The following is a 416,537-nucleotide window of genomic DNA, read 5'->3' on the forward strand; positions in this document are numbered from 1 at the left end:
GTATAAGACAGGATTTACTTCTTTTTTGTTTGTTTTTTTAAAAATTTATTTTATTTTTGGCTGCGTTGAGTCTTCGTTGCTGCATGCGGGCTTTCTCTAGTTGCGGCGAGCGGGGGCTACTCTTCGTTGCGGTGCGCGGGCTTCTCATTGCGGTGGCTTCTCTTACTGTGGAGCACGAGCTCTAGGTGCACGGGCTTCAGTAGTTGTGGCTCGCGGGCTCTAGAGCGCAGGCTCAGTAGTTGTGGCGCACGGGCTTAGTTGGTCCACGGCATGTGGGATCTTCCTGGACCAGGGCTCAAACCTGTGTCCCCTGCGTTGGCAGGCGGATTCTTAACCACTGCGCCACCAGGGAAGCCCTTTACTTCTGTTTTAAGGCTGGATAATATTCCATTATATGGACATATCTCAGTTTGTTTATCCATTCATCCCTCCGTGGACATGAGGTTACTTCTGTCCCCTGGTAATTGTGAATAGTGCTGCAATGACAAGGGTGTCAAGACTCCTCTTATAAAGACTCTAGGCATCTGTCAGTGGAGTGAGCTGTCAAGATTACTGTTAGAATCAGAACATTATGCTGCAGGCACCAGTTCATCTACAAGTGCTGGGGTCCTCCCTTCAGAAAGGGAATATCCAAGTATCCACCCAATAGGATTGTACCTCTTGTAACCTACTAAGAAATTTAAGATTTCCTCTCTAGCATTACATGTACACAAGTACACACATTTATTTCCCTCACTGTGAGCAACTTGAGAATAGGAACTTTGGAAACTTAGTAATTGTTGAATTGATACATGAATTTCCTAGTTAGTCAATAAAATGGTGGTATTATCCCCATTTTACAAATTAGGAAATGACAGTTTGCAGAGATTAAGGGACTAGGATTGTTACCGACCCGGGTTCTTGGACTCTTTAATCAACAGAAATTGATAAGAGGCCAGTCGAGGAATCCAGGCGAGGCCTTATTGGGACTTGCGCTGCAGCACAAGGGAGTGAAAACAAGTAACAGGTGCCTTTGCTTGTGCTCGGAGGGGGGCGGTCTGGTCCCTTACACGGGGTGAGGGTGGGAGCGGGTCCAGGACTCGGGCTGGAGGGGTGGCTTAGGTGGCCTGCCCACTACCTTGGTGGTGCTGTGTGCAGGGATCACACCCAGTTCCCTGCTTTTGCTCCCAGCTCCTCAGAAGTGGCAGTGGGTTTTTGGTCTTTTTGTATCTTGTTTTTCAAAATTTGCTCCAACTGCGCATGCATGCAGTTATTTTTAGTCCCTTATAGTTTCTTTGTATTTTGTTGCTGAAGGAGACGTTTGTCCAGGTGCAAGCACTGCAGCGAAGGGTCGCAGGTCCCAGGTTTTAGGTCCCAGCCTGTCTCAGGACCACTGTACTGGTGAGCTGAGAGCCAGCCTTCAAACACCAGCCCATGGAGGCAGGATGTACCTGAATCAGACGCACAAATCAGTTCTTTCCCATGTCCCCCCTGAAGCGGCCCGGAAATGGACCAAAGAGGGGGAAGGAGCAAGCATGGACCTCACCGTTTCTGAGGTGCATGTTATGGTCTGTGTGTTTGCTATTTCAGACTCAGCCAAAGCAAAAAGCCTTCAGAAAGGGTTAACAAAAAGCTCCCAATTCTATTTCCATTTGATGTCTAAGCTCATTGGGGATATCTCATCTGTAAGACAACTTTATTTGTTGAATTTAATGAGTGCCCTTGGTGACTACAGCAACACGTGTGTCAGTCCTTTTCAAACGAGGGTGCTATAGTTTGTTCCAGGATGAGAAGAAGACAATGGGAAGATAGTACCTACACAAATATTCTCAAAGATTTACACCAGTTGTACTGGACATTTATAAAACCAAAAGCTATTCTGTTCTTACGGTAGCAATAGTGCAAAAATGTGTTGAATGTTGTTGGTTTAGGCCAATGTATAGAGTGATATATAGAGTAATACAGAATCCCCTAAGTGGTTTAGCAGGCTAATAAGTGAAATTTACCGGCTGAAATTATACAGAGGAAGTGTCCAATTCCTGGATAGAGCGCGCAGCAACATACAGTTGTGTGACAGTGCATTTGTGATGAGAAGGAAGGAATTCAGAAGATTTGACGTGGGCCACTGATATGACGTGGGCCCCTCTGTCTTCTCTCAAAATATTTTCGTAGTCTATTAACCTCCTCTTGGATGATTACAGTGACAGAACAGAGCCTGTAGTTAAGAGCTGGATAAAACATTGAAGAACTATTTAACTGCTCTGAATTCTGTCAAAGCCTCAGAATTGTTCTTCTGATGCTTTATTCCTCAGTCTAGTTAATGCTGTAAAAACTCATCACGAGGAGAGATCTCATCTGGACCCAGCAATCTCCATTCTAGGAAAGAACCTCCGCTCATGTGCATAAGACAGTAGGCATAACAGTAAGTACAATAAGACTTTAATAGGGAAACACCTTAAAGAGGCAGCACAGCTCAGCCGTTAGGATGAAGACCCTGATGTGAGAGATAATCTGGGTTTGAATCCTAGTTCTACCACTTATCTGCTGTGTGACCTTGAATGGGTTACTTAGCCTCTCTGTGTCTCAGTTTCCTCATCTGTAAAATAAGAATGGTAATAATAGTACCTGCTATGAGGATACATGACCGAGAATTTGTAGAGCCCTTAGAACTGTGCCTAGCAGATTGTAAATATTGTACACATGTCCATCCCGTGGGAAAATGCCAAAATAAACTGTGACATAGTCATCCAATGGTGCAATCTCATAGTAAACAGCAGCCAAAATGAACAAATTAGGTCCACACATATCACATAAGACAGGTATTAAAAATAGAACGAGCAAGTTATAGAACAATAATTAAAATATGCTGTTTTGGTAAATGTGAAAAGCAAAACAGTATTACATATTTTGATGGACACACACAGAGACATAAAGTGTAAAAACATGAGCCAGAGGCTATCCCCCAAATTCACTATGTTGGATAACTCTGAGAAGGGAACGAAGTTTCAGCTCTACCTGCGACAAAGTTAACATCCCCTGGGACAGAGGGTTTCAAACGTGTGCAGGTAGATGGGCTGCTTTGGAGGTGGTCCTGAATCAGAGTGGCTCTGCCTTTATCTGCTGTACGTATTTGCATGCCACTTAAGGTCCCCACCCCCAAGAGCGCTGCCTTAGCACCCTGCATTGTGTTTCTCTTTCCACCGTTAGACCCAGGGCCTGCCTCAGTGTCTGACTCTCAGCAGCTCCTTAATTACTTGTTGAATTCAATTTTAAAACAGGATATTTTAATTTTTTTTTTTGCGGCAAAGTAAGGATTTGTTTTCAGGGCACCAAGCAAGGGAGTGGGAGACAAATCTCAGAGCCACTCCAACTTGGTCTTTGCGTTAGGGGTTTTTTTAAAAGGGGAAAAACAAAAAGGCTGGGATTAATCATCATCTAGTGACATTCCTTTAATTAATTAATTAATTAATTAATTAATTTTTATTATTTTTGGCTGTGTTGGGTCTTCGTTGCTGTGCACGGGCTTTCTCTAGTTGCGGCGAGCGGGGGCTACTCTTTGTTGAGGCGCGTGGGCTTCTCATTGCGGTGGCTTCTCGTTGCGGAGCACAGGCTCTAGGTGCGTGGGCTTCAGTAGTTGTGACACATGGGCCCAGTAGTTGTGGCACACGGGCTTAGTTGCTGTGCGGCATGTGGGATCTTCCCGGACCAGGGCTCGAACCCGTGTCCCCTGCATTGGCAGGCGGATTCTTAACCACTGCGCCACCAGGGAAGCCCATCTAGTGACATTTCTGTGACATTTCTTAGTTATAGTTTCAGGAGTCAGGGTGTCTCTGGTTTATGATTCTCAGGCCAGGTGGTCCGTGGCTTGGGGATCAAAGCAGGACATTTTATGTTTTTTTAAATTTTCTTTATTGAAGTATAGTTGATTTACAATGTTGTATTAATTTCTGCTGTACAAAGTGATTCAGTTTTACATATGTATATACTCTTTCTTTTAATATTCTTTTCCATCATGGTTTATCACAGGATATTGAGTATAATTCCCTGTGCTATACAGTAGGACCTTGTTATCCATTCTCTCTTTCTCTCTCTCTCCATATATATATAACAGGACATTTTAGTAAAATGTTGAAGCAATTTGAATGTCAAGACATTTATAAATGTGTAGTATAATGAAGTAGAAAGATATGAAAACCCATGCTAAAAGCTGTGAGTTAGCTGTGTGATGGGTTCATCACAAAGGAGGGGGTGGTGGGTTCAAAACAATGAAGGATGTCTTCGCACAATGGATTTCCAGCCATTGCAGAGACATGGAACGAAGTGCTGAGAACTAAGCGCCAGGATGATGGACATGCCATTAAGGCGATTCTGAACCGCAAATGCGTCATCACTTCAAGGTTGTACAATAAACAGAAGGCACAGATTACCTTACGTCTATATGATAAGCATAAGGCCCACATTCCACTAGCTCATCCTTCTGGCTTGTCACTCACTCACGGCCACGTTCATCCCTCCTCTTCATCCCCTCGGAGGGGAGGCCTCCGGCGCACAGATCCCTTACTTCCTCGCAGTCACACAATCCTTTCTTTTCCTCATTTCTCTGCCTCATCAAATTAGAGTCTGCGATCCATCACTTCAACCCCCCTCTTGCCGATTTCCTAGATTCCCTGACCCTGCCTTCTTTGAGCCCACCTGGCAGAATCCCAACCCTGGATAAACCCAACGATAATCTTTTCGGTGCCCTTCACCCTCAGGCTGCTGATCTGTGGAAGAAACTCACGAAGCACGATGTGATGCAGGAAATAACTCTGACGCAGTGGTGGCCTCCAGCTTACCGCCATGCAGACCCTCCCAGAGGCCACAGAACAGAAAGCCCTACATACCACGTGAAGGAGCTTGCGTGGGTTATCAGATCCACTTAAAAGACACAGGAAGAAGCAAGGGGAAAGACAGAGGGTAGGTTAGCACCCTGAGAATGGGTTGCAGGCAGGGCAGAAGGAGCACACCACCGGAACCCTGTGTTCTGCACATTGGGTGTCTTTTTTTTTTTTTTTAAACCATTTTTAAAGTCTTTATTGAATTTGTTATAGTATTGCTTCTGTTTTATGTTTTGGTCTTTTTGGCCTCGAGGCATGTGGAATCTTAGCTCCCCAACCAGGGATCGAACCTGAACCCCTTGCATTGGAAGGCGAAACCTTAACCACTGGACCTCCAGGGACGTCCCCCCACATTTGGTTGTCTTGTTTCTCCCTCTGCCCCACCATCCTTCCTCGCTGATGATGTGGTTACAAGGGCCAGAGTAGGGGTTGGACGAGAGGATTCAGCAGGTGAAAGGTGCCTGGAGCCAACATAACCTTACCTATCAGAGACTCGGGACAGTACACCCAGCCAGTGGAGCTCCCCAATAGCCTGATCCTCCTCCAGGCCTTTTACCTGCATTTGGGGGGCAGAGCATACATGGGGCAGGGTAGGTGACAACAGGTATGGCCAATGTAGGAATGGCATCACCGTCAACCTAGAGATGGCAGGACTCATGCCTTATGAATATGTAAGGTCTATTTTGGTGCTCCCAACCCTTCAGTGTATCACTGACACCCTCAGTTGCTTCATCCTTTTTATCTATATTTAGCACCCATGTGCTTCATTTATTCTATCTTTAACATGTCTTACAGTTGAGTCCTTAAAACATTTTATAGTTTCTGCCTCTGCCTCACAAGCTAATTGCTTGTTATCTATCCCAGTTGCTTTTCTTATTTGCTGTACAGCAGAATTGAATTTTCCTATATAATGCTTTAAGCATCTATATTTCTGGGATGCTCTTCCCTTGCCCTTGCTTCACCGAGCTTGCTCCTTCTTCCTCTGCCAGTCTTTCCTCATGCTTTACACTGGTCATGCCCCCTTGCTAGAGGCTCACAAACACCTTGTCCTTCCTCCGTGGTGACACTGATCGTCCTTTCCTGGACTGGCTGAGCTCCTTGAGGGCAGGAGCCATGTCTGTCTTACACTTTGCTGGATTCAGGCACATAATAATTGTTAAATGATTGAAAAGGAGTTAAACCTATGAGAAGTGGCCAGGCATATAAACAGGAGGTATTACAAGTAAGTCCCTGTTCTCTTTCCCTGTTAGAGTTTACGTACTATCACTTTCTCATTTCTGGTGTGCATGGGCTGTGCTTGAAAACTCCTAAAACATTTCACCTTTTCTTATGGCCTAGAACTTGTACTCAAGTCTCATACCGACCCTAGGAGTCGCACCTCCTCTCCGAAGCCTTCCTTAACCTTCCCAAGCTTGGTGTATTCCAACAGCACCTGGGTTTCCTTTTCTCTATAGTGCTGATCACATTTTGTGATTGTTTATTAGCCCATCTATCTACTAGTCTTTGCCTCGGTAGCGTTTCCACTCAGTGCTTGCTACACAGCAGATGCTCGGCTCAGCGTTTACGGAGGAGTGTGCAGAGGCAGGCCTAGGCATCAGTCCTCCTTTCTCTTGGGCTTCCCGATGATCCTGTTTGCCTTCAGAGATCCAGGCTCTCCTGAGCTGAAGACAGCCTAGGCCAGGGACTTACCTGGTGGTCCAGTGGGTAAAACTCCACACTCCCAGTGCAGGGGGCCCGGGTTTGGTCCCTGGTTGGGGGACTAGATCCCGCATGCTACAGTTAAGACCTGGCACAGCCTAAATAAATAAATAATTTTTTTTAAAAGTTATATTAAAAAAAAATAAAGACACCCCAGCCCAGCCTTGTCCCTCCAAACTCATGGGCAGCTCAAGAGAAGCCCAAGTTGAGGAGGAGAACAGTGGCCCTTTCCCTCCTCCCGCCCAAGACTCCGCCACCCCCGAAAGCATCCTGGCACGTGTCCTCCAGAAGCTCATGTTTTTCCTTGAATCATATCAGAGGTCCTCCTGGGGAGTAAAATGAGGGGTCAGAGGGAAGCCTTTATGTCCTCCCTGAGGCCAGATCAAAAAGAAGAGAATCTGTGTGTGTCCATTAATTCAGGAAGCAGATATTCACAATCAACCTCTTTGTGAATGTCATTCGATAAATGGGTGTTATAGCAGAGAAGTGATTTTCATCGTCATCGTTTGTCTATTTTTAGACCAAGGAGCTCATCTGACACTGCAGGGGCCTCTGTACTGTGTCAATCTCACTGTCCCACTGTTTACAGCTTTGCAAATGTGGAGTGGCTGACACTTTCATGCCACCTTGTCCCTTTGGACCGCACGGACCTCCTTCCTGATCCCTTCACTCAGAGAGTACAAGGGCACTTTACTAGCCTGACCTTGACTGGCCCAGTCCCCTTCCCATGAGGTCTGGGGGCTGTTCTTGCTTCTCTAAGAGGTTGCTTGTTTTTCCCAATTCTCACCCTCCCTGCATGCATGCCCTTAGCACGTGGCTTTCACAGCTCCCGCTGATGGAGGTGGCATGTATTTCACCGCACGCTGACTGGGCGTGGCCTGTGGGAGGAAGTGACGTCACACCAGTTCTGAGCCTTGACCTTAAAGAGACCTCGCATGTTTTTGCTCAACCCTCCTGTGCTTCTGACTCTGCCATAACAGGGACAGGTAGTGGCTGTCCCTTCAGCATGGTCCCCAGAGCAAGACAAGGCACAGCCACCCCAACCAACTCACAATCTGCAGCTGTCACCCCTGCTGACTTGCAGGTACATGAACAAGAGGGAACACTGAGCTTTGGTGTGGTTTCTTACGCAGCTGTTGCTAACTAATACAGCTCTCTACCCTCTGTGTTCCTCTAGCCTCGTAGAAGAAAGGAAACTAACATTTTCTAAGCACCTGCCAAGTGTTTTCACATACAGTATTATATTTAACTTTTCAAATGTCCTATGAGGTAGGCATTCTTTTTCACGTTCTACAGACAAGGCAACTGAGGCTCAGAGAAATTAAGTAACTTATCCGAAGTTATAATTTTAGCAAGTGACAGAATTAGGATTCCAAACCAGGTTTTCAGACTTCATGAGAAACACCACTTGCACTGCCGAATCCTTTATAGAAATCAGATGAGGTCACTGGAGCATCTGACTGTCGTCTCCATGGCAGGTAATTATAGGTTTTGTACCCCAGCATGAATTCATCAGGGGAAGGAGAGAGTCACCTCATTGTGTATAAACCAGAAGGAAAAACTGTTTTAACATTGTGTAAGATGGGATCTGGCACCGCTGTCACAGAGGAAACTCACCCTAATACTTATGTCAATACGAATAATGATCCCCATGCATAATTAGCTATTTGGAATTACCTTTTCTTTTTTTTTTTAGATTTTTAAAAATACATTTATTTATTTAATTTATTTTTGGCTGCACTGGGCCTTCGTTGCTGCGCGCAGGGTTTCTCCAGTTGCGGCGAGCCGGGGCTACTCTTTGTTGTGGTGCGCGGGCTTCTCGTTGCTGTGGCTTCTCTTGTTGCGGAGCATGGGCTCTAGGCACACGGGCTTCAGTAGTTGTGGCTCGTGGGCTCAGTAGTTGTGGCTCGTGGGCTCTAGAGCGCAGGCTCAGTAGTTGTGGCACACAGGCTTAGTTGCTCCGCGGCATGTGGGATTTTCCCGGACAAGGGCTCAAACCCATGTCCCCTGCATTGGCAGGCAGATTTCTTAACCACTGTGCCACCAGGGAAACCCTGGAATTACCCTTTTATCTTTTAAAATCAAAATATCATCCTGTCCTCTGACTCAGAATGGCTCTAAGATATGCTTGCTGAATTAATGTAGTGTCATTTTGGAAACATAGTACCATCCTCCCTGCTAGCATTTGAAATTCATTTCTTATAAAATTATCGCTCTGCAGTTCACCACAAGGCTTCTCTGTAAAAATTTTGGTCAGAAAGCTTTGAAGTAATTTTAATGGTGTATCTTGGGCAAATATAAAAACAATGTTGATTTTTAACCTAAACAAAACACAGAAGTGTGGGAGAAAAACTTGTTTTTCTTTTTCTTTGATCTCCTAAAAGCAGGATTCCTAACATATCTCAAGGTACCAAATGAACAAGGAGAAACAAGGTGAAAAAATCAGTGCAGAGAAGAGTACAAATGAATCTCTTCCTGTGTGCATAAACCCAAGTCACTCTAAGAGTATTAAGTTATGGAATTTTGTAATTTGAGAAATGTGTACACTAGTCCCCCCTTATACACAGGGCATTATGTTCCAAGACCCCCAATTTCAGCAGTCTGAAACCACAGCTAGTACCAAACCCTGTACATACTATGTTTATTCCTATCCATACATACTTATGATAAAGTTCAGTTCATAAATTAGGCACAGTAAGAGAGATAGAAAATATGAAATAGAACAGTTATACCAGTATACTGTCATAAAAGTTATGGGAATGTGGTCTCTCTCTCTCTCCGTTTCAATATCTTACTGTACTGTATTCACCAGTCTTCTGCTTGTGATGATGTCAGATGATAAAATGCCTGCATCATGAGATGAATGAAGTGAGCCAGTAGAATTTCCTAGAATAAGGGCATTTTCGGGAGTCTTACAGAGACAGCGGACACTTCTTGTTTGTTGTCAAAGCCATTAGTGACTCTAGCTTTGCCAATTCCAGGCTGGCCGAAGGATCCATCTCCACAACCGTGACCTCTGTAATGTAGCAGGGCATTGGTCGGGGGTAGATCCTCCAGGACTGAGACCACCAGCCATGAAATTTGCTATGGTTGATATTGTGGATGGCTTTTAGCATTTCCATTAAGCTGAAGAGGAAATGGAGTAAGTGACAGAGTAATGCAGCTCCTTAAATTTAAAAAAGGCAGAAGACTCAGCCCTCGAAGTTTGAATTCTGGCCCTAGTCCAAACGTTGCAATTTTTGTCCCCAAATTCCCTTGTAGGGAAACTTGTCCCTGGGTCAAGATGTACCTGAATAATTGGGATCAAGTTGTAAAGTTGAAAAAATTGAATTAATGTATGTCCAGTCCTTTTGGGGGTTTTGTTGTTGTTGTTTGTTTGCTTGTTTTAAAGCAACTGTTAGAATTAATTTCATTTTCTTAACTTTGTGATACATTTTCCAAGGGTTAAGGTTGCATTAGCCTCATTTTAGTCTAGCTGTCTTCATATTCATGCTTAGAGGAGAGCAGGAAACACATTTATCGACTTTACCCATATGTCTTCTTATTTAATGTTCAAAACAACTCACTGAATTATGCCCTCTGAGTCTCATTTCACAGATTAGGAATCTGAGACAAAGAGGTTAAGTATTTTCCTTGCTCAAGGTCACATAATTCATAAATGCAAATCTGGGTTTTGAACTCAGCTTTGTCTAATGGGCCTGCAAAGAATTATTCTAATTCTGTTTTCTTTTTTTTTTTCTTAAGAAGTTTTCTGAATTTTAAGTCTTTTGATAATTAGTTTCTGCCAGAATGGCCTGAATAATGTGTGCTCTTTCACTTTACCATTCTCAACTTCTAAAAGTTTTTCTCTTTTGACATCTCTAGTCTTATCTTTACAGCAAGAATTTTGGTATCATATGTAATCATTTAAAAATATTTATAATCTCTCCATAGCAAGGTCCCCCAAGATCTATCAAAATTGGACTTGGCTAAAAATTTATGTATACGAATAAGAAGTGTGTTCATAGAGCAATGCACGTACTGAAACTGAACTGCTGAACATTGGTAGAAGTTATTCTGTATTAGGAGGAAGAGAGACGTTCATCTTTTAAAGGTAGAATGACTCAGAAAATACAACACAACTAACATATTTTATAATTGCTCAAATATTATTTCCTCTTTGAGAACTGATAGAGATGTTTCTTTTCATAAAAAGGTACAAAATGAATTTTCCCAAAGTAAAATCTAAATTGAAATCTGTTTTCAGCATACGCCTGGGGCTAAACTGACCTTTATCAATACTTAGTTGCCTTTTCAAAACAAAAACAAAAACAAAAAGGCAAAAAGAGGCAAGCTTTTTACTGCCACCTACCGGTAGAAAATGCAATCGCCTGCCAAGTGCAAGGAGGAAAGAGTTGGAGGGAGAACCTGAGCTTTGGATGGGGTGACCCTATGTCCACATTTACAGAAATTCCCCAGTGTCCTGGCATCTATCCAATTTAGCGCTTGTTCTGTCCCCTTTTTCTCTCAAAACTCTGATGTGGATGATAAGTTATATGGCTATTACTGGCTCTTTCCATACATCATATAAAATACTCAGGTTAGTCTTAGACTCCCACCTAAATGCACATACACTTCTTCATTCTGAGCCCTCCTCCTAGCTCTGATCTTCCTCTTTCCTGTCTTCACAACCAAGCTTCGTGAGAAAGTAATCCGTATACCATTTCCACTTCATTACTTATTATTCTTCCCTCAGCTCACAGTACCCTAACTAGCTTAAAACTGTGAGTTACCTAGCAACATCAAATTAGTAGACACCTTTCTGTCTTTGTCTTAGTTAGTTTGGGCTGCTATAACAAAGTACCATAGACGGGATGGCTTATAAACAACAGAAATTCATTTCTCATGGTTCTGAAGGCTGGAAGTCTGAGATCAGGGTGCCAGCATGGTTGGGCTCTGGTGAGAACCGTCTTCCCGGTTGCAGATTGCCAACTTCTTGTTGTAGAAACCGGTAAAAGGGAATGACCTAGCTCTTTGGCCTCTTCTTATAAGGGCACTAATCTTGTCATGAGGGCTCCAGCCTCATGGCCTTACTACCCCCAAAAAGCCCCACCTCCAAATACCATCACTGTTGGGGGTTAGATTTCAATATATGAATGTGGGGGACACATTCAGTCTATATAAGTGTTTACCTCACTTCATACAGTGACAGCACTGTTCACATTCGCTTGTCCTCCCTCCCCACCTCACCCTCGTCTTCTGTGACACTTTCTCCCGTTTTCCTCCTGTATTCTGACTTCCTCTCAGTGTCCTTTGTAATTTCCTCTTCCTCTGCTTGTACCTATAAGCTTGTGTCCCTGCTACACTATCCCTGGGTAACCACACGCCATGGATTACTACAGTTAACTTGGTAAGGATTTCTACATTCATTCACTCAGTCATTCATTCAGAAATATTTATGCAACTCCTACAAAGTGCCATGTTTTGGGATATGGCAGTGAACAAAATGGAGGGGGAAAAGCTCCTGCTCTATGTGGGACAATTAAAAAAAAATAAGTAGATCGGACAGTATGTTAGAGGGTGATAGTGATGTAGAATAGAATAATGGAGGTTAGGAGTGGTGGGGGGAGGTTGTAATTTTCAGTGGAAAGGATGGGGAAGGGTTCCTTGAGAAGGCAGCAATTTAGCTGACTTGAAGGAGTAGAAAGAGTGAGTCATGAAGATATCTGGAGAAAGAGCCAAAGGAGCAAACAGTGCAAAGGTCCTGAGGCAGGAATGTACCTGTCATATTCAGGGGATGGCAAAGAGGCCAATATGGCTCTGGAACAAAGGCAATGAGGTGGAGGGCAATAGGGGATGAGGTTAGAGGACCTGTAGTCCATTATGAGAACTTTGGTTTCCCTGTGAGTGAACTGATGACCCTTTGCAAGATTTTAGGTTGAGAAATGGGATGGTCTTATTTACGTTTTAACAGAATCACGGTCTTAGGTCAGGTTTCCCGGGAAACAGACTCAAACTCAGGTAGTGTGCAGGAGGTTTACTGGGAACTGCTCTTGGAGACATGTATAAGGGAGTGAGGGAAGCAGGATTGGGCAGAGGAAGAAGTTGAACTGGGATGCAGTTGCAACAGAGGCCATGGTATGGTTCTTTAGTTACCCCGAATCTTTTCACCCCTATTTAACTCGTCATTGGACGCAGGTTGCCTCAGGGGAGAGAGCTGTACCCTTGGGCAAGGCAGCACCCTTCAGCTAAGAGCAGTTCCCAAAAGGAGATACAACTGAGATTCATCGGAAGTCCGCTCTCCGTCCAGAAAGGGGGATCTGGGTGGTACACCACTGCGTCCCCTCAGTCTACCCTTTGCACCCCTCAGCTAGACCTGGTCCATTTAGTTCCCGTCTGGATGCATTCTTCCACCTTCTGGTTGGCCCTTGCTTCCGTAGCTTGTCTCAGAGTGCAGATGACACTCCTCTTCTTCCTCTCCTGCTCCTGGTAGATACCACCCCCCCCACCCCGTCAGCCAGTCCATTCTCCACACAGCAATGTGAGCGATCCTGCTAAAACATAAGTCAGATCGTGCTACTCCTCCACTCAAAGCCATCAAGTTAGTACTCTCCATTTCAGGGTGAAAGTGAGAATCCTTTTCATGATTTATATCATCTTCTTGCTGGAGACTACATCTCTAACCTCATCCCCTGTTCTTCTCCTTCTTATTCATTCTGTTCCCTTTACACCAGCCTCCATTTTGTAAGACAATTTGGTAGTATCTATTCTCCTCTTCTTCTCGGAGAAGCCCTGATGAACAAGTAGGATAATCAAAATACAAGAGTCAAGATGCCTCAGACTGAGATGTTGAAAGAGTTCCATCTGGTGGTGGAAAAAAGGCTGTCTTCTGCAAAGATTATCTGCCACATCATTTAAATTAATTCTTAACTTAAAAGAATTCAACTATTGGCTGGAAAAGAAAGAGAAGTAATCATTTAAATAGTACACATTACTTGGACAGTGTGTGCCCTAGGCGAAGGCTGCCAAGTAGTCCTAAAACCCTTGAAAAGAATGTGATTGGTTTTAAAGGTTTCCTAACTATTGGCCCAAAGAAGTGAACTTTATTGTTTAAGTGACTAGGCAAGATGGTTTCCTTGGGGAAGAAAGTGAATGATTGAAGAGCTGCAGGGGAACATTAATGACAAAGAATTAGGAGAAAAAAATCCACAGATTTTTGCATACACAAAATCACACATACTATGCTTTTTTGGCTATTTAAGAGATATTCAAGGGTAATTTTTCCTTCGCTGTTGGCAAGTAAGAATTGGACCCTGTTTTAAAAAAATGGGCAGAGGATCTGAATAGACATTTTTCCAAAGAAGGCATATAGATGGCCAACAGGTACATGGAAAGGTGATCAACATCACTAACGATAAGGGAAATGCAAATCAAAACCACAATGGGATGTCACCTCATACCTGTTAGAATGCTTTCATCAAAAAGACAAGGAATAACAAGTGTTGGCGAGGACGTGGAGAAAAGGGAACCCTTGTGCACTGTTGGTGAGAATGTAAATTGATGCAGCCCCTATGGAAAACAGTATAGAGATTCCTCAAAAAATTAAAAATAGAACTATCATATGATCCAGCAATGCCACTTCTGGGTATTTATCCAAACCCTGAGTTGTCAGATGATGGTTAGCATTTTTTAGCAACAAAGTATTTTTTAATTAAGGAATGAATATTGTTTTTTTAGAGATAATGCTATTGCACACTTAACAGACTACAGTATAGTGTAAACATAACTTTTATATGCACTGGGAAACCAAAAAATTCATAGAACTCGCTTTATTGCGATATTTGATTTGCTGCAGTGGTCTGGAACAGAAACCACAACATCTCTGAGGTATGCCTGTATTGATCAGATCTCATGGTTAGAAATATCCTAAAATATGGAAAAAATGAAAATATTGATTATTTGTATTCATAAAAATTTTAAATGTTTTATGTCCAAAAAGTCATAAAATTAAGACAAGAAAAATGAGAAAAATATTTTCAACAAATATAATGGATTAATATCCTTAATATATAAAGGGCTCTTACAAATAGGTAAGAGGCAAAATACACAGATAATTTACAGAAGAAGAAATAGAAGCACCTAATAAACATAAAAATATTTAATCTCACTAATGAAGAAACGTTTCGCCCCTTGAATTAGAAAAGAATTTTTTTTAAATGCTAAGGTAGGTAGGATGAGATAGAAATGTACTTGTTAAAGGCAGACATACACATTGATACAATGTCAGTATGTACAAAGAGCCTTAGAATAATATTTAAAAAGGAAATCATCTGAAATGGGGGTAAAGTATTATGCGCAGAAGTGCCAGTATTATTTATTATAGTAGAAAAATGGAAACAACCTATACATCTAATAAGAGGAGAACAGGTAAGAAATTATAGTGTGAACAAATGATTGTACAGTTAAGTTATATTTTCTAAGACTACTAATTAAATGCGAAAATGCTTATGTTCTATGTTAGGTGAAAATAAATGGATATAAATTTGTATTTACAGTCTGATTGCAAATATTTTTTAATGGAAAAAAGCAATATATGATTGGTATTTGGTGTGATTTAATTTCTTCTTTATATTCTTCTGAATTTTCCAAATTCCTGTTTATAATTATGTATTACTTTTGTAGTCAGAAAAAAAAAAAATGCTCCTCAGAGCCTGCAGGATAGAATCTAAATTCCTTAGCATAGCACATGATGATCACCTCCTCACCATTCCCCAGTCCTAACTTTCTTAAGGTCCTACCAGATTGCTTGCATTTCCCTAATTGCCATGTCATCACTGTCTCGGGGTTGTCTTTTTTTTTTTTTTTCCCCTCGGCATCTGGGGGGGTTGTCTTTATTATTTATTTATTTTTGCCTAGGATGCTCTTGAATGCCCTCCCCACCCTCTGGTCCCTTTTATTTCAATCCTGCAGCCACTCCGTGGGGTGGGTCAGATAACTCCTCCTTTGTGCTGCCATCATTCTCTGTGATTCCTTTCTCATAGCCCTTCTCACACTTAATTGCAATCAGAGTGACCAACCCCCTTTGGTTTGCCTCTCCCTAATTCTAATTCTCTGTTAACTTGTTCACTCCACAGACTGTTTACATTATCTCTGGGTTTTACATTTTTTATTCTTTCCATTATATGGATTGCCTCTCTTACGATCTTTACCCACTTACGTTTTTCAGGTGGTAAGAGATAACAAGTAGGTGGAATGATGACTGATGATCCTATCAACAGTTGATACAGGCAGCTCCCACTGTGGTGAGAAATGAAGATGCTAAAAAGGCCTGTCAGGTGCCAGTGAAGTTTCCTTCATAGGTTAAATCGTCTTGGTAATTGGAAGGAACATTGTGATTAGTTAATATATTAGGATGGTTTTCTTTATTCCTCCCTTTAGTGCTCCTTGTAATTCTGAACAGTTGTTTAAATACTGCTATTTAATACTGCAACCTGCCCCATGTCAGTCCCACATTCCCAATTCCCGTACCCTGCTCTACTTTTCGTATTTTCTGTAGCAATTACCATCTTCCACGTGCCAGTAAAATGTATTTCTTTATTATATCTATAGTCTGTAGTCTGCCCCTGCTGCCACCATCACAGGACAAGGACCTTTGTTTTGTTCATCAGTTTATCCCAAGCACCTACAAAAATGCCTGGCACATAATAGGAGCTCCATAAGTATCTGATGAATTAATAGATCTGCCTAAATTGGGGATTATTCCTCTTTTGGGGTTAACTCGTTATAAACCTTTAATCACAAAATGAAAATTTTAGGATTTCAAGAGAAGCATTTTAATACTTTTCTTGAGGATAAAAAACAAGACACCCTTAGTGATAACCAATTATTACTTTCTTGACAATTTCTTTACTTGAAATGTAGAAAGCAGGTTAGCATAGTTTCTAAACAAAGAATAACTTCTAACAGGGAGTATGTAGACATTACGTATTCTCCTTCCTTATTGCAATATGTAAACATTCTGGGAAAAGGGCGCAGGGATCTTGGGGACGTTTGCTCAGGAGCCACAAAGATCACAGCCTACTAATTCCATGTTTCCCACAAGAATGACAAATTGTTCTTCATTGTCTTCAGGGTATTCAGGGGCCATGGAGAATACGTAGGGGCCCTGAAGACTCCCAAAACTGTTTACAAACAGTATTGTTTCTCATATTTGCATAACATACTGCCACAGCCGACAGCCGCCTCTAAGATGACCCCCAATCACCCTTGCCTCCTGGTATTCACAACCTTCTGTGGTCCCTCCCACAGTGAATCAGGGCTGGTCTGTGTTGACTGCAGAAGTGACAGTGTGTGTCTTCCAAGCATTCATCATAAAAGGCATTGCACCATCTCCGCCGGTCTCTTGGGTCTCCAACTCTTGGGGAAGCAAGTCGCCATGGTGTGGGGACTCTAAAGCAGCTCATTGGAGGGACTTTCCTAGTGGTCCAGTGGGTAGGACTCTGAGCTCCCAATGCAGGGGGCCTGGGTTCGATCCCTGGTCGGGGAAATAGATCCCACATGCATGCTGCATCTCAGAGTTTGCATGCTGCAACTAAGAAGCCCGAATGCCACAACTAAAGATCCCACATGCTGCAACTAAGACCTGCATCCTGCAGCCAAAATAAATAAATATAAATATTTTTTAAAATAATAAAGCAGCTCACTGGAGAGACCTACTTAGAGAGGAGCTTAAAGAGGCGGAAAGGCAGTACCAACTTGCCAGCCATGGAAGTGAGCCACCTAGGAAGTGGATTCTCCAGCACCAGTCAAGACTTCAGATGACTACCGCCCCAGCTGACATCTGCCTGCAACTTTATGGGAGATCCTGAACAAAAATTTAGCTCTCCAATTCCTGGCCCACAGAAATTGTGAGACATAATAAATGATTATTGTCGTTTTAAGAGTTTGGGAGTAATTTGTTAGGTAGCAATAGATAACCAATGAATATACAAATCTCTTTAAAGGGGAAAAGTTACTTCTGACCCCTTATTAATTAAATTATTTTTATTATTTTACTTGAATAGTACAAACATACAGTAGTAACTCTTTAGGCTTATAGCTTTTATACAACTTATAAGAAATTTTAAAATTAAATATAATACAGGCCATATTACAAAACAATCAAAAAGTAATTTTAATTTCTGCTGAAATTAAATTGCCACTCGAGGGGACTATGACGGTGCCTAAGACGTCTCCTCCTGGACTGTTCAGTGACTTGAACCAATTACCCTTTTTTCCTTAAGCCTGTTTGAAGTGGATTTTCTGTGGCTTTCAACCAAGACTTTCCCCAACAATCTAGTTAACTTCTGTTTCCACAATTTGGGAAAACTTAAAAAGCAAATAAACGGAACACCACAAGCCAGGCGCTCATTTTCCTCCTCTCCTCCGTCTTAACATCGGTACCTTGACCGTCTCGCCCCTTCACCCACACGGCCTCAACCAGGGCACTCGTGTGTTTGGCCGCAGGCGGGTGCGAGGGGTCAAGTCCTCGAGCCAGTGGGCAGTACTTTATCCTTAAGGAGCGCTGCAGGGGTCCTGCCCACAGGTGCTTCGGAGCCCGCGTCCCCTCGGCCCTTCCGGCTCACGTCCTGTAGCAGGTGTGCGTGCGCCTCGTTCTACTCGCAACTTTCCAGCGCTGGTTGGACACCCGGGCACGTGAAATTTTACCCTCGATTGGACCGTCGCTGTGGTACTCCACAGCTTGATCCCCTGGGCGCGGTTTTACTCATCCTGAGTTGCTAGAGGACAGGACCGGGCAAAGAGCCGGGTACACACTGCACCAGAACTAATATACTCGATGATTCACAGCTGAAGGCAACTGGGCTGCCTCGCCCCGATCTCCGGCGTCCGCAAGATCCCATCTCCCACACAAGGCTAGCATTCGGCATAAGGAAGCTCCTGCGTGATTTTAAAAAGCCTTCCCTTAGATCTCCCTTTCAATCTTGGGCAATCAGCACCTTCCATCTCAGCTGTGTTTCCCTCCCGGGTGGGGGCGGCCCCGAAGCGCGGGGTCGCCCGGCACTACCTCCCTTCGGCCGCCGGGGGGCAGTAGACGTCGAAAAAGGTTGCGCATGCTCTGTGTGGGGCCTCGCGCTCTGCCTCCGCAACCGCCGAGTGACGGAGGCGAGTGCGTGCGGTTATGGGAAGTGTGGTTTTCCAGTCACTGGATCACTGGGGCACTCCCTGCTTGATCCCAGAGCGGGACTTCAGCTCCCGGCTGGCCGACGAAAGCGGGAGGGGACGCGAGGGAAGGGGGCGGGGCGAGCGAGAGAAAAGGTGGGCGGGGCCGGGGGGAGGCCAAGGGGAGGGGGCGGGGCTCCGCCCGGCTGAGCCGCTGCCGCTGGTGGTCTGAGGAAGCCGAGGCGCGGGGCCCGAAGCCGAGAGGAACCTGGACGGCGTCGGGCGCGAGGGCGGGCGTCCCCGGAGTCGTAGCGCGGGAGTCGGCCGCCGGCACTCGGCCTCCCTACTTGCAGGTTCCCTCCGGGGACGCGGGAGAGCCCGGAGCGCGGCGGGGGTGCGAGGTGGAGCAGGCGGGGGCGGCCAATGCGAAACTGGCTGGTGCTGCTGTGCCCGTGTGTGCTCGGGGCCGCGCTGCACCTCTGGCTGCGGCTGCGCTCCCCGCCGCCCGCCCGCGCCTCGGGGGCCGGCCGGGCAGGTGAGGTCCTGGGGCCGGGCGGGGCGGGCCGGGCGGCCGCGAGCGGGGGGGAGGTCGGCTCCGAGCCTCCCGGCGGCTTCCTTCGCGGAGCTCCGCCGGGAGTCCCGGGCGGGGGGAGGCCCGACACGACGGTCCGCCGATGAAACAAACGGCCCTTTTCATCCTCGAGGCGTTAATATCAGGCAAACTTGAGGGCGCTTTTCTCGTTTCGCGTCTCGGCCGCTTCTCACCTCCCCGCGTTTCTTAATGGCCACAAAGCCGGTGCCCGCGACTGCAAGCCCTCCGGCTGTCCCCAGGCCTGGCCCGAGTCTCCCGGCGCCTGCCCGCCTGCCCAGGGAGCAAAGCCCCGCGTGTCCTTCAGCCGCAAGCGGCAGCTGCTCACGCCCGGGGTCGGACTACCAGGTTGCTTTCTTCCTCCCCAGGTGTTGGTCTTATTCGGTCAAGACTTTTGAGGTCTTCGGGCCGTGGATCACGTTTGTGCGTGTTTTAAAAGGTGGCTGGGTTTTGCTTTTAAGGAATAACTTTGCTTTGAGAGTATACTGTACTTTGTGTTCCTTGAAAACTGTGATGTAAGTCGGTTGAACAGATCGAGGCATGGCTGCGAGTGGAGTTGTTCCTGGGAACTTGGTTTGCAAAAGCCTGCGAGTGAAATATACACGAAAATATCAAGTTCTTTAATGGTCTTCCCCATTTGCTCTAAAAGTTATTCTCTCGTGAGAAAGAAACCTTTGTTCATGTTCACATCACAGCCTGAGAAATAGAATGCTGTGCCCACAGCCCAGGGGGTTTTCTGTTGTTGTTAATGAATTCCACCGCTCTTAAGACGTCTTCAGGTTTCCCTTTTTTTCTTGTCTTCTTTTTTAAGGGCTTGCCCTAGGACGTGTAATGAAGCCTAGAAGGCTGTTTTAAAGATGAGGTAATAGTCGTTTTTGGTTTTTAACTACGTTGGGAGTTTTTTTCTTACCACTTCTCCCCAAGACAGTTGTTTTCTTATGCAATACTTTTAAGAATTAGAGTTGAATATTTGCAATTCTGAGATGGCTCTCTGCCTTAACTTAGAAGTAGAAAGTACAGAAACTAATTTGGCAATCCTCAAAGAAACCTCACTGTTATAATTGGAGTTCTTTATTCTGGTAACCGTCTCTTAAAATCCTTTTCTATTAGAGAAGCCACAAGTTCTTTGAAAAGGCTGTTTGTGTGACCTGAATGGAATTAAGATACTATTTAAATGATTTAATGAAAGTGCAGTGTTACAGGGCATTTAACTTAACAGGTTAGGATTTTTTTTGTTTGTTTTGTTTTTTAGAGTCTTGTAAATGGAGCTGAGGAAAGTGCTATAGATATATAGTGCTCTGTAACACCTGTTGGGTTTTGCATTTTACAAGTTTCTTTTCTGTCTGATGAGTGAGCTCTACTGGAATTTACTTGTAGAGCATACTTAGGATATTTATGATCTAAATATCTTTTAGGGTCCATAAACAAGCGAAAACCGTACGTTCAAGCGGAAAACTTAGTAGGCCTCCCTGACAATTTCTTAGTTTTTTTAAATTTATTTTTTATGTTTTTATACAATTTTAAAAGGTTACTTTGCATTTACAGTTATTACAAAATATTGGCTCTGTTCCCTGTGTTGTACAACACATCCTTGAGCCTATCTTACACCCAGTAGTTTGTCCCTCTCACTCCTCCACCCCTATATTGCCCCTCCGCCCTCCACTGGTAACCACTAATTTGTTCTTTACATCTGTGAGCCTGCTGCTTTTTTGTTATATTCGCTGGTTTGTTATATCTTTTAGATTCCACGTGTAAGTGATATCATACAGGATTTGTCCTTCTCTGACTTATTTCACTTACCATAATGCCCTCCAAATCCATCCATGTTGCTGCAAATGGCAAAACTTCTTTCTTTTTTAAGGCTGAGTAGTATTTCATCGTGTGTATATATATCACATCTTCTTTATCCATTCATCTGTTGATGGACACTTAGGTTGTTTCCATATCTTGGTAATTGTAAATAATGCTGCTGTGAACATTAGGGTGCATGTATCTTTTGGAATTAGTGTTTTTGGTTTTTTTTTAGGTTATATAACTGGGAGTGGAATTGCTGGGCCATATGGTAGTTTTTTGAGGAATCTCCGTACTGTTTTCCACAGTGGCTGCACCAGTTTACATTCTTACCAACAGCGTACAAGGGTTCCCTTTTCTCCACATCCTCCCCAGTATTTGTGTTCTTTTTGATCATGGCCATTCTGACAGGTGTGAGGTGATGTCTCATTGTGGTTTTGATTTGCATTTCCCTGATGACTAGGGATGTTGAGCATCTTTTCATGTGCCTGTTGGTCATCTGCATTTCCTCTTTGGAAAAGTGTCTGTTCATTTCTTCTGCCCATTTTTTAATCGGGTTGTTTGTTTTTTTGATGTTGAGTTGTATGAGCTGTTTATATATGTTGGATGTTAATCACTCATCAGTCATATCATTTGCAAATATTATCTCCCATTTGGCAGGTTGTCTTCCTGTTTCTATCGGTGGTTTCCTTTGCTGTGCAAAAACTTTTAAGTTTAATTAGGTCCCATTTGTTTAATTCTGCTTTTATTTCCTTTATCTTAGGAGATGGATCCAAAAGCGTATTGCTGCGATTTATGTCAAAGAGTGTTCTGCCAATTTTTTCCTCAAGGAGTTGTATAGTATCCAGTCTTACATTTACATCTTTAATCCATTTTGAGTTTATTTTTGTATATGGTGTTAGAGAATGTTCTAATTTTATTTTTTTACATGTAGCAGTGCAGTTTTCCCAGCAGCACTTATTGAAGAGACTGTCTTTTCCCCATTGTCTATTCTTGCTTCCTTTGTCATAGATTAATGGACCATAAGTGTGTGGGTTTATTTCTGGGCTCTCTGTTCTGTTCCATTGACGTATGTGTCTGTTTTTGTGCCAGTACCATACCATTTCGATTACTGTAGCTTTGTAGTATAGTCTGAAGTCAGGGGGCCTGATTCCTCTAGCTCTGTTCTTCTTTCTCAAGATTGTTTTGTCTATTTGGGGTCTTTTGTGTTTCCATACACATTTTAAAATTATTTGTTCTAGTTCTGGAAGCTTTGTGGCTTCATGTCCAACCCTTTTGCCCTTTGCCTGTGTGCCTGGAGCCAGTCCCACCATGCTCACATTTTCTCCTGTAGTGCTCACAGCTCCCAGCCCCAGTGACATTCCCTTTCCCTGAGTCTGCACGGGGTCTCTTTTGTGCTTCCTTCCCCTCAGGTAGCCAGTCTTCCCCTGGGCCACTCCTGGACGTGAGGGGGTTACCTCTTCCCAGTGTTTTTTATTCCTGTGGGGCTCACCTAAAAGTATTAAAAGTAACTTTGTAAAAAAAATGTTTCTTCTTTTTGAGATAAGTTTTTCCCCCTCCGTTAGTGTTTCAGTGATACCGTATCTGCTGTCCTGTGAGACCAGGCTAGATTAAGGAAACTAGGAAGTAGACCTTGGAAAGGGCAGGGCTGTCGGTGAGGAGATCAGTACTAGTTGTGTAAATTAACTTTGACTTTAGATGGATATTGTGCATCTAGTCAAATAATAAATTAAATAGAGTATTTAATCTAAGTGAAACCTTGCAGAGTCCTAACTTTCGTTTTGCACTTTTGGTACTTTCAAAACTAAAAACAGTAGAAGCATCTTGATTGCTAAAATTTCCTACAAATTCTTTTCTCATTGTGTTGTCACCAGTTCAAACCAAAAAATTGGAGCATTTTTACATTTTAGCCCTTATCCCTTAAGCCTAGAGTGAGAGAGAAAACCCAAGACTTTGTTAAGTATTCTTCCCTTGAATTTACATTTTAAATTTTGTTTTTGTTCTCTTTTCTCTCCTGCCTCTTTGTCTGTCTTCAGTCTCATTAAGTCGTGGCAGTATTTTTCGAAAGGGAGATTTACCTCCCCTGAATGTTAAAAAAGGCCCTCTGACTTGCAGTTGATTCTACAAATATTTGAGAGCCTCCTCTGTGCCAACTCCTGTTGTAGGTGTGGGATTACAGCAGTAATCAAGATAAAGTCCCTGCCCTCATGCAGTTTACAGTTCAAAAGGGAAGGCAGAACATAAGAAAATAATTATTAAATATCATAGGGGAGAGTGATAAGTGTGGTGACGAAAATAAAGCAGTGTAAGAGGATAGAGAATGATGTGCTGCTGTTTTAAATAGAGAGGTAAGGGGCTTCCCTGGTGGCACAGTGGTTAAGAATCCACCTGCCAGTCCAGGGCACACAGGTTTGAGCCCTGGTCCGGGAAGATCCCACGTGCCGCGGAGCAACTAAGCCCGTGCGCCACAACTACTGAGCCTGCGCTCTAGAGCCCGCGAGCCACAGCTACTGAGCCCACACACCTAGAGCCCAAGCTCCGCAACAAGAGAAGCCACCGCAACGAGAAGCCTGTGCACGGCAACGAAAGAGTAGCCCCCGCTCGCTGCAGCTGGAGAAAGCCCGCGCGCAGCAACAAAGACCCAACGGAGCCAAAAATAAATAAATTTATAAATAAATTAGTAGAGAGGTCAGGGGAGGCCGCTCTAAAGAGGTCATAGTTGGGCAGGAACCTGAATGCATGAATGAAGTGTGTCAGTTGTGTTAGTACGTGGTACTACTCTAATGTAGTAGCTCACCTTGCACAGGTGAAACCCAGTCAGGGAGAACAGCTGCTGAAGAGCCAGCAGATCTCCTGTTGTGAAATCCAGCACAGCTAGGGGGTGAGGAGAGGAAAATGGAGGTGGAGACAGCCATTTGGGCTAGGGAATAAAGATACAGGATATCTCAATGATAACGTATTGATTTGGGGTTATGCCTTAGCAGGAATTATTTAATAGTTAATTTAGAAAAATGATGTACCAAAAGAGGCTTCTCTTTCTAGGATATTTTGAAAGAAGGAAACCAAAGAGAAAGGAAAGAAACGGATCCATTCAACAAATGCTTAGAGCAGTAGGTATTTAGTCCCTGCTGTCAAGGTGCTCGCAGTTTGTTAAATGGAAACCGACATGGGGCAAGCAGAAGGTCAAAGACAAATTGAGCTTGCTTTGCAGTTTCGCCTAGGGCTGCCTCGTCCTAAATGATCGCTATATGCTAATCTGGTCTCTGTGCTTCAGTTTCCTTATTTATAAAATGATGACCTCACGGGGTTATTGTGAAGATTCAGTTAATAAAACACCCAGAACAGTGCCTGATTCCTCGTGAGCACTCTGAATTTTAGAGAGGAATGGTAGTGTGGAGGTGGCTGATGTCCTTGCTGGTGAGGTGTTTGGGGAGGTACCTGAAATTGGTGAGAGCACGCTGGTAGTGTGTATAGTGATTGTCCTTATCAGTAGATATGTGGTGAACTTGCATGTTTTCTTCATTTCCAAGATTCCTGCCTGTTTGTGGTTGGTGTCATGTGAGACATGCACATGAGAGTGGAAATTTTAGTCTAATTTTTAAGAATCTTTGGGCTTATTTTGAGCAGTCAGTTTTGGAGTCTTTAATAAACTTCTGGATGTCCACTTTCAGTGCAGAGTCTAGCAGGTTGCCAGACTCTCAGGATATACCACGTATTAAAGAAGAGAAATGGTCATTGCCTTCAGGGAGCTTGTGTGGGGTTTTAATTATTCTTGACAGTATGAAGATTTGTTTATTGCTATGTATTTGCCATCTAAAGCAGTGAACATAGGAGGTGCTCAGTCTTGAAGGAATGAATCAAGAGGAGAAAACTGGGAAAGTATGAATGAATTTGTCACCAATAGATCGTTCACATTCCATGATTTACATTTTTTTCTTATAAAAGTAAAATTTTTTATAGAAAAGCTTTGAAATTTTTTTTTAAAAAGGAAAGAAACATGATCTATACTGGGCAATTTTTGAATGTATCAATACATGTAAAACATGGTTGGGGGAATTATTTAGTATTAAAAATTTTTTTTTGATATATAATGTACATTCAGAAAAGTGCACGTAAATGTGAACTTGATGTAGTTTCACAAACTGAATCACCCAGCTAATCAGCACCCAAATTAAAAACAGAAAAAATACCAACACCTTAGAAGCTTCCATTATGCTCCCTTCTTATCGCTGCCAGGAGTGGTACGCATGATCCTGATCTTTAGTGGCAGACATTTGCCTGCTTTGTACTTTATGTAAATAGAACCATATAGTATGTACATAGTTCTTACAGCCTGCTTATCTTACTTAATAAGATGTAGAACAGCATTTAATGAAATGTTTAAAACAATTTTAATGGCTGTATAGTATTCTAGCATATAGATACACCATAATTTATGTAACTGATGCCTTATTTGTGCATTCATGTATTTTGCAGTTTTTCACTGTTAAGAAATGACACTGTGATGAATAGAGATCTTTTAGTGCATCACTGATTATTTCCTTAGCCTATAAAAAAGTATTCTTAGCCAAGGACAAAAGTTATACAATTCTGAGGTATTTGATGTATATTGGCAAAATTTCCTGCAGAATACTATACCAACTTACATTGCTATTAGCAGCATAGGAGAGTAGCCATTTCCTTGAAATAACTACCTCTATCAAAACATCAGTCATTTGGGTATTATCATTTAAGAAAATATTTGTCAGTTTGAATGTAGGAGAAAACTGGTGTCTTATTATTGCTGTAATTCAAACTTGACTCTTAGTGAAGTTGAACCATTTTTTAATAGGTTTGTTGGCTATTTGCATTTCTTTTTCTGCGAATTGTCTTTATTCTTTGTCTCATGTTCACTTCTTAGTTTTTTTGTTGTTTTTGTTGCCTGTTTTCAGACACCAGAATCAAACTAGGTACCCTGTACTTGCAACATTGAGCAGAGGATGAGGAAAGTGTAGGGGGGGAACTGGAAAGCTGGGCAGCATTCTTACACAGCATCCACTTTGAGGAGTTTTTGTTTGTTTGTTGGTTGGTTTGTTTAATCTTGGCTGTGCCACGTGGCTTGCGGGATCACGGTTCCCCAACCAGGGATCGAACCTGGGCCACAGCAGTGAAAGTGGCGAATCCTAACCACTAGACCACCAGGGAACTCCCCACTTTGAGTTTTATACTGTGTGACACACTACTCACAGGTCTGTTGGACTGATTTACATTGATGGTACGTGGCAGAAGAAACCAATATTTTTTTAAATTGAGATATAATTGACAAATTACATTAGTTTCAGGTGTGCAGCGTAATGATTTGATACACGTATGTATTCTCTAATGATCACCGCAGTATGTATAGTTAACATCTGTCACCACACACAGTTACAAATTTTTTTTTCCTGTGATGAGAACTTTTAAGACCCACTCTCTTTAGCAACATTTAAATACAATACAGTTGTTTGGTTTTTTTTTTTGGCGGGGGGGTCATGCCGTGCAGCTTGCGGGATCTCAGTTCCCCAAACAGGGATTGAACTCGGGCCACGGCAGTGAAAGCCCAGAATCCTAACCACTGGACCGCCAGGGAATTCCCTGCAATACCATATTGTTAACTATTTGTCACCATGCTGTACATTACATCCCCATGACTTGTTTATTTTATAACTGGAAGTTTGTACCTTTTGACCCCTTTTACCCATTATGCCTACCCTCTAGACCCAGCCTCTGGCAAACACCACTGTGTTCTCTGTATTTATGAGTTTGGTGTTTTGTTTTAGATTCTACATATGAATGCGTTCATATGGTATCAGCCTGTCTTTGTGTGACTTATTTCGCTTAGCGTAATGCCCTCAGGGTCTGTCCATGTGGTTGCAAATGGCAAGATTTCCTTCTTTTTTATGGCTGAATAATATTCCATTGTGTATAAAGAACACATTTTCTTTATTCATTCATCCATCAGTGGACACTTAGGTTACTGCCATGTCTTGGCTGTTGTAAATAGTGCTGCAGCAAACACCCCCATGTTCACTATCATGCATATCATCCCCATTCATATGTCTTTTCTAGTGAATGTTTTCATTTCCTTCAGGTAAATACCCAGAAGTGGTTTTGCTGGATCATATGGTAGTTCTATCTTTAATTTTTTGAGGAACCTCCATACTGTTTTTCATTTTTTAGTGGCTGCATCTATTTACTTTCACACCAACAGTGCATGAGGGTTGCCTTTTCTCCACCTTCTTGCCAACACTTGTTATTTCTTATCTTTTTCATAATAGGCATTCTAAGAGGTGTGGTGATGCTTCATAGTGGTTTTGATTTGCATTTCCCTGATGATTAGTGATTTTGAGCACCTTTTCATGTACCTGATGGCAGTCTGCATGTCTTCTTTGGAAAAATGTCTATTCAGATCCTCTGCCCAATTTTAAATGGGATTCTTTGTTTTTTGGTATTGGGTTGTATGAGTTCTTTATATATCTTGGATATTAATCAGATATATGATTTGTAAATATCTTCTCCTATTTGGTATGTTGCCTTTTCATTTTGTTGATGGTTTCCTTTGCTGTGCAGAAGCTTTTTAGTTTGATGTAGTCTCACTTACTTATTTTTGCTTTTGTTGCCTTTGCTTTCAGTGTCAAATCTAAAAAAATTATTGCCAAGACCAATGTCAAGGAACTTACTGCCTATGTTTTCTTATAGGAGTTTTATGGTGTCAGGTCTTACATTCAAGTTTTTAATCCATTTTCAGTTGATTTTTGTATATGGCGTAAGTTAGTGGTTCAGTTTCATGCTTTTGCACGTGGCTGTCCAGTTTTCCCAACGTCATTTATTTAAGAGATTGTCCTTTCACCGCTGTACATTCTTGGCTCCTTTGTTGTAAATGGATTGATATACGCGTGGGTTTATTTCTGGGCTCTCTCTTCTGTTTCGTTGATCTGTTTGTCTGTTTTAATGCCAGTACTGTAGCTTCATAATATGGTTTGAAACCAGGAAGCATGGTGTTTCCAGCTTTGTTCTTCTTTCTCTAGATTGCTTTGGCTTTTCGAGGTCTTTGTGGTTCCATACAAATTTTAGGATTTTTTTTTTCTATTTCTGAAAAATGCCATTGGAATTTTGATAGAGATTGCACTGTATCTGTAGATTGCTTTAGCTAGTATGGACATTTTAACAATATTAATTCTTCTGATCAGCAAGCATGGAATATCTTTTGTTTCTGTATTCTTCAATTTATTTCATCAATGTCTTATACTTTTCAGTGTACAGGTCTTTTACCTCCTTGGTTAAATTTATTCCTAGGTATTTATTCTTTTTGATGTGATTGAAATTGGGAGTTTTATTAATTTCTCTTTCTGATTGTTTATTACTGTGTAGAAATACAGCTGATTTTTGTATATTGATTATGGATCCTGTAACTTTACTGAATTTGTTTATCAGTTCTAACAGTTTTTTGGTCAAGCCTTTAAAAACCTATTTTTCAGTATTTCTGGAGGTAGAAGTTCTCTAAAAGACCAGAATCTGCCATGTACTTCTCTTCTGCAAGAAAAAGAGAAGTGCATGTAAAAAGTAACACAGTTCAGTAGAAGCAGCTAAGATGTGGATGAGAAGCAGAGAGGATTGGCAGTGGCAGAGAGAGGTGGAATAAGATTAAAGTACTTTTCAGCGATAATCCATGAGGTTTTCGCATACCACATGGTTATCTTCGTGTCTATTTATGTATTTATTTTTAGAAAAATCTCATGGAGAAGTCTGGGAGAAACTATTAGGATAGCCTTGTAGGTCCAGGTGAAAGGTAAGAATTTGAACTGAAGCTGCGACTAGAATTAATGATAAAGAGAGAAATTTGAGAAAAATTTTAAGAAGATTTTGTCATCAAGAAAAGGTTAAATGATGTTTCATGTAATCCATCTCTAAAAGATTTATTTTGATTACCCGTCAAAAATAAGGTAGTGATGTTTGGCATTTAAAGGGATGTTTCAGTTATTTTGAAATTCTACTTTTGTGCAGCAACCTTGTTTTCTCATGAAGTCAGATAAATGAGGCATTTGGGATGCATATAATTTTTGCTCTTCTAATCTTTTAAAGCTTTTTAATCTTTTGAGAAGACATTTTGAAACAGATGAAATAGAGTATCTAAAGACTGTTTACGGTATCAGCTTTCTCTGATTAGGAAACTGAGGCACGAGGATTTAAGTAACTTCTTACTGATACTGTGCAGCATGTTGGCTGTAGAATCAATGTCAGATATGTCTGGTTACTGCATTTTCCTCACTCCTGTCTATAAAGTGTACTTACCACTAATATTTCTCTGTGAAAAAGTAGGGGGAGGGACTAGGTTGTCGTTGCCAATTTTACATAAGCATTTAAATTATTCTCCCTTGAAGAAATATCAACATGTCTGTTGTCTTTTGAATACCTAGATTCTATGGCATATAAAAACATTTCATTTAATACAGTAAAGCTCTCTGGCCTGCAGTAATTTATTTTTGGAAACATTGTGGGATCAGTTTCCACTGCAGAAGAAAGAGATGAAATGGGATCCCTAATGAGAGCTATATATTAGCTTGTAGCTCTCAAGCTTTGAAACTGGTGATGAAAAACAGGGACAAAGTATCTTTCCCTCTGTCTTTCTCTAAGGACAGTTTTTTGGGGTGGGGGTGGTGTGCGTCTTGTGGGATCTCGGTTCCCTGACCAGGGATTGAACTGGGGCCACAGCAGTGAAAGCCTGGAATTCTAACCACTGGGCCACCAGGGAGCTCCCTCTAAGGACATATTTTTAAAATGTAATGCTGTGCATTAAATATGATAGTAAAAAATGACTTGTCCCTTGATTTTTTTTTTTTTTTTTAACTAAAAACGTTTCCCTTCCTTCATCCTTTGCACTATTCAAGTGATAAATATTTGCTGGCTGTAGAATTTATTGGCATGAATAAGAGTTCTGATTCTTTCCAGCATGGTAGTCCTTCAACTTCATCTCCCAAACTTAATAACTAATATTCATGTAGGACTTCACCTTTGACAGCACATTTGTTGTTGTTGTTAGTTGCCATTGAATGCCCACTCTTTGCCTGCTACCAAACCAGAACCTTTATACACATTATATGATTTAATTTTTACAACAACTCGGAGAAGTATTATTACACCCATTTCTACTTGAGGAAACTGAGGCTCAAGGAGTTAAATAACTTTTATAACTAAAATAAAAAGCCAGCATTTTATAATTGGCTCTTACTGCCTACTGTTGTATGGTTTATGCCACATTGACCTTCCAAACTGATTCTTATCAGAAACATCTTACTTGTTTTGAAGAATTTACATATATACTTGGGTGAGCACGAATACATACATAGGTGTGGAAGCAAAAAGACTCTGCACCAAAATGTTAGTAGTGGTTATCTCTGGATGGTGAGTTTTATGAGTGCTTTAGGTTTTTTATTCTTTGTATTTATTTGTATTTTCTGCAAATATGAACATATATTTATATTATCTTGTAATAAACATTTTTATGTTACATATTGAACTTAACAGTAATTGAGAAATGACATTTCTAATTTACTATTGCTTATTTCTAGATCAGTTGGCCTTACTTCCCCAGTGGAAATCTAGTCATTATGATGTGGTAGTTGGTGTGCTGTCAGCCCGCAATAACCATGAACTTCGCAATGTGATAAGAAGCACCTGGCTGAAGCATTTAGTACAACGCCCAGCATTAAGTCAACGGTACGTTTCTTTTTTTTGTTTTTGTTTTTTTTTTGGCTGCATTGGGTCTTCATTGCTGCACGTGGGCTTTCTCCAGTTGTGGCGAGCAGGGGCTACTCTTCGTTGCAGTGCGCAGGCTTCTCATTGCAGTGGCTTCTCTTGTTGCGGAGCATGGGCTCCAGGTGTGCGGGCTTCAGTAGTTGCAGCGTATGGGCTCAGTAGTTGTGACACGCAGGCTCAGTAGTTGTGGCGCACGGGCTTAGTTGCTCCGCGGCGTGTGGGATCTTCCCGGACCAGGGCTCGAATCCGTGTCCCCTGCATTGGCAGGCAGATTCTTAACCAGTGCGCCACCAGGGAAGCCCCAACGGTAGGTTTCTTGGGTTCACATCTTGCATGACGTATTGAATAAGTGTTCTGAAAAATCTCTTCTTGGAGAGTCAGAGATGTTAATTCAGATATGTGACTTCTTTTCCTCAGAGAAATGACTATTTCGTTTTGCTTTTCCTCCACGTAGTTGAGCCCAAAAAGTAAATTTAACAAAGATTTTAAGCCAAAAGAGATATACTTAATTTTTTTCAGTTCTGTATCATTTGGTTGTGTGTGATCTGCAGTTTGTACAGTTTGCCATACTCTTTTTCCCGACCACCCTTCCAGGCCTGAGCTTCGGTAGCACGTCACATGTTGACATTAGATGGCTCGGTTGTTGGTTAGGAACCCAAGGCCTTAGTCTTCTCAGGGAAAGCAGCCTCTGAAGATTATATAGTGAAGGGCTAGTGGAAGCGAAGCATGGAAGTTTGGACTTCTAGTTATGTGACGATTCTTCTCTGCTTATGCAAAGTCACTGATAAGCAGAGAAGGCCCTCAGGATTGCATTCAGCTGGCACGCTTGTGACTGAGTAGCTATACGAGGGAATCACAATTGTGAATTTTCTTGTCACCAGTAGTGAACATTTATAGATTTCCTATCTTACTCATAGCAGCTTTCATTCCTTTTCAAGACAGGTTTCTCTAGTTCAGGATTGCAATGATAATAGAACCTATTACCCAGCAAGTGAAAAAAAGGCCTCGGAGTCATCACGGCCATCAGAACCACCTTGAAAACCTGCACTTCCTCTAGCCTTTCCCATCTCAGAAAATAATGACCCATCTCTTGCAGTTGCTCAGATGAAAACTTTGGTGTCTGAGTTGTGAGTGGAGGAGTGAGTCCCCCTTGTGGGGTCTGTAAGGGTCGCTCCAGCACGGCAATGGGAATTACACTGGGAGAGGCATCGGAAGTGAAAGGATCTGTCATACTCACAGGTCCTAGAGATGGAGGCCCGACACACCACACGGGGGGCCAAATGGGAAGAGCGTCCAAGGAACGGGCTCACCGAAGCAGGCGGGGAGCCAAGAGAGAGTGACGACCCGTGGGCAGGTGTCTTTACTTGGGGTCAGGGTGGAGTGTACAAGCAAAAGGCATGAGGGATTTCATTGTTGGGTTTGAATGTCACGAGGTCACTGTCAGGGGAGGGCAAGAAGGGGAACTTGTGGCAGGGACCAGCCTCGTCACCCGAGTGGACCTGGTCATCTGGGCGGGATGCTCCAGCCTGTTTGTGGGGATATTGAGGCGTCAGGAAAATATGAGGTTTTTACAGTTCACAGTACAGTGTTATCTTGATCCTTCTTTGTCTCATATGCCACATCGGATCCATTAGCATATCTTCTCGGCACTACCTTACATTGTATCCAGAATCCAACTTCTCAACACCTTTACCACAACTATCAGAACCACCGTCCTGGTCTAGACCACCATTACCCCTCACCTAGACTATTGCAGAAGCCTCCGTATCTGAATTTCATGCTTCCACCTTTGATCCCCTGTGTTTTATTTTCCATACAGTAGCCAGAGTGATCCTTTTAAAATTAGTCAAATTATGTCAATTTTCTGTTCATACTCCTCCACTGACTTCTCTTCTTGCTCAGAGTGAAATCCCAGGTCTTTACTGTGGTCTTTGACCTTATCTACATCTACTTCCCTGCCCTGGCCACCTCACTGGGCTTCAGTACCCTAAATGTGCTCCTGCCTCAGGGCCTTTGCACTTGCTGTTTCCCCTGCCTGTACCATTCCTCCACTGCATGTCCTCATGGCTCACTTCCTCACTTTCTTCAGGTCTCTGTTTAGATATCATAGCACTATTCCAACTCTGTCTTCCCTTACTTGACTTTATTTTTCTTTGTAATACATATCACCAACTAGCATGTTTATTATATTTAGTTGTATATTTATAAATTGTTTGTCTTTCCCCACTTGACTATGTTTTTATGATCATAGGGGCTTCAGCTTTTTTCATTGATGTATTTCCAGCACCTTGAACCTAACTTGGCACAGAGTAAGACACTCAAAAACTATTGAGGGAATGACTCAGAGCTAAATATAACGAGTAGAATTAACATTCAGGCATTCACCAGTAATTTATTTGTTATCATAGCATTCTTACTTTAAATTTAGAAGCTTGTTGACTTGTTTTATAAAAATGATGGGATACCTATATAAAAATAGATATTAGCCAGAAACTTCTTCCTGGGGCAGAGTAATTTTGTGGATCTAGTAAAACTATTGAAGGTAGCTTAAAAAAGCAAATTTGGTAAATATCTGCAATAATTTAACACATTTATTCATTTCTGTTTATACTTTTATTCTAAATGCTAGTTGTTTATAAAAGGTATTCTGCCTTAATTGGCCGTTCGTAAAAGAAAGCTTTTGCATTTCTGTGGTTATGGCTTACTCTCAGGTCTTGCATTTCACTGGAGCCAGACTCCACATATATTTCAATGACGCTATTTAATTAAAAGCCTTTGTAGTGAAGCTGTAAGTTGTCAATTTCACAAGTATTTATTAAGTATCCTCTGTATACAGGTAGTATATACTATGTATAGTAGAATACATAGATAAATACCTATAGCCTGAGTCTTTATGGGGGCTTGGAGTTTAGTAGAAGGAAATAGATGTAATAGTGTAATAAAATGTTATATGTGCTGTGAATTAAATAGATACAAAGTAGCTTGGAGTGTTTGGAAAATTCCATACAGTTCTGTGTAGCTGGAGTGCAGAGATTATGGGGTAGGGAGTATATGTGTTTGTGGGTGAGTGTGAGAGAGAGCACTTAGGGAAGGAAAGAGAGGCAGAGAGAGCAAGATTATCATATAAAAAGGAAAGAAGGGAGGGCTTATAACTGTTACAACTGTTAGAGGTAGGCAGTGACCAGATTGTGCAGAACAACGTGTTGAGAGTTCAGGGGGCCGGTGAGACCTATTTAGCTCAGCCCCTTAGCAGTCCTTGTCTAAAGTGGTGACCTTTTAAGGAAATACGGTAATTGCATGTAGAACGAGGAAGAAGACTCTAGGATGGTTGCTAGCTTTCTAACTTGGAGAATAATGAAGTCATCAATCAAGACAAAATGTATTGATACTAGATGAGAAGAGCAGGTTTCTTGGGGAAGGAGCTTAGTTGTGATTTGTTGAGTTTGAGGTATCTGCAGGTACCTGTGCTGGTAAATGTTTATTCACTGGCTCTCTGAAGAAAAGCATGCTTATATGTATGTATATGTTTATTATAAATTTTATTGATATAAAGACTGGAGCACATAATTGACAGATAATAGGTATATAATGATGCTCTCTATTATAACTTCCATATTGATTCTCAGAATGCGTCATTGTTTGCCAGACTTCTGTATCTATAACCAACCTGTGGCTGCTGTTGACGAGAGTGTAGTTCTGACATGAATATTTCCTTTAAAGATTAAGACTAAAGTGACAACTAAGGTATGTGACAGAACTCTACTCTTAGTCAATGAAGTGACTTCTTTGCTGAATCAGATGATAGGTTTTGAACAATGGAAGAGTATTTCCTCAATTTTTTGTACTATTCACAATGGAATGGCCACAAACATGTCACATTTTTAAGTTTGATCTGCAATACTAACATTTTCTCCATCACTTTAAGTCTAGACAATCAACAGAAGAATAAATCAAACCCTTATTTGTAGTGCTTGCCAGTTTCCATGCTGTAAGTGTTCCCACCGTGGCCAGTTTCAAGCAACTAATGTGATGTCTCTGAACACAGAGTTGGGGAAGATAGGCAGTGGTACACCATTGTAATATCCCCACCATACAGATACAATGGATACATATAACCTCAGAGATGATAGAGAAATAAGTAAGAAATGATGAATTTGAGCATGTATTTCCTTTGTTTTTAATATAATGTATTTAATTGTAAGTTTATAAATTTAATTTTTAATAAAAGCTGTGCTTAATAACCAGCTCACAAAATTCTTGAAAATTTTGCAATTGGCCCTCATGACCCAGTAGGAGCAGGCTGTAGCACACAGCTGTCTGTGGGCCGTCTAGGTGAAGACGTACAATGAATTCATGGATCTTTTCCTTAGAAGTTGGGTCTAAACTAGAGATGCTAATTCAGGAATCATTCCCAGGCTGGTTGAAGCCTTGTGGATAGAAATTGTCCAGGGAGAGCAAGTGAAAGAGTGAGTCGAGTGAGAAGCGATCCCAGGCAAAGCCCTGGGGTGATATCCACGCTAATGGATGAGCTGGGCAGGAAGAGCCAGGGAACCCACTGAGCAGGGCCACGTGGAGAAAGAAGAGAGCTTTCTAAGGAGACCTGCATTGTCGAGCCCCAGAGAAGCCAAGTAGGGAAGGGTTGAAGAGTGTCTGTTGACTGAACAGCAGATTGCTAGTTGTATTGGCGGTAGACATCTCGGTGGAAGTGGTGGGTACTGAAGCTAAAATTTCTGTTTTATAAAATGTGTGGGAAATGAGAAACCAGAGGCTGCAATTTTAGATGTTCCTTTGTAGGACTTCACTGTAAAGGAAATGATGGGGACAAGGACGGATAGTAGGTGGGTAGAAATTAATGTCACACTTCATTGTATTTATAATGTGTAGGGAAGGAGCCATGGGTTACAGGTGGCTAGTGAAGCAAGGTCTAGGAGAGGAGAGGTCCTCTTCTGGGATAGAAAGACTACTCAAGCAAAAGGAACACTTTGTGAAATAGAAGAAAGCGAGTGAAGGAGATTGCAGGTATAGATGTGTTTTTAGGTGTGGGCATGAGAAGTTGACTTTACCGTAGTTTGTTGTTAAATGGCATGAGCATTTGCTGGTGGCCAGGCCGAACGTACTCACGCTTGCTTTAATGTAGTCCTGCAGTAGAGGGCTTACACATAAGTCACTTGGTAGTGACTCCTAGTTTTCCTGTTCCCCCTTTTTGCTAGACTAGAAGAATTAAGTTAGTATTAATCCTAATAAATACTTGTGTCTCAAAGTAAAAGCTCTGCAATGGGCATGAGGAAACGTGCATGTGCAAGGTGAAGATCAGTAACTGATGTTAATGCCAACACATCTCTCAGTGTGCTTGTGAAGTTCATAATAGGTGCTCATGGCTGTGAGGTGCCTGTGGAAGACAGGGAAGATCCTTATTCCTGCAAACTACTCAACATCACGAATCCAGGTAAGTCTTCTTTTTCCTCAGCCTTACGACTGCTGTATACACTGGTCTTCCCTTACCCACGGGGGATACATTCCAAGACCCCCCGTGGATGCCTGAAATCCTGCTAGAACCAAGCCCTGTGTATACCGTGTTTTTTCCTGTACATACGTACCGATGATAAAGTTTAATTTATAAATTAGGCACAGTAAGAGATTAATAACAGTAAGTAATAATAAGATAAGACAATTACAACAACATACTATACTAAAATTTATGTGAATATGGTCTCTCTCTCTCAAAATATCTTACTGTACAAATTTAATGCCTTTTCCATTTAACTAAGCACTTTTCCCGCGTGTAGTCATAACTTTGGCCGTTTGAAGTGTGACAGCAAAATTAGCACAAATTTCTTTTTCCTTGTTTACAATTTCACAGATAGAATATTTGTTCTTGCGGTAGATCTTAGCAATGTCAGCATATGATTTTTTTTTCTCCTTATTAAGTGGAGAACTTTTACCCGTTCACTTGAAGGAAGCACTTCATGGCTTCTCTTTAGCATATCTGAATTGCCAGCACCACCACTCTTGCGCTTTGGGGCCTTATTTAAGTAAAATAAGGGTGACGTGAACACAAGCACTGTGATGCCTCGAAGGTCGATCTGACAACTGCGGCGGCTACTAAGTGACTCACGGGTGGGACGTGCTGGACAAAGGGATGAGTCACATCCCAGGGAGGACGGCGATGGATGGCATGAAATTTCATCATGCTGCTCAGGACAGCATGCAGTTCAAAACTTAGGAATTATTTCTGGAATTTTCCATTTAATATTTTTGGACCACAGTTAACTGTGGGTAACTGAAAAGGAAAACCGCAGATGGCAGGTGGGGGAGGGGGGATTACTGCACAGGTTTGATGTTGAGGAAGAGTTGTTGAGCTGAATAGTACCGTGGTCTGCTTTTAGCGGACTAAAATCAAACTTGCCTCAAAATGTAGCTTTCATCCTTCCTGACAGACTAACCACTCTGGGCATCTGTGAAGATTCTTCATAGATAGATATGTAATTTTAGGATCCAGGAGAGTTTATTTTTCAGTATGATTCAAACGCATCTGGAAATTCCTTAAGCATAGACAAATCCTGAGTTACTGAAGTTTAAACTTAAGGAAAACTGCTGATTTCACCAGCCTGCTGATTTATAATAGCCTTGATACAAATATTGTGACTCAACTTTCTCTAAGAATTATTGCCTAAGCTTCTGCAAAAGAAACAAATAGTAAAAAAAATTGAAAACACAAGTAATATTTTTTTATTCCTTACAGTTAAAATTTTGTGGTAGTTCTGATGAGGATGAAGAAAGGTGATCCTAATTAGGTTCTCCGTGTTACCAGGGAACCAATTTTAGAAAGTTGATAACTCTATACCTGTATATCTTTATTTATTAGCATTTCCCATTACGTTCAGCTGTGGTTCTAAGGGAGATGAAACTTTCCCAAATCTTAAATGTACTGATTATGACTTCAGGTGTTTTAAGATTTGTCACACCTCTATAATTATGTGCACCTTGCCTTTGTAGACAGCTGTAGTGTAATGGTTAAGAGTGTGGGTTCTGGAGTCAGGCCTCCTGGCTTTAAATCTAGGCTGCGTCATTTTCTAGCTATATGACCTTCGAACAGTTATTTACTACTCTGTGCCTCAGTTTCGTCATCCGTAAACTGGGGGTAAAAAGTACTTACCTCATAGGGACTGACTTGAGGATGAAATACATTGATACATAAGAAATATTTAGAATAGTTCCTGGGACATGTTCAGTATTTAATATTGTTATTTTTAAAGGACCTGCCTTTTTATAAAATTGGGTTGCAATCAGCTTTTTTAATAAATTTGACCATATTTTCAGGCCTGCATTGTAAAGCAGAGGTTTCTTACTTAGGATGTCTATGAATTTAGTTAACAGTGTAAGCAAAATTTTGTGTATGATTGTTTTTTTCTGGGGAGAGGGTGCTTTAGCTTTCACTGGGGTCCCAAAGGGACCATGAACCTAATAAAATATTGTATCACTGATGATGTAAGAGTAGCCTAGAACAAATTATGTTTGAAATCCAAAACCAAGCCAAACCAAATTTTAAGAAACCTTACCTTTAGATTAACCAGACTTTTACTATTTTAAGCGCTATTATTCATTAATAGTAAAGGAGTGGAGTTTTTCACTAATAGAAAATTTTCATATGTATAATACCTAGGTTACCAATTTTTAAAAATAGATATAACTAAATTACCATTGAACCTAATTTTATCTCTTTGATAATTTAAATGGCATTTAGATTTATTTAAATACCTTAAGGTCGCCGTGAACATTAATCATCATGATACTCTTGGATGTATAGAAGTGTGATTAATAGCATTATCAAAGCAGCAGGCTATCTTGTGTCCAGGTAGCTTGAAGTTCAAGGTACATTTGTTTTAGATAGAAAATAGTTGTGTTATAATGTGCTTAACCTACTGCCTTTAATGGACATGCTTCACTTTGGATATCCTACTTACTGAGTATATTAAAGAGAAAAACTTTTGTTATTATCCACTATATTTGGAGTCTAGACTCTCCGGCCAGTGCTTGCCCCAGCCCATGACAAAATCTGTATCCTCCTTTTTTCCCTCCTGCTCATGTGTGTAATTGGGAAGGAGCCATCAATTCCATTTAGTCACATGTTATTGAGCATCTTCTAAGTGTAAAATAGCGTTCTAGGAACTCTGAAGTAGGGTTCCAAATGATCTGCTGGAGTATGGGAAGAAAACAGGATTTCTTTTTATCTGAAAATAAAATGTAATCTTTATTAATATTGAATATATTAACTGACATTAATATGTGTACAAATGTTTTTAACTGATTGAGTTGTGTGATCTGTAAAGTTGGAAAACCACAGCTCTAAAAAATAAAAAGAACTTTGATAGAATAATCTTTTAAAATAAGTTTTTATGTTATTTCTCAAGGTGACACTGATATTCTCAGCCATATTAGTTAGCTGCTTCATGTAATCTATCCTGATTCATTTATGGTAACTGAGAAAATTTTCCAAAAAGGACTGTGTTTGGCTTTGATTAGACAGCTCTGCGGGGATAGAAAAAGCACTGAATTCTAAGTCAATAAATCTGGGTTTGATTCCTGGCTCGGCCATTTTCTGTGACCTTAATCAGATGCATCTCTGGGCCTCATTTTCTTAATCTGTAAACTGTAGATAATGTCACAACCACATAGAGTAGTTGTAAAGATTAAATATGATGGGAGATGGCACATAGTAGGTGGTCAGAAATGCTTACTGTATTTGATGTGCTTTTCTTTTTTTAAGTCAAGAGAAAATGATATGCTTATCATCTTTTATCAGTACTGTATAGCGCTATAAAGAGTTTTTCAGTGTTATTTGAAGTGATTTCAGTTACTTTCGTACTGTGATAATTGCCCAACATCACAAAAATTGCTCAACAAGACGTAGGATTTTTGGAATTTGCAGAGCAAAACTAAATTTACTCATTATTTATGACTGCAATTAGTACTGTTTTTATTATCCCCATTTATCCAACCTTTCCTAATAGATGCCTTTAAATTTAATATTCCCCTGTAGCGTTTATACATACAGACGCACACATGTATAAAAAAGTTTATTAAAGTAGTTCTTATAATTAAATATTTTACTTAGATGTGGTTGAAAACTTCATTCTTAAATTTCAAAATGAGGTTTTTTTTATGGAAGCAGCCATATTTCTGAAGCACTTTAAAAATTTATTGCCATTTGTGAAAGAATTATATAACATATAATTATCTAGATTTTGCTATCAAGCCCACTTCATATTAGTAAAATAAAAGGTTGTTTTCGTTTGATTATGTAAAACTCCTTTTCTCATTCCTTCCTTAGTTTTGAATCAGGAAATTGAGGCGTTCAGTCTTTTGGAAGACACTTCATCAGGGCTCTCTGAGGACCGAGTTGTCAGCGTGAGCTTCCGAGTTCTCTATCCAATCGTTATTACCAGCCTCGGGGTGTTTTATGATGCCAATGATGTGGGTTTCCAGAGGAACATCACCGTCAAGCTTTATCAAGCAGAACAGGAGGTATGCACTGCTTCGTACATGCTTTTCCCCACTTTTCTCTTTCAAAATCATCAGCTTTTCCTCATGGCAATGAGTAGGTTGGGAGACTTCCACCTTTCTTCCCTTACTGATTAGACACATTACAGTGTAATGTATTACAGTGCTAGTTTGAGGAGAGAATTCCAATGAATAAATGTGTTATACCTAGGAAAGGAGGAGTTGGACCAGATTAGAAATTTCCAACCTAAAATCCCCTAAATCCTAAGGAATTTCAAAAGTTGATAACGAATATTTAAAGTTTGGGGCTTATAGGTATAAGCAAGTCTTATTGCCTCTTTCTTCCAACCCTAAAAGTCTATCACCATAATACAGGCTAACAGCAGCTTTAAATCTTTTTTGTAATAAGGGTGTAGAGGGAATAAAAGTTTAAAACAGCTAAAGTTACTGTTTCTGATATTTGAGAAAACCTAATTTGTTCACAGAGTGTATCTGAAGGAGTGTAGCAAGGAATTGTATTTGAAAAGATCTGTCCCTGGGTTTTAAACTGCAGAAATCTTGAAAGAATTATACAATGAGCACCCATATATCCACCACCTAAATTCTACAATATTTTGCTGTATTTGCTTTATGACATCTATAGTCATTCATTGATCTATCTTTTTTTAAAAATGTATTTTAGATTAACTTACAGGCATCAGTAGCCTTCAACCCTAAACATTTTAGTGTGCATATAATTAACTAGACTTTAATATTTGTTTATGGTTTAAAAAAATTTACACAGTGTAAGGTGCATTCAGTTTTTTAAACTGTGTAAACCTGTGTAATCCAAACTCCTGGTACCCTACCCCGTTACCTAGAGGCTACCACTGTTCTATTTTTTTTTTTTTTTTTAACATGGACTAGTTTTGCCTGTTGTAGGATTTCATGTATAAATAGAATCATATACTAAGCACTCTCCTGTGTAAGGCTCCTTTCACCCAACATAATGGTTTTGAAACTCATCCATGTCATTGTGTGTATCAGTGAATTTTTCCTTTTCCTTCTTTTAATTGCGAAGTTGTATTCCAACAATATATGATGTTTATGTGTTCTGTTGATGGGCATCTGGAATGTTTCCAGGGTTTTTCCTCCTTTATTCTGTTACTGTGATGAATTACATTTATTAACTGCAGTGTTAAATCAATTTCCTATTCCTCTTGATCACAACATATTATTCTTGATATATTGTTGGAAATTGTGTTTCTTGTGCATGGCATGTAGTTGGGTCTTCCTTTTTATCCAGTCTGGGAGTCTCTGCTTTTTACATGGAGGGTTATTCCATTTATATTTAATGCATTTATTAAAGTGGTTGGATTTCAGTTTTTCATTTTGCTATTTGTTTTCTGTTCTACTTTTTTTATTTGTTTCTCTTTTCCTCCGTTTCCTGCCTGCTTTCGGGTTAATAGAGTATTTTTTACAATTCCATTTTAATTTTTCTGTTGTTCTTTTAGCTACAGCTCTTTGTACTGTTATTTTGTGGGAGCTTGGTTGACATAAGAATTACAATATATATCCTGAACTTTTCAGTCTTCTTTAAGTTAACGTTGTACCCCTTCAAGTAAAATATAAGAACCTTGCCACTATATAATTCCATTTACCATCCCCTGTCTTCTTTGCTCTAGTTGTCATATGCCTTATATCTATATGTGCTATAAATCCCACAACACAGTGTTACAATTTTTGCTTTAAATAGCTAACTGTATTAAAGTAATTTAGAGGAAAAAGCCTTTTATATTTGCCCACTTACTTACCATTTCTGGTGCTCTTCATTCCTCCTGAATGTCTCCTTTAGCCCAAATCAAATCCTTTACCAGTTTTTATAGTGCAGGTTGACTGGTGATGATTTTGCTTAGTTTTCATTTTTCTGAAAATGTTTTTAATTTGCCTTTATTCTTTCCCTCCTTTATTTTTGTGGGATATTTTCTGGATGTTGAAATTCTGGGTTGACATTTTTTTCTTTTCAATATTTTGAAGATGTCATTCCAGTGTTTTCTGGCCTCCATTTTTTCTGGTGAGAAGTCAACCTTCCTTCATACTGTTCCCATGTATGATGTATGTAATACGGGTTCTGTTTTGTTTTGTTTTTTTCCTGGCTGATTTTAAGATTTTTCTCTTTATATGTATTTGGTTTTAAGCAGTTTGGCTGTGTTGTACCTTGGTGTGGTTTTTCTTTGTTCTGCTCAAGGTTTGCCACATTTTTCAATCCATAAATTTATGTCTTTTACCAAATTTGGGAAACTTTCAGCTCTTATTTCTTCAAAAATTTTTTCCCAGCCCCATTTCTCTCTACTCATTCTGGGATTCCAGTTACATGTATGTTAGACCTTTTGGTACTGTCCCGCAGATCACAAAACTGTTTTTTTTTTTGTTTTTTGTTTTTTTCAGTTTTTTCTCTCTGTTTTTCAAATTTGATAATTTCTGTTAATCAGTATTCAAATTTATTGACCCTTCTGTCATATCAAATCTGTTAAGCCTAGCCAGTGAATTTTTTTTTTAGATATTGTACTCTCTAATTCTAGAATTTCCATTTAATTCTCTTTTGTAATTTATATTTCTCTAAAATTTACTATTTTTCTAAATTCATTTTGAGCATATTTTCTCTGTGGGCTTGACCTTACTTGTAATAAGAGTTTTAAAATCCTGTGTCTGCTATTCTAAATTGGAGTCATCTTGGCCTGTCTTCACTGATTATCATTGTTTCTCTTGCACATGGTAACATTTTCCTGTTTTATCTTACATCGAGTAACTTTGGATTATATCCTAGATATTGTGAATAATTCATTATAGGATCTCTGGATCCTATTATATTCTTTGAGGAGTATTGACTTTTTGTTTCTTTTAGCAGTCAGTTAAATTAGCTGGGCACAGACTCTAAACTCTGTCTTCCTTGTAGTGAGCAGCAGCTGAAATCTCTAGTCTATTCTTTTGGACTTAGATGGGCTGCTTGGATTCTGCTTTGAATATGTAATTCGTGAGTCAGCCACAGATTAGGACAGAATTTATGTGAAGAATTGAGGATTCTCTCTGTGACTCTTTCCTTTCTGGGGTTTTCTTCCTCACTTGTTAGCTGATGTGTTTGTCTCCACCCTGCCTTCTGATTTGCAAACAGAAAGACTGCAGTTTTTATTTCAGAATTTTAGTTGCCCCCTGAGGTATGCCTCAGACAAAGAGCCATTAAAAAAAAAAAAAAAGTGGGGGGCTTCCCTGGTGGCGCAGTGGTTGAGAATCTGCCTGCTAATGCAGGGGACACGGGTTCGAGACCTGGTCTGGGAAGATCCCACATGCTGTGGAGCAACTAGGCCCGTGAGCCACAACTACTGAGCCTGCGCGTCTGGAGCCTGTGCTCCGCAACAAGAGAGGCCACAATAGTGAGAGGCCCGTGCACCACGGTGAAGAGTGGCCCCTGCTTGGCGCAACTAGAGAAAGCCCTAGCACAGAAACGAAGACCCAACATAGCAATCAATCAATCAATCAATCAATAAATCTTTAAAAAAAAAAAATGGGGGAAGCATACCCAGTGTCTTTCTCATCTCCTTGGTATTGCTTTTCCTCCTATTTCTGCCTGCTTTGTGTGCATTCCAGTGCCTTCAGCTCTTTCTTTTTTTTTAATGTTTTGTCTACTGTTAATAATTGTTATCTATAGGAGAATTGGTCTGATATCACTGGAAGCAGAACTCTGTTCATTTTTTTTAGGCATCTTTTAAAATGTTTTTGTATTTATTTCTTGGCTGCGTCGGGTCTTAGTTGTGGCACACGGGGTCTTAGTTGCGGCATGCGGGCTCTTTGTTGTGGCATGCTGGTTCCAGAGCCTGTGGGCTCAGTAGTTGCAGTGTGTGGGCTCCAGGGTGTGTGGGCTCTGTAGTTGTGAACAGGCTCCAGAGCACATGGGCTCTGTAGTTGTGGTGCGCAGGCTCTCTACTTGTGGCGCACGGGCTCAGTAGTTGCGGCACGTGGGCTTAGTTGCCTCATGGCATATGGGATCTTAGTTCCCCGACCAGAGATTGAACCGGCGTCCCCTGCATTGCAAGTTGGATTCTTAACCACTGGACCACAGGGAAGTCCCCCTGTATTATTGTTAATGTTGATTGTTATTAACAGGTACAATGTTAGAGTCACCAATAAACACACAAATCAATGAAGATTAAATTTCTTGTTTGCAGTTTATCCTATTCCTTTGTCCTCTAAAGAATTTATGTAGGGCTTCCCTGGTGGCGCAGTGGTTGAGAATCTGCCTGCTAATGCAGGGGACACGGGTTCGAGCCCTGGTCTGGGAAGATTCCACATGCCACAGAGCAACTAGGCCCGTGAGCCACAACTACTGAGCCTGCGCGTCTGGAGCCTGTGCTCCGCAGCAAGAGAGGCTGTGACAGTGAGAGGCCCGCGCACCGCGATGAAGAGTGGCCCCTGCTTGCCACAGCTAGAGAAAGCCCTCTCACAGAAACGAAGACCCAACACAGCCAAAAATAAATAAATAAATAAATAAATAAATAAATAAATAAATAAATAAATAAAAAGAGATCTCTCCACCCCATTGAAAAGTAGCAAAGACAAAAAAAAAAGAATTTATGTAGTTTGTAAGTGTGCTTAATGACATAAATATAAATATAAGAGAGGGAACAAATCTTAGTGATGATTCCAGCCATTATGATTCCAGTGAGAAACGCTTTGTCATGTTACTCAAGTATAGGAGTTCATATATTATTGTGGGTAAAGGTTTCATTGATATCGAAGCTCAAATAGGTAACTGGAATAGCAGTACTCTGAATTCCACTGTCAACCTTATCTAGAAATTAGGATCAATCTTGAATTTTTTTGATAATTAATTTTCTTAGTATATATAGTCTTTTTTTAAACTATTCATAATGTTTGAGTTGTCACTCAAGTAGTTTGATTCAGATGTACAATATTTTGATCATGTTGATTTAGCTTTTAGTTGCCATATTTTTACCCAAGGAGAGGTTAATCTTTGTCCTCAAGGAAGGCCTAATCTCAGGTGGATCATAATGGGTTCACAGGTAGTCACAATGTAAAAAAATATTACCACAGCATTGCCAAGAGCTGATGTTAATGAAAGAACTACGCTAATTCATTAACCCCCTTCATTCTGAACTTCTGCATGGTCTTGGTGGCTTTAACAGAAGCGTCCCCTGTGGCAAATGGGTGTCTAGAATAGGTGTGAGAACAAGGAAGTGTTCTTGCCCAAAACAAGAAGGGCCCAAAGCAAACAGTAGACATAATGAGAATCAGTTCTCTTTTATGTTCCCTTTTTTGTTTTTGTTTGTTCTTCTAAAGGCTCTTTTTGAAGGGGGATTCCTGAGTACCTTTGTTCTATGTAGAAATCTGTGATCTTTCAGTTTATTCTTAACCCTTTGGGGCTAAGCCTACTAAGTCGGCTTAATTTAACACCTTACACTTCCCCTAATGCTCCTCATTTCAAGGTGTCTTTTTTTTTTTAAGGTTGTCTGGATTATATTTAGTGTTTTAGAACTTCATGACAACTTTGGTTATCTTCAGTAGCTTTATTTAATAACCATGATTGCATTAGAAAACCCAAATGATGCCTAAACCACAGTAGAACAATGTTAGTGACTGTGGTTGGGGCCACTGAGAATTTAGCTGACCAACATGTAACTTGAAAACTTGCTGCATGTGCCGTGTCTGACATAGGGTATTTCTTCTTGTCTTTTCCCCCCCCGATCTGTAGGAGGCCCTCTTCATTGCTCGCTTCAGTCCTCCGAGCTGTGGTGTGCAGGTGAACAAGCTGTGGTACAAGCCTGTGGAGCAGTTCATCTTACCAGAGGTACAGGCTGTAGTAAAGAGACTCTGGTCCCAGTGCAGGCTGCTGTTGGCCTGAATACGTGCTTCCAGAGGCAGACTCTGCATATTCTCCTGCCAGGACAGCCCTCCAGAGTGGTGGATGAGGCTACCAGCGGGGATATACTAAGCTGTAGCACTCTGCATTCCTCCCTCCAGAGAGCTGCATCATGCCCCAAAGGTTCCAAACCGCACTTTGAAAAGCGTTGCATGTTACCAGGGTTTATTTAGTGGAGTAGAGAACTGCATGAGTGCTCTAGTTACAAAGGATAGTAACAGGTGTGGTTGATAGGAAGACCAGGCACAGGTACCATTTGAGTAAATCAAATAGTTTGCTTATCTAAGGAATAGGGGGGTGGAGGGAAGTGCAGACAGGATAATGGCAAAGAGATCGGTCACATTTCCAAGATAAATAAAACTTCTCCAAGTAGTGGAAGATGTTTGAAAACATAACTCTTAGGTAGAGACCACCCCAGCTGCCAGGTGCCCTCATCAGCCCTGGAGTTAAGCCCAAATGTGGTTGTATTACACTGTGTATTACACAGTTGGACATGAACAGATTGTTCATGCATCAACCTCAGCCTTTCCAGGCTATTGCAGTCTTGTCTGAGTACATTTCTGAACGGCATGCTTTGGAACCACAGTGTAGGGGTCAGTTTCCCGGTCACCTCTGGCGGTCACTTTAGATGAGCTCTAGTTGACAAGTTCCCCTGGCGACATGAACGCTGAATTAAGATGTGGAAGCTGGATGATTGACCAGCCCTGCTGGCTAACCAGGAAACATCTTCCTACCACCAGGCGTGTGGGTTGCTGTTCACACTTATGCAACAGCAAAGTCACACATTTTATAAGGTGCTGTGGATCTTTGGAGATGAGTACAGGTAGTTAAACTTTGCATGTTGATTCTGTGACTGTCAAAGGGAGCTCCTTTATTTCACCTACGGGAACCTCTGTTTAAAAGCATTTTACAGAAAAGCAAAACTAAAACATACTGGAAAAAATTTTCCAGTTTCTCAGTATTATAAAAAAGACTGTAGTGAACATCCTTACACTCTGTTTTGTGTACATAACTGCTTATTTTCTTAGGATGAATTGTTGGTTCAAATTTCTACACATTTTTGAGGCAGGTAATTTCTTTCTGGAGGACAGTTTAGCAGTTTGTATCAATTTGAATAATCAACATTATATGAGAATGCCTACCTATATGACCTTTTCAAATTTCATATACGAACTTTTTTCCTTGTTAAATGAAGTATGTACCATCAAAGGTATCTCTTACTCTTAATTAAAAGTAGTGGCTCAACTAAGTAGTATTGGCCAAGTGTTGGATCTCAGTTTTTGAAGGAAGCTACTCTTTGGTTTGTTTACTCATTGACTCAGAAAATATTTATTGAGAACTTAGTATATGCCAAGCACTGGGGCTATTTGAGACATAGTACAAAGATCCCTGCCCTTAAAGCAGCTTATGTCCAAGTGAGGCTAGAAGAGCCAGCACTGATGTTCTGCTTAACTTGCTGTGTCCCAGGCACAGCTGTAAGCAGATTTCCTGCACTGATTGGTCCGCTCCTTTAGGATTGAAGCAAGGCATCAATGAGAGTCCCGCCTTTCTACTGAGAACCAGCATGGGCGGAACGTCACTCAGACTTTGTGACTCCCAGGGGCGAGGAGTGGGGTTCTGAGGGGACCAGGAGCACTAGCATTGTGTTAGGTGCTCTCCAGAGAGGTCTGGAGCCTGCTGGAGGATTGATTTTCACAGACGGCTCACGCGGGTTGGCACGAGTAGGAAGGGAAAGGCAGCCGCGCCCGGAAGGCAGCGTGGGGCGGCACGTTCGGGGGCAGGTGCCTGAGCAGCCGCCTGTGGGTGAGTTGAGTCCCTGCGCTGCCTCTCGGTGGCTCTGTGACCTGGAGCAAGCGCCTTCGCCTCACTGCGTCTCTTCCCTCCGTTGTAAGAGGCACGCAGTTCAGAGGGTTACGCTAGGGCATAAATGATTTCCCAGATGGAGAGCGTTTAGAACATGCCGCCCCACGGTGAGCGTTCGGTGAATCAGTGTGTGCTGGCCTCTTCACTGCTGGTCCTCCTCTGGACTTGGGGTTCCTGTTCTTCAAAAGCGGTGTCTCTCCCCCGGGCCGTTTGGCCCCAGGGCACACTTAGCAGTGTCTGGAGACAACCCGATGTGGGGCAGCGCCGCATCTTGTGGGCAGAGGCCAGGGATGTCCGAACATCCCACATCGTACAGGACACGTCCCCACAGCAGAGAGTTATCTGGCCCCAGATGTCAGCGGTGCGCAGGTAGAGAAACTCTAAGAGGAGGGAGTCACAGCGTGGGGCAAGGAGAAAGAAGATAGGCTGTAATATTAACTTCAGGCTCATCACAGTCTTATGGGGCCTGCTCCATTGTCTTGGTCAGCCTCGTAGAAAGAATTACAGTTTTTGATGAGTCCACAAAAAACCATTACTTTCCCCTTAGAATGTCCTTGTCCTTAGGAAATACATGCTGAAGTCAAGGTGAAATGTATTTTTCAAGGGATTCAACAACAAAGAACAACAGAAAAGTATGTGTGTCTAGAGACAGAGATAAAGCACGTGTGGCCAGGGACTTCCCTGGCGGCCCAGTGGTTAAGGCGCCACGCTGCCACTGCAGGGGGTGCAGGTTTGATCCCTGGTCGGGGAACTAAGATCCCGCCTGCTGTGCGGCGCGGCCAAAAAGTTAAAAAAAAAAAAAAGGCACATGTGGCCAAATGTTAACAGTTGGTGAGTCTAGGGGATTTGGGTAGTAATTTCAACTTCTGTAGGTTTGAAGCTTTTCAGGATAAAAATTAGGTTGGGGCAAGGAGCTGCCTTCCTTGCCCCAGTGTTCAGGATGGTATATATGGCAGTAGGTACTCAGGATGGGAAGGACTCAGCCAAGTCAGGTAGTGGCCGTTTTAGTTATTAAGACTTTTACTGGCTAAAGCCTTGTGATCTTTATTTCCCTTGACGCTTTCAGCTAAACTGGCTTTTGGTTTTTCATTACATCTGAATAACCTTTTTTCCTTTTATAAACACACAGTTATTTAATAGTGTCTGCATCTGGGGGAGTAGGATTATGGATGATTTTTATTTTCTTCTTTCTGTGTATCTATTTTCTAAATGTTCTGAAATAAATATATATTAGCTTTTATTAAAAGAAAAAATAAACTTTTAAAGATAACATATTCTTTCCTTTTACACAAAATCCTATTTTTGTTGAAAACCTGTTTAATTTTATATAGATACTCATTTTTGCTGCCTCAAGCCTAATTGGGCTTATTTGCACAGAAAAAATGATAGTGATGAATGGGTTTGCCTGCCTATCATCAGCAGAGAATGCCCGAAGAAAAACAGATCGTGGATCCCAGCTGCGGGGGAGAAGTGGTTGATTTGGTCATCATCGTATTCCTTCCACACTTCACAGTCGGCTAGAGTAACGTCAGCAGTATGGCTTGTCAGCTAAGCAGGGCTCTTGCACTGTTTTCGTCGTGTGACTCACTAAAGCATAAATCTCACTGGGGGTCACAAATTTAAATGGAGACTGCTGTGTGTTTCTTTTAAAATATTTACTTCTCTAATTTCGTATTTCTCTTAGTGCACCTGAAACCTGAAACTAATTTCAATAAAAAGACTATTTGCATTCAACCCGAGTCACTAGAGACAGTATTGTTAGCATCATGGGTATTTATACACTTATTTTTTATGAAAGTTGAAATTCTTTAGAAGTAGTCATTTCTCCAATCCACAGGAAATCGTTAACAGTTACAGGCACGAAAGTACTGTGTATGTGTAAGCTACTCTGGTGGTTTGGATGACGAGTTAGAAATAGGACACAGAAGAATGGACAGCATGGGTCGCACATATAGCTCACTTACGTTATGGGTGAGAGGACTTCTGAGAGCTCATTTTTCCAACCTATACCGTGCTGTTCTTTCCTGCCTTTTAATTTGGTTTTATGATTTTAGCAGGGACTTGCCATAAACAAGCCGTTTCGCATCTGCAGAGATTCCTAGCTTTGTGATTACTTTGTATGAGAGTAGAAAGTAGGCATGTGAGAGAAGTGGGGAATAGAAATTTAACTGTGACATGGAGCAGGTACGGGGGAGGTGGAGAAGGTAGAGCTCCTCCCTCCTCTCATAGCAAAACAACTGGTTATCAGTTGAGTGAATAAAAAAGCAGGATCACTTTTTGGGCCAATGAGTTTTTCTGGTAATTACTCAGTTTAGTCAACATTGTTGATGTTATATCACAACCCAGTCAAACAAAATGGAGTTGGGTGCCAGGCAGAGTCAGGTGCCAAGTGTCAGTTGAATGGACTGGACAGAGAATTACTTGATTTGTCATCATATTTGCCAGATTTGTAGTTTCAAAGTGAAGCTTTTTTGCGGTCACTATAGCTTTTACTTTGGTATGGTTCATTTGGAAGTATAATTGCAAAGATTCCCAGTGACCTAACTGCCACCTCCAGGGAACACTTACCTGGAGTCCTGACCCTAGTTGACTGCAGTTTTCTCTTAGCTTATAAGACATGCATTCTTCTGGTTCAGCTTAATGTGGCTCAGTCCTTCTTCCCAGTACATAGCTTCATTATCTCCTCTTCCGTTTTCCCCTTAAACGTTAATCATTAGGATCTGAAACCCAAACTTCTGTTTATTTTACTCATTCTTCCTAGACAGTTTCATCTATTACCACCTGTTTACTGCAGCCCAGATTTCTTATGAACTCCATACACACTTCAGCCACCTACTGAACTCCTCCACTTGGAATGTCCCCTGGGCGTTCTATGGTGATAGCATCTCCAGCCCACCCCTTCTCATCTCCTCCTGTATTTTCAGTGTTGGGTCATAGTATCTCCTTTTTCTCAGGCACCCAAACCAGAATCGTGGGCTTTAATCCTCAATTCTCATATCCAAGCACTCACTAAGTCCTATCAATTCTTTCTCCTAAACTTATTTGGTATCAGTCCTTCCAAACTTTATCACTATTAAAGTTTTAGAAGAAAGTAAAGTATCCCAAGGGGAAGAGGTCGTTGTTGCCAGGAGAAAGACACATGATTAACCCAAAGCAGCCTCACACAGTCAAGGGTCTAGGACTTAGCTTTCGGGTCCTAATGCTGACCTTGCGGAGTGTATAAACCAGAATGTGTATTGATTCATGTTCGATGGGTGTTAGCTCATTAGAGTGGTTTAGAATTCTTGCGGCCAATAGCTAGGAACCTCCTTCCTGATATTTCAAGGCACCTAAAAAACAATCTGAACTGTACTTGGTTTGGGCATTGAATTTGATTACAGCAGTGGGAGGTGGGTGTTTTTGAGAGCTGTCTCATTCAGGTAGGATGTGACCAGAGTGCTTTATATCTTCCAGTTATTCTATCTCCCCTTAGACATTGCTACTTGTTGCCAAAATTCTCTCTTAGACCAGCTTTCCTATAGTGTTTTAAGGGATTGGTTTTACTAATTAAGCTTCAACCTTAGAGCTCTTCCCAGTTATTGGAAACATTGTTTTTTGTTTTTGTTTGTTTTTTAAAGGAATTCCTTTATTTTTATTTTTTATTTATTTATTTATTTATTTATTTTTGGCGTGTTGGGTCTTCGTTTCTGTGCAAGGGCTTTCTCTAGTTGCGGCAAGCGGGGGCCACTCTTCATCGCGGTGCGCAGGCCTCTCACTATCGCGGTCTCTCTTGTTGCGGAGCACAGGCTCCAGACGCGCAGACTCAGTAGTTGTGGCTCACGGGCCTAGTTGTTCTGCGGCATGTGGGATCTTCCCAGACCAGGGCTCGAACCCGTGTCCCCTGCATTGGCAGGCAGATTCTCAACCACTGCGCCACCAGGGAAGCCCCATTGTTTCTTTTACTATAAGAATTTAATTAGTTCAACTCAGAGGGCAGTCTCTTTAAATTTATTTATTTATTTATTTGAGATATAATTGACATACAACATTATATTAGCTTCAGGTATACAATAAAATGATTCAATATATGTATTTGTTGCAAAATGATCAACACAAGTCTAGTTAATATCCATCACCAGACATAGTTACAAATCTTTCTTATGATGAGAACTTTTAAGATCTACTCTCTTAGGGGCTTTCCTGATGGCGCAGTGGTTAAGAATCCACCTGCCAGTGCAGGGGACACGGGTTCGAGACCTGGTCCAGGAAGATCCCACATGCCACGGAGCAGCTGAGCCCACGAGCCACAACTACTGATCCCACATGCCACAAGTACTGAAGCCCACGTGCCACAACTACTGAAGCCCGCTCCGCAACAAGAGAAGCCACTGCAATGAGAAGCCTGCACACCGCAAAGAAGAGTAGCCCCCCTCTCACCACAACTAGAGAAAGCCTGCTTGCAGCAATGAAGACCCAATGTAGCCAAAAATAAAAATGTAAATAAATTTATTAAAAAAGAAAAATCTACTCTCTTAGCAACTTTCAAATATACAATACAGTATTGTTAACTACAGTCACCAGGCTGTACACTACATCCCCAAGACTTATTTTTTTGTAAGTGGAAGTTTGCACCTTTCGATCACCTTCACTCGTTTTAGACACCTCCCACCACCCACCTCTAGCAACCACCCATCTGTTCTCTGTATCTATGAATTCAGTTCTTTTTGTTTATTTTAGATAAGTGAGATCCTTATGGTGTTTGTCTTTTTCTGTCTGACTTATTTCACTTAGTGTAATGCCCTTGGGGTTCATTCGTGTTGTCACAAATGGCAAGATTTCATTCTTTTTAATGGCTAGTAATATTCCATTGTATATAGATACCATATTTTCTTTATCCATTCATTCATTGACGGACGCTTAGGTTGCTTACATGTCTTGGCTATTGTAAATAATGCTGCAGGGAGCATGCATATATCTTTTCGAGTTAGTGTTTTCATTTCCTTTGGATGAGTACCCAGAAGTGGAATTGCTGGATCATATGCTAGTTCTATTTTTAATTTTTTGAGGAACCTCCAAACTTTTTTCTATAGTGGCTGCCTCAGTTTACATTCTCATCAACAGTGCACAAGGGTTCCCTTTTCTACACATCCTCACCAACACTTGTTATTTCTTGTCTTTTCAGTACTAGCTGTTCTAACATATATGAGGAAATATCTCATTGTGGTTTTGATTTGCATTTCCCTTATGATTAGTGATGTTGAGCATCTTTTCATGTACCTGTTCACCACCTGTATGTCTTCCTTAGGAAAATGTCTATTCAGATACTGTGCCCATTTTTTAAAACCAGCTTCTTTGGCTTTTTGCTGTTAAGTTGTTTGGGTTCTTTATATATTTTGGATATTAACTCTTTATCAGATACATGATTTTGCAAATATTTTCTCTCTTTTAGTAGGTTGCCTTTTCATTTTGTTGATAGTTTCCCTTGTTTGCTATAGTCCTACTTGTTTAATTTTGCTTTTGTTGCCTTTGCTTTTGGTATCAAATCCAAAATATCATACCCCGAGACGGATGTCAAGTATCTTACCACCTATGTTTTCTTACAGGAGTTTCCTGGTGTCAGGTCTTATGTTCAAGTTTTTTAACACATTTGAGTTGATTTTTGTGTATGGCATAATTTAGTGATCCAGTTTCGTTCATGTTAAGCACGTGGCTGTCCAGTTTTCCCAACACCATTTGTGGAAGAGACTGTCCTTTCCCTGTTGTATATTCTTGGCCCCTTTGTTGTGAATTAATTGACCACATATGCATGGGTTTATTTCGGGGCTTCTGTTCCACTGATCTATGTGTGTGTTTTTTTGCCAACACCATATTGTTTTGATTACTATAGCTTTGTAATATAGTTTGAAACCAGGAAGCATGATACTTCCCACTTTGTTCTTCTCTCTCTAGATTGCTTTGGCTATTTGGGATCTTTAATGATTCCATACAAATTTTAGGATTGTTTGTTCTATTTCCGTGAGAAATGCCATTAGTATTTTGATAGGGATTGCACTGAATCTGTAGATTGCTTTGTGTAATATGGACATTTTAACAAATTTTAATTCTTCCAATCCATGATCATGGAATATCTTTCCATTTATTTGTGAATGGATAAAGAAGATGTGGCACATATATATAATGGAATATTAATCAGCCATAAAAAGAAACAAAATTGAGTTATTTGTAGTGAGGTGGATGGACCTAGAATCTGTCATACAGAGTGAAGTAAGTCAGAAAGAGAAAAACAAATACTGTATGCTAACATATATATATGGAATCTAAAAAAAAAAAAAGGTTTTGAAGGACCTAGGGGCAGGACAGGAATAAAGATGCAGACGTAGAGAATGGACTTGAGGACACAGGGAGGGGGAAGGGTAAGCTGGGACGAAGTGAGAGAGTGGCATGGACTTACATATACTACCAAATGTAAAATAGATAGCTAGTGGGAAGCAGCCGCATAGCACAAGGAGATCAGCTCGGTGCTTTGTGTCCACCTAGAGGGTGGGATAGGGAGGGTGGGAGGCAGACGCAAGAGGGAGGAGATAGGGTGATATATGTATATGCATAGCTGATTCACTTTGTTATAAAGCAGAAACTAACACACCATTGTAAAGCACTTATGCTCCAATAAAGATGTTAAAAATAAAATTAAATTTAAAAAAATTCTGAAAGAACATTCTTAGTATATAAAATATACAGTATTAAGATAATTTATTAAAAGCTTACACAGATTAATAAGAAAAATATAAAACTCAGTAGCTAAATGGCAAAGAAGCATGACAAGGCAATTCCCAGAAGAGACTATAATTCACAAACATCATTAGAAATCAAAAGAAACACCAATTAAATGAGGAACCGTTTCTTTAAATCTACTAAATTAGCTTAACTTCTTTTACTAACATCCCATACTGGGAAGAGGACAATGCAACTGGCATTCTCATAAACTGCTAATGACCCTACAGGTAGAATTTTTTTTTTTTTAATTTATTTATTTTATTTATTTATTTTTGGCTGCACTGGGTCTTTGTTGCTGCGCACGGGCTTTCTCTAGTTGCAGCGAGCAGGGGCTACTCTTCGTTGTGGTGCGTGGGCTTCTCATTGCGGTGGCTTCTCTTGTCGCGGAGCACGGGCTCTAGGCACGCGGGCTTCAGTAGTTGTGGCACGTGGGCTCAGTAGTTGTGGCTCACGGGCTCTAGAGTGCAGGCTCAGTAGTTGTGGCGCACGGGCTTAGTTGCTCTGCGGCATGTGGGATCTTTCTGGACCAGGGCTCGAACCCGTGTCCCCTGCATTGGCAGGCAGATTCTTAACCACTGCGCCACCAAGGAAGCCCTAGAATTTGTTTTTGAAAAGCAGTTTGGCAGTGTGTACCAAAATCCATATAAAGTATCTGTATTCCTGTCCCAGTAATTTCACCTCTGGGAATTTATTTTAAATAAAAAAGTATTGGGGAAAAATAAACATTTACACCAAAACATGCCTCACATTATTTTAGTAGCTATTTGGTAGTATCCAGATGTCCAACGGTAGGGAGATGTCTGAGTGAATCAGGATGCATTCACTCAGCAGTATTGCTACAAGTACTTGAAAAAGAGCAGTTGTAACAGCGGCAGTTGCATAAGGAAATGCCTTTGATGCAATGGGAAATTACAGCAGCATGTAAAACTGTCTATAAGGTCTTTGTAACTGTTGTTTTAGATGTGCTCTAAGATATACACCAAAATGTTAGCATTGGTGTCTTAGTGGGCAGTAAAAGTTTTAACCAATGTGTCTTAGAAAAAATAAACTCTTCTCTAGAAACTTACTTAAAACCTAAATGACAGCAATAAAGAAACCTACTCACTGTTCATCTTTCCACAAAAGAGCTTTGAAGGTACAGTCGTGTGGGAGAGCCAAGACCTCCAAGGCCTTGTGTCAAGAAATCTCCACAAAGTGACAGTCAATGATGGGGGAGGAGTTCTCAGAGTCATAACAGTAAGTCATTCATTTTTTAAAGGTTGTTTAGCACACCTTAGCATTTTTTAATATGTAAAAGTGTTTTTAAGTTTACTTTTACATTAATTCATGGAACAATGAATCTTATTATTTTAGAACATATACACTAGAAAATGTTGAGTCACCATAGTAAAGATGAAAAACTCAAATGTTCTATGATTTTGTAACTTCAACTTTAGTAAATATATAGTTTTGCCTTAAGTCTAGTGCATTTTAGAAAGTGCGATGTTTATTTCTTCGTAGTTTTTAAGTTAATGTTCTTTTAAGTTCACTTACTCTATAGTATTCAGAATATTCACTATCTCACTTTGATAGTATGATGTCAGTTACAATACTATAGATAAAAGTATTAGAAAGTAAGGTTGAGTATTCACTTTCATTTATGTTGTTGGGATTTGTGACTTTTTTCATTTACCAAATTTTCTTAAAATTTGAAAGTTTGACAATAAATTTCTCAAAGTAAGTGTAGGATGAAAAAGAAGGTGTAGGCAAACTTAAAATGGTGAACTTTAAGTAAATAAGTGGTATATGTGCTGATGTCAGAATTGTTCTCCTTGATGCTCTGATCTAATGATTAGGAAAGCACTTGGCATTTAAGGTCACAAGCTTAGTACATTCCATTAAATATTAACCTTATTCACGTAAATTAATCCCTGAATTTGAAATGAAAATCATGTGGTTTGTTATTACACGTTCAGAAACCATTTACTGCACACTTGTGAGCCAGGCACAGTCATGGGCAAAATAGGCCCATTACTGGCCCACAGTGGAATTTATAGTCCAGTGAGGGGAAAAGACACTAGGCAGATAGACCCACAAATTCATGTGTAATTACAACCTTAGCCTTGTAGGCCATGTATCAGATTTCATCCTTGATTCTGAAAAGTCCTTTATTTAAGATACAGCGTTTTACGGATTTATAGTTTTTTTTCTTTCCTTATTTTCAAAGCAAGTGCCTTTAATATCTTGCCTCCTTTTCTGTGTATGAAACTTAAAAATATCCAAAACATGCCAGAATTCTGTACTGGTCAGTTGGTTGCACAAAAGGAAATCAGTTTACTTCTGAATTGAGGGCTAGATTTAAATGTAAAGACTCAAGTGATCTGCTCTGGGGGTGAATATGGTTGTGGAGGGCATTGATGGCTTAAACACTCAGCTAACCTAAAAAAAAGTCAGATAACATAGTAGCCTATTCTAAGAAACCTGTGTAGAGCTGGAAGTTTTCCTAAGTCTTGCTGCCTTGCCAGCAAGTAATCATGTCAGAAAAATTTTAAAGACAAAATAAAAGCCAAGCTGTGACCTTTTAGACAGAAGTTAATAAACATAAAGTACTGTTAAGTACTAAACAAGCCAAAACAGTATAGATTGTACAATTTAAAAAAAAGAGTGTGCAATCTTTTGTAGACGTACAAGGTTGGAATCTGTAGCGCTCACCTTTAGAGATTTCCTCCACATTCAGCTACAAACCATATTCTGAATTGAATGGCGATTTTCCCACCATCACTGCAGGACACTGTCTCTCTACTGGCTTTATTAAAACATTGCTTTGTACAGGGACAGCTCTGCTAGAAGGATCTGTTCAAAGAGGACTAGCCAGGCAGTAAGCCCTCTTGACCACCCATCAAGAAGAAACGCTGTAAACATGCTGAGGCGTGGCTGTGACAGTCCCATCCAGCCCGCAGCAGCTGGATGGCTGGTAGGGTGTTAAGTTGGGGTGGAACACACAGAGGTGAGGCCCTCACTTTGACTAAGGGCCTGGGGTAACCTGTGAGGTAGAAGAGGTAAATCTCGTAATAACCAAAGATGCTCCACACCTTAGCGGCAGAGGGGACTGTCGTTGGCTGTTGGTGCAGTGAGCACCTTCAGCAACATCAGTCGTCAGTACGGCTCGGGCTGAACTGTTTGCTTAGAGGGCTTGTCTCTGCGTGGCAGCTGTCACTTTGAAATGTGCTCGGGTGTATTTGCACTCACGGGCATTTTCAATTTCCACGAAATCAGACGTGGTTATAATTTTTTTTAAGTGGTGGAGTTCGGATGTAAAATAAAATTGGTCTTGGTAATAGTGTTGGTAGCAAGTTCAAGAATACGTGATTCTATGTAGGCTGGAATTCTGAACACTAATCCGTAGATTACTGTGTGTACCTGATCTTGGACATTGGAATTAGACGACAAAACTAGAATGCTGATGTCATCCTGATAGCGTTAAGTCTAGTGCACCAGCATCTTAGATGGATTTATGTGCTGTGGCGTCACATTATGAATTGTGCCAAATCAGTTTTCAAATATAAGAAATGTATTCTTAGTAACAAAACACCCAGCACTTCTATTCTGGTTTCTTGCAGGCTGGGGAGGGTGCCTTGCCTCATGAATTCATGGAAGGTGTGGAGGGAGTTGCAGGTGGCTTTCTTTATACTATTCAGGGTAAGTCAACTGGTTAAAAGTTGAAAAACATACTGAATCTCGCCTACCTCATCTTCATACTTTTGACATCAAAGGTAATCTTTTTTTTTTTTTTTTTTGGTCATTAAAAATAGTAGCTCTATTGCTACATAATTCACATACCGTATACTTTACCCTTTTAAAGTATTTGATTCAATGGCTTTCAATATATTCAGAGTTCTGCAACCCTCTCCACCACCCCAAAAAGAAGTGGCTGTGTTTGTCTTCTTGAGTGATGCTCCTGAAAATATCCACATCAGTGAATTCCTGTATCAGTGATCTCTAAGCAAAGCTATTGTTGATGCGGTTGCTCTTGGTCACTTGTCCTGATCATCACTTACGGAGCAAAGGTGCCCAGTAGTGCATCATCTGGCTTCTCAAAGCTCTGCAGATCATGGATTCCTATAAAAGAATTAGGACACAGCTTCCCTGAAGGCACACAGTGACTTGGGGAGAGCAGAGGCCGTATTCTAAGAGGCAGGTCTTCAGGGGTCTTCCTTAATAGTGCAGGGTTGAGGATGGGGCAGACCCCTCTGTTTGAGGCCACTACAGGTAGTTTGAAGATGTGAATGGGCTGTGGCTTTTTTCAATTTCTAGCATCTTTATTTATACAGTGTTTCCTCATAGAAGCATTTCTATTCTTACATCACCCCTAAGGGTAGGCTGGAATAGGTACATAGGTTTTACCCACAAACCTGCCATTAAAAATAGAGATTTAAAATTTACGGATCCTTAATTTTAGTCCAGAGATTTTTCATAAAACCGTGAGACCACTCTGCTAGGGAAGGTATGGACTTATTAGCTCACAGAGGCTAATGGCTCAGCCCTGAGGAGGACTCAGATCGGGAGGTCAGGCCAGTTTCGTAAAACAGCTCACACTGGGGGGCCGGGTACAGGTGTTACACACCATCTGACTTCATGTCTAGCGACTTCCTTTCTTTTGCCAGTTAATTCATGTATGTACCATCAAGAGTCTTTAAAAACTTGAGGGGCCCTTGAGACTTCTGGCACTAAACTGTTTTACAGGGAGCAACTACTGTACCCTAAACAACTGTTTGTCTTAAGTTTTCTCTCACTGAGGCTAAAGGATTAAGGTTTGGGTGAGGAAAATTCCTTTCAAACGAGAGAAATATCTCAAGTGTTAGGCTAAAGGAATTAAAATGAACAGATTTTTCTTCTCATGTACTGGATATATCTGAAAATCTGACTAAAATTTTTTAAAATCTGAGGATCTACGTGCTGTTCAGAAGAATCACATGGTACACAAATTCTCAAATTTTGTTGGGCATTAGCATCTCTGGCTGGGCCCTACCTCAAGCCTACAGAGTTAAAAATCTTCAGGATTGGAGCTCAGATACCTGTATTTTAATAAGCTCCCTAGATGGGTTTGATGCCTCCAAAGTCTGAGAGGCCGTAAACCACATGATTCTTGTAAATGGCACCTAGACAGATGATCAGATTTAAAACACACACATAGGGACTTCCCTGGTGGTGCAGTGGTTAAGAATCCGCCTGCCAGTGCAGGGGACACGGGTTCGAGCCCTGGTCTGGGAAGATCACACATGCCGCAGAGCAACTAAGCCCGTGAGCCACAACTAGTGAGCCCACGTGCCACAGGTATTGAAGCCCACGCACCTAGAGCCCATGCTCTGCAACAAGAGAAACCACCGCAATGAGAAGCCCGCGCACTGCAATGAAGAGTAGCCCCTGCTTGCCACAACTAGAGAAAGCCCGCACAGCAATGGAAGACCCAACGCAGCCAAAAAAAAACCCAACACACACACAGATATATTACTTTATTACTTTCTACTCATATTTTTCAGATATATGTAGAATAAACCAACATGTACAATTTGTTAATGAAAAAGCCTGTATTTCTGCTCTTATCTTGTTATCATCCATTCCTATTGCTGCAATTTTATAACACTTTCACTTTCGTTCAAGTGTTAAATTGTGTATATTTATCCTTATCTTTAAAGTGAAAGGACGTTAGAGGAGAGCGTAAGGGTTGAAAGGGACCCGAGGTCATTTAGGCCTGTGTTTTTCAAAGGGTTGTTTGTGGTCCACCTGCATCAAAGTTACAGGAAGTCACAGGTTAGAAATACAGATTCCTGGGCTCTACCCCCAGACCCGCTGGATCTTTAGGCTTGGGGCCTAGGAATCTGTATTTCAGTAGGCATTCCTGAGAACCAGAGACTTAGTCCAACTCCTCCTTTTACAGATGAGAATGCTGAGGCCCAGAAACGCGTGACTTGTCCAGTGCCTCACCGACAGGGGCAGAGGTAGAAATCAGACACAGGCGCTCGGCCCTCACACCCAGTGTTGCTGTTCAGTCACGGAGAGCGGACGGCTGGGTTACATCTCGGTTTCTCTCCCCCACCCCTCAGCCACTCACTCGCGTAGTTTTCAGAAATTTTCTAATTTGAGACAGCTGAGAAAATCCTGCGCTAGTGATAGGATTGCTGCCATATTTGAGGACAGTCCCTGCACAGATGTGACAAACGATCCATGAGCTTGTGAGGTGGTAATTAAAATGTCTTCTAAGCACATTGGTCATAAGTTTTATTATAAAATATCATAAATAAACCAAAAATAGAGAGTGCTATATAAGAAACACCCATGTACTTGTTGCTCAGAATTAACAGATGTTTGCATTTTGTCATATTTGCTTCCTTTCTTTGTTTTCAGAGAAATAAGGCGTTACAGATACAGTTGAAGCCCCTTCCCTCCGAGTACTTCCTACCCCCTGTTCCTCTCCCTTCCCCTTGGACAGGAGACCACTGTCCTGAAACTCATGTGTACGCTTCCCATTCTTATTTTTCTACTTTCTACTACATGCATGTGTATACAACTTTTAATAACATACAGTTTTGATTAAAGTATTTTATAATTTATACCTGTGGTATCACATTGTATATATCAATTGGCAAGATACTTTTTCTCACTCAGCATTATTTTTTAGTGCCGTTCCTCTTAACATCCAAGATCAGGTTAATATTTTTTTGAATTTATTTTATTGAAGTATAGTTGATTTACAGTGTTCGTTTCTACTGTACAGCAAACCAATTCAGTTATATATATACACACACACACACACACACACACACACACACAATTCTTTTTCCCACATTCTTTTTCCCATTCCTTTCCATTATGGTTCATCAGAGGGTACTGAATATAGTTCCCTGTGCTGTACAGTAGGGCCTTGGTGTTTATCCATTCTATAGATAATAGTTCACATCTGCTAACTCCAAACTCCCAATCCATCCCTCCCCACACCCCAGCCCTGGCAACCACAAGTCTGTTTGTTCTCTGTGTCTGTGAATCTGTTTCCGTTCTGTAGATGAGTTCATTTGTGTCATATTTTAGATTCCACATATAAGTGATATGATATCCTATGATATTTGCCTTTCTCTTTCTGATTTACTTAATATGATCATCTCTAGTTCCATCCATGTTGCTGCAAATGGCATTTCATTCTTTTTTATGGCTAATATTCCTGTGTGTGTGTGTGTGTGTGTGTGTGTGTGTGTATACACACACACACACATCTTCTTTATCCATTCATCTGTTGATGGACATTTAGGTCGTTTGCACGTCTTGTCTACTGTAAATAGTGCTGCTATGCAGGTTAATTTTTTTAACTGCTGTATTCCATTATGTGAATATACCACAGTTTTAACCATTCTCCTCTTGGTGGGTATTGAGGCTGGTTCAATTTTTTCACTGTCACAAACAGTGCTGCTATAAATACCCTTGTGAATGTGTAAAATAATGTCTCTGGGGATATCTACAAGTGGACTTAGCGAGTCAAACAGTCCGCACAGCTTCAGCCTAACTAGGTACTGCTGAATTGCTCCCCGCAGTGAGTGTATCCCTTTATTCTCCACCAGCAATGTGTGGGAGTTCCCATTTCCCTACCTCAGAGTTCCTAACAACTGTGTTCTGTTAGGTTACCTTGGGAGGAGGGTTAATGCAATAATGTTACAAGTTCTGGGTCTTAAGTTTGCAATAGCCTTTTTCTTCAGCTCTCTTTTCCTTCTTAGAAGGTGATGCTCTCTTAAAAAATCTTCATTCTCGCCCTCGAAGACTTCTTGATCATATAAGCAATCTCCACGAGGAGGATGCCTTACTGGAGGAGGAAAGCAGCCTCTATGATGATATTGTGTTTGTGGATGTTGTTGACACTTACCGAAATGTTCCTGCAAAATTATTGAACTTCTATAAATGGTAGGTTTTAAAAACGTTGGGTAGGTATTGTTTTATTTTTCTTTTGATGTAGAAACAATTTATCAACATCAAACCACTGAGATTTTAAAAAAAACAAACCTAAGAGCACTGTGCACCTGGGACGTGATCTGTTGTACCCTCCTGGTTCTTTGTGAGGACTGATCTTCTAAAATGCTGCCGCTTTATTATTTCGATGAGCTGATCCGTAATGTGAACAATATTAATGTATCAAAAACAAACAAGGCAAAAGCTGATTCACTCTGAGTCATGCCTACTTACATAGTTGTCTTGAGCCAACATTAGGTGAAAATCAGTGAGTTTGAAAATGGCCTATCTTCAGGCATTTTCATACCCACCCACCTATAGCCCTCATTTACACCCAGGTTACTGATCTGAATTCCATTCAGCCGAACATCCACATTGTATTTCCTTTCTCTCCTCCAACCCATTTAAAAACTACCTGCCCTAATTCCAGAAGCTTTAATAAGATGAAATTCAGCAACCCTTATAGTCTACCATATTGTTAACTTCCCAGACCCTCCAGTATTTCTTGGATCTTGGTTGTAACTCCTACTTTTATTATAATAACACCACCAATAATAATATACTACAACAGTGACTCTTCTTAATTGAATACATGTAGTTGTTAATATTATTGTTACTCTAGGGTTCCATAACTTGCTGTGAGCCCCCTGATACTGTCTACCCTGACTGTAGAACTGAAACCTTCTCTCTCTTTCTGTCTAGACCAAACCCATAAAGTATATTCACGTCTTTGTCTTTTCTTTTTTAAAACTTTATCAGGGAACTTGTTGCTCGGTGAGCCCCCGAGTCTGTCCCTTCTTCTCTGTTTTGCCCTGAGCGGAATGGGAAATCATCAATCCTTTATGGATATAGTTCCCTGGTCCTGAGGGGTAGACAGTTTAGTTTATGGGCGGTAGTTTCATAGCTGGGGCAAGTCAGTGTAATTCTGGAGTCATCTTGTGGGTAGAGGGCAGATATAAATGTGAGCTGGAAATGTGGGTATACCTAGAATACCAGGATTAAGTTTGACAGCTGTGGTAAGAGAAGGAACCTTCTTTTGGCTCAAGGTCACCAGTGGGGTTCCTGTTATGGGTCGGCCAAGGCGAGGGCGAGGGTGTGAAGAGGTGGAGTGGGAATGGGGGTCCAGGCAGTGGGCGGTCAGGACTGCTGAGTTCTAGGGCTTTCTGTAAGGGAGCTGACTCCCAGTTGTGGAAGTTCAATTTGGTCTAATTACTACCTTCAGTTTAAGTTTTGTCTCTTCTACTACTTGCGTATCTCTGTGATCTTGGCCTCTCTCCGTAGTCTCTCTGCCACTGTCTGTTCTGGGCTATCATGTGCACCTGGAACACTGCAGTGACCTGATAGGCTGTACGTCTGGACCCGCTTCCCAGTAGCCCATCCCCCCGTCTACCCTCCACATCGTAAATGACATCTTTATTTTTCATTCATCTTTATTCAGGTGATCCATCAGTGACCTCGGTGTCCTTTATCACAAAAGTTTATTTCTAATTAGCAAATATTATGTATGGCCTATGCTATTAACTAGAAATGAACTTTAGAAATGTAGGGTTATGCTTTTTGTTGTGGACCCATTGTTAAATTCACCATTTTGTGGCCTAATGAAACTTTCTCCAGATTTCTTTAATTCAAATTTCTGTCTTCTGACTGGTTCCCTCGCAAGCTCTGGGTAAAAGAGGTACAGGGATTGGCAGTGTGAAATCAAAGAGTCAATTTTGTCTCTAGTTGCCGTTATATATTTTTTAATGTCTAGATAAATGAAATCACCCTCTTGTGCCTTCCAGAAGGTCACTTGTAATAGCTGAATTACTGGAAATCGTTTCCAAGGGAAAATGTATTTCAGTGTTATAACTCAGCATTTTAAACACTGTAAAATACCTGAGTGTACTATCAATAGCAGCATGGAACACATTCTGTTGTATGACAGTGTTCTGTGTGAGAGGCCAGTTATGGCATCTGTCCCCTCATGTGTGTGGCCCTCTCATTAAGAACGCAAGGGGCAAGGTTCACATGCTTAATAGGCATGCTGGCCTGACCTGCGCAAGGCCTAAGAAGCATTTGTTTGATTATATATTCTACTTAAGCCAGATCTTTTTTTCATTGTATTCTTTTTTCCTTATACCTTTTAAAATTGGCGTGGCACCTCTCTGTTATACCCGTTTGTTAATATTAAGTGAGGGTTGTAGCTGGCAGCAGCGATGTTCTGTTAGAGCAGATGCTCCCAATATTGGATGGATAAAAGCTGGACAAGCATACAGGTAGTACAGGGCCAGTTTTCATTAAGATGTTAGCAGTGTCACCACATTGGTGTTGCTTTGTTTCCTCGTATGGACGCCCTGACTTTCATATCCCCCCCTTTCGCCAACAGGACTGTGGAAACAACCAGCTTTGATCTGTTGCTAAAGACGGATGACGACTGTTACATAGACTTGGAAGCTGTATTTAATAGAATCACCCTTAAGAATCTGGATGGACCTAATTTTTGGTGGGGAAAGTAAGTTAAACATTGTTAAGCCATTGGCGTTCATTTCATGTACTGAGCAAATGTTAATTTAGAATGAAATATACAAGTCATTTATCATAAGAAAAATGTGGTTGAGATAGGAAATTTCCCTCTTAGGCCCCTGGGTCACTATATTTTATTAATCTACAATTAAAGGGGAAAAAACTCTCTTAAATGGAAAACCTCAGACTAATGTAATGGAGGGAAAATGATGTGGCTTTTATCCTCATGCCCGACATATTAAGTGCTACTCAAATTAGAAGCTGCTGTACATTAGAATAAATTTGTGACACATTTCTGAAACCATTTTCTGTGTGTCTTTAGGAATGCAATAGGGATTGGTGATTTATTTTTCATTTATTTAAACTCCACAAATACAACTTGGAGAGAATTTAACATATCAGTCTTTTATATAAAACACCACTAGATAAATTCCTGTCCTTAGATGAAAACAATAATCTCTCATTCTTCTTTCCTTGCTGCTACAGCTTATTCCTTTGTAGTGATAATTAAGGACTCAAGCTTAACTAGTGGTAGGCTATGTGTCAGAGCAACACAAAGAAGCCGACTCATGTTGCATGTCAGTTTCAGATTGAATTGGGCCGTTGACCGAACCGGGAAGTGGCAGGAGCTGGAGTACCCCAGTCCTGCTTATCCCGCCTTTGCGTGCGGCTCAGGGTATGTCATCACCAGGGACATCGTCCACTGGCTGGCTGGCAACTCGGGGAGATTAAAGACCTACCAGGTAATTAAGGATTTCTGACCTAAGAGTACACTCACCAAATGAGTTTTATCCCACTCAGTATTCCATCATTAAAAGCACAGCCAGCTGATCTTGGGGAGAGGCATGTTATTCATTCTAGATAGGAGTCAGCCCTCAAAGGTTAGGGATATACTCCTATCCCTCAAATCTTGGCTCTAAGTTCTATTCCTAAATCTTTGAGCCTTCTGTTATGTTTTCAGCCTATATTTAAAGGTATAGTCCCTAAAGGAATGTAAAGATTTATATTCATAAGAAGGAAGACTAAGCAAGCTTAAGACTAAGCTTGCTTTTTTGCTGATTGTGAGATAGCAAATAAATAAATAAAACTCTGCCTGGTTCTTAGATCCAGTGCATCTTTCATACCGTTAGTGCTGGAAGTTTAGGGTCCACGAGAAGAGGGGCTGGCTGCTTACTTAGTGTGTATAGTCAGACTTCATTGTGGTGTGTGTGTTTCATGTTAATGGCAGGTAGCTTTTACTTCGTGTATCAGTGTTATAATACATCCTCAGCACTGCATATTACAATAATCACAAAACAAAGAAGTAGATTACTTACGGGAATGGGTGTGGCATTGTCTTTATAGATGAAATAGCATTTAAATGTTTACATTTTAAACTTTATGGGGCCTGTGCAGGGTGAAGATGTAAGCATGGGCATTTGGATGGCAGCCATAGGACCTAAAAGATACCAGGTAAGCAAGCCTGAGTGGGGCTGGCCTCTGGGTTCTGAAGAGTTCAGCGAGGTTTCTCTATCATCAAACCTTGGGCAGAACAGTGAATGGAAGGTCTTCTGGCATCATCACTGTGCTCTTGATCTAATTCACAATTATCTGCCTAGATCTCATACAATATTTTTCTGAGTCTAAACCAAAAGGAAATGTTTTGAATGGAAGTTCTCCTACTCACAATGAATTAAGTTTTTATACATTTGATCAGAAATTCTTTGCAGCTTTAAAACTTAAAAGGATCAGCTGACCTCAGGTTCTGGCAGTGAGGTGGCCCCACAGAACGTGAGTCCAGCTGCAGGCCCACCCAAGTGCGGGCTACGCTTCCAGATGCTCAGGGGAGACTCCCGCCATCCCACCCGTCCAGGGTCAGGGCGGAGACACACAGGCCTCCTCTGTTTCCTTTAATAGCCCTGGAGGCTCTCGGCCCCCAGGGGCACAGGGCTCTGTAGGAAGGACTGGTCAGTCTCCTGTCCCCAGGCGTGGCCTGTACGAGGCACACGCTGACTCCAGGCCCTTCTACTCTCCAGTTTCCTCTCCTTTGCCACCAGTTCAGCCATCCTTTAAAAAGACATTTTTTATTATATCCCTCCTTTCTATGTTCTCAAATTGAATGGGATCTATATTCTGCTATATTTGCTGGAAACAGAAGCCAGTCCACAGAGCTGGGAAGTAGGCTGGTGGGTGAAAACTCCGACTCTGAGTCTGACAGGACTCCATTTCGATCCTTCCTACTCAGCCTACCAGCATGAACTTCACCGTGACCTTGAGCAAGTTTCTTCACTCTTAGTTTCTCACTTGTAAAAAGGAAATAATTCCTACCTCACAGGGTTATTGTGAGAATTAAATTGGATAATATTTATAAAGCACTTGGTATTGTCCCCCGAATATTGTAACCATTCCCTCAATACTTGCCGTTGTTCATAATGCTATTTGGCCACCTCTTCTCCAGTAGCAAATACGAAACTCTGCATTTGTGGTTTCCACACCCTCTCTTCATAGAACTCCCTTTGCAAACTCCTCTTAATGCACACACTGCACTGTTTCTTTATTCCACAGCCTCAGGGTCACCGGTGTGTGCTTTTCCTGTCCCCCACAAACTGAGTGGGTTCACACATGCACTTGTCTTTGAAATAACTTCAGCCTCACTGGGATCTGGAAGCTCCTGTATGCACGCTTTCAGCTGTCTTCCAGCAGGGTGTCAGGGCTCCCAAATCAGCTTTTGTTTCATTTTTCAACAGGACAGCCTGTGGCTGTGTGAGAAGACCTGTGAAACAGGAATGCTGTCTTCCCCTCAGTATTCTCCGCAAGAACTAACACAGCTGTGGAAACTGAAGGAGTTGTGCGGTGATCCTTGTCAGTGTGAAGCAAGAGGATGATGAGGTCAGTTCGCAGTGTTAAAGGTCAGGGTGGGCGAATGATGATCTGAGCGGAAGTCTGAGGAAAGCCCAAGGTTTGGCCGCAGATTATATGGTCTTTCAGGATAGTTCTTGGCTGGCACTTTCACAGGTCACTAATGTGGTATTTCTTAACATTTGCACAAAATTTCCTTTTTAAAAATCAACAGATACTGTAGTGTAAGAAAAAAATTACTTATATATTGGAAGATGATTTGAAAAATACCAAATTGTTTATAAAAGAAAAAAATATTTCCAAGTCCTAGTGCATCATTTCTGTTAGTAATTTATCATTTTTGGTTAAAACTTGGCCTAGTTCAGAAATCTTGAGTAGTAAGTGGAAGTTTGAATTTCAACCTAGATTGCAGAATAGCTCTGGATAGCGTAAGGATAATTAAGGGCCAAAAAGAACTCACAGAAATGCTGTGTGATCTGTGATCATGTATGAGCAGTGGTCACTGATACATACCAAAGTCAGGGGTTTCTTGAAATCATGTCAGATTTTGTGGATCTCTCAGTGAAGTGGGCAACTTGAAAAGGAACCAATGTAACACTGAGTTTTGGACCTTGGTTTTTAAGTTCATTTATTAAGTGGACTAATTCCACCCAAGTTTCCTTTTGCCATTTAACGTAAGTCCTGAAGACCACAGCTTAGTACTCCTATTTTCTTTAAAGTGCTAAAATTTTGTGAATATAAGTAAAATCAAACACGTCTCAGGGTTTTAATGCCGTAGGGAAGGATAGTTCTAAATCCTTGGCATTGAAAGCATCTTGCTTTTCTTCCTTTCATTGCCTAATGTTTACCTCATGTAACTGAATTTCAGTCAGCACTAGTAAGCTTCTGTAGAAGAATGTCGTCTCAGTTTAGGTATAACTGTAGGGAAAAGCATGTAATTAATTTTTGTAAGTACTCAAAAAAACAGTGCAACTGAGAAGAGAAATCATAGCATTTGTACTACATAGAGGATGTGCTTCCTTCAGTTTAAGGGACGTTTCCCAAAATGACCAACCAAATCATTTTGGTAACCTTTTAAACCAGTAGTGTCAATAGCGGATTCCATTAAAAGTCTCATGAAGACATTAACTGTGTTCAGATTTTCTTAGACTAGCGAGGTTCTATTTAGTATCTAAATCTTCTCATAATGAAATACAGTCATGAACTATGAAATAAATTCTGAAAATCGTTACTAGGTGCAAAGCCTTTATTAGGGCTGTTATATACAAGCCTGGAAACGGTCTCTTCCCTATGAAAAATACAGCTGTTTTACACTTAGGGCAACTTGTAAAACCTCATTTTTTTTGGACCAAATTGGCCCAATAAGTCACTTATTTCCAGTGAACCCCAGTCACGATAAACGGTCTAACCTCTGAATTTTATTAGTTGGCTGTTACCATCGCACTAATAGATAGTCTCCATTTTCCACAGAATAAAACTGTAATGACTGTTGATCATTTTCTAGTTCAATCTCTCTGCCCGGCATCTAAAATTAGACAAAGGGGTGCGGGTGATTAAGACAGAAGTGACGAAACCTCCCCCAACAAAGATGTATGGTTTCCATTTAGAATCAGACCATGTTACGTAGAGACATAGCTTAGTAGCAAGTCATACTGTGGGGAACTCAACTTGACTTTGTGTTTTGCTGGGCAACTTACTTTGGGACTTTCGTAGGACAACAGAAGTTCTGACACAGGAACTTTGAGAAGACGTGACAGCAAGCCTTTCACCTTTTGAATTGTCATGGATTCTATCAAGGAAAAGAAAAACCATCAAGTTCTCTCGAAGGACAGTTACCTGTAAAACGAGCTCACGTGACAAGACCACAACTGTAATGACAGCTGTCACTGTCATTTCATACTATCAATGTACCCAGGTAAATGATCAGGGAACGGCTCACCCACCACGTGGGCCACCAGATCACAGTGTCACCACTTAGGGGGTCGTTTGGGAGGCTGGGGGAAACGGAGCCGATGTTTGACCTAAGTGCCCTTTGATGATGAGTTTTCATACCATTTCAGCGGTGTTTAATATTTCCTCCTTAACCTGAATAAACCAGAAATCATATTCTCAGCACAGAAGAATAAACGTGAGTGAAATCATTAACTTTTTAAACCTTTGTGATTACTTTCTTACTTACGAGTTACTGAGAGAACGCTGGCGTGGGGCTCGGGCGCCATGAGGACGCGTCTCAGTCTCTCTGGCTTTAGTTTCCTCCTCTGTAAAGTGAGGTGTAGACTAATGATCCACAAGCCCCCTTCCGGCGCTCCCAGTCTGTAATCATTGTGGTTTATGTGTGTAATGCGATACACATACAGGGGACCACCAGGCATGGGAATGTAACTTAATGAGGAAAAGCTTCGGTTTGTTCAGAAAACACTATGAACTTCTCTCCAAAGATGGGTGTGGTAAATACTGGATGTCTGATTATGAGCAATACAGTTTCTTTGAAGCTTTAGCTGGAGGTACAGCAATAGTGTGGTGTTCCTACAACAATCACATGTATTCAAACAAATATTTTTCTATCAAAAACAATTTTTGTAAAAGCTGTTTTTATGCAACTTGTGATAATAAATGTTATCTTTATTTTAGAATAAAAACTGGCCCTCTTCTTGTTTATGTATTGAATATAGACACTAAATAGACTACAGTGTTGATTAACATAATTTGCTCTTTTATTTGTGAATATATGATTGATAGATAATCTTGTCCTTTCAAAAGATTTAGGTGGACTGGCTTTCCTTGTGCAGAGGGTGGTTAGTGCTGGCTTAACTCTGACTGCTGAGTTCAGAGAATATAGGACTCAGATTTGGAATAGCTTGAAGCATAATTATGACATATAATTTCTCTGGATTATTCTTATCTCTGCTAGTTCCAGCTGAAGACGAATGAAACTCAGACCGTGAACACCGTGGGAGGTGGGGGAGGAGCCACCAGCCCATCAGCCCGGGACAGCGCTCTCCACAGTCCCTGACCCAGGGGGCTCTGCGCCTTCCCAGGGGAACCCCAGAAAAGGAAACTTAACACAGCCCTAATGAGAACATTCTTGAGCATGTTCCCACAAGTTGATTTCACGTAAGAGAAGGAAAAATGCAAACACGTCCAAAGCTAACTACTTTTAACAAAAAGTCCTGGTCCTCTCCCACTCGTCTGTCCCCATGCATGCCCTTACTGACAGTAGTTAAGTCTGAAAACAGAATAATGAAGCGGGGACCACTCGTTTTAATTCATCATTATGTAACAGTAGCAACATTACATGGTCACAGGCATAGAAACTGGATTTCTAGTAAGTAAAAATGGAGCAATACTGGTACACTGATACTAGATGATGTTTCTGGATCATAAAGGTACTTCTTTGGGCACAACCAAAGCCTTCCATAAGCAATACCATGATAAGCTTGTTTTATGTGATAAAAATGAATTAAAAAATCAATGTGAATTCACCGCACTGACGGGGAAACAGAAGGGTATTTCACTAGAGTCATTTACGGTAATAGATATTTTATTCCTTCTTCAAATCCTCACTGTGCTAAATTTAGCTGTTTATATTTTAGTATTTAACTGTGAATCAAGTTTAATCTTGAGATTCAGACTGTAATTTTTCTTCTGAGTGACAGTTTAAGGTAAGTTACATTGATCTAATTTGTTGACATAAAAGTATTTTCCAAATAAAACAAGATCAGTTCCAATAGCATCAAGGTTTAAAGTTCTGAAGTAGTTTTTTTCAAAGAAAACCATTTCAAGTGTGTCCATTAAAACAGCGTCCAAGAGCTGTCTCTGCAGGGGGCTCCTGACTGGTAAGGAATAGAAAGCACCCAAGCCCAGTGCCAGCACATCTCTGGCCTAGGAAAGCCCCCGGGGCAGCAGTGTGAGAAGTAACCAGCAGAGGGCCTGGGGGAGGCCCCGAAGGGCGAGCGCTCCCATGCTACTGCCTCTGGCTGAAGAGGCAACCACAGCAAAGCTGTTCTCTAGATGAGCTGAAAGTTATGCGAGACTTGAACTTTCAGGGGGGAGTGATGTTATTAGCATGGTGTTAGCATCTTAGAATGTAAAAGCCCACAACTTCAGAAATGAATGAAATGTTTTACTTCCAGCCACCTCGTGTTGAGGGCCAGCGATTCAGAAGCATAAGCAGAGGAGAGAGAGACTCATTCTTACCTGGCAGTCGTTTCTCTATGACTTTCTGATCAAGCTGATTAGGATGTTTTATCTTCAGTGCTTGAAAGAAAAAAGGAAAGAGACGAACTGAGCCCTGCTGTAGGAAGGATTTACATCACATGCACATTACCAGCCAAAGGATGCAGCTCTTCATACAACTTGGCTCAAATCCCACTAAAGGAATAGGATGCTTATTGATGTTTAAAATTCCTTCTATTAATACTTCACTGAATTACTAACAACAACAAAAAAGAGCTGGACCAACATTCTACGGCTTTCCCGTTTCTCCTTAGTACTTCTTTCCTAACGGTTTATCTAGGTTTTCAAGTGTAAGAAAAGCCACGAATTTCCAAATCACAATTCAGTTCACTACTCAGATACTTCCCACATGTGCAACACTGTTAAATGAGTTTAAAGAATGGGAACTGCTAACGTGTTCCAAATCAGAATTTAGATGTTTGAGAGTCATCATTTCTTTAAAAATTGAACTACTCCTCCAGGTACTTACTTAAAAGAAACAATCCCTATTAGGTCATCACTATCTATTTCAGCATCTAAGGACTCGAATACAAATAAGCGGTCTTTGAATGTGGGGTTCTTACTTAGTAGCTGGTTTTTGAGCAAAAATGGTTGTTGCACTTTGAGTTCCCCATCTTCAGGTGCACCATATTCTGTTTAAGGAGAAATGAAAAAGGATGAATGATAAACCAAAAGGCCACCGTAACGGAAAAAAAAATGTACAGGTTAAGTGTCAACCTAGCCTTTTCCTTTCCCAGGATGAACCCAGCAGCAGCTGGATGCGAACCTGGGATCTGCTTCCTTTTACTTGGTTACCGGTCTAGTGTATTTTTTGGAGGGATGGACAGACAGCAACGGCTGCCAAGCCTGGAACCCTCCTGTCTTCCGTGCATCCCATCACTGGTCCCTAGAGACAAGAAGAGGCTGTGCCTGCAAATACTCAGAACGCTGGTGCGAAACTTCACCTTTGGTCATAGTTCCCTTTGTTTCTGGGACCTGAGAGAAACTCGACTCACAAACACCTTCGCCAGGTTTCAGCCAGTTCGTGCAGGGCTGCTCTGGGCGCCCAGAACGACCGCTGCAAACCAGGTCCCCTGCCAGGAAAAGCAGCCCCCTTCTCCTCCTCTCACTTCTGCCAGGACCGCCAGGGACAAAGTGTCTATAAATACCCTCCACACGTCTGCTTTGTATTCTACATTCTTAGTGGGGAGATAGTGAGCCATACCTGCAGGGCTGCTTTAGAGCCTTCCCTGCCCTGCCCCCGAGTGATTCAGAATTCACCTCAAGTGGCCAGGAAATCGGGCCAGCTAATGGAGTCATTTGAAAGCAGTTCCCACGGGAAGCTTCTCTTCCTTAAAGATAATGTTCCAGCCTGAAGTGTTCATGCAGCGAGCTTCTCACATTATTAAATATATAAAAAAGAAAATCGCATAAGAGTGAAATTTGGAATAATAATGAAATCAAAACGAAATGGAAAGTACAGCAGGGACAAAGAGTCCTGAAGTCAGAGCTTCAGTGTCCAAGGAGCCGGGCTGGAGGTCAGGAAGCACCTTGCACACCAGGGGCCAGGACTGGTGAGCCCTCCGAACAGAGCACTCAGGAAAACAACTACACTCAGCTCTCATGAACATTAAAGTTACCTGGGGAGCTTAAAAAATACCAACGCCTAGGTTCCACATTAAATGCTCTTCATTTAAAAAATTCCCTAGGGTACAGCCAGGGAATGAGATGACCTGGAGGCCTTCCTGCCCTTCCTAAAGTAGGAAGTGGGACCCACCTCCTGAAATCGAAAGTTCATTGAGTAAATGCTGAGAAGAACTTCTGCTTAAGAGCTGCTTTCCCCTCCTCCTGCTAAGAGATGCTGCAGATTTATCTTCTCTAAAGACAACTCTTTAATTAATTATCTGCTCCCAACTATCTGCTGGAGCCCCTACTGTCCATTCAGATGAGTATAAAAAAGCCCCAGTGGAGAAAAGCTACAACACTGAGGACCTCCTCTGACACCCAAAGGAAACTGTGTCCTAGTGGACAGTCCCCCCCCGAGCCCCGTGAGGGCCCTGGTGCACAGTACGTACTGAGGCAGAGTGACTGGTATCTAGGATGGGCTGCAAGAAATTCCTCGTTTGGTCTGTTTTTGTCTGGATCTTGATGTCCACCAGCCTTTTTCCATTCGTTTCCGAATGCTTTTCGGTAATCAAGCTCAGCCCCACGCCTTTCCTCTCGTTGAATCTATATGGATGTGAAATAAAAGCAGGTCTATTAAAGCACTTTTCTAACGAGTGTGTCTTACACCCTGTCCTTTCTCCACCGCCTACCCGTACAGAATAATAAAACTGAAAGGAACAAGACAATATATTTCTACCTTTCCTTTTTAACCTTAACAGAATCGAGGAGTTTCTTCAAAAAGAAAAGTGGATTTCCGTTTTATCCTTTTCTTCGTGGGAGTATCTGGACTATGCCTGGGGTCCAAGGTCACGACACGAGGTCCTCGGCCTGGAGGAGCTGACTTACTGAGAGTACCCAGTATTCCTCCGCTGCCTCAAATGACAAAACCTGGGCCTGCCAGGGCAGCTAAGCAGCGGTTTTCCCTGCAGGCATCTGAGTGTAACACCACCTCCCGACGAGCTGGAAAAAACTGCCATTGAGAGGAAATAATACCATTTGGAGGAAACGACATCTGATACCCTTTACGATCTTCCACTGTAACTTCTCTTTACACTGGACCGTTTGGTTTCTAGTTTAAGAAACACCTCGTCAGGACACCAGTACTCACCGCACACTTGTTCAGGGTCCTCAGCTGACCGATCCTGGCGATGATGAACTGCCGTGTGGTCTGTGCGTCTTTGCTGCTTTCAGTCAGGGGGTTTCTGGCGCAGGACAGCGTATGCAGACTCTGTAACTTATCCAGCTCGTTGAAAAACGACCACTGAAACCCAGCAAAAGTAAACATATGAAAATAAACGTGTTTCAGGCTAATTTTTCAGATTATTTGGACGAGCAGCAGAAGAGCAAAAGTCCCCAGTTCCACTGGAGGCACGGAATTTCACCAAGCAGCGAGCACCCACGAGGAAGACCACACATTTTACAACTGTGCCGTGTAAACTGACAGACGGGCTGGTTAAGTGCGAATTAATCTAATTTCTTTCTTAATAGTTTTGGGTTTGTGTGAGGAGTTTCACTCCAAGGAAGCATTTCTCTTTCAATTTAAAATATTCTTTAATAGCAGGAACCTACAAACCGCATCATGAGAATGGAAATAAGTAATAATGTAAGTACATACATTCTGAAGGAGCTCTTACCTGTGATATCCGATTGTCATTTAGTACAAGGTATTGCAAGGAAGGAAACATTGATGTTTTGCACCCTAGAAGAAGGAGAATTAAGTTACACAGTAGAAGGGAAACAAAGCTGAAGTATGGGGGAGCCGGGGGAGGGGTTACTGAATAATCTCATATACCAATTCCAGCGTCTGGAAAATGTATAGAAGAAAGTCCAATGTCAGAAAGGATTAGTTGTTCTAATCTGAAATGCAAAAATGTTAAATTTGATTACATAGAACAATATAAAATGCTATGGGCTATATCAACCAGACTAGATTTGTAAATTTTTTCCTACACCCTAGGTTTTGATCCCATGAGAAATGCTTAGAAACCTTAAAGTCCAATCTGGGGCATGCAAAGTGGACTCTCTATGCTACATTCTGATGATCCTGCTGTCATCAAACAATTCCTGGGCCTCCTGCTGTGCTAGGTGCTAAATGGGTGTCAGAGAGCAAAGAGACACAGTCTTACTTCCCAAAGTTCAATGAATGAAGACTTTGGTATCAGCACCAGGGCCAAATTATTCATTCTTCAATGATCTAGTACAGACATAGACTACACTGTATGTGGTTCACAAGTCAATTCTCTAAATGAATTCAAATAAAAATTTCCCAAAGGGAATTACTCAATTTGGGAATTCCATCATCATTATCATATTTCCACTGAGAAAGTATATATAGCATAGGATCCTTTCACTAAAAATTTACTAAGAACTATTGTAATAGGCATTTTAGGAGCGGGTTACCTGGGCAGATATGCTATTAGAAACAGCTGGTTTTCATCAATTAATTGATTAGAAGAAAGGTCTAACAACTTGACCGTCTGTAGAACATCAGTCGGCCTGTATGGAAGATAAAATTTTTTCAACATAAATTTAATTTCTTAATTGTTTTCAAAGATACAGCCTTAAAATACCTGCATCTGGTGTTGAGAGGTCAGAGGGTGGGAGGCAAGTATATGATATGAGTATAAAAGGGCACCGTAAGAGATCCTAGTGGTAATGGGAATGTTCTGTCTCTCGACTGGACCAGTGTCCTAGTTGTGATACTGACCGTAGCTTTGCAAGACGTTACCAATGGGGAAACTGGGTGATGGGTACATGTGATCTCTGGGTACTGTTTCTTATAACTGCATGTGAATCTAAAATTACCTCAAAATTAAAAGTTTAATTTTTAAAAAACTACATGTGCCTGTATAATAAATAAAATCATTCTCAACAGTAAATTTTCATTAATTTGAATCCTTTGAGAATTTGCTGTGAATTTGTCCATGTTTAAGTTTGTTTTACATACTAATGATACCAACACAAGAGGAAGATTAGGCAACATATTTAATCTACTTAAGACAACAAGCTTTTTACACACAGTCATCCCTCAGAATCCATGGGGGATTAGTTCCAGGACCCCCATGGACACCAAAACCTGAGGATGCTCAAGTCCCTTACATAAAGTGACACAGTATTTGCATATAACCTACACACATCCTCCATATGTTTTAAATCGTCTGTAGAGTACACCTAATACAATGTAAACAGTTCCAGTGCCCGGCAAATTCAAGCTTTGCTTTTAGGAACTTTCTGGAATTTTTTTTCCCCAAATATTTTCCATCTGTGGTTGGTTGGATCTGTGGATGCAGAACCTAGGGATATGGAGGGCTGTACTTTGGTACAGTGACCTTAAAAAGATAATGCTAGTTTAAAATCCATTATTTAATCCTTAGAGCATATCCTACAGAACTTCCACTTAGAAACAGAAGTTAAATACATTTATGTAAAACTAATACAATTCATGGCTTCAAAAGTATTTAATTCAAGGCTTTTACTCTGATGGGGTTTCCTCAGTTAGAACCTCTTAGTGAAGTCTGAGTTGACATTCTAATTTGTGAAGGCAATGAATAATAAGCATTTCTCTAATTCTTATTTGCAAATCCTCCTAAAACTTAACGTTAGGTATAATTGAGATCATTTATTTATTCAGAGTGACTAAATGATATGCAGCTACTTGTCAGAGAGAGAATGATTATACCTCTTTACCCTTGAAGTTTGGAAAAACTATAATACATAAAAATGCTTTTGAATTAAAAAAAAAAAAAAGAATGACTAAATGGTGACCGATGCATTGATGTAAAGCCCTGGTTACCTTTCTGAAATGACGATACTGTTGGACTCAAGGTACAGTTTCTCAAGGACAGGACACCCGGAGGCACAGCGGAGCACCTGGGGGGAAAGTCAAGTCAGGGTGAGGCGGCCTCGCTGGTCATTTTCCCCACGTGCTTATCACTAGAACCTCCACACGGATGCAGTTCAGCTACTGTTGTAGAAATAAGTGCCTTTGGGACTTCCCTGGCGGTCCAATGGTTAAGACTCCACGCTTACAGTGCCGGGGGAACAGGCTGGATCCCTATTCAGGGAACTAAGATCCCGCATGCCGCGTGGGGCGGCCAAAACATAAAATGAAACAAGGTAAAATTAAAAAGGAAAGAAAGAAATGCCTTTGGACATTTTGTTACAGACTCTATCTCAGGCCGGGAGTGCCAGTGGACGGCTGATAAAATTACGGTGTTAAAGGGCCACACACTTTGGGCACCTGGAACCAACCAGGATAGGTATCAGCCCATCATTCAGGCATATCCTGACCTGTACAAAGTGGAACTGGAGATGGTGACCTAGCACGTTCTCATTATTGGATACAGTTTGTTTAACCAACGGAAGGAAACATGTGAAACGCCTTTCCTTACTTCTCAATGCCAATCTGGGTTTATAAAGAATGTACTAATAGGACAAACTTTCTCAACAACTATTTCTACATTTTCTCACTGGACCTTTACTGCCATCTCCACCTCCAGAGTCTCTCCGTGCCCTTCCTTCCTGTTCTGGAGGGAGCAGCTCTCAAGGAAGGAGCCCTAGGAAGGAAGTCGGGCAGCTGTAGCCACGGACGGCCCAAGTGAAAGGCCACTTATCTCTTGGGGAGGTGCCCAGGTGGCACTTCACAGATGAACAGCTTTGCTGGGATGTACTTATCTGCACTTGGTTTGAAAGTGGAGTGTTCTGGGTGTGTGAAGTCAGTTAACCTCTGACAGAACTGAGTAGTACCAGATCTAAGTTCCAAAGGCTGCAGGGCCCAGGACCCACGAGTCCACTCTCAAACCCAGCTGTGTACACGAACAGTGGCTTCTAGGAGCCGAACTGCAAACAAGAAAAGGGTGTGAGAACCTTTCTGAGGCTCGGCCTCGGCCCTGAGAACACTCATGGGGAAACTCAGGCAGCTAAAAGCTCAATCCAGAGCTAACTCTAAGGCTTTTCAAAGCTCAGCATGTACTTGGTGCAGACCATCAGGAGAGCCACTGCTCAGGAGACACCAGAACTCATCAGAGGCACCAAGAGAAACAGGATGGATTCTGAGATACCAAATTCTAACTATGAGGATTTTGTAACTCCTTTCTATAAGGCCGTTTAAAGAACCCTATTATCTGGATAATAGGATGATTAAAATGAAGCCACCGTTGGGCTTCAATCCCCCATTAAATCAAGAATTTAAAACTGCTTATTACTGGGTAACAAACCAAAGAAATATGTTTACCTCCGTCCATGTAATTCCTATCCGGTTAAGGACTAAAACCTTCAGTGCAGAAAATGTTCCAGTTGGAGATGGTGAACTGGAGGGAAATTTTAGTTTGTTTTCACTGTGTAGAAGAAGAGACACGATGAGCTTATGGCGATAGAGGAGGCCCAACTGAGACAGTCACTGAAAGCAATAGTTTGGGATTTGATATGAGGAGTCTGGTTTGTTTCAACCTTAAAATGCGATTGTACTAAACACAAAGTGAGTCAAGACTGTCTAATTTTTAATAGTTACAAGATACAACTTGGTATCTGACATGCAGAGATGTGTTTATGGGGTTAGGGCCGCGGTGAGGCTGCAGATTTCCTGAAACACAAGGCTCAGGCATTGATTTGTGAGGTCAGCTTCTGGCTTCACAAGCTGCGGCTCTGGACACTGTAAAATTCAGTCCCGCTCTCAAGAGTCTTACTGACGTGCTAGGCTGTGGGCTAGAATTCTGCTTCTAAACAGAGCCTGCTAACGGGATGGATGAAATAAATTACTGCCCTAAAGTTCTCTCTCAAGATCCTAATCTCAGAAGGTACCCCATATCTTTTTCTTTCTCAGAAGGTATCCCATCTTGACAGTCATTGTGAATGAAGATACTATTAAAGCCCTAATTTCCAGAAAAGGTGACGCCATGGGTCAGAGTACACTCTTTGCTCTATTTGGAAGGACAACTAATTTAGGCCTGTCCATCTCCTCCACCGAACCTGCCTGAGCCAGGGACAACTCACCTGTACGTGTAAAGTTGGCTCAGGTGTGAAAGGGGGAGCCTGGCCAAGCCCTTGGAAAGTTAGGTTCTGAGATTAAAACTAATCAGATACTCAAGAAGGCCTGGAAAATTGTGACATTAGTAAAATACAGAGCTCAGTGAAAACTCCTTATCAGAACTGAATTAAGCAGCACCCCAATGAAATGACTCATTCCTAAAGCAATTAAGTGCTGGAAGGTTGAGAATGTACAAACACCTTTAATCACATCTCCTTCTCCCCACTTAAATATCAAAGTCCCCAGGTGGGCCATCTTCTATGGTCAGGCCTATAAGAAACATGAAGACTTTCCAGCTCAATATAGTAAGCCACCCCGCCGCGCTGCCCGCATCAAAAGTAAAACACGTTACCTATTAATGAATCACCTCAGGTGACCATTTGAAAAACTAGAATCATCAAAGACTATTAAGGAATGAGCTAAACTTAGATAAATTCAACTAAGCCGTCCTCCCCACGTCACTCCCACAGAGGCTGTTAGGCAACCGCACGTTCATACCTGAGATTAAGGACTTCCAGGTGCTTGAGCTGGTCAGCAATATCTACGACTTCATCCCATGATGACAACAGGTTTTTTGACAAATCTATGCTTCTAAGATCTAAATGCACATGTTAAGAAACAGTAATATGGAAAGATTCATAAAAGACAGGATATTAATTACCTCAATTCTGGAACATGGGATTTTTCCCTTTTCACTTTATATCTTCTATTCTGCTTGAAATTTTTTCATGAGCATATATTACTTTTACCCATTTTAATCATCCAGCTGTTCATCCAGAAACTAAAAAGTTCATTGTCACACGCTGCAAGCTTGAGACAGACACAGACAATCAAATGAGTGAGAACCAAATGTCGTTAACGCTAAACCATTCTAGCATTATCCGACAAAAAGAGAAAAACCAACAGTGATGGCAATTGTGATCACCAAGCACCTCAGGTGCGCCCATGGGCCTTGCCCTTGGCACTGAGGAACCCCTGCAGCCTCACACCAAGCACATGCATCTCCTCCTGGAGGGCACCGCTGAGCTCTGTGCTGCAGGAATCCCCAAGTAAGGAGAGGCACCTCCGGGGGCCAACAGGGTTAGTCTGGACACATGTTCAAAAGTGCTAAGAATGGCCTGCAATTCAGAGGGTCTCCTGTGGATTGGACGGAGTGAGTGTGACACCCACCGTCCCTGATACAGGAATCCAGAGGGGGTAAACCAGTAGAACAGAATGAGAAAGGCACCTGATGCCAGGGGGGAGTGGTGGCAGTGCCATCAAGAGGCCAAACCCCTGGGCAAGAGACAGAAAGAAGCTTGGAGCAGGACTGGACCAGCTCAAGGAGAATCTTACATGCTACTCTGATACGTATAGAAGCTGTTCAGCTCATTCCTCTATTCTGCAAATAGTGATTGGGGGCCAGGTGTCTAGCACTGAACACGTCGATCAGTAAGCACGTGCATCTCTGGTGTGCCAGATACAGACACATATCAGAGTACCAGCGCCGGGCCTGCAGCAAAGGGGGGGTGTGAGGAATTTATACAAGTTGCTCACGGAAGACCACCTTCTCTATAAGGTGATATGTGAGCAGAGAACTAAAGGAAATGAGGGAATGCCATCCTGGAGAAGAGCATCAGGGCAGAAGGGATGACATAAGCAAAGGCCCAGAGGTCGGAACAGGTTTGGCCTATGGCCGGGACGGCAAGCTCCTGTGTGCCCGGGCAGAGGGGGTGGCGGTCTGGAAGGGAGGTGCCCGAGGCCTCAGGGGCCAGGCCAGATCACAAAGGGCCTTGCAGGACCTTTGTTAGTCTCTGCCTGAAAGGGGAGCTACTGGTGTGAGCGGATTTAGGCCTTTAAAAGGTCCCTCTGCTGCTGTGCTAAGGAACAGACCGCAGGGAAACGAAGACGGAGCAGAAAGAGGAGGCGGCCGGTTCCTGAGCAATCCGGCTCAGACCAGACTGGGGCGCTGGAGGGGATGGGGATGTCGGGTTTGGTGTCCTAACAGGAAAGCGGAGCTGCTGGGACTTGCCGCTGGATTCAGATGAGAGAGGTGAGAAAAAAGGAAGAGTGACATTAACTCCAAGGTTTTTGGCCAGTGCCACTGGAGCTGCCCTTTACCGAGACAGGAAAGACTACAGATGAGCAGGTTTCAGGGGACTTAACGTCCCGGCGTGTTCAATTCGTGATGACCACGAGACACCCAAACAGAGGTATCAGGTACACAGCGGGCAGACAGGTCTGAGAGGGGATGGGTCTGGGCTAGAGGCCGAAGTGCAGGAGCCCGGCATCTGCAGGCCGCACACGTCTCCTCAGGAGCAAGTGTAAACAGAGAGGCCAAGGGTTAGGGGTCTGAGCCTGGGGCGCAGCGACCTCTGCAAGAGAGACTGAGGAGGACAGGCCGATGCAGGAAAGAGAACCAGGATCAAAGAACAACAACCACCTGCATCCCGCGTGGTCCGCTGGGTGCCGGAGGCATTCTCCTTTATCACGGAAGGAAAGAACGGAGGCGCAGAGCAGTCAGTGACCGTGCCGCCTGGTGCAGACAGGTGTGAATTTAAACCCAAATCAGCCTTGATCCAAAGCCCATTTTCTTACAGCCCACTATGCCACAGGGCGTCTTTACGCATAAAACACGGAGAAAGTAGCTTTTAATAAAAATAGTGGCATCAATCGACAGGGTTGGTTGAAGAGGAAAGCCTTTTAGGCAGGTACCAGTTAGGAAGCTCCGTGAGGTGGCAGGAAGAGGGAGAAGAAGGCAGTGGAGATGCACAGAAGGGGATGAACCCAACCCGGCCGGCACCGGCAAGCCAGACCCTGTGCCGGCTCCCGCTGGCTGTGGGTGAACTGGGGCCAGACAGCTAAGGACCGTTCGGACGGCTTTAAATGCTTGTGTTTTAGGCGGTCCTGTAAGCATCCACACAACCTCCTCCAGTTTGCTGGTGGGTGGCAGGCCTAAGCTGTTTACTCTTCGGCTCTTCAGGGAACAGCTTGCCGGCTCCCGACCTAAGGAGACTCTAGAAGAACCTGGGGCGCAGCAGGGACTTGGAAATAACGCCCAGAACCCTGGGGGCAAGATTCTTATGCCCTACAGATGACACACAGAGCAGCACGACACGTCCAAGCTCCGGGTCTCGCTGCCGGCAGAGTGAAGCTCAGTGGCGGAAACAGCAAAGAAAAGCTGGGCTTTTTTCCCCTAGCAGAACAACTACCACCTAAAGGTGCCGAATCAAACAGAAGGAGAAGCTGCTAGACACCAGCTGGACAGAACATCCTCGGCAGCCACCTGGCCGAAAGCTCCCTCTGAGGGTCTCAGAGCCGCCGCAGGAGCAGAGGGGCTTGACCCCGACGTGGGCGTTCCCTCCGGTCCCCGCAGCGCGGCCCCTTGTGCCGCCCCGTGTCCCACGGCCGCTCCACCCTAGCCGCGGGCCCTCGTGTGATGGCTGAGCCGGGCCGTCTCAGGGCTGGCGGTCCAACTCCAGCCGTCCTTTGTTTCCACCACCTCTGCTAACTCTGGGCCGTTAAGTTGGTGGGAAAGGGTTCGAGGCCACTCATTCTCCACTCAATGCTTTCCATTGTGTAGCCAGAATTATACATATTTCTGCTAGTCTGTACAGAGCACAGGGACCACCTGCATTCTGATACCAACTCCAGACAGGCCAACAGTCGTGACTGTCGTCCCCACACGCGTGTGCACGCACACACACACACACACACGCGCACAGCCCAGGGAGTTCCTGGTGCTCTTGCTCCTGTGGGCAGAGGATCTTCCCCACGTTCAGAGCCACCTGGGGAGGCATCTCTTCCCCAGCGGAGCTCTCCAACCTGACACATTCCCACTGCTTTCAGCCCCAGCTGAGCGAATGACCTCAGAGAGGAATCAGCTTAAAAACGGTGACTGGATTAAACACACCAGGCAATCCTTCAACTTCGGGCAAGAATTCAATCAGCAAGTGCAAGGCACTCATCACTGAGTCTGCAGATATCGGCGGAGACTTGGTTATCTCACCAAACCTCATTGCCTCACGCCTTGGGGGACATTCTTCCCCAGCAGAGAGAGCGGGTATAAACAAACGAGACGCTGATTACCCAGCACACTGCTGACAACTCCAATCAACCAAACAATTCACACGCCCAAACCCCTCTGCGGACCAGATCTTTTCTGTGTTGAAGATGAGCCTTGAACCGCCCGATTCCCAGTCTTCCAAAACCACTTAGGAGGAGGCCAGGCAGATTACAGAATGCGCTGGGCATCTCTGTGGCTCTCTGCTCCTTACAAGCTCCATTCCACACCCCGAAATGCCCTGACCCAGATGCCTAACCTGCAGAGGGAACGACCTTTCCTGTCACCACAAAGCAGGCACCGCCAGGGTGGTTAGAAACATTTTGCTAAAGCAAGCTACTCTCATCTGCCATCTCTTCAGTCAAGAAACCTGACTGTAAGCTGCTACCTTTTGCATAAACTATTATGTACAGACTAGGCAGACTTAAGGAATTGGGAGAAGACCTTTTAAAGTCAGAGAAAGTCTATTTCATTCGCCACTGGGGTTTTTTTTTTAAGGCCAAAAAAATGCGTTTATTTGGGGTTTGTTTGGACTGCAGCCCAGGAGACACAGATCCAAGCAGCACTTGAATTGTGTTCCACCAGACTACAAAATGGAGCAAGTTTATTGGGAATTTTTTAAAACTTACCTCCTGTATTTTTAGTTGTGGGAATAAGAGTAATACAGGGCCAAAAAAACACACTCGCAAGAGAAGATAGAGATAAGAGATGACAAACTTCAGAAAAGCCTGTTTTGAGGTATTATAACAAAACTGCATCCAGCTGCATGAACAGGAACCTTAATAAAGGAAAGAGTTTATCTTCCTACCTCACAGGAAGGCAGTTGGGGCTGGCGCAGTGGCCCGGGTACCATCCAGGATGCCGGCCCCTCTCATCCTTCCCTCCCAGTCCGCCCTGGATGGTGTTCTTCCCACAGGTTGGCTGCTGAGCCCTGCGCGTTCTGTCTGCGCTCAAGGCAGGGGAGGGCGGAGGGCAATGGACAGAAGCAGATCCAGCCACGTCTGTCCCCCTTGAAGGAGCCCCAACCAGAAACTCTCATGTGACATCTCCCTGGTCGGGGCGAGTCACACTGCCTCACCTGAAAGCAAAGGGTCTAGGAAGGTAACAGTTTACCTGGGCGGAGACAACCCCAGGTGACACCAAGTCCCTGTTAGGAGAACGGACACTGGGTAGGCAACCAGGGTGTCTGGCTCAAGTGTCAAAGCCAGTCAGACCCCAGTGACGAGTTCTCATTGGGAAGGATACTAGGACAAGCTTTGGCAATTCCTCCTTTGTCACCAGGACCATTTACTGCGCAGTTCCTCAAAGAAACTTCCTGCAACTTGCTCAGCTGACTGCATGAAAAACACATAGTTCACATGTATGCATAAACACATACGCTATCCATCGGCCCTTTAAAAAATTGAAAAGCATTTCAGACATATAAAAAGGCACCAGAAATAACAAATTCCAGTAGCCACCACCCAACTTAAGAAATAAAGCATTACTTTAAAAAAAAAAGAAAAAGAAATAAAGTGTTACAAACATGACACACATAAGTGAAGCCCTCTGAGTCCCTTTCCATCACCCCCGCCCCTCCTCCTCCTCTGTTCCACGTAGGGAACTAGGGCACTGCGTTCGACGTTGACTTAATCTTAAGCATTTCTTAATAGCTTTACTACATATTTCCATGTCCCTAAACAATTACAGTATTTTTGTATATTATGAAATTTGACATAAATGGTAGTGTACTGCGTATATCCTCCTGCAACTGACTTTTTCCCTCAATAGTACGTTATTCAGCAGTAAGATGTAGCTATGTGGACACGTGCTCCAGAGCACGCACCTTCACACCTTGTAGTTTGTTACTATACGGAGAGACCACAGGTAATTTATTTCCTCCCCTGGGACAGGTAGATTAGCCCCAACAGTGCTGAAGGACACACCCCTGTATAGTTTTTGCACTCACGTGGAAAAGTCTCTCTAGGGATACAGCCTAGAGAGCGTGAGTGCGTGTCTTCAGCTTTTTTAGATACTCTCAGAAGCCACTTTCTCAGTGTAGAGAAGCTGTGTTGTTCTGTTCATTAAAAGAGCCCATGTGTTACAGAACACAGGGCCTGGAGCCAGACTGCCTGGGTTCCAACCCCGATCCCACCGCTCCTCTGGCCTGGGGAGAGTTAACATCCGTGAGCCTCCGAGTCCACATCTACACACCCACATCCACGGCAGTGTCACTCACAACCGTCACATGTGAGCAAACCAAGTGTCCACTGACCGATGAATAAAGTGTGCTCAATCCATACAATGGAATATTATTCAGCCTTGAAAAGGAAAGAAATCCTGACACATGCTGCAACATTGGTGAACCTGGAGGACATTATGTCGAGTGAACTAGGCCAGCCACAAAAGGACAAACACTGTATGCCTGCATTTATATGAGGTACCTAAGTGGGCATCGACTTCACAGAGACAGAAGTAGAACGGTGGTTGCCAGGGGCTGGGTGGGGAGAGATGCGCAGCTCTTACTGAAGGGTTACAGGGTTTCAGTTTGGGAAGATGGAAAGGTTCTGAAGATGGAAGGTGATGACGGTTGCACAACAGTGGGAAGGTACCGAACGCTGCTGAACTATACACTTAAAAATGGTTAAGATGGTAAATTTCGCATTATGTATATTTTACAATTTTAAAATGCTATGATAATTTTTTTAAATTTATTTATTTATTTATTTTTGGCTGCGTTGGGTCTTCGTTGCTGCACGTGGTCTTTCTCTCATTGTGGTGAGAGGGGGCTAACTCTTTGCGGTGCGCGGGCTTCTCACAGCGGTGGCTTCTCTTATTGCGGAGCACGGGCTCTAGGCCCGCGGGCTCAGTGGTTGTGACACGTGGGCTCAGTAGTTGTGGCGCGTGGGCTTAGCTGCTCGGCAGCATGTGGGATCCTCCTGGACCAGGGCTCGAACCCGTGTCCCCTGCACTGGCAAGCGGATTCTTAACCACTGCGCCACCAGGGAAGTCCATGCTATGATAATTTAGTGAGTCGGTATTTGTGAAACTCTCAGAATATTGCGTGACATACAGTAAGTCACTTTATAAGTATTTATAAAAATAAACATAAAACTGACAACCTTTGGGGGGAATACTAAGACCACCATGCAAGGCATCAGCTATTACAATCACCAGAAGCTAGGGGGAAAAGACAGCAGCAATGTTCCAGGGCAGAGGCTTCCAAACTTTCTCAGTTCACAGGGCCCTTCACAGTGTTTCAGTAATTTTCCAAGGTGCCCCTAGGCCAAAAGAAACGCCTCACAGTTCCATTTAGTAAGCAGTTAGGGCCAAACAACTTAATAATTATTAATGTCCTACCAAACTAGTGTCTGTCTAGTGGGCACTGCACAACTTCCCGAACCCTGGAATCAGACTGGACCCTCACCACCTCCTTTTCCCGTTTCATGATGATTTTCAGGAGATACTGGCTTTTCTTTCGGCACAAGAACGGCCAAAAACCCAGCTCTGCAGGGAAATGACACCATGGAAAGGAACAGTAGGAATATCATGAAACTGAACTAGCTCCAACTAGTAGTTTGCACCGTGTCCGACAGATGTCACTGTTTCCCTCTAAAATTCAAAATATCCTGTTGTGCCCCAGTGAGTTTCCTGCAGGCCCAGGAAACCTTGGTACAAAGCTTAGGGATCCAGGTCTGAATTCAGACACCACTCCAGGGCCACAGCCATCTCCAAGGAGAAACCACACATAATGGTCTTTATTTGGTTTTGATTCCTTTATTATGTCTTTTCTCGGTGCTACAAACTCAAAGCTGGTCAGCTGGAATTAATCAGGAGACAATACAGTGGCTGAAAGCAGAGGTTTCCATCCCCAGCAGTGACGCCTACCGTTCACGGCAGGATCTCAACCGCTATTCCCAACGGCTCTAACAGCTCAGGTGTTACTTTGGAAATGAGGAAGCGGAGGCTTAGAAGCCGGAATTAACTAACTCTAACTGCTGTCAGGGCTAGAAAGTGGCTTAGCTGACACCTGAACCCAGCCTAACTGGCTCCAACATAGGGTCCTTCCCAGGAAAGACACTAGCTAATTACTGAACACACTGATACTCAGGCAGTAGAGTCCTTCACCAGAAAACTTCATGAGTTATGCAGCTGCTCATAAACTAGGGGAGGAAAAATCTGTTCGCATCTGTTGTTAATATTCACAGAGCCCATGGTGCTCTCTGAAAGAGATTAACCAATAGGGGGGGAAAAAGCCTCTTTTGGGTAAATGATACTTAAATATTTGCATTTTAAATGGAAAAAATAGGGACTTCTCTGGTGGTCCAGTGGGTAAGGCTCCACGCTCCCAATGCAGGGGGCCAGGGTTCGATCCCTGGTCAGGGAACTAGATCCCACATGCATGCTGCAACTAAGAAGTCTGTGTGCCGCAACTGAAGGAGCTCGTATGCTGCAACTAAGACTCGGAGCAGCCAAAATAAATAAATTAATTAAAAAATAAATAAATAAATGGAAAAAATAAAGCAAAGAACTCTAACCCTATGAAGCACATAGCTCTATAAATCAACAGCAAAAACCATTCACGTTAGTTCTCTCTCAGTGGCGCATTAGTCATGACTCTCTTTTGTTCAGTTTATATATTCTAAATCCTCAACAATGAATGTATATTGTTTGTAATTAACAGTCAAGTTATTGCTTTTTCAAAAATCTTGATTTATTTTGAGTTTTCTTTTTCTTTTCTTTTTTTTAATGCTGGTCATCTGTGCTAAAAAGCAGAGATATCAAGAAATGAATTTACTGGGAGTTCCTTGATGGTCTAGTGATTAGGACTTGGCGCTTTCACTGCCATGGCCCGGATTCAATCCCTGGTTGGGAAACTGAGATCCCGCAAGCCGTGCAGTGTGGCCAAAATTTCAAAAAAAATTAAAAATTTTTTAAAAAAGAAAGAAATGTATTTACTCTTCAACACTATCCCCATGTGCACTTAAATTCTGTATCATGTTAAATCTTAATGACAATAATAACAACAAGAGCAACAAAAAGATAGCAAAGAATTTTACTCTGAACAAAACCACAGTTCAATTCTTTTACTTTAGAGACAAAGTAAAAGATCGCAGGCCTATGCCAAGTAGCGGCAAATCTACTCTCCAAAGTGGCCACCAGGGGTCATTACTTGGACGCATCATCCAGGTCAGGGTCAAACACCACTCACTGACCATCGCTGCTAAACCAGTGTAACGTGGGAGGTTCGTGTGCAGTTGTGCGCAGTTCTGTGTGAATATCAGCTTCCGCACTCTCTGGTTCACGCGGTGCCTCAGAATGAGCAGTGAGCCTGTTTACAGGGCATCACTGTGTTCAGAGAGTTGGGGAGGACAGAGAAGTTCAAATGCAGCAGTTTCAAAATGCATTATGTAGTGCCCCTCAGACTGCTACACAGTCACCTGCGGGTACTTCTTAAAAGCAAGAGCCCATGCATGGTACTCTGATCTAGTAGGTCTGGGATGGGACCCAGGATTCTGCATGTTTCAAAAGGAGCCCAGGTGATGAGGGTGTGCAGCAGAGATGGGAACCACTGGGTTCTAGAAGGTGCCATCATGCTACACGGCACAGGTAACAATGTAGACTTCTGTTTCCATTTTTGACTTATCATCCAGACGTCAACCTTAGTTCCTTAATAATTAGTGAATACAATAGAGTATGGTATAAATATTCATAATGGGCAAATCAGTGTTTTATTTCCAATCTAGGAAAGTCCTGTGCTAAAATAAGGATTTTAATTTCCCTGAATACTCAATCCTTGGATTCCTCTGATCTCAACTTACTGTTTTGCAGAAAAGATAAGACGACTTCGGGAGCAAAGTTCTGAGCACTGACGTGCAGTCGGCTGACCTTAAATCCTGCACTTTGATGAAACTGTGAAAGTCGGCTCTACCATTATCACTTCCACTTACCTTTGCTGTTTTACAACAGAGTCAAAACCAATGGTTTCCACAGGTTTATTTCCAATTGTAACAATCTGCTCTTTTCCCTCTTCCTCTGGTTCATCCTCTAACGCATAGCGGTTCTTAATCGCAGTGAGAAAGTCTACTCCAAAATTTACTTTGTTTGGACGAATGAAGGATCCTCCTGTTGGATGCCTGGGAAAAGAGAGGAACAGAAGAGAGAAAATATCATCTATGGGGACCTTTAAATAAGATGACACACACAAAAATCCTTTATAAACTGTCACTCTGCCACAAATGTAAAATGCATTTACAAATATATTAGCAAATAAAAGCAATTAAACAATTTTTAAAAAGAAGGAAAAAGAAAGTATCATCCACCATAAGGCAATGTTCTGAAGGTTTTCAAAATTTTCTGTATGCTGAAAAAGTAGAATCAGCATAAAAGGGAGAGTAGTATACTAAAAAAAAAAAAAGGGTAATTCATACAATTGATCATAAAGGGTTGTGTGCTGATGCAAGTATGTAAAATCCCAATAGATAAACAGACAAGAAATATGTAACAGATGATTCGCAAAAGAGGAAAGAGAAGTATTAAATCCATGGGGGAAAAGTTTTACCTTGCTAATGATTAAGAAATGTAAATTGGGACTTCCCTGGTGGTCCAGTGGTAAAGAATCCACCTTCCAATGCAAGGGACATGGGTTCGATCCCTGGTCGGGGAACTACATGCTGCGGGGCAACTAAGCCCGCGCACCACAACTACTGAGCTCTCGCGCCTCAACAAGAGAGCCTGCGTGCGGCAAACTACAGAGTCCACGCACCCTTGAGCCCGCGCGCCACAGCTAGAGAGAGAAAACCCATACGCCACAACGAGAGAGAAGGCCACGCACCGCAACGAAGACCCAACGCAGCCAAAATTAAATAAATAAAATATTTTTTAAAAAATAAATGTAAATTCAAGCAATGAAACTATTTTCAACAAATCTAGCAAAAAATAAAGTCCTAACACTCAAAGACTGAAAGGTTGGGTTAGTTCTTGACTGTATAATCCTACTCATGGGAATTTGTCAGCAGGCAATAATTTAAAAATAAAAACAAAATTGCATTTACAAAGATTCTATATAATAGCATTTTTTTGGTAATAGAGCAACTCTGGAAACCATAAAAATTCCCAGCTGGACAGGAACTATTAAGTAAACCAGACAGATGCAGTCATTAAAATATTGTAGCTATAATACTTAATAAAATTACTTACAGAATAATGCTAAGATTTCTAAAAATTGAACCAAATTGTACATGACACAACTACAGAGGAATCATATCTATGGCTAGACAAAGATTGAATAAGGACACAAAGAAATGAAAACATTTGTGGATAACAGGGTTATGTACGAAAATCTTTTAAATGATAATCTGAACTAAATGAAAGTTCAAATATGGGACTAAAATAGAGCATGTGGAAAGAATTCTATAGAAATATAGGATATTTTATCACAATTTATATTCAGGTTTTATAACAATTTTTAGTAATAATCTCTAGAAGAATTTAATAAAATATTAATCATATTGCTGTATGTAATGACTGTTGTCAGGGTTTCCAAGAGATTCAAAACAGATCTTTAGACACATTAAATTTCAGCATTCAGCACTGCATCATGGCAATGATACCTTACTTTCAGGGAAATCTAAGTATGCCTATAAAACAGCTGTAGAGCAGAAGCAAGAAGAACTAAAATCCTGCAGCCTGTGGAACAAAAACCACGTTCACAGAAACACAGACAAGATGAAAAGGCAGAGGGCTATATACCAGATGAAGGAACAAGATAAAACCCCAGAAAAACAACTAAATGAAGTGGAGATAGGCAATCTTCCAGAAAAAAAATTCAGAATAATGATAGTGAAGATGATCCAGGACCTTGGAAAAAGAATGGAGGCAAAGATTGAGAAGATGCAAGAAATGTTTAACAAAGACCTAGAAGAATTAAAGAACAAACAAACAGAGATGAACAATACAATAACGAAAATGAAAACTACACTAGAAGGAATCAATAGCAGAATAACTGAGGCAGAAGAACAGATAAGTGACCTGGAAGACAAAATGGTGGAATTCACTGCTGTGGAACAGAATAAAGAAAAAAGAATGAAAAGAAATGAAGACAGCCTAAGAAACCTCTGGGACAATATTAAATGCAACAACATTCACATTACAGGGGTCCCAGAAGGAGAAGAGAGAGAGAAAGGACCAGAGAAAATATTTGAAGAGATTACAGTCGAAAACTTCCCTAACATGGGAAAGGAAATAGCCACCCAAGTCCAGGAAGCGCAGAGAGTCCCATACAGGATAAACCCAAGGAGAAACACTCCGAGACACACAGTAATCAAATTGGCAAAAATTAAAGACAAAGAAAAATTATTGAAAGCAGCAAGGGAAAAACAAAAATAACATACAAGGGAACTCCCATAAGGTTAACAGCTGATTTCTCAGCAGAAAATCTACAAGTCAGAATGGAGTGGCATGATATACTTAAAGTGATGAAAGGGAAGAACCTACAACCAAGATTACTCTACCCGGCAAGGATCTCATTCAGAGTTGATGGAGAAATCAAAAGCTTTACAGACAAGCAAAAGCTAAGAGAATTCAGCACCACCAAACCAGCTCTACAACAAATGGTAAAGGAACTTCTCTAAGTGGGAAACACAAGAGAAGAAAAGGACCTACAAAAACAAACCCAAAACAATTATGAAAATGACCATGGGAACATACATATCAATAATTACCTTAAATGTGAATGGATTAAATGCTCCAACCAAAAGACACAGGCTTGCTGAATGGATACAAAAACAAGACCCATATATATGCTGTCTACAAGAGACCCACTTCAGACCTAGGGACACATACAAGACTGAAAGTGAGGGGATGGAAAAAGATATTCCATGAAAATGGAAATCAAAAGAAAGCTAGAGTAGCAATACTCGTATCAGATAAAATAGACTTTAAAATAAAGAATGTTACAAGAGACAAGGAAGGACACTATATAACGATCAAGGGATCAATCCAAGAAGAAGATATAACAATTGTAAATATATATGCACCCAACATAGGAGCACCTGAATACATAAGGCAACTGCTAACAGCTATAAAAGAGGAAATCGACAGTAACACAATAATAGTGGGGGACTTTAACACCTCACTTACACCAATGGACAGATCATCCAAAATGAAAATAAAAAAGGAAACAGAAGCTTTAAATGACACAATAGACCAGATAGATTTAATTGATATTTATAGAACATTCCATCCAAAAACAGCAGATTACACTTTCTTCTCAAGTGCGCACAGAACATTCTCCAGGATAGATCACATCTTGGGTCACAAATCAAGCCTCAGTAAATTTAAGAAAACTGAAATCATATCAAGCATCTTTTCTGACCACAACGCTATGAGATTAGAAATGAATTACAGAGGAAAAAAAGTAAAAAACACAAACACATGGAGGCTAAACACTACGTTACTAAATAAACAAGAGATCACTGAAGAAATCAAAGAGGAAATAAAAAAATACCTAGAGACAAATGACAATGAAAACATGAAGATCCAAAACCTATGGGATGCAGCAAAAGCAGTTCTAAGAGGGAAGTTTATAGCTATACAAGCCTACCTCAAGAGACAAGAAAAATCTCAAATAAACAATCTAACCTCACACCTAAAGGAACTAGAGAAAGAAGAACAAACAAAACCCAAAGTTAGCAGAAGGAAAGAAATCATAAAGATCAGAGCAGAAATAAATGAAATAGAAACTAAGAAAACAATAGCAAAGATCAATAGAACTAAAAGCTGGTTCTTTGAGAAGATAAACAAAATTGATAAACCATTAGCCAGACTCATCAAAAAAAAGAGGGAGAGGACTTAAATCAATAAAATTAGAAATGAAAAAGGAGAGGTTACAACAGACACTGCAGAAATACAAAGTATCCTAAGAGACTACTACAAGCAACTCTATGCCAACAAAATGGACAACCTGGAAGAAATGGACAAATTCTTAGAAAGGTATAACCTTCCAAGACTGAACCAGGAAGAAATAGAAAATATGAACAGACCAATCACAAGTAATGAAATTGAAACTGTGATTAAAAATCTTCCAACAAACAAAAGTCCAGACCAGATGGCTTCACAGGTGAATTCTATCAAACATTTAGAGAAGAGCTAACACCCATCCTTCTCAAACTCTTCCAAAAAATTGCAGAGGAAGGAACACTCCCAAACTCATTCTATGAGGCCACCATCACCCTGATACCAAAACCAGACAAAGATACTACAAAAAAAGAAAATTACAGACCAATATCACTAATGAATATAGATGCAAAAAACCTCAACAAAATACTAGCAAACAGAATCCAACAACACATTAAAAGGATCATACACCACGATCAAGTGGGATTTATCCCAGAGATGCAAGGATTCTTCAATATTCGCAAATCAATCAATGTGATACACCATATTAACAAACTGAAAAATAAAAACCATATGATCATCTCAATAGATGCAGAAAAAGCTTTTGACAAAATTCAACACCCATTTATGATAAAAACTCTCCAGAAAGTGGGCATAGAGGGAACCTACCTCAACATAATAAAGACCATATACGACAAACCCACAGCAAACATCATTCTCAATGGCGAAAAACTGAAAGCATTTTCTCTAAGATCAGGAACGAGACAAGGATGTCCACTCTCACCACTATTATTCAACATAGTTTTGGAAGTCCTAGCCATGGCAATCAGAGAAGAAAAAGAAATAAAAGGAAGACAAATTGGAAAAGAAGAAGTAAAACTGTCACTGTTTGCAGATGACATGATACTATACATAGAGAAGCCTAAAGATGCCACCAGAAAACTACTAGAGCTAATCAATGAATTTGGTAAAGTTGCAGGATACAAAATTAATGCACAGAAATCTCTTGCATTCCTATACACTAATGATGAAAAATCTGAAAGAGAAATTAAGGAAACACTCCCATTTACCATTCCAACAAAAAGAATAAAATACCTAGGAATAAACCTACCTAGGGAGACAAAAGACCTGTATGCAGAAAACTATAAGACACTGATGAAAGAAATTAAAGATGATACCAACAGATGGAGAGATATACCATGTTCTTGGATTGGAAGAATCAATATTGTGAAAATGACTCTACCACCCAAAGCAATCTACAGATTCAATGCAATCCCTATCAAATTACCAATGGCATTTTTTACGGAACTAGAACAAATTATCTTAAAATTTGTATGGAGACACAAAAGACCTCGAATAGCCAAAGCAGTCTTGAGGGAAAAAAACGGAGCTGGAGGCATCAGACTCCCTGACTTCAGACTATATTACAAAGGTACAATAATCGAGATAATATGGTACTGGCACAAAAACAGAAACATAGATCAATGGAACAAGTTAGAAAGCCCAGAGATAAACCCACGCACCTATGGTCAACTAATCTATGACAAAGGAGGCAAGGATATACAATGGAGAAAAGACAGTCTCTTCAATAAGTGGTGCTGGGAAAACTGGACAGCTACATATATAAAAGAATGAAATTAGAACACTCCCTAACACCATACACAAAAATAAATTCAAAATGGATTCAAGACCTAAATATAAGACCAGACACTATAAAACTCTTAGAGGAAAACATAGGAAGAACACTCTTTGACATAAATCACAGAAAGATCTTTTTTGATCCACCTCCTAGAGTAATGGAAATAAAAACAAAAATAAACAAATGGGACCTAATGAAACTTCAAAGCTTTTGCACAGCAAAGGAAACCATAAACAAGATGAAAAGACAACCCTCAGAATGGGAGAAAATATTTGCAAACGAATCAACGGACAAAGGATTAATCTCCAAAATATATAAACAGCTCATGCAGCTCAATATTAAAGAAACAAACAACCGAATCCAAAAATGGGAAGGAGACCTAAATAGACATGTCTCCAAAGAAGATATACAGATGGCCAAGAAGCACATGAAAAGCTGCTCAACATCACTAATTATTAGAGAAATGCAAATCAAAACTACAATGAGGTATCAACCTCACACCAGTAAGAATGGGCATCATCAGAAAATCTACAAACAACAAATGCTGGAGAGGGTGTGGAGAAAAGGGAACCCTCTTGCACTGTTGGTGGGAATGTAAATTGATACAGCCACTATGGAGAACAGTATGGAGGGTCCTTAAAAAACTAAAAATAGAATTACCATATGATCCAGCAATCCCACTACTGGTGTATACCCAGAGAAAACCATAATTCAAAAAGACACATGCACCCCAAAGTTCACTGCAGCACTATTTACAATAGCCAGGTCATGGAAGCAACCTAAATGCCCATCGACAGACGAATGGATAAAGAAGTTGTGGTACATATATACAATGGAATATTACTCAGCCATAAAAAGGAACGAAATTGAGTCATTTGTTGAGACGTGGATGGATCCAGAGACTGTCATACAGAGTGAAGTAAGTCAGAAAGAGAAAAACAAATATCGTATATTAACACATGTATGTGGAACCTATACAAATGGTACAGATGAACCGGTCTGCAGGGCAGAAGTTGAGACAGAGATGTAGAGGACATATGTATGGACACCAATGGGGGGAAAGCAGCAGGGGGGTGGGGATGATGGTGTGCTGAATTGGGCGATTGGGATTGACATGTATACACTGATGTGTATAAAATGGATGACTAATGAGAACCTGCTGTTTAAAAAAATAAATAAAATTAAATTTAAAAATTAAAAAAAAAAAAACCCCAGCTATAAATGTTAATATCATCATTTGATCATGTTACAGAATAAATGATGAAATACATGAATTACCAAAAATTGTATGATAAACACTATTTTGGCTTACCCCCTTTAACTCTTTTAAACAAATGAAACTTCCCGAGAAGTCACCATAATTAAAGAGGATGAAAATAATACTGATGATAAATTTTGTCAATATAAACATATATACATTTTCTTCTGGGAGGTGGGTCTACAGAGATTACCAGATTGTAAAAGGAACCTGGAATCTCGGAAAGTCAGAGGTGATGTCAGGGCAAAAAGAAGGGGCCCGGAGGTCGTGAGAAACCCCCGAGAGGGTGGTGTCCTGGAAAGCAGTGGACGACCGTGTCCAGGGCTGTGAAAGCCCGGAAGGTGACAGCTGAGTTTGGCCAGTGAAGCTAGCAACCGGGAAGTGACCCTGCTAGAAGCAGCTGGGGTGGGGCTGTGGGACAAGCTCCAGAGAGTGAGAGGAGAGTGGGCTCAGACTCCTCTCGTCTGCGGGAGATCCAATGGAAAGGGGGGAGGAGGCAGGGAAAGGGCAGATGTTTTCAGATGGGAGAAAGTACCAAACTGACACGAGACAAAAATAACCCAGTGGAGAGGGGGAATTGTCGATGCAGGAAATTAAATTCTCCGTTGCAGCAGAATCAGGTCCTGAGTCTGTCTGCTGTGATATCAGAGGATCACTGGCTACCAGAAGCTGCCTAGAAAATATTTCGTTTTCTTTTCACACAGAAAAGGCTCCTAGTGTGAAGAACACAGTTCTGTTTCAACAAACACATTTCTATCACTCAGCTAAAGAGATTAAATGTAGCTAGCCTCGTTTTTATAGATATATTTTTTTAATTTTTAATTTTTGGCTGCGTTGGGTCTTTGTTGCTGCGCGCGGGCTTTCTCTAGTTGCGGTGAGCGGGGGCTACTCTTGGTTGTGGTGCGCGGGCTTCTCATTGCGGTAGCTTCTCTTGTTGCAGAGCACGGGCTCTAGGCACACGGGCTTCAGTAGTTGCAGCACACAGGCTCAGTAGTTGCAGTACATGGGCTCCAGAGCGCAGGCTCAGTAGTTGTGGTGCACGGGCTTAGTTGCTCCGCAGCGTGTGGGATCTTCCCCAAGCAGGGCTCGAACCCGAGTACCCTGCACTGGCAGGAGGATTCTTAACCACTGCGCCACCAGGGAAGTCCCTAGCCTCTTTTTTCTTTTTTTTAAGTTCAAACGGATCTACCTAAGAGATTACCTAGTCTAGGACTTCTCAAACTCAACCTGAAAAGCAGTCAGTCACCTGGAAAGCTTACTGGAACCCACCCCAAGGTGTGCACGCAGTGGGACTGGACTGGGGCCCAGGTTCTGCTGTTTAAAACAATGTGCCAGGGGATTCTGATGCAGGGGGGCCTCATGTCCCCCTTTAAGAAACTCTGATCTAATCCAATCCCGTTTCAGTTGGGGATACTGGGGTAACAATCACAGAGGTAACACAGCCAAGACTTGGATTCCTAACTACCAGTGCACTATCCTTTCCTGCGTTTCTGTCTTTATTCTCCTCACTACCACAAATTTTAGTAGTTATTAGATCCATCAGTAGATATTACTGTTATTTAGTAAAGAAATATATATCTCAAAAAGAGAAATATATATCTAACTAGATCATAATTTTAAAATATTTTTGATTACTTCAATGTGACTAAGTTTCCTCTGTAATGCAATGTAGTTTTTTCCCCTGCTTTTGAAAAGATTATGTTATGCCTCCAAAAAGGACACACAACATAAAAAAAGTCCTGGTCTAGTGTGTATTCCACAGAAGAAGTAGAATCTGAGTTAGACCTTGAAACATGAGTAGGAGCTGGATGAAAAAGTGGTGGTACTTGTCCTACAATAAGCATCAAACAGGATCCTACATGAAAATCCCTACGAGAATAGAGAAAGCACAGCAAAAGCAGTACTACTGAAAATAAAACATTTCTAGAACCATAACAATTTAAATAAAATATTATGTTTTAAACAAAGGTGCTTCACCCACAATATTGGCCGCAGCACTACACTACAATAGCTAAGACATGGAATCAACCTAAATGTCCATCAACAGATGAATGGATAAAGAAGATGTGGTGTGTATGTGTGTGTACAAACACACACACACACACACTGAAATATTACTCAGCCATAAAAAGGAATGAAAATAATGCCATTTGCAGCAACATGGATGGACTTAGAGATTATCACACTAAGTGAAGTAAGCCAGACAGGGAAAAATATCATATGATATCACTTATATATAGAATCTAAAAAAAAATGATACAATGAACTTATTGACAAAACAGAAATAAACCCACAGACACAGAAAACAAACTTATGGTTGGTTACCAATGGGGAAAGGGTGAGGGGAGAGGGATAAATTAGGAGTGTGGAATTAACATATACACACTACTATATATGAATAGATAAACAACAAGGTCCTGCTGTATGGCACAGGGAACTATACCCAATATTTTGAAATAACCTATAAGGGAAAATAATCTGAAAAAGATTATACATATATATATATATATATATATATATATATAATATATATATATAACTGAATCGCTTCGCTGTACACCTGAAACTAACACGATATTGTAAATCAACTATACTTTAATAAATATAAAATAAAAATAAACAAAGGTGTTTCTTACGAAGTAAATCACAAAGATGACTTGTAGGTTGTCTCGTTTAATTTTCCATTATGACAGCACACAGTCCAATCTTGTGTTTACTGACAACTAAACCTTATGAATGTTAAACACTTTACATGTACAAGGCTGAACTAAATCCTAAGGTATGTTGTTAGGTGTCGGAAAAATAATGCCAGACAATTTAGAACACTCGTTTATGTACCTCATCTATCTAAATGTATACAAACAAATGAGTTTTGCATCTAAGAGACTGTTCCTAGAGTCTCACGTTTATGAAACAGGCTTTGGCTTATGAAACAGTGAAATTTGAAATTTTAGTGAAATGAAATTATGAAATTTATGAAATAGTATTAGTTTTCCTTAAAGGAGTAACACTGGGGGGTGGAAATAGAAATAGGAAAATGTATTGTTCAAATATTATGTGACTGAAATGTAAAAATAAGTATGAGAGCACAAATTTTAAAACTAGCACATTTATAATAAATGAAAAAACAACAATGCAAAACAAATACCATGGTTTTCATTTCTGTCCTAAATTTATAACAGTGGTAATGAACAATTCAAGAAGAGACCTTTGTTGCTGTTTAGTTTGGCTGCAGGCAGAAGAAAGAAGTCAGGAATGGTGTTAGGTGGGTGCAAAGGAGATGCTGTGCCCTTTACAGATCAAAGGATGACATCAAAGGTCAGTCTCCTCTGCAACATTCCTGGCAGGTTTTTCGGAAAAACAAACAGCCCAGAAAATAAAAAATGCTAGCTGAAGGAGTGCCCATCAATAGCAGTAAATCTTCAAAGACAAACTAATAATTCAAAGATTCCACTGAGATCTTAGATTATTATCAAGATGTTGCATCTGAACACTGAAACCCTGAACCCTACCTAAAAGAGAAAAAACTGGGGGAGGGGAGGGAGTGAAGGGGGAGAGTCCAAAATGTTTTCTCTCGTAAGCATTCGGCTTGTTCAAGTTCCTGCCTCCTTCGGCCCACCAATTACATATGCAGCTAGGAAAGTCCACATCCCAACCACGGCTCTTGCAGAAATGAAAGACTCTCACAAAGCACTATAATCAAGATTCAGTCTACCCAACAGAGTTGTCAGATAAAATTCAGGTGCCCAGTTAAATCTGGATTTCAGATAAACAATCTGAAATTTGTTATATACTTAAAATTCTTCATTATAAGTATGTACGATGCATGTCCCATACTTGTACCAATAAATGATTTATTGCTTATCTGAAATCCAAATTTCACCATGCATTTTGTATTTTTATTTGCTGAATCTGGCAATACTACTCAAAGGCAAAAGGGTCCCCAACAGATTCCAAAACTCCTGTAGTAAGTATCTTTCTTATTGGGGCTTGTTTAGATGCTGGGAAAGACTGGGTCTCTGGGGAGTTTCTAATAAATGTCGTTGACCTTGATATCCTGTTTGTTACAGGCATGCATAGAGCCTTTTCAGCAACACTGCATAACTAACCATTCACCACGAGAGGAGAAATATTCACTCTAATTTAACGTACATTGCTGTAATAGCTAAAGAATTGACCTGGTGAACTCATTTTCCCAACAGAAAAAAAAAAAAGCTCAGTAGATAAGCATCTTTTTGCACACTGCTTCTGAATGTCACAATTCCTATTTTGCCCTGACTCATGGGAAACTTCCCAAAATGAAATATGTCTCTTCAGCTTTTACAGAGATTCACCCTGCCTGTATCCTATCAGAACATTTAGTGATTTCTTAAAAAAGTATCCTATCACTTTATACCACACCAGAATATTTTATTTTATTTTTATTAATTTTTATTGGAGTATAGTTGCTTTATAATGTTTTGTTAGTTTCTGCTGTGCAGCAAAGTGAATCAGGTATATGTATACATATATCCACTCTTTTTTAGATTTCCTTCCCATTTAGGTCACCACAGAGCATTGAGTAGAGTTCCCTGTGCTATACAGGAGGTTCTCATTAGTTATCTCTTTTATACATAGTAGTGTATATATGTCAATCCCAATCTCCCAGTTCATCCCACCACCCCCTAGGAGAATATTTTATACTGATGCATTAATGCTCATTTAAGAACCTCACCTCAGAACACTTTCCAACAATCTTATGACGCACAGAGGATAAGTAAATCGAGGGGCTTCCATTTGTTAAGTTAGCCAGTGTTGTGGACACGGTCTGGACACCATGTCCCCTCTGACACCAAATATTAAACTCCATTCATGGTGCTGAAGAAAAGTAAGATTTTAAGATTTCTTGCTCAACAGAAAAGAGAAATCATACAATTACTTAGGGAATATTTTCAATAAAAGCTGAGGGTAAAATACTGACCTGCACAGTTCTAAGAGTTTAGGGTATACCCTTTAGTTTAGGTTGAAAGAAAAGCACTGGAAATCTAGGGACAAGGCAGAGAGAAATTCAAAGTTCATCACCTTAACTGAACCTCTCAACTCCCCAAAAGACAAGAGACGGAGAACAGAAGTACCTGGGAGAGACACATAACTGGTTCACAGGCATAAATTTGGGATGAACCTGTACACTACTACTGTAAACCGACAGTGTCACAAATATTAACGGGTGATTAATATATAACCAGGAGATTGCCATATTTACCTTAGGTTATTTAAGAGATCAGATTGAAACTAAAGAGTGACATGAAGTCCTCTGAACATGGGGGCCTTACAAGGTAATCTGGTCCACTCCCTAAACTTCTTCTGTCGGTGTTACACCAACTATTCAAGAAAAAAATTTACCTCATTTTTAGAGACCTACACTAAAGAGGAGTTCATTCATAGCCAGGATTTGAGCTTGAATCCAGTGTTTCGTGCTCTACTCATAACCCACTTGGTCACCAATACCTGTCATAGCCATCTCAAAGAGTCAGAGTAACGAACAAATGTGATAACACGGAAACACTGAAAGCTAACTGTGAAGACGGTTCTTCTCTGGGTTAAAGCCCATCTTACATTCTTCTTGAAGGTCGTTGTTAAAACAGAGGTTAGACCTTGGCAAATGTTATTCTATTCTAAACCGAGAAGTCTCATGAGATCAACGTCAGCTGAACTGGTTGGGAGAAAATACACAGGGAAGAATGTATGCCCTGAGCCGGGCCTTGAAAACCACCCTGTCTGTCCCCAGGTTCTGACCTCAAGCGGCAGGACCTAACCCTGACCGGCAGGGTGTCACCCCAGCAACCTGGGACGCTGGGGAGACTCAAGAAAACAGCTCACCAAACACCTCACTCAACACACCCTAATATCCTGCATACACAGCAGAGGCCAGCAGACTAGCCTTCCCAAGACATGTGCGCCAGAGGGCATAACTACCCTGTTATACTGTGTCTAAGATGCTCAGCCACTTGACAGTAACACACGCTTCTGAAGAGGTGGGATCCGAAATTTGCTATCAATATGACAACTTCTGACCCATTTTCCTCCTTTAAAATGGGTATACCACCTTTTTGCCATTTACCTATTTCACAAGTATAAGATGGGAACATTTATGATCTGACAACTTTAAATTGCTTTGGCTTCATGAAAATAGCATCTAAGCATTAAAAAAAATGTGTACTGTGGTAAAATACATATCGTTATTATGACTTTCCAAGTAAAATTTGAAATATAAAAGAAGACTCCAATGAAGTTACTAAGAGATCTGAATTAGCTTAATAACAAGTACATGTGGTAAATTCTGTTTTGTCTGATTTAGAGATTCTAAGATATTGGTATAATCTTTACTAGTTGAAGCCATGTTCGAACTAATACCAATAGAAGCATTAACAACTATAAAGGATAAGGTAATTCCTTTAGTCTAGACTAGTGGTTCTCCAGCACAACAGAGCCAATGCTCCCTTTTATATTGCCCCAAAAACAACGTGAAATGGAATTACTGACCCACACAGGATTTCAAAGTCAACAAAATGTCATTTCACTGAAACAAAAGTGATTTATAATAACATAATATGTATTTCAACATGTAAATGCTCAGGCATGACTGTACTAGGAAACACAACAAAGCAAGGAAATGCTTATTCCAAGGGTAAGAACCTGAACACTAAGTCTGTGCCCATCAGCACTTCAGGGCAAATCCCAGCTCTGCCAGGACTGACACAAGTCTTCATTTTCCTACTCAGAGTAACCAAGACTGAAAATATCACCATATGCAGAGACCATGAAGGACACGTAACCATGGACGATTTGGGAGGTGCTGGGGCAGGCTCCACAGGGAACGTTCCCTCACTGGAGGTTTCGTGAGGTCATGGTCCAGGCAGGTAAGGGATCAACAGGCCAAGCTAAGAGATTTCTATTTCCACACCTCTCTAAACACATAAATTGCTCCCTTCATCCTCCATGACCTCTTGACAGATTCTGAGCTGGCCTCATGCCATGTCTGTCACCACCGCTGGCCTCTAGGAACATGCCACTTCTTCTTCTATCCTGACTTCCCAAAACTACAGAATGCTCGACTAGGAAACTTATTTTGCTATTATCTGATTTTGACCTTCATTTTAGAGGTTAGTAAATTTAGTCTGATTTAAGGTCGTAAAGATTGTTAAAAGCAAAGCTAGAGGCCTCTTGATTACCAGGCCAGGAGTGTGTTCACTGTACCACATTTAAAGAATGATAAGCTTAATATTAACAGATTCTTCCGAGAAACTGAAACTTCACGAAAACAAACAACAAAAATTTAAAAGATAGACTGCCTGAAATTCCCCTCTATCCTTTCAGAGCTTCACATAGTTTCTCTGAAATCAAGCAGGTAAAAATATTAGTAGATATGCACTATAATGTGTAATTCTTTTCATGATAAGAGCTTTATTTTATTTTATTTTTTTAAATAAATTTTTTAAATTTTATTTATTTATTTTTGGCTGCGTTGGGTCTTCATTGCTGCGCGCGGGCTTTCTCTAGTTGCGGCGAGCAGGGGCTACTCCTTGTTGCGGTGTGCGGGCTTCTCATTGTGGTGGCTTCTCTTGTTGTGGAGCACGAGCTCTAGGCGTGCGGGCTTCAGCAGTTGTGGCACGCAAGCTCAGTAGTTGTGGCACACAGGCTTAGTTGCTCTACAGCACGTGGGCTCTTCCCAGACCAGGGCTTGAACCCGTGTCCCCTGCATTAGCAGGCAGATTCTTAACCACTGCACCACCAGGGAAGCCCAAGAGTTTTTTTTTAAATAGTAGCCTAGCATTCCACTGTTTGGATGTTCTGTATTTTGCTTAATCAACTGCTTCTTATTGGATATCTAGGCTATTCCTCTTCTAGTATTCACTTAGTGGGTAGTAAACAGTTAATGAATCAATAAGAAATGTTTGTATCCATCCAATTAAAAAAAAAACTCACAAAACAAAAACACAAAAAAGGACAAAGAAAGCAACCCCACTTGCAAGGTTAAGACTGAGAATTTTAAAAACAAGGAAAAAAATTCTACAAATAGAATTGTCTTTTTAGAATACACCAAATTCTACATTATAACTACCCTAACAGTCAAACATGTCTTCTTCTCCATCCCCCTTATTCAGCTATTTAATATTCTCCTAGATAACCATGCCAATTCGCAATGGAAAATTACCTGCATTTAAAATACACAGTCCCTTCGTGGCTTCCATCATGCCTTCCCCTCTCGGGATTGTCCCATTCTACTCCTAACCAGAGTCCTGGCAGAACAAGAAAAACAAAATGAGCATTAAATTAGGACAGAGGTGATGCTCCATTTTTCTGCAAGCAAATACAGTTTGCAATGGAAACCACAGCACACAGATACCACTGGGGGAGAAAGAAATGTCTTTAGGAAAAGACAAGTTAATCTCAGACTCAGGACTTAATCAGCAAATGCAATAGCAAGTTTGGTTCAAAAAGCCAACAAAAAACACAACTGCAGAAAACAACAGTAGCTAAAATTTACAGACAGAAAGTAGAATGGTGGTTGCCAGGAGCTAAGGGGAGGGGAGAATGGGGAGTTCTTGTTTAATGGGTACAGAGTTTCAGTTTTGCAAAATGAAAAGAGTCCTGGAGATGGATGGTGGTGATAACTATGACAATGTTACTGTACTTAATACCACTGAACTATACACTTAAAAGTGGTAAAATGGTAAGTTTAGTTATGTATAACTTACCACAATTAAAAAAAATATATATATATATACACACATATAAGATATCTCTTTCAAAGCACCAGAGAGCTAACAAGGCACTGAAGAATTACAAGGCCAAAATCTGAGAGAAAAGGGAAACCCAGAGTTAAATGAAGTCTTAAAGCAAATTTTTCCCCTCAAGGCATCTGCTGATTCTGGAAGAAAAGGCTGAAAAGCTAAAAAGCTGAACAGAGCTTTGGCCAGAGCTTTTGAGGGACTAAGAGGTCAATAATGAAAATTACAGCCTCCCAAGGAAGATGGAGGTTGCAAGAAACTCTCTAGGTTTTGTACTGGAGCTTGAAATGCCTTGATTCTAAGAGTTAAGAAGGAACCAACTCTAAACAGACTAGTCCTTGAAGTGACTGAAGGTCAACTTCAAATAATCTCATTCCTAGATTTGTTTAAGTGATCTGGGATTGCCACGGACCCTCGCCATCTGCCGGAGTTAACTTCAGTCCTCTCTGGAGGAAGCTAACACCATTGCAAAGCTCAAATTATAACTCTTCATAATCTATATCTGGCACTCAAACAAAAACAACCAAGCATAGAAAAAGATAAGCAGCTATGACTGAAAACCAAGAAAAACAACAGCCAACAGCAATAGATCCACTGGGCATCTGCATAATAGAGTTATACATATGTTTAATATTTTCAGGAAAACAAAAGATAAAATTGAAAACTTCAGCAGAAATATTTTTAAACTTTTTTCAAACCCTAAATGGAAATTCTGGAACTGAAAAATTCAATAATTCAAAGGATAGTTTTTTTACAATAGATTATACATAATTTTTTAAAAAAACAGGTCAGAAAAAAAAATATACAGAACATAGCACAGTAACAAGTGATGAAAAACAGACTAGCATGTAAGAGACATAGAGAATACAACGAAAAGGTCTACCATGTATATAGAACGGGAGCCCCCAAAAGAGAGTAGGGAGAGATTGTGGAAAGAGCAATCTCTGAAGAAATAATGACTGAGGCTATTACAAAACTAAAGAAAGCCATCAAGCCACACATTTAAGAAGGTCTAAGAACAATAACAGTACAAATGCAAGACAAACAAAAAACAACCACACAAAAAAAAGAAAACAAAACAAAGCAAAACCAAACTCCACCAGTTGCCATATAACAAAGACAAACAGAAAAATCTTAAAACAGCTCGGGGTGAGGGAGAGGAAACAGATTATCTCCAAAGGAAAACAACCAGAAATAGTTGACTGACTTCTCCACAGAAACAGTAAAAGCCAGAAAGATAAATGAATAATATCTTCAAAATACTGGGGGGGGGGGGGGGAGTTAAAAACAAACAAACAAACAAAAAAACCCTGGTAATCTGGAACACTGTAATTGGTGAAAATATCCTTCAAAAAAGTAAAGGCAAGCAAGGAGCCCTGAATACCCAAAACAATCTTGAAAAAGAATAACAAAGTCAGAGGGCTTACAATTTCCAATTTCAAAGCTTGCTACAAAGCTACTGTAATCAAAAAAGTGTGGTACTGTCATAAGGCTCAGATCAAAGGAGTAGAGTTGAGAATCCAGAAATAAATCCATACATGGTCAGTTGGTTTTTGACAAAAGTGTCAAGTCAACTCAACAGGAAAGGACAGTCTTTTCAACAAATGGTGCTGAGACAACTAGATACCCACATGCAAAAGAATGAATTTGGACACCCAACTCTCATAATAGATAAAAAAAAAATAACTCAACATAGATCAACAACCTAAATATAAGACCTAACACCATAAGACTCTTAGAAGAAAACTTTATTTCTAAGGATTTATTTCTAATCCTAAAACTTAAGGATAAATCTATAAAACCATGGATTTGGCACTGGATTCTTAGATATGGCACCAAAAGCTCAAGCAACAAAAGAAAAAACAGATAAACTGGACTTCATAAAATTTAAACACTTTTGTACATCAAAGGCCATTAACAGAAATGGGTGAAAAATGTACCACTCTGGTGGGAGATGTTGATGATGGGGGAGGTTACGCATGTGTGGGGGCAGGAGGTATATGGGAAATCTCTGTACCTTCCACTCAACTTTCTTGTGAACTTAAAGCTATTCTAAAAAACAAAGTCTATTTTTAAAAGGTTAAAATGGTGTGTAATTGATAAAAATATCAAATCACTATGTCGCACACCTGAAACTAATATAATGTTTTAAGTCAACTATACTTCAATAAAAAGATTAAAATGGTAAATTTGTTACATATATTTTATAACAATTTAAAAATTTTAATGGAAAAAATGGGTAAAATGGCAAATTTTGTTTTATATATATGTAACCACAACTAAAAAAAAAATTTTTTTTAAGGCAACATAAAGGCAACTTCAACAAGGAAATATCAACAAGGGTGATCTTCAAGGAAAAAGAAAATTATCCCAGAAGGAAGCCTGAGGATACAGAGGGGAATGAAGGGCAACAAAATGGTAAATATATGGTAAGTCTAAATTAATACTGAAATACGAAACAACAGTAATATCAACTCTTTGGGTTTAAAATACACATAAATTGGGCTTCTCTGGTGGCGCAGTGGAAGAATCCACCTGCCAATGCAGGGGACACAGGTTCGAGCCCTGGTCCGGGAAGATCCCACATGCTGCAGAGCAACTAAGCCCATGTGCCACAACTACTGAGCCCACGCTCTAGAGCCCGTGAGCCACAACTACTGAGCCCGTGTGCCAGAACTACTGGAGCCTGTGCGCCTAGAGCCCGTGTTCCGCAACAAGAGAAGCCACTGCAATGAGAAGCCCGCGCACCGCAGTGAAGAGTTGCCCCCGCTCTCTGCAACTAGAGAAAGCCCACACACAGCAACAAAGACCCAACACAGCCAAAAATAAAATAAAATTTAAAAAAAAATTTAAATAAAATAAAATACACAGATTAAAATATCCAACATATGGATAAGGAAGCAGGTAAGTGGAATTAATGTTCAAGTGTTCTAATGTCTTTGCATGAGTCCAGGAAGAGGTAAAATTACTAATTTTTATTAGGCTTTTATAAGTCAAAGACATATGTTTTAATCTCTAGGGTAACCACTAAATAATAAAAATGTATAAATACCAAATTAATAGAGGGAAATTTTAAACTAATCAATCCAGTGAAAGAAAAAAAAAGCAAAAAAGAGCATAGGCAAGACAAATTAGAAAGTAAATAATTAGATGGTAGACATAAACCCAAATTATCAACAATTAAATAAAACGATAATGGACTAAATATTCTAGTTAAAAGAGAGCTTGCAAAAACTGTCCTCGGGATTTTGATAGGGATAGCCACTGAATCTGTACATTGCTTTGGGTAGTACTGACATTTTAATAATATTAACTCTTCAAATCCATGAACATGGGATGTCTATTTATTTATGTCTTCTTTAATTTCTTTCAGCAGTGCGTTATAGTTTTCATTGTACAAGTCTTTTACCTCCTTGGTTAATTCTTAAGTATATCATTATTTTTGATGTGGTATAAACATACAATGCAATATTATTCAGCTTTAAAAAGGAAGGAAATTTTAACACATGGTACAGCATGTATGAACCCTGAGAACATTATACTAAGTGAAGTCATCCAGTCACAAAAGGACAAATGCTGTATGATTCCACCTATATGAGGTACTTAGAGTAGTCAAATTCATGGAGACAGAAAGTAGAATGTAGTTGCCAGGGACTGGGGGAGGGGAGAATGGGAAACTACTGTTTAATGAGTATGAAGGTTCAGTTCGAGAAGATAAAAAAGGTTTTGGAGATGCATCACTTTGTGATGGTGGTTGCACAATATGAATGTATCTAATGCCACTGAACAGTACACTTAAAAAATGTGAAAAATGTAACTTTTATGTTATGTGTATTTGACCACAATAAAAAATAAATAAAAATTTAAAAACTGAAATCAGAGTAGGTTCTCTCAACACAGTGGAATTCAGCTGGAAGTCAATAACACAGAATTCATTAGAAAATCCTCATATATTTAGAAATTAAGGAGTATCATTCTAAATTACCTTGCATCAAAAAAGAAAGCACAATGTCAATTAGAAAATATTTTGAACCAAATCGTAATAAAAACACTACATGTCAAAATGTGGGGAATGCAGCTAAAAGTTGCATTTTGAGAGAAACTTACAGATTTAAATGTATATGTTAGGTTGAAGATGGAAAACAATCATCTGTCTCAAAATGTTAAGGGGAGAAAAACAAGTTAATTAAACCTACAGAAAGTAAAAGGAAGTAAATAATAAGGAGCGAAAATTAATAGGACAGGAAAATAAGTAAGACAGTTCTCTGCCCCAAAGCATCTTGAAGTTTTCTAATAGGGACAGATGTGTAAACTAACAGTCATTATATAAAGAATCAATCTTGGAGTAAAAGTAAATACAGGTGTTATGGGAGCACAGATAAGAAGACAAGTTAATATTGCTGGGAGTAGTTATGGAAAGACATACAGAGGTAGTAACACTTGAGGTCAGCCTTGAAGGGAAAATATGCCAGGTGAAGGCATAGTGTGAGATTTCATAATCTGTTTAGAGGACCTCAAAAAATCCTGAGTAGCTAGAGCTAAAAGTGTTGCCCAGAGGTTGCACAGGAGCACGTAGTTCAGGAGAAAAAGACTAAAGGTGTTAAAAGAGATGGCGCCCAACTGTGTCAGAGAGGCTGCAACATGGTAAAAGCTTTAACTTTATCCTGCTTCTCCAGAGAACCCTATTTAATAAGCATGGAGAAAAGAGACATACAGATGGCCAATAGGCACATAAAAAGATGCTCATGGGCTTCCCTGGTGGCGCAGTGGTTGAGAATCTGCCTGCCAATGCAGGGGACGTGGGTTCGAGCCCTGGTCCGGGAAGATCCCACATGCCGCGGAGCAACAAGGCCTGTGAGCCACGACTACTGAGCCTGTGCATCTGGAGCCTGTGCTCCGCAACAAGAGAGGCCGCGACAGTGAGAGGCCCGCGCCCCGCGATGAAGAGTGGCCCCCCCTCGCCGGAACTGGAGAAAGCCCTCGCACAAAAACGAAGACCCAACGCACCCAAAAATAAATAAATAAATAAATTTATTTTAAAAAAAAAGATGCTCATCATCTAATTATTAGAGAAATGCAAATCAAAACTACAATGAGGTACCACCTCACACCAGTCACAATGGACATCATTAAAAAGTCTACAAATAACAAATGCTGGAGGGAGTGTGGAGAAAAGGGAACACTCTTACACTGTTGGTGGGAATGTAAATTGGTTCAGCCACTATGGAAAACAGTATGGAGGTTCCTCAAAAAACTAAAAATAGAGTTACCTTATGACCCAGCAATTCCACTCCTGGGCATATACCCAGATAAAACTATAATTCCAAAAGATACATGCACCCCAATGTTCACAGCAGCACTATTTACAATAGCTAAGACATGGAAGCAACCTAGATGTCCATCAACAGATGAACGGATAAAGAAGATGTGGTACATATATACAATGGACTATTACTCAGCCATTGAAAAGAATGAAATAATGCCATTTGCAGCGACATGGATAGACCTAGAAATGATCACACTAAGTGAAGTCAGACAGAGAAAGACAAATACCATATGATATCACTTATATGTGGAATCTAAAATATTGATACAACACAAATGAACATATCTACGAAACAGAAACAGACTCACGAACATAGAGAACAGACTTGCGGTTGCCAAGGCAGGGGGCAGGGAAAGACTGGGAGTTTGGGATTAGCAGATGCAAACTATTATATATAGAATGGATAAACAACAAAGTCCTACTATATAATACGGGGAACTATATTTCATATCTTGTGATAAACCATAATGGAAAAGAATATGAAAAAGAATATATATATTTATAATTGAATCACTTTGCTGTACAGCAGAAATTAACACAACATTGTAAATCAACTATACTTCAATAAAATTTTTTTAAAAAAGCATGGAGAAACATGACCTCAATTTTGAAGGTAAAAACTGAAGCTTGGGGAAAATATGTGACTTGTTAAAGGGAAAACTGTTTCTTCCACTAATCTCACAACACTTCTGACACCAGATGTGTGGGTTTTTCCACACCAAGAGATCCTCCAGTTCTTGGCGGACACGGGGGGTTGCTGCAATTCAACTCAATTCTGACACGGACTGCCTGGAGTTAGTGCAGACCCCTAGGTTAAGGGCTCAGTCCCACAAGACTGCCCCCGCTTGAGACGCTAGTCTCAAGTCCCAGGTTGTCACCTGTACTTCTCACCAACAGCCTATGAATCAGGGGTCTCCACATTCCTTCCTAAAAATTCCTAATTTGCTAGAACGGCTCAGAGAACTCAGGGAAACACTTACACTTACCAGTTTATTATAACGGATATAATAAAGGAGACAGATGAAGAGGTACATAGGGCAAGGTCCGGAACAGTCCTGCGTGCAGGAGTCTCTCCCTGTGGAGTTTGGGGCACCACCCTCTCAGCATGTAGGTGGGCTCACCAACCTGGAAGCTCTCCAAATACATAGTTTAGGGATTTTCATGGAGACTTTGGAGACTTCATCAAGTAGGCATGACTGATTACTAACTCTATCTCCAATCCTCTTCCCTCCCCAGAAGACAGGAATGGGACTGAAAGTTGCAGCCTCTTAATCATGCTGTGGTCTTTCTGGTGACTAGTCCCCAGTCTGATGCTATCTAGGGGATTTCATCAGTCTGGAGATTCCAAGGGCCCTAGATGCTCTTGTGTCAGAAACTGAGGTCAAAGACCAAATGTGAGAACGAAAGAGGCTCCTGGCATCCCCACACTCAGGAAATTACATGGGTTTTAGGAGCTCTGTGTCAGGAATCTGATGCAGAGACCAATATCTATTTCTTATTGTCACAACTGCCAAAATAACATAGCCAAAAAGAACCAGATCCTGTACTAGCACACACACAATTCTTTTGTGTCCTAATCCACTTTTTATCAAACAAACGCCTTTAGATAAGAAGTAAATACGGTTAATGTTATTCATCATAAAAGCCATCAGAGTGAGTTAAGTTGATGGATATTACCAAGAAGAATGCACAACACAAGGCCATGCTTCCTCAATACAAAGAACAAGTCACAACTCAAGCTAACACAGGTGGAAACAGCAAGGCCAGCGCTCAGTTGTGATGAGCCGTGACTCTGATGAAGAATCACTACTGTTTGGCAAAGCTATTGCCCAGGAGCCAGTGCATTAAAGACAGAGCAGCAAGCAGAGAAAGCAGTGTAGTACATCTGAGAGAGCAGAGAGGAGTGGTAGCTGGGCAGGACTTCCTCATCAGTTAGCTCCCAAGAGTGTAAGATCCGGCTCTGCCTTCCACATGCCAGGGGTGATAAGACCTTGATTAGCCACAGTCTAGCACATTCAAATGCACGAAAGATTGAAGCAGACACGAGAATATAGGTTTATTAATTTACAATGATAAATAAAACTGTCACACACAAGCCTAAATCTCTTGACTACCGTGAGGACTCCACTCTCTCCTGGGACATCAAGACACGTGAAAGGGCTTCCCTGGTGGCGCAGTGGTTGAGAATCTGCCTGCCAATGCAGGGGACACGGGTTCGAGCCCTGGTCTGGGAAGATCCCACATGCCGCGGAGCAACTAGGCCCGTGTGCCACAACTACTGAGCCTGCGCGTCTGGAGCCTGTGCTCCGCAACAAGAGAGGCCGCGACAGTGAGAGGCCCGCGCACCGCGATGAAGAGTGGCCCCCGCTTGCCACAACTAGAGAAAGCCCTTGCATAGAAACGAAGACCCAACACAGCCAAAAAAATAAAATAAATAAATAAATAAATAAGTCAGGAGTGCTTTAAAAAAAAAAAAAAAAAAAGACACGTGAAAAACCAGTTGTAATCAGACCCAACCTCACTGAAATCACAAGATTTAAAAATAATGACTCCAACAGCCCAGCAGTCACACTCCTTGGTATTTACCTAAATGGGTTGAAACTTACGTCTACACAAAAGCCTGCACACAGATGTTCCCAGAAGCTTTACTCATAACGGCCAAAACTTGGACACATGGACAAATATTCCATCTAGACAATGGAATATTATTTACTGCTAAAAAGAAATGAGCTATCAAGACATGAAAAGACATGGAGGAAACTTCAATGCAGATTACTAAGTGAAAAAAGGCAATGTGAAAAGGCTACATATAGTAGGATTCCAACTATATGAATTTCTGGAAAAGGCAAAACTATGGAGACAGTAAAAAGATCGATGATTACCACAGCTTAGGGGTGGAGAGAGGAATGAATAAGCAGAACACAGGAGATTTCTAAGCCAGTGAAACTATTCCATGTGATATTATAATAGTGGACAAATGTCACTGAACACTTGTCAAGACCCACACAGAATGTACAACAGCAAGAGTGAGCTCCAATATAAGTGAGGGACTCTGGGTGATGGAGATGTGTCAGTTTAGGCTCATCCACTGTAACAGATGTACTGCTCTGGAGCTGGGTGTTGATAGTGGGGAGGCTGTGCTGTTGTGGGCACTCTCTGTACTTTCTGCTCACTTTTTCTGTGAGCCTAAATTGCTCTAAAAAATGGACTATTTTTTAAAAAAGTAATAACTCCATATATATGATCAATATATTCTACTCCTGTAAACATACTAACATGAGAAGCCACACCGTAACTCAGGAGATTGCTTGGTGAGCATGAAATACAAACTAGACGAGTTCGATAAATGGAATATTTAATGGTGTTTGGTAAAAGTATCTAGACCTGTCTATCTCATAAGGTCAGTAACCTTAACAGTGAGATAGGAATCATCTCAAGTCCACTGGCTATAACTCCTGGATCCACCTCCACGCTAGGGCTGCGCCAGGGATACAGTCCCTTTGCCTTCCCTCTTCGAAGTCTAAGATGGGTGCTGCCAACATCTGCCTTGGCGATTCTTTTGTCCTGACTTCCTGGGCTGACCAACTCCTGAGATAACTAACACTTGTTTTTTTTTTTCTTTAAAGATATATGACTACACTCAAGTCATCCAAGTGAGAAATTCAGAGAATCTTCCATCTCCATTGAGTGATGTTGCTAATCTGATTCACTGTTGATCTTCACAAAATTACTCTGAGAGAGTACCAGCTTAGCGCCTCCAAATACTGTCCACAGCTCATAGCTGAAACAAAAAGTTTCAATCCTCCAACAGCTCGAATCACTTTACTACACGGTTAGTCTAAAAAACCTTGGGGTCTTTGAAATTATGAAGTAGGTTATTTTTAACACTACCGTAGGCAGTCTTAGGAATATTCCAGTGCCTCCTGGAGGTAGGCTCTTGCTGTTAATCTGTAATCTGTAGCTCGAGAATGTCCTTAAAAGATTTACAATAACATACAATTTTTTAAAATTTCAGGGGAGAGGGCTCCAATCAAGATGGCGGAGTAGCAGGATACAAATACATCAAAAATACAACTACAAACAGAACAATTCTCACAAAACACCTACTGAACACAAGTAGAAGACCTCAAACACCTGAAAGCACAAGAAAGATCTCTACGTAACCGGATAAGACGATAGGAAAAAAATAAAAAAGAGGAAGTGGGATGGGACCTGCACCTCTAGGAGGGAGCTGAAAAAAAGGAAAGGTTCCCGCACCCTGGGAAGCCCCATCACTGGAGGGGAGATCAGCCGGGACAGAAAAGGAGCTTCAGAGGCTCAGAGGAGAGTGCAACAACCAGTTTGCGGCAGGCAGACAACAGAGAGACCGACACTGATCGTCTGTGCCACAACCCTGAGTCCCCCAGTCTGAGACGTGCATCCGCTGGTACTGGTGGGGGCTGGGTGCTGAAACTCGGGGTGTAGAGGACAAACCCAGGGAGATGACTGGTGTTGGCTGAGTGGAGAGAGCCTGAGGGGCTGGAGTGTGGCACAGCCACAAACGGGGGTGGTTGAGGAAGAAGCCTGGGCCCGCCATAGAAGCATAGTGCCATTGATCAGTGTCGCATGAGGGGACAGCCTCTGGCTCCATGCACAGGCCCCCTGCGGGCTTTGGGAGAGCACACCGCAGCCACTGCCTTGGCCGGCTCCTGCCTGGGCAAGCTCACTGGTCCCAGCAGCCACCCAGGCGGGCTCCCATGCCAACCACCACCTTGACAAGCCCCAGGAGCAGAAGCCAGCAGGTTGCCCGTGCACAGAGGTGGACCTGAACCACAGTGGAGCGCCAGTGGTTGCATGACTCAGGAAGCAGAGCTGAAATCTCTCCCTGCAGCTGCATGAGCTGCGGGTTTACACCTCTGGCTTTGTAAATTCAGCGCCTGTGAGACATCTGAACGGACAATGGGTGCTCCCACGGCTGGGACGGGTATGGCCTTAGCAGCTGTGGGCTTTGTGGGCGCGTGAAAATGGGGACTGGGCCAGGACAGGGTCTGAGCTGCCTCTATAGCTCCCACTGCAGGTCCAGGTGCACAACTGCTGCAGTCCTGGGACCTGACTTCAGTGGGTCTGTGCTGGTGGCTTTGTGAAAACAATGCCTGAGAGACACCAGGGCCAATTGCCAGCATACCCAAGGCTGAGGCAGGGCCAAGGGCAAGGGCAATGGCAACAACAGTGTACTCTGTGAGCCTGCACAACAGGTGAAAGGTGACATAACAGAAAAAACTCACAGTGAAAAGCTCTGGGGAATTCCCTGGTGGTGCAGTGGTTAAGAATCCACTTGCCAGGGGCTTCCCTGGTGGCACACTGTTTAAGAATCTGCCTGCAAATGCAGGGGACACGGGTTTGAGCCCTGGTCTGGGAAGATCCCACATGCTGTGGAGCAATTAGGCCTGTGCACCACAACTACTGAGCCTGTGCTCTAGAGCCCGTGCTCCACAACGAGAAGCCACCACAATGAGAAGCCCGCACACCGCAACGAAAAGTAGCCCCCACTCACCGCAACTAGAGAAAGCTCACACGCAGCAACAAAGACTCAGCGCAGCCAAAAATAAATATATAAAATTAATTAATTAGTTAATTTTTAAAAAAAAGAAAAGAAAATCTCCAGCAGAGGAATACTCAGTGGCTCCTCTCCCAGTGGGAGTACTCCAAATCCCACCTACCTCGCACTGTAGCTCAGAAACACAGCTCAGAAACGGATCTGAGGGCTTCTACTCCAACAACTAGGGAGTAGACCCGGCCCCTGAAAGGGCAGTGACAACCACAGAGCAAAGAGAAGGCCCCACTCAATATCCAGGGCAGGCTCTGATCACCACAACACCAGTCACACTACCTATCAATGGGATAATGCCAGCATACACTGAGGAAAGAGGTGGCAGACACCCATACTAAAAACAACCCTCACACCATAAATATCAAGCCCATGCAGGCTACACAGAGATGCTCTCTCATAAAAATAGCCTCCAAGACTAACAGTCTTCTCTAATAGTCTCCTATTTTTATTATCCACTCGCATCAATGGACAGATCTTCTAGATAAAAAAATCAACAAGGCAACAGGGATCCTAAATGATACAATAAAACAGTTAGATTCAATTGATATTTTGAGGGCATTACATCCAAAAACAAAACAAAAAAAACCAGAATACACATTCTTTTCAAGAACGGAACATTCTCTAGAATTGACCACATACTAGGGCACAAAACAAGCCTCAACAAATGCAAGAGTACAGAAATTATCTCAAGCATCTTCTCTGACCACAATGGCATGAACCTAGAAATCAACCACAGGGAAAGAAATGAAAAAAAAAAATGATTACATGGAAACTAAACAACATGCTACTAAAAAACCAATGCATCAACAAGGAAATTTTAAAAATTTAGGACTTCCCTGGTGGTCTAGTGGCTAAGACTCCATGCTCCCAATTCAGGGGGCCTGGGTTCAACCCCTGGTCGGGGAACTAGAGCTCTCATGCCACAACTAAAGAGTCCGCATGCCGGAACTAAATATCCCGCACGCAGCAACAAAGATCCCATGTGCCGCAACTAAGACCTGGCGCAGCCAAATAAATAAATATATATATTTTAAAATATACTAAAAAAACTTAAAATACCTTGAGGCAAATGACAATGAAAACAAAATCATATAAAATCTATGGGATGCAGCCAAAGCAGTTCTTAGAAGGAAGTTCATAGCAATAGAGGCCTTCCTGAGAAAACAAGAAAAATCTAAAATAAACAACCTAAAATACCACCCAAAAAAATTAGAAAAAGAAAAACAAACAAAACCTAAAGTCAGGAGAAAGAAGGAAATAATAAAGATAAGGGAGGAAATAAATAAAATAGAGATTAAAGAGCAATAGAAAAAAAGTCAATAAAACCAAGAGCTTGTTCTTTGAAAAGGTAAACAAAATTGATAAGCCTCTGGCTAGGCTCACCAAAAAGAAAAGAGAGAGAGAACCCAAATTAAACAAATAAAGAAACAAAAAAGGAGAAATCTCAACCAATACCACAGAAATACAAAAAACCATAAGTAATACTATGAACAATTACATGCCAACAAATTTAACAACCTGGAATAAATGGACAACTTTCTAGAAACATACAGCCCACCAAAACTGAATCAAGAAAAAAATACATAATTTGAACAGATCGATCACTAGAAGTGAAATAGAATCTGTAGTTTAAAAAAAACTCCCAACAAACAGAAGTCCAGGCCCAGACGGCTTCACAGGAGAATTCTACCAAACATGCGAAGAAAAATTTATACTGATCCTTCTCAAACTCTTCCAAAAGACTGAAGAGGAGGGAATACTCCCGAAGACATTCTATGAAGCCACCATCACCCTGATACCAAAATCAGACAAAGATACCACCACAAAAGAAAATTACAGGCCAATATCTTTGATGAACATAGATGCAAAAATTCTCAACAAAATATTAGCAAACGGAATCCAACAACACATAAAAAAGATCATACACCATGACCAAGTGGGATTCATCCCAAGTTCACAAGGATGGTTCAACATACACAAATCAATCAATGTAATACACCACATTAACAAAAGTCAAAAAACACATGATCACCTCAATAGGTGCAGAAAAAGCATTTGACAAAATTCAACATCCATTTATGATCAAAACTCTTACCAAAGTGGATATAGGGGAACATATCTCTACATAATAAAAGCCATTTATGAAAACCCACAGCCATTATAATACTCAACGGTGAAAAGCTGAAAGCCTTCCTGCTAAAATCTGGAACAAGACAAGGATGCCCACTCTCACCACTTCTATTCAACATGGTATTGGAAGTCCTAACCACAGCAATCAGACAAGAAAAAGAAAGAGAAGGTATCCAAATTGGAAGTGAAGAGGTAAAATTGTCACTGTATGGAAAAATGACGTACTGTATATAAAAACCCTAAGGACTCTACACAAAAAATACTAGATCTAATAAATGAATTCAGCAAAGCAGCAGGAAACAAGATTAACATACAGAAATCAGTTGTATTTCTTAACACTAACAATGAAATATCAGAAAGGGAATGTAAACAAGAAATTCCTTTTAAAATGGCACCAAAAAAAAAACAAAAAAACAAAAAACCTTAGGAATAAACCTCACCAAGGAGGTGAAAGACTTAACATGCTGAGAACTATCAACACAAAACATTAATAAAGGAAACTAAAGATGACTCAAAGAAATGGAAAGATATCCCATGCTCTTGTATTGGAAAAATAAACATTGTTAAAATGGCCATACTACCCAAAGCAATCCACAGATTTAATGCAATACCTATCAAAATACCCATGACATTTTTCACAGAACTAGAGCAAATAATCCTTAAATTTATATGGAACCATAAAAGACCCAGAATTACCAAAGTAATCCTGAGGGAAAAGGAACAAAGCAGGAGGCATAACCCTCCCAGACTTCAGACAATACTACAAAGCTACAGTAATCCAAACGGCATTTGGTATATGTACAGAAACAGACATACGGATCAATGGAACAGAATAGAGAGCCCAGAAATAAACCTACACATCTATGGATGATTAATCTTTGAAAAGGAGGCAAGAATATACAATGGGGAAAAGACAGCCTTTCCCATCAAGTGGTGTTGGAAAAGTTGGACAGCCGCATGTAAATCAGTGCAGCTAGAAAACATTCTCACTACCATACACAAAAGTAAACACAAAATGGCTTAAAGACTTAAATATAAGACAAGGCACCATAAAACTCCTAGAAGAGAACACAGGCAAAACATTCTCTGACATAACTCATACCAATGTTTTCTTAGGTCAGTCTCCCAAAGCGATAGAAATAAAAGTAAAAATAAACACATGGGACCTAATCAAACTTATAAGCTTTTGCACAGCAAAGGAAACCATAAACAAAATGAAAAAACAACCCACAGAATGGGAGAAAATATTGCAAATGATGCAACTGACAAGGGCTTAATTTCCAAAATATACAAACAGCTCCTACAATTCAATAACAAAAAAACAAACAACCCAATAGAAAAATGTACAGAAAACCTAAACAGACATTTCTCCAAAGAAGACATATAGATGGCCTATAGGCACATGAAAGGATGCTCATCATCGCTAATTATTAGAGAAATTCAAATCAAAACAGCAATGAGGTACCACCTCACACCAGTCAAAATGGCCATAATTAAAAAGTCTACAAATAATAAATGCTGGAGAAGCTGTGGAGAAAAGGGAAACCTCTTACACTGTTGGTGGGAACGTAAACTGGTTCAGCCACTATGGAAAACAGTATGGAGGTTCCTCAAAAAACTAAACATAGAGTTACCATATGACCCAGCAATCCCACTCCTGGGCATATACCCAGACAAAATTATAATTTGAAAAGATACATGCACCCCCTAGGTTCATAGCAGCACTATTCCAAGACATGAAAACAACCTAAATGTCCATCGACAGATGAATGGATAAAGAAGATGTAGTGTATACATATATATATACATATGTGTGTGTGTGTATATATATATATATATATGTATACACTGTATACACTATATATATTCCATTATATATATATATTTATATATATATATATAATGGAATATTACTCAGCCATTAAAAAGAATGAAATGACATTTGTAGCAACATGGATGAACCTAGAGATTATCATACTAAGTGAAGTAAGTCAAAAAAAGAAAAATACCATATATCATTTATATGCGGAAGCTACAATATGATACAAATGAACATATCTACAAAACAAAAACAGATTCACAGATGTAGAGAACAGACTTGTGGTTGCCAAGGGGGAGGGGGCTGGGGGAGGGAAGGACTGGGAGTTTGGGATTAGCAGTTGCAAACTGTTGTATATAGGATGGATAAACAACACGGTCCTACTGTACAGCACAAGGAACTATGTTCAATATCCTATTATAAACCATAATGGAAAAGAATATATATATATACATATGTATAACTGAGTCACTTTGCTGTAAAGCAGAAATTAACACAACATTGTAAATCAACTATACTTCAATAAAAAAAATATTTTTTAATTCAGGGGAAAGATAACTGGGTACTGAAAGATCAGAAGCCACTAACAACAACAAAAAAAGTATGGGGGGGAATATAAGAAGCATTAAAAGAGAACAGAAGAGAATAATCGAAAAAGTAGCAGTGAAGTATAAAATAGCTTTGAGCATCCTTGCAGCAAGAAGAAAAAGATGCAATTCTCTTTTTCAATAGTAAAACCACCTCAGTTTTTTCTCTTTCCCTGAGCTAACAGTAATTTGTCAAAAGAATGTATAAGGGGCATCAAGTAAGATAATGAAGAACATATCACACTTGATAGCATCTTTATAACACATTCACTGGTATTTCAGAAGTGCCTATTTCTTAATTCAAGCCTCAGCTGAAGCCCAGGACAAAAAGCTTAATTTTGTAAAGGCAGTTATACTAAGGGCTCAGATGGTTTTATTTTGCTTCCTGGTGACTTCCTGATGCAACCTAAGTAATAAAAACTTAGCCTTTCTCAAAATGTGACATCAGAATCATCTAGGGAGCCCATTTAAAATGACGAGTCCTGGACCATAACTCCAACCTACTGAATTAGAATCTCTGCATGTCCAACCTGAGAATTCATATTTCTAACAAGCACCCCAGGCACGCTTCATCAGACTCCCCTTCCTAGACACATTACCTCAGCTGGGCTTCTTTCTACCTTTAAATGACAGCAATTCCAAACTGAAGTCACTTATAACTAAACAACAGGTATTCTATTTGGCTATCCCTAGTTCTACGGCACATGGTTGATAAGGGTTATAGTTTAATCTGACAATTAAAGACCACATTTTCTGGCCTTGAGGGCCAGGAATTACAGATATTTATATTTACTACATTGATGACTATAAATTATCATGCTCTAACAAAAAACAATATATTATGATGATTTTCCTATACACGGAAATTAAGTATTCTAAGAAAGGAGTATTTTTTTCTAATTCACAGTAATAACAACAATAGCAAAAACAATAATCTCTAACATTTAAAAGGTTCTTACTTCCTGTCAGGCACAGTTCTAAGTGCTTTATATGTATTAATTCACTGAATCCTCCTAACAATCCTTTGAGGTGGAACACTTTGCAAGCTTGTGGGCTACACAAATACCACTAACTTACAGGAGCAAGAATTCTCTCTGGGGAAGCAACCTCACATCTGTTCAAAGCCTCAAACCAGTACACACTTGAGTACCAAATTTTCTGCATCTATAAGGTATGGAAGAGGTGACCTGGAGCCTAAAACACTTTAACTTAGAAATTACCAAATGCTTATTTCTCCTATAATAAAATCTGCTACAAATTTTAAGAAGGGCTACATTCCAGTAATAAGTTATAAAATATATCTTGAAATAACAAGTGCATTACCTAATTAGTTACACTAGTTTTTTTACTTGCATACTATTATGTGTCTGTCAAAGACAATGACTTTGCTTTTGACATAATGTTTAAATGTTGTTCTAGACTGCAGTTAGTCAATAGGTTTTGCTGTTTCTTCCATCTACTCCCAGAACATGAAAACATATCATGTCATCACATTTAAACACATATTCATCTTTCTGTTACCTGTGGTAGGAAGACAAAAGCATGATCCATCCAAAAGCTGTACCAAAACGCTCCAAAAAGAGCACTTTATACATATTTCATGTATCAAATAAATCATGTAAACTCTGATTCTCAATGGTATTATTTCAATAAAGTCTATGAAAAAAAGAACATTAAAAACTTCGGAATAACAACAGCAACAAAACAACACTGACAAAGTACAACTGACAAATGTTATTTTTAAAAATGCCTTGGCCATATAACCTAGCTCATAAATAATGTCAACAGCCTACATACAGTACTGTCAAAATGTTACAAAAGTCGTAAAATGTTAAATAAACAACTTTCCTCTTTGGGGAGAAAAGAAGTGTAACAATAGTAAAGATTAGATATAAATTTTCTTTACATGGGATACCAAGAAACCCATATCTAATGTTAATCAAGAAAAAAGCCAGTGCAGAATTTTTGTGGCATAAACAGCAGATTAAAAGACCTATAACTGCTGTATCAAAACCTCATGGTAACTGCAAACCAAAAATCTACTATACACACACACACACACACACACACACACACACACACACACAAAGAAAAAGCAATCCAAACACAACACTAAAGACAGTCATCAAATCACAAGAGAACAAAAGAGGAAGGGAAGAAAAAAGACCTTCAAAAACAAATCCAAAACAATTAACAAGCTGGCAATAAGAACATACATATGGGTAATTACCTTAAATGTAAATGGATTATATGCTCCAACCAAAAGACACAGACTGGCTGAATGGATATAAGAACAAGACCCATATATATGCTGTCTACAAGAGACCCACTTCAGATCTAGGGCCACATACAGACTGAAAGTGAGGGGATAGAAAAAGTTATTCCATGCAAATGGAAATCAAAAGAAAGCTGGAGTAGCAATACTTGTATCAGACAAAATAAACTTTAAAATAAAGACTGTTATAAGAGACAAAGAAGGACACAATGTAATGATCAAGGGATCAATCCAAGAAGAAGATATAACAATTGTAAATATGTACGCACCGAACATAGGAGCACCTCAATATATAAGGCAAATGCCACCAGCCATAAAAGGAGAAATCGACAGTAACACGATAATAGTGGTGGACTTTCACACCCCACTTTCATCAATGGACAGACCATCCAGACAGCTAATCAGTAAGAAAACACAGGCCTTAAATGACACATCAAACCAGATGGACTTTTTTGATGTTTACAGAGCATTTCATCCGATAGCAGCAGAATACACATTCTTTTCAAGTGCACATGGAATATTCTCCAGGACAGATCACATGCTGGGCCACAAAGTGAGCCTCGGTATATTTAAGAAAACTGAAATCATTTCAAGCATCTTTTCCGACCACAACAGTAGGAGATTAGAATTCAACTACAAGAAAAAAATTGTAAAAAACAAAAACACATGGAGGCTAAACAATATGCTACTAAACAACCAATGGATCACTGAAGAAATCAAAGAGGAAATCAGAAAATACCTAGAGACAAATGAAAACAAAAAACACGACAATCCAAAACCTATGGGATGCAGCATAACCATTTCTAAGAGGGAAGTTTGTAGCAATACAATCTTACTTCAGAAAACAAGAAATATCCCAAATAAACAACCTAACCTTACACCTAAAGCAACTAGAGAAAGAAGAAACAAAACCTAAAGTTAGTAGAAGTAAAGAAATCATAAAGATCAGAGCAGAGGGACTTCCCTGGTGGCACAGTGGTTGAGAATCCGTCTGCCAGCACAGGGGACACGGGTTCGAGCCCTGGTCTGGGAAGATCCCACATGCCGCGGAGCAACTAAGCCTGTGCACCACAACTACTGAGCCTGCGCTCTAGAGCCCACGAGACACAACTACTGAAGCCCACACGCCCTAGAGGCCGTGCTCTGCAACAAGAGAAGCCACTGCAATGAGAGGCCCACACACCGCAACGAGGAGTGGTCCCCTACTCACCGCCAACGACAGAAACCCTGTGCGCAGCAATGATGACCCAACGCAGCGGGAAAAAAAGAGATCAGAGCAGAAATAAATGAAATAGAGATGAAGAAAATAGAAAAAAGATCGATAAAACTAAAGGCTGAAAAAACAAAAAAACCAAAAAGGTGGTTCTTTGAAAAGATAAACAAAATTGATAAACCTTTAGTGAGACTCATCGAGAAAAAAAGGGAGAGGGCTCAAATCAATAAAATTAGAAACGAAAAAGGAGAAGTTACAATGGACACCACAGAAATACAAAGGATAAGAGACTACTACAAGCAACAGTATGCCAATAAAATGGACACCCTAGAAGAAATGGACAAATTCTTACAACGGTACAATCTCCCAAGACTGAACCAGGAAGAAATAGAAAATATGAACAGACCTACCACAAGTACTGAAATTGAAACTGTGATTTAAAAAACTCCCAACAAAGACTTCCCTGGCAGTCCAGTGGTTAAGACTCCATGCTTCCACTGCAGGGAGCACGGGTTTGATCCCTCGTTGGAGAACTAAGATCCCTTCTGCTTTGCAGCGTGGCAAAGAAAACCAAAAAAAAAACCAAACAAAAAAACTCCCAACAAACAAAAGCCCAGGACCAGATAGCTTCATGGGGGAATTTTATCAAAAATTTAGAGAAGAGTTAACACCTATTCTTCTGAAACTATTTCAAAAACCTGTAGAGGAAGGAACACTCCCAAACTCACCCTATGAGGCTACCATCATCCTGCTACAAAAACCAGACAAAGATACCACAAAAAAAGAAAATTACAGGCCAATATCACTGATGAACACAAACACAAAACTCCTCAACAAAATACTACCACAATACATTGAAAGGATCATACACCATGATCAAGTGGGATTTATCCCAGGGATGCAAGGATTTTTCAATATCTGCAAGTCAATCAATGTGATACACCACATTAACAAACTGAAGAATAAAAACCATATGATCATCTCAATAGATGCAGAAAAAGGTTTTCACAAAATTCAACACAGATTTATAATAAAAACTCTCCAGAAAGTGGGCACACAGGGAACCTACCTTAACATAATAAAGGCCATATATATGACAAACCCACAGGTAACAACATACTCAATGGTGAAAACCTGAAAGCATTTCCTCTAAGATCAGGAACAAGACAACAATTTCCATTCTGCCCACTTTTATTCAATGTAGTTTTGGAAGTCCTAGCCACGGCAATGAGAGAAGAAAAAGAAATAAAAGGAATCCAAATTGGAAAAGAAGTAAAACTGTCATTGTTTGCAGATGACATGATACTATACATAGAAAATCCTAAAGATGCCACCAGAAAACTACTAGAGCTCATCAATGAATGTGGTAAAGTTGAAGGATACAAAACTAATACACAGAAATCTGTTGAAGTTCTATACACTAACAACAAAAGATCACAAAGAGAAATTCAAAAGACAATCCCATTTATCATCGCATCAAAAAGAATAAAATACCTAGGAATAAACCTACCTAAGGAGGGAAAAGACCTGTACTCCAAGAACTTTAAAATGCTGATGAAAGAAATCTAAGATGACACAAACAGATGGATAGATATACCATGTTCTTGGATTGGAAGAATCAATATTGTCAAAATGACTATATTACCCAAAGTAATCTACAGATTCAATGCAATCCCTATCAAATTACCAATGGCATTTTTTGTAGACCTAGAACAAGTTTTTAATTTGTATGGAAACAAAAAAAAACCCCAAATAGCCAAAGCAATCTTGAAAAAGAAAAATGGAGCTGGACGAATCAGACTCCCTGGCTTCAGACTATACTATAAAGCCACAGGAATCAAAAGAGTATGGTACTGGCACAAAGACGGACTCATAGATCAATGGAACAGGTACGAAAGCCCAGAAATAAACCCATACACCTGTGGTCAATTAATCTACGACAAAGGAGACAAGAATATACAATGGAGAAAAGACAGTCTCTTCAAGAAGCAGTGCTGGGAAACCTTAACAGCCACATGTAAAAGAATGAAATTAGAACATTCTCTAACACCATACACAAAAATTACTCAAAATGGATTGAAGACCTAAATGTAAGACGGGATACAATAAAACTCTTAGAGGAAAACAGAGGCAGAACACTCTTTGACATAAATTGCAGCAATATATTTTTGGATCCACATCCTAGAGTAATGAAAATAAAAACAAAAATAAACAAACAGGACTTAATTAAACTTAAAAGCTTTTGCACAGCAAAGGAAACCATAAACAAAATGAAAAGGCAACCCACAGAATGGGAGAAAATATATGCAAATGAAGTGACTGACAAGGGATTAATCTCCAAAATATATAAACAGCTCATGCAGCTCAATTAAAAAAAAAAATTAACCCAATCAAAAACTGGGCAGAAGATCTAAATCAGACATTTCTCCAAAGAAGACATACAGAAGGCCAAAAAGCACATGAAAAGATGTGTGACATCGCTGATTCTTGGAGAAATGCAAATCAAAACTACAATGAGGTATCACTTCATGGTGGTCAGAATGGCCACCATCAAAAAGTCTACAAATAAAAAATGCTGGAGAGGGTGTGGAGAAAAGGGAACCCTCCTACACTGTCAGTGGGAATGCAAATTGGTACAGCCACTATGAAGAACAGTAAAAAGGTTCCTTAAAAAACTAAAAATAGGGAATTCTCTGGGCAGTCCAGTGGTTAGGCCTTGGCACTTTCACTGCTGGGGCCCAGGTTCGATCCCTGCTCAGGGAACTAAGATCCTGCAAGCTGCACAGCGCAGACAAAAAAAAAAAAAAAAAAAAAAAAAACTAAAGTAAAAATAGAGCTACTATATGATCCAGCAATCCCACTCCTGGGCACATACACAGAGAAAACTATTATTCAAAAAGATACATGCACCCCAATGTTCACTGCAGCACTATTTACAATAGCTAAGACACGGAAACAACCTAAATGTCCACTGACAGAGGAATGGATAAAGCAGGTGTGGTACATATACACAAAGGAATGTTACTCATCCATAAAAAAGGATGAAATAATGCAATTTGGAGCAACATGGATGGACCTAGAGATTATCATATGAAGTGAAGTAGGTCAGACACAGAAAGACAAATACCATATGATATCACTTATATGTGGAATCTAAAAAATGATACAAATGAACTTATTTACAAAACAGAAACAGACTCACAGTGAAGTAAGTCAGAAAAACAAATACCATATGCTAACACATATATATGGAATCTAAAAAAAAAGAGGTTCTTACGAACCTAAGGACAGGACAGGAATAAAGATGCAAACGTAGAGAATGGACTTGAGGACACAGGGAGCAGGAAGGGTAAGCTGGGACAAAGTGAAAGAGTAGCACTGACATATATACACTACTAAATGTAAAATAGATAGCTAGTGGGAAGCAGCTGCATCGCACAGGGAGATCAGCTCAGTGCTTTCTGACCACCTAGAGGGGTGGGATAGGGAGGGTGGGAAGGAGATGCAAGAGGGAGGGGATATGGGGATATATATATACACATAGCTGATTCACTTTGTTATACAGCAAAAACTAACATAACACTGTAAAGCAATTATTCTCCAATAAAGATGTTTAAAAAGAAAAAAAAAAAGAAACACACTCACAGACTCCAAAAATAAACATGGTTACCAAAGGGGGGACTTCCCTGGTGGTGCAGTGGATAGGACTCTATACTCCCAATGCAGGGGGCCCGGGTTTGATCCCTGGTCAGGGAACTAGATCCCACATGCATGCCGCAACTAAGGAGCCTGCGTGCCGCAACTAAGGAGCCCATGAGCCACAACTAAGGACCCCACATGCCACAACTAAGGAGCCCATGTGCTGCAACTAAGGAGCCTGCCTGCTGCAACTAAGACCCCACGCAGCCAAATAAATAAATATTTAAAAACAAAACAAAACAAACATGGTTACCAAAGGGGAAAGGTGGGGGGGGGGATAAATTAGGGGGTTGTGATTAACATATACACACCACTATATATAAAACAAATAACCAACAAGGACTTACTGTATAGCACAGGGAATTCTACTTAATATTCTGTAAAAACCTATATGGGAAAAGAATCTGAAAAAGAACAGATACATGTATATGCATAACTGAATCACTTTGCTGTCAACTATACTCCAATATACAATAAAAATTTTAAAAAAAGGAAAAAATCTAGCATGGAATTCTGATGGCATAAACAGCAGATTAAAAAACCTACATTTTTGAGGGTCAGGGTGCCTGCAACCTGGAAAAAAAAAAAAAAAAAAAGACCTGTAACTTTGAAGGGTCATATGATGACACATGTTAAAGAATGTACCTACTCTACCTTGCGACTAATTTTCAAGGACTGTAAACCAAGAGGTTAATAAGGACACACTTTTTCAATAACCTGGTTTATTTATTCGTTTAAAAGAACTCTATTCACCAATATGACAACATGAACCAAAATTTAAGTGTAAAATATACATAATATTTTGTATATGTGTTTATTTTTTAGAGAAGCATAGTAAAGTATTTAGGGATGAAACGCCACTATGTACATGACTTAATTTAAAATGCTTAAGCAAAAAGTAAAAGAAATGTAGCAAATATGGCAAAATGTTAACTGTTAAATTGACATAACAAGCATACACAGGTGTTTCCTATACTAGTCTGTTTACTTTTCTGTACATTTTAAACATTTTATAATGAGTACCAAAAAAGTACACATAGCCTCCTTAAATCTATTCTACTTCTAGGAATTAATCCTACAAATATAGCTCTGTCCACTAAAAAAGGCCTAGAAACAATGACTAATCCAGTAGCAATAAGTACCCTTAGAGCTCAGATTGAGGCCTCCAGGGCTTCCCTGGTGGCACAGTGGTTAAGAATCTACCTGCCAATGCAGGGACATGGGTTTGAGCCCTGGTCCGGGAAGACCCTCACATGCCACAGAGCAACTCAGCCCGTGCGCCACAACTACTGAGCCTGCACTCTAGAGCCCGTGAGCCATAATTACTGAGCCCATGTGCCACAACTACTGCAGCCCACACGCCTAGAGCCTGTGCTCCGCAACAAGAGAAGCCACCGCAATGAGAAGCCCGCGCACCGCAACAAAGAGTAGCCCCTGCTCGCTGCAACTAGAGAAAGCCCGAGCACAGCAATGAAGACCCAACACAGCCAAAAATAAAAATAAATAATTTATTTAAAAAAAAAAAGATTGAGTCCTCCAAATGCTATTTGCCACTTAAAAAAAAAAATCAGGCTCTTGGAGAAATGGCTGATTGTGATGTGAGGCAAAACACATGTATGATGAACCTTACACATTTGATAGTTTCCTTATCCTATGAGAAATAAGGAAGCTATCAAAAACCATTGGGTCATATCAAAAGTATTAAGGAGCCAGTTTGAAAGGGTTTCTACTTGCCAAAGATGGGATAATTTGAGCAATCAATAAGAATAATAACAGCAATGTACTGAAATTTATCAAATATGTTTAAACCCATGACTTTATAAAGATTGTTTTTAAGTTCACTAGTCTTCTACTGAATCAACTCATTATTACGAAGACTGATAAATAAAAGGAAAAAATCAAACATTTATCCTGCCTTTCAGTCACTCAATTATTTTGGCAGGTAAGTAATTAACACGGGGAAGTTCTCCATGATATAATTCGTCCAGCTACTTGTCTCATCCACCAGAAGAATGATGATAAAAGAAAGAAAATTATCAGAATGTCACCACTTTACAAGCCCAAATGAGATAATGGATGTAAGCCATATACACCAACAGCTGCTACCATATAGCAAAGAGACCCGACCAGACATTATGCACTTCCTGACTCAAGTATACATCACCTTTAGAGTATTCGTACAAAAAATAAAATATCATACCTGCATCTAATCAAGCCTATACGAAACTACCAACTTACAGGGAATGCAGGGGACAGAAAAACGTATTAATGACATCATGGGAATGCAATCAGAAAGATCCAGAATATGGGAAATTTTACAAGACAAACAGCACAATTCTTTCAACAAATAAATTGTAAGGAAGAAAAAAAAGGAATCAATGCGGGAAATCCTGTATCCAACCAACAGGACTGCCAGAAAAAAAAAAAAAAAAAGCAGGTAAAATGGAAAGGTCTAATTATCAAAGGTATCTTAGAAGAAAACTTCTCGTAACCGAAGAAACACTATGACTTCAGACTGAGCAGGATTAACCACGAACACACCAAAGACAATGAATGAAGAATCACCCACAGATGGACACAGCTCCTTTCATAATAAGCCCTTTCGCACTGTATTTTTACTATGGTCACGTTTTATGTTAATAAATACTAAGAAAACACAGCAGCAAGGCTTCCAGAAGATCTGATACTCCCCACGGGGCCCACATACTCTGCTTTGCAGTGTCTCTGGATGCCCAAGGCGTCAGCCCCTGCTTTCCTGGGGTGAAGCAGATCCGCGGAGTTTCACAGTTTAATGAAGGCTGTCCACTAGGAAGCCCGCTGAGCCTCAGGACCACCCTGGGGAGTGTGCGGAGGGGCTGGGATCAGTGCCGCCCCAAGGGGGTGGTGAGGGAGCTCACCGCTAGCTTAAGAGAAGCGTACGGCCGGCTGTTTACACTGAGGCGATTCTGAGTCCGGCGGCATGCGCGGCCAGAGGAACTGGGCCTCTGGGCCCCCATGCAGGGCTGCTTGCCACCCCTGTCTGTGCTGCACAGGGGGTCTCCCGGGGCCCTCCTTACCCTTCCAGCTTCCAGAGCTCGGGAGAGAGCACGTCCCAGGCCCCTGAGCAGCCTGGCCCCCACGCACCCTTCTCGCCCCCCACCTGCCCAGCACTGAAGCGGGACTCTCCCAGGAGGGGAAGGCAAAGAAGTCAACATCTCCCAGCTGCACACAACTGACTTCCCTCAGCTCCCGCTGAAGGGCAAGCGGAATGAAACCAGCTCCCCGGAGAAAGCAGCCTGGCTGAGCAGGTGGAGAGGGCGTGGGTGGACTGAGGAGCGGGACCCATGAGCTGTGGCTCTGCTTCCATGGGTCTGGGCGCCTCCTGGTCCCCCTCTAAAGTACGGAGGCACACCTGTCAAACGTTCAGATTCTGTGACTTTAGAAACAGATGAACTGAAGCAAAGGAGTGAAGCTCTTATGTGTGAACAGTGACTATCCCCCAAGTGACAGCCAGACGCAGGAAGGGCCACCCAGAGATCGTACCTGGAGCCTGCGGATAGCAGTGGGAGCCACCCCGTTGGACTTAACTGGGGGGCCTGAAGGAGAGGCCTGGGAGGAGCGGAGGATCAGCCTAGGCAGATGGGACTAAACTGCCTTAGCAAACAGCCCGGCCAGCTCTAGAGGCCCTGCGCAGATCCCCTGCGGGAGTGCCCAGCCCTGTGACCACCTGGGGAACCAACTGGTGAGGGCTGGGAATCTGTGCTCATGAGCTATGCACACACTACTGTGTGTGTCCCCAGGCGGAGCCGCCCACTGCAGCCCTAAAAGAGATAAAACAGAAATCGCTAGCACACAGCAGCAGATCAATCCCCACTACCCGGTTCATTCCTTCCCCTGAACTGACACCTCCCTGAGCACTGTTAACCCTTCACAGCTCCAGATACGCCCTTACTTTGTGTTTCTTCCGAATTTTACTCAGCACAGGGATTAAGAGGCAGAGCACCTGGGTTAAATTCTGCCTCATCAATTCCTAACCAGGTCTACTTAACCTTTCTGTGCCTCAGTGTCCTCTTCCAGAAGACAGGGATGGCGCTGTCTGCCTCACTGGATGAGAGATCATTCAGGCATTCAACAAACATACTGAACACCTACTAGGCACTTGGAGTGCTAGGCACGGCCGTTCCAGGTGCTCAGCGTACACCAGTAACTAGTCTAGGTGCCTTTAAGCCTTTAGCTCATTTAGTTGTCACAGCAGCCCTGTAACAACATCCAGTGAAGTAACCCCAGGAGTAAGTACTAAATCTGTGTTCAATTTCTCTGCATCGTTGTACCAATCCCACAGGTGATCTCTAAAAGGAATCCAAGAGTAGCACCAACTGAGGTAGAGTAATGGAAAGAATGCCCCATACAATGATATAATTAATGAAGTGTAAATATGCAGTAGTTCCTGCTTTGCAGAATTATAATTTTCAGGAGAAAAAATGTCTGATATTACATACATGAAGAATGTATCAAAATCACAGGCAATTTAATAAATGAAAATAATATATACCACTTTAGATTTGCTAAACTATCAATAAATAGCTTCCATCTAAGTTATTGTATTTGTGAGGTGCCACTCCAATCTGCCTTTAGGAACTGGAACGTATTCCCCCAAGCTGCTGGGCGTACTGGCTTTTGGCAGTTAGCACTCAACTGTGGGCCCTCTTTTAGAATTCTCTCCACTGAAAAAAGCACCTTGCCCCAGAGCACACCTCCTTCCTAAGGCAACCAGAACCCAGTAATAGATTATCATACCTCAACTATGAAAGACTCTGAAGGGCCATCCTATCTTCAGGGTTCCCCCATGGGGTCAGCTAAAAGGCTTATTTAGAAAAATCACAGCCCAACTTCTCCCTCCACCCAATCCACTCCCTTTCATTAGGATCAATCCTAAGAGTACTCCCTAATACACTTTTTGAACAGTAAACTTCCTAAACGTGAATCTCCAACTCAATCTGCTTCCCAGAACACTGGGGTATTAGAAACTTCCAAGAACTGGACACTGACCCAATACTTTCAGACAGCAACTTGGCAATATGTGTCAAGAATCTTAAAATATTCATATTCTTGAGAAGCAATAGAATAGAAATGGTATGGGCTCTAAAGCAGAGATTTAAATCCCAGTTCTTTATAAGAAAGCTTTGAGACCTGAGTCTTGGTCTCCTCATCGATAAAAATAGGACAAATAACATCTATATTTTAGAGTTGTTGTTATAAGGTTAGAGTTGTAATAATGTTCTTCTTCAAAGTGGAGAGCATATGTAAAAGCACCTGGTACACAATGTTGCTTAATTAACAATTAATGTTGCACATCAGCTGACTTTAAATATTGATTGATTGGTTCAAGATGGCGGAGTAGAAGGGCATGCTCTCACTCCCTCTTGGGAGAACACCAGAATCACAATTAACTGAACAATCATCAACAGGAAGGCACTGGAACTCACCAAAAAAGATACCCCACATCCAAAGACAAAGGAGAAGCCACAATGAGACAGTAGGAGGGGCACAATCACAGTAAAATCAAATCCCATAAACACTGGGTGGGTGACTCACAAACTGGAGAACAATTATACCACAGAAGTCCACCCACTGGAATGAAGGCTCTGAGCCCCCCCTTGTCAGGTTTCCCAACCTGGGGGTCCGGCAACGGGAGGAGGAATTCCTAGAGAATCAGACTTTGAAGGCTAGCGGGACTTGATTGCAGGACTTCGACAGGACTGAGGGAACAGAGACTCCACTCTTGGGGGACACACACAAAGTAGTGTGTGCATCGGGACCCAGGGGAAGGAGCAGTGACCCCACAGGAGACTGAACCAGACCTACCTGCTAGTGTTGGAGGGTCTCCTGCAGAGGTGGTGGGTGGCTGTGTCTCACCGTGAGGACAAGGACACTGGCAGCAGAAGTTCAGGGAAGTACTCCTTGGCGTGAGCCCTCTCAGAGTCCGCCATGAGCCCCACCAAAGAGCCCGGGTAGGCTCCAGTGTTGGGTTGCCTCAGGCCAAACAACCAACAGGGAGGGAACCCAGCCCCACCCATCAGCAAACAATCAGATTAAAGCTTTACTGAGCTCTGCCCACCAGAGCAACAGCCAGCTCTACCCACCACCAGTCCCTCCCATCAGGAAACTTGCACAAGCCTCTTAGATAGCCTCATCCACCAGAGGGCAGACAGCAGAAGCAAGAAGAACTACAATCCTGCAGCCTGTGGAATAAAAACCACATTCACAGAAAGACAGACAACATGAAAAGGCAGAGGGCTATGTACCAGATGAAGGAACAAGATAAAATGCCAGAAAAACAACTAAATGAAGTGGAGATAGGCAATCTCCCAGAAAAAGAATTCAGAATAATGATAGTGAAGATGATCCAGGACCTTGGAAAAACAATGGAGACAAAGATCGAGAAGATGCAAAATATATTTAACAAAGACCTAGAAGAATTAAAGAACAAACAAACAGAGATAAACAATACAATAACCAAAATGAAAAATACACTAGAAGGAATCAATAGCAGAATCACTGAGGCAGAAGAACGGAGACGTGACCTGGAAGAGAGAATGGTGGAATTCACTGCTGGGGAACAGAATAAAGAAAAAAGAATGAAAAGAAATGAAGACAGCCTAAGAGACCTCTGGGACAACATTAAACGCAACAACATTTGCATTACAGGGGCCCCAAAGGAGAAGAGAGAGAGAAAGGACCCGAGAAAATATCTGAAGAGATTATAGTCGAAAACTTCCCTAACATGGGAAAGGAAGTGGCCACCCAAGTCCAGGAAGCGCAGAGAGTTCCATACAGGATAAACCTAAGAAGAAACCCGCCGAGACACAAAGTAATCAAATTGGCAAAAATTAAAGACAAAGAAAAATTATTGAAAGCAGCAAGGGAAAAACAAAAAATAACATACAAGGGAACTCACACGAGGTTAAGAGGTGACTTCTCAGCAGAAACTCTACAAGCCAGAAGGGAGTGGCATGACATATTTAAAGTGATGAAAGGGAAGAACCTAAAACCAAGATTACTCTACCCAGCAACGATCTCATTCAGATTTGACGGACAAATCAAAAGCTTTACAGACAAGCAAAAGCTAAGAGAATTCAGCACCACCAAACCAGCTCTACAACAAATGCTAAAGGAACTTTTCTAGGCAGAAAACACAAGAGAAGAAGAGGACCTACACAAACAAACCCAAAACAATTAAGAAAATGGTAATAGGAACATAGGTATCGATAATTGCCTTAAACGTGAATGGATTAAATGCTCCAACCAAAAGACACGGGCTCGCTGAATGGATACAAAAACAGGACCCATATATATGCTGTCTACAAGAGACCCAATTCAGACCTAGGGACACATACAGACTGAAAGTGAGGGGATGGAAAAAGATATTCCATGCAAATGGAAATCAAAAGAAAGCTGGAGTAGCAATACTCGTATCAGATAAAATAGACTTTAAAATAAAGAATGTTACAAGAGACAAAGAAGGACACTATATAATGCTCAAGGGATCAATCCAAGAAGATATAACAATTATAAATATATATGCACCCAACATAGGAGCACCTCAATACAGAAGGCAACTGTTAACAGCTATAAAAGAGGAAATCAACAGTAACACAATAATAGTGGGAAACTTTAACACCTCACTTACACCAGTGGACAGATCATCCAAACAGAAAGTTAATAGGGAAACACAAGCTTTAAATGACACAGTAGACCAGATAGATTTAATTGATACTTATAGGACATTCCATCCAGAAACAGCAGATTATCCTTTCTTCTGAAGTGCGCATGGAACATTCTCCAGGACAGATCATATCTTGGGTAACAAATCAAGTCTCAGCAAATTTAAGAAAATTGAAATCATATCAAGCATCTGTTCTGACCACATGCTATTGAGATTAGAATTGAGATTAGAAATCAATTACAGGGAAAAAAGACGTAAAAAACACAAACACATGGAGGCTAAACAATATGTTACTAAATAACCAAGAGATCACTGAAAAAAATCAAAGAGGAAATCAAAAAATAGCTAGACAGATGACAATGAAAACATGATGATCCAAAACCTATGGGATGCAGCAAAAGCAATTCTAAGAGGGAAGTTTATAGGAATACAAGCCTACCTCAAGAAACAAGAAAAATCTCAAATAAACAATCTAACTTTACACCTAAAGGAACTAGAGAAAGAAGAACAAACAAAACCCAAAGTCAGCAGAAGGAAAGAAATCATAAAGATCAGAGCAGAAATAAATGAAATAGAAACGAAGGAAACAATAGCAAAAATCAATAAAACTAAAAGCTGGTTCTTTGAGAAGATAAACAAAATTGATAAACCATTAGCCAGACTCATCAACAGGGAGAGTACTCAAATCAATAAAATTAGAAATGAAAAAGGAGAAGTTGCAACAGACACTGCAGAAATACAAAGCACCCTAAGAGACTACTACAAGCAACTCTATGCCAATAAAATGGACAACCTGGAAAAAATGGACAAATTCTTAGAAAGGTATAACCTTCCATGCCTGAACCAAGCAGAAACAGAAAATATGAACAGACCAATCACAAGTAATGAAATTGAAACTGTGATTAAAAATCTTCCAACAAACAAAGTCCAGGACCAGATGACTTCACAGGTGAATGCTATCAAACATTTAGAGAAGAGCTAACACCCATCCTTCTCAAACTCTTCCAAAAACTTGCAGAGGAAGGAACACTCCCAAACTCATTCTATGAGGCCACCATCACCCTGATACCAAAACCAGACAAAGGTACTACAAAAAAAAGAAAATTACAGACCAATATCACTGATGAATATAGATGCAAAAATCCTCAACAAAACACTAGCAAACAGAATCCAAAAAAACATTAAAAGGATCATACACCATGATCAAGTGGAATTTATCCCAGGGATGCAAGGATTCTTCAATATAGGCAAATCAATCAATGTGATAACGCCATATTAACAAACTAAAAAATAAAAATCATATGATCATCTCAATAGATACAGAAAAAGCTTTTGACAAAATTCAACACCCATTTATGATAAAAACTTTCCGGAAGGTGGGCATAGAGGGAAACTACCTCAACATAATAAAGGCCATATACAACAAACCCAGAGCCAACATCATTCTCAATGGTGAAAAACTGAAAGCATTTCCTCTAAGATCAGGAACGAGACAAGGATGTCCACTCTCACCACTATTATTCAACACAGTTTTGGAAGTCCTAGCCACGGCAATCAGAGAAGAAAAAGAAATAGAAGGAAGACAAATTGGAAAGAAGAAGTAAAACTGTCACTGTCTGCAGATGACATGATACTAAACATTGAGAATCCTAAAGATTCCACCAGAAAACTACTAGAGCTCATCAATGAATTTGGTAAAGTTGCAGGATACAAAATTAATGCACAGAAATCTCTTGCATTCCTATACACTAATGATGAAAAACCTTAGAGAGAAATTAAGGAAACACTCCCATTTACCATTGCAATAAAAAGAATAAAATACCTAGGAATAAACCTACCTAGGGAGACAAAAGACCTGTATGCAGAAAACTATAAGACACTGATGACAGAAATTAAAGATGATACAAACAGATGGAGAGATATACCATGTTCTTGGACTGGAAGAATCAATAATGTGAAAATGACTATACTACCCAAAGCAATCTACAGATTCAATGCAATCCCTATCAAATTACCAATGGCATTTTTTACAGAACCAGAACAAAAAAATCTTAAAATTTGTATGGAAACACAAAAGACCCCAAATAGTCAAAGCAGTCTTGAGGGAAAAAAATGGAGGTGGAGGAATCAGACTCCCTGACTTCAGACTATGCTACAAAGCTACAGTCATCAAGACAATATGGTACTGGCACAAAACCAGAAATATAGATCAATGGAACAGGAAAGAAAGCCCAGAGATAAACCCACGCACCTATGGTCAACTAATCTATGACAAAGGAGGCAAGGATATACAATGGAGAAAGAGAGTCTCTTCAATAAGTGGTGCTGGGAAAACTGGACAGCTACATGTAAAAGAATGAAATTAGAACACTCCCTCACACCATACACAAAAATAAACTCAAAATGGATTAGAGATCTAAATGTAAGACCAGACACTATAAAACTCTTAGAGGAAAACATAGGAAGAACACTCTTTGACATAAATCAAAGAAAGATCTTTTTTGATCCACCTCCTGGAGTAATGGAAATAAAAACAAAAATAAACAAATGGGACCTAATGAAACTTAAAAGCTTTTGCACAGCAAAGGAAACTACAAAACAGACGAAAGGACAACCCTCAGAATGGGGAAAATATTTGCAAACGAATCAACGGACAAAGGATTAATCTCCAAAATATATAAACAGCTCATGCAGCTCAATATTAAAAAAACAAACAACACAATCCAAAAAGAGGCAGAAGACCTAAATAGACATTTCTCCAAAGAAGACATACAGATGGCCAAGAAGCACATGAAAAGCTGCTCAACATCACATATTATTGGAGAAATGCAAATCAAAACTACAATGACGTATCACCTCACACCAGTTAGAATGGGCATCATCAGAAAATCTACAAACAACAAATGCCGGAGAGGGTGTGGAGAAAAGGGAACCCTCTTACACTGTTGGTGGGAATGTAAATTGATACAGCCACACATATGCACAACAATATGGAGATTCCTTAAAAAACTAAAAATAAAATTACCATATGACCCAGCAATCCCATTACTGGGCATATACCCTGAGAAAACCATAATTCAAAAAAGAGACATGCACCCCAATGTTCACTGCAGCACTATTTACAATAGCCAGGTCATGGAAGCAAGCTAAATGCCCATCAACAGACGAATGGATAAGGAAGATGTGGTACATATATACAATGGAATATTACTCAGCCATAAAAAGGAACAAAATTGGGTCATTTGTAGAGACATGGATGAACCTAGAGACTGTCATACAGAGTGAAGTAAGTCAGAAAGAGAAAAACAAATATTGTATATTAGCACATATATGTGGAACCTAGAAAAATGGTACAGATGAACCGGTTTGCATGGCAGAAACTGAGACACAGATGTAGAGAACAAACGTATGGACACCAAGGTGGGAAAGCGGCAGGGGGTGGGGGGGTGCTGTGATGAATTGGGAGATTGGGATTGACATATATACACTAATATGTATAAAATGGATAACTGATAATAACCTACTGTATAAGAAAATAAAATTTAAAAATTAAAAAATATATATATATGTAAAAAAAAAAGATTAAATATTACTTTCTCTTCCAATTTACCAATAATTCAAGTCAAATAAGGGAAGAAACTCTCTCCACACTAAATATCCTGGTAAACCTTAGGTCCATGAAGGCAGAGTCCGTATCTACCTAGTTCAGTGGTTCTCAAACCTTAGTGAACTTATTAAAGTACCCTGGAGAGCTTCTTAAAACACAGGCTGCTGGGCCCCACCTCCAGAGTTTCTGATTCAGTAGTTCTGGGGTGAGGCTCCAGAATTTTCACTGCTAACAAGTAACCAAGTGATGCTGATACTGGTCAGTGACCACACTTTGAGACCCTCCGGTATAAGTTTTTCACTGAATCCCACTGGATTGAGTCAAGCCAGTTCCTAATACACAGAAGATACTTAAATATTTGTTGACTGACTAAAACATATAAGTAAGTCTAGTATACTGTTGTTTACAAAAGTAAAAAACTAGAAATTTATGTCTAAAAATGGGGGGTGATTAAATAAACTATGTACTATACTAAATGTAACCATTAAGAAACACAAGTAAAATCATCAACAAAATGAAAAGGCAACCTACTGAATGGGTGAAAATATTTGCATATCATTTATCTGATAAGGGGTTAATATCCAAAGTATACAAAGAATTCATACAACTCAATAGCAAAAAAACCACAAATCTGACTTAAAATTGGGCAGAGGCTCTAAACAGATATTTTTCCAAAGAAGACATACAGATGGCCAACAGGTACATGAAAAGATGCTCAAGATTACTAATTATCAGGTAAATGCAAATCAGAACCACAAGGAGCTATCACCTCACACTTGTTAGAAATGCTATTACCAAAAAGACAAGAGATAACAAGTGTTGGTTAGGCTACGGAGAGAAGGGAACCCTTGTGCATTGCTGGTAGGAATGTAAATTGATGCAGCCACTATGGAAAACATTATGGAGGTTCCACAAAAAATTAAAAACAGAAGTACCATAGAACCTAGAATTAAACTTCTCAGTATTAATCCAAAGGAAACAAAACACTAACTCAAAAAGATATTTGCACCCCCATATTTACTGCAGCATTATTTACAGTAGCCAAGACACAGAAGCAACCTAAGTGCCCACTGATGGATGAATGGATGAAGAAGATGTGGTACATATATATAATGGAATATCATTCAGCCATAAAAAGAAAGGAAATCTTGCCATTTGCGACAACATGGACAGAACTTGAGAGCATTATGATGCTAAGTGAAATAAGTCAGACAGAGAAAGAGAAATACCATATGATCTCACTTATATGTGGAATCGAAAACAAAAGAGAAAGAAAAGAAAAAAGAAAGGAAGGGAAAGGAAGGAATAGGAAAGGAAAGGGGGAGAGACCTTCAAGGTGGAGGAGTGAAACGTGGAGATCATCTTCCTCTCCACAAATACATGAGAAATACATCTGCATGTGGAACCACTCCTACAGAACACCTACTGAACGCTGGCAGAAAATCTCAGACTTCCCAAAAGGCAAGAAACTCCCCACGTACCTGGGTAGAGCAAAAGAAAAAAGGAAAAACAGAGACAAAAGAATAGGGACGGGACCTGCCCCTCTGGGAGGCAGCTGTGAAGGAGGAAAAGTTCCCACACACTAGGAAGGCCCTTCACTGGCAAGACTGGGGGTGGCGGGGGAGGGGGAAGATCGGGGCCACGGAGAACAGCGCAGCAACAGGGGTGCAGAGGGCAAAGAAGAGAGATTCCCACACGGAAGATGGGTGCCGACCAGCACTCACCAGCCCAAGAGGCTTGTCTGCTCACCCGCCGGGGCGGGCGGGGGCTGGGAGCTGAGGCTTGGGCTTCGGAGGTCAGATCCCAGGGAGAGGACTGGGGTTGGCTGCGTGAACACAGCCTGAAGGGGGCTAGTGCGCCACAGCTAGCTGGGAGGAAGTCTGGGAAAAAGTATGGACCTGCCTAAGAGGCAAGAGACCACTGTTTCAGGGTGCATGAGGAGAGGGGATTCAGAGCACCGCCTAAATGAGCTCCAGAGACGGGCGCGAGCTGCGGCTATCAGCACGGACCCCAGAGACGGGCATGAGATGCTAAGGCAGCTGCTGCCGCCACCAAGAAGCCTGTGTGCGAGCACAGGTCACTATCCACACCGTCCCTCCCGGGAGCCTGTGCAGCCTGCCACTGCCAGGGTCCCGTGATCCGGGGACAACTTCCCCAAGAGAACGCACGGTGCGCCTCAGGCTGGTGCAACGTCACGCCAGCCTCTGCCGCCACAGGCTCGCCCCGCATCCGTACCCCTCCCTCCCCGCGGCCTGAGTGAGCCAGAGCCCCCTAATCAGCTGCTCCTTTAACCTCGACCTGTCTGGGCGGGAAACATATGCCCTCAGGCGACCTACACGCAGAGGCGGGGCCAAATCCAAAGCTGAACCCCGGGAGCTGTGTGAATAAAGAAGAGAAGGGAAGGGAAATCTCTCCCACAGCCTCAGGAGCAACAGATTAAATCTCCACAATCAACGTGATGTACCCTGCATCTGTGGAATACCTGAATAGACAACCAATCATCCCAAATTGAGGAGGTGGACTTTGGGAGCAACTGTAGACTTGGGGTTTGCTTTCTGCATATAATTCGTTTCTGGTTTTATGTTTATCTTAGTTTAGTATTTAGAGCTTATTATCATTCGATTTATTTATTGATTTGGTTGCTCTCTCCCTTCTTGTTAATATACAGTTTTTTTTTCTTTTTTCTCTTTTTGTGAGTATGTATGTGCATGCTTCTTTGTGTGATTTTGTCTGTATAGCTTAGCTTTTACCATTTGTCCTAGGTTTCTCTCTGCCCGTTTTTGTGTTTTGTTTAATATAATTTTTAGCACTTGTTATCATTGGTGGATCTGCTTTTTGGTTTGGTTACTCCCTCTTTCTTTCTTCTTTATTTTTTACTTCTTAGTTTTTTAATTTTCAATGAATTTTTTTAATTTTTATTTATTTATTTATTTTTTTTATTTTAATAACTTTCTTTCTTATTATTTTTTCCTCCCCTCCCCTCCCATCCCTTCTCTTCTCTCCTTCCTTTTCTTTTTTTCTCCCTTTTTTTCTGCCATGTGGCTGGCAGGGTCTTGGTGCTCCGGCCAGGTGTCAGGCCTGTGCCTCTGAGGTGGGAGAGCCGAGTTCAAGACACTGGTCCAACAGAGACCTCCCAGCTCCATGTAATATCAAACGGGGAAAGCTCTCCCAGAGATCTCCATCTCAACACTGAGACCCAGCTCCACTCAACAACCAGCAAGCTACAGTGCTGGACACCCTATGCCAAACAACTAGCAAGACAGGAACACAACCCCACCCATTAGCAGAGAGGCTGCCTAAAATCATAATAAGGTCACAGACACCCCAAAACACAACACCGGATGTGGTCCTGCCCACCAGAAAGACAAGATCCAGCCTCATCCACCGGAACACAGGCACCAGTCCCCTCCACCAGGAAGCCTACACAACCCACTGAACCAACCTTAGCCACTAGGGGGCAGACACCAAAAACAGCGGGAACTACGAGCCTGCAGCCTGTGAAAAGGAGACCCCAAACACAGTACATTAAGCAAAATGAGAAGACAGAGGAACACGCAGCAGATGAAGGAGTAAGGTAAAAGCCCACCAACCAAACGAATGAAGAGGAAATAGGCAGTCTACTTGAAAAAGAATTCAGAGTAATGACAGTAAAGATGATCCAAAATCGTGGAAATAGAATGGAGAAAATTCAAGAAACGTTTAACAAGGACTAGAAGAACTAAAGAGCAAATAAACCATGTTGAACAACACAATAAATGAAATTAAAAATTCTCTAGAAGGAAACAATAGCAGAATAACTGAGGCAGAAGAACGGATAAGTGACCTGGAAGATAAAATAGGGTAAACAGGGCTTCCCTGGTGGCGCAGCGGTTGAAAATCTGCCTGCGAATGCAGGGGACACGGGTTCGAACCCTGGTCTGGGAAGATCCCACATGCTGCGGAGCAACTAGGCCCATGAGTCACAACTACTGAGCCTGCACGTCTGGAGCTTGTGCTCCGCAACAAGAGAGGCTGCGACAGTGAGAGGCCCACGCACGGCGATGAAGAGTGGCCCCTGCTTGCCGCAACTAGAGAAAGCCCTCGCACAGAAATGAAGACCCAACACAGCCAAAAATAAATATAAATAAATTAAAAATTAAAAAAAAAATAGGAGAAATAACTACTGCAGAGCAGAATGAAGGAAAAAGAATGAAAATAATTGAGGACAGTCTCAGAGACCTCTGGGACAACATTAAACACACCAACATTCGAATTATAGGGGCCCCAGAAGAAGAAGGGAATAAGAAAGGGACTGAGAAAATATTTGAAGAGATTATAGTTGAAAACTTCCCTAATATGGGAAAGGAAATAGTTAATCAAGTCCAAGAAGCGCAGAGAGTCCTATACAGGATAAATCTAAGGAGAAACATGCCAAGACACATATTAATCAAACTATCAAAAATTAAATACAAAGAAAAAATATTAAAAGCAGCAAGGGAAAAACAACAAATAACATACAAGGGAATGCCCATACGGTTAACAGCTGATCTTACAGCAGAAACTCTACAAGTCAGAAGGGAGTGGCAGGACATATTTAAAGTGATGAAAGAGAAAAACCTACAACCAAGATTACTCTACCCAGCAAGGATCTCATTTAGATTCGATGGAGAAATTAAAACCTTTACAGACAAACAAAAGCTAAGAGAATTCAGCACCACCAAACCAGCTCTACAACAAATGCTAAAGGAACTTCTCTAGGCAGGAAACACAAGAGAAGGAAAAGACCTACAATAACAAACCCAAAACAATTAAGAAAATGGTAATAGGAACATGCATATCGATAATTACTTTAAATGTAACTGGATTAAATCCTCCAACGAAAAGACACAGACTGGCTGAATGGATACAAAAACAAGACCCATATATATGCTGTCTACAAGAGACCCACTTCAGACCTAGGGACACATACAGACTGAAAGTGAGGGAATGGAAAAAGATATTCCATGCAAATAGAAATCAAAAGAGAGCTGGAGTAGCAATTCTCACATCAGACAAAACAGACTTTAAAATAAAGATTATTATAGGGACAAAGAAGGACACTACATAATGATCAAGGGATCAATCCAAGAAGAAGATATAACAATTGTAAATATTTATGCACCCAACATAGGAGCACCTCAATACATAAGGCAAATGCTAACACCCATAAAAGGGGAAATCGACAGTAACACAATCATAGAAGGGGACTTTAACACCCCACTTTCACCAATGGACAGATCATCCAAAATGAAAATAAGGAAACACAAGCTTTAAATGATACATTAAACAAGATGGACTTAATTGATATTTATAGGACATTCCATCCAAAAACAACAGAATACACTTTCTTCTCAACTGCTCATGGAACATTCTCCAGGATAGATCATGTCTTGGGTCACAAATCAAGCCTTGGTAAATTTAGGAAAATTGAAATTACATCAAGTATCTTTTCCAACCACAACACTATGAGACTAGATATCAATTACAGGAAAAATCTGTAAAAAATACAAACACATGGAGGCTAAACAATACACTACTTAATAACCAAGAGATCACTGAAGAAATCAAAGAGGAAATCAAAAAATACGCAGAGACAAATGACAATGAAAACACGATGACCCAAAACCTATGGGATGCAGCAAAAGCAGTTCTAAGAGGGAAGTTTATAGCAATACAATCCTACCTCAAGAAACAAGAAACATCTCAAATAAAAAAACCTAACCTTACACCTAAAGCAATTAGAGAAAGAAGAATAAAAATTCCCCAAAGTTAGCAGAAGGAAAGAAATCATAAAGATCAGATCAGAAATAAATGAAAAAGAAATGAAGGAAACAATAGCAAATATCAATAAAACTAAAAGCTGGTTCTTTGAGAAGATAAACAAAATTGATAAACCATTAGCCAGACTCATCAAGAAAAAAAGGGAGAAGGCTCAAATCAATAGAATTAGAAATGAAAAAGGAGAAGTAACAACTGACACTGCAGAAATACAAAGGATCATGAGAGATTACTACAAGCAACTATATGCCAAAAAAATGGACAACCTGGAACAAATGGACAAATTCTTAGAAAAGCACAACCTTCCGAGACTGAACCAGGAAGAAATAGAAAATATAAACAGACCAATCACAAGCACTGAAAGTGAAACTATGATTAAAAATCTTCCAACAAACTAAAGCCCAATACCAGATGGCTTGACAGGCGAGTTCTATCAAACATTTAGAGAAGAGCTAACACCTATCATTCTCAAACTCTTCCAAAACACAGGAGAGGGAGGAACACTCCCAAACTCATTCTACGAGACCACCATCACCCCGATACCAAAACCAAACCATGATGTCACAAAGAAAGAAAACTACACGCCAATATCACTGGTGAACATACATGCAAAAATCCTCAACAAAATACTAGCAAACAGAATCCAACAGCACATTAAAAGGATCATACACCATGATCAAGTGGGGTTTATCCCAGGAATGCAAGGATTCTTCAATATATGCAAATCAACCAATGTGATACACCATATTAACAAACAGAAAAATAAAAACCATATGATCCTCTCAATAGATGCAGAAAAAGCTTTTGACAAAATTCAACACCCATTTATGATAAAAACCCTCTACAAAGTAGGCATAGAGGGAACTTACCTCAACATAATAAAGGCCATATATGACAAACACACAGTCAACATCATTCTCAATGGTGAAAAACTGAAACCATTTCCACTAAGATCAGGAACAAGAGAAGGTTGCCCACACTCACCACTATTATTCAACACAGTTTTGGAAGATTTAGGCACAGCCATCAGAGAAGAAAAAAAAATAAAAGGAATCCAAATCAGAAAAGAAGAAGTAAAGCTGTCACTGTTTGCAGATGACATGATACTGTACATAGAGAATACTAAAGATGCTACCAGAAAACTGCTAGAGCTATTCAATGAATTTGGTAAAGTAGCAGGATACAAAAGTAATGCGCAGAAATCTCTTGCATTCCTATTCACTAATGATGAAAAGTCTGAAAGAGAAATTAAGGAAACACTCCCATTTACCATTGCAACAAAAAGAATAAAATACCGAGGAATAAACCTACCTAAGGAGGCAAAAGACCTGTATGAAGAAAAACTATAAGACACTGATGAAAGAAATTAAAGATGATACAAACAGATGGAGAGATATACCATGTTCTTGGATTGGCAGAATCAACATTGTGAAAATGACTATACTACGCAAAGCAATCTACAGATTCAATGCAATCCCTATCAATATAGCAATGGCATTTTTCACAGAACTAGAACAAAAAATTGCACAATCTGTATGGAAACACAAAAGACTCCGAATAGCCAAAGCAACCTTGAGAAAGAAAAACGGAGCTGGAGCAATCAGGCTCCCTGACTTCAAACTATACTACAAAGGTACAGTCATCAAGACAGTATGGTACTGGCACCAAAACCGAAATATATATCAATGGAACAGGATAGAAAGCCCAGAGATAAACCCACGCACATATGGTCACCTTATTTTTGATAAAGGAGGCAAGAATATACAATGGAGAAAAGACAGCCTCTTCAATAAGTGGTGCTGGGAAAACTGGACAGCTACATGTAAAAGAATGAAATTAGAACACTTCCTAACACCATACAGAAAAATAAACTCAATATGGATTAAAGACCTAAATGTAAGGCCAGACACTATAAAACTCTTAGAGGAAAACAGAGGCAGAACACTATGACATAAATCACAGCAAGATCCTTTTTGATCCACCTCCTAGAGAAATGGAAATAAAAACAAAAATAAACAAATAGGACCTAATGAAACTTAAAAGCTTTTGCACAGCAAAGGAAACCATAAAGAAGACGAAAAGACAACCCTCAGAATGGGAGAAAATATTTGCAAATGAAGCAACTGGCAAAGGATTAATCTCCAAAATTTGCAAGCAGCTCATGCAGCTCAATATGAAAAAAACAAACAATCCAATCCAAAAATGGCAGAAGACCTTAATAGACATTTCTCCAAAGAAGATATACATATAGCCAACAAACACATGAAAGAATTCTCAACATCACTAATTATTAGAGAAATGCAAATCAAAACTACAGTGAGGTATCACCTCACACCAGTCTGAATGGCCATCATGAAAAAATCTACAAACAATAAATGATGGAGAGGGGCTTCCCTGGTGGCGCAGTGGTTGGGAGTCTGTCTGCCAATGCGGGGGACACGGGTTCGAGCCCTGGTCTGGGAAGATCCCACATGCTGCAGAGCAACTAAGCCCGTGTGCCACAACTACTGAGCCTGCGCGTCTGGAGCCTGTGCTCCGCAAAAAGAGAGAACGCGACAGTGAGAGGCCCACGCACCGCGATAAAGAGTGGCCCCCGCTTGCCACAACTAGAGAAAGCCCTCGCTAAGAAACGAAGATCAAACACAGCCAAAAATAAATAAATAAATAAATTTTTAAAAATAATAAATTAAATAAATAAATAAATAAATAAATGCTGGAGAGGGTGTGGAGAAAAGGGAACCCTCTTACACTGTTGGTGGGAATGTAAATTGATACAGCCACTATGGAGAACAGTATGGAGATTCCGTAAAAAACTAAAAATAGAACTACCATACAACCCAGCAATCCCACTACTGGGCACATACTCTGAGAAAACCATAATTCAAAAAGAGTCATGTACCACAATGTTCATTGCAGCTCTATTTACAACAGCCAGGACATGGAAGCAACCTAAGTGTCCATCGACAGATGAATGGATAAATAAGATGTGGCACATATATACAATGGAATATTACTTAGCCATAAAAAGAAACGAAATTGAGTTATTTGTAATGAGGTGGATGGACCTAGAGTCTGTCATACAGAGTGAAGTAAGGCAGAAAGAGAAAAACAAATACCATATGCTAACACATATATATGGAATCTAAAAAAAAAAAAAGAAAAGAAAAATGGTTATGAAGAACCAAGGGGCAGGACAGGAATAAAGACACAGATGTAGAGAATGGACTTGAGGACATGGGGAGGGGGAAGGGTAAGCTGGGACGAAGTGAGAGAGTGGCATGGACTTATATATACTACCAAATGTAAAATAGATAGCTAGTGGGAAGCAGCCACATAGCACAGGGAGATCAGCTAGGTGCTCTGTGACCACCTAGAGGGGTGAGATAGGGAGGGTGGGAGGGAGACGCAAGAGGGAGGAGATATGGGGATACATGTATATGTATAACTGATTCACTTTGTTATAAAGCAGAAACTAACACACCATTGTAAAGCAATTATATTGCAATAAAGATGTTAAAAAATATATATATATAAATGCAAAAGTAATAAATACTCAAAATTCACAAAATAAATAAATAAGTAAAAAGAAAAGAAAAGAAACAAGAAAGGAAGGGGAAGGAAAGGGGAAAGGAAGGAAGGAAGAGAAGGAGGGAGGGAGGGAGGGAGGAGGAAAGAAAAGAACACATAGATACAGAGAACAGATCAGATTGGTGGTGCCAGAGGTGGAGGATGGGGGGTGGCTAAAATGGATGAAAGGGGTCAAAAGGTACAAAGTTCCAGGTATAAAATAAGTAAGTCCTGGAGAGATCTTAAAATTCTCAGAAATGTATAAGTATGTGTGGTGATATATGTGAAGTAGACTTATTGTGGTGATTATTTTGCAATGTATACAAACACTGAATCATGTTGTATACCTGAAACTAATATTATATGTCAATTATATCTCAATAAAAAAGGACATACAAGTAAAATGATGCTACAGAAACACAGATAAATATATACCGAATCATAAGTTAAAAACGTAACACAGAATTGTATTTATATCAATTTAAACTACAACATACACATGGATTAATGGTAAGAGAAATTCCATAAATATTACCTCATTTTTGAGCTTAAGATTATGGGAATTCAATATTTTTAGTTAGTGTTTAAAGTTTACTCAGAAGATATTTTAAGGTTGACTTAATATAAAAGAGCAACACTGAATAATTAGATAAGTGTGTAATCAAATAAAGCCATGCATATCACAGGATATTGTCACAGAAGTAAAACAAGTGTATATCAGAGGCACATATAACTTGGTTGTTAGTTTCCTCAAAACTGGTGTTATAAAGCACTACTGAGAAGCCTACCCAGAAACAACTACAAGATAAATACACACACACACACACACACACACACACACACACACAAAATCATATATTACCTGCCATAGGAGGGACAATGCCAGAAAAACGCACTGTTGCATGTTCTCCATTAACTTCGACTCTCCGACCAACGACATCTGATGTCAAAGTGTCATTCATTATAACATTGCCAGAATCCAAAATATGAGGAGATCTAGGAAGAAAACACAACATTGACAAGGACGTAGTAAAACTCTTTAAAAAATTTTTTTTTAACTTTACGTAGCTATTCACGAGGTCAACACTTCTACCCAATTTAGTCTTCACATTTTGGTGAAGGGAAGAACCTAAAGGTTTAGGTACCAGACTCTCAGAATTTGATTTTACTTTACCCTCTAACTATATTTTGATAATTTAATCCTTTTTATAAAAAGCTTGCTTAACTCCAGTTAGCTCACATCACATGACTGTGTATTCTATCATTTACTGAAGGGGGTGGGAAGGGAAGGAGAATAGAAGAGAGGGGGATAAAGGTTACAGAGAAAAGGCAAAGGAAACAGGCAACATGGGCATCGTTCTCTTTCCAGGAAGGAGAAACACAAATAAACAGATGCAGGAAGGAACACATATAATGAAAAATTCAGGGAATTCCCTTGCGATCCAGTGGTTAGGACTCTGCACTTCCACTGCCAAGAGCTCAGGTTTGATCCCTGGTCGGGGAGCTAAGATTCCACAAGCTGCATGGTGCAGCAACAAAAAAAAAAAGAAAAGAAAAAAAAGAAAAAATAAAATTTCAGAACCCTAAAAACAAGGAGCCCGAGAGAAAAGTATCATCTATCTAGGAACCATCACTAGGTCCAACTCCCACTTCAACAAGTTGGTTTCTTCAACAGATGAAAAAGAACGAGATGGAAGGAAAACAAAGAGATTAAAAGAAACTTAAGAGAAATGTAAGCCAACTGCAATGTACAGACTTTATTTGGAAACCAAATTCTTAAAAACTGTAAATAACTTTCAAAATAAATTATGAAAAAACTGAAAATTTGAAAAGCTGACTAGATAGTTGATGATATTCAAGAATAATTGTTTCCCATAAGGCTAAAACAAAATCAATTTATTTTGCGAAAAAAAGGGAAAGAATAATTGTTAAAGTTTTAGCTGTGCTAATGGTATAGTGGTTACGACTTTTTGTAAGACTTTATATTTCACAGAAATACACATTAAATTATTTACAGATTTTTTAAAGCTGTATTTTATACGTACCACACCAGTGGCAGTATAGACAATACACTGAAAGGAAGTTAAAAGCAGAGTGGCCAGGTAGGGAAATAGTGCTGTAATTCGGGTGAAAACAATGACAGCTTGAGCCAAGGCACTCGCCTCCATACATTCATTCAACACATACTAAGCACTGACCACATGCTGGCTAATGCATGGACCTCACGGCGCACACAGTAAACCCTACATGTGTGACTCCTGCCTCAGAAGCTTACAGTCCAGTGGCAGTTAGACCTGAGAGAAGGGTATGGATTTGAGAGAAAGTTAAGAGCTAGAACAGGGTCTGGAGATTAAATGGAGAGAAATGGTAAAAATTGAAGACTAGGAAGACAAGATTTTGTCTAGGGTATATAGTGGTGCCAGACACCAACATGAGTAATACAAGAGAAGGTTTAGGCTTGGGAGGGAAGAGAGTTTGTTTGAGGTGCCTACAGAATGTCACGATGGACTTAGGACTCTAGTTCAAAAGACACGTTTTCACTAGAAATGTGTTTTGGGGAGTCAACAGCACAATTTATAACTGATAACCATGACAGTGGATGAGACTGAAAGTGTATTAGGTGCAAAGAAAAGGGGGTGGAAAGAAAAAGAGAGTCACTGACAGAACCCTGGGGAAATATAATATTTAAAAGAGAAAGGGAAGAAACCCCTAAGAAAGAGTCAGAGGAAAACCTGGTTTTCCTTTATCCTTTCTGGCTTTTCCTCCTCTGACTCAGCAAGTGGTATTGGGAAAGCTGGACAGCCCCATGTAATAAATCAATGAAGTTAGAACACACCCTCTCACCATACACAAAAATAAACTCAAAATGGCTTAAAGACTTAAGACATGACACCATAAAACTCCTAGAAGAGATCATAGGCAAAACACTATCTGACATAAATCGTACCAATGTTTTAAGTCAGTCTCCCAATGCAATAGAAATAAAAGCAAAAATAAACAAAATGGGACCTAATCAAACTTAGAAGTTTTTGCACAGCAAAGGAAACCATAAACAAAATGAAAAGACAACCTACAGAATGGGAGAAAATATTAGCAAGTGATGCGACTGACAAGTGCTTAATTTCCAAAATTTACAAACAGCTCCTACAACTCAACAAAAAAACAAACAACCCAATCGAAAAAATGGGCAGAAGACATAAAGAGACATTTCTCCAAAGAAGAAATACAGATGGCCAATAAGCACATGAAAAGATGCTCAAAGTTGCTAATTATTAGACAAATGCAAATCAAAACTACAATGCACTATTTCACATGGGTCAGAATGGCCGTCATTAAAAAGTCTACAAATAACAAATGCTGGAGAGGGTGTGGAGAAAAGGGAACCCTCCTACACTGTTGGTGGGAATGTAAGTTGGTACAGCCACTGTGGAAAACAGTATGGAGGTTCCTCAGAAAACTAAAAATAGAATTATCATATGATCCAGCAACCCCACTCCTAGGCATATATCCAGACAAAACTATAATTCAAAAAGATACATGCACCCCTATGTTCATAGCAGCACTATTTACAATAGCCAAGAAAGATATGGAAACAATCTAAATGTCCATCAACAGAGGAATGGATAAAGAAGATGTGGTACATATATACAATGGAATATTACTCAGCCATAAAAAAGAATGAAATAATGTCATCTGCAGCAACATGGATGCAACTAGGGATTATCATACTAAGTGAAGTCAGAAAGAGCAAGATAAATACCATATGATATCATTTATATGTGGAATCTAAAATATGACACAAATGAACCTATCTATGAAACAGAATCAGGGACATAGAGAACAGACTGGTGGCTGCCAAGGTGAAGGGGGATGGGGGAGGGATGGAACGGGAGGCTGGGGTTAGCAGATGTAAGGTTTTATATATAGAATGGATAATCAACAAGGTCCTACTTGTATAGCACGGAGAACCGTATTCAATATACTATTATAAACCATAATGGAAAAGGATATTTTAAAAAATGTATATATATGTATAACAGAATCACTTTGCTGTACAGAAGAAATAAACACAACATTGTAAATCAACTATACTTCAATTTAAAAAAATACTGATTGGGACTTCCCTGGTGGTCCAGTGGCTAAGAATCTGCCTTCCAATGCAGGGGACGCAGGTTTGATCCCTGGTCAGGGAATTAAGATCCCACAGACCACAGGGCAACTAAGCCCATGCACTCTAGATCCTGCGCACCACAACAAGAGAGCCCACGTGCTCTAGAGCCCGTACCCCGCAATGAAGAGCCTGCACACCGCAACTAAGACCTGACGCAGCCAAATAAATAAATATTTTTTTAAATATTGCTTTCAAAAATAAATAAATACAGGCAAACCTCTGAAATATTGTGTGTTTGGTTCTAGAACACCAAAATAAGGTGAATATCGTAATAAAAAAGGAAGGGGGGCTGAATTTTGATGGTTTAAATACTGGAGGACAAAACCACCACCACCAACAAAAACAAACAAACAAACAAACAAACAAACATGGGAGGACAGGGCAGTCAGGAAGGGGCCAACATCTACATCTAAACTTGCCTAGTAGGGTTGAAAAGCAAAAGGGAAATCAGCCCAGAACCTCAAATTGGTGGGAAAAGTCAAAACAGTTCAGATAAGTTGATGATAAAGTCAATAGGAGGGTGAGGCAGGTGTGAGGAAGCCATGTTTTAGTAAGCTTAGACACATGTGGAGTCAGCAGCTAAGAGGTCTGGTCAGTAGGTAGGGGCCTAATCACAAGCCTGTGGTCAATGGCGAAGTTCTAGCCCCTGAGGAGAAAAATTGGTAAGATCACTGTAGAGCACCATTCCTACAAGAAGTTAAAGTATCAACAGTAGGCCGAATCTTGGTTCCATGAACCGGAGTGCGTGGGGGTTATCCAAACCCAGAAACTCACAACCAGGCCCCACAGTCAGTGTGAAGCTCTGGGCCAGGGCTCGGCCTAAGGGGACCACCTTGCAGATCAGGCTCACAGCGAGAATACCTTGGTGAGAAGAACGGGTCAGTGGTCAACTGGTGATTAGGAAACCAGGTGGCAAAAATGGCAGAAGTGAGTAAAGAAGACATTAGGAAGTCGTCCTCGTTTTCCTTTAACATACGTAAGTAATTCATGAATTATAAAGTTCCTTCACCTGCTCGATCCTATATGATCTCTAGTAACTATTTTTTTTTAAATAAATTTATTTTATCTTTGGCTGTCTTGGGTCTTCGTTGCTGCTTGCAGGCTTTCCCTAGTTGCAGCGAGCGGGGTCTACTCTTCATTGCGGTGCGCGTGCTTCTCATTGCGGAAGCTTCTCTTGTTGCGGAGCATGGGCTCTAGGGCGCGTGGGCTTCAGTAGTTGTGGCTCGCGGGCTCTAGAGCACAGCCTCAGTAGTTGTGGCACATGGGCTTAGTTGCTCCGCAGCATGTGGGATCTTCTCGGACCAGGGCTTGAACCCATGTCCCCTGCATTGGCAGCCGAATCCTTAACCACTGAGCCACCAGGGAAGCCCAGTAACAATTCTTTTCATTCCCATCTCTATGTTGTGCCCACAGGACCTGAGATCATTAGGTAGAAGGTATCTAAGGTCAGTAATTAATTGGCTCTGCATCATGTTTTTGTTTTTTTGGGGGTTTTTTGGCCCTGCTGCATGGCTTGTGATTTTAGTTCCCCAAACAGGGACTGAACCTGGGCCCTCGGCAATGAAAGCATGGAGTCCTAACCACTGGACCACCAGGGAAGTCCCTGCATCATGTATTTTTGATGATCCTGTCTAGTCTCTTAACCCTTCTAATAATTGTTTCTTGATACTGTGATCTTCTGTGAGGGTCCAGAAACTGGATCCTTGTCTTGGTGACCTATGCCTTGGTTCTCTCTCCCTCTGGCCAGTCACCCAATAAGTCCCTATATTCTGTTGTTAGACCCACTTGATGTCAGTTACTGGTCCACCCTGGACCTCCATGGCCTGTTGCTAACACCGCCACTTCGATCACCCCCAACCCAAGCCCTCCCTCTCAGTTAGTGTCTAGTCAAACTGTCCTGAAGTCAGGTGCCCACTTAGTTATGAATGGCATGTCACTGTTCCTTGGTTAGGTGCATCCAGGTGCAACCAACTGAGCCTTGGTTAAGCCTTTTATTTAAATATATTGGGCTGGCCAAAAAGTGCCTTCAGTTTTTAAGTAAAAATAAAAGACAATTCTCATTTTCACCGAGCACTTTATTGAACAACGTATTCACCCTTTTGTTCCACTACCTTCTGCCATTTTCCAGGCAACTTCATAATTCCATCTTCCCAAAACTTTTTATCTTTTTGAGAAAAGAACTGTTCCAGGTGCCTTTCACAGTCTTCCAGGGAATTGAAATTTTTTCCATTAACAGAATTTTGTAAAGACCTAAATAAATGGAAATCCAAAGGTACAATGACTGGTGAATATGGTGGATGAATCAGAACTTCCCAGGCAAGCTGTAACAGTTTTTGCCTGGTCATCAAAGAAACATGCAGTCTTATGTTATCCTGATGGAAGATTATGCCTTTTCTGTTGACTAATTCTAGATGGTTTTCATCCAGTGCAGCTTCCAGGTGGTCTAACTGGGAGCAGTACTTGTTGGAATTAATCGTTTGGTTTTCCAGAAGGAGCTCATAATAGAGGACTCCCTTCCAATCCCAGCATATACACAACATCACTTTCTTTGGATGAAGGCCAGTCTTTGGTGTGGTTGGTGGTGGTTCATTTCGACTGCCCCACGATCTCTTCCATTCCACGTTGTTGTACAGTATCCACTTTTCATAGCCTGTCATAATCTGTTTTAAAAATGTAACATTTTCATAACATTTAAGTAGAGAATTGCATGCGGAAATATGGTCAAGGTTTTTTTCTGCTTAACTTACGTGGAGCCCAAACATCAAAGAGATTAATGTAACCAAGCTGGTGCAAATGATCTTCAATGCTTGATTTGGTTTATTTTGAGTATGTCGGCTATCTCCCGCATGGTATAATGTTGATTGTTCTCAATTAATGTCTCGATTTGATCGCTCTCAACTTCAACTGGTCTACCTGACCGTGGAGCATCGTTCAACGAGAAATCTCCAACACAAAACTTCACAAACCACTTTTGACACGTTCAATCAGTCACAGCACCTTCTCCATACACTGCACAAATCTTTTTGTGCGTTTCGGTTGCATTTTTACCTTTCTTGAAATAATAAACCATAACATGCCGAAAACGTTGTTTTTCTTCCATCTTCAATATTAAAATGGACAAACACAAAAATTCACCAATATTTATAAGTCTTTTTTTAAATGCACACTGATATGACAGCTGTCACATACAATTTAACAAAATTGTTTCGAATGAAGTTAAAGACAACTAAATGCTACTAGAGCCATCATACAGAAAAAACCAAACGAACTTTTTGGCCAACCCAATACATGTTCACTAATTAATGAAGACAGCCCATTTAACTTTCAAGTGACACCGCTTGCTGGATAATAGTTCTTTAAAAAGAGATGAAATATACCACCCTACCTATCATTTCCACCCACTGATTTTGGTACTGCCCTCTGCAGCTACAGAGAATCAAACTATTCCCTTTTCCAGCTGACATTTAAATATTTGAAGGCCACTATTATGTTATTATTTCTCCTCTCTCCTCTTCCTGTCCCCACCTCCTAAAACCCTTTCCCAGGGTAAACATTCCCAGCTCCACCCTCATGTGAATTCCAAGTTCTCCTCCATAATTCATTTACTGATTCTTTTCTTAAAATACAATACCTAAAACTGAAAACCATGTTCCAAATGTGACTTGACCTGTGTGTGGGTTCAGTGGTTTGAACATCACACATCTAATAATGTAGCCTAATATTACATTTCACTTTTCCCTCTTTTCATGGGGAAGACTGTTGCTTGCTATTAAGATTACAATGAAATAAACTCCGTAGGCATTTTTTTTTTTAAAACGGATCTTTCCATTTTTTTTCTCTCTATTTATTTATTTATTTATTTATTTGTCTGTGTTGGGTCTTCGTTTCTGTGTGAGGGCTTTCTCTAGTTGCGGCAAGCGGGGGCCACTCTTCATCGCAATGCGCGGGCCTCTCACTATCGTGGCCTCTGTTGTTGCGGAGCACAGGCTCCAGACACGCAGGCTCAGCAGTTGTGGCTCACGGGCCTAGTTGCTCCGCGGCATGTGGGATCTTCCCAGACCAGGGCTCGAACCCGTGTCCCCTGCATTGGCAGGCAGATTCTCAACCACTGTGCCACCAGGGAAGCCCTGTAGCCATTTCTGAGTTACTATCACTTTCTGATCATGAAATTAAAATGTTTAAATTTCACTATAATTACATTACCCTAAAAAAAGTTTTCAAAAGTTTTAAATGCCCTTTCAAATTTAACATGTAAATAGAATTTTATTACAATAGATATAATTTCTGTTCTACTGCTTTTAACATTCTGTGAACACTTTTCTACACAGCCACAGAATCACATTAATCACTTGAATCTTGACATGTAGATACCACAATTGAATCTTTTCTCTTATGTTTTCATTGTTTACTATCCCAAAGAAAACAGCTAAAAACATCTTTCATTTTTAAATTATTATGTCTTTGAAGCATTTCCTTAGGAAAAATTCTTGAGACAATTATTCCAAGTAAATAAATATATTTAAGATTCTAGAAAGCCACGACCAAATTGTCCATCAAAAAAAAGTTAATTAATGACACTGACACCAAGACAAAATCTACTTGTTTAATTCTTTCTACAAAGTCCTAGGAATTCTCATCAAGAGCTTTCAAATCAGGTCTTCTCTATCCTGTACTTGTATATCTAATGTTTGAGGCAGAAGTTAGTACATTATATTATTATAAATATAGGACTTTACATTTATATACATTAAACATTCGATAATCCAACATATTATCTCTCCCAGCTGTGTGCTGTGCAATTTTTGTAAAAACAAAGACAAAAAAAGAATATAAGACACTGACCAAAGACAGAAACCCACGGGTAAAATTTTTCAGTTACAAGCCTATCCAGCTCACATTCAAGAATGTCATGAACTTTGTGAAATGTTTCGCTGAAATCAAAATACACTGTCAGTCAGAAGATACACTCTTGTCAGTCAAACAAAGGAGGAATGGGGTAAGATAAGGAATACTTTCACTTATTAGCTTATACACCTCTGAGTTGTATGAATGTTTCTGGAACAAGTAATTTTTGTTTTTTCTATTAATGAGGAGGAGGGAAAAGAAGGATGATTCTGAAAAGTGGGAGGAATAATGCACTGCTCTCATCGAATTCCCCTGGCTTGCCTGCTGGTCACTTAGTAGCCATCTGGTTATCAAATCAACTGTCGACGCACTGCAGTGCCTGTGTTCAAGTGACCCTTATTTTACTTAAATAAGGCCCTAAAGCACAAGAGTAATGACGCTGGCAATTCAGATATGCCAATGAGAAGCCATAAAGTGCTTCCTTTAAGTGAAGAGGTGAAAGTTCCCCACTTAATAAGGGAAGAAAAAAAAATCACATGCTGAGGTTGCTAAGATCTACAGTAAGAAAAAAACCTATCTGTGAAACTGTGAAGAAGGAAATAGAAATTCCCACTAGTTTTGCTGTCATACTTCAAACTGCAAAAGTTATGGCCACGTGCATAACTGGAAAAGGGATTGAATTTGTACAGTAAGATATTTTAAGACTGAAAAACCACATTCACATAACTTTTATTACTTTTATATGATAATTGTTCTATTTTATTATTAGTTATTGTTAATCTCTTACTGTGCCTAAATTATAATTTATAAAGTTTAGGAAAAAACAGAGAATTAGGGCTTCATACTATCTGCAGTTTCAGGGATCCACCAGGGGTCTTGGAACCTAACCCCCAAAGATAAGGAGGACTACTTATTTTTCTCTTTTTTATGTTTAAAAATGTTTAGGATTTAAAGTTAAAACAAATACATTACTAAAAGATGAAAAAAAGAGAAGAAAAGAAAAGAAAGAGGGGGCTTCCCTGGTGGTGCAGTGGTTGGGAATCCACCTGCCAATGCAGGGGACACGGGTTCCAGCCCTGGTCTGGGAGGGTCCCACATGCTGCGGAGCAACTAGGCCCGTGAGCCACAGCTGCTGAGCCTGTGCTCTAGAGCCCACGTGCTGCAACCGCTGAGGCCCGCGCGCCTAGAGCCCGTGCTCCGCAACGGGAGAGGCCACCATGGGGAAGGGTGGCCTCTGCTCCCCGCAGCTGGAGGGGGCCCGTGCGCAGCAATGAAGACCCAATGCAGCCAAAAATAAATAAATAAAATAAATACATTTATTTTAAAAAAACAAAAAGAAGGAAGGAAAGAAGGGAAGGAAGAAAGAAAGAAGGAAAAAAAGAAAGAAATGTATTACTATACCCAAGGAGTAGGCCTTCTTACACTACTTTTTAGTCTAAATCAATCCTAAAGGCTTTTTTTTCTTGTCTTCACGTTTTTTCACAAGTTGATTTTGAGGTTCAACCTTACTGATATTTTCTTAAGAGGTTTGTTCAAGGGTCTAAAAGTCATTGGTTTGGGACTGTCTTTCCATTTTTAGTAATCCCTTTGCATTTTTCTATGCATATCTTTTTCACCTAATTTTTGAATGGATGATACTTAAAAGTACAAAAAGGAACACACTGCAAGTCTCCCTTCCACTCCAGCCAGTCATTCTCCCTTCCCACTGACAACAGCTTTATTCGTATCTTATAGATACTTCCATACATATTTTATGCATGTACAAGCAAATATATTCTTTTCTTTCTTTACACAAATGATGGCATACTATATATGTGATTCTATTCCTTATATTTGCATTCAATAATACATGCTAGAAATTTATCCACAGCCATGTCAGGAGCTTTTAAATATTTTATGGCTGCATAGGACTTGTATAGACATAACAATTTACATAACTAGTCCTCAAACTGATTGACATTTAGGTTACTCCTAAGTTTTTGCAACTGCAAACAATACTGCAAGGATTAATCCTGCACATTTATCTTTTACACTTGTGCAAAAATATCTGTAGGAAACATTCTCAAAATGGGCATTGCTAAGTCAAAGGGTACATGCATTTCTAATTTTGATGAGTAATGACAAATGCCCCTTTCTAGTGGCTGAACCAATTTACAATTCCATTAGCTGTGTATAAGCCCCCGTATCATCACAACCTTGCCCTTCACAGAATATTAACACACTTTTAGTTACCTGTCAGTCTGATAAGTGAAATACGTATTTTATTTGCATTTCCTTTTATGAAGGAAGTTAAGCATCTATTCATTTTGATCTCCTTTTCTGTGAACTGCCTGTTCAGAATCCTTTGTCCATTTCCTATTGGTTTATTGATTTTTTTCTTAAATTATCTTTAAAATCTAAACTGTTTCCTGTATGGTCTTAATGATGAGATACTACATAATTCTTCAAATAAAATAATCTGAAAAGAATTGAAAGGAGGGACTCTAGCAGATATTTGCACACCCACGGTCACAGCAGTATTATCCACAACCGCCAAAAGGTGGGAACAACTCAAATGTCCATTGATGGATGAATGGATAAACCAATGCAGTATATACACACAATGGATCATTGAGCCTTAAAAATGAAAGGAATTCTGCCGCATGATACGTGAATGAATCTCAAAAATATTATGCTAAGTGAAATAAGCCAGTCACAAAAGGACAAATATTGGGGAATTCCCTGGTGGTCCAGTGGTTAGGACTCCACGCTTTCACTGCCAAGGGCCCAGGTTCAATCCCCAGTCGGGGAACTAAGATCCCACAAGCCACCTGGCATGGCTCAAAAAAAGAAAAGGACAAATATTGTATGATTCCACTTAAAAGAGGTACCTAGACTAGTCAACTTCAGAGAGAAAGCAGAATGGTGGTTGCCAGTGGCTGCAGCAAGGGGGAAACAGGGAGTTGTTTAATGGTGACAGTTTCAGTTTTGCAAAATTAAGAGAGCTCTGGAGACAGATGGTGTTGATGGTTGACCAATAATATGAATGTACTTAACACTACTAAACTGTACATTTAAAAATGGTTAAGATGGTATATTTTGGACTTCCCTGGTAGTACAGTGGATAAGACTCCGCACTCCCAATGCAGGGGGCCCAGGTTCCATCCCTGGTCAGGGAACTAGATCCCACATGCATGCCACAACTAAGACCCAGAGCAACCAAAACAAAAAACAAAAAACAAACAAAAAAAGATGGTAAATTTTATATTATCTGTATTTTACTATAATTTAAAAAATAATTTGAAATTTAATTCCCCAAATTTTAGGTTTCATATAACTTTGATTCAGCTTTAACTGGGACACTGAATCTTAAAAGTATGGTAATTCTCCATTTTTCAAAATATGCTTTCCTGATACCCAAGGAAGCAGTTTGATTATATTCAACATTTTATTTGTTTAGGGAGACTCTCAAAAATAGTAGAGTTTCGGGATTCCCTGGTGGCGCAGTGGTTAAGAATCTGCCTGCCAATGCAGGGGACCGGATTCGAGCCCTGGGCCAGGAAGATCCCACATGCCGCGGAGCAACTAAACCTGTGCATGACAACTACTGAGCTTGTGCTCTAGATACTGTAAGCCACAACTACTGAGCCCCTGTGTCACAACTACTGAAGCCTGCACACCTAGAGCCCGTGCTCTGAAACAAAAGAAGCCACCGCAATGAGAAGCATGTGCCTGCAACGAAGAGTAGCCCCCACTCGCCCCAACTAGAGAAAGCCCGCATGCAGCAACGAAGACTCAACACAGCCAAAAATAAATTAATTAATTAAAAAAAAATAGTAGAGTTTCTTTTCCCACAATATTTCAGGATCTTCTACTTCACCTGTTTCTTCCTCCTTGTTAATGAGATTTCAAACCAAAGTAATCTTTCCTCTCATTTTGTTTCTTCCAAGGAATTTAAATGGTCAGGAAAAAAAAAAAATTAGATCTTGTCCCTAGAAAGGAATGGGCCTCTAGCAGAACTTAAGATAGTTGAAATCTTCCATCACAACTCTGTCTTATTTTTGTGCCACTTGTTTGTTTGTTTTAATATTTGTTTATTAGCACAGTAACAAATGCAGACTTTAGTCCACGACACAGAACCAATCCAGTGAGCAACTCCTATTCCACGCCTTACAGTTAACAGCTTAAGGTATTTTACTACAGGTTTTCACAAGTCCTGATTCAAACCTCTATCTTTTCACAATAAAGTAGATTTGCATATAAAATAAAATACATAAATACTCATTTCCTATATGGTGTCTTATAGCCACGTGTCCATTTTAATATATGAGATGAAAGTCTCTAAAAGCGGTTAAGTATTGGGACTTCCCTGGCGGTCCGGTGGTTAACACTCTGCGCTTCCACTGCAGGGGGCACGGGTTCGATCCCTGGTCAGGGAACTAAGATCCCACATGCCACACGGAGCCAGCCAAAAAAAAGCTGTTAAATATCAATGTTCCCTTCCAAGAAGGGAAAACAAGTTCCAATTTTTTAAAACAAAAAGCTGTGTAGTCTTGGAAAGACTTTACATAAAAGGCCATGTGGGTAACCTATACAAAATTAAGCTGTTTTAAATTTACAGACAAGAAACTGAACCCAAATGTCTATTCTTCTCTGTACTGCATTTCAGCTAATATTGCAAAACTAATGACAGTTTTAACAGTTGTTATTACCAATTCAATCTACTGTAGCAAAATACCTTAAGTTACAACAAAATCCTAGGAAATAACACTGAATAATATCTGTTATAGAAATACCCTATTCTTGGGGCTTCCCTGGTGGCACAGTGGTTGAGAATCTGCCTGCCAATGCAGGGGACACGGGTTCAAGCCCTGATCTGGGAAGATCCCACATGCCATTGAGCAACTAGGCCCGTGAGCCACAACTACTGAGCCTGCGTGTCTGGAGCCTGTGCTCTGCAACAAGAGAGGCCGCAACCGCGCACCGCGACGAAGAGTGGCCTCCGCTCGCCGCAACTGGAGAAAGCCCTCACACAGAAACGAAGACTCACAACAGCCAAAAATAAATAAATAAATAAATAAATTCAAATAGCTAACCTTAAAAAAAAAAAGTAAAAGGGAATAAAGTGTAGGACATGTCCAGGGAACAGAGTTGAGTTTGGCTAGAACAGAGGGTACAAGAAAATAGAGGGGCACAGGCTGGAAATGGAGACAGAGGCCCTGTTATGGAAAAAAAAAAAAAAAAGAAATACCCTACTCTTTACCAACTCCCACCCTCCCCCACCCCTTCAAAATCATAAGCAGCTCTGTGACAGACAAATAACGTAAAGAGTTGTGAAAACCGGGACTTCCCTCGTGGTCCAGTGGGTAAGACTCCATGCTCCCAATGCAGGGGGCCCCAGTTCGAACCCTGGTCAGGGAACTACATCCTGCATGCGTGCCACAACTAAAAGTTCGCATGCCACAACTATGAAGTCTGCATGCTGCAACTAAAAGATCCTGCATGTCTCAACTAAGAGTCCTCATGCTGCAACTAAAGATCCCGCATGCCGCAACAAAGATCCTACGTGCCGCAACAAAGATCCTACATGCCGCAAGTAAGACCCAGCACAGCCTAAATAAATAAATATTTTTTTAAAAAAGAGTTGTGAAAACCCAATTTATGTAGTGTATCTCTTGGCCCACTGTCTGGCCATTCTTTCATGTTCTGCTCTGTTGGTCATATACTGAGAGACAATACTTCCCACCAAGGGGTCGGCAGGATTACAGTCTGTAAGAAGTGAGCAGATAGAAAGGACTTCAGAAACAGCTAGTGCTGGACTCCAATTATCTTTCAATATGTCCAAGCAAATAACTCCTTGGCTGTTAATATTACAGTTCTGTGCCACTTTTATAATCTGTATTAGGGGAGCAACAACCTTATTCTCCTTCTTACCAAATGATCTATAGCATGATCCATAGATCTCTTCTACTTCTTTCTCCTTTTGTCATTCATGTTTTCCACTCTAATGCCAAAACTCTTGGCTCCAAACAAGTATATGTATATTCCTGATATCCACTATCATTCTCACAAATCTTATACTGGATTGTTTTGAACAAAGACATATATTTCCATTCAAATAATGAGTCTATCCCAGCAAATTTTAGTGATGTTCACAGTACTGCATATATCTTCCTAGCAAGGACCACTGAAACCACAAGTTCAGTTACTGTGCTTTTGCCACAATATCTCTTCCTAAATAAAAATTTGGGGCTATTTCTTCCAGGGCTTTGGTTATCTATCACACTCTCTCTTCCCAACAGCATCTAATTCAATGTTTCCTGGGCAACTTTTTCCCTCTCCATAAAATGTTAGCATCCATTCTTCTCAATCAAGTTTTCTTGATTCTTATTGAAAACTATTTTTCCCAGTGCCTCTGAGAGGCAGAATGAAGCTGATCATTATCTGGGAAAACAAGAAAGGAGAAGAGAGGTCAGGATCTGAGTTACTATACATGTTTATTAGGAATAAAATGTGGGAGGGAATATATCTCAGTGGTTAAGTCATGACCACCAGAAATTCAGATTGGAAGGGGGTCAAGGTTAATTATCTGGCTTCAATGGATTCAAGGAAACATAGATGACTCTCCCCAAAAGTGGGGAGAACACAATAATAGACAGTCCAGGTGGATGATTCTCAGAAACCCAAAGCCTGTCTCTAGGAAGGCTGGTCAAAGGAACATAATACAAGTCATGAGACTGGGGATCAGAGGTAACTATTAAGAGCAAAGTGGGACAAGGAAGTTGGAGTGCTAGGCTGATTACCCATACAGAGTCTAAGCAATGTGTTCTCTACCTGAGGTCCATAGACTCTCAAGGTATCTCCAAACTGAAGATTTTTCACTAACTTCTAACTGAAATTTAGCATTTCCTAAGTTATAAAAATAAGAAAAAAAAATCAGGTGGATTAGCAGCACCGGTGATCACAAGTATTTATGTAACACTACAGCCGTTACAGATATCTCAAAATAAACGTTCCGTTCATCACCACTTCAAAATTACAATATTTATTAGACCTGCCACTAGACTGTTATTTAACATATTAATAAAGAAACACACACCATTTAAAAAAAAAAGGACTTCCCTGGCAGTCCAATGGTTAAGACTCCGTGCTTCTACTGCAGGGGGCATGGGTTCAATCCCTGGTTGGGGAACTAAGATCCCACATGCCATGCAGTGTGGCCAAAAAAAAAAGAAGGAAAGAAACTCACATATTATATTACAATTTTAAAAGTATTTTGTTAACTTTATTCCACGTAAATGATTTCATTTGAAATCCTGTTTTTCTGTATTTGAAAACATTCTAAGGAGTTCACAGGCTTCATTAGACTGCTAAGAGGTCTCTATTCTAAATAAAGAATCAATTAAGAAAACTGGAGGACATGAGAGGAATTTACTGGTGAGTCTCCAGCATCAATAACAAAGCATATGATTGAAAATAAATTACAGCACTGTACAAAGTACTTTCATTTTCCTTATCTTAACTGCACAATATTTATTCAAAATTTTAATAATTTCTCAAATATAACTGTGGGGTTTTTTTAAAGGTAAGATTATTTTCTTTTCGTAAATTTATTTACTTTATTTTTATTTCTGGCTGTGTTGGGTCTTCGTTGCTGCGCGTGGGCTTTCTCTAGTTGGGGCGAGCGGGCTTCTCATTGCAGTGGCTTCTCTTGTTGCGGAGCACAGGCTCTAGGTGCGTGGGCTTCAGTAGTTGTGGCTCATGGGCTCTAGAGTGCAGGCTCAGTAGTTGTGGCACACGGGCTTAGCTGCTCCGCGGCATGTGGGATCTTCCAGGACCAGGGCTTGAACCCACGTCCCCTGCACTGGCAGGCAGATTCTTAACCACTGTGCCACCAGGAAAGCCCCTACTGTGTTATTTTTTAAGAGTGGAAGAATCTTAACTTGGGAAAGGCAAGTAAACAAAGAGCAAGAGTTGCCCCTATGCTGCCAAAATGGTTCTCCCTACTTTCTGCACCTTTCAGCCCAGCATCATCCCCTTTTGGGAAGTGCACTTTCTCTGTCCAGTGGGCTACCATTCCCCCACTACAGGAGTAGACACATGACCCAGGATGGCCAATGTGATGACTCTTCAACCCCGTTTCCTTGCATACAGCAACTGGTCCATGTGTGAAGATCCTAAACCAAACAGAACCAATCTTTTAGGAAATGACAATGAAAAAAATTAATAAACAGAAACCTCAGTTAAATAGTCAGGAGACCAGAAGCGGGGAGCTCTCATGCCCTGCAACCCTACCAGAGCCCAATAGGAGGAAAGACTCCTTTCCCTGAAAGTCCACAGCCAATGGAAAACCATGGACACTGTTTACCTAGCCCTCCCAACTTCCTTTTCTCTCTATAAAAGCCTTCTCCTTCCTTTGCCATGTGGAGACTTGCACGTGGCCTACCATGGCTGCAAACGTGAACTGCAATTCTCTGCTGATCCCAAATATACCCATCTTTGCTGGAGAGATAACTGGCAGTCCACTTGTTTTAGGTCAACAACATCAACCCTTGAAGAGAGGTCTTTCTCTTTCCCAAAATCTTAAAACAAAAGGACCACTTAAACCTAGAATAGTTGAGGAACACCTTTGCCACTATGTGTGTTTTTTATTTTCAGAAAAAACTTGTCAAGGCCAAATAAAAAAGCAGAGTTGACCCAGCTATGCCTAAAGCCTTTCATTAGCCCAGTTAATTGAAACATGAAATTCCTTCTTTTGTTTACATCAGTTTGACCTGGGATTCTTTCTCCTGCAACTGAAAGAATTCTGAAAAATAAGTAAGAATTTAGGTCATATTCTTTTCTATTTAATGTTATATGGACATTATATGCAGCCAGTGGTCTGGAGAGAAATTCTACCTCTTCAACTACATGATAGCTATGGGAGACTGGACAACTTAACCTCTGTCTACGTTTCCCCATCTGTAAAATGTAGGTAATATTAAGACCACAGGGCTGTTGTAGGAATTAAATGAATTACTATACACAGAATTGTTCAACATATAGTAAACATGTTAGTCATATAAGATCATGACTCAGACTCCACATATTTTTTTATGTTGTTTTATTGTGGTAAAAGTCACATAATATAAAACATACTACTTTAACCATATTTAACTGTACAGTTCAGCGGCACTAAGTACATTCACACTGTTGTGCAACTCTCATCATCATCCATATCCCGAATTCTTCACCTTCCTAAACTGAAACTCTACCCCCATTAAACACTAATTCCCCATTTCCCCTCCCTGGCCCCCGGCCTCTGGCATCTACCAGTGTACTTTCTGAGTCTATGAATTTGACTATTCTAGGTACCTCGTATAAGTGGTCAGATTCTATATTTAAATAAAGGAAAAAATTCCACAAATCAAAAGAAATACAAGTTCAAAATAACAGTAGCTGAGGTTGAAAACAAGACGGCGGAGTAAAAGAACCTGAGCCCACCTTGTCTCACGAAAACACCAAAATGACAACTAACTGCTGAACAACCATTGACAAAAAAAAAAAACTTGAACCTAACGAAAAAGATATTCTACACCCAAATACAAAGAAGAAGCCACAACGAGACGGTAGAAGGGGCACTTTCAAAATATAATCAAAATCCCATACCTGCCGGGTGGGCGATCCACAAACTGGAAAATAATATATCACAGACGTTTTCCCACAGGAGTGAGAGTTCTGAACCCCATGTCAAGCTCTCCAGCCTGGGGGTCAGGCATCAAGAGGAGGAGACCCCAGAGCATTTCGCTTTGAAGGCCGGAGGGGCTTTACTGCAGGAGCTCCACAGGACTGGGGGAAACAGAGACTCCACTCTTGTAAGGCACATACAAGTTTTCACATGCACTGGGACCCAGGGCAAAGCAGTGACTCCAGAGAAGCTTAGGCCAGACCTACCTCTGGGTCTTGCAGGGTCTCCTGGGGAGGCGAGGGCGGCTGTGGTTCACTGTGGGGGCAAGGGCACTGGCCACTGATGCCCAGGGAATACTCACCAGCCAGCATGAGCTCTCCCAGAGGTCGCCATTTTCGCCCTGAGACCTGGCCCCACCCGTAAGACTGCAGGCTCCAGTGCTGGGACACCTCAGGACAAACAACCAACAAGGTGGGAACAAAGCCCCACACATCAGCAGACAGGCTGCCTAAAGCTGACCTGAGCCAACAGCCGCCTATAAACACACCACTTGAGACGGCCCTACCCACTGCAGGGACAAGACCCAGCTCCACCCACCACTGGGCAAACACAAGTCCCTCCCACCAGGAAGCCTGCACAAGCCCCTGGACCAACTTACTCACAAGGAGGCAGACACCAGAACCAAGAAGAATTATGATCCTGCAGCCTGAGGAACAGAGACAACAAACACAGAAAGGCAGACAAAATGAGAAAGCACAGAAATATGTTCCAGACGAAGGAACAAAATAAAACCCCAGAAGAACAACTAAGTGAAGAGGAGAAAGGCAACCTACGTGAAAAAGAATTCAGTGTACTGGTAGTAAAGATGATCCAAGATCTCAGAAAAAGACTCGGGGCACAGACTGAAAGGATACAAGAAATGTTTAATAAAGAGCTAAAAACGTTAAAGAACAGAGAAGAACAGTAAAATAACTGAAATGAAAAATACACCAGAGGGAATCAATAGCAGAAAAAAAGAGACAGAAGAACAAGTAAGTGACCTGGAAGACAGATTGCTGGAAATCACTGCCACGGAACAGAATAAAGAAAAAAGAATGAGGGACTCCCTTGGTGGTCCAGTGGTTAACACTACATGCTCCCAATGCAGGGGCCCAGGTTCAATCCCTGGTCAGGGAACTAGACCCTGCATGCTGCAACGAAGAGCTGGCATGCCACAACTAAAGACCCCGCAAGCAACAATGAAGATCCCACATGCTGCAACTGAAAAAAAAAAAAACACTCCACATGCCACAACTAAAAAGATCCCTCATGCCACAACAAAGACCCCACGTACTACAACTAAGAACCCGCATGCCGCAACTAAGACCCAGTGCAACCAAATAAATAAATAAATATTTTTTAAAAAAAGAAAAGGATAAAGAATGAAAAGAAATGAGGACAGTCTAAGAGACCTCTGGGACAACATTAAATGCACCAACATTCGCATCATAGGAGTCCCAGGAAGAGAAGAGAGACAGAAAGGGCCTGAGAAAATATTTGAAGAGGTAATAGCTGAAAAATTCCCTAATGTGGGAAAGGAAACATTCACTCAAGTCCAGGAAACGTGAAGAGTCCCATATAGGACTAACCCAAGGAGGAACACACTGAGACACGTGTTAATCAAATTAACAAAAATTAAAGACAAAAAGAAAATATTAAAAGCAACAGGGAAAAACAACAAATAACATACAGGGGAATCCCCGTAAGGTTATCAGCTGATTTATCAGCAGAAACTCTGCATGCCAGAAAGGAGTTGCACAATATATTTAAATTGATAAAAGGGAAAAACCTACAACCAAGAATACTCTACCCAGCAAGGCTCTTGTTCAGGTTTGACAGAGAAAGCAAAAGCTTTACAGACAAGCAAAAGCTAGAGAATTCAGCACAACCAAACCAGCTTTACAACAAACGCTAAAGGAACTTCTCCAGAAGGAAAACAAAATGCCACAACCAGAAACAAGAAAATTACAAACAGGGAAGTTCACCGGTAAAAGCAAACCTACAGAAAATGTAGGAAATCATCCACACACAAACATGATATCAAAACCAGCAACAGTGAGAAGACTACAAATGCATAATGCTGGAAACACATTTGAAATTAAGAGACCACAACTTAAAACACTCTTGTATATGTACAGACTGCTATATCAAAACCTCATGGTGGGAATTCACTGGTGGTCCAGCGGTTAGTACTATGCGCTTCCACTGCAGAGGGCCCAGGTTTGATCCCTGGTCAGGGAACTAAGATCCCACAAGCCATGCAGTGTGGCCAAAGAAAACCAAAACCAAAACAAAAAAACCTCATGGTAACCACAATCTGAAATTTTACAATATATACACACAAAGAAGAAAAAGGAGGACTTCCCTGATAGTCCAGTGGTTAAGACTCTGTGATCCACTGCAGGGGGTGTGGGTTCGATCCCTGGTCTGGGAACTAAGATCCCACATGCTGCGCGGCACAGGCAAAAAAATAAATAAAGCCATTGCCAAAATTTAAAAAAAAAAACAAAACGATTAAGAAAAAGGAATCCAAAAACAACTCTAAAGTTAGTCATCAAATCACAAAAGAAAAAAAGAGGAAGAAAAAAGACCTACAAAAACAAATTCAAAACAATGAACAAAATGGCAATAAGAATATATGTATCAATAATCAACGAAAACGGATTAAATGCTCCAACCAAAAGACATAGAGTGGCTGAATGAATACAAAAACAAGACCCTTATATATGCTGTCTACAAGACACCCACTTCAGACCTAGGGACACATACAAAGTGAGGAGATAGAAAAAGATTTTCCATGCAAATGGAAATCAAAAGAAAGCTGGAGTAGCAATACTCGTATCAGACAAAATAAACTTTAAAATAAAGACTATTACAAGAGACAAAGAAGGACACTACATAATGATCAATGGGTCAATCTAAGAACAAAATATAACAATTATAAGTATATATGCAACCAACACAGGAGCACCTCAATACATAAGCCAAATGCTAACAGCCATAAAAGGAGAAATCAACCATAACACAATAATAGTCAGGGACCTTAACACCCCACTTACATCAATGGACAGATCATCCAGACAGAAAATCAATAAGGAAACACAGGCCTTAAATGACACATCTGACCAGATGGACTTAAATGATATTTATAGAGCATTCCATCCCAAAGCAGCAGAATACACATTCAAGTGCACACAGAACATTCTCCAGGATTGATCACATGCTGGGCCACAATGCAAGCCTTGGTAAATTTAAGAAAATTGAAATCATATCAAGCATCTTTTCCAACCACAATGATATGAGATTAGAAATCAACTACAAGAAAAAAAACAACTGTAAAACACACAAACACACTGAAGCTAAACAATATGCTACTAAACAACCAATGGATCACTGAAGAAATCAAAGAGGAAATCAAAAAATACCTAGAGACACATGAAAACAAAACCCCAATGATCCAAAACCTACGGGATACACCTAAAGCAACTAGAGAAAGAAGAAACAAAACCTAAAATTAGTAGAAGGAAAGAAACCCTAAAGATCTGAGCAGAAATAAATGAAATAGGGATAAGGAAAACAATAGAAAAGATAAATGACACTAAAAGCTAGTTCTTTGAAAAGATAAACAAAATTGAGACCCTTTAGCCAGACTCATCAGGAAAAAAGAGAGAGGGCTCAAATCAATAAAATTAGAAATGAAAATGGAGAAATAACAGCTGACACCACAGAAATACAAAGGATCATGACAGACTACTACTACAAGCAACTATATGCCAATAAAATGGACAACTAAGAAGAAATGGACAAAATCTTAGGAAGGTACAATCTTCCAAGACTGAACCAGTAAAAAATAGAAAATATGAACAGACCTATCACAAGTACTGAAATTGAAACTGTGATTTAAAAACTTCCAACAAACAAAAGTCCAGGGCCAGATGGCTTCACAGACAAATTCTATCAAACATTCAGAGAAGCGTTAACACCTATCTTCTGAAATTCTTTCAAAAAACTGCAGAGGAAGGAATACTTCCAAACTCATTCTATGAGGCACCATTACCCTGATACCAAAACCAGACAAAGATACCACAAAAAAAGAAAATTAAAGGCCCACATCACTGATGAACGTAGACGCAAAAATCCTCAACAAAATACTGGCAAACTGAACCCAACAATTCATTAAAACTATCATACACCGTGATCAAGTGGGATTTACCCCAGGGGTGCAAGGATTTTTCAACATCCGCAAATCAATCAGGGTAATACACCACATTAACAAATCGAAGAATAAAAAACATACGATAGTCTCAAGAGATGCAGAAAAACTTTTGACAAAATTCAACACCTATTTATGATGAAAAATCTACAGAAAGTGAGCACAGAGGGAAAACTACCTCAACATAATAAAGGCCATATATGACAAACCCACAGCAAACATCATTCTCAATGGTGAAAAACTGAAAGCATTTCCTCTAAGATTAGGAACAAGACAAGGATACCCATTCTCTCCACTTATAGCCAACACAGTTTTCAAAGTCCTAGCCATGGCAATCAGAGAAGAAATAAAAGGAATCCAAATTGGAAAAGAAAAGTAAAACTGTCACTCTTTGCAGATGACATGATACTATACATAGAAAATCCTAAAGATGCTACCAGAAAACTACTAGAGCTAATCAATGAATTTGGTAAAGTTGCAGGATACAAAATTAATACACAAAGGGACTTCCCTGGTGCTCCAGTGGTTAAGATGCCGCACTTCCACTGCTGGGGGCACGGGTTCAATCCCTGGTCAGGGAAGCTAAGATCCTGCAGGGTGTACACCACGGCCCAAAACAAACAAACAAACAAAAAAGAAACTAACTTAATACACAGAAATCTGTTGTATTTCTACACACTAACAATGAAAGATGAGAAAGAGAAATTAAGGAAACCAACCAATTTACCATCGCATCAAAAAGAATAAAATACCTAGGAATAAGCCTACCTGAGGAGACAAAAGACCTGTACTCCAAAAATTACAAGATGGTGATGAAAGAAACTGAAGATGAGGGGGGGGAAAAAGAAATTAAAGATGACACAAACAGATAAAAAAATATACCATGTTCTTGGATTGGAAGAATCAATATTGTCAAAATGACTACAATACCCAAGGGAATCTACAGATTCAATGCCATTCCTATCAAATTACCAATGGCACCTTTCGCAGAACTAGAACAAAAAAAATTGAAATTCGTATGGCAACACAAAAGACTCTGAACAGCCAAAGCAATCCTGAGAAAGAAAAAAGGAGCTGGAAGAATCAGGCTCCCTGACTTCAGACTATGCTACAAAGCTACAGTAATCAAAACAGTATGGTACTGGCACAAAGAGAAATATAGAACAGAACAGCATAGAAAGCCCATAAATAAACCCACAAACCTATGGTCAATTACTCTATTACGACAATACAACAAAGGAGGCAAGAATATACAATGGAGAATACACAGTCTCTTCAGTAAGTGGTACTGGGAAAACTGTACAGCTACATGCAAAAGAATGAAACTAGAACATTCTCTAACACCATACACAAAAATAAACTCAAAATGGATTAAAGGCCTAAATACAACACTGGATATTATAAAACTCTAAGAGGAAAACATAGGCAGAACACTGTGACATAAATCACAGAAGTATCTTTTTGGGATCACCTCCTAGAGTAATGAAAATAAAAACAAAAATAAACAAATGGGACCCAATGAAACTTAAAACCTTTTGCACAACAAAGGAAACCATAAACAAAACGAAAAGACAACCCACAGAATGGGAGAAAATATTTGCAAACAAAGCAACCAACAAGGGATTGATCTCCAAAACATATGAACAGCTCATGCAGCTCAGTATCAAAAAAAAGGGAACAACCCAATCAAAAACTGGGCAGAAGATCTAAATAATTTCTCCAAAAACATACAGATGGCCAAAAAGCACATGAAAAGATGCTCACCATCTCTAATTATTAGAGAAATGCAAATCAAAACTACAATGAGGTTATCACCTCACAGCAATCAGAATGCCCATCATCAAAAAGTCTACAAACAGTAAATGTTGGACAGGGTGTGAAGAGAAGGGAATCCCCCTACAGTGTTGGTGGGAACGTAAGTTGGTACAGCCACTATAGAGAATAGGATGGAGGTTCCTTAAAAAACTAAAAATAGAGGTATCATACGATCCAGCAATCCTACTCCTGGGCATATACCCGGAGAAAACCATAATTCGAAACGATACATGCACCCCAATGTTCACTGCAGCACTATTTACAACAGCCGAGACATGGACGCAATCTAAAAATCCATCGACAAAGGAACGGATAAAGAGGATATGGTACATAAAGACAATGGAATATTACTCAGCCATAAAAAAAAATGAAGTAATGCCATTTGCAGCAACATGGATGGACCTAGATATCACCCTACAAAGTGAAGTCAGACAGAGAAAGAGAAATATCACATGACATCACTTACATGTGGAATCTAAAAAAAAAAAAATGATACAAATGAACTTATTTACAAAACAGAAACAAACTTACAGACTCTAAGAATAAATTTATGGTTACCAGAGGGGAAGGCAGAGGGAGGGATAAATTGGGAGACTGGGATTAACATATACACACTACTATATATAAAATAACCAACAACGACCTACTGTATAGCATAGAGAACACTACTTAAAATTCTGTAACAGCTATATGGGAAAAGAATCTGAAAAAGAATAGATATATGTATATGTATAACTGAATCCTTTGCTGTACACCTAAAGCTAATACAACATTGTAAATCAACTATAATATAAAATAAAAAATTAAATTAAAAAAAAATAATGGTAGCTGACATGGGGAAGTTTAAACCCAGTGAGCCTAAACCAACAGTAGGTACAGATTCAGTTACCATGTTTCCTACTTTGTTTAGCCACCAAGGGATCCAAGGGATCAAAAAAGATGTGTGATGCACAACAGAAAAGGTGAAAACACTGGCATTTTGTGAATTAATTTTAGAAAAAAAGTTTTCCAGCTTTACAGACAAGCAAAAGCTAAGAGAATTCAGCACCACCAAACCAGCTCTACAACAAATGCTAAAGTAACTTCTCTAAGCCAGAAACACAAGAGAAGAAAAGAACCTACAAACACAAACCCAAAACAATTAAGAAAATGGTAATAGGAACATACATATTGATAATTACCTTAAACGTGAAAGGATTAAATGCTCCAATCAAAAGACATGAGCTCGCTGAATGGATACAAAAACAAGACCCATATATATGCTGTCTACAAGAGACCCACTTCAGATCTAGGGACACGTACAGACTGAAAGCGAGGGGCTGGAAAAAGATATTCCATGCAAATGGAAATCAAAAGAAAGCCGGAGTACCAATACTCATATCAGATAAAGTAGACTTTAAAATAAAGACTATTACAAGAGACAAGGAAGGACACTACAAAATGATCAAGGGATCAATCCAAGAACAAGATATAACAATTATAAATATATATGCACCCAACATAGGAGCACCTCAATACATAAGGCAACTGCTAACAGCTATAAAAGAGGAAATCGACAGTAACACAACAATAGTGGGGGACTTTAACACCTCACACCAATGGACAGATCACCCAAACAGAATATTAATAAGGAAACATAAGCTTTAAGTGACAAAACAGACCAGACAGATTTAATTGATATTTATAGGACATTCCATCCAAAAACAGATTACACTTTCTTCTCAAGTGCACATGGAACATTCTCCAGGAGAGATCACATCTTGGATCACAAATCAGGCCTCAGTAAATTTAAGAAAGTTGAAGTCATATCAAGCATCTGTTCTGACCAAAATGCTATGTGATTAAAATTCAATTACAGGGGAAAAACAAGTAAAAAAACACAAATACATGGAGGCTAAACAATACATTACTAAATAACCAAGAGATCACTGAAGAAATCAAAGAGGAAATAAAAAAATACCTAGAGAAAAATGACAATGAAAACACGACGATCCAAAACCTATGGGATGCTGCAAAAGCAGTTCTAAGGGGGAAGTTTACAGCAATACAAGCCTACGTCAAGAAACAAGAAAAATCTCAAATAAACAATCTAACGTTACACCTAAAGGAACTAAAGAAAGAAGAACAAACAAAACCCAAAGTTACCAGAAGGAAAGAAATCATAAAGATCAGAGCAGACATAAATGAAATGGAAACAAAGAAAACAACAGCAAAGATCAATAGAACTAAAAGCTGGTTCTTTGAAAAGATAAACAAAATTGATAAACCATTAGCCAAACTCATCAAGAAAAAGAGGGAGAGGACTCAAATCAATAAAATTAGAAATGAAAAAGGAGAAGCTACAACACACACCACAAAAATACAAAGCATCCTAAGAGACTACTACAAGCAACTCTATACCAATAAAATGGACAACCTGGAAGAAATGGACAAATTCCTAGAAAGGTATAAACTTCCAAGACTGAACCAGGAAGAAATAGAGAATATGAACAGACCAATCACAAGTAATGAAATTGAAACTGTGATTAAAAATCTTCCAACAAACAAAAGTCCAGGACCAGATGGCTTCACAGGTGAATTCTATCAAACATTTAGAACAAGAGCTAACACCCATCCTTCTCAAACTCTTCCAAAAACTTGCAGAGGAAGGAACACTCCCAAACTCATTCTATGAGGCCACCATCACCCTGATACCTAAACCAGACAAAGATATTACAAAAAATGAAAATTACAAACCAATATCACTGATGAATATGGATGCAAAAATCCTCAACAAAATACTAGCAAACAGAATCCAACAACACATTAAAAGGATCACACACCATGATCAGGTGGGATTTATCCCAGGGATGCAAGGATTCTTCAATATACACAAATCAATCAATGTGATACACCACATTAACAAATTGAAGGAGAAAAACCATATGACCATCTCAATAGATGCAGAAAAGGCTTTTGACAAAATTCAACACCCATTTATGATAAAAACCCTCTAGAAGGTGGGCATAGAGGGAACCTACCTCAACATAATAAAGACCATATACGACAAACCCACAGCAAACATCATTCTCAATGGTGAAAAACTGAAAGCATTTCCTCTAAGATCAGGAACAAGACAAGGATGTCCACTCTCACCACTATTATTCAACATAGTTTTGGAAGTCCTAGCCATGGCAATCAGAAAAGAAAAAGAAATAAAATATAATTGGAAAAGAAAAAGTTAAACTGTCATTGTTTGCAGATGACATGATACTATACATAGAGAATCCTAAGGATGCCACCAGAAAACTACTAGAGGTAATCAAAGAATTTGGTAAAGTTGCAGGATACAAAATTAATGCACAGAAATCTCTTGCATTCCTATATATTAATGATGAAAAATCTGATAGAGAAATTAAGGAAACACTATTTACCACTGCAACAAAAAAAATAAAATACCTAGGAATAAACCTAACTAAGGAGACAAAAGACCTGTATGCAGAAAACTATAAGACACTGATGAAAAAAATTAAAGATGATACAAACAGATGGAGAGATATACCATGTTCTTGGATTGGAAAAATCAATATTGTGAAAATGACTATATTACCCAAAGTAATCTATAGATTCAGTGCAATCCCTATCAAATTACCAATGGCATTTTTTACAAAACTAGAACAAAAATCTTAAAATTTGTATGGAGACACAAAAGACCCCGAATAGCCAAAGCAGTCTTGAAGGATAAAAACAGAGCTGGAAGAATCAGACTCCATGACTTCAGACTACACTACAAAGCTATAGTCATCAAGACTATATAGTACTGGCACAAAAACAGAAATACAGATCAATGGAACAGGATAGAAAACCCAGAGATAAACCCATGCTCCTATGGCCAACTAATCTATGACACAGGAGGCAAGGATATACAATGGAGAAAAGACAGTCTCTTCAATAAGTTGTGCTGGGAAAACTGGACAGCTACAAGTAAAAGAAAGAAATTAGAACACTCCCTAACATCATAAACAAAAATAAGCTTAAGAGCTTCCCTGGTGGCGCAGTGGTTGAGAGTCTGCCTGCCAATGCAGGGGACACGGGTTCGAGCCCTGGTCTGGGAAGATCCCACATGCCACGGAGCAACTAGGCCCGTGAGCCACAATTACTGAGCCTGCGCATCTGGAGCTTGTGCTCCGCAACAAGAGAGGCCGCGATAGTGAGAGGCCGCGATAGTGAGAGGCTGGCACACTGCGATGAAGAGTGGCCCCCACTTGCCGTAACTAGAGAAAGCCCTCGCACAGAAACGAAGACCCAACACAGCCATAAATAAATAAATAAATAAATAAATAAATAAATGGATCATCACGTTTTTAAATAAATAAATAAATAAATAAATAAATAAACAAACAAACGTAAAATGGATTAGAGACCTAAATGAAGACCAGACACTATAAAACTCTTAGAGGAAAACATAGGAAGAACACTCTCTGACATAAATCACAGCAAGATCTTTTTTGATCCACCTCCTAAAATAATGGAAATAAAAACAAAAATAAAGAAATGGGACCTAATGAAACTTAAAAGCTTTTGCAAACAAAGGCAACTACAAACAAGACAAAAAGATAACCTTCAGATTGGGAGAAAATATTTGTAAACGAATCAACGGACAAAGGATTAATCTCCAAAATATATAAACAGCCCATGCAGCTCAATATTAAAAAAACAAACCACCCAATCCAAAAATGGGCAGAAGACCTAACAGACATTTCTCCAAAGAAGACATACAGATGGCCAACAGGCACATGAAAAGCTGCTCAACGTCACTAATTATTAGAGAAATGCAAATCAAAACTACACTGAGGTATCACCTCACACCAGTTAGAATGGGCATCATCAGAAAATCTACAAACAACAAATGCTGGAGAGGGTGTGCAGAAAAGGGAACCCTCTTGCACTGTTGGTGGGAATGTAAACTGATACAGCCACTATGGAGAACAGTATGGAGGTTCCTTAAAAAACTATAAATAGAATTACCATATGACCCAGCAATCCCACTACTGGGCATATACCCAGAGAAAACCATAATTCAAAAAGACACATGCACCCCAGTGTTCACTGCAGCACTATTTACAATAGCCAGGTCATGGAAGCAACCTCAATGCCTATCGACAGACGAATAGATAAAGAAGATGTGGTACACATATACAATGGAATATTACTAAGCCATAAAAAGGAATGAAATTGGGTCATTTGTAGACACATGGATGGATACAGAGACTGTCATACAGAGTGAAATAAGTCAGAAAGAGAAAAACAAATACTGTATATTAACGCATATATGTGGAACCTGGGAAATGGTACAGATGAACTGGTTTGCAGGGCAGAAACAGAGACACAGTTGTAGAGAACAAACATATGGACACCAAAGCAGGAAAGGGGGTGGTGGTGGGATGAATTGGGAGATTGGGATTGACATACATACACTAATATGTATAAAATGGTTAACTAATAAGAACCTGCTGTATAAAAAAAAATGTATTTTGCTTAATCTTTTCTGATATTTGTTCTAAACTGTACCAAAATAATTGGCATGAGGTCTGAATTATCATTCACAGACCGACACCTGTCAAGTAGAAAACTCAACATCAATGGGAAACAGGCTTCACTGAGATTAGGAACTGTAGTCAGTAATCCTGGCTCAGGAACTTACAAGCAGTGAATCCTGACATTCGTTAACCTTTCTCTGTCATGAAGAACATAAGCAAGTAGAAGACATGCACTTATAAGGAACTCAGAGTTTAATTAGAAGAGATAACTAACAGCAAACAATTAAGACCTATAATTAGTAATGTAAGGATCAAATTCAGTGATGAAGAAGAAACAGGTGGGTTAAGAGTGAGGCAGACTCCATGTGGAAACCATTCCCTGGTTAAGCTGACAGAAATGAGCAGCAGAAATTAAGAGAACAAGCTTTCCAGGTAGGGAAATGTAAGAGGGTTTCACTGACATTTTGGAGGTTCATGATGGGAGACTAAAGAAAGCGAAAATATAAGGGCAAAAAATGTCATTTGCTTTTAAATGACCACCTAAAATGTAACAACTTCTGAGTATTTAATAGCCCAATTTTAAAGAATCCCACCTGCCGTCCTTTTTAAAAAGAAATTTGTCATAAAATACACATTCCATAAAATTTATCACCTTAACCATTTTTAAGTGTACAGTTCAGTGGCATTAGCTACATTCACACTGTTGTGCAATCAATCACCAAAACTTTTCCGTCTTGCAAAACTGAAAGTCTCTACCCCTGAAACAACTCCCCATAGCCTCCTCTCCCAGACCCCACCTTCCATTTCTATTAACCGGACTGCTCCAAATATCTCACAGAAGTGGAAGCACACAGTATTTCTCTTTGGTGACCGGCTTACTTCACTTAGCATAATATCCTGCTGTCCTCCATGCACGTCATAGCTAATGTCAAAGCCTGTGTCCAAGTTCTACTACATCCTCACAGTAGTTCCTTGGCCCTCACACACTGAATTGTTTCATCATTTTAAGCAGCTCCTCCAAAAAGCCTTAGGCTTTCTGAAGAGGCTGTAGACCTGTCTTCTCTCTCAAACACCAATGACTGAAATCCACACCAAACCCACAATTTTTATGATACAACTATATGAAGCAGAAATAATAAAATTAATGAACCAATCAGTGCCTTTTCTCTACACACTTTCAAATACCACCAAATCTTCCCAAATCACTCCTCCACAAATTCATTCCAGCTGCTCCTAATAACCAGCAAACTGTTAAATTCCCTCTTTTCTGGTAGCCTCTACCTATTTTCTGGGCAATATTCATTTCACACTTAATAATGTCTATCATGTTATTTTCTAATGGACTCTTTTGCACATTTCCCAGCAAAATGCTAAGGTAGGGAAAGTATCATATACTTTTAAAAAAATAAACTTTGGAGTGCTAAGTATACAGTAAATATTCTATTAAGCTGTATGATAAATTTACTTTAATAAACCAAAAAGGAAAAACATCAAAACCACCAGAAAATAGTAACAACTACTAGTTTTATTGTTGAACGTTTACATCTTATGAAAATAAGTACTGAGATGATCCAGGAAGCCTGTTAAAATCAGTAGCTTACAGGTAAAGACAATATTGTTCTGCAAGGTTAAGATTCTGATTAGATAAATTAAAAGGTTAACCACTATAAGAACAGAAGTAACGTATATAGAGTAACATATCTCCCAAACAAGTAGAAGGGAAAAAGTGAAGAGAGAAAACAAGACAAAACCTCAATTCAAAAAAAGGCAAGAAAAGAGAAAGAAAAAGCACAGAAAGTACAAAGTATCAGATGGCAAAAAAAAAAAAAAAAAGGCCAAATCCATTTTTTCAACAATTATATTATGGAGAGCTCACTAAAAGCCAAATATTGTTTTAGGCACTAGGGATACAGCTGTAAACAAAACACAGAAAAATAGCGGCTCTCATGAAACTTCCATCCTAGTGGGGTAAACAGTAATGAACCAGAAAAATGAATAAATCACATGGCAGGTCATATGGTAATAAGTACAAGGGCAACGAGTACAACGGAAATGTAAGGGAAGGCTATGTCAGGGGAGACCTCACTGAGAAGGTAATATTCAAAAAAAAAAAAAAAAACAGGAGGGAGGTAAGGGATTAAACCATGTGGACATTTTGACAAAGGAACTGCAAGTGTAAACATCCTGAGGTTAGGATGTGCCGGAGGCAACAACATAGAGCAAAGGGGGAGAGTAGCCAGAGATGAGATCAGAGGGAAAGCAAGGGCCAGGTCATACAGAACCTTGACGGCCCCTCTAAAGAATCTGGATTTTAATCTTAGTGAAATGGGTAGTCTGTGGATGATTTTTTGAGAGAAGGGAGATAATCTGATTTTTTTTAAAAAAAAGAATCACTCTACATGCGATGGAAAGACAGAAAAAAGAAAAAGCAGACTATTTAAGTGGCTACTGCAGAAATCCAGGCGAGAGATGACTGTAATTTGAATAAGGGAAGGTGCTGAGAAGGGCTTGGGAGTCTGGATAGACTCTGAAGGCCGAGTTCTTGGATCTGCTGATAGATTACATGTGTGGTGAGAAAGAAATGGGTCAAGGATGACGCCGAAGGTTTTACAGGCCTCAACAAATATCTCAGTAATGACAGTGAATGTTAAGTACAATCAGCCTGCCAGTCAAAAGGCAGAGACTGTCCGCTTGGTTTAAAAAAAAAAAAAAAAAATTCCCCATCAATATGCTAGTTACAAAAGCATACATAAAGGGACTTCCCTGGTGGCGCAGTGATTAATAATCCACCTACCAATGCAGGGGACACGGATTCAAGCCCTGGTCCGGGAAGATCCCACATGCCGCGGAGCAACTAAGCCCCGTGAGTCACAACTACTGAGCCTGTGCTCTAGAGCCCGCGAGCCACAACTACTGAGCCCACGTGCCGCAACTACTGAAGCCCGCGCGCCTAGAGCTCGTGCTCTGCAACAAGAGAAGCCACCGCAATGAGAAGCCCGTGCTCCGCAGAGTAGCCCCCGCTCGCTGCAACTAGAGAAAGCCCGCGCACAGCAACAAAGACCCAACGCAGCCAAAAAAAAAAAAAAAAAAAAATATTTACAAAAAAAACCCTAAAAAGATGAAAACAGTTGAGCCAAGTACCAAATGACAATGGCCATGGATATATTAACTTCAGACAAAAGAGAAGTCTATTCTCACCCACAACCTAGAACAGTCCCCGGTTGGTAGTGAGTAATATGTAAAACCTGTAAACGTTCTCCACCTACTTAACATTATTTCTCCTGCATCACAAATGTTAAAGGATTTGGACGGTCAGGGCTGTTTCTCTAACCTGACACCAAGTCGTGGGTCGCCTGTGCCAGTTTCACCTCTCGCAGAGTGACAAGTCAGTACGGCTTTTCTGTGAAGTGCAGTGCGGGGCTACCACTCCCGCTCGCCCACCGCGGGCCCTGGCCCGGGACACCGCTCGCCCCCACGGACGCCTCCTCTGGACCCGGCGCAGCTGGGTTCGCTCAAAGCCCCAGGAAGCAGGCAACGCCCGGCCACCTAGGAAGTTTCTAAAGGCAAAAGAGACCGAGAGCCTCGCAGGCCTGCACCGGTCACGAGCCAGCCAGGAACGCACGGCTCCCTCCGCTCCCCAGACCCCGAAGAAGCTCACCTACTTGCGGTCCGCCAGGGTGGTCTGATCGGCAGCCCCCGTCTCGCGTCTTGCCCCAGGGCGGCTTCCGGCTCTGGGCGGAAGTGCTCCTTTAGGAAGAGAGGAAGTCCCGCCCCCTCGGGAAGGAGCAGCGGCAGCTGGAGCTCAGTGGTAATTATCAGCTAGGGTCTGGGGAGCGGAAGGTGTGGTCAGAGCGCCCAAACCCAGCGGAGCTCGCCGCTCCTGTGCTGCTCAAGCGATTCCCCGAAACCCGGGATGACAGAACGACGCAAGGGACGCGCAGGTTCCAGTTTACTTGTTATCACGGAAGCGAGTTACAAGTCCTGTATGAGATTCAGTTCCACGTTCATTGAGAATCTACCACGTAGGAAGCCTGTGGTGTTCACAGAGAAGAATGTAGGGTTGATTCCACAAAAACTAGGGGAAGAAAATTAACTCGCTGAATCGCAAAGCAGGATGAAAGTAAATGCAGTAATAGAAAAAGCAAATTCCGTAGGCATGTTAATTTCTAAGAGTTTTCTCGTATCTCAAGAGTTGTGAGGATCAAATGAGATGATGCATAAATAAACGTTTAGCTGTGGAGCCTGGTACATGATTAAAGCATATAATACCCATAGTATTGTTATCGTTGGTGAAAATAAAAGAGGCCTTTAACCCAACCAAAGGGAAATTGAATAACACTTCAGGGAGGTAGCCTTCAAGCTGAATGTTAAATTTAATCAGAATTTCAGCACATAGAGATACCAATTATGAAGCTGTAAAAACTGCTTTTGTTGATTAATGAAACGGCATAGGCTAAAAAAACTTGTTCCAAAAAAACAAACTTTCAGAAGCTTTATTGTTTGAAATCATATGAGTAATAATGGAACATCCCAAGTCTGCCTGGCAGAGCTGAGTCCTGGGGATCATTTTGACACTTTGCCAGCCCAGGCATAGTGCTTCAAATAAGATATTTTCAGATATAACATTCCACATTTATTTTAACTTTATGGTTTTCAAGGATACATGACCTTGGAGTCGGCTTCACAGCTCAGGCCTGAGCCTGCTTAATTCTTATCTATTAATACACTCCACCAAATCCTATGCTATGTCTCCCTCTTCCTTTTTGTTTTTTTTTTCTTCCAGTTAAACTCCCCCAGTTCCTTTGGTGGGTGGTTTTCCTTGTTTCAGCAACTTAATAAATTTTGTTAGACTACAGGTTTGACTCAGATGGCTTTATCAGATGGGCTTTATCACTATTTATTTTGATCAAGCCTCCTGTACTCATGAAGGTTGGAGGACAACTTTGGCCCCAACTTAGACAAAAACTGAAGCAGAATAAAGGTAAGTTATTTACTGACATTCAGCTGTGTCCTGAGAAGAGCTGTGCACTTTCTAACTGGAGAGTTTTAAATTATCTTCCGGCAGAGAATGGCCACACTTTTTGAAGATTATTGGCATCCACCAAATTCAGACCAGCCCCACAACAGACATAGGACGCATGCACCTTCCTTTTCTTTGTAAAATATTTTCCTGTCTCCACTGAGTTGTGACAGTACTTGCCTGGTTTTGCCTAGAGTGAAAGAATGATCCCTCTCTGCCTTCTGTCCTTTTCTTGAGACATTGATCCTGGGCACTGCTGCCTCAACCATGTTATCTCCTTGAAGTGCTTTCTCTGCTAAAGTTTTTCCCTAAAAGAGATCTATATACCCTGTCTCTCATTCGTCACCCTCCTCTCACTTTAATCTTTTTCAGCCTGGCCTTCTGGCTTCTCTCTTCCCTCCAGTTCTTCCACAATTATCTTTCAAATATCACCACTGACTTCAGATCACCAAGGTGGTTTCTTAGTCCTCATATCCCTTGATTTTTCTATAGCATAGGTTGATAGGGTTACTTATCCGCCTTTGTTGTAAAGATCATATTTAAAGCACTGTCTCAAAAAAAGTGCAAACTTGGGGCTTCCCTGGTGGCGCAGTGGTTGAGAATCTGCCTGCCAATGCAGGGAACACGGGTTCGAGCCCTGGTCTGGGAGGATCCCACATGCCGCGGAGCAACTAGGCCCGTGAGCCACCACTACTGAGCCTGCGCGTCTGGAGCCTGTGCTCCGCAACAAGAGAGGCCGCGATAGTGAGAGGCCCGCGCACAGCGATGAAGAGTGGCCCCCGCTCTCTGCAACTGGAGAAAGCCCTCGCACAGAAACGAAGACCCAACGCAGCCATAAATAAATAAATAAATAAAAACTTTAAAAAAATTAAAAAAAAAAAAAAAAAAAGAGTGGCCCCTGCTTGCCGCAACTGGAGAAAGCCCTCGCACAGAAACGAAAACCCAACACAGCCATAAATAAATAAATATCTTTTTTTTTTAAAAAGTGCAAACTTAAAATATCAAATATTTGCAATGCAATTCATTTTAAGTCTCATCATTCATGCATCAGGTAAATAAGTGCCAGCTCTGCACCAAACACTATTTTTAGGCAGTGGAGATCTAGCAGAGAAAAAGAGATGCAATGTTCCAGTTCTGGACAAATGTATATCTTAATGGTATGAGACAGATGATATATAAATAAAATGAATAAGATAATTGCAGATTATGTGAGGTGCACTAAAGGAAACAGATGGTTCTGTGATAATATGTTACAAACTGAAAGTAGGAAGTAAGGGGAGGATAACTTTCAAGGTGACATTTGAACTGACAGCTGCAAGATAAGAAGGATCAAGCAGTGTAAAAAAACGAAAAAAAACTGGAGGAAGATCTTTCTAGTTCTATAGGTAAACAGGAGTGGGAAGCAGGGCTGAGGGAGGATTAAGAGGGTCACTTACGGTGAATTCCCTGGTGGTCTGTGGTTAGGACTTGGCGCTTTCCCTGCCAAGGGGCCTGGGTTCCATCCCTGGTCGGTGAGCTAAGATCAGCGAGCCGAGTGGCCAAAAAAAAAAAAAAAAAAAAAAAAAAAAGAGGGGTCACTTATGAGCTATTGTAGTCATTTCATCTGGGGCACAAAAGGAAATGGTGGCTTAAACCAGAGAGGTTGGAGCAAAACTGGAAGACTGTGGGGTCACCGCTGCTGAGAAGTCAAGCTAGATGAGAAGAGAGAACCATTCGCTAGATGTCACAAAATAAATGTCAGTGTCGCTGACTAGAGCAGTTTTGGTAGAGTAGCAGCCTCAGGAGCCAGACTGCAGTGAGCTGAAGTGGAAAGGAGGTTGAGGGAGCACAGCTAAATGACTCTTCAAAGAAGAGACCTTTTATTTATTTATTTATTTATTTATTTATTTATGGCTGTGTTGGGTCTTCGTTTCTGTGCGAGGGCTTTTCTCTAGTTGCGGCAAGCGGGGGCCACTCTTCATCGTGGTGCGCGGGCCTCTCACTATCGCGGCCTCTCTTGTTGCGGAGCAGAGGCTCCAGACGCGCAGGCTCAGTAATTGTGGCTCACGGGCCTAGTCGCTCCGCGGCATGTGGGATCTTCCCAGACCAGGGCTCGAACCCGTGTCCCCTGCATTGGCAGGCAGATTCTCAACCACTGTGCCACCAGGGAAGCCCAGAAGAGACCTTCTAATTGCCGTAATGATTGAACGTTTTTCAGTCAATATCCTATCGGGTATCTCTACTGCATTACACTTGAATGGTTCACTCCTTGAAACCACATGCTTTCTTTCCAGTGATTATTTTTTGGTTTTGTTTTTCTTTTCTTTTCTTTGTTGTGGTCGTTGTCATTGACCGGGAGTTAAAAAATAACTTTGGAAATCTGATGACAGCTATCCACATACATGCAAATTTCACAGATAATTTCAGGGAGTTAATTAACCCTTTGAAGACAGTTAATGGGCCCCAGAGACATCCATGGATCACAGATTAAGAACCTCCCCTCTTTTCAATTAGCTGGTCTCTTCCTTCATGGTTTCCTTATTCCTTTAATTGTTCCCTCCTTGATAACTGTCCTTGATTACTGCTCTTCTTGGGCTACATCCTCTCTCAGTGACTACATCTACTGTCTTGATTTTTGTCACTGGGACCATGACACCTATTTTACTTTTTAAAAAAAATTTGTTTTATTGAAGTAAGGTTGATTCACAATGTTATGTTAATTTCTGCTGTACAGCAAAGTGATTCAGTTATACATATGCATACATTCTTTTTCATATTCTTTTCCATTATGGTTTATCACAGGATATTTAACATAGTTCCCTGTGCTGTAGGGCCTTATTGTTTATCCATTCTCTTTTTTTAAAAATAAATTTATTCATTTATTTATTTATTTTTGGCTGTGTTGGGTCTTCATTGCTGCACGTGGGGTTTTCTTTAGTTGCAGCAAGTGGGGGCTACTCTTCGTTGTGGTGCGCGGGTCTCTCATTGTGGTGGCTTCTCTTGCTGTGGAGCACAGGGGCTCTAGGTGCGTGGGCTTCAGTAGCTGTGGCATGCAGGCTCAGTAGTTGTGGCTCGTGGGCTCTAGAGCACAGGCTCAGTAGTTGTGGCACCCAGGCTCAGTTGCTCTGCGGCATGTGGGATCTTCCTGGAGCAGGGATCGAACCCGTGTCCCCCTCATTGGCAGGTGGATTCTTAACCACTATGCCACCAGGGAAATCCTGTTTATCCATTCTATATATAATAGTTTGCATGTGCTAATCCCAGACTCCCTATCCAGTCCTCCCCCATCCAACCACAAGTCTGTTCTCTATGTCTGTAAATCTGTTTTGTAGAAAAGTTCATTTGTGTCATTTTATATTCCACATATAAGTGATATCATATGGTATTTGTCTTTCTCTTTCTGACTTACTTCACTTAGTGTGATAGTCTCTAGGTCCATTCATGTTGCTGCAAATCCATGTTTCATTCTTCTTATGGCTGGGTAGTATTCCATTGTATATACATACCACATCTTCTTTGTTCATCTGTCGATTGACACTTAGGTTGCTTCCATGTCTTGGCTATTGTAAATAGTGCTGCTATGAACATTGGGTGCATGTATCTTTTTTGTTTGTTTGTTTTGGGTTTTTTTGGCTGCACTGCATGGCTTATGGGATCTTATTTCCCTGACCAGGGATTGAACCTGGGCCAAGGCAGTGAAAGTGCTGAGTCTTAACCACTGTTTGCCAGGGAATTCCCAACTATTTTTAGTTTTTCGAGGAACTTCCATACTGTTCTCCATATTGGCTGCACCAATTTACATTCCCACCAGCAGTGCAGGAGGGTTCCCCTTTCTCCACACCCTCTCCAGCATTTGTTTTTTGTAGACTTTAATGATGGCCGTCCTGACCGGTGTGAGGTGGTACCTGACTGTAGTTTCGATTTGCATTTCTCTAATAATTAGAGATGTTGATTATCTTTTCATGTGCCTGCTGGCCATCTCTGTGCATGATGCCTACTTTAGTACACAAGCCCTTTCGAGTTGTAGGGTAACGTAAAAGAAAATCAAGATCAGTTAAACCCATTCAATTTCCGGAGATTTATTTGATTTCACAGTGTCTTACTGGACACCATAGGAGTTGAGGCTATGAATAATTGTTCATAAGGACATCCTGAAAAAGATTTATATAAGAAAAAAAATCAAAAGCTAATTCTTTTATTGTAACATTTTACAATCTTCTTCCGTATCTGTCCTCCTCACAGCTCCATCCCAAGGAGGAGTCAGCCTTCCACAGGGGACTTCACAGTGGCAGAGGTTTATCATACCAAGTTCTCTCCAGCCTTCTTCTAAGGAACTTTTGGTACCTTCTGATGTGCAACTTTTCATCTTGGCATGTGGTTGTGAAGGTTAATTTTATGTGTCAACTTGGCTAGGCCATTGTACCCAGATATTTGGTCAACACCAGTCTCAATGTTGCTGTGAAGGTATGTTTTAGATGAGATCAACATTTAAATCAGCAGACTTTTGGGCTTCCCTGGTGGCGCAGTGGTTAAGAATCCGCCTGCCAATGCAGGGGACACGGGTTCGAGTCCTGGTCTGGGAAGATCCCACATGCCGCGGAGCAACTGGGCCCGTGAGCCACAACTACTGAGCCTGCGCGTCTGGAGCCTGTGCTCCGCAACAAGAGAGGCCACGATAGTGAAGAGGCCCACGCATCGTGATGAAGAGTGGCCCCCGCTTGCCGCAACTAGAGAAAGCCCTTGCACAGAAATGAAGACCCAACACAGCCATAAATAAAAATAAATAAATAAATAATTAAAAAAAAAAAAAGAGCTACACTTTAAAAAAAAAAAAAAATCAGCAGACTTTGAGTCAAGCAGATTGCCCTCCATTATGTGGGTGAGCCTCACCTAACTGGTTGAAGGCCTTAAGTGACGAAGACTAAGGTCCCCCGAGGAAGAGAGAATTCTGTTTTTCCTGAAACACATGGCCATGCAACATGGGGAAAATATCAAGTTTCTTTTCATGAAGTAGAAGTGAGGGATGACTGTTAGGAAGATAAACAACAACAGCTGCCATAGATTCAATTCAATATCTCCTCAGATCTCTCCAGTGATACTACTTACAGATTATGGTTTGTCTTATTTTGTTTTAAGGTGTTCTCTGTTTTTTCTGTTTCCTCTAATTTGAGTTTTTCTATATTTTTCTTGTTTCATTTTGTTTTTGCTTTTTTTTTTTTACCTTGGTCTTTCTCTGTCATACTGCAGGTATTCTATAAATGTGTGGGAGTTTCTGGTTGTCCATTTGTGTTTAAGACAGAATGAGGCATGAGAAATGCTAAATGTGAGCTAATGGGAGCTCAGCTTTTCCAAGCAGGGCTGGCTGGCTGACTGGTAAGTTTCAATGTCATGTGATTGGGAAGGGAGCAGCCATGATGCTCCAGGAAGGCTCCCTGATGCCAGAACAGAAGAATGTAGCTCTTTGACACCAATACCTTTCCTATTTGCTCAAATTCTTCCCAGAAACTCACTTCTACTTCTCTAAAAAGATGTCTTACTCTTTTGCTTGAGGATAAAATATCTGGCAGTGATGATTTAGTTTGCCCATTGGGGTGTAAGGAAGAGGTAGCGTGGGGAGATGTACCCTTCCATTTACAGACTATCAATTAATTTCTGTTTTCATCCATATTTATCTCTCCAGTCCTCTTTGTTGACAAGTATAGAGCTGTTCCAGTTAGTTTCCTATTACCACAAACTTAGTGGCTTAAACAACATATATTTATTATATAGAGTTCTGTAGAAGTCCAACACTTCTCAAGGTATCAGCAGGGCTGTGTTCCCTTCTGGAGACTCCAGGGGAGAATCTGTTTCCTTGTCTTTATAGTTTCTAGAAGCCACCTGCATTCTGTGGCTTGTGGTCCCCTTCCTCCATGTTCAAAGGCAGAAACTGTGGGTTGAGTCCTTCTCATCACACCACTCTGACTTTGGTTGCAATGTCACATCTCATTCTGACTCTCCCCTTCTGCCTCCTTCTTCTCCTTTGAGGAAGCTTGTAGTTACCGGTGGGTCCACCTGGATAATGCAGGATAATCTCCCTATTCTGAGATCATCGATTAGCAACCATAATTTCTCTTCAACCTTAATTCCCCTTTCCCATGTAATCTAATCTATTCACCAGCTCTGAGGATGAGGACGTGGACATCGCTGGGGGTCCATTATTCTGCCAAGTACTTTCAGTTCTCCTGAGCCTGCTGGGTCCTGTTTCAGCCACAACCCCTTCTCTACATAGCCTTAGCTCTGGCCATATCCCCACTGCTTACATCAATCAGCAGTCTTTCTGCTTTCTGTATTCCAGACATTTTTTGGAATTTCTCATCCACTAACAAAGCCCTTCCAATTCTCAAGGTTATTTCGATATTTTAGCCTTTTTATTCTTTTTCTTTCCTTTTAGTATTCTCTCAAGAGGGAGAAAAGATAAACACGTACTCAGTCCAGCATCTTGAAAAGGACGAATGTTCTTTTTTCACTCCCTTCTTGCAGGGCTAGCAGAAAATTTAATCTCAGTCAGTGTTAGGGCCTCCTTACCTCTCAACTGCAGGCATCAGACTCCATTGGCAGGTTTATTATTGAAGCCAACAGTGATCCCTCAGAGCCTGGCACTTTTCTGCTTCCCTGTCTCAGGAAGAGAGCTGGAATGTTACTGTCTAGTCCATCCTCCATGAAGTCTTGCTCACCTCCTACAGTACTACCAACAACCATGGGAACTTCTGGCTTTTGTTCCCTTCCCAGGAATCTCTCCTCTCTCCTCTGTTCTGTTTGCCCTTAAAGTCACTGCTCCTTTTCTCTGTGTCTCCCTTCCAGTACACCTAGCCTGATCTCTTCAACAGGCTCAGGTTGTAGGAAAATTAATTCAGAAAGGAAGTGTTTTACAAGAGCCTTCTTTGAGCTTTAGCATCATAATAATTCCCTGAGGCAAGAAAGTACAAAATGGACTGGGTACCTTTCTGTAACTAAAGATGGAAAAAATAGAGGGAAAAGAACACGAATATATAAAAATTATCTTGCTACTATATATTGTACGTATAGTATACAGATAGTTTTGCCGCATTAAATCACTGAACTGTGACTTAATCAATTCATATTGATGAACATTTGTTACTTTTTTTCTATTACAAATAATGCTGCAGGGACTTCCTTGGTGGTTCAGTGGAGATCCCACGTGCTTCCCGGCCAAAAAAACAAAACATAAAACAAAAGCAATATTGTAACAAATTCAATAAAGACTTTAAAAATGGTCCACATCAAAAAAAAATCTTAGAAAAAAACAAATACTGCTGCAATGAATATACTTTTATGTACATTTCTGTACAACTAAGGGAGTATATCTTAAGAATATACTCCCTCTTCAAAATGTAAAACAAAGGTACCATATGACTCATCTAGGTATTTAACTTTCTTAGTTGGCTTGGGCTGCTGTAATAAAATACCACAAATCGAGTGGTTTATACAACAGAAATTTATTTGCTCACAGTACTGGAGGCTGGAAGTCCAAGATTAAGGTGCCAGCTGATTTGATTCCTGGTGAGGGCTCTCTTCCTGGTTTGCAGGCGGCCACCTTCTTACTGTGTCCTCACATGGTGTAAAGAGAGAAAAGGGCTCTCTTGGGTCTTTTTTTCTTTGGCCGCACGGCATGTGGGATCCTAATCCCCCAACCAGGGATTGAACCTGTGCCCCCTGCATTGGAAGCACAGAGTCTCAACCACTGGACCTCCACGGAAGTCCCCTTGGGTCTCTACTTGTAAGGAAATTAATCCTATTGGATCAGATTCCCACCATTATGACCTCATTTAACTTTAATTACTTCCATAAAGATCCATCTCCAAATACAGAGATACTGGAGCTTGAGGCTTCAACATATAAATTTTGGAGGGACACAAACATTCAGTCCATAATATTACCCAAGAGAAATGAAAATATATAGCCACAGAAAAACCTGGACACAAATGTTCATAGCAGCATTATTCATAAAAGCCAAAAAGTAGGAACAATCCAAATGTACATCAACCGATGACTGGATAAACAAAATGTGGTATTTTCATATAATGGACTATTATTCAGACTTAAAAATTATTGAAGTTATGATATAAGTAGTATGGATGAACCTTGAAAACATTATGCTAAGTGAAAGAAGCCAGTCACAAAAGACCACGTAGTACATGATTCCACTTATATGAAACAACCAGAATAGGCAAGTCTATAAATACAGAGAGTAGGTTAGTGACTGCCTCGGGTGGGGGTTAGGGGTGGAGTGGGGTAAATGGGAGTCAGTGCTAATAGTGATGGTGGTTTCTTTCAGGGGAAACAAAAATGTTATCAAATTAGATTGTGGTGATGATTGCATAACCCCATGAATATACTAAAACCCACTGAATTGTATCCTTTAAAAGAATTATGTGGTGTGTGAGTCAATAAAGCTGTTTCTAAAAAACTATATATAAGTATAAATATATATACATATATATGTGTGTATATATAAGATGAGAAGCAGATTACAGGGAGCTTTGACTGTGAAGCTAAAGTGTTTGTCCTAAAAGGAAATGATTTGTGAATAGAGGCTTAAAGTGAAAGCAAATTAATTAAGATTAGTTTGGCAGTTCTGTGCAACATGGGCTGAAGGAAGAGAAGGGATTCCGGTAAAACAAGTTAGGTGACATTAATTATCCATATATGCTATGATGATACTCCAAGGCAGGAGGAAATGATTGGTTTGATCTTTTGTTTGTTGCAGCAGTTACTAGCTAAATGATACTCCTGTCTGAGCCATGATGTAACACAGTAAACTGCAATAAATTCTCCCAACAACTTCCTCATTAAAGTGATAGTCATGGGACTTCCCTGGTGGTCCAGTGGTGAAGACTCCGTGCCTCCAATGCAGGCGGCGCAGGTTCGATCCCTGGTTGGGGAACTAAGATCCCACACGCCGTGCAGCGTGGCCAAAAAAATAAATTGAAATAAATTGATAGTCATAGGTGACTTGTGGTCTCAATAAATTGAAAATTTCTCCTAATATTAATGACATTCTTTTGCTGAATCCTCTCCTGGTTTCCTCTGAACTACCAGGAATTATATTCAAAATTTTTCTAAGCCTTATAATAGTGTCTAAAATTATATATTTTATATCTTTAGTGCTAAGTCATTTAGTGAATGCTGTCATTTTATTTTTGTTCTTCTTCGATCCAGAGCTTTACAAACTTAAATTGGCCAGGTTTCAGGATTCAATAAATTGAACAAACTTAAAAAAAATTATGCTTTCATGTCTGTTATCACACCACAAATGCATTTTCATAAACCGTATTAGAAAATCTATTAGTTTGCCTCTTAGAATAGCTACTTTGTTTTGTTTCAAAGGGCTTCTCATTATTTGTTTCAATAACCTTCTGCTTCATTTTCAGTTTTCTTTAGTTTAATTGACTTTTTGACTTTATCTGTCCACTTTAATAAATCCTTTCTTTCTTGTAAAATATGGACAGCTGTTAGAATATAATTTACTAAAGCTAAATCTTTTTAAATTTTTTACTTTTCAAATATTTAACTATTCCCATTTTGCAATTTCTATTATGTGACTTTACAAGTTTTGGTGAGATTTACAAATTACTTTTGTAGCTTACCATTAGTACTGCTTTGCCCATTGAGGTCTAAATAGCTTCCATTATCCACTATACCAATTTTCAATTCTTCAGATATATTGTTCTTTCTGTACAGTAACAAATATAATTCAAAGAAAATAAATGGGTCATTCTCCTTAAGCATAGAGTGCTTTATAAACAACATGCATGACAAGGCAGGTAGTGTTGCAAATGTTTCCCGGATATCTCTATGACAAGATGCCCATTAAACATTCTACACAATTAACTTTAACTAATGGGTTAATATGGAAATTTGTATTACTGATTTTTGCTTACTGCACGTACTATTATAATCTTTACCAAGAGTATAGTAAAATTATGCCACACAACTGTAAGGTCCAATATTGTCAATCACATAAAAGCTGAGATTGCATCATTACAAGATTTAATGAAATATCCAAAGCAAATGTGCAGTTAGCCAACTGGAGGTGGTGGGAGGTTGAGGAGCCAAATGCCAATTGCATTCTGAGTTCATATTATTGTAGGGTTCGTTATCATGAGTCCTTTTCTGTATTCCATCCACCAAATATCAGCCCTGCATGTATGGCAATAAAGGCTGTTCTAAGTGCCATAGTGAAAGTGAAAAGGAAGTGAAAATGGAAAGTAAGGGACAGATAAGAGACATCTCAAAGGACAAGTCTATAGGACTTGGGAGGACTGGATAGGAGGCAAGGGTAAGAAATACACTCCTGGATCACTTTAAGAATGACAATGGTGATAGAAGAGGCGGGGGTAGAAGTGGTTTCATTCCATTATTTAGCTTGGTAAAGGGATAGGGAGGGAGGTATAAGTTGGTTTTAAATATGTTGATTTCAAGCTGATAACAGAAAACTCAGATGAACAGTTAAAATATAGGACTTCAATATGAGGAGGTCAGGGTTTTGATACAATGGTAATTATGGACAAAATTGAAAGTAAACAGTCTAAGAATGCTTTCAGAAGGGAAAACATTAAGAATCATTAGAGAAAGAATTAGAGGTAGAAGAACCACATTAACGTAAAAGCTAACACTTGAAGTTTATGATATCTTTTCACGTACATTATATTTAATGGAACCCTTGAGAGGTGGGAGATTAGTTTCAAGTAGATTTATTCATTCACAAGTATTTATTAAGTGCTACTGAGAAGAGGAGGGTAAGTCGCAGTCCTTGCCCCTAATGAGTTTCTAATCCAATGGGAGAAGCAGGCATGTAAACAAGAAATTAGGGGCCCTGATTACAGCACTAACAATACTGTTTAATAATTGGCTACTTACTTCCCAGTCTCCATTACAGGAAAATCACATAAGGCTAAGAGATAGTGTCTATCACTCTTCTATCTCCAAAGCCTAGCAAAGGACTTAGCTTATAGGCACTCAAGAAGTATTCTAAATGAAATGAATGAAAAACAGAATAGTGTCTCAGCAATGACGAACATTATTTTCTGGCAGAGTATAACGTGTGTGGGGAGAGTAAAATATCAGGAAATATGGTTGAAGTCGTTTGGAGATCAGATTTTGGAAAGCCTTACATACTCTGCCAAGGAATTTACAGGTGGCAGTATTGAGGATTCTGAGAATTTAAAACATGGGAATGACATAATCAGATTTGCTCTTTGGAAAGACAACTTTGGTTGGAGTGTGAAGGATAGACTGGAGTGGGTAGAGATTATAGGAGGGAAGCTGCTTAGTACATTATTACAATAGACCAGTGCTTTCTAAACTTTTAAACATATTTAAGTGTGCATTTAGAATGGGAGGCCAACAGTACAGAAGAGCAAAGTGCTCTCTGACCTGTATTCAAGGTCCTGGCTCTGCTCAGTAAATGCCTGAAGAAAAAAACATAAAACAGGTGGTACCTAATAGGTCCTTCACAAATGTACATTTTCTTCCCTCTTTTCTTCCTCTCAGTGTACTGATTAAAACAGAGCCAATGGATAAATCTTGAGGATATAAGGCAGGGAATGAAATAAGGCCCTCAAGAGGCAGAAAGAGAGGGAATCAAAAACAGGCGAGCTTGTTTGGTCTAGGGCAGGAGGACAAACAACTTTTCTTGAGATGAAAGGCAGACCTAAATAAGCATAGGGGAGGAAAGTTAGAAGAGTTTACATTTAACAGGAGAAGAATGGAGGAGGAGGAGGGAATGCTAGATTGACAAATTTCATTTATTTTTAATTTTTTTGTAAATTTATTTATTTTTGGCTGTGTCAGGTCTCCGTTGCTGTGCGTGGGCTTTCTCTAGTTGCAGCGAACGGGGGCTACTCTTTGTCGCGGTGCGCGGGCTTCTCATTGCAGTGGCTTCTCTTGTTGCGGAGCACGGGCTCTAAGCGCACAGGCTCAGTAGTTGTGGCGCACGGGCTTAGGTGCTCCGCAGCAGGTGGGATCTTCCAGGAGCAGAGATTGAACCTGTGTCCCCTGCATTGGCAGGTGGAGTGTCAACAACTGCATCACCAGGGAAGTCCCTAGATTGACACATTTTGAACCTCCATCAGGATTAGATGAAAAATAAAAGGGCTACTGAGGTTTTAATACATTAATTTGCAACGGCTACAGCAGTTGTGAAAACGTTCCCCAGCAGCACTTGGCAACGTGGGAGGAGCAAAGCACGTGGACCGTTGGATTCATGCAGGATCGGGAACTGGCAGGATGAGAGGGGCCTAAGGAAAGGAGGAAAGTGATCCGAGAAAGCTCTTGAAAGGCTCCCTGAAGTGAAAGACTATAGGTTATAGGTTAAGAAGAGAAGGAAGTCAAGTAAGGAAGCTGACAGAGTGGAATAAGAGAAGAGCTGATGTATTTAAAATCTTGCTGAGGTCTGAAAGTCATTTATAGCAACATAACTAGCCTTCATTCTTTTGATTTTGCCAACACAGAAAATCAATGTGATTTTCTTCTGTATTAACCATCATGACTACGGTTCAAGTGAAAAGAATAGATTTTTGATGATTTAATACATAACTCTTTTTATAAGTCCCCAATTCAATGCCAAGCATTTCTGTCACTGAAAGGCAAGATAAAAATGACAAAAGAGGGCTTCCCTGGTGGCACAGTGGATAAGAATCTGCCTGCCAGTGCAGGGGGCATGGGTTCGATCCCTGGTCCGGGAAGATCCCACATGCCGCGGAGCAACTAAGCCTGTGTGCCACAACTACTGAGCTTGCGCTCTAGAGCCCGCGAGCCACAACTACTGAAGCCCATGCGTGCCTGGAGCCAGAGGCTACTGCAATGAGAAGCCCGCGTACTGCAACGAAGAGTAGCCCCCGCTTGCCGCAACTAGAGAAAGCCCGCATGCAGCAACAAAGACCCAACACAGCCAAAAATAAATTAAAAAAAAAAAAAATGAGAAAAGAATCATGAGTAGCACCAGGCCAAAATTAATTTGATTAGGTAAGAAATAATCTACTTAAGCAATCATTATACTTATAGGTAAATAACTTCATTTCTGTCTATATAGTTAGCATTAGATCTTTTTTAATATCAAGTTTGTTATAGGTTCATAAAAACAAAGTTCAAATATCCATAGTATAACACAAATATGTATGATTTTCAGAAGAGCTTTCCTTGGATCAATTAAAATGGAAGATTCAAATTATTCTAAAAGTTAGTAAAGGCAATACACAACTTTTCAAAAAAAGATTTAGGTTGAGTGCTTTGGTGAGAATTTCTCATACAAAAATATGGTGGTTTGATCTAAGATAACACACTGTACAACCAATCAAGCAAAATGTAATGCTACTGAGAAGTACATACTTTCATTTTGGGATGTCAGTGACACTTCTCATACAGAAATCAGGGTCTCTTTTTTTCATACCTCTTGTGCCGTAAGACGTAAGACGGCTCCAGGGGCTGAGGGGTTTAAAATGAAACAAAAGGGATAGTCAGGGTTAAGGCACTATAAAGCTAACTGTGCCTGATAGTGTAGCCTTTGGCTAATTTTCAGTCAGGCACTAGCTCTCAGGTTAACACTTTTCTTTCCTTTAATCATCGAGATTAAAGATGCCTACTTCCTTTTCCATTCAAGCACCAACTGCCTACAGCGGGGTTAACGATGCGGGTGGGAAGGAAAAGGACAGTTCCCCCAGCTTTTGTACTTGTAAGCAAACAGCTCTTTTATGATTTTTACTACTAATGATAAGACAGTATAAAAAGGTTTAAAGACTCCTTCCTAAAATACATTTTCCATGTACCTTTTTTCCCCCCACAGATGGAAAGATACTGCTGTACCCAGATACTAATTAGTTTTGAGGCACAAGTTACATTAGAAGGAAAAAGAATTTGAGCTAGTGTGTAAATCTCATGCAGTGGAGACTCCTTCGATAAATAAACAGCAGAATTTGCTGGGTTGGGAGGAAGGAAAAGAGGAAAAGTGACGCTTACTGCTTGTCACTGTCAGCTTTCTCATGGAAGACTTTACTAAGGGAGTTTCCAGGGAGGAGAATGAGCTATTCTAAGCAACGACGTTTAGGAAGAAAGAGGAGTTCCTGTGGTCTTTTGGCCAGCTAGCTATAGAAACTGGTCCCAAGTAGTCAATGGCTTGGAAATGGGGTAGATGAATTGTGAACTGCCCGTATAGTACAGTTAGGAAGTATGTGGATAAAAATTCCTGGAGCTGAAGTCTTCTTTATTGACAGAATCAACAGAACATGCATGGCAGAGTTGGCCACAACGTCCCAACACAGCACATTCTGACATTCAAATTAGACTCATTTAAACGTGGCTCATTTTGATTCCTTCAACTTGGTACTATGATTATCTGTACGCGGGGATTCTATATTGAAACAACCTCACTCACATCACCACTATCACTCAGTTTTTGGAGACTAACAGCTTGGTCCAAATTCTAAAAAAGGTAATAGGCTAAAAGACAAAAAAAAAAAAAAAAAAAAAAAAGTCAACTAGGCTATCAGGCCTAATCAAGAATGGCTTAATATTATTCATTCTCTTCTTTGAACATTTTACTTAAGTGTTTTACTAGAGCTACTAGCTCAGGGTTCCCACCACATGCATCGATTTGTTCATAGGCTTTAGATTCAAGCTCTTTAAGAGTATTCCGAGTGTATTCAAAAGAACCTACGTTCTCAAGATAATGTACACAGTATTTTTTAACATCTACATTTTCGGTTCTCTGGCGCAAGATATTCTGCACCTGGGTACTTTCAGGCCTTGACCAAATAGCATGAATAGTAGGGAATGAGAACTTTCCCTCTGTTAGATCTTCACAAAAGCTTTTGTTTTCACTATATTCTTTGGAGTGTAGATTAGCATAATCATCCCTGATTTGGAAAAAGAGCCCAAGTGTATTCAGTAGTGGCTTTAAATCTTCTTTGTAATCAGAGAACAACTGCATGAGACCTACTGCTAATCCAAATAGTCCTCCTGTCTTCTGCAGCACCATTGCTTTATATTCTTCTTCAGTGGGGCAAGTGTAATTATCCCTCCAGTAGATATCCAGGCCTTGTCCCTGATGGAGTTCTAAAAGCTGGCGGGTAAAAAGCTTTACTGCATCTGGGTGATCAAGGGTTAAGACTTTCTCTAGGCCAAGAAAATATACATAATTGGCAGAATTGATGACAGATGGAATTCCATAGATGCTGTGTGCCACTGGAAAGCCACGACGGAGTTTTGAGTTGTCTTCAATATCATCGATGAGTAAACTGGCATTATGCAACATTTCCGTCACTTCAATGATAATCTAACAAGAAATACAATTGAAAAATTTCATTTTATTTGAAATTCAAAAGAGCTTATAAATACTTATTGTATATTAACAGATTATCAAAGTGTCAGGTGCCTTAGTTTTTACAACTAGTTATTACTTAGCGACCTCAATGTAAGATATTGAATGATCATTAAGCTGAATTAAGAGCTAGGAGTATTTTTACATGATATCTATTAATTTCTTGGAGATTAAGAATAAGGTTAGGACTTCCCTGGTGGCGCAGTGGTTAAGAATCTGACTGCCAATGCAGGGGACAAGGGTTCGAGCCCTGGTCGGGGAAGAGACCACATGCTGCAGAGGAAATACACCCGTGCGCCACAACTGCTGAGCCTGTGTTCTAGAGCCCATGAGCCACAACTACTGAGCCCATGTGCCACAACTACTGAAGCCCACAAGCCTGGAGCCTGTGCTCCACAAGACAAGCCACTGCAATGAGAAGACCGCGCACCACAACGAAGAGTAGCCCCCGCTCGCCGCAACTAGAAAAAGCCCGTGCACAGCAATGAAGACCCAACACAGCCAAAAATAAATAAATAAATTTATTTAAAAAAAAAAAAAAAAAAGAATAAGGTTAGAATTGCCTAAATACCTGTAGCTTGTCTTCTGGAACTCTTAGCCAATGATTAAACGCCTGTGAAAGTTTGGTTCTCACTTGTTTACCTGCATTTAAAGAATAAAATTTGGCAATAAATTAATATTTTTAATTACAAGAAACATATTCAGAAACTTCCTGTGAAACTAATAAAACTTGACAAATCCAGCCCCACCAATCCATTATCTACTGTAGAGCTTGTCTTCCACTGCTGGGCCCTACTACCTCCCTCCGCCAAAACTCATATCCTAAAATGCACAACCTTTTAAAATTAGGGCAGGCAAAAGAGAGTTCTAGGACTCCAGGGACCCATCAGTTAGCTCACTCCTTTCATCTTAACTTGTATCAACGGTTTTGGAATGGAATGTGCTTTTTTTTTTTTTTAACATCTTTATTGGAGTATAATTGCTTTACAATGTTGTATTAGTTTCTGCTGTATAACAAAGTGAATCAGCTATATGCATACGTATATCCCTACATTCCCTCCCTCTTGCGTCTCCCTCCCACCCTCCCTATCCCACCCCTCTAGGTGGTCACAAAGCACCGAGCTGATCTCCCTGTGCTATGCGGCTGCTTCCCACTAGCTATCTGTTTTACATTAGGTAGTGTATATATGTCAATGTCACTCTCTCACTTCTTCCCATCTTACCCTTCCCCCTCCCCGTGTCCTTTATTCCTGTCCTGCTCCTAGGTTCTTCAGAACCATTTTTTTTTTTAAGAGTCCATATATATGTGTTAGCATATGGGATTTGTTTTCCTCTTTCTGACTTGCTTCACTCTGTATGACAGACTCTAGGTCCATCCACCTCACTACAAATAACTGAATTTTGTTTCTTTTTATGGCTGAGTAATATGGAATGTGCTTTTAGGGAATTATGATCTAATTCATTCCTTTTTTTGAAAAGGGAGCCAGTCTAGTTAGTGGCAGTTAATTAGCACCATCCACTTCAGAGGCTATAAGTATTTTTTTTTTATTGACATGTAGTTGATATTCAATGTTGTGTTAATTTCTGCTGTACAGCAAAGTGATTCAGTTATACATATATATACATTCTCTTTTAAAATATTCTTTTCCATTATGGTTTATCATAGGATACTGAATATGGTTCTCTGTGCTATACAGTAGGACCTCGTTGTTTATCCATTCCATATATAACTATAGGTATTTTTAAGTAAATGTACTTTGCTATTGAATTTCCCTAATAGAATTACCTCTTAAAATTATCTACCATTCCTTTATACTAAGATTTTAGAGACTGGACAGCTCTGCTTCTTTCCTATCAAAAAGTGAATTACCACTCCACAAAGTATTCCCTTTTAACATCCTGAATTTAGTCAAAAGTTAATCTCTTTATTTTGACTAGGGCCCTTAGTTTTTCAATATTATCTTTTTCTTACACAGAAAGCTCAAGAGAGGTCTTTGGGTAGTAGTCACCATTAGAAGTCATTTTAGCCCAAATATAAAGGAATGGTAGATAAAAACCACAACCAGTTCACTTAATAAAAATGTTCTTTCTATGAGCTTCCTGCTAAAGCGAATGCACAGTAACACCCTAATTTCAGATTAGGTTTCAGGAAAATAGTTACATAAAGTTTCAGTAAACAAAAACAGTACTTTCTGAGTCCTGTGTTTTCTCTGCACCTCTCAGCCAAACAAATGAATACACACACCATTGTCACATACCCAAATGGAACAAAGTTGCACTTTCTGTGAGAAGTCTAAAAGGGAAGGATCTCTTAGGGTTCTGGAAGCAGTATCCTCTGTCTACTAACCCTTAGAATGTGGTCTGAGTAGCAATTATATCCTTTATCCTTCTGATTTACTTTCCAGTTTGACAAAGGTCAATCTGGGCTATACTGAGAAGGCACAACTGTGCAAAGTAATCCTATCACCTTAAAAAAGAAGTTAAGAAGATGAAGAACAGAGAATCAATGTGCAGGCACATTTTCCCCTTCACTTCAGAATGTATTTAGAAAACAGTACAATAAATGGCTTAACTTACACGTACTCAGGTATGTATGTATGTATGTATCTATGTATTTATTTATTTATTTATGGCTGCATTGGGTCTTCGTTGCTTCATGGTCTTTCTCTAGTTGCGGTGAGCGGGGGCTACTGTTCGTTGCGGTGTGTGGGCTTCTCATTGCGGTGGCTTCTCTTGTTGCGGAGCACGGGCTCTAGGTGCAAGGACTTCAGTAGTTGTGGCTCGCAGGCTCTAGAGCGCAGGCTCAGTAGTTGTGGCGCATGGGCTTAGTTGCTCCGCGGCATGTGGGATCTTCCCGCACCAGGGCTCGAACCCGTGTCCCCTGCATTAGCAGGCGGATTCTTAACCATTGCGCCACCAGGGAAGTCCCCTCAGGTTTTGTTTTAATATTACAGTAATTACTGTTTCCTCTTTAAGACCTTAAGGTTACTGACTCCCTTTCTGCAGTCCCTCTTCTTCCTCCATTTCAAAACCCACCCTCCACCTCCCACTGCAAAGGCCTGGGGACCTACACTTCTACACTAGGGTAAATAAAGAAACATAAATAAAAGTCATTCTACTTCACTAATTTCAGAATATCCTAATATCAACAATTATTAATTATTATAACCTCTTACCAGCAAGAGTAACTTTACAATAGAATAAACGGTCTGGCCCATCTTTAAGTCACTTTAGTAACTCTGAAGCTCTCTGTGAAAAATACTTTATGCATAACACAGTTTCCTCTTTCTTTAGGAAACTCTTTTGAGGTTATATTCTATCATGGGTGCAAGAGTATATTTGATTTGAAAAATAAAAAGATGGGATACCTAATGAGAGTCTTAAATATGTTATCTAATGGCCTAAAACATTACTTCCAAATAATGAGGATTAAAAAAAATGTTACAGAAGTAGTTCATTACACAGGTAAGCATTACTGTTAAAATGTAACTACAGGCAGTCCTTGCTCTGCACAGTAGTGGAGCAGAGACACTGGGTGGTGCTAGTTGGACACTTGTCATCACTGGTAACTGGCATATTTTATGGTAGCCCAGTTCCAACCAGTGTTTGCCAGCGTGTAACAAAATAAGTCCAGCAATAGGTGGGAAGAGTACAGGAGAAATAGTGCTACCTTTCTCAATGGGAGACTCTAAAATAAGTAAAGTTACTGGCTGCTGAATAAATGTCACTCAAAAGCAGTCTCTTGGCTTTTTCTTAAACAGTAGGCAACTTTTTCCTTGCATTCTCTGCTTCTGTCTCTCCTCCATTCTTCTGAAGCATTGACATTAACACGTATGTCTCCATGAGGGTATGCCAGAAGAGAAATGACACTAATCATGACGGTCTCCAAGGTGCAGGTAGGGAGCTATCACTCTTCCGGCTTCAGACAACAGTACTTATCCTCCCCAGACTCATGAAGAATAAAAATGCCACTGAGGAGTGCGCATCAAGAAAAGTGTGCACTTTAGAACAGAAATGAAAAACTTTTTATTGTGATTGAGTTGAGATCATCACTACAGTTAAGCCACACTATGGGCTAAATAGGTTTCTACGGTTGTCAACTTATCACCTTACTTTTTTTTTTTTTTTTTTTTGGGCCATGCTGCACAGCTTGTGGAATCTTAGTTCCCTGACCAGGGATTGAACCCGGGCCCTCAGCAGTGAAAGTGCAGAGTCCTAACCACCGGACTGCCAGGGAAGTCCCAACTTATCACCTTTTAGTAACTGGTTTATACATGAAGTTGTATTACAAGAAACCACACTTATCACATGCATGAGTTTTTCCTTGCTACTATCATTTCCCAGAAAAGCTTAAAAAAAAAGAGCAAAATAAAACTAGCGCATACATATGATTAGGCAGGTGTTTCTTTAGGAAGCCATGTCCAAGTGACTCATTTTTATATAGGAATAATGTGGGCTATGCTTCCAAGTAATGTGCTTTGGATGCTTTACTATTTGTCTCTTAAAGGAACTAGTAGTATAACAAATGCAGTGTATGTGATCATGGAAAACCTGGACAGGGAAGTTAAGTGAAACTTCTTCTTGTTTCACAAACTGGCAGAACATCCCCTAATATCTAAAGAGTAGGGAATAGGAATGTGTGGCATCCATAAAGAATAAAACTTTTAATGAGATACTCAAATGTTTTAAGTGTTTTTATTTTTTTAGTTATGTTATAAAATTGGATATTTTTAAAGGGGTGCCTCAAAAACGTGCCTTTTAAGAACAAAAAGTTGTAAAAGTTTATTATTATTTTCCTCATATGTATCTTCTTACAAAATAGAAAATAGAAACTCTCAAGAGTTGGCAATTCTAACCTTTTCTGTATGCTAATATTTAAATGACCATTACTTTATATAGATGACCCTATATGTACTATAACTAAACTGTTACCTGGTAACTGAAGTAAATACTTGTAAGGTTCTAGAAGAATTCTTTGGGCTGTTTCTTGGGTCTTCTCCATTGTTTTTTAATTTCAAAGCTGATCTGTAAAAAAGGAGAAACATAAAGATGATGTAGTTAACTAAATTATCTGAGTATCAAAGTGCAAAGGAATTTGTATTTGTATTTCAAGGTGTTTTAGTAAAGGTAAACTTTCAGTTTGGTTTTAAATGAAAATTCTACACCTATGAAATCTTGAAAACATTATGTTAAGTGAAGGAAGATGGTCACAAAAGGTCACATATTATATGATTCCATTTATATGAAATGTTCAGAACAGGCCAATCTATAGAGACAGAAAGCAGACTAATGATTGCATAGGGCTGGGGACATCAACATCAAGAGAAAACCACAGAATTAGATACTTCTATACTTGATTGATCACATAAATTAATAAACATACTTTTTTTTCTAAGAGCATTAAAATAAGTATGTTTTATACATTTGACCCTTACAACAACAGTGGGGTTAGGGGCACCAACACCCCTCCTCCGCACACACACACACAGCTGAAAATCTTCTGCAGCCACAGATTCAACTAAGTGCAAATCATGTAATACTGTAGTATGTATTTATTAAAAAAAAATCCATGTATAAGTGGAGCCCAGCAGTTCCCACTCACGTTGTTCAGGGTCAACTGTGTATTTAAAATATAAGGAGAAAATCCTATTCTGCATTTTCTTCACAATCAATCCACTTTAGACATTCTGACTAAGATATGCATTTACTTGAGTGCAATTATATTATTAAAAATATTCCCCTGTAGTGACTTATTATTCTGAATTTTATATTTACTTCAATATTTTCTAGAACATCACTCAGTTTTCCTAGAATCCCCCTTTACTATTGAATCTCTACTATTTCTTTGTAAATATCTATTGCTATTTTTGTTTGTTCTCCTATTAGGAGTCTTCATTTCTGTTTTTGTTGTTTTTTCTCTTTTTGGGGGGATGGGAGGGAGTTTTCATTTCTAATTGGCACACTTTAGAAGGTTTCTCACCTTTGTCTACTTTCTTCTGCTTCTTGGGACAATGATTTAGTCTCTAGGATCATGAGCCTAAAAGATTGAAAAGTGTATTTTCTGTAGTCTACTCTTGAGTATCTAGGTGAAACAATCATAAAAAATCAGCACTTCCCAAAGGAAATCTTTTCAGCAATACGAATCCTAAGAGAAACCTTTCATATAGGAAACTTCTACATCTGCCTTGACCAACAATTAATGTTAAGTATGTTGCAAGGGAAAAAAGTTCAGAAAATATTTTGAAATAATCCAAATACCAGTTTAGTAACCTATTACCTATACTGTTTAAAGCTTGACACAGATTATCTTATTCTTAAGAGATTAAAGAAAGAAAAGAAGATGATGCGCAGGAAGAATAATCACTTAGGTTAAAAGATTATTGAACAGAATTAAAACTAGAATTTTAAAAAAGTATCTCTTATATACTATTCTATTTAAACCAGTTAGTAGCCATCTCTTCCCAACTAGGTTGAGAACAAAAATTATGTTTATCTTTTTCACAGCCTCCAGAACACATCTGACTTAATTTAAAAATCAGTAAGACCATCTTTCAATAATTCTCTTTTGTCTCTGTATCAGTAACAACAACATGCTGCTGGACAGATTTTCAGCGCTAATCTGTTTCAATTCTTAGGGCTTAGCTGGTTGATGTTTTGTTCGACTGAAAATATTAGTTATGAACTTTAAAAAATCATTCTTTCCTTTGCTCACTCCGATAAGTTTAAGAATACTCACTTAACAAATAAGTCAATTAATGTTCCTTCCCCAGAGAATGTTTGTATGCAAGTATTCTCAGCAGTGGGAAAACACAGAAGCATCAATTTTGCTAGGTACTGAAAACTAAAGTTTCCTGTCTTCTAAAGAGTCTAAGGGTTTCTACATTACCGTGGCATATACTCTGATTTGGCTCTTTTTCTTTTCTTCTTTTTTAACCCAAAAGACTCCAATTTATAACACCTAGAAATTTCAGCTATCACATACTGGACCCGAGTATAAAGAAGCATTAATGTGTTACATGAACTCTACTAATTTACTTTTTTAAAAGTAATTAATTTTTAAACTATTTTACCGAAGTATAGTTGATTTACAATGTTGTGTCTAATCTACTTTTAGAACGAACCACCACAGGATGCCTCTGTGAGAGTCTGAAACTACTCATTTTCAAAACTGGGAAACTGCCTTACGTTTGTTCAAACAACGGATGATGAATATTAATTAACACAAAATCAGATTCTCTCCTCCGTGTGGACTACTGAAGCAATATCCCCCTGGTCCTCTACTCTTCAGCCAGTGACCTTTTCGAAATTCAAATCTGGTCCTATCTCCCTTCTGATTGGCAACCCTACGAAGTTATCCCATGGCTCTTAGATAAGAACAAAACTCCCTAACATAGCGTATCAGGTTAGGACAGCCAAGCTCCCGCCCCCCCCACCCCGCCCGCCCAGCCGCTCCTCATGCTTTAAAAAGCTCCCTCCTGTAAGAAGGCTTTCCAACGTGATGTTCTTTCTCTCTGGAATGTTCTTTCCGTAGTTAACTCCCGCTAACCCTTCCACTCTCGGCTCGATCCTCACTGCCTCGGGAAAGCCTTCCCTCATCTCCCTAAGGTAAACTCCCTATTTCCAATTCTCTTATCACCACGAAACTCTCCTTCGTGGCACTCACACCTGTTGCAATATCACACTGACTTGTGTGACCACCCTGCCTGTCTCACTAGACTCAGGCTCACGAAGGCAGGGACCACACCAGGCGGTGGCGTTCAAATGTGGGAAAGACGAAATGAACGAAGGGACGTACGGCGAGTACCTTCCAATGCGTTAGAGGACGAAATCCGGGCACACGCACAGAAAAGTGAAAATATCGTGCAAAGTAACTTTTTATAAAGGAATGGGTCTGGTTTCAGAATTGCTAAATCGACAAAGTGTAAGCGCGGCTGTGAAGCGCGGAATGCATCCTTCCACTCGAACCCCGGGAGACGATGGATGGGTGTGAAGAAAATTGCCAGAGAGGTACATGAAGGGAATTTAAATAACTTCGAGGCATATTTTCCACAGAGTCTTGGCAAAAGGGCTTCCAACGCCGACTCCGTCTAGCAGAGCCCGCAGGGTCGGTGAGTTTCCTGCTTCCTCTCCGCCCCGAGGCCCCCTTCCGCTCCGCGGGGTCCCCTACCGCTCCTCCCCTTCTCCAGCGAGAGGATGGAAAATTCGGACACAATCCGGTTCAGCATCCGGGTCCTCACCCTCCTTTCTTTCTTTCCTCTCAGCTCCGCCTCCCAACCTCCCCCACCCTCACTCCCCATCCGGGTTCCCCCCAGCCGCCACCACAGCCACTCACGGTTCGAGGATGATATCACAACTTTCACGCCGGGGGTCCGGGAGTAGCAGTACCCAGCATCAACTTCCCACCTTATAGTTCAGAACAAGGCTCCCCCGGATGCCTACATGAATCCCTCCCCTCACTTCACGATAGCACTCTCCACCCTCCTCACCCGCCAGCGACACCGCATTGCTCAGTGCAAGAAAATGCGCCATCCCGCTCACACTGCGCAGGCGTCGTTGCCGCCTCCCCTTGGCTTTGTCGCCCCGCCCCCTTTCCCTCCCCCCACCTCCCCGTCTCACGTAGGCGCGGGGCGTTGCGGGTCTTGCAGTTCTCAGGGGCAAGGCCTCGCGCATTGGCCCCAGAGGCTGGACTACATTTCCCGGGGAGCTTTGAGGCGTAACTTTCTGTTTCCATAGAACTGGTGGGAAAATGGCGTCGTTGTTTGTATCGCGGGGACCAATAGGAACAGGGTGTGGGCGGGTTCTAAAGAAGTCTAACCAATCCGAGGTCGTCTAAGAGGCCATCCGGGAAAGAGGTAGGGGTGGGGAAAAAAGTCTAGGGGAGGGGAGAAAGGAGGGAAAGGGGGGGACTTGGGGTGGGGGGGGAAAGCGATGTTTGCCCGTCAGTCGAGTCCGGAGTGAGGAGCTTAGGCGCCGGAGCGGAGGGAGACTCTTGCGCTTAAGCTTGCAGCCGCCACGGCCACCGCCTGGACCTTTGCCCGGAGGGAGTCGCAGAGGGTCTGTCGCCGCCGTCCTCTACAGGGCAGCGCGACTGGGGGCCCGGACCTCCAGTCCAGGAGGGATTTTTCGTCGTCCCCCCTCCCCCCAGCGAGGGAGCCCGAGCGGCCGCCAAACAAAGGTACCAGTCGCCGCCGCGGGAGGAGGAGGAGCCGGAGCTTCAGCTTCAGCAACCGCTGGACCCGCCGCCCTTCTTCCCCCATCTCTCCCCCGGGCCTGCTGGTTTTGGGGGGGAGCAGGGGAGGGGACTCTGGACGTGCCAGGGTCGGAGCTTGCCTCCGAGGAAGGTAGGGGCATTTTCTGGGGCTTTCGCGGTCTCGTAAGGGGGTCTTCGGGGGAGTCACTGGGCCCGGCCGGGGAGCCGGGGAAGATCGCTGGGATGGTGTCCCCCGGCGCCCCAATTCGGGGCCTCGGCCTCCGAGGAACTCGCGCCGCCCCCCTCCCCCCCGCAGTTGCCGAGTCCGAGTCGCCCCCCACCCTGGCGGCCGCACACTTGGCGCTTTAGTGCCCCTCGGCCGCGGTGGGGGGCCCCGACCGGTGGGGGGGCTCTGCCGCCGCCCGGCCCCTCGGCGCTCTCGCCGTCCCCGCGGCCGGCAGACGTGGATCCCGCTCGCACTTGTCGGTGTCCGCCCCGGAGTGGGACGTGGGCTGAGGCTCTGCGGCGGGTCGGTGTAGCCCGCGGCCCTCTGGCCGGTCCGCCGCCCCCGCCGTGCTCCCCGAGGCCCGGCCCGCTCCCGCTCGGACGCGGGGTGCGCAGCCCTTCCGAGGGGGAGCGGCCGCGCCGGCGCGCAGGCCCGCGGGCAGGAGGGCGGTCGACCCCGCGCCGGCCCCCGGGCTTGTAGTGAGTTTCTTCTCTGACAGAAATGGCGTCATTGTCGGAGACGGGAAACTCCGTCGGGTCCCGACAATGGGGACGGGAAGCTGTCGAGCTGTGTAGGTGGTCGGGTTTGCGGGGATGGCGGGTCCAGAGGGGGCCCCGGCTCGGCGTTTGGTGGTTCGGGGACTGACGCCTCCTTTGGCTCCTTGTCGGGGTGCAGGCTTCGCACGATTCCCTCCGCCTCCGCCGGTGCAGAGGGGTGCCCGTGGTGTTGACGGGGTGTCTTTTGTTTCGCCTCCAGGTGCAGGTGAATCTGGTGTTTTCGAGGGGATCGCGGCCCCAGGATCATCATGAAGGTAAGATCGCCTCCAGAAAGCCAGCCTCGGGGGCTAGAGGATCCAGGAAGTGGGGGGGTTTGATCGGGGTCGGGTGAGCGACCCCCGAGTTTTGCCGAGGAAGGTGTGTGGGGTGGCTTGGGGCCCGAGCTCGTCCCCAGGGACGACGGGGGTCAGCTGCTATGGATCTCGGTGGGCTTTGCTGTGGACTTGGAGCCGGTTATAGGATATCTCGCTGAGGATGATTTTTTTCCCCCGTGTAGATCCTCTCTTTTTGCAGGGAATGAATGATAGGAATAACTGCGTGAATTTAAGTGTTTTAAAAGCAGGTCAAGTAATCTGACTCTAGAAACTGGACCGTACTGTGGTTCTATCGGTTACGCCGATGAAAGAACATCTCATTTATTGTGCGAACAGTACTGTGAATTTTTAGTAGAAGACCTATTAGATTAGCGAAATCAAATATAATCTTAATCGAAAGATTTTTCAGGAAAATGTTTGTGATCTTTAGAAAACTCAGAGATAGCAGTTGTTCCTCGGATTTCCGGGGATTTAGGATTATATGGTATGTTTTCCTCTGCTGATCCATTTGGTCTCTAAATTATCAGATGCTCTGTTGCATTGTGATAAAACTGATGGGGAAAACCGATGCTCAGGTTTCTCTTAAATGTAAACATGTTAACTGAATGTAGGATGTTGTCTAAAAAGTACAATCTACTTAAATGCTGGAAGAAATTATAGTCATAAAAGGACAGGGTTTTTTTTTCACTTTAGAGAATATGTAATTGAATGCTGTCATATTTTTTTAACGCACTTGAGGTTGAAAAGCCTTAGATATCTGAAATGTCTAGATTCAACTGGTGGAACTTAGAGACTAGCAGATATTTTTCATCCATTACAAATTCACAAGTGCTTGAAAGGAGTGCAGGGTTTTCACAAGGATAGAAATGCAACAGTTAGTGTGTTAAAATGTGGATGTCATCTACTTTTGATAGTTCCTTTGAATTTTTTTTTTTTTAATTTATTTCTCTTCAGAATCAGGACCGCTTTCATAGTACTGCATTCAGATTAAGATTTGCAATACTTGTGTTTATGGTAGAAAGTGAAAGCTGTGGCCAGTTAAATATTTATCAGTTACACAAAGTAATTAAATTTCATCCAGTTTTTTTGTTTTTTTTTGTTTTTTTTTTTTTTAGGTTTTTTTATTCTTGAGTTTGGGGTGCTGTAAACTCCTACCTGAAACAGTTTATATCTGCTGAATTACTATTTCACCTTCATGTAAATGAAAAAACAGTGATGTTTCAGACATGAATCCCTTTTGTTAATCACAGATGCTAGCTACACCTTCTGTGACCTGTATAAATCAGTGACAAGTAAATTTATCAGGGAAAACTATATATCTTCTTTGGTGCTGGACAACAATTTCTTAAGAAAAGTGTTGGGTTGAATAACATGTAATAGGTTCAGAAGCTGATTAATACAGGATTTAGTTTGGAATAGATGTTGTAATCTGTCACAGTTTCCAGTGTAGTGCCTGGTACATCTCGAGCCCTCTGTTAATGTTTGGTTAAAAGAAATGTAGCAAGTTGAAGGTCTTTTAGATTTTAGATTTTCTTACCTTTTCTTTCTTCCTTTCATTTCCTTTTTTTTTTTTTTTTTCTTCAACTTATCTGTTTAAAAAAATGAAAATACGTTGGAAGCTTCAGCCCGGAAAGTTTCACGGTATTAGGCAAATGCAAATATTTTGGTATCATTTTAGAACTACTCATTTTAAGGGCTCAGCATTTCCATTATTACTGGCTTATAAAAAAAGTTACTAGTAATGTTAAAAGGAAAGAATTGTTAAAGTAATCTTGTAATTTTATGAAAGAAGAACTTCTGTTATTGTCAGTATAGTAAGTCCTCTCTTTGGCAATCTGCTAGTAATCAGAAGTCCTAAAGATGTAGCTTATTTCTTTCAACTTAATTTTTTATGTTGTGAAAGCTGAGAGGCTGCCCATGATTGGTATTTTGCTTTAACAAAATTGCAATTCAAAAAGTATGTAGTATTGATTATATTAGGCTTAGATTTTCTTGTTTGTGTGTTCCCAGTTTCTATATTGTAATGACAACTGAGCTGTAGAAGGATTTATGCCAATTATCGGATCTTCTCTAACAGATTTGTACTTGTAGCAAGCTTTTAAATTTGTAGTATGTGTCCTACTAGTCACAGAATTAAATTTTGTTAAGTGATAGTGTATTGAGGTAATTGAAAGTGTGTAGGAGTACACTTTTTTGGTTGTTGCTTTAAAGTCCCAAAACAAGGAAAAATATATGTAGCATTTTAAGTGCTATATGTTTTAGAAGCAATTTTCCTGTCAGAATTTACTTAAATAAATAAATAAATAAATAAGGCCTCTTTACTGACGAATATACTGTATCTCATGGTATTTTTGCCCAGTGTGTTTTTGAGACATTTGACTATAACGTAAAAGCAATTTTGTGCTTTAACATAGATCATGATGTTGGTGTTATGTTCAGTTTATTTTTCATCTTTTTGGTAAACCTTTCAATGTCACTGATAGCACATTATCAGGAAATGATAGATTATTGAAGTTTATAAATAATTCTAAGACTTAATTATGTCAGATACATTTCCTACTTTTTTCTAAAACTTTCTTTTTTTTTTTTTTGCTTTTCTGTTGCGCAGGTTATTAACATCTCTCATTACACTGCAGTAAATTTTGAAGTGGAAATGGGCTGGATAGAGTAGACATTTCAGAATCTTTAGGGGATAAGTGATTTAGGTGGTTGTACTTAGGATCTGGGGAGATGGGCTTTTTCAGATATACCATTCTCTCCTCAGTAATCACTGCCTGAGACCACATAAAAATAATGAGTTGATTACAAGTGCCTTTTTTAATGTCCTTTGCTTGTGTGAGTATTCTCAGTCCCTTTCCCCTTCCTCCCCCCCCCTTCCTTTTCCCTTTCCTCTCTCTGGATCCCTTTCTCCCTCCCTCTTTCTCTTCTACCTTTCCTTCCTCTCTTCCTCCTTATTCTTTCCTCCCTCCCTCTCTCCATCTCCCTTCCTTTCTCCCTCCCCCTTTTATAAATCATTCATTTAACAACAACCCCTTCCATGTGTCAGGCAGTGTGGCATGAAGGTAAATATGCTCTCAGACCTGCTGTCAAGGAGCTCACAATTTAGTTGAAGACGCAGAAAAATAAAGCAAACAGTGCATGTTGAATTATAAGAGTATTTTTTGCAATATACAGTATTTGTGATAAGTGCAATGGGAGGACATAAGAGGACACTTAAAGCAGAGAGCCATTGAAAGTTCTCTGGTGGAACTGGCATCTAAGCTGAGGGTTAAAGCTTTTGCTAGGCAAGAAGAGTAGAAGACAGTGTTTCAGATAGGGAACAACATATTGGAAAATAAAGGAAAGAACAAGATGAGGTATCTGGAAACTTTAAGTAGTTCACTATGGCTGGATTAACTTAAAGCGTGATGTATTTGGGGTGGGAATAGGAGGGCAGTGATGGGAGACGAAGTTAAGTTAGGGAGTTGAAAATTTTCTGGAAAGCTACATGGAACCGCTGAAGGTAAAGACACTGGTTTGTACTGTAGAGAGATCACTTTGGTAGTATTGTAGTGAATACGTCAGAAGGGAGATCTGAATGGAAAGTCTGGAGATTCCAGGTGATAAGTCAAAGTGAGAAGTGAATGAGGACCTGAACTCATGTGGTGGGAGTGGAACAGAGGGAATAGATTTGAAATACCTAGGACGTAGAATTCAGGACTAATAACTCACCCTGGGGTGGGAGAAGATGGAGGTTTCTCTCTTGGGGCATGAGATAGATGTTATCGTCATTTGAATCATGCTGTCACTGGAGTAAACATGAATAAGGTTCTGAGTATTTAAGGGACTTGTAGGAGGTCCACATCCAGGTGGACTTACTAATTAAGATGTTAAGGGTAAGAGCAGGTCGAGTGAAGAGAAAGGAGAGGCTTGCTTAATTCAGTGTGAATGTTAACCTGTAGTTAATATTCATAATATTTCAAGGGATTTAGACCCATAATATGGCAAATGTATTTTGTGCTATAAATTTGTGGTCATTTTGATGAACAGGTAATTTTATGAAATACTGACTTGTTTTCTGTCCAAATTTCTAATCCTTTGCTTATTGTAATTTTTAAAAGTATGCTAGACGAGTACACATTACACTGAAGAGTGTGATTTTGCTAACTTAGCTTGTAAATTCAGTCACTGAAGAGGTATCGTGTGCTTTCTTTGTACCAGACATGGTTGTAGGTATTGAGGATACAGCGGTAAACAAAATAAGAATTCTTGTGGAGTTTACTGTCTACAGTCGACCCTAGAACTGCACTTATATGTGGATTTTTGATAAATACAAATATGCAGTGTAAATGTATTTTCTCTCTCTTACGATCTTAATATTTTCTTTTCTCTAGCTTACTTTACTGTAAAATACATATAACACTCAAAATATGTGTTAATCGACTTTTTATTTTACTGGTAAGGCTTTAGTTAACATTGGATTAGTAATAGTTCAGTTTGGGGGAAGTCAGAAGTTATACATGGATTTTCTACTGCATGGGGGTAGTGGCGCCCCTAACTCTTACATTGTTCAAGGGTCGACTGTATTAGGGTAGACAGACACCAAACCAGAAAAAAAGAAGTGATAAGTGGTATGAAGGGAAGTGAAGCAGAATAAGAGGGTAGAGTGACCGAGAGTGTTGCTTTAGATTAGATTGTTTGACCTTGAGATGTTTAAGGAACAGGAAGGTGGCCTTTAGGGCTGGAGTGGGAGGAGATGAGGCTTGAGAGGTCACAAGGGCCAGAACAATGTAGGCCACAGTAAGGACTTAGAGTAAACTCTGAGTGTGCTAGGAAGTCACTGCAGAGTCTGGAGCAAGAGAGTGAAGCGGTTGTGTAGAGAATAGGCTGTAGGGAGCAAGAGCGGAAGCAGGGTGATGAGTTGCACGTCAGTTCTGGTGAGTTGCATGTCAGTTCTGGTGAGAGAGATGGTGGTGGACCAGGTGTGGGAAATGGTTGTATTGAAGGTGGGGACATAGAGTTCTAATGGATTGGGTGTGAGGGAAAGGTTCTGCTTGCTGCTACTTACACATGACTAACCCTCCCATCCCTGGCCCCTTTAAATAATCAAGAAAATCTTTTTGCTGTGATTAGGTGGTGGATGGGATTCTTGGAACTGAGTATAGCCAAGAAGCTGTTGCCAACTGTTAGCCTTCCCTTACTGGTGAGCAGTGAACACTGAGCTGAGCAGTCCTTTGTTTTTGTTTTTTTGTTTTTGTTTTGAATTTTAGGAATTGAGGTAAAATTCACCCTTTAAAGTGTGCAATTCAGTTATTTCTTAGTCTTTTCACAAGATTGTGTATCCATCACTACTGTCTGACTCCAGAACATTCTCACCTTCCCCCAAAGATTTCTCTCTTCCCTTTACCCCTCCCCTGGCGATCACTAATCTACTTTCTGTCTCCAAGAATTTGCCTATTCTGGACATTTCCTAGCAGCGGAATCCTTTTGTGTCTGACTTCTTTCACGTAGCATAATATTTTTAAGGTTCATTCATTTTTGTATCATATGTCAGTATTTCATTCTTTTTTATTGCTGAATAATATTCCATTTTCTGGATGTACCACATTTTGTTAATCCGTTTATTAGTTGTTGAACATGTGGATTATTTCTCCTTTTTGCCTATTATGAATAATGCTGCTGTGAACATTATTTACAAGCTTTTGTGTGGACATGTATTTTCAGTTTTGGGGGGCGTCCTAGGAGTGGACGTCTCAGTTTTCAGGGTGGTGATACTACCTGTGGTAACCCTGTTGAGAGCTGAGTGTGGGACTTCAGATGTTTTGTGTTGCTGTGGCAAATGACCACCAAGAAGTTGGACATTTAAAAAATTCACTTGGGGCTTCCCTGGCGGTCCAGTGTTTAAGACTCCGCACTTCAACTGCCAGGGGCACGGGTTCATCCCCACTGCTTCTTAGTGTGGCAAAAGAAAAAATTCGCTCAGCATTTACTGAACGCTTACGTGCGAGTCTCTGATCTAGCCATTTAGGATATATCAGGGAACAGGACAGGTAGAAAGTCCTGGCCCTGTGGATGTTACCTTTTAAGGTGGGGAGGTGGGCAGACAAATCAGAATAAACATAGTAAGTAGATTATCTAATCCGTTAGGCGGTCAGCAGTAGGGAAGTAAGCGGGGAGCTCGGTAAGGAGGATTGGGACTGTGGAGTGGGCAGGTTGTACCACTAAGTGAGGTGGTCAGGTAGGGTTCACTGAGAAGACATTTGTGCAGATGCGTGACGGAAGGATGTAAGGGAGAGAGTCATGTGGCTTCAGAGGCATCTGGACATGTTCAGTGAAGTGCACAGAGGCCAGGGTGGCTGGAGTGGAGGAAGGAAGGAAGGAAGGAAGAGATCGGGAGTGGATGGGGTCAGACAGGTAAGGGGGATGCAGGCTGGGGGTGGAGCAGATCAGATCACATCACCTGGGACCTTGCAGGCTTTTGTGAGGATTTTGGCTTTCACTCTGATAGAAATGGGGAACAGTTGTGGGTTTGGAACAGAGGAGTGATGCAGTCTCATTACAGAGTGGCAGATTTTCATTATATTTTTAAAGGATCACTGACTGCTGTGTTACAAACAGGCTGTAGGCAAGTCTACAGGATAGAACCTGACCAGTTAAGAAGGTGTAGTTATAAGGGATGGTGGCTGGCTGCCACCGTGAGGGAGGTGTGGAATGGTCAGATTCTAGATGTGGTTTGAGGGTAGAGCCAAAAGGAGTTCTTGTCAGATTGAATGCAGAGGAAAGGCAAGGAGAATACCATTGAATGCAGAGGAAAGGCAAGGAGAATACCAAGATGTTTTGGCTGAATAACTGGAAAATTGGGATTTTATGACGAAGTTAAGGCTGCGTAATTTTTGGAAGTAAACATTTATATTTAATAAATTTATAAGTATATTTTATATTTGTGAAGCATGCTGACTGGTATATTGCTCTGTGAAATGTGGCTGTAAACAAAATGTAGATATGCTATACAGTGGACCCTTGAACAGCATGGGTTTCAACCGCTTGGGTCCACTTGGACGAGAATTCTTTGCAGTGAATACTACAGTCGTACTACACAGTGTGTGGCTGGCTGAATCTGAGAATGTGGAACTGCAGATACGGAAGGCCAGCTGTAAAGTTACAGCGGGATTTTCAGCTGCGCCCCTAACCCCGGTGTTGTTCAACAGTCAGCTGGGTTAGCTTTTTAGGAACAGACGTTTAGAAGCATTGGAGCCTTTCATTCTTGTTGAATTGTTTAAAAGCAGGACTGCTACTGCTGCCTTCATTTTGGTGTCACAGAACAAGGATGTTTCTACATTCATGAGACGCATGCACTAGTATTTTGTGTAAGATGACACCCACAGTCATCTGTGGGTCAAAAAGGATCAAAATCTTTTTGATATTTAAATGTTGCAGATTCTAGAAGGTGTGGATTTTGATAAGGCATATACTGCAAGTAGAATTATTTAAAATTTGTATTGATTACCTAAGTGCAAAGCATCACTTTTAGCTTGTAACTTAATTTGACTATGAAAGACAAAATATTAAAAAAAACAAACGTGTCACTATTTTTCAGTTGGGCCTTCTTTAAACCTAGTGGACATTGAATGAAACATGAGCTATAAATAATGAGCTTTTGTTCCCAAGATGATTGAACTTTTTCATTTATTTACTTTACATCAAAATAAGACAGTATATTTGTTACCTCTTAAACTGCTAATCATTATGTTTAACTTAATTTTAAGAAAGAGCTTTTGTTATAAAAATTATTACATTTCTCTTCTTTTAGGAGTGCAGAAAATCTTGACATTCGAGTTTTCCATGGAAGATAATGTGTTTCTAGAAATCTGATAATTTTCATACTAAGATTGGAGACAGCATTCAAGTTTGGGGAGGAAAAATGAGTTTTAAAAAGTATGTAAACAGTTTCCCAGAAGATAAAAGGATCTGCTAGGGTCAGTTTACAAAGACAGAGAAACCAAACTTCATGTTCACCTTGTATACTAACAGTCATGTTTTAGGCTGGTTAATAGGACTAAAGGGACAAAATAAAAGAGGCAGTAAAGCAAGTTTTAAAACAACACTTGTCTTACTCTGAGGATAATATCCAACTGTGAATAACTAGATGTACTGAGCTTTAGGGCAGTTGGAGATAAGTATACAATTCTACTGACTCTGCCTGGTGTGTCTTCCCAGCTTAACATTGGTGCTGGCAGTCAGGTGGTAGAGAGCCTGATTCTCTGGGCCATTATTATGATTTGAAGGAAGAAAATCTTTACAGAAAGTAATGTATCACCTTTAAGTTATAAATTTAGCTATTAATTAAGAGAATAATAATTCTGTATGTAGTCTTTTACTATTCAAATGTGTCAGATTACAGTCCATATGGGACAATGGAATGGATACTTTACCTAGACTTTCCTTATTTAAGCCATTTTTTTCTAATTAATAGATGAATTTTTGGCAGTGTGACTTAACTCTAGGATATCTAAAGTCCTATGTCAAGGTTTTGACAAGTAACAGACTGCTGTCTCCTAATTTGATAATCTTGCAGGGCGTAATTGCTTATGAGAGTATAGTCATTGATAACTGTTTAATAAGTTTCATTTAAAGTCACACTAATTTTTTATCATTTTCTTTAATAGCAGAAATGAAGATAATAAACTGCCAAACCTTTGATCAAATGGTACTTAAAGAAAAAACTCATACTGATAGTCAAAGTTATACTTGAAAATGGCTATAAAAACCACTTTGTTTAGTTAAAGTACTCAGTAAATAGTGTAGCTTAGTGATTAAGAGCACATGGCTGGGAAGGAGAGAGGTCTTGTCGCCACTCCTGTCTTTCTGTGTTCTTTACTTGGCTGTTGACGTTTAGGTAAAGTTATTTATTTTTGAATTGAACGTAAACATCAGTTTCATTTTTTGCACAGTGGGGTAATAACAGTTACATCACAGGGCTGTGTAAGTACTAAATGAGATTACATTTGACGGACGCGGCGCTCGGCATTGTTCTGAGCGGTCAGTACATGGTAGCTGCATTATTCTGGTAAAAGCCTGTCGTTTCTGTTTTAAATGGATAGAGTGAGGATTCTTTCATCAAGACTGCTTGGGATTGAATTGGGACTCTTGTGCTACCAAGTTGTGGGCAGTTTTCTTAAACTCTTTAGGAGGGCTGGTGTCCTTGTCTAAGATGAGGAATGGTGGTAGCACTTACCTCATGGGGCTGTTGGGATGACTAAGTGTAATAACAAGACCTACTCCATGATTAGTTATTACTTATTATGTAAAATTGTAGCTATTATTATTAGTTCATGGAAAGAATGTGTAAACTCTTGTGAATTTAAATAGGCTTTTGGGGTGATGCAGTGACTCCAGTCTCTTAAAGTTTGATTTGGAAGTTGGGGGAAGAAGTTGCAATTTTGCGATTGAGATTAAAGCCTGTTATTGCTGTCTTTATGAAATCCTTAAAAACAGAGTGTTCAGTGGAAGGTGAAAACCAGATTTCTTTATTCTAACAACTCTTTGCTCCCATTTCAGACCTTTATTTATTCTAGCCCTTCCTGATGCAGAAGCTTCTCTTAGTAAATACAATACTTGTTCTCTCTTCTCATTTGCTGCTGGCTTGCCCAGATGGGATTCTTTGAAGGGAAAAGTAAATTTTACTTCCAAGCCTAGAGGGTGGTTATTGCATTAAGTGAGCTGCAGGAGATCTTCACTTTCTAAGTGGGCATCGACCCCCAGACTTGCTTGTGTGGGGACATTTTTTTTCTTCTCAGGGTCAGATCACTGTCGTGATGTGGCAGTTAGTCACCTGAAGCTGCTCTAGCGTGGCGAGCCTGTGGGGATGGGGCGAACGCGTGCTGGGGCCCTGCCAAGCCTGCGTCTCTACTCGAGAGTAAAAGGAAAACCGAACAGGCTTGACGACAGACAGCTACTGTCGCTGTCAAAGTTTAAATGAGGCAGCTTGGCTTACACCTATTTGGGAGTTTTTAAAACATTTAGCTTTTTATATTTTCAGTTTTATCTTGGTAAGTATAGCTCATCCGAGGTCCCATTTCAATTTTTTATCTGAATATCCTTGTTGAAAGTTGTTCATTGATTTTTTTTTTTTTTGGCTGCACCCCACAGCTTGTGGGATCTTAGTTCCCTGACCAGGGATGGAACCCGGGCCCCCTGCAGTGGAGGCGTGGAGTCCTAGCCACTGGACCGCCAGGGAAGTCCCATGTTCAGTGATTTTTAAAAAAAAGTGGTTCAGTGTCGGAGGGCTCTTGACACTTAGTAAGTCACCTAATTTTGCTTTGCCTCAACTTGGAGAAATACTTTTCTAAACTAGTTCTATTCCTAGCAAAATTAAAGAAGTTTTCTTTTTTTAATTATAAAAGCAATACAGTTTGCTGTAAATATTGAAAATTACAGAAATATAATGTATACAGTGAATAGTAAAAGTCATTACCTTCCCCGGTCTCACTTCCTGTTGGCAATTTGATTTAAAAGTTTGGGGTGTATTCTTCCATACGTTTTTCCTTGCACATATAAACGGACATCTGAGTATTTTTTGATATGCTTGGTTTTACAAAAATGGGCTTATACTATGCATATTGTTCTGTGGCTGTTTTTAAATTTTTCTATATCAGTATATAACAGATATGTGTCATTCTTTTTTGATGCCTTCAGCAAGGTTTTATTTGCGTTTAGTGTGCTGTCTTCTCTACCACCAAATGATTTATTTAAGGCACCACTGTGTTTCTTTAGCGTTACGTTATGGCAGATATGTATAGGGCTCGCTTAGCAGTGTTTAGCATTCAGTAGATATTCAGTAAGTATTATTAATGTATTTGAATATCTAGTATACTAGGTGGTGAATAGTCCCAGTCATCTGTAACATTTATAATCGTCTCTCATAACCCTATAGATTATTATTACAGCTACTATTAATGAAATCTGATTGCATGAGATTGCTTTTTAAAAATGTTTGTTTGTTTGTTTGTTTATTTATTTATTTATTTATTTATTTATTTATTTATGGCTGCATTGGGTCTTCGTTGCTGTGCGCGGGTTTTCTCTAGTTGCGGCGAGCGGGAGCTACTCTTCGTTGCGGTGCGCAGGCTTCTCATTGCGGTGGCTTCTCTTGTTGCAGAGCACGGGCTCTAGGTGCGCGGGCTTCAGTAGTTGCGGCACACGGGCTCTAGAGCGCAGGCTCAGTAGTTGTGGCTCACAGGCTCTAGAGTGCAGGCTCAGTAGTTGTGGCGCACGGCCGTAGTTGCTCCGCGGCATGTGGGATCTTCCCGAACCAGGGCTCGAACCCGTGTCCCCTGCATTGGCAGGTGGATTCTTAACCACTGCACTCCCAGGGAAGTCCCGAGATTGCTTTTAAAAGGTAAGCTGTGAGAGGTAGTGAGGGAACATCCCGTGCTGTATGGCTGCTTCTAAAGAAGCTAATGTTGTTCTTGGGCTCTTATTAGAAAGGTTAATTTGGGACAGACCACTGTAGGCAGTGACCCCAGCAGATGTTTAGAGTCAGAATATGTGGTTTGTAAAGGATTTTGTAACACTACAGTTAGGTTTTTAAATGGCACATTATGTTTGTAAAGTTTCGTAATCATTAATTATTTCTTATAACATCCCTTTGAGGCAGGTCAGCAGCATTTTTCCTCTTTTATGGTTGAAGAAGCAGATGCAAAGATGTTGAGTGATTTGCCCACAGGCACACATTAAACTGATGGCAGCATCTGTTCTCCTGTTAGTAAACTGAACCATGCTGCCTCTGCTAGTTATAAGAGAGTAATAAAGGTGTTGCCATTTAGTGACCTTTTGATGGCTTTATGGAATAGTTTAGAAACCTTTTACCTACTTTTATTGAAAGGAACAGTTTTAAAGCTAGGATTTATTTGCATTATAGTATTAAATATTTTAGGGAAATCTGTCCTATTCTCTTATAAAACAGAAAAAATTATATGAAAATATATTAAAATGAACTGCAGTGGACTTAGTTTTCCTGGGAGAACCTATACTGGCTTGAAAATTAGTATCGTAAATTAGAGGAAAACAGTACAAGGCTTTGAAGATATTTTTTTTTTTTAATTTTATTTATTTATTTTTGGTTGTGTTGGGTCTTCGTTTCTGTGCGAGGGCTTTCTCTAGTTGTGGCAAGCGGGGGCCACTCTTCATCGCGGTGCGCGGGCCTCTCACTATCGCGGCCTCTCTTGTTGCGGAGCACAGGCTCCAGACGCGCAGGCTCAGTAGTTGTGGCTCACGGGCCTACTTGCTCCGCGGCACGTGGGATCTTCCCAGACCAGGGCTCGAACCCGTGTCCCCCGCATTGGCAGGCAGACTCTCAACCACTGCGCCACCAGGGAAGCCCCCTTTGAAGATATTTTAAATAGGAGAAAAATGAATCGTCAGGGTATATTTCCGCAAGTAATTTTGAGTTGAAACACTGTGGCTCATAGAGCCAGAAGAGACTTGCAAAGAATATTTGAACCTGTGGATTTAGACCCCAACTGTTCCGCCATGTAACAACATGGAAGGTTATCTAGACTAAAAAACTTCCTACAATCTTGGTGACATTCCTTAAGTTATAAGTTTAGTTGTGTGAATCATTCTCTATTTACTTGTTAGGACTTGATTCTATTATTCCATAAATTGCTGTCATATTTTAAAAGAATATTTTAAAATTCAGGGTTAATTCCTGTGTAATTGTTTTTTAGAAGTCAGGAAACTATTATGTAAGAGTATGCAAGTTGAATTTTGAGGCATTGAATGGGACAGAGGTTTCTTTTTTTTTTTTAATTTTATTATTTATTTATTTTTTGGGCTGTGTTGGGTCTTCGTTTCTGTGCGAGGGCTTTCTCTAGTTGCGGCGAGCGGGACCACTCTTCATCGCGGTGCGCGGGCCTCTCATTGTCGCGGCCTCTCTTGTTGTGGAGCACAGGCTCCAGACGCGCAGGCTCAGTAATTGTGGCTCACGGGCCCAGTTGTTCCGCGGCATGTGGGATCTTCCCAGACCAGGGCTCGAACCCGTGTCCCCTGCGTTGGCAGGCAGATTCTGAACCACTGCGCCACCAGGGAAGCCGGGACAGAGGTTTTTATAAGCAAATCATGGCTAAATTTTACTGCTTACTACCTATGTTCTTCACAACACTGTTTAGCAAATTCTTGTAGAATGGTGACAGATTTAGGCTTTATTTGTTTCATATTGCTGCTGTAACAAGTTGCCACATATTTAGTGGCTTAAAACAACACAAACTTTTTATTTTACAGTTCTGGACGTCAGAAGTCTGAAATGGGTCTCACTGAACTGAATTCCTTGTGTGGGCTCTAGAGGAGATTGTTCCTTGCCTTTTCTAGCCTCCAGAGGCTGTGCACATTCCGTTGCTTGTGTTCTCACCTCTGTCTTCAAAGCCAGCAGCTTAGTATCTTCAGATCTCTCTGGTTTTGACACTACCTCTTCTGCCTCCCTCTTTCACTTATGTTAGGACCCTTGTGATTTCTTTGGGCCCATCCAAATAATCCAGGATAATCTTCCCATTTCAACGTCAGTTGACTAGTAACCTTAATTCCATGTACAATCTTAATTCCCCCTTGCTGTTTAACAACAATTTCAAAGATTCTGGGAATTAGGATACAGATATCTTTGGGGAGGCCATTATTATGCCTACCACAGACTCTTTAGTTCAGCAAAATCTATTTAACCTTTCAGGCTTTTCTGTAAAATGAGATTAATATTACTGTTTACTACAAAGGAATTTAATGAAAATGGCAATTATATGCCCATGCAGACAGACCATGCATAGAATACGCTCAGAAATATTAACTGATGCTTTCTGGGTTAGGTGGATGCTTGCGGATAGGTAGTCTCCAAGGTAACCAGTGAGTGGGCTTGGTAAACTCCAGTCTGAATATCTGGAGTTAAGCTTGGCCTCTGGAAGCATAACAAGATGTCAGTGAATCAGACGCTTTCCAGAGAATGAGGCTTCACTACTGTTGATAACTCTTCATTTGACTCTTATAAAGGCAGGTTTTTGTTTTAGTATTCAGCTTTTCTAGACCTTTGCGTGTTGAGGACAGTGATAATTTATAGCATAGTGTTGAAAAAAATAGACCAATGCTTAACCATAATTTGTTTTATGGTTGGAATCTGTTTTAGTCTCAAAGATACAACACATTTTTTAAGCAGTAGGCTTTTCTACTTGCTAGGATTTTTTCAAAGAACTACTATGACAATAATTAATGGAGAGGCCTTGAGTAAGTGCAGTTTTAAATCTCAATTGCTTATGATTGATTGTTTTGTATGTGCCAAGTTGGTATTCCTTTTTGAAGTTAAACTTGGAGACTTGCTGTGTTTAATGTGATATCCTAATTTTTCTTTGTGAGTCTTTCAACTCTCACAACTGTGGTGTTGTGAGGCAAGATTCACAGGGTGAAGCAGTAGATAGTGAAAATGGCTGTTAGAAAACCCTGCCGAAGCGAATTGTAGGGGTAGATATGTCTTCTTTGTTATTTCTATATCCAGGTTAAAATTTGAGTTACGTAGCTCTAGAATAAATTTAGCAAAACATTTCCGTGTGGTCATTCACTGGGTTACCTTGTAAATAGTATAGATGGAAAGAAATCCACTAATTCTGTTTTATTACAGACCTGTTTCAAGTAAGTAAGTGATTGAAATTTTCGCAGTTCTGTGGTTGGAAAAAGTTGTTTTTTTCTACGTTGCATTATCATGTATTTCTTTGCACACGTAACTGCTGATTGAATATGGTTTAAGTTAGAATGTGTCTAAAGATTGAGTTGTAACCAGTCATTTGGTTCTTGTAGCATGACAGGGTCCTCTGACTCTGATTCTAACCCTTCTCTCCTTTGTCCTATCACTATACACATATTTCTAGCAGTGCCCCCATAACACTCTAATGACAGGCAGTAAATACTGGACAACTGTTTATTTGCATCCATGCGTCAGTACACAAAATAAGTTTTACAAAGTTCTGTCTGCCTGAGTTGTAAATTTATGCTCTCAAAGTTTCTGTTTTACATATATCAAATATTTTGTCTAGTGTTTCTTAGAATATAGATATATGAATGATTTGAGTTTGATAGTACATATGGTACTCTCTTCAAATTATCTGACTTTTTAAAAATTAGATCTCAGTACCTCATTTTAATGGAGGTGATAAATTCAAGCACCACCCTTCATTGTCAGACTTCATCACAGGTGTATTAGAAGCAAAAGAGCCTGTGTTTCAGGATGTGCTGTTTCTTGCCTCATCACCCTGATGGTTGAGAAATAGTGGATTGAAGTTGTTAGGTTTAAATCCTGCTCTGCCCCTTAACTAGTTGCAGACCCTTAGGCAGTTATGGAAAATGGGGAGAATAATATTTATTATGGATACGTCATACATTTAAAAAGACTGTCACGGACTCTAAAGGCTTCTGCTGCTCCTAAAAGAAGCGTTAGAATCCTTTGCAAACTAATGCTTTAGGCAGCTACCACCCGTGGATAAGAACTATGAATTCAAACTGGTGTGGGCCAGCCTCCTCGCTTGGATCTCTTGACTCATAATCCAGTGTTCCTGTCCATTATACCGCAGAGAACTGCTCTACTTCTAAACCAGCGCCAGGATTCAGATCTCTTCAGATGGCAAGGTTCAATAGTGATAGGCAGGAAGTGTTTTTTGTTTTTGTTTTTGTTTTGTATGAGAAAATAACTCCTTGATGTATTAGCGTCTGGTGTTAATTTTTTGACCGAGGCTGAACTCTCAGGATTTGTTATTGTTATTAGGATATTAAGCTTTTGGATAATTTTAAAAACACAGTTTATCCCCTAGAAAAACACTAAAAGCTTCTTACGTATATGAGCTTGGATTAGGTTCAGACTTTAAGATGGCTCTAGAAAGTACAGTGAGAGACTTATAAGACTGCAGTTTTTAATGAATGAAATGCCTCCGTGTATGGATCGAAGCTGGCTTTTTTGGCAAGCATTAACAATGTGGTTTAGTTCCCCATCTCCATGTCCCTCCAGTTATAACTTAAATTGCCTTGATTGCATATTAGCTGTGATTAAGTGTTAATGAAACAAATATAGGGTCCTAATTAAGCACAATGAAGATCTCAAATAAAGTGAAGCAGTATATTACTAAGCACCAATCTGCTAAACAAATATTTAACCAGTCTAGTGGATAGGCACAGTGACTGTTTATAATGCAGGTAGTAATTTATATATGTGTTTAATATGATGTAGTAATTGGCTTTAGATTAATATAAACATATTAATTGAAACAAAGTTTTTTTAATTTTTGGGAAATTCAATGATATTCAAATCTGGGGACTCAAAGTAATAAAAATAGATGGTCAGAGATGAATACACTGGAGGGTAACAAACATGCTGGTGATACACAGCTTTAAAACTTTATTATGGAAATTTAAAACATACTAAAATGAAGTTCAGCTAATTTTCCCATACTTATCACCTAGCTTTAGCCATTGTCCACATTTTGCCATTCTTGTTTTATCCGTTTCACTCTGCTGCTCCTTGTCTCCCCTCCCCGCTCACCATGTAGCATTTTAAAGCAAATTCCAAGTATCATTTCATTGATATCTTTATCTAAAACATAAGCACAATGCTATTGTCTCAGCTAATAATATTAACAATTCCCGAATGCTATCCTATAGTTAGAAATTTTCAAATTTCTCTGTCTCAAAAATACTGATTGGATTATTTACATCAGGATCCAAATAAAGTCCTCATGTTGCAACTGAAGGATATGTCTCTTAAGCTGAGTCTTTTATTCTGTAAAGTCTCCTCCCTTTTCATGCTATTTATTTGATGAAGGAACCATGTCATTTAACCCATAGAATTTCCCACATTCTGTGTTTGGCTCATTGCATGTTTTTGATTTTGTTTAACCCCTGAATTTCCTGTAAGCTGGTAATTCTAAAGGCTTTGGTTTTATAATTATATCACTCCTACTATATTTGTTCGCTGAAATTCTTCTATGTTTGGTAACTCTACAATACAGAAATAATGCAGGATAAATGATCGATTATTTTCCCCCTCACTTTGCTGGTTTTTAGATTATGTAATGGGTTGGTGCTCTAGGAACCTCCTAAAACGACCAATGAAGTGTTTTTGCTTTTAGTTGTTTTAGTATCATGGATTTTTATGTACTCTTTGTGTCTTAATCCATTGTGGTTGCTGTTTTTGATATTTTAATTGCCTCATCTTTGGCCATTTGGAGTCCCTTCAAATGGATTCCTGTATTCTTTTGAGTATGATCTGCTTAGTTTTTGATAACTTCCTTACTTTCTGGCACAAGAAATCTCAGGTTCATCTTGTACATTTCTTGCCCCAGACCTGGAATCAGATATTTCTTCAAGGAGCCCTGGTTTCCTCAAGAGGGAAATGGTTTTTAGAAATCACAATCAGGGTATTAGGGGTATTAATTGCTACTGGTTTCGTTATTGCTTCTAGGTTTTTTTTCAGTGTGTAGACGGAGGAAATAAGATTGTTTTTTGTTTGTTTGTTTTTATAGGGTTTTTTTTTTAATTTTTAAATTTATTTTTGGCTGCGTTGGGTCTGTTGCTGCGCGTGGGCTTTCTCTAGTTGCGGCGAGCAGGGGCTACTCTTCGTTGCGGTGTGTGGGCTTCTCATTGCGGTGGCCTCTCGTTGCAGAGCACGGGCTCTAGGCACATGGGCTTCAGTAGTTGTGGCACGCGGGCTCAGTAGTTGTGGCTCAGAGGCTCTAGAGCACAGGCTCAGTAGTTGTGGTGCACAGGCTTAGTTGCTCCGCGGCACGTGGGATCTTCCCGTACCAGGGCTCAAACCCATGTCCCCTGCATTGGCAGGCGGATTTTTAACCACTGCGCCACCAGGGAAGCCCCCAAATATCTGTTTTTTAATTTAATTTTTCAAATGGTTAAAACACTTACATGGCTGAAAAGATTTTACAAAAATACATAAAGTAATATAGTAAAAAAAACCTTTCATCCCACCTTTTTCCTCCATTTGTTGCATTTCCTTCTTTCTGCACAGATAACCACCACTGTTTCTCGTGTATCATTCCTGTGTTACTTATGCGTAGAAAAGCAAACACAAATTTTCCTTCTTATTCCTCTTTTTTACCTTCAGTTTTTAAATCATACATACTATTTTGCACTTTTCAGTTTTGTCACTTAGCACATCTGGGAAATGTTTCTATACCAGTGCATGGAGAGTGCCCTCATTTGTGTGTTCTTTTAACAGCTTTTTTGAGGTGTAATTTTTGACAGCAAAAAATTAAACTATTATAAGTATAAAAGCCAGTGTTTTTAAAATAAATGTGTAGGGTTGCACATTCATCACCACAAACCAGTTTTGGAAATTTTTATCCCCCCTAGAAAGTTACCTCCTGCCCATCTGCAGTCAATGCTCACTCCCATCTTTAGCCCCACGCAACCCTAGATCTCCTCATTTGTTTCTGCAGTTCTGTGCTAGTCAGTTTTATGGATGTAATGTAGTTTATTTGACTACTCCCCTATTTTTGGATGTTTGTGTTGTCGTTGACCTTTGGCTTTTACCAACAGTTCTGAAATGAGGTAACTTTGTACATATATTATTTCATACCTATGCAAGAGTATAGGATAAATTTGCAGGAGTAGGGTTACTTGTTTAAAGGGTATATATACCTTTTAGATTTTGATAATTATTGCCAGTTTTTCCCCATGTAGGTTATACAATTTACATTCTCCCCAGCAGCATGATTGCTTATTTTCCCAAACCTTACCAGCCAAGTATGTTACCAGATTTCTGAACTTCTGCCAGTCTGCTAGTGGAAAATGGTATCTTGGAGTAGTTTTATTTGCATGTCTCTTATGAGTGAGTTGAACATCTTTTTATATGTTTAAGAGTCACTCGTATTTATTTTTATGTCAACTGCGTCTTCTTATAACATGTTCATTTTTCTGTTAAGTGGTTAGTCTTTTTAAAAATTATTAATTTCTAGGTGTTCTTTATATATGGGAGGTTAGCTCTTTGTAGCGATATGTATTACAATCCTTTTAGATTACAGTTTGTCATTTGTGTTTTGATTTGCTTGCTTTGTATAGTTTTTGTTTGCTGTGTAGAGTTCTTTATTGCTAAATTTATCAATATTTCCTTTTATAACTTCTGAACTTTGAGTTTCTTTACTATTTAAAGTAAGGCCTGTGTTGAATATCCTTCCTGAGTTTATTTACTATTTAAAGTAAGGCCTATGTTAAATATCCTTCCAAGGTCATTAACTCATCATCACTTTGAATTAAGTTAGAGATTTAGCCAGATCTACTGACTTACATCTGTGATGAATACCTTTGAACATATGTTATCTCACACATATACAAGCATATTTGTTGCATAAATGTTGGTATATATTCTTGGGGCTGTGGATATATGTGTTTTAAAAATTTTGACAGTTACCATCACACTGAATACATCTTTTTTCCAAGACTATTAAGATATTGCATTGTTAATAACTGGTGAGGAAATTAATGGTGATTTGTGTTCAAGGTGCCAGATTGTTAAACTCCTCCAGTACTACTAGAAAAGCTTTGGTTGAAAATAGAATACTTAGCTGTAAATAAGAATCTTCTTTTTTCATTTTGTGTTGGTCTTCAAGGCACCAGAATTATATTTTAGAAATTCTTGAAAATTTTCCATTATCTCTTAAAATAAAAAAAGTGCCTATTATGCAGTCTCCTTCTTGACATCTGCCCTAGAGCAACACTTGTACATGTGCACAAGGAAGCATGTACTAATATGTTTATTGCAGCCTGTTTGTAGTAGTGAAAAACTGGACGCCACTTATTAGTAGAGGAGATGTTAAACCGTGGTAAATTCCTACAATGATTGTTATCACAAAAGTAATTTGACAGTGTTTAGTGATCAGAAAGATCTCCGAAACATTTTTTCCATGAAAAAGCAAAGTTGAAAGGCAGTGTGTTAAAATAGTACCAAGTATGAAAAATGTATTCACAGAAATACTATATCTGGACACATATACATGTATATAAATGGAAAAGTCTGGAAAAAAATCTGGAAGAACATATCCCGAAATGATAAAAGTGATTACCAATGGGAAGTGGTTGGGATTGGGTATGGTAATTTAGGACTAACTTTAATGTTTTATTATTTATACAGGGATAAGATATTCATAGATTGTGTAACTAAAAGCTAATTTTACACATACTTTGGCAGTAAAAGTATGCTGTTTGTGCATATGTCCCTGTAAATGCAGAGAAAGGAGACTGGAAGGATATCCTGAAGAGGTGACAGTAGTTGTATTGATGAGGGATGTGAGAAGAGACAATGAAGAGAGACAACGCGTACATTTGTATACATCTGTATTTCTCTATTTTCATACAGCAAATGAATTCATTAGTAATGTGTATCATGCAAAAAAGACTAAAATCTTTGAGACCAAGAAGTCATATGAGGATATGATCTCATTTTGTCAGGCTCATTTAACAGTTCTTAATGAAAATACTAGCTGCCAGTTGAATCACTAGGTAGAGAATTAAGATATATTTTACTGATTTGCTGATTAATTTACTTGATGTGATGCATTTTCATCACTTTAGGGCAAATACAAGAATAAAAATAAGTAGATCTTTTCCCGTATACCATCATGAATACTAGTCGTTTCTAAAATCATGCAAGATGGTAAACATAGAGCTGTTCTCTTCCCCTGTATCCTCATCTGGAATTTTCTCTTGTTCTCCCCTTTGCTTCTACAACCTCTCCTGCAGTCTGGATCTCTATCTAGTTCAGTTTTCTTAGTTTACCGGCCCAGGATCAGATCTGCTCTTATGAAATGGGAATCGGCAGTGAGAGAAAAAAAAGATAAAATTCTTCTTCATCCCTTTATTCAGTGAGTCACTGCACATAAAGATGTTTCCGGTCAGTCCTTCTGTCTCTATCCCTACCTTATATCTCGTTCTAGATTATGGCAAGAGATTCCTAACTGGTCTCTCTGATTCTGCCTTGTATTCTTCTAGTCTGTTTTCCACATGGCAGCCACAGTGATCTAAGACATACATCAGATTATGTCACTCCTCTGCATAAAATTTTGTAATGGTTCTCCTGTTGCTGTCAGGCCCTGCTTCCCCCTTGGCCATCAGAATGCTTCTCGATATGATCATGAATAATTACAGCCTTCTGTATTGCCACCTTCCCTGTGCACTCCAGTTCTCCAGACTGTATTTCTCATTGCAGGTCGTTAAACATCTTGATTCTTTTTCCTTGACTACCAGCTGTCCTTCCCTGATACCCTGAGACTGATTTATGTCCCCCTTTGTGCTCCCCGTATACAGAACTTGATCACAGTAGTGACCTCTATGTGTTGCAATTGCTCACTTGTTTAACTGACTCCTCCACTAGACTTCTTGGAAACAAAGACTAGGCCTTAGGCTATATCCCCATTTCCTAACTAGTCCCTGTATGTTCTAGGCTTTAGGTCAGATGTGCGAATCAGTGAATGGTTAATCTTATCATGCGCCCAACCTCTCAGCTGTTTTCCTCTCTTACCCTTCTTTCTCATGTTCTTTCTCCACCTAATGATAGAGGGAGTGGAAGAAATAGGGAAAAGGGTAGAGGAAAAAGGAGACTGAAGAAGAATGCAAGGAAAGTTTGCTGCTCGGTTCTTAGTATTCTATGTCTAATTCCCTTTTTTCCCCCCCTCATACTCCAAGGATAAAGTAATTTATTATCATTATTACAAGGAACGGACAGATGCTATTTCAATTTCAGATTTTTGGGCAAGTGATACGGTTTTTAGTTTAAAAACTAAAAAGACAGTATGCTGAAGTATTAAGGGAAAGTGTACCGATGTCTGCCATTTACTTGAGATTCCCTGTCTGAGAGTTCCAACATCTGCCATAGCTGAGTCTGGTCCTGATACATGGTCTCCTTCTTCCAACCGTGTTAGCATGCCTTGTAATTTTTTACTGAAGGCTGGACATGTACTGGGTAAAAGGAACTGAGGCCTTTAATATGAGGGTTTATGTTTATCGTCTAGGAGTTAGGCTGTGTTTACTGTTTGTTGTAGCTGTAGGTGTCAGAGGCTAAAATTTCCTTTGGTGTCCTTGTTTCTGTCTTTGCGTTTTCCTAGAGATTTCTTAAGTAAGGTCTGGTATATGCAGTTCTTTCACTTGTAATCCGCTGTTACTCTGCAGGAGTTCTACGGATATGATGTCAAGGTGTGGGGGGATGCGAACCACCCTGTAGTCCTATGATCAGGTCTCATTCTTGAGTGCGCTGGTGTCCCTGGGATGTGACCCTCGCAGGTGCTTCTCCTCTTTAGATGAGACGGGAAGGCTTGAGGGGGCTGGCGTTGGGTATTGTACTTCCCCAGGTCAGTTAGGCTCTGGAAAAACCCCAGTAGGTTAGGCTCTGATAGCATAGTTTCTCTTGAGGGCAGGCCTTGTTAAGGAAAACAGAATGCTCCGGGCATATTTCAAAATGGTGAAAAGGTTCTCTCTGTCGCTGCCAGAGCCTGAGGGGGATTTTGCTCCGATCTTCTCTGTGAGAACCTGTTCCCATTTCGCGAGGGTGGAGACTGCCTTACTGCTGAGTGCCCTGGCGTGTAACTCTCAGGCTGCCCACGCTGAGGCTCCAGCACGTCATCCCCACACCTGACCGGCTCCGGCGGAGGTTTCCGCGCCGGCACTGCTGCTTCTCTGATAAATTGTGGTTTTCCGTGTTTGCCTGTTCCTCCCTCCAGTTTGGGGGGCACTGGCTTGTTCTGTGACCTTAGTTCTGTGCTGGATCTAAGAAGAGTTATTGATGTTCAGTTTGGTTTTTTTTTCTTGTTGTGGGGCTGGGAGTGATGACTTCCCATCTCCTTACAGGTTAGGTGGGAAACTGGAAGTCTCTGGCCATTTACTTTAAATATGAAGGGTTCACAGCTCGGTAGAGGGGTGGTGGAAAGATGTGTCGTGAAGTAAGTAGAGTGTGGTAGAATGTGTGTGCTCTGACCAACAAAAGGGAAGACAAACAGAGACGTTGTCTGGAAACTGAGGAAGGGCTTTATATTTAAGCAGAACTTTGGCGAATGGAAAAACTTGGGGGAGGGACAGATGGCCCTGTGGCCGAAGGCCCTCTGTGCTGGGAGAATTTAAAGTGGTGAAAGCCTGGCATGGCTGGAGCATAGAGCCTGTTCCTGCCCGATTCTCACCTCTGAATATTTGACTAGAATGACACTTTACAATGCCCGTACCTCTCTCGTTCCGTGCTTCAGGGCCAGTGCTTGGAGTTAGAGGGCTCATCTGTTACTTTGGCCTTAACCCTCATTTTAAAAAAAAAGAAAAAAAAAAAGGCACTCCATGGGTAATATAATACAGTATAAAAAGTCTTTCTTTCAAACTTTTTTTGAGCACAGATTTTGTATAACAACCCAATATGTGTACACCCACAAACGACGGAAACACAAATTTCCCAAAATAATAATTCTGCCATGTTCATTTCACTCTGATATTTTCTGATCTTTTCTATTTCATTTTTTAAAATGCTGGTCAGGACCCATCAAATTACATTTACAATCCGTTAAGAGGTTGTGACTCACAGTTTGAAAACCACTTGTGTAAGGGAAACTTGGTATCAGTTAGTACTCTCAGAATGAGAGAGAGTACTTTCATCTTCTGCCAGAATTATCCCCAAGTATTTAGTAATTTTTTATTCCATTGTAAATGGTATTGTTTTAAATTTTCAATTTTTTGTCGTTCTGTGTATAGGAAAACAATTGATTTACCTATATTGATTTTGAATCCTGTGATCTTGCTAAAACCACTTATTATTAGTTCCACAGGTTTTTTTGTAGATTATTATTACTGCTTTAAATGTTTCATAGAATTCACCAGTGAAGCTCTTTGGGCCTCGTTTTCTTTGTGGGAAGGTTTTAAACTGCAGATTCAATTTTTAAAATAGATAGAGGTCTGTTCTCAGTTATCGTTTCTTGTTGAATGTGCTGTTGTAGTTTCTGTCTTTCAAGAGAGTTGTCCATTTTATCTTATTCGTTGAATTTATTGGCATGGAGTTGTTCATAATACTCCCTTGTTATCCTTTTAATATTTGTATACTCTGTAGTGATATCACTTCCTTCATTCCTGATAATGATAACTTGAACCTTTCCTCTCTTTTTCATGATCTGTCTAGATTAGCAATTTTATTGATCTCAGCAAGTCAGATTTTGTTTATTGATTTTTCTCTATTTTTGTTTTCTATTTCATTGATATACATGTTAATTTTTATTATTTCCTGTCTTCTACTTACTTCAGGTTTCATTTGTTCTTCTTAGTTTCTTTTTTTTTTAAATATTTTAAAAATTTAATTATTTATTTAAGATTTTTATTTTGGCTGTGTCGGGTCTTAGTTGCAGCATGTGGGATCTTTGTTGAGGCATGCAGGATCTTTCCTTGCAGCACACAGGCTCTTTGTTGCAGCGCGCAGGCTTCTCTCTAGTTGTGGCCTGCGGGGTTTTTCTCTTCTTTAGTTGTGGCGTGTAGGCTCCAGGGTGCGTGGGCTCCGTAGTTGTGGTGCACAGGCTTAGCTGCCCCATGGCATGTGGGATCATAGTTCTCCGACCAGGGATCGAACCTGTGTCCCCTGCATTGGAAGGCAGATTCTTTACCACTGGACCACCAGGGAAGTCCTTCTTCCTAGTTTCTTAAGGTGCAGGTTGAGGTCATTGATTTGAGAACTTCCTTCTTTTTTTATGTACATGTTTAGTGCAATAAGTATATGCCTAAGTACTGCTTTAGCAACATCCCACACATTCCGATATGTTGTATTTTTGTTTTCATTCTTTTCAGGATACTTTTTAATTTTCCTTCTGATTTCTTCTTTTACCCTTGGGTTATTTTGACACGTGTTACTAAACTTCCAAATATTTGTAGACTTTTCAGAGATCTTTCTGTTACTGATTTCTACATTAATTCCATTGTGGTCATACTTTGTGTAATTTAAATGCTTTCAAACTTATAGATACTTGATTTGCGGCTCAGAATATGTTCTTGGTAAATGTTTTGTGTGCATTTGAAGAGAATGTATATTCTGTTCGTGTTGGGTGGACTGTTAATAGATGTAAATCAGGTTGCGTTTGTTGATAGTGTTATTTACCGTCAGTGGTTGGGATTTGTTGAACTTCTTGGATCCCTAGGTTTATAGTTTTCATCTAGTTTGGAAACAATTTGGCTATAATTTCTTCAAAAATTTTATAGTTTTTTCTTCTTCTTCTTTGGGGACTCCAACTGCATGTATGTTAGGCTATTGAAAGTTGTGCCGAACCTTCCTCATGCTCTTCTCATCTTTTGCCGGGGGCGGGGGTTCTTTTTCTTCTTGTTTTATTTTGGATAGTTTCTATTACTGTGTCTTCAAGTTCACTAATCTTTTCCTCATCTAGTGGTTTTTCATCTCAGACATCGTAGTTTTTTTTCTTACTGATTTTTTAAAAGTAATTTTATTTATTTATTTATTTATTTATTGGCTGCGTTGGGTCTTCTTTGCTGCATGCGGGCTTTCTCTCTAGTTGTGATAAGTAGGGGCTACTCTTCGTTGCGGTGCGGGGGCTTCTCATTGCGGTGGCTTCTGTTGTTGCAGAGCACGGGCTTTAGGCACGCAGGCTTCAGTAGTTGTGGTGCACGGGCTCAGTAGTTGTGGCTCACAGGCTCTAGAGCACAGGCTCGGCAGTTGTGGTGCACGGGCTTAGCTGCTCCACAGCATGTGGGATCTTCCCGGACCAGGGCTCGAACCCGTGTCCCCTGCATTGGCAGGCGGTTTCTTAACCACTGCACCACCAGGCAAGTCCCGTAGTTTTCATATCTAGAAGTTTGAGTCCTTTAAAAATATTTTCCATGTCTCTATTTGACTTTCTGAACATATGGAATACACTTACAAGTAATTGATGTCCTTAGGTGCTAATTCTAACATTTGTGACAGTTCTGGATCAGTTTTGAGTGATCGATTATTCTCATTATGGATCATGTTTTCCTACCTCTTTGCATGCCTTTTTTTTTTTTTTCCACTTCTTAAAACTTCATTTTGAAAAAAAAAAGACAATAAAAGTGACCTCAGAAAAGATAATTTTTAAAAAGTGGCAGCAGATCCAGTGCAGCTAAGTAGTTTGATATATGAATTGTTACCCCTCCTCTTCACTCCAACCCCACCAAAAATCTGGAAATAAATTCAGAGGGATAATGGCTTAACACTAAATCATTCAAATTCAGCCTTTTTCACCTAAAAGTCACAACATTTTAAATCTGTTCATCAAACAATTTAATCTTTTAGTCTTTGATTGGATGCCAGACATTGTGAATTTTGCCCTGTTGGGTGCTGGATATTTCTGTAGTCCTATAAATCTTCCTGGGCTTTTTCTTAGTATGTAGTTAAGTTACTTGGAAACAGTTTGATCTTATCAGGTCTTGCTTTTAAAATTTGTTAGACAGGTCAGGAGCTTAGACAAGGGCTAATTATTCTCCACTACTAAGACAAGACCTTCCTGAGTACACTACCCAATGTCCCATAAATTATGAGTCTTTCTAGCCTGGCTGGCGGGAACAAACGCTTTTTTTTTGGCTCCATGTGAACACCAGGCAGTGTTTCCTCTAACCCTTTCTGAGGGTTCTTTCCATGGCCCTGGTTGGTTTCCTCACGTGCATGTGCTGATGAGTCCTCTGCTGAATTCTTGAGGGGCCTTTGCCCACCTCCAGAGCCCCCTTTCTCTGCAGCCGTCTCCTCCCTGGCAGTCCGTTGTGTGAATCCTGGCTACTTTGGCCTCTCTAGACTCTCACCCCTGCTTCTTCAAAGGAGTCTTACGGCTTTTGCCTCAGTTCCCTCTTATTGTTCCATGGCCTGATAACGCTCAAGGCAGTAAACTGGGGCAATTATAGGACTCACCTCATTTGTTTTGTTTTTAGGAGAATCTGTCCTGTTTTGCATGGTGTTCAGTGACTTGAAAACCATTGTTTAAAGAATTTTATCTGTTTTTTGTTTTAGGCTGGGTAGTGAGTCTGGTTGCTTGTTACTCCATTTTGGCTGAAGGAGGAGACTAATCATTTCTTTAGAAGAAAATATCGTACACATTTAAAAAAAAAATCAATAAGTCATGATTCCAGAAACACAGAAATGGTGCATCAAAATTTATGCCTAGTGTCTGGTGAACAAATGATCAGTTTAGTTCACTATATTCATGGGATTTGGGCTGATAATATTTAAGTTTGTGAATTAGACAGAAGGTCAGGTTGTCATTAAGAGTTTCATTCCTTTATCAGTCTATTTATTCCTCTGCTTACTTGTACCTTCTTTTACATTATCTCACTGAGGCTGTGGAAGCATTTTGGTTAGTGTCATAAATGTTACTTTAAGATTTCATGCTGATTATAGTTAATAGAAGGTTTGCATTTTTTTGGTAATATTTGAATAGTTATATTACTTGAGGATGCTATAAAACTTAGGTTTGGGGGAACCTTCGGGAAAAAGTGAGTCACTTCTAGATACTGAGTACAATTTATACCTTTTTCTAACGTTAAGCCTTAAAATTTTTGAATGGAATTCTTATAAAATGTCTTGGTATTTCATATTGTCTAAAAGGTTGTTTTAAACTTAATTTAACCCTATTCTTGATGGTAGTGACTGTATTATTGATAAACCTTAGTGCCCCCTTAAATCTGAGGTATAAAATAGAGTAAATACCATAGTATTTATATGTTGTGTTCTCTGGTTAACCAAATATAATATTTTAACCTTGTGGAAGAAGCATAATTACTTCTTTTTGAAAACCATGGAAATGACAATAGGGCCAGTTATGCAGAAAATAGGGAAATTTTGGCAAAGTTAAAATAAAAACCAAGCTGAGGTGAAAATGTATATCATTTACAATTAAATCACTTAATATTTAGTTGAAATAATAGGCCATAATCACATTGTATTTTAAAGGTATGCTTATCATATAAGTACAAACAGATGAAAGCCAGTGAAATAAATGTAATGAAATTTCTCTATCAGATCAGTTTATCACGTGGCATCTTAAGATGACTTTACAGTGTACTTGGAGAGCAGGCAATGTTAGGCCTTATAGAATTAATGGAGATTCATTTAAAATATAGGATGGATTTCATTTCCTTAGAGTCTAAGTTAATTTTTTTTTAAGTAATTTATTTATTTTTGGCTGTGTTGGGTCTTCGTTGCCGCGCGCGGGCTTTCTCTAGTTGCGGCGAGCGGGGGCTCCTCTTTGTTGCGGTGTGCGGGGGCTTCTCACTGCGGTGGCTTCTCTTGTTGCAGAGCACCGGCTCTAGGCATGCGGGCTTCAGAAGTTGCAGCACACGGGCTCAGTATGTGTGGCTCTCAGGCTCTAGGGTGCAGGCTCAGTAGTTGTGGCTCGTGGGCTCTAGAGCGCAGGCTCAGCAGTTATGGCTCACGGGCTTAGTTGCTCCAAGGCATGTGGGATCTTCCCGGACCAAGGCTCGGATTCTTAACCACTGCGCCACCAGAGAAGTCCCGTGAGTTAATTTCTTTTTTTTTAGAAAGAAAAGTACAGTCTTGGCAAGAAATCTCATAACTGACAGCCTTTAAGTAAATATTAAATACTAATGTTTCATATTAATAACTTCATAATAAAAATAAGCATTTTATTTGGTTTCTGGTTATAAAAAACTCATAGAAAATATGGAAAAAATAGAAAAGTAGACAGGAAAAAGATTACCCATAATTCAGTCATTGCAGAGATAACTGCTGTTAACATTTATTATATCCTTTTACGTCTTTACCTCTGTGTGTGAGTGTGTGTGTGTGTGTGTGTGTGTGTGTGTGTGTGTGTGTGTGTATTTAGAGTAGTTGTTAATAATAATTTTTCTTTTAACCATTTTTAACATTGGCTCCTAAATGGGTAGATCAGTTTAATTTATATATTCGTTATAGATAAATTTTAAAATGTTGATAGGTTGTTACTACCTGATAGGCAGCATGGAATAACATTGAGCAGAAATCTGGGTTTAAGCTCTTTTCCTGCCTCTGATTAGTTGTGACCTTAAAACCACTTAAAGTTCTGTCTCTCTTTGTAAAATAAATTACCAGTGGGCAATAATAGTACCTTTCCTATTGCCTACAGAGGTTTTTTGTTTTTTTGGATAGAAATGATTGTGCCTTGTTTTTCTCTTTCTGACTTAGGACTTCACTCTGTATGATAGTCTCTAGGTCCATCCACGTCTCTACAAATGACCCAAAACAAGTATTGTATATTAATGCATATATGTGGAATCTAGAAAAATGGTACAGATGAACTGGTTTGCAAGGCAGAAATAGAGACACAGATGTAGAGAACAAACGTATGGACACCAAGGGGAGAAAGTGCCGTGTGGGGTGGTGGTGGTGGGATGAATTGGGAGATTGAGATTGACATGTATACACTAATATGTATAAAGTAGATAACTAATAAGAACCTGCTGGATAAATAATAAAAAAATGAAATTAAATTTTAAAAAATGACTATATTACCCCAAAAAACCCAAAACAAGAACAGCAACAAAAAAGAAATGAATGTGCCTTGAAAGATGTGGTGTCAAATGTATTATTTTGTAATAATATTAAATAATATCTAAGGTAGTAAATATTTCCATGTCTGGTTAAATCTGATTAATTTCAAAGCTTTCTTGTTCTCTCCCTTTTTCCCATTTTAATTAGGTAACCTTTATGAAAAGCCATTCTGCAGTAGAAATTCTTAGACTTTTTTGGGTCTGTTGAAAGCACAAGCTTTATTGTATTTGTACATATAATCTCTAAAAATTCTGTCTTTAATTGCCGGGTCTTCAGAGACCTACAGAAACACTTTTATGACTTCCAGGATGACTATGCCTGTATATAAAGTAGTCTTCATCCATTGTTCACAGCACCTTGGTTCACCTACTTGTGCTTCCAAAGTCTGACACACCCATGGAACTAATTTTTGTGTTGACTAAATTTACAAACTGTTATCCCAAAGTCTACCAAACAGAAGGTTGCCTTTAGCTGGTTGTGTTCTCTGGAGTAATCTAGTGGAAAATATTACCTTCTATGAATTAGAGGCAGCAGTGAGGGATAAAATCAGTGCAGTGCTAAAGTAAGGTCTTGGGTTTACTAGACCATGTAAAAAACTTCGCCTGTTGAGGATATGAGTAGGTAAAGTCAAGGCTGTAAACAGTTTCATATGATGTCGCAGTGTTAAGGGCCGACCATTATTAGGCACCATTATGCTTTACGTAGTGATTGCGTTTTTGATGATTTTAATTCCTCCAAATATGCCACTAAATTCTAGTATTTCAGTGTTTGTCTTTATTCCATACTAGATTCCCCCGTTTCCTGAATCATGGTATATATCCCTAGGCCAATATTTTACCCCAAATAGGAAAGTTTTAAAGACCATTTTGGTGCCTGAAAATTATTCCATTATTGATAATATTGATATCTAACAGGATTAGTAATACATTACTTTCTCTTTGTTTGTCTATCTCTAATATTTCTAGCATTTCTCCTTGGTCTTTTAAATGGTGTAAAGAATAGAGTTTTGTTAGATATTACCCAGCCTCCCTAGAGTTGCCGACCACTGAGTTAAATAATAACTCCTGCTCACCTGGCGGCATGCTGTGTAGAGATGCCTTGGTGAGAAGTAGTATGATGGCAAGTCATCCCTTCAATCTGTAGAGTCTGTGACTTTATTTTGGGCTCACGTTTGAAACCACTTTGTTTTTTTTCTGTTTTTATGTCTTAACATATAAACTAACAACTAGAAGTTACTCAGGGCTTTTTGTAACTTAGTTTGAACTTTGAGAGGTCATAACTGTCCTCCTTGAGGTGCTTTCCCAATATCCTTGAAGTAAATTTTGTGTTTGCCAAGGAGCCTGATTTCAGTGGTCATCCTTCATTTGTCAACAGCGTGCCACTTTCCCTTAATGGACTGTCAGTGTAGATGCCCTGCCCTTCACTGGCCAAGGACTGAGCATGTAATTCAAGGTACACTTACTAGATATGTTAAAAAGAATAAGAAAATGGAAATTAAATAATATTAAAATCTTTTCTTTTATGAACGGATCAAGTAAGAATAGTATAAACGTCAGATTTGGTGGGCTTGTCAGTGTTTTTAACCCTGTTATGTGACTGTCAAAGAGCTCATGATTGAAGTAAGAGAGTGTGTCAGGAGTCCTCAAGGCCCCCCCCCCCCCAGGTTTGGTAATTGGCTGAGAGAACTCACAGGACTCGGTGTATAGTTGCACTTAGGCTGTGACTTTTTACAACAAAAAGGATACCAAGCGTAATCAGCAAAAGGAAAAGATGCTTGGGGTGAAGTCTTGGGGAAACCAGGTGCAAGCTTCCAGAGTCTTTGCTCAGTAGTCACACAGGGCATGCTTAATTCTTCTAGAAATGAATTGTGACAACATTTCGCAACTGTTGCCAACAGGAAAGCATGTTAGAGACACAGCACCCAGGGTTTTTACTGGGGGCTAGTCACATAGAAGCCCCACACCGGGCACATATCCAAATTCTCCACTCTGGGAATCAAAGCGGATGTTCAGCATAAACTGTATTATTTGTATATACAGTTTAGGCGCAGTGAGCCACTCTTATCAATTAATTGTGGGAACCCTCCCGAAATTCAAGTTCCCATAACTTCCCAGATGCCATCCAAGGGCCAATCTTGCAAGTAGGCCAAAAATAGCAGTCAGGCCTGCTGTGTTAACTCTTTTCTGTAGAGAAGTTTTAGCTTTCACTTTTCTTAGTTTTTAATTTTTGCATTGATAGTTTAATCTCAGATTCTGATTTATTTGCTAGAACCTTCTTAAGCCACTTTTCTATATTATATTATTTTTATTTATTTATTTATTTTTATTTTTAAATTTTTTGGCTGCGCCACGCCGCATATAGAATCTTAGTTCCCTGACCAGGATCGAACCCGCACCCCCTGCATTGGAAGTGTGGAGTCTTAACCTCTGGACTGCCAGGGAAGTCCCGATATTATACTATTTTAAATGAGTCTGCTTTCATTGTATTATTTCATTCTGTGTGTATGTTATCTGTTTTTTTCATAATTACCATCCTGGCATCTCTCAAGTCTTTAAATGGTAGCCATAATTCCCCAAATTGCTTTTACTTTGGCCGTTCCTGCCATAATGCCCCATACTATATTGGTCAGGAAACCAAGCAGAGAGTCTGTTAGTTGCTGAATATATCTATTACAAGTTCCTAGAGAAGTAACCTCTAGGTCATTGGTTTTCAAACTGTGGGGTGCATCAGAGTTCTCTGGAAGACTTGTTAAAACACAGATTGCTGATTCCCTCCCCCAGAGTTTATAATTCAAGATGCCTGGAGTGGGGCCTGAGAATTTGAATTTCTAACAAGTTCCCAGGTGACGTTGATGCCGTTGTTCCTGGGGACACACTTTAAAAACCTCTTTTCTAGTTTATAACATAATCCACAAATTCATGTAAACAAGCATAATGTAATCTGTAGAATTTACATGTGTGAGCATACCTAACACAATATGCTGGAAGTGAGTGAACAGGTGATGGCACTATTGTCAACTCCTGTGTGTTGTGCACCTGCTGCTTTTCTCTCAGGACGTTCATAGGACACACAGGCTCATGTATATCAACATAAGAAATGGTATTAGAAAAGCCTACTTTATTATCTTTTTTTAAAAATTAATTAATTAAATTTGTTTTTGGCTGCGTTGGGTCTTCGTTGCTGCACGCGGGCTTTCTCTAGTTGCGGTGAGCGGGGGCTACTCTTTGTTGTGGTGCGCGGGCTTTTCATTGCGGTGGCTTCTCTTGTTGCGGAGCACGGGCTCTAGGCATGCGGGCTTCAGTAGTTGTGGCTCGCAGGCTCCAGAGCGCAGGCTCAGTAGTTGTGGCGCACGGGCTTAGTTGCTCCGTGGCATGTGGGATCTTCCCAGACCAGGGCTCGAACCCATGTCCCCTGCATTGGCAGGCGGATTCTTAACCACTGCGCCACCAGGGAAGTCCATCTTTTTAAGGGAAATAAAAGATTTCTTATGTTTTGTGTGCTCAGTGAATCTTCCCCACACCACTTGGAATTTATCATGTCACCGGGGTAATCACAGTCCAGTGGATTCTCTCTTTAATATTTTCTTGGGGAAAATGGATTAGCAAGCGAAATGCTAGAATTTAAGGTCTTTATTGGCTTTTCTTTCCAGCTGGGACTGCTTTATGGAAGGGAATGCCATTGAAATATGTTTCATGACTTCAGTGGAGTCAGAGAATCATAAGTTGGCAGAGTTTATAGCTGGTGGCAAGGTGGGCATGGTCATCATAAAAGATGGCAGGGCGGGTTTGATAATGAAATTCTGAGAATGTTCTGATCTACGTGGGATCCCTAGGTTGATAAGCAACCTAGTAATTCGCTTGGTATAGTTTTTTTTAAAATCCAGGTTTAATAATGAAAATCTGATGTAAGCTATCCTGTTATAGTGCCTTGAGATTGAGTCTGTTGAAAGAAGGCAAGAGCCTCAGAGCCCATTGAAAAAAGGCAAGACTGAGTACCCTGGAGGGCCTGTTGTATATCCCTGTATGTAGTGTGACCCCCTCCTACCTGCCTTCACTAATGATACCTTGTGTTCATTTACTTTAAATAGCTGTGCTGTGGGGAAGGGGAAATACTCAGTTCTTAAAATGTGGGAGGAACTATTGGATATTGGCTCTAGTGGAATGATAATTTCTGGTGACCCAGAAGACTGCCAGTGTGATCTAGCAGTAAGACTAGGTGCCTGTGGAGAGTCAGGAGATAGAGTTTTGACCTAAGTATATATCTCTACACCTATTTCTCTACACCTAGAGAAAATTGTTTCTCTAGGTGCTAAGTGAATAGATATCCTCAGCAACTAGCAGAATCTCCGTTTAGTGTGATAGAGTATGGCAGAAGTAGCTAACCAAGTAAAGCCATTTGATGCCGCCATTAAAAACTTGAAGGATGCTGGGATGATGATCAGGAGAAAAACCCAAAACAAAACAAAAAAAAATCTCTAAAATATTCACACATTAAATATAAGGTATTTAAAAAGTCTCACTTATGTTAGTATCACTGTTTATCTTGTGTTGTAGACTAATAACCTGTAATAAAAGAATTCTTTTGATGAGATGTATTGGAAAGTTCTTTCCAGTTTTAGTGATAGTTTTAATACAAATTGAGACTCCATAGGAGGCAAGGACCATATATTATTATGATTTCATTCTTTAAATAAATTTACTGTTTTCCTAGAGCGGTTTCAAGTATCTAACTTTGTATTATAATGAAATATATACACTATGGTTAACAAGAACTTAGATAAATTATTCAATAAGTATTCAGTTCAGTAAGAAAAGAATAGTTAGTAGATTAATAGACTAGGAGTTAATTTTTTCATATTGCAATCTTTCAGAATTGTGGATCAAATTAGTTTTGTGGTTTCTGAGATTTTTTTTTTTTTTTTACCATCTTTATTGGAGTATAATTGCTTTACAATGGGGTGTTAGTTTCTGCTTTATAACAAAGTGAATCAGTTATACATATACATATGTTCCCATTTCTCTTCCCTCCTGCGTCTCCCACCCTCCCACCCTCCCTATCCCACCCCTCTAGGTGGTCACAAAGCACCGAGCTGATCTCCCTGTGCTATGCTGCTGCTTCCCACTAGCTATCTATTTTACATTTGGTAGTGTATATATGTCCATGCCACTCTCTCACCCTGTCACATCTTACCCCTCCCCCTCCCCATATCCTCAAGTCCATTCTCTAGTAAGTCTGTGTCTTTATTCTCGTCTTGCCACTAGGTTCTTCATGACCTTTTTTTTTTTTTTCCCTTAGATTCCATTATATATGTGTTAGCATACTGTATTTGTTTTTCTCTTTCTGACTTACTTCACTCTGTATGACAGACTCTAACTCCATCCACCTCACTACAAATACCTCCATTTCGTTTCTTTTTATGGCTGAGTAATATTCTATTGTATATATGTGCCACATCTTCTTTATCCATTCATCCAATGATGGACACTTAGGTTGCTGAGATTTTAATTTTAAAGGCTTTGGCAACTCCCCAGCCCCAATCCAAATCATGCTAGCTGGAATATACAGTATTAAATGTGTCCAATTAAGTGTTCTCAGTGTCACAGACCTTGAAGAATTACTTAAAAAAAAATTCTTTTTGACAGTATGGCTGAACTTGTAGGGCATTATGCTAAATCAAATAAACCAGACAAAGACAAATACTGCATATTATCACTTATAAATGGAATATAAAAAAACAAGTGAATAAATAAATAGATTAATTTGAACTTGTAGGGGGAAAATTCTTTTATCTTTAAACATTGATTTGGTTTTTTTTGCTGATTTTCTTCAACTAGATAATGACTTTTTGAAGACAGGAAAACTTTTGTTTTTTGTATATTCTGGAGACCTAGCCAGGAACTGCCTACTGGCAGTTCAATTTTGATTTGGTTTGATTGATTGATTCATTCGTTCATTCATTCACTTAGTATTTTCTTGAGCAGTTATTATTCCTGCCTTTTTTTTTTTTTCTTTTGGGCTGTGCCTCCAGGCTTGTGGGAACTTAGCTCCCCAACCAGGGATAAAACCGGGGCGCCGACAGTGAAAGCACCGAGTCCTAACTGTTGGACTGCCAGGGAATTCCCTATTCCTGCTTTCTTCCTGGTTAATGCTCTGTTTTTTTCTTCTGATTTGGTAAGATACTTCTAAGTTTTGAAAAATATGTGTGGAAAAAGGAGAAAAGTCTGTTGAAAACAGAAACTTTTTTAAGTATAAATATATTTTTAATAAGCTGATAAGAGTGTAGGGCCAGACCTATATAGAAAAGGCTTATAAGTTGATTTTTAAAAATTGAGAACCAGAGGTTGTTTTTTTACTGCTGTCTTTTGATGCTACTAATGCTGTAATAGTGACCTGATGACCTTGAATAGCTTTTTTAAAAATCTGGTTTTTCCATGGGAAGGGTAACCAAAATGTACAGAATAATGGTTTCCTCTGTGGAGGAAGCAGGGTCAGTGGTGTTGGGAGTTTTACAGTTGGCAGTAATCTCAAGAATGCTTTATTATGATGTTTCTTTCACATCTTAAACATTCATTACAAATATTTCTGTATTAAATAATAAAGTTTGAATTGCCATAAGAAATCTCTTTTTACTTTGTAGGTCCATATTTCATTATTCCTTATTGATCTTCTAGGATTTTGTATATTGTGACAATTTAGCTTAAAATTTTAAACTGGAATTGGTTTAATATTTGTATGAATAGGATCTAAGTCCTAAATATCCCAGGACATTGTGGATGTTCAGTAAATGTTTGTAGAATTGCAATTACATTTTATGTCTTCTTAGATACGTTTCTGATGGGTTTTAATTAAGGCTCTTTTGGTTACAGGTAATAGCAGCCACCTCAGATTATCGAAAGCAGAAAAGAGAATTTATTTTATGGATACTGAATACCCACAAGCAGAAAGTCCAGTCAGGTTTGAGGAGAGATTTAAGTTTTGGAAAGCTAACAGGAACTAAGGCTAGCGGTTCTCTCAGTGACTCTAAGGACACAGTCTCGCATGTGTCCCTTTTTTTCTCTGCATGTTTGTTTGTTCTTTTTATCGCTCTTCCTCTCTCTCGTTACAGACCGGTTTTCTCTCCTTCTCCCTACGCATGCCAGAAAATGGCTAACACAGGCTGTATCACCTTGCTCTACTAACAATTTGATTAGCATTTCAGCTTTGAATTTTTAGGAGAGAGAACTGCTTTGGCACAGTTTGGATCAGATAGATGGCTGGCAATCTGTATAGTCCACTTCTTGTCAGCAAAGTGTATTGCCGGAACATAGCTCTTTGTTAAGAGAAATAATCTAGTAGTGGGGGCTTGTCACAACTTATTCTTTATGAGACTATGTGGACTTTTTTTCACTGTAAAAATTTGGTCATCTGAGAAGTTATAAAGCGCATTTTAGATATATCAGCATATGACATTTTATGTATAACAAGGTCACAACTTTATTATGTGTTTATATTATATAATTTATTTATGATATATATAAATACATATTATATGTTTATTATATTACTGTTATCAACCCCACTTTACAAATGTGAAGCTAGGCTCAGAGAACTTAAAGACCATGTCCCAAAGGTCACCTAGCTAGTACATCACAGATGTGGAGTTTGAACCCAGATACTCTGATTCCAGAGCTCATGCTTTTGAATTCTCAATATATAAGATGCCTCCCAATATAAGGTGTTTTTGAAATATAAAAATTTTTACCTTAAGAGAAATCTCATTTAGCAGGGCTTAACTAATGCCTGACTTTTTCAGTTCGGTAAATGATTCCTGAATTCCTCCTATATGTAGGTGCAATTCTAAGACCAGGACATCCAAAGATAAATAAGGATGCTATTTCTGCCTTAAGTTGCTCAATCCAGGAGAGACGACAGATATAAATCACTGAAATGCCGTGTGAGACTTTTACCTTTACAGAATGTTTGTATCCATTTGGGACAAGCAAAGCCAGTATATAGCATGGCAATGAGTATTGTAGCATTGGTTACTAAAGGGGTTAATACATGAGGGCTCTGAAGTTAGAGTGAATTCTGTGACTTAGAATATTTATTACCTACATACTCCACAGGTCAATTTCTTTTGGTCACTAGACAAAGAATGGATAGATTTTCAAACGATTGGAGGTTACTGTTTCCTTTTGATGGCTTCTTTCAAGGTCATACTCTTTTTTTTTCTTTTTGGCGGCATGGCTTGTGAAAGCATGGAGCCCCAACCACTGGACTGCCAGGGAATTCCCAAGGTCATATTCTTGAGAATATAAAACTGAACAAAAGCTTGGTTGGTGGACCACACAGCCATCAAGTGGGAAAATAGCCGTAGCTCCATTAGTGGTATAAGGGGTCCAGATCTCTGTGTGAGGCCTAGTCCTCTGGCCACAGGAGGAAATATACATAGGTGGAGTCCTGTGAGCTACAGAGTGATTGGTGGTGCAAAGCTGTGTCTTGCTCATGGGCAGTAGAGCAGGAGCAGAGTCTGAGCAGATTGTGGAACAGGACTTTTATGTTTCTTGGGTGTTGGTCTGTCGTTTCCCACCTGCTTGAAAGAAATGGAGAAAATCAGTATGAGATTGAACCGAATATAAAATTGCCAATATTTGACCTTTTTTTGATTCATGAAAAATAGCAATTTCATGTGGTTTAATCTAATGTTTGCCAAGTGTTTACTCAGGACCTGTCAGTCTCCTAAAGATTCTAAATATGCTACCTAATTTAATTTAAAACTTGCAAGCACCTTGCAAGATCAGTCTACAGAGAAGAAGCCAAAAACCAAACTGGTGGGGTGACATACCCAAAGACAGATAGTTATTAAGTACATGAATTGCAGTCTCTCTGGTTCCAAGGTCTCCAAATTTGCCAGGGTCTCTGGTTCCAAATTTGCCAGGGGCTCAATCTGTACCTTGAGCAGTTCAAGTAGACAGCAACCATTCTGAAATCACGTAACAAATAGGAGATGGCTTGTATCCGGAGAGCCAGTGAACCAAGACCCAAACCGCAAGTCCACATGGCCAGATATAAATCATAACAATGCCAGTTTATGGTTTTTCTTTGTGCTTCTGATTTTTGAACTGGCTGCACCACTAATTTCCAGATTATTAAAGTTTAAATATTATAAATAAGCAAGGTAGGTTCTGAGAATGATGTTATGCTAATGCAGATTCATTTGAATAAGGTTTTTTTTTTAAAAATAAATTTATTTATTTATTTAGTTTTGGCTGTGTTGGGTCTTCGTTGCTGCACGCGGGTTTTCTCTAGTTGCGGCGAGCGGGGGCTACTCTTCATTGCGGTGCGCGGGCTTCTCATTGCAGTGGCTTCTCTTGTTGCGGAGCACGGGCTCTAGGCGTGCGGGCTTCAGTAGTTATGGCGCACGGGCTTAAGTAGTTGTGGCGCACAGGCTTAGTTGCTCCGTGGCATGTGGGATCTTCCTGGACCAGGGCTCAAACCCGGGTCCCCTGCATTGGCAGGCGGGTTCTTAACCACTGCGCCACCAGGGAAGTCCCTTGAATAAGGTTTTCTGATCTCACTAGCAAGATTACAAATAAGTTTAACCTCTTTTGAGGACAAAATAAATTGACTACCTTTGTGTTAAAAGTGCCTTTGCTTTTTTGGCACATAGAAAAATGTTTTAAATACAAGAGGCACTTAATAAATGTCTTTCCTAATATACTTCTCTCTTACCTCTTTGCTGATGATGAACATTCTAGTTAAAATGTCTTTTGTGAGTTATTTAAGTTTCCAGGAATATGCAGCCACTCCTCTGTTAATATCTGTGAATATGTAGGTATCTCTCTGGTTAATAGATGTGGGTCTAAAATTTACTTATAAATAATTAGTAGTTCCATTCCTCAAAGTGACTTAAATTTTAGGAAGAAAACTAAGAAATATGTGTACCATCCAGAGAAGATTTTTGTGTTTAGGGGAAAGGGTTGATTTTTTTTTTTAATATGCAAGAACTTTTATAATCCAGTTTAAAAAAAATTAGTAACTCAGACAGGTAAAGAACATAAATGAGCAATTCATAGAAAAAATATGCACATGCCTAATAAATATACACTATTTAAAAATTATTTTCATGTAATTTCAAATTTACAGTACAAAGAATTCATATAATCTATGTATGTATACAGATATATGTACCTGTTCTTATTATCTTCAGACTTTTTTAAGAGCAAGCTGAAGACATGATGTCCTGTCATCCCTAAATACTCCCCAACAAAAAGGACACTATTCTACCTATTCTGCATTCACCCATCTAAATCAGGAAATCAGCATTGGTATGATACTACCATCCTATTCTCAGGCCCCTTTTAAATTTCACCAACTCTCCTAATGTCTCTTTTTCCTTTCTGACCTATGCTCAATCCAGGAATACACGTTGTATTTGATTATCACGTCTCTTCAGACTGCTTCAGTTTGAAACTCCCAGTTTTCCCTATATTTCATGTCCTTTGGAGTTTTAAGGAATACAGACCTTACATTCTGTAGATCTAATTTTTCTCATTGTCAAAGTTATTCTTGCCAGGTATACCACAAAAACGATGTGCTTTTGTCCTCAGTGCATCACATCATTCCACCACTGATAATTGAATAGTATTCCAGGAATATGCCAGTATCCTGTTCTTCATCAAACCTTCACTCATCAGTTTAGGATCTATTGAGAACTCTGTGAAATCAGTCACCTTCATGATGGCTGCCGAAAGGTGATTCTCTGTTTCCATCATTCCTGCTATATTTATTAACATTTTACTGTAAGGAAGAGCTTTCTTCCTTCTGCATTTTCCTTTTCCTGCATTTATTTATTTATTCATCATTCATTCATGTGTTTGTCAATATGGACTCAGGGATGCGAGTTTTACTGAATGGGTTATAATTTATTATATAAATTATATAATTTATTATATAAATTACAGTAGAATACACACATCTTGAGTCATTCAGTTTTTGTTTTTTTTTTTAATTCATTTATTTATTTTTGGCTGTGTTGGGTCTTCGTTTCTGTGCAAGGGCTTTCTCCACTTGCGGCGAGTGGGGGCCACTCTTCATCGTGGTGCGCGGGCCTCTCACTGTCGCGGCCTCTCCCGTTGCAGAGCACAGGCTCCAGACGCGCAGGCTCAGTAGTTGTGGCTCACGGGCCTAGCAGCTCCGCGGCATGTGGGATTTTCCCGGACTGGGGCACGAACCCGTGTCCCCTGCATTGGCAGGCGGATTCCCAACCACTGCGCCACCAGGGAAGCCCCGAGTCATTCAGTTTTGACATACACATACATCCCTAACAGGATATCAGGACAACCAATATTTTTTTTTTGATGCTCAAACTTTCCCCCCGTTTGGCCAGTAGTAGCCCTTCAGGGTGGCTCCTGTGTGCCTTTGAAATGTCTGCATTATTTTTTGAGCATTTCCTTACTTTCTGGCACAAGATATTTTACATTCTTCTTGTACTTTCCCTGCCCAACTTTGAAATTAGCCATTTCTCCAAGGATTCCTGGTTCCTTTTAATGTAGGATGGGTTTTAGAAATCAGGATATACGCCACTGATATGCTTCTTGTTTTTTTTGTTTTTCAACTTCTGACATTTTCATTTAACACATTGATTCTGTTTCCATGTCAGAGGAATCAAATGCCGCCAGGGAAGTGGTAGAGTGGCTCTTGTTTCCCACTTGGGGAGCCTGAAAATCAAAGAAGTAAGAGTAGTCAGAGTTGAGCTGTCAGTTGTTCTTAGTGGAGAGAGTTAGGAAAATATATGGATGTATATATGCACACACACAGACATACAAATATATATGCACATACACATATACATCTATAACTACGTGTTCATTTTTGTGTGTGTATATATAATACATATGTATATATATAATATCTATGTTGTATATATGTAATACAGCCATGAATTCATATTTCTAATTCCATTCCAATACCTTAGACTTCTTTTTAGCCTTGCCCCTTCCTTTTAAATTTCTTTGTCAGTGAGAAAAATGGCCCCAACTATCCTCAGTATATTTACTTACTTGATCATTCAGTTTACTTACTTGGCCACTGTAACAAATCTTCCAACCCTGCTGCTCATTTCCTCTGTCCCTGCTTAGCTCCCAGAACGTTCTCAGCCACAGAGCCTGCCTGTGCTTCCACGTGGCTCCCCCAGCCTCCTCCTCACCACCTTGTATACTCAGCATCTGTCCCTTAGCTCCTGTCCCCAGTACTCACCCCTCACTACCCCATGTCCTTAAAGCGACATGAAAAGGAGGAGAGGGAATGGTTCCAGAGAAGATTTTAAAGTTAGATTGCACAGTTTTCTTATTTTCCTCAATGTACTCGTTTTTTGGTATGTCCTAAAAAATTACGTGTTTTAGTTTTAAGCGTAGTTTTAAAATGATGTCCCCTTAGGCATATAGATGCGTTTTTCATTCATTCATCTGTTGGAATTATCTGCATGATTGTTTTAATGCCTCCTTGGGATTGTCATAAACAAAAAGATTGTTTTCATAGCTTTGTTGTCACACTGTGAGTTTAAATGCATTTATTTAGTGAGGATTTTAGCATCAAATTTAATATCTTGCGTTCTGATTCTCTTGGCTGCATTGGCACTGCCTTAGTAACCAATTTGAATGCTTACTGTTTTTAAAAACCTACCTCAATAAAATGTCATCTAGCATGTTTTGCTTTTTAAAAAATAGATCTTGAATAACTGAATATTTCTTAGGCAGTGTCAGCATTAGCCATTTGAAGCATTCATTCAACTGTTACCTTTCTGAAACTTGTATATTTGGTGTACTGTAGCCCAAGGCACATTAGAGATTACTGTTGATTCATTTGGGTACTTATATATTTCCATGGCATTTTGGCTTCTTGAAGGATTATTATCCACCAATATCTAATTTAAAAATTGCTTACGCTTTTAGTATTTCCATGGAATTCAATGGTTTTTAGGTGCCAGTTAGGACATTTGGTAGATTGACTAGAAAAATAATTGTTTAAGCAATGCTGGGATAAGTATGAGGTAATTGTTGCCTTGACAACTGGAAAACTGTTATGTTTGCTAAACAAAGGGATGGTAATATAGTAGTTTAATTTCTTTTTTGGCATGGAGGTGCTATATAAGAACATTTTATTTTAGCCTCTGAGATGGTCTGTATTTTTGACCAAAATCAGAAAAGCAGAACAAAGAGAAGGTAAGAGTTTTGTTGTTTTTTTTCCCCTGGTGATATACATGTACATACACCTAACAGGGTTGGTGTTGGTCAAAGCAATCTTGGTAAACCTGCTGGCATGATTCTTTGTATATCTCTGCACTGGATCACAGTACAGTAGCCTCAGAATAGGTGTGTATAGTCTTGATTTTGTCTTTCTGCCACACTAAAAGACTGTGATAGACTTTATGGAGCGTCCCCACAAACACTTTATCTCTCTTGCTACTAGAATTCAACTTGATTACTTTATTTCTGAATTGAATAGGGGGATAATATTTGAAACACCCCTCCCCCCGTATACACAATTATACTGGCATCTGTTCTGTTTATGTGGGATCTCTTTGGTGTAGGACTCAAATTTTTTTTAAACTCACAATTGTACCCCAGATTATTGAGTAATAATAACAGCCTTTATTTGGTATTGTATGCTGGGGTCTGTTCTAATAAGCACTTTACATGTAGCAAGCGTTTCAGTCTTCATCCCTGTGAGATAGTCACTATTCATTATATCCAGAGGCAAGGTCATCTGGCTACTAAGTGGTAGATTTGAACCTAAGCATCTAATTCAAGAGCCTGTGCTCTTAATTACTGTATTATACTGACTCTCATTAATAGAGTCATTCCAAGTGCACTGGAGAATATAGACAAGTATTAATACGAACGTTCAAAATAACCCATAATCCCATACTTTGAGTATTATAATTGAGTTGATAATTGTGGGAGTCACATTATGAGTATATAGGGGAGTTACTGTACAGTTCTGTCTTCTTTTTTATAAGTTTGAAATGTTCCTTAGTATACATTTTAAAAAGCAAAGGCTACATGCCAATTGTAAAAAACAAAAAGGAACCTTTTTTTTTTTTTAGAAAAAAAACAGGAAGACATACTTTGGATAAAATGTTTTTATATACATACCCCTCCTTTCCACTCCCTTTCTCATAGGTTAATCCCTCTTCAACAGTTGTTTTTATCTTTAATATGTATGTTTTTTCTATACATATAGTATAACGTATATATTTTTATTTCTGCATTTCTAGAAGTAGAAAAAGTATAATACTTTAAAGACATATACATAGTACTAATTATCCTGTATTATGTTCTCATTAGATTTAATGCTAAAAAATATTGTATTCTGAGGAGTATTGACATTAGTTGAAAAAGTGAGAAAAGTGGTTTAACTTTCTTTTTACACTGACTTAACGGTGGGCAATCATTTAAAATGAGGTTTTGCCTTTCCCATTTTAAAAAGGAAAAAAGGAGGAGGTGCCAATTCTGAATTTACATTGGTTTAATGGCTTATTTGCCCACACTCAGTGTTTCATAATAGTAATTGTGAATAGTTAAATACTTCTGTACTTTCTAATACTGGCCCCATTTTCCTGTTGTGGAAACTAAAGTTTAGGGAGGTTCAGTAGCCTATGAAGACTCATGTAGTTAGCATAAGGAATAGAGCTGGGATTAGGACCTTGTCTTTTGCTTTCAAAAACTGTGCTATATTAGTCTCACATTACACTAATGATAGAGTGATAATTTATGGTCTGCTAAAATTACATACACAGATATGACCATGTAGGTTGTGAGTTTCATTTGTTTTTTTCTGTAGAAATTCATACTTTGGTTAGCATAGTTTCACTTCTAGACAATTATGTGTCTCAGAGTATCCTATTCTGACCATCTTTGTAATAACCTTAGTCCTTTGACATAGGCATGTTAAACAAATGTATACAGAATTCAGATTATTTTATTCATCTAATGATGAGAAATTAGGGACAGAAAAGTAACTTACCTAAGATGATACCAAAAAAAAAAAATACAGGCAGAAATTAAGATCAGAACATAGACCTTTGCTTTTCCTATGCTCTTTTTGAGAAATTAACCCTGCTCTAACAATGTATTTAGCAGGTTTTTGTTAGACTTTGGCTTCCCTTTGCAAGTATTTTTGTAACAGACGTTTACTTTATATACCTTGCTGATTCCTTTTCATGTGTTCTAGCTTGAAGGAAGGAAAATATTACCCTTCAAAAATAATAATTTGCCCTCGTGATATTTGAGCTAATTATTACTCTTTTCTGTCAACATGGATTTTCATGTTAGTAAGGATGTAGGATGGGGCTTAGTTTTGGGGGGAAAGTTCCCTTTCTCAAATTCAAGATGAATAAGTCTGTTCGTTAAGCATGTTTATAGTTTGCTAGGGTTGGAATGTTGCCAGTGTTTGATATTGAATATTAATGAAAAGAAAACATAAATGGGTTTCTGTATACTAGTAGTCTAAATATATTACTATCCTATTCCCCCCGCCCCTTTTTGGTTCAAAATTCTCTATAATAAAAGTACCTAAAAAGCTTATCACTTCTTAAATATTTATTTGTTCCTGAGTAGGCACAAACATGCACTTTTAGATGATCTCTTTTTCTCTTCTACATTTCAGAATTTCTGGTTCTACATTTCAGAATTTTACTGGCTAGTAAGGCAGGAAGTGTTAATGGGAGAGGTTGCAAGTTGTGGAGAGTAATGAACCTTATGGTCATGAAGAGTGCCCCTCCATTTGGGCTTGTCTAGCAGTAACACACAATACCAATTGAACCACAAAGTGGATTGGTATCTTTTGGAAATTTTCCTAAAATTTCTGGGTGAAGTGCTGTGAGTCCCTTTCATATGCTTGCTAAAATAAAGCCACTAGCTTGTCTGGAATTTATTCAAAATTTTGACCTGGGAAGATGATATTTTAAGAGGGCTAATCTGTAAAGTAGAAATGCATTTATTAACTTTAGGTGCAAGAGCAGTACAAAGTTATCAAATCGTAGTTAATTAATGATATCAACAGATTTTAAAAGTAATAATGCAGAAATGATTATCTTTCTATGAGGGTACACTTCTGTTATGGCATAAATAAATTGAAATATAGGCATTTTCCTAAGTAGATTTAAGAAATCATATACTTGATATGTTTTGAGGGTTTTTTAAAAAAAATACTGTTCATGAAATACATAGAATGTGAGGCAAATGGCCATTAAGGAGGGTGACCTGATACTTCTAGTTGTTGCACCCTTGTTTTGGTTTGTGATACCTCCCCACCTTTCAAAAAGTTATTAAAATTGTTTGATATATTTATGGTCACTTTTGTTATAGCATTAGAATTCTTTTTTTGAGATAAATCTCTTCTAGGTGTATTAGCCACAACTATTAGGGATGAATTTATTTTAAGATCCAAATGAAATTGATACATTCATTATTTATTGCTGTATAACAGCATTTTCCACCTTACGGTCTGTGGAATTTCTGCAGGATGTTAATAGATGTTAATTTAAGAAAGGTTCTTTGGGGGCTTCCCTGGTGGCACAGGGGTTAGGAGTCTGCCTGCTGATGCAGGGGACACGGGTTTGATTCCTGGTCCGGGAGGATTCCACATGCCACGGAGCAACTAAGCCTGTGCGCCACAACTACTGAGCCTGTGCTCTAGAGCCTGCGAGCCACAACTGCTGAAGCCCATATGCCACAACTACTGAAACCCGTGCGCCTAGAGCCGTGCTCCGCAACAGGAGAAGCCATCAGAATGAGAGGCCCGAGCACCACAGCGAAGAGTAGCCCCCGCTAGCTGCAACTAGAGAAAGCCTGCATGCAGCAACGAAGACCCAATGCAGCCATAAATAAATAAATAAATAAATAAAATCTATTTAAAAACTTAAAAAAATTAAAACAGTTCTTTGGACAAATAGATTGGGAAATGGTGAGGCAGAGTAGGAATTCATTCAATGAACTGATTTTCCCAAACTCCCAACTCTTTTTCTTTCTGGTGGAGCATCTTGGAATATTAGTATTTCTTGTAAAACACTTTGGGAAAAGTTACTTACATAATCTTTCTTTGGCTACAGAATTGATTAATATAAGTAGAACTCTTTAGAAATAGATCCTGTGCAGAAAAGTACCTGATTATAAAAAGAGCAGCTAGATTAGGACTATTAAAAATTAAATCACAAGTGAGGAAACTTAAAATAATATTTATTGTAGACAGGAAGTGAACAGTGAACTCATGCCAAAGCAGTTGAGACATTTTGGCTGATTTTTTACTTCAGATTTTTCAGACTGGATTTCTTCATGTCGTTTTCATCAGTAGTTTGAATGCATATGGGTTTCCCCCACCCCTTTTATGCTGTTCTACCTTAGCATTGTCTAGATAGGGATATAACAAAGCTATTCTGAATTTGGGTGGCTGCCAAGATATAGCCTAAATATTAAAAGAAATTTTCTTAGACTGTGTTTTAAGGATCTGCCTTTTCTTTCAGTGGTCATTTAATAAAAAATTTTGAATGAATGGGTGGTTGGAGGGGTGGATGGAATGATATACTTGGACCATATGTATTTTATATAGAGAAAAAAGATGGCTTTATCTTTTATAGATGTACGTTTTAGTACATTTAAATAGGCTTTATGATATGTATTTTACTTTTTTTTTTTTAAAGGAACCATTTTGAGATATGTCAGAGCACACGGTTCTTTTGTTTTTTTTTTTTTTTAATTTTATTTACTTATGGCTGTGTTGGGTCTTCGTTTCTGTGTGAGGACTTTCTCTAGTTGTGGCAAGCGGGGGCCACTCTTCATTGCAGTGCGCGGGCCTCTCACTATCGCGGCCTCTCTTGTTGCGGAGCACAGGCTCCAGACACGCAGGCTCAGTAATTGTGGCTCACGGGCCCAGTTGCTCCGCGGCATGTGGGATCTTCCCAGACCAGGGCTCGAACCCGTGTCCCCTGCATTGGCAGGCAGATTCTCAACCACTGCGCCACCAGGGAAGCCCTTACTTATTTTTAAGTTAGAGTATTTTATAGATTGTTTTTGTTAACAATACATTCATCTATTACAACTTTTATAGCTGGAACAGGATTAGATCTGCCATTCTGAGGTCTGATTTTGGGAAAGAACTAGGAAGTTTAAATCTAATTATATTTGTTTGCATTTTTAGGCCCTTGATGAACCTCCCTACTTGACAGTGGGCACTGATGTGAGTGCTAAATACAGAGGAGCCTTTTGTGAAGCCAAGATCAAGACAGCAAAAAGACTTGTCAAAGTCAAGGTACAGTATATGTAGATTTTCTAAATTATATGTTTAGTATTTGATGCTTAAACTTTTACTGGTAAGTATATTTAAGAATGTTTTTCTTCGCAAGATGAGTTTTTAGTTTCTAGGAGTAATGATTGTAAAAATACCTGAAAACAAAGCATTACTTGTGATTTTATTCCAATTGGAATGAAGTTAGATGATCACAGTTGGTATTTTGAACGCCATTTTGCTACAGACTTGGTATTGTTTGTATTGTTAGCTTTTCAGAACTGGAAAGGACCTTAGAAGTCATGTAGTTTAATTCCTTAATTTTATTGTAAGAAAAATGAGGCTCAGTAAAGGGTTAGTGATTTCTCCAAGGCCATTATGGCAAATTAGTGGCAGAATGGGAATTACCATAGTACATCAGTTTTAAGACTCGCTCCCCATTTTAACCATGAAATTGAGATGTGATTTATAATTGATGATGGTAGATCTAGTTGTTGGTTCCTTATCCTCTACTTTTCTTGAAAAATCTTCCTAATAATTGTTAATTATTTATTGAGTGGCAAACTGCAGGAGGGAAGGAGGATGGGGATATGAGAATAACCCGATCTCTATTTTCAAGGGGTTTATAATCCACATTAGCAGATACCCCATAAAATACTGGTTTGAACATCACTGGTTAAACCGGCCATAGAGATTTTGTACCTCAGGGGAGCGTGTCAGAGTCTCTTCGGGAGCTTCTTCCATGCTTGTATGCTTAGGTTCCTTCCTTATGCATGGACATGTTGAAAAAAGCTTCCTCGGTGATTCTAATTTACACTGCCAGTTAAGAACCATTGTGATAAGGCCTTTAAATTAACCATAAGCCTGTAGGATGCTATTCTTAGCCCCCCACCCTATCTTTAGTTTTCGCATGCTTGGTGCGCATGAGCTCTTACAGTGGCCTTTCCTGTTCCCGACTTCGTATAGTGGTGTTCCCTGAGCACTCATTTTTTGCCATTACTATCCTAGAGATGAAGAGAAAGCTTTTTATCAGTTTTCTCACTCTTTCAGACAGAGCTACTGCTAGCACATGTAACACCTGAACATGAATTAGACAAAAATCTCTCCCTGCTGGTAGAGACCCTCCTTAGCAGAGCTTGGCCTACAGATAACACTTTTGTGCTGGTTAGAAATGGTGTTCCTTTGGGCAGGAGCAGTCTTACTCCAGGACCCATGCTTCACTGGATTTTAGCTGTGATTTATAATCTCAGCTGGGTGTCTCTGTAATGAATGAACCAGCAAAATGACACATAGCAGTCCTGCCATTTCTTGCTGTCATTGAAAGGAAGAAAACAGTCTATACTGCTTCTGCTGATCGCACAGAGTGCCAGCCAGTACCTTGTGCCGTGTGTCTTGTAAGTAGTGGCTATCTAAAATTTGTTGTTAGTTTTTTGGGCTGCTCTAAAAATCTGTTTATAATTCAAAGCTAATGATTTTCTCAACAGATAAGGTAGTGTATTTCTATATCAGTTTAATTAGTTTATGATTCAGAGTTAATACATTTTTCTGGGGAAGAAGAACAACACTTCTTCCCCATCAGTTTTCATTTATTGAGCATTTACTACATGCCAAGCACTATATCAGGTATTGAAACTCTAATATTAAGACTTGGTCTCCATTCTTAAGTGGCTTACAGCCTAGTGAATGACACAGATATCTAAACACATAATTTAAATAAAGTGTAGTAGTGTGTTGTGTGAGACAGAAACACCTGGGATGCTGTGAGTACAGGACATCTCCTTTCATAGCTGGTTTGTGACCCTGTTACCTAAATTGATCACCACACATATCAGATAAGACCACATTAATGGTTCAATCCCTGTAAGAACTCTTGCTTTGTATAAGGAAAACAACCTTTTCTATACGGAGTACTGGAAGCTATATTGTTTTTTACCAACTAATTAAATATTTAAACTTGATCCCTTTATTTTAACTTACCTCACATCTGGTTTCCCATTCTCTGATTTCTGTGCTGATACAAAGGGAGAGTACAGTAAAGTTCTGGATCTAGTTGGCCTGAGTTTGCATCTCAGCTCCACCATGGTACTAGTTCTGTGATCTTGGACCAGTTACTTACACTTTCTGTTCCTCAGTTTTCTTATCAACAAAATGGGAATAATCATACCTACCTAATATGGTTGTTGTGAAGATTATATGTTTGATGCTTGAGCCTGATACTTGGCTGTCAGTAAGTGTTTTTTGCTACTGCTTATTATTAAGCAAGGCCTTCACAAAATGGTAGAGTACCTAATAGCCTAAGATCGCCACCTCTTTTTTCCTTATTTTTAGGAAAAGAAATTATACAATTAAACTCACAACTAATAGTATTGAATAAAATATGATATGTAAATCGTCAAGTAAATTAGTCTGGGAAGTTGTCTGTTAAATAATAAATTTTTCAGTTAATCTACGTAGGGACTGAAATATTGTATAAACTAGGCAGCCGTTTGTTTAGATTAGTCATAATAAAAATGAATTCATGCATTAACGAGCTTGTGTTGCTTTTTTTTCTTTTTTGGTGGCTAATTAAATTTATAATCTTTAGGTAACATTTAGACATGATTCTTCAACAGTGGAAGTTCAGGATGACCACATAAAGGGCCCACTAAAGGTAATTCATTTATTCATTATTATTTCTAATGCTTCAGTGGGAAACAGTAATTATCTCAGTCTTTTAAAAAATTCATTGGTTACTCTGTTACTGGGTTGATAAATATGTAATTCTCTCTGAATAGACTAATAGAAAAAAAGTAGACTTAGTGTTCAGTAAAACCTATATGACAGTAAAACCTGTGTTCAGAAGTGAAATGAACATCAAGGAAAAACTGATTGCTTTTTATTTACTCATCTGTTTTGATCTCACCATGTTTCATTTATTAAAAGGGTACAATTTCCAGAAGTAATAGGTGGTGAACTAGGGATCAAGTGATGTAAGTTCCATGATGATGTGAAAATTGAGAAAACAAAACAAATGCTCAGAGCTTTTAATTCTTTGAAGCAACTACTGGCATATGACGTTGTTAAAGGGTCATCAGGCAGTTATAAGTGATAAATATGTTCATATATACAGATCGTTTCATTTCTTTGCATTAGTTTTTCTTCATTGGCCAGTGAAATTAGTGCTGCTTTACTTTCCACTAGTGAGCAAGCTAAAGGGAATGTGCGGGTAGCCACTGTGTGCTGTTTGGTCCTATAGAATGTCTGAAATGGACATTGGCCTAGCTGGGTGAATTTTAAGAAATGCTAACAGAATTGAAGAGACATTTGTAGATGCAAGAAAAATCCTTTCCTAATGAAGCTGTACTTTTCAGAGAACTAGATAGATGTGTGTATCTGCCAGTTTTTGCTGGTGGTTGATTTAAAAACTTTTAATTGGATCCCCAGGGCATTAGTACCTTGCATATATAGTAGGCACTATGGAGGACTAAAACTTGTAATTTTTTTTGATCTTGCCTTGTGAAAATTATTTTCCACCCTTTCTGTTTTATAGGTGCCATTTTTTTCAAATTTATTTATTTTATTTTCGGCTGCATTGGGTCTTTGTTGCTGCGTGCAGGCTTTCTCTAATTGCCGCGAGCGAGGGCTACTCCTCATTGCACTGTGCGGGCTTCTCGTTGTGGTGGCTTCTTTTGTTGCAGAGCACGGGCTCTAGGCATGCGGGCTTCAGTAGTTGTGGCTCATGAGCTCTAGAGTGCGGGCTCAGTAGTTGTGGCACCCGGGCTTAGTTGCTCTGCGGCATGTGGGATTTTCCTGGACCAGGGCTCGAACCTGTGTCCCCTGCATTGGCAGGCAGATTCTTGACCACTGTGCCACCAGGGAAGTCCCTATAGGTGCCATCTTTAATTTTACGTGCACATGTATATCACTTGTAGGGACAAAAGGACAAAAACATGCACATGTATAGTTTGATGTTAACCGCCATTTATTTAGCACTTATTAGTACGTGCTAGTACTGTGCCAAGTCCTCTGCACATATTATCTTATGTAATCTTCATAATAGCTCTTTACAGAAGAGGAAACTGTGGAGGGAGGTGGGAGGTGAAGTACTCTGACCAAAGTCTTACAGCCAGTAATGGCAGCCCAAGTTCTGATGGCCTCACAGCCTGTCACTGAAGCGTTGTGCCCCCTGGATGATCAGAACACACACATCTCCATGCCTTATTTGTGTTTTGCCTCATAAGCACACCAGCGTAGCTCTTCGCTGCCTGACTACCCGGTTCACCTGGCACAGGCTAGCTGGTACCAACTACAAAAAATGTTCAGTGTTGCAAGGGATAGGAGAGACAATTACTTTGTATCCTCAAGCCATCTTTCTCTCCTATTGCTCCAGCCTCTCTGATTGTGGCATAGTTGGTTTATTTTGCTTGTTTGGTTTTTCTTATTTATTAAAATTTTCTTTGTTTTTGATTAGGGCTTAGGACCATTTTGATTTTGATGTATGTAAGTGTATTAAATTTCAGTCTCAAAATTGTTAAAATATTTCTCTTGCCTATGGAGTTTTTTTTTGTATATAGATTTTGAATTGTTCCCTAGTGTACTTTGTGGCTTTCCATCAGCTGATAGAAAGTATTAGCATTTATGTTTCTCCTAGAGGAAATAAACTTCCCATAGTGATGGTCATTTGATCTCAATATATTTTCAGTGAGTTCACATGAAAATAATACTAGACCACTTGAGTATTAAATTTAAAAAAATGTACTATGTATTTATTGACAGTAGTCCCTGGTGGTCCAGTTGTTCAGACTCTGCGCTTCCACTGCAGGGGTCCTGGGTTCGATCCCTGGTCGGGGAACTAGGATCCCACGTGCTGCACGACGCGGCCAAGAAAAAAAAAAAAAAAAAGAAAGTTCTGTTAATTCTTCAGCATTTCCTTCCCTCTTTTGGGCATTGTGTGGGGCTGACAGTCTCTCTTCTGTGAACAAGTTTATTTTTGTTATCACTGCAAAGACCATATACATTTTATTTTTAATTGAGGTGTAATTGACATATAACTTTATTATTAGTTTCAGGTATACAACATAATAGTTCAATATTTGTATGCATTGCAGAAGGATCACCACATTAAGTCTAGTTAACATCCATCACCATACATGGTTGTAAACAAATTTTTTTTCTTGTGACGAGGATTTTAAGACTTACCCTGTACTATCAGACATGCAATACAGTGTTCTTGACTATAGTCACCATGCTGTACATTACATCTCCATGATTTATTTATTTTATAACTGGAAGTTTGTAGCTTTTGACCCCCTTCATCCCTTTTGTCCACCTGCACTTCCTTCCCAGCTCTGGCAACCACCAATCTGTTCTCTGTGTCTATGAGCTTGGTTTTTTGTTTGTTTTGTTTTTTAGATCCATGTATATGTGATATTGTATGGTATTTGTCTTTTTCTTACTGATTATTTCACTGAGCATAATGCCCTCAAGGTCCACCCATGTTGTTGCAAATGGCAAGATTTCATTCTTCTTTATGGCTGAATTATACGCACGCGCACTTGCATGCACACACACACACATATCTTCATCCATTCACCCATCGATGGATACTTAGATTGTTTTCATATCTTTGCTATAGTAAATAATGCTGCAGTGAACTTGGGGGTGCATATATCCTTTCAAATCAGTGTTTTCATTTCCTTTGGCTAAATACCCAGAAGTGAAATTGCTGGATCATACGGTAGTTCTATTTTTAATTTTTTGAAGACCTTCCATACTGTTTTCCATAGTGGCTGCACCAATTTACATTCCCGCCAGCAGTGCACGAGGGTTTCCTTTTCTCCGACATCCTGACCAACACTTTTACTTCTTGTCTTTTTGATAATAAGCCATTCTCATTAGGTGTCAGGAGATACCTCATTGTGGGTTTGATTTGCATTTCTCTGATGATTAGTGATATTGAGCATTTTTCCATGTACCTGTTTGCCATCTGTATGATTTCTTTGGAAAATATGTCTATTCAGGTCTTCTGCCCATTTTTTAAATTGGACTTTTTGCTTTTTTGATATTAATTTTGGAGCTGTTAATATATTTTGGATATTAACACCTTGTCAGTCGCATCATTTGCAAATATTTCTTCCGTTCGGTAGGTTCTCTTTTCGTTTTGTTGATGGTTTCCTTTGCTGTGCAAAAGCTTTTAAGTTTAGTTAATTAAGTCCCATTTGTTTATTTTTGCTTTTGTTTCCTTTGCCTTAGGAGACAGATCCAAAAAAACATTGCTACGATTTATGTCAAAAAGTGCTCTGCCTATGTTTTCTTCTAGGAGTTTTATGGTTTCTGGTTTTTAATCCATTTTGAGTTTATTTTTGTAGGTGGTGTGAGAACCTCTGCCCGTTTCTCAATTGGATTGTTTGATTCTTTTCTAGCTGTTGCATTGTATGAGTTCTTTATATCTTTTGGTTTTTAACCCCTTATCAGATATGTGATTTGTGGATACATTTTCTCCCATTCATTAGGTTGCTTTTTCAAATTTTTGATGATTTCCTTTGCTGTACAGAAGCGTTTTAGTTTGATGTACTTATAAAAACCATATAAATTTATAAGCTATATAAATTATCAGCATTTTCTTGATGAGATGAAAATATTTCAGATGATTGTCACTATTGGTACATTATAAGTCATAAGGAGAACCTCAAAGTTATTTGTTAATTTTTCCCCAGCCTTCTTCAAAGAAGAGTCGTAATATGGGGCAAAGATAATCAGTTTCACAGACAGGGACCCCCAGACCTGTGAGGGTTCCCAAGACCCTTTCAGGGAGATTGTAAGGGCAAAACTATTTTCATAGTAATACTTAGATATTATTTGCCTTTTTCACTATGTTGACATTTTCACTGATGGTGCGGAAACAGTGGTGAGTAAAATTGCTGGTACCTTAACACAAATCAAATCCGTAGTGATTTTATTCTTCACCATCATGCACTCAAATTAGTTTAAAAAAAGAAAGCCAGTTTTTAGTTTGTTCATTTATCTTCTTAAAGTTTTCCTAACTTTTTTTTTTTAATACTTTAGGTCGGAGCTATTGTGGAAGTGAAGAATCTTGATGGTGCATATCAAGAAGCTGTAATCAATAAATTAACAGATGCGAGTTGGTACACTGTAGGTAAGGGAATACATCTTCTTTTTAAAATATATTTTCAATGATAGTACAAATAAAGCAGATTTTTCTTGATTTACTTCCTCCCCTAGTTGCCGTACATGTTATTACTGTTAATGTTTTTTTATCTTTCCAGATCTTTAAAAAATTTATTTCATAAATATGTACATAACATATAGTTTGAAATTAGTGTATATATTATACAATTGGATTTCTAGCTTTTTTCACTTCAGAGTATATCTTACAGAAATTTTTTTCATCTTAACCATTTTTAAGTGTGCATTTCAGTAGTGTTCAGTATATTCATGTTGTTGTGCAACAGATAAATTTTTTAAACTGCAATATTATGTTTCATAGCATTGGATGTACCATACTTTATTTTCTCTTACTGATGATGTTGCCAGTTTTCTTGCTGTTGTAATAAATGCTGGATTGAATGTCTTTTGTACATGGACATTATTCTAATATTTCCCTAGTGTGTACATTGAGAACTAGGCATAGATTGAAGGGAAATGTCCTTTTAAAGCTGTAATAGGTTATGAAAACTGCTTTTCTAAAAGACTGTTAATTTACACTTCCATAAACAGTATATAAGTGTGGTTGTCGTCCTAACCCTTGTCAAATGTGATGTTAGTAATATTTTAAAATTAGTGCCCATCTGGACACAAAATAGTATCTCAGTTTTGGTTTAATATGCTCCTCCCATGATTAGTAATGAGATTGGACATATTTTCATATGTTTATTGAAAGGAACATTATTTCATTTGTATTTTCTCTCGTTTGAATTGCCAATTTATAGTGTCTTCCCAGTCCGCTCCTTTTCCTCTTGGGAAGGTTATTGTTTTCTTATTTTCAGGGTATGAGTTTATATATTTAAATGTATAAAGGGAATGTTAACCTTTGCCACTTCAGTTGCCAGTGTTCTTCTATTGCTTTACTCTTATCTCTGCTATCAGTTTTCAAATCATAGTCAATTTTCCTATGGTCACCTTTTCCTTTGTCATTTTAGCTTGAGTCTTGTTTAAGAAGGCTTTCCTTCCATCAGTGTTGTAAATTTGTTTTCCAATGTATTCTTCAATTTAAAGTTCTATTTTTTGTTTTACAAAGAGCTTTTTATTTCACCCACAGTTTTTTTGAACATTCTGAAATATGATCAAATACTATTTTTTTCCAAATTGATAACAGAGTAATTATCCCAGTATTATTTATTGAATGGTAAAAATTCTTACTGTTTAATGATCTCAGAGATGAGAGTAAACATCTAGTAAAATGTCTTTGGTGATGTCAGAATTTGATGGAGCTTTCAAATAGTACTGATGAGTTTTGTGGTATGAGAAAAAAAACCTAGTGGAGAGGGAAAATTTGATTTTGAAGCGTAAGGATATATTTGCATTTGTGTAGGTTACAAGACTGTGAGCAGTTCTGTGTAGTTAAGTCTGTTTGATAATTAGGCGTGATAGTCTTATAAATGTGGCACTTTTATCATTGACTATTTTAGTTACTACATTTTAAAAAAGTACGAAGCGTTATTTATCCAGTCTCATGTGATGTAAAAGCTCACATTATATATAAGAACCTAATTTTGTTTTTTTGGCAAAAACCTCTGTTTATAAAATCAAGGCCTGGTAACTTTATTTAAAATAGAGGTACTCTCTTCCCGTGATTTGTGAGGAATGTAGTATATGCTAAAATTATATCATAAAGTATACATCTATTCTGTGTATATATAAACTTACAACAAATTTGCTGGGACATTTTAGTACTTTAAATAAGTAGCTTTCAGGTGAGAGCGAATTGGCCACCCAGGGAACATTTGACAGTATCTGGAGACGTTTTTGGTTGTCACAACTGGGAAGGGGGTGCTGCTGGCATCTCGTGGCTGGAGGCCAGGGATGCTGTTAAATATCTCACAGTGCACAGGTCCCCATGACAGGCCCCGTCTGGTCCAAAATGTTAGTAGTGCTGAGGTTGAGAAACACTGCTTTAAATAATAAAAATAGGGTAAGTTTTAGGGGTAGTCTGAATATATAAACTTGTACTGTTATTTTTTGTTTCTTAGGTAGATTTGTCAGTATTTACCAATAGGAAAATTTGCTTTTTCTTTACCATATTGAGAAGGATTAATCAGCATTTAAAAGGTTTCTTTCTGAAATGCTAACTTCTTATTTTCATTTGATGTTTTCTGTTCCAGGGAAGGTGTTTTCATTACAGGTGTATTATTTTTTTTCCCCTAGAAATTGGAAAACATACTCTACACTTGAAGTTGTTTGTTACAAAACTTAAAATGTGTACTGAATTTCAGATCTAATCTTTTAAAACAATAGCTCTGTTTGCACTGAGAAAGTTAAATGATAATTTATGTCATTTTGTTAATCTTTGAAAAACCCTTCAGTAGTTGCCATTTCTACCTCTTCTCACAGTTTTTGATGATGGAGATGAGAAGACACTGAGACGGTCTTCACTGTGCCTGAAAGGAGAGAGGCATTTTGCCGAAAGTGAAGTAAGTAATCACTTAACGAACGAACACGTCCTAGTATTTAGTATCGGGGGCAGTAAAGTTTTGCTTTCTCAACTCAAGCAGCTTACTTGTTAATCAGGAAAATTCGTTAATACATAACAGCATGAGAGTGTAGTCTGTGAAACCTGTTTAAGGCCTTGTGTTTGAGTACCAGGTTCTCTGTGGGTTTTTTTGTCTAAAAAAAAATGTATTTTAACATTTGTCCGTGAAGAAAGAAACAACGGGATTGTTTATTACCCTTAGGCAACTTTTTTATAGAGTCCTTTAATTGTAAATAATTGTAGAAGAGAGATGTCTCATTTGTAGTCTACTTGAACCCCATCATCATTAAAGGCTGTATAGATACCGCAAGCCATCCCTAGCTACTACTGCTGCCAGCCACTGACATTCACTCTAGCCTCTCCTTGAAGACGGCTTGCCTGACTGCCCTTTCTAAAATAGACCCTTCCATTCCTCATAACTCTTTAAGGTTGCTTTAGTTTTCTTTATAGCCCAGATCATTCCCACCACCAAAATATGTATATGTGCTTAATTATTTATGGTCTGCCTTCCTCACTAGAATGTGTCTCAGTGGCAGAGATTTTGTATGTCTTCTTCACCACTTTGTTCCCAGTTCCTAGAACAGTGCCTGGCACAGAGTAGGAACTGAATAAACATTCGCTGGATGAATAAATGAAGTGTTCATATTTGCCAGGGGCTTTGCTTAGTGCTTTACGTACATCCTCGCATGTACAGCATTACGAGGGAGATACAATGCTTATCTCCAACTCAGAGTTGATGAAAGTGATGCTCAGAACTGGTTCTCAAACCAGCACTTTCTAGCACCAAAATCATGCTCTAAAATTGAAAGATGTTATTAAGTTACTAAGAGTGGAGGGTTCACAAAGTTTTGTAAATCAGTAACTTGCAATTCAGAATTTTAAAAATGGACATATTTGTTGCAAATAGTGTTATGTTCTCTAGTCCAGCCTGTGAATATTAATTAATGCACAGTGTGGCCAAACCAAGATTTCTTTTTTCTAGTAACTGTTTAGAACAGTGTTTTTGTGGGGAATTTTAATATTTCTTTTAAATCATTAGACTTTTTTTGTTATTTTCCCTTTTTTTGTTATTTTCCCTTCCCGTAAATGATTGAATTCCCATTTCAACTCAGAATTTGGGACAGATTCTCTGTATTATGATTCTGGCCTATCTTTTCAGTCTCATACTCTGCTATTTCCCTGTACTTCTGACTTATAAGACTACTTGGTGTTTCCAGATTATGGCTCATACTTTTTCTTGGTTTCTGCTGAGCCCTGCTCTTTTCAAGGCCATGAGAAATGCTTCCTCCTTCATGACTGTCTTTCATGAGCTCTCTAACCAAATTTGATCTCTATATCCTTTGATGCTTTTCCACTTCTCTTATTTTTATTTTATGGTCTTTTTGGTTACTTTTATCATTTTTTCTATAAAATTGTAAGCTGTTTTGGCGGAATAGCCACGTTTTTGTCATCTTGATGGGCTTTCCTTTTCCCAGTAGTGTTTTCTACACAAAAGCCTTCAGTAAATATTTAATGAATTAATTGTGAAAGTTTAAATATAGGAAATAGATACAGTTTTGGACAAGTACAGTGAATTTGGCTTCTTACACTGATGAAGTAACAGAATTCTTTCTGAGTTTATGTAATTCTTAGAAATAATTTCATTTCCCTTAGTTAGAACATGTGATAATTATGGTAGGTTAATGAATATGGGGACTTGAAGACTTGATTTTTTTTCACCTAAGTGAAGGTATATGTCTTATGTATTTAATCCAGAGAAATATCGAAGATACTAATTTTGTATTTGCCAGGAGAATTGTAAGTTGGAATTGTTCATAAGACAGTTGTAGTATAAAGGCTGAAGCAATAAGAGCAAGTAGCTCAATGTATCCTTTTTAACTTCAGGAAGGATCGGTTTTACTGTGTGTGGCTGTATGTGTTGAACTTCATGTTTTGCTAGAGGGTATTGGAATACTGGTGTATTATTCCTTACCCATTGCCATATGCCACATGCTATGCTAGATACTGGGGGTACATGGGTAAGCTAAGTAGATGTGGAATTTTTCCTTGGGTAACTTATTTTTGCTTCTGAAGGAGACAAAGCATTAATTAATCAAAAATATAAAAATTTAAGGGTACTAGGCACTGTGGAGACTTGGCCAGGAGTATATTTAATCTACCATCTATGTACATTCTTTCCCTTATTTGATATTTCTGCTATTTTCAAAAAACAGTTTCAATTTTTTGGAAGTTTGCTCAGAGAATTGTTATTATTACTAATAACTTTGGCCTTTGAGTGAAAAGCCACATCACACTTGGCAGTATTTGGGGTCAGTAATCCCATTAATAAGCTGCATACCTAAACAAAGACTTAAATTCAAGATTTTCACAATAAGAGATCACCATAAGCGGGTCAGTCAGTTTGAATTCCCACACCAAAATCACTGGTCCTAGCAATAACCAGCTTAGTGAGGATGTTGCCTATTTCCTGACATCTGTTGGAGTGTTTGGGTATTTCTATAGAGCATTCATAATTTGAATATTATCCAAAAGTAGTTTTATCAGCTGGTATTCTCTCTGTGCATTTACTACATGCAGTTGAAAACTCTGAAGAAAATTTAGATGAACTCCCAGCTCCATATTTCCTGCAGCCCATTTTAGGTAACAGGGCTATCGGCGTGTTTCCACCAGGCCTGTGGAATTTTCTTTGAGCCTTTGATATAGCCAGGAGTCTCTGGCTTTGCTTTGTTGGTTTGAGACAAGACAAAGTCTACCCTTACTCTTTTCTTACCTACCTTACCTACCCTTACTCTTTTTCTGTCATGTGTAATAAAGGTGTTCCTGCTTTCCAGGATTGGGGCCAGGGACAGAGATATTGCTTCCTATTGTTCTAATTCTTTTTTACATACTAGGGAGAGATTGTGGTTTATTTGAGAATTCCTATATGTGATTCCTAGGTAACTCTTCTGAAATCCTGGATATTTTCTTTCCTAAATCAAGTGAAATGACTAGCAGATACTGAAAATAGAAATCACAGTACTTAATAGAAATCTCTGCTTTCAAGAGGGCAGCCTTAATTTTAGGGGAGGGGCATTTAATTCTTTTGTTAGCTTTACAGAAAGTGAAGCCAAATTAATTTATTTTTCCTGTTTACCAAATACAGTACTTTGAAATTTTCACCCTTGGGAAGCATAATTAGGAGTTAATGACAGGTCATTTCTGAAGAGGTTTTGTCTGGCATATTATTGTATTTGGGCCAGCTTTTGCCTCCACATATTTTTTAAATGCCCGACTTACAAACTAAATTTGAAAGGTTAGATTTTCAGCCCTATAAAAGTTACGATTTTTGTCTGTTATTACTGCCTTTTTCTTATACTGTATTCTTTGTTGTTGGATATCTATATGTACCTTAAATATATTTACATATATTCTAACAAATTATGCAAAATAGATTAATATGCTTCCCCCTTTCATGTTTTAGTTCATCGTTGTTTCAACAAAATTATCTCAGTTTTAAAAATAAAAGTTAAAATTTTTCTTTTAAATATTAACATTAGTTTGTATTTAGATATTTGATCTTTAAGTTGATGGACACCCTTTTATATAACATTCTTGTTTGTAACTTTGAGAAGTCTTTATCCTAAGTAGTTCCTCACCCTCACTTCCACTCTGACAGTTTTCCTGGGCTCTTTAGTTCCCCTTGTGTTCATAAAAGTATCTGCAATAGCAAAGGTTCTGATGGAGGGATAAAAGGAATAGTAACTGTGGAAAATCATTAAGATGCAGAAAAAGTAAGAATATTACCAACATTGATATTCAGAGAATTAGTTGGGATAGCATCTTCAAATTGATACCTTAACTTTTTAGATATATAATCCTTTTCAGGAAATAGTGGCACGAAAAATCCAAGAAGTCTCTGATATGGAGAAATGAAGGGATTTCATAATCCCTTTTTCTTCCTTCTGCTTTTAACCAACAACCAGTTCCTTCCCTGGAAATCATTATTTTTGAATGGGGTGAGGGACAAAAGGGTTGACGTGAATTACCAGTTGATAGCAAGAAAGAAGTGTTCATTTGTTTATTATTATCTTCATACCAAGCACAGTATTGGATGTTGCAGATTAAAAAGGAAGGGAAAATAAAATACTAACTGTAGAAAAACTGATTTTTACATTTTCTTCAAAGAAGGTTTCTTACAGGAAATTCCCAGGCTGTCTAGTGGTTAGGTGCTTTCACTGCTGGGGCCCGGGTTTGATCCCTGGTTGGGGAGCTAAGATCCCGCAAGCCGCAAGGGGTGGGGGTGGCAGGGTCAGGGGTTGGGGGAGAAAGGTTTACTGCAGAAAATGTTTGCAAAGTCATAATATAGGGTATCTGAAGCCCTTTTTTCAAGCAGTTGATGCTTATCCTGGTAATTTCGTTTCTGTTACTTATTAAGAATTCTGTCTTGTGGATTGGGATTCCCTATATGCAAAGAAAAATTTGAGCTGCAGTTGGCCCAACCTAGGGGTTAGGTACTTGCACATAGGTTTCCTATCTCCCAAATCTGTTGTTTCCACTGAGTTTTATTTGTTTTGTTTTATATTTTAATCATTCTTAGAAGTCTGTCAATCCTCCAATAGATAATGAAATTATCTGGAGAGAACAACTAAATTTCTTTTCACTTTTTTTTTTCCAGCCATGGGCTCATTCATCTTTATTCTAATATCTTTGAAATGAGAGTTTTCTATCTTTAGGAAAGTTGTATTTTTGTCTCCCTCAGGGGAAGTTTTAAATCTCAAAATCTAAGCATATTCTTAAACTGATTTGGTTTAAAAAGAAAAAAAATAACTTGCAACGTAATAACTTTTGATGGGTTTATGTTCCTACCCACAGACATTAGACCAGCTCCCACTCACCAACCCTGAACATTTTGGCACTCCAGTCATAGGAAAGAAAACAAATAGAGGAAGAAGATCTAATCATATGTAAGTCCATTTTCATAACTGTTAGTTGAACCTGAATTCATTTCTCCTTCCAGTATTGTTTTAGTAGTTATTAATTTTAAATTGTAACTTGCAAAATGCTAACTGAATGGAAGAGTACTTTCAGACTCTTTGGCATGTGTGCTTGAGGTTCTCCATGCTCAGTCAACTGTAACAGCTATATTATTTATCTGCCTGCCATTTCTCCTTACATGTATCTTGATGTCATTGTCAAAATGGAATTAGTCAATATTTCCTGAATGATACATCCTCTGTTTTCCTGATATCATGTTTTTTATTCATGCTGTTTTTTTCTGTCTTAAATGCCACCCTTCCATGCCACCGGCTCACTCATTCTTCAGTTCTTAACCAGAAATGCTCCCACATTTATGTGAACCATTTTATGCCTCCCCACTCTTTCCTTAAAAACAGACGTGTTTTTTTCTCCTCTGAGCCCTCTAAATCCTTTGCATTTATCTAATGTCATAGACAATATTTCACCTGTTATTATCATTGTCGTGTTTGTTTTCCCTTCCTAGTAATTTAAATCTTCCTGACAGCTGAACTATCTTATTTTTATGTCTTCTTACAGTTGTGACACATGTTCTACATGTTTAACAAATTACTGTCAATGAAATGTGCATAGGCTCCAAAAGGCTTTAAATTAAAAAGGATTACAGGATCAAAGAGTCATGAAATTTCAGGTCATCAGAGAGAAAGAAACAATCTTCAAACAGTTCCAGGAAGAAAAAATAATTTATTGCAAAGGAGTGAGAAGCAGAATGGCATCAGACTTCTCAATAGTAACACTAGATGCTAGTGGTCAGTAGAATGCAGAATGGAGGAATGGAAGTTTCTATTAAAGGGAGGACTTGTTATCTAGTATGATGCAACATTGGGGGGAAATTAAAGATATGATGATAACAAATAGAGAAAAAAACAGTAAAGGCATTTAGTTACTCCCCTCAAAATTATATAAGAAAAGAACACTATATTAGTAGGATGGAGGATAGAGAGGTTGCTTAAATGTAAAAGTTAAGTCCTTAAAACAACAGGAAGTCAATACAATAACGTCTAAAATGTATAAATATAGAAATAGCAGTATAGGAATATTACTTAGAGATAAGGTATTAACTGTCAGAGCTGAAAGAGTTAAAAGCAGTTGCCTCCACAGAGCAGAAGAAAATGGGAGAGGATGGGGCAAGAGAATGTAGTTTTTAATTTATTCTGTTGGAGGATAAATTGTTTAAAAACGATTTTGAATATTTTACTCGGATAAAATTTTTAAAAATTTAATGTGCCTGAGCCAAATATTGTCAGAGTAGCTATTAAAAATATTGAATTGAATTATTGAAACTTGTAATGTAAGTGAATGTTTTCATTCAAAGTAATAGAGTCAGGTATTAAATCTAATAGGGGCTAAGCTTTGGAGATAAAAATTGGGTAAGCTCTATCTCTCATATAGCTTAGTTTCAGCCTTACAGCGAACTCATGAAGGTAGGTATTATTTTTATCCCTATTAAAAATTGGGGAAATTGGCCTCAGAGACAGCAACTAATCCAAGGAACACAGGAAGGAAGCGACCAGGACTTGAACTCACCCATGTTCCATAGGCCTTTTCCCATTCAATTGATTGACTCTGTTTTGTTTAGAGTACTACAGTTACTTTCCAAATGAGTTTTAACAGGAAATAAATAATGACTCATTTGAGGGAGGAAATTAAAAGACTAATCCTTGCATTGAAAAAATATTTAATATTACTTATTTTCCTACTAGTGATTTGGGCCATGCATTTCTTTTTCTCACATAACTCCGAATATTTTAGAAAATGTTTTTCTCAATTAATAGGTGAAAAATGTCTCTCACTTGCAGTGTAACTTGCTGGTGACTTGATTATTTTTAGGATACTGAGGTTGTAACTATTATTTACTCTTCTTCGTATAACTTTGAAAATATGAGTCTTCTAGCCAGAAAGGAAAATAAATGAAAAATGTATAATGGCATTCTTAGTATGAAAGAGTCCTCTTGTGATTACTAGATGTTATTGTGATCTAATATTGTTCTCAGTTTTTTCAGAGGGCTATTATATTGCCATAAAATACTCACTGAAGCACTTATAGGTTAAATCTTTTGACATCTCTTTGAAAATTAATAACTTCAATTGTGAATTAAAATTTCATCTACCGTTGATCATTAGGGTCTTCCCGTAGCTTTATAGTCAACTCTTTTTTTTTATAAATTTATTTATAAATAAATTTATTTATTTACTGTTTTTGGCTGCATTGGGTCTTTGTCTCTGCGCGTGGGCTTTCTCTGGTTGCAGCGAGCGGGGGCTACTCTTCGTTGCGGTGAGCGGGCTTCTCATTGCGGTGGCTTCTCGTTGTGGAGCACGGGCTCTAGGTGTGCGGGCTTCAGTAGTTGTGGCAGGCGGGCTTCAGTAGTTGTGGCTCACGGGCTCTACAGCACAGGCTCAGTAGTTGTGGTGCACAGGCTTAGTTGCTCCGTGGCATGTGGGATCTTCCCGGACCAGGGCTTGAACCCGTGTCCCCTGCCTTGGCAGGCAGATTCTTAACCACTGAGCCACCAGGGAAGCCCCTAGTCAACTTAATTAACTATGATTGATGATGTCAGAACAGTGAGGTGTGGGTGTATTTAATGTAAAATTATTTCATTGGCAAAGATTTTCCACTTCTCTAGCTCTTGAGAGTGGAAGTGTGGCTGAGTTAAGAGTGTGAACAGTAGGGACTTCCCTGGTGGTCCAGTGGTTAAGACTCTGTGCGTCCGCTGCAGGGGGCATGGGTTCGATCCCTGGTCGGGGAACTAAGGTCCAGAATGCCGCACGACCCCCCGCCCCCCGAAATAAAAGAGTGTGAACAGTGGAGCAAGATGGCATGGGTTTGACGCCTGCCTCTGCCACTTCTTTGCTGTGTAACCTTGGGCAGGATGCTTAGTCTTTTCATGCCTCAATTTTCTCATCTGTAAAATTGAGATAATAGTATTCCCTGTCTCTCAGAGTTGTTGCAAAGGTGAAATGAATTCTGTCTTTTAAAGGGTTTAAGTAGTAATCACTATGCAAGTACTGGATATCATCATCGTGTATTGAATGAAAAAACTTTAATGAAATACTAGTATGTAACATGATTTCGTTTACATGTAAAAATGTGTTTATATGTGAGTATGTAAAAATTCTGCTTACTAGTGCTTATGTCCAACAGGAAGGACTGTTTTTGGCTATATTTTATGAATTTAAAAACAGTATTCCTGTATTGTGTATTATATACATATTATAGGGAAAGCAGTTTTTGAATCAAGAATTCTTTTAATTTTGAAAAAAATTGCATCTAATATTTAGACATATTTTACCTTTCTACAAATGTCATTCAGAAGTGTAAAAAATTTTTTTAAATAAGATAATTTATGGAATATCACATAGAATGGTCTACAAAAAGGACCAAACGGGAATTCCCTGGTGGTCCAGTGGTTAGGACTCCGTGCTTTCAATGCCAAGGGCCCAGGTTCAGTTCCTCGTCGGGAAACTAAGATCCCACAAGCCGTGCAGTGCGGCTCCCCCAAAAAAAGACCAAAAATTATAGTCTATTAAAATGTCTGCTATGTTCCTTAGCTGAGGTCTCCCTTTCTAGTATATGAGAAGAAAGCATGCATTTGTCACTGAGCAAGTTTATCTTTGCTTTCTAAAGACTCTAGCATTCTGAGTTAGTGATTTTCCTGTTGAGAATCTGTGTGTAATGAAAGATTTGCTGTTGGGATCGTGTTGTACATGTGCAAAGTATGAAGGCAGGCAAAAGGTTGAGAATTACTAGTGTTGGAAATGAAGCGCAGCCCATGTGCAATCTTACTTTGCTTGCTGTTCCTTCCGCCTCACTACTGTGGTCTTTCTCACTGCCAAGAGACGTCATGATGTTCATGCTTAGTGCTTTAAGCCTTGGTGTGTAAGTGCCACAGGCAAGTACCACAGTTTAAAGTGCCCATCTCCTTAAATTACGCTTCCTCAAAGTTCTTTCTCCCCTTTCTTCAGAGTGATTTTCTGCAACAAAGTCTGGAACCTGGATCTTAAGGCCATTTATCTGACCTTCATTTCCTCTTCCATTACTCAACTCAAAAAGGTCTTCATTATGGTTCTCTGATTGCCATTTAAAATTTGTACAAAGATAAATAAGGTTATCTCTTACCAGGATTCCCCGGACTCCACTGTTGCAATGCTTTATCACTACCTTTGTTTTCTTTTAAGAACTGTTAATCCACATACCAGTTAATCTGCCTCCAGCTATTCCAAAATTATTTTTGATACCTTCCTTTAATTGTTTTATTTATACTCTGCTTTTAATCCTAATATATTCAGATATTTTATTTTTTAAAGATTATCATCCTCTAGCTTAATATTTTAAAGCAAGTTATTGATCCTTTTGATTATGTATAACTTGAGTGAATTTTGCCCTTATAATTTACATTGTATGCAGAGGTTTTCTTTGATTCTACCTAAAGAATAGAATTCTGAAATTATAGAAGTATTTGTGCCCCTCTCCCTCAAAAGTTTTTTCCAATAACCTGGCAAAAGTACATATGCAACTGCTATTGTAGGAAAGCAGTCTACTTGCTGTTATCCTTCAGAAAAAGGATAAAGCATAATAAGGCTTATAATGATATTTGTTAGAGATTATTTGTGGGTACAGGTTCTACCCAGTGACAGTGCTAAGATTTACCCAATAGACTAGTGATATGTACCTGCAGACCTTTAAAAAAAAATTTTTTTTTGAGATATAATTCACATGTAAAATTCACCCTTTTAAAGTATTCACTGGTCAGTGTTTTTTAGTATATTCACAACATTTTTACAACCAGCACCACTATCTAAGTCCAGAAGTTCTTTTTATTATTCACTGCTTTATTCTGATATGAGAATTTGATTCTAGTTTCCTTCTTGATAAAAATTGGGAAAAAATTCAAACCCTTTTAGTAAGTCTGTACATGTTCTTATGTTCTATATGTTTTAATCTCTAAGAAGCTACACGTTTTCAGTCTTCCTGATACTGACTAATACAGATTTTTTTAAAAAAATATATTTATTTAATTTATTTATTGTTTTTGGCTACATTGGGTCTTCGTTGCTGTGCATGGGCTTTTCTCTGATTGTGGAGAGCAGGGGCTACTCTTCGTTGCGGTGCGCGGGCTTCTCATTGCGGTGGCTTCTCATTGCGGAGCACGGGCTCTAGGCACGTGGGCTTCAGTAGTTGTGGCACGTGGGCTCAGTAGTTGTGGCTCGCGGGCTCTAGAGCGCAGGCTTAGTAGTTGTGGTGCACGGGCTTAGTTGCTCCGCGGCATGTGGGATCTTCCCAGACCAGGGCTCGAACCCGTGTCCCCTGCATTGGCAGGCGGATTCTTAACCACTGCGCCACCAGGGAAGCCCCTACTAATACAGATTTTTAAGTTACTGTACAAAATTTGAAACTGTGAGTTAGTTGTTTGAAAGAATAAGGATCATTAAAGTCCGAATTGCATTTCAGAGATTGAGCCTCTGCAGCTTCTGGCTCAATTTTATATTTGTACCTCATCATTTGATATTCTTTGGCAAGTGTCTTGTCTAAAGTTCTTCTTACTTGATTTACAGTTAATTTACAGTTAATAGTGATATGTGATCAGCTTTAAGTGTCTAGCTGTTAGTTTGTTTGGTAAACATTCTCATGTAATTAGCTTTGTTTCCAGTGGCATCATCAGACGTTATTTCAGAGACAGTATATTATTTTGTTGTGGCTCGATAAACACATACCTGGTACCAGAGAAGCAACAGTGTCAGAGGGGAATAAACACCAAGCAGACTCTCTGCTTGTTCTATCTTTGCTCCCTTAACATATTTCTGATGCTCATTTATTTTAGTATATCAGTTTATTGAGTACTAGTCTTACGTAAACAATTTCCTGGCTAAACTCCACTAAAAGGTAAAGTTAAAAGGAGCCTTAGGTATAATGGTATGGTTAATACTGGTTGTATACATTATACTGATTGTATACATTTTGCGATTTCAGGAGAAATAGAAATCAGAAGTACCACAGTAAAAAGAAATAAACCTATTCAGTTAATTTACTTAGTCAACAAATATTTATTGAGCATCTGCACTGTGCCGAGCACTGTTCAGGTACTTGGGATATATCAGTGAACAAAACAGGCATTTATAAAATCTCCGGGGCACCTCCCTGGCGGTCTAGGAGTTAAGACTGCGCTTCCACTGCAGGGGGCATGGGTTTGATATCTGGTTGGGGAACTAAGATCCCACATGCCCTGCAGTGTGGCCAAAAAAACCCCTCTGCCTTTAGAGCTTACATTCTCTCGTATGCGGGGAGATGGACAATACAGAAGAAAACAGAAGAATTAAGTAAATTATGTAGTATGATAGATTTGTAAGTGCTGTGGAAATAATAAGAGTAAGGTTGGGCGGGGGGATTGGGATGGGCAGGTTATAAATTTGAATAAGGTGATCAGAGTAACGTAATTGAGGTGACATTTGAACAGACACTTAGAGGAGGTGAAAAAGTTTCCACGTGTCTGGGGATAAAGCATTCTAGGCTGTTTTCTCTGGCAAGGGGAGGAGTAATTGGTGGAGAAAGTGAGGTCAGGGGATCTTCTGTTTTTTTAAGTGGGAGAAGTAACAGCATTTTCTTAGAAATAACTATACTGGTAGGACTCAATCTAGTAGAGGCAGAAAAATTGATACAGGAGAGAGAAGCGAGCATTGCTGGAATAAAGGCTTGAGTAGGTGAGAGGGAGGAGGAAATCTAGTCCACGAGCGGGGAGTGGTTTTGGAGTGGAGTCTGGACATGCTGTGAGGTGGACGGATGTTTTATGTAGCCGGTCAGTTTACGTTTCTATATATGTAACTTTCTCGTGTCTGGAGTCTTCACGTTTGTTAAGTCTTACGAAAGAAATTAGAATTTTCTTTACTGTTGCAGATGACTTTGTTAGCCAAGTAAAGCCCAGTTTTCTCTTTCTATGTTTTACAGATTTGATTAATGTTATTTGTGACATTGTGACTTTCTGTCTTGCTAATGATAATGGCATAAAGAGTGTCCATAAAACCCCAGCTGAATGAGTCTTCTGTGACTCCTTTGACAAAAGCAGTAATTATGGTTTTAAGTTTGGTTGTGTTGTCCTTGAGAAGTTCTTCTAATCAAGTAGAAATCAGACTTGTGAAGTCTGTCATTATTATCCCAAGCTTTGTGCCAATTTGTAAGGTTTTATGCTCAGCTAATATGAAGGTATGTTGGTTTTTCCTGCTACCTATTACCTACTTTCTAAGTAAGGGTTAAACTGCTTTAAGTGCCATTTGAAGTACAGTAGTTCTACTCAGTAGCAAATTTTGAAGATTTGGTTGTTTTTTTTTTTTAATTTATTTATTTTATTAATTGTTTTTGGCTGCGTTGGGTCTTCGTTGCTGTGCGTGGGCTTTCTCTAGTTGCGGTGAGCGGGGGCTACTCTTCGTTGCAGTGCACGGGCTTCTCATTGTGGTGGCTTCTCTTGTTGCAGAGCACGGGCTCTAGGCACACGGGCTTCAGTAGTTGTGGCACGTGGGCTCAGTAGTTGTGGCACACGGGCTTAGTTGCTCCGCGGCATGTGGGATCTTCCCGGACCAGGGCTCGAACCCATGTCCCCTGCGTTGGAAGGTGGATTTTTAACCACTGCACCACCAGGGAAGCCCTGCTTTGTTTTTTTATCAGGGGACAATTTTTGGGTTAATTGAGTGATCACTGAAATTAGATAGTGATATTCCCCCTATCACTCTAAAATGTTTAATAGTATTATAATAGGTTTTGCTTCCTTTATATTTACGTTGGAATATATAAATATATATTGGAATACATTGGAATATATAAATATAAAAGTATGACATTTATATTGTTATCCTGTTTTATTTTATAAAAATATCATTTTTATTTTATTATATTTCTCATTCTCTTGCAGTCTATTCAGCATTCTTAGTATCATTACTTATTCTGGGCATTTTTTTTTTGATTCATAAAGCTCATTTAATTTTTATTGGAGTATAGTTGCTTTACAGTGTTGTGTTTCTACTGTACAGCAAAGTGACTCAGCTATACGCATACATATGTCCCCTCTTTTTTGGATTTCCTTCCCATTTAGGTCACTACAGTTAGGTCACTGGGCATTTTGAGCACAGTTATTAGAATCTGTTTTCTTTACCCCTAATTGTGGGCTTTCTGGGAACCAGCTTCAGAATTTGTTTTTGTTTTTGTTTTCCTTTTTACTATATTTTCCTCTAACATCAGATGGATGGTTTTGGATAGTTCCTTTTTCTTTTTTCTAACTTACTAGTCCAGTATACAATGTAACTGAAAGGAATTTTTAGCATAATACAAAAGAACCATATTGTGCATCTTAGCAATATGTAGTTTGTGTATATTTGTTATTAAAGACAGCAGTGGTGCTCTCTTACCAGAGTGTTTCCTCTCCCCAGCCTGACCCCCATTAATAAAGATCTGCCTTCCCCTTTTTAAAATTAGCTTTGGAGGAATTCCCTGGCGGTCCAGTGGTTAGGACTCCAGTGCTCTCACTGTGGTGGCCCGGGTTCAGTTCCCTGGTTGGGGAACTGAAGATCCCATAAGCCGTGTGGTGTGGCCAAAATAAATAAATAAATAAAATTAGCTTTGTACTGGGAGTGTAAAATTACCACCTCCAGAATTCCTTTAATTTGAGAGGAGGATCTAGTATATTTTAGTGCAGTACTGGGATGCTTCATATGGAGCCTTTAGCTTTTTGATAATTTGGGGACCAGTGTTATTCTGTTCTGATTTTTCCCTTAATCTTTTAAAATAGCACTAAATAAATCCAGAAGATTTTTAGGAAAATGGATTGCTTTCCTCTAATGATAACCTTTTTAAAATTATTCTTTAGAAATTTAGAAAATTATTTAAAAATTTAAATTAGCCATTCTGTAGGTTGTAGGAAACGGGGTAAGATTTCTAGAATACCTGTTTTCATCAGCTTGGTGTGCTTATTCTTTGTGAAGATAAAATACAAATATTTCATTTTTTTTTTCTTTCCCTAGACCAGAGGAAGAGTCTTCTTCATCCTCCAGTGATGAAGATGAGGATGATAGGAAACAGATTGATGAGCTGCTAGGAAAAGTTGTATGTGTAGATTACGTTAGTTTGGATAAAAAGAAAGCACTATGGTTTCCTGCATTGGTGAGTAACTTCAGTATGAAAGAGTTTAATTTTCAAGTATATAAGTTCATGAAGAAAACAGTTGATTTTCTTACTAGTGTTTTTTCATAGGTACAAAATGGGGAAATGGTTTTAGCATCATTCAGGTCACACAAAATTACTTTGAAAGTTATTTCTGAGTACAAAGAACTCCTGCAGTCATCCGAGAAAGGATGAAAATCATGATAATTTTAGAGGCTAGGTATGTTATACTGCTCAATTTTGGGTGAAAAATTCCTCATGCAAACTTTTAAAACTTCTAAATCTACCATGCAAAAGGCTGCAAAAGAAGAACAGAATCTTGTTTTCTACTGTTGTCTACAAATGATATCAATTTTTCATCCTTTTTGGTAAACACTTTGTATTCTTTATCCCGAGTGTTAAGTGTTTTGCACAAAATAAGTGCCCAATAATTGTCAACTCTTACAGTTATAATTAAAACTGATGAGGGCAATTATTTTAATAAATTTAAATACTTTATGATACGTTTGTACTTCTGCATATATCCATCTATCCATTTATTGGATGCCTGTTATGTGTAAGGATTGTGCTAAGGTCTTTATGCTGATTATGAGGTATGTATTATTTATCCTCATTTAGAGATAAGGAAACTGAGTGTTAGAAGGGTTAAGTAACTTGTCAAGCTTTGGGTTAATGGCAAGCTAAAAACTTAAGTGTCAGTGTATGTGATCATTTCTTTTTTCCTAAAGCACTAAGATTCTTTGGAAGAATTTCTTTTGAAAACATGTTTTAAAAGAGCATTGTGTGTCTTTTTCTAAAACAAAAGGAACATTAAAATTTGCACTTTAGTATTTTCAGTATTAATTTAAGATTCTCTCATCATAATTTCTAAATAGTTTCCTTGATGATGAGAAAAATATTTAAAGATATACAATACTGAAAGGTTAGTAATCTGCTTAGTCAACGATTTTATCATTATTTTAAAAATCTTAGCATTAGTGATACATATTATCCTCCCCACAAATTTGAGATCTTTTGGAAAGTGATAAATAATTTTTGTCAACTAGAGTGTGAAATTGTGTTTTGAATCAAACAATCTTGACATAATCACATAAACAGTATTTGCATTTCTATTTTTAAAATTAGTGTTTATAAATTGAGTAAATTTTAACAAGTGCTTGGTAACATCATGTTAGAGAACAATTGCATACTTCTAGGAACTATTAATAGCCACCATGTTTTGAGCACTTTCCCTGGCCAGGCACTGTGCTAGCTTGTTCATGTAAGCACATGGTCTCATTTAATCCTAATTGAGGCTGAGACATAAGTGGTATTTACCCCCATTTTAAGGGGAGGAAATCTTAGCTTCCCTGACTCACGCAGTCCTCTTTTTTAGTTTCCTTCACTGTTTCTCCTCTAACCAAGCTTTAAATGTTGTTGTTCAAGGTTCAGAATATATCACATTGTATTCTCTTTAGGGTGATCTCATCCCCTTTTATAGCATTGGTTGCAGAGATAATAAACTGAAATGTCTTAGGGACCAAAGAAAATCACATGCATGGGTGAATGGGATAAAATGTGGATTGTAGTTCCTGTAACAGAATGGAGAGTGAACCCACTTACACGCCATCGTCAGCACTGGCCAAAGCTGTCACGTGTATGGTTTTCAAAATCCTAAGCTCGTGAGAAAGAAAAAAATGTGTGATTTTGGCTCACAGTTTTAGAGCCCTGATATTTAGACTGTTTACTCCCAAGTTTACAGCTTAGAGTTCAGACCCCTACTCTGAGCTCTGGACCTGGGTATCTATCTATCATTATCTCCACTTGGCTGCCCTTTAGTCACCTCAAAATTTAATAAGACTAAAGCTAAATTTATTCTCTCCTCCCTTATTCCCAAACATGACCCTTCTCCGTTGTTTCCTCTCCCTGTGAATGACACCATTTGCACGAGGCAGAAGTGTAAGCATCCTTTTCTCTGTCATCTCTCCACTTCCCTAATTATCTCTAATATTTCTTGTTCCTCTAATTTGCCATCAGCACCAGTTTACATCCAGGTCACCATCTCTCACCTGGAAGATTTGCAGTAGCTTCATCTCTTCCAACTCTTGTCCTTCTCTGGTCCATTTTCTTTATGACAGTCAAAGTAATCTTTTAAAAGGCAATTCTATTATGACATTATCTTGCTTTGGATCCTCCCCTTGAAGAGTTTAGATTTTATCCTCAGAATTAACATGGCCTACAAGATTGACAAATCTGAGCTCTGCTTACCTCACTCATTTAGCCCAGGCAGAACGTTAGCTACATTGACCTTTTGCGTCCTAGAAGGGGCTCCACTGCTTGCTGTGTCAGGCCCTTCGCGTAACTGTTTCCTCTGCTGCAGCGCAGCCCTGTGGCACACACGTGTGCACACGTGCACCCTTCGTCAAGCCAGTTCCTGCTCAGCTTTCAGAGCGGAGCTGAAATGTTGTGTCCTCAAGAAACTGGTCCCTGACCACCTAGATAAGGACTTATCACAATAGCAGTTAAATAAATGTGCACTTACTTGTTTAGTGCTTGTCTTTCCAGCTAGACTACAAGCTCACTGTGGGGAGGAACGGTGACTGATTAGGCCTCTGTGGTCCAGTACGGTACTTTGATGAAATAGTTAATATTTGTAGAGTGGCTGGATGAATGAATGAACAGGTATTAAGTACTTACTTCTGGACTTTTTTGAAATGATAGGAAAGTTTTCGTAGATGCTAATGCATGTAAAAGACTTTCATGAGTGAATTATTTCATAATGCCATCAACATTTAAGCAACGCTTAATGCAGTGCAGTTACAATTATGGAAATTGTTAACCTTTTAAAGACTGAACTAGAACTTACCTGTTTCTCACTCCTCTCAAACCTGTGGTGAGAATACATGCCTTTATGTACTATTGTGTCATTTTTCAGAGCTAATGAGACAGTCCTTAAAACAAATCTGTCATACTTAGCCCATTTTTCATTAAAAACTATAACTACACTATTGTTCTTGGTATATATAGTGGGCTATCTCGGGATTAAAATAATAAAAATTTGTAGGTGTCTTAACGTTAGTATTACCTTTGGGAAGGCATGCTTTATCCTTACTTTAAATAATAGTTGAGATGACTTCAAATAAAATAAATATTTTATTTTGTTCATAATAAATCTTATACAGACTCCAGGAAGGTACCCAGTTTAAAATGCTTACTTTTTAGAGTGGGTAGTATTATGGAGAAATTTTAGCATGTGTTAACGTGTATATTTAAATGTAAATAATCAGTAGAACGTCATCTCTGTCTTTTTTAAGATAGAGACTGCTCTGATTAAGGTTCTGATATCTGATCCCATTTTGGTCCCTGCTGTTCTCTTAGCCCTGCTGCAGATCCTTTGTTAGGACTAGCTCTCCCTCTTTTTCCACCCCTGAGCTACTCTCATTCCAACTTTCTATTTCTGCCTAGACTTGGTCCACAGCTTCAGTCTAGTCATAGCCACAGTTCTGCTCTCAGCACCGTGCCTGTGTCAGAAAACAATGTGGATAATCCAGAGAGCTGGAAGGATAAACTTAAAATTACTTGTGTGTGTTCCCACATGTGTGTGTAGCTGTTTACCCTCAAACTAAAATTAGTTTTTAAATTTTAAGCTGAAACTATTTTGAAAAGGATTTAAATAATTGATACTTATATAACTATCTATAAATGTGCTTTTAGTTATAATAGTTTCACACTTTTTTTAAAAGGTGGTTTGTCCTGATTGTAGTGATGAAATTGCTGTGAAAAAAGACAATATTCTTGTTCGATCTTTCAAAGATGGCAAATTGTAAGTATAATTCACTTGGTATGAAAAATATGCTGTTTTTCCAGATTGGGATGGTAAATTAGAAATTAGTTATTTCCAATGACCTTATGCTTTTCCTTCTCATCATACGGAATGTTTCAGAGTATGATCATTTTTCGTATTATCATTAAGTATAGTAGTCTTATGATATGTCTTTTCTTGTTCATTTGGTCTTTTCTAAACTAGACTATAAGTGCTGTCTAATTTGTCAGTATTTGCCTGTGTAATAGCTGATGATTTATTGAGGAAAATTCGATATATCTACCACATCTAAGACTTGATTGATATTGATATATTTATTGTTTTTGAATGTCTAATTAGGATCTTCTCTCATTTTTAATTATGTCTACACGGGTTAGTGTTACCCTGTTGTGTAACATGTGACTTCTGCAGTAGGGCTGAGGATTAAAGTGAGTTACTATAAATGTATGTTAAGTATTAAGAAAGTGACCTTTCATGTAGAACTTTTCTGGAACTGAAAAACTATGTTTTTTTCTTTCTTGAAGAATTGTGTGACTAGAAAATCCATGTATTTTATATTTTGCCTTATTGGGTGACTATACTTTAAAAGAATCATCATGCTTTAAGATTGGTGTTCGGGTTTTCAAGTTCTGAAATGTGATTTTTAAAAACAATCTATATGAAACTCACTTTCACAAAATGGAGATAATCAGAGAAATTTGAACATTGAAATTGAATACTGGTTTGATGATATTAAGAAATTACTGTGAATTTTTAAATGTGTGATAGTGATATGGTTATATTTTTAAAAGAATTTTCTTTTAAAGCTCCGTAATGAAATATTATAAATTAAATTATATAATGTATGTCTGGGATTTGCTTCAAAATAATCCAGTTGGGGTGGGAGGTGGTAGGTAGGGGTATAAATGAAACAGTGACTCTGAGCTAATGATTATTGTAGTTGGGTAATGGATATGTGGGACTTCATTGTACTGTTCTGTCTACTTTTGTATATATTTGAAATTTTTAAATAAAAAGTTCAAAAAAGCAGGCTGAAATATGTATTTGGAATAGTTTTTAGGCTTTTGTGGGTTGGTTGAGACAAACCAAGTGCAGAAAAGATGAATGATGATTTATTAGTGTAAAACAGGAAATATATATGATGTATATGATAGAATGAACCTCTCCCAGTTGCTTGCATCCAACCCCTCCTTATGGTTGCTAAGTTCCATGAAAAACCTTAAATTATATATTAGAAGTTTGCTTGTGAACCTAGAATTCAGTTTAAGAAAAAATTGTTACATTTTACATTATAAAATAGTACATGTTCTTCCAGTCTTAAATTTAGTAATTTCTTGTGCTTATCCTAAGATGATGACCAATTCTTGCTATTTAACTTATTTTTTATTGGATTGATGCATTCTGCTATCCAAACATTTTAATTTATTATTTTCAGTGTTTCAGTATTTTTAGTATTGCATTTAGCTAAGTCCTCTGATATTTGAGAATACCTTGTTGTTTATAAAACATCTCTTAAGGTGGGGTCCTTCTGTAGATGATTACATATTTTAACATCCTGCCTAGCATTTTATTTGGGACTTGCAACCCTGTATGCAATCATTTTCATTGTAAATGTCAGTATTCCCATGTTTTCAGTATCTTTCTGTGGTAGGTAATTGGACTCTTAATTAATCTCTGTTGTATTTTTGTGGGTTTTTTCCTTTAAAATTAAAAAAATAATATAGTACTTCAGTACCAAGAAAGGATGTCCATGAAATTACTAGCGACACTGCACCAAAGCCTGATGCTGTATTAAAACAAGGTAAGGATAATCTTGGAACAAATTATAGTTAATTTAAAAACTGATGGGGAATTCCCTGGCGGTCCAGTGGTTAGGACTCTGGAGCTTTCACTGCTGGGGCCCGGGTTCGATCCCTGGTTGGGGAACTAAGATCCTGCAAGTTGCGTGGCATGGCCAAAAAAAAAAAAGTAAAAAGTATTTTTGAAGATTAAATATTCTTTTGGTCTTAAAATTTTTTTTAAGTCTTTGAAGTTACATTTGGTTCTATGTGACTTATACTTTTGTAAACCCACGTGCCTTTTGTTATCATAGGTATTCTTTTTCTTTTTTTTAGCTTATAATTGGGACAATAATCTAAAAATGGGAAAGAAAAATATCATCAGCTGTTACTGTAGTCTGGCTTTTGCCTAGTAAATAAAATATTAGTTCCTGAGGATGGTAGAAACAGGAATCAAAGTAATTTTGATTTGGCATTTCTTATAACCGTAGTTCTATTTTATTAAGGAATACGTGATAATTGCATCTCTTACTTGATTTTTGGCATTATAAATAGCTGTTTATTTTTTCTTTGACTGTGTTCACTGAATCAAATAATATGCTATGTAGACTGGTTAAAAATCATCAAGAATTTATGGTTTAGAATTTATTTCCATGTATTATAAAGTGAGAATAACTGTCTAGCTAATTTTGGTTTAAGCTAATTGTTAATATAACTTTAATTCAGGCTTAACGAAAAATGTAGAGGACATATTTATAGTATATTTTCAGGTATTGTGTGTTATTACAATGACTCTGTGCCTGGTATATAATACTGTTTAATAATCTCTTTTTTTTTTTGATAAAACAATTAAAGATTTACCTATCTTAAAGTGTTTTTTACTAGACACTCTTAATTTTCATTTAAAAGAAGAAAACTGCCCCTTTTCTCTTGTCTTTGTTTGAACCTAAGTCACCTTCAAATGGTAGCAGTTTTGCCATCTATAAAATGGGTGGGTGCCTAATGCCTAAGATTGTTAAGATTAAATGAGTTGCTGCATGGGAAAACAGTTAGCACAGTGCCTAGCTCATAGCAAACACTTCATAAATGCCAGTGGTGGCAGCACAGTAGTTTTTTATTTCTCTATCCTGTTAGTAGTTTTAGACAAATCAGTTGTCTTAATTTCTCCAGTTGATATAGTTTATGGTCTCTTTCCAGCCTTTGATCAGGCACTTGAATTTCACAAAAGTAGAACTATTCCTGCTAACTGGAAGACTGAATTGAAAGAAGATAGTTCTAGCAGTGAAGCAGAGGAAGAAGAGGAGGAGGAAGATGATGAAAAAGCAAAGGAGGACAACAGCAGTGAAGAGGAGGTGAGTAAACATGGTTCACGCCTTTTCAAGTGAAGGACGCGTGCTTCCTTTGTGCATTGGGATTTGGCTAAAGTCATCAATCGCTTAAATATTTTTAGCATTAGAAGTATTTCATAATACAGTTGTGCTTGTGATATTCATCGTAATCAGGTAGTTTGCTTGCTTACCTTAAAACAGAAATATGGTCTTGTGAAATTAAAAATATTAAGTATAGTTATCTCAGTAACCTCAAAAATATTTCTTAATCTTCAGTCCATAATGTATGTGTCGAATCAATATGTTATACACCTGAAATTAATATAATATTGTATGTCGTCTATACTTCAATTAAAAAAATAAAAAGGGAAAAAAGTGTTTCCTAATCTTACTGTGCTTTTTGTTTATCAGGTGGTTAAGGAAATCCCTACCTAATATAGGAAAACTCTACTTTCATATGCTTTTTACCATCATGTAGACAGCTGTCACCTCATAGTATGTTTACATCTGCATATTTTATTAAAATACCTAGTAAAGTGTAAAATATGTCTTCCATCTAGTATTAAAGGAATAAATAGCAAAAAAAGTAAAGATTAATATCTCTTTGATTCAGAGAATCTTAAATGACTTTATCTAATACAAGTGGGTAGATAGTTCTAATTAGATCATAAATAAGACATCTGTCAATTTATATGGATCAAGGAGCTAAATTTAGATTTTATTGTAGCTGTTACTTTAGGTCTAGCAATGACAAGTACTGGGAAAAGATGCTCATAATATTACCAGTGACATTACACCACTGTGCTCTTTAATGGTTTGTTGGAAAACTTTATCAAAGTTATTGGGGGAATGGTGCAGATAGTGAAGCTGCAGTACGTGGCCATGAAGTGAATTGTATTTAATGTTTCTAGGAAACAAAGATAAGTTAATGTCAATATGTAATATTTTAGGTAAGTTATGGAATTCTGCCATTTAACTGTAGTAAGCAACTAGTAATGAAATAAGATTGTTTTAGAGTTTATGTTTTATAATATAGTGATCTATGACAGTGTGTAGTGTAAGAGTTTCCCAGGCTTCAGTCTTCTTCCCCACTGCCTTTTATTTAAAGTGCTCGGAGCCATCAGTTCCTTGCTTAAAACCTCTGCAGTTGCTTCTTATCACTCTGAAAATCAAGCTTCGCTTTTAGAACCTCCCTTTGTAGTCCCACCCCTGCCTTTTTTTATATTACTTCCCTTGGTATACACTCCTCCTTTTTTTGGGGGGGGTGGGGGGGTTGCTGCGTGGTGCATCTTGCGGGATCTTAGTTCCCTGACCAGGGATTGAACCCAGGCCACAGAAGTGAATGTGCTGAGTCCTAACCACTGGACTGCCAGGGAACTAACTCCCTACGCTTCTACTTATGAACATTATGTTGCAGCAACATCAAATTACATAGCTCGTTTCTACTCACCTCTGCACAAACCAATACCTCTGCCTACAGTGCCCTCCCCCCATCAGCCTGACACAGTCCTGTTCGGTTTTTTAAATCCTACTGACATGTCCCCTCTGTAAAGGGAAACTTTCTGAGAACTATCACCTTCCTCACCTTAGGAAAAGTTAATCACTTGATTTGCTAATCTAAACTACTACTATTCCTTGTAGAAATTTTTGCCTACATATATACGTGTACATACATTTATTTTCTATTTGTTTTCTCTCCTACTAATCTGTAAGCTCCTCAACGGTAGGGACTCTGTCTTACTTGTACTCTGTCGTAGTGTGTAATGTGTAACAGATGATCAATAAGTATTAGTTATCAAAACTTCTGTCACTTAGATTTATGTTTTACAAATGTTTTTGTATAAGCAGATCTGGTTTCCAGTTTAAACATTTTTTTTTAAGTTAAATACAAACTTCACTTAAATTTTGTTGCAACAGGAATACATTTGACAGTTTATGTAAGTCAAATATTGTACCTTGGGGGCATTTAAGATAATATCTAGAAAACAGATTTCCTTAGACTTACATCTGACTACCTTACCACAATCCAGTGTATGTGTACCATGTTTAAGTTGAGAAATACAGATTTATCCTGAGCAAACTAATAATTGTCGTTGATTCTTCTCTTCTAATTAGCAAGCATAATAGTTTATCAACATGAGTTTTTGTTGTTTTAACTTCCTTCCTTTTTTCTGCTAGCTTATAAAATAAAGAGGCAAATCTCACTCAAACAGTGGCTTTAGGCTCATGATTTTTAAAACTAAAATGATTTATTTAGACTACCAGTTGAAAAGTATGCTCCTGACTTTTACTATTAGGACTACATTTGTTTCAGCCAGAGTAACTGTAAAGCCTAGGTGTATGTTTTGAATCACTTCCTCTGTGGTTACTCCTGATCATGTTCTGTAATGGCAGGTGCCATCACTTTTTTCTCTTTTATTTGACTCAGCACCTTGCGTAGTGCCTACACTTACCGGTGCTCATTAAATGTTTGTTGAATGGCTTGATAGTCACTGAATTGATGAGTTCTTCCATCTCACCTACTACCCTGCTCCTTGCAGGTTGCTTCAGGACCAGCTCCCTACTGCCACAGCCCCTGGCCACAGCAGCAAGAAGCTAGTCCCTCCCTTGTAATTGATAAATCGGGGAACTATTTTATTACTTGAAGATTTCCCTAAGTCTGAATCTTCAGGTATTGTAGATCAAGTTTGTTCCCCACTTTACTGATTTTATAAGCTCGAAGCACTATACAGTGGGGCCGTATATAATGAAGGATAATTGTAGTTGCAGTTAATGGGACCCACACTTGTTTAGTTCCTTGAGGAGCAATAATAGAGTTAGTTTTGATGGTGAACCCTGACCCAATTTAATATAAGTGAGAGTAGGTCTTCTTGAGCCTATGACCCTGATGAAAGACTAGATCTCTGATCTGGTAAAAAGTTCGTGAATCATTTTGCTGGTCTCATTTCTTACATGAGCATTTACATTTGGAATTGTCACTATTGAGATACCTTTTAGGACATATTTCTCTGTAAAGCATAAAATGTTCAGGCTTTCTGGTTTTGAATAGCTTAGTGTTAAGAAATAATTTTAATTTGGTAAAAAGCCTTTGAAATATTCTAGTATTAGTCTTTGCTGTTGGTAGGAAATCTACTTGTGTTAGTAAAATGCTTAACTGAGGAAAATAATATTCTATTCTTCTGTGACTAAAATTAGGAAGAAATAGAACCATTTCCAGAGGAAAGGGAGAACTTTCTTCAACAGTTGTACAAATTTATGGAAGATAGAGGTGAGTGTTTTTTCTTTTATTCATCATGAATGTAGGTATCAGATAATTAATATCTTAAAATAAGAATTCTGTTTATTAAGCTGCATGTCACTGGTAATCATGGCTATCTTTTTGATTTCCAATCACCAGCATCCTAGTATAGTGTCTGTCACATAGGAAGTGGAATATGGAATTTGACAGTATTTTGATGGATATTATGGCCATGGACCCATAAATTACTGTATTCTGTCCTGTCTGTCCCCCCACTCATTTATGGAAACCCCCCCCCCAAAGAACTCTTACACTAGGAAACAGTAGCAGAATGGGAATCAGAGTACCATTTTACTTGAGCCTACATACATGCCTGTAGAAAAGCCTCTTCTCTAAAATCACTGTTTGCTATTCCCAGCATGTGTGTATGTTTGTGTATGTGAGTGAGCGAGAGAGAGAGAGAGAGAGAGCACACATTCTAAGATGGGCCTTATAAGTCTTCTTATAACCTAGCCACATAGAACTAAGAACAGAATTAAACCATCCATAGAGAAAGGTGACCAAGTCTCAAGGTGAGCCTGGGCTTAACTTATCGAATCTGCTTTTGTGGTTTAAGAAATAAGAGCATTGGGGGAAAGAGGAATGGGTACCTAGCAATAACTTTTAATTTGCAGTGATGATGTAGTCCACCGGTAACTATGGCCCTGTTACTCTCTTTCTTATCTGCTGTTCAGAGTATAGTTTCTCCTTTCCTGGGAAGATGCTAGAAAAGGAGTGGTGAGAGGCAGAAAGCTTTCTAGCTTAAGGAGAAGGACAAAATGAATGAATAATACTTGAAAGTGCTACTGTGCTCTGTGAATTAATGTTTTTTTAATCCAGTTTTGTATTGTTGATGAGTAGAAACTGGCTTGGTCTTCTTTTTGCTCTCATAAATCATAGTGGCTACTACAATGTGGGTATCTTTTTATTCTTCAATATAAAATGTCCTTGATTCCTATATTATTTATTTGTATGAATGGAGGCTTGGCCTAAGAAGGCAGGCTATTTCTTAAGCTTTTTTGTGTAAGATAAATAAAAAAGTGAAGAAAATGAATAAAATCTAATACTAGAAAAGAGTGAAAATTGTGATTATGCCAGTCGTATGTTTTTTGGAAAGGGCAGTAAGTTTTGTATCTGTATCCTGTTGTTTTCTCTACCACATCCTAACAGTTTGATAGTTTTAGTGTCCTTCTACATTTTCATTTTTCACATGTTAGAATAAACAACACTATAGCTTTATTCTAGAATTATTCTTTAGAATAGTAGAAAATTAGTAAAATACAAAGGAAGTATCATAAAGATAACTCTCATTGTGACGCAGTTGCCCATCAATTATCTCAAAACTTTTTTCAGTTCTACCAAACCTTGTTACCCTGATTTTAAAAAATTTTTGTTGGTATTCTGTTTTGCTTCATTTAGTATTTATTCTTTTGCTCATCAGGGGAATGAAAGTTGAATGAAATCATATAAATAAGGTTTCAAAAATCTGATATAGGAAAAAAAAATTTTAATGAAATGGGTTTAAGTACTAGATATCATGTTTTTGATTAACAAGGGATTTTTTTCCCTCATATATACAGACTTTGCACTATGTATATTTGGTGGTAATGTTTGAATCTTTTCAAAGTTTAAGTTAAAAATATAGCATGGTTCTAATATATTTCGTGTTTCCTTTAATAGGCACACCCATTAACAAGCGACCTGTACTTGGATATCGAAATTTGAATCTCTTTAAGTTATTCAGACTTGTACACAAACTTGGAGGATTTGATAATGTAAGTATTATGATCAAAAGTGAAACATGTTTTTCATACATGTTTTCTCATCTAAAAATTATCTAAAATTGTCTATTAATAAAAACCTAAGAATAAAAGGAAAAGAAAATGGAGAGTACAAGTTAGAAACAGCTAGCTTCCTCAGTCCAAATTTAAATTTAATTAAAGATTTTAAAAAATGTGGCTTCCCTGGTGGCGCAGTGGTTGAGAGTCTGCCTGCTAATGCAGGGGACACGGGTTCGGGCCCTGGTCTGGGAGGATCCCACATGCCGCGGAGCGGCTGGGCCCGTGAGCCACAACTACTGAGCCTGCGCGTCTGGAGCCTGTGCCCCGCGACGGGAGGGGCCGCGATAGTGAAAGGCCCGCGCACCGCGATGAAGAGCGGTCCCCGCACCGCGATGAAGAGTGGCCCCCGCTTGCCTCAACTAGAGAAAGCCCTCTCATGAACCGAAGACCCAACACAGCCAAAAATAAAATAAAATAAATAAATAAAGTAGCTATAAAAAAGAAAAGTGCTTTAAAAAAAAAAAAAAAAAGATTTTAAAAAATGAGCTTTCTGATTTACTGTTAAATTTGTCAAACTTTCATAAACTACCTGAGTTATAACACAACCATATTAGTGGAAATTCTTTCTTTCTCTGTCTCTTTTCCATTAGACTATAAGGGATCTGTCTTAATATTCTTTATATCCTTAATCTCTACCACTGTGCCTTATATATGTAGAAAACATTATTTGCGTATATATGCAGAAGATCTTTGTTGAACTGAAGAAATTATCTTAAGGTTGCCATGATGTATGGTGCCCATCCAGTTAAGACTATTCTGGAGGAAAAAAAAGTATTCTGCATTACTAAGATTCATCAAATTGCTTTGATTTATTAGTTTATATATTTTATGGGAAATCATACATCATTAAAAATTTTTTGTCTCTGTCTTTTCATTAAGATTTTGATTTAGGAATATGGATGTTTTCTTATTTATTATATATAGCAGGGTTTCTTTAAAAGTCAAATGGGGACTGCTTGGCAGTCCAGTGGTTAAGACTCCGTGCTTCCATTGCAGGGGGCGCCGGTTCGATCCCTGGTTGGGGAAGTGGGATCCTGCATGCTGTGCTGCGCGGCCAAAAAAAAAGAAAAGTCAGATGGCCTAGTATTTCAACATTTGTAATTCTCTGAGATTTGTTAGAATACCAAAACTTACTTTAAAACATTGTTGTAAACCAGATTTTTGATTTAGAATTTATCAAGATTGATATTTTTCATTCCTTGAGACTGGAACCAACAAATATAGGAATATTTGTGTGTATACACACACACACACACACACACACACACACACACACACACACATAGTATTTATCAAACTTTTATCACATTCCCACCTTTTAATTTGGGAGTTTTCATTTCACTTTGTTAGATTGAAAGCGGAGCTGTTTGGAAACAAGTCTACCAAGATCTTGGAATCCCTGTCTTAAATTCAGCAGCAGGATACAATGTTAAATGTGCTTATAAAAAGTAAGTAGGTGTACTTGATATAACTATATTCAATATTTTACCTAGAAAGCAGGATGGAATTTACCATATAACTGAGGCTAGTAATTTCTTCTAAGAAGAAATCCAGAGTTTTACTAGAGTAATCACTCTATAATAGCGTTTTCTAGAGTGTATTCCATGAATAGTAGATCTGTGAGAGTGTCTGTGAAGAAAGTTTTTGTGGCCAAGTAAATTTGGAAAGTATGTGTAGAAGTTAAAATGCCAAAGTTTTAAAGTCAAATAAACCCAGGTTCGAGTCCTGGTTCTGCCGGTTATTTGCTTTTTGTGCCCTTGGACCATTTATTTGTTCTCTCAAGCCTCAATTTCCTCTTTTTTTAAAGGAGATGATACTGTTTGCCTCATAGGATTACTCTGATGAGTTAATGAAATTTTACATGCACTCAGAGGTCCAGTGCCTGGCATATAAGAAGTGCTCAACAAATAGATGCTATTACTAATTCTTCTAATAGCTACTGTTGTTACAATTACTACATTTAAGAGGATGACTGTCTTTTCACTTTTAGCATCTTTTTTTAATGAATTTATTTTTCTTTGAAAAATGTTTCTGTTTGAGTAAAAAAGATTGGGAAGAACTAAACTAGAATAAATTTGAATATTAACATAGCTCAATATCTGAGCACTTAAACAGGAGAAATGAACACATATTTTAAGAACTACAACTCTACAATAACATTTCAAAATGTTTTCCCAAATGTAACTTCTTTTTCATATTTCCAGATACTTATATGGTTTTGAGGAGTACTGTAGGTCGGCCAATATTGAATTTCAGATGGCATTGCCAGAGAAAGTTGTTAACAAGCCTTGTAAGGAGTGTGAAAATGTAAAAGACATAAAAGTTAAGGAAGAAAATGAACCAGAAATCAAAGAAATAAAGATTGAAGAGGAGGAGAATGTAATACCAAAAGAAGAAAAGCCTACCGAAGAGGGTATTGAAAGAAAGGAAAATATTCAGCCCTCTCTGGTAAATAGGATACTGTTGATAGTCCTTTGCCTTCTTTGGTGCATTTTCTACATCCTCTGTAAAGATTACATAGTTAATTTATTATATAATTTTATACTTTATTGTTCATGCACTTTCTTCATTAAGTGCTATTTTTGTGTTTAAAATAGCTGTTAACTATTTTTGCCTAGTGTTTTAGGAGTTTCTTAAAATAACTTTCTCGATATTAGTATTCGTTGGTACCTTTTTTTGCTAACAATTAGATAATGGAATTAGGTTGACAAATTTTACTTTTGTTGGTATAGTTCCTCTGATCTTTTTCTAGGGAAGTAAAAAGAATGTATCAGAATCTATACCTACACAGTCTGATCAGGAAAAAGAGGTTAATGTGAAAAAAACAGAAGAAAATGAAAATCTGGAAGATAAAGATGATGAGACAACTGGGATAGATGAATCCCTCAGCATAAAGGTAGAAGCTGAAGAAGAAAAAGCAAAATCTGGGTAAGAAATTTGTTTTTGGTTAAGATGCATTTTGGCTGAATGAATTCTTATAATTTGCTCTTTGTATGTGTGTGTGTATGTATGAATCTAAATTTGACAAAATAAATGAGTGATTTAAATTTGCATTTATTATGTAAATAGTATTTGCCTCCTTCAGAGACCCTACTAATGCAAATTTGTAGCAAAAGATCATATTTTTGATCCATTATTCTTGCTCTCATCATGGAAATTTATGAAATTTCGAGCTAGAGAAGCGCACTTCTTACTGCCTTAACCTCTGCTGGATAACCAGATAATATAAATTTGGGAAGATGGCCTTCTCCAGTGTTTTGTAGATGGTATGTTGGCTCTAGATTTTGAGAATTGTAACCATTTTTTAAGCAAAAAATAAGAATGGAAAAGTGCTAGTAATTAGTTTTTAAAAAGCCAGAATTGTTTTGTTGTGTTTTACGTGATAGTAGCATTTACTTGTTTTGGTCAGTTTGGGATAATGAATTATTTAGCAGTGTAATCTCTGTACTGACAGTGGACCCCTGGATTTTATAGGTGATCTTTGGCATCTGATTTTGTGTCTGAGGTTTAAAAAACCTAAATATTCCCATTGTTAGTGGTTCTTTTAAATAAGTACAACCAAATATTTTTTTGATCATTTTCATATTTTTCTGAAATTTGGCCACAGCATGCAGACAAGCAGGGAAGAGAAAAAACCATGCTTAGATAAATATAGTAAAAGGTGTTTATTATACTTTGTAATATAGATATCTGTGTGTACAAATGTGTATTTCAAGTACTCCTTACTGATATTGGAAATTATTTCAACTATTAAGAAACTTAGTAAGTATTCAGCTCTTTGCCTAAAATCTCTGCTCATTTTAGTGTTCTTCTGAAATTTTGGCCACAACATGCAAATATACATGAAAAAACGAAACAAAACTGGGTTTAGATGAATATAGTATAAGTGTTTGTTCATTTTACGTGGCTATATTTCCGTGTGTGTTAAATGTATATTTGAAGTACTCTTGCTGCTACTTGGAGACTGTTTTAACTATTAAGAAATTTAGTAAGGATTCAGCTTTTTGCTGAATTTTTAAATACGTAGACATTTCCAGAGCATCTACTGTGTGGAAAGCCCTGTGATTAGCCTGTATTTTCTCTTTGTTACTAATAGTTATCTTAAATTTTCAAGGTGGAACTTCAGCTTATTTTATGGTATAAACTATATTTTGCAGAGTTTTAAAAAATCTTTCAACTATATGGCCTTTTTATTTACCACAGATATTTATAAATGTATCATACAACAAACTGAAATTTTCCTGTTGTGACTGCTTTAGAAGCGTTATGGGTTCTTCAGAAGATTTACAGGTTAGAAATGTCCAAAACTGATCTCTGAATTTTATTAGATAAGTGCAATAGAAACTTTTACAATTATAAAGAATTAATGTATAAGTATTTTTCTAGTATATAAACTTTCTCTAAGTAATTAGCTGCTACCAAGAACTTTCAGTGTCCTTCCCTCATAGTCCGGGTATGGGAGAGTGAATCATTTAATTTATGTAAAATGTCTGGTTCAGTGCCTGGCCCATAATAGGTACTAATAAACTGAAGTAGTTTTTTTGTTTTTAATTTGTTCCATTGTAAATAAGGAATATGACATCAAACTTGGGAAATTTGATATTTCTTTGTGAGTTTGGATGAAAAGTTCCTGGTCGATACATTTGGTTTCCCAAACTGTAGTTCTCTAAAAGCTAACTAATGGGGCGTGCGTGCGTGCGTGTGTGTGTGTGTGTGTTTTGTGTTTGTGTGTATGTGTGTGTGTGTAATATGTACATCAACTTAATTTTTTTAGCCTGTGTACTGGCTGCATTTTATACTTTGAAAGGCTCTCTTTCTTGGCATTCTGTGTTCTGTTTAGTTTAGTGCATTTACCTCTGATTTTGCCACTAAGAGGAGGAGGAGGAGGAGAATATTTGCTTTGGCTGATAACCAGTAATTGTGTTGTTTGCTTCTCTATAATTCAGTGTGTTATTTGAGTGATTCCTATTTGCTTTGCGTCTGAGGTTGACATTAAATGAGAATTTTTAATTTTTAATTTTTGACTGCTTTTTAAAATTAATACAGAATATTAGGTTTTTATTCCAGATTAAATAAAAGATTGTCCTGGCTGCCACTTTAAGTCAGGTTGTGCTTGCTGTCATTGGCATTTACCAGTTGTGCTCAGTGCGTTATATCATGTAAGATACAGTTTAGAGTTAGTTTTCGTTTTAACAATTTTAGACTTTTAATCTCTCATATATCTTTTATCTCTTTTATGATGATTCTGAGGTGCATGACAAATCTCTTTGGTACATAATCAATCTCTGTTGTAGCCACCAGAATACACTTCCTTTTCTCCCTGATGTGCAGGGATATACTTTTATGATTTAAACAAGTAGTGTTCTTTCAAAAAAAAGTCTTAACTGTTTTAATTTTATATATGTATACTACATATATAGTATATATAAATCATTTACTTAAAGTTGTTAATAATAGTTTATCATCCGTAACGCCCTTTCTGATAATTTCTTAGATATTTTAGCCTTACTAATAAGTTTTTCTTCATTGTAGAAATGTTAATATATTTTCAGTAACAGAGTTCATATTTTTTATCTCAGATTACAGCTTGATTCATTTAATTTTTTAAGTACCTATTTATTTGACTGTAAATGAGTCTTTAAAATAGGAATAATTCTCAAGGATCTTTGTAGACTTTGTGATGTATTTCAGAGAAAATTGGCTCATTTGGTACTTTAGCATATAAGAATATAAAACTCAAGTTACCAGTGGAGGAAGACTTTTTATATAAATATTAATAGCCATTAACTTTTAAAGCTTAATTACTTAAGTTGTCTTGTGGTTCTGTTTTATGACATTTATTCATTTGTCAGCTGTAAAGTGATGGATTCTTTTTGAGAGAAAACTGTTGTAATAAGTATAGACATATTGCAGAGCAAATTAAAACTAAATATAGTCCAGAATTTCCTATTGAAATTTATTTATTTTTTTTGTAAATCTAGTGCCTGGAAGGATTTATAATTTAAGATTTTCTCCAATTTGTTGAATACAGATTTGTGGCTAATATAAAATGAATGCTCAGCTTTAGAAGGTGCATGATATTGAGAAGACCAGAATGGTTTGCATTGCTGCTTCTAGAATGCAAATGACTTTTAGTTTCATATTATTTGGAATTGGCCTCTCATATACCTATTTCTTCAGAACTTTAAAGTTGAGAGAATTGGTAGAAGAGGACTTGCAGTAAATATGTGTTAGAGAGAGCAGAAATTGTGTTGAAGTTTAGAAGAATAGAAAGAAAAAACCTGATGTGATAGTAATATTAAGTTAGGATATTCCTGTGAAAGGTAAAGTAATATTTCATTTAGTATAACTTTTGAAAATTTAGTTGGAATTATTTTAAAGTTATTAAGACTAGCCATTTGGCTAGTAAAAAGTTTTGTTTAAACATCCTGAGGTTGGAAATATTTGAATGAAAAATAATTTTTAGTCAGAAAATGGCTATTAGGTGTGATGATTTTTGTTTTTGTCAACTGAGATGTAAAACACTTTTACAATAAAACATGAGAAAAATGTTACATTCGACCTTACTAGTTTCTTGCTATTCAACACAACTTCTATTCTTCTGGCTGTTGGACATTTTCTTTTAATGCACTTACTTTTCCGTTTTCATTTTATCTGAATGTATCTTTCTATAACCATCCATGGTCATCCTACACAGTTTTAGTTTTTAATATTAAATTGAAACTCAGAGAATATCATACACTTGGAACCTGCTGTTCCCGGAACAATCACAGCCACGATTTTTATCGTTTTATGTGGTTTGGAACTGAAAAGCTTATGAAGTGTCTTTTATTAACTGCAATTTTTTAAACCTTTCAAGAGATGAAACGAATAAAGAGGAAGATGAAGATGATGAAGAAGCAGAAGAGGAGGAGGAGGAGGAGGAAGAGGATGAAGAGGATGACGACAACAATGAAGAAGAGGAGTTTGAGTGCTATCCACCAGGCATGAAAGTCCAAGTGCGGTATGGACGAGGGAAAAATCAAAAAATGTATGAAGCTAGTATTAAAGATTCTGATGTCGAAGGTGGAGAGGTCCTTTACTTGGTGCATTACTGCGGATGGAATGTGAGGTAACTTGAGTTTTAGCTAGTGATTACTACCTAAAAACACTTGTAAAATAATTTCCTATTTTAATATTTAACGAATTACAGATATATTAGTATTCTAATTGAGGGCACAGTATACCACACAAAAAACATGTAGTTTTGGCAAGTAAGTGCCTCGCTCAGTGACTTCTTACTTGTTGTTTTCAGTAGTTCAAAAGTATCCTTAGTGTCTGGAAAACTGAAGTCTATGTAGCTGATTTTTATGTTATGCATGTAGATTAATAGAGGCAACGTTATTAGTGAAATGATAGAAAAATTTCTTTAAAAGGTAAAAGGGCTTTGAGCTTCTTGATGTCTACAAGCCAGTCAGTTATCAGGCTTCTTGCTCTCTTGCATTTTCAGCCACCTTGCTGCAGTAACCTCTTCTTTGTAATCTTCGTAGATCATTTTTCTTTCCTTTAGTAGGCAGGGATTTTAGAGTTGTGATTTCTTAGGAAGCTTTAGCTACTTCAAGAAAGCCTTATCTCCTCATTAACAGCTCTTGCATTACAGTCTTGTTCACAAGCCTCCGAAATTAATTTTTATGTTTGAAACAGTATCGTTGAAATGTTATGAGCAAGTCCGCTTGACTGAAATAGAGTGCACGATCCGACTGCTACTCACCTAGGGAACTGAAAGGCGAGACTGAATTTTCTTCTTGTACAAGTTTGCTTTGGTTTATCCAAAGAAATTTTATGTTTGAATTTTATCCAAAGTTGGCAAGCCAGTTTTGGGATCTGAGCATTTTGATATCTTTTAAGAAAAACCTTGTTTATTTTGGAATGTTTGATATATTTGAAGTAGCCTGTGATAGACTTGTAGCCCTTGAAAAGGTAACCATCGAAGTTTTCAGTGGTAGTTTCACGGTGTGCCTAGTGTCTTCTTCAAGGAGGAATACAGTTCTCATGCTTTATATTTAAATTGTATTCTGTGGTTTGGGAAGTTTTTAAGAAAACATCATCGCAAATTCTCTGTTTCTTAAAAAAAATACACTCTCTGTTTCTTAAAAGAACAATTTTTGTTGTCCTTCTGCAGCAGTAGGAAGCTCTAGAAGCATTATCTTCTGATTACGTTTCTTAATTTGAGAGAAGTACAATTCTGATCCATTCTGGAGCTTGGAAGAAAATAGCAACTTAAGTCATAAGGAAATGTTTAGGAGTTTTGTTTGGGACTTTTTCTTTATTATTTCTACCAAGAAGGTTAACAAAGTTTTGGATTTTAAGAATGCCTATCATCAGTATTGTCCTGATGAAACATAAGCTTTCCAGATACCTCTTTCAACATCGTGTGTAATTTATCCTTTTGGCTGTTGGTTCTTGCGCTGCCCCTGTGGTGCATGATTTTCCTCACCTGAAGGGCTGACTATTAATGATCATGTTCAAAGGAAGATACTTGAGATCTCAGATAGAGCTGTTATCAGAATATTTTCCTGTTTTTGATGTTTAATCATTTTGATTTTACTAAATGATCTTCCTGAATATAAATGTAGAGGGAGTTCCACTTTGGCGTAGGATGTAAATGTAAATGTTGAATATGTTAGTTTAAAGTTAGGAAGGAAAAATTGAATCAGCAAAAATTAATAATTACTAAGTAATGCCCACAAGATGGATAATCTGAGCTACATCATCTTTTACCTCTTTTTTCCAGTTCTTTTCTTCTAGTTATTTTGCTAGTTTATATAATGAGGCAGTTTTCCTAGTGGCCTTTATAAAATGCTTTAAATTCTATGACGAACGGATAGAATTTAGGCGTTCTCAAGTTTCACTGTAATGAGGGCTTGATTATTTTCTGTTAATTATCTCATTAAACAGAAGGGGCTTTGTAGATATAAGAATTGAGACATTCATAAAATTATTCTACAATTAAGATGCAACTTCCTTTTGTTAAGAAAAGATTTACTAAAGGACAGCGTAATCCTATCCTAGGAGCACTTGGATTTTAGAGGGTAAAAAGAATGTTCAGTACTTGAGCTTTGAAATTGATAGGGGGTTGGGTAGGGTAAGGGAGGATTTTAAATTGAGGCATTCAAGTTTTTAATAATATAGAAAAGAAAAACAAGACCTAGTTCAACAAGACATGCTTGTGTTAACGAGAAGGATGCCATCTACTTCTGACGACTCACACGTTTGTATGGTATGAACGTTCAAAAGAAGAAAACTTAACCATCTTGATGAAGACCTGTAGGGTGGATCTCTACAGACTCCAGCGTCATAGAGAAAACAATTGTACTTCAGTAGATGAAGCAGTTAATTTTCTTGTAGTCAACATAACAGTATTCCTATTTCTCTCTGGATTAATAACCAAAGAGTCTGTCTTATTGATGAATAAGCAATAATTATGATTTTTTGCTGTTCCTTCATGTCTGAAGCTAATCTAATGAGGACCTCAACAAATCCTCATCAGCTCTACAACTGTTTTCCTATTATTTTGGGGATCTTCAGCTTGATCTCTGAATTTACACTTGAGATGTGCAATTAGAAATGAAGATTTATGCATGAAGTTTCATAAAAATAGTTTTATCTTCATTGGCAGTCGTTTATTACAACAGCATTTTGGAAATTTTGTATGGAGATGTTTGAGTTTTGTTTGATGTGAAACATTTTCCATCAAGCAGGTTTTTCTTAAAGAAAATAAGAATATCTTTCTTAGTTAGAAGAATACTGTTTTTCTTGTAATTTCTACATTTTTCGTTTTTTTCTAAAGTGCTGTCTAAACTTTTACATTTTCATTTATACCCCTATTTCACAACTGAAAATCTTAATTTTTTTGTTACACAAGATAGCATTTGGGCCAATTTTGTTTTTACTACTACAATGAGAAAAAAAGACATTCTTACATACTTACATCACATTTATGGGAAATAGCCAGAATTCTGGATCCTAAACCACATAATGACTTATAAATGGTACAGTATTGCTACAGAATTTTTCAGATATGGTGGCCATATGTAAAACTATTGTCCAATGCTATAGCATTTACTAGTTCACCACATGCTTTTTTACAGAATTTTTAAAAACTCATCTAAAAATAGCATTCAATATAGAAAAATGAGAAAGTACATAAAAGAAAGGATCACTACTAATACTGCTGTGTGTTCTCTTTTAGGCTTTTAAAAAATATATCTCCATACATTTAAAAAATTATAGTCATACTTCAGTAATTTTTAATTGTAGGCTCTCTGTTATATTTGTTTTAATTTCTCTTAGTGATGTTAATATTTTATAGATGTTGTTAGTATCATTAGCTAATTGATCCTTTTCACTCTCAAGTTTCTAGGTCATGCCATAAAACATGAGATTGATGTTTGAAAATGAAGTTACACTTTGAAATTCACTGGCCATAAACTTGAGTGTGTTGGATTTATCCTTGTTCAGTAAAACAACCAAGTGTGTTGGAACTATCTAGGCTACTTGGCATGGGATTTAAAATACATCAGTATTTTATTATGTATCGATGCTGATTTATTTTTCTCCATTCATTTCTACTTTGGCTTTCCATAATCAAGGAGTTGGGAGTTTGATTAGAGAATTTTTTTTAATATTGATGATTCCCAACTGCATTAAATGATACCCTTACGTAAAAGAAAAAGAAAAGAGACACTAAAATTTCAACTGTAAAGCTCTGAAGTAACTAACAGCAGTTAGTCCTAGTCCATATTACAAGTTATAGAAAACTGAAAGTAAGATGAATTATACTTAAGTATATTATATGAAGTGAAAATGTATTTCATTTTTAAAATACCTTATTTTTCTAAGCAAATTGGCTCCTCCTTGGAGGGAGTGGGTGGAGTGGGAACTAGTAAAAAGCTTTCACAAACAAATGGGTTTAATCCCATTTTTTATGAACATGCAGCTGCTTTTTATCAAATATCTTCCTTTATTTGGCAAACATAAGTTCAACCGCTAGAAGCCAAATACTGTGCTTGGCACTAAAGGTACAAAGAAATAGTCCCTAGCAAGGAATTCATTGTCCAGGTGAGGGGAGAGCCTCTCCAGCATGTACAGCCCCTGTCTCCCCGCTGCCCTCATCCTCTCCTCGTGTTGCTCGCATTCTTCAGTCATTTGTCAGAATCTTTTTTTTTTCACCCCCATGTTCTTCTGTTGCTCTTGTGTTGTTGCGTTGTAGTACCTGCTTGACAAAACCACAAGAACGCTGATGAAATCTAACACTCCTCCTACTCGCTGCCTGCACCTGGGCAGCTGATCCTGTTTGGAGGAAAGCAGACAACCACAATGAGTGGTCGTATTTTAAATTCGTAACTGTGAACCTCAAGTGGGCGCTGTATGTCCTCCTTCCATGCCCTTTCTACTTTCTCAGACTATTTCATTTTTTAAGGGAATAATTTTTAATTATTAGTACAGTTTTTATTGGTATAATTCACATGCATTATTATATTAGTTTCAGGTGTGCAACATAATGATTTGATATTTGTATGTATTGCAGAATGATCACCACAATAAATCTAATTAACATCCATCACCATACATAGTTACAGAAAAAATTTTTTTCATACTGTTTCCTATCTCCTCAAATCCCCAGCAACTCTTCCCCCATCTTCACTTTCAGCTGGTGACCTCATTGAAAAATTGAAATAAGAGAATTTCTACAGAATTCCACTACATCACCTTCTTACCTACATCTGCTGCCATGTTTTCTGCCTTCTCATCTTTAGCCTTAGGTGAACAAGCATGCTACTATCTAAAACCCATCTTCCAACTGCCATACCTTCTTGCCTAAATCAGAGATATGGTCCCAGAAATTCTCCCGTTTTTTCTCATTTTCTCGCTCTGTTCTAAACCATTCCCATCCACATATAGACCTGCAGTTATTTCTCTCATCTCAAAGAAAACTCATTTGAGCTTCCCCCTACTTTCCCTACTGTGCTGTTTCTTTGCTCCACTTCCGTCCAGCAAAAACAATTAGAGTTATTTACACTTGTGATCCAGTTTGTCTCCTGTTGTTTTTGTGTAAACCCAACCCAGTAAGGCTTTCGCCTCCACCACACCTCCAGAACGGTCACTAGGGACCCCATCTAGCCGAATTCCATACCTTATTTCTTGACCTCTTGTTACTTGCCTTACCTTAGTGCCTGACCCAGCTGATTGCTCCTTTTGTGGTACTTTTCACGTGGGTTCCGGCTGCTGCAGCTGCAACTACTTTTCTGGTTTATTTTCCTTTTCTACTTTTCCCAAATTGAAAACCACCCCTCAGTCATTCTGTCATTTCTTATCTTTATGTGTTTTCTCCCTTTTAATTGTTCCCTTCTTTTATTCTTCTGGTATCCATTTTAACTTATTTTACATTCTGTTCCTGATTTTCCAGTCCTGATTTGAGTCACTTTTTCTGATATTGAATTTTTCTGAATTATTTTTTGGAGCCAAAGGGATTTGACCTCCTGGAATATAACTTCCATGTAGGACTGTGGGTAAATTTTTTTCCATTGTTTAAACTTTTTATATTGGGACCACATTACATTTTAGAAGTGCATTTAATTTTAAAACATGAAAAAAAAACCCTCAATTTTCATATTCGTTCCATTACTATCCCTTACCACATCTAGAATGTTCTGTACATGCCTGGCATATGGTAACTATTAAACAAATATTGAACTAGATTGGACCTCCTGGCAACAAAATGGACTAAGAGCAGAAATTAAAATCTAAAAAAAGGGGACTTGTATATAAAAGTGCTACCTATGGAATACAGAGACTAGTGGGGAATTGGGACAGATGTGGCTTAGTTTTCTCACTGGAACCTCTTCTGTATTATTTTACATATGGTAACTCTTTGCTTAACTTTTTGAGGAACAAACTGTTTTTCACAGAGGCTACACCATTTTACATTCTTACCAGCATTGTATTAGGGTTCCAATTTCTCCATATCCTTGCCAACACTTGTCATTTTCTGTTTGTTTTTTTTAATTAATTTATTTATTTAATTTATTTATTTTTGGCTGCGTTGGGTCTTTGTTGCTGTGTGCGGCTTTCTCTAGCTGAGGTGAGCGGGGGTTACTCTTTGTTGTGGTGCGCAGGCTTTTCGTTGCGGTGGCTTCTCTTGTTGCGGAGCATGGGCTCTAGGGCACGCAGGCTTCAGTAGTTGTGGCACGTGGGCTCAGTAGTTGTGGCTCCCAGGCTCTAGAGCGCAGGCTCAGTAGTTGTGGCGCACGGGCCTAGTTGCTCCGCGGCATGTGGGATCTTCCCGGACCAGGGCTCAAACCCGTGTCACCTGCATTGGCAGGCAGATTCTTAACCACTGCGCCACCAGGGAAGCCCCTCATTCTCTGTTTTTAAAAAAGTGTTTATTTATAGCTAATCTAGTGGGTATCTCATTGTTGTTTTGATTTGCATTTCCTTAATAACTAGTGATGTTGAACATCTTTTCATGTACTTAATTGTATATGATCATTTGTATATCTTTTTTGGGGAAATGTCTATTCACGCCCTTTGCCCATTTTTGAATTGGTTGTTTTTTGTTGTTGTTAAAGAGTTGTAGGAGTTCTTCATATATTCTGTATACTAATCCCTTATCAGAGATGTCATTTGCAAATATTTTCTCCCATTCTGTGAACCCACAGAATTGTCTTTTCACCCTTAATAGTGTCTTTTTAATTTTGATAAAGTCCAGTTTATCTATTTTTTCTTTGTTCCTCATGCTTTTTGTGTTGTATCCTAGAAAACATTGCCAAATCCAGTGTTATGAAAATTTCCCCATTTTCTTATAAGAATTTTATAGTTTTAACTCTAATACTTAGGGTTTTGGTCCATCTTGAGTTAATTTTTATATATGACTATGGTAGTCAATTTTTTAAATGACCTCTTTGGGTAATATACAGAGCCCAACTCCTAATTAGCAGCCAAAATGGGATGGAGAGTAAGAGACTTGAATGAATGTGATTCGAAGTGCTCGTGTCCTGTGACCTTTCTTCCAGTCCCTGTCTCCTTTTGTTCCTTTGAAGAACTTTATGTCACTTTTTCAGCTTAATTTCCCTGTTCCTTCCCTGCCATACTTTTATTGTACATGCCTTGGACTTAGGAATATTGATAAGAGTACAAAGTTGTTCTACTCAGATGCTTTGAAATAATTATTCTGGTAATGATAGAAAGGAAAGCAAGGTACTCTTATCTAGGAAATTGTCTGCTTTATTTTTATAGTTGAAAGTTAAAGAACTATAAATGAAGGCCATTTGACAATGGTTTCCAAGGAAATATCTGTCAGCCTGTTATAAGGGGAGAAAGGGAATATTGCCCATATCTCTTTCACCAAGTCTTCCTATTCTCTTTGCACACTGCGCCTCCTCCTGTGTGCCATTCTTCTTTTCTTGATACCTCACTGCCATCTCCAAACTCTTGTCTCCATAAACCCTTATGTCACAGTCTCCTAGCCTGTTTACTTCTGTTTATGCTATAAAGCATTAAAATTAAAAACTACTTGGGAAGTCAGAGGACTGTATGTTACTGCTCATGTGAAAAATTCTTTTTCAGCATGAAAATGCTTGGTATCAGGCAGTCCTACATGTAGAGAAATTTAAACGAAAGCTTATAAACAATGAATAAGGTGAACATAAAAATAAATTTTTACTTAAAAAATGACTTTCGAGTTGATTAGTTTTTCAGTGCAAGTGAAAATAAAAATTTCCTTTGTGAAAAAGATTAATAAACTCATATATTTTTGCACTCAAATGGCCTCTCTCTCTTTCCTTCTTCCTTTTTTCCTTTCTCTCTCTCTTGCTGTCTCTCTGAGTGTTTACTTAACTGGGCCTGTTCCATTCAATATTTTTTGTAGATTGACAGGTACATTTAATGTAAAGCATTAACTTGGACCTATTCCATTTCATAGTTTTGTAGATTGGCAGTTACATCAGTATGTTTGTCTAAATGTGCACAAACATACTAATCCCCTAAGCTTATCAAATATTAATGAAACAGACTTTGAGGATACTTTTAGAAGTCAGTATCTACATCACAAAATACAGTGAGTGCCAGAGTTGTTAACCATTTGCAGTGGTCTTTATAAGCCTGGTACAACGCTCTGTGATGTGTTCTTAACATTATATATTGATAGTACCTCTGCCTGAAGACCTATACCTTTGTTTCATTTTACAGAGTTAAATTCTCTAGGAAAACAGATCTATATAATTACAGTACATTTCTCTTGGGCTATTTGTGTCAAATCTTTAATATGATGGTGCTATAATATTCATGTTTTTATCATTCTACTATTATATTCTTTATTACAGTGAACACCATTCCTGTTTCTTTGATGTGGATTTAACAGTGTTGTATGGAGTGGAAATATGAAATGTTAATAGCATGCTTAGAATTTTATTTTTTCAATAATATGATGCTTTTATCTTTATCTTTGTTTTATCCTAAGTACATGACTAAAAGCGTTAAATTGTAGTCAGTAGGTCTCTATAAATTTTGCTTTAGATATTCTCTCACATTAAAAATAAATATGTAAATTGAGATTATTATAGAAAATTCATAAAGTAGGTAAATATTGATTAAATTGCGTATAAAGTTTATAATTGATAATAACTAGTGCTGCTCTTCATCATGACTTGGTCTTTTTTTCTATTACAATGTCCTATTTTTTCCCTCATATTTTCTTACTCAATTAAGGGGGAAAGAATTCCTTTCCATGCTAAAGAGGGCCTAAATTTCCATTTTAGATGTGAGGTTTTTAAAAGCTAAGTTAGTTTTATGACATACATTAAGTTTTTTGCCTATAGATAGGCAGGATATAAAATACGTATTGTTCAGCAATTATGAAATGAGTCTCTCCATTACAGAAAACAAAATACAAATGATGTTAATATTTCACTTATATTAACGGTTAGTTATTAGATTTTATCTTTTATAATCTGTATGCATATTTTAAATAATGAGTTTTTAAGTATTTTGTCAGTTTGGTTTTGCTGATGCAGTTATTTGTACAGTATCCTTATTCTGCATGTAGTTATTGTGTGGGTTTATATTAATACATGGCTGATAATATTTCTTTGAAAGTGGTTTAGTTAGGTTTAAGCAGAACCAAAATCTGAACTGGTGTGGGCACAGTAACCATTTTGGTATCTTATGTCTGGTTGACTAATGTTCTTTTCCATTTTTATTGTTGCTAAATGATTTCTTAGAGAATTTGCCAACACATCCAAAAAAAAGTCAAAACGTTTTTTTAGAACTCTGTTTTTCTCTGGTGAGAGCAAGTATGCTATGGTCTCTGAATGGTTCCTTTTAGCTTTGTATAAATATTTTAATTCAACACATTAAAATTTCAGATATCGATGTAGCTACTTTTTTCGAATGGTTCAGAAGGTTGGTACTATTACTTATGTAATGACTGATTAGTGTTGTCCTCTCTGTTACACTGTGAACTCCTTGATAAGGAGCTGTGGTGCGTTTATTACCCAGTGCCTAGCGCAGAGCCTGTCACATGATAGGTACCTCAGAAGTATTTGTCAAAGGAATAAGCCCTCGTGTAGACTTTTAGTCTGGGAGTTTCATATAATTTTTTAATTTGGGGGATCATCTGTTCTACCTTCTTCATTTTATGTAGGTCAGGGAACAGACCGCTAGAAGTTAAATGAGTTGCTCATGCATCTGTTCATTCATGTTTATTCCGTTAGTTGAATGTTAGATGATCTCAATAGACTGTTCTCAAATAAGTCAGTATATTCTTTGAAAACATTTTCCTTAGTACTTTAAATATCAGATAAGATACTTGTCTAGACTCCATGCATCAATTACAATGAATTTATTGATAACTGAATTGAAAAAGTATGGTCTAATCATTAACAGACTTAGTCTTCATTTTCAAATTCAGTGTTTGTTAATATTTGTTCAAATATTTGTTTTTCTTTGTTTTTTGATGTTTGTTTTTAAATGGAAGCATTTAGTGATCTTCTTTTCCTTGTGCCCTGGCAAACTATATTTCCTTTTGTCACAAACAGGCCAGTTACTCTCTTCTGTTCGTAATTTCTAAATTTAAAGTCCAGCTGAAGGTAGTATAGTTTATATCAATAATCCAAACTTCCTTGTTTTCCTCAGACATTCTCATAAAACTCTATTGCTTGGATTAAAGTTGCAGGTCATTTTGTTTGTAGGCCAACCACTTAGCTTAAATTTCTCTCCTAGTTTTCAAGCTACATTATCACAGAACATGAGAGCTGACAGCAACAGGCTTGCTAGCCTTGGGGAGAAATCTAGGTATTTAACAATAATGTGGTTTCTTTGAATACCTGTTGCCCTAAATAGCTGTTCGTAGTTCCTGCATGGTAGAGAGACCCCATCAGAATATGCGTTCTAATGTCTTGATTCCCTTTGTGGTACTTAAAGCCGAATCAAGAATATTGGAGAGCCACTGTGAGGGAAGGACAGCATGTCCATGTATTTGGGAATGTTTGAGAAAAGGATGGAAGCATTTTAAAACCAAAAAATTTATATTTGACTTAGTTTTTTAAATTCTTGTATTCTTTAAGAATGTATTTTGAGGGATGAATGGATACCGTACTTGGTATGGTGCCCCAAGGAGAAATGAGAAATATTTCATGGTCTTCTATTTCTTAGCTGCAATTTTCTGCTGTTTGCCACTTCCCTGTAATTTCAATTTCTATGATGTCCAAGATATTTGAATTTGAACTAAATTTTCCCATTTTCTATCTTCTTTATTTTCTTATGCCTAAAGTAAATGTGCTGTAATCTCTTTTTAATGTACATTAAATAGACTATATAAAAAGTTTAAGTTTATATAGAATAAACAGAATCAGTGGCAGCTTTTTCTGTAGTTCTGAACTAAATTCCCTTCATTCAAGTCTTTATTCTTGGTATTCGTTAGGGAATCAGAGATCTTAGCCCACTAATATTACTTAATTTAAATTAACAAGCACTAGTAAAATAAAAATTATATTGGCCTAACTCTTTCTTATATAATTTAGTGTCAGTAGGAAATGTTGCCTTTCAGGGTGTATCGTTTTGCTTTTTTCCCACATGAATTTATGTTCCTCTCCTTCCTGGTCTTTGAAAGTATTCTGTAAAGAAAATAGAACTCGTGGACTTCCTTGGTGGCCCAGTGGTTAAGACGCCAGGCTTCTAGTGCAGGGGGCGCGTGTTGGATCCCTGGTCGGGGGAACTGGAATCCCACATGCCTTGCAGCCAAAAAAAAAAAAAAAAGAAAAGAAAAGAGAATAGAACTCCTGATTAATACTCTAATCAGTAATTACATAAAGGGAAAGAACATTTCCTATTTTTAAAATATATACAAGGATCATTTATAGCTATGAGTTTATTTTCTGATCATCGTTTTTTTTTTTTTTCCTTGTAAGATTAATCAGGCAACTAAAGTGCTACTTGGAACCTCATTACATTCTGAAATATTTCTGTTAATGTTTACATCACTGGTCTCAACCTCTGTTTGGTTAAAGGCATTTGTAATTTGAAAAAGCTACCTTAACCAAAATTCTCACACATTGTTTTCACTTGTTCTCCCTCCTCGTGGATTGGTTCATACTGTGCATTCTTTTTTTTTTTTAGAGAAAGGTAATTTTAAATTTATTTATTTATTTATTTATTTATGGCTGTGTTGGGTCTCCATTTCTCTGTGAGGGCTTTCTCTAGTTGCAGCGAGCGGGGGCCACTCTTCATCGCAGTGCGCGGGCCTCTCACTGTCGTGGCCTCTCTTGTTGCGGCGCACAGGCTCCAGACGCGCAGGCTCAGTAGTTGTGGCTCACGGGCCCAGTTTCTCCGCGGCATGTGGGATCTTCCCAGGCCAGGGCTCAAACCCGTGTTCCCTGCATTGGCAGGCGGATTCTCAACCACTGCACCACCAGGGAAGCCCCATACTGTGCATTCTTAATGAGGCTTTTTCAGTTGCTGGTCTGGACTCTTCTGTATGCTTACTCTGAGCAGGACCTGGCCTGCCTAGTAATAATCATTCTAGTATTACACTGTTGAACAGGCAGTCCATTTCCGGTTCTTCTCCAACTCCTCACATAGTGGGTTTTTTTTTTTTTTTTAAAGATTTTTTATTGATTGATTGATTGATTGCTATGTTGGGTCTTTGTTTCTGCGCGAGGGCTTTCTCTAGTTGCAGCAAGCGGGGGCCACTCTTCATCGCGATGCGCGGGCCTCTCACTATCACGGCCTCTCTTGTTGCGGAGCACAGGCTCCAGACACGCAGACTCACTAGTTGTGGCTCACGGGCCTAGTTGCTCCGCGGCCTGTGGGATCTTCCCAGACCAGGGCTCGAACCCATGTCCCCTGCATTAGCAGGCAGACTCTTAACCACTGCGCCACCGGGGAAGCCCCACATAGTGGTCTTTGGCAAGCCTGTAGCTTGCAAGGTGAGTTCGCTTCCATGGTTTGAGTTTCTCAATCTGTGAAATAAATTCTTGATAGATTTTTAAGGCATGTTCTAGTTCTGAAGGGTATTAATTATAATAACAACAACGTTGTGTTATTACCTTTTATGAAAAGACAGCATAAATCTAGCTGAAAAAAGAAAAAAAATCTAAAAGAATAGTATTAGAACAAGGGAATGCCTGAACAAACAAAAAACACTGAGAAAGGAGAATAGAAAGAGGCAAATAATAAAGGAGTCACAATATAATATTAGCTAATACTTACAGAACCATACATTACTGTGTAATTGCTCTAGTAGGAAACATATCTAAAGAATTTCCCAAGGAATCTCCTAAAACCATACAGAATATTCAGTAGTTTTCAAACAAGATTGTTATGTAGAATAGTAAGACCCTCGTGTTTAATTACTGCTGTTCAAGTATTTTAGAAGCGTATATAGTTTGTTTCATCTAATTCCAGAATCTTTCTTTTTTGTTTCCTGCCTGGCTCAACACTCTTTCCACCCGCAAACTCACTAAAGTTCTTCTGATAACCAGTCCTCTTATATACCATCCTTAGTTTATGTTTGGGTGGAGGAGAAAATGATTATCATATAGTGTCTGTACTCTAGTGGAGCTTAGGCAGTGAGCATCAGCCTGTACCATGTGGAGTAACCACTATTTTATTTAGGTATATGTTCCTTATACCTTGTTCCTAAGATAATTTAAACAAAATACATTACCTCTAACTCATAAAGAAATCTTTCTCTGTCACAGTGAACATTGTAACTATGGAGACAGTAACTATTTTTTGCTTGTTTGATGTGTTTGGTGCTCCATCAAAGCTACAGTATCTTGGTGATATTCTTGCATTGAAAGCTACTGTTTCAACTGAATTTGAAATATAATAATTCATGTCAAAAATCCAAGTGGAATTGAATAGTAATCTTACTGGTAGTCAAAATGTCTGGTATTACAAAATTAATTGTACAACAGGTAGTCTTTGGTTAAGAAAGGTAAAAAACTCATATCTTCGTTTAGCTTATGCTGATGTATGTGTAACCATCATGAACTGTTTTTTGTTTATCTCATAGGAAGATAGAAAGCTTGTTTTGTTTTTTTCTTAAAGTACATAACATTGATTTCCATAACTATATTCAAGTAAGAGCAACTTCTAGAAGTTCATATTCAACTTTGTAGAGGGCATATATATTTTCTGTTCATTCTTCACCTTCACTAATTTTGGAAGGAACTAAATTGCTTTCTTGTCAAGCGTCATGCAATTTTGAGTATTAATGGGAAAATTAAAATTACTATAAATGTACAGGTAGGTGCTAGCGTTGCCAGTATAAACACCAGAAGAGTGTGTTTAGTAGGAGAATAATATTTGACTTAAACTGTTTCATATATTTGATCCTCCATATGTGAGGTGCAGTCTTATTTTTTATTTTATCTTTTTAATGTGGTCTTTATACAGAACGAACGAAGTCTGAGGTTGAGAACGTCTTGACCAGGGCCACATAACTAGTCAGCAAGGATGTGTAAAGACTTTTCTAGAACTCATTCCATTCTTTCCTCATCCTCTCCAGTTATCACTGTGGCCCTCAGCAGCTTCCAGCAGACGCTGCTGTAACCATTGTGGGGCTGAGCCCTCAGCTTTGCCGCAGCCCGTGGTTTGCACCAGCAGTATAGCTCTGCCTGGGACTTGCTACAGATACAACTAGGCCTAGCTAGAGCAAGAATGTAATTTATTAGTAAGCTAATGACCCAGGTCATTTGCTTCCTGACTTAAGGTCTTTATTACTTCACTTAATACCTCTGGTAAAGAGGACATTTTAATTTAAAAGCTCATTTTCAGTTGTTCATTTTCTTGAGTTAAAAACGTCAGTGAGTTTTCCCATTTTCCAGAATAAATGTAGATAACTTTCAAACATAAAAAGAGGTTAATTTGTTTTTAATGTTTCTTCTTTCTGGCTGAGTTTTTACAAAAATAAACTGTCTTTTCTTTCCCCCCTTTAAACAAATAGATTTATTGCAGTCAGTAGTGACTTGCACTCTGTAAAATTATGCAGACTGCCAGCACTGAGTGGAGAGGCCATCACGACTGCTGGCCCTCGGCTGCCTGCACACGTAGGAAGTGTCTCAGCACTGGAGGCTTGGCAGAGCTGTGCTTCCCCTTACAGCTTCCTGACACGGTTAGGAAAAATGGGCTACTTGCTGCTTACGAACACAACAAAGTATACAAAAAAAGTACAGGAAATACTGGGATTTCTCTTAATAGCTATTGCACAGGTTTGGTTTCTCACGGGGGCAGCAGAGCAAGGAGTGCTAGTCCAGGAGTCAAGAGGTCAGCCAATAGCTGACATTGTGTCCTTGGATAGGTTACTTCATCTCTCTCTTTGAGCCGTGGTGACTTTATTTCTTGAACCAGGAAGTTGAACTAGATGGCCTCCAAGGCCCTTTGCAGTTCTGAAATGTTCTGATTCTATTTACGAGTTTCTCTTTAATATGGCATGGTTCCTTCTGTGGTATGTGTTTTATATTTATGTTAATTTCCTTCAATTTTAGATATGATGAATGGATTAAAGCAGATAAAATAGTACGACCTGCTGATAAAAATGTGCCAAAGATAAAACATCGCAAGAAAATAAAGGTAAGTGCTTATTTTGCTGTATTATAGATCTTAATTAAGGAACTTTGCCTCCAAAATGAGTATTAAGGGTGTGTGCATTAGTGTTAGTAGAGTTGGAAATGCTCTCCTGAAATAGCAGATTTATCAAATGCTAGATTTGCGTACAATTAAGATTGTCAGCTTATGGAAAGGCATTTTGAAAACAGTACTAAATGATCTTTGAGGCTTTTTCAGTTCCAACATTGTATAAGTCCACTCAGCCAGATTTCACTTACCGATTTCAACTGTTTCCTACACCTCTGGTCTCCAACTAGGAGTCATTAAGTTGTGTGGCTGGGATCCCTGGGGTTACTGTAATAGCTGTAAACCATTAGAGGAAGAGAAGGAGGTGTCTGAAGGCAGAGGAGAGCCTATCTGAAGCTCTTCTTTTTTCTTCATCTTTCTCTGACTGTATAGGTAGTGCCTTAGAATGTGTTCACAAGACCCTGTTAGGCAAACTCTACATAGATACCGTGGGGATCTATTAATGAGCTTGTATGGAAATTAAGGTTACTTTTATGTATGATAGAATTACGCTTATTAATTCTAAGACTAAGTCTTTCTAATGTTTTATTAGAAAGTAGAACCATTAACTAGGTTTTAGAATATTTTTTAATCTTTGTAATGGCTCTTTTATACTTTGAATGGTATATATATAGTTGAAGTGTTTAATAGTTCTCCTGAAATTCAATTTTCATATTAAAAGTGAGGAGCTATTTACTTTCTGGCTAAATGATACCCTAGTGCCCCTAAATACTGAAAGGTTTCCCCTAGAGTGATTATTCTTTTCTCACTGTGAAATTGGGTCCGTATTTTTAAAGTTTTGGTATAGCAACTCAGTAGCTACAACTAAGGACACTCTTGGTCTTTATTGGAAGTCATGCTACATTTAGCATTGCTCTAAGCTACTAGAAGAGCTGTGTGTGTGTGGCACTAAAAAGCCAGTTTCCTTACACAGAGCAAGTTTTAGAAGTAGTATTTCTCAGGTAGAAGATAGGGTAGGGGTAGGAGAAGCAATGTTAGAATATTACACTTGGGGAATTTTTTCTAAATATTTATTTAGTTCTCAATTTAGTTCTCGGCCCCTTCCAGGCATTTAAAATTCTTGGTCATAAGGGAAGAGGCATGTGAATTTTGAAAAAGCTTCCTAGAAAATATTTAATATTGTATACCCATCACTCGATCTCATCTGACTGTGAGAACCACTATTTTCAAGGCTGTCCTCTGATAGGCGTTAAAAGCCATATTTGAAATTTGCATGGGGTAGACTATTTCTGCCTTCATAATGCATGGTGTATTATGATCTCTGGTATAAAGTGATGAAAAGGCTGGCAAGAATAGGAAAATGAGAACAGCACTAATCATTGAGAGGTTTTGGTAGTCTTCCTACACAAAAGCCGCCTCAGTGCATCCAGAGAATTCAGCCCAGGTGCTCTAAGTCAGTGGATCTCACACTTGAGCATGTGTTACAGTCACCTGAAGGACTTGTTGAAACTCAGATTGCTTGGCCCCATCCCCAGCGTTTCTGATTCACTAGATCTGAGTCTGGTTCAAGGAGTTTTCACTTCTAACAAATTCCCAGAAGATGCTAATGTCGCTGGGCCAGAGTCCGCACTTAGAGAACCACTACCCTAAACAGAATAACTTCTCTGTGTATCCAGAATGATACTAATTATGTACGATCTTTGGGAGAATTGTGAAAATAGCCACTCACGTTCTGTATTCTCACTATATAACAGGACTTCAGAATTGTTTACGTCTACGTAGTGCTCTACATTATCATTTAGAAGCTTGTCTAAATTATTTTTCCTATAAATTTTTTAAAAAGAATTAATTAATTAATTAATTAATTTATCTTTGGCTGCGTTGGGTCTTCTTTGCTGTGCGTGGGCTTTCTCTAGTTGCCGTGAGTGGGGGCTACTCTTTGTTGCGGTGCGTGGGCTTCTCATTGCGGTGGCTTCTCTTGTTGTGGAACACCGACTCTAGGCCCACGGACTTCAGTAGTTGTGGCACAAGAGCTCAGTAGTTGTGGCTCACGGGCTCTAGAACGCAGGCTCAGTAGTTGTGGCGCACGGGTTTAGTTGCTCCGCGACATGTGGGATCTTCCCGGACCAGGGCTCAAACCCGTGTCCCCTGCATTGGCAGGTGGGTTCTTAACCACTGTGCCACCAGGGAAGTCCTATAAATTATTTTTAAAACAAATTTAAAAAATAGTTTCCAAGAAATATATTAACCTCTGCTCATCTATTCGTAAATAGAGAATTTCAGAAAATTTCTCATTTTTTCCTGAAACATTATCAGTGATACAGGAAGGTTGCCCCACTGACTTGACTTTATAGCGAGTCATTTGTTTGTTACTCCCAGCTATCAACTGAATGAAGATATTTGAAGTTGTGTCATTCCCAACTCTCATTTTATATTGAGAATCTTACAGGTTTTAGAACTACCAGCTTGAAATTATGTTTCTGTTTTCTTTTAGTGAATATTTAATTTAAACCTATTTTGATTTAATTTTTACAGAATTTGTAACACCAATTTTTAGCAGTATGGAAGTTTGCTAGTCTTAATTGCCTATCTGATTGCTAATTTATTTCCACTATTAAAATACAAATATTAGACAAAAACTTATTTCTCATCCTGTAGTATTTGTTAAATAACTTTGAAAAAACATTTCTGACTGTTTTGTGGGCCTTTTTGTATTCTTTCTTTTTATGTTTTTTAATAATAGTCTGTAACGTTGAGTTAAAAATGAGTTTTAACATTGTTACTAATAAATGCCTCATGATGTATTATGGCTGACATGGGATACCTTTTTTTTTTCTTAACCTAGAATAAATTAGACAAAGAAAAAGACAAAGATGAAAAGTATTCTCCTAAGAACTGTAAACTTCGGCGCTTGTCAAAACCACCATTTCAGACAAATCCATCTCCTGAAATGGTATCCAAATTGGATCTTACTGATGCCAAAAACTCTGATACAGCTCATATTAAATCCATAGAAATCACTTCTATCCTTAATGGACTTCAAGGTAAGCATAACAAGCATCCTGTTGCATGCAAGTATTTGTTTTAATTTTTGTTTGTGTTAATTTTTATAAACCAAATTCTATAAAGGTAATTCAGTGACAGTATCAAATTCTCTTTTTTTAATTGAACCAGAATTTTGTTGACTCTCTTATTACTTGAAATAAAATCAGCCATTGATTGAGGCTTGGAAATATTTCTGTTATTAGTAGATCTGAGGGCACCATTAGATTTTAGTTAAAATTTAATATTCAATCTCTAGTACCATTACTGTGTTTTTTTCAGGTACCATCCTTTCTGTAGCCATGTAAAACATAGTTTGTATTATGCAATATCAGACTATAAAATATACTGAACTTTTTGTAAAGAATACCAAACTTTGCTTATCTTGATTATATTTATTATGATCTCTTTTATGATGTCCTGAGTGCTTACTGTTTAAGGCAGAATGAAGTTTAACAAATAATAAAAGTGATGAGTACTGGAGGGGAAGATTTTTGTAAATCTGACTGGCAGGGAAGAGAGAATCTGATCTATCAAATGAAGTAAAAGAATGTATCTCCATAAAACTACTTTACATTTCTTAAAAAAAAAAAAACTTTACATTTCTTATAACTTAAGAGAGTTTGGATTTTTATTGATTTTGAATATAATGGAAATTGTTTTTGTCTCTTATTTCAGATGGATATTTATATTATTTGTAAATATCTAAATATTCTAAAGTTCATTTTTCATAATTTTCTACTATATCAGATATACAGAACAGTATATGGAAATATATGTATAATTTAAAGAATAATGATATTGTATGTCTACCACAGTGGTGAACAAGTAGTATTTACTTAAAATAGTTATGTCTCCCTGAAAAGTAATTAATATTCTGACTTAATCATTCTTTTACTTTTCTTTAGAATTATATTAAACCTATATATAGTCCTAAAGAGGATATTATTTAGTTTTCTTAAAACCGTGGCGAGCGTAAACCTAGCTATGTAAAAAAGGCAGTATTTCCACTTAGATGAAGGCTCCCTGAGAATGTTATCTGAATAGACTCTCTAGGTCATATTAAGCTTCTTTGTGAGTCTACAAAAGCCTCTGGAAGGGAATTCAGTGGGGCAAGGTAATGAGGCCTTTCTGGGAGACATCGGGGCTCCCCACAAGAATATCTGACGTAGTCTCAGAGGATGACCAAAAGGAATAAGTTCAGTGGGAGTAGGAAGGTCCTCTGTATCTTCTGATTCTAGCCTTCCCAAATATACCCCTAGCCTTCAGGTGTAGGTCAAAACAAAATGTTTCTGCCGGGTAAAATGACGTCATTATCCGTCATTATCCGATTCAGGTAATGGCACACAAGACATTGAGGGGAGAGCTGGAATTTCATCACCAAATGGTGGAAACAAGCTAAAATACATACAAAGAATCTAGTTGATGGCAGGAGGCATCTTGGTGATGATAGCCCTCCATGTGACTTCCTTTGGAAATACACTGCATGGTCTGGACTGGTTTCCTTCTACATCTGATGCACAGTTCTCTTCCTGGGAACTTTTTAGAGCTCTCTCTTCAAAGTCGTCCCTAGAATTTCTTTGTTTTGGATATCTGATGGTTTTTTTTAACCTTCTTTGGTATACTCATTGTGGTGGAGCACATTCTCTAGTAAATTTTAAGAACAAGTGACTAAGAGGGAAGGTACATTTTTAGAGACTGTCCATATCTGAAAATATCTTTATTCATGGTTTAGCGGGGTTGGACGTTTTTCCTTAATTATTTTATTGACATTGTTCCACTGTTTTTTTGCTTACAGTGTTATTTCTGTGACGTCCAGAGCTCTTCTAGTTTCTGATTCTTTGTATGTGACTTGTTTTATTGCTTGTTTTTGCCTTTCCCTTTTTCTGGAATCTTGAATCTTTGTTTCTAATGTCCTAAAATTTCACAGAGATTATACCTTGTGTGGATGTATTTTTATCCGCTGTGGTGTGTACAAAGTTGTTTCATTCTAGAAACTTGTGTCTTTCTGTTCCAGATAGTTTTTATGAATTATTTTGTTGATTTCCTCCTCTGCATTTCACTGTTCTCTCTCTCTCTCTCTCTCTCTGTCTCTCGACCTGCCATTATATTGCTATTGAACCTTCTGCAGTATACTCTAATATTCTTATCTTTTGGTGGGGACATATTACTTACTCTTTTTTCTTTTTCCTCTAATTTCTTAGAAATTTTCTCTAATTTTCTTTATCTTTTAATCCTTTTACTGTTTAATTTACTGCTATAATGCTTATTGACAGCTGTAATGTTTTTAATTTGCAAGAACTCTGTTTTCTGCATGCTGTATACAATTCTGTTCTTGTACAATATCTTATGTTTCTGATTTTATTCTTTTTTTTTTTTTTTTACTGAAGTATAGTTGATTTACAATGTTGTGTTAGTTTCCGAGTACAACAAAGTGGTTCAGTTATACATATATATACATATTCTTTTCCATTATGGTTTATTACAGGATTTTGAATATAGTTCCCTGTGCTGTACAGGACCTTGTTGTCTATTTTATATATAGTAGTTTGTATCTGCTAATCCCAAACTCCTAATTTATCCCTCCCCACCCCCTTTCCCCTTTGGTAATCATAAGCTTATTTTCTATGTCTGTGAAATCTGTTTCTGTTTCATAAATAAATTTATTTGTGTAATATTTTAGATTCCACATATAAGTGATATCATATGGTATCAATATCTGTCTTTCTCTTTCTGACTTACTTTGCTTAGTATGATAATCTCTAGGTCTCTCCATGTTGCTGCAAATGGCATTATTTCATTCTTTTTTTATGGCTGGGTAGCATTCCATTGTATATATGTACCACATCTTCTTTATCCAGTCACTGTCAGTGGACATTTAGGTTGCTTCCATGTCTTGGCTGTTATAAATAGTGCTGCTATGAACATTGGGGTGCATGTATCTTTTCAAATTACAGTTTTCTCTGGATATATTCTCAGGAGTGGGACTGCTGGATCATATGGCAACTCTGTTTTTAGTCGTTTTAAGGAACCTCCATACTGTTTTCCACAGTGGCTGGACCAAGTTACATTCCCACTAACAGTGTAGGAGGAGGGTTCCCTTTTCTCCACACCCTTTCCAGCATTTGTTATTTGTAGACTTTTTAATGATGGCCATTCTGACTGCTGTGAGGTGGTACCACATTGTAGTTTTGATTTGCATTTCTCTAATAATTAGTGATGTTGAGCATCTTTTCGTGTGCCTATTGGCCATCTGTATGTCTTTTTTGGAGAAATGTCTGTTTAGGTCTTCTGCCCATTTTTCAGTAGGGTTGTTTTTTTTTTTTATTATTGAGTTGTATATTTTGGAAATTGAGCCCTCGTCCGTTGCATCCTTTGCAGATACTTTCTCCCAGTCCATAGGTTGTCTTTTCGTTTTGTTTGTGGTTTCCTTTGCTGTGCAAAAGCTTGTAAGTTTGCTTAGGTCCATTTGTTTATTTTTGCTTTTATTTCTGTTGCCTTGGGAGATGAACCTAAGAAAACACTGGTACAATTTATGTCAGAGAATGTTTTGCCTATGGTCTCTTCTAGGAGTTTTATGGTGTCATGTCTTATACTTAAGTCTTTAAGCCGTTTTGAGTTTACTTTTGTGTATGGAGTGAGGGTGTGTTCTAACTTCATCGATTCACATGCGGCTGTCCAACTTCCCAACACCACTTATATAGAAAGTGTGGCAGAAGGGAGTAGAGGTATTAATAAGAGAGAAAATCCTCACTGCTTATACGTATCAACGAATGGTATATTATTAAGAGATAACGATAGTAACTATCAGAGGAAATAGTTACAACATTTTGGAGGCTGGGGAGGGAAGAAAAGAGCTTTTGGTGTTTTATTATGAGTCTGAATTTGTTTTAACCATGTATATGTATTGCTTGAATAATTTTAAAAATTCAGTTATTTAGGAACACATTGAAAAGATTAAATGTTTTTAACCATCTTAACTGTATCAATTATTTTTTACTTTTAGCAAATTTAGCTAAAGAATATACATGGACTTCTCAGTAGAGTGTAGCGTAGTGAAGATTCTAAATTCTGGAGTCAGACGACTTAGATTTAGATTTGATCTTGACTTATTTTAGCTCTTTGGGGTGGTTTACTTAGCGTCTCTAAATCCTAGTCTCCGAAACTATAAAATGGGGCTAATGACACGTTCATAGGGTTATGGCGAGATTGAGTGAGATGATCTGTGCAGAGCATTTCAAGGTACCTGACATGTAACAGTTTCTCAATAAATGGTATGTTAAAATCGTAATAAAAGCTATCATTTTTTAATGGTTAATTGAATTTATTTACTAAAATGAACATTTAAGAAATAAATTCTGTAGATACGTTTATATAAAGTCTAAGTTACTTAATTGTGTTGTTCTTTGAAGCATCTACCATGGAAATACATTGTTCACAAAATCTTGGAATGATCATTGCTACATTAAAAATGAAGGCTACACTTTTATAAGAATATAGACTTTGGAGTTAGAACAACCTGGGACTACATCCTCACTCCCCTATTTTGTGCTCATAAATTTGTAGAAAATTCTTCCTTTTTTATAATCAGCTTTATTGAGGTATAATTTACAAACAATAAAAGTCACGACTTTTATGTTTACAATTTCATGAGTTTTGGCAGAAGTATTCAGTAGTGTCACTACCAGTATAGTCATGATATGGAACATTTCCATCATTGGGTGAATGTCTTCACTTTCTGAAGCTCAGTTTCCTCACTTGTAAAACGAGGATAAAACCTAGCAGCCTGGGGTAGTTATAAACGTAGGAGCTAATCCATGTTTATATTCGCTGGCACAGAGAAGACGTTGCTGGTGTTCTGATCACACTCATTGTCTTCTCTTTCTTTTCTAGCTTCTGAAAGTTCTGCTGAAGACAGTGAGCAGGAGGATGAGACAGGCGTTCAAGACTTGGATAACAACGGCAAAGCAGAATCTAAGGTTGATCATTTGACCCACACCAGAAATGATCTTATTTCAAAGGAGGGACAGAACAATTCATCTTTGCTAGAAGAAAACAAAGTCCATGCAGATTTGGTAATAGCCAAATCCATGTCGAAATCTCCAGAAAGATTAAGAAAAGATATAGAAGGATTATCCGAAGATACTGATTATGAGGAAGAAGATGAAGTCACAAAAAAGAGGAAGGATGTCAAGAAGGACACCGCAGATAAATCTTCAAAACCACCGGTAAAACGTGGTAAGAGGAGGTATTGCAATACCGAGGAGTGTTTAAAAACCGGGTCACCTGGCAAAAAGGAAGAGAAGGCCAAGAACAAAGACTCCCTCTGCATGGAAAACAGTAGCAGCAGCACTTCAGATGAAGATGAAGAGGAAAAATCAAAAGCAAAGACGACACCAACTAAGAAATACAACGGTTTGGAGGAGAAAAGAAAGTCTCTGCGGACAACTGGTTTCTATTCAGGATTTTCAGAAGTTGCCGAAAAAAGGATAAAACTTTTAAATAACTCTGATGAAAGACTTCAGAACAGCAGAGCTAAAGATCGAAAAGATGTCTGGTCAAGTATTCAGGGACAGTGGCCTAAGAAAACGCTGAAGGAGCTCTTCTCCGACTCCGACACCGAGGCTGCGGCCTCCCCGCCGCATCCTGCCCCGGAGGAGGGGCCGGTGGAGGGGTCCCTGCAGACCGTGGCCGAGGAGGAGAGCTGCTCCCCCGGCGCGGAGCTGGCCGCCCCGCCGCCGCCCGGTGCCGACGGCAAGCCCGCCGAGGAAAAGCCGGCGGAGGTCAGTGACAAAAAATCGGAATTTCCCAGTAGTGGCAGTAACTCAGTGCTCAACACCCCTCCCACGACACCCGAGTCGCCTTCCTCAGTCACCGTGACGGAGGCCAGTCGGCAGCCGTCTTCCGTAACCGTGTCGGAGCCGCTGGCCCCAAACCAAGAAGAAGTCCGCAGTATCAAGAGTGAGACTGATAGCACGATCGAAGTGGACAGCGTGGCCGGGGAGCTCCAGGACCTGCAGTCGGAAGGGAACGGCTCGCCCGCGGGCTTCGACGCCAGCGTGAGCTCCAGCAGCAGTAATCAGCCCGACGCGGAGCAGCCCGAGAAAGGTGAGGCGCAGGGCTCCGCTGCCTTACGGGTTTATCGCATCTCGCGTTACGAGCGTGAGGTGTTCACACGGAGTACTTGTGTGAACGTGGCAGGAACGGAAATTTGGGAGGCAGTTTGTGGTGAGGAAGAGTGGAGCGTGTTTAAAAGCTTGGGAAGACTTGAGTGTCCTCTGCTTCAGCCGCCCGTGCCGCTTCACAGCGGACCAGACACATGCTAGAAACTGCACCCGGGCCCACATCCAGACCTCCCTGAGAACTCACGATGCACTGAGTGACGGCATGGCGTGAGCGGCTTAAGTATACTTGTGTAACATTGTGTTTGCACTTGCCGTGTGCAGTTTCTCACAAACATTTTGATTTACTGACAGACCCCTCCACCCTTAACCAAACACTGCGTGTGGGGGGCTGGAGCAGCCAGCTCTGCAGGCACTGCTTTCCTCAGACCGCCGTGCCAAACTGATTTTCAAGCCTTTGTAAAGGAATTTGATGCTTTCTTAGATGCAGAGCTTCCAAATTGAAGGACCAGTGTCTCTGTTAATAACCTATAGTAATACTCTTGATTTTTCCGTGAAGTTGAAATTAGTACTTCCCGAAAGTATTAGTGCCTTTTTGATGGTGCCTTAGCTGTACTTTTGTCATCATTTTACTTAGGAACCACTTCACTCAGGTGTCTTTAAATTAATATGCTCTAGGCTGACACTTGGCTTTGAAACACACTTTTCCAGTATAAAGATACAGCACTAGGGTATGTATTTTATATAACATACCAGATTTTATTATGCTAACTTCAGGTTTTTAGCTAAACTTAAAAAAGAGATATGATCCAGACCAAATTAGTTAGTTCCAAGTTTTCTCACACAAACCTTTTTTTTTCCTTTTTCTAGTTTCCTTGAGATATAATTGACATAACATTATCACACAAATCTTGACTTAAAACATTTAAAAAAATTAAGTAAAAAATATAGTTGCAATAATTTTTTTTTTTCTGTACATTCACACACACAGCTACTGTGATTGTGTTTGTGTGCCATACTATCTGATGGAACTGAATTATCCAGGCATAAATAGAGTAATCCTCAAAATGAAAGAAGCATTTATCACAGATGATTAGAGAGGCTTTCAACTATAATATGATAAACTTTTTTTTTCTTATAAATTTATTTATTTATTTTTGGCTGCTTTGGGTCTTCTTCGTTGCTGCGCACGGGCTTTCTCTAGTTGCGGTGAGCGGGGGCTACTCTTCGTTGCGGTGCGCGGGCTTCTCATTGCGGTGGCTTCTCTTGTTACGGAGCACAGTCTCCAGGTGTGCGGGCTTCAGTAGTTGTGACACTCAGGCTTCTCTCTACTTGTGGCAGGCGGGCTCCAGAGTGCTCATGCTCATTGGTTGCAACTCATGGGCTCTCTAGTTGTGGCACGTGGGCTCCAGGGCGCATGGGCTCTGTAGCTGTGGTGCACCAGCTTAGTTGCCCTGCGGCATGTGGGATCTTAGTTCCCTTACCAGGGATTGAACCCGCGTCCCCTGCATTGGAAGGCGGATTCTTAACCACTGGACCGCCAGGGAAGTCCCAGAATTCACTTGATTTTAAAAGTAAAAATGTAAGGGACTTCCCTGGCGGTCCAGTGGTTAAGCCTCTGTGCTTCCACTGCAGGGGGCATGGGTTCGATCCCTGGTCAGGGAATTAAGATCCTGCATGCCTCCCGGCACGGCCATTAAAAAAAAAAAAGTAAAAACGTAAGTTTTACAATTTAGATTTAGGATTGCCTTCCAGTTTAGCCTACAGTAAGCTTTTTATTTCTTGTAGCTGAAAGTTTTAGAATTAAACTCTTGGAGAGAAATCTGGCAATTGTTTTTAAGATTCTGTACTTTAATATAGATAATATCTAAATCACTTTCTTTATGTTTCGCTTTGTTATATTAAAAGAGCATTAGGAAAAGTTATCTATTAGAGGTAACCCATTAAAAAAAAAGAAAACTGAGAAGTTGCAAACAAAACATTTAATAGCCTGTTCCATTTTTTACCAACGAAGCCATGTCTTGTATATTCATGGTTGATTTTACCATTGTAACAGGACTAAGAAACATTTTGTTTTTAAAACAAACATGGCATAATTTTATCATGGTATTAATTATATTGTATCATTATAGTATCTGACTTTGGAATGGAATAGAGATAAGACTTTATTAATCTCAGGAGAAAGATTACTGTATAGTCTGAGAAACAATGCATATAATTAGGAAGATATAGAATCACAGCAGATGCTGAGGATCAGATTAGTAGCTGAGAAACTATAGTTTGGAGTAGTGATTGATCATTGAAGGCTGGGCATCGGGGAAGGTAGGACTTGGGCTCGTCCTTGAAGAACGGGAGACATTTATAATATTTTGGAATAACTTCCTGCCAAGAAGATGGAACGTTTCTTAGAACTACTATGCTAGATCTGTAAATGGTATACGTGTTAACCATTGCCCTGGGAGCTAAGTTATTGTTGTTGTAAATTTATAATAAATTGTCTTTATAATAAATTTGTTATTATAATTAAGTGTGAATTACTACTAAAATGTATTCCATTAATATTATATCATTAAAATTTTCATTAATATCATTATAATACATATAATGACTATTTTAACCTGTAATTAAATCTTAATATTTTGGTTTTATTGAATTTTAACAAACTTCAGCTTTTGTTTTCAGCATATACCTTTTTTTTGAATTACTAGACTCATAAACTCCCAGTACTATATTGAGAACTATATTCAGTTTATATCTGATTTTTCTAAGAAGGATGTGCATACTTTGTTTGCTTTTTAAAAAACTCTAATTATGTGTAATAATTCAGCTCATTAATGACAGTTTATTTTAAAAATTGTAGTAATTTCTATGACAAATTATAAATCTCATAAAGAACATGTATAGTCTCAGAATTGGTCTTTTCTTCTAGAATGTGGAATTAATTTATACCTGGGGCAAGCTTGATTTTATTTTGTGTTACTTAATAATTTCTTTCCCATCAAAGCCTGTACAGGTCAGAAAAGAGTGAAAGAAGCTCAGGGAGGAGGAAGTTCATCAAAAAAGCAGAAACGAAGCCATAAAGCAACAGTGGTAAACAACAAAAAGAAAGGCAAAGGCAGTAAGTGTGAAATCTCTAAATTTTTTAAATATAAAGATAATGGTGGATATGTTTTTTTCCCCATTAAGAAAAGGGTATTCAGGATACGGGACAGTTAATATTTTGATTTCGTCTCTAACCACCCCCCCAACCCCCCAAATCACACAGAAGTCTTTTGATCCTAGGTAAATTCTAGGATTGAGCAGTTTATTATTCAGCAGTGGTACTGATTGCTGATGAATAATCAGGTAATCTTTTAAAAAATAGTAGCCAATATAATATAAACATCAACATCTTTGTTAGTTTTATGTTCAACAGTTCTTTTGCCATTATATATATTACATATTATGAAATGCTTGAATTATATATTATTTTTATTACAAGGAAATTGATTGCCTTGTAATTCTTCCAGGCAAAATCAGCCTGGAGGAGAACAATCAAGATAGCTTTAGAGCTGTAAATCCAGTAACTCCCGTGCACTACCTTTATCTTCGGTATCCTAAACTATGTATCTAAGAGCAGCTGTAAGACTACTCTGGTTAAATATGTTGTAACTCATGACTTTAGCAATGATTCTGTTTATCAACCTACAGGAATATATATACTGTATTTCTCCTGAGAGCTGCACATTTTATCTCTCTTTTGTAGACAAAGTAAGAAGCAGAAAATATGTAAAGAATTTCTTTTCAGGTGTCCCACACTGACCTCCTGCTGCTCTTCCAGGAGACTCCTGCCACCTCCACTGCCTGACCTTTGCTATCGGCCGGCTTGGCTGCACTTCAGTGCAGAAAAGGGTTATGCGGCCAGTTCCCCGAGGTTCTGCTGAGCCCATATGACTTCCAGGCGGTGAATATGGCATCCTTTGGGGCCCCGGGCGGCTGTGTTCAGCAAGGCCATGAAAGCCAAGCTGAGGCAGACCACTGCATCAGAGTGGGCCCAAGCCTTGGGTGGCTTAGCTAGGAGTTGCCAGGGGTTCCAGAGCAGCAGTGGGGGGACTGGGAAGGGATTCTTTAAACGTATGTGTAAGAGAGTGGTGGAGATTCTTTATTCCCAAAACACCACAGTGGGAGGAGTCGCTGTGTGTCTTTCCTATCTGGAACACTTCTCAGGCTTTTAGAGTTAACTATACTTTTTTTTTTTTTGGTTGTTAAATGAAGAATCAGGAAATGAAAATCGATAAATTTGATGCCAAATTGATCACTTATTTGGAGTAACTGACAGGATATTCAGAGTGTTTTTTATTACACTCTGATGTTTTTATCTTCAAGACCTTTAAATGACATTCTCTAAGAGGGCTCATCTTCAGTAAGTTATTAACATATTCATATAATTGAGAGATAATAGCAGTTGACCGCATGTTCTCCCGTTTTAATTATTGGGCCTACATCTTGTTAAGTCAGAATGAGGAAACAGTTCTCTGAGAATAATTTAGTAAAGTGAATTAACTCTCATAGAATCTACAAAAATGCTTTGTATCCAGAAAGAGGTAATTTATGGAAATACCAGTCCCATAACCTGTTCACATGTCAAGGTGTTAAGCATTTCCATTCTAGTCCTGAGGCTTTAATCAGCAATGGCAGATGTAACATAATTATTACATAGACTTCTGAATTTTTTTTATAAATTACTGAATATATTTACCAGGGTAAAACTGATGGTTTATTTTAGTCAACAAGCTATGATGTAGGAGTTTCTTAAGGAATCACTGTATGTATCAAAGTTCAGAGTTTATTCCCAAAGAATTCTTTATTAAATATGATGATTGTGATCACTGTTTGTGGCCAAAGGAGTAGGAAAGTGTGACATGTACACAATCTGTACACAGTTTAAAATATGAAAGTTGAGGTTTCCATTATGAGTCATTTTAAAAGATGCTGTATTCTACTTTATATATATTAACATAATAGAGTTAAAAGCCATTTAAATAATTACTGTATATTTGATAGTCTACCAGGTATAATGAAAGATTAGTTTGAGTGTTTTTTAAAAATATGTTATTGGCAATTCAGGTAAGAAGAGTTTTTGGTTTTGTTTTCCTTAACTGAGATACTGCTGTGTTTATACTTAATGGTTTTCCAGGTTTTTAGGCAGGGTCTGTAAAGCAAGTTGTTTACTGTAGTAATAAATTCAAATGGTTAACTTTAAATTGTCCACTAAAATCTGTGACAGATATTCTTTGTTACTTTTCTATTTACTAATGCTTTTCTTTTTCTTTTTCTTTTTTTTTTTTTCAGCAAATAGTAGTGATAGTGAAGAGCTTTCTGCTGGTGAAAGTGTAACTAAGGCTCAGCCCGTCAAATCTGTTTCCAGTGGAATGAAGGCTCATGGTACCAAATCTCCTGCCAGGACGCAGTCTCCAGGAAAATGTGGAAAGAATGGTGATAAGGATCCTGATCTCAAGGAACCTAGTAATCGATTACCCAAAGTTTACAAATGGAGTTTTCAGATGTGTAAGTGACATACATTAAATCAGCAGTTAAGTGGCAGAAACTGCATCCTAGTAATTCCTGATGCCAGTAATTCTGGAAGAGTGGCTGTAACCAGACTGAGAGACATAATAACCATTCACTGCAGTATAGCTTATTTGGATCTTGATTTGAATAGAAAATTGCCGAAAGATAACTTGTAAGGCATTTGAGGCACACGTCAGTGTTGATGAGGTATTTCTGCTGTGTCAGCAGTTTGCCGTAAAAGCCTGGTGTTGAGGTGGGGAGTGGGTGGAGGCATAAGTGAGGCGGCGTCTGCCACGAATCGCTGGTCACTGCAGCTGCGTGACGGGCGCGCGCCACTCCGTTATCCTGCTCCTCACCCTTCTGTATCCATGAGAAACAGCCGTGAAAGATGTTTTCTGAAAAAGAGACTACCGCAGTTTCTCACGCAGGGAGTCTTAGGGGACTGAAAGTGCTTTAGAGCGTGTGACAGCTTTCCTCCAACCTAAAAGTATTAGAAGAATCTAAAAAAGAACAAAAAGAGGGGACTTCCCTGGCGGTCCAGTGGCGGAGACCCCGCGCTTCCCCTGCAGGGGGCGTGGGTTCCATCCCTGGCCGGGGAAGTTCCACGCACCATGCGCTGCGGCCAAAAAAAGTTGATGGGACATGCATTAAGAGATAAACTTTAAAAAAAGAACAAAAAGCGGACGAAAGACAAAAATGTATCCACAGTCCTAACGTTCAAAAAAATGCAAATTAATGTACTGTGGTGATACTGTACATGAATGCGGGATTTTTCTTTTTTGGTAAATGTGGAATTTTTAACCTCTGTGTTTAGGTCATAAGATCTTTACTTCTACACACTCATTCATTCAGAAAGTGCCGTGCGTGTGGTAGTGCCGAGCATTGCTCTAGGCTGGGGGAGAAAAATCTTCGGCAAACAAATGTTTACAAGCCTGTTTTTAGTTTATCTGTCTTCCTCATGTTACAGCCACACTATATGTTCTCTCTTATATATTAAAATTGTGTTCACAAATGCATATTAATGAAAGTGTTAAATTCACAGCGGACCTGGAGAATATGACAAGTGCTGAGCGTATCACAATTCTTCAAGAAAAACTGCAAGAAATCAGAAAACATTATCTGTCATTAAAATCTGAAGTAGCTTCCATTGATCGGAGGAGAAAGCGTTTAAAGAAGAAAGAGAGAGAAAGTAAGTGTTTTTACCTTACTTTACTTAAACCTAAAGCAGTTTGCGACTGTGCAGTTGGGCTCACGTGAGTTGTGTTTGTGTATCTTCAGGCAAGCTCTTTAATCCCTCTAGCTTATTTTCCTCATCTATAAAGTGGGAAAATTTATCTAAAGAAACAGTTATCTCAAACCATAATATTCACTTTCACGGAGCTTACAGTCTGCTTCTCCGCCAAAACTAATAATATTTCAGACTGAAGAGACTAGAGCAATGTTAAGGCAGTGATTGGGTGGGTTGCATTAGATTACCAATGGCTGGGACATTTTCTTTGAGACCCAAATGACCAGAGGAAGTGAGGGGGGTTAAAATCTGAGGGAAGGGCGTTGTCTTAGTTTTCCGGGGCTGCCGAAACAAAGCTCAGGTCTACCTCGGAGATGCTGTGGGTTCTTTTCCAGACTACCACAATAAAGCAAATATCACAATAAAATGAGTCACATGAATTTTTTGGTTTCCCAGTGCATATGAAGGTTATGTTTACACTATACTGTAGTCTGTTAAGTGTGCAACAGCATCATGTCGAAAAAAAGAAACGATGTACGTACCTCAGTTAAAAATACTTTATTGTTAAAAATGCTAACCATGATCTGAGCCGTCATTGTGATCTTTTTGCTGGTGGAGGGTCCTCCCTCGATGTTGATGCTGCTGACGGATCCGGGTGGTGGTTGCTGAAGCCTGGGGTGGCCGTGGCAGTTTCTTAAAATAAGACAACAAGGAAGTTTGCTGCATCAAGTGACTCTTCCTTCCATAAGCAATTTCTCTGCAATGCTGTTTGAAAGCATTTTACCCACAGTGGAACTTCTTTCCAGATTTGAGTCAGTGCTCTCAAACCCTGCTGCTGCTCCGTTAACTAAGTTTATGTAATATTCTGAGTCTTTGTTGTCATTTCAACAGTCAGATAAGTTCACTGTCTTAGATGGGCATGGTTCATGGCATCCCAAAGCAATTACGATAGTAACATCAAAGATCTGTGCTCACAGATCACCATAACAAATGTAACATAATAATAATGAAAAAGTTTGAAATACTGTGAGAATTACCAAAATGTGACACAGAGACACAAAGTGAGCAAATACTGTTGGAAAAAATGCTGCAGTAGACTTCTGGATGCAGGGTTGCCACAAACCTTCAATTTGTAAAAAACACAGTATCTTTGAAGGGCAATAAAGCAAAGCATAATACAATGAAGTAGCCTGTATCACAGGCACAGTTATCTTGGGAAACTCTTTGATTGTGTGTTTGGAGAACTAGCTACTTTTAGTTCTGAGAATAGGTCCCAAGGAAGAATATGTGGTCGCAAACAAGTTTGTTATGGTAATATTTATAATAGCAGATAGAAATCATTAACTTGTATTCTCCAATAATATATGCAAAAGACTAGGAATTAGATTAGTTACAATTCATAAATATAGTGGAACACTATTCAGCTTTGAAAAGAAAAAGAGGTAAATCTATATATGTACTGATAAGGAAACATCTCCTCAGATTGTTAAGTGTAAAAACCAAGAGTCAGACTCTATACTGTGCTTCCACTTGTGTTTTTAAAAGCGAAGTTACTAGTGTTTTCATTTTAAATGTGCATATCATATCTCTAGATTCTACGGAAAAAATTCCTCTAGAGCCGGGGTTGCAAACATTTTCTGTAGAGACAGATAGTAAATATTTTGGGCTTTGTGGGCCTTATAGTCTCTTTAGAACTACTTGACCTTATGAAATCTGCCATAGGCAAGATGTAAAGAAACGGGCATAGCTGTGTTCCAATAAAATTTTCTTAACAAAAACAGGCAGGCCAGATTTGGCCGTGGGGCAATAATTTGCCAGTTCCTGTTGTGGAGTTTTAAAGATTGTGAAGCAGCTGGTAACAGTGGGGAGGGGAATTTGGAGGGTTAGGAGGGTCCTGGATGAGAGGGAGATGAGCTTTTCCACCTTATATCCCAGCACTGAATGATTTCGTTTACTTTGTGCATGTATTCCTTAAAAAATAAGTTTTCAAACACTGATTTATAACAATGAGAGAATTTCTTTGAGGAAAATAACTGATGTGTCATTTGCTTTATAAACCAAGTGGAGGAAAATGCAGTAGTTATGATGTGATGTGTGGTAGTAGTTATTTTTCCCAACTTTAAGAAGCAATTAGCTTTCCCTTCTCATCACCATTTAATTTCATAAGGAACTCCAGAAGCAGAAACATACGGGAATTGGGAGGGGGAAAAAGATGTGGGATGGATTACAGATTTTTCCTGTTGAATTCAAAGATCTTTTTGACATTTGTTTCATTATTACGGAAGTCTGTCTTCTGTCTTATTTCCATGTCTCTGTAGACTGAGAGCACCGTTCATTCTCCTCTTTGATTCACGCAAGAGCGTTCCCTGGCCTGTCCTTTGTCGTTGCTTCTCCTGTGATTTGGCAGTGCCTCGTTACTTGAGATGCACTAGGTTTTCCTTTCTTTACATTATGGTCTTGTAAGAAGTGACTGCTCTCGTAGTGAGCTAAATGATTTTGGAGAAGACAGCAGAATTTTAGTTTAGAGGACGAGTGCTTTACTTCCTTCTGCTGTTGTATATGCGTGTTATTAAGCTGTTGGTTTCCCTTCGCCTTAGGTGCTGCTACATCCTCGTCATCGTCTTCACCTTCGTCCAGCTCCATAACGGCTGCTGTTATGTTAACATTAGCTGAACCGTCAATGTCCAGCACGTCACAGAATGGAATGTCCGTTGAGTGCAGGTGACAGCAGGACTTGCTAAAGCACTTTGCACTTAATGGCTGTTGAGAGCCACGTCTTTTTTTATACTGCACAGTGGCACAAAAAAAAAAATCAGACAAGCACTATTTTATATTTAAAAATTGTTTCTTGACAAGCTGACTTGGCACTTAAGTGCACTTTTTTTATGAAGAAAAAGTACAATGAACTGCTTTTCCTCAAGCAATAATTGTTTCCAACTTGTCTGGGAATTGTGTGTCTGGTAACTTGAAGGCCTTCCACTGTGGCAAATGGAGGCTTTTCACTGCCTGTAGAGACAATACAGTAAGCGTAGTCATTGGGCGGCCACAACATGTTAAGATAACTTACTGTATATGTATTCCCTTGTATTTTGTTAAAGCTGGAACATTTGATATTTTTCCATTTATTTATGAAAAAATATGAACCTATTTTCATTTGTACAAGCTAATTGTTTTTTAAAGCAAGTCACCTTAGGGTGGCTTTAATTGTATAACTCAAGCACATGTAATAAATTCAGAACCTGCAGTTAACAGGATATTAGACATCAATCCTGATAACCAAATATTAAAGATTCTCTTTAAAAAAGACTGAACATGTTTACAGGTTTGAATTAGGCTAAAAGGTCTTGCAGTGGCTTTTCACGCCCCTTCAAATTGGAATGGAACTACTGTACTTTGCCATTTTTCTATAAATCAGTATTTTTTTTTAATTTTGATATAATACATTGTGTGAAAAAAGAAAATGGCTAATAAACTGTATTAAATCTTAAACAATGTGTAAAGATTGTACTTAGCCAGTTCAAAGTGTATATTTATTCATAATGAATTATAACAGTTATATTTTTGTGTTTTCTTGTAAATGTTTCTTTTTCCTTAAATATAGATAATTCATTTGTATTGCTTATTTTATTATGAGCTACAACAAGAGGACTTCAGGAACAAGTAAACTTTATTGGTATGGTTCAAGGCTGTTGCTATGAACTGTCTCAAAAGGATGGCTGTTATTTTAAGTATAAATAGCTAATCGGGGTGGTAGGCCTATAAAAATTAAATGCCTTGTATAAAATCCAAAATGAACGCAAAATTGTTTTCACCTGTATTGACTTTATGTTGTATGGTTCCAATCTCTGTTCTGTTTGGCACTTGTATTTAATTCTACACCTTTGTAAGACATTTGTATATTGCGGATGTGTTCATTCAAGCTATTTAATACCTGGCACTGTTAATACACAGTACTTTACTGTACAGACTGTTTTACTGTTTTAATTGTAGTTCTGTGTACTTTTTTTGGACGGGGCTGGCATGTTTTATTTGTTTTCTGGCAATACGACGTGAGAATTTCGAAGCGTTTTGTTGTAGATGCTAACGTGTCAGAATCCTTTACATTCAACTTTTCTAAGAAAAGCATTTTCAGTCTTGCAGTGTGTGCTTACAGTAACTAATTTTGTTGAAAATGGTTTCAAGTTATTCAGATTTGTACAGGACTGTAAAGATTTGTTGACAGCAAAACATTGAAGAAAAGCTTATAGAATAAAAGCTATAAAGTATATATTAGGATCTGCAAACAATGAAGAATTATGTAATATATTGTACAAATGTAAGCAAAGGCTCTGAAATAAAATGCCATAGTTTGTGAATCCTTGATTTTGTTTCTAAAAGATTAAGTAATTTTAGTTCATTTCTGTCTCTGATGCCTGACCGAAACACATATCTCCAGCATGTATTATCAGACAGGGTAAAATTGACATCCAAAAAAGGGAATATTCTGCCTATAGGAATTAAAAGTCCATTAGCCAGATTTATGTACAGGATTTGTTAGGCATTCTTATATCTTTGCATACACAATTTAGCTTGAGTCTGAAGATGAATACTTCTGACTTGGAGGTTTGTCTAAAGAAGAAAACCAAGATTTTTTTCTTTAATGCTTGAAACCATTACTAGCGGCTTTTTTTTTTTTTCCTTTTATTTCTTTTCTTTTTTTTTTTTTTTTTGGTCTTTTAATGTAATTGGACCTTTGTGGCTCTCTTACACTTTCAGTGCACTCTACCCCACTGCACTGTGGAATCATCTGGGTATTGTTAAAACAGTAGTCAGTACTCCAGCCCCACCCTCAGTCATATTTAATTGGTCTGGGATGGTACCTGGATGCTGGTCTTTTTTTAAAGGTGGCCAGTGATCTTAATACTCATCTGGGTTGAGAACCAACCACTGCATCACTCCAAACCTTTAAAATCAATAATTAGGTTTTCTGCCCCGTTTAATGAACTTCCCACCAAGAGAAAATTTTTTCTTTAAAACAAAAAGGAAACTTTTTAAGGCCTAAAAAAGCCCAAATGTGTATTTTTGATGCACCTTTTTGATGACCCTTTATTTTCACAGAAATCAGTTTAACGTTTAAGGGACGAGTTTTAAAATCTATAGAACAGTGCTTCTCAAAATGAGGTCCTAGAATACTGGTCCCTGGAAATGCTCTGGTAATATATTACCAAACATATTTTGGAAATGCTATATATAGCACATCCCCTTCTTAGAGTTTCAGTGTTCGCATGTTAAAAACTTTAAGAAGTTTTTTTAAGGAAGGTTTTTCATTTAACCTACTGCTTTTAGACTTACCTGATCATGAAACCCTGTTTTTCAAGGAACTCCCAATATCACCTACTTGATAGGTGGATTGGATTCTCACAAACAGTGCTCTAAAGGAGAGTGATTCCAAACTTTGTTGGAGTTGAGGTTTATACCCTTGGGCTTTTCTGCCTATCTCTCCCTTCCTCCCAGCTTCTCTGGAGAGTTTGAGAATTTCATGGCATTACTAGAATTTGACTTAAGTCTTTCCCTGGTCCCCTAAACTACATTTTATCAAACTAGTTTACAATCTCTGATAAAACTAAGATGGTACGTTTTTTTACAGTGTTCTCCAAAGCCTTTTTTTTATTCCTACTGAAATAACCTGAGGGTGAGGTCTTGTTAATTTTAATAACCTGGGAAGGTTGGGGACGGTGGACCAGATTCCAGAAACCCCTAACATTTTTTACAAAATGTATTTGTATTTTTTTAAATTAAAAGAGCCCCTATAAGTTTAAGAAACTCTTCAAAGGGGTTAGTGATCTCTAAATGGTTGGAAAGCAGTTCTTAAGAACAGTGGGAATCATTTTTAAACTATCTCCAACCACAGTCTCTTTCATACTTATCACCTTTTCCTCTAGAAGTGTGTGCTGCCTTTCATTCTTTGTGAGTCCATTTCTTCACCTTTCGTTTTAATTTTAACCTGCTATTTACGGATTTTTGTCTAATGTCATATGATGGGTTTTGTATGTGTAAGATGTAAACCCCACGGAGGAATAGTTTCATGGTTTAGTTGTGGAAGTAATAGATATACAAGAGATCATAAAATTAAGCACTAAATTGTATGGGCAGGGAAAACACATGCATTAGAGTTTAAAGAGGGCAGTGTATGAGCACGCAAGGAATGTGATGACTGATGTGATGGTGACATAGAGGAGATGGCAAACCTTAGCATTTAACTGAGATTCATCTGGAAATGGAATGCATAGGCTAGAGTGGAGAAAGGCCAGATTCAATGACATTGCGGTGTTCCAGAGAGGAAGTGATTCTTGGAATAATGGTAGGGAGAGTGAGGAAGGAATCTGATTGGAAGACATGCTGAAAGAAAAATGAGTAGAATGTCTTCATTGGACGGTATAGGATAGATGGAGATGCTAGAGTTGAAAACATGGACAGTTGAGTTTTTCTCATCTTTGTGTGATACACAAGCCAAAATAAGGGACTCAAAACCAGTGCCAAGCAGTTGAATATTGTTTTTCCATCACATTATCTGATGTGGACTGTAAAAAAGATCACATATATTCCCAGTGACTTCTATTAAGCAGCTCTCCAAAATTAGCAAATCTGTTCCCATAGATTCAAAGTCAAGTTTGATTTTACCACCAAAACTACTGATTCAGTGATTTATCTAATGATAATCTAATATTTTTTATTGCTTAAAAGTCAATTTACCATATATTCACTAGGTACGGTGAATGGGGATACAGAGCACAGGCTGAATAAGACAACCATTTACATCTAGAGAGACTGTTGTATCTCTACTGTAAATAGTTGGGAAATTTTCCTAAGTGAGCTGGGCCTTGAAGGATGGGTACAATTTTGCAGGTGAAAATGAGAGGTAAAGAGGGGGGCGACTGTGGGGGAAGGAATAAAAAGAATAAGAAGGAATGACAAAAGGTGAAGGAATAAAGAGGTGGTGGAAAAAAGCGGGCTTTGCGAAGGTAGGCCAAGAAAACAGCATAGTTTCGAGAGCCGAGAGCCCCTTTTCTTGGTAGAATAGAGCGGAGCAGGTTACAGCTGTGGTCTCTATTTGTTTTTAACTTTATTTTGAAATAATGTCAAATTTCAGAAAAGTTGCAAGAGCAGTACAAAGGAGTCCCATGTATCCTTCAACCGGTTCACCAGTTGTTAATACCGTGTGACATACATCCCTGTAACTTCATTTCCGGACAAACCTCCCTCCTTCCTCTTCGACAACTCGGGTTTTCCTAAGTGTTTTCCCTTTGCTTGGACTGACACCCCAGTCCCAGCCTGGCTGATTCTTATTCGTACTTAAGGCCTCAACTACCCTCGGAAGACTTACCCCCCAAGACTAGGTCTCAGAGGTACAAACTGGTCCGGAAGCCTGGGCTCGGCTCCTCCGCCCGCCGCCTCCGCCCCCATGCACGCCACCTCCGCCCCCATGCCCGCTGTCTCGCCCCCCAAGCCCGCCGTCTCCGCCCCCATGCCCACCGTCTCCGCCCCCCAGGGCGTCCGCCGAGACTCCCGGGGCGGAAGGGGCGTGGCTCCGAGAGCTGAGTGGCCGGGACCCGGAAGTGCGGGCTCACGTGCTGCCGCCCTCTCGGAGGCCTCGGATAAGAATGGCCCTGGAAGAGAAGAGCAAACGGAAGAAAAAGCGGAGTGCGCGGGAGGGGTGAGTGGCGCGTGGCTCGTCTGCCTGGGCCGGAGTATGCGTTCGGGAGCTCGGGGCGCGACGGGTGGGGCGTGGCGTCGTGTCGCTGAGTCTCTGATGTCCGTGTCTAGAGAGAACCCGGAGGACGGCGCTTGTGGGAATCTGGCAGGAGACTATGAGGTTGGACAAGTCGCCAGTAGTTTATTCCACGGCAGGCGGCCCTCCAGAGGCAGCACGGGTCGGCTGGCTTCCCTCTTCGGCTCTTTGGAGCCTCAGCTTCAACCCATGTATGTGCCTGTGCCTGAAGTAAGTCACTGCGTTCTACCCCGAATGGCCCATCAGAACAACTTTAGAAGCAAGCTACCTTGCCGGGCATGCTTTCTAAAGTGGGGCAGATAAGGATCAATTTTAAGTAACCTTTCATTACTGGACATACCAGTGAGAGAGAAAAGATGCTACTTTAGAAAGACCACTAAATTATTAAGAAGGATGAGGTCTGAAACATACCTTCAAACTTTTAAAAGGAAACCACCAAAAAAAGGAAACGGGATGAGGAGGAAGAAAGTTCATCCCAAATCCAAAGACCGCTTTTGCAAGAACCTGCGAAAAAAATGAAACTGAAGAAGAAACTTACTGATGCAGACCGAAAGTTGGCAAACAGGTTGGTAAAATTTCTCTCCTAGTTGATGTTAAAGAAATTAGATGGTAAAGAAATTAACATTCTTATACCAGCAATGTTCATTTTAATTTTTTTTCTCACTTCATAGTTATAATTTTAAAATTTTTATTATGGAAAGTCACATACATATTGAAAAGTTGAAAAGGATAAGGAACCCCATGTACCCAGCATCAGCAGTTATTAATACTTGGCAAATCTTGTTTCATCTTTACCCTATTCATTTCCCCCTCATTATTTGGAAGCAAACCTAAGACTTAGGTTTCATCTATAAACATTTCAGCATGTATGGAAAAGATGAGTTTGGTTTTCTTAAACTTATTCAGTCAGAGATCATATTTCCCCCATTAGTTTAATTTTTTTTAAAAAACAGTTTATTTGAATTGAGATCCATATAGCAGTACCATTATAGGTTCCTAGTTTAACTTTCCTCAGCCTGTCAGGCCACTGTCTTCATGCCCTTTATCTCTCTTTTCTGTCTTGGCAGGTGATCTTGTTACCTATTCTGAGAATTTTTTTTTTTTTTTTTGGCTGCGCCAGGGAGCTTGCGGGATCTTAGTTCCCTGACCAGGGATTGAACCTGGGCCCCCGACAGTGAAAGCCTGGAATCCTAACCACTGGACAGCCAGGGAATTCCCCTGAGAGTTATTTTTTTTAATTGCTAACAGTTGTGAGCTACTACTTCTGGTTCTCTTACTGCCTGTAACTATGCACATCTTTAATTTCTTCCCCTTTCAGAGAAGGGTGTCTTCCTCCTCGTCCAAGATTAATTCAGTCACCTGTGCTGTTTATATGTACCACATACCTCTTCTGCCTCCTTAGGGTTTATGTCATCAGATAGATAGATAGATAGATAGATCCTTTTTTTTTTCTTTCCTGTATCTTTGATCTGTCCTCTCAAGATTCTCATCTTCAGAAAAGAAATTCAGCAAAACCCCATCTGCAGTCATGTGTCCCTGTTTGCTCCATCCCCTCAAACCTTCCCTTCATCATCAAGCTTTTAGAAAAAGATGTCTATACTTGCGCTCTCTTCCTTTTCTTGATCTGTTTTCTCTTCCACGAACTTGCACTCTGGTTGTTTGTTTGTTGTGTTTGTTTTTATGTGATATGACCATACTTCTGAAACAGTGCTCAGGGAAGCCATCCTGACCTAGGTGCCATATTTAGTAGGCAGTACAGCCTTTGTCTGAGTCCTCGCTTTTACATGTCACATGGTTGCTTTTCTTCTCGAAGCTGTTGGATTCTTTGATAGCAGTCTCTTCTCATTCTCCTCTTGTCTTTCTGCTCCTTCTCAGTGGTTTTGTGGGCACTTTCCTTCTGACTGTTCCTTAAATGTTGATTTCCCTCGGGATTCTGTTCTTGGTCATCTTCTCATGACCTTTTTCACAACCTTCATTCTGGGCAGTCTCCCAGTCCTCGTGGCTCCACCATTCTCATTTCTCCTTCTTGATCTATAAACCTGTATATCTGTTTGTCTACTGGCATCTCTAGCTCTGTGTTCATATACACCTCAAGTTCAGGATGCTTCAGACCGAGCTCATTATCCTCATCAAACCTGTTCCTCTGCATGAGTGGTACCATCAGCCTTCCTGTTGCCTGAGCCTGTGACTTGGGAGTCATCTTAGACTCTTTCTTTTCCCTGCATATCTAATCACTTGCCAAGTCCTAATGATGCTGTCTTTTAATCTGCTTCCCCTTTCCACCCTCTCCCTTGCTCTGGTGGGTCTGTTGTCTTCTGAGATGCCTGCAGTTGTAACTGTCTCCTTACTGGTCTCCCTTATCCAGCCTTGTCCCTTTCATAATTGTCTTCTGCTCTGCTGCCCAAATGATCTCTTTTAGGCACTTTCAAAGTCTTCAGGGGCTCCCCATCCTCTGTGGGATAAAAATCTAAGCACTTTTGCATAACAGGCATGGTCCTTGACATACTGTCTCATTTCCTTTCACTCCTACTAGGTACTTTATATACCATAGTGAACAAAAAACTAGACATTGACCCTCTCCTTACTGGAGCTTGTGGTCTAGTGGAGGGATGAAACGGTCAACATTTACTGAGGACTGACTATGTGCTATACACTGCCTTTCCTCCTCTGAGAGCCTTTCTTGTTTCTTCTATGTTTCTACACCATGTATTATACATGTTAACCATTTTATGGTGAACCTTGCCTATCGCTCCAGAGACTGGACTACTGCAAGGCCTCTAATAGTCTCTTTTATCTTTGTATCCCCAGAGGCTAGAACTGAGTAGTAAATATTTATTGAATGAATGAATGAATGAGTTTTATGACTCCTACTACCCATTCTCTCCCCTCACTCCTAAGTTCCTGTTCCATTTCTCTTTTTGGACTGGTGCACTTACCCAAGTGCGCCAGTACTTTACAATATTGGCGGAATTTACTTTTGACAAGCAGTCCTTTAAATATTGCAGTAGGAAATCTGATTTCTCCTCTTTGCCAGATTGCTTTTACAAAGTTAAGTACTTTGCTGGTATAGTAATCTTCATAGACCCCCTGGGAGTGCTGCAGTAACCCTAGAATTCTAGAGTAGAGAATAGAATTTGGCATTGGTAGAGTGTAAACTAAATCCCCAAGAGCTTTAAGTGGGCCAACTTCTGTTTAAATGAACTTTTGTTGCTCTGCTTATTACCTGGCAGTTTTAACCTATCTTCAGAAACTGACCTTAACTTTTTCTAACTCTTGAGTTTCCTAAAGATACCAGTCACTTTTTGATAATGCTGTTTAAATGTAGATGTATTTGTGAATGGTAAGTTGATATGTAGGAAGGCCAGAAGTAGATGGGAAGTGTTTCTAATCAATGTGCTTTGTCAAATACTAGACCTGACTTCCATGACTTTTTTTTTTTTTTGACTTAAAAAGAGAAAATGCTTTAGCAAGTGCTGATTTAGAAGAAGAAATTCACCAGAAACAAGGGAAGAAAAGGAAAAATTCTCAATCTGGTGTTAAAATTGCCGATAAAGAAGTACTTGATGATGTAGATCAGACAGTTGTAAATCAAAGAAAGAAAATTCAAACCAACCAAGAAGAGAGATTAAAGAATGAGAGAACTGTGTTTGTTGGGAATTTGCCTGTCACCTGTAATAAGAAGGTGAGTGTGTAGTCTGTATACTGTTAACATGCAGAGAAATTAGTAATTCATGATTTTGTTTACTGTCACTTTATTAAATAAGTCATTAATATATAACTTCATTATAAATGACTACATATATCATTCTGTAGATTGATTCCAGTATCCCCCTGCTCCTTTCCATTGCCGAAGTCACTGCCCTAATTCAGGCTTTTGCAAATCTTGTCTGAACTACTGCAGTGGTCTCCTATCTGGTTTTTTCCTCCAGCTCTATCGTCTCTTACATGCCACTAGAACGGAAGCGCCATACGTGCAGGGATGTTTACCTCTTTTCTTCACTGCTCTATCCCTAGCACTTGAAACAGTACCTGGTGTGTAGTAGAGGCTTGTTGAATATTTGTCGTGTAAATGAATGCATACATCCTAAGTTTCTTCCGTTATGTGGGGTTCACTAAACCAAGACGTGCCCTTTACTTTCTGTGTGTTTATGTGATAGTCACCCTGGTGGCAATCCCTTCGGTCAAAATCCTGCTTATCTTTTGAAGAACAATTTCAATTCCACTTTCTTAAAAACAAAACAGTACTAGAAAGTTACTTCCTGGTTTTTCCCTTTCCCCCTTGCCCTTTTGTCCCCTAGCATTTGATGTGTGATTATTTTGTAGAACATAACCCATTTTACTTTCTAGTGTAGTTTTGGTTACTTATCTTCCTCAAGGGAAGGGAGTGTTTGTGGTGCTTTACACATTTAATAAGTTATTTTTGGATTAAAATTGCTTATAGAAATTATTGTGCAAGCTGTAAAACATATACATTCTTCACATCCTGAGCCAGTCATAAGAATAATGTATAAAATTCATCCTAAAACTTTTCTTCAGTCTGATGGTCTTAATTCCAGACAGTTGGGGAATTTCCCATGGTGACATAAGGATCCTTAAAATCCATTTCTGGTTTAAATAAGCCAGTGTGAAAAGATGAGAGAATTTATGGAATATATAATCTTAGTTTACCTGTAGTAAAGATTATAAAAGATTGAAAGAAAAAATGTTGTGTACCTTATAGATACTAACATGAACTTGAATTGTGTTTTCTTTTTATATAAGTTTCAGTAAAAGTTTTTTGTCTTCTAACTGAATAGTTACCTAGTTTTCCTGAAATAGTCTGAAAACATGGCAGGAAAAGATTATCAGACCGTTTTACTTAATTCCTTTTTGTGGTATTTATTTGATGTTCTGAAAGTGGACTGAAATATATATATATGTGTGTGTATATATATATATGTTTTTTTTATTTTAGAAGCTGAAGTCATTTTTTAAAGAGTACGGACAGATAGAATCTGTACGATTTCGTTCTCTGGTATGTGTTCTGCCCCCTTAAAATTGCATAATCTTAAAATGTTTTGCATTTAAATCCGACTTATTCATGTGTTGGTTTTAGTGAGATGGAGGAGCCCTTGACTTTAACCTTTAGAATCAACAGGCTCAAATCTAGCCCCAAAGAAGAATCACACTTAGTATCGATTGCTGACTCTTGGACTTTGTTAGCTAATTTAATGAGTTCAAACAGTAAAATGCTGTCCTTACTAAGTGTACTTTGGAGGGTGGATGGGTGACTTTTGTTTGTGTGTCAATTGAGTAGGTGGAAACGTTCACACCTGTTGAGTAGCATTTCTGGAATCATAGGTGTTCATATGAGGGGTTTGCATGACGCTGCAGAGCAGTACTTACGCTCTGACATAGAAAGATAAAGTATGTTTTAATCAATTTAATGTTAAAACTTTATGGAAATAAATGGTATCTGATTTCACCAACTGAGCACTCTGTAGACCAGTTATAGCCATGTTCCTTGGCGCATGAATAAGCATCATTCATATGTGTTTTAATGTAATTAATATGTATGAATATAGTATAGGAGATGTTTGTTCCTTGTTTCCAACTGCTCTTTCTCAACGTGATTGTCTAAAATGGGGTTTCTCAACCTTGATACTGTTGACATTTGGTGCTGGTTAGTTCTTAGCTGTTGGGGGCTGCCCTGTGCGATGTAGGGTCCCCGGCCTCTGCCTGCTAGGTGCCGGTAGCCTCCTCCCCACCCCAGCTGTAACAGCCAGATATATTCCCAGACGTTGCCACGTGTCCCCAACGGGCAAAACCGCCCACTTCTCTGAAAGTAGACATTTCCCAAGGTTTTGGTGCAGTCTCCATAATTCCTATCATGGTGTTTGTTCCTCACGCTTATCACGTGTGTATTTTGTGTGCCCTTCTGAGTCCCGTTTCCTCATACCAGATCCTTGCCTGACACATCCACTTGGGTGTCCTGCCCATTTTCAGCACGTCTGTGCTTTACCTCCGTCAGTCCCGCACCCCAGCCTATGCCACCTGCTGATTTTCTGTGATGTTTAGTGCCTGTTTTTCAGCTGTGGTTTCTTCCCAAGAGGAGTCATTCCTTTCTTTTTCCATCGTCCCACCTGAGTGTTCACTAGCTCTTGCAGAAGGGTTGCAGAGGCCTTTTACGGGTCCTGCTTTCGGTCCGCCTCAGGTGCATCCATCGCACCACCGTCAGCTTAGTCTTCCTAAAGCACTTCCTCCTGACCTCCTGCCCAGAATTCCTCCCCTCCACCTCCCCTCCCGTGAATATTATACACACCGCCACCCCTGCCTTGGCCTGGAGTTCCCTCTGGGGGGCCTGCCCTGATTCTTCCCTGTCCCTGGATTATCGGTATGTCAGGTGACCCTGCTGTGCGCCCTCCAGCACCTCGTACTTCACTGTAGTCCTTACGACACCGCTCTCTCACTGTTAACGCTGCTCCTGTCCCACCAGACTGTGGGCTGTGACTACAAACACCCTGTCTGCGTGGCTCCTCCTTGGGTCACTAGCACCTGCACCTGGTGCACATCAAATATGTATGGCGTTCCCTAGACGCTTTTCGTTTTTCTCGCTGTCGGTGTCCTTGGTTCTTTACCTGACAGCCTGCACAGAGTGGCCCTGGGGCCCTGCGTTCTTCTACGTGGGACTGTCCTGCAACCCGGGAGCTGCCCTCATTGCCGATCACATGCTTACGCTTTCCCACCCTTGTCCTTTTGCTCAGTTCATTTGTTTTTTTTTTTAATTGACGTCAGATTGGTATATAACATTGTTAGTTTCAGGTGTTCAACATAACAGTTCAGTCTTTGTTTACCATGCAGTTGACCCCCTTCACCCATTTCACCCACTTTCAACCCCCTTCTCCTCTGGTAACCACCAGTCTGTTCTCCGTATCTCTGAGTTTTGTTTTGTTTGTTTCTTTTCGGCTGCGCCGCTTGCGGGGTCTTAGTTCCCCGACCAGGGATCGAACCCAGGCGCTCGGCGGTGAGAGCTCGGAGTCCTAACCACTGGACCGCCAGGGAATTCCCTGTTGTGTTTTTTTTGATTGCACATATAAGTGACATCATACAGCATCTGTCGTTGACTTACTTCACTTAGCATAATACCCTCAGCATCTATCCATGTTGTCGCAAATGGCAAGATTTCCTTCTTTCTTATGGCTGAGTAGTATTTCACTGTATATACTTTTTGTACTTCATTGCCTTATATTTATTAATTCGTATCTTTAATAACAGAACACAGGTCCTTGAGAGCTCCTAGAAGGCATCCAATAGATGTGTTTTGATGACCAGCATTCCCATGTCAGTTACTCACGTGGGCATTTCTCATGTGTCGTACTGTTTTCCTGTCTATATTTTGAGAGTTTGACCGTATGTTAGTTTGAGCAGGACAGACTGAGAAGAAATAGTTCAAGTTTCTTAGTTTTACTATATAAACTATTGAATGACTAAAAGAAAAAAGTCTTCCAGAGGAGATTTATAGTAACTGCCCTAAATGGGGTTGGCATTTATAGACACCCCTGGACTTGTGAACTTGCAGTCTGTATCCTTTTACCTTTGTGTTCTCTGTACCTGGTGGTATTTGCCACACATTGCTGACAGTCACAGTTGCTGACTTGAATTTCCACCTCTCTGTAAAGTTTTCCCTACCTGCCCCCTTCACTCTTAGGTATGACCCTTATATGACTGACAGTAACGTGACTCTGAATATAAAGGAGATTCCCTTATTTGTCCAATTACAGATACTGAAGTAGTATCTTCTTATATTATTTATCAACTTAGTTAGACATATTTAAAATCATATAGCATACACAATATTAATTTAGAAGTGTCCCTTTTTTCCATGCTGATTTTATAAAACAGTTTTCCTTAACACTCTTCATGTGTGTCTTCAACATCATTGTGCGCTTACGACCAGAGACCCCTTCAAGTCATTTGTAACTTCCGCCTGGTTTGAGAGTCACTGCCTGTGAAATCTGAATGTGGCACTATCATTGGAAATGTTTGTCCTCAGCCACCAGGTCCTGTTCATACAACATTAGGACAGTTGTTTCTGATTCAGTGTTTCCTTAGAATGTTTTTAATCACATCATATCAGACTTAGATATTTAGAATTCAATTAATTAAAATATAGTTATTTTGAAATAATATTTCAAACAATGATTTTTCTTTAATCCTTTTTTTTTTCTCTTAAAAGATTCCAGCGGAGGGAATTTTGTCCAAAAAGTTGGCAGCAATAAAGTAAGTTTATAATTAGAGAAAGGGAGTAGTCATAAATTCTCTTCCATTTTGGTTAAAATTGAGATCATTTCTTAACCTCATAGATGTTTATATTTGGATAAAACATCATGTTTTATTGTTTTCTTATGTCTGTAATAACATATAAATTTGTCAGATGTTCGTCTTCAAGCCTCAACGTAAATTGTAGAGTCAAGGATAAGAATTGCAAAATAACTTAAAATGTGCCATGAGATATGAGAAATTTCAAGGACGTTTAATCAGGCATAGTGTTTGAAGAGAATAAGAAAGTTTTGCACCTAAAAATTCTATTGTAAATCATAAGTATCATATTTCATCAATTCTAAGGCGACATTTCCCATACCTTAACATTTTAAAAATCAAAATGCATCTTAAAATCAGAGGTGCCTCATGGTTGCTATGGCTGGCCAGGTTTTTCCGGGGAAATTGTATAGGTCACACTATAAGATGGAGAGATAAATGGGGAAACCTACAGATTAAACAGGAGCCAGAAGACTTTTCAAGTTGAAAACTGGACAAGACCAAAGTATGTCTAGGAGTAGACACTTGGGTGATAAAACCACATAGACACGCAGGGAAGTGGTTCCTATAATTCCCTAAGCTGTACATGTCTGTGTAGTTTTTATTTTACAGTAAAAAGGAAAAAGAACGTTGTCTTTCCCATCTGTGTGTGCCTTAGATACAGAGCTGCAGCTAAGGTGATGTTGGGTTGGCCAAAAGGTTCATTCGAGTTTTCCCGTAAGGTGTCACTTGAACGAACTGTTTGGCCTGCCCAGTAGTTGTAGCGTGGTGGGTTGCCCGGGGGCGCCTGCTGGTCTCTCTCAGTGATGACTGGTAAGGAGGCCTGGGCCACGTGTATCAGCCCATATCTGTGTAAGTTGTGTGTTATTTTTTTGAGTTATTACTAAATATTTATTAAAAGAGATGAAACTCCCCCCAGAAATTATTGTCATATGTGTTGAGAGTGGAAAACAAGCTATATTTATTTCAGTGACTTTGAGATGAACAAATTTTACATTGTCTTTTTTTTCTTCTTTTCTTTTTTTTTTTTTTGGTGTAGACGTAAAATTCATCCTGATCAGAAAAATATTAACGCTTATGTTGTGTTTAAGGACGAGAGTGCTGCTACAAAAGCACTGGAAAGGTAATTTCACCTCTTTGAGGTTTGGACAGAATTATTGTAATTTAAGTGTGTATGAGTCCATGCTTTTATTCTTTGGTTTCACTTCAGAGCAAATATCCCAGGAACTCAGCACTTGCTTTTAACAACAATTTTCCCTTCGTATTTATACCAGAAATGGGGCCCAAATTGCAGATGGATTTCGTGTTAGAGTGGATCTTGCATCTGAGACCTCATCTGTGAGTAGTTCCTCTGAGCTTGTGCTGGGAGAGCAGTGGGGTCAGCAGGGAGCATGCGGGAAGCACAGAGGAGACAGCCTTTGCCCTCTGTGGTCTCAGCTAATGCCCTCTAAGTCAGCATCGGCTTCAAGAAAGTGGTTCCCACCCCTACGTTAGATCTGGTAGTCCTAGAGAGGCCAGAAGTTACGATAGAGGGCATCGGGGCCAGCACCTGAATTTACAGACTGAGGTCTAAAGTTAAATCAGTCATTAAACAGTTTTTGAGTCCGTCCTCTGTGTCAGGCATTCGGTGCTGAGATACAGTCTCAGTTCTCTAGGAGTTCACAGGATAAAGGTAAAGAAGAGCAGACGGTTTTATGATAAATACTGTCGTAAACGCACAGGATGCTTTGTCAGCTCAGGAATGGAGCACTTGATTTGGGGGGTTGCCAGCAAGAAGGGGCCAAGGAGGGTCTCCAGGAGAACAGGTGTTCTGTCAGTCTTGCAAGATAAGTCTGTTATCCAGGCAGAAACATGTTGAACAGTGTGAATGGTGGGGGCCAAAACCTAATTTGCGGAGGGAGTGGCGAGAGCCTGATGTGGTTACTAGTGGCTGGAGCGTGAGGAGGGGCGGGGTAAGAGTAGCTGTTGGAGAAGTAGGTGGAGGCCAGTCTTGAAGACCCTGGCCTGCCATGGGGAGGAGTCTGGGTTTTGTCCAAAGCTGTTCCTCAAGGTCTCTCGAAACGGATGAAGCGTGAGTTGCAAGAACTCACCGCAGAAACAGAGTGTGTTACTGTCGGTGTCAGGGTGACTCGTTGAGAAATGACAGAGGCCTGGCTGACAGCCCTGGCTTTGATTGTGGACCTGGCACGGGGTCCGCAAACTGGCCTGAGGGCCCAATCTGTTTGCGGCCCGTTTCTGTTAATAAAGCGTCACTGTCACCCAACGACACCCACTAGTTATGTTATTTTGCTGAAACAGTAGAGGCAAGTAGGTACAGCAGAAACCACGTGGCCCACAAAGCCTAAAATATTTGCTTTCTGGCCCTTTCCAGAAAAAGTTTGCCCACCCCTGGTAGAGCAGGCCTTCCTTGAGCACTGCCGTGGGTCAGTGCCAGCTGCGAACAGAAGCACTTCCTGCTCCGGGGCTCGCTCACACTCCAGCGGGGAAGGCGGGGAAGGCGGAAGAAATGGCATCAAACAGGGGCCGGGAGGGCGGGGAAATCAGGAGATGGAGCCCCGTTGGATGTGCGGGGTGAGGGCAAGGGTGGACTTTAGGGTGACTTCCGCTTTCTGCTCCATGGGTGATTTTTATTAACCCTCTTTGTGTTTCAGAGGGACAAGAGATCTGTATTTGTGGGGAATCTCCCATACAGTAAGTTTGTTTAAACAAATGAAGTACCTGTTTATCACTGAAGTAATGCAAATAACATCTGAGTTGGTAACATAATGTTTCCCTTTAAGACTACCTTTAAGAAGTGCGGGGTGTAACTTGACTAATTACCTTGAGGCTATGCTTACCCTTGGTATATTAGGAAACATCGCCAGCTTCCTAAGGTGATTCCAAGTCCTCACTTCCACTGGGGTTGAATCTGTCTTTAGAAGCTGAAGAATCTGCAGTTGAGAAGCACTTTCTGGACTGTGGGAACACTGTGGCTGTAAGGGTTGTGCGGGATCCGGTTACAGGAGCCAGCAGAGGCTTCGGCTACGTGCTCTTTGAGGTAGGGAGGCTGATGTATAGTCACTGTCCGTGAAGTGTGCCCGGAGAGGCTGTCACCGCTGTCCCGTCCTTCAGACGTAACTGTCACCCTCAAAATTCCACCTTAAGAAAACTACATTCATAACCCGCCACAGTATAGCAGACTCCTGTTCCTATAATTGCATCCAACCAAGAGAGGTTCTAGTTATTTCTCCACATTAATGTTATTAAATAATGTTTTAGATACTGGATAGTAAAGGTATTAAATCTCTGAATCTCCACCTTCTGTAAAATGGAGAGAAGAACTGATCGTTCACTCAGGTAGAAGAGAATGTTAGTCTGTACAAAATTGGTTATATTTAGTTCACTAAATATTAGCCAGTGTCTCATGCCTAAAATTATTAGAATACACATGTGGCCCTACGGCCCTTATGTTTTCTTCCCTTCACAACAGCCCATCCATGTACTTCCTTTCAGTTTTTACCTGCGCCGCCTTTTTTATGGTCAAGCTTAATATTTGTGAACATAAGATTCTGCAATCTGCTTTATGTTGTTTTCTGTCGTGTAAGTATGTTCCACTGAGCGTGTATACTGTCTTTTCCCTAGTGTGTCCCAAATGTTGCATGTTTGCAGTGTTCTCTCTTTTTCTCTAGTAATGAGATCAGAGTGGTTATGTTTTTTCCTTCAAATGTTTGCCTCCAGTTTTGGATTACTTCTTTAGGAAAGCTCCCCAATGGGTTACCACTAACCAGGTCAAGACGTCTGACCATCTTTAAGGCTCTTAGTATGTATGACCAGACGGCTTTGAAGAAATGTCACAGCCTGCCATCATGACTGTGATGTAGTTATCTCACTGTTTCTCTGCTCTGTCTTCTGACTATTGATAAGTTTGTAAAGTCCTTTAACAGACATGTCATGAATATTCAGGGTGGTTAGCATTTAGTGGCTCTCTATTAGAATAAAAGAATAATAGAATTTTGGACCTAAAGGGAACCCTACAAGGCATGTAGTCCAACATCTCAAGGACTGTAATAGAGAGTTCTCTGCTCTCAAATCAACTAATACAGCAGGGCTTTTTCAGGAAGAGCCTTGTGAAGAGGAGGTTTATTGGTTTAAAAGACACTATAGGACTGACCTCGTTAATTGAAACTTCATTTTACATTGAGAAAAATGAAGCCTCTTGGATTGTGACTTATCTGATTATTTGACAGGGCAGCTTGAGCGCTTCCTGGGGAGAAACTCATGAGAGGGAGCATGATTAAAACTAGAAGAACAGCTGCTTGTAGTTCAATATTTCGGATTGGACTTCGTGGCTGTGGAAATGAGAGGGGTTTCTACATGCAAGCTTGAAAGTTGTTCTAATCCAGAAAAGTCACCATTTTACTCGTTTCTTTGCATGTGAGTTTCTGGTGAAAATTTAATATTTTGATTTGATTGCAGAATACAGATGCTGTTCATCTTGCTCTGAAATTAAATAACTCTGAACTGATGGGAAGAAAACTCAGAGTCATGCGTTGTGTCCATAAAGAAAAATTAAAACAAAATTCAAATCCTAGTTTGAAGAATGTCAGTAAACCTAAGCAGGGACTTAATTTTACTTCAAAAAATGCACAACATTCTAAAAGTTTGTTTATCGGAGAAAAAGCTGTTGTCATGAAGAAGAAAAAGAAAGGACAGAAGAAAAGTGGACGAACTAAGAAACAGAAAAAACAGAAGTAGCTATCCGAAGCCTTTTTTTTGTTTTCCCCACTGACTACTGGTAATAAAATGTGGTAAATCCATGTATTGAATTTCAGGATTTTTTTACATATTGTGAAACATGGACACTTTTTCAGTTATTCACATTGTAATAGTACCTTTGAATCATTTGTTTTAAGGTGTAGGCAGATCACTCACCATGTTAATACTGCTGATGGTATGAGAGATGATTTTAGATGTAGGGTGAACATTTAGAATTTTAGTGGTTATGTATTATTTTACCATATGTTGGAAATACATAATTAACACTTCAGAGAGTTATTTTAAGAATTACTTGGGATGAGACTAAATTTAAAAGTGAGTAAATTTAAAGAAAAATGAAGAAACCTTAATACTGATTGTATCTAGACAAAGTATCTAAATAAAGTGGGAATACTGATTGATCTAAGGTCAAATCATAATCCCTAAGAAGTAAGGTTTTGAGGTCTGGTATATAATAGCCACTCATTTTTCTTCCTTCCTCTTGCACTTAAGATAAGTGGAGTTCTGGGTTTTAATTTTATTTCATCAACCTAATAACTACCCAACAGGGATTTTGTATAAAATGTTGCTCTGATTTCTTATTCTTAATTGGTGATTAGACTGGTTATTAAAGTTCTTGGTAAATTGGCTATAAAGCAGATTTTTACTTCTATTTTTTTTTTTTAATTTATTTAATTTATTTTATTTTTGGCTGCATTGGGTCTTCGTTACTGCATGCGGGCTTTCTCTAGTTGCGGTGAGCGGGGGCTACTCTTCGTTGCAGTGTGCAGGCTTCTCATTGTGGTGGCTTCTCTTGTTGCGGAGCGTGGGTTCTGGAGCGCAGGCTCAGTAGTTGTGGCGCACGGGCTTAGTTGCTCCGTGGCATGTGGGATCTTCCCGGACCAGGGCTCGAACCCGTGTCCCCTGCATTGGCAGGCAGATTCTCAACCACTGCGCCACCAGGGAAGCCCTTTACTTCTATTTTTTAATTTGAAAAATATTCTCCCAGGAAAACTTGTGATTCTTTTTTTTTTAATATAAATTTATTCATTTTTATTTATTTATTATTTTTGGCTGCGTTGGGTCTTCATTGCTGTGCATGGGCTTTCCCTAGTTGCGGCGAGCAGGGGCTACTCTTGTGGTGCGCGGGCTTCTCGTTGCGGTGGCTTCTCTTGTTGTGGAGCACGGGCTCTAGGCGTGCGGGCTTCAGTAGTTGTGGCTCGCAGGCTCTACAGCGCAGGCTCAGTAGTTATGGCACACGGGCTTCAGTAGTTGTGGCTCGTGGGCTCTAGAGCGCAGGCTCAGTAGTTATGGCACACGGGCTTCAGTAATTGTGGCTCGCGGGCTGTAGAGCGCAGGCTCAGTAGTTGTGGCACACGGGCTTAGTTGCTCCGCAGCATGTGGGATCTTCCCGGACCAGGGCTCGAACCCATGTCCCCTGAATTGGCAGGCAGATTCTTAACCACTAGGCCACCAGGGAAGCCAAAACTTGTGATTCTTAACGTCACTCAGTAGAATGAAACAATATTTTTAAAAAATCGTGTTTAAAGGAAACATTTGCTGAAAAAGTATGGTAATGAAGTCACCAAGTGTAAAGTTCAACAAAGGGAAGGAATACCACTGCATTTCCTTGGGACTTAACCTCGTGGTATATAGCTGGTGCCCCCTCCCACAAACCTTGCCGAGCTGGGCCTGTATCCAGGAGGGAGGAGTGGTGGTAAACCAGGGGCCTGATCTGAGGTAGGCAGATCTGTGATACACGCATCTTATTACTTAAGAGAACTGGGGGATACTGAGTTATTGGTGATTATTTTGAAAATCCTGTCTTTTGGGCGTAGCACAGGGAAAACCTACTGGATCTTTAAAATGTAGCTCTGTGGAAAGCAGAAAGAGCTCCATTTTCCTGTATCCAAGGACTGGATATTTTATGCTTAGTATCTTCTATGGTGCTTAGAATCTTGTTTTTCATTAAGTAGGGTTCAGTAAATACTTGTCACTTGATAGCTCTTGAACGTTTTTGCATATATTTCCAGTTAAATTTATATAAAGATGCTTTATCTGTAGACTACATAGACTATCTCTATAGACTATAATTTCACTGTATTTTCTTTATAATGTATATATTCTTTATATGCTTTTTAGTGTATATAAATAGATATAATTTTAGTGTCCTTAACATAGAGTGTTGGTCTTTAGGTTTTCATGTAAAGAGCCCTGGAGTGGGGTGTAAGGACATCTGATTCTTGACCCATCTCTCTGGCTGTTCATGCATGACCTTGGACAAGCCTCTCAACCTCTTTATCTAAATATCCTGATTGGTGAAATAAGGGGCTTGCACTAGATCAGTGGTTTCCCTCTTTTTTGACTGTGATCTGCAGTAGCTTTAATTTTACACTGTGATCAGTACAAACATTGGTATATTTAACTGACACACAAGTTTCACAAGACAGTACCGGTCCTTACTACATGTGTTGCCATCTGATATTTTTTATCCTATTTTATTTAAAACACTGGTGATGGTCCACTAAGGTCATTCCACAACCCATTAATGATTCCACTCACAAGCAACATGCCTCAGGGATTTCCAGGCTGTTTCTGTTTCAGGATTCTATGCTTATAGGTATTTTACAAATGTAAAAAAAAAAAGTATTAAAAACTGTAGGGTGGTTGAGAGATTCAAAGGCACGGGTGTTGCACTAACTGTGCTTTGTATAAATGTGTTGCCTGGTTTATTGGACTCATAGCAGTGACCTCACATCTACATGGCATTTACTCTGTACAACACAGGGATACAGAAGAACAGCATGTTCTTTGTTCAGAGTCATAATTTAATGGACACAGTCTCAAATTTCCAAGAGGCCTCATGTCATCTGTGTGGCCTTGTGAGGGTCTGTCCCAACACCCCTGAGGCTCAGGACATACCTGTATCAGTTGAGGTGCACTTTTTGGGATAGGAAGAATCTGTATGTGTGCAAGATATAAAGAAAAGCTTTTTTTTCCTGTTGTGTGCAATCCTCTGATATCAATCATTTGCTTTGCTTTGGTGCATATGCCTCTTCGCACCCCACCGCAGTCCTGGCAATGCACATGTACCTTTGATCTAATTTCCAGTCTTTTATAGGGTCTCAGGTCCAGGCAGAAGGGCTTTCCTAGGCTTTTGGACTAGGTTAGGAGCTCCAGCTACATGTTTCCATAAGTACCCTTGCAATAACTTCTGACACCAACTACCCCAGAGTTGAGCCAAACTAAATAGGTTAAGTGGACAGTCCCCTACAAGACTGCCCTCATGCACCAGTCACACATGTGGGGGAGGGGTGGTGTCTCCAGGCCACTCTTCTGACCAGCCAGCTACTAATTTGGAGGTTCCTACTACCCTCTCAGGTTCAATAACTCACTGTAAGGACTCAGAACTCAAGAACATGCTATACTTACGATTACAGTTTTATTACAGCAAAAGGATATAAATCCAAACCAGCCAGGGGGCTTCCTGGGTGGCGCAGTGGTTAAGAATCCGCCTGCCAATGCAGGGGACACGGTTTGAGCCCTGGTCCGGGAAGATCCCACATGCTGCAGAGCAACTAAGCCTGTGCGCCACAACTACTGAGCCTGCCGTGCCACAGCTACTGAGCCTGCACTCTAGAGCCCCCAAGCCACAACTACTGAAGCCCGCACGCCTAGAGCCCGTGCTCCCCAACAAGAGAAGCCACCGCAGTGAGAAGCCCACACACCGCAACTAGAGAAAGCCTGCACACACCAACGAAGACCCAACACAGCCAAAAATAAAAACAAAAAAACAAACAACCCAGCCAGGGACTTCCTTGGCGGTCCAGTGTTTAGGACTCAGTGCGTTCACTGCCGAGGGCCTGGGTTCCATCCCTGATCGGGGAACTGAGATCCTACAAGTCCCGTGGGGCAAAAAACAAAAAACAACCAGCCAAAGGGAAAGACGAGGGGCACAGGGAGGGGTCTGGGAGAGTCCCAAATTCAAAGCTTCTGTTCCCTCCCTGTGGAGACCGAAACTTCCCCCTCCTAGCGCACGGCACATTGATGTGTAACTACACAGAGCAGTGCCAACCTGGGAAGCTTACATGCTTCTGTGTTCAGAGCTTTTATTTGGGCTTCACTGTGTAGGTCATGAAGTCGAACTCCCTGAAGTTGATCTCCAGCCTCCTTTCCCTCTTATCCCAAGAAATAGGGCTGATAGAACCTGGATCAAGTCCCAACCCTCTAATCACAACCCTGGTTCTTCAGGTCTGGCCAGACCCCATCATGAACCATCTCCTTAGCCTAAACTGTCAGGATCCACTATGAATAACACATGCCTATCACTCCAAGGTTTTAAGAGGATCCCGCCTCTGCCTCTTTAAACTACATACATAATGTTTTCAGTGGCTATGACAACTTGACAACTCAACGTTTTCTATTTTTTTCCTTCAATCTCTTAACCGTTACACTTTTCCAGGAATCGCTCCATTTAATTTTCTTCCACTCCTGAGGCTATACTGTAACATCATTTTGAAATCGTATCATTTTGAAATCGTATCACTACATTATGGTCCTTGGGGCACAATGGATTGTGACTGAACTTGAAAAGCAAATTCAATTAAAATCAAGAGTCACGGGTTACCTGCATTCTATAAAAAGATGAAGCATTTGTGGTCAGCGACCTTCCTTCTTTGACACGGGGAGGTCAGCTACACACGCTTTGGAGTGTGCGCACGACCGCCACGTGCAGCCCTGGTTACATCACGCTCAGTGGCTCTTAAGGGAGTGCGCGGCCTCCCGCAAAATCCCGACTCCTACGCGAACAGCGGCAGCGACGGCGGCGGCGGCGCCCAAGCCCCTGCGCAGGCGCAGAAGCAGCGCGGGAGTCTCCGCTCAGGCACTGCTGCGGACATCCCCGAGGGCCTCGGCCACAGGGGCCGGAAGTGACGCATGCTCCGCCTGTCCGCGTCCCTCGCGGCGGGCTTCGGGACTGAGCGGCGCAGTCCGCTCCGAGCGTTCTCAGGCAACGGCTGCTTTGCGGGCTCCGCCGCCGCCGACCCCACTCCTCGTTGGAGAGAAGATGGTGGGCCGGAACAGCGCCATCGCCGCCGGCGTGTGCGGGGCCCTTTTCATCGGGTACTGCATTTACTTCGACCGCAAGAGACGGAGTGACCCCAACTTCAAGAACAGGCTGCGGGAACGTGAGTGGGTCCCCTGGGCCTGATGCCTCCCCACCCGACCCCGGCGTCCCCATCCCCTCCTGCTCCTCGCCGGGCCGCCGCGTGCTGGCCGACCGCGTGGTGCTGCCGGGTCTGGGGCGGCGAGCGAACAAGCCAGAGAAAGGTGATGGCGCTGGCCGCGCGCTCCCAGGGCTGCTCCCGGCCCTTGTGCCCCGCACGAGTCCCTCCATTTTGGAGGAGCGAGCTTTCCCATTTTGTTTTCCCCAAAGATTTTCGCCGTGTAGATGCATATTTGTTTGTATTATGATTTAGGGCGAGGGGTTGTGGTCCTTTTTGCTGTTGATCTTTCTAAACCTCTATTTCTAGCTCGAAAGTCGCGGGGTTTTTTTGTATTTTACGAATTTGCGCTTGAGACCAAATCTGCAAATCCAGCTCGGTATCGTTCTCAAACGATAAGGTTGCATTCTTAAACCCTCTTGGTAGCTTCGTTCTAAAGGCTTCCAAGATATGAGTGAATGCTATAGAGATAGCAGGGGAGTCCAAAGGGCTTTGCTTCTCCTGTGGCTCAGTCTTATTTCATACCTGCGACATCTTTTAAGAGAGATTTACAAGAGGGGAATCGTGTCACCAAAACCTTTGTGATCTTTGAATTTCGGAGGTATGCTCGTTTGCAGCAATAGAAGGGCAGATTTGTTGCATTAAAAAATAACTTTTGTAACTTACCTAGATTGCTCAGTCAAAACAGTTCCTAAAATTAGAATTTATATGTAAGTTATTAAAGCCCAGGAAGTATGAAGAAGTGATTATCCGATTTAATGATTTACCGCTGAATTAAGCTAAAATAAGGCATTTCACGTGTTCTATAGTCACACGTGGCTAGTGACTACCTTACTGGAAAAAGTGTTCTTATATCATCTACAGTATGATATCTGATTTTAGCTCTCATGTCTCAGGAAGAAAGGGATATGGAGATAATTTATTTTATTTATGGTTAGGTGGAGTAATGGAAATAGTGCTGTTTCGGATTCAGACACTGAGCTTTCCTGGCCCAGGTTAGTCGCAGATTAGCAGCATAATCTTGGGCTGAGTCTTAATTTTCTTAGCTTGCAAAATCAGGTAATGCCTCTAGTTGGTTTTGTGAAGATTAAAATGTTTGAGGTGCCTGTCACCATTCCTGACATGGAGAAGGCCCTGTAAATGCTGGCTGTAAGTGTAACTGTTGGAATTTAGATAATTTTCCTGTAGTTTCAAAAACAGCTGGGGGGTGATGGCGTGGATGCAGAGCTCTGTAAAGAATGGATTAACCTTTTTTCCCTCTGGAAACACGACAGTCCTGTTGTTCAGCCTTGAGAAAATGAATTTTTGGTCGAAGAAATCATGAAACTGTCGTTTTGAACAAATTGAGAAATCTGTTACTTTCAGAATTTCTTTTCCATCATTCTCAATTCATAAATTTTTTTTCTAGTTTCAGCAGTGTCCTGGTGACTTAAGTGGTCAGGCTTGAATTAGTAGCTGAATAACCCTTGGGCAACGGATTTCAACCTTTAGGTTTCCTCTGTTGTAAAATAGTGTAATGTAGAGTTCAGTACAGTACCCCTGGCACATGGTAATGGATGAACGCTAAAGCTTGTTTATGAATATAATTATTTGATATTTTCTTTACCCAGTAAACCTTATTCAGAGTAATTTTGCAGTCTGTTTAAAGTCTGTATGGTTGACCGATTTTAAGAACTTGAGGGCGTTTTGTATTTGTGGAGCGAAATTGATTTCAGTTCAGTTTAATTTTGTGTTTTTCTAACCTCATTCCTAATAGAATATTTACATCTGTAATAAAAGGGCAGCGTTTTTCAAATCAGTGTTTCTGGGGTTTTGTTTTGTGTTTTTTTTTTTTTTTTTTTAAGGAAAAGAGACTTAAAATGTTTAAAATAGGTTTGAGGTTAGATCTGGGATTCTAATTTATTCAGTTTTTTTTTAACCTTCCATTAGAGCAGATTACCAGAACTCCTACAGCATAATTTATATCTAAATAATCACTAATAAACGAAAATTAATCTACAAATTATAGTGCCAGCTACAGATGTTTTTCATTATACAGCACTGTGTAAAATGATTCATCATTTTAAGATATATTGAGTAATCTTCTCATTTAAATGAATGCTTTAAGAATGATTTAGATTTGGGGCTTTTTGTAAGTTCATATTTTATGTGTTTTTTTTTAGTCTGTTTTAACTTGTTAGGTTTACACAGTAGCACTTTGGACGGATTTCTAGCAAATATTGAGTCGATTTGCTGATTGAATGTGTAACTCCTTGGTTTTTCAGTGTGTTCTGTGTCCTCTTGTCACACAGATCCTATTTGGTACTGTCCCTGAAAATAAGTTAATGTAACAAAGTTAATTGTCTTATAAAAGTAAAGCCACAATTTTAATCTTATAGCTGGAAATTTATACAAGTTAATTGTCTTATAAATTAAAGCCACAATTTTAATCTTAACAGCTGTAAATTTAAAGCAACTAAGCGATCTTAAAATTTGGTGATTATCAAACATTCAACAACAATCATGCGTTCTTCTCCACTCCATTTTTTTTAAAAAACCTATAAGATTGGAAACTAAGTTTCCTTCTACTGTTTCATTATCATTTTTGTCATTTTCCATAATTCTGACTTAGCATATTGTATTTTTCTCTGTTTATTCCACAAACTTTCCAGGTTTTCTTCTGAGGTGCTGTAACATGGCGATGATAAAGGGTTACTATGAGGATAAAATAAACTAATTAATAACATTTAGAATAGTGTCTGGCATGTAACATCTAAAACAAGTGCTTACCCTTAACATCCAAGTGTTCCAGGTCCAGTTCCTCTGTGAAGTCTTTCTCTTCTAGTTGTAGTACCCTCTCCGCACTGGGCTGTACCGTGATACTTAGTCATTAGTTACTATAGTCTAGTTATCAGTCATTATTTTCTGCCTAAAGAGGGCTGAACGAAACCCTTAGTTAAGCAAATTAGGGGTAGAATATGTTATGCATTCTGTTTCCCCACAGTTGCCCAGTGATGAACACCTAGCAAAGGTAGCTGGTGGGGAAAATAGGCAGTCTTCAAATTAATATGTAAGATAGCTTTAACCTATATTTTTTTGTTGAAAGTGCTAAGATAGTTTTTAAGCCTTAGAGTTGTAGCACTTTATGTAATCTGGAGGCTAGAGTTGCCCAGAGACACTGGTGTGGTTAAACCTAGTAAGTGTAGATAAGAAAAGGTTCCCTGACCGTAGTAAGTTAACCATCTGTCTGCACTTAGGCAAACAGGTCACTGCCTCTTTAGTCATGTATTGAAATTTGGATTTATAGAATGCTTTAAGGTTTTAAGAGGACATTTGCACTGTCTCAATACACTGAATGCTTATATCTCAGGATACCAACCAGGCACTGTTTAAAAATACATTAACTCATTTAATCCTCATATCAACTCTGAAGCAGGTATTGTTCATAAACCAGTTGTTACATACAGAAAAGGAGAGACACCAGTTAACTGTAACTTGCCCAAGGTCACACACTGCTAGTCAGTGGAAGATCTGGTATATAAAGGAAGCCCGAGCTTCCTTGTGCCAACACTTTTCACACAGGGTGTACAATTAAACAACAACTTAAAATACTGTTAGTGTCCTATTATTGATTCGGTCTTAAGGGTTGACTAACAGATTTAAACAACATCACTTACTCCTAAGATGTGTAGTATTGCTATTTCATATCAAAAAACAAACAAACCAAAACAACTTACAGACTTTAGGCAGAGGGTTTTTTTTTCTTAACTAGCTGGCAGTAGTTGAATTAAGAATCATTTCTGAGTGCTACCCTTCTTCCCTCTTATTTTTGCCAAATGCATAAAAGCTATGCTTTTTTTTTTTTTTTTTAAAGAAAACTGTCAAATGCTGGGGGTTTTGTTGGTTTTGCTTTTTGTTTTTGTTGTTTTGTTTTTTTCCCTATTTAAGAATGCCAGGTAGTTTTCAAAAGTCAGTAAAGACAGAATCTGTTATATTTCAGCAATAAAGCTCCGAAACAACAGTGGCTTGAGTCTTGTTGTGTTTCATGCCCTGTGTGGGTTGAAGGTGGGAGGAGAGGCTTGCTTTGCTTATGATAATTACTCAAGAGACCCAGCTGCTGGAACTGTCTCTATCTTGTAAACTGCTGACTGATCCTGGTGCCCGAGAGGGAAGGAAAGCGCTCCTGCCCAGAAATGTCCTATTGTGCATAGCTCATTGACCAGAACTATTTTTATGACCCTGACCAATCACAAGAAGAGAGCTTGAGTCAGGCATGTTTTGCAAATAGAATGAATGACTGCCACAGCATTTAGACTTCCTTTGATTCCCATTTTAATAATGATGAAATGAAAATATTACCTTTCTTGCAGGAAGAAAGAAACAGAAGCTTGCCAAGGAGAGAGCTGGACTTTCCAAGGTAATAATCTCTTTTAGAGAAACAATTATTTTGCAGTCTACTTCAAATGTGTATTTTGAGAATGCTAATTGGTATCAGACATTGATTTTCTGTTTTAAAATATAATTTGTTGTTTTTAAGAGTACTTATTAACTCTGTTCAACTGCAGATTTTCCAGTCCTTCCTTATTTTCCCTTTGTCGGCCATCATAGCTCATAACTTACTTTGCGAGCAGTATTTAAGGGGTGGTAAGATGATAGGCCCAGAAGACATTTATACTAAAAAGTTCAAACTTTCTCACTTAGCTGCTGCAAAATAATAAAATAAAACATTTATTATTAATTTTCCTTCCTACAAACTTTCTTTAAAAGAGCCACGTTATTCATTTTGAAAATTACATAAGATTATTCACACCCACTGATCCAAAATCCCACCACCTGTCAAATTTTTACCTTGTAATACGTAAATGTAGACATAAATCTTCTTATTCATTTTTTTCTTTTCATAGATCCTGTGTTCATGATTATTTTTAATGACTAGATAGGTTTATCTGCTTTATAAAACAATGTGTGACATGTGTAAGTAAATTAAGAAGTAAATGTTAATCATTGTGCATACAGCTTTTCTTTTTTATTGAAATTAGTTCCATTGTCTGTATGCCCAGCACTTGGACCTACTGGATCAGTAGTGGTTCTTTTTAAAGCAAGTTGAAGCAATGAAAAAATTAAATCAATAAATGTTACATTTGAGTAATTTAACACAGCTAGCTGACTGGATGTGATAATAGTGAGGCGAAACTTGGAGGTGACCACTTTGTTTTCCCATTATCTCCAAACTACCTTTCTGAAATACGTAATATCTTCATTATGTTTTCAGTAGCCTTTTCTTTCTAAGGATATAGGAAAATGGATATATTGCAGGCATACCTCAGAGATACTGCAGGTTTGGTTCCAGACCACTGCAGTAAAGGGACGTCAGTAAAGCGAGTCACATGAATTTTTTTTTTTTTGGTTTCCCGGTGCATATAAAAGTTGTGTTTACATTATACTGTATTAAGTGTGCGTAGCATCATGTCTAAAATAACTGTACGTACCTTAATTAAAAAATAATGCTGTTGGGAAAATGGCACCGATAGACTCGCTTGACACAGGGAACAGCACAGTATATGAGAAGTGTAATGAAGTGAAGCACAATAAAATATCTCTATGCCTGTATAGCCATGTGCATCAGTGTGTGTTTTTAGATTCAGGTATAATCATATTCTTGCCATGTGCTGGGGTAGTCAATGAAAGATGCCTCCACTTTTAGAAATTTAAATTTTTTCACCTATGTTGGTAATAAGAGCATATATAATAATAATCAAGAACTAAAAACTTCCATTAATAGAAGTCTAGGTTTTTAAATCAAAAGGGACTTTTTAAATACTTGTTTTACATTTTTTAAAAAGATAATGCATATAGCTGGTGGCTATAATCACCATACCATAATCATTACCATAATCATTCAATCTGGTAATATGTAACAAACTATAAAACAAAAACGCAGAAATGCAAAATTATTTAAATAAAGCTGTTTGTTTGTAATAGCAAAAAAATTAGAAGCAGCTCACATGCCCAACAGATAGATCATTATTATGCAGTCATATATTCCTCAATGGTATGTTCTATTGCTATTTAAAAATAGCTAATCTTATAGATGCGTGTAAAATCTATACAAGACAGTGTTGGATGAAGAGAACAAATTGATTATAGTTATATAAAAATCTATAATAATGACCATCAAAAAATAGCGTAAATTGTAAAGTGCATGTTTTATGGTAAAGATAAGTGTACTCTTTACTTATTACTTTGGGTTTGATTCAGTTTTCTAAGAACAAATACCGGTTTGATCAAAAAGTATTTTTTCTTGCATTTATTTGAATGTAGATACTAACCTCTAATCCTTGCGAGTGTTGTTGAAGAGTGAATTTCTTTTTGTCAGTTTTCATAATGAGCTATTCAGGTTTTTTTTAGTGGCATGATTTTTTTGTATTGTTTATATCCCTGGAGTAATTTTGGTATCAGTTACTAGATATTCTATTTCTAAACAGTTACCTGACCTTAAAGATGCTGAAGCCGTTCAGAAATTCTTCCTCGAAGAAATACAGCTTGGTGAAGAGTTACTAGCTCAAGGTAATTAATATTCATTAAAAGACTAGGAAACAAGATAAAATTCTTCACACTAATATAAACTTATGGTGATGAGGGGCTTTTTTAATGTAGTGTGGCTATTTTTTTTAGAAGATACTGTAAATATTTCAAGACAAGTTTTTAGGCATTTAATAATATGAGACATTTAATTTAATAATATGAGGACAATAAGTAATCTTTACAAATGAGGTTGCTTTTAAGTACTTTAGAGAATACAGTCATAGTGTAATATATAAATAGTAACTGAAAGAATATCTGGGAGTATAATTCCCTCAACTCCATCTAATCTTCAGGTTTTTTTTTGTACTTATAGGAAGGAATGGCTAATATAATAAGTCCCAGAGAAGGTTAATTTACCTGATCAGAAGTATTTATAAATATTTCTACTGTCAAGTTAACTTTTATCTCAAAGTAGCTTTGAAGTAGTTGCTGTCATTAATAAAAATAGTATCAAGTGTCAACTTGTTTTTCTTATTCTCACTGTTATAATAGATTTAGATAGTATTGAACTACATGATGCAGGTCATTTGTGGGGTTTTTTTTTTTCTTTTTTTTTTATGGGGAGAGATTAAAGGTTTACGATGGTGATATCATTACTTTTTATCATGTCTCCTGTTTCATAAGAAATAATTCTTGAGGGAGGTAAGGGAGGCAGTAATTGTTTTTTATTTGAATGGTATAGTAAGCTGCTAATATTTATAAATTAAAATGGAAATGTCTTGTTAAGAAATAATTGACTTTTTTCACAATATAAGAAAAATATGAAGTTTAATCATAGGGCAAGGTAAAGCACTTAAATCCTCATAAGGATCATTTGAGAGGCTATGATTATATTACTTTAATATCTGAAAAGAAAAATAAGCATGTATAATGATATGTGTCTAAGGATAGAGCGTATCTTTGGGTTATATTGGAGATCCATGTACTGTGGGCATCTGTCTATTTGTCTTGAGCCTTTAGATCCAGATGGAAAAGAAACGTTAACTCGTGGTGGTGGGGGGATGGGGGGTGTCAAGGAAGGATAGGGAAGAGTTGTTCTTTTTCCCAAGCTTGTGTTGTTCCCGTTTCAGCCCAGCACACCCAGAGGGGTACTTCACTCAGCTGCCAAGCTGCCTTTTCTTCTGGTGGAATCTACCAACCCAGCCCGAGGTAGAAGACTCGGGTGGTTAGAATTTGGGAAAAGTAAGCCATGAGAAAGCATAGCAGCTTAGGCAGTGAGCTTCATTGCTTGGCAAGGCCTCCTTCGTCCAGGGCTCTTCCGTAAGCATAGTCGATTAGCTGAGCAAGATCTCATCTCAGGATATGTCAATGGAATCGAAGCTGCAAGGGCAGAGAGGAGACGGTTTGTTTATCTTGCGCTGAATTGCTGTGGTTCATGAGTGGTTTCCAGTGTGTTTAGAAGTTTTAGGAGGTGTCTCAGAGGATCCCCTGTGTTCTACACATACCACTCTGGTATAGCCACTCTATTTCCGTTTAATAATCAGAATTCATATCCTCAGACAACAGTGTGATCCCATCTATTGCCTGTAAGTTCAGTGGCATGAGGATTCAGTGGCCATGTGGCATCTTAATTTCCAAGTCAGTGGAGCCATTGTGTCCCCGATGGAAGTCCCATCCTATGTGGAAGACCTAAGTCTTATATTTTCCATTTTTAATGCTTCTTTGTAGAGTTAATGCTTTCTTCAGTTTGAATACTTCAAGTGAAAATGCTAGGTAGCAGGCAGTTCTTTCTCATTTACCAGTCTTTAGTCCCTTATTTGGTCACATTCTTACTCGGGTTGGAAAACTTTGTTTACTGGTTTATTATATTTGTTTTTTTTTTTTTTAAGTTTAATTTAATTTTTATTTTTTTGGTTTATTATAAATGATACTACTCAGCAGCAGCCAGATGGAAGAGATGCATAGGGTTAAGGGGTGGGGAACTTTCATGCCTTCTCTGGAGGTGCCACCCTCCTAGTACTTTGATGTATTCACCAACCCAGAAGCTCAGGAAATAATTTCTTGACATAATCAGGATTTGTTCAGTTTCACGGAAAGAGTTACAAATGGCACAGTCCCTACATTAAATTGCTAACAAACTAAGATTAAAAATGAGTGAGTAGGAGAACCAATGAAAAAGCCTACAACAGAAAATGAGTTAGCTACCAATCAGGGAAACGTTTTTTTTTTTTTCACACACACACACTGTATTTTATTTTTACAAGAGATAAATCGACTGACACCAAGCATTGTACATGGATGACCACAACAAAAGCAACAATGATTGCAATTACCAAACATGAAACACACTCATACTATGTCATAGTATTGACATTCAGTCCAGTAATCCTCCACTGTAACAGCTCCTTTACTTTGCAGTGAAAATTGATTTGTATATTCTTTGCCTCTGAGTCCTTGTGGAATTTTTTTTTTTTTTTTAAATTCAGACAGAAAGTCACAAAAATTATACTCATCCTCATCAGTTCACTCAGTCCCATGTAATTAATTTTTTTTTTCATCTTGATCTTTTGTTAGCACTTTTATGAGTTCATCAGTTTTTCATTAGAGTTCTGAAAATGCTTATTCATTCAGTTCAGCAGTACAGTCCGTTACCAGAAACCTGTACTTGTCAGAGTCTTTTCCATGTATTTCTTGAAGATGAAACCCTTTTATAGGAACATATTTGCAAAATCATCAGAGTACACCCACAACTGTCTGTAAATGACAAAAGACTTAAAAATGACCACGGTTAAAGATTTGATGACAGTTCATAATAATGCAGTTGACAAGAAAATTAGTTATTTCTGAGATATACATTTTAAAGTAATAACTAGGATTATTACTTATAACATTATACCAGAACATATAAGATTTTTAGAAATTTCATGTAATGTCTGAAACATTTATATTAACATATTTCCATACATATTTCCATACAAGTACAAATATAAGATTTTTAGAAATTTCATGTAATGTCTGAAACATTTATATTAACATATTTCCATACATATTTCCATACAAATACAAATATGATTTTTAGAAATTTCATGTAATGTCTGAAACATTTATATTAACATATTTCCATACATATTTCCATACAAATACAAATATAAGATTTTTAGAAATTTCATGTAATGTCTGAAACATTTATATTAACATATTTCCATACAAATAACCCAATGAAAGTTTAGTATTAGTTGTTTTGTTTGTTTTTTTATACTGCAGGTTCTTATTAGGCATCAGTTTTATACACATCAGTGTATACATGTCAATACCAATCGCCCAATTCAGCACACCACCATCCCCACCCCACCGCAGTTTTCCCCCCTTGGTTAGCTACCAATCAGGGAAACGTTTTCACATCTCCTTCAGGCTGCACCTTGAACTCCCTGAGAGGGGGCCTAGGCACTGGGGAGGGGAGTGCATTCTGCTCGACACAGCGGTGTTTCATACCAAATGGCGACTTCCATCTTGTAACACTTGGCTTGTTCTTCCTCTGCTGTGTCATAAAGGGATTATATGATACTTTCAGTGCTGTTGGTATTATAAAACATACCACTTGATATCTGGCTGTCAGGTCAGCAAAAGTTGTAGCAGCATCACCTGTGAAGGAAGCTCAAGATGGCAAGTTGACAGCAGTTGAGGTCCTGTAAACGTATAAATGTATCCAGGCTTGTTTGGCATTGTTTGCTGTTGGATCCGCAGAGAGGATGACTGCCAGTGATGACTAGGTTCAGAAGAGGTTGAAGGCCTTTAGGGTGTCTGCTTACATGCGATATTCATATAGGATAAGGGATTCGTTTAAAGCGAAATTGGGCCTGTCTGCCTCAGTCCCCCAATCTTCCAGTTCTCTTTTCTCATAGAAAATATTGTTTCATTGTTAGCAATTTCTTATGTATTCTTAGTATATAAATAGTAATAAACTTGGACATTTCTTTTTTTTTTTTTTAACTTGGACATTTCTGTACCTTATTTTCCCCCCTTTGTATGTGTGTTGGAGTCCCTTCAATATCAGTACATATAATCTGACTCATTCTTGGTAATGGCTTCTTAATCAGTTATACGAGTGCACTATATTTTCTAGGTTTTACTTGCACAATGTTTTTGGTCATTATCACTTGGAGATACAGTGAAGACTTCAGGGTTGAGTTTTGGACAGAGGCAAAGGCTTTTCCAGTCTCATGTTATGTTTACGTAAATCTTCCAGGTGAATATGAGAAGGGTGTGGACCATCTGACAAACGCGATTGCTGTTTGTGGACAGCCACAGCAGCTACTGCAAGTGTTGCAGCAGACTCTTCCGCCACCAGTGTTCCAGATGCTTCTGACTAAGCTCCCAACAATTAGTCAGGTAAAGATTTGAAATGTTATGAAATAAGTGAGTAGAATCTGAGAGTTAAATGTTTAGGGACATTGGCATTTTACAAAGGAGCCTAGCGAACATGATGACATCATGAAACTCTCCTGCATGTAATGAAAATAGTACAGGAGATGTCAGTGCTTGACATTTTCTCCCCTAAGAGAAAAGCATCCAAATGAGGGGGCATAAAATCTAGTGATTGTGCCCAAGAGGTCGATTAGGAAATATGTCTCTTAGTGTTAAAAATCTCAGGCCTTAGTATTCAAATCATCAAATTCAGGCCACTCCCAGCTACTTTCTGAACCTAGCTTTCTGCCTCTTGTGTGAAACCACACATTCAGTTAAGGGGCCTGGCAGAGGACAGAGGAGCCAAGATGGCATAGCTTGGAAATCAGATCAAAAAGGGCTGTGGGTTCCCTCTGACCTCACTTGTCTGAAGGCCCCACCCAGTGTCTCTGCTTCTACTGAGGTGGGCTTCAAGTTTGGAGCTATTCAATTACATCCCATTTAAATAAGAGATTAAGCATAACTTAAGAGTTTATTAAAATGCATTCCATTCAATTTAAATCCTTCTCAAGGAGCCTGAATGAATCTACTTTTTGGAATATGTCTATTAAATGAATTTTCATCGTTGATATAATTAAAAATTAGTAAAATGACTGGTTAATTCTTTAAACTCATCTTTACAATTCTTTAAACTCACCTTAACTCATCTAGATTGGAAAGGGACTGAAAAGAAAGAGGTTCTAAAGATTTAAGGGAATGGACCTAGAGTCTGTCATACAGAGTGTAGTAAGTCAGAACGAGAAAACCAAATACCGTATACTAACACATATATATGGAATCTTAAAAAAAAAAAAATGGTTCTGATGAACCTAGGGGCAGAACAGGAATAAAGACACAGACGTAGAGAATGGACTTGAGGACATGGGGCGGGGAAGGGTAAGCTGAGATGAAGTGAGAGAGTGGCATGGACATATATACACTACCAAATGTAAAATAGATAGCTAGTGGGAAGCAGCTGCATAGCACAGGGAGATCAGCTCGGTGCTTTGTGATGACCTAGAGGGTGGGAGGGAGGCTCAAGAGGGAGGAGATATGGGGATATATGTGATATATGTATACATATAGCTGATTCACTTTGTTATACAGCAGAAACTAGCAAAACATTGTAAAGCAGTTATACTCCATTGAAGATGTTTAAAAAAAAAAGGATTTAAGGGAAAGAGTTGGAAAACCAAGGAGTTTTAATCTTTTTTATTTTAGACTACTGTGGTTCCCAGTCAATTGTCAGAATCCTCTAAGATTATCTGTCTTTTGAAAGACAGCATAGCATAGTGCTTTTGGAAAATTGACCTGAGTGTGATGTCTTTGTATAATGACTGACCATTTACAGGCAGAAAAGGGAAATGTTTGAAGGATAGAATGATCACTACAGCACTAATTGGTATTTGTTCCTGTGGGAGTGAAAAGAAATCTTAAATCCTTTTTGGTTTTAGTTACAAAATTGACTAACATGTAACACGATATAATGTTATGGTTCCTTTGTTGACTTGAATTTTGAGATGGGACTGACAATGATCATTATTTTCTCAGATAAAAACAACGTATGAAGTGTTAAATGTTGATATCTCAGTATGGGTTAAACCTCAGCAAGATTTGATTCAGAGATTTGATACAAAGAGCATTTTATGTTGAACTTAGAATCCTGATTAAATGCTTATCATACTTCTAAAAATTAAAAATTCTTTTCTCTTTCAGAGAATTGTAAGTGCTCAGAGCTTGGCTGAAGATGATGTGGAATGAGAAATAAATGTCAACATAATAATCTCAATTAAAAAATATTTTTAAAATCTTAACTTGGAAGATGATCAGCTCTGGGGGCGTAAGGGCAAATAAGCTTGTTATGGACTGTCCTACACTGAAATCTACCAAAGTTAATTTTTACTTTGTGTAGATCCATTTGTGTGTTTTATTTATTTTTCTCAGTGAAAAGTGTATTTTGATAGGTTTTCATTTTATAAATACACTCAGTTACCGAAATATGGATTTTGTTTATTCCTAAAACGTGCAATTAGAATGTACATATATAACATCACATTACTTACATTAAAAATACCCAATGCTCAGTTTTGAAAGATAGGCCAAAAAAAGTGTAGAAGAAAACTGAAGAATGCACTTTTTTCTTTTAAGCTAGTGCAGTTCGCTGTACATCAGATAATTGGATGGAAACTTGATTGTGTATTAAAACTGAGCATTAAAATCTTCAAGAGATTCTTTCCATTTAATCTCTTAAATATGTCTAATGTGCTGCTGTGCTATAATAACTTCACTCCCACCGTTGATTAAATCAGTGGGCCTAATGTGTTCCGGATATTTATCTCCTTGTATTTTAGATATGTGTAGTTGCAAATAGCACCAGGAATTAGATCTGTGTACACCCTTAATCTAGCTGAGTAAGCTTCGCCAGTTAATGTCTGCCCGCATTTATAAAATGAGGGAATTGGTCTGCTGATTCAGCTTCTAATTCCTTTGGTTCTGTTTAGCATTTTCAAATCCCTTTTTCTGAGGGATATATCTGTTTGGGCAACTAGCCCTTGCATTTTTTAATACTCTGAATTTTGCATGCTTGCCTGACTTAGTATTTCTGAATTGATTTTTTTTTTTTAAGGTATAACTTATGTTGATTTTCACTGAAATCATGGTTCTGTCACTACTTTTGTAAATTAATCTGAAATTTAACCTTCAAGGTAACTGGGACAATATGCTTGTAAAAGTGTGTGTTCCCCTTTGCTTTTATCATCAGTGTACCTCCTGAATCCCCTTCCAGCCTGATTCACTTATCTTGTTATGGGAATAAGGTATAACTTTGTGGCTGAAGACTTGCAAAGAAGATAATGGGACCTTTTATTCTCAAAATAGTGACATTATCTGCAGCCACAGATTCAGTATCAGACCTGAGAATAAAGATCCTTGGTACTTAGCGGTGTCTGTTGAGCATTTCTCGTTGTACCGGTTGCCTTTATTCTGTCTGAATGTAGAGAGACCTTTTCTGTGTATTGGACGTTTTATTTTGTTTTTCTTAAAAACTTTAACTGCAGGGTTTTGTGGTGTTTGGGAGGTAGTGGGAAGAGTTTGGAGTGTGGTTCTAGTTTCTGCCTCTTGGATAGCTGCCAGCCTTGGGCAAGTCCACATGACATCTCAACTCCAGTATTCTCATCTGTAAAATAAGAACATCAGACTAGGTCCCTTGCACATTAAAGGACTCTTCCTCAGGAACCTTCCAGGTTTGTGATCCTGAACCATAAACAGTGTGCTTTTTTCAGTGACAAGCCTGCATGCTTTTTGGGGGGTGAGGTGGAGTGGGGTGACCAGTTCAAACATGTGTTGGTAGGTTCATTTTCCTAGTAGGATCCCAAATCCAAAATAGTAGAGTGGTGATTGGTCAGTGATTGACCGTGTAGCTAGGAAACACTCTTCCTGTCCTGCATCTTCCCAGACGGGATGGACTTGGGGCAGTCAGAGGGACTGTAGGTGGGGAAAGAGCAAGGGACAGACAGCTTGGCAAGAGAGGAATGGACTCAGGAAAACTTAAGGACTGGCTGGAGGAGTGTGAGGGGTCAACTTAGGTTTATTTTAGGAGGGAATGAAGACTATGTGCCCTTGTGAACTGTAGTGCACCCCAAGCTGGGTATCACTTGGCTTTCTGAGAAATAATCAGCGTTAATGCTTATTGAAGGTAGTGATAGCCTTACTTTAGAGCTGATTATGCCAAGTACATCTTATTTGAGTGACAGCTTTGGTGCTTTAAAATTAGGTACCACTTTTGAAAGCCAGCTATGTTGTGTTAAAAACAACAACCAATACCAAAAAAGTTCTTTCCGTGTAGACACGTAATTGCTGAACACTGTTTACTATCTAAAGTCTTACACGGTGATGGAACCAGGCGGTGGGGATGCTGGCTGAATGGTGCTCAACCCAAGATTTAAGTAGAGTGATAATAGCTTGGTTGTTCCCATGTGCTAATGTTGCAGCACACTTAGGTCTTTGGAAATGGAAATGTTAGTGCACATTGGCATGCTTCCTTGGGCAGAGATCTATTGTTTTGGTTCTACAATTTGTGCTTAAATTCTTCAACTCTTATTTGGTTGGTCTTTATGTTTACTAACTCTGCTAAAAACTTCTTGGAACTTCTCGCACTGTGCATCCATTCTTTTCCTGAGTTCTTGGATCATCTTTACAGTCGTTACTTGAGCTCCTTCCAGTAGATTGGCTATCTCCACTTTACTACTAAATTTATATCTAAATTCACCATATCTGTATCTAAATTCACCAGTTCCACAGCTGTGAAAACTCCAGGCTTTGCCTTCGTTTCTGCTGATTCTCGGAGTCGCTGGCACCTTCATGGTCCCTCGTGCCTCTGGCTTCTGGGTCTGCGTGTGCTGTCTCCGCATCAGCCTCTGTCAACCCATACGTAGTAGCTTAGTTACGTTTCTCGACCTGGGAGAAGTGCCTCTCTGTGGGAGATGTCCTGTGTGTCCCAGTACGGGACCAGGGTAGGTTCTGAGCTGTGTTTGCAATCAGTAGTTCCCGGCCGCTGCGGTCTGCCCCCTGGTGGCCGAGGCTGGTCTAGAGGTTTGTGCGCGCTTCCTGCCGGTGCCCGGAAGGGGAGGGGCTGGTGCCCGGCAGCTCCTGGGCGGGCTGGGCCTGGGCCTAGGCCTAGGGGCGTGTGTGGAGGTGGCCCTGGACTCCAGTCGAGGCGGCCTGTCAGCTCATGGGTGGGGCTGGGTGCCCGCCCTGTGGGTGGTTTGGCCTGAGGCGCCCCGGCGCTGGAGCCTGCAGGCTATTGGGTGGGACCAGGTCTCCGGGACCAAGGACCCAAAATGTCTGCCAGCAGCATTTATGACCGCAGAGAGAGCCGCAGACGCCCGCCGCCTCCCCAGGAGACCCTCCAAGACCCGCAGGTAGGTCGGCCTCAGGCTGCTCTGCAGTTATGCCGTTGTCACGCGAGGGAGGTTGCGTGCGCCCTCCCGGAGCGGAGTCTCCTCTTCCTTCCCGCTGTCCTGTGGGGCTCCTGCGATCGAGCCGCACCGGTCTTCGCAGCCAAATGCCGGGGGCTCCTCCCGATGCCAGACCCCCCCGGCTGCGGAGCCTGGCGTGGGGCTCCGTGCTCACGCCGGGGCGAGGCTCTGCGATGTAAGTGTCCTCTAGCTGGGGGTCGCGCGCTCAGGTGGTGTGGGGCTTGATGGTGGCGAGAGGGCGCCCCTCCGACCTTCTCGTGCTTTCTTCTTTATGTCTTTGGGTGTTGAATGTCTTCTGGTAGCTGCCAGTCGTTTTAATCGACGGTTGTTCAGCAGTTGGTTGTCATTTTGTTGTGCTCGTGAGAGAAGGTGAGCTCAGGTTCTCCGCCGTCGTCTCCACAGTTTGTACTTCAAGAGCACTTAAAACGGGGGCTTACCTGGCAGTATCAGCGCTGTTCTGTTAGATAAATAGAACTTAGGTTCACACCTCACTTTTGTAAAGTGTGTAAAACCTGGCACAGTGTGTGTGGTGGGCAGTCGGTAAACATTTGAGTCCTCTTCCTCCTCAGTAAACTTGGTGGTTTCTCATGTTGCCTGCCTTTCTGACCTTGTTGACTCAGCCTATGGACCAGAGTGTGTGTGAATGTCAACGCAGAAGAGATTTCTCAGAAAATTGGTATATCATGCAGATACACAAAAGTTCCTTTCTTGTAAAGTAAAAAATGCAGTTTTATTATTGCTTGTGCCTCAGCTGCTTAAGTGATATTAAAGGGCTTGGCGAAAATTTTGGCTTGGTGTATGTTTGCAGAAGCGAATTCTGCTGAATTTGATGATTCAACGTAGAATCAAGTTTCTTGGTTACCATCCCTTTGAGAAAGTTGACAGCTCTGCAGCTTCTCCCCAGGAAAATGCACACTTGCCTTTGACTTTAGGGGGATTACAGATCCCAGGTTAAGAACGCCTGCTTTAGTGTCAACAGGTGAGGATTCTGTAGTAGTGTTTTCCCAGCCTTAGATGTATCAGAATCATCTGATTCCGATGGAAGCCTTGTTAAAGCAGATTGCTGGGCCTGACACGTTGCTGGCCAGCAGGTCTGGGCCAGGAACACGTATCAGTCAGCATTTCTAGCAAGTTCCCTGGTTTTGGGGATGTTGCTGGTCTCGGGTCATGAATGTGACGCAGACGGTGACGCTCAGTGGTGAAGTGGAAAATGTGAATAGGAAATCCTTATTAGAGAACACCAGCTGTGGTAAGGTCACAGATGATGTACTGTATGTAGCGTTCTAAAAGTGAGACATGTGCTTAAAAAACCTGCCGACTGTAGCGGAATGTAATTATTTGGGAGCTCCTAGTACAGACCATCAGTTATCAGACTTTATGTTCAAGATAGGCCAGGCCATTAAAAAAATGCATTTTAGGAATTTTTTTCAGAAAATAACCCATTGACTAGACAGGTCAACTAAACAAATCACATTCCCTAAGCGTGTAAGTTGTGAGTTTTTAAGTTTTTACTCCACATTTATGTCTTTGAGTGAATCAAATGTATTTTCTCCCTTTTTAGATTCAGGTTTTCTGGAACATTATATATATATATATATATATATATATATATATATATATGTGTGTGTGTATATATATATATATATATATATATATATATACACATATATATATAAAATGTTTATATATATATAAAATGTTTATATATATAAAGATTGTTTAAATACTAATTATACTATGTATTTAAATTACGTAATAAATTGTATAATATAATTTTGGGGGTACTAAAGCCTTGTTTAATTTCCACTAATGTTGATAAGGGAGTCAAGTACTTTGACATAATACTGACAAAGAAGCCAGAGGTGGGGAGTGAAGGGGAGAAAACGGGGACGAGAGGCTGTGGTGAAGCTGGAGCTGGATCTGAGAAATGGAGTGGTGCCTGGCACTCAGCACGCGTCTCCGTGTGTCGTGTGCCCGCGTGTGCTCTGCACGTTCAGAGAGAGAGAGCCAGAACAACTGCATCCCCCTGGAAGTTCACCGAAGTCCTCAAATCCAGGTCCCCCTGCCTTTTATCACATAAGAAAGTAGACTGAGCTGGCCTTTCAGTTTGTTCCTTGGTTGAGTGGGCATCTTTGAAGTTATAAAACCAGCGCCTGTCTCAGTTGAGCCAGAGTAATACACCAGACTAGTCCCCAGAGAGGCTGAACATACTGACTCAGTGACCTCTGGACGGTGTTCACGACACACATGCAATTGCTCCGCCTACTCACCATTTGAAGAGGACAACTTTGGTTGTCAGCCGAGACTGATTCTTTTCTAGACCTCTTTTTTTTTTTTTTTTTTTTTTTTTTGGCCACAGTGCTTGGCTTGTGGGATCTTAGTTTCCTGACCAGGGTCTGAACTTGCACCCTCGGCAGTGAAAGTACGGAATCCTAACCACTGGACTGCTATGGAATTCCTTATTGACCAATTTTATCCATACCCCATTCCCAGCGAGCACTGCGGCGGTTTATAAAAGCTTCCTTTGCAATTCCCTGTATTAATTAGGACCCTAGTAGCAAGTATAGACACCCAACTTGAATAAGCTTGAGAAATAGTGGCATTTGTTAGCTCCTCAGGAAGACCTTTACGATTAGCACGAGGATCTCCACACCAGGACAGCTCCTTCCATCTCTGCTTCTCACTGGGCTTGTGTCATTTCTACAAACGGACTTAAAGAGGAGGCTGGAGCTCTGGGCCCTGGCCGCTCCAGGCACATGTGTGTGATGACAGTCACAGTTCCTGAGCTCTAGAGTGTATTAACTCGCGTCTCCTTGCAGTCTTACAGGTGTGCCCAATGTTGCATGGTAAGTGGAAGATTCAGGATTTATTGAAGTAAAAATTGTGTATGTATATTAAATTAAATATATAAGAGGTACAGTGTGACATTTGATGTCTGTAGCCCTTGTGAAATAGTTAACCACCGTCCAGCTAGTTAACATCTCCCATCACCTTACATAGTTCCCTTTTCTTGTGTGAGTGGTGAGAATACTTAAGACCTACCCCCTGCAAATTTCAGGTAAATATTAACTACAGTCACCATGAGATATGTTAGATCTCTGGAACTTATTCATCTTATAACTGAAAGTTTGTACCCTTTGACCAACACCTCCCCTTTTCCCCTGTCCCCCAGCCCCTGGTAACCACCCTTCTATTCTGTGTTTCTATGAGTTTTGATTTTTTCAGATTCCACATATAAGTGAGATCATGCAGTATTTGTCTTTCTGTGTCTGGCTTATTTCTCTTAGTCTCATGTTCCAAGTTCATCCATGTTGTTGGAAATGGTAGAATTCCCTTTTATAAAAGTGTGTATCACATGTATCCATTCATCCACTGACAGACACTTAGGTTATTCCCATGTCTTGGCTCTTGTGAATAATGCGGCAATGAACATGAGGGTGCAGGTACCTTTTTGAGAGTGATTTCATTTCCTTTGGGCTTAATACCTAGAAGTGGGATTGCTTGATCATGTAGTACTATTTTTAATTTTTTGAGGCATTTCCATACCGTTTTCCATGTGGCTGCACCAGTTCACATTCCCACTAACGGTGCACGAGGGTTCATTCCCCTTTCTTCATGTCCTCGCCAACACTTGTTAACTCTTGTCTTCTTGATGAAAGCCATTCTAACAGGTGTGATACTCGTGTGGCTTTGATTCACATTTCCCAGGTAACTAGTGATGTTGAGCGCTTTTTCATATACTTGTTGGCCATTTGGTTATCTTTTTCAGAAAAAAATGTCTGTCTAAGCCCTTTGCCTATTTTTACGCTGGGTTATTGTTATTTTGCTATTGAATTGTATGAATTTCCTTATATTTTGGGGGTATTAACCCCATATGAGATACATGGTTTGCAAATATTTTCTTCCATTCCGTTGGTTGCCTTTTTCATTTTGTTCCGTTGCTATGCAGAAGCTTTTGGTTTGATGTAGTCCCAGTTATTTATTTTTTTTATTTTGTTGTTTGTACATTTGGTTCAAATTAAAAAAAAAAAAAAAATCATCACCAAGACTGATGTTGAGGGGTTTTTCCCCTAGTTTTACTTCTAGGAGTTTTACAGTTTCCAGTCTACATTTAAGTCTTTAATCCGTTTTGAGTTGATTTTTTGCATATGGTATAAGGTAAGCGTCCAGTTTCATTCTTTACATGTAGATACCCAGTTTTCCTCACACCATTTACTGGGGAGACTGATCGTGTGTATTCTCAGCACCTTTGTTGAAGATGAGTTCACTGTAAGATTCAGGACTTGAATTAGGAAGGGCGACTTGCACTGTACTTGGCTACCTTACCTATTTGATAGGGTAAAGGAGGAAGACTGGGGCATTTCTGTTTTTTTTATGTTTTTAAAGAATGGGGGTACTTTTCACCAAAGGTGAGAGACATGATGAGCAAACAGGACCAAATGGCCACTATATCACTGAAGTTGCGCATGGGATGGATGCCTGTTTCTTGTGAGAATACAGAGCCTGAGGAGTTGAAAGCACAAAACACTGGAATCTTACATCTTTTTTAAAACGAGAGGTTTTTTTGGTGTGCTTTCTGCTTTATAATTTTGCAGTGTCTAAGATAAAAATCTCTGCCGTCTCCCAAGTTACTGACATAAAGGTAATGCTTCGGGAAGGTTGCCACGACTTCTGAGCTCCTGTCACAGACTGGACCAGATAAGTGGGAGCAGAGTTGGGCGAACAGATCGTCTTGGGGGTGTGGGATGAAGCTGGGCGAGAGCCAGAGGCCGTGGGGACTGGGGCTCAGGGCTGGGAGTGAGCCTCTTGGCGTCTCTTTCCTGGGATTCTCCCCCGTTTCTCCCTCCTTCCTGGGCGACTTCGTTCTCTGTGGCTGAGCGGCGCCTGTACCCGATGACCCCCTCCTGAGCTCAGGCGGGTATGGCTGCCTGCTTGCTCAGCATCATGTGGATGTCCACAGTCACCTCAGATGACATGTGCAGAGCTGACTGCATTCCACTGAACCTGCTCCTGCTGCACCGCCCTCTGCCTGGCTGCTTCCTGCTCACCACATTCCATCAGTGACCAAACCTGCCCCTCCTCTCTCTTCTTTTTTTTTTTTTTTTTTTTAAAACTTATTTATTTATTTTTGGCTGTGTTGGGTCTTGGTTGCTGCGCACGGGCTTTCTCTAGTTGCGGCGAGCGGGGGCTACTCTTTGTTGCGGTGCGCGGGCTTCTCATTGCGGTGGCTTCTCTTGTTGCGTAGCACGGGCTCTAGGTGCGTGGGCTTCAGTAGTTGTGGCACATGGGCTCAGTAGTTGTGACTCGCAGGCTCTAGACCGCAGACTCAGTAGTTGTGGCGCACGGGGCTTAGTTGCTCGGCGGCACGTGGGATCTTCCCGCACCAGGGCTCGAACCTGTGTCCCCTGCATTGGTAGGCGGATTCTTAACCACTGCGCCACCAGGGAAGTCTTGCCCCTCCTCTTCTTACTATGTCCCTAATCCATTCACTTCTCTTGACCTCACTGTCACTCTCTTGAGTCGTTTGTCTATATAGTTACTGTACAGCCTCATCCCCTCTGATCCATCCTGCTGCCTAAGGAATTATTGGGAAACATTTTGTCCCTCATGTAGCATCCAAGCCCCTTATAATCTGACCTGAGTAATTAACTCTCTAACGTCATTCATCACATGTCCTCCTCCCCTCCCAAACACACAGAAACAGAAGTTCTGGTCAAACTGAACTAACTTCCCCCAGAAGTACCTTCCTCTGCAGCTAGGATCCTATCTATTGCCTCAGGGCTTTTGCGCATGATATGTGCCCTGTGCTAACAGCCAAGGATCTCTGGATAAACAAAATAGTCCCTGCCCTCACTGACTTTACCATCAGGTTGAGAGAGAATTAGTGAAGGCTTCCTAGGTGCAGGGGTAGGTGCCCTTTGTTGGAGATTCTGTAGAACCCTGGGATGTTCTTAACCATGGCATTTACCAAGATTACTGTAATTTCTTGGTAACTTGGCCCTCTTTCCCACTAGATCACTCCTAATCCTAAGGACGTATGTCTTACCGACCATTGGATTTCCCAGCATAAAGCATACTTAAATGCTTAGTAAATATTTAATGGATGAATGGAGATTCAAATGGGCAGAAGTTGGTTGGGAATTTTTCACAATGAAATTAATATAAAAGATTCTTTGACATTACACATGCAGGGTAAGTGGAAGGAAAAAAGCATATGATTGTGAGGAGTGATGAGGTCTATTTTAAAAGCTGCTTACTAAGTCACTGGGTTAGAAATAACACAGTTTGAGAATAGAAGGGAACATATCTATTTAGTTTTCCTCATATTTCTTGACAGCCTCCTGGCTTAACAAAAGGCCAAAAAAAAATTTTAAAGCAAATCTGGCAGCCATTGAAGTAGCATTTATAAGATTTAAAAAAGCAACTCAGAGTCATTCCAAACTGTTCATCCTTTCATTGAAAGCTTGTCATATGTGGGGTGAATTATGTGTAGTTATCACTTAAATCTTTTATTCTGTGGGCAGTCCATACTCTGCCCAATGCCTTTGAAAGGACAGGAGTGTTTCATTTTGTTTTTTACCTATCCTTTAAGCAAGAAGAACTTTACACAGCAGTCCAGGGAATTTGGAAGACTGGGAATCTAACCTGTATACTTTCACAGATGACTCATTTTGAAATTCACTTTATATTCAGGAGAAATGCTAGCTAAAATGACCATGCCCTCACTAAACGTTTGTGATGAAAGACAAGACTTTCCAAATTTTCTTTAACGTCGTAGGTACTACATTAGACATTCAGCAAGCTCCATTTAAATATTATTACTACTTATAGTAATATTTTGAGTGACTGTAGTCTCAGTCATAGGTATTGTGGTTTGTCATGTACTGGCTGTCTGATGGTAGGTCCTTTAATTTCTTGGGTACTTCATTACTTAGGAATACTTTCTGAGTCTTGGGTCCTCATCAGTAAAATGGACAAAAAGTGAAATGACATATTATAATCATTTGCTTAGATGCTGTCTTCCCTGATAGACCAGGAGTTTTCTTGACATAAGAGCTAGATCTCATTTTCATTTGGATCCTGAGTATCTACTCTGGCTTGTCAATAGGCAGAGAGTAAATATTTATTGAACTGAAATCAAAGAGGATGGACTTGTTAATTTGACCTGAATTAAAATATTCTAGCACCTGACAAAATTAGAGATGGCTTTCCTTTCTGGGCTAGGCCTTGCACTGATTCTTTTAATTAAATAGAAGTTTCAGGATGGGATGAGAGGTCAGCCTAAATGTTTTTACTACCCTTTTATTTTATCAAAGACAATGCCAAGCAAAATTCAGATATTTCTGTTAATGCTTTCAGGTCTCGGTTAAACTTGAGATTTCTTCCTAATGCTCTTACACCCAAATATTCCTTGATTTTGAGAATAGGCACAGGTATTTATCTGAGGCTCACACTAAATTTGCATGGAGTGGAAGAGGTGGAAGGGGAGGTGTCCTGACGCTTAATTTCCTCGCAGAGAAATTGTTGGCCCATAGTCCTTACATTTGGGCCTCTGAGAGGGGGTGTATTTCTCTTGATGGTCAGTAGAAACACAAATTGCCCAGCCAGTATGCTTTCTAAATAAAAGACTTTGGAAATTTGCAGGATTTACATGCTCTTTCTTTTGCCACATGCAACTTCTCTCCTGCAAAAGGGCATACAGATCTTACTGTACTTGCTTAAGAAAATAGACAGAATTAATATTCTACCTGTTTCCTACGAAAAAGGAAAGATCATTCCCTGTGAAAACTCGAGGTGATGGGGTTAGCTGTCAGGATGCACGCAGGGAGGTGGGGAAGCTGAGCGCACCAAGTCATCTCGGGGCGGGGGGCAGGGAGGTGCGCGGCGGGGTTGTCACTCAGTTCCATTGATTCCTCCTCATCTGGGATGCACCACAGGCCTCGGCAGCCTAGACAGCGCATCTTCAGGACACGTCTTATGTCTCGTCTTCTCTGTGTGTCTCACGTTCATCCTACCTCCTGAGAGAGGCTCTGGATTGTCCTATATTGGAGAGTCACACAGAGACACCTCAGAGGCCGTTGACCTCTCGTGTCGCCTCTTCCACGGTGGCCTTGAGCTTGGTCAAATCAGAACAGCTTGGGCTGGCAAGGCTGGTTTTCATTCTACATTTCTGGGCAAGCCAGTCCTTTTATGCAGAAGATCTGCCTAAAGCTACTCTCCAAGGGAGGCTATCTGCTAAGAGGACACCTAAAGCTCATGGGTTCCTTTTTAGGGCTGACAACGTGCCTCAAGTCTGACCTCCTTTAAGAGATATTTAGAATATTCTGCCTTCCTAAGATTTTGCTTCAGAGAAGTAAATAATGGCTGAAAGTAAATGGTACTCCAACCTCTTGGAGTTCTGGCCTAATCTTACAAGTCTTTTGACTGATTTTAAGAATCATCAGTAATCAAGTGTTCCCTTATTTTAGCTTATCTAATGCTCTCTTTAAATACTAAGTTTTGTAACATAAAAAATATAAACCTGCATTTGTGTAATGTTCTTAACGCTCTAGATGTTTTATCATTGAATTCTCAAAGCTATGAGGAAAGTAGGATATTACCAGAGGATATTAACTGAGGCATGGAACTGTGACAGGAGTTGTTCTGAATCACCCGAATTAACGATAGAAATGAGTTCAGGCTCATCTTCCTGGTTTGTACCCGAGCCATCTCAACCATAGGTCATGCTACATCATGATGCTTTGAGGACAATAAGTTAATAAATATCCTATCTTAACAGGGTGCACAGTTAAAAACTTACTTGGCGGTTTCCTCTGGTAGGATGTAAGCTTTAGGACAGCAGTGTTTTTGTTTTTTGTTTTGTTTGTTTGTTTTTTATGATTTTTGTTCATTGCTGTATCCCCAGTGCCTAGAATGGTTTCTGGCACAAGATGGACACCTCATTAAAAGCTAAATGAATTAATTAAAAAGACAGTTTACACATACAAAAAAATTTATGGAGTCTGACAGAAAAGGCTGTTATTAGTATTAAAAAAAAAAAAGAGAGAGAGAGAGACTGAAAGAGAAAAGGACATGGGTTCCCAGGGGTACTAACCAATATGAAATAGTTCTCATAGTCAAGGTGACATCTCCTCAATTATACTTTACCCTGTTACCTCAGCTATCATCTCCCAAAGCCAAGATATTCAAGTTAACTTCAGCATGAGTTAAGATACGTGATAAAAATAATTCCAGGAAGGACTTCCCTGGTGGCGCAGTGGTTAAGAATCCGCCTGCCAATGCAGGGGACACGGGTTCGAGCCCTGGTCCGGGAAGATCCCATATGCCGCGGAGCAACTAAGCCTGTGCGCCGCAACTACTGAGCCCACGTGCCACAACTACTGAAGCCCACGCGCCTAGAGACCATGCTCCGCAACAAAGAGAAGCCACCCCTCACCGCAACTACAGAAAGCCTGTGTGCAGCAACAAAGACCCAACTACAGCCAAAAGTAAATAAATAAATTTATTAAAAAAAAATGATTCCAGGAAACACCTAAGCCAGCCCTGCAAACATCGGCTCTAGAGCCACGGTATGCCTGGAAGGCTCCTATCGTAAACAATATTTACTCTGACTTGTTTAAAATAGCTTATGATTAAAAGTTTATTTAGTTTATTCCATGCTGAATAGCATTTTCCAGATACCCTACAGTGAAAAGAATGAGCTCTCAAGTCTAGAAAAAGCATCTCCCTTAACCAATTGTCAAAGGAGTCTGGGGTGCTTTAATTATAGATAATATTCTTCATATACGGAGCTATTGCACCTTGCTGTCCCGGCGGCACGCACGAGTTTTTCTCAAGGATGGGCTTGTCAACCACAGATTACTCTTTCAAGCATCTGTAAGCTGGTCATGTTCTGTGCCACGGTGGTGTGTCACCATGGAACAGAAGAAGTAACAGGTGACCTCATCTGAAGATGATTTAACGCCACCCGCTGCTCCGCGGGGGAAATTCCGTCTCCATCGCACAGGGGTCAAGGCAGCTGAGTTATTGGACACTGGACCAGTCCTTGTGAGAAGCAAATATCAGCAAAATGTGTGTCCAGTAGTATTTTTACAAAAGCTTCTTCCTGCCTTCTCCCTACACCCACTGAGTCCTGCACTGCCATTGGCTGAGTGATCCCGGCCGCTCACGGGCTCATCTGTCAGGCAGAGGAAGACGCCCGCTCCATCAAGTCAGGAGGAGGACGGAGAGGACCACGGGCGGCGTGCTCTCCCCGCTCCTCTGCTTCCCAGCCGGGGCGGGGGCGTTGGACACGTGATAGAACGCATCCTGTGAGACGTGCGGGTGCTGAGCGATGCTCGCTGCTGAGCCACGCCGGACGGGACCGCAGCCCCGTGAGAATCCCGTCAGGTTAGAAGCGGAGGCGAAGGAGAGTTCTGGTGCCACCTGGTGGCCGCGTCCCCGCTAGCGGCCCGAGCGCCTGGCCGCGCCCTGTCCCCGGGCTCCGTGGTCCTCCGGGGGCACTCGCCACCCGCTAGCCGGCGACCTGGAGCAGACAGCCCGCAGCCTCCGGGCTCCGGCCCTCGGTTTCGCCTTGCAGGGAAACGTGATTCTGTAATGTATACCGATCACTAATAGCGAAGTGAAAATGCTAGGACACAGAGAGGGAAAAAAAAGTTCAGCCTGGAAAATGTACCAGCATGGCAATTTGTCAAGTCTTGTTTTAGGTCCCCATAAATTAAAATTTTATATGGGAACATGCCAAGTGAGAGAATGTAATTCAGAAAAATAGTTGGAAGGACTGCTGACTTGTCAAAGAAGAGGCATAATTCCAGGTTAATCTTGCTTCAAAGCAGCATATGGATCTTTTATAATAAAGGCAAAGAATAAAATTAATGCATATATGGGGAATCTAGAAAAATGGTACAGATGAACCTATTTGCAGGGCAGGAATAGAAACGCAGACGTAGAGAATGGATGTGTGGTCACGGGGGGAAGGGGAGGGTGGGATGAACTGGGAGATTAGGTTTGACATAAATACACTACCATGTGTAAAATAGATTGCTAGTGGGAACCTGCTGTAGAGCACAGGGAGCTCAGCTCGGTGCTCTGTGATGACCGAGATGGGGGTGGGGTGGGAGGGAGGTCCAAGAGGGAGGGGATATATGTATACATATAGATGATTCACTTCATTGTTCAGCAGAAACTAACGCAACATTGTACAGCAATTATACTACAATTTAAAAAAAAAGGAGAAAAATGAGGTAGAGGGTTTCTTTAACTCCTTAACCTCCCAATTCTGTATGATCACCATGCAAAAAACAAACAAAAACTTTAGAATCAGAGTCCTGGGCTTGAGTCCCAGATCTGCCACTTACCAGGGACCTTACCTTCTTTGAGGCTCAGTTGCAAAGAGAAGATAGTATCTTCTCAAAAGGAGAATTAAAACTCCGGCCACACCTACCGTCTACTGTGCCCATACTGTTACCTTTCCCCCTGTTCCTATGGATTGGCTGTCCATGCTTCTCTCTGATATCCATCCCCTTTGGACCACTCATGGACATTGCCCAGCAGTTCTTCCTCCCTTCTGCATCCTCAGTTTCCCCCTCTCTACCAGATAACTTGATTGGCACACAGACATGGTATAATTTCTCCCATGTTAAAAAGATCTACTGGCTCCTCATCCCTGCAGCTAGCTCCCCATTTCTCTTCTCACATTTATATCATAGAAAAATGTCTCTGAAGTGCTGTCCATACTCACTGTCTCTGCTTCTCCCATTCTGTCGTGACCCACCCTATCAGACTTTTTGCTGCTTTTGCCAAGGAAACCAGTGGCCTCCTCACGCTGAATTCTGGTGTCAGTTCTCAGTCTTTATCTTCTGCGATTTATCAGCAGTATTTGACATGATCATTCCCTTCTCCTGGAAACCCTCTGTCCTCTTGGCTTCAGGACACTACACTCTCTTAAGTTTTTTCCTGCACTGGCCATTTCCCAGTCTCTGGGGCTCAGTCCTTGTGTGTCTTTTCCAGCTATGCTCACCCCTAACTGACCTCATCCAGTCGCAAGGCTGAAAATACTATCTGTATATTCTGAATGCTCCCAAGTAGCATCACCAGTCTGGACTTGACCCCTGAGCTTCTGGCTTCCGACTTGACATCGATGCTTGCTTGTCTCAGAGACCTCTTAAACGTAACATGTCCACATTGAACTTCTGACCCTCCCTTCCAGGCCTGTTCTCTTTGGGGTCATCTGCATTCTTGTCAATAGTTTCTTCAGCCTTCTGGATGCTTAGGCCAAATATCTTGGAGCCACGCTTGACCCCTCTGTTTCTCTCACACCCCGTCTCTTTCTTCCTAGTGTATCCTGAATCCATCATTTCTCACCCCGTCTGCTATCACTGTGGTCCTGCCCTACTGTATTTTTCTCCAAAGCCCATATGTATACTATATATTTTGTTCTTATTTATCTATTTAATGCCAGTCTCCTCCACAAAAATGCAAGCTCCATGAGGACTGCTTCCCCTCTCACCCTAGTTTTGTTCATTGCTGTATCCCCAGGGCTTCAAATTGTGTCCTAATTGGTCCTCAACAAATACTGGCAAATGAATGAACGAATGAATGAATGAAGCAATTGGCAAATAGCAGGTGTTTAATAAATGGATAAATGGTAGCTATTATTTTACATTATCCTTCTTAGGTATCTAATATGAATAGGAAATTAAAAGAACAAAATGCACTGTGAAGGAGCCATCAGACACATCCAGAGATGGGATATTGTACCGGACCAGTTTCTTTCAAATAGTCAGTATCTTTAAGAAGGGGGCTGGTGGGGCAGGGGACTGTCCTGGATGAAAATACATTTAAGAGATGGAATTCCCTGGTGGTCCAGTAGTTAGGACCCTGTGCTTTCACTGCCGAGGGCCCAGGTTCAATCCCTGTTCGGGGAACTAGGATCCCACAAGCCTTGCATTTGTAGCACAACCAAAAAAAAAAGGAAAGAAAAAATACATTTAAGAGATAAAACACCAAATATATTGTGTGGTCCTTGATTGAGCAAAAGAACTTTAAAAGAAAATTTTGTACTATTTGGGGACGATGTTGAAAATTACATTAATTGTATTAGCTGGTTTAATACATAGTTGTGATTATGTATTATAAGCATTTCATTTTTATATAAAAATATCCATATATATGAAATTTAGTTTTTAGGGGTGAAATGTGATGTTTATAATTTACTTTAAAATACAAGAAGATAAATACATGAAGCAAAGCTGGCAAAATGTTAATTGTGAAATCGAAGCAATGCACACGTGGGTGTTTGTTATACTATTCTTTCTGTATGTTTGAAAATTTTAATAGAAAAGTTACACAAAGCATGCTATGAGCTTTAGTGGGAAACTGGTTGCAACAGACTTCGATGGTGCTATTGCTTCAAAGCGATCCGGGGGCTGGGAACTGCTGGCAAGAGACCCACAGCTCTGGAGGACTCGTCTTACCTCCCAGGGCCGTGCAAAGGAGCATCCCAGCAGTTTGGCAGGCTCCGCCCCGCCTCCACGCGGCTTCCAAAGTCGAAGGGCCGGCCTGAAAAGCCAGCTGCTGCTCCGAGACAGGCAGCTCTCAGTCAGCTTAGCTGTTGTAGCAAAAGGCCTTTGGTGCCGGGCCAAGCCCAGAGTCGGGAGCAACTCCGACACCGTGTCTCTGGTTTCTAGTAGCGCAGATTTATGACTTTTGGATTTGGAAGGGGAAAAGATTCCTTAAATCCAAGTCAAAAGCTTGCTAGAACCACCCTCCTAAGCTAAACAGAAACAGACGAAACACTTTCCCTCCGTGCAGTTTTTTTTTTTTTTTTTTTTTTAGCCCCGAGGCTTGAGGGATCTCAGTGCCCCCAGCAGGGTTAGAACCCATGACCCCTGCAGTGGAAGCACAGAGCCCTAACCACTGGACTGCCAGGGAATTTCAGTCCTTCTGTGCAGCTTAAATGGGATAACTCCAGGTGGTGTCGGGTTTTGTGTGACCGTACATTTGAAGGTGCTCTGGGATGGTGTCTTTCCCTGTCTTCAAAGTAAACTTGGGGTCCATTGTCTCATCATCTCTAGGTTATGGGATTTGGGGGTCATATTTTTTTCTTATTTATACTTTGCTGTATTTTTCAAAATTTCTGCCATCACCACATACTCTTCTCCCAGTAAGCTTTTTGGTCTCTACCTGCAGTATCTGCTGGACCCGTTCTGCTGTGACTAACAAATCCAGATCAAACTGAAGCACACTGGGAATTTGTGGCTTCACAGGCAGGGGCGGGTCTTGGGTACCGCTGGGCCTGGGTGGGGGTCTTTCTCTCTCTTCATCCTGCAGGTCTCCCTCTCGAGTTGGCTCCAATCTCAGGCAGATGCTTCCCTTGTGGTCACAACACAGCTTTAGACTTGCCTCTTTCCAGCGTCAAGTCTAGTGGGAAAAATTTCTGGCCCCTGCATGATTCCTGGCAAAATGTTCTTTGCGTCTCCTTGGCTCATGTACCCACCTAAAAACCAATGCTGGGGCAAGAAGGATAGAGCAACTGATCAGTTCCCGTCCCCTGAGATGGAGGTGGGACCACGCACATGGGCTAGGAGAAGGAAAGGTCATTTCCTAGAGGCAATGTGGTGTCCAGTTAGCAAAATGAGGGAATAAATGAAACATAACCAGAAAATCACACATACTTCGTCTTCCTACTCCCAGAAAGGATTTACAATAATGCAGGAAGGAGGATACTTAGGCTAAGGAAAGCTGCTCTAATTGAACCCAAAATTTAGCTCTGAGGTTCCTGGCAACCAAGGCAAAAGGGAAAGGCTAACTCCTCAGAACGAAAGAGTAAGTTAGGATCAACAGCCCTGAAGATGAAACTTTCCTAAGAGTCCAATGCTCAGTTAAGCTGTCCTCTTCCGCTGTCTTCTCTCTCCATTTCCAGTGTTTCTTACTGTTTCACTTTTTGTCTCTCTTGGGCAATCTCCACCTTTTTTCTCATGCCGCTGAGTCCTTGTCCCCTGTCTCTGCCTAGAGCCACCATATGGTCTGTTGACCTTTCTTCATATGTCTGTTGAGTTGGAAACCATAAGGACCTCCAGGGACTTAGACTAGTGCTGTGATAACATTTCCTTATGCTCCTGAAGGGAGGGGTTAACCTTAAAACTAAAGGCTAAAAATCCACTGCCCTCGGAGGGTCAGCCCGGAGTTTAGTCCAGTTTCTCTTTTCGAGTCATCTACGCTCCCTGGACTCTTGGAAAAGGGATACACTGGATCGGATGCCAACATCCCCGTGTAACTCTGCATAGTGTTTTACGCGGTGGGAAAGTAGAATTCTCCTACTGAACCCCATTTCACGATGTCTTCTGCATCAAAATGGTTTTCAGAGATTTTCTGCCCAGACCACGCAGTTTCTCACAGATCCTAAGCGTTTCACACTCCATTCTTCTTCCTGTGTTGACAGCCGGAGGAAGCACATCTGCTCCGGGGCGGGCGTGGTGCTGGCGTCCCCTGCCCTGTTCTCCCAGGGCAGCCAGCAGCTGCAGATGTGCAGAGGGGCCGGCCCTGTGGGAGCCTTGCTGACAAACACCGCGGGTGCTCTGGGGAAAGAAAAGGTTGACCCCTGTTCCCCACTCCTAGGCTTCAAGTTTACAGAGTAGCTACAGGCGACTGAGGGATCCCAAATATGGGGGAGAGAGGGGCACCTTTTGGCCTTACTCCTGCTTGGGGTCTTTTCTTTCCTAGATTTGTTCTATTTACACCTTTTTAATTGCCAGCATTTTTTTCTCCCCCCTGGAAAAGGTAGACAGGAGAACAATTTGACTGCGGCAAGGGAATGATTTGTAACCATTCCTCTATAATCTGTCAAGTCTCTTTTTTGTGTTATTCTTTTATTCTTAATTAATTAATTAATTTATTATTTATTTATTTTTGGCTCATTGGGTCTTCATTGCTGCGTGCGGGCTTTCTCTAGTTGTGGTGAGCGGGGGCTAGTCTTCGTTGCAGTGCGCAGGCTTCTCATTGCGGTGGCTTCTCTTGTTGCGGAGCATGGGCTCTAGGCGCGTGGGCTTCAGTAGTTGTGGCTCGCGAGTTCTAGAGCGCAGGCTCAGTAGTTGTGGCACACGGGCTTAGTTGCTCCGCACCAGGGCTCAAACCCGTGTCCTTTGCACTGGCAGGCGGATTCTCAACCAGTGCGCCACCAGGGAAGTCCCTGAGTTATAGTCTGGATTTAGTATTTAACTTGGAGTTGTGTGGTCTGTGGAGCATCTGTTCATTTTACTTCACAGAACATATGTGACGGGGCAACAGCCACGTTCATCTCCAAGGGGAGAACCATTGCTCAGAATTGGTCATAATTATTTCAGCTTTTTTTTGTTGTTTTTTTCAACCCCAAACTCCCAATCCATCCCTCTCCCTCCCCGCCCCCCTTGGCAACCACAAGTCTGTTCTCTGTGTCTGTGAGTCTGTTTCTGTTTTGTATATAAGTTCATTTGTGCCATATTTTAGATTCCACATGTAAGTGATATCATATGGTATTTGTCTTTCTCTTTCTGACTTACTTCACTTAGTATGATAATCTCTAGTTGTATCCATGTTGCTGCAAATGGCATTATTTCATTCTTTTTTATGGCTGAGTAATATTCCATTGTATATATGTACCCCATCTTCTTTATCCATTCATCTGTCGATGGACATTTAGGTTGCTTCCATGTCTTGGCTATTGTGAATAGTGCTGCTTTGAACACTTGGGTGCATGTACCTTTCTGAATCATAGCTTTGTCCAGGCATATGCCCAGGGGTGGGATTGCTGGATTATATGGGAACTTTATTTTTAGTTTTCTGAGGAACCTCCATACTGTTTTCTGCAGTGTATTTCAGCCTTTTCTTGGGGACAGGATATGACCTAATAAGGCTATGCCTAGGTTGTGTGTTGTGGTAGAAGGACATCCCTACCATACAGAACTTTTTCTCTGCTGCTCTGTCCCTTCATCCTCTCCCAGGTGGACCAAGGGGCAGGCCACAATGGCTTTCTTTCAAGACAGAAGCCCCACTAAGTCACTAATGTTATCTAGTTAGAAGCCTTATTTTAAAAATTGGATTGCAAAGTAGAGTGTATCTCGTATGATTAAACATGGTTTTTTCCTCCCAGTGGTTTTTATGAGTCTATTACAAATGGACAGAATTCGCTTTAAACAAAAGGTCTTTTATTACACTGACCATGTATAAACACCGATTAAAGGTTTTTTCCTGAGAAGGGTTGTTTAGAAACACCAACACGGAAGAATCCTGAGTGATTTTACTGATGGCGGAACCATTGGCAGGTTTATGGTGAAAGAAAATAATTTAGCAGCTAAAGCAAGTTTGTGCCTCGCCCAACAAGGGGTCATTTACGAAACTGCTGCATCTGTGTCTCCACCCTGGACTTTCTGTCAGTAGGGAGGTTGTAACAATTACACTGAATTCAGGAGACTTCCTTTAAACAAGCAAAGGTTTCTAGTTGACAACAGGAGTGTAAACGTGACTCCAGTTAGTGAATTTGCTAACAGAGCTTTCCTAGCTGTGATTTTAGCTGTGAGCAGCTGAGAGAGTGAAATTTCTCCTTTGTCTTCCCACTTACTCATCTCCAGTTAAATTTCTTACAATCAATTCACAGGCTTTTAGGGATTATCAGCTAATTTTTAAACATTGACTAAAATTCTTCAAACAGTATACTTAAGCCCCACAGTTTAGGGTGGTGCCCCAGAAAGTTAGTTTATAACCACGATCATGGGTCATATTCCCTGCACTGCCTTCTGGGGGTGGTGCATGTGGGAAAAACACACTGATAGTCTAAACTTTGGATTTTTGAGGGGAGGAAACAGGGTTTTGTTCTAGCACTTTGCATTCATTACAGGGCTACTAGGAGAGGACAAGAGAGAGGCAGGTCTCTGAGCAAGGTCACGGCCACTCTGGACCAACAGCTCAAAGGGTGTGTGTGGTGATTAATTTTATGTGTCAGTTGGAAGGTGTTTTTGGATGAGATTAGCATTTAAATTGGTGAACTTTGAGTAAAGCAGATTGCCCTCCCTAATGTGGGTGGGCCTCATCCAATCAGTTGAAGGCCTGGATAGAACAAAAAGACCTGATTCCCTAAGCTGGAGGAAATGTCCAGCTGATGGCCTTTGAAATTCATCTGCACCATTAGCTCTCTTGGGTCTTCAGCCTGTCAGCCCACACTGCAGATTTGGGACTTGCCAGCCTCCATAATTGCAGGAGCCAATTTCTTATAATAAATTTATTTCTATACATATCCTATTGGTTCTGTTTCTCTGGAGAACCCTGATTAATACAGTAGGTCCTGCTGAGGCTGGCTCATTTGTGCAAGATTGCAGACTTCCTGTCAATGGGATCTGTGGCACTCTTCCTTAAAACCCCGAGACCAAAAAACACACACCTTCTGCCTGTCTCAGAAGCATCTTCGTGGTGTGCTTGGCTGCCATCTAGTGCCCAATTTAGGTACTGCAAAGTCTAGCCTTCCCTCTACTCACTGTTTCCATCCCCATCATCACAGATTTAATTCCCCAAGCACATATTAGTAGACCTCCATACTCATGTACATCTTTCCCTCTTTTATTCACTCAACAAACACTTAGTGAAGGCTTCCTTGTGCACGAGGCTTTGCAGCAAGCAGTCTCTCTCCTTCACGGAGCTCACAGCTAAGCTGGAGACACGGAATAAAAGCAGATGATTGTAATCACGTATGCTCAGGGCCAAGCAAGAAACGTGAACAAGGAGCTAAGGGATGAACGAGGAAGATTTGAGGGTGAGCACTATGGGATGGAGTGTTTTCCTCTGCTCCAGGCACAGTGTTGGCTCTGGACAGAGGGGGTCGCGGCCACTTCCCGCCAGCAGCTTTGGGCCTCCTGGGCCCGTTCACCTCCCCTGCTTGCTTCCTTCCCAACGCATGCATCCTACAGTGAGCATAGCTGTGCCGGCCAATGGCAGGAACTCAGCTACACTGTCTCCTTCAGTCTCCTTACTCTGTGCTTGAGGCACGGCGGCCGCAGAGAGGCACGTAGCCCCGAAGTGAGGACGGTGGGCTTTGGAGGTAGACTGTCTAGGAGCAGACCCAAGCTCTGGAGAGCTTGCCTTCATTTGCTCGTCGGTTAAATGCAAAGAATAGTATTGCCTGTGTAGGGTTATGTTAGGGGAATTCAATGTGATAACATGCATGACTAGTCTGAGTTTTTTGTTGCAAACACCAAAAATCAAACCTGGCCAACTTAAGTAGAAAATGTGGTTTCTTGGGGAAATGTCAGATAGCTCACAGAAATGGAAGTGGACTTAGAAGTGTTTCTATTAAGTTCTAGTCTCTCTCTCTCTTGGCTCTTTTTGTTTCTTTTTTAATTGAAGTATAGTTGATTTACAATGTTGTGTTAGTTTCAGGTGTATAGTAAAGTGATTCAGTTATACATATATATATATGCACACACATATATGTGTATATATATATGTGTGCATATATATATATATATTCTTTTTCAGATTCTTTTCCATTAAAAGTTTTTACAAGATACTGAGTAGAGTTCCCTGTGCTATATAGTAGGTCCTTGTTGGTTATCTATTTTAAATATAGTCGTGTGCATATGTTATAATCCCAAACTCCTAATTTACTGACCCCCCCTTCCTGCCCCCTCACTCGCTATCCCCTTTGGTAACCATAAGTTTGCTTTCTATGTCCGAGTCTATTTCTGTTTTGTGACTAAGTTCATTTGTATCATTTTTTTAGATCCCACATATAAGTGATATCATATGCTATTTGTCCTTCCTTGCCTGACTCACTTCACTTAGTATGATCATCTCCAGGTCCATCCGTGTTGCTGCAAACGGCATTATGTCATTCATATTTTTGGCTGAGTAATATTCCATCTCTCAGCTCTTACACTTGTACCAGCTTTGTTCCGGCCTCTCTCTGCAGAAAGACTGTCTGTTCCACAGTCTCCGTGGAGGATGGCAGGGCTGCTCACAGCTCCAAGTTCACACACTGTACGTTGGTCCTCTAGGGAGAGACCACACCTCTCCGCAAATCAGATTCGTGGGCAGGGATCCTGAGCAGCCCGGCTCAGATCAGGTGTGGGTTCCGGGTGCACCCGGACACTCCCTCCTGTGAGGCTGGGCAGAAGGCAGGGCCGGCGAGGAGAGTCCACAGGGGCTGCCCTGGTGCCGGTCAGTGCTGCGGGAGTGTGGAGCCCCCCTCGGTGCCGGTGCCGGTCCCCTTGGACTGGCTCTGGGAGTCCATCCTGAGATGAGGGAGACGAGAGTCGCAGAGGGTCCACTCTGCTTCCCGGGGTGGGTGGTGGGGAATCAGTGGACCTGAATCTTCCTGCAAGTCCCCCCCTTTGCCCATCAGGACCTTCTGCTGGGCCACACGGTCCTGCCCTCATGTCATCTTCCTCAGCGCCTGGCCTCAGAGCCCTGGCCCCCCAGGGAGCTGCTCTGCCTCGCCCCTCACGGTGACCTTCCTGCTGATGTGCGACTCTTGTTACAGGCAGGCCTGGCCTCAGCGCTGTTTGGATTTGGTGTCTCATAAACAAAGCACACTTGGACACTGTCCTTCAGGCACCAGGGTGATTTCCTTACTTCTGCCAGAGTGTGGCAGTGGTTCTTTAAAGATCAGGGCCCTGCACTCCTAAGCACCCTGCAATGCCAGTGGGGGAGCTCTTGGGAAGGGGGGGGGGGATGTCCCTCATGAACCAGGCTGTGGGGCTGGGGTGAGGGCTGGACCCAGGGTGGGCGACCCCTCTCTCCTCTCCCTGGCGGGGTCTCTGCCTCCTGCCCCTACTCAGACCCCCCGAGGTCACCCTCGCTCCCTCACACGGCCCCTTCCCGCTCCCGTGTGGAGCTCACATGTGCTGAGTGAGTGTCCTGAGGCTGGAGCGGTGCTCCTTCAGGCCAGACATGTTGGCACTGCTTTATTGGAGAAGCCATCTTAAGCCCATGGTAAGGACCATGTACTGAGCACCAACTATATGCTGGGTGCTGTGCTGGGTGCTTTCCACACGATTACATTCCCTCCAATATCCTGGGCACTTGGTGGGTGCTTTTGTCTCCATTTTACAGATGGGACGATTGTCGCAGAGTATGGGGGTCGTTGAGGCCAGACAAGCGTGAGCAGCAGATCGAGGTCCACCCGGCCCCGGGCTCTTCCCACTCCTTGACCTGCTGCTGGAGAATCCTAGATAAATTCAGGCATCATTGGACGGCCCCCCGCAGGGGCTTATGGTGGGTGGGGTATGGTCACCTCTTCTGAGATCCGCCCCCCACCCCACGGGCGGGAGGGCTTGCCTGCTGCCTCCAGAGTCTCAGGCCTAACGAGGGGCCGGAACCCGACTCACCCATCCCTTCCCTAAGCAGTCTGCTCTGTGCTAGACGCTGAGACCCCCGCCAGGAAGATGCTGCCGTGTGATGACCTCCGGTCGGGGGCGGCCTGGGGACGCGGTCGGTGTCCACACATTCAGGCTCGTCCTGAGGATGGGCCCGTCTCCTGCAGGCAGCTGAGAGCTGGAGCTGACTGCCAGCCTGCCAGCCGCTAGTGACTGCCAGAAACCAGATGCTTTAGAGTGGGATATATCTTTGTCTCACTCGTCATTTTATTCCATGATAAGATGACTTATCAGTGAATTCATTGGGAACCCTGACTTTGGGAGAGCCAGGTTCCTGGACAGGATCTGGGCTTGGCCCCGGGTGGGTCTGGGCCACGGAGAGAAGGGCCAGTACGCCTCACCCAGGGCAGGCAGCTGAACCAAGCTCTGCTTATACGCAGCAAAAAGAGCGAGCGCTCAACCCCTCTTCCTTTTAAACCGGTCCCCGGGCCACATGCATTGGAATGCTTTGCTTGCCACATTGCTCTTCCTAGACGGGGACCCGTGATTTCCCAAGAGCCAGGAGGAGGCGGCCCTGCTCACTGCAGCTTTGCTCCGGAGGGTCTGCCCTGCTGCGTGTGGTTGCTTCTGTGTGGGAGGATTGGGGCTGCGTGGTCTCCACCTGCACATTCCACTTGGGAAGGTCAGGGTGCCTCAGTCGGCCCGCCCTGCTGGCTTCTGGTCAAGGAGGAGCCGTGTGGCTGTGGTGACAACCACAGCCAGTGGGACTGGTTCTCCTGCTGAGCTCCCCCTCTGCTCAGCTGAGCGGAAGTGATGCACCAGTTGCCCAGGGTCACTACCATTACGGCTGCTGTAGGCATTTGGACCAGTGGGCTGATGCCCTGCAGGGGCCCAAGCCGGCACCGTGCGAGGGAGTTGAAGGTGGCTGCGGGTTTTGCCTGCAAGTCATGGATCATTTGGGAGCCTCAGGTAAGAGTCCCAGCCGGGCTGCCCGGTGACACAGAGCCTGCCTCACACTCCCCTTCCTGCTGAGAGGCAGGGGCTGCTGTGGGATCAGGATGGAGTGTGGTACCTCGTCCTGCTCTCTGCTTGGAGGGACCTTGGTCTCAGTGTTCTGGGGGCTGGGGGTGGGCGGTGGTGACGAGGGAGTGGAGGATTTTTTTTAAATCTATTTTTTAATGGCAGATGACCAAGCGAAGGTGCTTTCCCATTGAGAGGCTGGGTCAATGAGGGGTGGGAGGTGCAGTGGAGGCCTTGGGGCGAATTCTCAGAGCTCAGCCACTGTTCCTGGTTATCTGAGTGGTCCGTGTGAGTGAGGGATGGAAGCAGAGAGAGGCAGGGTGACAGCATCAGGGACCCGGGCCCTGGTCTCCATAGCAACTGCTTCTGAGGAGGTGAGCCTGCTGCATCCTGGTTCCCAGTCTTGACCTGGAAACCTAGCTGTGCTTTGGTGACACGTGATAGAGGGCGAGGGGCCCCAAGGGTCTATTCTCTCTCCTCCTCCCTGTGATCATCAAGGTGGGCACCTGGGCTCTGGGTGAGGTGTGTGGGTGATCCGTGGGGATGGTGGGGGAGTCCCAGTCCCAACAGGGGTGAAGCTGGCCACCAGCTCTGGGACCAGGGTGGGAATGAGCTGGGGCCGGGCAGGGTTTGTGGGAACAGCAGGAATTAGGATAGGAATCCTGATGGAAGGGCCAGGCATGGAACATCGGGTGAGGGGATGTGTTCCAGATTTTTATTAACACTAAACCAGTTCCTTTCCTCTTGGGGCTCACAGGTCAGTAAAGCTGAGGGACATTCCCAGAGGGCAAGGCAAAGGGGAGCTTTTGCAGGGGAGCATAGTTGAGCTCGGAGGCATGGGAAAGCTGTCCCACGAGGAAGTGGCCAGATGCCCACTGCTTTTGGTCCTCAGCCCTGGCTGGGGCCACTCGTGTGGACCCATCCTGGAAATCACCCAGGACCTCCTACCTGGACGACATTTCCTACAGGCAGCAGAGGTTAGAGAGGGAGCTCTGACCGGCTCTGAAGACCTTGGTTCTGTGGAACCTTGTATCTCACTCCTCACCTCAGTTTCCTCATCTGTGAAACGGGACTTTGTAATTCGCAGGGTTGTTATGAGGTTTCAACAATGTATATTAGGGACTTCCCTGGTGGTCCAATGGTTAAGACTCTACGCTTGCACTGTAGGGGCACGGGTTCAATCCCTGGTCAGGGAACTAAGATCCCGCAAGCCGCGCGGCCCCCCAAAAAACAAACAAACCAACAAACAAAAAACCAAACAATGTATATGAAAGTACTCCAGATGTTGGAGCACATTGTGGAAATATAAGGGCTGACTTCCCATTCAGCAGGTTAAACTTTACACTGTTTTTTTTTGATCTCCCCATCCAAGGGGGACGTCACCACGCCCCAGCCCAGGCCTGTTACCCGCAGATGACAAGACTGAGGTCAGGGAGGTAGCTGTCCTCCCCGAGAGCCTCCAGCAGCAGGCAGAGTGGGGCTGGAGCCCTGGCTTCCTGCCTGTGGTGCACGGGGCATCTCCACCCAGGTGATGATGGGCTTTGAGAGGCCAGAGCGTCCCTCGTCCTGTCAAGGGGCCAGCGTGGGTGGTGGAATCGAATGACAAATCCGGCCTTCGATGTGGGAAACTTCCGGGTCATGGGACACCCCCCCTCCCCGCCCTTAGCAAGGTTGCGTGTGTCCTCAGATCCAGAGCCTGGGTCTGGGGCGGCTGGGGTGACAGCCCTGCCACCTCCTCGTGCAAATCAGAGGCTTGCTCCCTCAGACAGCGGATCTTCTATAACTGAATAACATGCACCCAGCTTTCCCCGCCGGGACCACATAAATCTTCTCATTCTTGCCGTATCACTGGCTCTCGTGACAGCTCAAGATGTTTCTCTGCTTCTGAGTATCCCTTTTGTTAAAAGACGTTGGAGCCCTACAGACGTGTTAACCGGCGGCCCCGCTGGCACCCCCGGCCTCTCCGTTTCCCCAGCTCAGCTTCTGCCTCTTCGCTGCTCCCACAAGTCTTTCCACATCATTCATTTTGACATTTAAAAGTTTCCAAGCTTGTTCTGAAATGGCACAAACACTGCCTTTGTTATTTACCGGGCTGGAATGCTGAGACTCCCAGGACTGGGGGAAGGGCGGGCCTGCCTGCCAGGTCAGGACGCAGGGGGCCCGGAGCCTTTGCTGGGAGGTGGGCTTCGGGGTCCAAGAATGTGGGGCAGGGTCGTGGCTGCTCCCGCCTTCTGCAGGGTCCCACCGGCCGGATGCTGCTTGCCTTTCAGGTTTCTTTCCTTCTCACCATGCCAGGCCCTCGTTTTTTGCTTCCGGAGGATCCCAGAATCACTCCCAGTGTTCCATTTCTTCAGGAAAGTCACTCCTATTTACCGGGTGGCATGATGTCCTCACCTTCTACCTGGTTCCTGCTCATAACAGGCCCTCCAGTTTTCAGGAGAGGACGTCAGAGGAAACAAACCCAGGCGTGTTTGGGTTTCCAGTCATGCAGGTGTTTTCTGATGGTTCTTAAGCAGGTCTGAATGCGAGGGCCATGTTTATAAGACTTCACGTCCAGTTTGCTTTGGCCAGAGGGGCTCATTTCCCAAGCACATGGCCTCTTACACCGATCGGCTAGTTTGTGGACGTCCGGGGGTTCCCGGGGTGCACGAGGGGGTGGGCGAGCCTGGGCTCCGATGGGATCTGGAATCTGGAAGGCCATGTGCAAGCCGGCCTGCTGCCTTCCTGGGTCTATGTGCGAGCAGCACACGATGCTCCTTATAGAAGGGGCACCCCTTGGAGTTTCCAAGACTATGAACGAAAGGCGAGCACTGCTGTACCTCTCATCTTCACGTGGAACAAATAGTGCTTTCCAGTTCTGCTTTAAACGGCGCAGAAATCAGCAAGACACACTTCTGGCTTTTACTAGTTGTTCCCAGGCTTTTGGGTCCCTGGGCTAGAAAAAATGATGACAACATGGAAGGCATAGGTAACCAAGTTTTATTTTTGACTGCTGAACGCATGAAACAAAACAAGACAGAACTACATACACAATCACAATCAGTCTCACTTCCAAAAGCACACTTTATGCCTAAAAAGTAGTAGGAAGGGAATACAATCAGAGTGGAAGACAGCTCTTGCCAAGAAAGGACAAATTTCACACTGACATTTTCATATGGACCAATGAAAACTCTGCCGAAGCTGGGTGTCAGTTAGTGGACCAGCATTTCTGAATCGGAGCTCCTCAAACTTTAAATGCATGCACCAATCTCTGGGCCCTTGTTAAAATGCAGATTCTTATTCATTTAAGTCAGGATGGGGCTTGGGAGTCTCCTTTTGATAAGTTCCCAGGTGAGGCCAAGCTCCGAGTTCCAGGTTTTGAGTAGCAAGATTCTGCCCTGTACTGTGCCCCAAATAATCTTGAGGTTCTGTCATGCCTGCAAAGGACAAAATCAGGGAAAATGGTTATTTTGTGTCATGTAAATAAAAACATCACTTAACTAGATTCTCTGCTATTGCATGGCCTTGGCCATGGCTGTCAGAGACCACTGACCGCTGTCCTGCCAGGGGTTCAGTGCAGTGATGGGTGAGGACCTTTGTAGCCCTCACACCTGTGAGAATAACGGCTACTGGACTGTGCTCATCGTCCAGGCCCAGCACCAGCGCCACCACAAGTGACTGGAGGTTTCAAGCGTGGCTTCCTGGGCTCCGCTGATCCCACCAGCCACCTGCCCCTCGCCGCCCCCCAACCCACAGTGAGACATGCATTTGACATTGTCACCCTGCACATCCGTTTATATGGCTGAAATCAGGTTTTAACGTAACAATACTTAGCCTTGTTGCATGTGACACACTCTAATTTAAAAGAAAAAATCTAATCGGTAATATGTGGAATCTAAAAAAAGGATACAAATGAACTTATTTACAAAAACATAGAAAACAAACTTATGGTTACCAAAGGGGAGGCGGGAGAGGGATAAATTAGGAATTTGGAATTAACATATACACACTATATAAAATAGATAACCAACAAGGACCTACTGTATAGCACAGGGAACCATACTCAGTATCTTGTAATAACCTATAATGGAAAAGAATCTAAAAAAAGAATGGATATACGTATATATATAACTGAGTCATTTTGTTATACACCTGAAACTAATACAACATTGTAAATCAACTGTATTTCAAATTTGTTTATTTATTTGTTTTTGGCTGTGTTGGGTCTTGGTTGCTGTGTGCGGGCTTTCTCTAGTTGTGGCGAGCAGGGGCTACTCTCTGTTGTGGTGTGCGGGCTTCTCATTGCGGTGGCTTCTCTTGTTGTGGAGCACGGGCTCTAGGCACGCAGGCTTCAGTAGTTGTGGCTTGTGGGCTCAGTAGTTGTGGCTCGCGGGCTCTAGAGCGCAGGCGCAGCAGTTGTGGCGCACGGGCTTAGTTGCTCCGCGGCATGTGGGATCTTCCTCGACCAGGGCTCGAACCCGTGTCCCCTGCATTGGCAGGCGGATTCTTAACCACTGCACCACCAGGGAAGTCCAAATCAACTGTATTTCAATAAAAAATTTTTTAAAAATCTAAAATGCTGGTTCTGATCCACTAAATTGATTTCAGGGTCCACCATTAGGTCGTGACCCAGGGTTTGACAAATACACGGGCGCCTTGAAAGCCTTTTCTCAAATTGACAATATGTGACTCTTTGATCTGTTGTGGAGTAAGGCACAGGTCTTCTCTAATGTAAGAAAACCTAATTTAGGAAATACCCACTTAAAATTATGATTTCTTCAAATTCTACCCTGTAAGCTCTTTTAAAAATTTGTTTCTTATTCCTTTTTTTAATTTAATTTTTATTTTATATTGGAGTATAGTTGATTTACAGTGTTGTGTTAGTTTCAGGTGTACAGCAAAGTGTTTCAGTTATACATATACACATATCCATTCTTTTTCAGATCCTCTTCCCATACAGGTTATTGCAGAGTATCGAGTAGAGCTCCCTGTGCTATACAGCAGGTCCTTGTGATTGTCTATGTCATGTATAGTAGTGTGTGTATGTTAATCCCAACCTCCTAATTTATCACCCACTCCCCCACTGCTGCATTCCCCCTTTGGTAACCATAAATTTGTTTTCAAAGTCTCCCAGTCTGTTTCTGTTTTGTAAATAAGTTCATTTGTATCATTTTTTTTTAGATTCCCCATATAAGTGATATCATATGATATTTGTCTTTCTCTGTCTGACTGACTTTGCTTAATATGATAATCTCTAGGTCCGTCCATGTTACTGCAAATGGCGTTATTTCATTCCTACCCTGTAAGCTCTTAGTGAAGGGATTTTTGTCATCTGTTTCTTTGGTAGATCTCAGAGCATCTAAGAAAATAGATGAATGAAAGAACTAGCATATTTACAGATACTTAAGTCCTCGGATGGAAGATTTCAGGACTAATAGATTTTAAAAAGTGTTATCGGTAGGTGTGGTCCGAGGAGATATGAACAACAAAATGTTTTTGAAATTAAAATGTATAGCAACGGAACAATATGATCGATTTATAAAGGACTTTTGAATATATCAATAATAGAGGTAATGATAATGTTGATACTTACTGAGTCATTATATGCCTGCTCTGGTAAACATTTTTGTTCATAAGATTACATAGTCTATTTAGAAACTGCCCTTAAAAAAACAAACAAACAGAATGTGGCTCTGGGGAGATGAGGTTTATCGCACTGGGCTGGGTGATCTTGCTGTTTCCTAGGGACGGAAAGAAGCTTTCAGAGGGTCTTGTCTAGAGATTTGGAAGCTTTTAACCGGGGAAGTTTATGCAGGGGAACGTAGGGCGGGGCACTGTAGGGAGTGGAAAGCTGGGGCTGCTGTCAGGCCTCCTCCATCCCATGATCCCAGACGGCCACCCCCAGTGGCCACTTCAGCTGTAACGGAGACTGACTTGGACCCAGTCTGACCCAGTTTCACATTCTGGGGAGGGGAATCAGGTTGGCTCACCAGGAGCAGGTGTCCGTCTCTGTGCAGTCAATCATCATCCGGGTCTGCAGTCATGAAGTACAGAGTGTTAGGGCCTCAGCTCTGCTGGCGGGGTGGGCCATCCTGAGAGTCGTGGTTTGGGCAGGTGCCTCAAAAGTGGCTATGACGGGGACTTCCCTGGCGGGCCAGTGGCTAAGACTCCGCGCTGCCAGTGCAGGGGGCGCGCGTTCGATCCCTGGTCAGGGAACTAAGATCCCACAGGCTGTGTGGCGTGGCTAAAAGATAAAAAAAAAAAGAAAAAAGTCGTCATGACACTGTGGAACCCTTTGTTCACGTAAGGTCTTACCTAACAGCCAACTAACTATGAAAGATGGATAAAGGCTGAGTTGCTCTGGTAAAGGAGATGGTGGCCAAAGTCCCACCAAACTGGCATCCCTCCCCTGGGGCTGAGGAGTGGAGTTTTGAGAACCGTGGCTCTAGCTCTGTCCCCTGTTTTTACAGAAACGTGAGGCTGGAGCATGAGGTTACCTCCTCAGAGGTACACAGCAGCCTAGTGGTAGGGCTTGACCAGCGTCCGGCGCCTGGACCCCTGGGGGAATGTGCTCCCTGAGCCTGGCTCCTTCCGCTCCTCGGTTCCGGTACCAAATACACAGCTGCCGGCAAAGTCTCCTGTTTCCGTAAAATGTCTCTCTTTAGAAAGAAAACCACTTGTGGAGTTCCAAGGCGAATTGATTTTGATTTGCAGAGTTAAAAAAAAGAATGCAACTACAGTTAAGTGAAATGCCAGAAGACTTGTGTCCCTGGCCGGAAGTTTAGCTTGAGGGATGCTGGCCAGGCTTCCCCAGGTGCGCTCGCCTTGCCTAGTCTCGCCCAGCACCCTTCGGCCCTCAGCTCTCCTTTGAACATAGACAAGGGTCTGATGGCCCAGACAGGCTTGCTCTGGTCACTGACCGCTTCTCTGGTTGGACGTGTACTTCTGTGCCTCCCGTGGGACCATGACTTTTGTCCTGATGCCTCCCAGTGATGCAAGTGTGTGTGGGCAGAGGCTAAATGAAACAGGAACCTGGTGAACTTGGTCGCCGTCTCCATTGGGGTGATTAAGGGTACACTTGAGTGGCTATCTCCCCCACCTCCTTGCAGGCCGATCTAGGGAAAGGTGTTTGGCTACGCGGCTGAGAGGCGAGAGGCTGGCCCCTGGCAATCAGCAGGGTGCCCTTTGCAGAGCCCCATTGCTCCTCTCTCCACGGGGTCAGCGCGGGCTGCCCGGAGGCTCTGCCCTGCGCCTGCTCGCACAAGCCACTTGATGGCACTGTTAGAACTGGAGAAGAGAGGCTGCTTCCCCTGAAACCGTTTTCCCTCATTCTAATCCTCTCCAAACTGTCATTTCCACCCACCTCCTTCCGAACAGAACAGAAGAAAATCATTTCATAGCCTGTTCCCTCTGCTGTGCACCGCCCCCCCCGCACCCCATCCATCCCTGACCGCCTGCAAAGATGAGTAGTCCCTTGCCCTCTTCCCCGCCCTCAGGGTCCCGTCCTTCCATCCTCTTTTCGGATCTTTGTCATTCTGTGTGTTGTGGAGGCCCCTGGGGTTCCAGGCAGTCTACGGAAGGAGAAAGGGCCATGAAAAACTTATAAGGACCTGGGGAACTAAAAGAGAAAGCAGAAGTGCCTGCAGTCCTTCTGGCCGCATGACCTGTGTTCTAGGAGAAAGAAGAAACTCGTGCTGCGTGCACAGAGGCTGCGTGGAGAGGGGTCACCGGGAGAAGGTGCTGGGGAGGGAGAGAGGGAGAGGGGAGGAATGTGTGGAGCGCAGGCAACGGGCTCTGGGCGGCGGAATCTTGGCATCAGGTTGCGCCGCTTAAAGGCTTTCTGTTCTTGGCTTCCCAGCTGCCGCTGCGTCAGAATCCCCCTCCACCGTGTGGTCCTGAGCGACCCTCGCCTTCCCCCACTGGTTTTGGCCTCTGCTTCCCAGTTCTTGCCGCCACTTCCTCTTCCTGGGAGGTGTGAGCGGGGAGCAGACCAGGAGCTGGAGACGAGACAGCATAGCCGTCACCGGCCCTGGCACCCTGACCTCGGGTCTCCTAGGCTGCCCAACACCACCCCAGCCCGCCTTCCTCCAGAGGAAGGAGAAAAACGGCATCGCGTGGCAGAAATTTGCCGTGAGAAAAGCATTTTCCCCTAACAATGACCAGGAAATACTGTCTCGACTGATATTTTGGAGGTAACGCTGCCCTTTTGGCGGAGTCATTTGGAGGCTTATTCAACCACGCAAACGCCCATGACACATGGTTCCCAAACTCCGGGCCCACATGGCACAGGCCATGGAGGCGTGCTGGCCACACCCCTCCCCTTGGCCAACCCTGACCTTGAGCAGGGACTCGGGCCAGCGCGCCCAGTCTGCCTGCAGGTGGGAGGTCTCTCTGCTGACTCAGGCCCAGACTGGGGCAGGTGCCTGCCTTCAAGCCCATGAGTAATACCCTGCTTGCCATCTTCAAAGGGCCTTCCCAGGATTAACCAATTAGTCACCTCCAGGAAAGCCACAGAGCAAGGTATTATCATCCTCATTAAGGCCGGGGTGGCGGAGGGAGGCAAGTGGACGCCCCGCCCCCAGGCCAGTGAGAGTTTGGATTTGGGTGCAGGCGGGCAGTGGCTCAGGGTGTCCCAGGGTGATGTCCCTCCACGGTGCAGGGGAGGCTGGAGCTTCTCACGGGGCAGCTTCACCCACGCAGGGGCGAGGGGAGGGGTTGGCGTCTCAGGCCAACGCGAGTAGATGCGACAGTTTGACACGGGCTCAGCCACGCGGCTCCACCGTCTGCTCTGAGCGATTCAGAAAGTGCTGCTGATGGGCCCCCCACCCCTGAGCCATCCAGATATTTGTGCCTCTGAACGCTTTCCTTTTTGTGTCTGCGTGGGGATTTCGAATGACTAAAAATGTTAAAGCACAGGTCACTAAAGCACCTTGCAAATCAAAAGTGGGATGTGGACGCCTAGAACAGCAGGGGCCCCGTGTCCCTCCAGGTCACGCCGCCCCGTGGGTTTGTCCTCTTTCAGGTGCACGACGCAGAAGGTGAGTTTTAGGCGGTAAGTCTGTGTCCTGGTGACAGACTGAGGACCTGAGCACCTTCTGGAAGCCAGACAGCAGAGCAATCCTTTCGGTCAACCCTGTCTGCAGCTGCTTTTTATAAACTTGGCATAAATATGTGCTTGGGAAAGCCAGGGCAGCGTATCTGGAAAATATTTTCTACCATTTGAAAACACACACACACACACACACACACACTTGGAAAGGAAAAAAAAAACACAACAGAAATTGTGCATAATACAGAGTGGCTTCACTTGTGGTTTTTTCCATTACTTCCTCAGTTCATTTTTCTGCTGCCAATTTTAGAAGGCCATAAGTCATAGTTGTTGTTAAACTTTGTCAGTTAAAATGTAACTCTAAGAACAAGTCATATGATACATCAGAGCCAAATGGCCTTTTGGAGAGCATGGTGGTGGGATGCAGCCCGCACGAGCCCGTCCTGGCATCTCGGGTCTTCTCTGCTGTGTTATGCTTCGTCACGCCCACAAGGCAGCAGAGTAACTTCTGCCTTGGCTCCAAAGGGCCACCTATAAGAGGGAAGGAGGCTTTTCAACGCTTACTTTGTGTGACCTGGGAACAGAATGTGGTCATATTGAAGGGTGATTCGTTACCAGTTCCTCACTTTTCTTTCCCCTAGAAATGGCTGGATCCATTTTCTCATGAACTTCAACCCAGCAGACTCAGAAAGTTAGAGGCAAAGGAGAGGAATTGGCCATTGGAGGCTGGGACTGCCCAGTGCCCCCTCCCATCTCCTTGGAGGAGCTGCAGACCCCGGGGTGGTGATAGTCCGGTGGGTGCCTCTGTGCCACACAGAGGTGGGTTGCGCTGGGGTTTTCCCACCTGGCATCACCGCTGGGCTGGGAGCCCTGTGTTTCCCCAGAAGTCCTGGTTTGAAGGCAAAGCCAGGGATGCAAACAGCACTTACAGATGCTTGTGTGTAGAACCAGGATAAAAGACACAGCAGCGGATCAGCCTTCAGAGGCCCCTTGCCTCACGCGGTCCCCATTTTTTGCATGTCCTCCTGTCCCTTTTCCTTTCCCTCAGTCAGTCTCACCGTCACTGAATCCGCCTTGGGGTCTCGGAGGAGAGCAGGGGAAGCCGGGCTGCAGAGCGGGGAGGCTTTCTCAGTGGCCAGGCCCCGAAACTTTGAGCCTGTGGGTCATCTTTGTGGGGCTCAACCGGAACTGGGACCATTGCTCTGAAAACCAGATTATTGCTTTCGTGCATGAGCCCATCAGGGACTTTACGGGCAGGACTGACGGGTCTGATTCCAGGCTCTGCCCCTGAATTGCCAGGATGCCTTTAGGATAAAGCGTAGCTCTCCCGGGTCCTGAGTGTCCATCCGTCCCAAGGGTGTTGGCCCCCATCTGCTGCCCGGGGGTCCATGCCCTGCCCACGCTGCACAGAACCTTGACAGGAAGGGCAGAGCTGCCCCAGGCCCGGCAGCCGGGCCCCCTGGCCGTGGAGGCTCAGTGTGGGCTGGCTGGTGCCGCTGGTTTCAAAATGAACCCAGCTGTGTCACAGCTGGCACGCTCGGAGTTGCCATGCGTCTCTCGTGGGCCTTCTCTCCTTCTTTCAGGCGGGAGTTTTTGATTCATTCATTCATTCCTTCACTCATCCGACAAATACACACGGCAGGGCTGCTGTGCTCGTGGCTCTGTGCTGGTCCCACACACGCCGGTGAGAAGGCGCGTCCTTGTCCTCGTGGAGTTTTTATCCTAGTGGGGCAGATAGACAGACAGACAGACACAGGCCAGCTCGCCCCGCAGTGCCATTTGCGCATGCCAGCTACAGCCCTGAAGGAAGGGGACAGAGGGCTAAGAGAGCCACCCGGGAAAGATGGCTTAGTCTGGGGCAGAGGGTGGGATGCCCTCGGATCCGCTGCGTACCCGCCAGAGCCTCCCCTGTGGAACGGGCGCAGTGCCACTGCTCCTGGGGTAAAATAGCATGTGTGAAAAGCACTCCGACACGCGCTGGCTGCTCCCGTAACTCCCTCCTGGGTCCCTAAGTTATCAGTCACCGGATCCATTTTCTGCCTCCTCCTTCAGATAAACTGAGTTAATCATCCAACCTGGCCTGGACAAACAGGCAGACCCATTCCAAGAGCAGCTTGCCTTCATGGCATTTCTGGGGACCTGCCCCCCCAGGTCCTTCTACACACCCTGTCGCTGAATCTGGTTTCCCCGCTGACGGCCCGTAAAGAGCATGGGTGGGGACCAAGTTCCGCTCTGCACCCCAGGTGTACTGCCGCCCAGAGCCCGCCTTGCCCTCTGGTCCCGGCTTCTCAATGCTCTGTCTATGGAGAAATATTTAAAAGACTCAGGAAGTGAACTTACATTTTTTTTTTGTCCTCCCCCTCCTTTTCCAAAACAGTGCAGCCTTCCTGGAAGAAAGCAAACAAAACAATGTGACTATTTTAAAAATTGTTGGAAACCCCGTTCTGAACGCTATGGCTTTGAATGGCTCCCCTGGGCGGATGTGTCGCCTTGGGTTCCCTTTGCTCCTCACCCCACGGTGTGTATGTGGCGAGAAGGTAGGGCAGCCGGGCGCCTTAAAGGAGGAGGAGCTGATGGGGCCCGAGGAACACCCCTGCCCCGAACGACCATGTGCGCCTCACACACACAGACGCGGAGGGGAGCGCACACGTGTGTGTGGCCCGCGTGCGCTGGCCGGACGGCCCAGTGGTCTGACCGCCTCCACAGTGTGGACGGCTTCTGCCAGGCATGGGGGTGACTATCCTGGGTTTCTAGGTGTTCACGGTGTTGTTAGAAATAACATCGTGGGCTGTGTGGGGATTGAAGTTGAAGTCTTTTCATTTCGGCCATCTGGGCAGAATGCTTTTCCTTTGATGAGGAGAAAAGTCTTTCCTGTGTTTCAGCTGGCACGCTGCCTCCCAGTTGAGGTGACGGCAGACGCCGCACGGCCCTGTCTCTGCAGGAGGAGGAGGCTCTGCCAGGCTGTCAGGCTCTCCGGCGGAGAGAAGGCCTTTCAGCTGCGCAGGTGCCCACTTGAGGGGCCCCGGGGCCAGCCACCTCGCCGTGGTCAGCGGTGTAGCCGGCTCAGCTCAGGTTTCCCGTTGTCAGGCGGTGACAGCCATGTGTTACAGACACCCTTGGGAGACATGGCTCTGCTTTCATAACACCGAAGGATTTTTTTTCTGACTCATCTTCAGAAGATCCCCCTCCCCGCCGCCCCCCTCATTTGAAAATAAATATAATTAGTAACAGGCAGACATACTGTATATAGCCAGCCCTTCCTATCCGGGAGAGTTATAATTAAATGTACATGCTGTCTGTTGTTCACCGTCTGCTAAATGCCTTGCCACCCGCTTTAGGGAAGCAGCAGCCCCTGGGTGGAGGCTGCAGGGAGAGAGATCTGGGGGCGCTGAGTCCAATGTCCAGTCGGATGTGAAGGCCGGACTGTTGGCTGAACAGCAGGTGTGTTCCTTGTCCCCTCGTACTGCCCACCCCTTGGCCTTTCTCCATCATCAACCTCAAGCTGCTCTGGGAAATGCCTGGTCAGTGCTGGGGGCCGTCCCCTCCGGGGGCGGGGGACAGAGAGATGGTTGCCAAGTATGGTTGTCATGGCAACGTGGTGGCCGCTGCATCTGCAGCCGATGAGGGGCACCTGAGTGCCTGCAGGTTGAGATCTGTCCTCCCCAGGCCAGGGGCCAAGACCGAGTTCCTCTGTTCCCGGCTCCTGGCCCGAGAGGCTGGCACCGAGGCCTCAGCCCCACCCCGCGTGGCCAGAGCTCGGGCAGGTTATCCCCAGGTAACCCTTGGCTCTCCTTCCTGACAACAGGGCAGGCTGGGCACTCGGTGGCCAATGTCCAGGCCCACGGAGAGCTCATATTCTGCTGAAATCAGTGGGTCAGGCGGCCCCAGGAATGCACATGCACCTCGTGGGCTTATTCTGGGACCACAGTGTGGCCAGTAGGCTTGGTGACACAGGCCTGGTGACACAGGAGAGGCTGCGCACCTCCCATCCCTCAGGCAGGCAAGGCGGTGACCGGATGAGTTGGCAGCGGCCCTCCCGGGCCTGGACCGAATACAGCAACGTCATCTGAACCACAGGCACCTTTACCCAAGTTGCTCAGAGTGTTTTCCAAGCAAACAGTAGTTTCACAACACCGTGAGAAGTAGGTGGGGTGACAGAGCATCCTTTGTCCCTGTCTTGTAGATGGGGAAATGGCGAGGCTTGCCTGGCCGAGTGGTGAGGCCAAGAAGGGGAGAAGGGTGCTATCCTCCCTAGGGCTCTGGGGCGTGGGCGGCCTGGAGGGAGGGGGCCGCCCCTCAGAGGAGGAGGCCAGGGGTGGAGGAGCCTCAGGGCTTCTCCTCAGCACTGACGGGCCTTGGCGGCCACACCGGGAACCCGGTCGCAGCCCTGTGGTCTGAGGTGTTGACACTGGCCGTTGGTGACCCCAGGAAGTGTCAGTGTGCTGTACCAAGCCCAGTCTGCTCGAAGTTACTGGGCTCTCAGAGGTGGTGATTAAGTACTTTTTGAGCAGCCTGTGCTGGCTCAGGAATGGCTCCAGGTGCCAGGGATACGGTGGTGAATGAGGCAGACATGGCCCCTGGCTTATGGGGCTCACAGGAGACAGCTAATCAACACATCAGATGAAAAGGAAAATAAAAATGCGTGACGTAACAGAGATGGGCTGGAGGGGAGGCTGGGAGGGGAGGACCGACTTTAGATAGGGGAGCAGAGCAGTCTACGTGAGCTAATCCCAAATGATGGGGAAGAGCCAGACCTGGGACGAGCATTCCAGAGGGAGGGGGCAGCCGGGCAGAGGCCCCGACAGGGAAATGAGGGTGGCCCGTTCAAAGGTTAGGGAGAAAGACACTGCAAGAGGCGATGCTGGGAGTAAGCGGGCCGTTGGCCAGGGGACCGGGCAAGGGGAAGGAGTACGTGAGCCCGGATTTCTTGGAGAGGCAGTGCTGACATACGATTCTGATGGACAGGGCACTGGGCATGAAGGAGGGAGGAATTAAGGATGACTTCTGGGTGTTTGCTGGAGCTGGAGCGTGGAGCCGTGCATTGAGATGGGGAGGACTTAGGAAGAGCACACGGAGGGGGGAAACGAAGAGCATGGTCTTGGACATGGGGCGTTTGAGATGCCACCTTCTAGCTGGCTGCAAGTGGGGCTTGGGTATTGGCGTTTCTAAACTCTCCCTCTGAGATCATGGAGAAGAAAGATGGACGGTTCTTCTGCAGCTGGTTTTGAATTTACTGGAGCCTTCCAGTGCCCACGCCCCACATATATATATATAAATTTTTTTGGGGGGGGTGCCCACACTGCACGTGGCATGCGGGATCTTAGTTCCCCGACCAGGGATCGAACCCGGGCCCCCTGCAGTGGAAGCGCGGAGTCTTAACCACTGGACCACCAGGGAAGCCCCTCACACCCCGTATTTTTCAAGGAGGATCAGATTCCTACTTTCTGAGCTGGGGGAGGCCTCTCCTACTGCTGGGGAAGGAGACCAGCCAAGACGGGTGTGTGTGATGTGGTGAACAGCCTTCTGCAGACCCAGCCTGCTTGTCCCTTCCTGTCTATAGCCCACCTCTGTCCACGGCCATATCCTTGGTCATTTGTCCTTGGGCATCATAATTTAGGCTGATGTTATTACCTGTGGGTGAGGAAGGACCCGAGTCTTGCCTCTCTTTTGGTTGATAAAATGGAATGGTGAAAGGCTAGCAATTTCTTCTAAGAAGAGGCATTTGAAGAACATGGACCCATGTGAGCAGCAAGGGTCATTGACCAGGAGGGCAGGATTCTTTGTGCAACTTCAAAGCATGTAGCTTCGAAGAACGTGTTCATTCTTCTCTCATAGTATAAATTGTAAGCTACAAAAAGACTTGTTTCAGAGAAAACAGCCTAAGGCCCTGTTGGGCCCCAATACTGTATCTCATGGCAGGGTCAACTCATAGCCAGTAGTGCCATGGAAGTTCCAATTCTGGGTCTGCAAGGAATTATTTTGGAGCAAAGAATATATTATGATGTTTACATCTATGGGAATCTCCTGGCATCTTATCATAATGCTCTACAGTGTGGCATGGAGTTTATATTTTGGATTTTACCCCGGAAATTTACTTGCTGATATACTAAAAACATTGAAGTGGATTCAGGGATATCAGTTCTCATATCCCAAGAGCTCCTTACGTAAAAACTCAAAAGTTCACCCATTAGGATCAATTTTTCAACCGGACAGAAGGACTGCCACTGGTGTGGTGCTTTCAAACTAACAAAGTGCTTTCATGGCCATTTTCTCACTCGATTCTCCCCACAACTCACATGCGGATACAGATGCAGCAGCTCAGAGAGGTTGAGTTATTCCTCTAAAGTCACACAGCAAAGGGAGAGCTGGGAATCAGCCCCAGTCCTCTGGCATCTACCTCCCCAAGGCCCTGCCATTGCACCTTCTGTGGCAGCGGGCCAGGGCGGTTCTGGCACCTGGACCGATCGTGTGACAGTGAGTTTGGTAAGCCCAGACTGGGAGGTGTTTGAAATTCCCTGAGCTGGCCCTGGGAACTAGTTCTTCCTTCCAGAGGGCTGTGTTGCAACGTGACCAAGAAGGTTGAGACTGAAGGCCATTATTTCACCCACATGAGTCAAGGTCACTCATCACCACAGGAAGCACGTGGACCTGCGATGTTCAGGAGGGAGACGCCCTGCTCCTGAGCGAAGGCATGGTGTGGCCTGGCACCTTTCCATGTGGCGGGGAGAAGGGGAGCTTCCAGAAGGGAGTGTGTGCAAGGAAGCCAGGCCCAGGAGCCCAGAGCCCCGAGCCCCGAGGACCCTGGCCGTACCTGAACCAGCCCCTCTTCCGGGAAAGGGACTGGATACTACGTGGGGTTCACACCCAAGAGCTGGGGCAGGGGTGCCAGTTACAGGAGCTGGCTGACTGCCACCATTGGCTGAAGTCTTTTGCATCCTGTGATGGATGTGACTGGAGGGGCCCCTGGGGAAATCGGACCAACTGTGAGCTACCGGAGTGTCCTCGCAGGGATGACCTCTCTTCCCAGTTGAGCAGGCCGTGCTTGCTTTCCTTTTGTGAGGGAGTCCACAGCGTGCCACCTATGCTGGCGCCCACGAAAGCCCTGTGCCTCAGGGGCCGGGGCGTGGGGACAGAGGCCCGTACACTGTGGCAAATGTTCCGGGCAGTGGGCGTCTGTATCTTTTTTTGGCCAAGGGATCTTAGCTCCCCGACCAGGAATCGAACCCACGCCCCCTGCCGTGGAAGCTCAGAGTCCAAACCACTGGACCGCCAGGGAAGTCGCGGGCGCCTGTATTTGATGAGCTGGGACAGTGCCGGGGCCTTCTGCCTCACGCCTGTGACCTGGCCCTCCGTCATGGCTTCCTTTGGGGCTCTCCTGCTCAGGGACCAGAGCTGAAACATCCTTGCAGGTCATCACTCAGGCCTCGGCTCGGTGTCCCTTCTTCAGAGAGGCTTCCCTGATATGAGCACCCCATGCCCCCAACGATCTCGATGCTCTCCATGGCACTTACCACCACCAGAACCTGGTTTCTTTGTTTGCTTCTGACATCTCTTCTCACCAAAAGGTGAGCTCCATCAGGGATGGGACGGTGTCTGGTTTACCTCCCATCACATCCCCTACACCTGGCAAAGCCTGGCACTGGGAACGTACGGTACCTATCCCCCCGAATGAATGAATGAATGAATGCAACCAGGTCGCTGACACGGAGGTAGGTGGGCGGGGGCGGGGTGGGTTCATGCGAGCAGGCGCCCAGCAAGCGCCCTCGAGGATGCTCTGGGCACCAGCACCGGGCAACCTGTGCGCTCCTAGACCCCTGCAAGGCTGCGCCTGGGGCTGAGCTGGAGGTGCCTCCCAAGCGCACGGCCACTCCCTGATGGATGAGTGGATCGTGCAGAGGAGTAAACAGGGACTGGCCAGAGGTCAGGGGTCGTTCAGCCTCAGAAACTGCATGTGTCAAAGAATCAAGGCGCCCAGGAATGTGATTTTCGTTGATGTAAACCTGCCGCAATGGACCACACCTGCTTCTCAGCCGAGGGACGTGGGAAGGAGCAAGACACGGTGCTGGAGGAGCTGGTCATAGTAGAAGCATGCCCTTCCTCTGACTCAGAGCGGGTGCCCTGCTATTGCCTCAGGACTTTGGGGACGTCGGTCCAAGGCTCCTTGCCCTTCCTCGTCGGCACTCGGCAAATCACATGTTCCGACAAGTACCCGCTTTGGGGATGGGACAGCCTCTCTTTTGCCCAAAACTTTCCTTTGAACTCAAGATGTACAAAAAAACCTTTCCAAGAGGAAAATAATGCGATCTGAACTGAGGAGACTATCTCATTTGGACACCCAAGTCCTCAGCTCTGCCCGGAGGGTTTCTGTCATCTGCTCCTCTGGTGCCTGCATCACACCCAGCCTTTGGGCTCCCAGCCTGGCGCTCCCGGCCTGGCTCCCAGCATCCAAGGTCTGCTCCTTCCCAGGACGCAAGCACATTTCCCGAATCTTCTTCCTTTCCTCTCCCTGCCCCCAGTTATCCTGCTAAGAGGATGTGGCAGTTGAACAGTGAGCTTCTGGAGCCAGAAGCCTGCCTGAAGACCCTGATTTGATCCCCCAAACTCTTGAGGCAGAGAAAGCAGGACTCCTGAGAAGCACAGCCAGAGAGTGACTCGCTGAAGGGCTGGGATCCGCCTGGTGCCAGGGGACACGCTCAGCCCCCTCCCTTCAAGTCCTTTCTCTTGCCCAAGTGCTGCTGGTGGGGAGGTATGAGCTCCTCTTCTCAGGCAGTGGGAGGGGCTACCTTGCTCCACTCTGGACCACATCCCTTGTCTCTCACAGCGCCCCTGTCTGGCAGATGCTGTACTTGCTCCTGTCCTCAGCAAGTGATGGTTTAAAAGCCTGTAGCCATGGCGATCCACTTTGGATTCAACCTACATACCAAGGCTTTTGTAAGTCTCCCTTTGGTCAGATGAGCAGTTTGATGCCTTGGTTCTTTAAAATACTGGAAATGTTTATTTCGCCTTGCTTCTTGTTCTTTCAAGCTTGAGATTTCTCTGCACATCAGAGTCTTCAAAATGCCTTCAAATTTGTCTCCAGAGGCATTTTTACTTTGCTCTGCACGATGGGAGATGATTCTCCTTTGGGAGGTTGAAGCTTGTGTTCTGCTCTCGAGTTTGGTGATGTTTGGAAGAATAGATACCAAGACAGAGAGCCTTTTTCTCAGATGAGCAGAAATTTATGTTATATTTTCATGGATTTTGATTCTTCTAAATAGGGGTAGCCGAAGTCTACGTGGTGTTCAATATGCAGTGGTTTTAAAACCCGCTGGAACCTATTGTCTTTATGGTTTTAAAGAATCTTAGTAAAATAATTCAGTGTTGCCAGATCCAAGAGGAGTTTTACCCTATGGCATTTGGTGTATCATGAATGTATGGGCATACGCTATGGAGAGGTATGAGCATATTATACTTAGAATTAGTTTATCTTTCTAAAAATTCTCTTACCTGGTCACTTTAAAGTGTAACCTAATTACCTAGATAACATTTTCATTAAGCCCATTTTTTATAAAGAAGAACAACATATAGTTCTCGATTTCTTGTCCCCCTTTGTTTCAACTTACCAAGTGATGTCTGCTCTCATGCATCTGTCTCTTGTTCTCTCCAGGAACTGAGAACAAGCTGCCCTTTCCTATTCCTGGCCGCCCATCTGCATGTATGCCTGCATCCTGGCCCCAAGGCCACCCCTCACTCCCTCCGGCTCTCTCATGTCCCAGGGAAGTCAATTCCGTGGCCCTGCAGGACTTTGATTTTCCTTCTCTTCACCCTTAGCTGCACTAACTCAGGACTTGTCTACACTCTTGTTTTCACTTTCTCACAACTCCCCTACCAGCCCATGGAAAACACGCTTGCTAAGGTCACTCATCTGTGCTCTCTTCCACACTCACATTTCCAGGTGTACGAGGGGCACCTGGACAGGACAGTCCCACGGACATCTCAAATCCAAGGTGGCCAGGAATGAACGCACCATCCTCCTAAGTCTGCTTATCTCCTGGTATTTCCCACGTCAGTCAGGGACGCTACAACTCATCCGGGGGCGCAAGGCAGGAAACCCGGATGTCATCCTCGACTCTGCCGCACCTTCCCTATTCTAGTCCTTGGTTGAGTTTACTTTCTAACTCGTGTCACCTGAGTCAGTCCTCCCTTCAGCAGCTCGGCAGCCCCACCTGGGTCCACATCTCTCTTGCCTGGACTATGGCAATAGCTGATCTGTTAGTCTCTTTGCTTCTCCTTTGAAACTCTCTCCAGACTGTGAGTAGAGTGACCATCGACAGTGGGAGTCTGAGCATGCGCTCCTGTTTTTTTTTCCCCCATTATAGTTTATTACGGGATATTGAGTATAGTTCCCTGTGGCTATACAGTAGGACCTTGTTGTTTATCCATCCTATATACAACAGTTTGCATCTGCTAATACCAAACTCCCAATCCATCCCTCCCCCACCCCCCTCCTCCTTGGCAACCACAAGTCTGTTCTTTATGTCTGTGAATCTGTTTCTGTTGCATGGATAAGTTCATTTGTGTCATATTTTAGATTCCACATATAAGTGATATCGTATGCTATTTGTCTTTCTCTTTCTGACTTACTTCGCTTAGTATGATAATCTCTAGGTCTATCCATGTTGCTGCAAATGGCAGTATTTCATCCTTTTTTATGGCTGAGTAATATTCCATTGTACATATGTACCACATCTTCTTTATGCACTCCTGTTGAAATGCTTCCATGACTGCTGATGAGTTGTGGGTCACATCCAAGCTCTTAGCCTAGCATGCAAAGCTGATGCCATGACCTGGACCCTGTTTATATCTCTGGCCTCATTTCCTGTCACTCTGCGACCTAGAAGTACTGAGCAACTTGTGTTCTCCGGCATCTGCGTGCTGGTCATGCCCATGGCCTTGATAGGTATGGTTGCCTTTGCCAGGGATAACTCCCAATTTCTCAACTGCCTGGCAAACTCCTATTCATCCTGCAGAATCCTCACTCAGTGTCACCACAGCTTCCTCCAAGGACAGCTTCCTCCCTAAGGCAGAATCAGTCACACTCCTCTGAACTGCACAGAGACCTCTCTCATTTTCCCCATGACTCTATTGTCATTATCTCCTTTCTTGCTGCTCTCATCTCTGGGGCTGTAACCATCCTGAGGGCAGGAACTGTTTCTGTACAACCCAGTTTCTAGCACAACGTATAGCATGTAGATTCTCAATAAACGTGTTGAATTGAGACCTCAACTATTCTAGGAAATTACAAAGAAAAATCCTTGGTCCTGGTCCTTAGACCTCTTTTTGGCTAATAATATTCAAAGAGAAACACCTTGCAGGGCCCCAAGAGACATTACAGAGCTCTTCTCCCCCTTTCTGGGGTGGTGGACTGCTCTCACATTTCCTTTTTCAGTCAGAAGACTTGAGCTTGATTTGGCTTTGTCGTTTTCTGACTCTGAACCTCTCTGAGCTTCAGTTTGCTGAAGGAGACAAGGATTTGATAGGATAACGCAGCCAAGAGCCTTCTGTGAACCTCGAGGGCCGCTGCAGAGTTCTCTTCCTGCCAT

General features: G+C 40.4%; 6 protein-coding genes and 4 long non-coding RNA genes across 34 annotated transcripts; 6 read left to right on the top strand and 4 right to left on the bottom strand.

The window, feature by feature from the left end:
* Positions 1–18,861: 18,861 nt before the first annotated feature.
* On the top strand, positions 18,862–70,846 carry B3GALNT2 (beta-1,3-N-acetylgalactosaminyltransferase 2). Of its 4 annotated transcripts, XM_082407665.1 has the most exons (13): positions 18,866–19,227; positions 30,660–30,807; positions 36,192–36,292; positions 40,178–40,371; positions 46,094–46,189; positions 56,003–56,113; positions 58,477–58,555; positions 62,620–62,803; positions 65,214–65,339; positions 65,934–66,093; positions 66,746–66,802; positions 68,077–68,218; positions 69,902–70,846. In XM_082407665.1, the coding sequence occupies exons 1-12, from the start codon at positions 19,116–19,118 to the stop codon at positions 68,212–68,214; spliced, it is 1,506 nt and encodes a 501-aa protein (XP_082263791.1). In that variant the 5' UTR covers positions 18,866–19,115; the 3' UTR covers positions 68,215–68,218; positions 69,902–70,846. The 4 variants fall into 4 exon arrangements, with proteins under 4 accessions (XP_082263794.1, XP_082263793.1, XP_082263792.1 ...); XM_082407666.1 differs by lacking the exon at positions 56,003–56,113 and having other exon boundaries at positions 18,865–19,227; XM_082407667.1 differs by lacking the exons at positions 66,746–66,802; positions 68,077–68,218; positions 69,902–70,846 and having other exon boundaries at positions 18,864–19,227; positions 65,837–65,960.
* Positions 68,800–182,987, bottom strand: TBCE (tubulin folding cofactor E). 6 transcript variants are annotated; one of them, XM_082407662.1, is made up of 18 exons: positions 182,904–182,986; positions 149,856–149,989; positions 105,103–105,187; positions 90,066–90,251; positions 85,381–85,469; positions 80,592–80,691; positions 79,302–79,404; positions 77,862–77,938; positions 76,469–76,564; positions 75,861–75,925; positions 75,703–75,767; positions 75,177–75,329; positions 74,479–74,632; positions 72,988–73,056; positions 72,386–72,445; positions 69,886–69,977; positions 69,598–69,713; positions 68,800–69,106 (listed from the first exon to the last, which is right to left on the bottom strand). In XM_082407662.1, the coding sequence occupies exons 2-17, from the start codon at positions 149,953–149,955 to the stop codon at positions 69,621–69,623; spliced, it is 1,587 nt and encodes a 528-aa protein (XP_082263788.1). In that variant the 5' UTR covers positions 149,956–149,989; positions 182,904–182,986; the 3' UTR covers positions 68,800–69,106; positions 69,598–69,620. The 6 variants fall into 6 exon arrangements, 5 of the variants coding, with proteins under 5 accessions (XP_082263788.1, XP_082263789.1, XP_082263785.1 ...); XM_082407663.1 differs by lacking the exon at positions 69,598–69,713; XR_014249076.1 differs by lacking the exon at positions 68,800–69,106 and having other exon boundaries at positions 69,417–69,713; positions 69,886–70,446; positions 182,904–182,987.
* LOC309635916 lies at positions 177,748–181,081 on the top strand. The gene is made up of 2 exons (XR_014249106.1): positions 177,748–178,061; positions 179,737–181,081. It is a non-coding gene; the product is annotated as an uncharacterized lncRNA (long non-coding RNA).
* Positions 182,988–182,996: 9 nt separating the features above from the next.
* On the top strand, positions 182,997–193,225 carry LOC309635898. 2 transcript variants are annotated; one of them, XR_014249087.1, is made up of 3 exons: positions 182,997–183,049; positions 184,153–184,222; positions 188,483–193,225. It is a non-coding gene; the product is annotated as an uncharacterized lncRNA (long non-coding RNA). The 2 variants fall into 2 exon arrangements; XR_014249088.1 differs by lacking the exon at positions 182,997–183,049 and having other exon boundaries at positions 183,111–184,222.
* Positions 191,857–208,198, bottom strand: GGPS1 (geranylgeranyl diphosphate synthase 1). 8 transcript variants are annotated; one of them, XM_082407715.1, is made up of 6 exons: positions 207,949–208,166; positions 204,549–204,641; positions 200,188–200,258; positions 199,236–199,571; positions 197,630–197,725; positions 191,857–193,973 (listed from the first exon to the last, which is right to left on the bottom strand). In XM_082407715.1, the coding sequence occupies exons 2-5, from the start codon at positions 204,616–204,618 to the stop codon at positions 197,669–197,671; spliced, it is 534 nt and encodes a 177-aa protein (XP_082263841.1). In that variant the 5' UTR covers positions 204,619–204,641; positions 207,949–208,166; the 3' UTR covers positions 191,857–193,973; positions 197,630–197,668. The 8 variants fall into 8 exon arrangements, with proteins under 8 accessions (XP_082263841.1, XP_082263842.1, XP_082263840.1 ...); XM_082407716.1 differs by lacking the exon at positions 191,857–193,973 and adding an exon at positions 194,274–196,297; XM_082407714.1 differs by lacking the exon at positions 191,857–193,973 and adding an exon at positions 194,274–196,344.
* A 330-nt stretch (positions 208,199–208,528) lies between these two features.
* On the top strand, positions 208,529–335,983 carry ARID4B (AT-rich interaction domain 4B). 6 transcript variants are annotated; one of them, XM_082407570.1, is made up of 24 exons: positions 208,531–208,957; positions 209,789–209,843; positions 257,608–257,718; positions 260,279–260,344; positions 264,739–264,829; positions 267,244–267,323; positions 272,234–272,325; positions 281,399–281,537; positions 285,260–285,339; positions 287,064–287,140; positions 288,315–288,469; positions 291,641–291,713; positions 293,403–293,497; positions 294,914–295,011; positions 295,768–296,011; positions 296,316–296,491; positions 300,423–300,674; positions 315,592–315,676; positions 318,525–318,723; positions 323,615–324,829; positions 327,848–327,961; positions 330,175–330,390; positions 331,436–331,582; positions 334,219–335,983. In XM_082407570.1, the coding sequence occupies exons 2-24, from the start codon at positions 209,838–209,840 to the stop codon at positions 334,344–334,346; spliced, it is 3,939 nt and encodes a 1,312-aa protein (XP_082263696.1). In that variant the 5' UTR covers positions 208,531–208,957; positions 209,789–209,837; the 3' UTR covers positions 334,347–335,983. The 6 variants fall into 6 exon arrangements, with proteins under 6 accessions (XP_082263700.1, XP_082263701.1, XP_082263696.1 ...); XM_082407572.1 differs by having other exon boundaries at positions 300,423–300,566; XM_082407571.1 differs by having other exon boundaries at positions 208,531–208,791.
* Positions 324,836–339,096, bottom strand: LOC309635895. 2 transcript variants are annotated; one of them, XR_014249082.1, is made up of 3 exons: positions 338,985–339,096; positions 332,164–334,627; positions 324,836–326,348 (listed from the first exon to the last, which is right to left on the bottom strand). It is a non-coding gene; the product is annotated as an uncharacterized lncRNA (long non-coding RNA). The 2 variants fall into 2 exon arrangements; XR_014249083.1 differs by lacking the exon at positions 324,836–326,348 and having other exon boundaries at positions 332,044–334,627.
* Positions 339,097–339,168: 72 nt separating this feature from the next.
* RBM34 (RNA binding motif protein 34) lies at positions 339,169–352,483 on the top strand. Of its 3 annotated transcripts, none has more exons than XM_082407696.1 (11): positions 339,169–339,314; positions 339,425–339,599; positions 339,818–339,954; positions 342,843–343,071; positions 344,344–344,403; positions 347,605–347,648; positions 348,727–348,810; positions 348,962–349,025; positions 350,339–350,378; positions 350,606–350,724; positions 351,914–352,136. In XM_082407696.1, the coding sequence occupies exons 1-11, from the start codon at positions 339,262–339,264 to the stop codon at positions 351,962–351,964; spliced, it is 1,056 nt and encodes a 351-aa protein (XP_082263822.1). In that variant the 5' UTR covers positions 339,169–339,261; the 3' UTR covers positions 351,965–352,136. The 3 variants fall into 3 exon arrangements, with proteins under 3 accessions (XP_082263822.1, XP_082263820.1, XP_082263821.1); XM_082407694.1 differs by lacking the exon at positions 351,914–352,136 and adding an exon at positions 352,143–352,483 and having other exon boundaries at positions 339,171–339,314; XM_082407695.1 differs by lacking the exons at positions 344,344–344,403; positions 351,914–352,136 and adding an exon at positions 352,143–352,483 and having other exon boundaries at positions 339,171–339,314.
* A 4,865-nt stretch (positions 352,484–357,348) lies between these two features.
* On the top strand, positions 357,349–371,528 carry TOMM20 (translocase of outer mitochondrial membrane 20). Its single transcript, XM_082407742.1, has 5 exons — positions 357,349–357,607; positions 361,993–362,039; positions 364,108–364,189; positions 368,394–368,536; positions 370,307–371,528. The coding sequence occupies exons 1-5, from the start codon at positions 357,487–357,489 to the stop codon at positions 370,349–370,351; spliced, it is 438 nt and encodes a 145-aa protein (XP_082263868.1). The 5' UTR covers positions 357,349–357,486; the 3' UTR covers positions 370,352–371,528.
* A 27,362-nt stretch (positions 371,529–398,890) lies between these two features.
* Positions 398,891–413,343, bottom strand: LOC309635899. Its single transcript, XR_014249089.1, has 2 exons — positions 401,897–413,343; positions 398,891–399,343 (listed from the first exon to the last, which is right to left on the bottom strand). It is a non-coding gene; the product is annotated as an uncharacterized lncRNA (long non-coding RNA).
* Between the last annotated feature and the right edge of the window lie 3,194 nt (positions 413,344–416,537).

Source organism: Balaenoptera borealis (assembly GCF_965194805.1).
Source record: "Balaenoptera borealis genome assembly, chromosome: 10".
In the NCBI taxonomy this organism is placed as follows: domain Eukaryota; kingdom Metazoa; phylum Chordata; class Mammalia; order Artiodactyla; family Balaenopteridae; genus Balaenoptera; species Balaenoptera borealis.

Excerpts from the sequence above, each read along its gene's own strand:
- B3GALNT2 (XM_082407665.1), top strand. The coding sequence starts at position 19,116 with ATGCGAAACTGGCTGGTGCTGCTGTGCCCGTGTGTGCTCGGGGCCGCG. Across the intron at positions 46,190-56,002 it reads AGCAGTTCATCTTACCAGAG|AGCTTTGAAGGTACAGTCGT; the intron begins GTACAGGCTGTA and ends TTTCCACAAAAG. Across the intron at positions 56,114-58,476 it reads GAGTTCTCAGAGTCATAACA|GCTGGGGAGGGTGCCTTGCC; the intron begins GTAAGTCATTCA and ends GGTTTCTTGCAG.
- TBCE (XM_082407662.1), bottom strand. The coding sequence starts at position 149,955 with ATGAATGACACTTTGACATCAGATGTCGTTGGTCGGAGAGTCGAAGTT. Across the intron at positions 80,692-85,380 it reads AATTGCCAAAGCTTGTCCTA|ATCTTAGAAGCATAGATTTG; the intron begins GTATCCTTCCCA and ends ATGTGCATTTAG. Across the intron at positions 75,330-75,702 it reads ATGACAATCGGATATCACAG|TGGTCGTTTTTCAACGAGCT; the intron begins GTAAGAGCTCCT and ends GCTGGGTTTCAG.
- GGPS1 (XM_082407711.1), bottom strand. The coding sequence starts at position 204,618 with ATGGAGAAGACCCAAGAAACAGCCCAAAGAATTCTTCTAGAACCTTAC. Across the intron at positions 200,259-204,548 it reads GTATTTACTTCAGTTACCAG|GTAAACAAGTGAGAACCAAA; the intron begins GTAACAGTTTAG and ends CTTTAAATGCAG. Across the intron at positions 199,572-200,187 it reads TTCCAGAAGACAAGCTACAG|ATTATCATTGAAGTGACGGA; the intron begins GTATTTAGGCAA and ends ATTTCTTGTTAG.
- ARID4B (XM_082407570.1), top strand. Across the intron at positions 291,714-293,402 it reads CAAATTTATGGAAGATAGAG|GCACACCCATTAACAAGCGA; the intron begins GTGAGTGTTTTT and ends TTCCTTTAATAG. Across the intron at positions 295,012-295,767 it reads GTTAAATGTGCTTATAAAAA|ATACTTATATGGTTTTGAGG; the intron begins GTAAGTAGGTGT and ends TCATATTTCCAG.
- RBM34 (XM_082407694.1), top strand. The coding sequence starts at position 339,262 with ATGGCCCTGGAAGAGAAGAGCAAACGGAAGAAAAAGCGGAGTGCGCGG. Across the intron at positions 343,072-344,343 it reads CTGTCACCTGTAATAAGAAG|AAGCTGAAGTCATTTTTTAA; the intron begins GTGAGTGTGTAG and ends TTTTTATTTTAG. Across the intron at positions 350,379-350,605 it reads TGTGGGGAATCTCCCATACA|AAGCTGAAGAATCTGCAGTT; the intron begins GTAAGTTTGTTT and ends ATCTGTCTTTAG.
- TOMM20 (XM_082407742.1), top strand. The coding sequence starts at position 357,487 with ATGGTGGGCCGGAACAGCGCCATCGCCGCCGGCGTGTGCGGGGCCCTT. Across the intron at positions 364,190-368,393 it reads TGAAGAGTTACTAGCTCAAG|GTGAATATGAGAAGGGTGTG; the intron begins GTAATTAATATT and ends TAAATCTTCCAG. Across the intron at positions 368,537-370,306 it reads AGCTCCCAACAATTAGTCAG|AGAATTGTAAGTGCTCAGAG; the intron begins GTAAAGATTTGA and ends TTTCTCTTTCAG.